The sequence below is a fragment of the Colias croceus genome, chromosome 22 (assembly GCF_905220415.1).
Source record: "Colias croceus chromosome 22, ilColCroc2.1".
Taxonomy (NCBI): domain Eukaryota; kingdom Metazoa; phylum Arthropoda; class Insecta; order Lepidoptera; family Pieridae; genus Colias; species Colias croceus.
The window spans coordinates 2,772,290-3,349,005 of record NC_059558.1 but is presented as its reverse complement, the minus strand read 5'-3'; the positions used below and the strand labels follow the sequence as shown (position 1 = coordinate 3,349,005).

At 32.8% G+C, this 576,716-nt stretch overlaps 14 protein-coding genes and 3 long non-coding RNA genes across 36 annotated transcripts; 8 read left to right on the top strand and 9 right to left on the bottom strand.

Moving 5' to 3' along the window:
- Window positions 1-10,437: 10,437 nt before the first annotated feature.
- On the bottom strand, window positions 10,438-120,240 carry LOC123701829 (transcription factor Sox-17-alpha-A). Its single transcript, XM_045649408.1, has 4 exons — window positions 119,931-120,240; window positions 112,907-113,093; window positions 95,453-95,838; window positions 10,438-12,715 (listed from the first exon to the last, which is right to left on the bottom strand). Exons 2-4 carry the CDS (start codon window positions 112,981-112,983, stop codon window positions 11,484-11,486), a joined length of 1,695 nt encoding a protein of 564 aa, XP_045505364.1. The 5' UTR covers window positions 112,984-113,093; window positions 119,931-120,240; the 3' UTR covers window positions 10,438-11,483.
- An 8,533-nt stretch (window positions 120,241-128,773) lies between these two features.
- LOC123701838 (glutamate--cysteine ligase regulatory subunit) lies at window positions 128,774-137,272 on the bottom strand. Its single transcript, XM_045649420.1, has 6 exons — window positions 137,082-137,272; window positions 133,724-133,994; window positions 132,161-132,304; window positions 131,033-131,149; window positions 130,180-130,365; window positions 128,774-129,558 (listed from the first exon to the last, which is right to left on the bottom strand). Exons 1-6 carry the CDS (start codon window positions 137,175-137,177, stop codon window positions 129,401-129,403), a joined length of 972 nt encoding a protein of 323 aa, XP_045505376.1. The 5' UTR covers window positions 137,178-137,272; the 3' UTR covers window positions 128,774-129,400.
- Window positions 137,273-145,962: 8,690 nt separating this feature from the next.
- On the top strand, window positions 145,963-148,530 carry LOC123701848 (transmembrane protein 14C). Its single transcript, XM_045649432.1, has 4 exons — window positions 145,963-146,107; window positions 146,448-146,495; window positions 146,857-146,947; window positions 147,922-148,530. The coding sequence occupies exons 1-4, from the start codon at window positions 146,032-146,034 to the stop codon at window positions 148,040-148,042; spliced, it is 336 nt and encodes a 111-aa protein (XP_045505388.1). The 5' UTR covers window positions 145,963-146,031; the 3' UTR covers window positions 148,043-148,530.
- On the bottom strand, window positions 148,521-275,516 carry LOC123701825 (A disintegrin and metalloproteinase with thrombospondin motifs 16). 5 transcript variants are annotated; one of them, XM_045649399.1, is made up of 17 exons: window positions 275,324-275,516; window positions 216,165-216,261; window positions 184,072-184,587; window positions 175,105-175,200; window positions 173,146-173,281; window positions 170,540-170,647; window positions 163,712-163,847; window positions 162,465-162,594; window positions 159,407-159,549; window positions 158,617-158,669; window positions 156,583-156,709; window positions 156,125-156,289; window positions 155,423-155,539; window positions 154,350-154,464; window positions 151,526-151,641; window positions 150,540-151,115; window positions 148,521-149,627 (listed from the first exon to the last, which is right to left on the bottom strand). In XM_045649399.1, exons 2-16 carry the CDS (start codon window positions 216,252-216,254, stop codon window positions 150,560-150,562), a joined length of 2,604 nt encoding a protein of 867 aa, XP_045505355.1. In that variant the 5' UTR covers window positions 216,255-216,261; window positions 275,324-275,516; the 3' UTR covers window positions 148,521-149,627; window positions 150,540-150,559. The 5 variants fall into 5 exon arrangements, with proteins under 5 accessions (XP_045505355.1, XP_045505353.1, XP_045505354.1 ...); XM_045649397.1 differs by lacking the exon at window positions 158,617-158,669 and adding an exon at window positions 158,186-158,241; XM_045649398.1 differs by lacking the exon at window positions 158,617-158,669 and adding an exon at window positions 158,186-158,241 and having other exon boundaries at window positions 148,521-149,624.
- A 13,521-nt stretch (window positions 275,517-289,037) lies between these two features.
- Window positions 289,038-289,868, top strand: LOC123701850. The gene is made up of 2 exons (XR_006752788.1): window positions 289,038-289,096; window positions 289,624-289,868. It is a non-coding gene; the product is annotated as an uncharacterized LOC123701850 (long non-coding RNA).
- Window positions 289,869-296,889: 7,021 nt separating this feature from the next.
- Window positions 296,890-297,697, bottom strand: LOC123701846. Its single transcript, XM_045649429.1, has 2 exons — window positions 297,470-297,697; window positions 296,890-297,126 (listed from the first exon to the last, which is right to left on the bottom strand). Exons 1-2 carry the CDS (start codon window positions 297,686-297,688, stop codon window positions 296,947-296,949), a joined length of 399 nt encoding a protein of 132 aa, XP_045505385.1. The 5' UTR covers window positions 297,689-297,697; the 3' UTR covers window positions 296,890-296,946.
- Window positions 297,698-298,025: 328 nt separating this feature from the next.
- On the top strand, window positions 298,026-320,636 carry LOC123701824 (ubiquitin carboxyl-terminal hydrolase 20). Its single transcript, XM_045649396.1, has 21 exons — window positions 298,026-298,342; window positions 302,043-302,162; window positions 306,904-307,008; window positions 307,762-307,891; window positions 308,336-308,486; window positions 308,645-308,732; window positions 308,940-309,032; window positions 309,629-309,731; window positions 310,661-310,742; window positions 311,495-311,598; window positions 312,565-312,694; window positions 313,173-313,305; window positions 313,651-313,773; window positions 314,222-314,337; window positions 314,700-314,878; window positions 315,478-315,694; window positions 316,474-316,587; window positions 317,244-317,387; window positions 317,883-318,009; window positions 318,158-318,286; window positions 318,936-320,636. The coding sequence occupies exons 1-21, from the start codon at window positions 298,265-298,267 to the stop codon at window positions 319,473-319,475; spliced, it is 3,006 nt and encodes a 1,001-aa protein (XP_045505352.1). The 5' UTR covers window positions 298,026-298,264; the 3' UTR covers window positions 319,476-320,636.
- Window positions 320,637-324,844: 4,208 nt separating this feature from the next.
- LOC123701831 (zinc finger protein PLAGL1-like) lies at window positions 324,845-329,944 on the bottom strand. The gene has a single exon (XM_045649410.1). It carries the CDS (start codon window positions 329,589-329,591, stop codon window positions 328,071-328,073), a length of 1,521 nt encoding a protein of 506 aa, XP_045505366.1. The 5' UTR covers window positions 329,592-329,944; the 3' UTR covers window positions 324,845-328,070.
- Window positions 329,945-331,876: 1,932 nt separating this feature from the next.
- On the top strand, window positions 331,877-335,532 carry LOC123701843 (elongin-C). 2 transcript variants are annotated; one of them, XM_045649424.1, is made up of 4 exons: window positions 331,877-332,025; window positions 332,201-332,303; window positions 333,903-334,095; window positions 334,927-335,532. In XM_045649424.1, the coding sequence occupies exons 2-4, from the start codon at window positions 332,204-332,206 to the stop codon at window positions 335,066-335,068; spliced, it is 435 nt and encodes a 144-aa protein (XP_045505380.1). In that variant the 5' UTR covers window positions 331,877-332,025; window positions 332,201-332,203; the 3' UTR covers window positions 335,069-335,532. The 2 variants fall into 2 exon arrangements, with proteins under 2 accessions (XP_045505380.1, XP_045505381.1); XM_045649425.1 differs by having other exon boundaries at window positions 331,877-332,118.
- Window positions 335,533-339,079: 3,547 nt separating this feature from the next.
- LOC123701823 (focal adhesion kinase 1) lies at window positions 339,080-495,229 on the bottom strand. 6 transcript variants are annotated; one of them, XM_045649393.1, is made up of 27 exons: window positions 495,144-495,204; window positions 489,122-489,155; window positions 435,541-435,612; window positions 378,662-378,759; window positions 370,842-371,026; window positions 370,175-370,330; window positions 369,685-369,764; window positions 369,070-369,226; window positions 368,739-368,886; window positions 367,384-367,505; window positions 362,821-362,907; window positions 362,186-362,267; window positions 354,863-354,985; window positions 354,297-354,377; window positions 353,782-353,949; window positions 353,195-353,327; window positions 352,526-352,658; window positions 351,897-352,038; window positions 351,139-351,343; window positions 349,447-349,574; window positions 348,581-348,711; window positions 345,462-345,578; window positions 344,698-344,806; window positions 342,852-342,922; window positions 342,082-342,347; window positions 341,172-341,282; window positions 339,080-340,745 (listed from the first exon to the last, which is right to left on the bottom strand). In XM_045649393.1, exons 3-27 carry the CDS (start codon window positions 435,579-435,581, stop codon window positions 340,211-340,213), a joined length of 3,609 nt encoding a protein of 1,202 aa, XP_045505349.1. In that variant the 5' UTR covers window positions 435,582-435,612; window positions 489,122-489,155; window positions 495,144-495,204; the 3' UTR covers window positions 339,080-340,210. The 6 variants fall into 6 exon arrangements, with proteins under 6 accessions (XP_045505349.1, XP_045505350.1, XP_045505348.1 ...); XM_045649394.1 differs by lacking the exon at window positions 435,541-435,612 and having other exon boundaries at window positions 495,144-495,229; XM_045649392.1 differs by lacking the exons at window positions 435,541-435,612; window positions 489,122-489,155; window positions 495,144-495,204 and adding exons at window positions 460,306-460,812; window positions 482,319-482,461.
- LOC123701851 lies at window positions 355,748-357,228 on the top strand. The gene is made up of 2 exons (XR_006752789.1): window positions 355,748-355,919; window positions 356,018-357,228. It is a non-coding gene; the product is annotated as an uncharacterized LOC123701851 (long non-coding RNA).
- Window positions 417,095-422,428, top strand: LOC123701849. 4 transcript variants are annotated; one of them, XR_006752785.1, is made up of 2 exons: window positions 417,095-417,576; window positions 422,071-422,428. It is a non-coding gene; the product is annotated as an uncharacterized LOC123701849 (long non-coding RNA). The 4 variants fall into 4 exon arrangements; XR_006752784.1 differs by having other exon boundaries at window positions 422,068-422,428; XR_006752787.1 differs by lacking the exon at window positions 417,095-417,576 and adding an exon at window positions 421,058-421,461.
- Window positions 495,230-500,738: 5,509 nt separating the features above from the next.
- LOC123701783 (peroxisomal membrane protein PEX13) lies at window positions 500,739-510,191 on the top strand. Its single transcript, XM_045649339.1, has 5 exons — window positions 500,739-501,307; window positions 502,744-502,880; window positions 507,340-507,476; window positions 508,999-509,164; window positions 509,575-510,191. Exons 1-5 carry the CDS (start codon window positions 500,937-500,939, stop codon window positions 509,904-509,906), a joined length of 1,143 nt encoding a protein of 380 aa, XP_045505295.1. The 5' UTR covers window positions 500,739-500,936; the 3' UTR covers window positions 509,907-510,191.
- Window positions 510,192-516,675: 6,484 nt separating this feature from the next.
- Window positions 516,676-519,865, bottom strand: LOC123701934 (40S ribosomal protein S7). 2 transcript variants are annotated; one of them, XM_045649566.1, is made up of 5 exons: window positions 519,809-519,865; window positions 519,281-519,442; window positions 518,412-518,596; window positions 517,341-517,488; window positions 516,676-516,775 (listed from the first exon to the last, which is right to left on the bottom strand). In XM_045649566.1, exons 2-5 carry the CDS (start codon window positions 519,440-519,442, stop codon window positions 516,698-516,700), a joined length of 573 nt encoding a protein of 190 aa, XP_045505522.1. In that variant the 5' UTR covers window positions 519,809-519,865; the 3' UTR covers window positions 516,676-516,697. The 2 variants fall into 2 exon arrangements, with proteins under 2 accessions (XP_045505522.1, XP_045505523.1); XM_045649567.1 differs by lacking the exon at window positions 519,809-519,865 and adding an exon at window positions 519,685-519,709.
- A 1,092-nt stretch (window positions 519,866-520,957) lies between these two features.
- Window positions 520,958-535,422, top strand: LOC123701928 (UDP-glucose 4-epimerase). 5 transcript variants are annotated; one of them, XM_045649553.1, is made up of 8 exons: window positions 520,958-521,214; window positions 531,177-531,305; window positions 531,747-531,867; window positions 532,839-532,952; window positions 533,343-533,522; window positions 534,076-534,189; window positions 534,450-534,621; window positions 535,143-535,422. In XM_045649553.1, the coding sequence occupies exons 2-8, from the start codon at window positions 531,181-531,183 to the stop codon at window positions 535,373-535,375; spliced, it is 1,059 nt and encodes a 352-aa protein (XP_045505509.1). In that variant the 5' UTR covers window positions 520,958-521,214; window positions 531,177-531,180; the 3' UTR covers window positions 535,376-535,422. The 5 variants fall into 5 exon arrangements, with proteins under 5 accessions (XP_045505509.1, XP_045505512.1, XP_045505508.1 ...); XM_045649556.1 differs by lacking the exon at window positions 520,958-521,214 and adding an exon at window positions 523,041-523,080; XM_045649552.1 differs by lacking the exon at window positions 520,958-521,214 and adding an exon at window positions 523,197-523,219.
- Window positions 535,423-542,029: 6,607 nt separating this feature from the next.
- On the bottom strand, window positions 542,030-545,204 carry LOC123701935 (longitudinals lacking protein-like). The gene is made up of 5 exons (XM_045649568.1): window positions 545,041-545,204; window positions 544,686-544,808; window positions 544,224-544,310; window positions 542,717-542,863; window positions 542,030-542,250 (listed from the first exon to the last, which is right to left on the bottom strand). The coding sequence occupies exons 2-5, from the start codon at window positions 544,779-544,781 to the stop codon at window positions 542,194-542,196; spliced, it is 387 nt and encodes a 128-aa protein (XP_045505524.1). The 5' UTR covers window positions 544,782-544,808; window positions 545,041-545,204; the 3' UTR covers window positions 542,030-542,193.
- A 1,024-nt stretch (window positions 545,205-546,228) lies between these two features.
- LOC123701917 (ras-responsive element-binding protein 1-like) lies at window positions 546,229-576,199 on the bottom strand. 2 transcript variants are annotated; one of them, XM_045649535.1, is made up of 6 exons: window positions 575,989-576,199; window positions 566,903-566,979; window positions 550,069-552,766; window positions 549,326-549,950; window positions 548,789-548,997; window positions 546,229-548,377 (listed from the first exon to the last, which is right to left on the bottom strand). In XM_045649535.1, exons 2-6 carry the CDS (start codon window positions 566,958-566,960, stop codon window positions 548,119-548,121), a joined length of 3,849 nt encoding a protein of 1,282 aa, XP_045505491.1. In that variant the 5' UTR covers window positions 566,961-566,979; window positions 575,989-576,199; the 3' UTR covers window positions 546,229-548,118. The 2 variants fall into 2 exon arrangements, with proteins under 2 accessions (XP_045505491.1, XP_045505492.1); XM_045649536.1 differs by lacking the exon at window positions 566,903-566,979.
- Between the last annotated feature and the right edge of the window lie 517 nt (window positions 576,200-576,716).

Sequence of the window (576,716 nt, the reverse complement as noted above, 5' to 3'; positions counted from 1 at the left end):
AACAAAACAGTCTGAAGCAGATTGTTTATTTGTTCATTAAACATATGGAGAAAAATTTGTAACAGTCCCGTATTATTCAAATAATGGTATTTTCTTAGCTAATCAAAAGATGCTTCAGAAAATGTAATATTTGAAGATAACGCATAATATGCTTAAATTCTTGTTTACTCTCACAAAATGAAATAAGTAGTAGAACGTATCTATTGACCATTCTGTCCTGCCTTTTAACTAATATAATACCAATATAATTGAAGAGTCTAGATTTTTAAAGATATTTAATTCTGTAAACTAGCCTCCTGTAGCAACTTTCCAATTCTCTTTTATCCAAACAATTGTCACCCTACTCCGGAATAGTCGAAGCCGGGATAGTAGCAATTAGCGTATTGATAGCCGACCAACATTAATTGGCAAGAGATATTTAGAGAATCCCACTTTAATACCAGCTGCAGCGGCGTGAAGCGAGGCTGGAGATACGATTTACTTTTCACTTAGGGATGTATGAACTATGATGTAATTGCTTCACATTTACAAAAAATATTATACAGTATTGAAATTTTCTGCGCCTTAATAGGGAAAGTACTTCTTAAAATATTGGAGATATCAAATTTTGCAGAAATGAAATATTCCTTTTTTTTAGGAAATGGAACTGTAAAAAGATCTTTTAATCATACATCAAAAGAGAGAAGCAAATTTTTCTGTCTTTCACACTATTTAATTGAAGTAAATAAAATCTCTGGTATGTATATCCGTTTTAACAACCAAATCTATAGGTATCTACTACTTTATTAGTGCAAATAATTTAATCTAACGTTCAATTTGATAGTTAACAATTTTATAATAACCCTTCTGTTAAATATATAACTACAAAGGCGTAAATTTTTAAATCATCAAAGAGGTGTAAATTTTTATATTATAGTGAAAAAAGTAACTTCCGAAAAATATCTAGATGCAAATCAAGTGATAATGCATGAAACGTGCTTCGCTACAAGTTCGCTACTGATGATTTTACGACTGTATAAGGCTTTATTCAGATTATTAAAAAAAATTATTATAAGCCTGTAAAGGTAATTTGATGTAATGATAAATAAATAAATAAATTATAAAAAGAGCGTGTGTGCTGAGCACACGTGTCAGAAGTGAAACTTCTTTGGCAAGATTCAAAGATACCAAAATCGTCACCTTACTCCATGACATGATGACATGACCTTGGAATTTTACTCTCAATGCGCCTAAAGTTTCACTTCACCACTAATAAAATGAATCGAACTATGTAGTAATGAAGTAGGGATGGCATGGATATGGCTTGTATATTTAATATAATGAACAAGAATATATCAAAACAATATACCTAGTTAGCGGTTTAAGCGGTTTAATAAAATATATGAAATCATTATGTATGCATTAAATATTTATTAATATTATATTTACTCAAAATAAACTAGAGCCAAAGAAATATACTTTGTGATAATAATTTTTAATACATTTTTTTACACAAAGTGTTGCCAGTTGCGAGGAAAGAATGACACTATATTCTCGTGATGAGTTTAAAGTAAAAGGCCAGGTGTGGTCTGAGTTTTTTAAACAGAATTTATAATTTATTTATGACTGCAGTTGGTGTCGATTATGAATATTTATAATGACGGACGGACGTCGCTTTTGAGTTATCTATGTTTTTTTACATAGGTATAACAACTGTTTAAGTTTATGTTTGAATATTTAGCATAATTCCTTTGAGATTTATAGCAGAATCTAAAAAATGTTTATCATTCAACCTGCTTGAAGTGTCTTTTGGTTTGTAAAATTACTCTCACGTTCGTACGTGTACGTAAGTGAAAGGTATGATGATAAATTGTATCACCATTTATAGTTATTGGCTAATGGCTATATTTTCAGGACATTTTTTACATTTCATGTGTATTATACGTATCCATTATTTTTCTATTTATTATTAAAACTATTAATTTAAGTAACTACTTATATAAGTTCCAGAACTTTTATTTTGACAAACAATTGTGGCCCGAAATTAATTTAACTTCTTTATAATTTAGATGTTGAAATTTTGATGAAATTTTAAAAAAGATCATTGATACAACAATCCTCACAACCATAGTTAGTGTTACCATATAATAAAAACTTCACCCCGCCGTAAAATAAATAGATAACCATTTATCAACTAACAAGTAACATATTCAAGTATTATATTATGTTAATGTGTTATGAATGTTGTGACAGACATACAGACAGGATGTCGTAGTGACGAAGCCGTTTTATACTTTTTCTTGGGCGCGCTTAACGCCTGTCAATCGTGTTTTGACTCGATTTAAATTAAAAATGTTTTTTTTTAAACGATAGTTTAAAGAGAGAAGCTGTATAACTAATAGTGAGCGAGGAGTTTGTATTAGACTGTAGATATTGATTTGTATTCATTCATAAAACTTGATTTTATTGCCTTTCATAAGGTAGTTTTGACACATTTAGATAATAGCACAGACTAATAATAATATACTACGTATACAAATAATAGTTACTACGTAAGTTTTGATTACTTTTCAAACACACTTAACTGACTCTGACCCCATGCATAAATTTAAATTTATGAAAAACTAGCGGTCCGCCCCGGCTTCGCCCGTGGTCCATTTTTACGTTTTCTCTCCATAAGAACCATCCTCGTACTTCAATAGAATTAACGAAATCGGTTCAGTTGTTCTCGAGTTATGCGCTTACCAACACATTTTGCGATTCATTTTTATATGAAATAATGTGAATTAAGATATAGATTGAATGAAGATTACAGCTTATCACATTATCTCTCACGAATGACATCATTTTTTAGATGAATCTCAATGTTGTCTAGGAAGGCTTTTACATAACGGGAGGGAAGAGCAGGCAAACCACCTTTCCTGTTCTTGGCTTGCGCCTGCCGCCGACAGGGTCGCGGAAGAATTCTAACAAATACCCGCGGCCCCCTCATTAAAGCGGCTCGACGGAACACAGTGGGGTTTTAGTCGGTAAGAATCCGACATAACCCACGGCTCCTTCCCCGGGGGCCGTGGGTATCTTTGGAAGATTTCCCCACTATAAAAAAAAAGGAAGGCTTTTACATATTTTATCCCAATGCGTGGGTTAACTGAAGGTATTCAACTACATGCCAAAGGTCATCCTTCCAAGAGATATCAATTAAAAATAATCGATGTTTATGTTATTATACTGTTGTTGAATATCAATAAAAAAAAAAGAAAAACCATCTTCAAGAATTGCACTGGCCGCGTTGAGGATATATTATGACGTATAGTCGAAACTTTACCTACCTTTTTCATTAAGCAAATAATATTTTGAACATGTATTTCTATTTGTTATTATATTATATTGTTACATTTCAAGCTGTTTGCCAACAAATTGAAAATTTATGAACTCAATGCTTCTTGTTGACTGTTGTATATGCTCGGTGTCTTTATGTTTCGTTGTACTTTTCTATTCATCTTCTTTTTTGTATAAATATAGTTAATTTCATCACTACATAGTATAAAACAAAGTCGCTTTCTCTGTCCCTATGTGCCTTTGTATGCTTAAATCTTTAAAACTACGCAACGCGGTTTTTTTAATAGATAGAGTGATTGAAGAGGAAGGTTTTAGAATATAATTTATTAAGTTTTAGACAAAGCGGGCGAAGCCGCGGGCGGTAAGCTAGTTGGACAATAAAGGTTTGTATACAGTATGTTTCATCTCATATCTACAGTGAACCGCAGGTGAGTTCTTAGAGTGTGAAGATTTGCCTCTCAATCTAAAAGAGTAAGGTGATATTAATAAATAGGTACGCGTTACCGCATCTTTTATTCAATGCCATAAATACCACTAATAACAGGCAACAGAAAAAATAAACACTTGTAACAAAGTTGCTTCGTAAACAAGGTAATTTAATGTAATGACAGTAAACAGAATTATAACTTTGGCAGTAAATAATTACTGGTCTCTTCTAAGATTACAGTCGATACTGATAAATGCAATATCACTTCGCCATCTTGAATGCAAAAGTGCATGTATAATTTATTCACATTTATAGCGATATTTACTCTACAGCGAGATAAAAAATGCACGCTAAATATATAATTTTATGTAAAGAAATAAAATAAATTCATCAGGATTGTTGGAATCCTATGAAATGGGTCAAGCAGTAAGCTATTGTAGGTATAATCGAGTAGGTAAAGTTACGTCCAATATTTTCTTACTTTCAAGTTTCAACTATTCGTGCTTTTTATTCCAAAAAAGGCTCACTTGACGCAAATCTACACATTTTTTTTAGATATTGTATCCATTGCTGAAAACGTGTGCTAAAAATTTACGTAAATAATAAATATTAAAGAATTTCATTCACAGTTCACAACAAAACGTAAAAAATGTATTGAGAAAAGGCTAAAGTGAGAAATGGTTTTGTATAAACGGGTTCAGTGTTTGACATTCCGTCTAGATTCTAGGTATATGCTTTACTTGCTGGCCCGACAAACGTTGCTCTGCCTTATTCTTATTATTTAGGGGTATGAAAAATAAGTAGATGTTGGCCGATTCTCAGACCTACCGAATAGGCACATAAAATTTCATAAAAATCGGTAGAGTTTGGTAAAAAACGAAGATATAGATATTTGATATGCACTGGTATATTCGACATTTCTTTACACGTAAACTAGTACACCATAGTCTATAATACCTACATTTTCTGCGCAGTTGGTTCTCCATGAATGGCAGCCGTCGAAATAAAGTTGAGTGCCCTTGATATCTTTGCTAACAACACATAATGATAGAGCAAGCAGCCAAGGAGGTAAAAAACTATTGGTAAGTGAACATCACCGCCCATTGAACATTGCAGAGCGTCACTGCATATGTTTTACTCGCTTACACTTTACAGGGTTACGGATATGGATAATTTGAGGTAGGTACAGGTATCAGGCGTTTAAGGTAGTTGATAAGAGAACCCCAAAAACCTTTCGCACCTCGCCGGCGGCCACGTGCGTTATCAAAACGGCAAGTAACAACCAAAACAAGTTTAATTAGCCATTGTTCCCACGTAATACGATGCATTTCTAAACACGTGTTAGAAAATAAATCAATCGATATCGATAGATGTCTTTGCCGGTAATCGTTTTATAAATAACGTTTGTTTATAGAAATTATTGGGTTTTGATAATTTACTTAACTTCGTTCCGGCTAGGATTGGGATGAGAGGAGTAAGTAACCTTTGAGGTTTCAATACATATATGAAGTACTAGCTTTCCGCCCGCGTCTTCGCCAGCTTTGTCTAAAACCTAATAAACTGTATACTTACTAAAACCTTCCGCTCTATCTATTAAAAAACGCATCAAAATCCGTTGCGTAGTTTTAAAGATATAGAAATAGGGACAGAGAAAACGACTTTGTTTAATACTATGTAGTAATATTAAGTCAAAAAAAATTAATTGCTAGAATTAAATCAATAATTAAACAAGAAGTTTTCTTATTTATTATTTCATAATAATACATAACATGCACCATACAAAAAGGCATCAACTGATTAATGAAGGTACCTACTGTTATTTTTTTTTTAAAGTAAAAAAAAAACTCTTTCGTTTACCCTTTGCCAATGCTAATTAAAATGCTGCACAGGAGGATCCTTATTGCTACTGAATTGCAAATCTTACGCATTCTATGTATGGAAAAAACAGCAAAGTGAAGGTACTTTTAAATCTCCACATAGTTACATCATAAACCTAGACTCTAACATTGTGTATTCACATAAAACTACACTCAAATATATCATACAATTACGAACAAATTAAAGGTACAAGGAAAGCTACGGTTATAATATTGCGGAGGCAGGACTATGCAAAGTATCCTAATAAATGTATCGGCGCGATCTTCAAAGACCCATCTTGTCTTTGGTCGCCGCCGCGCGCATGCAGAAACCCAGTGTAGTAGTAAAAGATATGATATTTATTGGAAAACCATAAATGCTTTAATATTATTGGAAGATATCTTGATATATTGTAATGTACTGCTTCGGATTGGAGAAACGAGAAGGTTTCGATCCTTCCCGTTTTTTTTCAATTAGGCAACATTTTTATTTATTACCGATCACCTATTGATAATTTATTATTACTAAAAGGTTAGACTTAGCTTACAATTACTTAATAGGATGGTGAATGTGACTCAAATAGATGGTACCTACAGCTACAAATTCTTTCATGAACATTGTAGGTTTACAACTAAAGACAAAAATCTATTGGAAAACCTTTCACGTTACTATTTTATAACACGAAATTAACAAAAACATCTGGAAAGAAATTGTATTCTTTTAAATGAACAAAATTACATTGTTACGTTGATGGTGTTGCTAATATATTAAAGGCAGGCGTATATGTTTTTCCTTTAGAAAAATCTAAGAATTATGCTGATTATCTGATTGATTAACTATTAATTATATAATTGATAATGTATAAAATATATATTTAAACGACAATATTGACTAGTATTAACTTAAATAATTAGCGTAGCATGAATACGGCGCACCACCTTACCACCGGTCAGTAGTATATTTATCGATGCAAGAAGCCATTACGGCTGGCCTGACGCCATTTTTCCCTTACCATTTCTTTACAGCACTGTCAGGTGGCATGTGCCAGTACAGTCGATTGAGATGAAGTTTTATGGATGTATGGCCGTGACTGAGTGGTTCCAATGAAGTTATTTTATACGCAATTTTTCTGAGAAATCAGTTTTGTAATTTTGCGTAGTGGGGTTTATGTAATCTCAGTTATCCTTCTAGACTTAATAATAAGTAATAGCACAGGTAATTGTGTATGTAGGTTTGTAAGAATGCATGTTTATAACTCTTTCACGCGGAAAATATGGAGCGGATTTGATGATACTTGCCAATATAATACATACTCTGCTAAGCAAGTAATGAATTTCAGACGAACTAATTAGCGTAGATTTTGAAAGGTTCTTGATTCGCGAACCTTTTGGATGCAAATAAAGTCGAATCTTACACGTCAAAAAGTTAAATATCTCATTGCCTAACATGAAAAGCGAACAGTAAAACAGATAATGAAATTAAAAGAATTATTATAGCTGCAGGAAACTTTATCATTTTACAATGTAATTTTTGTCAAAACATCTCCTATATTAGCGCGTTCAAACAAACTCTTCAGCTTTATAATATTACTCGCTGCTCCGCGGTTTCACCCCCGTGGCTCCACTCCTGTTGGTTGTAGCGGGATGATATATAGCCTAGCCTTAATCGATATAAAATGGGCTATCTAACACCGAAAGAATTTTTCAAATCGGACCTGTAGATCCCGAGATTATCCCGTTCAAACAAATAAACTCTTCAGCTTTATAATAATATTAGTTATTATATATTATGTAGTATAGTATAGATAATCAATTCTGTGAATTCAATTGAAGAGTTATAACAACGTGAAAGTCTTATACAGGCTAACAAATTTGCTTCACATTTTTACAGATGCAGTTGAAGATCCACTATCTTAGTACATCCAGTAGCAAGTAGTAATCTTTTGTATCATCGTCTAAAAGAAAACATCGAAATATCGGCATACTAGAAAAAGAAAGAATGACGAGTGGCAACTGCTCTACATTTTATGTATATTTACATTTTTAAATTATATTAATAAATAAGCGTAATGTATAACGTTTTATTATTTCCATAATATGTAGTTATATCATCTGATTTACATCACTGAATATTATAAATAAAAATCCTGTACCGTGTCGGTCTGTCTGATCCCGATAAACTCAAAAACTACAGCAGATTTTCATTATGTTTTGACCAATGAAATGTGATTCTGCAGCAAGGTTTCAAGCAATACACAGACCATAATAAACAGACTATAATTGGTTAAGTTTTACGTTACAAGGAAAGCTAGCAGTAGATATTTAAAGTAATTTTACTCTACAATACCTGACATCTATATTCAAACTAAATTCTACAAATTCTACATACATTCAGTGACTTGGTGAGCAAGTGCCTATATAACAAAAAAAGAAACAAATCATAAGGCCTCACTTCCACGGGTTACCATAAAGTGCTATGGATTTCATGATTTATGAGGTCACTACCCTGCCTGCTTATTGCTTCGGAATTCGTACGTGGTCCGTACGTATGGTTTTTGCAATGAATTATTTAGTACTGGGAATATGTTTTTATATAATATATTAATGAGCGTTAATTTGAAACTTGAGGTGCAATTACTAAAATGAAAATTTATTGGTGGTTGTTTCAATTTACATTTCTACCATTAAACCTATAGTTCAGGATACATCGCCCATTTTTACAAGTGACTACTATCAAGCTGATTTTCCGTTTGTAGCTTTATTTTGATGAGACACCGAATAATTTCGTGTACGAAACTCTCGATTGTGGTAGCTAACAGAGATAACAAGGATAAAATTTTTTGATTTGATGGTTCTCAAATATTTCTTACGCAATTTGTAGGACAATATGTCTGTTGAATTATATAAACATTAACTAAGTGAAAACAAAAAAATCAGCTTGTTAGTAATCATTTATGATGACCTCGTTATCGATACACTTTGGAAAGGGGGACTCTTTGAACAAACCATAGATTTTGTAGGACAAATATTTTTTCGAATAATTTAGGTAATTATCTTGAGATTGAACAAAAAAAATTCATTCAGTTAGTAATAAATATTTGAGAACCATCAAATCAAAATTTTTTATCCTTGTTATCTCTGTTAGCTACCACAATCGAGACTTTCGTACACGAAATTATTGGGCGTCTCATCAAAATAAAGCTACAAACGGAAAATTAGCTTGATAGTAGTCACTTGCAAAAATGGGCGATGTATCCTGAACTACTATTTCCTCTGTATATAAAAATTTACAAAAAGGTTCGCCCTTCTTTTTAATGAATGTTTTATAATCTCTATTTTAAATTGATTTAATAAATAAAACCTGAAAAGCCTGTATATAAAGAAATATCTTCCTAGTTCCTAGTAACTACCTATAGTTTCTATTCTATCCCTACCTACCTTTAAACAATAATACCTTTATAATCGCTCTATGAAATCAATATTATAAAATAAAATGTCGCATTAAATAAAATTCGAATAAAGTTATAACAGTAAATCTCCTCGTATATAGGTATCTCTGGCACATCGATGCATCAATAGTAGGGAGGCGGGAAAGCGGCGAGGTAATTACAGGCCCTTGCTCGGGCGAAAATTATTTACTGATTTTAATTTTATTGGTCGTGAACCTTTTTGTTTAGTATTTGGCCAAGTGTGAGGTATTTGATTTGGTTATTCAAGTGCAAATGTGAATTATGATAATTCTTAGTGTGTAATATAGTGGTAATATACTAATATTGTAAGTTTTTATTGAAAATGTGTGTAGGTACTTACAGCTAAATAAAGTTATTGGAAGTGTAAATAAGTTTTGTTATCTTTGCTCAAGCTTTTATAATACTGTAATGATACGATCCTGACTAATATAGTTTAAATTGAACTATACATAAATAATCATGATCGGTACTACCAAGCAACTAAACTAAGATTGCCCTGCGTTTATGAGTTCTATGTAAATCAAATGCTAATGTAAATCAAAATAATTGTATCTTATTTAATACCTACTTATCGAGTTTCTTTTCCAATTTTTCATATACATATTTTTTTTTACGTAGTTATGGTATAAATATATGCAATTATTTATTATACTCATGGATGTAAAGAGCTTATATGTATATGATATACCTAGCCCATTTCTAGATAATTTTAATTGCGTTTTACTTTAGCAGATCTAACCTTGTTTTTGTTAGTATTTTTTTCTATTTCCAACTATTACGTGGACTGCGATATCTCCTTTGTAAGTGGTTATAATTGGTTCGATTACTGATGGAATCTAATAAAAGAGGCTCCGCATGGCAAAGTATTGAGTGCTTGCCCACAAGGAAAATCAGTTGTAAGACTTCACCTGTACTTCAAATATACCTGTAGCTTTTTATTTACATTTTTGCGATAGCGGCATATATTTTCATCTATGTGAGATTGTCTATGTATTCTAAAAGATAGTGTCTGACTGAAACACTCATGAGAGACATTCAAATAAAGTATTGTGAAGTTTTTGTGTACATTGAAAAATCTAAAGATGGTTTTTCTACATTTTGTTGGAAAGTCCTACAAGTGACTTTATTAGACTTCATGTTCAGTTTCGATTTTGCTTTATATATAATAAATAAAGAATAAATAATTGCGATTAATCGATTAAGCAGCTCTTGGCTAAAATTGTTTTGTAAGAAACTTTCAGAGTTCTCAGTTTCAGTTTTGGCAGATTTATACCACTTTAAATTATTTGTCAGCTGTAGTGTGAGCTATATGTTCTTATTGATTACTTGTAATAATAAATTAGGGTAAAGTAAAACAAACACAATATATCGAATATAATTTTTATTGTTTTATAAATTTTCTTACAATCAGGAAGAACGATTCGCAGTGCGTGTGTATTTCACTAAAACTATGGAATTGCAATATATCTAATACATTTTAACTAATATTAATACAAATACTAATCTATGAGATATTTAACCATCGTATATTTTATACAGATAACTTATTATAACATTAATGATTAATATAAACTTACGCTATATCTACAGACTTATGGAAGATCAATTAATTAGACGATTTATCTAAATATAATATACAAAATAGATACAAATAAATAATCTTTAACATAGGAAACATCGTTCGTTACCTCTTGGTATAATAGTTATAATAAATCCTACTCATTATTGTGGACCCTTTATATAGCACCAAAAATATAGATATAAAAAGTTGTACCAAAATGTAGTTTGTTTAGAATTTCTGTAAGTCAATTAGTTCAATTTTAGCCTTTGGCTACATTTCTTATTTCTTTTACTTTCTAAACAAACCATTTTAAGGTACGCACTATATAAAACTTAAGATGAAAATGAAGTATTTATAAAGGGTTTATGGTATAAAGCAATCGATTTCCAGTGTTAAATTTAATTAAAACGAATGATTTCTGTTTATTTGTAAATACTAAATATACATATAAGTCAAAAGACTTTTTCCAAATAACATATAAAAATAGCAACATTGTTATGTTTGAATTATTTATACATCAAAATACATGGTGTTGTATATGTTTTTAGGAACATTCAATTTAAACGTATACATTTTCTTTATTTCAATATTAACAATCAGTAATATTCGATAACAAGTATAGGGTACCTACTTATTTTAAGTATATTGTCATTACTTTTACATCAAAAATAGGCTTTTAATCAGATTATTATACCCTGGCATACGATATTTTACATTTAAATTCAATATAGACAATTAGATTCATATCATTCAATCCAATAATTGGCAATCACATTAAAGGGAAAGATATGCAAATTCTATTCATAAGAGCTATAACAAGAGTCCGTTTAATCTACACGTTTAAACTCTAGTCAATTGCTGTAACAAGTCTGTCTAACACCAGCGAGAATGACGCTGAATTCATCGTCAGGCCTTACATCTGATACCGGCTGAGTTGGCGGGTACGGGGCGGAAGGAGGAGTTCCTGCAATCACAGAGGCGTATGGAGATGGATACATTCTCTCCGCACAATACTCCTGACCAGGGTTTTGTTCACCGCAGTACGGAGGCCGGTATTGTTGTTGTTGATCGTATCGGTACTGCTGATGCTGTTCCATAGTCCCCTCAGCACCGTAGTCTAAGTATTTATCGAATTCCCGCGCGTCCACGTCCGATTCTGGTGACCCTGTACGCATTTCGGAACGCGGCATGAAACCCTGCTCATTCTCCTGGGATTGATTCGGCGGTTCTTCTGCAAAGTACGTACCGCTGTTGTCGTATTCAGTTTTTGGTTGCTCAGAATAGTGGGACACGTACGAATCCTCGGTTTTATACATTTGCTCATATTGTTCGTAAGGGTGGTATTGAATGCTGTATTCAGTGGTCATCGGCCCACTTGGTGCCGATGAAACTCGTGGGGCGGTAGCGCCTAGAGCTTGCTGATCTTGCGAGGTTGCTACTGGTGGAAAGAACGTTCCCGTCACAAGTGGTGGCTGTTCTGCTAGAGATCTTTGCGCACACATAACATACATGCCGTTGGCCATTCCCATAGCGGCGACTGGGGCTGGCGAAAAGGAACCGGGCGTTCTGTATGATTTGTAAGAATAGGACTCGGATAGTGAAGAGGCATTGATCGCCCGCCTTCTTTCCTCGTACTGGAAGTTCTCTTTTTCGTTTTCTACGGGAGACGCATCGGGAGTGGGGAGCGGGGCTTCAGCTGGCGCACTTCTTCTACCCTGCGGTTCAGGCGACCTAGCGGGCGAAGATTCCGGAGTTTGGACGTGTCCATTGAATTGGCTTGTTTGGTATGAGTCTGAGGCGAGGGGAGAAGTTCTATACGGAGAGAAACCAGCTCCTGGGTTATGAGAAAAGCGAGTATCTGGGGAGTCTGTGGCAGTAGCGTAGGGGGAGCCTAACGCGGCAGACGCTGACGGTGGCGCGCTAGCGGGCGCTGAAGGTTGATTTGGTCTGGTTTTGTTCTGCTTCCGCCGTCTGGGTCTGTATTTGTAATTAGGATGCTCCGTCATATGTATGACGCGCAGACGTTCCGCTTCCTCCACGAACGGCCGCCGGTCTTGCGGGGTTAACGAACGCCATTTTTTACCTGAAACACAAGAGAACACGTATGAGACGATACACAATCTAATAGGCTTGCAATTTATTATGATAATCTCAATAAGCAGGTGCTTTATCAAGGTATAGAATGATACGGGCGTCGTGATCATTACTAATATTGCTTGACAATATTCTGATAAAATTCCTGAGCGTAACATTAGAGGTGTTTCATACAAAACAAAATAGACACGGCTGTCACAAAGTCTGGCTAAATAATCACGATAGAGCTTTATCAAATAACTATAAAGCACCTTCAGTGAGCGACTCATAAATAACGAAATGTCCAGGTCGGTGGCGCGTTCATCTTTAAATTTAGACTTTATTTTTTGCTCGTCAAAGTTGCTTTTTGTGTAAAGTAAAGAGTGTCAGGTTGTAAGAGAAATTATCGGTAGGGAGAACAATCTTTGAGGATATTTATCAATGCGACGTTAGTGGCTACTGGCAATACAACTTCACTTAACTATTATAGAGATCCTTTTTCATGTTTGGAAGCCTAATTTGTTTGCTTCCTTATAATTGGCTGTTATCTTCAGTCATAATCATTCTTTGAACGTATAATATAATTAGATTAATAAAAAGATCATGACTTATTAAAGAGAAATAACTACATAATGTATTATGTATTTTTAAATTAAAATACATAATTATTTTATTTGCGATTTCCCTTTTAGTAATAAATGGAAATCAGATGCTTTTTAAGTTTTAATTCATCATGGTTCTTACATGATGTATGATTAATAGAATCATCTATTTACAAAAATTAAGTTTAAATTTTAAAGTAATACTACGAAGCAGGTCACAAAATCCCACTAAAAATCCAAAATTTATTGTTTAAAAAAACACGCATCGCCCAACTAACCTGTTTGACTGATGTCAAATGTCAAATTGACAAATGACAGGGAAGAGCTTCCTGTAGTGTTGTACCGATACGATAGGAGGCAGATATATCGATGTTATTTATTTGTTAAAATATCAACGGTGGAGGTAAATTCATCATTAATTATGATTAAATGTGGCAAGATACGATATTATGTTACAAGTTGGATTCCGCAATGTGTTAATATTGAGTGCTACAATATATTATGGAGATAATTCAAGATATTTTATGTTGGTGATTGATATGCTTTCGAATATCTTCTCCTTGGACATTATGACAGATTTTATTAAAAACGATTCGAGTCTTGGTATTGATTTCAAAGATTTTTTTTGAACTTGACGCGTCATTACACTCAAGTGTTTACTAAAAAGAGTATAATTGGAAAATTTTCACATCGTTTTTGGATTTCACAAATATGATACCTACCACATGTTCTAACATTTCATTTACTTTCATTTAGAATACTAACTCGACCCTGCGGATTTATTTGCGTTTCTCTATTCTAATTCTGTCAAATTTGTTTCAGATCTGATCAGCTATTTCTATTTTCTACATGAAGGAGTAACAAACATAACAAACACAACTCTCTTCGATAATATATCCTACTAGCGGTCCGCCCCGGCTTCGCCCGTGGTACATATTTACTTTTTCTCTACATAAGAACCATTCTCGTACTTGGAATATAATAAAAAAAGAATTATCGAAATCGGTTCAGCCGTTCACACGTGATGCCGTGACAACGCGAAACGGGTTTCATTTTTATATATTATATAGACTACAACTTTATGTATGCCACTTTTTTGTCTATATTATAAATCAAAAATGTTAACAGTTTGTCAATGTTTGGTATTATTTTTAAAGTGACAAATTTCGCTCTATTATTATGAGCATCAATTTTATTTGTAGATAAACGGCATTTAATTAATCACCTACTGATTTTCATTAGACAAATAAGGCAAATAGCCACCTAATCCGAGCTGTCTGGTCAATGAACTTATTTCTTGATGTTAACAATAATACGTTGATGTTATTAATCTTTTCTGGTTATATTTTTTGATATAATTATTTATTTCGTATAATTTAAGTATTTTGTAAAGTATGGAGAATAAATGGGATAAGAAATACAACTTGTTTTATTTGATTCTATTATTCATTAAAAAATATTGAATATAAATTATTTTTTCATATTAACTAGAACTAAAAATAGAAAATGCCCGACGTGGCATTTTCTATTTTTTGTTGTATATTCGTATTTTATTCGTATATTCGTATCTGCGTATGTGTTCCTGTTTATTTCTATGATTATGTATTCGTTTTTCCAAACCAACGAAACAGCTGTACCGATTTTAACGCGACTCTCTAACATACAGTAGGTACATCTTATAAATAATTTAGACTATAACTATTTTATGTTTGACCGTAATATCGTTCCTCTTCTATAATGACTAGCTGCGCTCCGGTTTCAGCCGCATTGCTCCGCTCCGGATGGTCTTAGCGTGATGATATTATATAGCCTATAGCCTTCCTCGATAAATATGGGCTATCTAACACCGAAATAATTTTTTAAATCGAAACAAACAAACTCTTCAGCTTTATAATATTAGAATACATTTAATATTATGTGTAGGAAGTTTAACTTCTGACAGATCACATATTAACAAATGTTATTGAAACCATACACCGACTTTACAAACCATAATAGGTGTACATTTATCTATCATCTTGTTACTCAGCTTCTGATACAGTTATTTGACATTCTACTGTATTGTGTTGACCTCTTAGAAATATAGGCTCGTTCGGCTTAAAATAATGGTAAGACTTTTGACTTATTAGTTTATGGAGCTTTCTTTTATTTTAGTGTCATTTACTGACGTAAAAGTAGGTGTTAATTTTGTGTTAATTTGTTTTTGATTTTGTACAAATGAGAGAGCAGTTTTGGTGTGTTTGGTAACAATAAATACAAAGTAGAAAGTATTCGTTTATAAACTTTATGGGAAACCTTCTATCTTTTTTCCCGCGTTATCCTTTAGATATTCGATAAACCATTTTGTTTTATTTATACAAAAATATATCAATAGAAACATGAAATATATCGTCGTTATATCCAGTAAAGTGACTATTCAAATTATGATCTAAGCCTAGATACAATAATTACAAAATTCTGTTAACAATAAAATTATTGCCATTCGAAAAAAACACATACGTCAAACGTCACCACAAATGACATTAGCCATAGACACGAGTAACTTTTTAAATTGCGAACGTAATGGCCGATCGTAATCTCAAAACGCACCTGTTGATAAAAACTTTTCTTTCCAAGGTAACCACCCGAAAGCTATTTAATGTGTTTATGATATCGTTAATAAATGACAGGTCATTAAGAGGGTTGGCTTTTGGACTTATTTTCGAAAGCTTAGATGACAGAAATCAATCACTCTCAATTTCGGGGTACTGCCGTCAAATAAATTATAAAAAAAAAGTTTTTGGGTTTCAAACAACTTTATTTTAAAATTATGAGGTACGATAAGGTATTTAAATTACGAAAGTTTTGATTTGCATTTATACAAGTTGCTATCATAATTTATGATAATATGCATATTTAGACGATTATGAAATGTTTTAAAGATGTATTTTTTTAATATGATGTACCAATGATTGTGGGTGTGACAGTGATTCTTTAAAAAAATTAAATCCTAAATATCTCTATATCCAAGAACATTCTTCTTAAATATAAAAATAATGGTTCGACTTTGTTGTCAACCGTATTTATAATTCGTCGAGAACAGAAGCCCAAAGATAAATATACAAAGTATTGATAAGCAACTAATAATTTCCATCCATCAAATGTGTTATGACACGCGGTGGTCTAACCTCTATCAATTAAATCTTAATGAGCTTAATGTTGCGTGGCCGAGACGGATTTATTTTTTATCTGTGCTTAATAATGTTGATCCGTCAAAAATATAAAAAGTTTACATCATTAAAAAAGAACAGTAGTTGATGGGGGGATTTTTTATCTGTATCACTGGCTTTAAAGATGGCATAAATTCCTTGTTGTCTATTCTTAAAAAAAATGTTTAAAAATCGAACGCGCATAGTGTTACAAAGCGCCGGTAGATGGCAGCGCGATTTTTTACCGCGACGGATGTCCACGAGCACGCGTTGCATTCTAAATTTTCGCCATTCCCCTCTATCAGCGACGAAATGTATAAGCCCCTCTCTTTCTAGCAAAATATTTTTTTTTGCATTTCGATTACGAATGCGTGGCCATTTTTGTCGTTTTTTACGCTGGTACGCCTGCTTTTCTTACCGGTGACCGGTGGCAGGCGGCGTTGTTTTATTTTTGTTTAAATTTCGTAGTTATAAACTATCCCGGCTAAGGTTATTAATCGATAGACTTGATATATAACTCAGAAATATTTTAGTGAATAAAACTATGGAATAAACAAGATGTTTTCAATTCTTATTGGAACCATCGACAGACCCAATAATATATAGACTTAAATACACAACAATAAAGTAATTTATTCATTTTTAGTCCACGTTAATCGTGCATCTATTAAAGGACACTGCATTCATATAAAATTGAAAATGAAGCAGTTTAGAAAGTGACTGGCGTAACATCATAAGAAAATTGTTACCCAAATCCTTAAATTGAATACCAATAAAACAATATTCTAGTCTAGTAGTAATAGTTCTATTAGTTGTCTTAGACAAGGAATAATTTCAGTTACTATACACTTAAAACCGAACAATTCCATGAAAACTACCGAACTTATGAAGATTGAAGAATTCATTCATAAAAAAGTGCCTAAGAAAAATGTCAAATGCCCAAGAACCATAGGACATGCCATAAAAACAATACAGCAAATTTAAAAAGGACAAAGTTATAGTTACTCAAGTTTACCTTCAAAACATTTAGAATAACGAACAGTAGTAGATGTAAGGTTATAACTCAGTCATGCGATTTCTGAGAACGGGTCCCCGTATAAGCAAAGCTGCCGAAATCCATAAAGTTGGCTTTATTCGGCTCTCGAGCTTTATATCGGCGGAAACGAAAATATTATACGCGTTTTAAATGTGGTGCAAGTTAGAGAAGATAGCGATGTAGTTCACGGATAGATGATAACCATAATCAACTTCACGTTGGATATATGTATTAAAATCTGTTTAAATGTGCAACAGACTATTTTTAGTATTGGTTCTATATTAATATTTGACTATTTGTATACAATTTCATATGTACATGCCTTTTCTTTTTTATGATTTCGATACCATTACCAATCTTAGTTTCCAACAATGGATGATATTTTTCTAAGTTCTAGTATAGTATTATTTTGTCTGTGGTTCTAGCAAATTGTCGCTCCCGCTACCTCCCATCCCTTAAAGCCTATATCTCCAACGAAGTAATAAACTGCGACTAAGCCTGCAGGAACATTGTGCTAGCATAACCCAGCCTCCAGCATTGCTAGCGCGTAATCTATTTTATGTAGCGATGCAAAAAGTACGCACTTACGTACGAAGTATGTATTGTACGTTTAACGTTTTAAGAACTGAAAATTTGTTATTTTCATGTTACTTTTACGGCTCTGAGATCGTGTGGCAGTTTGGATTTGTTGTGTTAAAAAGCTTTGAAGTGTTGGTCGACTCTTTCGTTTATTTATGAGTTTTTTTATATTTAGGAAAATGATTTTGTATATTAAAATAAGACATGTATGCATGTTTGTAGCAGAACAGAGTAAAGTAACTAAAAGTAACTTTCAGAACAGAGTAAAGTAACTAAAAGTAACTTTAAATCAAAATAATTCCTATTGTTTAATAAAGAAATATGTATTGTAATAAGTAGATATGGTCGGGTAAAAAATAAACAACTGTACTGAAATCCAGTTTCAATTTTAGTTCTAATATTACTCACTGAAACAAAAAATGCAAGCTCAACCACATTTACTTAACATTTTGAACATATTCGAGTCAATCGAAATCACCTTAACATTAAGGTCAGTAAGGATTACACAAAAAGTGAAATGTTACAGAAAATAACGTTAAATAAGGCAACATATTTGTACTTGCAACACCAGGAATCCAACTAACATTCCCTTCCATGTACAGCCTTGTATTTATTTAAAAACCCACTAGAATTACGCGCCAATGCATTCAACTGGTATCAAAAATACCGTTCTATATCAGCAATATTTATTTCTCCTAATTTGACTACATTCTCGATTATGCGACGTGTCCATTAATCATACGGTTATCTCGTTCTTTCCAATACTCTTTTCGTATACTCGTCTCGCTCTGTTGCGTTGTGATGCTTCGCGCGTACGCCTGGGCCGCGCGTGCCGGCACCGACTACGATGACGTTTTTTTATTTAACAAGAAAAACCATAAAATGAAATGATTGTTAAAAGGCAGCCGTTTAAGGATTAGTTTCCGTTTATAAAGGTATCATTCGCGCGATTGACTGTGTTGCAAATTGATAAATTATGCTGAAACTGTGATAGGTTTTTTTGCGCGTATCTTTAGGCCTATAGAGAAGACTGGCAGGTAACAGCTTAGCAGATAAATAGACATAATATGTACATACATTTTGTGTTACTATGGAAGATTTAAATGAAGAAAATATAGCTGGTTTAAGTAGGGAGTTGGACTAGACATCCTTATGTACGGAAAAACCTTTTTTTTTTCTAGAAAAGGGGTAAGATTAACTATCAAAGTTACCTATTAGGGAGAAAGAATACGTAAAGGGGCATTTGTACTTTAATTTGCAATCTGCCATAAAATCGATATACATTATGCTTGCAGCGGGAATTAATATTTATAATTATTTTAAATGTAATTATTACGGTCAAAGGTTGGTTCATACATCGAGGATCACGAATATTTAAATGAAACAATGCGCTTTACAGAATGCGACTCCAATGTTCAATGATATTGCTTTATGAAATTTTCAAGGAAAAAATTGACAGAACCATAACTTATCGAATGGATTTTAAATTTTAAATTTTTATACATAGTTGTACATAGTTGTGTATAAAAAATTTTAAATTTTTATACACATAATTGTGTAAATTATAATATCAAGGTGACTTCATAATGACCAATTAAAGTACACTTTATATTTATAATAACTAACGTAACGGGTTACGGGTCATCTAAATTGAATTATCAATATAAACCACCCTTTCTTGGTCTAGCGTAATATTTTTCTATTTATAACTATACAAAAACTTTTCGATCCAATTCGTGATTTTGAGAGTTACATAACTATTTGTCCATTGGCGCTGAGCAACTTAAATATTTCTGTAACCCTTACTTATCACTCATTGTGTCACTCAGCCTTGCCACAAATAATTTCGTATTTAATTCTTGAATTATTATTAGTTTAAGGTTATAAAGCGCGGTCCACACGTGCTTCTTAACTGCGAGGTATTATTTTGTGCAATATGTACTTCAAGTCTAATGTGGCAATAAATATTTTATCTTTCTTTCTTATTGTTTCATAGCCTAGCCAAAGTATAGCCACGTATACTTTAGTTCTTTTTTTTCAGAATGTTAATTTTTAAAGGTAGGTTGTCTATACGTGTTCATCAAGTGGACAAAATATGACGGTAGGTATACTGACTGTTTAAAACTCCTGTGCTCTTGTCCCACAGCCGAGCTTCATATACGATTTTGTTTCTAAATCTAATTCCATAGACTAACATTATACGATGAAAACCTTTAAAACTCTAGAATGTTAACTTTTTAATTGTGATTTTGAAGGTTATAAAGCGTGTGGGTACACGTGGTCATAATGTAAGTATTCTGTTATCTATGCAGCACTTCAAGGTTCAACGCAACGTAACAAATAGTCATATTATCTTCTTCTTGCCATAAAAAAGGACAAAAATACCTAGCCGCATATAATTTTGATTTTAATTCTAGAACTTTAACTTTTTAATCGTGATTTTGAAGGTTATAAAGCGTCGTCCACACGCGCTCATTAAGTGGGCGGCTATTCGCGCCGCGTGAGGCGAGCGGTCACGTCGCGAGCACGCGCCGATACGCGTCTTCACTGTCGCACGACACGATATGACCTATTTAGTGGTAGATTTATTGGTTTATAGAATATATTGTTGAGCGTCCGGTTGGTTGGTATTCTGTGACTAAACTCTTGTAACTTGTAATGTCCTTTTTTGAATGAACATGTGTTGTCCATTTGTGAAATTCTTTATTCTATTGTAATTTGTAACACAAAATAAGTATTAATCCAATACTTATTACGTAGGAAGAATTGTTGTAAATCTGAACAATAATGCAGATATTTTTGTATATTTATAAATACTAAAAGACAGATGTCTATTTACTCTTACGTTCCCTACATTTTGTTACAGAATAAATAAACCTATACCCACCTAACCTATCCCCCTAATGAACATTCATTGATGAAAAATACTTGTACAACACGTTTTAAAGTTAACCTACAACGTCTATAGTCTATACGTTTAAAATTCTATTCTCCAGTCAATACAATATGCTTATTATTCGCAAGGTGTTTTCGTCACCATTCGTCGATGATGTATTGAGTTGCAAACACGCGCGCATGTCGACAGTTATTTGCAAAACGTTAAACTTCAGTTTGATAATTTTGTTGCTACGTTTATGGAATTAATTTTAAATGGCTATGTTAACATAGTGTTGCTTGGCAATAAATCGAGCTTGGAGTGGCATATTACAGTTTTCTGTTAGGTTATAAAGAGGCAATGGTAAATTTAGTATTTAAAGGAATTTAATTGAATTATTAACATTTGTGATTTGTATATGTGCCGGCAGAAGTGAAAACTTGATTATTAAAAAAAAAAAAACCTCCGTCTTACGCTTTTTCGATCAGGCCACGTGTCCTGACGCGAGTTTAAGATTTTATACCCAACGCCGCTAAAGAAGTTTTCACTTCAAAAACTTTCACTAATTTGACTTAGTTGAAACATAAATAAATTCTATTCCACGTTAGGAAGAGAAAAAAAAATACATAAGAATGTTACGATACCGATATATTCTGCAGTCTGCTATTTCAGAATTACTCTTAGTTTTCCACTTTCTATTCATCTCAAATTCATCAAAATCTACATTAGATGTAAGTATTATTTGTGTCGATACTTTACTAAATGCATTATAATAATAAATATGTTCCAAAATAAATAATATTCACACAGTTGCAATGGAAACACACGATATTGCGGCACAAACATTAGCAGGCCGTTGAGCGTCATTATAATATTAATTATTATTATTACTTACACGTCCTTGATATATTATGGCTCTATTACGTATTATATAGCATGTGTATATTCGGATTTAGGTATTTACTTTTGGATTTATGGACGATTTTATAAATGTAGAGATAGTGTGGCAACGTAGTAAGAAGAAAAAAAGAAAACGTAAAAGAAACGTTAATACCTCATTTGTAGTTAATAAAATGTAGTTGTGAATTAATATTATGTTATGTACATGAAATTGAATCTAAATTGTAAATACGAATGTGACTAAAACATAGAGTCATCGTACAAATGTCAAATAACTACCCAAAAATAGCATATTACAACCTAATTTAAATTAGCACCCAATATTTCATGAAAGCATATTATAAATTCGTTGAAAAATACTTATTCGATTCCAGAGTTATAGACGAAACTTCCTCTTCAAAAACCCTATAGACGTTTATAGCTCAAACATAAAAAAAAACCTTATTATTCTCTTGACACATCTATTAATTTGCACCGTGTAGCAACACCACAACCTTGAAACCGCCAAAATATGCACTGCTATACGTTATCTGTGGATCTATGGTTCGATCCAAGAAGCTTATATCTAATACACTGGAGATTGCACTATGACCATTGACTTGTCACAAGAAAATATAACCTTGAATGACGTCAGTGTTGTTTTTTGTCTCTTTCTGTGGGTGACCACACTGGTTTGTATATTCAGGATTTTTCGAAATAGAAAAAACTAAAAATCATGGTCTATAAATAATAACGACATATATTTTTAACAGTATTAATTATATTATAATATTACTGGCCATACTTTATAGGTAAATACAATTTTAATTGGTATAGAATGATAATTTTAAATAACTCTTGGCTACAAAGCCATTGTAAGCTACTCAGATCTTCTTTTTAAACGCGTTGCTTCGACGGGTCAATTTCAAGCCAGAATCATCAAAGAAAAACTGTTTATAGCAGCCTTGCACAAATTTTCTTTACAAAGTTTATTTTTCAAAAGGTATTTTTTTCTGGGTCGTAATCCTCAGTAATTTTACCCTTGATGGGCACATATATTTCTTTTTATTTTACTTTTTGGAAAGCTGAAATACCTAAAACAAAAAATATGAGGTAAGTTAAAAAAGTATAAATTTCAATGTAAAAACGAACAATCTTATAACTACATGTGAGTGCAATACCGATGTCGAGTGTTGTTTTATTACTAGTAAAAATCTTGAAAATGGTGTTCTAAATTTCATCATAATATTGTTATTACAATATATTCTCTTCACTATCCATAAAAACTCGTCATCATGGTTACCTTACTTGTTAATTTTGTTTATTGAAAACTTGTTGAAAAATGATAAAGTATTAGGAAAATAACAAATTTAACATGAATGCTTTCTAAAATGATGCAAAATTTTACAATTTTTGCCATTGAAATGATTCTAAACAGGTAAATGCAGGAGTATTGAGGAATATTGTAAATAACGTAAATATACACATGCCTGTGAAATTCTATGCCAGAATTTGGTGTCCAAACACTTCTGCAATTTTGCACAATACAATGCATTCTTTATATTCGGAAAATATTCATTAAATAAGCAACAATATTAACTTAAATATTCGAAGCGACGCAATTTTTTTGACACACATGCCATATTGACAAAGTGAGAGTTGCTACAATTTTATTATGGTGACTACCCATAATCAGGGAGTATCGCTTTTTAATAATTGGTTCAGATACTTAGTTTATTTAGCATAAATAATAAATGTCTCATCCAACAATGCTTCTGAATGACGTTGTTGGCAATTTATCAACAAACTCATGTACAAAAACTAACCTTTTGCACAGAATATTACAGCATACATAGTAGCCTTGGGAAAACTTCGTATTAACAGTGGCAATACCAAGTTAGGTGTGAAAGTGATAAAACACAACAATTTTCTTGTTACACGTCAAATGTTCATACCGAAATCTCCAGTGTATAAGATATAAGCTTCTTGGTTCGATCGTTCGCCGCTTGTTCGCCGCGCTTCCACGAAGCGGCATAGACAAAGGGACACATTGTCATGCAGGACGCCTGCAGTCTATGCTACTGGAGTTTATTCTGTTCATTTGAGTAATACCTTTTTTCGTGTTAAACTCTTTATCTTGATAAAAAAAGAAAAATTAAGAACACAATTATGTGCTTTTTCAAAATTAATTTGAGGTGTGAACTTTAAATTCATTAGTAGAGCTTCAAATTTTATAGAAAGCCAGCTGTTTTATTATTGCATTGGCAAAATGAAATATAATAACAAGTATAAGAAAGATTAACCTCTTACTATCGAAAAGAACCATTTACTTAAATATCTTATCCTACCACATATTGAAAGTTAAATTCCTAAGAGCTAGCGCGCACGAGCAACTTTGTCTCCGCAACTATTTTGCCTCTCCCATACCCATGCCATGGGCTGTATGAAAGTGCGCGCACGTAGCGACGCAACTCCCCATACAATTGATGGGAAAGACAAAATAGTTGCGGAGACAAAGTTGCTCTTGTGCGCTAGCTCTAAGTCGATAAACCAAGGAATATGAAAGCAATACTATATCGCGACTCATATTTAATTCAAAAGCATTTTACATCTCAATCGTTACTGTTGAATCGTTAAATTGTTGTCACGAACTTACATACGAAATTGCATCTTTACATGGCTGTATGATAACATCCTTTGTTTAGATAATATACTAACTCTAGCTAGTGGATTCGTCTGAAATATGAAGATAGAAGTAATTTGAGATCAGGAAAAGTCTATCTGAAAGTTTAAGGGTAGGTAAGGTATCCACGAATATTGAGGGATATGATTGGTTATTTTCAAACACATTCCTCGCTGCACATCCTTGTACATTATTGGTGAAAAAGCACCCTAATGGCATTACGTTGCTTTATATTAAGAAATAGAAACCATATTGACGTATTATTGCTTGAATAAAATCCTATATATCCTATGTTATACCTATGTGTCGACAAAAGTTAATTTTACAATTTTCATTAAACTTTTTTTTCAAACTCACGCATTACTCTACATTTTAATTAGAATATTATGTTAATGAATATTATGTTTTGAATCACAAAATTATAAAATAAGTACTTACGTGTTTTAAAATAATTTACCTACGCGCAGAAACACACGAATGCTTATAATTTTTATAATAAGATGTGTATTATTATAGTACTAATATGGTATAGTATTCAATTACCTACATTTCTTCTATCATTTTTATAGATTCACAATTTAATATACACATTATAAGAATTAAGATGTGTTTACATAAGTTTCCTTAGAGCTGATCTCTATTACAGTTATTTCGGCGAGATTCTCTGATAAAAACTATGAATAGATACAACAATGCAATCGCTGTAGTTAGGTCAACGCCGAATTAGTTGTATTATTTGCATCAGCTTATTTATACAAATGACGTAGGTTTCTCACAACAGATGTTCCCATACCTTGAAATAAAAGTCAACGAACCCAAAGTTCTACAATTCCAACCAAAATTATAGGGCAATCGTTCGTCGCCCAAATGACAGCCCGTGACAAGCAAATGACATAATTGTCAAAATAGTCACTACGCTGACACTCGCACGTGACATCGCGATACGAAAGAGACCCCTATATTGAATATAGCAAGAGGAAGCGAGACACAATATCCGTGTCGGTGTCAATTATAGGCGGGAAAATGGAATTAGAGACCACGAGCGCGCCGGTGTCAAATTTGGAATAGTTTCTTTTTAAAATCGATAAATCGATCAATTTCAGCCGTCAAAATTGATTGCGTGTGGTCGATTTTCTAAGAATAATTGAATATCAATAAGTTACGATTGTATGTTATTAAAATGATTGGCTGTGAACTTATGAATGAAAGGCGAGTCATTCATAACACAGCTGCGAAAACGTCTCGGATACGCTTCGGTTATAATTATTAAATCATCCTATTAAGGGATATTATGCGGCGCACAATTTTATGAGCACACTTTGCGAGCGCTATAATAAAAATCCGCAATATATTTGCCGTCTCAGGCCGGCCCTTTCGACGCCTGTCGTGCATAAAATCCGTGATCATTTCTCCTAATTATACGTGTGGACTCAAAGTCTGAGTTTTGACGCGATGTGGGTGTTCGAAGTATAAAATTATGATTTGGCGCGAATGCGTGACAATTTTTTTTAAATTGTTTTGACCAAGATTACGTGTGTTGAACTTTGCACAGAGTATTAATTTTTTTACGAAACTAAATTTTCTCGATAACTGGATAATATTTATGGCAGGTAAAAGAAGCGTTAAACAGATGTCACATTTAATGTAGCATCGTGAAAGAGCCGTAATTTTATTTATCGCTTTTTAATGAGCTGCCTTATGCGTGCAAAAATATTGTTGATTTATATAGCACGTTAAATATTTCGATTAAGCCCCCATTTATTTGCTACAAAAGTGCGTTTATTAACATTTATTTATGAAATAGCTGCAGGAGCACTTTTCGCATTAATTGACATAATCACATTGACCTGACTTTAATTACTTCTAGTAACTGTAATTACTATCGATTATTTCACAAAAAGAAGAAAAACTCATCACGGAAGTCTATGCACTGGTAATTATGTAAAAAATGTTTATGTTATGACAGATCGTAATAAGTAAATGCTTTCGTCATAAATATGGAGAAGTATGGGAAACGGCGGGTCAACTTTCTTTCTATATTCATAGCGTGATACCAAGCAGTTTGCAATAAAAGTGCTGTTTTTATAAGTTATCTGTGGGAGCGTAAGTGCTTGTTATTGATCTTGAATCAGGGGCAATATGAAATAACGCATTAGCTGAACATTGATTGATTTTGCGAAGCATGTCGGTTTCTATTTACAAAAAGAAACGTTATGCATATTTTTCGTTAATCATGCCATAAACATTGATTTAGTTAAAAAATAAACCAGAAAAGTAAAAATATACCTATTTGACATTTTAACGGAAGCGACCTATTACGATTTACGAATCGAAAACGACGACAGTCGACACAATTTATAGAAATGTAATAGACATTTTCGCATACCATATCACGCACACGTACAACCGATAAAACATTCAAAGCATAAAAACTCCTTGAACTGTTCTGTTATACCTAGAAAAGTATTATTTTTCGACCGCCGTGCGACGCGACGACCCGTGACGTCACTTCCTCTTGGGTGCTATGACCCCAAGAAGTGTACGGACCATAGAGTATACAAACTTTTTATAAATTAATGGACACAGGAAATTAGTTTGGAATTTTCGGTTAGTGATTGCGATCCATTTTACGGTCTACTAGTTGAGCTTACATGGACATTTTCCTGACTTGATTGACTATTTTTGGATGGGGCGGCATCGACTTGATTCAAATTATGTCATTAATATTTGATGTAGTTTTATTTTTATAATGTGATACAGTTATAAAGAATTCGTAGTCTCTATGGTTTAATTAACAAATGATAATATGTAATTCAAGATAGGCCGTAAAATATATAAATATATATATCACTATTGTCATAAAGAGTATTGTAATCATAAAGAGATTGAGACGATTATTCTTCGATACATTCATATCTATCATTAAGAAATATGATATTATGCTTCTTAAAAACAAATCTTCGTACTCTACTAGTTGAGCTTACATGGACATTTTCCTGACTTGATTGACTATTTTTGGATGAGGCATCGACTTGATTCAAATTATGTCATTAATATTTGATGTAGTTTTATATTTTTAATCTGATACAGTTATAAAGAATTCGTAGTCTCTATGGTTTAATTAACAAATGATAATATGTATAGTAGGTACCTATGTATAAGTTTCCAATATTTTTCAATTCGAAAGCTTGTAACACACGCGTGCTACACAAATGAATTTCCGGAACTATGTTTTCAAGTTACATTAATAAAATAGAAAAAAAGGTTTTCTGATACATTTTTTGGAGTGATTTGAAATACTGCACCGAATAAGATATATAGGTATCTCATCAATAATTTTCAGAAAAGTAATTTTGTTATTAAATTCCTATTAATCCCGCATAACTTTTCCAATATTTCCTTCTCATGCCTCATCTTTTCTTACCGTTCCAATTAGAATATCATTTACCGCTTTCCTAGCGCCCTTTTTGCAGAATACATTAAGGCCACTTCACACAATGATATTATATATAGAAACAAGAGGTAGATACGTTACCAACGCACCAAAACGTAAACCGTGAATTGGTCCTAATTGGGACCAGTGGAATCAGTCAGATTGTGACTTGTGACAGCGAACGTACATGCTGATATAAACGTTAAAATTATCAATAATGCCTTCTTGTGTGTTCAGAAAGTGCACAAATTACGATAGTAAAATAAAGAAAGATAGAGGAATATCATATCACAGGTAAATGTATTAAAATATTATAATTTTAGAGCAAAAATAATAATTTGCAATTATTAATGGATGACACTTGCTTGACACTTGTATTGAAATAATGAAAGGGATAAAACATTGCTTCAATCACTAGTGTGACAAAGCTAGCGCACACTGTGTTCAAAGATTATCATGTAGATACGATTATTGAAAATAGAACGGCTATTTTATTAATTTCGATTTGGATAAATACTTGATTATTTTTATATTTAAATCCACACAGTGCATGTAATTAACAAATATATCTATTTATTATATACAATGAAATCGTGATGGCAAAAATGTTTGTTTGCAAAAATGATGTTGAATATACGTATACATTAAAGAAAAGATTATCGCTACTGACGAAAAATGCTATTTGATTTTCTGTAAATAGCTATTGAACATACATTTTATTTGTGTTTTAGATAAAAAAGGCTTATACTTCATTCTTTCTTTTATTTCATACTTTTTTTCATCTAGGCACCACTATTATTATATCCTACAAGTTGGAGTGATGACCTTGTACGGGTTCCGGGAACTGCCTTGAAACGAATAGCGTAAGATCGGTCCGTATGGAGTTCATATTAAGCAGGACTATGCTCAGCAGTGGGTGTTTATCGGGTGAAATGATGATGACCGAAAACGAACACCACAGCTAGTAATAAATGCTTAATACAGTTATATCTCCAAAAAAGTTTTTTTTCATTTTAATATAACTTCATAATAATAATTAAATAGTAAATGAAATTGTCACATTTGTTTACGTGTGCAGGAAACGTAACATCTATAACATTGAACCTTCTGTGTCGTTAGTCTATGCCAATTGCCATGGCAACTATTTGTTTATTTATATTTAACTAGCGGTCCGCCCCGGCTTCGCCCGTGGTACATATTAACGTTTTCTCTACATAAGAACCATCCTCGTACTTCAAGGAATATAATAAAAAAAGAATTATCGAAATCGGTTCAGCCGTTCTCGAGTTATGGAATTACAACGAAAAGTGGCATTGATTTTTATATATTAGACTAGCTGTTGCCCGCGACTTCGTCCGCGATTAGGTCGTTTTTCGTCATTCGTCGTTTAAAAAAAATACGTGACACTTTATTTTAAAATTTTCTTAATTATTGTCTTTTATAAAATTTAACTACATTAAAATTGAACACTCTGATAAGAAAATCTTAAAATCTGAAGAAAACATGAATGTGGTTTAAATTCTACATTACTTAGTATCAAATAATAATCTAAATTAAATGTAGATTAACAGTTTGAGCACACCATTATAGAATATGTACCTAAGTATTAAATTACGTTAGTTTACATAGTAACTTTACTAAAAACACGATGACTATCTTTCGCGCTCGATACCACAAACTAAGCATGTTTGTGGTACGTGGCCCGCGTCACTTGACCCCCCGCGAGTTCCCCTCCGTTGCTATGCGAAAATACATTCGTCGCCCTACTGTAGGAAAAATTGTAATACTGTGGCCTGGGCGTTATAACACGTCCAGGGAGTTCCTGAGTGCCGATATCACCATCTTGAGGAAAAGCTTCTAATGTCGATTTAAAACTGCATACATACGAATTAACCTGTTCTAAAATTGTGAAATGAGTTCAGTTTTAAATTTGAGAAATATTGATTTCTTGTATTCCACGATTCGTTGTAGTCGAATACAAAATATATTTAAACAAACTTAGCTTGGCCTTCAGGCAAAAGGGATCCTATCAAATGGTAAACTTGACCTTGTATCTTAAAAGTAAGCATGAACGGATCTTCTGATAATTATTGAGCACCAAAGGATCATTTGAAACGCACTACTATAAGAGCGAATATTGTCTAATAACAGTTTACATTGCACCACAGAATACATAATAGTAGCTAAACGCTAATTGCACAGTATGTTCCTCTAAAAGTAGTGATTTTGTGAAAGGTTCCGGTGTATCTTCAAACGAAAGCCGACTCGCCTTACTACACTATAAAGCATTACAAAAAGAACATACTACGTTAATATCGCCTATACAAAAAATGATGAATGAATGTTACAATATTATACTTTGACTACTTTGACTGTTAGTTAAAGTTTATTTTTACTAACAACATGTAAATGAAGAAGAAATAATAATTACCAACGAACTAACCTTTTCTATAATACTTAACACGGCACATTTTTCAAATTATCTTGCTCAACTCTACTAAAAAATTTGAGGGTTTTGTTGGAACTTTAATATGTAAAAACTATGATATATCTAAACTACGATACAACTTGCATGCGGAAATGCTCATTACAATTGTGAATCTAAAGAATAACTAACATACTGTTCAATTTTATTGAGCTGATGAATATCTTTTGCCTGGAAGAAATCACCGTCGCCTAACTATAATGTGTTTTCTTATAAAACCGTTACATAATTTATTTTATCTACTTAAATAATGAAAATGATATATTTATAAAATATAAAACATATTATGTAAAATGATTAAAAATAAATAAATGAAGCAACTACGATTCAAAGAAAACATCTTTTTCAGTGTGAAAATGCTCTAAGCAATCCTGGATGATGAACTGTATATCATGTACCTACTCTGATCCCAGTACGGTCGGTACGTCGATAGCCATAACGATAAATATTATAATCAGATAACCGCAAAGTCAAAATAAAAACATTACTTGTAAAGTTGTGAGTGCAAAATTTACGTTTCATTTGGCAATAAAAATTTTTTCGGTACTAAAACGTAGTAGTTTGATATGTGGTTGGCTACCCCTCCTCTCCTTCCTGAAAAATATCCTCCAAAATTTCCCGAGATACTTCCAATGATTGAACCATTGGACGTTGGACATTAACTTCAGTCAAAAATTGACGAAGCGGATGATTACTAATTTCCACTTAATCCTCGCTGCTACTGTCTTTATCATCAAATCATCAATTTTCAAGTGGTGTAGTAAAAATATCAGCAGAAATCGTCTTCCAAAGGCGATATAATTTTATTAGCATTGAATCTGTAAATAAAAAAATCAAAAGTTAACTGTAAATCTATAAAAAAAACTACTTACAAATAAAATTTTATCAAAAACTTCTGTTCCCAATGCACCTCAAAATAATAAAAGAATCATTCATTTCATTTCATTTCATTTCAATAAATACCTGTAAGTAACAACTTACCTTTTGTGGGAACGCATGATGGTGAAAATTCACAAAACACGAAGATTGCATTTGATATTTTTTGTTTTATGGCATTCAATTGCTTTATAAATATCACTACATAGTATGAAAAAAGTCGCTTTCTGTGTCCCTGTGTCCCTATGTCCCTTTGTATGCTTAAATCTTTAAAACTTCGCAACAGATTTTGATGCGGTTTTTTTAATAGATAGACTGATTCAAGAGGAAGGTTTTAGTACATAATTTATTAGGTTTTAGACAAAGCGGACGAAGCCGCGGGCGGTAAGCTAGTAAATTTATAAAACACGAAGATTTTTAAAATTGTAACTAATGAACACAACAATATATTATTATACTCTTTGGAACACAATCATTAGATTAACTGTAGATAATGGTGTCTATTTTTACTTAAAATAAAAACATCTACCCTCACTTTAAAAAAATGTAGTTTATTATTTACACGAAATATATCTTATAGGGAACGGAAGATATGGGTTAAAGAGTTAAATAAATAAATAACATAATTATATTTAAATTATTAATTTTTAACATTGTGTTCAGTAGTGTTAACATGTAAATTGATTTGATTTTTACGAAATCTCATAGATGGCGCTGTTACAAAATTAACATTATACAACTTACATTCTTTAAGCTATGTTTCTCTTCCCAAGTTACTTAAATGGCATAATTTTTATAGTGTCAATATAGATATTGTCAAACAACATTTATATATGCGTCATTTGATTATTAATTTCCAATAGTTAACGTGTAAATTGAATTGATTTTTATAACATTTAATAGATGGCGCTGTTTCTAATTTGTCTTTATACTACTAAATTCATTAAACTGTTTCTCTGCCCAAATTACGTAAATGACATAGTTTTTATTTTGTAAAGCTAGATAATAGCATGGCTTACTCGAAACCAACATTTAAACATGAGTCTTTAGATTGTACGCTGTCGTAATACACGGAATACGTAAGAAAAATAAAGGTTCACAGCTCCTCCCCCGTAGGTGATAGCTTGATAATATGTAGCCTATAGCCTCACCCGACCTGTTAGTAATATTCATGCAAAATTTGAAGTCAATCTATGCAGTACTTTTCGAGATTAGCTCGGACAAACATACAGACAAACAGACAAACAGACAAACAGACAAAAATTCTAAAAACTATGTTTTTGGCTTCTATATCGATTATAGATCACGGCCCAGGTATTCTTTTAAAAAAATATTCAATGTACAGTTTTGACTTTCCTACGATTTTATTATATGTATAGATTGGTGAATTCTTGTGACTTTTGCTTACACCTGCGCGGAAGTGACAAACTATCTTTGTCTTTTTTGTTTATATCATTTTATTAGAGCCATCTCTCTTATACAGTCTGTCAATGTAATAAATTAAGTAAAATGAAACTTGTATTTGTGTGTGCCTGACACTGCATAGGAAGCATTTTTTTTGGATATCTTGTGAGTATATAACGTATCTATACATAAAATATCATTGACTTCACACATCTCAGTCAATTCTCAATCTGTCACGCATTATTGCCTTTTCGGTATGAACTATAAAGCTAGTGCAATATGCATGAGGTTTGATTCCCATGACGGTATTTAACTGTACCGTGATTGAGTTTTCTGCTTTTTTGCGCTTTAATTACAAAGGTTGATGATCTTTGACCGGAGTCACCTTTCTCCTTGCTTTTGAGATTTTTTTAAGTTTGAACGGAAATTTTTAATGGCTTAATGTTACAATGTTTACATTTTACACCTAGAAAAAAACTTACGTCTTTTGTTATAATTCTTTTTTTTTCGTTCTAGGTAGGTACTTCAATGTTAATTAAACAACATAATATATAGATCTATTATGTTTGCTACAAAACAATAATATGTTTGTTTTTAATATTTTAATCTCTACTCTACTAAATTTTTTTGGTACTGTTTTCTTGTCTATAAAACAATTCGAATACAATCATATTTCTCTGTCCTTTTCCCCACTACCAACTAGGCTACTACATACTACCTGAAGCTTTCAAGTTTCATAATATTATGTATTACCTTCATATTATTGTAACCGAAATTAGAATAGGCTACTGCCGAACCACAACCTGCGTACAATGCGCAATGATGTCACATTAAAAGCTCATTTTACTATAGCCAAAATTATAATACCCTGCCGAATGCGCACTAAAATGACGTCACAATCCTTACCAAGGTTATACTTACATAAAAACATACAAGCTTACGGTACACAAAGGTCCCCGGTTCAAGCCCTGGGCAGCCAGCCGTCGCTTCCGTGTTATGTTCACACGGTAAGCGCCAATTAGCTTAATAGTAACATTGAGGTATTGGAAATTTTAAGAATGTTTCACTTCTATCTATACTAATAAAGGTGAAGAGTTTATTTGCAAATTGCGCAAATGTAGGAACTTTTGAACCGATTTTATGAATTATATCCCTGTTGGATATGTATGTGATCACTAGGTTATAATATGTAACACGAGCGAAGCCGAGAAGGACCGCTAGTCTTTAATAGGAAGTCGCGTTACTTACGCCAATGTTATGCTTGTAATTCAAGATAGTCTGTAAAATATATAAATACTAGTGGTCCGCCCCGGCTTCGCCCGTGGTACCTACATGTTTAAACTATCCTATCTCTCAAGTTGGATCGAAAAGCACATGGTGTGCGAATTTTATTATAATCGGTTAAGTGGTTTAGGAGTCCATTGAGGACAAACATTGTGACACGAGATTTATATATATTAAGATATATATCACTATTGTCGTAAAGAGTATTGTAATCATAAAGAGATTGAGACGATTATTCTTCGATACATTCATATCATTAAGAAATATGATATTATGCTTCTTAAAAACAGATCTTTGTATATCTGTCGTGGTCATATCGTAGATTTGATCATTTCATGATATGAGTGGCCATTTCACGAAATGGTCGCATATCGTGAAATGGCCAACATAGTTTGATCAGATCGTTAAATCGTCAACGTTTCACGATTTGGTCATCCACATTTGGCCAGATCGTATAAAATATAAAGAGTCCATAAAATATTAAAAAATTTCAGAATAACTATATTCTAAAAACTTGTTTAATGTCATGTAAGTTGGTGCCGCGGCAGCGGCCGGCGAGTGCCAGAAGCGGATCGCTTTTTAAAAAACAAACAATTATAATAATATAGTAGTAGTTTCTTAAATTATTTTATTTAAGTCGCATTTTTTCTTAAATACATATAAGATATCCACATTTTCCATAGGTAGTACTCGTACCTCTTCGTCGTAAATTATTTGCTATGACTTTCTTCATAATATTGTTATTAAACGAATTATGAAGTTTTTAACTGCGAATAATTTAATTTTCGCCAGCGCCCGCCATCTTATCACATAAACACAGAGCTTGCAGCGCCTCTACCAACGATTAATGTAACTATTTTACGATATGATCAAATAATTTTGATCATTTCAAGAAAAAACCGTGCGTTAATTGGCCATATTGTGAAACGATTTCTTATCATTGATCTGCCCAAACCACATCATGATGTGGCCAAACTAAATTGGCCATTTCACGATATGCGACCATTTCGTGATATGGCCACTCATATCATGAAATGATCAAATCTACGATATGACCACGACATATCTATGACTGTGGTTTATAATCACGCCCATATTGACCGTTCCAAATGTGTCCACTTTGTATATTTCTGCATCGTGTATAGCAAGCTTAAAATAAATCTGAACAACACATATAAAAAGCGTGCGTTATACTAATTTACTAGAAATTAACAATTCTTACAACAAATTAATTTTATTTATATTTTATACCTTTAATAGAAGTTATATTTAATTAACTTGTAATATAACAGCCAATCAAAATACCTTAATTCATAATTAAAACATGTTGAACAAATATTACAATATTGTTCATTACATGTTGTGCGATACCATCGTATTTCTTTCATTCGAATCTAATAAAATTAACTAACCGTAACCGCCCATTGGTTTTTATAATTACTAACACAACTATGTAATGGAAAAACCAACTCTAATACCAAGTAATAGATTCCAATTTTCTTCGCTTGAAGGAGATGACGGAATTCATTAAACGAGAACCATAAACCACCAGATAGAGATATAGAAATGAACTCTATTAGTTAAAGGATAAGGTTTAAATTCAATTGTATGTTTTTACAGTAAATTACTGAAGTGGCTAATAGTTAGACAGCTCATTTTGTAACTAAGGGTTTAACGTTTTTGTGATAGCGTGAAATTTATTCCATATTATGTAGATTCTATTAATGTTTATAGAGCAATTAGGTATGTTAAGTGATATATGGTATTGTAAATATGTTAGTTCTTATGAGGCCTTTTTGCTACGTTATTTGAAGTATGTGGTACATTGTTTTCTTGAAAGTTGATGTCATTTTTTTTTCAGTAATTATCGGTGGAGTATGACAAGAGTTTTGTTAGTATTTTTTAATTTGTTATATAGTTGGTACATTTATTTTGTAATCCCTCTTGCTTGCAAGTTGCAGGTGAAGCTTTGTAGGAGCGTCGCACATTTTTGCCATATTTTAATAAATATCCTTTAATCAAACTTTGTTATATATTACATAGATTTCGCTGCACTATTTTAAATTGGTCACATAAAATTATTGTAAACGAATTTTACTTGGGCTTTCATTTATACCCTTTAAAAAGAGTTCAACGCGTTTAACGCCGTTTGGAAAATATACAATTTTTTTTTATTAAGTTCACAATATCATTATTAACTGTAAACCGAGTTTCAAAATTATTTATTAATTCAAAGGACTACGAGTCTATTTCATTACACCGACTTTGGCTCCACTTTTTTACTTTTTCGTACACATAAAATTTAACATTATAGACACCTGCTTCCTGGAGGTCGATGCACTTGATAAATTAATATAAATTAACTAAATAAATTAATAAATTATTTAGGTCAATAATGAACAGTTACGGTTGGTCTCTCACCCTTTAAGGGTCGTAGCGAATACCTACTACATGGGAAATTCTCAATGAATTTGATAAGGTACAAATAATCTATACATATAATAAAATCGTAGGAAAGTCAAAACTGTACATTGAATATTTTTTTAAAAGAATACCTGGGCCGTGATCTATAATCGATATAGAAGCCAAAAACATAGTTTTTAGAATTTTTGTCTGTTTGTCTGTTTGTCTGTTTGTCTGTATGTTTGTCCGAGCTAATCTCGAAAAGTACTGCATAGATTGACTTCAAATTTTGCATGAATATTACTAACAGGTCGGGTGAGGCTATAGGCTACATATTATCAAGCTATCATCTACGGGGGAGGAGCTGTGAACCTTTATTTTTCTTACGTATTCCGTGTATTACGACAGCGTACAATCTAAAGACTCATGTTTAAATGTTGGTTTCGAGTAAGCCATGCTATTATCTAGCTTTACAAAATAAAAACTATGTCATTTACGTAATTTGGGCAGAGAAACAGTTTAATGAATTTAGTAGTATAAAGACAAATTAGAAACAGCGCCATCTATTAAATGTTATAAAAATCAAATCAATTTACACGTTAACTATTGGAAATTAATAATCAAATGACGCATATATAAATGTTGTTTGACAATATCTAGATTGACACTATAAAAATTATGCCATTTAAGTAACTTGGGAAGAGAAACATAGCTTAAAGAATGTAAGTTGTATAATGTTAATTTTGTAACAGCGCCATCTATGAGATTTCGTAAAAATCAAATCAATTTACATGTTAACACTACTGAACACAATGTTAAAAATTAATAATTTAAATTGTAAGACCAATCTTGACAAAATATACACACTCCAATTAAGACTACTAAAAACGATCGTTCCATATAACATTAAGGCTAAATATAAAAATGACTATCGTAAATTATTTGAACTGTGTAAAATCATACCGATACATGAAAAAATTAATCTAACACTTTTAAAAGAGGAATTCTTTAATATTGACATAAATAAAATTAAAAAAACGCCTCATAATAATATAATAACTCGTAGCGTCACAAACGCTACGCTAAAACTTCCATCTTTTAGAAACCTTCACGGGAAGAGAACGTTAAATTATATGGTACCCTGTCTCATCAACAAACTACCTATATCTTTAAGAGATTCAATAACTCACAAAAATCTAAAATTCAAACTAAAGCAATACTTTTTAGTAAATATAAATAAACTATTATAAAAAAAAACCTTCTAATAACTCTAAAATATTAAGAACTTATAACTAATTTTATCTAAATATAAATACAAATAATACAAAATTATAGATTCACGAAAGGAGCATACTGTATGTTTACACGGCCAGCAAGATTACCGATGTCGCTCGTCACTAAAAAATTTCTAAGTACCCTCATTAGGATTAAGAACTAATAATAAGTATTAAAACATTTATGTAGCGGTTTGTGGGCTTATGGTGCACAGAAAAACTCGAATGAGTTTATGATTGCATCAATGTAAATTAAAAAAAAAATAAATAAAAAAAAAAAAAAAAAAAAAAAAAAAAAAAAAAAAAAAAAAAAAAAATATAATTATGTTATTTATTTATTTAACTCTTTAACCCATATCTTCCGTTCCCTATAAGATATATTTCGTGTAAATAATAAACTACATTTTTTTTAAAGTGAGGGTACCTACTTAGATGTTTATTATTTTAAGTAAAAATAGACACCATTATCTACAGTTAATCTAATGATTGTGTTCCAAAGAGTATAATAATATATTGTTGTGTTCATTAGTTACAATTTTAAAAATCTTCGTGTTTTATAAATTTACTAGCTTACCGCCCGCGGCTTCGTCCGCTTTGTCTAAAACCTAATAAATTATGTACTAAAACCTTCCTCTTGAATCAGTCTATCTATTAAAAAAACCGCATCAAAATCTGTTGCGAAGTTTTAAAGATTTAAGCATACAAAGGGACATAGGGACACAGGGACACAGAAAGCGACTTTTTTCATACTATGTAGTGATATTTATAAAGCAATTGAATGCCATAAAACAAAAAATATCAAATGCAATCTTCGTGTTTTGTGAATTTTCACCATCATGCGTTCCCACAAAAGGTAAGTTGTTACTTACAGGTATTTATTGAAATGAAATGAAATGAATGATTCTTTTATTATTTTGAGGTGCATTGGGAACAGAAGTTTTTGATAAAATTTTATTTGTAAGTAGCTTTTTTTATAGATTTACAGTTAACTTTTGATTTTTTATTCAATGCTAATAAAATTATATCGCCTTTGGAAGACGATTTCTGCTGATATTTTTACTACACCACTTGAAAATTGATGATTTGATGATAAAGACAGTAGCAGCGAGGATTAAGTGGAAATTAGTAATCATCCGCTTCGTCAATTTTTGACTGAAGTTAATGTCCAACGTCCAATGGTTCAATCATTGGAAGTATCTCGGGAAATTTTGGAGGATATTTTTCAGGAAGGAGAGGAGGGGCAGCCAACCACATATCAAACTACTACGTTTTAGTACCGAAAAAAATGTTATTGCCAAATGAAACGTAAATTTTGCACTCACAACTTTACAAGTAATGTTTTTATTTTGACTTTGCGGTTATCTGATTATAATATTTATCGTTATGGCTATCGACGTACCGACCGTACTGGGATCAGAGTAGGTACATGATATACAGTTCATCATCCAGGATTGCTTAGAGCATTTTCACACTGAAAAAGATGTTTTCTTTGAATCGTAGTTGCTTCATTTATTTATTTTTAATCATTTTAAATAATATGTTTTATATTTTATAAATATATCATTTTCATTATTTAAGTAGATAAAATAAATTATGTAACGGTTTTATAAGAAAACACATTATATTTGTTAGGCGACGGTGATTTCTTCCAGGCAAAAGAAATCATCTTCAGGATGGAATCATCCTGGATCATCTTCAGAATCATCTTCTGAATCATCTTCTGAATCATCTTCAGAATCATCTTCAGAATCATCTTCAGGATGGAATCATCATCATGGATCCAGATGGGGGTCAAGTGACGCGGGCCACGTACCACAAACATGCTTAGTTTGTGGTATCGAGCGCGAAAGATAGTCATCGTGTTTTTAGTAAAGTTACTAGGTATGTAAACTAACGTAATTTAATACTTAGGTACATATTCTATAATGGTGTGCTCAAACTGTTAATCTACATTTAATTTAGATTATTATTTGATACTAAGTAATGTAGAATTTAAACCACATTCATGTTTTCTTCAGATTTTAAGATTTTCTTATCAGAGTGTTCAATTTTAATGTAGTTAAATTTTATAAGAGACAATAATTAAGAAAATTTTAAAATAAAGTGTCACGTATTTTTTTTAAACAACGAATGACGAAAAACGACCTAATCGCGGACGAAGTCGCGGGCAACAGCTAGTTTATAATAAACAGTTTTCTTTGATTTGTAATATTGACGGTAATAATCATTATCTTTTTGTATGTGATGTAGATTATGCGTTGCACTGACTTTCAGTAGCCCTTCCACAAAAAATAACTAGGTATAATTTAATACATTCTAAGAAAAGAAAAGGCAAATCTATACTAATATTATTTCATTGCTAAAGTAGGTGATTGTTTGTGATGTTTTTTTTTATCATAAAATAAACAGATTTTATAGGGTAAAATAAATTTTGTATAAATTTTTTAATGCTTGCGTGGGGAATGATTAGCGTTTGATACCTACTTGAAATGTGTATCTACAGGGGAAAAGTGTATTAGACCAGTTTAATTTCTAAATAAATAGTTCTGAATGTAAAAAATCTGACTCAAAATACATTTTTTTGAACGCTAATTAAATAATATTTCATGAAGATAAAATAGCAGGAGAGGTGTTAAATTAAATACTGAAAAAGATATTTTACTGCAATCTTGAAACCCCAATTCCAAAATGAAGATCTTATCTAATACATTCTAGCTCATTATCCAGCGAGATGTTAATCTAATTAATAAACATTAAGTAAATTTAAATTAGCGACAGAAATTAAAATATTTGTGAAAGTCTGTGAACAATGATGAGAGCTTCGCACGCTGAAGATCATACTGTGTCACCTACATTATATGAATCCAGATCACGGTCTTATATGGACGTAAAAGTTTGTGAAACGGTAGTGCGTAATAACTGTTATTATAAGTGATGAACACCCTTGCAGTACATATACACATATACAACCAAAAGAGAAGAAATTCTATAAAAATTCTATTGCTGAGGAATCCTCAAATCCTCAGTGAGGATCATCGAATAGTCTAGAAAACGTACGTCGAGCTGACGTACTTATAACTTAGAAGTCATTGACAAGAAATATTATTAAAGCCTAGCTAGTTTTTTATTGGAACATACTTCTACGTTCGTCCCATCGTTCTAAAGCTATCTATACTAATATTATAAAGCTGAAGAGTTTGTTTGTTTGTTTGTTTGAACGCACTAATCTCGGGAACTACTGGTCCGATTTGAAAAATTCTTTCGGTGTTAGATAGCCCAATTATTGAGGAAGGTTATAGGCTATATTTCATCACGCTACGGGCAACAGGAGTGGAGCCACGGGGGTGAAACCGCGCGGAGCAGCTAGTTAACAATAAAGCGACAGTACTTAGCAATTTGAGATCTTCCCAGCTGTCATTTTCTGTTTGTCATCTAAAATCAAGCATGAACCTTATTGGTACTAAACGTACTTCTAAGTTCAACCATCGTTCTTAAGTACTTAAAATTATTGATTAAGACTGAACCTTGTTCTAACAACATAATTATACGTTCTATATGATAATTTTAAAATACATAATATTTTTACTTAGTATTATAAAGTTGAAGAGTTTGTTTGTTTGAACGCGCTAATCTCAGAAACTACTGGTCCGATTTGAAAATTTCTTTCGGTGTTAGATAGCCCTATAGAAGGCTATAGGCTGTATATCATCACGCTAAGACCAACAGGAGCGGAGGAATGAGGGAAAAACCGCACAGCTAGTCTAAAATAACTGTTATTTGACTTCAATTTTTGATTAAGACTGAACCTTCTAACAACATACTTCTACGTTCAACCATCTTAAGAACAATAAAGCAAGAGTACTTAGCAATTTGAGATCAATCCAGTTGTGATTTTCTATCTATTAAGACTGCATCTTGTAAACACACTGCTCCATAATAAAATTCTAAAGTACTTCACATTTTCTAAGTAAAATCATTGTTATAACTTTAATTTTCGATTAAGACCTTATACTAAACATACTTCTACGTTCGTCTTAAACTACTGCTCTATTCTAAAGTACTTAACAATAAAGCAACACTACGTAGCAATTTGACTTCACCCCAGCTGTCACGGGCCGGCGCGCGCGCAACTGGAGCAAAGGTGAAAGAACATCGTTGAGGAGTGAAACTTTGTTGAGGTCGCGTATCGTATTTTCAATATAGGTGTTTTTTTACTGTTATAGAGACTTTATTAGACAGTAAGTAGGCTTTTAAAGAATGAAAATTGTCTTTCAATTTTTTTATTTAAAGTTGTTTGAATAGAATTGCAAAGCAGCATACATAGCAAAAGAGGTAAAGTTTTGCTATTATAAAACTTTCACAAATTGTCTAGATATACGTAGAAGTTTTTTTACGATAAGAGAGTAAGATGAAGAAACTAAAATGAATCTTTCAAGAGTATCTGATTCTAATCTAATTTTAGTATATCTATATATATTCTTTATTTTTTTTATTTTTTTTTTATATTTATAGTGTACTCAAAATTCACCATTATAAACTCGATTCTTTATACTATAAGCCAAGGTTTAAAAAAATAAGTTGGTAGTCAGTCCCTTAAACCTGCGCAGTTTCACATCTAGGTGGGGCCACAAGAAAAATAGCTCAATTATTACGGTACCGCTTTCTTTACTTTTCCAACAATTTTATTTTATTTCTTTTTTATATTTATAGTGTACTCTTTATAAATAATCAATTTTATTGTAAAGGATGAGATTATGAGGCGTGCACTTTTGGATTTTCCAAACTATTTTCATTTTTCCTGTTGGTAATTGTAGGACACACATATGCAATTCGCTGATCAAAGCTTTTTGTATATGTGTGTGTACACATTGTTTCCCCGACGCTTTTTACTTTTATAAAATTGTATTAGAGTCAGTAGTGCTTAACGTTAGCCTAAGTAACACATATTGTGAAAAGCATTAAAAGTTGAAGAAAACGGCTTTTATTATTTGGAGACCTTGGGGCAGGAGCACTACTCTACAGTAATTAATCCACAAACATCAGAACAATAGTTATAGAACATGAAAATTAAGACAATACCTGAGGTGGTCCGTGGTTACGAACTACTCGTATGCTGTAATTAAGCTACGTCATCACTATGAAGGCATATTTCGAATGAAATAAAATATTATCTATATTCTTAGGTTCGTTTCTCATCATTTTATTGAACACGCTACAAAAATTATTTCCGACTTTTTCTCTGTAAAAAATGTCTCAATTTACTCCAATTTTATATCAAGCGAGTGACCACTTCGGGTCACTTTAATGAATCGATCCATAATTATCCAGGTTAATACTTGTATTGGGCAACACATTAACATAGGTGACGACCCGGCTTCGTAACCCAAATAGTTGTAATCTTGGTTGGAATATAGGCGCCATTTCAACGAAGAGGATATGACGTAGGTACTAGCAAATTTGAATTACGTTGTATTTTTGGTCTGTCGTGTTTATGGGTCATGGTTTTGGAAATAAGGTTCGGTAATCAATAAATTGCGGAAAGGTTTTGCTAAGTGTAACAAATACTTATTTTTCTATATTTCCTGGTAAATCACGGGTTTTAATCAGCTACGAAGTTAAAATTGGTAAGTTTATTTCGAAGTGATAAATTTAGTAAGTTATTTAATTATTTAAATTTCCAGTACTTTACTCAAATACTTTATAGATTTTACGCTGCTGTAGTTATCGAAAGAAACCTTACAACGGTTTATTAAAAAATTTCATCACTAAAATAGTCAAATCTTTGAACATCTGATACATCATTTAATTCTATAGGCACAGATAATTATATATACTAAAAGAACCTTAACATGTCAATATTTCTATTAAATGATACATATCTACTCTCTTTCAGTAGATCGCGAATGTATACAACATACAAAAACAAATATATAACCAAGACATTTACTAAACGCGTTCCAGTACAAACAATTATCTCATTGTATCCACAGTTTCGTAAACGTATCGATAATTCGCATTTCCTGTGAGGAAAAACGGAAAAACATGACAATTATAGCGAGATTGTGGTCGGACAAAAGGCTTCACAAAACATACAAGAATTTGTTCTAACAATAGCTTAGGTTTAAGGTGGATTTCACACAGAGTTAGACTACTGACTAGCTGATATATATCACGAATGAATGAAAATAATGTATAACTAGATCTGTAAAAATAATGTATACCTAGATTTATAATATAGAAGTCTTAAAAAAAATTCATAATAATTTTCGAGTGATAAACCCGAGGAATTTCAATCCTCTAAAATTTTAACCAAGTTTTCGTTTTAGAATTTCTGAAAAAGCGACAACTGAACTATAGAAGAAAAAAATTATTTACCTTAAACTAGGATAGTATCTTTAGTATTGATCGGGAAACGAAAATGAAAAATGTATATAATATAAAGGGATATCGGAGCATAGGTAAAGAATGTAGTCTTAAATATAGAGCCATCAAAAGACTATATGCATATAGCGTGACATCCTAACCGGCCGGATTAGTAGCTCGTCTAATCTCAGAACAAACCTTACAGATAAAATCTAGATTGTGAAACTATTAAAAAATGATCAAAAACATCATTAAAATACCTCAAACATATCATACAGAAACACCCTTACCATGGCGCAATATGCATTTTTGCGCAAGCCAAATGCAAAGTGCAGGCAACGAGCGTGCGAAAATTTTTCTTATTACGAATGTTCATTGTCAGGTTGAGGCGATTTGTTCAGATCGACCCGAGATTATTGTTTCGAAATATCTAATTAATGCTTTTCGTACTTTGATGCTTGCGTTTTAATTTAATTTGAGATGCGCTTGTGCAATTTTGAGTTACTACATGCAGTTTATTTGAATCTGACAAGTGTGATAATAAATTTGAAGACAGGACTGTTTTTGTGAGACGTTTTTATTTTTTAATGAAAAAAATATAAATGATTAATTTTTTAATTATTAAAATTAATATGGTTCGAGATGATTCAAGATTCAAGATTCGAGACGTTTCAGAGATGATTCAAAAGCGATTCAAGTTCGTTTTTCCATTCGATTTTCAAGGCATTTGATTTTGAGCTTTCGGGGCGTAGCGAAAAAATCTTCATGTTTAATTATATTTCTTTAGCAATATTAAACTAAAATAACTCTTGGAGTACTTAATTTACTTTAATTTAAATTGATGTTACAAAAAACTCTTCAAATTAAGCTGAAATTAAATGAAGATTAGTTTTAATTTTTACAGAATTTGCTGGACATAAAGGCCATTAAACTCATATTTTATATTCTTTATTATTAAATAATGCATATAAGTTATTATTGTACCTATTACATATTAAAATAGTTATCCATTAGGTTCTTCATCTTCATGAAATACTTCATGAAAGAGCAACTACGAAGTTTCTTGCTTGTTCTTCTCTGTTTTCCAAATCGGTGGTAAATGGCAAAACTATATTATGAGAATTCAAAAGAGCATCTAGACATCTAATTGAATAAATACAAGTTTGAGTTTGAATCCAAATATTTATGAGCTTTTTTTTGTATTTATTATCAGAAACAATAAGGTTTACAAACATGAGTGTACAGTTGTGACTTAAAAAACCACTGAGGTTTATAGTGATGTTCGTATTTACATAATGACAATTTCGGTTTAACTGTTTAACAATTTTTATAAGTGAAGACTAAATAATGATTACATAATATGAAGGCAATTTTTATAACTTTACTATAATACATAACAAATAGGGTTCAGTCTTTGATTTTAGATTGAACATTACGGATAGGATTTCGATACTCCTATAAGTGAATGTTCAGTCTGAATTACATCGTATACACAGCCTGAAAATCGAAACTTTTTTTTAAATAATAACACTAGCAATAGGGCAGGCGACTCACTTGGTGGTAGGTGATAGACGCCGCCCATGACGATCACAGTGTTGGGAACACTGCGATCGTATTGCCGGCTTTAAACTTAATTTAAAGCCGGCAAAAATAACATTAATTTTAATTTTAACTGAAAAATGATCCAAAAATCGTACCATACAACTACATATCCTAACTCGAAATCGTTTTCAGTCTGAACATTCAAGTCCCTAGGTCACATTACCCAATTCTCCCATCAGCTTAATTAACAATCCCGCGTTACAACATCGACCTTAAGATTTAGAAAGGCACAATAAAAACCATATGGGACTAGTGGCCATTGTTCAGGAAATATTTTATACAGTACAAGTATATCTGATTTCGCACGGTTACCAACACATGAATGGCGTTTCGGCTTACTGTACAGTTAGAGTTAACGTATGAATAATTTTTATGGGCGAGGTTTCTATTTTGTTAAATAAGACATTAGATTTATGTGGTAATGCTGGTTTTTTCGTGTTCCTAGTGTATAATTTATAAAATCGATTCCTTTCGTCGTGCGCTTTTATTATAAATAAAAATTACGCAAATTTAATAACGACTAGCAAACCCGACGAACTCCGCTTCGCCACCAGAGACACCTTTTCTTTGCTATAAACCTCACGGAGCCCGAGACCTTTCCAAGAAATGCAAAACCGTGGAAATCGGTTTGTGCATTCTGGAGTTATAGCGTCAGGAAGGAAAACCCGACTTATTTTTATATAGTAGACAACTTTAAAGGTTTAAAAGTAAATGTATAAAAACTGTACCGACAGAATTTTTTCGAATAAATTTATCGTCAATTCTGAATTCCCTTCTACATTTAGACATCGAAACCAACTGAAAAACCTGTACGAATCCAAAAATTTAACAAAAATAAATGATATAACATATTTTCGAATAAAATATGTAAAGTATATAATAACAGTAAGTTATTTATGGAATACGCAATGTCAGCAAGCCCCACGCAGCGCCGCTCCGCTCGAATACTAACTACGCACCTGACGCTTCCGCTACGAGATGCGAGCGGAATTATGTGTGTTTGTCGCATTTTTTTGTAGTATTATTATATTTAATACTAGCTGCGCTCCTCGGTTTCACCCTCGTGGCTCCGTGTTGATATATAGCCTTCCTCGATAAATGGGCTATCGATCACCGTCATAATTTTTCAAATCGGATCAGTAGTTCCCAAGATTAGCGCGTGTAACTAACGAGGGATAGATTAAACTAGAACTTTTTTTCAGCTATACTATACTCTTATCACGGATCGGTGACAATATCTACATTCATAAGAGTTTATCTTATTAGTGTATTTTTTATTTACTTTTGAAGAAACACAGGGTAGTGAGACTTAATTTAAAAATTTAATAACTATGAATTTATACAGTTATTTAGTTATTATAATGGACAGTTATGTAGGTACATAGGTAGTTGGTTGAAATTAGCACATTATGAATTTAAATTTCGAATAATAACATTTTATAGTTGTCTTATTTAGAATTAAAAAGTATGTTTTCTCATTATTTTTAGTGCAACTATCTATTACAAAAACTTGCTTGGCTTTAGCCAGTAAATTATTATACCTAATAATGTATGATGAATCTCTTTTTAGACTTTATTTAATACATATTGAAACATTCTAAATTCTATAAAATGTATCGAACTATTCCATAATCAACGTTGATTTCTTGTAATAGAAATAATGTATGATGAATCTCTTTTTAGACTTTATTCTAAATAATAAATCATTCTATATGCTATGAACTATTCCATAGTTCTTCATTCATCGTTTCTTTTCAAAGAGATCAATTTAAAATATTCCAACTGTATGTTTTACCTTCGTAATTAGCGGCATAAAATCTCAAATACGCACCTTCTTTACGTGATTACTTTAAACACCGTTAATATCATATCATCTACTGTTATGTTTTAATTTAAATCTTAATGACACTAGAATAAGGGCTAATATCTAATAGGCAGGTTTCTATGGAAGCCTCATTGTGTCGGTGAAAACATTTCCCACGAAAAAGGAAAACTTACGGTATATGTTGAAACGTGTTGCGAAATATTGCATGGACTTGGTTTAAAGGTCATATATGTATTAATTTTAAAAGCTACGGGCTATTAAACACGGCTAAGTACGGAGTTTAAATTAATTATCTTTGTAGACGGGTACTGGGTAGCTCACAGTTGATGCTTATATCTTTAGTTGTATGATCTCATGTTGTTTGAAATAAAATTATTTTGTTAAAACGTCATTTTACTAGCATATTCAGTCTCTTTTATGGTGTATAATTATGTCGCAGGCAAATTGTATAATCTCGCTGTTTACAAATGCTCGGCATTTTGTAAAATGCTGAGGATTTACTTTTTCCAAAATTCAAAAAAAAGACGGTCGCGGGCCGACGGAGCCCCACTTCGTGTAGTTCTAAAAACACGAACGAACACTCCTATTTCTGTGTAGTTTTAAAAACACGAACCTAACCTAACCCACCCCCTTATACAAACCAAAAATTTCTGATTTCAAATTCTCGACATATTACAAAATGCCGAGCTTTTGTAAACGGCGAAATAATATCTACAATTTGCCTGCGACATATATAAAAGAGACTTAAAGATACGTAATTTTTGTGAGTGAGTAGGTTGTAGCCATTTTTAAGCTGCATTATACCTACTTTATTCATTTAGTTGGTAACTTTAATTAAAGATAATATTTTATGTACCAATATGTCTACCCTGTTACCTGTAATTAAAACAGTATGTTTTATTAAATATCTACAAACATATTGAACAGAATTTTTCATATTTGTTATGGGTAGGTACTTAGGATAAAATACAAAGTATCTCCTGGCACAAATTATATAAAAAAATACACTATAATCTCAGTACTTAGATTACGCAAGTGTAGCAATAAACAGCAACATTAAACCATTGGCAATTAAATAAAAAAAAACACGTCATTTTTCCCGCCATAATCGCCACAGATTATACTTGCCTATTTATCATGTTGCTAAATTCTGCCTCGTGGGCGTCACTTGTAATATAAAATGTTGAACTTATTGGCAATTAATCATGATCATTAAATTTAATAGAATAATTCATTAATTTTGTAAAATATATTCATTCTGATGGCTCGTTTACGCGATAGAAGTATTTGCGTGGTAAATGATAATTAACAAATATTAGGTATCTTGAGTTTACTAATAGATAATCAAATCTAGGTATACTAATATTATAAAGCTGAAGAGTTTGTTTGTTTGAAAGCGCTTATCTCGGAAACTACTGATCCGATTTGAAAAATTCTTTCGGTGTTAGATAACCTATTTATCGAGGAAGGTTTATAGGCAAGTATCATCACGCTAAGACCAACAGGAGCGGAGCAATGCGGGTGAAACCGCGGGGAACAGCTAGTTTGTTAATAAATGTGTGTTGCTCTTTAGTGTGAGCAAAAGTTAGAAAGATGTATTAATAAAACGATGGATAAAATCCTATCCTACTATTTTAATATTATAAACTAGCTAACCGCCCGCGGCTTCGCCCGCTTTGTCTAAAACCTAATAAATTATATACTAAAACCTTCCTCTTGAATCACTCTATCTATTAAAAAAATCGCATCAAAATCCGTTCCGTAGTTTTAAAGATTCAAGCATACAAAGGGACATAGGGACAGAGAAAGCGACTTTGAAATAGAAATATAGAAATAGAATATAGGTATGTATGTATGTATGTTTGTTAATCTTTCACGCAAATACCTACTTATGAACCGGTTACAATGAAATTTACCACACATATAGAGGATCACTTGGATTACTATATAGGATAGGTTTTATCCCGGAAATCACAAGGAAACCGGAACTATGCAGGTTTCTTTGAAATCGCGGGCGAAGCCACGGGCGATAGCTAGTTTGTTAATAAATGTGGGTTGCTCTTTAGTATGAACAAAGAAAGACTGGATTTCTTGTATTTATAAAATGATGGATAAAATATAATCAATAATCCCTAACTTTTTGATATCTCACGTACAATCTAAAAGTTAATAATTTTTAATCACGTTATGAAAGAAGGTTTTTCAGTATCCCGAGTATTTCTTCAAGAGAAATGCCTTGTTCCTGCAAATAACTTGAGCTGACGAAAAATAAACGATTAATTTCAGTCATAAATATTAATCGAATCTGCGAAGTGAAAAGCCAAAAATGCAATTAAATTTCCAATTAATTTACACGATCGAGTGAAATATATAAAATGACAATTGTTTTTGGCGTCACATCCCGCTGGCTTCACTTGACTTTTCAATAAACACATTTAAAATTTCAAATTTTATTAACCGAGTAAAAACATTGAGATAAAGATGTCAAAAAGCAATCGACACGTGGACGGAATAATAAGTGTTGGTTCAGGTTTTGAGAATTAATCCAGATTCAAGAAGCAATGTGAAAAGATCGTAAAAAGCGGACGGGGAATATTCTGGGTTTTAATTGTTGCTTTTATTTACGTACTAGCGGTCCGCCCCGGCTTCGCCCGTGGTACTTACATATTTACGTTTTTTTTTTCATATATTAGAACCATCCTCGAACTTCAAGGAATAGATTCCGCAGCGCGCGCGATGACAGAATTTTTATTAAGAAATTTTTTAAACCTTGGGTTACATTATTGAATTTTTGGTAAGGATCTCTAGTTTTTTTTGAAAATGCAATATAGCCTATGTTGCTTAGTGAAGATGCAGCTTTCTAATGGTGAAAGAATATTTGAAATCGGTCCAGTAGTTTATGCGTGAAAACCATACATACACAATTACAAACCTTTCCTCTTAAATAATTGAGGAGATAAAATATACTTATGCGCATAAGCGTTAAGGAAAAATAAACAGAAGACAATTATATACTAGAAGTAGTTGTAGTAACTCGATAGATGTTAAATTTTGTATAATATGGGAGTTATGTAGCTTATTTTTTTACTTTACCTACACAAAAAACTAATGAATAATTATTAATTATTCACAAAAACACTTCATTCATTGCTGTGATACGTCAATTAGAGTTTTTTTATACTCTTAAGCGTTGTAAGAATAACTAAAATTGCCACCTCAGCCACAAAAATTTACAAAACGGCGTTTTTAAAACTGGCTGTGCGGTTTTATCCGCAGTTCTCCACTCCTGTTGGTCTTAACTTGATGATATAATATAGCCTAGCCTTCCTCGATAAATGAGTTATCTAACACCGAAAGAATTTTTCAAATCGGACCAGTAGTTCCCGAGATTAGCGCGTTCAAACAAACAAACAAACTCTTCAGCTTTGTAAAACAGCGCGTATAGTTATAATTTTAATCTATCTTGTTAGTTTGAAATAAACAATAGCGTGTAGGTAATATTAAACGCGTAAACCATCGACGCCATGTCACTTGCGTAGAACACGGAAAAACTAATCGTATAATTGGTTTTTTATAATTTCAGGGCTGACTTAATCACCGTAATAAAAACTATCGCAAGATAATTCACTTAGATTTATTGCGAAATAACTTTGAATCTTATGTGTAAAGACGATTATATAAGTGGTTTTTGTGCGCGAGTTAACACTAATCGATTGTTTTCTATTCTAGTTCTAGACTTATGAAGTTATTTTATTAATATCTTTCAATTGTTATAATTATGTTTTCACGATGGAAGTTTTATAGAAGATCTTATTATTTTTATGCTAGAAATATCTAGAGATTTCGAAAAAAATCAATGCAATCATAATGTATTACTTAGCACTTTATAAGCATACATGATTATTGATTAGCAATGAAAATAAGATGAAACTAGATGCCTAAAAAGTAAGTTTTTTATTTAAGTAAACTATAATAATAATATTTATAGTTCGTTTCAACGTAAGACATTTATTAAGTCTTTACCAAATACTATATTAATGTAAACATTATATTAATTACTAGCTGCTCCCCGCGGTTTCACCCCCGTGGCTCTTCTCCTGTTGGTCGTAGCGTGGTGATATATTATAGCCTAAACCTTCCTCGATAAATGAGCTTTCTAACACCGAAATATTTTTTTAAATCGGACCAGTAGTTTCCGAGATTAGCGCGTTCAAACAAACAAACAAACTCTTCAGCTTTATAATAAGTAGGTATAGATTTAATTAACCAAAACATTAATCGGTTAATTTACCCAATACCCTATAATGCGGCTAATTGAAAAATTAAAAGAATGAAACCATTTCCCAGTAATGTCTTCCTTACGCACACTTTTTGTGACCTCTCCGATTTGGTCATGTTATGTACTGTTAAAGGTAAGGCTCGGATCTTGAATGTGAATATATTTTTTTGCCGCTAATTTCTTTGTTTACAAGAGCAATATGTACTTTGAAATAATTTATAACATTGTACGTTTAAATGAAATTGTTTGAGAATATTTGTGGTAGATGCGATTTTGTACCTAATGGTAGATGCGATTAATTTATTAAATATTTTTATTAATAATTAAGATATTAAATATTTTTATTTTAAAGCATGGTGTTGAAGCTTAATTCATCAAAATAAAACCGAATGTATTTTAATATAACATACATACAAAATCAAAACGAAATCGCAATGATCAAAGATTTATCCGAAGTAGGCTTATTTTTAAGAATAAGCGCTGATTATTCAATCCTTGGTTAATCCGTCCAATAATATATTTATTATTACACGAACATTTTAAAATGTCACTTGTAAACTGTCAAATACGGACAATTAGAATACATTTGAAATGGTAGTTTAATACGTTATTCGAAGAATAAGTTTTAACCAACGATTGAAAAATCAGCCCTAACGTAAGTAATGTAAAAAATTGAAGGCTTTATTATCTACGTAGAGTATTTACCCTTAGTGTATCTACAAACTGCATCGAATGCATAACAATCGTTAAATAATAATTTAGTTCAAATTACAAGGGATGGTTATCTTCACAAAAAGTTGTTGCTGAAAATAAAGCTCCCTACTCCCTTGTTAAGAGACAGAGTCAGCATAAAATGTGTGCGTGTACACACGTAAGAAGTGAAACTTCTTTATTACCTTATTTTTCAAAAAATAATTTACTACATGCAACTTTACAGAAATACGTCGAATCACGCGTGGTAGGGATAAGAAAAAGATGGCGCGTAACGGAAAAATGTCACGCGTAACGAAAAAATGTTACACAAAATTTTTTTCCAACCCCGATAAAGAAGTTTCACTTCAATAATTAAGTATAGTTACATATTAACAAAATAGTTATTCAAGAATCAATCCGGGATCGGAAAATTTGTTGATATTATTTATATCATAAACTTATTTGCTTTTTTATGAAATATAACTTTTTTAAGTAATCACACGCAAATTCAAAGCTTGTAAATCAGAAGTCACAATAAAGTGACGTAGCCTTTTATTAAATTTCTAGTGTTAAATACATATCTGTATTTCCTTCTCACTTTTTATACACGGGTAAAAAAACACTCCAAGTATCCTATGGTAAACACAGGTAAAGAAAACACCCCTAGGTACTATAGAGTAAATATAAAAAATACCGACCCTAGTGTACAAGCACCTCTTACCGGATCTTGCCACAGCCTCATTAAAGATTCTAGGTCGTTCTGCAATCGTTAATTAGCGAGATAAGTGTTGTATTAATTGTGTACCAATGGCCGCTATCGAAGGATCTCGAATTTCGGTTACATCTAATTGGCGGTTTATTTTACTACTGGTTTGTTTTTTTTTTCTTTTTTACGGATGAGGCTGAGGTTTTATGTTGTGAAAACATTGTCAATATAGGTTTTTTAAATAAGAAATTGTCAAGCAAATATTATATAGAGGTATTATATCGTGAATTTACTCACTACTGTTCTTGTTGTAGTTGTCGTCGTGTCTTACCTGAAATAAAAAATAAATTGTTAATTTTAAACATCAAAATAACTACTTATCATAAATTTCCGAAAGAAGCTTTGAACCTGGCAATATGCCTGTGTGACGTATTTCTTTTTTAATTATGACGTTACTTTGACATATTAGTTTTTTTTAATCATAGCACGCCTGTGTCGTGTTTTTTTTAATTATAAAGCAGGCCATAGCCTAATCCGTAATTCCCGGCGAATTTGAAATCCGAAACGCACCAACGCGCTCGGATGTTGCGAAAACGGAACGGATATAGCGATCCCTCTCACCCATTGGTTCGAAATTTGAATTTTGCCGGTTAACTGGCCGCTTCCGGCGCTTTGTTTTAGTTGGGCAACCGTCTCAGTTCAGGTGTTAATGTTCTTTGAATAAATTACATCGATATATCTTGTTGATGTTTCATTGTCGATGTATTTAATTGTTTCTGTTATTTCTTAGCTATTACGTCTTATGGTTAAGCTGTCCTAATGAATTATAGTATAGCATTAATTTTACTGTAAATAAGAATATCAAGAACATTATCCTGATAATGTTGTAATGAAATTAAATAGACAGTAGGATTTGTAAACTTTAAATATTCATATTGGTATGATATGTAAATAATTTCCAATCTAAGAAGTGTACCTAATGATTTATATAGATTTAAATTTCGAAACAAGAGCAAACTTAAATACCATGTCAACAATAAACATATTCTAATCATAGATTGAAAACTTCAATCCAAATAATTTTTTTTGGACACAATTCCAAATTCAAACGCCGCCTTTTCGTGAACGCACCCAAGTAACTGTCGGCTACGGGTCACAGAACACAACCTATTTATAACAAACACCTATTTCAAATCATAAATTGAACCCAAATCAAATTTCGAACACTAGCTTCTACATTCCAAATACCATCACCATTTGCGCCAAATTTCGAGAACAATTAATTCCAAATTCAAAACTATATTCGAAATTCAAACGCCGCCGCCATTTCGTGGACGCTCCCAACTCCCAAGTAACTGTCGGCCGCGGGTCACAGCACACAATTATGCGACGCAACCACCCGTGGCCGACGTCTCTGATCAGCGATTTTACGCTTAAGAATATATTCTCGTTTCTGTGTAGAACTTGTAGGTGAATATGAGAAGAAAAGTTAGATATTTGACCAGAATATGAGAAGAAAAACTACGTACCTAATATTTACACATATAAATAAAAATTTAAAAAGCTGAAAACACGCTATAAGTTAAACTTACTAAATTATTGTATAGTCCGATCCTTTTTTAGTACATTTGTATATAGGGTTTGAATCTGCTCGTTTAAAGTTTAAAATTGAGTCTAGTTAATCAGTTACTAGTAGTCTAGTAGTTTACGTATAAACTTACATACACGCTAAGGCGTGTTCAAAAGTATTTTCTCGAAACTTAAATTTACCTCTAAGCAATGAATACATTTAATTTCAGTATAATAAATTACCTAAGAGCTAGCGCACAAGAGCAACTTTTGTCTCCGCAACTATTTTGTCTCTCCCATTGGGGAGTTGCGTCACTAGCCCATAGAGTTGATGGGAGAGATAAAATAGTTGCGGAGACAAAAGTTGCTCTTGCGGGCTAGCTCTAAGTGTTCTGGAGCCTAAAGTGTTGATAAATAGGAAAATTTACTGAATGTCAATTGTATGAAAGTTCGTAAGTTTTAAGCTCAACGAAACTTCGAAGGTAGCGTTATATGCACAGTTAAGTTATATGGCTAACGTATTTGCGATTTTTATTGCAAAATGTAAGTGCATGGGATAAATTTAAACATGAGGACTAAACAAAAACTATATTTTGCTTTTCCTTCATTATAAAATACCTACATATTTACTTATTACATGAGCGCAAAAACCTTACATTTATTATGTGTTTTAAACACGTATATTTAAGGTTATAAAACACTTCGTTTTTGCTCATAATTCAATATAATATAATGAATGTTATACATTTTTTTTTCTGAAACTTGTTTATTTGATGAAAAATACCTACCTAAAGCCTTATTACATAGTAGTAGGTAGGTATCCCTACTACCATCTAAGAAATTTAAAATGTTAATGATATTTTTTTTCATTACCTACGCAACAATTGTGACCAAAAAAAACAACATTAAGTACCTACCTATAAATTATAATAATTATGATGAGGTACATATAAAAATGCTAAGGTATAAATTTTAGTAACAACTACGACTTAGACATTTTTTTAACAAATTATCTTTACTTATACCATTTATATTTCAAGCCGAATAAATATTTTTCAAGTATCTGATAATTTAATAAATATCTTTATTAAAGGTATAACAACAAAGAAATATGTATAAAATCAAAGTTAGGAATTATAATAAAGGGCGCTACCAAGCGGAACACAAAACGCAGTGACATCGTTTGACCTCTAGAGTTGACTTGCGTTAAATGTTGTTTTTTACTTTTTTTTTGTGAAAATACATGTAATTTAACACCAATGATGTATGTAATCAGGAAAACTACAGTGGTGGTACGGAATAAACGAATAACGTTAATATGTAACATCAAACAGTTCGACTGATACCACTCACATTATATTTTATATGCCAGTGTGTTTCTTGCACATTAACTGAAAAAACTTCTGACCTGCTTGATCTAAATATAGTTAGTTTATAAATAACAATTTTTGAAGAACTGTCAAGACGTAGGTATAACATCTTAATTTCCCCGTGACCACGATCGCTGCAAAGTGCGCGAAACGTCGGGATAATAATAAAATGGATAAATCGCGTTTAAAATTCGTTAAAAATCTTTAATTTCTAGTAACATATTATAATCCAGTATAAAGCTGCTGGTTAAAACTAGCGAATAATTAAAATCTAGGCGCAATTTAAGCCATGATGTCATCACATATAAACAGGGCGGGGGTCCGGTGGTGCGTGTCGACCTTGTACACTGCCCGATGGATGCACCTAGTTTAGTTTGTCACTAATATATAATTTAGGTACTTATTAAATCATCATTTTTGTTATCTGTATTGTATAAAGGACTTTTATGAGGGTGTAGATGATCTGTCACTACGGACTTTGGAGGTATCGTTGGACTGTTTTTTTAATTCTGAAGTAAGGTTTGGTTGGTTGCTTTAATGTGAAGCTAAATTTTTATCTATGTGTACGTGTATGAACACCATTGCGGCGTTATAAAAATAATTGAACCTTTTTAGGGTTCCGTAGTCCGACAAGGAACCCTTATTAAGGGGTAAATCAGATAGCTTTGCTTATTTTAGAAATACATATTATGTAGCAGGTATACAGAAAAATAACAGGCTTTTTTATGTAACGGGTTTTGAGTGATAATATTAAAGATAGCTCATAAAAAATAAAACTATACCTATTTGATATAAAAGCTCTTATTTTTTGCGTTCACAATCGATTTATTTAAAGTTTAAACGAATTGTGGGCGTCAGTCGCTACTTAACTATAAATCTTTGTTCTGTCAAACTAACATAATTTAGATATGTTATCTGCGGCGAATATAAAAATAATACATTTGGCGCCATAAATGTTATGATCTAATAAAATTAGCGAAATACAACTGACTTAATGAGAATTAATAATAATTTATTAACCCGAATTTGAAACACGAACTTATTTCAAAAGTAGAGAATTCTGACAAAATAGTGATTTCTAAACTTTTAAGGTTCCGAACCTCAAGAGAAAAAAACAGAACCCTTATAGGTTTATATTAGGATGATTTTTTGTCCGTCTGTCTTCGTGATAAGAAAACAACTTGTAATAAGAAACATTTCATCCATTATATTGTGTAATGTGTTAAATATGGTGTGTCGTATTAAAAAAATAGAAACTTAATTGACAGTACAGTCAAATTTGCAATCTCCACTCCTTTACTCGCAAAAATTAGCAGATCCACAAAACGTATACTTAAAATATTAGCCTGCACATTTAAACCGACATTAACTGTAATCTCAATCACTGTGCTATTCTTTAATCATAATTATAATATGTTTACACAATAACACCTACACGTCTGATGGGTAAACGACCTATGGTTTTTTCGATTCATTTGACATGTATTCATTTATCATTCTGTACTTGAGCTAGGGTTGGCAATGAAATAGAGAAGAACAAGTATTTAGATCAAGAAGTATTGGTTTGAATAAATATGACATGGCTGTTATAATTCCTTATGTATAAATAACTAGGTTTCCGCCCGCGGCTTCGCCCGCGCAGTCAAAGAAAAACCCGCATAGTTCCCGTTCCCGTGGGATTTCCGGGATTGCGTCATTTTCCCGGGATAAAAAGTAGCCTATGTCCTTTCTCGGGTATCAAAACATCTCCATACCAAATTTATGAAAATTGGTTCAGTAGTTTAGGCGTGATTGAGTAACAGACAGACAGAGTTACATTCGCAATTATAATATTAGTATATATAATATATACTTCCGTATGGATTAATAGTAACTGTGAAGAAAATAAGAAACATAATATACAAAAGAAAATTTATTGTTCTCAAATGTAATCGATTTACTTATTTCAGTCAAGATCAAAATAATGACCCATAAAATAAATTATTACTTTGCACATGGTTTATACCAATTTCAATTTCTTTGGAGTTGTTCAAATGTTCAAACTAATTCTGGAAGTAGAAATGTATTCATCTAAAGATAAGAGTCTCAAAAATAAAATCCTCATAAAAAAACACACTACTTATTTTAATTTTCAATTTATATTCAATACGACAACCCTAGACGAAATCCGTAACGCACAATCATTTCACAAATGACCCCTATTTCAATGCAATAAAGACCAAATTCAAATCCAAATTATACGCTACAATACCATTGATACTAGTTTCATTCATTGGTTCGAACGCGATTTTGATACGGAATTATCAATCTTAATCCATTGTAATACGGTTTAATATCAATATGGCTGAGATAAAATCAATTCGTGGAAGTTAAAAGTACGAAATTCTTGTTATGTAATAAAGAATGAATCAAAATATATCGAACGTTTATTTCAATTCAATTGTGGCTTATTGATACAACATTATATTGGTATGAAAACCTTTATAATAGCAAATACCCTAACTATAAAAAAACTGAAATAAGTAAGTACATTTAAAACTTATCGATTAATTAAAATCTATGATCAATTTTTATAGGATTGTCACCATCATAATTCATAAGTAAAACATTTATGACTTATCAATTACTAGCTGTGCCCCCCGGTTCTACCCGCATTGCTCTGCTCTTGTTGGTCTTAACCTGATGATATATAGTCATAGCCTTCCTCGATAAATGGGCTATCTAACACCTAAAGAATTTTTCAATTCGGACCAGTAGTTCCTGAGATTAGCGCGTTCAAACAAATAAACAAACTATTCTATCAATATTATAGTATAGAAAAGCGGTAACAAATCGAATAAAACCTGCTTTAAATCGTAATTGCAAGTTATTATAGCAAAAGTAAATAGCCATAGAAGTAAACATGAAGATAATCATAAAACCGCATTACGCAAGCATCGACAAATAAATTTAGCATTTAGTTGGTATTTTTTATGTTGTACCATAAAATTTATTGCTTATTATAAATAATGAGAAGGTTATTAGTTTATTACATATTACTGCAAAAGGATATTGGTTGTAGTACTTGTGAATCTATTAGAATACTTTACGTATGAGATTATGTAATTTTGTTTGCTAGGTTGGTTGGCTTTCATACCCCCTTATACCCGCTTAAGTTCATACTAGGTAATCTCTACAGAATTTGATCAGAGAAAAGCCTTTTTATAGGTGATCTTGCATAAATTCAATAGATTTAACTTTATTTACGTTAACCATTTGGTTATTACGTATTACCTTTTTAATTTTTATCATAATTACTTCTCATTTCATGATTAAACTTTGTAAATTATGGTGTTTTACTCATTTCATTCATAAGCATTCAGTTTATATTTTAACTGTTATAAATTTACCATGAACCACAACCCACGTATATAAAACTAGAAAGAGCAAGGGCGTGTTTTCTATAAACTTAGCGTGTCATCTGTCTATATGAAAGTAAGTATTTAGCAATGATGTGGGTAGGTCTACGTAATACGTATAGTTGAAGATATACAATAAATACGATATTAAAACTAGCATTTGTGATTATCATGATATATATTTGGTAATTTCAGATTAGCACTCAGAGAAATATACTTGAAATTCTAGATAATCTAGAAAATAACCCTCTTTCTGTCGCAGTTGGATAACTATTATTATTTGGGGTTTAATAATTTAAAGACTGTCATGATATAATAAAATCAGTATTTTCAAAGGGTAATTCTGAATTTTGAAGAAACTTTATCCGGTCTTTATAAGACCTAACAGCGGTTCTGTTGAAAATTTAATAAAGTGTACAGTATTTTGCAAATTTTTGAGTCCTTAACGCTTACTATGTGACACGCTACATTTGCGATATCTAGTTTGATCTATGATCTGCGTTTTCGTAAGCATGACTCTTATATTTAACATCTTTTGTTGCGATGACTGATCGATACTATGAATTAACTTTTTATTGAAGTTTAAAATTAGTTAATGTTAATATGTATGGTTCCCTTTTGTTGTTTGACGTGTTTGACAGCGATTTTATATGGGCCTACGCAGAATGATGATAATCGCGGGTTTTGATAGGCGAAAGAGGTTGCGTTTTATTTTTATATCTATGTAGCTATCTAATAGATATCTAATATATATTATAAAGGCGAAAGATGGTATGGATGTATGGATGTTTGTTACTCTTTCACGTAAAAACTACTGAACCGATTACAATGAAATTTAGCACACATATAGAGGGTAACTTGGATTAACACATAGGATAGTTTTTATCCCGGAAATCCCACGGGAACGGGAACTATGCGGGTTTTCCTTTGAAAACAGGGGCGAAGCCGCGGGCGGAAATCTACTAATAAATGTTTGTCTAGAAGTGGCATTTAGCTGAGTAATTACTTAGTTAAAACAGATAAATTATTTGATATTTGGTAACTTTATTGTAAAAACAGAAATATGTATTAAATATAATTTTTGTAATAATACTAGGAGAGAAAATGGATAATTGGCGTGTTTAGACATTGCATAGAATTAACCATTCGGAAACCTAGAATAATTATAAATATAAAACATTATTAAACGGTTGAAATACTACTAAGTTACTTCATACAATTTTAACCGGATAAATCTTTTATTTACGTTTGACCCTTCGTAACATATGACCTTGCAGTTAAAATGGTCCTGGCCAATTGACTGTGACCAAGCTGGCTTTAAAATTTAAATATTCGTTCAATTTAGTAACCGAATGCTTTTTTATATGGAGAACAGTCAAAATAACCAAAAGGACACTTAAAAAGAAGATAACTGTTAAATTCAGACATTTGACACTGGCAAGAAAGAAAGCTGATTGCCATTAGAAGAAAAAAAAAACAAATTAAAAAATATACTTCTTGGTGTTCTTTTTTCAAAGTCATCTGTATTCTGTTTATAGATATTACAGTAATCTATAAATTTACATACAACATTAATGTTTACTCTGAGTAGCTGCAGTGTGGCATTTATACAAATGATCGAAACAGTTGTTTAATAAGAAGCGTGGTTATCGCCTAGTGATGGATGCACGGCTGCTTGATACCGTCGACAAATAATAGGCTAGTGATGTACGCGAGTTATCGATAGAAATAGCATTACAGAGCGAGTTATCGATAGAAAATGGCATTATAGAGCTCAGTGCATTTAGTGCTTGGTTAAAATGTGATTTGAAATAACAACAAAATACACACAATCAAACAGAATATTTAATTATTATCTGTAGTTGATTCATCGCTTTTTATCTAAGAAAAAAAATACTAGTAGAAAAATGCAACTAATATGGAAAAATACATAGCATAGCATAACATTTTTTAACATAACAATCTAGTAAAAATCGGTTTTTAAGTATCTAATACATAAAATTTAAAGATAAAATTAATCGATATCAAACATCACAACAAACTATTGCAACGTCCACTAACATTTGTCACGGCTCAAAAGCGCAGGAATTAAAGTGACACTTGTTTTTTTTTAACAATACCAAAGCCCTGCTTTACGAAATTTGACAGATATACTATACTAAAATTGGATTTTATAGAAAAATACAAGTGCATATTTATTGAAACTGTCATAAATTCAAAGTCAATCAGAATAACAATGAATCGTGTCAAATCGTAAGCAGTCCCTAGAAAGCCTATTACTTGGAAGTGTTATCTGTACGGGGTCCCATCTTTCATATTTGGACCGCACGGGAGGCCGAGGCGATAAGCGAGGATTAACTCGAACTATTTATCATTTACTTCGCCTTTTTTCACTACCGTTTTAATATCCAACCTCTTTGCGTTAATAGAAATATACTGGTTTTGTGTTTCAATATTGGAATAGGCTTACAATAAAATATGGACACGTCAAATCAAAATTACGTGTACAATTATTACGCCGAGCACACGTATCAAAAGTGAAACCTCTTCAAGATTCAAAGATACCAAAATCGTCGCCTTACTTCATGACGCAACGGAATTGCTATAACGCGACCTTGAAATTCTCTCAACACGCCTAAATAAGTCTCCATAACTGATAATTGTGTCGCGGTAATCATATCGTTTCTGAAATTATGGAGTAAAACAATAAAGCACACAATAAGCATGAAAACTGAATACAAAACCGACATCTCTATTAATCTATTTACATAAACAATACTTTGACTCGTGACTACTTAAAGCGAAGACAATACCTTTACAATTACACTATCAGAAGCGGATAGTGATCAAAACAAAACTAAAAGATTGCCGCGTGCTGTCAATTTACCGACTGTGACAAAAGGGGTAATGGTTTCGTACATTCCGCAGATCACTATCATGAGATAGTGATGTTGCACTTAGAATAGAATACACAAGGCATCAATAACAAATGCACATGATATTAGAATTTCAAACATCGCTTAATAAAAAATATAGTCCTAGAAATAAAAATGTCTCTGCTACTTAACACTTATAAAAATTATAAAATTAGGGTTACTATTCCACAGAGGCTAACCTTAAAACTATGAACGAAAATTTATAATATTCTGACTAAAGTTACAGCTAGGCTATCATAGAATTACAGGCCTACACAATCCAAACTATTCCTATAACAATTGACAAACAAATGACGTCACAATTACACAACCAAACGAAAGTAAACAGCTGATCCGAACAATGAAAAACGAAGTATTAAGCTAGATGTGAACGAACGGCACCTTGAGGACTCCTGATGTGCGCAAATGAAGAACAATACCCTATTGTGTTGGAGCTACGTCACGGATATAGGTCAGGAGCCTAAATATCAGCTGACTGCGAATTCACCGGTTCGTGTGAACGTCTTAATATTGTTTGATGATTGTTCCGAAGCTTATTAGGGGCTTATTTTAACGGTAGAGATGTAGCTGCGTCGCCTTAATTTCGGCAAACGGAATACACGTATATTATAAATGTTAGAAATTAGAATAAGGTTATTAGGTATAGCGCTTTTCGGAACATGAATACATGTAAACTGCAAAATACAGTATCTATGTAGGTTTTCTAGTAATCTAGTTCATAGCATGTTGGATCTGCAGTTGAATCTTTAAAACTATCACATGTCATGTAGTTATTATGCATTTGTCTTATGATCGCATTTCTATAATATCTTATTGGCACAATTAGTGGTACTTATCTAGTGAGTAGTGAGTACACTAAAGATTATTATTGTCCTATGCCTATCGCATCGATTATCAAAGTCAAAGCATCAAAACGCGTATGACAAGAGAAACATTATACGATAAGGGGTCCAAATTGGTTCGGTATTTATCTCTCCAGGTGGGCTGAATATCGCCAGGTCATTCTATGTCGTTAACAAATTAAATTCTATATTAGGCACCTTTCGATTCGAGCTATTCGACAAATCAAAATTCATTTCTTGCATATAAGATGTGTTTTTTGTTTGCGCGTGTTTTACATCTGAATTAATAACAAAACCTAGATTTTTTTGCATCTGTTTATTTGTAACGGTATATCACGAAAACTTTTCCATTGAAATTGAATTATTTTACCTTAGAACGTCAAGTCTTTACCGATTAAGATAGGCTATATTTTTATCCATAATCAACCAGAACATATGACTTAGGGCCGATTTTTCAATCCTTGGTTAAAATTTATCCGTCCAATAAATATTACACGAACATTTTAAAATGTCACCTGTAAACTGTCAAATACGGACAATTATGATACATTATTGAAATGGTAGTTTAATACGTTATTCGATGAATAAGTTTTAACCAAGGTTTGAAAAATGAGCCCTTAATAGAAAATAATACCAATAAATGATTCTATTGTATAGTTACATCAGTTTCAACTACATACGATTTTCGCAAAGAAACCTTTTAGTCGAAATGTGAATGGCCGGCCGGAATCCGAGCGATCTGAGACAATGTGCTATTGTTTGTTTAGCAATTATCTCGGCCACGTGCACAGCTTTGTTTACAAGTGTTATCTCCTGCGTCCTTGCGGTTTGGATTGACATCTTTAGCGTTTTTGGTAATGTTTATGATCATTGATATGATAAAACTAATGATTGAATGTGAAGAAATTATACTTGGAAGTGGACGTTTTGGCTGTAGAAATTAAGGACATTGTTGGATGACTTAAGAGAAGCTTTACTGTTCTATAAGTGACTAGTGACATCAAAGGTGTTGTATTAGTATGAGGAAAGGTTTTGTTATAGAATTGGAAACTTATTTGCCATATGCTTATTTATAATGCGTGGTTGATTTGAAATGATGTTCAAAGATATTATTATGAAACCTCGATTTGTACGGTACATTTCTATGTCACTACACCCCGCAATAATTTCAAAGTTCATAACGGATCGTGGTTGCGAATGCCTCATGTTTTCACTATTTTATCTTCGCTTTTGACAGTTTTACTTCTTGCCTGAAAACCGTTAGCGCGTTATGGGAAAGTTACGATTCGAAGTGTGTTTCTATTAAATTGTTTCGTTTGAGCTTTATTTTTAACTAGAGGTCCGACAAGGCTTCGCTCGTGGTACATATTAAGCTACAGGGATCACGTACTTATAACCAACGGTGAAGAATTTTTGAAAACGGACCAAAATTACGGTTTTAGAGCAGTTCTTCAATCAAACAAACTCTTCAGCTTTTAATTAATTATTATAAGTGCAGATCCAGATACATTTCGACGCTTTGACGTGAGTTTTTGCTGTTTTGTTTAGTGATTCATTCAATTTAGAATGATAAGAAGGCTTAATTGAGTTTGCAAAATACTATTATTCCATCTCTTGAATAACGTTTTTATCTAAGGTAGAGCTACGTCATAGTTGATAATAAAAATGTACAAAAACTTTGCCTTCGAATTAAAGTGATTTATTTATTAAATCGTTAATAATGTTTTAAAATTGTGCATGTAGGTACATACACTACATTTTACTCAAAGCAGTCATTTTTATCGGCTTTTTACGATTTACCTGCTACGAAGCTTGTGAAAATATTTTAAATAAAAACACAAGTGTTATCCGTCTTAGTATAACCTGACCAATTTCAAAATCACATCACCCCTTTGACTTAATAACAAATGACTTCACAATTTTGCGTATTAATATTATAATCCGACCAATTTGAAATGCAATAAATCTAAAACAAATTACGTAGCAAATGACTTAATATATTAGCGTACCGTTCATGATCTGGAAGATTGAGGGCCTGTCGCCTCTGAGGGATTTACTGACACTTTAGTAAATCCGGATTTTACGAGAGGGCGTGGTCGATTTACATTTTATATGTAACTCGGCTGTGATTTTTACGCAAGTAAATTTCCGATTTTATTACCTTTTTTGAGGGTTTTTCAAGAAGAGTATTTGATGTTCTTAAAGGGAATTGCCTAATTGTTGTATGTGATTCAACAGAGCCTTTTATAAATGTGTGGTGGAATTAAAATGTAGGTACTTGAGTTTAGGAGATAGAGCATTAATTCACATTTAGGATCAATATTCAACTACAATTTATTAAGGTAAATTATATTTGCCTTGGTATTTATCATTTATAATATACTTGGTAGATAATAACTTATAGCGGGAAGATGCATCATATGAAATTCAGGATCATATGAAATTTGGATTATCGAACAAACTCTTATTTATTTATTTATGCTTTATTGTACATACATACAAACGTAGACTATAATTTTATACAATAGTAACCCAGGCACTTATGCAAGAAAAGGCGTCCTTATTGCTCAAAAGCAATCTCTTCCAGGCAATGTGTAAGGAATGTTGAACGAGTACGCGAAACGCAAATTCAATGAATAAGTAAATGTTCGCATTGCAATTTGATTTATTTAGTACCTTCAGAACAAAATTCTCACATTTCATACTCATGAACTTAGCTTATTTAGACTTAAAAACGCCAAATTCGTTCTGAGAAGCGATCGAATTATCTCCCAAATGGTTTTATGTACGCACGCCTGGTTTTACGAGGGCAACACTGTTGCTATTGACAGCGAACATGATTTATTGCCAGCTTCATGCAACTTTGCGATTTTGAAATGGCAACGATTCTGACGGTTTTAAGAGTGTATTGCTAGTTTATGGCGGATTCGAGGGTGTGGGGAAATTACGTTTTGTACGATTTTAATGCTTTTCGGTTTCTCTTTCGAGTTTTTCCTGATAGTGTTATGGCTGAATAAGTATTCTATGCGTGGTAAAGTGATTGGTGGAAATCGTATATCTATGGACAACAATGTATACAAAGTAGTATCTAGTATTATCTAGTTCATCCCGTGTTTATCTACACTAATATTATAAAGAGGTAAACTTTGTTTGTTTGATTGTAATGAATAGGCTTATAAACTACTGGACCGATTTTGATGAAATTTGGCACAGACAATCTTTAGGCCCTGAGAAAGAACATAGGCTTTTTATTGCGAAATATGTACCACGGGCGAAGCCGGGGCGGTCCGCTAGTAAGTTTTAATATGGATACTAAGCAATATACTTGTGAAACGCATAAAAAGCTCTATATTTACTAATCATCTTGTTGTGTGTTGTCTATACCCGGCGCGGCGTAAGATGATCCCTATGACACTGACATTTATTCTCAAGAGACAAACTTGTAATGGCGTCACCATTAAATTAGAAACGTATTGGAGGCGTCTAAAAATGGCATTTATTAATTTTTACGTAGCTTTATGCCATTACAATGATATTCCGTTGGAATTATAACAATTCTTAACATTTACGAGAAATTATATCAATCTGACTTTACGTCTACGTTCTTCAAAACTTACATCGTTGGCATTTATCGACTAGTGCGGAAAGTATCGATAAACAAATTTCGATAATGGAAACGAGTTCACATTTTTTCCATGCTTTAAGCTATAGTTCTTCACTATTGAATGGAACAGAAGATCGCAGCATAATTAATTAATAATGACCGTTCGCGTTAATTTACTTACCTATGATAATATAAGTTTTTTAGAAAAATTAAATGGGGGATTCCATTTTCATGATAAAATAATATACACTGTGTTAAACGGGTTAAAAATTACGAGAAAATGATAAGGTGCATTTTTATGTTTTGGAAAACTTTCGTTTTACTTACCGTTTCGTTTACATAATAGACGTTAAAAATTCATTTTATAATATTTGTAAAAACATTTTTACTGACGTGGCTGAATGCAAACCATGCCTTTGCAAAATAGTAAAGTATCGACACGATCCATCATACGAGCAATCACTAAGACGAACTGTCATAGGGATCATCTTAGGCCGCGCCGGGTATAAATTATTTTATTGACAGTGTATGACACTACATCGGAAATTGAGGCAGAAACTTACCTTGGAATATAATAATTAAAATCTAATACGACTTCTTTATAATAAACTAGCTTTCCGCCTGCGGCTTCTCCCGCGTTTTCAAAGAAAAACCCGTATAGTTACCGTCCCCGTGGGAATTCCGGGATAAAACCTAGCCTATGTTACTCGTGGATAATGTACCTAGCTTCCGAATGGTGAAAGAATTTTTAAAATCGGTCCAGTAGTTTATGAGCCTATTCATTACAATCATACAAACAAACAAACAAAGTTTTCCTCTTTATAATATTAGTGTAGATATAGGTATTTTAAGCATCAATCAAATAATAAATAACTGCACCAAAATAAAATAAATTCATCCACCATTTCAGACGCAATAAAACACCTTACAAGCACCAATTTAATACTCTCTCTTCTTTCACTCTTTCTTCTTTCAGGAAAAAGCTCAAGTGGCTCCCTATCCGACTTCGCCGGGATCTACACTATTTGCAACTACTGTTCCGCATCCTTTTTAATCCCTCCGCTCCCTCCTACCTCAAGTCCAATTTTTCCTTCTTGCACAATGAAAGCTATTCACTTCGCTCTGAGGACAGACTTATCTTGCGTGTTCCATGCCGACGCACAAATTTCTATGGCAAGTCATTCGCAGCAATTTCCGTGAATTTATGGAATTCTCTGCCATTAAAGATTCGACAAGCCCAGACCGCTTCGGGGTTTATAAAAATCTTGTGAGACAACACTTTCTCTCCGCTGTTGATCCGGATCAGTAACATTCTTTATTATTTTACATGTATGTAGTAGTATATGTGATATTTATGTATAGATATGCATGGCATCAATATATATTTATTTCATTTAATATCGGTGTGTTTCCTTCAGAATATAATATATTATATTTATGTATATATATAATTGGTACATATATATACCTATTTATTTTATTTATGTATGTCTATGTAGATTTATATTTATTATCTTTATATATATATGTATGTAAGTATATGATATTATATATATTTAGATATGTATGAGTTTATGTAGATACATGTTTGTATGATAAAACCTCTTCTTTTTCTTGATTTTTCTTGCAATTATTATTCTTTTTTTCTGTTCTCGTCCCGCCAATATGTGACCGTAGAGATCACTACTTAGTGATAAGGCCGCCAAGTTAGTTGTACTCTGTTTTTAGCTGTAAGTAATTCTAAGGTTTCTGTTTGTATAACTAATAAAGCGTTAAATAAATAAATAAATAAATACTCAATTCATTCGAAATAGCTTATCAAAACACGAGGTACGCACGGCCAGACAGACACGATTCACACCATGAAGGTGTTGATTACAAAACGTGTTAGAGCGTGGTAATTGGAGGGTGTAGCCGTCTCGGTAAAACGATCCTAGTGCTTATGTTAAACCTATATATACCTAGGTATAAAAACTAGGAGGTAAATAGCAGCTGTTGAGGAAAGTTTCAAATTTTGTTTAGAAAATTAAGACTGATTAATTTTTCGATAGGTTGTATAAATGTTGCGTTTACGTTCAGGTAATTTTGGTATGCTAACAAAAAAAAAATTACCAATTATATATCGAAGCTTTTATAAACTATATGTGAATATTTACCAATTCCATACTATCGACTAACGTAGGTAGGTGTCACTTAGTACACAGATAATTAATAAATCATAATGAGCAACGAACGCAAAACAATCGAAACGATCTCCATAGCTATGAAACAACATCACTACACATTACAAAACAAATCCGAGTCTGTCTGTCTGTCTACTTGTGATACACTCAGAAACTTCCACCGATTTTCTGTTTTCACTAATAATGCGGTTTTCTCTAGAAAGGGTAGGTAGGTATATAATTTGTTTAGTTTTAGACAACGCGAGCGAAACCGCGGCAAGAAAGCTAGTATAGGTTATAGGTAAACAAAATCTACATTACGGCGCCGATTTTCAGTCTATATTATCACCAATGCGTGGTCCTTTGGAAAGGTTTTAGTATATAATTTATTACGCAATGCAAGCGACGCCGGGCGGATAGCTAGTAAAAACAAAAATCTACATTTCATCTCAAGTTTGCGTGTGCTAAATCCACCGTAACAAATTTTCAAGCCATATATCTCGGCTATAAAACGCGAAACCCGACGCCTGCCGCTGTTTTTGAGCAAAATACTGCACGTTAATTTAACATTTCTGCTCGTTTGTGGCGGCTCTATATAACTTTTATATGTAGAGATATGTTATAACTTGTAATAACAAACGCCAAGCCGTTTTATATTTTGCTGCTGTGTAAAAAACGGTTTCGATATTGATGTTAGAATTTTGAATTAACTAAAAGGCAATATCAAGTTATTCTTGCCTTCAATCTATCAAAATATACAAACGATTGTTTAAATAATGTAATGTTTAAGCTTCAAATAATGTAGAGTTTGCTACTTTATTAAGTCGACTTCGTTTGAAGAAATAGCCATAGTTATTTTAATTTTATATAGCCTAGAGACACAGTGGACACAATGACATAAGTGTAGAAACGTTGTTTAGTTCAAAATAAGGAGAAGATAGTAATCTTCCTCCTTGTCTCTGTCTCCTTCTGCTACCACCATCACAGTTAACTGTAAGTAAGCGATTTCAGACAAATAGAACTGAAATTTTCCTTAAAAAAATATACTACCTATATCTATGCTTGCAAAAGCAAATGCAGTAGTAACTCAGGCCCCGGAACCACAGACAAAATAGAAAATCTATTGTGTCTGGGACCGATCGGGCCGCTTGGGGCTCAATGGGTTAAAAAAACAGCTTCTAAAAGATAGCTCTAATCACACCTTTGTCCTTTACCATAGCGTAATACCTACTATAAAAGACAATACAAATTATAAGCAGCTCAACTCATTCACAAATCATTCACTTCATTTCGTTCATTCAACCGAGATCAGTCTAAACACGAGTCGTGTTACCGTACTGTTTAAATTCCCAACTATAAACATTGAACGTCCATATTTAAATAACGCTGTGAGCTGTGACCTTCCGTGTGGAATATGAGTAATAATAATATTTTTGAGGATGTTTGTTCGTTATAGTTGTAAATGGTGGTACTGAATGAACTGTTTTTGAAAATCATGAAGCATTTTGTTAATTACAGCTGTATCGAGCAATGAGTGTATGAAAACAAAAAATCTCTATAGAATTATATTTAGATTGTTATGTAGATAATATATAGATACAATCACTTATTTTTATCAATGAATTCTTATCTATATCTAAAATGTGTATATTTATTTAAAAAAGAGCGTATGTGCCGAGCACACATGTCAGAAGAGAAACTTCTTTGGCTGGTTTCACTTCAACAACAGCAGAAAACTGGAAAATGAAATCCGTTTTCCTTGGTCACGGCATCACGCGTGAACGGGTGGACCGATTTCGATAATTCTTTTTTTATTATGTTCCTTGAAGTACGAGGATGGTTCTTATGTAGAGAAAACGTAAATATGTACCACGAGCGAAGCCGGGGCGGACCGCTAATTGAATATGAAATGATTTTATAATGTTATCCCGGTTTATGAACCCAAGTAAGCTTATACGACTCGTAGGAAATAATTATTCCCAGACATTCCTCACTATCTAGACTGAAACTAAGTAGCAAAGCTTGTACTATGGAAACTAGACGACTGATAAACATACACATTTTTATGTATCATACTGCATACACATGCCATTCAAAGTATTGTGTTGTGAATATGTTTTTTTATCTAGATGTAAGGCTTATAGATAAAAAGCAAAATTATTTAATTAAATGAATAAAAAGAAAACTTTCTAAGTGCCCTTACGCACTATAGCGGTTAACCGCGGGGGCGGCTAACCGCGCGGTTAGCCGCTTTCCCATTTTAATATGCAACCGCTTATGATTGTACGCACTAATCATAAAAGCGGTTGCATATAATAGGAAAGCGGCTAACCGCGCAGTTAGCCGCCCCCGCGGTTAACCGCTAGTGCGTAAGGGCTCTAACACTGGGTCAATCACGGGTCAATACATAATATATCGATTTTTGCAATTAGTTTTTATTCGTTAAAAAAATCGATCATTTGATCAACCTTCTTTGCGTTGCTACAAGGCTATTCCTCTTTCTTCTTTGGAAATTCATCATCATCATCAGCCCACATATCCCACTGCTGGGACACGAGACTCTGTGAGGGTGCAGAATATAATCCACCACGCTGGCAAAATGGCGGATGTCACAATATGTCGTCGAATTTTTATTGAAAAAGAAAAAAAGCTGTTATGTTATCAAAGTCTATATTATATCACATTGAGATAATAGTACTACGTATGGAGGAGACACCACGAACAAAATGTGTGCGCCATTTTTTTGCTCTAAGTTTTAAAAATTATTATCTAGTTAGGTAGGTACCTACTTACCGATGAAAGTCATTCCTTTGCACTTTTCCGTATTATTTGTGCAATATCGTAACACACACGAAGGCATTTAAAACAAATAAAAAATGAGCGTGCAGTTACGCCATATCACCATATGGCGTATGTTGAGCGGAACATAAGTGATGTAGGCGGTGTCGTCTCCATATGTATATCTCAATGATCTGTCAATATTATTTTGTTGGTAGTTTAGAAGCTATATTCGATTGTATTAATTCCCTAGTGACACAAATCATAGACACATAATTCCTAACTACACCATGTAATAAATTTAACCAACCGTTGGCGTAAAATCACTCGTTAAACGGCATTGTAATTGCACTAAATTATACACCGAATCAAGATAAAACTATATCAATCAATTTTGTACACTGATAACTTCCGTTGACTGCTGTTTCATATTTGAACAGATGTAATTTGCGTTTTAGTGGATCATAAATGCAAAGGAAAGGGGTTTTAATACCCTTTTTGTTTTTTTTTATGCCAGTAATAAGCAAAGAAAGCGGCATGGACCCTCGAATAAGTATATTACATCTTGCTGATGCTATATACGATACCAATAATGGGATAGGTAAGTAATAATAATATTATTTACTTATCCCAAAGAACAATTGTGTGATAAATAGATGTAAATAGGTTGTGTTGTGACGTCTCCTCCGTAATTTTGTGAATTAATTTTGAACGAATGAAGTGCTTTCTTATTTCAATGACTGAAAAAAATATAAGATTTAATTCAGAATACTAGTAACTACTCTAATATTCTATAGGTACCAACGTAATAGGTAGGTATATACGTTATATTTTTGTAATAGAGACACCAAAGACAGATCCGATTATTATAAAATTATTCATAGGATAATCGCATCACATCGCAAAGCCGATGTCGTTGTTATCTAAAACAATAATTCGATTTTAAAACATTATTCATTGAACGAAACTTCGTGATGAATCAGACGATAGAAGCACGATTTGATATTTTTATGGTATTGAAATTAATATTTTCAACTATAAATAAATTCTTTGCATGTGAATAAATCCAAAATTACCTAATATTTAACAATTCAGTTTTACACCATCATTCTATAGAATATTATAGGTAAAAGAGCTTGCAGTCTACCTTTATTTAAATTCACATAAAACCCACGACACACGTGTATCTAAAATCAGTTAATGAATGACGGGCTTTATTCATCATTTATGACGTAAAATTGGCACGCACTAATCACGAAATGATTAAGCGTTTAATCGAATATAAATAATGCGTGATTATGTCCCACGTCGGATGTCGTGACGGCGGCTTTTGTGTCGCATGTAGGGCGACAGGAACCACTGTCAGACAATGTTAGATTGAATGAACGTGAATGCTATTCTTTATTGTTGACGTAGGTTCAACTTGGTTTCGTATGACGCTCGAAGCGCTTGACATGGCTATTCGCGGAACGACTTTTTTGATTTATTCATATATTAATTATTTACATTACTTACCATGAATCTGTTTTTGGTATTAATATATTGTCTTACCTGAAAGGAGAGAAAAGGTTTTTACTATAAATGATTTTATGTTCACAGAGCATGTTGAATTTTGATTATCAAGCTAAAATGGTTTGTTGGTTAGTATGGTATGGCACCAAAGAATTAACATAACATTGAGCTAGCAGTTGGCTGCTAAGATAGACACATTCGTAGTTCTCAATAATAATTGGTTATTTTTGAGAACTACGAATGTGTCTATCTTAATTTTATTAGAATAAAATTGATCAAACTATCCTTATATTAGATAGTTATTTGTACAGAGTATTTTATCTTCTAGCTAAATGTAAATGTATACGTAATGTATTTCGAATTAATAATAGAAAATTATTATAGGTATAATTGCTAGTTACATTATTATAATTAACATCGTACATAAATTACACAATTTATTTACCTATGTTACACGAAATTTAAATGTCATCCACCGTGTAGCCCCGCCATTATAAAAAAAACTGACATCTGACAGATTGACAACTGTCAACCGTTTTGCAATGAAAAGCGCCGTTCTGACGTTCACACATTGAAATACTAATTATGTTAAATTAAAACTTATGCCACGGAAATAAAGTACATTTTAATATGGCGAATAAACGGGTTCTACGAACTTGGAAATAATTTTTATCAATGCTCGATACGCCCTCCCACTCGCGAAACGGTTAACGGTTTATTTTGAGAACCGTGTTAAAGTTTTATCTTGGTTCTTGAGTTATCGTTTATGAAAAACTTATGATTTAAATAATCTGTCACTGTTGAAAGATAAATATTAATTTATCAAGTTCGGAATAGAATATTATTTTAACCCGTGACGCGTCCTATGCGCAGATGTTATGCGTCCCAAGTATGTCGAGGTAGTTTACGAAATCTAGCTTTTTTATGACTACCGAGTTTGAAAATTTTATTTACCCTATTGTTCTATAATTATATGCCATGTATGATATATTTTTGGAAAGAGGAAGAAACTAGTTATAGCATAAAAATGTAATCATGACGATATATTTTTTCTATAAAATTATAAAAAATTGATTTTCTTTTGTTTTAATTTTAATTGCTTACATACTAACACTTACATGATAATGGTGAGTCATCAAATGATCATATTCACGTTTTCATATCACTACACGATTGCCAAATACATTCACTTATATTTTCACACATTTAACACAACGTATTTCACTATGAATAATAACAAATATCCATTATTCACAAACAAGAAAAAAAGCGCCATTTTGCGTCTTCCGCACTGAAAAGTTGAGACACTTTTTCACTGAGTATTCTTCAAATATCCCTAAAACCAATATCATAAACGTATTCTACGTAAAATTTCCAGTAATATACGTCTCAATTATCACTCATCTAATTATTCCTCTCGGCATAATTCACAATCCAAATATTCGTTGAACAAGAGAAATGTCACAAACTATGGCCGATGACGCAACTCAATCAATGATTCACTTTTTTTTTTTATTTTGTGGTTTTGGTCTCTATTGCCTGTCTCGGAGTCGTGTCGATTCGAATTATAAATGTTTAAGGCATAGAGAAATATTTTTTATACTGGAAACATTCACTTGTAAGAACTACAGGTGACCTTCAAAGTCATTGGCCGCGTTATGAACAGCCGTTGTACGCAGGACGCTACAGTACCATTTTGAGTTATGAGTACCCGTCTGTACATAGGACGCGTCATGATGCGAAGGTAAATCTAATGGTGATGTAGGGATGTTCACAAATTAATTAACACGTTCGCGGACAGTAACGAACACAGGCGTCTATACAGCTAAAAGTGTTACGACAGTACGTCTGTCGACGTATCAGTTTTTACTTGCATAAAATCAGTACGCCACACGCCGTGCGATTTTTCATACTATCATAAAGAACGGCATGTTGTACTGTCTTGACAGGTATAATTACGACTTTTGTACTGTCACTGTATTATTTACAAAAATTCGTCAAAGGAAGGTACTTCCACGCACACATTCATATTTTTATACCCCTCTCTCGCGAACACTACGCCCGTGGGCGCCATGTTTGCATACGGTTAGTCGAGTACTGCGCCGCTGCGGTGATCCTGCGTGTCGCTGCATGTTTTCGCGCGCAATTGTTATTTAGAAAGTGAGTATTTTGTTTCCAACGTAATTTAATTGTTTTACTCATACTGGATATACTAATTCAAGTCTAGTTGCTTTTCTAAACAACATATTTATGTTGTGAACACGATTTTGTTTAACTAAATTTGTAACGAATATTTTTGCAGATGGCGTCTCGAGACTTGTTCGAAAAAGAACAAAAACGTCTTCAAGACCTGTTTGATGCAGCGTCTACCCCTGAATCGAGTCAAGACCCATTTGGGTGACTATGAATCTGATGCTGAGTGCTTACGACGTTTACGCCTATATCCGTTCTGTCATATCATATTATGGTTTTTTAACCATGTGTTGTTACACTACGCCCCTGGGCAATGTATGAAAAAAAGTAGTGTCTCATTAGCTTCAACCTGTAAGATTGCACTGTCCGCGAACGTGTTAAGAACCAAATGTTCGAAATTATTAAATAAAAGTTTATTATTCACTCTGTTCTGTAGGAATTTCCAAAAGTCTATCGTGAATTGTCCCTATTATATTATCATACTTCAAATATTTTTCAATATCGTTAAGAGAAATTATTTTACAAAACACAACAAACGAATTTTACTTCTCAGAAAAAAGAAACGTAACACTTAACTGGCAACATAAAAAGTAAATTTCAATGTCTCAAATCGTCTGTCAATAAAAAATCAAGCCTTCGCCTACACAAGAGGCGTTCGAAATTCAAAATCTTAACGCATTTGCAATTCAAAATGGACGACCAGGTGACGTAGCAGGAAATCGAGTTTATTTCTATGCTAATATTACGGAGCATGCGTGTTGGAAGTAATTATTTTTTATTTAAATACCTGAATCGAGAGTAAACGTGTTTTATGTACTCTGTAATTGAGATTGGTTTACCTATAGATGGGTTGAGAAATTCTCGAATGTTCGATAACCTACGTTTTTAAAACATGTACGATAATTAATGTTACAAGAATAGTTAATTTGCTTTTCATACTTGGATAAAATGACACACATCAAAATATACACATCTTCTTGTTCTAAAATATCATCTAGCGGATCTTACAAATGTCTCTGAAAAACTTATACCAAAACTTCTGACATGGCATTTTTTCCTTATTCTTCTTCAGGTATTGAATAAACATTAAGTCCAAATATTTAACACTAGCACTATAGGTATATTCTGGCACACGTGATCCACCATTTGCATTTCGTATTTCTTTTTAACCGATATCGATACAATTAGTGTCGGGACAGTCAAAGTTAATTCGATAAACCGTCAGATTGTATCACCGGTCCTGCTTTATGTTTTAAAATTCAATTCTATCTTTCGTCGCATCGATTTTTAAACGTGTTTTTGTTAATCGAATAATTTGAATCGATATTCGAATGTGGAACGATAAGTTCGGAATTCGATTTTAAATAATTCTATTATTTTATTGCTTCTATGCGATAATATTATTTTAGCATGTGTTGATTTATTAATTTAAAATACCTAATGCTTTTTTTCTTTAATGCTAAGTTTACAAATTGTATTTTTAAAAAGTTGTTTCTACGTTAAACAATCTTTTTTGGTATCTGTCATGTCTGTTAGTTAAGGGCCCTTAGTAGGTGAACACGGCAAAATGGACTGTTTTCTATGAGCTATAATTGAAAATATTGAAGTTTTTTCGCACTGGAATTTCTAATATGTATTACAGAACGTATGTGTGATGGGATGACTGTTTCCAAAACACGATTGGAAAAATTTTGCTCGATAAAAAAAAATCCTGAAGTTACTTCTAAAATATCATATAAATGCTCATTACAACCGTATTTTACGATAATAATTCGTATAAAATCACAAATACATAGGTATTTACCTTGTCGATTTCGTGACTGTTTTAGATTTTGAAAATACTAAATATTTTCATTCGTGATTTGATAAAAATGTGAATGGCGCTTACGATTTTTAGTTTCGAGCACGTTGATTCCATACTAAACGCGGACCCCCTCACCGCTTACCTCAGGCCCGAATAGCTGAATTTTCGCTGACCGCCTAACCCCCCTTAATCAATCTATGTTTGCTTTAATAAAACATATTCTTTGACGAAATTGTGGTTACTTATTGAATTTCTACATTGCAAACGAAAGTATATAACGTTTATAAACATAGATGTACCTACCTACTATTATGAATGTCATACTTCCAAGTATGTCTATTGAATTAATCATATAAAAACAATGATTTCTACATAACGCGGCGTGTAAAATTACTTTAGTCTGTATTTCCGGGAAACGGTTATGCAAGTGTGACGTTTGCGAATAGTTTTGGTTTGTGTTTTAGGTTATTTATTGAATAGTTATACCTATTGGAAATTGAGTAGGTATAAAAATTAAAGGTTTAGGATAACATTTCTAGTTAGATATCTTATACCTATAATTTTAGAAATAATTAGGTAGAGATAACGTAAGTATAGGATTAAAATATTACAGGAAGAGCAAAAAATATAGGTTGGTATTATACTTACGCAGGTTCATTCAGGAAATTGACCCAACGTTTTATGATAAGGACAAACATTGTATTCTATTTAAATGAAATGTGTGTGTAAAATATTATTTTGAAGATTTCCATCCCGTGTTAAGTAAAGTTAAGTCTACAAACAGAAATTTTAAAGTGAACATCTTCAGAGCGTTCTGCGTACCTACACAGTAGAATCGAAACTGCAGCCAACAACTGGCAATCCAAAAATTAAAAACAGCAATCTGTCACACAATTCCAAATTTCACAATTTGCGCGCGCATCGATACAGATAAACGCAATCGATTCTCGCCGGCCATTGGTCGGTGCGAGCGGCCGCCATTGGTCCCGCGCGGCATCACAAAGCAAGAGGCGGCGTCCACTGCAATTGTCAGTTCACCTGTCCGCTCTTAGATAAGGACTTAATATTCCAGATTAAGAATGGACAGAGCACAAGATAAAGCGCACAAGACTAAGTAATTATATGGGGCTTGGAAATTGTGGGCTGTTTATTATATGCGCGGTTAACGGCTCGATTGAACGTAATTTCAAAACATCTGTCATTTACGCTAGATATTATAGTATAGTTATGTCTGTACGTCGATATCTAGTGAAGATGAATTGAAGTAAGTATTTGGATGATTCTATACAGAAAGCTATGTTCTAAGCTGAGTTTTCTTTACTCATTTATTCAATTTTAACGTAATATTTTTGTAAGAGACTTGTAGAGTTCAGCTCTATATCATACCTACCGTAAAACTTGAATATTTATTGCTATAGGAATAATCTTTATCTAGTAGCTAAGTTTAGATTTATAAATTATTAGGCAATTAGGCATATACCTAATCTAAGTAAAAATAAGGAATTCTGACATAGGTTTCTATGCTCTATAATTTCTAAGCTCACAGAAACATCAATTTTATATCATCCCTGCTTTGTTAACGTCTTTAGTTTTTCTTTATTTTTAGCTTTCACTCCTTCCTCGATGTTCACGTTATATTTCCTGTAAAGACTTTAAGGGTCCCTCTTCACAATGATCAGCATTGGGCGAGTAGAGGGAATCACCATAGTGTATAGGGCCTCAATTTTCACAATATTCATACCTAATCGCCCTAATGGCGGCAAATATCAACGATCATTTGTTGAGCCAACACTGCAAATTGTAAAGAGGGCCAATAAGAAATTAATTTTTAATCATTCCTACTTTGTTAACGTCTCTCTTTTTAGTTTCAATTCCTTCCTCTGTGTTCACGTGTGTCTTTCCTGTAATCCTGTAGGTATAGACTTTAAGGGGTCCTCTTCACAATGCTCAGCGTTGGGCAAGTACGCTATCACGATAATGTAGAAGGCCTAAATGTCTATGATCGTCCGTCATTATGGATGTTTATTCATAATCGCCCTAAAGGCGGCAAATATTGACAATCATTATTATTGAGCCAACGCTGCCTATCTATCGTGATTGTTTGTTTGTTTGAACGCGCTAATCTCAGGAACTACTGGTCCGATTTGAAAAATTCTTTCAGTGTTAGATAGCCCATTCATCGAGGAAGGCTTATAGGCTATATCATCACGCTAAGACCAACAGGAACGAAGCCACGCGGCTGAAACCGCGGAGGGCAGCTTGTAATGTATAAGTAGATGGAAAAAATATCGATTCCTTCACATTGTTTGTCATATTAATGACGTCACACCTTTCCATAATCCATAAGCAAATGAGTCACAATGAGTAATATGAAATACGTCAAAGTTTGTTTGAATAATGTAAAGTAGGTATATTTATTTAATTATAAGCACCGTGCAGTCTGCAGTCTGATCGGAATTTAGATTAGGACTTGAGGAAAATGGTCTAGATTAAGTAGCTTAATGTATATTTCTTTGAAACTCTCGATTGGCTTGGCTTTGTATCATTACTTATTTTCGTTTTGTCAAAAACAAAAATATTCTTCGAGTGCCACTCTGTCTACTGAAAAAATATCATAAAAATCTGTTACGTATTTTTAAAGATACATGAATGACAGAAAAGAAACATTGTTTCACAGATGTTCTGTTGCAATCATTGCAAATATCAAAAAAAGTTAAGCAATATTTGGCACGATAATGAATTGGATGGGTGAACAATTTTTTCTGAAATTGCTCTACTTGTAGCTTTTTGTTCGGAACTTTTATTTTCTTAACACTATAATCTGTGACTATAATCTATATTTATAATACTAAATATTAAAAGTTAATTATCCTAATACATTTTAGGTAAGCTAAGATCAAAGGTACATTACCAGTTTCCAACAAGTCAAAATAAATTAATATTCAAGTGAGGTTTTATGTATTTTAATCATTTTCTTAATTCGGGTATCGCGTATACATATGTATAGGATATGATTAATACATTAATTTAAATGTATAATGTATGCTTAGAATATATAATTAGTCCGAAATATTTGAACAACCGTATTCGAGTTGGAAGTTTTAAATAAAATCGTTTTAATTTTAGAAACAATGTTTTTAGGATTTGAAATTGTTTTGGAGTTTTATAAAATACTACAGAACAGATTAGGTTGAAACTTTGTGAACAGATACACTGCCTTATGACCTAACATACCTAAAAATAATTTTATAAGCAGTTTTTAGAGAGGCAAGAAACTCTATAGTTGCTCTTACTTGGATTTTACGCGACAAAAATTAATTATAATGCTTGAACCAATATACTGCAAGTTATTAACAACAGCATTTTGCTTTCTCAGGTCATTTTCTAATCAAGATTTATTTTTCTAAAAAATAATTATCTATAGAACTATCATAAATTCTGCGTTATAAACGCTTCATTTGATTTAAAAGTTTGGTTACAGACCTTTTATGTCCAAAATAAAACTCAACAAGACCTGGGGCCTTATGACCTCTTATTTCCAGACAGATTACGCCGTGAATTGAACTGACTGGCAAATTCATATTATTATGGCAATAACCAGCTATGGTTAAATATGGTATACTATTAATTTGCCAGTCAGTTCAATTCACGGCGTAAACTGTCTGGAAATAAGAGGTCGTAATACGGCCCCTGAATTGTAGAAGGAAATTATCATGCTACATGTTTATATGAAAATGAACGGAAGCTATAACCATATACCTATGTAAAAAAATAATAATTTACAATCGCATTATTGTTTGTTGGTCCATCGTTTACACCTACATTCTTGTACACCGCGTTCTGACTACAAAATGATATAGTTTGTTTACAATGAAAAACTGCAAATTTAATGCACTTTGATTGTGTGGACCGAGCTTTATGTCTATGGTTCCGTGTGGTTTTTCTTTATGCTGTTTTGTATAGAACTCGCTGGGGTTGTAATATCGTGATAGGTAGGTATTTATCTTTGATCGAATTATTTCGATGTCTTAGTTTTTGCAAAATGGGCTAGGTTGAAAGTTGATTATATTTGTGTTGTTAATAATTATAAAGAATTAATTAATACTGAAAATGAGAAAAAATGTCTGTCATTTTTACTTTCACGATCAAACAGGACACTTTTTTCAAAGGTTTTACTTTACACGTATTTATAATCAGTAACATGTCACCTTTATACACCGATACATATTTACTTTACTTTAACTACAATTAAAGTAGGTATACTTCATAGGGAACTCTAATTTAATCAACAATCTACAATATTATCGATTCATCAGCCGTTGTCCACGCGTGCCAAACTGATGCTATTCGCGATCGCATACGATTAATTTATTTATTTAAATCAATACTAATATCTTTGAAACAATGGTTCCAAATGAAAATGCGTACGCTGTTATGGCATGTCGGAATGTTAAATGAATCGGCGTCATTACAATTCGCCATTTTGCATTCGATTTTGAGGTTATTAGATGCAATTGGAATGCGGTGCCATGTTTGTTGTATGTTTTAAGTTCGTTTTTTTTTATAGATGACGCTATATTTTCTGATTTTTTAATTTGTTGTTGTAACATCACGTATGCACAATAATTAGTGTTTCTACTGAAATGTTCTATATACACAATGCATTAAAATAGAACTTGATTAAAAACATTCATATAATTTCTTTATTTTTTGCTTTAAAGAATGAAATTAATTTTTTAAATGGTTAAATTTCTTAAACTTAGATCAGAAGGCACCTAAGCTCTTGGCAATTCAAAATATACATTTCAATCGTGAGGAAGAAATAACAGCATTATGATATAAAACTACCTTAAAATTTAGTGCGACAAGAAAATCTGTTTCAAAAAATATCAATCGAAAAGAATTCTCTAAGTATAAAAATAATCTGATCACGTCATAGAAGTGACAGCAGATCCTTCTTCCTTAGAAATCTTATCCTCAAAGTAAGTTAAAGAAGCCTATAGGTACTTAAAAAAAAAACAAATACAATCAACTCGGAACAAAAGTATCTCGATTTCAGAAATCGATTCCCTAATCGATATATAGATCGCATCGATTAACTCGCAATAACAATTTGTCGTCGGCATCATATCTATTGAGAATTCGCCTACTTCAATATAATGTATTCGTGCCTTACCTCCGTAGCGATGTAGGCGCTTGTAGCGGAAATGACACGTTTTGATACTATTTTCTTATTCCTTAACATATTTTTCCTGTATTTTGTCAACTAAAATATCGAATGTTTTAACATAGGGTAATTGAAGACTAAACTATTGAATGTATGAAAGCATATAAGCATGTATATGTATAAGAATGCATATCTTCAAATACTTTTCGAGCTAAATTGAGTGGATCAAATAGCCGAAAATATTGACTAAAAAGTTGATTTGATATTTATAAAGTACGCATGTTTCAAAATAAGCAGTTATTTAATTAGAAACGTTTTAAAGTTCGTTTGTTGGCTTATCTATGTTAAAATTATAAACAGACGAAACATGACAGAGACTACCACCTAGGTAGTCATATAAAGCAGACATAAATGTACACACATATAATAATTCCAGCAAATGAGTTCATTAAACCAAGCATAACATCTTTATTGGAGTTGAGGGCTTTAACGGGCGAACAATGTCACACATTAATATTATAATTAAATCATTACATTAATTTACTTACAGACAGAACATAAAACATTCCACAACATTAGCGGCATACGAAATAAAAACGTCTGTGTGTGTCAATTTTGTGTATTTCATTCACACATATGTAAAAAATACCTACATGGGAACTGAAAGGAAATGTATTTTTTATTTAAATATATTGCATTTGAGTAACTTATACATAATGTATGTTGGTACAGTTAATGTTGCAGTTTTGAAGCAACGGTGCCTCTCTACATTCATGCTTTATTTCTTTAGCGGTACGATTGTTTATTGATAAGAAACTAATCTATATATCTGTGGCATCTGGGAGAAACCTGTTAACTCCATTTTTGGCAAAATTTTGTTAGATACATGTTTGATAAGTACAGAAAGCGCAGATTTTTTTGATCCAGACGTGATATCTCTACGTCCACGGGAAGCAGATGAAAAAAATGGTACACTCCTGTTAAATCCAAAATTTTTTGCTACAATCAAGATATATTATAATTATCATTAATATATCATAGTAACTTTTGATGCCAAACCTGATAACTAATAAAACAAGTACATAAATGTTAATTCCAAGCTTTATGCCTATGGACTAAAACTTGTTAAGTCCCAGTTACCGCGTATGAACCAAAAACATGAGATACCTACATGTTAATTATTGAAACGTATCAGATTTGGATTTATATTTCCAATTTGATAAATATAACGGTGACTACTAAATAACAAAAATACAGTGTTATCTCTTAATATATATAAATCTCGTGTCACAATGTTTGTCCTCAATGGACTCCTAAACCACTTAACCGATTATAATAAAATTCGCACACCATGTGCAGTTCAATCCAACTTGAGAGATAGGATAGGTTTTATCCCGAAAATCCCACGGGAAAGGGAACTATGCGGGGTTTTCTCTGAAAACGCGGGCGAAGCCGCGGGCGGAAAGCTAGTTTTAATGTAAATATCTATTTATTTTCATTAATTATATTTTCAAAATAACCACCTTTAGCTTTAATACAAAGGCTAACGTTTCCTGAAGTTTTCGACGATTATCCGTAGCTCCTCTTCAGATATTTTGTTCCACTCACGAGTAAGTGTTGCCTTCAGCGCGTCTACACTTCTGTGTGAAGTTGCACAGGCCCTCGCCTCTAGAATTTACCATACGCTATAATCCATTTCATTAAGGTCTAGTGAATATAGAGGCCATTCCTTGGAACTTATGAACTCTGGGAAATGGTCCATACACCACTGCTGCACATTTGAGGCCATGTGAGATGGAGCAGAGTACTGTTGAAAAGTCCACTGTTGGTCGCCGAAGTGCTGCTGGCTCCAAAGAAGAACTACACTCTCCAAAATATCGCGTCGGTATTTTTCTTGATTCATTTTCACACCTTTTTTACGAAAACGAGAGGAGGTTTTACTGTTGAGCAAATGCCATGCCAAACCATGACTGAATCAGGTTATTGCCGATGGGGGATAATTGATGTGGCTCCAGGGCGACTAAAAGAGTAAACTCTATCGTTTTGGATGTTATGAGACTGTTCAATCGGAAAAATTTCTTCATCTGTGAAAAAAATATTTTTCCACGCTTCACCAGCGGAGCGGGCTTTCAGTAAGCGACATCTTTCAAGGCGTATTTTTTTATCTTTATCATCCAAATTGCTGCGCTTTTCGCAGCTTGTATGCTGTTAACTTGAGCTCATTTTTAACAACTCGTTGCAACGTTGAATGACTTACACCTAAATCTCGAGCCATTTTTATTACCTTGGCTTGTGGATTGCGGGTCAATCTTTATTTGACGATATTATGTCGACAGTCGAAGCCGAGGCGTCCTCGCAGTTCATTTTCTGCTCATCGTAGCGTTTAATAGCAGCAGAAACTAACTGCCGACTGATACCGAGAAGTCGCAGTATCTCGCACTGCCGCTTACCAGCCTCATATAAGGATATTATTGCAAACAATTACTATTTTTTAATTTATTCTCTTCAAAAATAACTTTAAGTTGGCGCCAAATCACGTGAAAATAATATTTAAAAAACAAAAGCAACGCAGCAAGTCCCATTTTTTAAATTTATTATTTTCAAATTTGTCAACGTAATTAAGAACCACCCTTTATATTACCTGTTATCTTGTGTATTGCATTGGCTCAAAAATCTACCCTTAAAGAAATCCACCACAAGTTTTTCGTGCCAGGTCACACTCATTTATTTTCACTTCATTGACGGTGATCATGCGTTGATAGAAAGATTTGTTAAAGAGTACAACCCGAATATTGCAGTTCCTCAGGATTGGGTGAATGTTATAAAAATAACAAGCAAAAATTTCTCGGTGAAACTTATGACACAAACCGAATTTTACGGTTTTTCGAAACTACTGAGTAAGAATTTTGTTAAAAAAAATATTGACACTTCAAAACAATCTCTTGCTTGGAAAAACATTACGCCCTGAACAGGCGGAGGATTGGCGATTGATCCATTAAATCTTAAACCAAAAAGTTTAAAGATTTAATGGATCTTATGCAATTCATTGATCCAGTATATCGCGATTTCTATTCTAATTTGAACCAATCAGCTTCTGTTTTGTAAAACTACTCAGATAGCGAAGAAGATTATGATTAGTATCCAAATGAGTGATTCTTTTGTTTTGGTATTTATTTGATATGTGCCTTTATTTAAATTTTTATTTGCATGTACACTCCTGTTAAGTCCATACTTTTATTAAAATTAGCCATAACAGTGATTCCATTGTGAAATTAACTTAGAAATAAAGAAATATAACAAAAATAACGTTAAATTGTTTTAATTAAATGAATAACAATTAAATAATTATTATTTTTATTTTGCTCATTTTGAGATAAGTCCATTCCACTGCAATATTTTTTTTTTGGTTTAAATCTGATAAAATCTGATAAGTCACATTATTCGCTAAACTACTGCGTCAATTTTGTTAACTGTACAAGCGAAAATATGATTAATATATGATATTTCATGAAAGTATGACATAATTCATTTATATCTTATATCTAATTTTTAGCAGCCAATAATGTGTTAAATTGCTTCTCCTGAAAATTTTACTTTTTAGAGTTAACAGGTGTCTCCCAGATACCACAGATATTCATAGAATAAATAGACCTGTGACCTGATTATAAAAATAATAGGTATATTTGTGTACATTTAAGTTAGAAAATAAAAAAAAAACAATGTCAAGTATCAAAACGATTACCTCCACTCATAAAGTACCAATCAAAACTTGGTAAGTGAACTATGGTTATATCGTATAGCGCAACGGAGCGACGTTGACCCTATTGCGTTTGTGAGTCATGTTCGAGGCGCGTGCGCAGTTCAAATTTCGAACGAGCTTTTAAAACTTATTCCGAGTTTGAATTTCTAGCTGGCAAATAAGATTAATGAAGGTTTTAAAAAAGAATTTGTCACTTGTATGTTGCCAGTGTTAAACTCTGTAGAAAAAAAATAAATGTGTAGATATAAAAAATGAGACTCACGACTAAGGGTTCCGTACACATAAGCTAAAGAGTGTTCTGCAAAAAAAATTCACCCATCCAATAATTTATGATTGCGAAACCTCATTTTTTATTACATGTTGTTATGTCGCTATCAGAAATACATCATCTCTGTAAATTTCAACTATCTAACTATGTATAACGATTTCTTAGATACAGCTTGGTGACAGACGGACAGACAACGAAATATGGTAACACGTACCGTTTTATTTGGGAACGGAACTCTAAAAGTTTTCCCTCTGCATACGGACCTCTAAAAACGGTTTTCTAGTCTGTGGTTTATAAAATCATCATTTATGCGACAGGGCCATATTGACCCTATTGTGTGTGCATGTGTGAGTCATGGCGGCGCGTGCGCAACTTGCGGTTTTAAATTTCGTATGACATTTGATGTCCGAATAGATCGCTAATTTGTACGTACACAGGTAGGTATCATTGTTTGTTTGTTTGCATATCAAAAACTAATATCGTCATTATGATGGATGGATAACTATGGATTTTCTTGCCGGTTCTTCTCCATAGATACTGCTTTCTAAATCGGTGGTAAATGTTAAAATATCTAATGACGATTCGAAAGTGCTTCTAAAAGAAGTCAAATTGAATAAATAAATGTTTGAGTTTGAGTTCGAGTTCGAGTTTGATAATGTTTTGATTATATGACGAAAACAAACAAAAAGTATTAATTCTATCACAAATTCGAACACATTGGTTTATAATATAAATATAAACTTATTATAAACTTTATACTTATTATTGTTCAAATTTTTTGAAGCAATTTACTTTACGAGACGTTTTATTCTTCTGGCATCTGGGTTTAATTTTAACGTTTGTAAGAAACTATTTAACTATAACAACACATTCGTTGCTATAAAAAATAAACATACAATCTAACTACCCGAACTACCCACATATTTTTAAAGAATTCCATCTTATCGAATTTTCAATTGGCTAGTCTCCATGACGAATGGTTGCTATGGAAACTCAATACCCTTTTATTACAGAGATACGCTAAATACCAACTTATTTGAAGATAAATCAAATTTTCCTAAATGCCAGCTTTGAATTTAACAAGTCAATTACGTTCGTGGGTTTGATTTGTAATTATTTGTGTATAATTAATGGTAATAAGTTTCTTGTTAGATGATTTGGTGAAATATTTATTTATTTCATGGAGAGGATTTTATTTGTGTGTTTGTATGTCTGTAACTATTGAGTCGATTTGAGAAATACTTTTTCGAGAATATTTTCGTAAATAATGTTGTTTGGGAGCTTTATATGAAATGAGGTTATTTTTATTCGAGTATCAAAACAAAATAGATGACTGAAGTAAAATAAAGTATGTAATAATGTTTGGTTGTTTGTTACTTTTTATATCCTAAACCAATATTTTTGGAAAGTAGAAAACAGTAACAGATAAATTGGAAAGGTCTTTTTCTTTAATAAAAAAATAATGAGAGATTTATAGAAAATGAACTATAAATATTTATTCATTGATGTCAATGCACTTGCTTCTAAACTATGTCATTTATCTTAGAGAATTTAAATAATTCAAATTTAATGTTTTTTACGAATTGCACATACATTAAAATAACATAACAATAAATCCAGCCAGCACATTGAAGACTAATGCTTATGCGTATCTACGATTACGTTAAGGAAAGACAATTTTCCTCAGGGATTACCTCCCAAGTGGAAGTGCCCCCTCCACTCACTTTCATATATGGACACACAAATTTATACATTCTTTGGATATGCGAAAATGAGCTCTATTCCTTGGATATAAAGGTGTCGATCGCCGCACACAAACCATGGAGTACGTTTATCAGATGTGACATACGGAATTAATTGTATTATTATTGTCTACGTGATGTGACTGTGCGATATGTGCCGGTGGCTTTTTGTTATATTTCTTAGAACAACGTTTATACGGATTTCGGCGTTCGGGGAAGCTTACCTGCCTAGGTTTCAAAGATAGGTTTAGATTTCGGAGCACGTGGTTTCCAGGTTTCCTAAATTCGCTTGAATGTAACGTGGGAATGCATTTTGTAAGTATGGTATAACTGCGCATGTTACAGGATTTTATAAGTGTGTAAAACTATTATTTTATGTGTAGTTTAACTGGACTATAGACAGAAATTATGCATATGATTCAGTATTCTTTTTATAGTAAAATTAAAAGCTGAGAAGTCTGTCGCCGAATTATAACTAATTTTGAAACGCTCTTTCCTGATTTAGCATATTAAAAATCTTATCCTAGCGCGATCAAAGACACAAACATTTAACAGATACTTCCTCTCTAGTATCTCTAAACTTTTTAAATATGAAACCATAGATACCAAAGCCCCATAAAAGTACATTTTTCTATCAGATAAACGCTGGCAATACCAAATATAGCTGTCATTTGTGAATGAAGTTATACAGATAAGCGTATGCGTGTTTTTAATTACTCCTACAAACTTGTTATGAATTATCATTGGTGAAAGGGACGTTGATGTTTATAGAGATATGTTATTCATCCTGGCTTTGTCTGTATATTATAATAACTAGACAACATTAGAAATCATTTGATTGCAGTTCTCAAAGATTAGAGAATTAATTTATTTGGTACATAGTTTAATTAAAATTATTTAAACCGATTTCTCTTTATGTAATATTTCAATTTTATCGTTATTGTTTATGCAAGGGCTGACACCAAATATAACTACTTATAAAAAATCACTCGATAGATACTATTTTCCAATCACATAAGTTAATTAACGTTTAAAGAACTGTCATGTTCTTCAGAACTGCATTCCGTTCACAAATAACTCCGGATTAATAACTTCATTTCATTTTTAAATTATTATTTAATACGAATGTTATAAACTTAATTACCCACAAGTGTCCAGGCTCGCACGACAAATATGTATTTATATAATTACATATCGGAATCTAAAACATTCCAATACCGCAATACGAGAATATGTGCAAGTTTTTTAAGCTGGCAACATTTTAAAAATGGAAATGATACCATTAATAACTTAATGAGGTAGATATTTAATGATACTATTAAGTTTATCTATTAATTAATGATCCATAGTCCATACATACTAACGTCAGCTATGAAAATAAATTTTGTACTAAAAAATTTTAACGTTATATTCTGCACTAGTCTTTATTTATTACTTAAACCGTATTTTACTGTATACCTAATATTATCATAAGAAAGAAATAGATTCTAAATACATTTTCAGTAGATACAAATATTCTGGCTTTAATTCAAATCAGCACCCTGTATTCAGAAATAAGGCAGATTTAGTTAAAAGATGCGCATGCCCTGCTAGTGCTACAAGGTGGAGTGACGACATCCGCAGGGTTGCTGGTCAAAACTGGCGACAACGAACGAACGACCGGGCTCAGTGGCGTGCCATGGCTGAGGCCTATGTCCAACTCCAGCAGTGGACAAATGTAGGCTGATAATGACGATGATGCGCAACTTTACACTGACATAATATCTTCTCAAAACCCCATCAAACATGATTCGCTTCCGTTTTATCTAATAGCATTTAACACCAATATAAATCTACTCATAATTGAGGCCGTACGTCTGTTACGATATTACAGGCTATATAGGGTGTGCAATTTAGCCAATTAACGCAAGGATAGAGCCAAGGTCATATAATGACACTCTTGAATAATAATGCGTTTGATTGACGCTTCCTTAATGTTATTATGTGCGACTTTTACGTTGTGTGTTGTTAATAAGTTAATATCTATATATAAATCAACTACATATTTAATTATTAAATGAAAAAACATGTACAAACGCTTTCGGCCAATACATTTTCATTTTTCTACAGTAGGTAGCCTTATTACATTAGCAATTTTTATTTTTTACGTTTTTTCATTCAAAATAAAATATGCCACCAAATTGAAAACTTTTGTAAAAGGAGATACCTAACATTCGTTTTTCATTTTGATCATATTATAATTTATAACGAACCAAATATGTACCTTAATATGAAAAATAGTTAAAATGTAAAAGTGGGTGTGATAGAATGATTAGTATGAAGAAAACAACTCAAGAGAATATTTTCTTGTTGACAAGTTTATAAATAATAAAATAATATTAAAGAAAAGAGAGAATATTTTCTTGTTTACAAGTTTATGAATAATAAAATAATATTTCTATATTACATAATTTGATATTTAAAATTAATAATAGTGTATGAATCATAGTATTATATAAGCTGAGGTTAATATGAATTTGTAAACAAATGGGGGTTTTACCCGCTATCATGTATTTGTTATTATTTCATTAATAACTGTTCTGTGGTTTTATATCCGAAACCGCTTATACCTACAAATTATTACTAGGATATTCCTTTCGTAGTTTAGAGGTTAGAAATAAAAGTAACAACAAGTTGTTCCAGGTAATCGTGCGGCATATTAGCCAAATCGGTCTATTCGTTTTTAGGCGATAGAGCAACTAGCATAAAAAATATAAACCAGTCTTAAAAATTAGTATTAGATTAAAGTAGCTATAATGAGCCAATAAGATGTGTTAAATTTAGATTGTTAACATTAAAATTGCATTATAAATGTTGCCTACTGTACATATTTAGTTGTGCATTTATTTAATTGTATCAATATCATGCAATCAAAGAATTTATGTTCATAGTTGAAACTAATAACTCAGACCAAATAATCTATACAAATATTATAAAACTGAAGAGTTTGTTTGTTTGAACGCGCTAATCTCAGGAACGATTTGAAAAATTATTTCGGTGTTAGATACTTAGATAGCCCATTCATCGAGGAAGGTTATATATTATCACGCTAAGACCAACAGGATTGGAGCCACGCAGGTGACACCGGGGAGCACAGCTAGTCACTCATAAAACAAAAGCGAAGCGAAAACGTCATAGCATTAATCACTAAAGACACAAAATTACCACCAGGAAAACATGACTTCTGTGAAATGGTTACGAATATGAAAAGAAATGCTCCTTATGGTGTACGCCTTGTAAGGTGTCGCCTCATAAGGAACATTTCATATGTTTGTTTGTCACCGTGTATTACAATCTAAATTTATAAAAAGGTAAACTGACTGACAACACATATTGAGGACTGAGGTATAGCGTAATACAGTATTCTTGTATGTTTAACTCTCTTCAAGAAGAAACATTTTAACTAATTCGACGAAAAAACAATCCTGAAAATTAGGCTTCACTATAACCATAGTATAAAGACTAAAGAGAACTTGGAAGTGATTTCACATATCATATTTTGAATTTTTATGCGGTCTACCGCATAAAAATTATCAGGTATAAATCTTATCTAATGGAAATTAGTGTAGTTACGTAACAGTTTTCAAAATTGTTATAAATTAATAGGGTTAGAAAGTAGAAATTTTGCTCTTAACATAAAATATGTGAACAAACAACACATTAAAAAGATCACAATTTTAATGAAATGCTTGAACACTGTAACAGTTTGTACCGAGTAATTTATCCTATATGAATATTTACTATAATTCCTTTACTAAAACATACGAATCCCATATTGCCTCTACAATATAACAAACAGATCTTTCTAGAAGCCCAATTACAATTCTTAGCTAAATAAGCCGGCACACGCTTGGCCGGTTAATATTTTTTATTCGGGTTTTATTTCATTAACCGCGATAGCATCTAGCCACCCACGCGGGATCATAATGACTTGCCATATCAAACTGTACAGTCGGGTGCAGATGTTTTAGTACCGTTAGAGATAAACTAAAAAAAAATCATGAAGCAATGGTTTTGGATCTGCTCTATTTTGGTATATTATAATAAGTAATTCGAGGATAAAATCGAAAAAAGTAGCGTTATAATAAACCAGGTTCAAATTTAAAATAATGTCTTTTTTGATAATTCAATAACTGCAGTGGAGGAGTGCGCAAATAGTGTGCCGAAGTTGTTTTCTTTTTAATAATCTCTTGTTCAAATTAGGCTCTTTATATTTACTGTCTATTAATTAATGGAGTTTCATCTTAAAGATAATGTCTTTAATTGTAAATAATTACCATACAAATCCATACTAATACTAGCGGTCCGCCCCGGCTTCGCCCGTGGTACATATTAACGTTTTCTCTACATAAGAACCATCCTCGTACTTCAAGGAATATAATAAAAAAAGAATTATCGAAATCGGTTCAGCCGTTCTCGAGTTATGGAATTACAACGAAAAGTGGCATTGATTTTTATATATTAGATTTCAAAGCTGTAAAGTTAGTTTGTTTGTTTGAACGCGCTCATCTCAGAAACTACTGGTCCGATTTGAAAAATTCTTTCGGTGTTTGATAGCCCATTTATCGAGGAAGGTTATAGGCAATGCGGGTGAAACCGAGGAGCGCAGCTAGTAAAATATAAATCATAAAAAACTTTTTCACATGACTGTACGATTGTCGAGTTCGTGTCCCCTACACTTCGGGTGAAAGTTTTAAAGGTCGGCTTCAAATTATAACTATACTTTTATTTGGCTACTAACCCGAAAATTGGACCAAACTTGGCTTAGCCATTTTTGAGCTTGTCTTATTTTAGTTGCGGATAAAATTAAAAATAAGGTAAATGTATAATAATCTTTTCATATCTCTACACAAGCAGGCAAATTCAATTTTTCCTTTTATTGTTTAAATTAAAAAGAAGTATAGATTATGAAATTTAACGAACTATGGTAGGTACTAGGTAACTATGCTTATTTTAAGGTATCTTTTCTATACATATTATTATTGAGCACTTCGCTCAATAATGTAGTTTAAAATAAAAACATTTTAGCTAGTTTTTCTGTTACGAATAAGTAAAAAGATCAACTGTATTGTTTTTAATATTTTAATACGTTAAAGGTTTAATTTAATATATAAAATATCATTATAAACATTAACATGATTACATGTTTGATAAAAATGAATGCATTGCACTGATGCATTTTTACACCATTGCTGAACCGATTTCGATGAAACTTTGTAGCAATACCAAAGCGATCATACAAAAAATAATTAAAATATATACTTAACTTCAATAATCAGGCACTAATTAAGTTGTCACTACCCTTTTACGATTAAAGAATGTATAATTGTGTTATTGTGAATGTTTTTGCATATTTTTTTGTTTTATACTGTAGTCCTGTTATGGCTGAACTCACCTAATTAATTATAACTTTTCACTCTTTAATATAATGCATATTAATTTTTAACAGGTTCAGTTTTTTTTTATGACGATGTTCAGTTTAAACGAAATTGTATTCTGTATTGATATGGTTAAGGATTGATTTTAATCGTCAGTTATTTGGATATATTACCTTTGTATTATAAATAGCATGAAGTGATATTCCATGAACAATTTTCACTTGTGCATTGGAAAAACTCAATAAATTACGTAACGGAAATCGTATCTCCGATTCATTGAGATATACTTATGGAGACGACACCGCCTACGTCACTAATGTTCCGCTCAACATACGCCATATGGCGTAACTGCACGCTCATTTTTTATTTGTTTTAAAGTGAAACGCATCAAATATGCCTTCGTGTGTTACGATATTGCACAAATAATACAAATAATACGGAAAAGTGCAAAGGAATAACTTTCATCGGTAAGTGGTAACTAGATAATAATTTTTAAAACTTCGTTAAATAAAAAAAAATGGCGCACAGATTTTGTTCGTGGTGTCTTCTCCATACGTAGTAATATTATCTCAATGCTCCGATTTGATATTTTTAACAGTATTTAAAAAGTTTTACATATAATTATGTCATCTGCGTAATAGACATATTATTTAAAAATCTCGTGTCACAATGTTTCACCAAATTCATTCTAAACAATTTTTATGACTTTTGTTTATATTTGCTAGGTATGCTAAAAATAATGGTTTTAACTATTTAACCCCAAAGTAGGTATGTCCTGTCAGATAAACATTTGCCGGGTATATATAAATCTAGTCTTATTTTTTTTTATAATAACGGAGTTAATAATAATGATATAGTTATAAATTCTTTTATTTTCTTGTTCAATCACAAACAGACAATTCCATTTATGTATAAAATGTTAAGATTAATAACCAAATTGTAAATGAAGTAACAAGGCGTTTGTTACATTTGAAATTCAAATAAGATTGCCTTTTTATGCTTACTCATGTAGCTTGGGCGGTTATGAACGAAATATTTAGTATAACCATAGTATGTATGGCTTTTAATATTATTTGGTGTGTTCATTTTTATAAAAAGGCTAGTCTATATATAATTAATCTTATAAAACTCAAAGGTGACTGATATAGTGATCTATCAACGCACAGCCCAAACCACTGGACGTATCGGGCTGAAATTTGGCATGCAGGTAGATGTTAGGACGTAGGCATCCGCTAAGAAAGGATTTCCCGAAATTCTTGCGGGAACGGGCAAAAACGGGGATGCACGTACAAAGTCGTGGGCGGAAGCTAGTTGTATAATAAGTGTATAAGTAGCTTTGTGTATCTTATGGTTTACAGCTAATTGTTTCGTCGTGTTCGTTGAATCATCTTAATTTCTGATAAGTGATAATGGTAATGTAAAAGATAAAACTTTAAACCTTCGCACGTCCTACGCACGTTATTTGCGCGTAACTAAATCTGTATTTTATAGTAGGACGCGTGAGAGAAAGTAAAGCATATCTAAAAACTAATAATCTTACCGTATTGAATAATATTTTAATATGGTAATTCTCAGTTATATCAAACTATTACTGAAAATAATTTTAAACGTCATACAAAATACATTTTCATCGAACTATATTTTACATATACGAATTAAGTGCATAATCAATTCATTTTATAACTTCATATTGTTATGATAGATATTTATACCTATATAGTATATATGTACCTAGATAAAATAGAAAATCACTCACCTAGCATTTTGCTCAAATCAGCATTGTGCAGATCAGGGTTCTCATCAGCCAGCTTCTTTCTTTCCACCTTCGCCCATACCATGAAGGCATTCATGGGTCTACGTATCCTCGCCTCTTTGAGCGCTTTGGCCTGTCCCATTTTAGTTGTAAACGGCGCTCTAGCATACTGCTGCGTCGAGAAATCTCTAGATTCGTACGGATTCCTGTAGTCGTATTGCGTCCTGTAGTCGAGACCATAAGGCAGCGTTGACCAGACGACCAGTTCTGGACTGGTCTGGTCCTGCGCGGAGTCTGTGCTGTTTTCAACAGCCCCTTGGACGTATTGCTCGTAGCTTCTGTGGTAAGTGGGGGGAGAGCCGATGCCGGGGCCTCCGGAGTCCATCATACTGTGGAAGAGTTTGATCATTAGAAAGTTTAAGTTGCAAAACTAAAATGTTCAAAAAAAGGGAAGTCTGATAGCAAGGGGATAAATAAATGTGTCATAGGTATGTAAAAAAACCTCAATATGCATACATATATAAAAGAAGGTGGGTATACATTCCGTGTCAATTTATTTATAATATGACACTTTACACTGTGTTCAATCCTACTAGACCAGAATATACGCGAAATACTCAGGTATATAATATGCATGTAATGTTATACGATAGAACTATGTTTACAATGTACTATGCTCATATTAGGTATAATGCAGAACTAGTGCATCCGAGCTTTGCGTATCGGTGGAATTCAGAACGTAATCGGTGTCATTTCGCCGGTATACCGGTATCAGCAACGATATGAGGAAACGGCGGTAACTCGAGACGTTTTATCTTTACAGCTAATCGATTGACGACGGAATAGGAGCTCGACTTAGGTGGTTTCTAAGAGACGCGTCGTTGAATTGCACTTTTGCGGAATTCTCCGTGGAAAGTTTTGCTGCGTAATTTGTTGTTTCTTTTTGCACAGACGAAGTTGTAATGAGGATAAAGAAGTATTGCATTTGAAGAAATATGAAGATTGAAGATTCTCTGACATGATGTATAGTATAAAGTATTGTTCTACGGAGGGGCGTATAAATAATTTTGTGTTAATTTAGTAAGTGTTATGCAAATTGCCTAGAGAATGTGTTCTTGCGTCAGGTACCTAGCATTCGAATCCTTCAGGGAAGTATTCAAAATGTTGCTTTGAAGAAAACTTAACTTCCACAAGACTTCCACTATCATTCTACCAATCAACAAACCTATATTTATTATTATATATTTATTAGGCAAGTAAAACTCGATACAACCTACCACATAGGCAGGTACCAGGTAAACAAAACCTCACAAGAAGCAATTTAGAATTTATATGAAATTTACAACAATATCATCTATTATTTACTCCAACGTAAGTAAAACCCGATACAACCTACCACATAGACAAGTACCAGGTAATCATAACCTCACAAGAAGCGATTCCGAATTTATATGAAAGTTAGCGCCTCACTCGACACCGCTCGTTCTGAGAACGCAAGCGCCGCTGTGGGAATCACTTTATTATTGCCATTATGTGTTCTCTTTTTAACCGACTGCGAAAAAGGGGATTTATAATCGATGTTATTGAAAAATAAATAGTTTGAAAAAGAGGCGGTTTTATAAAGAATAGATAAATATGAAGCATTTGCATGGAAGAATAGGTTTAATAAAATTATTGATCAAAAAGTATTTCTGAATTTTTATAGAGGAAATCTTGGAAAAGGCTTACGGGTAAACAATAATCAAAGGGGATTATAGAGTAAAATAAATTATAGTAAAATTTTCAGTGTCAAGTAAAAAATAATTTATGATTCAATTCGTGAAACTATTTTTTGTAAGGCAATGAATTATTATAATAAATATTATTAATAGTCGGATGACATGCAACCTCTAAAGCTATATTATATAAAAATTAAATAATAATAATGTCTTAAGAGATTTGTAGCTTCTGTAGTAGATGAATTAGTAGGTAGGTAGATATCTATTCCAAAATATGCTCAGACTTTAATTTCTCTCTGTATGAAATTTCAGACGCAATATGACGTTTCTGTGTGAAATAATAACTACCATACAATATAAACATGTACCTTTACGTCCAAATATCCATCCATTAATTAAAAACCTTAGCATTGAATTGGGATGAAATTTATAATGATTTTCAACATAGCTACTTTTTATATAGGGTTGTATTAATGTTTATGGTGTATTTATTTTTTATCCCGCATCAACTTAAAACAGCGTGTAATGAGGCCTCTTCTGAAGGTTCAGGCTGGCCAAGTGATGTTCCAAGTAGGCAGATTAAAACAGGCAAAACATACTACATCACTACATAGTATAAAACATAGCCTCTTTCTCTGTCCGTATATCCCTATGCATGCTTAAATCTTTAATCTAAATAGAAAGAGTGATTCAAGAGGAAGGTTGCAGTATAGAATTTATTAGGTTTTAAACAAAGCGAAGTCGCAGGCGGAAAGCTAGTTACAAATAGTACTAATTTTATGTTTTACGTAAACCGATAAAGCTCCTTACATCACCAATAATTACGTAAACGTCACCACCTTTTAGTGACGTCACAATGCAGTGCACATGCGTTATCGATAGCAACTGGGAATTTAATGGCCGTAATTATGATTATGCTAATAAATATGTGATTAGTGTGAAGGACTTGCAATTTTTACTTTGATTGTGTTATAAATCACGTTTATTATATAGTAAGTGCGTATTCGTAATGATTAATAGAACAAAAACAAATAACAATTTGGTTAGTTAACAGTTAGGGTTTTGAAATTTTCCTAATGTACGAATTATCTTATCTCTACATTCTTAAAGGATCCTACTAAATTGTAACGTTATTAACGCAAAATTTGTTAAAATGGTGTATGCCTGTATGGATGTTTGTTATACTACTATATACGGATTTTATGATACTTTACAGTTAGTAGTGAAGTATCTTATACATGAAAATAATATAAAAACGATAGAAATGTTAGCTTTTTCCTACGAGAAATAACCGCGCGGCACGGCAAGTTTTCTGCTAAGCATAAGAAAGCTCAAAAGTCTATTTAGTCGTTCTAGACTTGATTGGCGCAGAAAAGACTGTTAAAGTTACACAATCGTCACCAAGTAGGTAGGTAAGTGTTATATAGAACATCCTTGTGAAGTATGTAGTTACTACCTAATTATAATTGCCATCAATTCTACTATTAAAAAATAAAATGATTTAAAGCATGGTACACAACACTTATCTGCTTCAAACCATCTGATACAGATGTGTAATACATCTGCCCCATGCTTTATATTATGTATCTATATGAAAAATAACAAACAACGTTTTAAATTTTTAAAAAGTTCAGCTTGTTACAAGTGTCAAATAATATTGTCAATTTATTTGACATGACCCACGACGATTTATGTTCACTTATTATGTGTAATTTACGAGTTAGTACAACCAATTAGTTTTTAAGTATATTGTAAATTATTTGTTTTATGCATTGAGGTATTATTACTAGATACGTATAGGAACTCAATGGTTTTATGCGGCGCATTTTTAACTACGTCATAATAAATGATGGTTTAGTGGTTAGCGTCGAAGGGTGTGGATTCGATTCTGGTGTAAATATTATGGAGAAGAATAAATAGGTATTTATTTCATTGTCTCAAATATAATGAGTGAAGATTTGATAGTGTGTTTGTTTAAAATTAATAGGCTCTGAAGGTACAGGACTAATACATATTTATTTTACCAGTGAAATGCTGCATTATTATTTAGATAGTGTTATACAAACAAGAAGATTTTTTTATTAAGGTGAAATGAGACCCAAAGCAGACGTTTCGAGCGCACGGAGGATTAATTTTTTCTTCAAAAGCGACCAATTTGATTTTTTTTTATTTATCGATTTTTTTAATTATTATGAGTTTGTTAAGTGACGTTAGGGAACCGAAACACGATTGACAAAATTTGCCTCGATAGAAAAACGTTGTGAAGTTGCCTAAAAATTAAACGGAGAATCAATTTCATTTGGACTATAGTACTAGTTTCATTTGAAAAATACGCGTTTAACCAATCTCATAAATTTATTCTATAAAACTTATCTAGTCTCTACACTTACAGTTTTTGTCTTTCACCTCACAGGTATAGTCTAATTTCCATTCCTTCTACAAAACGCAATCTAACTTTTCATGCATTTATTCTATAAATTAAAACTTTTATTAACTCACAAGTATACGTTTATAAACTGTATAATGCAGTGATCTATAAAATATATCAGTTATTCTTATATCATTATTATTACATGAGAAAGTAAACATGGCCGCCTAGCTATTGTTTTTTTCATATTTATGTAAACAATACACATGCCATTAGAAAACTCGCATTCCGTTATATCTAAACAATTTTATACAAATAATAATATTTTGATATTCTTTTATAAATAGAAAACAACTATTTTTACAGTTTTCTGTTTTCTTAATTGCTTCGAAATCTTTCTTTGCATTTTTGTAAGAGGAAGATTATCGAACTACACAGAATGTATACTTAAATAAATTTGATAGATAAAATTTCCACTAGAAAGACGAAGACGTATATTTTAGGGTCTTTTCTCTAGGTTCTTAAAATCAATTTCAAGCAAGCGATCTATTAATATTTCTTATATTTAACCAACTCAGTTATCTCCTCTTAAACTTCTCATATTTCGTTTATTTATATTTCAAGTAAAACAATTTTTATCTATACTAATATTATGAAGAGGAAAGGTTTGTAATTATGTATGTATGGTTTTCATGCATAAACTACTGGACCGATTTCAAAAATTCTTTCACCATTAGAAAGATGCATCTTCATTGAGCAACATAGGCTAGGTTTTATACCGGAAATCCCACGGGAACGGGAACTATGCGGGTTTTTTTTTTGATAACGCGGGCGAAGCCGCGGGCGGAAAGCTAGTTCTTATTGTAAAGTTGCTGCAGTGTATATTTATTTAATTATATTTTCGTTTTATCTTACTTAAAACATTTAAGAGTAATCACCACGTTAAACTCAACAAAATTTTCTCCACGCTCGCTGTTTTCAAATAATCACAGGGTGATGTGAATATTATCAAACAACTGAACACAATAACCATTGTTGACAAACGCGTATCAGCGTTCCGACAACGATCTCGAATGCAACTCGATCAGCAGTCGATTCTTCTCTCACAATCGATTTACTTCCTAATTCCGAAATTGATGCATCACTGATGATTCACTTCTGTCGGTAAGGTCAATGGTACTGTTTTCCTCGAGTTTCAATAGTTGTAGGTACTGTCCTAGTGATGTTTTCTTTATTCGTTAAAGGAGAATGGCGAAACTGGGCCTAACTGTTACAGAAATCTTAATATATTTAAAATTCATTATGTTATTTTTAGTAATTCTTGATAAAATATTTACTTCTGATTCTATGGGAAAACAAATCTTTGAAAAAAAAGATAATGTGTTCACTACCGGCATTGTTATTTAGATTTCTATGACTACCGGTCTTATCAAGCAGAGATTGTCAGTGTTGTCAGGAGTAAAAAAGTCGAATATATCGATTAATACGAATGAATGTCTATATTTTATTTTTAATTTTATTGAATTCAAATGCTTTATAATTCAGAAGCAAAACTTAACTTATTTTTAACACATATCTTAATTTATTTAGATCATTCTATAAAATAAAAACATGTTTTACTTAATCAATAATAATTATAACATTTTTATTTAGGAAGCTGGCCATTAATAAAATGTCAAATTATTATTAATCATAATTGAGTCAGTGATGAGTGATTTGTTTATGTTTGTTGTTTGACATTTGAGTGAAGTTTTAGGCCCTTCTCCCATTACGATACGCATAGGCGATTCAAGTATCCTGCAAGTCTCGGAGACTAGTCGCCGCGGAGTATCTCACATACATTTTTATGTAGGCTCGCACACTACGCTACTGGTATCCTACACGTCTGCGACTAGTATAGCACTACTCACCGTGTCGGTCGCTTTTGCATCGCGTCTCGACTCTCGCGCGTATCTCTTCGTTAGAAAGATAAAAATATCTAATCATCATGTTGTAGTTCTCGTTCGGCTACAAAAACTCTACAATTTATGTTTCTTTCAATATATGGATGAATCCAGTACTTCTTACTCTTACGTTGGCGTCTTCTATTTCTATAAAAAAGAAAAACTGCAAGAGCTTCTTCGTCACTGGAATTGCTGATTGCTCGACATAACGACGTAACTGTTGTTGCAATAAATAAATGAATTATTATTATTATAACGTCGGTCCACAAAAACGAGGCACAATAATGATGAATTTAGTCATTTTTCAGTCGCATAATATGCGAGCATAGGGTAGCCAGCAAATATCTAAGTAGTATTCTACGCAAGTATCGTATTCTAGAAGTATCGTACCTAATGGCAGAAGGGCCTTAGTAACGTTATATTCAAAATTGATCTTAATCAATATCCCAATATCTCTGCTATCCCATAGAAAAGATCTATAATTATTATATTCATAGAGTCTGTATATTTTTATCTATTTAATCACCCATAAATCATCAGTGTAACGATCAGGCCCAGAGTCCTATGGGAGTTTGCCATTCTCCTTTTAATTCAAATTCTTTATTCGATAAAAAAAGTGTTCGTACTCAACAGAATATTGACATGCGTGTATGAAAAGTACCTATAGCATTGTTTCGTAAAATATCATGGCTTTCTACTTTTATTAAAATTATGTGAAATGTAAACAAGGAAAACTACATGGGAATAAAATGCTATTACTTACTTTGTATATTGTGCAAAGAATTCATATTACTTTGTACCTGAATATTACTTTGAATTTGTAAGAGATGAAATAGGCAATGAAATTATTCGTATTTTAAGCTTTCTCTTATAGATATCTTTTCATTCGTAGCTGCGTAGGAAGAAATCGTAGTAGCAAAAGAACTACTAAGGTGTTTCAAGTTCTCTTTCTTTCAAGTTTCTTGATATGGGAAGAAAGAAATAAATTAGTCATTAGTTGATGCAAAAAAATAAATAGATTATACCTTAACGCTTCCGCAAATTACAAACACTGAGGTAATATAACTATTATTAAGAAAAATACGTCTGTCTGTTTATAGTGCTGGCAAACATTGCATTGTCTCCGATCAACAACATACCAGGAGCTCATAAGTTTACAGGGAGTTGTTACAAACATACGTTTCGAGGAACAACGCTAGTACGAAATAGCGATGTTAGTTAAATAGGCTGAATTTATGTAGTCCTAGTTTAATGTTTTTTTTTTTTAATAATTTTGTTAGCAGGAATCCCCCTCCCCCTCCATATTTAAAGTGTGAATGAATAATATTCATTTATTCTTTATTAGGCAACTAGAGTAATTGATTTTTATCGTTAGTTACCATTTACTTGCATATGCATGCGCTTGCATTTCATCATTAACTATTTGAACTTACTTTTGTCCTATATTTATTTTTTTATTTCATTATAATTATTATTGTTAAATTTAGCAAGAGGTACTTATTTAATGTGAAACTTTCGTCAAACTGCCCATAAATGTTAATCTTATCAAATCGAATCGGTATTCGACATTTTATCAAAACCGTTTTTGCTTTATAGACTTTAAATTGTGTAATTTTACTAAACGATTGTAGGCGAACCCACGTATAAACTATACATACTTTCAACATACAAATTGCTACACACACTTCAAGACACGTTTAACAAAATTGCCGCCAATAATCAAAAATCCACATTCGCACGTTGCCGTTTAGAAATTGCGTGACCATATCGGCAAGATCGATAAAAAACTATTAGAAAACCGATAAAAAGATAAAAAAACGGCCACAGACGTTCAGATTCTGCGAACATAGATAAAGGTGCACACAAACATTGCCGTGTGCATGACTGATAAGCATCTTGATAAGGGCTTATCATGTGCAATGGAGCATATCAAATACTAGCTAGCTACTATTGCATCTTGTTTATTTTTCGGTTCTGATTTAAGGTCGTTTAGGAATCTTGTAAAACGATGATTTATTTGACAGGAAAATGATCATCAACCTTCATTTTATAATTGTTATTTTTTTCAAAGTTTGTATGTCAAAATCTTCTTAATTATGAGAAGGAGACACAAGGTGTATCAAAATTTTGCAAAAAATTAATTTGGCGCAATTTTAAAGAAATTTTCAAATCGGACCAGTAGTTCCCAAGATTAGCGCGTTCAAACAAACAAACTCTTCAGCTTTATAATATTAGTATAGATTACCACCAAAATTCATTCGATTTGTAAAAAATGTATTTGTATGTACACACTTCACATGTTTTCTTTGATAAAACATTACTTAGTAGATTTTGATAACCTTTTAAAATAGCTATAAATATAATATCAAAACTGCATGCACGTGATATTGCAAATCTGCGACAGAAGGACGTCGTTGCCCTGATATATGATAAGAAATGCATCTGATAACAGCTAACCTATTTTAATAACTACTATGCATTTTTCGTACTTATATGTACATTATTATAACAAATGACTTTCCGTGAAATTAAAATAACGAAATAAGATTTTTATCCTGTTGAAAAAAATATATTTATCTATTACCTGTCCCGGCAAACGATGTTCTGCCTTACTCTTATCACTTAGGCCTTAGGGGTATGAAAAATGGATGTTGGTCGATTATCAGATCTACAAAAGTTTCTTGAAAATCGGTGCAGCCATTTCATAGGTGTATAGTAACTTGCATTGTGGCACGTGAATTTCATGTTTGGCGTGGCTCATTATGTATTGAAAAATTTACGATAAAATCTCATTGTTATAACAAGTTTTGTAAAACTATTTTTTTATTGTCTAAAATTCGTTTATTTACTTGATGGTGATTAAAGATACTTCTGCCATAACATTAATTTAATTACCCTTGCTCTCTCCCTACACTAATTGTATATAATTATAATATTAGTATATACAAAAATAATTTCATTTCCGATTTCCTCTAACTACGATCGATTCGAGTAATAAATTAAAGATAATCTAAGATCAGTGATCAATTCCAACTGAAACGTAGCGGGTTTGACGATTTTGACTAATCATTATTGATAGTTGTGATCAAGAAGCTTATATCTAATACACTGGAGATTTCGGTATGAACATTGACGTGTAACAAGAAAATATTGCCCAGTTCATGTTTTTTATCACTTTCACACCTAACTTGGTATTGCCACTGTTAATACGAAGTTTTCCCAAGGCTACTATGTATGCTGTAATATTCTGTGCAAAAGGTTAGTTTTTGTACATGAGTTTGTTGATAAATTGCCAACAACGTCATTCAGAAGCATTGTTGGATGAGACAATTATTATTTATGCTAAATAAACTAAGTATCTGAACCAATTATTAAAAAGTGATACTCCCTGATTATGGGTAGTCACCATAATAAAATTGTAGCAACTCTCACTTTGTCAATATGGCATGTGTGTCAAAAAAATTGCGTCGCTTCGAATATTTAAGTTAATATTGTTGCTTATTTAATGAATATTTTCCGAATATAAAGAATGCATTGTATTGTGCAAAATTGCAGAAGTGTTTGGACACCAAATTCTGGCATAGAATTTCACAGGCAAGTGTATATTTACGTTATTTACAATATTCCTCAATACTCCTGCATTTACCTGTTTAGAATCATTTCAATGGCAAAAATTGTCTAATTTAGCATCATTTTAGTAAGCAGTCATGTTAAATTTGTTATTTCCCTAATACTTTATCATTTTTCAACAAGTTTTCAATAAACAGATTTAACAAGTAAGGTAACCATGATGACGAGTTTTTATGGATAGCGAAGAGAATATATTGTAATAACAATATTATGATGAAAATTTAGAACACCATTTTAAAGATTGTTACTAGTAATGAAACAACACATGACATCGGTATTGCACTCACATGTAGTTATAAGATTGTTCGTTTTTACATTGAAATTTATACTTTTTTAACTTACCTCATATTTTTTTGTTTTACGTATTTCAGCTTTCCAAAAAGTAAAATAAAAAGAAATATATGTGCCCATCAAGGTTACTGAGGATTACGACCCAGAAAAAAATACCTTTTTAAAAATAAACTTTGTAAAGTTAGCTGAAATTTGTGCAAGGCTGCTATAAACAGTTTTTCTTTGATGATTCTGGCTTGAAATTGACCCGTCGAAGCAACGCGTTTAAAAAGAAGATCTGAGTAGCTAACAATTTGGTAAATAGCATCTGATGCAAAACACAACTTTCCTCTATTTACAAAGGATGTTAATGCTATATATCGGTTCATATCCAAGCTTTGTAGCCAAAAATTATTTATAACTATCATTCTATACCAATTAAAATTGTATGTACCTACCTATAAAGTATGACCATAATATTATAATATAAATACTGTTAAAAATATATGTCGTTATTATTTATAGACCATGATTTTTAGTTTTTTCTATTTTGAAAAATCCTGAATTTACAAACCAGCGTGGTCACTCGACAGAAAGAGACAAAAAACATGACTGACGTCATTGAATGTCATAGTTTCTTGTTTCAAGTTAATGGTCATAGTGCAATCTCCAGTGTATTAGAGGATATAAGCTTCTTGGTTGTGATATATTGGCATTTGTGTTACGTGGACAACTGGTTTGGTTAAGGCGTTTCAGACGTGCTGCATTTTGTACTCATATACAATTAAAGTTAAAAAAATAATTATAACGCGTAAAGAAATGACAAATTAAATAAATAAACTGGGAAATCAGTGTAGTAGTTCATCAGTAAATAGTTGAATACGTATCATATAATTAAGACCATTTCGTTTAGTGCAGATAATATTAAATCTCAAATATCAATACGTCGAAAACTAAAAAACTCAGAAACATAAACGAGACCTGTAAACGTAATGTAAATAAAATATATTATTATTTATTATGTATATCTTATCCTAACCCAGCTCCTACAAATGCAACATCTATAAAATGTTGCTAAAACGTAAAAGCACTAATCGCTTCCCGTATGAAGCCTCTTTTAAATACGTCACAATAAGCCGACAAGTTCACAAGAATTTGAAACCTAATTTGATGACCCGTCGAACTAATTTCCTTTATCGCAAAAAAACCTCGAACAAAACTATGGATACGCAAAAAATGTATTAATTATTTATTTATATTTTAATGATATTAATCCATCTGCCTTTTAAGAATTTCTATGAGTGCCACATTGCATGTGAGGTATAAAAAGCGCAGTATTTTTAAATCTAAATGTTAAATTTAGGATTAATGAGCCATCTGTCAGCTGTCAAATTTGTGAGAATGTCGTTAATTAATTCTCGAATTAGTTGAACTGGGAAATATATTTTTCTTTATGGACCCTATGCTAAATCATTATATAGAAATTTCTCTTTCTGGCAATATTATTTTATAGCCCTTTACCAAATTAAAATAGTCTAGGTATGTATATCAAAATTAGAAATTATTTTTTAGCACCAACATCGTCTCCACAGCTTTCTATTTCAATGATTACGTTCAACTCGTATTAAGATCAGCTGATAATTCGCGTCGATATTTCATTGAGGCTTTTCTTTTTTAATCTGTGGCCTCGTAACATTAAAGGGATAAAGGTTATGTTATACTTTACATGATAATTTGTCTATGAAAGTAACAACATTTTAAAAAGTTCACTATATTGCAGATAGTAAATCTTAAATATAATATTAAAGTAGATACTGTAAACTTCTATACTTATAATTATAAAGCTGAAGAGTTTGTTTGTTTGAACGCACTAATCTCAGGAACTACTGGTCACTACACACAACTATTTATCATCACGCTAAGACGAAGGAGCAGAGCAAATTGAGCAATGCGGGTAAAACCGCGCAACTAGTATAACGAAATATGTACATAAATAGTATTCTCACATTTATCTTTCGTTATTAATTACTATAATATCTACTAAATATTGGTGTAAAACTACATAAAATATATGAAACAAGTGTAAATATCTATAAATAATAATTGGTACGGAAAATTGGCAGGGATTCAGAACACAAGTCTTTTATCGTTGGAGTCACAAATACTTAATAATATCTTTAAATTTTTACAGTATGTTTCTGGTTGTATGAATCAATTCCTCGTTAGATTGGAATGGATTTACGTTTCTAAAAATCATTTAAAAATCCAGCGAGGTAAATCAAACTATACCTACTTATGTATGTACATTAAATTACTTACGATAGTGTTCAATTTAATAACTCCATCTTTTAAAGAATGTCGTTAAAAACACCGTCAACGGTACACAACTTTTTAATAACGACATCTAATCCTGCGAGTCTTCCAGACTAGAGAAACTACTCAAATTTTCCATTCTTTATTTCTCATATCTCTTTAAAGCCGAATTCCTCAAAATAGTAGCAAACATTAACGCAATACCAGGTAACAGCCGCGTACAGAATATTTCAAAGACAGGTCGGCTGACCACTAAGTAAGACAGGAACATAAATTCTTCAGCGGGCTTAACAAAAATAACAAAATCCAAACCTCTTTAAGAGAGCTACCGAACTATAATTTATGGGAGTGAGTCCGACGGCCAAGGAGGGATAAAATAAACAAAAAAAAAATGTCGGAACGGAGACGCAAAACGGCGAAATTGGAAATAATTTTGCGATAGCATCGTTCGACTGTAACTTTCGATTTTATGCGTATGTGACTTCTTTTTGGTGGCCGACGAGTTATGGGAGGGTTCGGCATGTCTGAAAATCTAATAGATATAACTATCATTTCGATATGTGCCAGTATTCAACATTTTGCAAACAATAACAGCAGTGACTGAACTGGTAAATATAGGCAGTTTTCATGACGTGAGTATTACAAACTTGTTAAAAGAGTTATTCTTAAAAAAATAAAGGAGTACATATTATAAAGAATAGTTCAATTTAATTTGTTCACTGTTACCTACATTGTTATAAAAAGTCATTGAGCTTTAAAGTGTTATTTAAAAAGTTGATAAGATGTTAATCTTTTTATCTACTGTATAGGGATAATGGTTTTAATAATCTAGTTCTGCGTTTATTTAATTTCATATTGTGACATATATATATTTATACCTATAAGGAGATTGCCAAAAAGTCCCTTTATCAGGTATTTTACCAAGATTATCCTCTAGTAGTCTAGTTTTATGATTCATGTAAACAGATTCTCCAGAGAAAATCTCTACAGTCAACATAGTACCTATCCTAAATTAAACACAACGAATCTACCTTTACATTTCTTCCTTGCAATCTTTATCATTGCATCATTTTGAATGTGACTAGCTGGAGATTGCTTCGACAACTATTATTCTTACGTATCATTTTACGTTTATGTTGATGATTTTTTTTAGTTTTTAATATTTATCGTAGGTGAGTGTCGTATCGTATCGTGTAGTATCGTAGTGACTACTTATGAGAGACGTTTTTTGTATTTTTTGACTGACTGGCCGTAACTATAACTATCTATAAGCAATTTCAAGGTTATCTCTTAATTATTGGACAACCTGTACACACAAATTCTGTCACACATTACGTGTAATAAGTATGGGTAATTAATATAGTTTAAAAAAAGCTCTAAAACACGCTAAAACTGTATTAATTATTAACTATATTATTGTATTGTCACCGACCCTTGATAACTGTACAAATTAATTAAATCTGTCCGTTTAAAGTGGTTTTAATTTAATTTAAAATCGCGTCTAAGAGATCCATTACATACAAACATACAGATGAAGCGAATAAACGCGTGTCATTAAAAACAAACAAACATACACGACAGACAAAACGGATTCCCGTGGCTGGCAATTGGAATAGTTTTCAGGTTTTTTAGTTCGTCTTAAGACACAAAGGTATTCTAACGGTACACAGGCATAGCTCGGGACCGGATTGTTTCTTTTTGATGACCTCGAACATTTTGGGGTTTTACTTTGACACTAGTTTGGTTCTGGTTGTGTGGTTTTTGCGTAGGTACTGTAATTATGGTAGTATGTTGTTATTTTGATCTGCAAGTTGTGTTTGCAGAGGTATCTTTCTGTCCATACTCCAGCTATTTTATTAATCAAAATACTTTTTTTTAGTTATAAGTTAAGTTCATAATAATTTCCAAACTATTTATTATCCTACACCGCTATGGAGTAGAATAATATTAGCTTGTAGTACCTAGATTTACTTTTCAGAGATTCATATTTGGTTTCAAACAGGTGATCTATATTTATTCATCTCCAGTTTAATCTTTATTTAATTCTTTCTTAATAAATTGCTTTGAACTTAAACGTATTAGCAGCTAATGAAAGTGAAATCTAGTTAATGATAAGTTGATAAAACTCACTTACATTTGAGACACGAATGATAAATTACACTAATGTGATCGTGACGAGTAATTCTAGTGTCATTAATGAGCAATCAATCGTTCTTGGTGTATTGGCGGACAGACTTAAAAACTGGATAGAGAAATTAAATACTGCATGTTTATTTAATACAAAAAGGTATGCGTTTTAATATGTTATTACTTATTAAGAAGTACATTTATATTATTAAATGCTAATTGGTTCGTCTAAAACATTGTTGTTAGACCATTCTTATTTTTTTATCATTGAATTTTTTTGGGTATAAAATAGCTCAAGCGAATTCCACACAATCTTTATCTTCAAAATACATCACGACATGGATTGAATGTTTTAAAATTAAATGTATAAACTGAAGTTAAAACTATATTTGAACAAAATGGGCGTGGAAGCAATGCCCGTCCGAATTAAGGAATTCTTGAAATAACACTACTAATTAAATATGTTAAACAGAATTTTAAGTAACTTTTATCGCAACAGGGAATTATGACAAAAAGCTTACTGGCAACTCTAATTGCGTTCAGCGCCGACCAAAATTAAAAAGAAAAGTCGCACAGCAAGAATCCCGCCTATTTTTAAAAATGGAACCCGATGATGATTCGCCTAATTAATAAACCAATCACGTACAGTCGAGACGCGGCGACGAGGCGCGGCGGACGTGCGGGCGCGGGGGATGAGCGCTCGGAAATTCGAATACTATATTTTTTCTGCAAGCGAGCATCATAATGTTACTTGTAATTGGCTTGACGGTAAGTAACAATGAATTTCAGATAAATTTAATTGCGACTTAGATCTTAGCTTATTAATTTAAACAGTGCAAAAAGCTCAATCATTAAAACGTACCAAGTATGTGCACGATCGAGTTCTTTTTAGAAATCATAGCATAATAAGCTTTAATTAGAATCGTTCTATTGCACTTAATAGGTCGTATAATGTAATAACCATCATAGCGGACAAAAATTAGAATAGCGCTCAAAATGAAGCGACGCAACTTTTTACACAACCACGCTGTGAATGTAACTCACACGTTGCTAACAAAAGGCTTTTAATACTGACACCGAAAAATTACGTGAAAAAATCACGTGATTGGCGTTTGCTAAAAAACATCATTTATCAAATAAATGCATTCTCGGTTATGTCCTTGCACAGCGTGACAGCAAAAACTATAGGAATATTAAGTGTTTCGGCAGCGGGTCGAAGACGCGAGAGTCGAAGATTAGCGGCCGCGCGCTTTTTGCTTGCATCAATCGATGCGCTCGCGCATTCGCACAATGAATAATTCAAAAATTGACATGAAATGGCGTATGGTTCTTTTTTTTAAATGAAAGGTGCCCGATTGAGGACTGTAACCGCCTGACGAATTCATTGGTCGACGGCTTTTTGCGTTCAGTAATTGCTGCGTATTCGTTTCAGTTTAGAACTATACTTAATTGTGGGGTTTTACTATCGATTCTTGAAATATTGGAATATATAATAAAAGCCACAAAATGTAGTTATGATAAAGTTTACTGTCAAACCGCAAATAAAATAGCGCCTTGAACGTTTTGAATCTAATAAAGGGTTAATACTTTATGTTGTTTATAATCAAATGTTTTATGGGGTACACTTAGGAACGTGCTTTTCTATAAACTTGTTTAAATTATTTTTATAAAATATAAGTACGTCTTTTTTGTAGCTTTATCAATTTACAAACGTAATTACTAATTACACAAATAATTTTAAACGTTCAAGTTCGTTAACTTCACTGTGACGTCAACTGAGGAAATGGACTCTTAAATATGTAAGGAATTAAAATCTTGTAAAATATCTATTTTTAAACAGTACTGACACGTAAGTTTTATAGGATTCCAGCTAAATGTGATTTAGGTATCTGTAGATTTTGCTAAATATCTGATCATGTTTCTCTCCTAAAATGTAAGCTTCGAATACATACCTAGTTTATGACAACGAAATTCGTTTTAACGATACAGATATACCTATCAACTATACAGATACAGTTAATCATTATCCAAGTAATACAAAAAAATAATTCCCAACTTTAACTAAACTAATCTTGAAAACTCGCCTATGACAGAGAATTGTGAAATTGACGTAAATTTTCTGGATAACTTTAGTATCTACCTAGCTATAGATATAAAATTAACTTTATTTAACTCAAAATTACTTGCAAGATTTTAATAACCTACATTTAAACCCTTAATAGTACCTTTACGTAGCTCCATCATGCAATAGTTAGTGTAGCAGTGAATAGGTACTGTATATAATCCTACACTATAATAATACCTAGTACCTATAGTTTGAGGGCCGATTTTTCAATGCTTGGATAAAACTTATCCGTCCAATAAAGTATTACACTATAATATTAAAATGTCACGTAAACTGTCAAATACGGTCAATTAGAATTACGTTTTTAAAATGGTAGTTTTATACATTATTCGACGAATAAGTTTTAACCAAGGATTGAAAAATCAGCCCTTAGTTGAATTAATAAGTGAAGATCTTGTCTAACCAGCATTCAATAGTGACATTGGAATAGTAGATAAATAGTTAATAAATGCAATATAATAAAAAGTTCATAATTAAAACGGTAATGCTGTCGATGAGGGAACGAAAGCATGATTTCCAAGTATATGTTCATCTGAATTCTGGTTTCGATTGACCGAATGTTTTTACCTCGTGTTTTTGATTAAATGGCTTCATCCTGTACTGTATTGTCAACTGGTTTCGCTTCTAGAGATTTTAATTAAAATTCAAGGTAATTATATAATTATAAGACAATGAGCATGCGTTCGTGTCTATGGTTTTGGTGTGTAGAATCATATTAATATAACTGAGTTTGACATCTTATTCCAAAGCTTGTTTGACGATTAAAATTTTTGTAATGTTTGTAAAAAAATATTATTAATAGTTTATCGAATAGCTACATATAGCTTAGTATCTATGAGAATAAAATAAATTTAATTTAATCAACTTATATATATATCTAGTTGTGTTCTGTGAAAGGGTTTCCCAATGGACTAAAAATGTTCCTCGCGGAAAATTGTAACTATTATAGTGTTTTATACTTACTTGTAAGACGAAAAAGACATGTTCCCGTCCATGGGCTGATCATCAATTGAGCCAGTCGTCAGCATTAGTGTGTTCATTCGGTAACGAACTATCGATATCGATGTATCACACCACTAGTTCACACTGCGTCTACTGGACGCTATCGCACTATGGTGTCACATCACTAGCGAACGTCCTTGTGGCATATCTGGAAATAAATTGACTTTATTAAATATTAAAAATAGAACTACTTATTATAAGACAAGTCAGCTGCCTCTTTTGTCTGTCTGTCTGTTCGCGATAAATTCAAAACCAAAAACACCGGTTTTCATTCTGTTTTCAAAAATAGATAGCGTGGTGCTTAAGGTTTAAGTAGTACATTATTCCTTAAATTTTATATAGCGTGGGCAAAGAAGCTGGCGGAAAGCTAGTGGAAAAAAATCACAGATTTAATGATGCTGACGCAATTAAAAGATACCTACTCAAGAAGTTTAATAGGATTATTAGCATTTAGCTTCCGTTAATAAATGAGTATGATCACAAATTAATCATAAACTTTATAGGATCTTGGCGTGATAAGACGAATTAAGGAAAAAGAGAAAAATATTTCGTAGCCACTTTAAATGAACGCTAAGAAGCATTATGTTGACCACAATATAAGATTTTGGGATCAGACAGTCAAGAAATGTGCATCATAAAAAATAATTTCCTTATGAATACATTAAAATCATTCGTAATCTGTGGACATATCCATAGAGTACTTAAAAATTTTGATTGATCGCCAAATTGATTGATTTCGTAAACGTCAATAAAACCTGAGGTAGTCAAATCGAAACGTTATTCGCCATTGACATTTAGGTTAATCTTTAAATCGAGTAACAAAATACAGCCTCTTTGCAACAATCTAACACATCTGGTATTGGACTGGCATCAGATTTGAAAGATAGCCTGCTTCGGCGGGAACCGGCTCAGCGGCCATATTGAATCTGATTGACAGCTGTCAATGTTGGCGGCACTGCGACGCGTCGCCGCGCCTGCACATTAAGTAACAAGCAACTAATTCGTTCGAAAAAAATCACGTCCAAAAATGACGCTCATTATAAATACAAACTTCCGAACATTTGAATATCTAACTAATGGTTTAAATTTATTCAATTTTAAACGTCTGTTAATAAACTGTAAATTTCAAATAGAACGCTAATAAACATGAATAAATGTAGTGACAAGCAGAAGTTTCCATTGCACGTTAAATTACAAGGAAAATTGGTCAATAATTTATCTTTTATACGTAATAATTACAAGTTAGTGTGACGTCACTAATAGTTGGGTCCGGTTAGGTAAATACCTAATCTTATTGTACCTATATGCATAATCAGCTGCACTATTTACGCTTACAACAGCTATTTCCAAATATGTAGATTACGTTTATTTCAGCCATTATATTTCTTAGAATAACAACACTAGGTTTTAGTTTGACACGCCCTATATTAAATGCAATAACATATTTTTTGTACACTAATAATTGTAGGTAGGTATAGGTAATTGTAATTTTAAACGGAAACTTATGCAATTTGTTCCAAATTGAGATGATTTTTATAAGGATTAAATAGAATATGTGTTATTAATAATTTTCCTATATCTGAAACACAACAAAAGGTACCTAATTATAACATAATATGAAACCCATAATATGATACACTAACTTCAGCATCTACTAAAGAAAAGGTTCTTGCAAAGTACCTTTATGTCAACACATTCCTAGTGCGTGCTTAAATTTTCAAAATTAGGAGCAAAATTAAATACTAGTATTTATTATTTACTTCCAGCCATGACTATAATTATTGTTTTTGAGAAAAATTTGAATTTGAAATTCGAATGTTTATTTTTTTAACTTCAATCCGCGACTGTCATATATATTTCATTTGTTCTTTTTATAACATTTTTGCAATTCTCTTTCGTCTGTGTCTTTCGTGAGTCGTTGACTCGTTGAGTTCAAATAAATATTATATTCTACCACAGAACATATAAAAGAGGTATAAAAGACCTCTTTTATATGTTCTGTGTATTCTACTATGTTCCAAGCATGTTTTCTTTATTCTCAATCCATAAATATTATAAGCCTATATAAAATCGATATAAACGCATTTATCTATCGACCTCCAATCTACTGTGACTATAATATATTATATCGCCAATTAGCCGCTTCGCCACGCCTCTACATTTGAAATTATGTAATTTTTCATACGTTTAAATATAGCAAATAAATGCTTTATCGAAATATTGTATCTAAAACATTTTTTATGTAGCGTACATAGTTAACAAAAAAAATATTAATTTGTAATGAAATGTGCAGGCGGTCTTAACGCTTTAAGCTTTTACATACGCTACTAGACTACCGATAGGATAGATAACTAAAAGCTTTGGTTCAAATCATCAATACATACCTAACGTACCTAATTATTTAAATATTTTAAATAATAAAAAGCAAGCATCGTATCAATATAAATTAATAAGGTAACACTACATGCAGATTAAAATATAAGATAGCCGAAACCATAAAAGGTTAACCTTTTGTTTTTATCTGTATAAAATATCACAATATTTTGTTATCTGTATAAACATTTTGGGTTAATCGACCTCTCACTATTATCGATATTATCTATCGAGTAAGACCTATCGACAATGTGTCACAGCACTAGACAGTTTATAGATAAAAATCTGGAGTAGAAACTATCGCTACTGAATTTCAATTAGCCTATACCTACCTACATTTCTTGTGTAGTAAATGTTTTATTTTTAATACTTGTAATATTTTCTTTTTTTTTATTGTTTGTGTGTTTTTCCAGAAAATTATTTCCAAAACGTAAGTACTAAGTAGTTATATCTTAAATTCAATTTGATATAAACTACATTCAAATTCTTATTGGCGGCAAAATCACAAACATTATTGACTAACTAATGTCGATTTGTTTTCGGCCAGCATTAATAATTTTCAATTGACGAATTTGAATTTGGAATTCGAATTTCCATTTTTAAACATCAACAATTCGACTTAGTCACAACGACCTGACTCTATGACATTGTATTCCATATTTGAACGTTTAAAAACCAATAACGATAGAATATCATACGAATAAGTATGTGTAATGAATAGATTAAAATTCTATTTGCATTCGATGACTAGATAATGTTAAATACATGCATATTTGTATTGGACCTTTAATAAACGTAAAATTTTGCCTATCACTATCACTAATTGAATTCAAAACTAAAGGAAGGGCTTTGTACCTATGTCATTCCTTTATTAGAAATATAACTACTTAGTATACCTATAATTTAAATGTATGTACAAAATAGTGTAGAAATATGATGGAAGTAAAGAATTAGCCTGAATGCAAATATTCGATCCTACTTCTAGAATATTAGGCAAGCTATTGCTATAATATAAACTTTTTTAATTTTTTTATGAGTGCTTTTCTAATATAATGCGGTCATTAATCGCCACAGAGCAGCGTACTTGCAGAATCTGCGCATAGGTATATAATATAGCAGGCAAATCCAGAGGCTTCACTTACACACTATAATAACATAGGTATTATGTAGGTTTATAAGAATGTTGGCGGAACAAAGCAGCCATATTTAAAAATAAGTCCCGCACCTTTAGAAAAACATTTCATGTTTTGGTAATTCAAAAACGTAATAAAAACATCATCCGCATGAGATATATTATTATGGTTTATAATTAATATTTACATTATTTTAAATAAACTTCCATGGATGAGTTAAAACATTATCATTTAAAAAAAGGATATTTTAAAATTATTTTGCGTCAATGCATTTAATCAGAAACCTTTTGTCATTTAAAGAAGGAAGTTTTTATTTTTATTTGATTCGTCTGATAAAACACAACAACAAAACCACGCATAATATACATTTTAATAAAACTATTTTTTTCTTACCATACAACAATTTAAACAAAGTCTATAACTTTAAATCAGGGATCTGTCACATTAAAATACTTTAAATGATCAAAACGTAATCAAAACTTCAATCTACCGGGGCGAGAAACATGCATGCATACATTTTTTTAAACCCGGGTAAACCCTGGCAAAGGCGGTATAACAATAATTAAGTTTGCCGTTTTCATTCATTTACAATACTTACAAATAATTTCATACTGTTATGTAGGTAGTTCTATTTCCCTTTATCATTGTTTTAACATGATAAGTTGGTCTTTATATAATTATATCGTAAAATTGCATTGATTATCTATCTATAGTTATTTCTACTAAACTGTTCCGAAAAGCGGAGTTTTTGTAAGTAGTATAAATTTATTATTATGAAGCAATCGCCTATCTGCGTGAACTGTTGTATTTGAAGACTTCATCAAAATAAAATCAAATCGCCTGTAGAAGTGACTTAGAAAGGTACCTACCTAGTTGAAATAATTAGTTTTCTTCTAAAACGTTGTCTCGCATTGCCGAAATGAAAAGCTTACCTATTCAGGTTATCCAACTTATCACTGAAGATTAAGACAGGACGACGTAAGTTTCTCTTCAAAACCTTCTTTTAGAAGATTTTGAAGCATAGTCTATTTATTCTGAGATATATATCTAGTCAAGTACTACTTGAAGTAGTCAGATACCATTGGAAAGCAGTTTATATACGGAGAAAAGTCGGCGAAAAAACTCTTTCGCTGCTCTTTTCCGTAGTTGATATTTTCAATTTTGTATTATCCTTTCCTTACTCTGTTGTGAACAATACCAGTTGTGGGGTTTTATGACCGAATCACTTTACTAAACATAATTTTATAGACTTATAGTGTGCTGTGCGCCTTCGTTTTGTAACTACCCTACTGGGTGCATTAAACTGATACCTTACCGCATTTTGTTCGTAATTTCTTAATATATGCAAAAGTTAATGACGTCCGCGTCGTTATTTACTTCATTCGAAAAAAGGGTTTGGATATCAATGTAAGTTAGTTGTAAATTTTGTACCTATTAGGTATATATGTTAATGTTAACATAATAATAGAAAACCCTTTAATTACTATAAATATATTATATATAGGTATTGTAGACAAAAATATGGCAAAAAATTATTGTAATTTTCAAACGAATAAAAGACAGTGGAAAACACGGACTTCGTAATAATTTACTTATTACTATATTTTTTATAATTTTTTTTTTTTTTTTATGGTAGAAGAAGGCAAACGAGCCGATGCCTTGCCTGATGGTAAGCTAAGCGCGCCGCCCATAGACTACCGTAACTGGGTTACGGGTGTTGCCTACTGGTAAGGGATTTGGAAGGAATTAGGTAGAAGGGGCGAGGATGGGAGGGAATGAGGATAGGGAAGGAGAGGATGGGTAGGGGATGGGAAGGGATGTGGGCCTCCGGACCCCTCACTCACCGTACGGAACGCGACAGTAAACTGTCACTATGGCGCCGATATTCTGTGAGGGTGTGGTACCTTCCCCGGTGCGAGCGTGGCCCAATTCGTGCCGAAGCATGCTCGACTCCCACTAACTAAATACATGGAATTACTTCGAAAATAAATGGAATTCAATATTCTAGAGCTAAAAATTTCCCCTACGAAACTAAAATTATATATAAATTTCAAGCTCATTACAAAGTTTATTCAACCGTTTAGGTATGTTTTCCAATACGTATGCAAATACGGGTGAAGAGGTCGAGTGGTTCCCCGCTTCTTTGCAGTGGATAACTTATATTAAATAAAATACTTAATCGATAATTCCTATTGATTTTGAATGATAATTAATTTATCATTACATTATAAATTCGTTTAAAAATCTAAAACCATTATGTCAAATGACAGATCTGTATTTTACAAGTAACTATTCTCTAATCTGTGATTTTACTCTCTGTTACGTCTGGTTTAGGTTTCTAACTACCTATCTAGTCTTTATACCTACGGTACTCTACTTATTAATTAATAAATAAACCTACATGTTTTTTTATCAGTTAGGTAGGTAGTTACTTGTGAAAATGTATGACGTATTTTCATTGATTACCTATAACTAGGTACCTATATATTTTCTCAGAGAAACATTAAAATCTGGTATTTTCGAAGATAAGAAGAGGTCCAGAATTGATTTTTTTTTATTCTAAGGAAATCCATAGGTAGGTACAAAATACTGAAGGAAATAAGTAAGTACAAAATACTGAAGGAAATAAGTAGGTACAAAATACTGAAGGAAATAAGTAGGTATCTATTGCATGCAATTTAATTTTTTTTGCGCTTAGCAATGGATGCAGGTACCTGGGTATTTAAGTAAATTTAAAACAGAGACAACTTTATTACAAGTGTAAAAACATTCAATTTCCTTCATTATTTCCTCAATTCGTAGGTATTTAAAGATGACATTTGTTAATTTTCATGAATGTCATATTGTGTCACTCCCCTGAGTACCTATATAATAATATGTTCTATGGTCACCTAGCAGAAGACATGATTGTACCTACCTATAATGTATTAAAAATGTCTCCGACGGTATTTTAGGTATTTTAGTATTTTCTCTGTAGGTAGGTACATCATGTTCTACGTACTTTTAGTAGTAGAGACAGAAGTAGTAGCTACGTCCATCATTACAAAATCATAGCAGTCTAAGTAGGTACGCAGTACGTTTGAGATTTATAATAACGAAACTTCGCCGAATAAAATTAGCGCGCATTATTATAATTCTGATAGCTAGATATTATTTTAATAAAAGTTCGTAACAAGGAAAATAAATACCTAACTATTTTTATGTAGGTGACTAAGTTTTACTTCAAAAGTTATGAGGACTTTATTTAATTATATTTCAGGTTTTTATTTTTTGTCGTTGAAATGTGATTGAATGTAGGTATTATTTTAATTTAATGATACAGGAACAGTTAATTCAGTTTGATTACAATAACAAATATGAAAATATAATATGAGTAGGAAAAGTGCGATTATAATAAATATCATAAGTGATTTATTTACATTTCACTATCTAGTATCTTAATCTAGGACTTAGGAGTAAAGGATATCAATTATACGTACCAATTTGATCGAAAAACAGTAAAATTAATTTATTGTTCAGCAAAGCACATAATTTGAGCACGTTCAAGCAATCAAGTACATCCACTGAACGTAGTGAACTTTAACCGCAACTTGTCACATAAACTTTAATAACACATTTTCATAAATAATTCACGAATATAAAACATCCCACTGGCAACACTTGGCTGTATGTATCAGTTCCAACGTCCGAATTAGAAAAAAAATAAACTGTCCCGGCGTAGATTTTTACATGGAGTTCGAAATTTGAATGTTTAAAATTGGAACGTTACACATAAGCTCGCGCCGGCGATGAACACGATCGACTGGAGACGCACGCGCACCTCAGCTTGAGCGAACGCTTGATTCAGGTATAAATAACCTTTTCTTATTGTGTGCGTTTTAAAATAAGCGACTTCGATTAAAAATAATTAGTAATAGAGCTATATGAAGTTTTTAGAGTAATTTAATTTTAGTATTTGTTTTATTGAAGATTGTGATGCAAAATAATAAAGTTGATATATATAATTTACCCCAGTTTCTTAAAGCTTGAATAAAAACTAAAATTTAAAATAAATAGGTTCACATTAAATATGTATCACGTTTAATTTTATTCTCTTTTAATTTTTAACTATAACGACGGACGAATATTACTTTACTCATATATAAAGCTCGACGAATTTATTACGTAAACTTTTTGCTCTACAAAAAAATATATATTAAGGGAAATAAATTTTCTATTGCTACTATTATATATTACTCGATAATTATTGTCGATATATTTTATCAAGTAAACTGCAATAAGATTATCATAAACATATCATTATTGACATTAGTTTATTAAAATAAATATTATTTATGTAGTTAATATTCACAATAAACTGTTTGCAGCACCTGATAAAACCTGTTGAGTCAACAACAAACGTATGCGCAAAGCGTCGTAAGCTCGCAATGAAAACTATATCTCACTCGCTTACACAAGAGACAAGTTGAATTAAACTGAAAAGAGACAGCACTATTTTACAGGTGATTTAACACAAATCTTGTCTTTCCTACTTTTAAGAGATCTTATGTCAATTAAATTAAAATCAAAGGAATTTTCACCTTATTTTGAGTTACATAAAATGTATTTTCTATAAAAGTTATCTCTCAATTTATATCATTGAGTGTTAGAAGATTACTTCAAATGTATGTAAATTTAATTATCAGTGCTTATTGTCACGCATTTTCGGTTAGCACAGATAATAATAAATCAAATGAAAAATCGTATTATTTATTTTTATAATCGTAAACCGGACATTGGATACGTATGATTAGCTGTGAGACTGCATCTTTTTGTCTGTCCCTCTCTTATATTGGGATATTGTTTGTGTTAGAGAGAGACAACGCGATGTTTACTGAATGGACCAGAATGGATGTGGCTTTTATGGGATCTTCCCAAAGTGCGTTAATTTTAGGTAGGAGTAAATTGTCTGTTATGTAGCAGATGTTTTTTGTATTATTTATCGTGAATAGTCGAGTTTTTCATCGCTTTAGGTAATATAACGATGTTTACGCTATAAAAATGCTAGAGTATTATATACCTATGCGTACACGAAATATAAATTCTATAAAAAGTTTACTTAAAATTGTGAATTACCTAAGTAGGTATTTATTTCAAATTTTTTGTAATTTACACGTGTGTAACTATGTTTTACCAAATTATGATTTATTTTATAGCTAAGTAGGTAGGTACTATTTCATTTTACCTAATTATCTCAATTCTCAAGATTGTACGTACCTAATACCGACTTACAACTTATTTACTTGCGCTGACTCCTAAATACTTAAACTTTTCCTGATGTGGGTACACTATAAAAAAAACGAAGTGACTATTTGTACGGGTACTGTACGAATAAATATAATTTATTCGTACAGTACCCTTTAAATTATGAATGAACTTGTCATTGTCATTCTGGATGATTAGCCTGTCTTTTAAAAAAGTTAGGTATTTAATTCGAAGATGTGAAATCACTATTAAGATTCAATTTCTAGGAATTGAATAAATAATTACCTACTCTTAACATATAAATCGAAATATACTGAAAAAATCAATAAAAGTAAACATAGGTATTAGGTACAATTAATTATCTCTTAAATTCTTTAAATCAATAAAATGTTCACAATTTTTTTTATTATAATTCAGTTAGGTCAGTGAGTACCTACTTTGTAAATTGTACCTACCTAATATCTTATAATATATCGTTCACATCGAAAAGCTTCCTTATGAACTTCGCTCTCCTAGACTCCTACACGGAACTCGTTAATAGCCGAATGAATGAGCAGATATTAATAATAATAATCTAGAATGGATAAGGATTTACTCAATGATTTATGTATAGGTAGATAACCTATACGGACATGGTAGGCTGTCTGCCGGGTGGTGCAACGGGGAATGTGCATCGTCCGGTGTGGTGAGGCGGCTTGAGACGTTTTCCGCTCACGCCGCCAACGGGAGGGAAGATCAGGCAAACCAGGCAAACCATGATATTATTTGGCTCAACCAAACGATTTACGATATTATGATAAGTAATTAGAAGACGGAATACCTAGAAGCAATCAGAGAGAGATTGATTTATTGTATGTCTATGCAGTTCTTGGAGAGAGAACTCAGATTTGTCCATTCCAATTTCACAATAGGTACGAGCACCTACACAGGAGTCTTTCCAAAAATGCCACCATTCCAGTCGGTACTTATACACAAATATTTACAACATAAAACTATATTCATACGATTCTCTGTCAAGGCTTGACTGTCAAGACTGAAACTAAACAATCAAGCCAGTATTTGGTGCGTGGTGCGTTTCGCTCATCTCCGTTCGTTTGGCTGCGGATGAAAGTAAGAAGCGAGAATAATCGGTTATCTAGTTGGCAATCATGTAAACAAATAAATAATTTGTGTCTGGATGTTGAAAGAGATTTTTGTATCATAAAAATGTGAAAAATTGGTACGTACGTAAGGAGTACCTAACTACCTAAAGACCACAATAAATTTGTTTGTAATAAATAAATTTGTTTGTTTGCTCTTCATATTATGGATTTTCTGGACCTACTATATTGAAAATGAATTTTAACGAGTCCATAAGGCAGAACATAATCTCTATAAATTATAATCTAACTTATTACCTACTTACACGTCTAAAAATCTTAGGTAAGTAGGTATATATACCTACCTACAGCTACCTAAGGAAAACTTAGGATTGCTTATTTAGGTATATAATAGGTAATTCAATCTATAATACATATGTTATTCTTATAATAATTAAGATAAACTTAAAACTGCGGAGCACAGCGGTTTGCTCCGCTCCTGTTGGCCTTAGCGTGATGATATATTATTATACATAGGTAGCCTATATCTTGATAAATCTAACACCGAAATAATTTTTCAAATCGGACCAGTAGTTCCTGAGATTAGCGCGTTCAAACAAATAAACAAATTCTTCACCTTTATAATAATAGTACCTATAGATTTTTCCCGATTTTTGTAATAAGTATTTTTCCTTGATACCCTGCTCATAATGATCGCAGCTCATAGCGTGGAACCTAGCGGTAGAGGCTAGCTGTCTAAATATAGGATGATGATGATGATAGGTTTTCCTTTTAAATTAGTAGATATAAAAAATATTCCTAAAATTTTATCAGAAAAGTCATTCATGATCTTATTATTACCGTACATACTATTGTTGAACTTTTTTTAAAGACTAGACAGTAGACAACGTGTACGCATAGGTATCCAGAGATCCTAGGAATAGACCCTAACCCTATCCTACTAATATTATAAATGCGAAAGTTTGTGAGGAGGGATACGTGTGTGTGTATGTTTGTTACTCTTTCACGCAAATACTACTGAACCGATTACAATGAACACACATATACTTAGAATTTAGATGGTAAATACGGATTTCTCTTTGAAAACGCGGGCGAAGCCGCGGGCGTAAAGCTAGTAATAATATAATACCAATGGTATCCCAGGGACGAGAATCCTGGGTTTTATCAGACGGAAAGCAGTGGACCATTGTAAAGCCGCTTTCAGTAGCAGAGTCTCAGGTATTGTTAGAATTCACCCATACGATTTAGAGAATGTACAAAAATCGCAAATAGGTTTTGTAATAAAGTTACCGTCTTACACAACGTAACGTATGGAAAGCGGCAAATTGTGTGTGGACAATTTTGGCGAGATCCATGCATGCATCGGCTGACTGTGGACGGTTAGCAAAAAAGTGTTGTTAGAAATAATTGGTCTATGAAATTTTAGAATTGCTGATTAGATATTATTCATAGTATGTAGAAGGTAAAGATGCTAATAATAATTACCTAAATAATGAATACGTAACCAAAAAGTAAGCATTATGTCATTGATTAAATAAACTCAAATATACATTACTTAACATGGGATACCTATAGGTTTCGTAGCACATTAGTATACCTACTAAAACGAAAACGTGATAAGGATAATTTAAAGTGTTTAGATATTTAAATTATCTTGTTGTTATACAGTTTAATACTTACTAAGTACTACAAAATATATTAATTCCCTTCGTGTACCTACCTATTTAACTTTTTGAACTGAAAAGTCAATATATTATGATTAGGTAGGTAGGTAGCTAACCTTCTTTGTGCTACAGAAAAAATACAACGTTACAAAAGTTTCTCATTTTTCGACTGTTCTGCCGACCCTACCCCATTAAGCTTAAGTTCAGCGCGTGCGCACAGCGAGCGTGAAATTGTCGCACTCTTGCTTTCTCGATGTAACGATACACGTGACGTTGTCCTTGCCTTTCGCTTTAATTGTCATTACCATTACCATGAGGTGTATGCACTTGATTCCGTATTAATTATGAGCTTTGATTACGAGTTTTCTAATCTAAATTCTTATCTTTGAAACCGTCTTCATATTATGTAGTTCTAAAAACACACATAGACTCATGAATTATTGTATTGTTATTTGTTATTTGTAACTGATGCTTGATAAGTGTACAAAGTTTGAATTGAATCTATCCGTTTAGTGGGTCAAAATCGAGTCTAGGAGTCGGTCACATACAAGCTAGCGAAGCTAGCAAACGCGTGATAAAAAGGAGGAGGTTCTCAAATTGCTATACCCTCACAATAATGACCACATTACATATTATGATATATTTTCTCTACATTTTCTAGCAAACTAGTAGAGTTCATAATAAAATACAAAAGTGTAATTCCATGTTCTAATCCCTAAACTCAGCATAACATAAACGACCACCAATATCATCTTATAAATAAATATAGGTACATATTAGGTACGGAGTCTATAGTAAATTATGATTTTTTGGTATTGAAACCATCTGAAACTTACTAAATTTTAGGGTCGGTCATTCAATACTGCCACAAGACAATACATACATAATAAAGCTACACACATTATTATGTACCTATGTAGCAGTAATCTATACATATAATAAATCTGTAGAAGGCCCGGGTCAATTCTGTACATTGAAAATATTGAAAAAATAAATAGCAGGGGGTGTTACTGGATCGATACCAAACCCAAATATGTGATTAAATAAATTTTTGTCTGTCTGTCTTTCTGTCTGTCTGTCTGTATGTGAAGGCATCACGTAAAAACTAACGGTTCGATTTCGATGAAACTTGGTATAATTATACCTTATTATCCTGGGCATAAAATAGGATACTTTTTATCCCGGAAAAATACGTAGAAAAAAAATAAATCTTAATTTTTCTTAATTTTTCCGCGCGGACGGAGTCGCGGGCGGAAGCTAGTTATTTAATAATTATCTGTGGTGGTAGGTACTTAGTAGTAATTAATATTTAAAGAAATGTTATCGAATGGCGGGGTTCGAACCTAAATTCCAATCAAACAAAAAGTAACCTCACCACCTAGCTCCCAGCTTACTAACAAACAATTTTACGATTATATCATCAACAATTACATGCGATAATGCGACGATAAAATTAAAGTATGCACATAAACAGTCGAGGGTCGCCGCGGAAGGCAATATCCTGTTTCCTTTTACCCCTTTTTTAACACACGATTATAGATTTTCGCTCCGTTCCAAGCTCTGATCGGAATATTAATAAATAGCGGAAAGATGGGGTGGTCTTGACTTAAATACAAGATCCTTGAAAGTGAAATGAAACATCGTAACGTTCCGTATTTTGTATTGTAAGTTTGAAAGTAAAAGACGTACACTATCTTTTACACGGTAGTTGTTTATATCTATTAATGATATAAAATATGGCTGGCTATTTAGTACTAACTCACTATGGCTAAGTATAGAACTATCGAAAGATGCAAGCAATATCTCAACATACAAAAATCTTCTGTAGGACTTGTGTTTGTTGCCTAACATGCAATAAACGCCTGTACCGATTTTGCTGAAGTTTATATAGGTTCATGCTTTTAAGCACAATTGGACCCGGTAGGTGGCTCTGCTATTGATTAATGTGGTGTTGATAATTGATATTCAGGACTACGTATGAACAGCAAACTCAAACTCTATTATAGTCATAGACTTACGTATAAGCATTTATGAAACGTCATCTAGGTACTGGGTTATTGCTGGTTATATATTTGTTATTTGTATGATAGCAAGCATTATTATCAGCATCAGTGATCAGGGTATTTTACCTCTAGTTCAAGCAGATCACAGATCTCTGGTGTCGTAGAACATTTGGTTCTTGTAGATGACAGTTTCCTCACGATATTTCCTTATAATATACCTAATACGGCTACAAAATTTGTGATCTAATCCTACAGTTATTACGTAAATACTTATAGAACCATGTCCAGAGTATTTAGTAGGTACGTATTATACTACGATTAAGAAAAAGTATTTGCATATTATTTTTTGCCAGGCGCTAAAAGTTTGTGCTGTGAGATATACTTAGGTAAGCTTTTTTCATCTGAAATTATAGCGTTGCTAATTTTATACAATAAATGACTAAATACCATATTATTGGTACTCTTGTGAGATGGGCATAATTCTGCTTTTATTGGTCGATTTACTTAACGCCAAAATGGTATTTGTAGCAAGAAATTTGTATAATTTCGTCGTTTACAAACGACGTCGTCACTTCACTAACGCACGGCTTTTTATATGTATTATGACGAGAATTCGGAATCGGAGTTTTTATTTGACTCGAGGGTGCTTAACGTTATGTAAGTATGTATCATATTTTCTGTAAAGCTTTAAAATATAATATATTTACTCGCCTATAGGAGTTAAAAAAAAATTAAGTACTACCTATGTAGTATGTATTTTTTCGTGTTATAAATAAATTATTTTTATACTTAGGCAGCCCTATTTGTTACTAAACGTTTTCTACCAGAAAAGTGACTAGTAAAAGAAAACTAAATAAACTTTTGAAGTATCTATAAAATGTTATCGCATGCAATGGGATTATTTAAATAAAACGCATTTTATTGTATGTAGCAAATTTATTCTTAAATAAACTTTTGATAACAATCAACATTTAGTGAACAAACAATTTTTCGCATAAATCTAATATATGTATAAGCATTTATCATTGTAATATGAGATTTTATATTCCCAGCATAATAATTATAACTAATAATAACTTAACAAATAATTTAAGTATATCTATAGAAATGCTAAGTAATTAAGTAACTCGTGTAATTAATTTTTTTAAGTCTACAAAAATTAGTGGAAAATGTATTTCATGCCAATAAAACAAAAATAATCATCTGCCATCTCACTCTCACCTTTTAAAAAAAAATTCATTATTTAGATCTTTTCTTTTTTTATACTTGCAGGCGTTATTAATAGAAACGAAAATAATTATATTTTTATTATTGGCACGTTACAAAAGTATTATAAAGACGAATTACGAACGAAAGTATTTTAAAATCTTACGGTCTTCAAAATTCAAAAACGTAAATCCGCCAATAGCTATCGAATGTTCCGTCCTTATCATACAAATCTCACTGAGGTTGCATGAGCGAGACAAAACAATACATTTATTTACGCATCTTATAGTATGAAATGAGCGAGACAAAACAATATGTATACGCATCTTATAGTATGAATTATGATCTTGATACTTTAATGTTATTTATATTTATTCAAATAAAGAATGATTTAAGTATTGTTCTATTTTAAAGTTGTATTCGTAAAAACTACACATAATATGAAGGAATGATTATGATTCTGCTATTTCATACCATTATGTTTTTTTATGGACAAGCACCAATTTTTAAGTTAAATATATTAACACAAAAGCTCATTAATATGAAGGATTAAATAATATTTTTTAATTTATAATAAACTCACTAGTATAAACATAATAGTACTAATCAATAAGTATTCATTTAAATTTGTTTTAAAACACATAATATGCAAGCATCTTCCATGTTTTTAACCGACTTTAAAAAAAGAGTCATTTTCAATGAAGGAATCTATATTTATTTTAGATATTAAATAGTTTTTTATTTATTAAATTAAATTACAAAACGTAACATTTGCTTAATTTGCATTTTTTTCGTTTTATTTTTTTTAAGTCTGGACAATGTTATACTTGCACAGGTTTTTTTGGAACATTTTATATTGTTCTGGAATATTTCCTTGTATATCTGGAATATTTCTGCCTTTAACTAGCATACAACACAGTTATATCTCTTAAACTAATCTCACTCCTTAGTCAAATCTTCTTAAATATACAGGGTGTCCCACTGTTGGTATACTAAGCTCAAAGGAGGTTATAGTTTTGCATACGCTGAGTACGTAAAAAATACTTATAAAATTCCAGACGCAGTTTTGTATAAAAGTATTTTTTACGTGATCAGTGTATGCAAAACTACAAGTCCCTTCGCGCTGAGTATACCAATAGTGGGACACCCTGTATTACCTTCTCAGTTACAATTTCAGTCACAATAGAATATTCCAGAATACATATTACAATTGCTATAGAATGTTCAAGGACCATACTGCATTTGCTCGCCTATAATATATTAAGTGTGTCAGGATTCACTTCACTTGGTTTGTAAACACATAATTCTTTTGTGATGGTTTTACACACAGCCAATACGCGAACATTCTAAAATCTTCCCGAAAATTCTAGAACATATAACCATTACCTCGTTTCAGAACATTCTAAAACATGTAAGGTATTTTAAAATTTTACGCAATATTCCAGATCGTTCGATAACATTGTAAAACATTCCGTAACGTTCGAGAACATTCGAGAACATATTACAACATTCAAGAATGTTCGAGAACATTGTACCACATTCCATAACATTCTAAAACATTTGAAAACATTGTACAACGTTCTATTACATTCTAGAACGTTCTTGAACATTATTTAATGTTCCATTACATTCTACAACATTATAGAACATTCCATAACATTCTAGAACATTCGAGAACATTTTACAACGTTTCCATATTGTTCTAGAACGTTCGAGAGCCTTCTAGAATGTTCTATTTCTGTTCTCCCACGGTGGCCTTACACACATAGCCCTTGAGCGCTAGAACACCGCGACACTTGATGTGCACTTGGTATCGAGCGCACCAGTCCAAGTTGTTGCAACCGATTCCTGCGTCTGTTAGCGTTTTCACAGCCGCTACTGATAGTAGATCTGTAATTGATAAAAACGTGATAGAAAGATATTTTTATTTCAATTTTTAGTGTTCGGATAAACCGTATATGTAGTACTAGATTTCCGCCCGCGGCTTCGCCCGCGTTTGCAAAGGAAAACCCGCATAGTTCCCGTTCCCGTGGGATTTCCGGGATAAAAAACTATCCATTTTAATCCAAAGTTAAGTTAATCCAAGTTACCCTCTATATGTGTGCTAAATTGCATTGTAATCGGTTCAGTAGTTTTTACGTGAAAGAGTAACAAACATCCATACATCCATACATCCATACAAACTTTCGCATTTATAATATTAGTAGGATACAGTATGAATGTAACGTATGTGCTATTATTTCCAGAAAAAAAATGGTTAATTTGCTACAAAAATATAGATAGTCTATGCCTCTATGCTGGCAATAATAACTTATAAAAAGAGAGCGCTAGCGATCGTGGCCCGCTGTCGCTAAAGTCTATATTTTATAATGACGTAGTTACATAACATTAAAATTAAAAATGCGAAAGAAAGGAATTAAAAAAAACGCATAAGAAAGTTAATTTATCTGTATTCAAATTATACCTTTAAAATTTATTTACAAAAAAAAAAAATACAAAAAAAAATCTCACCTGGCGGATCAGCATGCGTCAGCAATTGAACATCATTCGCCTTGCAGAAAGCATGTAAAGATGGCGGGACTACACAGCACGAGGCCAAGTTGATCTGCGCTATGGAAGGCTTCACAGTGGCCCACGCGTGCAGCTTGTACAGGCAGCCCCCGCCCACGTCAGCCACACCCAGTTGCTGGACACGCCCTTGTGGTCCAAGAAAATTAGTATCAAGCTGATCAGTGGCTTCCTGACATCGTCAAAATCATCCACACAAGGAAGGAAAACGAATTTGACCCACCCCCTCCATCCCCCGTGTAGTTCCTAAAGTATATCCTAAAGGATATGATCATTTAGACATATCGAAAAATAACTGTAGCGATTTTCAAATCTACACGAATTATTTCCGCTAATAGTCCATTTCGGCTTAATACTTAATAATAAGGCATTTGTAACGAGCTAAGTGACGACACGAGGCTGATTTGAACAGAACTGAACAGTGTATAGATATCTGGTAAGGTCAAGCTGATCAGTGGCTTCGCGATACATTGTCAAAATCATCCACACAAGGAAGGAAGGAAAATGAATTTGACGTCCTCACCCCCCACCCCCGTGTCGATCTTTAAGTTTATGCTAACGGATATGATCTTTTAGACATATCAAGGAATAACTGTAGCGATTTTCAAAACTACACGAATTATTTCCATGCACATGTAAATGCACCATAACATTCATTAATAATAATTGCAAATATCAATTTTAAAGCAAAATATTTCAATACTTAATAGGAAAGCTTTCGATTTGAAGTTTAGATTTGAACTCTATTCTACTATAATTAAGTCTTTATTCTCAAAAATATCTATTAAATGATTACCATCTTTCACATAGTCTTCCAGAACAGCCCACAATACTTTGATACCGGGCAGAATAGCTTCACATTTCTTGGCATCTGACTCACTGTCCGCCTCCATTTCTGTACTCGGAATGCGTCCTGTAACATCAAGAAAAAGACATTAAACTCTATATAAATAACAATAAAAAAGATTTTTTTACGTAAATAGAATTGATATGGCTACTTTCCGTAAAAATTGGTAAAATGAGTAGGCGTAAGGTAAGAAAAAGAAAAATAATTTGTGACAAAATAAATGTTATTATTATTAATCAACAGATAGTAAGCAAAATATTGGAAAATCTATATGGAATCTATAAATATGACATGTGTTTTTGTACATGAAGTGATATAAATATCCCAAGATTTAACTATCATCAAGAATCAAGACCTCCTGGCGGGATCACGGGTTGTCGAGTTGGTCAGGCGTCGCCTCGGAATGGCGGAAAGACGCGGGTTCGAATCCCGCCTCGTCATTGAACTTTTTCTATTATTTTAAAAATAATATTTCCTCCTCCTTCTATATTTTCCCGATACATTTTTAGCAGTATTATTATGGAATATAACAGAACAGAATAGCATACACTGTAAATATAGGTACAGAGGATAAGAAAAATAATTCTCTTACCTCTGAAGTATCGTATCAAATAATGCAAGATCTGTATTGGACATCGCGTCACGAAATGCCAAATTTTGGACAGTATTCGTTCACCTCGACCATGAGCAATGGGCACTAGGGATAAAACGAAAAACCTTCCAATCTCTTTTTAATAGGCTTCTATTAATAGTATAACAGGCATTTATTTAATCGCTACATATTAAAGAAACGTTCATTGCCGATTCGTGGACTCAAAATTTTTTTGAAGCAGATATTTATGAGGTTATTTTATGATAGACAGAACTTTGTAGAAATAAAGTTAGGTAAGGTTTAGATGCTATCGGTTTCTTTTTTCGGTAAAATTGCTGAAATAACTTTTGTATGAAAAATAATTGCTGGGTAGAGTTTTGGAGGCCTTGATTCTGTAGCTAACAAAACCTTCTAAATCTTAATACAATACCACCGGCAAAACATTGTTTCAATATTTTTTCAAATTATAATTTTAATTTACTCACCAACATTACTGCCCAGAGAAATCGGAGATGCTTTAGTGAACGCATTCTTCACGGTATCATCACGCGTGTCTTCCTTATGCGTAATGTCAGGATTATAAGACAGTATCACGTTTTCAATAAACTCCGTTCGAAGTGCCGTGAATACTGAAATTAAAAGAAAGTATATATTAATAAAATGTTATATAAAAATATATAAGAAATTTGGATGGTGGTAATTTTAGGGATGAATTGCCCATAGTTATTCAATTTGGGTTTTAAATAATTGAAGTAAAAATATTCTCTTATAAAAAGGCTATAAAACCAAATCAGATCATCTTAAGTACTGCAGATTGAGAGATTAATTTATCAGCATCTAAAATGAAATGCGCCAAAAGATGCAATATAAAATATACAAAGTACAAACAAGTCTTTGTTCTGACGTATTTTATCATGGTTTTTGTATAACCTAACCTATTTTTTGCGTCATTAAGCAACTGGAATCTTCGAAGTATGAATGATAATTGTTCAACTAAAATCGTCAAGTACAAATTATATACTTGAGCAATATTTCAAATGCGACTGTTCAAAGCACTTTAAACCATTCGATAAAATTAAATCTTTAAATTTCTTTAAATAGAATGAATGCAAAATTGATCACATTTTCATAAAAAAAAAAATGTATTTTAAAAAATTACTTATCCCATTGAGCAAGATCGGAGGACCACGACACAATAGATTTTCTATTGTGTCTGTGATTCTGGGGGCTGAGTTATTAAAGACTTAAATTAATAAACAACAATAAATTATTTCATTTATTAACAAACTAACCAAATATCAATAAATCAAATTATAAATACTTTATGAATTTTAATTGAACATTTTTATGAACAAAGAACATATAGTTAATTCAACATAATGACTTATTCAAGGTACAATATGTACACTGTATGTCTTATTATGCAAGATGAATTGCTTGCTTCATTCATAACAATTAATTACTGTAATCTAGATTCTAGAACAATCTGCTGCATTGATAATATGGTTCCTTCGTCTAGACTCTATTGCTTAGAATCAACTTTGGATAGATAGGTCGCAGGTTTGGATCTAGGCAAAAAAAAAATATTTGTTTTTTTTTTACGATTAAACTTTTGACAGATAACACCCAGGTTGAATAATATTTTTTTAACGATTCCATGAAGGATTTCACTCAAAAACTAACGATTTAAAAAGAGATGAAGTACCTAGTATATCAAATTAATATTTTTAATGCAGAGTAACCCGGGCCCGTTTAAGGAGGTAGTTTATATATTAAACACTAGAATTAATTGCTTTAATAATCATTACGTAAACAAAACGGAAGACATTTATAGAAAACTAGCTTACCGCCCGCGGCTTCGCCCGCTTTGTCTAAAACCAAATAAATTATATACTAAAACCTTCCTCTTGAAACACTCTATCTATTAAAAAAAACCGCATCAAAATCCGTTGCGTAGTTTTAAAGATTTAAGCATACAAAGGGACATAGGGACAGAGAAAGCGACTTTGTTTTATAGGGTACTATGTAGTGACAACCAAGTCACTCACCATTCTCCAAGCACTCGATCAACGCAGCCGTACTATCCTCATTGATGAATATCTTCACACCAATCTTCAGATTCTTGCGTTCCTCCTCTGCCATTTTGTTTTGTACGTCGTCATGCTGTCGGGTAATGTTCACTACGGCTTCTGACGCTTTTGAAGTCGATAAAACCATATAGTTTTCCGATGGCGCCTTCGACTCTGTTGTACCGTTTTGCATTGGCTGGCCGTTCTGTGTCCCCCATTCTGATAGTGTTAGCTTGATGCTTTCTGTAAGCTGGAATGCGAAAATCGTAATTACAATTTAAAAAGAGTGTTTGCTGAGCACAATTGTCAGAAGGACTTCTTTGGCAAGATTCATATATATACTAAAATCGTCGCCTTTCGTTACGTGACGTTATTGCCATGATGCGACCTTGAAATTTTATTCTCAACGTGCTTATTGAAGTTTCACTTCAAAAACTCGAAAACATCTCAATACAACGCAACATTATTCTTTCAATTTCAATTCACTAACAAGCAAATCCGGCTCGAAGGACCAATATGTAGGAGTTGTTATGATATGAAATATTTGTTTAATCTATAATTTTTAATCACGCACTAATTAATGATAGATTATTTAATGATAGCAATGATTGATATGATATGGCCGATCTATTTTGGAAGGACATTTTTTGCTTGACTTATCAAAGAGGTGTATTTTCCTTTTCAGAAAGTCAGATAAGAGGATAGAGGTATGTCTATATTTTACAAAAGCCAGAGGTATATAATTCACTATTTTTTATTGGCTGTTATATTAATTTTGAGATATGGTTATTAATTTGTTAATTCAATAAATATGTTGATTATGTTCCTGTTATGACTTAAACTTCACTGAAATAATATTTCAAATTGGACCACTAGTTCCCGAGATGAATATTTTCTATTAAACATAACAACTTGACATAGAACTTCTTTAAACATATAAATTATTTACTTTTTAAATGTAAGTTAGTAATTTTACTAATAAGATTAGTTAAGTAAATAAATCTCTAATCATATGCACCTCCCATGTAAGTGATTATGTATACACTATAAATAACTTATCTTTACTTTTCATAATACGTATCAGTACTTGTCAATAGATTACACAGAAGTATTTTACGTTACAACTTCCTTGTTATGATAATATGATACCTCAAATTGTGTAACATGTTTAAAAATCAACAACGAGGCCAAGGTATGAATTCATAGGTTTTATTAGATACTAGCTTCCCACCCGCAGCTTCGCCCGCGCCCGCGCAGTGCCCAAAAATCCCACAGGAACGGGAACTCCCGTTCTTGTGGGATAAAACCTATCCTGGGGTAAAAAGTAGCCATGTCCTTTCTCGGGTATCAAAATATCTCTGTTCCAAATTTCATGCAAATTGGTTCTGTAGTTAAAGCGTGATTGAGTAACAGACAGACAGACGGAGTTACTTTCGCATTTATAATATTAGTATGGATTCCTTAGTTTCTTGTACCACATAGGGCATTTACTTAATTATTATGTTGCCATTTCAAACACAATTATTGTTTATTTGATTAATGATAATAAAAATTAATTGACCATTTATATGTGACTCAGCTTAAAACTCGAGAATGGCTTGACCAATTCAACTATATTTTTTATGTTTTTGTTAAGGCACACGGAAGGTTCTTATGGAGAGAAAACACGAAAAAGGTATAAGTAAGCCATAGGGCAGAACAATATTTTCTGGGACAGCTAGTTAATAATAAAATTGACACTTTAGTTTTCTACTGATATAAATTAATAAAATTATTTGCTGATAAATCATTTCCTGTAGTTTAGTTATATGTATATGGAGATACTAAACTCAATCCTTTGTACACATAGATAATCCATTCGTTCAAATTCATGCAAGTCATTGTGATATACTGAATACATACATAATAATATATTGCACAATAGATACATGAGCGCACTTTGTAAATATGTGTCATTATTATTATTAGTTCTTGATATGTGGATTAACTATGAAAAGAGGTGTTAATAAGATTGAAACCATTTTTTTTAAATCTCAAGTTATTAGTGTAAGCATGACATTTTAAAGCATGATTCACGCTACACCGTGCTAGGGACGGGGCATACCGGAGCAGGGAAACAAATGAAACAATATCTATAAACATTTTAACGCATGAATGACTTTATACAAATACTATACAATTATAGGGAAATAGCTTACCGCCTGCGGCTTCGCCCGCTTTGTCTAAACCTAATAAATTATATACTAAAACCTTCGATTAAACGAAGTGATTACAGGGACACGACTCTTCACAACACAACACGGCCATTTAACATTATGCAATTTTCTATCCCGTTCATTTTTTATAATAACTAATACAGTCCCCGCATAGATTCTTCTGCATTACTTTATCATTTAGGTGTATGAAAAATACATTTCTGATTCTATATGTAGATTGATTGTAGAGTCAAATAGAAAATTCAGTTTTAATATTCATTTAATTAAACACATTTCACATTAAAATCAGTGGTGGCTCAGTGGTGAGACCTCGGACTTTGAATCGATAAGTCTGGGGTTTGAGACCAGAGGAGCACGTAGGAAATAAATTAATTTATCAATTTATCTACGCATGTTGTAACATCACCACTGCTCAAACGGTAAAGGAAAACATCGTGAGGAATCCGACATGTGTCCGCCAACCCGCACTTGGCCAGTCTGGTGGAGCCTGTACCCTCATAGGAGGCCCGTGTCCCAGCAGCGAAATGTATGTGAGCTGATGATGATGATGAGTTCACATTGTATTGTCCTTTGAAAATCATTTCTTACATTTATAAAAAAGTTTCAGAATTTGACAGTTTACTACTTTTACTTGTAAATTTTTATTTATCTTTATGTAAATAAGCTAATGAAATGCTGAAATTAATTAATAATTAACTTTCTATTTGTTGATAGATAAAGTTTGACTATAAACCGCAAAGCAGTTTGAAAAAAAAAACAATATATTTTTTATAGATAACATTTAAAGGCCTTTTTAAGTTCTGAATAAATATCAGTAGTTCACTGCCTCCATTTAGATTATAAATATATAAAAATATTTGCTTTGTTTGTTGATAACGTCATCTAACTAGGACTGAAACTAGGTTAAAAAAAATTAAACCATGAACTTTTTTTAACTGTCATATGCCAATTATCATTGTGTTTATGTCATAGATTACTAATTAATTAAAATAATCTTTATCAAACAATATTTTTTGTCTTCACACAGATTGTGAATATTAAACTAGGTTTTTAGTGTTAAAAATTGTTTAAGGTTTCTTTAAAACACGATTTAGTTGATTGAAATTAATCAGTTAGCTCACCTCTTCAGTTACATTTTGCCCAGCCTTTTTCTTAATATCAATGAGGTTTAACACATTACCAGTGTTTATTGTCACTTTTGAAGCACTTTTTAACATTTTTATCAAATAAACTTAATACGTTTTAACTCAATACTTGAATTCCTATACAACCGTTTCAAACAGAATACACTGAAATACTAATAGCTCACTATCACATAGGTAAATCATAACTGCTTGTAGATGTAGTAACAATTTATCAACTGTTTATGTTAAACATAATTCATTATAACGCAGTGTGACGAAATAGATAGTGCCTTTGGCCTTGACTACTCTACATTATAATTTACACAAAGTTGTAATCGGACATAAACATGACTTTTAAATTTTAAAATGTTTGAAAAATTCAAGGAAATTAGATAGGTACCTACTGTCAATTAAGTATTGACAGCGTAAAGTGGAAGAAGAAAACAGATATTAGTTACTACTCAGGTCTACAGATTAAATAAATTTCTTATTTATTTTTTCGTAGAAGCATGGAGCCAATAATGGTAGAAGGCAAAAGTTACACGTAAGTTAGGTATACATTAAACTAGCCTCACGATTGCCTCACGATAGCCTCACTTTGTTTATTATTTCATTCTTCTTTTAGTTTCATGAAAGTCCGATAACTAGGAACTAAGCTTTTTGATGATTTTTTGTTTTGAAAGCTGATTAGTGGTCCCACTGCACATTGTCGTACACAAGGTCGTACATAAGATTTTAACAATAGAAAATATTCTCTAATAATAAAAAAATAAACCAAGACCAACACAAATTTCATAAAAAATTTTGACTTGATTTTATCTTTTGCTTTTTATGGAGATTTTCTTTTTATGGGAAATAGAAGTTTTACCTAAATATGGTTAAGTTCTATCTTTTAGGTAGTGTACAGCCAGTCCAGCTTTTTTAACAAACAAATATCTACCAAATCTAGGTGTTCGTGTTTTTACAACTTTCGGCTTTTTAGCAACACACACAGATTTATAATTTCAATAACAGACTATACCTAATTATTTAATGACATAGCTCCTGAGCATAGCTCATAGTTATTTGTCAAATACAAGAAGCATAAATCCTCTAATACACTGGAGATTGCACTATGACCATTAACTTGAAACAAGAAACTATGACATTCAATGACGTCAGTCATGTTATTTGTCTCTTTCTGTCGAGTGACCACGCTGGTTTGTAAATTCAGGATTTTTCAAAATAGAAAAAACTAAAAATCATGGTCTATAAATAATAACGACATATATTTTTAACAGTATTTATATTATAATATTATGGTCATACTTTATAGGTAGGTACATACAATTTTAATTGGTATAGAATGATAGTTATAAATAACTTTTGGCTACAAAGCTTGGATATGAACCGATATAATTATAGCATTAACATCCTTTGTAAATAGAGGAAAGTTGTGTTTTGCATCAGATGCTGTTTACCAAATTGTTAGCTACTCAGATCTTCTTTTTAAACGCGTTGCTTCGACGGGTCAATTTCAAGCCAGAATCATCAAAGAAAAACTGTTTATAGCAGCCTTGCACAAATTTCAGCTAACTTTACAAAGTTTATTTTTCAAAAGGTATTTTTTTCTGGGTCGTAATCCTCAGTAACCTTGATGGGCACATATATTTCTTTTTATTTTACTTTTTGGAAAGCTGAAATACGTAAAACAAAAAAATATGAGGTAAGTTAAAAAAGTATAAATTTCAATGTAAAAACGAACAATCTTATAACTACATGTGAGTGCAATATTGATGTCATGTGTTGTTTCATTACTAGTAACAATCTCTAAAATGGTGTTCTAAATTTTCATCATAATATTGTTATTACAATATATTCTCTTCGCTATCCATAAAAACTCGTCATCATGGTTACCTTACTTGTTAAATCTGTTTATTGAAAACTTGTTGAAAAATGATAAATTATTAGGGAAATAACAAATTTAACATGACTGCTTACTAAAATGATGCTAAATTAGACAATTTTTGCCATTGAAATGATTCTAAACAGGTAAATGCAGGAGTATATACACTTGCCTGTGAAATTCTATGCCAGAATTTGGTGTCCAAACACTTCTGCAATTTTGCACAATACAATGCATTCTTTATATTCGGAAAATATTCATTAAATAAGCAACAATATTAACTTAAATATTCGAAGCGACGCAATTTTTTTGACACACATGCCATATTGACAAAGTGAGAGTTGCTACAATTTTATTATGGTGACTACCCATAATCAGGGAGTATCGCTTTTTAATAATTGGTTCAGATACTTAGTTTATTTAGCATAAATAATAATTGTCTCATCCAACAATGCTTCTGAATGACGTTGTTGGCAATTTATCAACAAACTCATGTACAAAAACTAAAGCGTCTTATTCACGGTCCATCTTGACGTACGTCCCGCTAAGGTCATACACGATGCACGACGCATATTCACGGTCCATCCCCGCTGTACGTCAGCTCAAGGCTGCCAGTGTTGCCACCGAAGTATCAAGCTACCCACCAGAAGAGACCTCTGAAACCACCAGAAATCCACTGTGCTGGATGTATAAAGAGTAAATAAATATTTTTTAAAATGTGTTTTTTTGTACTTTTTGCAGTACCTAAGAATTTTTCATTATTTTTAAATGAATTATATGAATCCAAACATTCCAAATCTAAATTTATTTCAAGAGCTCATTTTTAATTAATTTTTAATGAAGCTCGGTTTCTCTCTTCCCGCCACTTCACATTCATGACCGAAAAGACTCTTTCAGTAAATGCTGAAGTGGCGGGAACAGAGAGTATAATATAGCTAATCATTTTTTTTAAACAAACAAATTCGTTAGGACATTTTTTTAAAATAAATTGCCATTTTTCTGCAGTGGACTTTTGCATAAAATCTTTGTTATTCAACAATTCGCCTTGGAGTTCTTTTAAAATAATAACTTCTGAATATAAACTGTCCATGTGTACTAGGTTGATCCAAAAGTAATGATAATTGGGTATTTCCTGTGTACATAAAAATATAAAATAACTGTTTCTTGCTTGCTCATGTACTCACTACGTTATCACAAAACTAAACTAACTACTAAGTTATCACAAAAAAATCATATCAATAGGCCACGTTTCCAAGTATTTACATTAATTTCTGTTGGCAACACTGATCTGCTGTACAGCAAGCCTATTCACTGTCCATCTGCACGACGTTCGCGGTGGTGGGGGTGCTCGCTGGACGAAAAATTGGTCGTGCACATCCAGCAACGTAACAATAATAATTATTGACGTACGTCAACACTATTCACGGTCGTTTTGCGTCGTGCATCGTGTATGACCTTGGCGGGACGTACGTCCAAACGGACCGTGAATAAGACGTTTAAGGAATCCTGTGATTCCATATGTCATTGTTCCATATTCATTGTATTTGACCAAGAAGCATATATCTAATACACTGGAGATTTCGGTATGAACATTGACGTGTAACAAGAAAATATTGCCCAGTTCATGTTTTTTATCACTTTCACACCTAACTTGGTATTGCCACTGTTAATACGAAGTTTTCCCAAGGCTACTATGTATGCTGTAATATTCTGTGCAAAAGGAACGTCTTATTCACGGTCCATCTTGACGTACGTCCCGCCAAGGTCATACACGATGCACGACGCAAAACGACCGTGAATAGTATTGACGTACGTCAATAATTATTATTATTACGTTGCTGGATGTGCACGACCAATTTTTCATCCAGCGAGCACCCCCACCACCGCGAACGTCGTGCAGATGGACAGTGAATAGGCTTGCTGTACAGCAGATCAGTGTTGCCAACAGAAATTAATGTAAATACTTGGAAACGTGGCCTATTGATATGATTTTTTTGTGATAACTTAGTAGTTAGTTTAGTTTTGTGATAACGTAGTGAGTAGAGTAAGTGCGCCAATTATGGACTGGTTCCGTAATATGGACTACCTACATTTCTCGAAAACTATCAGTCGTAGGTAGGTATCGGTCTCCGAAAACTGAATACCACCCCACCAGAGCCTCGCTAGTCGTTTGCCGTTGGGCAGAGAGCGCGTACGCATTAACGGCAGCCATTTTTCGTTTTTGTCATCGCGCGATGTAATTTTTTACCTAACTTCGTAAGCTCATAACTCCATAAAATATTACTGTATGGAAAAGTGAATTATACCAGGGGAAAGGTGAGTTGCTTTACAATCGTTCATAATAAGTTGATATATCTAATAGTTTAAAATATTTTTCTTAGCAACAATATTACCCTAAAAATGTATGTGTATTATAATATGGACCACCGGCATGTTTTGAATATGGACTAGTGGTCCATATTACAAACAGTTTTATTTTAATTTATTTTAATTTGATTGTTTAAGGATAACATCTACAAATACAGACAAACATGGGATAAGGAGGCAATGGCTAATGCAATTAAATTCAAATTCAAATTCAAATTCAAATTATTTATTTGTCAGAATTGTGGTGATACAAGGTCACATGATTTAATTAATAAGATAGTCCACACAATTCGCCAATAATTGGCATACAAATTTTTCAAGAATACATCACAGATTATATAAATATACATAGGTACATTAAAATATAACATTAAAATTAACTATTTAAAAAATTCATTTAAAGAATAAAAACATTTTTCCGCTAACCATATTTTCAATTTTCTATGCATTACATTTTTTGGCATTTCACGCAGTTCTTTAGGAATGTGATTAAATACCTTTATGCACATCACACTAGCATAACATAAAGCAGTAGAGGGGCCTTCTAATGACCCAGCGCGCGATATAACGACACCGGTTGATATAATTCCTGATAACCTGATACCTCAGCAAAGGGCGGTTGTACCTGAACCCGATAACTGCTTACCTGAGACAAAGGCTGTTGCATCTCCCACACCTTAATCTGTAATTGAACCATCACCCCAGACTCGTTGATGGACATCATGAAGCAAATGCACAACCAGGAGTGTTAACACTGACCATGAATGATTCAATAGTTAGTTCTACATCATCTAAATCATATTTTTCGTCAAAAGTGTTTCAGCCTATACCGCATTTAAAGAAAACTGTCAGCAACCGAGGAAGAAAAACTACCAAGCCTACAATCTTGACATCTTTTTTTCAATAATTTTGTACCAAATTCAGTATGGTCCATATTTAAAACCATGTGGTCCATATTTTGTACACTTTTTTCTAATGTACAATAATGACATATTTTATAAAATGTTGATTATTTCTAAGATGTTAATGTTCCTTGAGAATTCTAATATTTGATTTTGTTCCTAAATAACTACCGAACCTTTTAAAATATATAAGGCTGATTAATCTTTATAATTCTGAGTTTTATTACAAAAAAACCTTATGGTGGTCCATAATTGGCGCACTTACTCTACATGAGCAAGCAAGAAACAGTTATTTTATATTTTTATGTACACAGGAAATACCCAATTATCATTACTTTTGGATCAACCTAGTACACATGGACAGTTTATATTCAGAAGTTATTATTTTAAAAGAACTCCAAGGCGAATTGTTGAATAACAAAGATTTTATGCAAAAGTCCACTGCAGAAAAATGGCAATTTATTTTAAAAAAATGTCCTAACGAATTTGTTTGTTTAAAAAAAATGATTAGCTATATTATACTCTCTGTTCCCGCCACTTCAGCATTTACTGAAAGAGTCTTTTCGGTCATGAATGTGAAGTGGCGGGAAGAGAGAAACCGAGCTTCATTAAAAATTAATTAAAAATGAGCTCTTGAAATAAATTTAGATTTGGAATGTTTGGATTCATATAATTCATTTAAAAATAATGAAAAATTCTTAGGTACTGCAAAAAGTACAAAAAAACACATTTTAAAAAATATTTATTTACTCTTTATACATCCAGCACAGTGGATTTCTGGTGGTTTCAGAGGTCTCTTCTGGTGGGTAGCTTGATACTTCGGTGGCAACACTGGCAGCCTTGAGCTGACGTACAGCGGGGATGGACCGTGAATATGCGTCGTGCATCGTGTATGACCTTGGCGGGACGTACGTCAAGATGGACCGTTAAAGTAGTAGTGAATAGTATAGTTGAGGGCACGTTGGGGGCGTAACCCAACATGTTGTGTATTGGATCGGCGCGGAAGCAACCCGACAAATTGTCTCAGCAGATTGTGTGCGTGTTGGAACGTGAGTATTGTGATTGCTCCAATCTCGCAGTGTTACCAACTCTCAAAAATATTTATCCCTAAAGTTTGTGTCAAAAACTCCTAAAAACGCCCAAATTATTCAGTTGTCCCCCTAAAAAAACATACAAATATAAATGCATGATGATTTAGAAATAATATGCTGTAATATGTTTCAAAAGTCTTTTTATTACAAGTTATTTAATACATAAAATATTTCGTCTTCATCTGAAGATTCAGCGTTTTTGAAATCATACATGTTGAATAAATTTAACATTTTATTGGATGGATTAAAATACGTTGTACAAGATCCACCATTTCGATTTAATGTAAATCGGACCATCATGATGCTTTGCAAAATTTTATTTAATTACGTACTGGATGTCGCTATGAGTCGCTAGGTCAAGAAATAAATATTAAAACTAGTTATGTAATTATCAATTTAAAAATATTAAACAGTCAAAAAAAAATCCCTAAAAATACCCCTAAAAATTTCAGACCCCTAAAAAACTCCTATCTCACTTATTTACCCCCTAAATCTGGGGGGAAAACCCCTAAGTTGGGAACCGTGCAATCTCGGCTCAATCGCGCAGCCGCGTTGCGGCTGGGAGTCACTTATGAAAAAGTGTAACGCTCGGTAACGTTACGATGAGTCACCGAAAGAGGCACGCGGGCATGGTTAGCCCGCCTAAGAGCGAGAGAGACAGACATAAAAAGTCGTTGTCACATAAAACTTTCGCCCGTATACCGACTTTACAGGCAACCAATTATTTTTATTTTTGTTACATTTAAAGATCATCTAGAAAAATCTGCTTCTTCTAGAGTTTCAGTACCTATGTGAAGAATAAATTTCTGTGATAGAAATTTTGGTGTGTATTGTGGTTTGGGCATATTTAATGTAAAACCATATTACTTCACAAAATTAATTAAAATACGTCAAGCTAGAAGCTACCCGCCGCGGCCGCAGCGTAAAGCGTTGCCAATACGTAGGTACTGACAATTATTGTTTTTGTACACAAATACAGAATAAACATATAACCTTTTGAATCATCAAATCATACTTTATATCAATAGTAATAAAGTTTATAATCAAAAATATTCAAGAAATAGACAAACAACGGAGAATTCCCGAATGTTCGTTGAAACAACATGACACAAAATAAATCTTCCTAGTGGTTGAATGTCGTACCTTACCACTAATTGAACTCATCTAAACCACTAGGAAAATCCACCAGCCACTAAAACCAATATTTGTCCGCTAAATGGGGGAGCTAAACCACCCAGATCTAGTGGAAATTCCACTGAGTTGGCAACACTGGTCATCAGATTGAGGGTTGGATGAATCGTGAGTAGAGAACGCTCAATCGCGACTGCAACAAATTGTTTCAGCAGATTGTTGGTTGTGTTGAACCGTGAGTAGGGCCTTAAGACGTTTTAGACGCTTAGTCATTGGTCAAATATTTTTATTTTTTGACAGTTGACTTTCACTTTTGTGTCAAATGTCAATTTGTCGCAGATAGTCGTAGACAGAGAACTTAGGAGAAACTAATAGACAAAGGTACTCTGTAACCGCGACTGAGACAAAGATAGTTTGTCAATGTATAAGTTGAATGTTGCCATGAGTATCCGAGCTCCCGGATGTTTTGGAAAGGGTAAATATTTTTAGGAGCAATTAAATAAAACCAGTTACGAGATTTTTCTTTTGTCTTTATAATCAATTTAGTAGATACAAAAAAATATAAGCAGATTGATTATTGATGACGAAACAATGTTAATTTCGTGTACACATTTCTTACTTTTTCATTGGCTTGTTCATATTTTACAATATTTTGTGAGAACCCAATCTTTTCTCCCACTTCGATCCATTAATTACGTAGGTCTGGATCATCTGGAAACAAATCGATAAACATAGGTTAATAATAATTAATGCTCGCAGGTAGTTCAGGTTCTCTAAAATTATAAGTGTAATTTTATGTCAATCACAATTATTACTATGAGAAATAATAAATTAAAATATGTTTTCGATGCTGGGTTATTATGGGTTATTACTGGGTTATTATGGGATTTCATATTCATTTACTTTCGAGTTTCGCCATATTGTCAAATCAATATTTTTTTATTGATGATCGGGGTATTATTTTTCCCGACACTGGCAACACTTACTTGTTGATGTTTATAGGTTATTGAATGTAAAAATCGATATTACGCTAATAGTTTCCTTGTTTTAACGCGACTTGTTGTTACTTTAGGCTAAAGTATAAATAATCATCACTGAGAAACTATAAATAAGGACAATAAAGTCGTACTTACGCGTGAAAAGACACACCCGCAATTTTCTTCTCACTATCGCTTATACATGCAATAACACGACAACGCACCATTCTATTTACTTCGATGTCTATATTAAGATAATTTCACCGTCTTTTCAATGTACTCGTATCGATTTTTTACTAAATAATATCCAAAATTCGAACACCAAGCACGATGAAGGCACGAACTGTCAAAGTTTGTTTCGCAACTCAAGTTGCGGATCTTGAAAAATAGGTTACACACTAAGGGACAAAAAATTGGGTATTTGTGTCTTTGTCTTATGCATTTGTTATGGTATTTTCGCTCTCTTTCTTGTGTAAGTGAGAAAGGTATCGTCATTGGGTCTATTAGTTACTCTGTCTACGCAGATAGTACATTGTGAAAGACGTGTCGTAACTACAATAATAATTTTGTAAAGTAATTTTTAAGGAATCAACAATGGGAGTCGATATTTTGGGCTTCGCATATGCTGCGACTGTTGCTGCTGGCGGTATTATGGGATATGCCAAAGCTGGTTTGTGATTTTATGAATGCTAATTAGAAAACAGGTCTATCAGACCACTTTTTATCACATTATTTTTATATAAAATTCTAGTGTATACCGATATTCTAAAGTATAAGATAAGATAGAAGAAAAAAAATTGCACAATCATTGATTAATATCTATACTTACTATGTGACCATTTAGCGAGTTACTATTTATTTTGTGACTTGTTTTGTTTACTTATATGGTTCGCCGGTTCATATTAAAAATACTATAACCTCTTAAAAGAACATTCCAGAAAAGATAAGATAAGTACTCGAAATGTAGACGAAAATTATTATAATCTTGTTTTTTAATTCATAAATTTCAGGTTCTATACCATCACTAGGTGCTGGAATTATTTTCGGATCAATCTTGGGTAAGAAATTTATAAATAAATGATATATGTACATATTTTAAATTTAAACTGTTGTCCATTTATAATCAAATAATTAAATAATTACTATTAGAATGAACATTGGTCCACTCCTACTCTTAATTCATAAAATGTGTTACGAAAATTATTAATTTTTATAAATATATGTATATAATAGAGATCAAAATTTGGAGAATTATAAAGGAATACTTGTACAATAGCTAGCTGCTCGTCCAGTAATTTTTTAGTTATTTTACTTATTAAAGTTTGCCAATTCAACAAACAAAAAACTAAATATCCATTCATATTTAATGACTTATGTTGATATAGATTAAGATGTAAGAATTACATAATAACATTCCAGGTGTCGGAGCCTACCAGTTAAGTCAAGATTCGTCTAACTACACACTGATGCTGGGCACAACAACTGCGTTAGGTGGATTAATGGGATACAGGTCTGTTTTATTACTTGCCCTTTTAATATCACTACATAGTATAAAGCAAAGTCGCTTTCTCTGTCCCTATGACCCTTTGCATGCTTAAATCTTTAAAACTAGGTATGCAACGGATTTTGATGCGGTTTTTTTTAATAGATAAAGTGATTCAAGAGGAAGGTTTTAGTACATATATAATTTATTCGGTTTTAGACAAAGCGGGCGAAGCCGCGGGCGGTAAGCTAGTGTAACATATAAATATGTACCTAAATGCAACAGCCGGAGCAGTGAATTCATGTGTTTTTTTGTAATTTTTTAGCCAACGCCAACAAGACAGTAAACTAATATGAATTCATAGCAATTTTTTTATATCAACAACAAAGTTGGACATAATTCATTTAAGGATGTTTTGATTCTGTATTCTAATGTATAATAATTAAATATTTACTAGATAATATATTCCCTTTTATTTGTTTCATATTCAATAAAAGTATTTGCATTCTCATAACATTCTTTAGGGTGGTCAACTTTATAATGCAAAATAACTAATCTTTAATATAAAAATGATTCCCAAAATGTGTTGGTAAGCGCATAACTTTAGAACGGCTGAACCGATTTCGTTAATTCTTTTTTTATTATATTCCTTGAAGTACGAGGATGGTTCTTATGGAGAGAAAACGTGAATATGTACCACGGGCGAAGCCGGGGCGGACCGCTAGTACAAAATAAAATTTAGAATGTAGTTTTGCCGATTTATAAATGCGAAAGTGTCTAATTTATTTGTTTGTTTGTCTTTCTTTCATGTCTTTTGTGTCATAAATCTGGCTGGAGAGTGATGTAATCTACTTTTTTATGTGGTGAAAAGATATATTATATGATTAGACTTTTTTTTTTTGGACTGGGCGAAGATATTCAAAGTATAATATTATGTATATTGTGGTATGAATATTATTATTTAATAAACACTTTAATACAATAGTATTTTGTCTCCGCAGATACTACAATGGCAGAAAGTTCATGCCGGCGGGTCTAATGTTTGTCCTTTCTGTGGGCATGTTAACAAAACTGCTTGTCAAGAACGTCGGCTCCAGCAAAATGCCTGTGAAGGCTGGTTAAAATAAGTTATTGTGAATTGTAAGCACCTTGTTTATAAATAAAAACGTTTTTTTTTTTGTTGAGTAACATCTGGATTTTTTGAAGTTTCATTTAATAATTAGGTCTTTGGCTCCTGCCAAAGTCCTAAATCAAAATATAATGCTCACAAAGTTTGCATTTTACAGCCATGACTGATCAAATTCTGTTTCTACTATTTTATAAAACAAGTTGCTTGCATCATTAATTTATAATAAATTTGCATAATTATTGTGATTTGATAAAACATTTCTAACAAATAAGTTATCACATTTGACCTTGACTTTTGTTAATTTTGCACTGGAGAACAAAAAAATAAAAATATGTATATTTTGATTATTGGTTGATTTTGCTTGTGTTCACATTCTATATGTAATTCTACACAATTTTATGAATGTAAGTTTACAAATGTTGTTTTACAGTTAGGTGATGGGTGTGAAAGTAGATGAAATAAAAGATGTTATAGAAATTAATTTTGTATTTTTTCTTAGAACATACTTAATGACAAAGGCATCATACATAAATAGAATAAATAGTCGGCAAGTAATACATTACTGAGTTGTTCGTGAAAAAAAATTGCCAAACTAATCTATGGTAACTTTATTTGTCTATGTCACATAAATAACAAGAAAATATTATACAAGCTATCGATTTTACACTGGCAAGTAGAACTTAGTGCCATAGAGGAAATAGGTAAAAAATATCTATAAAAGGCGATCCAGTCGCCAAGTCAGTTAAAATTATAATTATTATAAATAGTGGATACGAGTCCGGCCTTAGTTAATTTTAAAAAGAATTGTAACCGCACATAGATAAAATAACTTTTCGATAACATCAAATATACAAATTCGTAGGCCTTAATAGAATAAGAAGCGCTATCGACTTAATTATCTTATTTATTATTCATAAAAGGCACTTCTTGGCAGTTTCTTTTATTTTATTCTTAGAAAAATACTATTTTACAACCGTTTTTAAACGAAATACCATAGACTAAAAATATATTCAACCTATGTTAAGGAATTCTTGTTTCGTCTTGTTCATCGTATTTATACACAATCGTTACAAGCTAATGTACTTAAAGTCCATTAAAAACACAATCACATTGTAATATCACTCACAGAACAATGCCTGACACTAATTGTCTTCAGACACGTTTTTTCAAACAAACTAGTATTGCGCACATTTTACCCGCTGTATTTTGAATATTACCCACATGAGTCTGATTTAGGAACAATTTTTTTTAATGATATTACTTCGTTATAAGAAAAGCTGCATTGTACAACTACCTACAATTTTATGGCAATTTTGTTTTGACAAGCGTTATGATTTGTGACATAACGTTTGCCGCGCATTTATATGTCAAAAATAAAAAAGTAACATTTTTATGATAAAACAAATTACAAATTCAAAGGGTAATATTCAAGTTTAATATGCGAACACTTCACAATCTGCAAAATAAGGACTGGATTTGACGGTTCAGGACCAGGCGATTTGGCGCCATTGCTTCGTTTGTCATATCCAGCTAGCAGTCTTCTGTTTTGTTTTCCGCTCGATTCGCTAGTGGCGGCTACTGCAACATAAAGTGTAAGTTAAACAAATAAATACAATTGTAAATAAATATCTAAAGGTTTTATTATTCCATTATTAAGAATGAAAGATAATTTATTAATTTAATTATTAGTAAGATATCTTTGTTCTTAGTTTTAAAATTACTTTTCCAAAATGTTTAAATTAGAGGTAGGTAGGTATTGAAAAACGATCTTAGATATTTTTTGTGGCTGGAAAATTGTTTGATTTTTATTTCTGTGTATCATTAACTTTTGAAAAGGGTAAGTAATTAATGTTGGTAGGTATATTATATGTATTAGAATACAATATAATTTTTATTGACAAGCAAAAAGTTGTAAGTGATTAGGTAGGTATATCGTACAAAAATGGTCATCATAGTAACTATAGCTGTTGTTTCAACATTTTAATACAAACCTAACACATTTGGAGGGCATTTTAAACATTTTTTTTTATTGAAAAGTTTGACGATTATTGTACGATATATTTCATGCATACAAGAGTAGGCATAAAGTAAAGTAGAGTAGAGTAAATGTATAGAAAGACACACACATGTACAATATGTAAAGTTCAATGACTGAAGTGTAGAGGAATGGGTAGTTTCATGATGGTTCTTGAGTTATGTACATTAGGAAATTGTTTTTAAATACATATTGCTGAAAGAATACAAGGACATTCCATAGTTGAACGTAGCACACATGTGAGTGATTGAGTTTGAAGCGCACACATCTCGCTCTTATTAATTTACATCTTATGTTACAAGAGTGAGATGGCATGATTGTCACAGGTTCGACTCGTGAAGGAAAAAGGGGCGAAGTAACGATGTATGAAAACGATTGTGGTGTCCAATGCAGAAGTATGATCATCCATGAGAGCGAAGTATGAATTTTGATCCAAATTCGTTCTGTATCCTTACCAATAAGTATTTTGGCACATTTATGTTCGAATAAGCTCTCCAGACGTGAGATTCCTCTGATACGAGTAAACCAATCTCGCTGGTTCAATTTGTACTTGTTGCGAATTTGCGTCTGGTCTTATTGAGTTATCGGAGGACTTCCCTTGAGAGTAGTAGGTGCCGAATTTGAATATTGACTTGGTGCCCTTGTCTGGGGACGGATTCTTTGTGGTACCTCTCGAAAAGTAACTCTCTAGGTCTTCCTTGTTGAAGAAACCTTTCTTCGTTTCAGGCGCTTTCGTTGTTTTCGCGAAAAATTCATTGAAATCATACGGGCTTCTCGTGGTGGACACAGAAAATTGATTTAAAGATGGCGGATAGGAGACGCTCGGTTTTGTCAATTCCGTTACTTTTTCCGTGTATTCTTTTGGTCCTTGTGTACTATAGTAGTAATAATTGTATGGGTTCTCTGTTGTCGTCGTTGTTGTTACTGTGACTTCCGAGTTTGTATTTCTTTGGTAATTTGTATAATAGTTCTGTTGGTAGATAGGTGACGCTGGTGTGCTAGCTACATATGGCTGTGTTGTGTCTTCGATACTGTATATGTGTTTGCAAAAAACATTATTAGTATTTTATCGTAGTAATGCAATAACGACACATTCAATTTGAAAATAATGTAAATATGTAGTAACTAACTTAGATTACTTAGTTGTTGAAATAATTAAGTACAATTATTCGGTTAATTACTTTCTAAATCAATTCAGTAAACTCTCTGCTACTGACTACTGTAGTATAAAACATAAGTTTAAAAAAGCCAGTTTGCTCGTCATGTGCATGATAATAATGACTTTGTGATTTCATAAGTAGTTAATATTATAAAAAATACTTTTTTTTCTAAGGCTACCAATTGGCACATAAAACGCCTGCAAACATTTGTAGCTAGAGACATTATTATCATCCACAATAGACTATGAACTCTATGCCCTAGTAAATAAAATACACATTACCTCGTTATATTCCCATAGAACGGACTCGTCTCCGGCCGCACGTAGCTCGGCGTGTGCTGCGAGTAGTCCGGTATTATGTTCTCGTGTTCGGTGATGCACCGACCGTTTATGCAATACTGGGAATGGTTGGAATTAATAATAAATTAATCCAATTTACATATACAAATAGCTGTGCTCCGCGGTTTTACCCGCAGTGCTCCGCTCCTCTTAGTTTTAGCGAGATGATATAAAGCCTATAGCCTTCCTCGATAAATGGGCTATCTAAAACTGAAAGAATTTTTCAAATCGGACCAGTAGTTCCCGAGATTAGCGCGTTCAAACAAATAAACTCATCAGCTTTATAATATTAGTATAGATTTAAAATCCTAGGTAAAAATTAAATCAATTGGAATACTTTATAAAGTAACAGGTATTTCGAGACTTATAGAACGGAAAAGTTGTTAGTGAAAGGAAGGATATTAAATAAGCGGAGATAATTTTATGGGGTATACTTAGATTATACTGTCTTGACTCTTGTACTCTTTATGTAATGCATATTAGTGTAAAATATTGAAAATTTGCAGTATCAAGAAAAAAAAAAATTAGTCTACCAATTTTGCATATATACTAACAAATTATACCTATGCAAGAACTCAAACTCAAACATTTATTTATTCAATGAGACTTCTTCTAGAAGCACTTTTGAAACGTCATTACATATTTTTAACATTTACCACCGATTTGGAAAGCAGTATCTACGGAGAAGAACCGGCAAGAAACTCCATAGTTGCTCTTTTTAATCGTGTCAGTTTTACAATTTAATTTTACAATTATTAGTACACGAGGTTCATTGTCCAACCTAGACCGCATCGCTATTCCCATTACGGAAACGGTATTTGACATTGAAATAATTGTTACACATAACATCACGCTTTCTACCATAAAACGTGATAACTGTAACACGAGTATCAGTGAATGTAACCATTACATCATTGCATCGTAACATCTATCGAGTTACGAATACATAATCTACAGGAATTGCCTCTTATTATTACTTAATAGCTGTGCCCCGCGGTTTTACCCGCGTTGCTCCGCTCCTGTTGGTCTTACCGTGATGATATATAGCATATAGCCTTCCTCGATAAATTGGCTATCTAACACCGAAGTAATTTTTCAAATAGGACTGGTAGTCCCTGAGATTAGCGCGACCAAACAAACAAACAAGCTTTATAATATTAGTATAGATTACCATATTATTATAATGTGGTATGTGTAACTTTAAATAATTTACAAATGGAATGACAGTAATTTCACGCCTATATTTATACCTATGCAAGAACTCAAACTCAAACTCAAACATTTATTTATTCAATGAGACTTCTTCTAGAAGCACTTTTGAAACGTCATTACATATTTTTAACATTTACCACCGATTCGGATAGCAGTATCTACGGAGAAGAACCGGCAAGAAACTCCATAGTTGCTCTTTTTAATCGTGTCAGTTTTACAATTTAATTTTACAATAATTATTAGTACACGAGGTTCATTGTCCAACCTAGACCGCATCGCTATTCCCATTACGGAAACGGTATTTGACATTGAAATAATTGTTACACATAACATCACGCTTTCTACCATAAAACGTGATAACTGTAACACGAGTATCAGTGAATGTAACCATTACATCATTGCATCGTAACATCTATCGAGTTACGAATACATAATCTACAGGAATTGCCTCTTATTATTACTTAATAGCTGTGCCCCGCGGTTTTACCCGCGTTGCTCCGCTCCTGTTGGTCTTACCGTGATGATATATAGCATATAGCCTTCCTCGATAAATTGGCTATCTAACACCGAAGTAATTTTTCAAATAGGACTGGTAGTCCCTGAGATTAGCGCGACCAAACAAACAAACAAGCTTTATAATATTAGTATAGATTACCATATTATTATAATGTGGTATGTGTAACTTTAAATAATTTACAAATGGAATGACAGTAATTTCACGCCTATATTTATTGATTTGCACAGAATGATACGCTTAACATACTATTATGGATAATGGACCACCTATGAAGCGATATTTACATAAATAACCAATGTTGTGTGTAATAATTTATAATTCGTACAACAATCGATAAGCAATGTTAATGTGAGGTTGGTTGTACTCAACATGTTATAAAAGATTTCGCATTTAAATATATGTTTGAAACGTTAGTGTGGAAATAACTATTTTTAAGTCTAATTAGTAACTAAGTAAGTATTTAGTTTTGTGTTATATTTTTTTAGACAGACAGAAATGCGTAACATATTATGATACGATAATTCAATAATTTAAACTGAACTCCATAAAATTTGAATTGCATTCTATATTCTCTAATTTTAAGTCAAATTAGTAAGTAGGTATTTAGTTTTGTGTTATTTTTTTTTAGACAGACATAAATGCGTAACATATTATGATACGATAATTCAATAATTTAAACAACTCGGAACTCCATAAAATTTGAATTGCATTCTATATTCTACCTTCTACTACTACAAACAGTTTAAACTTTTGATATGTGTGAAAAAAGAAATTCAAAAAGAGTATTTTTTTATATCAAAAAAATGTGTGCGTGTACCAGTGTGCACACGTAAGAAGTGAAACTTCTTTATGACCTTATTTTTCAAAAAATAATTTACTGTATGCAACTTTACAGAAATACGTCGAATCACGCGTGGTAGGGATAAGAAAAAGATGGCGCGTAACGGAAAAATATCACGCGTAACGAAAAAATGTTACGCTAAATTTTTTTACAACCCCGATAAAGAAGTGTCACTTCAAAAACACAAAAAATCTCACCTGTCCGTCCCCACAAGGCGAGCCCTCAGCGGCGGGTCTGTACGCAACGCAGTAGCCGCTTGCTGCGTCGAAGCAGAACAGTTGGGCACATACCCGCTCGTCTTTGAAACATGCGCTGGAAGAATTTTAATGAAATGATGATTTTTATTTACGGAGCAGCTAGTGCTCCGCGCGGTTTCACCCCCGTGGCTCCACCCCTGTTGGTCGTAGCGTGATGATATATAGCCTATAACCTTCCTCGATAAATGGGCTATCTAACACCGAAAGAATTTTTCAAATCGGACCAGTAGTTCCCGAGATTAGCGCGTTCAAGCAAACAAACAAACTCTTCAGCTTTATAATATTAGTATAGATAATAAGTAAAATAAATCCGTGCAATAAATAAATTCGGCAACACCTGCTTATAGCGAAAACCGAAGCAGATAAAATGAAGAAAACAAAGATCCGTGTAAAATATAGTGGTAAAAAAACTGATAGATTTTTATCTATGGATTTATCTAATAACAACTTTCTGTGTCGGTAGTTGGTAAATTCGATCCTGTACTGCATACACTCTTTTTGTTTTTGTTTTTAAGGAAACTAAAGCCACCTATGTAAAATCCATAGACAAAACATACTTAAGGAGTCTTAATTTGAATTTGAAATCAAAGTTATTGTCTATACCAAATAACTCCATTATACTACCCTACAGAATATTCCCACTTTCTATATGATTAATGAGTATACATTTCCAACTTTCCACAAACATCGTAAAACATTCAGAAAATACAGTAAAATCTCATATAAATGCATTGAGATAACCGCTCAACATACGCCATATGGCGTAACTGCACGCTCATTTTTTATTTGTTTTAAAGTGAAACGCATCAAATATGCCTTCGTGTGTGTTACGATATTGCACAAATAATACAAATAATACGGAAAAGTGCAAAGGAATAACTTTCATCGGTAAGTACCTAACTAGATAATAATTTTTAAAACTTAGTTAGAGCAAAAAAATGGCGCACAGATTTTGTTCGTGGTGTCTCCTCCATACGTAGTACTATTATCTCAATGTATAAATGTCCCCATACCTCGTGCCTCTATCCTTCCGGCACTGCGCGTCCAGTGTTAGCAAGCGGCCCGGCAACACGCGCGGCAGCGAGTCGTCCTCGTGCGGCGAATTGTATAGACATGTTGCTGTGTCCCCACTGAAATTTGGAAATAACTAATAAATAACATAATATAAATACAAGAAATACAATAATATAGCCTCATAAGATTTTTGGATAGTTGATGTATTTTGAAGTATTGGAAAATGTTTCGTTTAAGGTAAAAAGGGTGTGTGTATAAGTACACGCGTTAGAAGTTATACTTCTTTGGCGTATGGAAAAAATACTAGAATAATATACAACTTGAACATAGTTATCAATTTTCATACCACCTAGAACTAACTTCATGCTGTTAAATTTAGGTGTCGGTGTGCGCGCGCATTGTAAAAATTCACTCTCATCATTTTTCTCTATCGCGCCAAAAGAAGTATAACTTCAAATATAGCTTCTAAGAACTAGAATGTCTCTTGGCGTTAAGGGAGCTCAATCATCTGCATGCACACAGTCGCAGTGATTAAAGTAAAATATGTTCCAAAAGGATACCAATAAAATTAAAGGTTATCTTCTAACGTTATCTTGCGATATTTTAGTTTAAAGTTTAGATGTTGAAAAGTTAATTTTCTCTATTTCTTTTAACTCATAGTATTCATCATACTGAAATATTTTTTTAGATTGCTATCTTACTTCAAAAAGTGATGGAAACTCTGCACACTGCAAGGTGACCATCTGAAGCCCTTCTCCGTGTGCCTCAAGTCCGACATGATGAAGCCGTCTTCCCATCTACATTTCTCAGCGCCAGGACCACCGAGGTAGGATGGTGGTGGACTTCCATCGTGAACTGCTCCAAGTCTGGGACCAAATGTAGAAATTAAGTGCTTATATTAACAAAACATCCATTCTTGCTTGCTTTCATTGCTTCTAAAAACACATAATTATTGCCTTGCTTGCTTCTAATGACAGCTTTATATTAATTATATTGCTAGTAATCATGTCAATTAATATTACGCTTTTCCGTAAATGTGATCCTACTTCAGAAATTGCTTTTAATCGAACACATAATACATATGCACTCGTAGGTATAGAAATCTCGCTCTAAATATTTAAATTTCACAGTTTGAATGTAAAGGTAGTAACAGACTTACAAATGTCCAACTTCATGAGCAGCAACGATGATACCAGAGAATCCGCCAGTATCCTCAATGATGGCAACAGAATTCACCTTTTCCAATCTCTTGTTTACTACGCATGCGCCGCCAACGTATGCGAAACCTAGACAGAAAAATATTAAAACTCTTTGCTAACATTTCGTACGCAAAAAAAAAAAAAATCAAAAAATTCAAAAAAGGAAAGGTTTGTAGGTTTGAGGTTGTCTATGATATTTGGTAGGTACGATGTGAGGATAACATATAGTAAAATGAATTGAACAGAAATATGATAATGTACTTGTACTTACGGAAAGTCGATGATCGATAGATAATCTAGTGCTATAAGGCGTAAATCATGCAAGCAATGTGTAGAAAATATTATTTATTAGTACTGTCACCGAAGTTTAGAGTTAGGAAATTAGAACCCGATTGCAATAAATACTATATAATATAAACAAAGTATTTACAAATAACGAGTAATATTTAAATATTCCTTATTGAGAGCTTTCAAGATTTTAAAGACTATAAATTTAAAGTTTGTTTGCATAGAAAATTAGAAGATAAATAAGAGTATCCATAGATATTAATAAAAAAGATCTCGTAGCGTCGCAAAAGGTTAGTTAATTTTTTTGCAAAAGGACCAAATATCTTGATACACATAATTACATTGTTGAATACATGCTTGGCTATGTCCTCGCGCAAGTAAGGTAGGGCCAACTGGTCCCTCAATGACCTTACGCAACTTTCATGTTTATGAGAAGATGGACCGGTGCTCTTTTGAAAGGTAAAGCAAGAAGCCAATCATTATGTTGAAATTTTATGGCCGATCTTTACCATGTCAACATGCAAATACGAGTCTTTATAGTCTATGACGAAACTCTACAGTTTTTGTCTATTCTTTAATGGCTAATTACTGTCATGTAGTTTTTGCTGGCACGTATTTCCTCATAACGAGACGCGACTTAAAGATGTTAACAGTAATTTTATTTTAATGATAGGTAGTAATTTCGTGTACTAATACACAAACTACACTTCTGAAACAGTAACGAAGGTATTATGTAAGTGAAGATAGAAATTGGATACCAATAGAATTAGGAAATATAATATGTATTTAGTTGAATGACGTCGTAGATAGTAAAGTCAAGTTGAACGCATGTCTATTTTTCATTAAATGAGTAATGGTCATGTACAAATGGTATTAATGTCTAAACTACAAGGTCGATAAGTTTTATATACATGAATATTGAATATCTATATGATCTAGAAGAGAATACAACAGAGAGACAATGCTTTACTATAAACTTAGAACTTCAAACGATTAGAATTTGTATCAATTTTTATCTTCATATTTCAACTCATCTGCATATGCTATGTAGATGCGTTAAAACACGAAGTCATAAAAATCGTATCAATGACGTTTAAAGTTGTAAATTGTACATGAAATTGCTAATTAAGTAGATTATTCACAAGGTGCGAATGATCACGGAATCGGATACAAGGTTTGGGACCCAATGTGAATTAACGTGATCGAAAGGTAAGGGACATTGGTGATTTACAGGCGTGCTTGGGATATTTATATTAAATCTTCGCACACGCCTACCTGCTGTCCCTCTATTGCAAGCATCGTTCGCGTATTGTCTCCTGCACATGTCTAGTCTGAAATCCACGCAAATATACAACTCAATAAATTGGCAACACATGTATATGGATAGTCTCCAAAGTTCGGTTCTTTAAAGTCGAGCTCATTTCGTATTGGATGTACCTAATCAAAAAATTATGTAAGCATAATAATCGTGTATTGTTATGCAAATATTAGCCAACATTCTATTCGCGTTCATCTATAAAATGTAAATTTGAAAAAACGAATAGAATATTGTCTATGGTTGCAAATTTAGCGCCATTACCAAATCCTTAACCTCGAACATTAAAAAAAATTATCAAGCCGAATTATGTCACTCTTAAGCTGCTGTTAATGCTGAATATGTCAACACCACGCGCCATTTTAAACGTTTCGGTATAAAATTAAATTACCAGCGGTGCCTTTTGTACAGCGACCACCCTTGCGTCGTCGGCACATGTCATACCTGTTGGTAAAATCAGTTTTTGTGTCTTCATTCAACGTTGACGTGTCGTTGCGACCTCCACCGCACATAATTTACAGTCGACGATATTGAATTACATTGATTATAGTGACAGTTGACGAGAGACTTTTGAAACTTCTTTTTTAATAATGGCGCCAAGTAAATTGTGCTATACTTACCGCATTACCTGTTACATCCACACGCAATCCGGTATGATAAAAAATAAGGAAATTATATATTTAGTTCGGGTACATTATGCTTAGTTAAGGTTACAATATTTATCACAAGGTTCATTTGTAATAAAAAAAAAAAGGAACAGCTGATGAAAAGTGTGGCTACATAGAAGACTGTAGTAGGATATTATTCATAAAAAGACACTTAAATGCCACGGTTTATTACCAGCAATCTATTATTCGTGTGTTATTAAAGCTTTTATTGAACGCTCAATTAAATTTAATGTGCAATATGAACTGTCCATTGTAATAATTTCCCAATATCTTTATTCTTTACCTTAGAGACTTGCGTAAGTATCGTGCACGCACATATCTACTCATGTAACAAAATAATCTAGTAAAAACATACGAAAACTTAACAATTCTCATCATTACACACTACTAGTATTTATTCATGACGATATCCCTACACAATTTAAAAGTTATTGGCTCTAATAATATTTTAAATCCACAGACAAAACCGGCATAGACAATCTTTATTTTTTAGCGGATAGCAATGGAACTTACTTCGTGATGGCAACAGCAATGTCGTACACCGGCAGCCGTCTTTCCCTGAACAGATACTTGCCCATGTCTGTTAACGCAGCGGCCGAGTCAATAGCGTCACGGCCAACTCGATTTCTTTCTAGATACGGTGTTGCATCTCGACCCTGAGAAAATCAGAATAATTAATTTAAAAAAGGAAAAAAAAAAACGAAACTTTGTGTTTATACACTCATAAAATAATAAACTGTGGTGAACACAAAAAATGATGAACTGTACCGCCGGCCGTACGAAAGCATAGATAATGAATAATAATATTATATCAAAAAACTTTGATTAACTGACAGGTTGTTTCATTTCATAGCTGATATAGTTTATATTTTTTATTAAATGATATAATACCGCAAAAGCTGACATGATGTCATCATCTCATATATTTTACGACTGTCCGTTAGATTGTTGTATGGGAATAACATAATATTAAAATATATATAAAATTATAAGAAAAAACGGACATAATAAGTTACCTAGTTAATTTAATAACCGTAGGGTTAATTTGATGTGACATTGCTTGACTGGCTGTATATAAAATTTTGCGTGCTGCGTGAATTAAAAAAAAAAAAATTACGCGCCTTTTCGCTTGTCATATTTTCGCACTGCAATTTGAATATTGAATTGGTAATTTTTATTTATAGATTCGTGTGTACTATTTATTGTTTAAAAATATGGCGAATGAAGCTGTATTAAAGTATTTGGAAGATACAAACAGGCCATATTCGTGTGCTGATGTGACAGTTAATTTGAGGGGCGCGTTTACGAAAGGTGTAGTTCAGAAAACGCTCGATGCACTTTCCGAGGCGGGAAAAATAAAATGCAAACTTTATGGAAAGCAAAAAGTTTATGCTGCTATTCAACCCGATAATGTAGATGGATCTTGTGATATTGAAGGTATAGTGTACTATATTAATTTATTAGTAGTTATGTTTCGGTCATGGAACAAATTAGGTAAATAATATAAGTCTTATAAAACATATATATATAAACGGACTGTATTCTAATATTGGGTATGTAAATGTAATGGAATAATGATTTTGATATTCATTTAATGGATATGGTACATCGAATAGGTAATATCTGTTGTGAATATTAACTAGTTGTATAAATTAACTTATAATGTACAATTTGTATACGATATTGAATGAAATAAGCGATTTAGGTAAGACATAATATTAGACATATGCCTTTACTTTTATAGATTGTACAAACTACAGTTTATACTACTATAATATTTAATAGGTATATAATATAAAGATATTTTATTTTTTTCACAATAATAGTCGAACATTACTTCTTATCACAATAATTTAAAACACAAATGAATCTAACTTTATCATAAAAATATATAGAAAATATTTCAAATTAGATTAAATATGTCTGTTTCAGACTACGACGCACAATTTAAGTCCCTCTCTTACGAGTTAGAAGAAAAGAGAAATAATTTAAAAACAGTGGAGAATCGCCTCAAAAACTTATTAACGACGCCCACATCAGACGCAGCTAAAAAACAAATTGAAGAAATAAACGCAAATATATCGAAAATTGAGAGTAAATTAACAACGTTACGAAATTCTGTGGCTGTCGTTAGTGCGCAAGAAAAAAAGATTATTTTAGATCAACATGAGAAATATTTACGGGAATACAGGTACATCTTTCATCATAATCTTATATGGGCTCTCTTCACAATGGGCAGTGTTGGGCGAGTAGAGGCAATCACGATAGTGTAATTGCCCTAATTGGTATGTTCGGTCGTCATTGTAGATGTTTATTCGTAATCACCGTAATGGCGGCAAACATCAACGATCATTTGTTGGGCCAACGCTGGCCATTATGAAGACGGCCCATTAGTTGATTAAAGAATAGATAGTAATTATACTTGCTACATATAAGTAACTACTTAAATAAACACAAAAATCTTTTTTAAAGGAGAATGTACTAATAATATCTTTTATCGTCAAGTATATTGTAACTCGACTAATATAATGTTACCGTAAAAAAAATATTCAAACATTTTCCTTACCTATGGCTTTAAGCTGATTATTTATGCTTATTTAAATGCCGTAAACTTTTAAATCGTAGATTAAAACAAAACTTAAATCGTAATTTATTACAAGTTAAAGTTGACCATAAAATTGTAGATATTCATTGAATTAATAAATAGTTATTAAATATTATAAATCCTCATATTAGTTCACAAATAGGTAGTGATTTTGTTACGGTTATAAATGTGTAATTTATTTAAATTTATTTCTTTTTTAGGAAGCGTAAGAGAATATGTTCCGACATGATAGAGACAGTATTAGATGGATATCCGAAATCGAAAAAGAATTTTCTGGAAGAGCTCTGCGTAGAAACTGATGAAATGGTTAATTTTAAATTGGCGACTTGATAAAAAAATAATAAATTTATTTATTTGTGTATTGTGTTTGTTTTATTTCATATATATTTTCTCAAAAACTTGAAGTACTTAGTGAATAAACTGTAGGTATCGCTATATTAAAATAAATAACTTTTAGTTATATCTATTCTTCTAATATTTGACTGTCCATAATGGTACCTACTTATGTTAAGAAGTACTTGCAAGTTAGATCAGTAGAAAACTGAAAAAGCCCCCTATTGATTATTAATAATACGAAATATATCCGTATCGATTTAATTGTTAATCAGGTTTTAAATCCCAAAACTTTACCTACCTGTTTTGTATTTTTTTTTTGTTTAAATGTTATCTTACGTTTGCAAATTTAGACGGTGCTAAATAAACATAATTCTTCATCAAGTTTCTATACTAATAAAGTACATAATGTCTATGGATAATTTTTACGTCACTACCTACATAGTATAAAAAAAGCCGCTTTTTCTGTCCCTGTGTTCCTATGTATGCTTAAATCTTCAAAACTACGCAACGGATTTTGAAACGGTTTTTTAATACTTAGAGTGATTCAAGAAGAAGGTTTCAGTTTATAATTTATTTGGTTTTAGACAAAGCGGCCGAAGCTGCGGGCGGAATGCTACTGATAATACTTACCCGAGAGATAATAATGCCGGCAATAGATATCCTTATTCTTGGTCCTTTCAACAGCTTATATCTGAGATCTACTCCGTTCCAGAACGAGACGAAATATCGTTTTATCTGCAAGTTGTCACCTCCGTGTAACCTGAGAATGACATAAGATGTTTCTAAGAGATGTTTAAACTTAGATTATTAATAATTCAATGCGAATGATTATAATAATAAATGGTATGAAATATCAAATTTTATAACTTATTAATTTTAATATAGTGTCATGAAATATTTAAAATCATGACTTAATAATATTAAGCCTAATTTGTTAATTTCTTAGCTCTACGTGGTAGTCTCTACTATAGTGAGGACTACGACGATTGTTTCTTAATTTTGATTATTTCATAAAAGTTTCGATAACTAATTTTGACCATATCTTGTAAGAGAATTTAACTAGATGTTTATAAGTAGGTTTAAGTTTACAAATGAGTCCGTACTCCGTAGGTACTATAGCTTATATAGAAATATTTTTTTTTTCAGAAAAAAATGCAGTCATAAGTGTACTTTTCTCAAAGACTTATGAAGGATTATAATTTACCTATTAGAATATATCTAAAGTAAACACGTGTGGACCTCACAGCTAAGAAAATAATAGTTTCAAATCTATTAGGTATTTATTAATTTATTCATATGAGGACCAACACTTCTAGATATAAAGATAAATATTAATAGGTAAGTTTTCAAAACGACTATTAGTCATTCAACATGCTCATTAATTGTTTTGTGAAATTTGATATAAAATACCTTTTTTATATTATCGCTTTAAATTTGCGAATGTTTTGATTATATAAGAACAAATAAACTACGAATAGAGCGATTAGGTTTCCCCCTAATTAAAAAGTATTTTTATAAATGTCAGCGGTTTTGGTAAAACGAGGATCAAAATGGATAGGTCGTTTTATTATAATTATATGCGAGAGACGATCTAAACTAATAAAGACTCATGTTTGCACGTGTCTTCACTGGACAAAAAATTTAAAGCTAGTTATGTAGATACTTAATAAATTCCATACAAAATTCTAATACAACACAGCAATGAAATATCAAAAACACACCATGACCTATGTACCTAAATTTTTTTACTACAATTACCTATTACTAAGACGTCATGGTAACCCTCCTATCCTATACAATTTCTTTAAATTGTCCTTTTTGGTAGAAGTAATTTTAGAGGAAAAAAATGAATACTTTATTACCATAAAGCTCCTTACCTGTATCCATCATAATCAACAATGACAAGTATTTCCGGGTATATAACATATGGGGCCTCCCGTTTCTGCCGACTGTGGCCCTCCGCGGACCGCCTGCGACGGTACCGCTTGCTGATGTGGTCTGGCTCCATGAACGCTGTAAATGTACTGGGATTAATACTTTGAATGAACGAAAAAGTCGTGTGGCACTCGGGGACTGCCGCGGTAAAGCTATTGCATAGCATGCCTTCAAGCCACACCTCCGAGCCCGTCGGAGTGGGGAGCGTGAGGTTTTTTCGTTACGGAATTTCAATTCGGTCCCCGCGCTCAAGGCCCGCGATAGAAGCTATGCAATAGCTTAAAAATAAAGAGAAAGATAACTTTTATTTCTATACGTTCAGACCCAGATCAGTTATAGGAACACAGCAAAAAAAGAATAAATGCTATGTTGTTGTTATGTGTATTGTGTAGTATGATTTCTTAGATGGAAATTAATATTTTTTTAACAAATTATTAAATTTTTGTTGGAAAAATTATATAAGTAACTCATTTTAAGTAGGAACTATAGCGCTACGGTGTAGCGATGGATTTTTTGCTCTATCTGGACTTAGCAGTGGAAAATGTAATTAATCAGATATCTAAGGTCTTTAAAATAGTAAAATTACTATTAATAGACGATATCTACTATATAAAAATAAGTCTGGTTTTCCTTCCTGACGCTATAACTCCAGAAAGCACCAAACGATTTCCACGGTTTTGCATTCGTTGGAAAGGTCTTGGGCTCCGTGAGGTTTATAGCAAAGAAAAGGTGTCTCTGGTCGCGAAACGGAGTTCGCCCGGTTTGCTATTATGGTATAGTATTCATGAAATAACTATAAATAGAGCATTGATGCCTGATGGAGAGATTAAGTACAGTGACTCGGATAAAAAAGTTTTCATTTATTCATATTACATCAAACAACGGTTGAATATGCTATTTTATCAGCGACCCATAGTTTGGAAAAAGCTTAAAGTGGGAATAATAAATTTTATGGTCCAAGCTGAAGTATTTTTAACCTGATGTAACAATAATGATTTATCACTTATTGTCCTGTTCAACTTTGAAATTATTAACTTTTTTAAATTAAATACCACCAAAATAAACGAATCATTCCAATAAGCTTGAACACGTGTGCAAAAAAGCGCGAAAAGAATTTATTTCGCCAGCGATCTGTCACATTAACGTTTGACATTTGCCACCAAAGAGGTTATGACTTATCGACCCAACCTATCATATAATAAAACAGTCAATGGACATAAAGGTTTAGAAATATATTTAAAGCAATAAAACGCGACAAAATACAATTTGAACAGGTTATCTTGAATCGCGATACGCAGTCATAAATAATACTTTACCTACTGGCGCCGTTTCGTAAATGCCACTGAAGATTTGCGTCAAAACAAAAATAGGTGTAATTTATTTGAATTTCGTGATATAATACCGCCCATAAACTTGAGTTATACACGATTTTGGGGTAGCCTTTTGAATTGTTATCTTATAATCAAATTATTAACTGCAAAGGGCTTACAGCTGTTTCGTACTCAATTGTAGGTTATGGGCTTCTAATGTATACGTTGCAATGAAATCAAGGGTCGTTTATGATTAAAAACAGAAAATAATACCCGCTACTGCAATGCGTTTATATTCTATGACACTATAGTAGTATGACTCTATAGTAGAGATGCCAAGAATTTGCATACAATATGCAAAGTGAATTTATTTACCTATTGTAGCTACACTTAAGTATTCTGTGATTAAAGTAGGTAAAAAGCCACAGCCTTAATAAATTGTAAAAAATACCGTTTCATGCCTTTTCATTTTATAAGTTGAAACGAAGCCTTTGACAACAACATACCTTCTTGTACTGTTTAGTTTACAATTAAATATGATATAATACGTGTTGTATTTATAAGTAAATGCATTTAATGTGACAATTTCTTTACACAATGATGAAGAGAAAATTTTCTATACTGCTGTAAATTTAAAATCGAATGATTGTGCAATTTGCACTACATTAGAAGGCGATTAGTTGATATAATTTTTTTTCTATGCAAAATTTTTTATCTTATTTTGATTAAGGTTTCCAGCGTGTAGCTTCGTAGCCTTAGTAGCCAAATAAAAGGAAAATTCAATTGATAAGAGTTTTTACATAAAACAGCGCAATAAAACGCAGAGTCGAAGTATAAATGAATTAGGATTAAACAATCATTTATTCTCATTTAAAGACTACATGAGAAAATAGAATAACAAAACAAAGTAAATAAATAATGAAGCAGTCGTCCGAATTAATATTGTTATTTATATTACGTACTACGTAGCTGTAAGAACAGTCTTCAGTGTTTTACCTTAAAAAAAATATAATCGATAACTAAGGTTTTAACCTGCGCCAGTCTATAATTATTAGGTACTATACCTATAAGATGGAATTGATAAATTAGAATTTAATAAAATATATTTTTAATTTAATATTATTAAAATTTATATTAATAAAATTATCATCAATGGTCGATCGAAATAAATATCTATACGTTTTATTCAAACACTAATGAATATTTGAATAATAATTATTTGGAAAGCCAGTCACGTGGTTACGGCACGTGATTTTTTTATATGAAGGTTCATTATTATGATTTATCAACCCTTTTTATATACTAAGAACTTACCTACTTTTTTATAGTACCATGAAATGGCGATGATGAAGCTACAATAAAATGTCTTAAAAATAACATTTTTAACACCTGTGTTAGAGTACCTACTGCTAAAACTTTACTTATAAATTATTTTGCAATATAGCAACTCTTCATAATATCTATAGTATTATATTATCTGTGCCAATATTATCTATGGTCCTATCATGTCATCTATTAAAAAAAAACAGCTTAAAATGTTAATGAAAATGGACGATACGAGCTAGCTAACAATGCGCGGATTTTTTCATTTAAAATTCTGAATTAATTAAGTCGGTTTTCCCCGGTTCGTTCTATAATTATGGATTATTGAGTTAATATTTTGATCACGTCCAGTGAATGTATAATGAAGGTGACGTAATATAGCGGTGACCTTATGACCTCTCCGTAACCGGTCACTACTCACTGTGAGATAGATTTTGTTCGAATTTCACTGTTTTGTCGAAACAGTTGTAGTATTAACTAAATATTTGTTAATACTCCAACTAATCTATATAGATTTTTCCGATTTAATATATACCTACCTATTATGTCCATTTTTTTGCAAACATTATTATGTCTGCATAAAAACGTAGGAAACAAAGTCACTTTGTTTAATAAGCTTTAAATATCATTTTCTGATATAAAGTTTTCTATAGAGAGCTGTACTATTAGTAATTAATAGTAATTACATAATATGAAATATTATTTTTTGTGTGATACAAATACTTGGATTATTATCAAAGCTTCCAGTGTTTTTTCTTCTGTTTACTTTCATTATTATTAAAGAGTGTCTCATAGTCTATCGAGACAAGACCTAGCGTAACAATCAAAACACTATTTTTTCAATATTTTTTGTCAATCTTTGTAATAGACTCGCAGGCGTCTTATCTCATATTTAGCAGCAATTAAAAACGGCAGTATCATTATCATAGCAGCTTAATAACCAGTCCCGCCAAGACGACATTAAAAAACATGTTTTGCCGCCATCTTGTCTTGCTAATCTATACTTTATTATGCTTTTCCCGCGACAGCTATGATCACGATTTAGTAACTAATTAATATTTTTCCCTAACAATAATAAGGTGACAACACCAAAAGTCTGAAATTTAAATACGTTTTTGAAGTGAAACTTCTTTAGGCGCGTTGAGAGTAAAATTTCAAGGTCGCGTCATGGTCCCGTCACGCCATGAAGTAAGACGACGATTTTGGCATCTCTGAATCTTTCCAAATAAGTTTCACTTCTGACACGTGTGTCGGCACACTCGCTGATTTTTGAGAGGCAATTATTTTGATTATAGTTGATAACAATGTATGAATCGTCAATGAAACCAAATTAAAAATATCGCACTTTTAAATAATTTCGCACTTCTCATCAAGTTAATTCCATTATATATTTTAATCCTTTCTGACAATATTATGCCATTATGTTGCTTTTCGGATATTTTGTTTGATTTTAAATAACTGAAAGTGCTTTTTCATTAGATCCTTACAGTGCATTTACATCAAACGAGCGAATGCTCATTCTAACCCCACTAGGTATGTCAAATTATTTTAGTGTAAGCAGGCGTAGAGCATTCTTTAGTTGTTCTTAGTGCGTTCGAAAAGATTCTATGCAATGTTTTAATACTGAACAGCACTGAATTTCCGTTTACACTAAAAGATCACGAAAGAATGCTCTTGCTCTATCTCCAGCCTTATGTTCGTTTGATGTAATTGCACCGTTATTTGGACACTCACATATTATTATTATGTATCAGATGAATTCATTTTCGCTTTAAACAAAAATTTGTTACACAAAATATAATAACAAAAATGCATATCTGATATTTTATGTAACACAGGTCACATACCTTGCACGTATAAACTACATCTGATCCAGATCAAACTTATATGGCAATATCATACAATCACGTAGGTACTTAAATGTTATTTAGGCAACAGATTGCATAACGATATGGTTTTCCTGTTTTGGCTAATCCATTGTTACATACTTACTAGCGAACCCGGCGAACTCCGTTTCACCACCTTGTGTTTAAATACCAAACGAAATGATACATATGGCGCTGTATGTGAAAAATGATTTTCCCGGTTTTCCCGCATTTCTGTTGAAATGTATCCTGAATTTTCTTTGCTACAAATCTCACGGAGCCAGAGACCTTTCCAACGAATGCAAATCCGTGGATATCGGTTCGTGCGTTCTGGAGTTACAGCGCCAGGAAGGAAAACCCGACTTATTTTTATATAGTAGATTTTTTGATGCTTGAACTGCTGGATGCAATTTGATGGATTTTGTTTTATTGATAGATCGATCATGAAAAAAAAAATCACCATTTTAGGTGCCTTTTTATTTGAGAGAGTTATGAAAGAAGGAGAGAAAAATCCGTATTCTTATTATTGTAAGCTTCTAATGTATAAAAGTCAACTGAATAGATTACTAAGAAGATTCAACACTGAAAATATCTCATAAATAATAATATGAATTAGAATACAAAAGATTCGTTATCGCGTAGTCTCTACCATTCTCTACTATTTTAATTGACCAGAAACTTCTAATGGAAAAAGGTTTAGAAAAATAAAAGATTTCTTTAAAAAAGACAAAAAATAATTAATGAATTTGACATTGATGACACATTGGGTCACACAACTTTCTTTTTTTATTTGGTTATGTAAAAAACTAATAAGCAACGAAAAGTTCGAGTTAAAAATAAAAGACATAAAATGATATGCTTAATAGGGATTGATTTTGTTATTCCTAAATATATATATCTTTAACAGATTAAATAACAATACCTACGTTTAAATAGAGATTTTAGAAGCTGTAGATATGTTTCATTTGTTTTACCTTATAATTTGAATTTTAAGATACATATTTCTACGAATATTTTACACGTTTAAAATTATGTTACGCTTTTGGGTGCATACTCTTACACTCTACCTAGAGGTTATTTTAAAGTGAATCTTTCAGTGTTCATAATATAATTGAAACTCCTTATTCTTGCACAATAACAAAGGGTAACTTGGATTAACACATAGGATAGGTTGTGTCCCAAAAAATTCCACGGGAACAGGAACTATGCGGGCTTTTCTTTGAAAACGCGGTCAAAGCGGCGGTGGAAAGCTAGTAGGTATCTAAAACAGTCATATGAACACGTGATGAAAAATGGCGGTTACCAAAACACGTGTGTCATTAATTTTTATTATCTGCCGTCAATGTAATTAGGATAAAATCAATTTATAACTCCATTAATTAACAGGTTTGTGATACCATCTGCGAAATTCAAAGGATCTCGTCTATTTAATTTCTCCATTTATTTCATTAAGCAGGTGTTTTAAAGTTAGACGAATAATCCATACTTAATATTACAAATGCGAAAGTAACTGTGTCTGTCTGTCTGTTACTCAATCACGCCTTAACTACTGAACCAATTTGCATGAAATTTGGTATAGAAATATTTTGATACCCGAGAAAGGACATAGGCTACTTTTTACCCCGGGAAATAAGATAAGTTTTATCCCGGAAATCTCACGGGAACGGGAACTATGCGGGTTTTTCTTTGAATGCGCGGGCGAAACTGTGGATGGAAAGCTAGTATAATATAAATGCATATTTAAATATCTTGTTTCTACTTTCTTATGCAATACTTTTGCTTGTGTAGTTATTTTATCTGCCCTTTGTTAATACAAAGTTAATCAATACAAATCAATACAAATATATCAATCAATACAAAGTTAATCCAATATTAATATATTGGTATAATATTATGAGGTCTAGGTGGTATTAACTAATCGTGTTATTTATGCAATTTTGTTGTTGGAGTAAAGTTATTTTATATTCTTTTCTTATATTAATATTGGTATATATTTTAGGCATTATGATGTATAGGTGGTATTAACTAATCAAAATGTTTACAAAGAACTTAAATAATTAAAAAATTGTATTGATGTAACTGTATAATATGATGTTTTCTAAGCTATTGCAAAAATGATCAAAAGTTTCAATAATGTAGAGCTTTTAACAAGTTTATTTAAAACTGTCTCGTGTAACATCAATATCTCCATTCCATATAATTAAACAGTACATAGATAATATTATCTTCAGTTCTGTTTGTTTATTTACTACAAAAATTAGACAAATCTTACCGTAATCACTCATATGGTCATGAGACGATGGACCTCTCTTGATAATGACATGTTGGGCGCCTTGCAACTTATTCTTTAGTTCTTCTTGGGCGTTTTTGTTTCTTTTCACTGTAACAAATTGATTTATATAATATGACGTGTTATAATATTATAAAAAATAAGCGTTTGATTTCGTGGTATGGTAGTAATGTAAATATAATTGGAATTTGGTTTAACTCAGTGAAAGCTCTGTCACAAAATAAGTTCTATTTTGCGAAAGATTTTGTTTTACTGACTTAAATCACGTCAATTAAGATCTAATATTACAAAAAATACATTTTTTCAGCGTCAAAAAGCGTAACTACTGTTATGTAGCGATTCATATCAAGCATCGTTAGTTATATAATTTCATCCAAGAGCTTTTTACACATTTAATCATAAAAAATCTGTTTAGAGGTTTTGCAATGCACACATTTATATATACAAACACGTAAAAAGCATTTAGAGGCGTAATACCGCAATTTAAAATCAGACACGGCTTCTGTAGTTTCTGTAGTTTTCAAAGTAACTGTCTTGAAATTTCGCGGTAAGTAATTTAATTTTTATAACCTCAAATTTTGCTGCCAAATATTTTTTGGACTTCTATTGTTAAGTTTAAATGTTTTGGGTATAACATTTGACGGTGTATGGATACAATACTTGTAATATGGGAGACTTATAAAATTATATGATTATACGTATACTATAAAATAAATAATAAATATTTTAGGACAATTTTCACACACGGCACGATCTGATCCCATACTAAGCTGTTCGCTTGTGTAACAGAAACCAGATGGCTGGTAATCATACATATATAATTTTAAATAAATACTTATATAGATAACTAACACCCAGTCACAGAGCAAACACCTATGTTCATCACACAAATATTTGCCCCGGGTGGGAATCGAACCCACGACCTCTGACTTGGAAGACAGGGCCACTCCCAACCAAGCCAGCCGGTCAGGGCTTTTTTTTATATTTTGACTCGAAGAAAGAATTATTGTCGGAAATAACCGTATTGCCGTTATATTAAGCTATTGTGTAAGTCATTGGTATTCTTCCTAACTACAATAATAATATAATAAATCTCTTTTCGTGTTGACACAATGTGAAATTCAACAAAAAAGGTCTTTGACCTTACACTAAAAAGTCATAAAAAGTAACTTTAAAGGAGAACCTGTTCAAAATTGTCTCCTCTAAATTCATGTTTTATACTTTATGATATTTATGTAAATTTTTTAATTATTGTCTTTCTGTCTCTATAAATATGGTATTAAAAATGCAAATTCATTGTTTCTAGATGGCTAACATAGAAACAAAAAACAAAACTGAACATTAGCAAAAGCATCGAAATTAATAAAAAGGTTCAATAAGATTATATTGTATTTTATAACTTTGGTTTCAATACCCATACAATCGAATCATTATTAATAGGCAGGATTACCTTTGACCACTATCGTGAAAAAAAACCGAATAATAAAAACCAACTGCGAAGTTACCAGTATAATAAAATACATCAATCATCCACCTGACATATTACAAATAAACACAGAAATATTAAAATATGGAAAATAGATGGAAACACGTTTATTTGATTGCACTTGTAATAAAAACAATTTATGAATGAATTCGTCATCGCCATCTTGTTAATTAATGTCTCGAACATTCGACAGTGGATGGGGAATATATTATTTTAAAGATATTTTAGCAACTATTGTGAATTTTCACTAAACCTACTAAATTAATTAAACACACTTAGTTAAATTGGATTCTGGAACATAAGTCATAACATAATGAGGAATATACGCTAAAATTTCTCAATTAAAATGAGGAAAACAGTATTTCATAACTTTTGCGCTTTTTGTGCTTTTTTATTTGTACTTAACATTTATTCATACCTAGTTATCATCTACATTGAGGTAAGGAACGTACTATCATCGTTATTTCTAACATTTTCAATTTTCATATGTGTGTAGAATTTAGAAATAGAAAGTGTTTTATTTGCCACCAATTACAAAAATATAAATCTTAATAACAGAGACTCAGAACAGGAAAAAAAAATATACATAAAATATAGCAATGGTGGCAAAAAGGACTCCCCGTCAGCAAAGCAGCAACCATTAATTAAAATGTATTGCGGCACTGATTTTCAGAGGAAACCACGTGACTGTACAGATGCAACTGCAACAATTTGCAATTTGCAACAATTTAGCAACTTAACCTTAATCTCTTATTCTTCCTACCCTCTGATCTACAGAATACAATTAACATAATTGTCTCTAACACACTACTTACAAAATCCAGTTATTATTTATTAGCTTCCGCCCACGACTTTGTACGTGCATCCCCGTTTTCCCCCGTTCCCGCAAGAATTTCGGGAAATCCTTTCTTAGCTGATGCCTACGTACTAACATCTACCTGCATGCCAAATTTCAGCCCGATAGGTCCAGTGGTTTGGGCTGTGCGTTGATAGATCACTATATCAGTCACCTTTGAGTTTTATATATAAAGAAGATTGTATTTATTATATTTGCTTCATTATACATCTATATTATGTATTAGTACAAACTAAGCTAACTCACCAAGTGGTAGGCCAGTATCAATAGACACCATATCCGCCATACTGCTAGGATCCAGGAACATTTCGTCGTCCGGAGCCACGCCCGTCATGGAGTCGGGGATCGGCCTGATGATGAGATCGTGACCTATTGAGCCTTCCTGTAAATATATGTTGGTGTTATTTTTGGAAGGTAAAGTGTAAAAATGATTCTACATCACAACTTGATAGTTAATAATATCAGATACTAGCTGTGCTCCGCGGTTTTACCCGCAGTGCTCCGCTCCTGTTGGTCTTAGCGAGATGATCTATAGCCTATAGCCTTCCTCGATGATTGGGCTATATTAATACCCAAAGAATTTTTCAACTCGGACCAGTAGTAACTGAGATTAGCGCGTTCAAACAAACAAACAAAATCTTCAGCTTTAGAATATTAGTATAGATTTAGCGCGCCATTCCGTTTTCGTGGTCATACACTCACAATGGACGACTAATATTTTCCCGGCATTGTGCTATGTTTCGCAACTGTCCTTAATCCACTTGCAGGCCCATTGTTTCATATAATTGTGGTTATATGGATAATATATGATGCAGTTCGCGAACGTGACTCCAATTTTTAGAATCTTTAAGATGTTATTGTATGTGTGATTTGTTTATATTATAGATATTTGCATGTGATCCAATTTGTTGTAGGTTGTTTAATATGTTATGTGTTATATTAATTAAATAAATTTCATTAATATCAATTAAAGGCGCTAAAGTTTGATTATGAATGGATATCTCCTTTATCCTTATATCTATTCCCTTCCTTCCTTACCTTTATCATGCTAAAAACATCAGTGTACGAGGAGGGAATTTGACACATATACAGTTTTAGTCAATATTTATTGTTCCTTGTTAAAAGCAATGAAAGAAAACATAAATCCAATTGTACTCTAAAAATAACTCTACAACGCTCGTTAAATTTAAGTACAAAAAAAGCTTATTTTCTCTCTCATCATTCAGGTACACGTAACATGTATTACAACTAACTGGTAAAGATGAAAAATTCAGTAGATTTATTTTAATAAACAGCCAAAACAACACACCAAGCATTAAAATCTCTACATAAATCGATTCACTAAACTGAAAAGCGGACCCATCGTCAGAATGTCACACACGCTTCAATGTCATCACATTATGTTTGTCTACGTGACTTCTGCACGGGATAACCTGTGTGTGATCAACATTCTAAACACTGTTTAATGTAAAGCTATGGGTATTTGCATAATTTTAGTCTTGAAAGGCATGTACCCATGTCACAGTCCAGCCCAGTCACAGATATGAATGGTTAAGTTGATAAAGTAGATATGCGTGTTAAAATGTGTCGGTGTTTACCAGAGATTGGTAGTTTTATCTTCATTCCTAGAGTTTTTAATAGAAGTCAAATTTTTACTCCTGTATATATAGGTTTAAGACGCTGATTTAAAAGTTTGTATGATAAAATATTTCAAATAAAACAGCCAAAGACAAGAATGATATTAAACACTACACTCATAAATACTCAGGAATCGATTTACTAAACTGAACAAACGTATGCACCCATAAAACAATATCTGAGATTTATGTTGCTCTATATAATTATTTTTTCTAATTAATAGTTGCTATTTTCAATTAGTACTCCACATAACACAAACACAAAACTCTTAACATTATACATACAATACAATATATTATAAAGGCGAAAGTTTGTAAGTATGGATGTATGGATGTTCGTTACTCTTTCACGTAAAAACTACTGAACCGATTACAATGAAATTTAGCACACATATAGAGGGTAACTTGGATTAATACATAGGATAGTTTTTATCCCGGAAATCCCACGGGAACGGGAACTATGCGGGTTTTCCTTTGCAAACGCGGGCGAAGCCGCGGGCGGAAATCTATTTATACATACATACAGAAATTCAACCTGTATTCCTTAGTAAGATAAAAATAAACTCACCACGACAAGTTTTCCGTGTTTAGGGTGTCTCCTGATAAGCAGAGCGGCTCCGTTCTCATCATCATGGTACAGGTCTCCCAGATCCTCCTCGCCTTCCTAGAAATAACGAAAATATATTAATCTATACAAACATTGTAAAGCTGAAAATAGTGCTTGGCATTTTAGGCAAAAATTGCCACGGGGGCTGAGACAAATGGCAGAATAATAGAATAACGCTTAGAAATATAACGTTTAAAGAGCCAGTACGTTTTTAACGAATAGCTTTCCTGATAAATAGTCAATGTGTATTTATAGTAGTGTAGTCCATAGTGGAAATTATATTAGATTACTCTAAGACCACTAAGACCAATCAGATCAATGAATCAGAGCAGATCTATCAGATTTTAGCAGATGAAATTGCGTGAGTCGATGCTTGTAGTATACTTACATATTATTTTTGTATTTGTATGCTTTATCAACTTGAATGTTTTCATCCGACTTGAATATACAGTCTATAAGTTGCTGTTTCTTTTAAGTTTTCTCGATTCTTATCTAATTCGACCTCCTCACGTAATTCGGAAGTAAATTTTATCACCATTATAATATAATACGCTTACATTTACGCATTTTAACATTCAAAGTTGCCAATTAAAAAACGACACGCAAAGAATTTTAATTGAAAGGTTATCAATGCTGTGACGTGATTTGAACAATCGTCGGAAGTGACCGTAAGTAAGGTTGTACAAATTTAAAGGGAATCGCAAAGACTATAAAATAAGTTTTTTAAACAATTAACATTAAGAACAAACCATAATACTATCAGCAGTTAGAGTATTAGTCCATTGAATGAGTCCCTCCAAGGGGGGTCTAGAGTGCGTGAGTTAGTAACGTAAGATGTTTCTTCGGAAACATGTCAAGAGTTCCTAGGTAATAAACATACTAAAACCCCGGGACACTAGGAGGAGCTCCTGAGTGGGGGGAGGGGGGAAAAGGTCCATTTTTTTCATTTTTCGCTTAAATCTCAAAAACGGTACATGTTAGAGAAAAACTTTCTACGAAAAGTTGAAAGGCCATAAAATTATCTACAAGTTGTACCAAACCATTTTTTTCTATTCGCAGCTGTTTTCGAGCTACATCCCATGAAATGTGAAAAATTCGAAAGCTTTTTATTTTACCTAACTACTCTAATAAATTCAATACCTCCTAAACGCCTCCATGGTGGAATCTGTTTTTTTTATCAATGATAGACCTAATTATGAGCAATCTATCTGTACCGGTCACAAGTTGCACTTTTGAGTTTTTTGGAAGAAAAAAAAAGGTCAAGTTCAGTAACTCAAACTACCCTAATATAATATTTTGACAATCGATTCCTCCTAAAGACTTCCATGGAGGAATGTGTTTATTTTACCAATCATAGACCTAATTAAGAGCAATCTATCAGTACCGGTCACAAGTTGCACATTTGAGTTTTTTGGAAGAAAAAAAATAAAAAGTTCAAGTATCGTAACTACCCTAATAAAATTCAATTCCCCGTAAAGGCCTCCGTGGTGGAATCTGGTATTTTTATCAATGATAGACCTAATTATGAGCAACTCATCTGTACCGGTCACAAGTTGCACTTTTGAGTTTTTTGGAAGAAAAAAATAAAAAGATCAAGCTCAGTAACTCAAACTACCCTAATATAATATTTTGACAATCGATTCCTCCTAAAGGCTTCCATGGAGGAATGTGTTTATTTTACCAATTATAGACCTAATTAAGAGCAATCTATCAGTACCGGTCACAAGTTGCACATTTCAGTTTTTTTGGAAGAAAGAAATATTTTTTGATCGTATGGGGAAATTGTTTGAGCCAAAATCAGTTTTTACTGCGTGTAACTCAGAAACTATAGGATATAGGAAAAAATAGTTTAGGTACAACTTGTAGATAATTTTTTGGCCTTTCAACTTTTCCTTGAAAGTTTTTCTCTAACATGTACCATTTTTGAGATTTAAGCGAAAAATGAAAAAAATGGACCTTTTCCCCCCTCCCCCCACTCCGGGGCTCCTCCTAGTGTCCCGGGGTTTTAGTATGTTTATTACCTAGGGACTCTTGACATGTTTCTGAAGAAACATCTTACGTTACTAACTCACGCACTCTAGAACTTTTTATTCAATGGACTATATACTGATAATAATCAGTACAGATAAACGTAAGTTTACAAAAGAAACATGCATTCAGAATATAATATATTAATTCTCTTTATAATTTGTTATTCCAATAAAAAGTAACCTATGACCTTTTCCATCAATAAACAATACCTATACTAAAACAAAACTACTAAAAATAGAGATTTTTAATGAATTTATATAGAGTCACCTTTATTTTATGTCAAAGCGCACAATTTCTAAATTTAATAAAATATGAACTACTTGGTAGAAATTCCAGTTTTATTATAATACTTTCAAGAGACAAAGCCGTCATAATGAACTCTATAATAAATTCATTACTCCATATACTCTAAATAATCCATGATTCCCACATGAACGTACCTTTGAATTTGACCTCGTTAATATTATATTTTTGTATGCACTTTACGATGCATTCATCGAAGCCATGGTGCATTGACTGAATGCACATGAACAATACAATGCGGTTGAATTCCATATTGAAATATAGGTCACATTTTTGGCGGCAATATCATAAATGTATTTGAAACCCTTAAAAATATAACTGTTGCCTGTTTGGCCACCTATTCACTTATTATTTCGACTATATATGAAATAGTTGTCAATGTTCTATCCTTCTTAACACTATGTACATACATAAACATTTACTTTTTACATTATCTAGCAAACTATTCAGTTTTTGAAATCACTTCGTAAATCTATATCAACTAGGCTCGCTGGCTATAAATTTTATTTCCAGTTCCTTTTTCATACACATTCATTACTTTAAAAGAATCTCTCTTCGCTACCTACTACGGTAATATACCATCTTACGGTGCATTTACATAAAACGAGCGAATGCTCATTCTCACCCCACTATATCAATTATCAAATTATTTTAGCGTAAAAAAGCGTAGAGCATTGTTTCATGCGTTCGAAAATACACTATGCAATGTTCATAAACTGAACAACACTGAATACGAGATTTCATTTAATTTAAAAGATCACGAAAGAATACTCTTGCTCTAGCTCTATATTCGTTTGATGTAAATGCACCGTTACGGTTACAATGTCTCATATTATATTATCGTCCTTGATGCTTACAAAACCTACATTAATTCCCAGGTCTGATACTAAAATGAACAATTTGGGCTGTTGGGCGTAAACAGACCTTTCTTATTCATACCGTGGGAATGACAAGATCGTGAGCCAAATGCACCCATTATCGTGATTAAAACCATGTACTCGAGTTTCTGTTATATTTGTAGACAAGTACTACCGTTTAGGGTAGTATAATTTCATTTTTTTAAGTCAGATAAGTAGCTATTTTTATCAAGAAAAATATATTTCCGTATAGTAAAAGTACTTACTACATATTGATATGATTAAATAGAAAAAAAAAATGTATTTCTAAAAACATGACCTTACGAAGTTGAACGGCTTTTAAAGTATCCAAATGAGGCTTTACATAAATTGTTTAGTTAGTCTTTTTTGAGGAAACCTTAAACACAATATAAAAACGACAATCTTCTTTTGCTATTTCGTCAATTTAATTATATTTCTGAGATGTTTATACTATATAACTACGGCACGAGTTAATGTAACTAACAAGAAATCTATAAAATATTTAGGAACAGACAATACAATATTAGGTAGGTATACATTTAGGCAAGAACCCAGTATATCTAGTGACAAGATCCGTAATTGTCACTGCATTCCAACCTCCGAACATTGCCACCAATTGCTATTTTGGGTGACTGTAGAGTGTATAGGTACAATTTACAATTTACCACAAACAGAAATACCACCCTCATCACCTTGCCTGCTGGCGGTCGACAACTGTGCGCTTTAAACGGAGCTTCTTTCCGCGCACAACAGTCATATGGAACCAGCTTCCTAGTACGGTATTCCCAAATGTTTATAATCTTGGGACCTTTAAGAAGAGAGCGTATTCTTTCTTAAAAGGCCGGCAACACACTCCAAATGTCCCTGGCGTTGTGGGTGTTTATGGGCGACGCTGAACGCTTACCATCAGGCGTCGCGTCTGCTCTGTTGCCTCCTCTCTCATAAAAAAAACCTCCTAAGCTTATCCCTTAAATACAAAAAAACCTTCCGAATCTATAAGCTTGAATTTAAATCATCCGTAAGCAATTTTTTGCGATAAATACAGTAAATATAATCTTCTCAACATGCAAATAAATTTAAACCCTCAACATTGTCATCTAGAGATGATCGTTCGTCACGATTTCCACTTTTTATGATAATTACTACGTACTTAACCCTTTTTCTCTTATTTGTGACACAAAGAACAACATTTATATCGTGAATTGCAATTTGAGGCTTATTATTCACATATTTAGTGTCATAATACATTGAACTTAGTTTAAAGATACTCATGTGTGTAAGTAAATTCATTCTTTAGGAAAAATAATTGACAAGTTAAAATAAGAGCAATTATTAAATTTGTTTAATAATTGTTTTAGTTAAATTTTTTATGCTACTGAGAGACAATATTTTTTATCCCTCCATACTAATTCTATCAATAATGTATTCCTATGTATCAGTTTAATCTATTTAAGCAGTACTCAATCTTCTTAAATTATAATCCTATATGATGAATAACAACAATGTAGGTACTATAAGTAATCTTATAAAAAATTGTATTCTGTTTGTTTACTAAGATACAGTTGAGAAAAAATATATAATATTCTTACTCTGTATAAGTAAATAGACCTAAAACATATATACGAAGTACGTCTCTACCACAGATTATTTATTCTGTGAATATTTGAAAAAAGATTGTACATGAAAACATTTTTTAGCCTTTGATTAATCGTTATCGTTTTTGTTTATTTATTATAGATAATAATTATCATGCAATATCGTAACTCCAATTATTATCATGAAAACTATGAACCTTTTCAGAATAGGTTAGTTACAGATCAATTTCATTAATTGATTCCTGTTATGTAATAAAAAATTACTCTTGACACTACTAAATGTGTCTCAGAGAATCGCCTCTACCGGGGAACAAATTCAAGAAATATAATACAACAGAGGGCTATCGAGCACTAGCGATTTAATTTGGCCGATAGTTTGAGCGAATAGGGATCGGGCTGTCGGATTCGATAGTTCAGATGTTCAACTTTTAATCAGCAAATGCGCACATTGTCTACTCTATACTAATCCTCTGACCGATCAAACAATCGGGCAACTTAAAATCGTTAGTGTGCGTGTGCTCTTAGTGTAACTGATCCATGCAGTTATATGGTAATATTATTTAATAAATACATATTCACATTATGATGTCATTCATTCACATGTCAACGTGTAGGAAAATTGTTTTGCTTATAATAACGTTGTGTTTACTTCATCGTTAGTAATTAACATTGATTATGGTGATCCTTCGCTTCCTGACTATAAAATTATTTTGCAAATCATTAGTCACATGCGTGTTGTGCATATATTAATAATTAAAGACTTCGTTAGAATGGGACAGAACGTACTATTTGATTTAAAAAAGGACTTGAAATGAGGTGAAACACCTTTATTGCATTACAAATTAAAACTTAATATATTAGCAAACAATACATTTTAAATAAGCAAAGGGCAGCCTTATCACTAGGTAGCGATCTCTACATGAGCGCATACATAGGTATTCAAATAGGTTTTCATAATAATAATGTAGGTATTAATAACGCGTAATCTTGCATCTGTAAAATGAAGAATGTGATTGACAGATGTCACAGATTATATTGGACACAATAGTGTTGCCATCAACACGTTCTATCAATACTGATAAGCATCTTCCAATCGTCAATTTTGACCACAGATTTTGACCTATTCATTTTAATTCCACCTGTGTTCTATGTACGCCTTCAAGTATTGAGATGAAACATATATTATAAAAATTTTCATAATGATGCGAAAACATCGTTATATACGATACTAGCTTTCCGCTCTGTTTAAAATTTACAAATTACATATTAACACCTTCCTCGAGAACTAATCTACATATAATAAAAACAGCATCAAAATACGTAGTTTTAACGATCTAAGCTGTCTACATAGACAAACAACGGGAAGCGACTGTGTTTCAACCTACTTCAAAAAATCGAGGAGGCTCTAAATTCGGTCGGTATATTTTTTATGTGTGTACACCGATTTCGCCGAGGTTTCTGAACCGATTTTATACTATCTAGTGATGTGGACACTCTACAATACCTTAGTCACGTCTAACTGCAGATACTAAAATAAGTAAAGTTCATCAATATAACTCAATCGATTCAAGGAACACATTATAAATTACAATTGCGTAACACATTATAAATTACAAATAGTTTCCTATTTGAAACAATAGATTCATTTCTTTACATTTGCATACAGGGAAATTGATATTGATGCACGATCGATATGCCAGTTTGAACACGATTGCTCTATATAACGATAAGTACATGTATTGCTACATTTATTGACCTAATTAATGACCTTATTGTGTACATAAATCAAATTAATATTCTTGGATATTTCATGTAACACTGTTTAAACGTTAAATAAGCAAATCTTGTACTTTGAAACTTATTAGTATTAAGCTCGTTCTAGACAAGTTACTAGTCTTTCTTACTAGAAAAACTGATTAAATTTGATAAACAAATAGATGTGATGCTGCAAGATCATAATTTCGTAGACTTCGCCTTAAGAACAGAACCGTATCTATCTACGTATTGCTCGAAGTACTATACTAAAGAGAAGAATGGACTGTAATATGAGAAATTATCGTCTTTCGCGAATTAAGAAGCAGCCAATTAATATAATAACATACATTATCAAAATCTACATTTAACATTAGACCAATAATAGGTCAAGAAGCCGGTAAGCTATTTGATACCCAATTAATATTGTACAAGCCCAGTAAAATGAATCATTGCTCACAAATATTTCAAATGCCTCCGACCAGGGCGTGTTTGATGTCTTTACAAGGACGAAAGGTTTGTTTCATGTCAACTGTCCGTGTGATACAGACGGCATAAATTATACAGTAATTAGCATTGAAATTTATTACTAACGGAACCTAGTCTGTATTGGGAATTTAGTTTGATTTTATGGTAAGTGTCAGGCGTATTTCATAAACGTTGCTGTGGTGGTAGCCCTAGTAGCGTTGTTGTTGACTTGTGTACGGGGATAAATATAGGATCTCAGGATCTGTGGATAGGATGGAAGAAGAGTATAGAATACTTTTTAACGTAGGGACATCTTAATCCCATGTGAATTTCTTTGAATACGCGGACAAAATCGTGTGCAGAAAGCTAGTAGTCAATAAACGAGGTATATTACAGATAGCATAGCATATTATGATTATCAAAAAATTTAAGAGATTATTAAAAATCTCAGTATATACTTACGTTCTAAAAAAGTTAATAACACAGCGACACATGTATTTTAAAATATATTTATTATTACTACACTTTCACAATACTTTGGATACAATACAATTAATGACGCCGGTTCAATATGCGTGAAATGTCATAGTGACAGGCCAGTGCATAATACTGATATGATATAAATATTGCAAATGAACAATTTATTGCGTGAAGAAATAAATGTTATTGTAGCTGCCAATGCACCATAATATATCGCGTGAACAAATATATTTTACCGATAAACTTACACAGTGTATTTTTGTAATAAAAAGAAGGACTAAATCATTACAATATCCCATACATTTTTGTTTTTCAATATAGTAAGCATGTTACAATTACGCATATGATTTAAAGTCTTCATTTTTTGCTTACAAAAAAATAGTTTAACCTGGTTGAAGATTTATTGAGTCCTTATCTTCGAGAATATATAACACAATTTAATACATACTTAGTTCAGAAAATGAGCTCCTTTTTGCTGACCGATCGATTCGATGCAATATCAGTTGCCTTGCGAAAGCTTGAAACACTTCGAATTGATGTCATACTACTACTTATTCTAACCTTTCGCCCACTTAATTAAATGTTGCAACAATATAACTACTAATTATACACATTTATATGTGTATGTAGGTAAGTATTATAAAAATTACACAATATTAGTTTCACAGAATATCACTTAAGTTAGATAAGTCGTCGTGGGAATACGCTTTCACCTAACAGAGACGAGTACATTTTTTACATTCCTTCTAGAACAATTACTTACAATGCACCACGTAATAACATAATATTAATGCAAGCAACCAACGCACTAACACCTTTGACTTATGCATCATTATCGTGTCATGATAAATCGAATGTTTTCCATTCTGTACGTATGCCTCCCGATTGTATAACGTCTCAATACTTTTTGTTATGTTTTGCATCTTTTGTATTTTCTAAGTTTCGCTTTTCTCCGTGTAATATATGGCTAAGCTTATAAGGAAAGTTATTCCATAGTAATTATTGTCTCATTAGCGTCTTCTCATTTGTGAAATTGGTAATTAACAGTGTCGCAAGCTCTTTATGTTTACGCCAGAGTTTATTAATGAGTTGTCGCAAATGGCCTGTTTTTTTACATTTCTTAACTGTTACACTTAATTCTAATATTTCAAATTATAAATTAACTTTTTCGCAATTATTATTGCTGTGTCTAATCATTGTTTTTAACAGATAAGATTTCAAAGCACAGTTTCGTTATCTACATTGCGCTGCCACTAACCGTTTCTGCTCAGTCTTTGTAACATTCCTGTAATTTATCTATTTATTTGTATCTTACATTTACCTAATTTCGTGTGATAATGTCCATTCTTTCATTTTATAGCACCAACCTTTATATTCAAAGCTTCTATGATTAAGATATCAACAGTTGTTTCAAAGCTTACCGTAATCATCTCTTCGTAGTCAACGCCGTGCGGTTGCGACTCGTTCGTCAGCGCCTTCCACATCCTGAGTCCGTCCTTCTTAACCAACCCCTCTTGTTTCTTCAACACCAACTTCAACTGTTTCCCGAACGCCTCTAATTCAATTCTATGTACATCACCACTGGTCTCACTATCACTATCACTAATTTCACTAGAATTCGTTACTCCGAACTGCACGCTCACTGTATTATTTAAATCACCTATTATATCGACGTCTTGTATTAACTCTTTAGCTTTGACGAACATTTCGTCGTTGAGAAGGGATGGAAGGTTCGTTTCCGTTTTCCACGGTTTGGAAGATTTCTCGTGTGGAACTTTTCCGGAGTTTTGTGTGTGTGAATTGGAACGGTGTGTTGCTGGAATGTTCCGGCGTGCCATGTGGTGGGTGAGCTGAACTAGGTGGTATTCTGGTACGAGGCTGTGGTGGTCGACGTGGAAGACATTCCGAAGCTCATCGGGGGTCATGTGCTCGTGAATCTGCAACAATAGAGATAGAAATGTTAGTTATGTTATACAGAATTTTTTTTTGTTGGATGCAATTTTACATTCACAAATAAATGTGATTTAGTTTAGGTTGTTATTTAGTTTTGTTGTATTTTTTGTTAGTTGCTATTTACTGCTCAAGAGATTTTCAATGGTTAAAATTTTCTATAAAATCTTTATAAAAACGTCAAACGTTACATGATGAAATCAACATTATTTTATAGTCCACATGCTTTAAAAAAAATATTTGAACTCAAAATTAGTGCAATCCAAACATCTGAGTCACTTGCTCTACATCAAAACCGGAATATAATTAAAATGATTAATAAATAAATTATAAATATCTAGATAAATAACACGACGAATTTTATCTAGCAGAAGCCAAACTAGTGGCCTTATACACGGCATATAACGGCGGAAGGTCGACATTCTCAAAACTGCAATAATTCTACTAATTAAACATCAATTTCATAGATTTTAAGATCATATTTATGCATATCCTTAATACATTTCCTTTATGCATTTTATTGGTAGACAATTACAAAGATATATAGAAAATGTAAACAACATGACGCTTCATAATTTAATTAAGTAATGTAACATTGCTGTTTTTTTCTTTTTTTTTTGTAATAAATATTTTATAAGGTATCTAGAACATAGTAGAGTATAGAAAAGCTTTGTTTTCAAAATTTATTCTAATTTTTTTTTAATTTTTGAAACTTTTGTATACTTAATAAAATGCTAAATTAAATGAAATGAGTTTTTATTTAGTAAGTATGTATTTAAAGTCTGACTGAAAACTGACTCTATAATATGACATGCATATTTTTTTTCTAATGTAATTGCATGACTACCTATTTACAAGATGTGTTTGTATAGTGATCTAGTTTCTATAAAATTAAACGTAATTGGTGATAAACGATTTTCAATGTCTGATATTACTAATAATACAAACTCTGAATCATCCATTGACTTAACGACCTATACCAATTATCAATATGTGATTAAAATATAATATTATATTTATGGTCTGTAGACACATATATATACTAACCTAAAAATACAAACCTTGGTCCACTGTAATCTAGACGTGCCCTATCTAGTAATCTATATCTACGTACAGTCGTATATAAAAACTAGTTGTACCATTTTAACCTAGATACATCCGTATTGATAATTTTATTGAATGTCACTGAATCAAGTGAGCCTTGAAATCGGTCAAACGTTACAGCTTTTAATATGAATTTTTATAAAGGTAAATGTTTTTTTGGCTGTCATAGTACTTAGGAATTGTAGAGGTTTTAATGGTTTCCGTTATATGTGTTATTTTTTATTTAATTGAATAACTGCAGATTTGAATAGTTAATGATTTAAAAGCTTATCAACCTATTATTTTGTTTAGTTTTGTAGTTTAGTCGTATACCTACTGCTAAAAGTAATGAGCTTAAAAACCTTAAGTTTTATTGTAACCTCTGAAACAGTTAAAGGAATTTAATAGTGTGTAAAGAGGAAAGTCTGACGAAAGATTTTATGTACGGTTCCACTATGTACTTTGAACTATTTAATACTAAGAAGAAATTGTTACTAAAAAAATATTCTGTATGTGGAGTTCAAATTCAAATTCAAATTTCATTTATTTACAAGAATGTAGTTACAAAAAAGGTGTTGTTACAATATTAAGGCGCTAATACATTCTACCCACTATTTGGGTGTGCAAATATTTAAATGGAAATAAGTTAATTAAATTACACTACACCAACACTACACAAATTCTTCGCGTCACTATAATTGTTAAACGTCACTAATTCCTTCACAGATTCCGCAATGTAATAAGTTTTGTAAGATGCAATGTAAGAGTTTGCATCCAAAATTAGGGAAATTTTCGAAATAATGAAACAGACAAACATCACTACATAAGATATAAAAAAAGATGTAAAGAAACAGAGAAAAAATAACGTAAAGCGACTTTCATTGCTGTCGGTACCATGGCCACCGGTCACTCCTACTTGAACATGATAATGGTAAGTACAATAAGTGGTCAGCCTTTGAAATTCCATACTAATCGGAAGTACCTACATGCAAGATGAAATATTTCTAACATTAAAACTGCGCATGCGATTATAGCAATTAACATATTGAAATAAGGGTTCTAATTGCTTGCTGTAATATCAGTAACGTTGCTATGTTAATGTTCACCTCGAGTTGCATAATTTTTATCACTGCTCTCGTATTGCGAAGTTTGAATTATTTGAATAGTTGTCCATTGGTTGTAAAAAATATTTTTATGTAGGTACTTTTTGTCTGGTTTGTATTTTCATTTTAAAATAAAATATTATGTGTTACTATTATCTTAAAACAGAAGTTACAATGTAAGTAATCTTAGATTTCAGTTACTAGATCTAAGATAGTATTTTCTCCGTTAAATTTTTATTAAATGAATTTTATGCATTTTTCTTATTTGTGTCTTTAGTTAGCTTCTACCCTTGAAAAGTATTATGCTGTATTATGATGATGCTCATAACAGATAATTATCGCAGTCTTTACTGCCCGTCCGACTAGGGCCCTTCCGGCCTCCTCCACTCAAGCGACAGCCCAAGCCGAGGTTCGAGATCCCCGTCAAGGGAGGACGCCTTTGCGCATGTCGCTACCAGGGTGAACCTTCAGTTCACCCACGCATCCGCGTTAAAATGTATTTACTGCGAACTTACAGTTTTACAGTTTCACAAATATAATAATCAATAAGCGAAATCGTAATTTATTGAATAACTGCATTTTGTTACGTTTTTTGTAACTAGTTCATATAAACCGACAAACATAAAAAGCCGCTTATGCAATGTTAAAAAGCAACTATTGTAGTGCCTTATGAATAATTCAAATCTTTTATCCAACGCCTGTTTTCTATTAATAGATGCAACATTAAAACTTAATGTAACCTTATAAAATAACAACAAAATTATTTAATATTGATCCTTGATCATTAGACGGCATTCCAACAATAATTATTACCAAATATGGCAAGCACCCAGAGGCTATTCTTTTAACATTTCATAATATGGGAAGATCACCTTGGTAATTAATAGTTTAAAGTTTAAACAATAATAATTATTTATTAAATAGTCTATGCTGCTCTACTATTGGACAAAGGCCTACAAAAATGTGGAATTTACATTTTTTTAACGCGATCAATCATTTGGCTTATGAACTCATTTTTAAAGGTTAAATATGTATCGTGTTTTTATTAATTTTAACAATTTTGACCGCGAAAATAAGAAAAATTCTTACAATAATTTTATCCTTACTAACTAATATAATAAATACGTATGCAACTCTAATTGACTGTCTGTCTCTTCTTTACACCTTAAACACTGAACAGCAACAATAACTACTACTGAATGTAACAATAATTTAATTTAAATCGAATAAAATTATTAACATAGGTACCAGACTACAATACACTACTGAATACCATTTTGGTCTGAAAGTATTTTATTTTTAATTCTGAATGCTTTTAATTTGAATGCGTTTCTTAGTATATGAAACAAATAATCAAAACTCAAAAGAGAGAGATAGAGGTGGATATACGTACCCGAAGAAAATAGATCAGCGAAACAGATACATACCTATTACATAATGCAAGTGTAATGTAATTTAGATACGTAAGTCCTAATGTTTGTTTAAAATCAATTTGAATTGTTCTAACAAAAATTATGTACCTATCTAGTTGGTAAGACTTTTTTTAATAAATAAATAAATGCATCAACCCCTTATCCCACTAGGAGATACGGGACACACATATAGATTAGTCTATATTAAATTGATGCCTTACATTACCCTCCTAGATCTATGGTATACAAATATAACAAGTTAACTGCCTTACATTGAACTCCCAACAGGAAGAAACACTACATCTTACAAGAACTAAAGGAAGTGGCGAGGAATTTGTTAATCTCCTCACGGAATCTTCCTCAGGGCATTTCGAAGTACACTAGAACTATAGCAGACTTTACGTAACTGTACTTTCCCACAATACGCCGAGAATCTAAATCATATCAACCGTAATTCTAGTTCGAATAGGAAATGTTAGGTAACCATCTAGGTAACCTATACGCACAGGCAACTGTACTTTATTTATTGGTGATAAGGTTTATTATCGTTTGGGTTGAGTGATCTTGAGGCTTGGCACAATTGTGAACCGAAATTGTTTGTAAACATTATATAACACCAATATCATTACAATTTTGTCTATAACCGCTTCCTTTGTCTTGTGTTCGGGGAATTGATAATTGTGTCGATATTATATAACTAGTATAAGTCTACGGCATTACACGTCATAAATTTGTAGGTTTTAATCCCTATTGAATTTCCAAAATACTTATTTAAAAGTATGGTTTGAAAAATCCATACTTATATTATAAATGCGAAAGTAACTCTGTCTGTCTGTCTGTTACTCAATCACGCCTAAACTACTGAACCAATTTTCATGAAATTTGGTATTGAGATATTTTGATACCCGAGAACATAGGCTACTTTTTATCCCGGGAAAATGACGCAATTCTTTGACTGCGCGGGCGAAGCCGCGGGCGGAAACCTAGTGAAAAATAAAATTTCTAAAAATGAACTGACAATGATGACTTGTTAAACCCAGATACACCATTGTCTGTACAAGCCTTATAGACTATAGTACAAGCACATAAATTTTATTACAAACTACAATGATATTTTTGTATGGATTTTATACACGTTTTCAATATTCCGAATTTGTATGTACGGAATTCCCTTTAAACAGATAATAATCAATATATTGCTCAAAGCACAAAAATAATGGAGTTATTTGTAGTGACCTTTTAATGAATAATCGAAGGCTTTAAACTTGAAGCTACAAAATAAATCTATGATCATTATCTCTATTTATTTCATCTAAAACAAATGGTTACCAGTTTTTTGCTTAATTAGAAAGGTGAGGATAATATGTGATTTAATTTGTTACAGGGCAAATTAAAATTAACATTATTAGTGTGTTTTTTTTCTGTGACACCGCAACTTCATTAATCCATACTAATATTATAAATGCGAAAGTAACTCTGTCTGTCTGTCTGTTACTCATTCACGCCTTAACTGAACCAATTTGCATGAAATTTGGTTTATAGATATTTTGATACCCGAGAAAGGACATAGGATAGGTTTTATCCCGGAAATCCCACGGGAACGGAAACTATGCGGGTTTTTCTTTCTTCTGCGCGGGCGATGCCGCGGGTGGAAAGCTAGTTTTCTATATAAGTAGGATCGAATCTACGACCTCATATTTATTATTAAAATATTATAACACTCGCCAATTTTTCCACCAAAGTTGTAAAATACAGGAAATATGAATGACGCAATTTACAACTATAAAATTACAACTAAAATATTATGGTTGTGATAATTCTAAAGAAATGTGACTAATAAGCAGAGACAGTCATAGTTGAGAAGAAGGCTAGTGTCGTGACGACATAATATACCTACGGAAGTTAAAAAAAACCCTCAAAAGCATATAAGATATACAGGAGTACGAAGGTACTTAGAAAAATATAATTAGCACAAATAACAAGCACAGAATGTCTATTCTTAAAAAAATATCCAAAAGCAGTTTTTTTATAGACCATGTCATTTAAGTGCATTACAACTGATTTTTTATTTATTTAACACTGTATTGTGGTGCTTAAATATTATGTAATAAATAAATACATTGAAAGTAAAATAATAACAATATCTATAGAGACGTCCTCGCGTTTAACTCTTTTGCTCTCTACATCAATTGCCATAATATCTCCTTAAAAATATATTTTATAGAGTCCATTTAACGACAAGTCCCACTGATATTTTTTAAGATAATTTTAACTCTATATATCTGCGCTATTGTATAGTAGTCTGGTGGACATTCTTTACACGTGTACTCCAAGATAAATGTTGCCACAATGAAAAACAATCAGTAATTGTTACAGATAATTTCAATACCGACCTTGGAGTGCCGATTATCCGAGTCGAGGCGAAAGTAGCGAATTAATCATGATTTCGGGCTCGAATAAATGTAACAGGTCACGGGTTGCAGTTCTTGCACTTTACCAATATCGAGTATTTACTGATTTCCAATGTTGTGATTTATTTTGAATCTACATTTTGTCAATTATAGAGCGAAGCTTAAATGTGGTTGAATTTTTTGAGATATGGTAAGTTGTATAGGATATTCTGAGATTTTTTTTTAATTAGATGGTTGTGCTAGTAGCAGTTTGTGAATTAAAAAAATGTCATCTATACTAATTAATACTTTGACTGAATCAATACGTTTGTTTGAACGCGCTAATCTCAGGAACTACTGGTCCGATTTGAAAAATTATTTCAGTGTTAGATAGCCCATTTATCGAGAAAGGCTAGAGTATAACCAAGATACAGGCAACAGCCTAGGATCTCCTGTAATGATGTAATGTTTAAAAATTTTGGTAAATAAAGATTTTATTATTATTATTTATTATATACTATATATCATCACGCTAAGACCAACAGGAACAAAGCCACTTGGGTGGAACCGCGGGGCGCAGGTTTGTTTGCGTAGTTGCACCGTTATTTCAATTACGTTGAAAGTGTATCTAAAATAAATTTAGGTGAATGTTTGATATAGTTGTTAATGATGAAATTATTATTGCATTGACAAAATATAAATTGATTTAAGAGAAATAAATGAAATAAGTTCTTTGTAGGTTCGATTTAACGCTCGATTGATTATCTTTAATCATTTCTATTGAATTTCACCTAATTCCCATTCTTTCGATGTCAATGATAAATAAGTTCACCTTTACCTTTAAAACAATCACGATTGATTCAGATAAACGACACTTAAAAAAGGCACTTTAGATAAAAATCAATAAAATCGATTACGAAAGCGTTATTTTAATAAATCACTACTTATTGAACTTATATTTCTTGTTTTAAATTGAATGTAATAAGTATAAAATACTTATGTCTCGTTTTCCTGTCAATTTGGTTGCCTAGCAGAGATCGCTGGCGGCGATAAGGCCCTAATTTACATAATTAGCGTGCGATATTTTCAAAAACATTTATATTATGATAAGTTCTACGCAACATTTTCAAAATTTAACAAAGTGACATTGGTTTTGTTTTCTTCAATAACTATAACGTAATTTTCACCTATTTTAAATATAAACTAGCTTTGCCCCGCGATTTAACCCGCATTGTTCCGCTTCTGTTCGTCTTAGCGTGATATATAACTTATAGCCTTCCTCGATAAATGGACTATCTAACACCGAAATAATTTTTCAATCGGACCATTCGTTCCTGAGATTAGCGCGTTCAAACAAACAGACTCTTCAGCTTTAAAATATTAAGTAAAGATAACAATAATATACTCTACATCCATAATTTGCACTTAAAAAACACAATCATAAAAAAACCGTAAGCTAATTGGCGCGAAAGCATCTGACAATACCACCATCTTGCTTTAGCGGCCATCTTGGCGACCTTGCTCCAGAAAGCCGGCGGGCCGTTTCGCAACGTGCTTGTGGGAAATTCATCTATAGATTATTACGATATCATTATGAGATTCGGTGTAATTATCCAACGACAATGATTTATTATACGATATTCATCCTTATTATTGTTTAATCTCATTGCCTAGCCGTATACGTTATAGGGCATGGTGTTCGCACATGAATAATTACACTTTAATGTCTGTAGCATAATCTGTAACGAAAATAATGATAATGAGCTAAAAGTAATCGTGAAGAGTTGTTGAAACGAGGGATTTATGCTCAAGCGTATATTGCTATTTATAATAGTATAAATGATAATTTCGTTGTATAGCTTTGAAATGTATATTATATTTCGTTGTATAGCTATGTAGTTAGATATAAGTTTCATATATTGTAATATTGACATGATGTTAAAAGAGCAACTATGGAGTTTCTTGCCGATTCTTCTCCATAGATACTGCTTTCCGAATCGGTGGTAAATGTTAAAAATACTTATCTATGTAATGACGATTCGAAAGTGCTACTAAATAGTAGTCTAATTGAATAAATGAATGTTTGAGTTTGAGTTTTGAGTTTGAGTTTGAGTTTGAAACGAGATTGATGTTCATCAGCTCTATAGGTATTAACTTTTGAGTTTTATTTGTCTAATACTTAAGTTTATAAACTTTAAATCAAACTTAAATTTACTCAGCAAGCTCTATGCCTAATTCAGAAAACAACATTATATAAAGATAAGATTCTGTAAAATTATTTTTACAGTAATCAATTCATTATTTATTTTATTAGTCAATTGTGTCTGTGTGCGTTTTTTATTTTATGTATGTGTATTTATATATATGTATTTGTTTATTTTCATATTGTAATATATATGTTTGCATCTATTTATATAGTGATTATATTATGTATGTACATTATGTATACTATATGTGTATGTTTATGTATATTTGTATGCTTTATATTAATATCTATTTATATATATAGATTTTTATTTATTTTTTTTCTGTTTTTAGTGCACTTTGCCCTGTTTTTTTATTACTTTTGCACTGCGTCTCCTTGTCCACCAGGTTGTCTGGAAGAGATCGCTGTCTGAGCGATAAGACCGCCTGTTGTGCTCTTTTATTAACAATGTATTGTGTCCTTACTTGTACTTTTCTCTGTGGTGCACAATAAAGTATTTTTGTTTGTTTGTTTGTTTGTTTGTTTATACAGATTGCCTCAGTAAATTACCCAGATGCTTCTCATAAGTTTTTAGGTCTCATGTTTCACCTTCTAATAAAGAAAAATTTATAGCTATTATCCACATATAATTGAATAATAGAAGGATAACCCATAATCAGATCACAATACAATAGTATTGGAGGAGATTTCGGTCATTGTTGACGAAAACATTCACAGTTCGTACAATTAGTCAATCTTTCGTACAGTCTATAATGTTTTAAATGTTTGATACAATGAACCGTTAGAACAATAGCGTGTACACAATGAAGGGAACTGTGAACTATACAATCGAAATAAGATCCTTGTACGGTAGTGTTGCCACTTGCCAGTTATGGCCAGCTTTATAAGGTTATCATAATTGTTGCTAGTAACAAAAACTTATCTGTTTAATCTAACGAATGTGCAAGTGACATTTTAATGTATGTTATTATTTTTGAAGTTAGAATATATTGTGGACTCATTAATTGAGTTACTTTTTATTTCAATAACTGAAAAGAACGTCCTCTATTAAATATAGTGGTACGGGAGCTAGCAACGTTTAAAAAAAAGTCATTTTAGTATAGTTGGGTTTTTGATATACTGTTTCTCTTGCTATTTCGGTTAGAGTCCGGGTTGTCTGGCTGGCCGCAGTGGTTGCGTTTATTAGTGCGCATCTTATCTGCACAGGAAAATATCCCTAATTTAAAGTCATTTTTTAACGCGTAATTTTTAATCTTTTGCCTTTAGATAGATCCATCAGACATAATTTTTTTATTGCAAGACGTTTTTTTCGTTGTAAAATAGGTGCCATACGCAATTTTTATTTCAAAATAACTAAAATGTCATCGAAATAAGTGAAATTACATCAACATGAGTCCGCTTAAAAGGTAAGTAATAACTTTATTATTTATATTATATTATCCTTTTTTAATACTTATATTGAATAATTAGTAAACTAATATTTTTAATAGATGGTTTCATATTTATTACACTTTTGGGTATAAATATGAATTTGATGATATTTGTATTTTCTAGTGTTTGATTTTACGCGAGTATTATACATTTTGAAATTAAAGACTTGGGAAAATAATACAATGAATAAATCGCGTTTAAAATCCGTTAAAAAGTCTTAAATATCTTGATGATATTTGGTTTAATCAAGTTTACATTAACGTCCTATTTGAGGTTCGTTGAGAAAAAGGAGGCGATACGGTAGATTGTTGCAAAAAAACTGTAAATAGTGAAATGAATATTATATATAGTATAAGTAACACAGTGATTACTTATCCTTCACTGGGACTCATGTTGATGGAATTTCACTTATTTCGATGATATTTTAATTATTTTGAAATAAAAATTGCGTCTGGCACCTATTTAACAACGAAAAACACGTCTTGCAATAAAAAATGTATGTCTAATGGATCTATCTAAAGGCAAACGATTAAAAATTACGCGTTAAAAAATGACTTTAAATTAAGGATATTTTCCTGTGCAGATAAGATGCGCACTAATAAACGCAACCACTGCGGCCAGCCAGACAGCCCGGACTGTAACCGAAATAGCAAGAGGAACAGCATATCAAAGAACCAACTATACTAAAATGCTCACTTGTCAACGTTGCTACCTCCTAGAATATAGTGTTTTATTAAGATCCCTTCCCGGTTTTTGACATTTTATTTAATTCATTTATTTTTTTATAATAATAACATTGTACTCTGCCATAGTGACACGATATTTCCATTTCGAATAACATTGAAATCTTAATATTTCGCAAACCCCAAGCAAATTTACACATAAAATGTCAACGAACATAAAATCCCTTCCTGGGTCGCATATCGTCTCATATCATATGTAAAGAGTTTAATTTATTTGGAAAATGTAGGTTTTTGACCTCGTACATTGACTTCTCAAATTAATATTTGAATTTATTTGCACGGTACCGTTGTTAGTTAGCAAGTTTTAATTTGGGAGTACCTTTCAGGAATTGCTCAAAGGTACGAGTATTTTCCAAAGTGATAATGGAAGTAAATAAGGTAAAAAGGTCAATAAACTTTCAGGATTCTGTTTTGTATTCAGGTCACTCAAAAGAGTTGGTTTTAGTCGTTCATGCAACGGTGCATTTAGATCAAGCGAACATAGAGCTAGAGCAAGAGCATTCTTCGTGATCTTTTAGTGTGAACGAAAACTCGTATTCATTGTTGTTCAATATTAAAACATTGCATAGAATCTTTTCGAACGCACTAAAAATAACGAGAGAATACTCTACGCCTGTTTACACTTAAATAATTTGACATAGTGGGCTTAAAATGAGCATTCACTCGTTTGATGTAAATGCACCGTAATACAAAATATATATTTTGTAAAAACCTTCGTAAAATAAGACGTAAATACAAGGTTCATTGTACAATATTTATACAATATAGAAACTGAATCGTGTATGGATGACAGAAAAGAGCTGCCAATTGCTGAGAAACCTTTTCAAATATCTTCTTTATAAGTATGGAAGTGTTACAAAACAGATAATAATACACTCCCCAATATAACGAGACATCGAAACATTATATCATTATAATAATAGATAATAATGTTAAAATTTCTCTCACACAAACAAATTATTTCGTTATCTGTCCCACAATGACTGACATCTTGACAGAATACGAGATGCGTTGAAAGTTCGCATTGTAAAGATGTGTTCACACTATTTTTTAATTTAATTTAATAAAAAAATGTGTTTATAATACATGGGTTCATAATGTTTTGTACTTTTGAGAATCAAGTTTTTATTCACAAAAAACAATGATTCAAACTGGTAAAATTAATGAAGCTTTTAACTGCATTTTTTGGAATAAACGAATATTAAGATAATAATATTTAATACCATTGGTATATCCTATATATCATTACAGATAATATAATACTATACTGTCATGTTTAATGTATAATATTAATTATTTAATTGCATGTTTTAAAATCGTCCCCAACTGTATACAAAATTGGACTCCTTTTAATAGTAGTACTAGATTCATACCTTTAATTACATAATAGAAAATGTGTAGTAAATAGGCCCGTATACATTACAATTACCTAAAACAAATCGATACCAATTTCAAAGTAACTAACCCACATAAGATTTAAAAGTAAAAGTTCGACATTCATATTTTATTGTTATTAGTGTTTTATGTCTGAGGGTCATACAGTGGTTGATAATTTAAGTAATTTCTGTTGTATTACGAGACTTTAAATTTGACATTGTATTAACCTTGCACGATATTTTAAATAGTTATTAACATTCTTCAAATAGCCGGACATTGGTTCAGTGGTTGACGCGTGAGCGTAGAACCGAGGGGTCCTGGGTTCGATACCCGGTGGAGACGAAGAAAAAAAATGTCTTCCTCTGGCAGGAAACAGAAGGCTGATACCTACTTGTCCCTAAAGAAAATCGATCTGTGATGCATAATGCATCTGCCCCTTACCCCACTAGGGGACACGGGACTTCACTTTTTTGAATAGCCGAGTTTTAATCGTAATGTAGCATGTTTTTACTGTCATTTATTTATATTTTTATGAGCTGACATAGCAAATAATAGTCTGCAAGGGCACTCTTATCATATAGGGCTTAAAATATTATTTTAGTACAGATAATTTGCGACCTGGACCTCGCAAAATAATAAATTATGCGTCGATTTTATAAAAAATAATTAAAACAAATAATTCATTGTAATATACTGACTTTAGAGTAATGTACGTTAGATAATTACTTACATATTAACCTAGTTATCTAGATTACATTTTCGCTCTATTAATATAATAATGTTAAAATATTTACACTAAACAATAATAACACAAAACCATCCATTAATTAAATAATAAATTACTTCAATTATAATTCTTGTAAATATTCAACCTAAATACAATATTAATAATAATTCCAATGCCATTATGAACAAAGCTTTATGATCATTGTATTGATTCTATTATTTATTAACAATAACCATAGAAAGCGGTTACATAAGGCAATATTTATATCATCATTGTTCTTTATATCCGCTGTTCAATTATGGGTGTTATAGAAAATTTTCTATAACATATTCTTATGCAGTTATGTTCAACCTAAGTGTTCAACAAATACGTGGTCCCCTCTGAAAATCATTGTAGTAGTACATTTTAAGTTGTTGCTGCTTTGCTGACGGGGAGTACATTTTGCCACCATTGCTATTTTGTTTCTGTTCTGTGTGTTAGATTATTAAGATTTATATTTGTGAACATGGTGGCAAATAAAACGTTTTCTAGTTTTATTTCTAATTAAAAAAAAACTTAACTGTAATATTCTTGTTTGAATGTAGAGACTTTAATGATGTATTTATTCCTTACCTCTGTATTTATTAACTTTTATTTAAATAATTTTGAAAAAGAAATCTACGCGAATCGTTTTTAGCAATATGTTACTGTTATTGTGCTGTTATTTCATATTGTATGTAGTAGATCACTATCGATATTTTTGCGTGAAAATAGTAAACAAGTTTCATGCAAATCGATCCATAAACGTAGAATATATTGTGCTGTGACAGACTAGGATTGACGGACTGAACGATCTTATAAGGGTTCCTTGTCGGACTACGGAACTCTAAAAAGCAACCGCATGTACAATATTTAAAAAGTTAATGTTTATGTATTAAAAATTTACAGAATTATATAAGTTAAATACATTATCTCACTTACGAAGCGGTAAATGAGGTTAAATAATGTGTTATAATAATTCTGTGCCTCCAGTGAATAAGGGAGTAAGACGAGTTATTCCCTTTGGTTTTTATTGCACCATTGGATTCAGCTCGTCAAAATACACAACATATCAAAAGGTCATATCTCTAGCTGCATCCTAACCCAGTTTTTCGAATGACCCAAACGGTATAAGTAGGGTGTGATAAACGGTATAAGTTACCTTATCCATCATTTTAGGCAATCGCAAAGGAACTATTCGTCTCGAGTCAAAATAACCCACGAACACAAAGACATATGTGTAGTTATACTTTTTGAATAAAGACTTAATTCATTTTGTTCCATCCGTGCTAACACTATTTTAGTATAAACGCAGTTGTGTCATTTTTCTAACATGAGCATAAAGGAACAACTCTTAGTGGCATTGGTTCAAGTGACGACATGAGACAGTTTTGCATTAATGCCGTGTTACTATTGGTCTATTTGAATACTGCACGGAAACAACTGACACTATTCCTTTTTGCTTAATAATATTTTTCAATCTTTTTTTATTTATCAGTTAACTTGGGATACTAATAATATTTCTATGGAAATTAACTATTTTTTGCAATAGTATCTATTAAAAATATAGTTTTAATTAACACATTAAGTGCTAATATTATACTCCTTGTTTATATAAATACAGAACGATAATTGAATCATCTAAAAAAAGCCAACAAAAATGTTAAACTTATAATATTTTCTTCTTATATTTGGGTAAGTTTTATAAAAAATAACTAGTTTTTAATCTTTTTTTTTATTTAATCTAACTACAATAATACTATAATTATAGACGCATAGAAAAAAAAATTTATAACCAGTCTTGACAAATTATGAATATTGTGTTCTCTCTCATATAGCGTTTTAGCCACTGTAATTTGCCTTTTTATAGGAAAAAAATCCGCAATATCGAAACTATTTTGGTCCTGCATTATCGTAAACATATTATGGATACTCTGGTACCATATATTTTGAAAAAATTTGGATATTGTCACGTAGAGTCTCTTCAAGTCGTATTTGCATCCAAGGCACCTTCAAATCTGTGCTTAATTTTTTCATAAAATCTTTGCAGCTCATTGTTTTTTCTTTATTTATCTATATTATTTTGATATTATAAGATATAGAAATTGTTAAAATTCCATATCATGCCGTAAAATATTGCCACTGACCACCTATAACTTTCCCTGTAAGGTAACTGAACATACTTACAGGAATATGGTTTTCGAGCTTCTCTTATCTCTTAATAGTGCTTGTTTCCTCAATGTATAACCACCATGATATATTCGGTTTTTCTCCGGACAACATCTTCAGCTACCCAATCCTCTTGCTTGGAGTCCAAATCCAGCGGAGGACAATAATCGTCATTTACTAAAATTGAAGGTTTTTCGTCCTAGTGTTAAAGTTTTCTGGATCCTATTTTATACTCAATATATAGTATATAATACTATATTATGTAAAACGTGACTTTGAATAAAAATATTCAAATAAATCAACACAAAATATTTTTTTAAACAATCGTAAAAGTTACGAAAAGCCCAATTATACGTCAAAATGACGTACAACATCCTCTTTACTACAAAATAGCGGAATTTACCGGGAAGAGCCAACTATGTACTGCTAGGTCTCGACGGCTAATGAGTTGTTTCTGGATTTCGAAGCGATTCGATGGTAAATATAGAAAAGACAAAGTTATTTCGCCGCGGTGTACATTAAATTTACGTAGATTGGACTTCTAGGGTTAAATGCATAAACACCTACATGTTGTTTTGTTTTTATTATATCTAATAACGATAAAAAATCCGTTGATTTTTTCGTTTTTCAAACTACATGCATGGTTGTTCTACTAAAAGGCCTCAATTGAGTCATAAAGTACACAAATTTCAAGCATAATAAGTCGCATCATTTCTATAAAACCAAAACTGGCAATAATTTAAGTCGTGTTATGCGACTATGAACATGGTGCATTAGGGCATAAGTTGTTATATTGCAAAGAGCAAAAAAAACCTTATGTGAATACATTGAGTTATTCCATGAAGTACTCGTTCATAAGGGCACAACTACAAAAAAACACGAAAAAAGTATATTTATGGGGTTGTTACAATATCTGTTCATATGTAAAACTAAAGTCTAACATCATATCTTACCCATACAAGCTTAAAAATTTGAAGCTATAAAGATTTAGTGTTGATATATAGTTTTTTGTCTCTCCTGAAAAGTGCTGTTTTTGAGTTATTCCCTTATTCACTGGAGGCACAGAATTATACAATTCTATTAAATAAGCTGTATAATTAGTACAAATTATTTTCAACTATCTTGTATTTATAATTGCATCAAATATGTATTAATGATTAATCTGTATACGATTTAGGTTTATAAATCTTTGTGCATTATTTTTTATGTAGAAGAATACATAAAAATTGTTCTAATTATTTTAAAATTATATAAATCTAGAATTATTTCAAATGGAAAGGTTAATTCTTGTTCGTTTATTACGACTTACGGTTTACTTTGAAAAAGCTACTTGACCTAAGTATTTAAAAAATTCTACAACCTTAGAAAGCTATCTTTTCGACCGGGTATATTATTAATTTTTATAGCCGATTCATCTAATGTAGTAGCTTTATTACTGTAAAATTACATACAAATCTGTTCAGTAGTTATGGCGTGAAAGAGTAACAAACATAAACTTTTTTTTCATTAGGTATTTCACAAACTTTTGCATATAAAATATGTATTTGCAAGTTTCTATATAAAGAAGGGTAGTCAACTAAAATATCGTAATGACTAATGATACTATGCACCTAGGAATATGCAAACATATTTTCAGTTATTAACGCCAAATATTTAAACGTACTATGATATTTCTTCCAACTTCTAAGCTATATACCATCTAGTCCTCATATAGAACCTAGGCTACCAATCTAGTGCATTCCGCGTGCACACAAACGTCAAACCCGTTTGAACTTCACTTCCTACGTTGACAGATTACTTTCGTTTTCACAAGTCGTGACGTCATATTCCGCCATAATTCGTTGTATAATATAATTACACGTGAACTGGTTTAACGCGAGCATTGTTTGTGTGTTTTGAGGTTATAATATTATGTAAATCATCGGACATTGGTGAATGGTGTTTTCTTATTACTTGCGATTAATTTATATTAATTAATCTGTGTATATGAGTATAATTTTTTGTTCGTATTGTTGATTGCTAAGCGTTGATTGTACAGTGGAGAAGGAATAAGTAACTTTAACAATCATTCGCCCCGGAATGGCGCGAAAGGATGCGGGTTCGAGTCCCGCCTCGTGATCGAATTTTTTCTATCTGGGGGCACGGTAGTGCCCCCGCCAAGACGAGCCAAGCGAACAAGCACGGGCACTACCTACCTTTTCTCGAAGCGCTTCGACGTTTTTTTGAACCCTCATAACTTGGGTTTGGATTATGCTAGATCAACAAAATTTTCGGGATATATTGTCAATAGCGGACTTATTGAACATATTAAGTTTTAATTACATTAGCTTTTATACTTCAGATTTTATTTATATCTAAAAAACGCTAATTTCGTCACTGACTTGATGATCATCAAAATTCTTAAGGTATTTCCTAATGTCCTAGAAAGCTGAAACTTTGTACGTAAGCTAGTATAAGCACACAAACAACAAAAAAATTATAAAACTTGTAACTTTCACCCCCCAACCCCTTAAACTAGGGGATGGGAGTTTGTATGAGACCTGTAATTTTAAATTAAATTTTGATGACGCTAGAGGTCTAATCTAATAATCTAAAACTTGGTTCCCCTAGATATTCTTAATATATATAAATCTCGTGTCACAATGTTTGTCCTCAATGGACTCCTAAACCACTTAACCGATTATAATAAAATTCGCACACGATGTGCAGTTCGATCCAACTTGAGAGATAGGATAGTTTATGCATGTAGGTACCACGGGCGAAGCCGGGGCGAACCACTAGTATACGTAACTCCTTGTTAAAAAAAAAATTTAAACTTTAATCGACATAACTACTAATAAAATTTTGTTACAAACAACTTACAAAAAGAAATGAAATCCCACCAAAAACATTTTCATGTAAAATGTTGCCTAGACGAGCCCATATGACTCGCACTGTCAAAAAGTTATCAGATCTCATGTAGAGCGAAGCTTCTAACACTACACGCCCTAACTCTACAAGGCCTAACTTCACAAACTCTACGCCTTAGTCAAAATATGTGGCTTGGCCGTTCGTTACTACAAGAACTATTGTATAACACAAAAGTAATGCACAGTGAATTAATTTTTCACCTTACGCCGATGTGAATGTAGCGAAATGGCCAAGCCACATATTTTGACTAAGGTGTAGAGTTTGTGAAGTTAGGCCTTGTAGAGTTAGGGCGTGTAGTGTTAGAAGCTTCGCTCTACATGAGATATAACTTTTTGACAGTGCGAGTCATATGGGCTCGTCTTGGCAACATTTTACATGAAAATGTTTTTGGTGGGATTCTTTATACAGGGTTATTTGTAAAACACCCGCAACCTCGCAGGACAAGATAGCTAACATCATAAGTAACAACATTTGTTCTACGACTATTGACAATAAATTATTTTTAAATGATTTTTTAAGCTTTTATTGTACTCTCTTAACATTTGTAAGTCTATGTTCTATTCATTATCGAAAGGACGACGCGACGCCCCCTTCCCCCTCTCGTTTGCTGGGATGCGCGTAGAGTTTATAATATTCAAACGGAAAATTAAATGAATATTTATTTTAGTATGAAAATAAAATCTAACAAAAGTCGTAGAACAAATGTTGTTACTTATGATGTTAGCTATCTTGTCCTGCGAGGTTGCTGGTGTTTTACAAGTAACCCTGTATATTAATTATAACTTTAACAAGTTGATACGAGATTTTAAATAATAATTTGTAATAAAAAGCTCTATAAGGTATGAATCAGTAAGAATGGAGCTTGAGAAAGATGTAGCGGCTATTTGACCTTTATTTTGTTAACCTTATCCAAGTCAAATTTCATCATTATCGGTTCAGCGGTTGAGACGTGAAAGCGTAACAGACAAACCGATAAACTTTATTTTGGAAGAATTGCAGCATTCAAACTTGTGCCAATTTCTTGTACGTATTAAATCTCTATTATTAAACTGCTAATCTATTTCCTCCTAAATTCATAAGACGGTCAAGTCAAGAAAAAGGCATAGCCTAGTTTTCACGAGAAATAGTATGGGAAGGCCTAAATGGAAACAAGGACGCATGTAACAGTTAGTCAATAGATACATTTATACAAATACTAATTTTACGGCAAAATTATAGGAAGGCAAATGGGCGGGAAATTCGTTTCCTTCGGAGGAAACATATCGCGTAATGTTGCTCATTGGACACACAGTGCATCATTAAATAATTATATTATTATTTATGGCCGCCATTTTGTAATGAGTCCGTATTATGTAAGGTTGGTATGCAGAAAAAAAATCGCTGAAAATAATCCTACTAATATTATAAATGCGTAAGTTTGTGAGGATGGATTGTTAAACACTTTCACGCAAATACTACTGTACCGATCACAGTGAAATTTGGTGTATATGTAGCTGAAGACCCAGAATAAAACATAAGCTTTCTATCCCGGAAATCACAAAGGAACGGGAACTATGCGAGTTTTTCTTTGAAAACGCGGGCGAAGCCGTTTGCGGAAATCTAGAAGAAAAATTTATATTGTTTATAAGAAGGGAATATTTTTTAACATAATACTTCGGGTTCGAATTTTATTGACATTCTTTCACATTTGCACTGTTGCCAGGGGTGATTTTAATTGATGCATTTACAATATACGTAAGCATTTGGAAAATTACTAATTCTAGATTCTAGGTACCTACTTATATTATTATATGTAATTAAAAACATTAATTGATATCAATTACGACCGGTTTCAATACTTTAATCTCTCTAATAATGTTTAAAAATGCACTTACATGAAAAGTAACAATACAAATAATTGTTAACAATTATATTTGTTAGGTGATAATAATTAGATATAAATAAAATCGAGTAATTTCGCCACGTGTAAGAAGGCGGAACTTTAAAACTTTCCTTTACAATATAACTCATGTAGGATAGAAAATAATTAATTATTGCTGTTTTGTTTACTTTGTTAATAAATGAATGCATATGTTTGGATTATATTATTATCTTAAATGTATACTCCTGTAATAAAAATCATAAAAGTAGGAATGAACAAAAAACTTATTTCGTCTTGAAAAGTATTTTTAACTAGGCAGGCTAAGAGCTAGCGCGCAAGAGCAACTTTTGTTTTCGCAACTATATAGTCTCTTCCATCAACTCTACAGGAAGTTGCGTCGCTACGTGCGCGCACTTTCTTACTAGCCCATACTAGCCCAGTTGATGGGAGAGATAAAATAGTTGCGGAGACAAAAGTTGCTCTTGCGCGCTAGCTCATGGCTCTAGGCCCAAAACGACAGCGAATCAAATAAAAAGTTGATGATAAATTAAGTTGCAAATTAGTCTCAATTCAGTGTAAAATGTACCTATAAATTGTTATATGATTATCTTAAAAATTATCTCAAGACTACAGCCTTTATTTACGTGCATCGAAAACACATATGTACATTACAATTAACAATATTTATATTTATGTGCAAGTATATGCATCTTTCAATAAACATAATAATTTATTGTGCCATTATCTTCTCATCAACAGGAAGAATTGTAGGAAAATAAGTAATCACGTCATACATGATATAACAATAAACAAGCATATGTTTTGACAAAACATAATAACAAAATATTGTATTTGATTATATAGGAAACGCATATGTATAAATATATTACAAAATTTTAACACTCTAATAAAATTGTAATAGACTTTTTGTTATTTTTATTGACGATCAAATTAGAGGGTAGATATTAAATGTCACATTTAATTAATAATGCAATAGTTATAATAATATATTGGTTCGTTTTGTTCACGTGTTTGAGAACTAGTGAGTCAGTAAAGGAAAATTTTCATAAGAATATATTTTTATATAGGTAATAACTAATATGCTATTAGGTATATTATTAATATTATGTATTATTAGATACTAGTAATATTATACTTTATTGCTGTTAAAATCGATAAGGTCCACATAACATAATTGTCTGTCAAATTACTATCAAATTGATACAAATCAATTGTTCAACACCTCCCGCAAAATTTTGCTTCGGTGCCCAAGCGTCACTCACTCGTCGTAGACAAACTCTTCAATTAAATAAATCGATAAATAAAAAAAATCAATTTGGTAGTTTTTGAACAAAAAAATTAATTTTCCGTGAGCTCGAAACGTCTGTTTTGGGTCTCATTTCACCTTAAACGTGATTTTCTTGTAGGTATCTTTTTCACGATTATTCCGTAACTTATAGTCTATTATCATAAACTTAGACCGTCTATTATGCATTTATAAATATTAAAAACAAATAACATAAACATTTTGGTATACGACTAGGTAATATTGGGCGTGGGGTCGGAAGAAGACGCGTCGTCACCAACATTGCATGACGGTACGCACCATTAGCTTACTGAGACAACGGCCTATTATACGTGTGATATGACGAATATAAATAAATAAATAAAAAAGTTCATTTATTGCCTTCACAACAGCTTAAAAACTATTACAAACTAACTGTATTTAAATGTAGCATGTTCGTTGTGAAGGACTAGTGTCTGAAATAGGTCTGTGAAAGACCAGTTTCCTTTTTATTATTATAATTACCTGTACTTACCTGTACTGATATTCATCTATTCATCTCACGCACTTAATTGTTCAAGTGCATCCCCCCTCTGAGGGGTTAGACAAGTGGCATTCGTTTAGCGTAACGTTTGATAGAATAGATTATGAATGTATGAGATTGACGTAAGCTGTCGATACATTTATCTACAGCTTATGTCAATCTCATACATTAAAAGTATGAAAGTACAGTAGAAGTACTAATAGAAAGCCACTTGTCTAGGGGGGCTGTAGTACAGATTACTAGCCCCCCTCGCGGATAACACTACTGATAACTAACGAATATACATTGGTAATTTAAATTTTGTAGTAATAAAAAGGAAACGTTAAAATCTTGTGAATTAGATTTTAACCGTACCTAAATTATTAATTTACATGATATTGGTACAAGCAATAAAAATCGAGTTTAAATACGTTTAGAATTTATTTTACACTTATTCAAATTTGAATTACTTTAACAATTAAATTATTAATTTAAATTATTTCGCATTACATAACCTGCAGTAACATGATCTTTTTATAAAACCACATTTGGTAATCGTCGTCGTTTACACAATTTTAAAATCAGATAAAGGTGTTATTTTCAAGCAAAAATTTAAAATTCCCAAATGAAAACCATTCATAACGGTTGTGGTAACATAATACGACAAAAAGGTGTATTTTTTCGTATATTCATATATTATTCTACAAGAAAAACAAGTTTTAACATGGTTTTAACAACTTCATAAATACGTCACAAAAACAACGTTCAAATTACATTTAATCTAAAATTACAATAAATTAAAATATATTTTCGTGTCTTCATTTATTAAAAAATCAATAATTTGTCACCGTGACGAGAAACAATTAATTTGTCTATGGTCGGCAGCCATGACACAATAGTATCGTAAAGCGCAGCAAAAAATGGCGCGCTTTCTTGTGAATACCGAAAGGTAACATTTGCCCTTTACCCACTAACACACATAGAGCATGTGCAAAAACAACGCTCAGACGTAAATAAACGTAGATAGAATAGTAACTATTAGTTACGGTTAGAAAACACAAACGTTTACGATCTGCATTAGCGTATATACAACTTTTATGACATTGAGCGCGAAGGCATACGTGAAAGAAATCACATTGAAGCGTGTGATAACATTTGATGAAAATTGAATCGGAATAACGAACCATTGTCTTGCAAGGTTATAAACTGTATCGACATTTAAGGTCGCGCCGAAATTTGAATGTATAGACTACAGACCATGGACCAATGAAGAAGAAAGTAATCGACAATTTGACAGGTGTCAAGACGCGGAAGCAGGAAGCTCTATTGTTTGTTTAGCGACTTCCGTTGTTGATGTTATTTGATAGTGTCAAGGTTAAATATTATTTACTGCCGTTTAATTTGCAGCCAGTAAATCAGTCTTATCGCACATTTAGTTCTCTTGAATGCTTTAATTAGTAATTCTAATACGTTTTAGATTTATATCTCAGTACGGTTATAAATAGCAGTTGAATTTTTGCAAAAAGCTACATGATTTGTCAGGAAATAATCTTGCTCTATATCTGCTAGTTCTTGCACTATTTATCTATTATAGTTAGTTTTTGTCTAGAGACTAGACTATTACAACAGAACAATTAGAACCTATAGATTTAGTTTGATATAATACAGAGATATTATAAATTGTTTATAGATAGTAAGCATTATTTTAGCACTGTAATCACTGTATGTAATCATTCAATTAATTAAGAGCTCAAATAGATAAGGATTTCGAAGACATTATGTAAATTTTTATCGAGAAGATTACAGTTCGTATCACATAATAAGTATTTGTATTTAGCCGTAATGTTAGAATTTTTAACAAACAACCCACATTAAAATCAGATACATAGTCAATATCCAAATCTCCAACTCGTTCACGATTATTACCCCACAAATACTCCAACATCCAACCATAGTAATGTACAATAAAATGCCTGAACACCAGACATACGGCCTTGCAGCCTCGATTTTAGCCATTACCTTTGCGATTTTGCAAGAACATTGCAATAATAATTCATACTTTCGGTCACGGATAGAGATATAAATAGAAACTTGTCGCATTTATTAAGCTGTTATCAATAATCAGTATTGATTACTTGTAACAATGAAATCCTGTTCCGGGACCCAATCCGCGTGTTTGAGCTAATTCTAGTTTATTATTGGGTCATTATTCTTCAAGGACTTATGAGTTTATGAATAGTTACTAATAAGAATACGTGTAATGTTTTCCGTGTTCACCCCTTTCGCTTTTACAATGATATAGGTATATTTTATATCGTTGTTTATATTGTTTTTATTCTTATTTCTGGAAAGATTAGATAACCCAACTATAGGTAGCCAAGTTGATTTGAATTCTCTATATTATATTTAGCTCTTGTTAATGTAGTTAGATTACGACCAATTGAAATTATATTGACTCATATCCAATTATACCAATAACCCATAACCATACCAATAAAATGCATTTTAATAAAGCGAAATTCTATTAACAAGTTTTCTTAGGGACACAATCTTGTTTCATTCAAGCATAAAAAACAACACACAACAAAAGGACATACCCATATTACACGAGATCTTAATCCGCAAAAAAGTTAGGCCAATCATAATTTAAATTCTGCTCACCCCGCCTCGAACCCTCGACCTTCGGTTGCATTCAGGGTTTAAGCCATTGACTCACTATGTACTTTTTCTTTGAACCTAATACTGCCTTTGTTACGAGGTTGGTAAACTTTACATTCCTCGATTGCACTTAAATATCTCGTCACGAATTTGCACCTTGGTAATACAGAACTAAAAAAAGGTCTTTTGCCTTTACGTTCATTTGTTATTAGTAATTCCTTTGTTTCCTGAAAATTGGGCAACTTTTGACGGGTTAATAAATCGGCTGTAAAATGTAAATAAGAGAGAGGAAGTCTTTTATTCATATGATAATCATTACAATTAAAATATAATATAGCTATAACCACACATAATTAAAAATTAAGTCATTTGTTTGTATCACTATTTAATATTTATATTTATTTATTTATTTATTAAAAAGGTTCATCACCAGTTGTTACATATGTATCATTCTCGTAAAACAGTAACAATAGGATTTACACATTATTATGCACAACTATTATAGATGAACACTACATTCACAGAAATTAATAATAAATTAGGCGATATCTATACAATTAAACAAAAAAGAAATGTGTGTGCCCAACAGGCAATATTAGAAAAGTTATTACATAAAAATATATTTCATCTATATATTAAGGACATAAAGACAATTATATGTGAATTTGAACAAGACAATATTATTACATATTTCTTTGTATCAACTATCAGTGCACATAGGTTCCCATCTCCTAACAATTATTTGCAATATGCCTTTATGCCCGGAAATGTGCCTTTTATTAACTGATTATCTGTCAATACTACAAAGTCTTCTAATTAACGTCGTGTAGATTCATTAATACCCATATCCTGTGGAGGTCTAATGAAAATCTAACGTTATCATATAATTGCATATTTTCACCGTGAAACGTAAGGACGTCCGTTACGACTGCACTAACAGCTTTCCTTGTTCGTGCTTTGGTACAAGTTTGATTATTATTCAAGCAAATTCTCCATTAAACTTGATTTTTTGATAGATGCTTTCCTCTGCCTTCAATACCTACTAATATTATAAAGCTGAAGAGTTTGTTGGGTTAAACACGCGAATCACAGGAACCACGGCTCCGATTAGAAAAATTATTTCACCGTGGGATTATCCATTTATCGAGGAAGGAAACTGTAAAACTGAGCAATGCGAGTAAAAAAACAGGGCACAGCTATCCTACTAACAAGCTGAAGAGTTTGTTTTGTTTAAACGCACGAAATTCAGGAACTAAAGAACCGATTTATAAAATCATTTCAGTGTTAGATAGCCCAATTATTGAAGCAGGCTATATGCTCTATATCATCACGCTTATACAAATAGTAGCGGAGCAATGCGGATTAAAACGTTGGCATAGCTAGTATAATATATTCGCATTATGAAGAAATAAGTAGGTTTTGTCTGAAACAGGAAAATGTATCAAGTGATCAATCTATATTTATTCTTGGAAACATAAATGATATTTAACTAAAATCTAGTTCACCTATATAGAGCTTCTAGTTTTAATTTGGATTTTACGCGGATATGAATCCTAACGTATTGTAATATCGTGATATGCATATTGTATTCATATTATATTGATTATCATTCTATAATTTTGTATTAATAGTAATACTATGAGCTTTATATATTTTCAATACAGTTTGGACGATCACTTCACTTGCAACGAATTTAAAACCACAAATAGCACTTCATTTTACCTTCTCTCACTTTCAATTTCCTTTGCATTTCTGGTTCTTCAATTACATCGTGAGACTGTTCTAAATGGTGTATTTTCATTTTCACCACATGATTATGGCATCCACGCAATGACCATGCATGACCACGGCGACACCGATACAGAATAAGAACAAAATTCTCACGCAAACCACGAATTGCCAATTAAAATCGACAAATTGCTACACGATTCACGCCTTTAAACCCACTAGCACAGGGAAGTAAATACATCATGCCGGGATATCGTGTAGAATGACAACGTGTCTAATTCAGTCCAAGATCAGAACTGAAGGTTTTGCGGTCGAAAATTTGCGTAATGCGGTAACTATAGACTCGGTTTATGGTTAATTTAATTATTGAGAAAAAGTAAAGACTGAAGCGGAAAGGCGATAAAATTGGTTAGGTAACGAATACTCGTTTTTAATAATTGATCGATGGATGCTTCATTTAAATTTGAGCAACGCCAATTGCATCTAATCGGGTTTTCGAGCGTGTTAATCACCTTATGTAATAATCTAGTCTTCTGTATATTATATTGTGCTAACATTTATATATAGGTTTATTAATACAAAAACTGGAATATATTACGTATGAAGAGCATTTTCAAGAGATGTAACATTTGGAACTTATCGATCTCTGGATAAATTCACAGTTATTCTTCTTTCATAACTCAAAAAGAGTTATTTCTTGCTAGATATTATAAGATTTTTATCATAAATAATGCATTTTTCTATGAAGTTGGATAGCTCTATATAATTTTCAGGAAAATGATTCAAACGTTTACAAATCTTTACAATATGGGGATTACTCTAGGCGCTATGGCCAACTACCGATACATGGACATGTATTGAATGTACCATGTAGAGATCAGCTAGCTTAGCCTTCAGATATTGTATTTTTTATTAATCAAAATATCTTTAATTTCAAACGCCAAGAATGTACTACAAAGCTTATAACCCTTTCTCGACGCCAAGGTCTTGGAGCGCGACGAGGAAGCCAACAGGGTCAGGGTTGTGGAACTAGTCTCTGTTTGTTTAATATATTGGTCTTTAGTTTAGAATAAGACTTGTGAGTATATCTAGATATAGTATAGAATTTAGTTATATGCTACATCTATACCTACTAATATTACAAAGCTGAAGAGTTTGTTTGTTTGAACGTGTTAATCTCAGGAACTATTGGTCCAGTTTGAAAAATTATTTCGGTGTTAAATAGCCCACTCATCGAGGAAGGCTATAGGCATATCATCACGCTAAGACCAACAGGAGTGGAGCCACGAGGGTGAAACCGCGGAGCGCAGCTAGTATGTATCAAATAAAAAGAGAGCTAATTTTCCCTTTTCACCACATATAAATACCTTACTAATTCTTCATCTTACGTGGAAACACTCAAAATATTCATATACAAAACACAACTTATAAAAGCTATATGATGCATTTTTCCATGTTCCACTACACACTGCATTATAAATACGTGTCCAAACTGATTGATGAGTACTAAATATTAACGGTCTAGGCGTAAGGTCAATACTCCCAAATGGAGTAGTTGCTATGACGTTTTGCGTCATTATGATAGAGATGTAATATATCAGTGAACAAACTAATGTGTTTTATAATTATTTACGTATGCAAATGTATATTTATTTGAGTGTTGTTTGATAAACAACGATAGCCTGTTTGTATATAGGTTTTTATGTGAAGATTCATAAACTGACCGCTCATTTTTTTAACTAAAGTTTTTTCTTCCTGAAATAATTGCTTGCAACAGAAATATATATGTAGTTTAAAAGCGTCAAGTTATAATATCATATGGGTAGAAATCCCTTGTTTTAGTGGAACAATCATAAAAATAGTAAGTTCCTTGTGAAGTAACCATACTTCATTAAATAAGATATGCATTTGCACCAGCAAATGCAGACGATAAATTTTATTAAGAGGTAAGTCTTTTCATTCAAATACATACACATACCTACTATAGGTGTTTTCCAACTAAACTTTATAAAGCTCACGATCCCAAAACATGACAATAAATATAAAACATAACAAAAAACACATACACATATAAATAAATCGTACATTAGGGGTCATTAACATGTTTATTAATAAAACTAAAAAGCGACAAACACTATTAGGATAATAAATTTCTTTGACATGTTAGACGCGTAATTTCACAAATGGCAGACGATTTATTACACCTATTTGCATACGAACTGGCAACACCTGTGTTCCTTTAAGGACAAGATAATATTTTATTAGCACACCGGATTTTAATAAACTATAAGAACCTACAGAAACTATTCAAGAATAGATATCATCAATATAGGTAAATGAAGTACCTACCTACTTTATCTTTGACCACATAAGTTTGTCAAAATAACATAAAAGCAACAAATAATATGGCAAATTTTCGTCTTTAATGAAATAAGATATGTATTCATATTTTTTCTGTGAATAAGATTATTAAGTAGTAGTAATTATACTGTATATACCAAGTGCACAATTACTCGACCGATTTTAAATTACCGAGTAATACAGACAATTGTTTATGAACGAAATATACCTACATAATATTTAACTATTTATTTATGTTTGTTGGCAGATGTCTACCACAGTCTACTTTCTTATGAATTATGAAACTATTTATTAATATATTTTCTCGTCACTCAGACGACGTCAGAATTACCATCTACCAAGCTAAATAAAGATACATTATTAATTATCCACAAAAATATTCGTACAACTGAGGACAGATTCAGAATACAAATGACACACCAAACATGAATATTTAAAAACAATCAATCCGTTTGTTTGAGGAACTAATAAAGATGTGTGTCGTTTTGGCATAATTATTAATTACAAATTATTTGTACGCGTGTTGAATTTTAGTTGAAACTACTGTTTTTGTATCATTCTCAACTAGAAGCACCTAGAAGGTAAACGGGCGAATACGTCATCTAGTGACATATGATCTGACAAAATTTCCACTTTATCATTAGGTACAATAATTATTATTAGTTAGTATCGTCGCCTTACTCCATGACGTGACGGTATGGACGCGACCTTGATATTTTACTCTCAACGCGCTTAAAAAATTTCACTTCAAAACGAGCGTGTCAGAATTGAAACTTCTTTAGCAAGAATCAAAGATAACAAAATCGTCGCTTTACTCCATGACGTGACGGTATTACCATGACGCGACCTTGAATTTTTACTCAATGCGCCTAAAGAAGTTTCACTTCAAAAATGCAATTCAAAATTCTATATAGTTATGTCATATTACTTTCCGTCCTCTGTTTCTCTATCTTCAAGATTTAATTTTACGATAAAAATTTTATGAATTTACCATAACAAGTTTCAAATTCGGTCATCGCAAAAAATAATGACAGACAGATAGATAAATTAATTAATTTCAAGGATTCTCCATGAATATCTATATGTTGTTTCCCTCATTAATTTTCAGTACCTATTACGTTTATACATATGTACTGGGATCAACGTCATCCAATGTAAAAAGGATTAAAAAGGATCGATTGTTCATACAAAAAACTAATTTAAAAAAATGTTATAATGTAAACAAAAATCCATTTAGTACACAGATAGAAATAGTCACGATAGCATATCAAGGCTCAATAATAACAAGCTATGTGTAGGTATATATCTTAGATGATATTATTTAACTTTGTACTACGAACAACACTACATAAATCAAAAGAAACAGTTAGCAACACTTTTGAATAAAAATATATAACACTCTGATATAATAATATGCAAATGAGCTTTCATAGGCCGTTCAGGCCAGTATTAAGTAATCCTTCGATTTAAATAAAGATTATAATTATTCAGACCCATTAATTATGCGTAAAAGCGAAATGAATTAACACGATCTCGTTATATTAATTATGTAAATATATTATCTCATTTTTTTTTGCTAATTTTATGTGTTATATTTCTTGATGTGGTCTTCGAAGTGGACTGTATAAAATACTTTTGAAGTTGACTGCTAAATTGACAAAAAAGTATATATTAAGTAACTAGCGGTCCGCCCCGGCTTCGCCCGTGGTACGTGTTTACGTTTTCTCTACATAAGATCCATCCTCGTACTTCAAGAAATATAATAAAAAAAGAATTATCAAAATCGGTTCAGTCGTTTTCGAGTTATGCGCTTACCAACACATTTTGCGATTCATTTTTATATATAAATAAGTCGGTATCTAATATAATATAAACAAAATCATAATATTATTTGCTATTACTTGCATATTTTTACGTTATTCTCGTTTAGATATCACACTATGTATTTGCAAGCAATGTATCTATTTACCTAATGTTGTGATGAGACAAATAACGTAATACTTTATTTTTTATTTTAGATAACTAATGGCTGCTGTACACGAATAGAGTTAACGGAAGAATGAACTATAGCATACTCTCTACCAGTTCTCAGTACTCTACCAGTTTTATTAGAGTAACTGTCAAACTGTCTCGGTCACAGGTCTCGGTGTTAGCCATTCTACTCTACCAAATTTTTGTACTCTGCTCTACCAATGGTGTATAATTAGTATAGTAAGTAGTATAGTTAGTACTCTACCACTCTACTCTACCGTTTACTCTACTCGTGTACAGCAGCATTAATTAAATGTTATACATAATTATATGTTATAATGTTCTAGAAAGATAGTATATTGTGATTTATTTATGATCGTAAATTTAAAGATACTTACTAAGAAAATAGTAAAAATAGATAAATTAAGCCAGACAGATCAAAAACACTAATAACATTTACCACGAAATTTGAGTGAACTGTTTATATTTTTTAGCACTTAAGTCTTTAATAGGGTATAATTAATTTTATGTTTCTTTTAATTTATTCAATATTCTATCTCTTTCACATTCGAATTGAGTGAAAGAGAAACAAACACATTAAAACATACATCATTAAAATACTATAACGTGGTGAGATGTTATATTTAAATTTAGTTATATTATGTAATGTTATGGCCTATGATTATAGAGATTTTTAATATTTTTTTATTACGGTTTTAGCTATTAAAAAACCGTCCAATTAGATTCTTTCTCTACTTATAGTTCAGGATACATCGCCCATTTTTGCAAGTGACTACTATCAAGCTAATTTTCCGTTTGTAGCTTTATTTTGATGAGACGCCCAATAATTTCGTGTACGAAAGTCTCGATTGTGGTAGCTAACAGAGATAACAAGGATAAAAAAATTTGATTTGATGGTTCTCAAATATTTATTACTAACTGAATGTTCTTTTTTTGTTCAATCTCAAGATAATTACCTAAATTATTCGAAAAAATATTTGTCCTACAAAATCTATGGTTGGTTCAAAGAGTCCCCCTTTCCAAAGTGTATCGATAACGAGGTCATCATAAATGATTACTAACAAGCTGATTTTTTTGTTTTCACTTAGTTAATGTTTATATAATCCAACAGACATATTGTCCTACAAATTGCGTAATAAATATTTGAGAACCATCAAATCAAAAAATTTTATCCTTGTTATCTCTGTTAGCTACCACAATCGAGAGTTTCGTACACGAAATTATTCGGTGTCTCATCAAAATAAAGCTACAAACGGAAATTCAGCTTGATAGTAGTCACTTGCAAAAATGGGCGATGTATCCTGTACTATTATTTGATCTATTAAAAAAAATATTTTGTCACTTAAACGTCACATATTATATGCCTTATAACTTGCCTATAACATAATAATATTATGCTGCTGCTGTATTTTATTTATTTTTTGTTCCGAGTCTACCCCGATCGAAGCCGGTACAAGCCACTAGTCATATTATTACCTCATATTATAAACTTCGATCGGTAATAACAACTTTATTGATCGAAAATTGCAAATTACAACCACGAACCGAACACCGTAAAAAACTGGTTTAAAATCCGTTAAAACTTACCTTAGTATTAAGGGAATGTGCTGTGAAGAAGGAACATAAGAGGACTACGGTGGACAGCCACGGGACCGACACGCTGGGCGTCGCTTCCATTGTGGAGCTGGAAAAGAAACATTTTATTAGATAAAATATTTCAATACGAAATAAAATTTGGTATAAAGTAATATACGAGTATTAAGCTATTGCATAGCTTCTATCGCGGGCCTTGAGCGCGGGGACCGAATCGAGAAATTCCGTAACGAAAACAACCTCACGCTCCCCACTCCGACGGGCGGAGGTGTGGCTTGAAGGCATAGCATGCAATAGCTTTACCGTGGCGGTCCCCGAGTGCCACACGTCTTTTTATAGTATCTGTGGTAATAAATTGCTATGCGTTCATACTCTGAATCTTGTAGTTATCTATGTGTAAAAAAGAACGTGTATGCCGAGCACACGTGTCAGAAGTGAAACTTTAGTAAGATTTATAAGATTCCAAAATTTTCGCCTTACTCCATGACGTGACGGTATTGCTATGACACGACCTTGAAATTTTACTCTTAACGCGCCTAAAGAAGTTTCACTTCAATAAAATTATTTAGAACCCTTTAATGGTTCTTTGATGCAATAAAAGATGTTTTGCGTGGAAATAATTTAAAGCTGAATGGAATCTGATTATAATAAACAGAAGAATATATAATCTAAAAATAGTAATATTATTATACAGTAGATTATAATATAATCGATATTAAAAATAATAATATCTCGGTATAATTTTAGACGGCATTGCATTCATAAACATAAATCCCAACACAACCAAATGACACTTAGCGCACTTAGTGCAAACACAAGTTAAAATTATTACTTTAATTAAACGCGTACATAAAATAAATTGTCTACAGCCTATCGCATTTATCTGCCCATAAACTGTCAAAACAGCATCATCTTGACCTCTCTGATATTCCGGATCTCTAGCATCCTATTCGTGACGAAGATGCAGTAACATTTAAATAAATGACCTGATTTTAATGCATCTTCCTGCATTTGTGATATTTGATTCGCGTATTTACCTAGTATTTAAACGGTATGATTAACCTTGATTGGATGGATAAGTCCGATTCTTTTTTTTGTCTGTACCACATATAATAAAAGACTATTCATTGAATATTACGGTGGTCGTTGATAAGATCGATCTGTAGCTTGATCTGTAGAGATTCAATTGTAATTCAGGCAACTGTCAAAACAAGCACAGATAACAAAAAAAACTAACAACAAATATCAAGGCGAGATGAAGAAGGAAGAACGAACGCTCGACATTAAAGAACTATCTTTATTAAATACTAGCTGCTCCGCGCGGTTTCACCTCCGTGGCTCCACCCCTGTTGGTCGTAGCGTGATGATATATAGCCTATAACCTTCCTCGATAAATGGGCTATCTAACACCGAAATAATTTTTCAAATCGGACCAGTAGTTCCCGAGATTAACGCGTTCAAACAAACAAACAAACAAACTTTATAATATAAGTATAGATTTATTATCTTCATCTTCATCTACTATTATAAGTAAAGAATCTAGAGCATTGGAGATTAAATTATTAATTAGTATACATCAAAAACAATATTTAGGTTATTAATCAGATGCAAACTGAGTTTAATTCACTGACAGATAATCTGATCATTATTGAATTTTAAAATAATTATGATAAACTAGCTTTCCGCCCGCGGCTTCGCCCGCGTTTTCAGAGAAAACCCCGCATAGTTCCCTTTCCTGTGGGATTTCCGGGATAAAACCTATCCTATCTCTCAAGTTGGATCGAACTGCACATGGTGTGCGAATTTTATTATAATCGTTTAAGTGGTTTAGGAGTCCATTGAGGACAAACATTGTGACACGAGATTTATATATATTAAGATATCGACCCCACTTTTAATTATTACTTTTATCGTTCCACAGTTACTTATATATTATTTGATTGATATTATTAACAAGAACAGAAACTAAATCTGATTTTTTTTAATGTTTCATTCTGTTATTAAAATGGCGTATAAAATTTATTTCATAATTATTTATCTAATAAAATATTGATACAAAGTTAGTACATAATTATAATTATGTTTATTACTTCGAGTATTATGATTGAAATACTCGAACGACTAAATGTGAGTCATTTAGTCATTCGAGTTTTGTAAATAATAATGTCATGACTTAAACGATTTCATTAATCTAAGTATACATATAATAAATCTGTAGAAGGGTCAATTCTGTACATTGAAAATATTGAAAAAATAAATAGCAGGGGGTGTTACTGGATCGATATCAAGCCCAAATATGTGATTAAATTTTTTTTTTCTGTCTGTCTGTCTGTCTGTATGTTCAGGCATCACGTGAAAACTAACGGTTCGATTTCGATGAAACTTGGTATAATTATACCTTATTATCCTGGGCATAAAATAGGATACTTTTTATCCCGGAAAAATACGTAGAAAAAAATAAATCTTAATTTTTCCGCGCGGACGGAGTCGCGGGCGGAAGCTAGTTATAATTATGTTTATTACTTCGAGCATTTATGATTGAAACACTCGAACGACTAAATGCTACCATTTAGTCATTCGAGTTTTTAAATTATATTAATGACATGACTTAAACGATTTCGTTAATTTAAAATATCTAGTACTAGGTTTCCGCCCGTGGCTTCGCCCGCGCAGTCAAAGAAAAACCAAAATAGTTCCCGTTCTCGTGGGATTTCCGGGATTGCGTCATTTTCCCGGGATAAAAAGTAGCCTATGTCCTTTCTCGGGTATCAAAATATCTCCATACCAAATTTCATGAAAATTGGTTCAGTAGTTTAGGCGTGATTAAGTATCAGACAGACAGACAGAGTTACTTTCGCATATTTATAATAATATTAATAAATTAATATAATAATTAATAATAATATATAGTATGGATTATTTATTTAATTTACATACCTATTTAAATGAAAATAGAGTCAATTACGCCGCTTATGTGTCTTTCTGAATAAGGATAGCTGATGAGAATTTTAAAGACTCATTCTAGAGACTTAGACTATTTAAATAAAAATCTTAATCTTATAGGCGAAGCCAGGTGATCCGCTAAATAATAATAAAAAAAATATTTCCTAACATCTCATAAAATTACTTCGAACAAAATTAATAAATAAAGTACAAAGCGCCCTGTTAAGTCCAAAACCAATATATCAATTAAGACAATTAGCCTCCAGCAGTTAAATTTATTCCTACCGCCTACCGGGAATCGAACCCGCGAACCCGTTGTGAATGGGTGGTCGATATTTATTTAATTATCGTTCAAAAATTTATTAATGAACTCATATGTAATTAGAGCTGAACAGCTTAATTATTATGTTCGTTGATTTTATATGATAATTAGAAAATGTCGTATATATTTGAGTAATGATTGAAACTTTTTTTTGAAACATAGTAACTTCTAAAACCTCATTATATTAAACAAAAATTCAATGATAAATTAATTTTGTAAAATCATCGTATGAAATAATGTCAACAACAGTATATTTCGTCATCTAAGTTCCAATAAATAAATGTAAATTCAACTTGTACATTATTTTATAATTACAACGCAATATTCATTTTATTCAGTAAATAAATCTTAATTAAAAATCTCATTTCATTAGCCCATTTCAGGTCACCGTATAACATCCTATACTGCTATCTATAAACTACAGAGTTTATAAATAAAGTACAGACTTTTTACGAAATGAAAAAAGCACCATAGACTAATCATAAGCTACACTTAACAACAGGTCATTGCACTTAATACAAAACAACAAGAATAATTCGCAGAAACTTGCATTATGCGCATAAGGTATTTGCCCACCTCAAAAACGGGAAGAAAAAATCGCAAAAAATTTAGTCCGTTCTCTACCGACAACGTTAAAAATCATCATAAGATTTGTCCACTGCTAATATAATTTTGTTTGCAGTAGTTATTTATAAAAAAAATTCAATTCAAAATATGTACTTGTATAAGAGTTATTAAATCAACATTAAATAAGAACTATACAATTTGTTGAGTTGAAATATTATTATAATTTTATGAGGGCAAGTCCATCCAAAATCATGGTTAACATAAAGGTTGTAGTTGGCTTGACAGAAACTGCATTTTTCACCTTTTTGCACTTAAATCAATATCGTCGTCCGTATGAGTTCATTGTGTACACTACAAGTATAGGTGTGTGAAGTCCCATGTCCCCTAGTGGGGTAAAGGGCAGATGCATTATACATCTGTTTCACTGATCGATTTTTTTAGGGACAAGTAGGTGATCAGCCTTCTGTGTCCTACCAGACCGAGACATTTTTTTTTCGTCTCCACCGGGAATCGAACCCAGGACGCCTCGGTGCTACGCTCACGCGTCAGCCACTGTACCAAGGAGGCGGTCAATAGTATAGGTAGTATTATATTATTATCTGTGGTGTACACAATAATGCCAATGTAGTCATATTTTTTATGGATTGCAAACTCTTCGCAATGGACAAGCGACTTTACCTTTACCGGTTTATGTTATTGTAGGGGTCACTTTAAATGACTATTTTTCCCTATACAAAACGTGAAAATAAATAAGTAACAGGTGTGACTTGATGAAAAGATAAAAACGCTATAAAATTACAGCAAACGATGACGCACAGTTTATCTTCACACGTATTTTCATTTTATTTTACGTCACATAAAAAAGCGAGTTAGGTGAGATTTTTAAAAACGTCATCTATACATATAATAAAATCGTAGGAAAGTCAAAACTGTACATTGAATATTTTTTTAAAAGAATACCTGGGCCGTGATCTATAATCGATATTGAAGCCAAAAACATAGTTTTTAGAATTTTTGTCTGTTTGTCTGTTTGTCTGTTTGTCTGTTTGTCTGTATGTTTGTCCGAGCTAATCTCGAAAAGTACTGCATAGATTTACTTCAAATTTTGCATGAATATTACTAACAGGTCGGGTGAGGCTATAGGCTACATATTATCAAGCTATCACCTACGGGGGAGGAGCTGTGAACCTTTATTTTTCTTACGTATTCCGTGTATTACGACAGCGTACAATCTAAAGACTCATGTTTAAATGTTGGTTTCGAGTAAGCCATGCTATTATCTAGCTTTACAAAATAAAAACTATGTCATTTACGTAATTTGGGCAGAGAAACAGTTTAATGAATTTAGTAGTATAAAGACAAATTAGAAACAGCGCCATCTATTAAATGTTATAAAAATCAAATCAATTTACACGTTAACTATTGGAAATTAATAATCAAATGACGCATATATAAATGTTGTTTGACAATATCTATATTGACACTATAAAAATTATGCCATAAGTAACTTGGGAAGAGAAACATAGCTTAAAGAATGTAAGTTGTATAATGTTAATTTTGTAACAGCGCCATCTATGAGATTTCGTAAAAATCAAATCAATTTACATGTTAACACTACTGAACACAATGTTAGAAATTAATAATTTAAATATTATAATTATGTTATTTATTTATTTAACTCTTTAACCCATATCTTCCGTTCCCTATAAGATATATTTCGTGTAAATAATAAACTACATTTTTTTAAAGTGAGGATAGATGTTTATTATTTAAGTAAAAATAGACACCATTATCTACAGTTAATCTAATGATTGTGTTCCAAAGAGTATAATAATATATTGTTGTGTTCATTAGTTACAATTTTAAAAATCTTCGTGTTTTATAAATTTACTAGCTTACCGCCCGCGGCTTCGTCCGCTTTGTCTAAAACCTAATAAATTATGTACTAAAACCTTCCTCTTGAATTAGTCTATCTATTAAAAAAACCGCATCAAAATCTGTTGCGAAGTTTTCAAGATTTAAGCATACAAAGGGACATAGGGACACAGAAAGCGACTTTTTTATACTATGTAGTGATATTTATAAAGCAATTGAATGCCATAAAACCAAAAATATCAAGTGCAATCTTCGTGTTTTGTGAATTTTCACCATCATGCGTTCCCACAAAAGGTAAGTTGTTGTTGTTTGTTGGTAAGTTGTTAAATGAAATGAAATGAATGATTCTTTTATTATTTTGAGGTGCATTGGGAACAGAAGTTTTTGATAAAATTTTATTTGTAAGTAGCTTTTTTTATAGATTTACAGTTAACTTTGATTTTTTTATTTACAGATTCAATGCTAATAAAATTATATCGCCTTTGGAAGACGATTTCTGCTGATATTTTTACTACACCACATGAAAATTGATGATTTGATAATAAAGACAGTAGCAGCGAGGATTAAGTGGAAATTAGTAATCATCCGCTTCGTCAATTTTTGACTGAAGTTAATGTCCAACGTCCAATGGTTCAATCATTGGAAGTATCTCGGGAAATTTTGGAGGATATTTTTCAGGAAGGAGAGGAGGGGCAGCCAACCACATATCAAACTACTACGTTTTAGTACCGAAAAAAATGTTATTGCCAAATGAAACGTAAATTTTGCACTCACAACTTTACAAGCAATGTTTTAAGTTATCAGATAACCGCAAAGTCAAAATTTTATTTTTATTTTGACTTTGCGGTTCAGATAACCGATTATAATATTTATCGTTATGGCTATCGACGTACCGACCGTACTGGGATCAGAGTAGGTACATGATATACAGTTCATCATCCAGGATTGCTTAGAGCATTTTCACACTGAAAAAGATGTTTTCTTTGAATCGTAGTTGCTTCATTTATTTATTTTTAATCATTTTACATAATATGTTTTATATTTTATAAATATATCATTTTCATTATTTAAGTAGATAAAATAATTAATTATGTAACGGTTTTATAAGAAAACACATTATATTTGTTAGGCGACGGTGATTTCTTCCAGGCAAAAGATATTCATCAGCTCAATAAAATTGAACAGTATGTTGTTAGTTATTCTTTAGATTCACAATTGTAATGAGCATTTCCGCATGCAAGTTGTATCGTAGTTTAGATATATCATAGTTTTTACATATTAAAGTTCCAACAAAACCCTCAAATTTTTTAGTAGAGTTGAGCAAGATAATTTGAAAAATGTGCCGTGTTAAGTATTATAGAAAAGGTTAGTACGTTGGTAATTATTATTTCTTCTTCATTTACATGTTGTTAGTAAAAATAAACTTTAACTTACAGTCAAAGTAGTCAAAGTATATTTTAACTAATACTACTTAATATCTATTATACTTATGTTCAGTATTTATCTGTATTATTATTGCTTGACAATTAATACATTTTCATGTCGTATACCAAATTATAAACATAAGTTTAATGTGTAATTAGCTGGATTTATTTTTACACACTCACAGACTTATATTTTATGTTAAATGTTAAAAGAGTGTTAATATGTAGTGTAAATCATAATACATTTTTTCACAATTAAAAACTTTACTTACTCAATATGAAGACCGTTTGACAAATGATAGGGTGCATCATAATAAGATGAACATGAGCATAAGCAATGACTAGAGTAGGGACGCGAATATTACAATTATATGAGACAAGAACGATTAATAAGTTTGTTTAATGAAAGATTAAGAATTGAAACTATTCGGTCTCTGGAAACGTACGAATAGCGAGAGGCCCGTCTTACTGCAGACAGATTTCGTCATAGTCTTAATGTCTTGAGGTAAACAATCTACGAATTCGGTGGTGTGGTCTGACAAATATAAAAGTGGGTTTGCTTATAACCTCACAATTGATTACAGATCATCTTCTGTATAGGCGATATTAACGTAGTATGTTCTTTTTGTAATGCCTTAAAGTGTAGTAAGGCGAGTCGGCTTTCGTTTGAAGATACACCGGAACCTTTGAAATCACTACTTTTAGAGGAACATACTGTGCAATTAGCGTTTAGCTACTATTATGTATTCTGTGGTGCAATGTAAACTGTTATTAGACAATATTCGCTCTTATAGTAAGTAGTGCGTTTCAAATGATCCTTTGGTGCTCAATAATTATCAGAAGATCCGTTCATGCTTACTTTTAAGATACAAGGTCAAGTTTACCATTTGATAGGATCCCTTTTGCCTGAAGGCCAACCTAAGTTTGTTTAAATATATTTTGTATTCGACTACAACGAATAGTGGAATACAAGAAATCAATATTTCTCAAATTTAAAACTGAACTCATTTCACAATTTTAGAACAGGTAAATTCGTATGTATGCAGTTTTAAATCGACATTAGAAGCTTTTCCTCAAGATGGTGATATCGGCACTCAGGAACTCCCTGGACGTGTTATAACGCCCAGGCCACAGTATTACAATTTTTCCTACAGTAGGGCGACGAATGTATTTTCGCATAGCAACGGAGGGGAACTCGCGGGGGGTCAAGTGACGCGGGCCACGTACCACAAACATGCTTAGTTTGTGGTATCGAGCGCGAAAGATAGTCATCGTGTTTTTAGTTAAGTTACTATGTAAACTAACGTAATTTAATACTTAGGTACATATTCTATAATGGTGTGCTCAAACTGTTAATCTACATTTAATTTAGATTATTATTTGATACTAAGTAATGTAGAATTTAAACCACATTCATGTTTTCTTCAGATTTTAAGATTTTCTTATCAGAGTGTTCAATTTTAATGTAGTTAAATTTTATAAGAGACAATACCTAATTAAGAAAATTTTAAAATAAAGTGTCACGTATTTTTTTTAAACGACGAATGACGAAAAACGACCTAATCGCGGACGAAGTCGCGGGCAACAGCTAGTATTAAATGAAGACTTTAAAATCGACATAAGTAATTAAGAACGTGTTCGTGTTTTGAAACGTCTTTTAAAACTGATGTTAACAGTGGAAGCTTTATCGGAAAAAGACATGATACCTATATGATACACATACATAACTAAGGACCCGGATAAAAAGTCTATGTGCTTATCCACACTATAATCTGTCTCTCTACCAAATTATATACAAATCCGATCCACTGTTTTTGTGTAAAAGAGTAACAAACATACATTCATCCTCCACTTTTTAGAATTTGCAATATTAGTAGAATTATTACGATTATTTTCCTTGCATTTTATTAAAATAAAAAAATATCAATTTCAGCTAACAACCATAAATAACAATAACACATACACATGAAAAATTACACGACGTGTCAAAATCAGTCGTAATTCGACACCAATTTATTACAGAGATGCATTTTTAAGAATTTCATGTATTTCCGTACTCGGTATGCCTTAAATTTTACATAGGGTAAACCCGATACATGCTGAGAACGTTCTTACGAATGTTTCTCAGTAAATATACATGTAATAAACAGTATCGTATATTCTCGTTTATTGTTTAAAGAGTCATCTTAGCTGGTTTAAAGGAAAAATTTACAATGACATTAAAAACTACAAATATTTAACTTTTTTATGTTTTCCCTTTGGTTTTTATTTGCGGCGGCTTTACGTACATTAAGAGGTATAAGAAGATATTATTTTACAATACTAGTATACTACGAACAGTTTTTCTCTTCTTTATTACATAATTTATACTTTAAAATGCCGTAAGAAACAAACAGCGACTAGTTTCTTAATACATTATCAGAATGTTCTATAAAATCCATCAGATTTAAAATTTATAGATAATAAAATAAATAAGAAACTCACGACTTACGAATAAACATACAATCCAATTTTTTCGATCGCTCGTTAAAAATCGATATATTATAACACATTATTAATGAAACAAGTTACTTCAATAAAGATGTTAACTGTACATAAGGACATTCACACAACTAAAAACAGTTTTTCTTCATGCATAATAAGTGATCGTAAACGTATTTTATTTATATTTAACATATTAGAACGAAATCAATCATACAATATTCACAGTCAATAATTTACGCAGGGAATTGGATAAATAAACCAACATTACTCGTATAACTCATGTAGAAATGCATTTTATAAATAAATCTAGGTTGGATAATGAATTGGATAGCTAAGACCAATGCCGCCCCATTTTACATTTTACACTAGCTGCCCCGCGCAGTTTCACCCCTGTGGCTCCACTCCTGTTGGTCGTAACGTGATGATAAGCCTTACTCGATAAATGAGCTATCTAACACCAAAAGAATTTTTCGAATCGGACCAGTAGTTCCCGAGATTAGCGCGTTCAAACAAACAAACAAACTCTTCAGCTTTATAATATTAGTAAAGATTTTATATTTTACATTTTATATTATTACTACGTTAACATTTTTTTATTATAAATCATTCATAAAGCAAACTAACCGTGCTATTATTCAGGTTAATTCATTTATAATTAGCGACAACAATCAACATTTAATTATGAAAGTTTTAACCAAACTGTTTCAGTGATTGCAGAGTTGAAATGGAGTTCAAATACGCATCCATACAGATAATATAACCCGTGTAAATGTAATACATTAATCGTTTAATTATCCTTAATAAACAATAATACAATTATATTTCACAGTAGCATTTGATAAACAGCATCGGAAAGCTTGAGCCAAGGCGAGTTGGCTCATTTATGTTATTCCTCTTTGCATCTTCCTGATTAAATTAATTTATAGATAGATTTAAATACATTATTTCCGTGAAAATGAAACATGAAACAATTAGCGAAACTGATGCTTATTGTGTGATAGTTTACTACACTTAGGTTAAGCTTTATACTTCGTGTTTTACTTTTAAGTTCCACTTTTCAATGCGAATAAATATGAATGAACAAATAATTAATTAAACAATTTCAATACTTAATGTTATAGACCTTCTCGTAGCAATTAGCTATCGAATACGTTCTTCTATACCTGGCTTAAATATTCAGGCATCAGATATTAGATGGCAAATACACCAGAAAGAATCACAGAAGATATTGTTGACATAATAATATAAGAAAGAACATTCTAGAACCAGAAGACTATTAAAGTACATTTTTAACACGTACTCCCAACTAACTCAGGGCATAAGTAGTTTTAAAACTTCTAAACGCTGTACAAAAGTTTATTTACCCATATTTACGTTGAGCCATGCAGCAATGCATGGGTATAATTATTTATTTAAAATACCGTGGGGTCAAAACATTTCGCAAATCGGATATACTGACGCAACACAACGTTCGCACGGTGCGGTTGCAATATGAATTTTTGTAACGTTTTATTTGTGTGTGATGCAACGAGCCATCCACTGTGAAACCAATCGTTTCTTCATTTCGAAAAACAATAATATAGGATTTGTTTTGGGATGAAATTGATTGTGTGATTTGTTTGTTGTTAGCAACTCGATTGACTATTTACTCAGAAGTCAGAACAGTCAATCGTGTAGTTTTTTAATTATTTATTGGATGATGGATGAATATAATTCGATTTACATTCGTTCAGTGATGAGGTAAGACGTGATTTTATACTTTGTCAGGGAAAGTTATATGACACGTGATATATTTATACGGTGAAATATAGAGACCAAAATATGAAGACGATAATAATAATTATATCGTTTTATTTAGCTTGAAGTTTGAAGCGATACTTTTATATTATTCCTCTTTGCATCTTCCTGATTAAATTAATTTATAGATACATTTAAATACATTATTTCCGTGAAAATAGAACATGGAACAATTAACAAAACTGATGCTTATTGTGTGATAGTTTACAACACTTAGGTTAAGCTTTACTTCGTGTTTTAAGCTTTTAATATATGGGTTATTTACAAACACATTCCTCGCTACACATCCTCGGACATCCTCGGTGGAAAAGCAAACGATATGCTCAATGAATAACGATTAAACTACCGAAGTCCGAAAACAAATTGATGGCAATATTAAAACGTCACCGAGAAATATAAGCGCGTTAATTTTAACCGTAATGCAGGTGATAATTATGAAGATACCAACAAAGTTATAGCGCTCTTCAATTAGCATGAAATTCGGGTTTTATCACTACAATAACAATCTTGTAAAGAAAATTACACCTTACAATAAGAAAGTTAAGGTTCAAATTATGTTTTTGAGTTTTGAAACTCTACCGTATAAGATTTAACAAATAAAATACACCAGTGATGTGAATTTTTACATTACCATAATCGAATTACTCTCCACAATTTAATAAGCAGTGGTTAAGTTGAAATTTGATACGAGAGTAAATTCTTGGAATCGGTACGCATAAATATTATGCTCAATGAAGAATAATGTCAAAGAAATGGTAATGAGCAGACGCGTCATGCGAAGTAAATCAAAATCGGAATGTAACTTTTGGAACAACTGTATATTATGATTAAAATATTAAGTATATTCTTACAAAGAAGATGTTATTTACCTTATGATACCAAACATAAAGCCTTTGCAAGATCATGTCTATGTATATTGTTTATGTTCCCTAGATATTTAGAACTAGTTTTGCCCCGCGGTTTTACCCGCATTGCTCCGCTCCTGTTGGTCGTAGCGTGATGATATATAGCCTATAGCCTTCCTCGATAAATAGGCTATCTAATACTGAAATAATTTTTCAAATTGGACCAGTAGTTCCTGAGATAAGCGCGTTCAAACAAACACTTCAGCTTTATAATATAAGTATAGATTAGATCCATTTTTCAAATTTATTGCAAGTTACACTAATGATACGCAACTAACTAGAAAATTCTTTGACGACCGCTTTCAGACAGATAAATAGAAAGAAACAAAACAAGTCACAAATGATTAAAAATCTTCACATGATACAGCGGTTTATTCAAACATTTCGTAGATATACATATAAATAACAAAGACCTTGAGCAGTGATTGTCTATGGTGAAAAATTTGACGTTGTTTATTACATAATACGTGCGAAGTTTTACCAATTGGAGACCCCCTACTGTTAGCATTAAACGAATGTTGACCTGTTGATAAAATTCCTGACTTTCCCGTTATGTGGTAGAGACAATTTATATTCCTGAATTCGCGGGAATAAGTTTAGAGCATGGAATAAATGTTCATTGAGAAATTTCGGTTATTTGAACTTATGTAGCAAGTTTTTGTTGAGGAAACTAGTTTTAAAGATTAGTAAGAAGAATTCTAATTAGAACGGAATCTAAAATAACAATTTTCATGAAACTACACGTTAGACTTTACGTCAATAATATCAAGTTTATGAAATATTGCAATTGAATTGCAGCATAGATAATGCTGAGTTGGCTTCCCTTTTTCAAGGACACTGTTTTACAATTGATTTTCTTTATTTTTATTTTTTTCTCATGTTCTTTTTTACTTTTTTTCTTGTGTGTACATTTTATGTAATTTTCATTTTTAGTTTAGTTTTGTTTATTTATTTTTTGTATTGATGTTCTTTATTGATGTCCTTGAAATAAATGTTTTTTCTTTCTTTCTTCTTTCAAATAACATCAAGGGTCAGAAAAGGGGAAATAATAGCTTACCAAAATTGGTTGAAATCGATTATCCTTAACGTACAAAAACATACAAAATTAACATGAGTGTTGACTTTAGAACCTCCTTATTTAAAGTCGGTTAAAAACAAAAGCATCACGTTTAATACTTTCTTACAAAGAAAGCTATTATTTGAGATTCCATACACAAATGTTACGAAGCTGAATATATTATATCGGTCACTTTACACCGTTTGAATCCTAATTGTTATATTTGGTTGTAAAAAACTTTCTTCGAGTGGACATCAGGTGGAAAATGAAAGTGGTTGCGAAATATTACCTAAAATGGTTTTGTTTTCCTTGTTTTGGTTTTCAAATATTATTTACATCTAGATAGATAAAGTATATATAGTATATTTTACGAATTAAAAAGGGATAGTTGACATTTTTCGTGAAAATTTCCTGTTTTTATTAATCTCAGAAGCAACATTTGATGTGTCGTTCACAAAAGGTAGATATATCATGAAGGGTTTGTATCTCAGTTCTCAGATCACATGAAATTATAAAACTAAAGACTTAAACTTTAGGAGCACACTAAACTTGTAGATAACCAGTTAAATCATAACTTATATTCAACTAGAATCTCAGACCAGTTAACATTCATCATCCTAATGCATTTTTTATACAAACTAATAAACAGCAAAGAGAAATTACAAATTACGTTTTGACATTTAAATTGCGCGCCAAAATGTCACCACAGATTGACTAGATTCGCGCGTATAAATTAAGTTGACCTTGACTTTTTTATTCATTTGCTCACACTGGCCGTTCACTATTTTGACCAATAAATACAGATTATGCCCAAATATTCTAAAGATATATATTTAAATTGAATTGCGCCTAATTTAAGAAGGCTCATTTTGAAGTAGATAGAAAAAGAAGTGGCACAGATAATGAAATTCTGAAATCAAAATATTATACCTAGTGCACACTAAAAGTTTTGCGTTTCTGGCCATCCATAAATGTTTGAATTTCGAATGTTATATTTTTTTAACACATGAAGTCTCATTAGTTGAGGAAAAAAAAATTTGGCGGGTAGCGCTTATCAATTTTTTTTTATCTCAAGTTAAAGTTGGTTGTCCGTAGCAAAAACGGAACTAACACGAAACAATTTTAGGGCGATGATTTTTGATGATTTTAAAAGTTCGCTTTCTCCGAAAGCTTGCACTGCTGGCCTTCAAAATACTTTTGGGAGGGAAGCACCTCATTTGAGCACTGTAAGGCATTGATATGCTGAATTTCATCGCGATCGTGTTTCTCTCTATGATGACATTCGTGAAGGTCGACCCTCAACTGCGATCACGGAGGAAAATATGGCTACCGTCAGATAACTAATTTAAGAAAATTGCCATATCACTTATTAGGAGATTCGAGGACATTTGGGGATTAGTATGAGCCAAATTCAGAAAATTTTACATGAACATTTCAAAATTAGGAAGCTTGGTTGCCGTTGGATTGCTCCCAAACTCACTCCATTACAAAAACGACATCGAGTAGATTGGTGTTAAGAAATGCTATTAAAGTACAATTACGGACATTTTAATGCCGTGTATAATATCATGACAGGATATGAAATATGAATATTTGGTTATATTTCAGAAATAAAACACCAATATTCTTTGTGGGTGTTTGAAAGTGACAGCAAACCAACCAAATTGAGGCAGGCGAGAAGGGTCGGAAAACAAATGATTGCATTATTTTTCTCTAAGACGAATCCTGTCTGCACTATCCCACTTGAGTAACAAAAGACTGTTAATGCCGAGTGGTAAATCACTATTTATTTGCCCAATGTCTTAGAAAAAATAAGAGAAGCGACCTAGAAGTTGCATCTTGTTGCACCATGACAGTGCTTCGGCGCACACCGCGAACAAAACAAAGTCATTTTTGGCTTCTGAAAACTTAGAGCACGTGACTCATGCCGCACGCAGTCCTAACCTAGCACCTTGCGATTTCTTCCTTTTCCCAAAAATCTATGATTCAATGAGTGGTTCGACATTTACGTGGCCAGAAGAGGCCGTGGTTGCCAATGGTTCTCATGTTTCCAGAAATGGTTTGAACGGATGAAAAAGTGTTTTAAATGTAACGGAGAATACTTAAAAAAATAGTAAATATAATATTAGACAAATAAATTGTTTTATTTATTAGTTACGCAAAACTTTCAGTGTGGCCCACGTATAATGGCCTTTTACAAAGTACATATATAAGTATAGCTTTTGAAAAATATAAAAACTTTACAAAAAATATTAACCAGATAATATTTATCCAGTTTATTAATTTTCTAGTTCGTTGTATACATAATCTACTTTTAGTTTTTACTAACACTAATCTAAAGTAGGTTTTAGGACCTAACCTAACCTAAAAATTTATAATCCGCAGACTTTACAAAAAGTAACATTATTTATCGACACCCATAACGTAACAGCAGTAACATTACGTCAATCTATTTCCTATTACTTAATTATCTTCAAACACGCTTTACTGACTCCTACAATTTTGTGGAAAAGACATTTAGTCGTACTAAATGTTTATTAAAGAGTGACAAAACGTTTACACACTGCGCGGCGTGATAATTTGGATGATATCTACATATTTAGAACAAAACAAGAACATTTTTATATACAATAAAAGTTTTTATTTTCTGAATTTTAAGAATTTCTAGCTATCTAGCTTTTTGTCGATTATTTTATTTAGATTTTTCGATGCACCGATTTAATTTCGATACGTCCAATTCGATATATTTATCAAGACTTATATCATTTAAAAGCTTACCCTACTTATTCTACATTGCATACCACATACTTCCCGTTTGTTCCATATCTTCATATCTACAACTACATACATCTCTCAAACGTTCCTCGAATACCAATCACTATAATATCCATTGAATCAATACCCAATAGACTTGGATATCGCACCACAGTGGGTAAACTTGACGCAACACCCACGTGGTATTGGAAACGTGCTATTAATTTTTCTGTAACACCTCTATACATTTAACAAGACAATGATAATGACGGGCGTGTATGTAAACATCTACATATATCTATATTTATACGTATACTATCGGTCCGCCCCGGCTTCGCCAGTGGTACATATTTACGTTTTCTCTACATAAGAACCATCCTCGTACTTAGAGGAATATAATAAAAAAAGAATTATCGAAATCGGTCCACCCGTTCACGCGTGATGCCGTGACCAAGGAAACTTAGTTTTGGGTACTAAAATTAGTGTAGTTTCCACTCTAGTCAAGCAATTGCATGAAAAAATAACAAATCAAAATATAACTACAATAATATTGACAATATAACTAAGCCTACATGTTCCTACAGAGATTTTACAAACTCTATTTGAAATGTAAACATTGCTTTGGCATTATTTGTAAAGAACATACGGTAAGGTCACATTACTTTTTAACCGACTTCAAAAAAAAGGAGGAGGTTATCAATTCGGCCGGTATATTTTTTTTTTTTTTTTTTTTTTTATGTATGTACACCGATTACTCCGAGGTTTCTGAACCGATTTACGTGATTCTTTTTTTGTTCGATGCGGGATGGTGTCGAATTGGTCCCATAAAAATTTTATTCGGCTAGGCCTAGTAGTTTTTATTTTATGAGCATTTTTGTCTGTACTCGATGACTTAATTTCAATGTAGCAAGTAACTTTGATTCACTTCCCGGTAACCGATTGAGCTGAAATTTTGTATACGAATGTAAATTGGATAGCGATGAAACATTATCATGACATGGAGCTGATCTGATGATGGAATCGGAAGGTGGCCATAGGAACTCAGTAATATATTGACTCAACTTTATCGAGTTTGGGCTCGTTTGATTCGTGTTGAAAAATACACTAAAAAGTATTAAATAAAAATAACTGCGTTAAAAACAACCGACTTCAAAAACGGAAAAGTAAGAAATAAAAAAGATTTGATATTATTAATTACTACATATTATTTTTATGTGCTATTCATTAAATAGGTTTGAAGTCGGTGCCAAACACTAAGCACTTAGTATTAAGCCCGTGCACCGACATCAAACCTATTTAATGAATAGCACATAAAAATAATATGTAGTAATTAATAATATCAAATCTTTTTTATTTCTTACTTTTCCGTTTTTGAAGTCGGTTGTTTTTAACGCAGTTATTTTTATTTGTATGTTTGCATTATCTAATACTACGTACCTCATACCTGTTTGATTTAGACAGAAAATTATATGTAGGTAAATAGTTCATACCTACCATCTAGTTATACCTCTATAATATAGTACCTTTACTATAAAGTTATAAAAAAATTCTACACAACACTACAAAATATGTACACTTGCAAAAATTTCCATGAATAAAATGTGTAAGTTAATATTAATATTTTTCGAGGTTGAGATACGTTTCCCACTATTATATCGGTATCATATTTTATTAGCGGTCCTTCAAAACGGCTTCACCGATTTTATTAAATTTTGTGTGCGTATCTAAGTCTGAGAACCTAACAACATCAATTTTTCATACCCCTGAGTGATAAGAGTAAGGCAGAACAACGTTTGCCGAGACAGCTCGCATTATTTCAAATGTATAAAATATAGAGAAAGCCTCTACATAAAACATTTATTGTTATTATTACATAAATTCTTATAACAACAAAAAAATGGGCGTCACAAATATCTCTAGATGCAACCGCATTCTTAGAAATATTACTTCCAAACAATTATCTAGTAAACTTAAAGTAAGTAATACAGTTTAGAAAGCGCAAATAAAGTAATTATAATGTAATTTAGACCGCAAAGTAGACCTTAAAACCTCAATTTTGAACACCATTCTTCAATTACGCTATTTAATATAGAGTTATGATTATTATTATTCTATACTAACGACGCATCCTGGCTTCGCTTGTTAAAAGTAACTCTTTAAATACTACTTTTCAATGCAATTTCATGGAATGTAACAAATATCTTATTTTCAAACAAGATTAAATTGTTAACAAAATAATTTACCGCGTGCTTTCGTTCATCGATTAGTACTTAACTACATATTTGTTTAAGCTATGTACTGAATTTATTATTTTTGAAACAAAACATGCATTTATAACGTTGCCGTAGGTATTTATCCATATTGATTATAATAATTGTATTATTTATTTATTTATTTATTTATTTATGCTTTATTGCTCAAGATAAATTACAAAATGAGACTTAGCCTAGGATACATTACAACAAACGGCGGTCTTATCGCTAAATAGCGATTTCTTCCAGACAACCGGTTGTACAGAGAGAAATTAAGTAAAGGATAGGAATAGGGCAGAGCACAAATAAATATATACATACAAAAATAAAATAAATAGGAAATAAAAATATTTATATATTATTTTATATATATTTTATATATTATTAATTGTTTGAATATTTTTTCCATAACGAGGGTTCAAATCAAGTCGAACCGACCGCGACGTATCCTTCGATCAAAATCTCATCAAGAAACTGTATCTTTTCATAAATTTGAAAAATATGCTTCAAAGTAAAAATATCTCCTAGGAAGATGTACCTGTTTATGTGTGCATGTTAAATCACAGCGCATATATTAACAGTGTATGCCTTCAACACTATATTGCCCAACAATGGCTTTTGTAAGCGAACTTGACTTGACGCTAATGTATGCATTTCTTAATATAACATTGTTTTAGAACGCACACATGCACACAGCGCACATACAAACCACGCGCACATGCACACTACACACACTGTACGTGAATCGTGTAATTAGTTGCGTAGACGCAGATGAGAATGATTAACTTGTGCTCATTTTAAGTACTAATTTAAAAAAAATACAAATGTTTTAAAGAAGAAAGAGTTTAAATATAGATGATAGAGATCTTTAAAGTTTAAACTAATTACCTATATAAATATAGAGTAAGTATTTAGTAATTTTAGGAATATCGGTGAAACAATATGTTCCTACCATACTTCCATAGTTCATAAAAAAATAAAAACAATATACACACTGCATAAGTTCCTAAAAAAATAGAATAACCTTGATTAAGGCAAAATTCGACGAAGTAGGTACTTATTGAAATACGTGATCTTAATTTTGAAAAGAGTTAAAAATCATCGAGGCTATATATTCACCTTTGTTTATCTTTTGATAAAACTCCAAAATGCATTATTTCCTGCTTTTTTCCTGCAGTAGGATGGGCCCGCTGCTTTGCCTGTTGAACTTATAAAACTATTAATTGTAATAACTATTGAAGAAAGTAATCTATACTTATATTATAAAGCTGAAGAGTTTGGTTGTTTTTTTGAACGCGTATTCCGATTTGAAAAGTTCTTTCTGTGATAGTTATCCAATTTATCGAGGAAGGCTATAGGCTATATATCATCACGCTTAGACCAACAGGAGCGGAGCACTGCAAGTAAAACCGCGGGCACAGCTATAGTATGATATAAAATGAGGAATACGTACACATATTCTGGACCGAATGCAACTGTCTCTAGAATTGTACTATTCTAGCAAATTTTATATATTATTGTATTAACTCAATGATGATAAAAATATAAGTACTATATTTACATATTATATTTTACACTTGAATACAAATTCACCTCTAAATATTTATTTGTACAATAATGTCACTTCTGTCCATCTTGCTGTCCATAATAAAAACAGATAATAAATACTAAGGTATTTAAAGAATTCAATCGATCCATTTAGGTTTTATTCACGTTTTATTCGCTAATCGATTACCATGTATTTATAATGGTTTCATTTATAATTTTAAATTTAATATAAATATTCTGATTCGCGATTTCTGTTACGTAAAATACTAATTTAAAAATACAAACGCGACACTTATATAGAAATAATATTTAATAAATTAATGCGTTTAAGATAAGATCAAGACTAATTTAACATTTAAATAGTACAGTGGCTTAATGTAGTCGTATTAAGAACGCGACTAAAGTCAAATCACCAATCAACATTTAGTTGATACGTGTAATATTCAAGACCAAATATAAAAAAATAAAATATATGTAAAACTTGATGATATTTTCGATTATCCTGTTTGATCAAAAACATAAAATATTGAAATTGACTCGATAGAAATAATTCACGAAGTTACCTCTAAATTTCACACTTTGACGTTTTTTACTTGACATGGTTATGCCTATTATGTTATTTTTTTCATAAACAATTATATTGAAACATTTGTGAGAACTTTGTTATACCACTTTTGTCTAATTACTTTTTGTTATGATTTAATCACGATAAAACACTTTTGGCGCTTACTATATTTTTAATTACGCAAGAAATCATCTTGCATCGCACGTTCTAGGAGCTTCAAACATAATTCTATTTCATACATCAGACGCTATCGCTCCGTTGAGACGAGTAGACCATGCTTAAATTGCTGTGCCGCGTGCCGATTTTTTAATAATATTGTTTCAATATTGTTTTTTTGAAAATGGTAAACAACAAAAGAACATTGAAACTTCAGAAACGAGAACTAAAAGAGATTCATATTTAAATGATATCTAACTAATTTTCGAAGATAAGTATAGTATTGTAATCATATTAATAAATACCTAATTATTATTTATAATAAATAATAATAATTATTATTTATTAATATGTATTAATAAAAAATACGACTTTCGATTCATTTCAGAAACTTTATGCAGGTGAGTTTAGATATTACATAAATATGTAATATCTAATCACACTCACACGAATTTATGCAAATGCATAAATTCGTTTCCGTGGGCTGAGTATTGACGCGACGATCTTAGGTATACAAACATATATATAGGTATATATTATATGGATACAAATATTTCATTCATAGTGTTACATCAATAAAATCAAGAAAGATTTATATGTACCTAGTATATTTTTTTATTGATTACTTATTACCATTACTACTATGATTACCTACTACATATTTGTAGATTCCTATGGTTGTTCCAGTAAATAACGTAAATATGTTGTGAATAGTAGATATATATAATATAATATATTCACAATCTGTATTATAATAATCACTGGTGCAGTGAACTCCCATAAATAATTATAATCCATACTATAATATTATAAATGCGAAAGTAACTCTGTCTGTCTGTCTGTTACTCAATCACGCCTAAACTACTGAACCAATTTGCATGAAATTTGGTATGGAGATATTTTGATACCCGAGAAAGGACATAGGCTACTTTTTATTGCGAAATACATATGTACCACGGGCGAAGCCGGGGCGGACCTCTAGTAAATTATAAAGTTATACCTGCTCATTATTTGAAATCTATCGTAAAATGAAATAAAATAAGTAACTTTACTCGTCTAAATATTTGTATATATAAAAATGAAACCCGTTTCGCGTTGTCACGGTATCACGTGTGATCGGCTGAACCGATTTCGATAATTCTTTTTTTATTGTATCCCTTGAAGGATGAAGGATGGTTCTCATGTAGAGAAAACGTAAATATGTACGTTTTCTCTACATGAGACTACGTTACAAATAAAATACATATATCATTCATAAGTAACACGCGAAACGGAGCGCTCTCGATTGCGCTCATATGAAACAACATTCAGTACAATGCCTACATACGAAATCCAACAAGAGAAATTTCGCGACAGTCCTGCGCGTGAATCAAAAGATGGAATATTCATTTTTGGAGCGCCGGTTTCAAGCGACGGTGATAGCAGCAATTGCGCGCGACGCGACGGCGACCTTGCCACTCCTATATTATAAACAAACACTATGAATAGGGTTGCCAACTTTTTTTACAAGAAATAAAGTACGTATATTCATTATTCAGGTCTCTCTCTCTCTCTTGTCGGTCCCTCATGTCTGAGGATCGTGGTCAGCATCAGGGTTGCATCTGGAGCGGATGATTTGCCTCCACCGGTCTCTGTCCATGGCGTCTCTTACGACCGTGTAAAAAAAAATATTAAACAGTATTTTAGCAAAACAAACAGTATTTATTGTAGTGTGTGCCCTCTGACTAAATAAAAAAAAATTGTGAGCGTCTAAATGTAACACATTATACTGTCTATATTATGTGTTTGCACTTTTATGCTGAAAACAGTCTTTTGTATAAATACTTTTTATTTGTTAAACAGTAAAAAGTATAATTTAGTGAAAAACAGTAGAATACTGTTTGGCAACCCTAAGTATGAATACACTCGCGAATGCAAATTCGGGGATTTTCTAATTTTGCTAAATTTTTGCGTTTGTAGTAGTGTATGGTCAGCAAATAAAAAAAACAACATTTTATTTTTAGTTTTTATTATATATACAGGGTTACTTGTAAAACACCAGCAACCTCGCAGGACAAGATACCTTACATCATAAGTAACAACATTAATAATTGTTCTACGACTTTTGATATTTTGTTAGATTTTATTTTCTTAAAAAAATAAATGTTCATTTCATTTTCCGTTTGAATATTATAAACTCTACGCGTATCACAAAAATTACGTAAACAAGAAGCGAACGGGAGGGGAAAGGGGGCGTCGCGTCGCGGTTGTCCTTTCGATGATGAGTAGAACATAGACTTACAAACGTTAGGAGAGTACAATAAAAGCTTAAAAAATCATTTAACCCCTTATTGCATGAATTATGAAGGAGATGAAATAAAAAATATTTTTTTGCAAAAAAGTGTTTATTAGACCTTACATTATGAGATCAAATTGAGAAAAAAAATTATTTACTTATATTATAGAAAATTTGAAACGGCGCCATATATGGACTCGTATGCAGTGTTTGTTGTATTTTTTCTGTCATATATGGCTTCGTATGCAATTAGAAAAAAGTAACTAATTAATAAAATAAAAACATATTCCGGTTTAATTTCACACACACGGTTGCTAAGCCCCAAAAATAACTTAGGCTTGTATCCTGAATGCTAAGTCAACTGATATACTACATATACTTTACATAAATCCTATCCTACTAATATTATAAATGCGAAAGTTTGTGAGGGTGGATGTATGTGTATGTGTTTGATTGTTATTTTATGTTTTATGTTTGAAATTTAGCAGACATAATATAGAGGGTAACTTGGACTAACACATAGGATAGGTTTTATCCCGGAAATCCCACGGGAACCGGAACTATGCGGGGTTTTCTTTCGAAACGCGGGCGAGGCCGCGGGCGAAATGTTAGTACTTTATGTGGATACCTAAATAACACTCAGAATCACAGCCAACTAATACTTCGTGAAATTGCTAAAAACAATTATGTACGTTTGTCATTATAACATAAAAACACGTTATATTTTTGACATAACGTGAAGGAACGAAATTGGAGCAATATAGGCATAGCTGACGGGCGTTCTTCTTCCAAATTTGGTAATGACTAATCCCATCAGATCGTACAGAATCAAAATGAAAATCTAGATGTCTTGCAGGAGTTTTTCGTAGCTTTTTTGCGGCAATTGGCGAGTCAGGAATACGGAGGAGACTTCAGAGATGCCGATGTTTCTAAGTATTTTAGAGACGACCACGTCTTTTGGTAATAAGAGCTTTCCCTGACTTTCGCATATGCTCTGAAATGGCTAATCAAAAATCATACAGGGGCATATAGCATGAGTCTGTATTTATTGATGATGATATGATATTTACATGCTTAGCAGTGAGATAAAAGTGTGCAGGATCGATACTGGAACAATCAGTGAAATTATCCTTCAATGCATACCAAGCCACATATGACATAATATATTTTGGACAGAATGCATACGAAGCCAAATATGACAGATTTGGAAAAGTACAAAAAACTATATTAAAACAAAAAAAAAACAACCTAACCAAATGTTTTACCTTATTTTAGAAAGACTAATGAATGAAGTAATATTTTTTTTCATGGCTTTACTCACCTTTTTGATATTGAAATCTTAATTTGAAAATCACGGTTTTTTCCGCGCACCCAAACCGTCGCACGCGCTAGACTAAATCTATAATATACCTGATGGATAATATTTACACTGTATAAATTAATTACATTCCAATTCTCGATGAAATGCTGTTTAAGATGTAAGGTAGTTTTTTTAGATATTGTTTATAGTAAGCCTATAAAAAATTAATAAACTTCGTCGTCCATATATGGCATTGTATGCGGTAAGGGGTTAAAAATAATTTATTTCGTTATGCCAACAGCCAAAAGTCGTAGAACAAATGTTACTTATGATGTTAGCTATCTTGTCCTGCGAGGTTGCCGGTGTTTTACAAATAACCCTGTATATGGGATTTTAAATTAAACTATATGTGTTTCTCCTCTGAAAAAGATGAAACTTTATTTTAATATTTGCACATTTAACATACGTATAACTTTTACATTAACAATTAACAATATAAAGTTACAACACTTACACACAAATTAAACACTTCAACAAATATTATAACAATAATAACAAATAATAACAACAATCAACAAATACAAAATTTAACAATTACGTAATAATTATAACTTTTGAATGAAATGTGTGCTTTATGTTCTAACGGTACCAAGCGACTCACGGACTGCACGTGGTACCTGCGGACAGCGTAAACTGGTTTATTCTGGTTTTGTGCGTGTTTCCACTTTCAACTATCAAGTGACGATTTATTTATTTGTTTTGTTTCGTAATTATTACGGTCAAATATTAATAACGAAACAAATTATTATGGACACGATATTTTATTGTTTCACGGTAGTCGTTTTGTCGTTTGCTCAAGAACGTGAAATTGAATGATAATTTTTTTTTTTTTATAAAGTCAAAACCATTTTCTTTCAAATAAAAACTTGTTTTTATTGAAAACAAAAATCAGAGTGTTGCTAGGAATAAGTATAAAATTAAATAGTAATGTAAGGATATCGAAACATTTTTGTATAGGCCTGAACGTTATAGTGGAAACGCGCTCTAAGATCTGAGTAATATACACACCACTAGATATGCAAATATTTCTCCAAGCTAATTTACCTTGTACTAATATTATACTAATATTGTACTAATATTGTAAATGTGAAAGTAACTCTCAATCACGCCTACTGAACCAATTTGCATAAAATTTGGTATAGAGATATTTTGATACCCAAGAAAGGACATAGGATAGGTTTTATCCCGGAAATCCCACGGGAACGGGAATTATGCGGGTTTTTCTTTGACTGCGCGGGCGATGCCGCGGGCGGAAAGCTAGTATATAATAAATATAATATAAAGTATTATAAAGTATAAACACAACAATTTAACATTCATTCAAATCATACAAACAAACAGACATAAACAAACAGACATAATTTTTTACGGATTCGTGCTCTATACTGTTTCCCTAATATCGTTTTTTTGAATATATTACATACGTATACACTTTTTTTACTTTTTTATTATATACGTATAGATTATCATCAATAGTTATAAATAAAAATTAAAAAATAATAATAAATTATCATATTACATAATTTGCCATGATTTCAACTTCACTGTATACTAACTACCGAAAATACGCGTTGAACGCGCGAAGAATATTGTTTTTAATTTAGCGTCCGATGAACTTTACGTAAGTACGGTGAGCCGTGTATGATGGAAGAATGATTGCGCGCGGCATGGCGCGCTAGGGCGGGGCCCATAACTTTAGAAATTCTCTGACTTTATGCCCACTCTTAAATGTAAAGTTTAAACTTTAACAGCCGTGACGAACAACCTAGTTATGGAAAACATAATCTATACATATAATAAATCTGTAGAAGGGTCAATTCTGTACATTGAAAATATTGAAAAAATAAATAGCAGGGGGTGTTACTGGATCGATACCAAACCCAAATATGTGATTAAAAAATTTTTTGTCTGTCTGTCTGTCTGTCTGTCTGTCTGTCTGTCTGTATGTGAAGGCATCACGTGAAAACTAGCGGTTCGATTTCGATGAAACTTGGTATAATTATACCTTATTATCCTGGGCGTAAAATAGGATACTTTTTATCCTGGAAAAATACGTAGAAAAAAATTAATCTTAATTTTTAAGTTTTATCCATAGACGTTGTTCCGTAGAACCGCGAACACACGTTGCGTATTATTATAGGCCCAGCCGTATTTGGGAATTGGGTCCAATAGATATTTATAAGATGTTATTGACAGAGGTACTCAAAATGGAGAAATAACCATCCACGCGAAGACCGACATCCGCGCGGACGGAGTCGCGGGCGGAAGCTAGTACCAGAATATATCCGTAACAAATACTACCTACTTATAATTATTGTATGGACATATTTCGTTCAGTTTTTGTAACAAGAAAAGTATAGAAAAGCTCATTACTGAACGACTTACATAACATTATAATTTGTAGCTTATTTGTTAAAAGTTCTAAGCAATTTTAAAAGAAGTATTTTAGTTCGATTTTCTAACAAGCTAATATGTAATACTAAGTTTATAGAAGGTTTATAGTACTTTAGATTAAGAGGCCTACACCACCGAAACTAGCGCCACCGAACATTTTATTTTTTTACTCCTTAACCAGATCAAATTTAAAAAATCTAGCTCGGTACTTTGCTAGTATATTACTTGTAGTATTTTTGGTATTACTTTTCACTGTTCTAACTGTTCATTGTTCTAGAGAACTTTTGATTACCGCCAAAAGTGGCCACTTTTGGCGGTAATCAAAAGTTCTCCTAATTTACCGAATGCAAAATAATGAAAAGTAATACCAAAAATACTACAAGTAATATACTAGCAAAGTACCGAGCTAGATTTTTTAAATTTGATCTGGTTTAGGAGTAAAAAAATAAAATGTTGGGGGGGCGCTAGTTTCGGTGGTGTAGTCGCCTTAAGAGTATATATGGTAGCCACTAAGGGTAGCCGATACTCTATCTATATTATTTTTATTTATTATATGACTATCTATATAAGTGAACTCTGTTTAAAACTTATCTTAGAATCTGAGTCACAAATCAAACAACGAGAAATGATTATAAAAAAAAACCTTAAACATTCTAAGTGCTAAATGCATTAATTCACTGACTAGTTTTATACAATGCCATGGCAGCAAGCATCCAAATAGTGATTATATGAGATTGTTAGTCACTCATGCGCATAGATTCATCGATCCTCCCATATAATTGAAGTGAAACTTCTTCAGGCGCGCTGAGAGTAAAATTTCAAGGTCTCGTCATGGAAGAAGGTGACGATTTTGGTACTTGAATCTTACCAAAGAAGTTTCACTTCTGACACGTGTGCTCGGCACACATGCTCTTTTTTTCGAAAAAGAAGTCTCAATGCTTTGCGTTTATTAAATGACTCTATCGTTACTAAATACAAAGAATTCTCACCAATCATCAGGTATGTATAATTGCTATTCTCTCCAATAAATAAATCATGATTTTAAATGCATTCAAAAGGCATATGAATAAGTTTTCTTCGCTCTATTGTGTGGTAGAAAGCATTGTCGTCATGATGCCTTGAACTATACCGCTTTGGCCTTGTTAATGCGCCCTACTTTAATTAGAAATATACAATAGTAATGGTCATGGTTAGAACTAAATTAAATTGAACGAAATTTACTTAAAAATGATCTTTTTTTTTATTAACCTTTTTTATTTATTCATTTTTAAACTCCTCTATATAAATATACATAAAGGGGATTTTGTTACAATTTAACACTAAAAAACAGAATAGTTAACTGCGGCCTTATCACTTAGCAGTAATCTCTATCAGGCAAATAATTTTTTCTTTCAAATTGACTGACCGTTGTGAACTTTTAATTAACAACTTTTAACAAACAATAAATATTCTCATAAAATCAAATAAGCCACTCGATTTATATCATTCGGGGGAAACATATAAAGAAAATAAATAAACCTCTTTATTGTCCAGGTTGTTATTAACATTGATGAAATGAGAAATCCAAGGGTCTTTGACTTGGCTAATGAATATTTAGGTATACTGTCGGTATTCTCAAAGAAAGCTCTGTAAGTTATGACGTCATAGCTATACGTCTATAGAGAACGAACATCATAACATGTTTTTTTTTCTTATTTACGCTTTAATACTATTATACTATGTTTATTTTATTGTACTCTACTATTTTGAAGCTCTCAGCATATATTTCCTTAAATCTGTTAGTTTATAATAAAAATATAGATATATCATACTAGCTGTGCCGCGTGGTTTTACCCGCATTCCTCAGCTCCTATTGATCTTAGCGTGATGATATATAACCTACAGCCTTCCTCAATAAATGGGCTATCTAACACTGAAAGAATTTGACAAATCGGACCTTAAGTTCGTGAGATTTAGCGCGTTTTACAAACAGACATTTCAGCTTTATAATATTAGTATAGTATAGTATAGATTACCTGGTTAATCAGGGCCCAATGGGAGCATATCTTTGCAACGCCTATTAAAAACGCGTGGGCAACATTCTGTCGACATGGTGTGGTAATACAAGATTGTCCTTTCATTACTGTGTTATATTGAGAAGTAAACTCTATTTTAAATAAGCTTTATAATAGCGGTATAGATATGGGATTTTACTAAGATATTTTCAATATGTTATTTAGTAAATTAGTACGCATTTTGGTGTAAGTAGGTGAGGTGAAAAACGACTACAGAAGGCGTACATATAAGTTAATAGATAAACCAAAATGCAAACAACAATAAATATGTTTTTGGTTATTATATTTTATAAAATGTTCGTTACAAATCGTAAAAATATTTGTATTTAACATTGAAAAGTGGAGCAAGGTCGTGAATACCAAATTTATGAATATAAATTAAGAAAACCAATAAATTATTTAAAAACTGTTCCCTCACGATTTTCAATTAAACTCCGAAATATCAAAGAAGTTTAATAATTATTATTCTAACTAGCTTTCCACCCGCGGCATCGGCCACGCAGTCAAAGAAAAACCCGCATAGTGCCCGTTCCCGTGGGATTTCCGATTAAAACCTATCCTACGTCCTGTCTTGAGTATCAAAATATCTCTATACCAAATTTCATGCAAATTGGTTCAGTAGTTAAGGCGTGATTGAGTAACAGACAGGCAGAGTTACTTTCGCATTTATAATATTAGTATGGATATTGGATAAGGTAATAAGGATGAATTGAAGTACGCTAACGTTCTTATTATTACCTTAAGGACCGTTAAAAGCAAAGATTATTAAATAAACAACCAACGATTAAATTAATTCCATTTATAAAACTGTAATCTTATATAATTTACTATATCCCGTATCTATAGGCCGTAGTTCCGTTCAGATTAAGGCGTTTCACAACGACAATTCGTAACCAATAATTATTTAATTTTATACACTTTATAATTTAATACATTTCAAAAAGTACTGATTTATGTCGAAATTAAAAACTGGAAGTGCATTTAAAATAAACACAAGAAAAGTTCAGTTACAATCAAATAAAAAAGTAATTAAATATTCAAAATTTATATACTCTTATATATAAGTAAACTTTTTATTGTTTGACAATATAAAATATTAACCTAGACTTGTTTTTGTTGATTAAATAATATTATGTAAAGTTCAAACGGTTAATCAATATTCCAAAACTGGATTTTGATTGCATTTAACTTTATGTGAAAGGAAAACGCCGAATTTAGCATAAAATGCATAAATTTAGTTGTGTCATGTTATTTTGTTTAGTAAAACTAATATAGCTATACATTATCTTTAATATAATAGGTAATAAATTAAGTCCATATAAGAATGAGAAATTTAATAGTAGATAACGTATTATTACTTGATATTTTTTATTAAGCTACTTATTAGTTGGACCCTACCATCCGTGTTTACCTATTATAGATTTAACCGAGAAACTTATATTTTAAAACAATGTTTAAAACCATTACAAAAGCCTTTAAAACATCCTATAGGTACCTACACATATTATTATAGTGTATTAAAAAGCCTTCAAACAAACAAACGTCATATTACAGTGTATAGACTCCATGGCGATTATAACAACATAATTGTACGAACGTCTCGTATGAAAAGCCATTATCATTACATCTGTCCCTAACCCACATGTGCACGTTGCGACAATAGGAAGTGTGTAATGCCTTAAGGAAATCGCGCAACCTTACGCAAATCTATTATTATGATCGGTTTGTGACAATCTAATGTATTTTGTGTATTACGCACACTATGAAGTACGGTATGAGTTTTTGTTAAGTATTGTTTGAAATGTTCATGATTATAAATTGGTATATATTTTGATATAGCTAAATAAACAATGGGGCTACATTCTTTTTTCAGGAATAATTTGTATGGAATCATACTCTATTTGAGTTATAGAGGTAGGTAAATGGTACAGCATGGTTCATTATTACAAGCTGTTGTATTATTTGATACTTCCTAATATGCAAAAGTAGAGCAACTATATAAAGCCTCTATATGCGTGAAATGTCAAAATGACAGGCCGAAGACAAACTTTTATGATATATTATTCAAAAAGGGCAATAAGTTAGATAAATAGATTGCTATAACTTCGAGGTCTATAACGGAAAGCTGAAATAAATATATTTTATCTGTAACTAGCTTTCCGCCTGCGGCTTCGCCCGCGTTTTCAAAGAAAAACCCGCATAGTTCCCGTTCCCGTGGGATTTCCGGGATAAAACCTAGCCTATGTTACTCGTGGATAATGTAGCTTTCGAATGGTGAAATAATTTTTAAAATCGGTCCAGTAGTTTATGAGCCTTTTCGTTACAAACAAACAAACAAACAAAGTTTTCCTCTTTATAATATTAGTGTAGATGAAGGTGGGTGGTGCATTTGTAAAGAAATAATGATATTGGAGGCTATTCTCTTATTTTTTGTCATTCAAAGTGAAGGTCAGGTCATTAATTGTTCGCTGGCTACTCCTTAACTCACACAAAAACCTAAAAGTAATTATAGGTAAACAGAAATTGACATTGACATACAATCACAGATTAAATATTGTCACAGATTCAACAACTTTACAGATAACAAATAAAATCTTACTCCTAGAGTTATTAATTATCTCTGATTATTTTATGAACACTGCGACATCGAAATACCCGCAGCGTACAGCTAAAAAAACTACAATCGACACTCACACATATACTAGGCTTGAAATAAGCAAATTATATGTTTTTTAAGTAAACCTGCGCAACATAAAATCTTTTAGATTATTATAATCTTCTTTTAAAATATAAAAATGAATCCCAAAATGTGTTGGTAAGCGCATAACTTGAGAACGGCTTAACCGATTTCGTTAATTCTTTTTTTATAATATTCCTTGAATTTCGAGGATGATTCTTATGTAGAGAAAACGTGAATATGTACCACGGGCGAAGCCAGGGCGGACCGCTAGTAATACTATATAATCACATGACAACCTCGTTCCCACGGCACCTACCACGAAAACTTAAGCATATCTATGTATGGATAGAAATAATTTTCCATTAAAACAATGACAATTAGTAATTCCGTGTTGGAAGTATTCCCATTGTGATTGAAACGGATATCTTTTTGCGGTACGTCCGGACGTCCGGAACAAGCCGATTCATGGGTTCCAATATTTCTTACGCTTTATACAGAAAAAGAAAATTATATGTGTATTAAAGACCTCAGTTAAAGACATTTCATAAAAAATATGTATTAATCTCAAAGATGTATTATCATCTGCATAGATTTTCGTTGCTTGTTTCATCGAATTAAACACTTTTCATACCTACAACCGACAGATAAGCTAAACAGAATATATCAAGAACTTGTGCCGTATACTAATCCTTTTCATTTTACGATTTTATAAGAGCTCAATGTACCCTGTTCATACCACATAACATCAGGTAATCAGTAATGTGCGTTCTCATTTGATTTCCTATGACAAAAAGTTCAAAGCAAAGGGGCATTGACCAAGTACGAATCAAACTTTGAATATTAAACTTGATTTTACTTGTCTTACCATACTATTTAGTATTGTTCACTTTATAATATTGTTAAAGTCGTTCTTTTACACAACTGATATTTCTATAAAAGTTAGATTACACATTTGCAAATATTTATTTTGGATTAAATTACATTTAGGTAGGAAAAAATAACATATTATTTACAAACATAACTTTAATTGGAATCTATTTTGATGTTCTTATGTCATGTGTTTTATGGTTACATAAAAAGCTTTAGGTATCAAACTATAAATTATACGAAATAATATTATTCACAATACATTGTAGGTACATTATACATACATAGTGCAACAACAAAACCGAGAATTGTTTAAACTTAGCCAGTCAACAGTTAGAGTAAAATTCAATGTAACTAGACAATGCCTGTTTGAAAATTTGCGGCCATGCGGTTCGAATACATATGAATAACAACTGTTTATAACCGGGCATAGGAATGTACGGGAAGGTAATGACCTAAGGCTTTTGCTTAGACTTGAGTATATGATTGAGTATAAGCACGAAAGGTAGAAGGAAGGCTTTGGATAGAATCGAGTATATGAATGAGAAACTCAATATATTATGCGTCATGATTATAGGTATACTAGCTTACAGTCCGCGGCTTCGCCCGCTTTGTCTAAAACCCAATAAATTATATACTAAAACCTTCCTCTTGACTCACTCTATCTAAAAAAAAACCGCATCAAAATCCGTTGCGTAGTTTTAAAGATTTAAGCATACAAAGGGACATAGGGACAGAAAAAGCAACTTTGTTATAAACTATGTAGTGATGTGAAGTTGATCATAGTGTTATGATAAGTTGGAGGAAATATATTATTATTATGTATTATGATTAAATAGTATTGTGAAGTCGATTATAAGTGCCTTGTTGCAGACAATAATTTAATTATATTCAGGGAAGAAGAAAAGGAGTGCAGTAGAGAAAATTACTAAAGAAAGTTGGAAAATTATTAAGCACATCACACAACTTCGATCTTGACGACATTGAAAGAGATAACCTATAACTAATAGAGCCACTCTAAATAACATCTCTAAAAATAGGATATGAGCCAAGGTCATTTAAAAACGCTAAAATTAAAAAGATTTGAAGGAATAGTTCGAGGAAGAAAATCCTTTGCTTGCTTCAGCAAGAAAAATACAATTTAAAGTTATTAACAATACTACACGGTTACACCAGATAATTAAGTACTAATTTTAGAATTGCCAGCGTCAAATAAGTAACAAAATCTCCTTTATTTATGTAAAAATATTTAGCCTTTCGAATGTTAAATTAAAACTTAAACAGGTTTAAAACGAGAAAAATAAGCAATAAATAAGTAAGAGTCAATACTCTCACAAGGACGATGGGGCGTCGACTGACTTCCGTGATTTTGCAAACGGGTATATTGTTTAAAATTTAAATTTAATTTATATAATTAATTGTCAGAATTCATTGTAGATTGTCTAGTAAAATATCAGATGTATTCATGAGAATGTTTAGCATATTTAAACGGCTAGAACTTTTAAGCATTTGGCGTCTAACAGCTAACTTGAATCAATGTTATAATTTTCTTGTGTTTACGCGAGTATTATGCATTTAGAAATTAAAGATTTTTACGAATTTTAACATCTTAGTCTCCCCGTGACCACGCTCGCTCTAAAGTGTTCCAATCGGAATAATAACATAATGAATAAATCGCGTTAAAAATCGCTTAAAATCTTTCATTTCTTTATGAATCAGCGATGTTGTTGGCATTAAAATAACCAATACAATACTCAAGACGCCATACCACAGATATCTGTTTCTATTAGCGTTCGCTAAGAGTTGTTAGAATATCATTGGACAGTGAGATAATTTTATTCAATGCATTTAATGCATCGATATAATACTCGAAGTGCAGCCTTTAACTATCTAGGTATTAAGTTAGAGTTGAAATCCCGTAAAGCTCTTTTACCTACAAGCCTACCTCTCAATGTATTTTTCTTCATTTATAATATTTACTTTTGAAGTATTAAATAATTTGATTTTAAATTTCAGTACTTTACAAAAACTACTGAACTGAATCGGTAAAAATTTGTTCCCCAGATAGATTATTTTCGAATTGGCTAAAAATTTCATCAATACGTATGGCTACATGCAATCAAAGCTGTTAATGAAAAATTTTTTAAACAAACTGTATCCCATATTTTTAGTGACAAACATGTAAAAACAAAGAATTCCGTACCAAAGATATTTCGTAAAGTGCCGCTACTTTCTAGCCGTGTGCAGAATTTTTATATCCACAAATTTCTGACTCAGTTTAAAACTCATAGACGAAAATAGGATATAACTACATATCTCTTTAACTTACCTTGACAATAATAAATAGCGTGTGCGTATTTTATAAGTATTTAATAAAACATTTTAAGTACGCCGCTGGCTTAGTTAAAAATGCTATTAATAATAAGATAATATAAATATCATTATGAAAGATTCCAGCTAAAGCTATAATAAATATAAAAACAAACACATGTAAATATTGGTATTTGATAGAGCCATGATCATTTTATTTTATTATTTTGTTGCAGTTACAACGTATTCAGCTAAGAAATCCTATCCTACTACCTAATATTATAAATGTTATGTAAGTATTATAACGAAAGTTTGTGAGGATGGATGTGTATGTGTATGTCTGTATGTTTGTTACTAGTTCACGCAAATACTACTAAGTCGATTACAATGAAAAGCACACATTTAGAGGGTAACTTGGATTAACACATAGGAAAGGTTTATCCCGGAAATCCCACGGGAACGGGAACTATGCGGGTTTTACTTTGAAAACGTGGGTGAAGCCGCGGGCGGAAAGCTAGTATTCCTATATTTTGCAAAATAAAAATCCTGAGGAAACCGATTTGTCGAAGAATAAAAAATTCGACGGGTTGGCAGATCACATGCCTGGCTATGTAGCCAGCGTGGTGGATTATGGCCTGAACCCTCATAGAAGGCCCGTGTCCCAGCAGTGGAAACATATATGGGCTGATGATGATGATGATGATGTTGATTATTATACTTCTTTATTTATTTTGCTTTTTTTTTGCCGACTCCACATTAATTAAATCATACATAGGTATAATATTCAAACACATATTGCGCCCATTCTTAAAGCATAAAAAGGTGAAAAATGTATTAACCTTTAACCTATTATGACAAGGAAGGTACTGCCAACATTATTCATATAATTATAAGCATTAATTATTATTTTTATATGTTCTTGCCCCTTACCCCAGTAGGGGCCATGGTCACTTTACTCTTACGACAAAAACCTTGTATTATAGTATAAAACAAAGCGAAATTATCAGTTTTTTTTTCTAATTATTACAAAGCTGCAAATATTGTTAAGAATATTAATCAAACTGTAATTAATATTAAATGTTACCTTATCAAAATTATATACGGAAATACGGTATAGTTGATTCTGAAATATTACGTCAATACAATCAATTCCCGGAAGAAGCAATACTTACACAAAATTTTCTAAACATACGTATGTCAAGAACCTTAACCTCTTTTTACACTAACCTATATAATATAAAAGATAAAAAACAATGCCATAACACCCACATAATGTTTCGTTAAATTGTACTCTCAATAAAATAGAAACAACATGGAAAGTGAACGTGCACACACACATAAACAGATCACGCACACATACACAGCTGTGTTGTAATACAGCACGTGCTATGCGCCTACGCAGAGATAGGAAGTGATTTCGCTGTTGATATCGAAAGTGTATTTGTATCTGAACTATTTAATTTTATTGATATTGTTGTAAAATATTTTTAAAGTAGAGAGTGAAATATTGTAAGAGTCGATGCAGCTCTATTTTTATTGCTTACTAGCTTTCCGCCCGCGGCTTCGCCCGCGCAGTCAAAGAAAAACCCGCATAGTTCCCGTTCCCGTGGGATTTCCGGGATTGCGTCATTTTCCCGGGATAAAAAGTAGCCTATGTCCTTTCTCGGATATCAAAATATCTCCATATCAAATTTCATGAAAATTGGTTCAGTAGTTTAGGCGTGATTGAGTAACAGACAGACAGACAGACAGAGTTACTTTCGCATTTATAATATTAGTATGGATTTTGCTCTATTCTCTCTGTATATTCAAAACCAAACATTTATTTATTCACTTTTGAATCATCATAACATATTTTTAACATTTACCACCAATTCGGAAAGCATTATCTATGGAGAAGAACCGGCAAGAACTAGTTGCTCTTTTAAAATCATGTCAATATTGCAATATTAATATATTTCTAATATATAAAAATCAATGCCACTTTTCGTTGTAATTCCATAACTCGAGAACGGCTGAACCGATTTCGATAATTCTTTTTTTATTATATTCCTTGAAGTACGAGGATGGTTCTTATGTAGAGAAAACGTTAATATGTACCACGGGCGAAGCCGGGGCGGACCGCTAGTAATATATAAAGACGTATACAATTTATATAAACAATGATATATAGAGTACCTCTACCATACAAAAAAATGTGTTTACATTACTAATTTAATTAATTTTTAGACCATAAATAATCACGTTATTTTTATGTCATCGAAAACATAATCTCTCATAATAAAGTCTACAAAAATACATAACAACAATAATAAGCATTGATTTACAAACCAAATGTGCACACGTTTTTACATTTTCGACGTAACGAAGGCTGCAGCCAATATCCTTTATCCGAGGTTCTATCACTTACCTGTAACAAGAAATGATCATATTAAGTTATATACAACTAGTGGTCCGCCCCGGCTTCGCCCGTGGTACCTACATGTTTAATTATATACAACTAGCTTACCGCCCGCGGCTTCGCCTGCTTTTTCTAAAACGTTTTGAGATTTAAACTATCCTATCTCTCAAGTTGGATCAAACTGCACATGGTGTGCGAATTTTATTATAATCGGTTGAGTGGTTTAGGAGTCCATTGAGGACAAACATTGTGACACGAGATTTATATATATTAAAGAAGATATACATTATATATTATCTATAATATTGACTAGTTTACAATTAATTCCTAAAAAAAGTAGTCTTTCATTTCTATGTTTTATGAATTACTAGCTTTCCGCCCGCGGCTTCGCCCGCGTTTTCAAAGTAAAACCCGTTCCCGTAGGATTTCCGGGATAAAACCTATCCTATGTCCTTTCTCGAGTATCAAAATATCTCCATACCAAATTTCATGAAAATTGGTTCAGTAGTTTAGGCGTGATTGAGTAACAGACAGACAGGCAGAGGTACTTTCGCATTTATAATAATACTAGCGGTCCGCCCCGGCTTCGCCCGTGGTACATATTAACGTTTTCTCTACATAAGAACCATCCTCGTACTTCAAGGAATATAATAAAAAAAGAATTATCGAAATCGGTTCAGCCGTTCTCGAGTTATGGAATTACAACGAAAAGTGGCATTGATTTTTTATAAATTAAGTATGGATATGGATATACATTACATGTCTATAAGATTGGCCTGTTTGTAAGAGTTAATTCCTACAAAAAGTAGTCTTTCATTTCTATGTTTTATGAATTATTATTGACGTATTAGGTAAAATTAAAAGGTTATTTATATTCTACTTCCTACCAATCTCATCATATCCTATACTAGGTAATAATATCTATACTAATATTATAAAGCTGAAGAGTTTGTTTGTTTGTTTGAACGCACTAATCTCGGGAACTACTGGTCCGATTTGAAAAATTCTTTCGGTATTAGATAGCCCATTTATCGAGGAAGGTTATAGGCTATATATCATCACGCTACGACCAACAGGAATTGGGCCACGGGGGTGAAACCGTGCGGAGCAGCTAGTCATAGATAAAGCTAATATCACAGACTAATAATAATATACTACGTATACAACTAATATTATAAACGTGAACGTTTATGAAAACGGGTCGATATTTGTTTCTCTTTCACTTAAAACAGCTGAACAGATCTGTATGAAATTTGATACAGAGATAGATTTTAGTCTAGATGTATGATATACATAAAAAACAAGGTTCTTCATATAAGCAATATGAAACCATAGGAAATAGACATACATTGATTTCCATTCGACTATAGGTAAAAACAACCATACCTATATTTATAAGTTTAGCGTTCGTTAACACTAGTATAGTATAAATATATCCGTCTTTTCTCTTTTATAATTATGAATAACTACAGAATAAATGGTAATTTTCTATATACTAGTTAAAACGGTATAACTGTAATGGCTGTTTTCACAATTTCTGGATGTGTTCTGTTAAACTCAAACGTCGTTAAATTACGAGTAAAGTATGAATATGATAAAAAATAAAAATCATTGAAATCCTTAAAAACGTTTTCATATTAAATATACGGCTTGCTCTATAAAAGTTATCAGATCTGATGTAGAGCCAAGCATCTAACTCTACACTCTACAAGCTCTAACTTAAACTCTACTATATATAAAGTGGCTCTAACACACAGGATTTCGATCGCTGACTCTACAATCATGCAATACTCGGAATTGCTCTACCACGACCTCGTAGAGATGATCATATAGGCACAGATAATATAATACTCTACAAGATGAGTAAGGAAAATGAGTACGATCTCACTGTAACCGCAAGTTACGCTCGATTTGTTACGAAACCTCAAGACAGAAGTCATGTGTCATCATTTTTAGTCATTTATGATGATAAAAGATAATTTTATAAGATACAAAATTTTAGGGATAGTTCTAAAATATATCGAAGATTCTAATGGCAAGATATTTTGTTACTTTTCAGTAACACACTTCTTCACACTTCATCATTTAGTTTATAGTAGTTATTTCTGGATTTTTCCCGTGGTTGCAATCGATGTTTGTCAATCGACCATTTGAGAAATTACATATAACACTACGCTGTAACGTGTGGGTTACAGCATAGTGTTATTATGATCTTGATTTATTATTTTTTTGGCATCATTATTGTAAAGATAATAGATATACAACAAATGCATTATAAAAACAACTAAGTATTAATATTTTTGAGTTATAGCCAAAGCAATTGCCTATAGAAATAAAATAAAAAAAACACTTCATTGCGAATGAGCCCTGAACAATAACTATAAGGATAATGACACACAAACGTGCATACATCGAGATTCAATAATGTTTGCATGCACCGTCGTGCGTGCGACAGTGGACACACTTCCTTTTGTCTGTGTATCGATAATTTAATTTATATGTAGAAAGGTTTAATTCAAAACATGTTTTTTATTAAAAAATAACAGGATTAAGTGATGTAGTACTTCGGAAGTAATTAAATCGGTGGTATGGTAAATAATTCTTTCGGTTGTATGGATAAACACTTACCTACATACATCTGTCTGCTACCTATTTATAAATGCATTAACTTCAATGTTAATTGCTCTATATCTTAAATTTAATAGAAAGAAAACATTATTAATTCAAATTCTAACTTGATAGAGCTAAATCAATATTAAATTATACATACTTATAGTTGAAAAAAAAAAAATTATGAAATTATTAGCTTTCCGCCCGCGTTTTCTAAGAAAAACCCGCATAGTTCCCGTTCCCGTAAGATTACCGGGATAAAACCTATCTTATGTGTTAATCCAAGTTACCCTCTGTATGTGTGCTAAATTTCATTGTAATCGGTTCAGTAGTATTTGCATATTTTCGTGAAAGAGTAACAAACACATACACATCTTTCACATTTTAAATAATATTAGTAGGAAGGATCATATTGTTACCGACCCTTGATAAATGTACAAAGTATTAAATATATCCGTTTAATGTAGTTCAAAATCTAGTCTTAGTGCGTAACAATTTACACATGTGATGTTAAAAAAGCGTGTTAAAAATGAATTTAATGCTATGTAAAATAATCCGTATCTTAACAGAAACTTAAAAAATTATTAACAAACACTTATGATCTAACTTGATAGAGCTTTTATTAAAAAACACAAACAAAGCTCAAAGATAGCAAAAGTAAAAAGTACCTATTGTTATTAATTTAACCGTTCGTATTATTTCTCTCTCTCTCCAATAATAGATAATCGACTCACAATAAAAAGTGAGCTCTGATTTTATTGGTTCGTGATAAAGTGAATGTTTTACATAATACTTTTCGGTTTCGAAAGGTTCATCTGAAAGGCTTATATCATCATTTTGACTCAGAACCAAATGTTATTAACCTCTATTAATATGGTAAAAAGCATAAAAACAATCAGATTATAGAATTAAAAAAAGAGCGCGTGTACTGAGCACACGTGTCAGAAGTGAAACTTCTTTGGCATGATTCAAAGACACCGAAATCGTCGCCTTACTCGATCATATTGCCATGACACGGCCTTGAAATTTTACTCTCAACGCGCCTAAAAACAATCCCAGCTTATATTTGTACTAATCTGATTTACATGAAAGACGAGTATTAAAAATGCGAAAGTATGGATGCACTCCAAAACTGCTGAAACTGCTGAACAGATTCGTATGAACTTTGCGATAAGCAACGTTTTGCTCGGATTCAACGTGAGTGCCGTACATAACAACAAAGAGGAAAATTTTAAATGGCAAAGAAAATTTGAAATTGGGCCCGTAGAGTTTATTTGTTACATACAAAAGTGCAAACCATTTTCCTTTATATATGTATTAGTGTAGATAACCTTACTTCTCATAATTAACATCAATGAAAACGATAAAACAAACATCTTAACTACTAATAGGAATCAATAAACGTTTTCCTTATTATTTGCTTATTAATTTGCGTAACAATGATTATTTTTAATCAATTACCTTATCTAGTAGAGTAATTATTGAATAAATATATTTTTTAGTAAGTAATAATAAAATTTAATATGCGATATAAAATAAGTCGTAGTTTAAATTTTCTCAAGTAATAATAAATGTTCATATTAATTTATTTATTTACTCCTGGGTCTACGCAAAAAATATTGATATTTTTCCAATTTTACACGAGGTATAAATTCATTGAACATCACATGAAAATAAACTAAAACGTTTAGATTTCCTAGACTAGGTTTAAACATGGCTTAAACATTTTCTAATAAAATTTCCTTCTTACTAAATTATATTTTCGGTATTATATTTTCTGATGGCCCAACCAATTTTCTCTTTAAAATGTGGCAACTGTTTGTGAACTTTAGATGTTGCACCGCTTGCCTATTTAATAGTCACTAATGATTTAGTAAAACTCGCATGTCCTCATTTTGATGTTAACGTGATGTGTACATGGTAAGTACATGGACTCAAGGCATTTTAATGTAAACACCTTCGTAGGTTTACGTCAATATTTAATAATATAAATAGAAAAAAGATAATAGGTATCTCGATAAACGACCTCCTTGGTACAGTGGTTGACTCGTGAACGTAGAACCGAGGGTTCGATTCCCGGTGGAGACGAAGAAAAAAATGTCTCGGTCTGGCAGGACAGAAGGCTGATCACCTACTTGTTCCTAAAGGAAATCGATCAGTGAAACAGATGTATGCATAAGGTGCTGGGTTCGATTCCCGGTTTAGACGAAGAAAAAATATCTCGTTCTGGCAGGACAGATCACAGAAGGCTGATCAGTGATCACCTACTTGTTCCTAAAGAAAATAGATCGCGTGAAACAGATGTATGCATAATGCATCTTGCCCCTTACCCCACTAGGACATGGGACTTCACTATCTCCATAAAAGTTTTAAAATTCAAGCAAAAAGGAAATAATCGAGCTATTTTGCATTGAATTGAGCTCAAAGCTCAAGCTCTTTAATTTAAATTGAGACAGTATTTGCATGCTTTAGACTAAGCAAAACATGATGAACAATCGAAATATTTTGACATCTCTCTGTACCATGTTTTAAGCAAATAAATATTATTTTATTTATTTATTTTTTTTATCAATGATCTAGGAAACTGTACCAAAAATTGTGCAACGATTTTGGAAAGATCGAAATTTTATAGAATACAAAATCAATCTCAACATTGAATAGATATCTAATCTAAGCCCTTTAGCCCGTTAAAATTCTTAGCAAAGGAAATAGCTATAACCTAAAGAAAAATGCACAAGTTTTTGCCGTTTTTCCTGATATGAGCTGGTATAACAAAGTTGGTAACCAAGTAGGTACGTAACCGCCAGCGCAACGTGTCTTACTTAACCGAGGCATGATCTAACATCAGTCAAGCATGGCTTGTAAAGGGAGGGCGTATATATGTTTTAAAGTTTGTTACTAAAATTGTTGTGCTATACTTAGTTGTGTTTTGGGATCTGGAGTCGAATAAGCGCCAAGCGTTGGCTGATAAAATGTCCCTGTCGAATGATATACAGGGCTACTTGTAAAACACCAGCAACCTCGCAGGACAAGATAGCTATCATCATAAGTAACAACATTTGGTCTACGACTTTAGTATGGGATCAGATCGTGCCGTGTTTGTTTTGTGTTTTTTTTATCTGTGAATAAAAAATTATAGATATATATTTAATCTTTCAATCTTGTCTCAGACCCGACTTACAAAAAGCTGATCATTTTAACTTTGCGATAAAAACCATGTCAAGACCAAGTTGCTATTTATTTTTATAATTTTTATATGACGCCATAATCTTTCAATTTCTGTATCGTATATAACAGGGATTAAATATTGATTTCTTATAAATAGAACGACAGTCGAACATTTTTTTACATACATGTTTTTCTAACAAAGTTTTTTAGTTATTTTGATACTTAGAATATAAAAATAGCATTCTCAAAAATGAGGAAGTTGTAAATTCGACACGCTTCTACATACGCTTTGTTTTGGCTCAATATTTTAACACAAATTATTAGAATAACGTTATATATTTAAGCATAGATTAGGAATTAGTAACTAGCAGTTTACCCCGGCTTCGCCTGTACACTGTCAAAGTCATGTCAAAGTCGAAGATAATCAACTCAGATACCTTCGTTGGCTCATGCACAATAGTGTTGAAAATCATCCCATGATCAAAATCAAAGTTTACGATTCTATAAATGACATACACAACATCTTAGCACAACATTTATTTTTATCTATACTAATATTATAAAGCTGAAGAGTTTGTTAGTTTGAACGCGCTAATCTCAGGAACTACAGGTCCGATTTGAAAAATTCTTTCGATGTTAGATAGCCCATTTATCGAGGAAGACTATAGGCTATATATCATCACGCTGAGACTTACAGGATCGGAGCAATGCGGGAGAAACCGCACGGCACTGCTAGTTCATAGATAAATAGACAAAGAACTAAGCACAAAACGTGATGAAATTTTATTTCAAAATTTTACTAAAGCACTAATCGTCTTGTCTGTGGACTGTATTGCGTCATCCGATTTGATGAGCTCCAAGCGCTAATCTATCGTTAAAATTTAACTGATAATCAATTATAAACGATTCCGCAACTGCTTAGGTACGGATTGGGAAATTGTGTAGTGCAGACGTGATCTTTGTAGTCAATATAGTGATTGTATTGATAATTATTAATTACATTAATTGAATAATGATGAATAAATTTTATGTGTTTTATATGTTATATTCATTAAATGCTAAAAGTACGTTAGTTAAACGGAGCCTTTAATTAAGAGGCTAGGCTATTAACTGAACGTCTTACGAAATGATAATAATATAAATAAGTAATAATGGCAATGTAACTTTATAAAGCAGTTTTCGGAAAAAAAACCCGCATAGTTCCCGTTCCCGTGAGATTTCCGGGATAAAACTTGTCCTATGTGTTAATCCAAGTTACCCTCTATATGTGTGCTAAATTTCATTCTAATCGGTTCAGTAGGATTTTCGTGAAAGAGTAACAAATATACATACAAACACATACATCCATCCTCACAAACTTTCGCATTTATAACATTAGTAGGATAGGATAGAAAGGATAAGGATAGGATAAACACTTTATTTATGTTTCTTAAAATAATGTTCACTGTTTATCAAAGCTTAAATAAACCAAATTGTAATTTATAACAACATTTACAAAAATTGTAGCGATAAATTCCACTTATCTTCTTAATATATATAAATCTCGTGTCACAATGTTTGTCCTCAATGGACTCCTAAACCACTTAACCGATTGTAATAAAATTCGCACACCATGTGCAGTTCGATCCAACTTGAGAGATAGGATAGTTTACATCTCAAATCGTTTTAGAGAAAGCGGGCGAAGCCGCGGGCGATAAGCTAGTTTATTTATATTTTCAACCTGTTGCATTAGACCATAGAATAATAATTAAAGAGGGTCAGTGGACAAACTGAATAATTTAACAGAGAATAGGTATTTTGTTTTGTAAGAAAATAAATTTATGCTTATCTTCGTCAATTTAATAGTTTTATTTGTGTTTTGAAATATGAGATACAAATTTATAAAGAATAGAAAAAAATCGATCACGAGGCGGGATTCGAAACCGATTTTTTCTATTACATATTTTTTTTATAAAGCATTCGAATGCCATAAATCCAAAAATAACAATTCATATTAGATAGTTTAAAATTAAATTAATTAGTAAGCTTTATAATAATTCCTTAAAAAACCATATTATTATGTATTTTACTTGTATTGTTACAATTATTACCCCCGGCGTCGCTTGCCTGAACATCGCGTGATCATTATAATTATCTACTTATTTCCATCCTCTATTTCACGCACATCTAGTTTTATTGTAATTTCAAAAGCTGACATTTTCCTGTGTCTATCTCCATTCTTAATTTTACCAAAATTGGTTCAGTGGCTTAGGCGTTAATGTGCAACAGATAGACAAATTAATAAAAAATAATATTGATGGTCAGTATTGATAGTCGAGGATCATTTTGGCAAAATTGATGATTTTGCCAAAATGATCCTCATTTATCATCTGTGGTATTATTATTCCCGCCGAAATTACTTCTATTTTAAGTAATTATTTAAAATGCTGAAAAACGTCACATCTCAAACCACAAAAGATTAAAATTATTATATCACTAAAGACAATAATTATCCACTTCATAAGAGAAATCACAAGTTTATAAATTAAAATAAAACACGTTAATTAAAGGTCAGAACTCAAAACACATTGAGGATATTTAAAATCAATGCTATTAAAAATAGAAAAGTTATCTTTTTATCGGCCTTCATTAAAATATTGTTTTCTTCGAAGTTATATTGGTACCTACGAATGGTCTTCTAAAGCGCGTCACACACGGTGAAGATACCTACTATAATATTTTATGTTAAGATTCTCTAATATAAAACGTTATAGTATCTTAAGGTATCCGGTATCAGCGTTCTGACCATCATTTTTCTTTTTGTCATTGCGTACTAAGACCCCTGTAGAACCGCCAGGCTTCTACATATCCGGATACCGGATACCTTAAGATACTATAACGTTTTATATTAGAGAATCTTAACATAAAATATTATATGTAGTATCTTCACCGTGTGTGACGCGCTTAAATCTTCCATTAAATATAATAGGCGGCACGTAAATGTAGGAAAGAAAGAGTTTACCCTTATAGGAGGCCTATGTCCTAGCCCAGCAGTGGGAACATATTATATGGGCTGATGATGATGATGATGATGAAATGTAGTGCTGAATGAAATATGGAGGGGATTACTGCGCATGGGCAGAGTCAAGTTCGTCATAAAATTATTTCTGCTTGTTTTATACGTTCGGGCAAATTTCTTTATCGGTTCGGATAAATAAATTCCTGCTTTCTATTTTGCCTATAGAATAATGTTGCTAGAAGGAAATGGCTGCTTGTATCCTTTAATTTCACATAATCTGCTTTGGTGTATAGTACATAACATCCCAATCAATTGAAGAATCCAATTTACATGAAAAATGAACTAAGCATATTCAACCATAATACCCAAAGGTTCCTTAATAAAACTAAGATTAAAAGTACAGATATCGATCGCATTGCAAAGTGAACGAAAGTGTTATGACGTAATACTTCCGACACGATTCCGAACTAAGTTGCGTGTCGCAAGCACTCGAGATAAAATAATAAATCTATTGGGTAATTGCTCCAAGGTTATGTGTAATGTTACTGGATCAAAACTGTATACCAAGGCACAGATACTAGACCAAGGTGTATAATTTTTATGTATTGATACTAACAGCGAATTACGTTTAAAGTGGTAGAAACTTCATAATATGAATATGTATAAGTCTTCGTACTGAAGTTATAATTCGTAAAGTTGTCATTTTCAGTTCGGTTAATAGATATAAAGCATGGTCAATGTTTAGTCTGTGTATAATATATCAGTGTAACTATAAATAAAATATTACAATGAACACAATTTTAGATCAGTTTTAAACCGAGATTGAATTTATAAGTATTCGCATAAGGTTAAATGCACAATGTAGCTTTACATGTCGCGAATTACACTTCAAATATTTTCTTAAGTGCCAGAGATCTATACATATAATAAATCTGTAGAAGGGTCAATTCTGTACATTGAAAATATTGAAAAAATAAATAGCAGGGGGTGTTACTGGATCGAAACCAAACCCAAATATGTGATTAAAAAAATTTTTGTCTGTCTGTCTGTCTGTCTGTCTGTCTGTCTGTCTGTCTGTCTGTCTGTATGTGAAGGCATCACGTGAAAACTAGCGGTTCGATTTCGATGAAACTTGGTATAATTATACCTTATTATCCTGGGCGTAAAATAGGATACTTTTATCCTGGAAAAATACGTAGAAAAAAATTAATCTTAATTTTTCAGTATTATCCATAGACGTTGTTCCGTAGAACCGCGAACACACTTTGCGTATTATTATAGGCCTAGCCGTATTTGGGAATTGGGTCCAATAGATATTTATAAGATGTTAGTGACAGAGGTACTCAAAATGGAGAAATAACCATCCACGCGAAGACCGACATCCGCGCGGACGGAGTCGCGGGCGGAAGCTAGTTACAAATAAATTCTCAAACACACTGCATTTACACTACTTTACAATAAGTAATAGATAATATTTTTCGATTTTTATTCTCAAAATTGAATTAGTACACTACGTATGTATCATACTATCTTGCAGATAAAATTTGACAGATTTAATCTCAGCAAGCCCATTTCAATTATGATGACTATGACGCAGAAAAGAACTTAAAGGTGAACTCCAATGATTTAAACAGGAAAATCATGTAAATAACCGGTCATAGTATGTATATTGATGACCGTTCATTAGTATTAGAATATCATATTTTACTGGGGTCATAAAGAGAGTTGTGTAGAGTTAGACGTTGTTGCTTGGTTAGTTTTTCTTATTTTCTTAGCTTGTTCCTTTGCGTAATAATTATTATACTTAAGATGTATTCATGTATAGAATGTGTTTTAGAATGTAATAATACATTTTGGGAAATCGTATTAAAAGTAACTTTTGTCTAATTGTACTGTATAATAGAGTTATATATTGATAGTTGAAACTTACAAATTAATATAATTATCATGAAAGTGTCAAAAACGCTATAGAATATAATAATAAACATATTTTCAATTCAATACAAATGTGTATGCAATAAACTTAAATAATTAACAATTATCGAATAAATCGTATAACCGCGTTACTTAACAAACAGGGTTGCCAGAAATTAATTATATTAGATAAATATTTTAAAATTCCAACACAAAATTAAAATACATAACCGCCATTAATTTTGGAAGGTAGATGAGACGGAAGTGTGACAGGATATGACACAGACTATAAATAAATATGACATTACCTTAAAAAATATTTATTAGGAATTTACATAATTTACGTGTTTGTTTTAATATAAGAGGTAATTATGGAGTTGTTAATTATTTTCAAGCTTATTGTGAAAAGATAATATATGTATATAAAAAACTCAAAGGTGACTGATATAGTGATCTATCAACGCACAGCCCAAACCACTGGACGTATCGGGCTGTTTGGCATGCAGGTAGATGTCATGACGTAGGCGTCCCCTAAGAAAGGATTTCCCGAAATTCTTGCGGGAACGGGGAAAAACGGGGATGCACGTACAAAGTCGTGGGCGGAAGCTAGTATTATATAAGACTGCTTAAGAAGTCTTCTTTATGTTATAGTTTTGAAATTAATTAAAAATTTTATTAGTTCATACTAATATTGATATATCGACTGTATTAGTTAATACATCCATACTAATATTATAAATGCGAAAGTAACTCTGTCTGTCTGTCTGTTACTCAATCACGCCTTAACTACTGAACCAATTTGCATGAAATTTGGTATAGAGATATTTTGATACTCGAGAAAGGACATAGGATAGGTTTTATCCCGGAAATCCGACGGGAACGGGTTTTTCTTTGAAAACGCGGGCGATGCCGCGGGCGGTAAGCTAGTTAATTATATATTTAAATCCTGAATTTGCTTGATAAATGATTTGTCTCTTTCTCTCTTAAATAAGTTTCCATAAATTAGAATGTGACAAAACGTTGATAGTGAAATATTGATGATAATACTATCTTTGAATATCGATTATTGCTTGATATTTGAATAATGAAATTTAAACCCAATTAATTGTATTCATAATAAATGTTGGCAACACTAGTTTATTATCTGTTTCAGCTGTCATTATTAATGTGCCTTAAAATTGGTGAATTATTTATACATGTAGCACAATATCTATTAGGTATGCTTATGATACATAAAACTGTTTTATGTACTTTGCCTGTTTGGTTCCAAAAGTGCCAAAACTTAAAAGAAGAGGAAAATGTGTGTTTATGAAAAATGAAGAACAATATTTTATTCCAATTTTTTCACATCTCTACATAATATACCTACCTAAGTAGTTATGTCTATGATTACGCAATTTAAGCAATAATTAAAGTTAGTATTAATCTATACTAATATTTATAATAGCTGAAGAATTTGTTTGTTTGAACGTGTTAATCTCAGGATGAAATCATCATCATCAGGATGATGATCTCTCCGATTTGAAAAATTCTTTCAGTGTTAGATTGCATTTATCGAGGGAGGCTATAGGCTATATATCATCACGCTAAGACCAACAGGAGCCGAGCAATGCGGGTGAAACCGCGGAGCACAGCTAGTACTATATAAACACTAATATCTGATATAGCCTAATGTATATGTTGATAGGCATTGGACAACTACACCGGATCCATAGACTCAAGAAGGCAGGAGCGAAAGTAAACGACATACAGCAGTAGAAATTATCCGCCCATGCTATCCTTCCTCTGGTTAATGCTTTAAAAAAACTGACACTTAGATTTTTTTAACGAATTTGATTGACTTGGTAAGCTAACTTTACGAACTAATGTCAAAAAAAAATTGGAGAAAATGAAGACGACAGTTTTTAAATTTGTAAAATTTTTTAATCTTTGTTAACGAATCCATACTAATATTATAAATGCGAAAGTAACTCTGTCTGTCTGTCTGTCTGTTACTCAATCACGCCCAAACTACTGAACCAATTTTCATGAAATTTGGTATAGAGATATTTTTATACCCGACAAAGGACATAGGCTACTTTTTATACCGGGAAAATTACGCAATCCCGGAAATCCCACGGGAACGGGAACTATGCGGGGTTTTCTTTGACTGCGCGGGCGAAGCCGCGGGCGGAAACCTAGTATTTTATAATTAATCGTAGTTAGTAGAGGAAAAAAAATTAACATCTACTCTATAAGTATATACCCGCAATCTTCTATACTTAATATAAAAATGAATCACAAAATGTGTAAGCGCATTACTCGAGAACGGCTGAACCGATTTCGTTATTTTTTTTTATAATATTCCTTGTAGTACGAGGATGGTTCATAAGGAGAGAAAACGTCAACATGTACGCGCGAGGCTGGGGTGGACAGCGTTAGATATAGATATAAAAATTCTAAAAAATCGATTGACAAAGTAAAGTTTGTTTCTCAAAAGCGATATGACTTAAGTTAAGTAAGTAATGTTAAAAGCATTTGCTGATCAAAATTCAATACTTGACCCACATATAACTGTTGTCTAGCTAATGTATTCATTCTCATAGTGTTATTCAACCCTCACTCAAAGAGTCAAGTCTTATTTGTTGATAAATAATTGACCTAGTAACACTATGGTGCATTATCCAGCTCTAACGGGATGAAGTGATAAGTATTTGCTTTGATTTTCACACTCATTTGTTTATGTTAAGGCTTTTATCTGTAAATACGTTTGTTTGTGGTTTATATTATTAACTATTTGTTTGATATTTCTTTGTTGGTTTTGTTACAGTTTTGAGTGTGGTTAATAACGTTTAGATTAACCACGAGAGGGCAAAAGTCTTCCTCTTCCTCTTGAAATTCATTTCTGTTGCGAAACATGTTACCTAGAATTACTGCCTTAAGTAGTTTAAATTCGCTATTTTTTTTTAATTTCTAATTAGTTTTCGCATATATTGTATGCTTGCTTATAAACTATACCATTTGACGTTGACAGCGAAAAGAGCGGGAGTGTGAGGATATTTTTTTTATTCAAAGTCATGCCACAGATAAATAAGATTGCAACTTATATATTAATAGATACGTATATAACTATATAATACATCTGCTCTCAGTTGAGTTATGGTAACATAAAATTGAATTAAAACTGAATAATTCATTACAGATTTCGAAGATAAAAAAAATGATGAATAGTACATTCTCGAATCATTTACTGAGTCATCACTAAAAATTATCCAATATGTATCTTCACGTGACCTCGGTCATTGATCTGATATCCCGCAGCTATGTTTAACTTATATATTGACAAAAATCATAACGGTAATAACATTATACAGTACTCAAAACTCAATCGAATTATCTATGGTTATTCTTCATAAAACAATTGACGTCACATTTTATTAACAGCATTTGACAGGTTCTGGAACATTCTACACGTTTCTAAAGGGCAATGCTGTTAAAGTTAATACATAGTTGTAAAAGTAGCATATAAATATAAAATAATTTTATGGGTTAGTTCAGTATAAATTTATGGGTTAGCTTAAATATTACAATTTAACTACACTGTAGTACGGCTTTACCTGTGTGTGCATAGATGCCTTATTTATTGAGAAGTTTTGGTTTCCATTGACCTATTCCCTTTTTATTTTCTAGGCATAAAATTAATTAAAAAAAAACGAACATACATACATAGAAACAATAAAAATATCTCTATCTTATATATTGATTTGACAAAAACATCTAACCGCTAACGTATTACATTAATAGCATTGGATTTTTCGCTTCAGAACAATGTAGCCATTCGCAACATACAGTTTGCACTTTAACGTAAAACAAATGTTAAAACATATTGACAAATGAAGAGAAAGGCAACCTTATTAAAACACAAACACTAAGCCTAAATGCATGCTGTTGCAATGACTAGTAGATGCATTTAATAACACCCTAACATTATAGGAAAGGTCATACGGCGAAAGCAAGAAGCTACCTCTTGCTAAATCTAAAGGTTATATTATGTAATCTGTGGTCAAATTTATGTAACTTATATTTGTACATCGAGTGGCATATTGGTAAATGCGAATCGTCTTTGATTGTCTACAATTTATGGTCTGTTTAGAGATTACTCTATGTTCGGTTGCTATGTGGGGAAAGGTAGCGTTCAGTTTGATGACATTAATCACTATATTTTGTTGGAAAAGCATATTATTATCATAACATATTTTAGAGTCCATACCACGGCACTCATTGTAATTACATTAAAAAAAATCGCCCTAACTTATTTTTAGAAGAGTCATTGCTTACGAGAAAGGTCATGAATTTTGTTGGATTAAATAGTACACCGTTTGCATTGATAACATATCTCAAAAAACAATTTTCACTATGATTATGTAAGTATCCAATAATCAAGATTATAATAATGCTTACTCAACCAAATCATCAAATACAGGCCATAACATTTCATTCGAACATTCCACGTCCATCCAATTGACCATAGACTAAACCATAGATACTATAAACTAAACTACGAAATGCATTATAATCTAACTAATATATATTATCTGTGATTCTAACATAATATTCTCAGGCTAATTAACTAAATGCGACCAAATGACCGGACCTTCACCTCACAAATGCATTCTAATGCACTGCCGTCATTTCATAATCTCTTGCCTAACTCTGCGGTGACAGACAACGCTGCTATTTTGTTTTTGAAAGTATGTATAACAAATAGTGGTCAAAATTAACCATAAACAAAAGAATATGGATAAGTATGGTGTGTGTTTTTATTTCGTTCGTGTAATTTTAGTAAAAAGTGGTACTAAGTTTTTGCTCTACATAAAGATTTACATAATAACTTGAGAGATCGGATGGAGGTAATTTTTTGGGATATTTTAACCATTATACGTCATTAGGGTACATACACACATACCTTATTTCTTTAAACAATTTTAGGTTATCACAAAATAACAAAAAAAAACTTTTAAACATGCTGTTTCAACTTTTCGTATAAAATGCACGTTTAACACAGTTCAAATAAAAACGTTAACACTCATAAAATGAAAATAAAATCACATATATATATTATTTTGACGCAAAAAAGGTCATATCACACATCAACTCGGTCCAAACATGCTACATATATTAACATAAAAATTGAACCTCAATCACTCAAATACCAAGCAAATTAACCCAAAGTATATAAAAATATTAAAATTCATTGTAAATGTAATAATATCCTTCATTTTCACCGTCTATTTCCCAAGCAGTTGGTCAACGGTTGCGATAGTAAACGGTCCGCTGCACTAACCTACATTTTTAACCAACTTACCAAACGTAAATTTGAGCAAATCCGTGCGTAAATGTAATATTTTGGCGCTAAATCTATCGTTACATAATGTTCGTGTAATAGTGTGTAATAGCACGCACACATGTGCAAGTAGAGATACGTATTGATATACGAGAGTATACGTATGTACGTATGAAGTATATGTGTGTATATAGTACAGATGAAATTATTCAGGGAAAACTTAATAATTACCCTACTTTAATTATTGTTAGCAAGAGGCAACAAAAAACAATGAATATACTTTATATACTCTATATTCATTGTATAAATTGAAATGATGTATTTGTTATGATGAGATTTATTTTAAAAAATAACATACATATAGAAACTCAATTTTTGTAAGTTCAAACAAAGATATAGTTACATTCGTGGTATTAACAAAAATGAACTAGATAAAAATAGGAGCTGAGCAATGCGGGCGAAACCGCGGGGCACAGCTAGTTTGTTATATAGCCTTTTACCTTCCTCTATAAATGGACTATCTAGTATATATATAGTAATTTCTGAGATTAGCTTGTTCAAACAAACCTCTTCAGCTTTGTAATGTTAGCATACATTATTTATTTAACAAAACACTTCTATGTGAAGTTATAACTGTACTTAAGTCAACGACAGTAAAATGTTTTAGCAATAAGCCTTACACAATTTGCAAACTCAATTTATCCCTAACTTAAACTCATCTATTGGAATGACCTTTTCACTGTAACTGTAGTTGAGACTAGTATTTTATTATCTGTATTTGCGATTTCATTTATTTTTAATCTTTATTTTTAACCAGAGTTTGATGAGACATGTTCAAACATCACTGACATTACAAAAAAAGCGTGTGTGCCGAGCACACGTGTCGGAATTGAAACTTTTGTGGCAAGATTCATCGATACTAAAATCGTCGCCTTACTTCATGACGAAGGCTTTGCCATGAAATTTAACTCTCAACGCGCCTAGAAATTTCACTTTCAAAAATATCAATAAATTTAATTAACTTTTTAATCAGCTTTTCTATGTGATTGTACGTCAAACACATAACATACATAAGTTAAATGGAACCTGTCCGTAGACAAATATTAGAATCGAATTATCATCTTCGTGGTGTACCCATAGTGACAATGATATTCGTAGTCGTTTTTTAATAATCTTGTTCACATTATTTGAAACTTGTTGGAGTCCGTATATGTCTATATAGTAGAGATGTATAGTTTAAAGTGATTTGGAATATAATCTATCTCTATTCGGAATTTCAGAAAGATCCTGTATGAGCGAGAGAGTAACAAACATACGACCCAAAAAAAAAATATTTTTTAATTCATGAGAATTGTTAATTACTATATTATTTCTTTTAATTTTAAACTATCTTATAACTATAAATTCCTTTGCATTAATCATAATAACTTAATGTAGAGTAACGATTTTCTTTGCTTCAATACATCGACTACTACCTATACTCCTACCTACTACCTACTACCTTTTTTTTTTTTTTTTTTTTTTTATAGTGGGGAAATCTTCCAAAGATACCCACGGCCCCCGGGGAAGGAGCCGTGGGTTATGTCGGATTTTTACCGACTAAAACCCCACTGTGTTCCGTCGAGCCGCTTTAATGAGGGGGCCGCGGGTATTTGTTAGAATTCTTCCGCAACTACTACCTACTACCTACTACCTATAATCGAATGATTTATAAAACTTGAAAAGTGTAGATATACAATGATTCATATTTACATGTTAAAAACCTCATCATTATATTTTAATTCAAAACATTATCTCATTTCAACTACGTGACGTTTAACTGCATTGATAACAAGCGATAGATAAACCAAGTAATGTTGATAAGGGAAATAAAATCTCATCTGAGATATCAACCTGATTAATTATTATATCACTGATCTATTTTTATTTCAATTATTAAATTAATTTTATTTTACGTTATAAGAAAGGAGAAGAAAGAAAATTATATTAAATATTCAATACAAATTACAAAAACAATATTAAAAATCATGATGTATAAATCCTACTAATCCTACTTATATTATAAATGCGAAAGTTTGTGAGGATGTGTGTGTTTGTTACTCTTCCACGCAAATACTGCTGAACCGATTACAATGAAATTTAGCACACATATAGAGGATAACTTGGATTAACACATAGGATAGGATTTTATCTCGGAAATCCCACGGTAACGGGAACTATACCGGTTTTCCTTTGAAAACGCGAGCGAAGCCGCGGGCGGAAAGTAGGGTATATAAATAAGTTAAGCCTTTTGTCCACTTTATATAAATGATGAAAATTACCTACTCTGTACCTATGTCGAGATAAGAAAGTTAGCAAAATAATTATTAAAAATTTTAAATTATATAACTCAAAAGACGAGTGACAAACTTTATCAAAATATATTTTCATAAAGTGAAATTTACTGATTAAAATTTATGTCTAAAATATTAAAGAATTGCACGGAAAGCATTATTTTTAGTATAACGTGTTTATGTGGACATTTTTTTAATGACTTATCCAAAGATTACATACATATTACGTAAGAAGTCATAAAATACTTTTTATTTTTAATAAGTTACACCAAAACAACTGTTAAACAATTTAAATTTATGTAAGTAGGCAGGTAGGTAAGAACGAGTTTATTAAACGAGATATAATATTAAAAACTTTTAATATTAAATCTAAACTAATATTATAAAACTGAAGAGTTTGTTTGTTTGTTTGTTTGTTTGAACGCGCTAATCTCGGGAACTACTGGTCCGATTTGAAAAATTCTTTCAGTGTTAGATAGCTCATTTATCGAGGAAGGCTATAAGCTATACGACCAACGGGACGGGAGCCACGGGGGTGAAACCGCGTGGAGCAGCTAGTTTTCTCATAAAATTCGTGTAATCAAATAAAAACTGTAAAAAGTAGATTAATTTTTTTCATAATTATTATAGGTAAACCAATAATAAAATGTCAATCACTTAAGGTATGTAGAGTCGGCGAAATAATTTTATAAGCGTTTCAATTTAAAGTTTATTGAAAAATATAAAACCATTGTTTTATTTACAATCGAATTAAACAACTCTAAAACTATTCGTACAAAAATTACTCGTCATAATTTCAAATATTTTAACTCCAATAAACCACATATTTCAGTCTAAATGAGATCGGATAAATAAAGCCCATTAACCTATTTTAAGTTAAAGTCATAAACAACATAATTATCATAAATATTTTTTTTTATTGATATCTGAATGCATTGCCTTAAAGTACGTTGCGAATTGACGTTTCCTAGTTTTATAAAGTTCATGGTAAATAAATATATCTTGTTTTGTTTCTTGATTTACATGCATAGATATGATACACGAAAGTTATTTATTATGTCTGTCATATTATTTTTTTATTAACCTTCATTAGTACTATAGTATAATTTGAATAATAAGATGACATCGATTTTGGAGTTTTGACAGCCCTAGAACTATAATTGAATTGTTTCAATTTATCACTTCTCTTGCTTATAAGATAAGTTTTATTTCCTTACTGCTTCAAGTTGATGCATTGCATTCATCAAACGAATTCTTATATGAATATCGAAACTTTGTCTGTCCTTATGTCAAATTCCATCGAGTTTTGTGAGTCGTTTTTGCGTGACAGAGTAAAACAAACAAACATTAATCTACGCCACCTTTCGCGTTTAGTTTTTAATTTAATTTATTTATTTAATTAATTTAATTTTAATCAAGGTTTTAGAGGTTCGATGTAGTATTTAATATATTGACTGTGTCATCCGGTAACTCTACAATCAGGTTTTTAAATTGTTTAAAATTGAGATTACTTGGACTTATAAGTACATATTAATATTGGTTTACCTTTTGGAAGAATAGATATTTGATATATAGTATTTATAGGTTTATAGGCTATAAAACTCTTAAATAATAAAATAAATCACTAATAAAACTATCATAACAGCGCTTGCCGTAAAGATAAAACCTGCATATTCATAAACAGACATAAATCGAAAATTCACAAAAAATGGTTTTCTTAACCTCAATAAAAACCTTTCCAATATCAAAATTAGAATAATTTCATACCGACAATCGGATACTCGAATATCCTTCTCATTAATTCATTTCCCTGAGATTGCTTCACATAATTTAACTACCGACTTAATCGTTTACTGTTAATGTGAAGCTTAAATTTATTTACGCAACGTATTTAATGAAATTCGTAAAAAAATACCTGTGGTTTTACGATTTTTATATAATTATTTTAACTTCATTGTTTTAAAATGTAAATTTACTTACATTATTCTATTATACTTTACCACCCGCGTATACGCACGTGATCACCTGACTTCTATTTCCTACTAGCTTTACGCCCGCGGCTTCGCCCGCGTTTTCAAAGAAAAACCCGCGTAGTTCCCGTTTCCGTGGGATTTCCTGGATAAAATCTATCTTATGTGTTAATCCAAGTTACCATAAAAAAAAATAAAAAAAATAAAAAAAAAAATAATAATCTATGCGTAAAAATTTCCTTCGCTTCATCCCTTTAAAGTTAAATTTTCAATGTAAAAACTAATCTAATAAGACATCCTTGAACTATCACACCAAGAATAACGTCAATCGATCCATTCGTTTGTTACAAACGAAATACACATTTATCACCTCTAGAAATAATAATGTCTCGTCTAGCAGAGACTTTATAGTTCAAAGGTTCCAACCGATGTTTGTCGATAAATGTATAAACGACAAGTTTTTGCTCTTCGCAAATAAGTCAGCTCTCTTTGAATATTCATTTCGTCTGTAAAAAAGGTTATAAATGATCGTATATATCAAGTTTAGATATTGATATATAGCTTTTATATTCAAAGTTTTGATCGTCGCTTTGGGAATGGCTTTTGTGATTTTTTCATCGTATTGTTATAATTTTTTCTTTCATACTCATTTACGTTTCTTGATAATTTATGGAAAATTTCGTTGAATGTATGTATGTACATTTTTTGTGTGTTATTCAAGATATGAATATTACCTTTATTATCATACTAGATTTCCGCCCGCGGCTTCGCCCGCGTTTGCAAAGGAAAACCCGCATAGTTCCCGTTCCCGTGGGATTTACGGGACAAAAACTATCCTATGTGTTAATCCAAGTTACCTTCTATATGTGTACTAAATTTCATTGTAATCGGTTCAGTAGTTTTTACGTGAAAGAGTAACAAACATCCATACATCCATACAAACTTTCGCATTTATAATATTAGTAGGATTCACATTTAAAATATTAGTAGGATTAAAATAAACAGTTTAAGTATGTCAGGGATTGCGTTTTAGATATAATTAGACGATTATTACAATTCTCACACGGTTATCTTAAATAATATAGAGCGTAGGTATATTGCGTAAATTTTCCATGAAAATTGTATGTTATCTTATGAACATAAGTACAATAAGTCGCATAAGTATAATTATTTTTAACTTATTATTTTCAATATTTACTGAATAGTTTAATACTGTACATGTTTTATCAGAAATTCTTACATTTTTAACATTTATAAGATAAATTAGGTATATACGAGTTTCGACATGTCCAATAAAAATATTACTCATAAATTCGTTAAACTACGTCATAATCAATTCCATTCGATTAAATCGTATCTATTATCCTTAATTTATTACTAACACATGATATTTAGAGAGTCAAGGTATCAAAATGGTCTAATAAAACAGGTCATTAGCATCTCAGTTGGTACACGGATACGTATTTCGTAAGACCACTTTCAGTTTCAAATTCTCATAATACTTGCTCAACGCTTACATAACAATTAGTGTCAAAGTGTTTTAAATAAATTCACTTTACTTAAAAGCTATAAAAAATAATAATAATCCACATATTTTAATCGACTCTACAAAATTTACAATCGACTCTACTTTTGGTCGCATTTGGTCTAACAGCTTTATTTGTAGTAAAATTATTAAGTAACGTAAAACTTAATTGTTTGCGCTTGCAAATCCTAAATTACTCTAGCTTATTAACAAAATAAATCAATCACTCCTTATCCTTACGCACAAAAAAATTTACATTTAAACATTAATCGCGAATCGACAGCCCTACACAAAAACAAACGAAACTGAAACTTTTACTCACGTTATAGGAAGTAGCAGCTGAGAGGGGGTCCGGGAGCGTTGTACAACACACAGTATTCACTAACATACATGCACATAATCCATTTCGATGGTCGAATATACCACAGGCCAGTGAAGGGTTAGGGCTACGCGCGACACAATTTTCCCGCGAGAAACTATTGCCGCGCGACGCGTGCGACGGCGGTCTGGCGACTGGCGGCCGCGGTCGGAGCGGACAAATAAAACCTCCGTGCAAGAGTGGGGCTGGGAAAACGTTTTCCTGCGGTTGACAGGAAAAGCGCTCCCGGAATGAGGTATTGTTTAGGGTTGACAGAAATTATGCGTGGTTGGCTTTTTTTTGGAGGACATTGGTTTAATTGTCAAGGATATATTTAGAACAGTTAAAAATTGTGTTCTTATGTTAACTATGTATATTTTTTATCTGTACAATATTTATATAAACTACTCCTCATGTGTGATAAAACTGTACTATTCGAAATTCTCAGTAGACTTTATAGTTTTTAAGAGACTTAATCAATTGATGACAAACGTTCATAATATTAATAATTATATTATATTATTAAAATAAACAAAACTTTAATCATACAGTCTGGATATTTATGTGTAATTATACCATCAGAATAACGTAAAAGTTATGCTGTATTCGTAATATCATGAGAAAAAAACATGTCACACAAAAGACATCAACGGGATCCTTTCTCAGTATGTAGAGCATTTTATTTTGTATAATTATTTATCTGAATAATAAGTATTATATGTTGTGTACTATAAGTAACTGGGTATTTTATTTGTCTTTATGAAATATTTTAACGGAAAAGGTTTGTTTAATATTATTTTATCCTATTAAACGTCCCGGCTGCTCTAACTAAACTAGAGCACTGTATAAGTTGATTAATGCAATAGGTCTGCAAATATGTGCATGGGTTTAATATTGAGTAGTAAAAAGAAAGAAGAAGATGCCTATAATATTTAACTTTATGTAGAAATCAGTTTCGCATAAGAACTTGACATTTTTCGAAAACAACAGAAATATACTGGTTTAATTCTATGTTATACGTATATTACGTTATTTTCTTATTTTATAAATGCATGAACTCTCATACAAGAACACATAATTCATATTTTAAATGCATAACTCGACTTAGATTTAAATAACTTAATAACTTAAACATCTCACTTATCAAATAAATACGTTACATGTTAAGTAAACACTTGCTGACACTGTCAAATGACGCGATTAAGAGCCTCTATGAAATGGTAGAGCCGTTTCTGAGAATTACTAATAATATATGTGTGAATGAGAAACCGCAGAAATCCGTCTTTAAATTGAACACTATTAGTATACCTGGGTTTTACAGGGCCGGCTTTGATACATAAAAGCCCTTAATCGAATATAGGGCCCCAATAGACATATTAAAAAAGAGCATGATTGCCGAGCACACGTGTGATAAGTGAAACCTCTTTGACATTGTGCCTAGCACACGTGTTAGAAGTGAGACTTCTCGGACAAGGTTCAAAGATACCAACATCGTCGCCTCTCTCTATGACGTGACAGTATTGCCATGACGCGACCTTGAAATTTTACTCTCAACACGCCAAAAGAAGTGTCACTTCCAAAGTAATTAATATTTTTGTTTAATATAAAACATAATTGAATGCAAAAATGATATACAAATAATAGTAATTATTAACATGATGCAACTAATCATGTTATTAAATATAATTAAAACCTGTTCTATTAAAAAAAAACCAACGAAAATATTATAATTCAAGTCCCGTGATAATCGACAAATATGATGCAATCAAGTTAGTAAACAAACCTACTCTGTTATTATTAACTAATTAACTACATACTACTTTAAATAATTATCTCTTGATCTTCAATATACCTACGAAGTTTTCGTTACGTTCTTTCTAACGAGTAATGATTTAAGAGTGAAAGGAATAACACTAAAATTAACAAATAAAATAATCTATCTTTACTCCATTTTATAAGAGAACATAAAATTAATCCGTATTATTCGGGGCCCCAAACCAAAGGTATTAATTTATCATTTAAATTAAACTAGTCAACTGGTTTATCATTCAACATTAATAAGAAAAACGAGATTCTAATGTCACACAAAATATAATAAACCTTTTTGCATAAATAAGCTATAAATAATACAAAAAACTATAAATTATATGAGTTCATCAGTTTTAACATTGTTTGACAAATACTTTGTGCTTTGATCAAACGCATTATATCACTTTTATAGTACACTAGATGTGCCCCGCGGTATCACCCGCGTCGCTCCGCTTCTGTTGGTCTTAGCGTCATGATTTATGGCCTATGGCCTTTCTCTATAAATGGGCTATCTAAAACCGAAAGAATTTTACAAATCGGATCAGCAGTTTCTGAGATTAGCACGTTCAAACAAACAAACAAACTCTTCAGCTTTATAATATTAATAGTATAGATAAGTAGTTAGTTTTTAACCGACTTCAAAATTACGAGGAGGTTTTCAATTCGGCCGGTATTTTTATTTATCGCATTAAAATGCTTTTTAAATAAGAAATGTTTAAAGAATAAAAAAAATCTCTACTTAAAAAAAATAATAGTTCTTTGTTTATCTATACTTGGTACATACATTTTTATCCATGATGCATACAGGTATAAACATAATATAAGAATCATTCTTTAGTTAGTCGTAGAGTCGTTGATCTAAACATCAAATCTAATTATTACTCCAAAGATTGAATCATATAGGAAAATGGTATACAGATGACATTCACTTAAAATTGGTATTAAAAGGAAGTAGGTATATATTTTTTTCTGTATAACCTTAATTCCAATAATAGTGATGTCATGTGAATTCACATTTACGCAGTCAATTAATTTTTATTAGGTGCAATTTCAGTGTTCAAAACCGCTACTTTTATAATATGTTTAGTCTGTGGTTTCGCTTGCCTTCAAACACTTTTTTATCTTAAAAATATTTTATTTAACACTTTTATTACATACTTCCATTAAAAAGTAAATAATAATACTCTACTATCTATGTGAATTTAGATTTCACATAGCTAGTAATTGGGGAAAATGCGTGATACTAAAAATATTTGATACTCTATCAATCAAAAATGAGTCTTTATTTATTTATAGATATGCTATTTCATATTTAAATGGTTTATTCAACATACGGAATCTACTAAACGGAATATGAAGTTTGTGTTTAAATACTTAATTACATTTTTATTGGATACTAGCTGTGCCCCGTGGTTTTACCCGCATTGCTCCGCTCCTGTTGGTCCTAGCGTGATGATAGCCTATAACCTTCCTCGATAAATGGGCTATCTTACACTGAAAGAATCTTTCAAATCGGACCAGTAGTACCTAAGATTAATATTAGTATGTATTTTAATTATTAGGTATATATATATATATATATATATATATATATGTATTACTAGCTTACCGCCCGCGGCTTCGCCCGCTTTCTCTAAAACGATTTGAGATTAAAACTATCCTATCTCTCAAGTTGGATCGAACTGCACATGGTGTGCGAATTTTATTATAATCGGTTAAGTAGTTTAGGAGTCCATTGAGGACAAACATTGTGACACGAGATTTATATATATTAAAAAGATAATTATTAGGTATGTATTGGATAAGTTAGGCATAGGTAACGGGAAAGATTTCATGGACACCAGCTAGCAAATAAAACACATTCATCTAATTTTCATCTCAATCGGATAGGTATTTTATAGAACAAAAGAACATAATATAAAACAAACACATAATATGTGATCGTTTATTCTTATTTATTTGATTTATTATATAATGAATTTACATTAAATTATTATCAAGATGCTATATTACCGCTTTATTATAATTTCAATCAACTACCATTTAAATTATTAATGCACATATTGCTAAGCACTGCCTTGCCAACATACAATTATTATAATTTAAATTTAATATCGCAAATCATCTTAAAATTGTTCATGAGCATCCAACATTTTTCATCATTTTATTAAGTTTTATAAAGCGTATAGAGCTACTAGTTCAGGATACATCGCCTATTTTTGCAAGTATCCTTGTTATCTCTGTTAGCTACCACAATCGAGACTTTCGTACACGAAATTATTGGGCGTCTCATCAAAATAAAGCTACAAACGGAAAATTAGCTTGATAGTAGTCACTTGCAAAAATGCATCCTGATCACATCCAAAATTGTATCCTGAACTATACACTAATAACAGCTTAGTTGTTTGGTTGACTGTTCTAAGATCAAATTCAAAATCACTACATAGAATAAAACAAAGTCGCTTTCTCTGTCCCTATGTCCCTTTGTATGCTTAAATCTTGGCGACCACGTACAGGACGTCGAAGTGTGGGACGGCCTTCAACGAGGTGGACAGACGACCTGATCAAAGTGGCGGGGAGCCGCTGGAGTCAGGCCGCTGGTGATCGGTCGTTTTGGAAATCTTTGGGGGAGGCCTATGTCCTGCAGTGGACGTCTTGAAAGGCTGGAATGGATGCTTAAATCTTTAAAACTACACAACGGAAATCCGAATGAAAAAATTCAAAATTGATGCGGTTTTTTTTAATAGATGATTCAAGAGGAAGGTTTTAGTATATAATTTATTAAGTTTTAGACAAAGCGGGCGAAGCCGCCGGCGGTAAGCTAGTAGTATATAATTAGTAGAGTTCGGATTGAAAAATACGTATGTATTGGAGTCTCTAGAACTCTACAAATGGAACGGATCAATGAAAAATGTTGTAAAAATAGGATTATTTTTATTTTGTTTTTAAGTCAAGGGTCTATTACATAAAATTCATCTATACTAATATTATAAAGCTGAAGAGTGTTTGTGTTTGTTTGTTTAAACGCACTAATCTCAGGAACTACTGGTCCGATTAGAAAAATTATTTCGGTGTTAGATAGCCCATTTTTCGAGGGAGGCTATAGGTTATCATTACGCTAAGCCTAAAACGAGCGGAGCCATGCAGGTGAAACCGCGGGCAGCAGCTAGTCTTTTTACAAGTACGTTACGTTATCTTTACAGAAAATTATAATCAATATACTACATTACCGCTATTATAAAAGTTACAGACCGACTGCAATTCGCTACGAATTCAATTACCAGACATGACATTGTTATGCAATTTGAACCACTAATATTTAAAAGATAAGTTATCTAAACGCAACAAAACACAATTTAGAAATGTTACATTTCGCATGATGCCATCACAAAGTGGGTCGGGTCGAGTGCATGTATTGTTGTTTGCGTTTTATTTATTAAAATGTCTGTCTGTTATTACAAGGAACCTCGGAATATATTGCATAATATCTATTTCTCTTCCTAAATTAAAGTTCACAGTAAATTACGGTTCATAACCTGGAGGTCAAAACTGATACCCTAAGAACGGTTCATAGTTTACCAAAATAACATATTGTTATAATTATTATAATTATGGAATAGCATCGCTCCAACTGGTCTTGCTACTTCTTCTGCTTCTTCCACAGATTACCTGTGGTCCTGCTTCTGCTATTGATACCGACAATTCTACTGCTAATGCTATGAAATACTCTGCCACAGCTAATCTAATCTTTAATATATATATATAAATTTCGTGTCACAATGTTTGTCCTCAATGGACGCCTAAACCACTTAACCGATTATAATAAAATTCGCACACCATGTGCAGTTCGATCAAACTTGAGAGATAGGATAGTTTAAATCTCAAATCGTTTTAGAGAAAGCGGGCGAAGCCGCGGGCGGTAAGCTAGTATCTAATATATATTATAAAGGCGAAAGTTTGTAAGGATGTATGGATGTATGGATGTATGGATGTATGGATGTTTGTTACTCTTTCACGTAAAAACTACTAAACCGATTACAATGAAATTTAGCACACATATAGAGGGTAACTTGGATTATCACATAGGATAGTTTTTATCCCGGAAATCCCACGGGAACGGGAACTATGCGGGTTTTCCTTTGCAAACGCGGGCAAAGCCGCGGGCGGAAATCTAGTTACTAATATAACCTACTGAAGTACTGAGAATCTTTTAAATTCCATAATAAAGAAAACTTTCTTACAGAATATGTTACTAATTTATGTACTTAAGTAAATAAATATTCAACTGTTTTATAACGTCCTAGTGGTCCGCCCGTGGTACATATTTCGCGATAAAATGTAGCCTATGTCCTTTCTCGGGTATCAAAATATCTCCATACCAAATTTCATGAAAATTGGTTCAGTAGTTTAGGCGTGATTGAGTAACAGACAGACAGACAGACAGAGTTACTTTCGCATTTATAATATTAGTATGGATTATAGACCTCAGTTTAAATGCACTCGAAACTCTATGTATTATTACTTTAATCTCCAATCTTCAAATCATTCAACTATTAATAATTAAAAAAATTACCCTGCTAAATAGAACTTAACAACTTTTCTCAATGTTCACTCTAAAGCTACATTACGTTAGACTTTAGAGGAATCACAAACCGCGATCTACACGTAACAATTATCGTAATATAAATATCTCAAACAAAATGTCTACACAATTTCGTATGTGTACTGACATACATGATCACTGATGCATTACATTATAAGGTAAGGTCGCACGTGATATTAGATTTCACTAATAAATCGATTCGATTATATTTATTTATTACTAATGTATATTTGTTGGAATTCGACTTTCCTGTAGGCGCTTGAATTTAAAATAATGCTTGTGAAACATACTATGTAGAGATTTTGTGAAAACGAAAACGGTCCACTGCAAAATGAATTGTTATTTTATTCTAAAAAAATAATTCGTCTTTATTTAATTTCTTCACTCACAAGTAGTACCTGTTTAAAAAATAAATAAATATGGAATTACAGAGCTTACTTTTAAAATCATACCATCCATGTAAATGTAAGCTCATCATGACATTAACTATGCTTTTCCGGGAACTAGGAAAGAACAAAGAAGATGTTCTTCATAAATAATAAAATGTGTAAAATAAAATGTATTATATCTACTAATTCACATAGTATAAAACAAAGTCGCTTTCTCTGTCCCTATGTCCCTATGTATGCTTAAATCTTTAAAACTACGGAACGGATATTGATGCGGTTTTTTTAATAGATAGAGTGATTCAAGAGGAAGGTTTTAGTATATAATTTATTAGGTTTTAAACAAACGCGGGCGAAGCCGCGGGCGGTAAGCTAGTTCTGTACAAATGAATGAATTCGAATTAGAGACCTACGTCCAGCAGTGGACTGGAATAGGCTGATGTTATGTGATGAGTGAATTCGGGAGTAAAACTTGAATTATATAACAACATCATTAATCGATTTAACTCCTCATTAGGTAAATTTCAAGCCTCTTCATTAAATGAATATTTATATGCAAGTAAACAATATGCATTTCTTGTTTATCAATTGTATAAGTTCACTTCCCGATGTGCTATGGACTTCCGTGAGTGAGATCACGACTGTCACAGCCTAATTGTGGTTTACTGCCAATTTCATACTTCCTAAAGATGTTATCAAGGAAGATTCATTTTAATGTATGGCGATTTTTAAGAATAAGTATGTTCTGTTATCTATCTATATATATATATATAACTCAAAGCTGACTGATATACTGATCTATCAACGCACAGCCCAAACCACTGGACGGATCGGGCTGAAATTTGGCATGCAGGTAGATGTCATAACGTAGGCTTCCCCTAAGAAAGGATTTCCCGAAATTCTTGCGGGAATGGAGAAAAACCGGGATGCACGTACAAAGTCGTGGGCGGAAGCTAGTGTTTTATAAGATAATAGTGCGTCTGCTAAGTTATAGAAAAATTAATAACTTTGAGGCGGTCATATTACCTATTCGTCTATGATTTGTAAGTATTAACTACCGATTTTTAAGATGGATACTTGACTTTTAAGAATCTATAAAATGAACTTATTAACTTAGCATTAGGATATGAACAAAATGGTTTGAGCTATTGTTAATTATATCCGATCCGGTCCGAGTGTCTTTCAGATAAGGCTCGCGGGTCGCGGTCGGCATAACTTATAAATGACAGTCGACTCATAATTTCAGAGGCACGACGCAATTCAGAATATTACGATAATGAATTGTAATTTTGTACGCTACTTTTATTATTCGAACTACTCTTTATCACAAAAAAATGTTATACACCAGAACTGATGACAAATATTTTTTTTTATTATTATTTATTGAATAAAATTTTTATTCTGCGTTTACTGATTACAAACATATTTCTTGAATCAGGAAGGGAAGAAATATTTATCGCATAGTATTATAATCTTTGCATCAATATTTTCAACATATTATTAGTTTAAAGAAAAGTATAATTCCTGTCGCCGAGAAAATAAGAATAAGTATTTAAATTTTAATATAAATACGGTATTAACCTCGAAGCTTCTTACGATTTATGTTTTGTTTCTATATAATAATTAATATTGTTTATTTAAATAATTAATAAAAAAGAGAAATTAATCAAGCATGTTTCTTTATTTTAAAGGGAAACAGGATGGTCATCTATATTAATATAAAGCTGAAAAGTTTCTTTGTCTGTTTGCTTAAACGTAGGTACGTATCGCAGGAACCACAGGTCCGATCTGAAAAATCAATTCAATTTAACGAGGAAGGCTATTTATCATCACGCTAAGACAAGATAAGTATAAAATATAGAGTGAAACCGCGGGACACAGCTAGTAGCGAAATATAATAAAATAATTTATTTGAAATTTGACTTTTTAATATTGATTACATATAATATAATCTTAGAGAGTATGAAAAAAACATAGAAGGACTACTACTACAAAAATTAACTAAAGGTTTTTTTCAGGAAGTGCGCTGCAACGACTTATTTGACTTTAAACAAAAACGCGAAACCATTTGTCAAGTTCCATGACTCTCAATTAGTATTCGCATAAAATGCATGACGAACAAGCCGACCAAGTATTTCTGAAATCAATCACACGTATCGATAAATTAAAATTATTCACAGGAAATCAATTTAAAAAAATACTCCATACAGAGACCGTAATGTGCGGTTGTTATGAAGAATTTAGCGTTGTTTATATTTTATACATTACACTTGCGTTGTGATTAATGACAAAAACTTACCTTCCTCATTATGAGGTGTGGAATTTTAAACGCAGTTTGTCTTAACGACTTTTTACGCTATTCGTGGAACACATCTTTATTCCTTTGGGTTGTCGCAAAATGGTAAAAATTGCCATTGTTTAATTGGCCCAGAATTTATTATTAAAACAATTGCTTTGCTAGCGGACCAAATCTATGGATATGCCTCCAACCTGACTGTCATCATATCGGCTGCTCTGAAGTTAACAATGACCACAGCACAAAGCACCAAAAGGTCAGTAATAGAAAGATAAAGTTTATGCAGCGTTATAAGTAGGTAGGAATTGTTTAAGAGCTAGCGTGCAAGAGCAACTTTTGTCTCCGCAACTATTTTGTCTCCCCCATCAACTTTATGGGGAGTTGCGCACGTAGCGACGTGCGCGCACTTTCTTACTAGCCCATAGAGTTGATGGGAGAGACAAAATAGTTGCGGAGACAAAAGTTGCTCTTGCACGCTAGCTCTTACACCTAATCAATGCTAGGGTTGTACGTATGCAATAGTTCTTTTTCATCGTAAAATTTAACGAATAAGTAGATATCTATTATTTTTAAATTGGTGACCAATTTAAATAGGTTGCCTCAAAATACTTTTCGAATGCATATCAAACTTTATTATTAAATGTAGAGTCCTTTTTTTGTTTGTAATAACAATACAATGGGATCAGATCGTGCCGTGTGTGGAAATTGTCCTGAAATATTTATTATTATTATTTTATTATTATAATAAATATTTTTCGCAACCCTAACCGCATTCTGTTATAACTTGTAGCTTCATTGACGCGGAAAAAATAAACATATGTAATAAGGTACTCTTGACGTTGGAACAGTTTTTTTTCTTATTGTACTTTTCTTGTTTAATAAATAATATGTAATAATATAATATAACTCTTTTTTTTCTTGTATCACAGTTTCAATGCCCTGACATATTATGTATCTCTATTATATTTAAATGAATCGCAAAATATGTTGGTAAGCTAAGCATAATTCGAGAATGGCTAAACCGATTTCGTCAATTCTTTTTTTATAACATTCCTTGAAGTAAGAGAATGGTTCTTATGGAGAGAAATCGTAAACAAACACCACGGGCAAAGCCGGGGCGGACCGCTAGTAAAAAAATTACGTGTGGCACTCGGGGACTGCCGCGGTAAAGCTATTGCATGCGATGCCTTCAAGCCACACCTCCGTGCCTGTCGGAGTGGGGAGCGTGAGGTTTTTCGTTACGCAATTTCTGGATTCGGTCCCCGCGCTCAAGGCACGCGATAGAAGCTATGCAATAGCTTAATATAAAATCGTCAAGATTTTTAAGAAAACACACGAGAAGACTCTTCTTTATGTTATAAAGTTCATGTAAATATATATTTTGTACTCTTAAAAGTCACATCTAGTAATGTTTTACGTGTTTAACTTAACAAAAAATGAGAACTAGAAAATTATTATACTATGAGTACTGTCCTTACATAGTTAAATTTAACAGCCCATTGTCTGCCGTCCTTAACCTAACTTTTAGTACATTGTTGAATTGCGTGTTATATTTACTAAATATGCACCAAATGATCTACAATAACCTTATACGTTTGCTAATATATCATTCATAATTTGAAACAAGGCATTGGATCTACAAATTAACGAACACACGCTAAATATTGTTTATAGCACACACTTAATTAACTTTAAGAATGTCAGAGAAGACCTTTGCTAATTAATACAATATTTTTAGATTACTAGCTTTCCGCCCGCGGGTTCGCCCTTCTTATGTACTCAAACCTTCCTCTTGAATCACTCTATCTATTAAAAAAAACCGGCCAAGTGCGAGTCGGACTCGCGCACCGAGGGTTCCGTACAAACCTGCAAGGTTTACAATTAAAAAAAATATATTATGTGATGTAACTAAAAATTTATGGTTTTCGTAATTTTTCCTTTATCTTTGCTATAAGACGTTGCTTCGTACCAAATTTCAAGATTCTGAGTTCACGGGAAGCATCCTGTAGGTTTTGATTCCCTTGCAAGTGTCGAAAATTTTCATTTTCATTTGCGGCATAAACGGCTGTATCTTTTGATTGCGTTGGCTTAGAAGTTTGATTTTTTCACAGCTTCAAGGGACAGTAGACCTGAGTAATTGATATAAATTTCATACCTCCACGCATTCCTGAGAAAAAGGGTCTTGACAGACGGACGGACGGACGGACGGACGGACGGACAGACGGACAACAAAGTGATCCTATAAGGGTTCCGTTTTTTCCTTTTGAGGTACGGAACCCTAAAAACCGTATTAAAATCCGTTGCCTAGTTTTGAAGATGCATACATAGGGACACAGGGCCATCTACGCCTTATCTACACAAATTTATAAAGTGAATTATTTTTATTAAGGCGACCAATTAAAAGAAAAAAGTTTTTCGTTTTAAGTGCTATTCTGGAGATAATAAAATAGAAACCTTTTTGGCAGTTTATTAACGTGTATTGCATAGATATTTGTTTTATTACTAGGTACTTATTTCCTTTATTCAAGTTTTATAACATCATAATTACTATTTAATATAAAATGTATTATATTTGCCGTGTCAACATCCATAAGATTGTTTCAAAAACCATTTAACCACAGAACATCTCCTACTAGAAGTCTCTCTCATTTATCATTTAATTTAAACACCACCTATCCAATTCTTTTTCACAAAACATATTCTATCCAAAGGTTTTCTTGCAGATATTGCTTGATAGCGATAAGGCCGCCTATTTAACATGTATCTTATATGTATCTCTAGTTTCTTTTTGTTTTCTTCAGAATGTGTGTGTTAATTAAACAATTTTGTATTGTATTCGCATCAAGTATGTATTCAATAACAAACATAATTAGTAGGAACATCATAACGAATGTTTTGTTTGCATCACATAATAAATTACGCAAGAACGAACTGGACAGCGATCAACATACCACGTTACCACCACGCTCCACTTGCGTTTAGTATGTAACGAATTATTCGAATACATTTACACAAATAAATGCTTAAACCCGAATCCTTTAACGCTCTATTAACTATGCCCGTTCTGTGTGAAATAATCGACCAGAATTTTATAATTGATCTTCTGGAAATATTTGTTTTGAGGAATCTTGAAGGCACGCTACGCCTGTAAAGACTGAACTGCATTTTGAAGCAAGAATTTTGAATATAAAATGCTAAATTCAACGTGAATGGGATTTCACTTTTTCAGATTATGACCTATGGTGTTCGTAACTGGCTAGTTAGATTCATGAGCTTTTTCAAAACAGACGAAATGTACTTAAGCACTATAGATAATTAAACTGTTGTTATAATCTATGCTGATAGGCATGAAAACTTCTTGTATGAATTGGCGCCAAAATCATTACCTTTTTTTATTCTCAGTTTGAAAATAGAACTTGAGCAAATAATACCAATGAGGCGTCATCGTCGGACACGTAGCTGTCTCACTAAATAAGCATTTTTAAGCACTATAGATAATTAAACTGTTGTTATAATCTATGCTGATAGGCATGAAAACTTCTTGTATGAATTGGCGCCAAAATCATTAACTTTTTTATTCTCAGTTTGAAAATAGAACTTGAGCAAATAATACCAATGAGGCGTCATCGTCGGACACGTAGCTGTCTCACTATACCCGGCGCGGCCTAAGATGATCCCTATGACAGTTTGTCTTAGTGATTGCTCGTATGATGGATCGTGTCGATACTTTACTATTTTATAGGCAAAGGCGTGGTTTGCATTCAGCCACGTCGGTAAACATGTTTTTACAAATATTATAAAATGAATTTTTAACGTCTATTATGTAAACGAAACGGTAAGTAAAACGAAAGTTTTCCAAAACATAAAAATGCACCTTATCATTTTCTCATAATTTTTAACATGTTTAACACAGTGTATATTATTTTATCATGAAAATGGAATCCCCCATTTAATTTTTCTAAAAAACTTATATTATCATAGGTAAGTAAATTAACGCGAACGGTTATTAATTAATTAATTATGCTGCGATCTTCTGTTCCATTCAATAGTGAATGAACTATAGCTTAAGCATGGAAAAAATGTGAACTCGTTTCCATTATCGAAATTTGTTTATCGATACTTTCCGCACTAGTCGATAAATGCCAACGATGTAAGTTTTGAAGGACGTAAACGTAAAGTCAGATTGATATAATTTCTCGTAAATGTTAAGAATTGTTATAATTCCAACGGAATATCATTGTAATGGCATAAAGCTACGTAAAAATTAATAAATGCCATTTTTAGACGCCTCCAATACGTTTCTAATTGAATGGTGACGCCATTACAAGTTTGTCTCTTGAGAATAACTGTCAGTGTCATAGGGATCATCTTAGGCCGCGCCGGGTATAAATAAGCATTTATATGGAACCATTGAGATAATATGAATATGGAGACGATACCGCCTACATCACATATGTTCCGCTCAACATACGTCATCTGGCGTAACTGCACTCAGTCGCTTGCTCCGCTCATTGGCGCGAACGTCACGCTCATTTTTTATTTGTTTTAAAGTAAAACGCATCAAATATGCCTACGTGTGTGTTACGATATTGCACAAATAATACAAATAATACGGAAAAGTGCAAAGGAATAACTTTTCATCAGTAAGTAACTAGATAATAATTTTTAAAACTTAGTTAGAGCAAAATTTTTGGCGGGCGACATTTTGTCATAGATTAAAAATTTAAGATATGACATTGGGCATGAAATAAGTGTTGTTAGTAATATTTGCTGGCGTATATTTTTATAGTATAAAATAATAATTTTACATATTTAGAAAAGCATAAAATCATGATATATGAAAATCAATTACTTAATCACCAATTTTTTTTTGTTAATTGATTTTAATCAAGTTTTAAATTGATATTGTATAAGCTACTGACTGGAGCGTAGGTATAATTGAATTATTATTTATTTATCTGCACTAATATTTTAAAGAGGAAAACTTTGTTTGTTTGATTGTAATGAATAGGCTCATAAACTACTGGACCGATTTTGATGAAATTTGGCACAGACAATCTTTAGACCCTGAGAAAGAACATAGGCTACTTTTTATTGCGAAATATGGGGCGAAGCCGGGGCCGACCTCTAGTTCAGAAATAAGTAAAATTTAATATTTTTTCTATTCAAGGTTTCCATGTCTGGGCCGTGAAGAAAGGGAAAAATGGGTAAAATTTGTCCAAAACAACCGCAGTGAAGAAACCTGGTTACCATCCGATAGAACTTGCGTCTGTTCATTGCATTTTCGCGATGAGGATAAATATACCACAAAAGCGGGAAGGCGTTTTCTAAAGAAGTCTGCTGTTCCTTGTATTGATGTTAGTAATAATAATAAAATTTTACGGATTTGTATAACAAATAAAATATTATTTTAGCCATCACTAACATTATTATTATTTTATTTATTTTAGCCGAAGGTGTGCTACAATAGTATTGGCAATACAAGCAATTTCTGAGCCGGGAACATGTTCTGAGGAAAAAAAAATAAACGGCTTTTATTTTATTTTTTTCTAAAAAAGGCTCACTTTGTAAGGAATGAAACTTCCCATAGCCCTGACTGAACCTAAAACGCGAAAAAAATTAAATTATACCATATGACGTCACTATTTACATCATCCTATATTATATGCCAGATATTGTTAGCCCCGCGTAGTAAATAATAATAATATAATAAATTCTTTATTTAAGAGTAACAAAGACCCACAAAAATCACTAATACACATAATATGAAATATAAATCACAATCATAAAATATAAAATTGACATATCACAAATAATAATAATCAAAGAAACATACATAAAATCACAGAAAAATTAAATATAAAAAATAACAATTAAAATTAAGTAAAGTCAGTTTATACCTAAAATAAATATTAAGTAAGTACAAAGAAAATTTCAAGTCAACATGCATGTAATGAGTGGCACCCAATAAAATAGACAGAATGAAACCAAGTGTCGCCTCTATAGCGGTGAGTCAGTGACATCGCATAATCTATGACTGTCTAGCCGCCATTCGCGCGCCCCGCGCCGCCGCGCTTGGCGCACAGATTTTGTTCGTGGTGTCTGCTCCATATTCATATTATCTCAATGTATGGAACGTGAAGTTTATGCTTTATTTAAACAATATATTTCGAAGTAAGTTCTTAGTTTCTGACCTCACTTGGGCATGGGAAAATAAACAAATAATTACAAAGATTAACTTGTGCAGATACGCCAAGACTTCATAAATAATTAAAAGACCGCATCTTAAGCCATAAAACTAATCAAGGTTTCAATACTTAATTTATTTACTAAAAGAAAAGTCAATAATTTAACACCTCATTTAACACGTATTAAACCAAAATTAAATGTTCGTCGAAGATATTGTGAGGCCGCTTGTATTATTTTGATATAATCACAAAATCACGCAGTTAAAACTGCGGTGATTTGTATTTATAATGATGCCTAGGGTTAAAATGAGCATAGTAGGTACCTACATAATATTATAATGATATGAGCATATTTCTGTTAATTATAAATTAAGAAGTTCAAAAGTTGAAACGGCATTACATCAGGATTTGACCCGTGACTGTCGTGATTGTAATATTCCTCACAGTAATTGAAAGGTGCTCTTAGAATCTGACTAAGATTAGCAATGACTGAAGAAATGCCAAATCCTATGACTTTATTATTGCTTCTTATTGTACGAAATATTGTATTTAATGTAGTTTTATACAACTTTTATTAAGTGGGAGTAAGAACAACCATCTCTGCGTGGAAAATTAAAGATTCAACTAATCTAGCGCTACCATGAAGAGAGGAGTCAAGTTATTTAAAGAATTCCGACACTAGCGCCATTCTGGAGTGTTATTAACTATTATGTATTAATAAATGCTATAAGTTTTATTGTCCTTTTTTTTCATTCCATTTTCAAAAGATTCTGTCATTACAGACCACAGAGTAAAAAATAACAAATTCAATTGCTCTAGTGACGTAACGAATTCTGCATATTCCGTTCGTCGCATCTGCATTCCTTCAGAGATTTAATCTATCTCAACAATGAATAATTATATAACATCAACCGGTACTAGTGATGCAATAGATCAAGAGTAGGATGCGCATACGCGACAGGAATGAATGGTGATAATTTATTAATAATCCTGCTCAATCACTTCCTGCTTTTGATTTGTTTATTTTACTGACCACACGGTCATTAGATGGTAATTATTTTACAATATATTCATTGGTTTATGGTTGTAGGTCATGGGAATTGTTATGCATAACCTACCTAAACTAATCCATACTAATATTATAAATGCGAACAGCGAAAGTAACTCTGTCTGTCTGTCTGTTACTCAATCACGCCTAAACTACTGAACCAATTTTCATGAATTTTGGTATGGAGATATTTTGATACCCGAGAAAGGACATAGGCTACTTTTTATCCCGGGAAAATGACGCAATCCCGGAAATCCCACGGGAACGGGAACTAAGCGGGTTTTTCTTTGACTGCGCGAGCGAAGTCGCGGACGGAAACGTAGCGTCTAATTATTTACCTATAATGTATCTCTATGTCTGTCTGGAATATAAGCCCACGTTTTCTTCCATGTTTTACCTAATAATTGTCACCTAAAGTGCCTCCGTATAGTGCGCTATCTAACTCATGTGCATGTATAGTGTGTATCATAAAATTGATGATTTTGTACAAAGAATATATTGAACATATTCTATTAAACATGTAAAAAGACAATCAGACGTATAGAATAAAAAGAATAAAATTATTAAAATATTGTTTGTACCTAAAATAAACACTTGAGAAAATATATTGAAATCAGATAGAGAGATGATTAAAACTGAATGGGAATTTATATTTGGATAGTCATCTTATAAGAAAGTTAGCATAAAATTAAATACCTACATGCTTCAAAAGTTTACTGATTCTAAGCTAGCTAGCTCAGTATGCATTCATTGAGCTTTTATATAATTTAATTGCTTTATTCGATTTACTCAATTACTATCTCGATAAAGTTGAAGTGGACATTGAAAAAATACATAATCATGTACCTAATATACGTTGTAATATCGCAATACATAGATACAACAAATAAAATAGCAAGTAAAGTGCATTTGAACTCTGGTACAGCAAGATGACCTAAGACCTGCATTAAAAAAATCAAGTCGTGAGAAGAGCCCAGTATCCCATTTGTTCACTAAGCGAACTCGCAAATTTTGCGCTTTCAACGTAGATAATTATAAGTTTGACTTGCGTAACAAGAGAACAGGCGCTTCTGTAGTCACGATCACATCCAACAACAAACCTCTTTTACCGTTCACTTTATACTCTATGCGCGATTATAGCTCTTCTCCACAGATACATAAGAATGACGGCTGTCAAAATTGGCGGCAAATTATTTTGGCGCGAGACACAAAGCAGCGAAAATTATATCAAAACTCCAAAGGTAGCCGTTGCATAACCTCGTGCCCAATACAATAATAATGGATGTCGCGAAAAAAAAATGAAAGTGTAATAAGTAGAGCGGGCAATTGATACAATGGCACGGTAGACACGAATTAAAAAGTATAGACGAGCAAATGCATGGCGGAAATTGAACTAATAAAACAAAGGTCCAAAAAGAAAGACAATTTAAATAATAAGATTTTAAGTAAATGGCGCTCAAAGAGAATTTAAATAAACGGTCTGGATATTGTTCTCGATAAAATTGTGACCCACATATTATAATAGAAGCAAATTGAACATGTCTGGTCTGTCTTTTGTGCCAGGCGCGAAATTTTACATATTATGGTGGTATTTAATTTTTATTACTTCTGAAATATCTTTTATTTTCCTGCTACTCCTATATTTAAAGAAAAAAAGCGAATGTACAAATGTATTAATCACATAAACATTGGGTTAAGGACGCAAAGAAATCAAAACATTCCCGTTTGAAGAAATTAAAGACTATTAAAATCATCTTTTTGTAACGATGTTTTATTAATAAAAATGAATCGCCAAGAGTCGAGAACGGCTTACGCATTTCGGCAAATTCTTAACGTAATTGTTAAGACACGAAGAATTGAGATAAAACACGAAAATAGAGCAATCAAAACAACTTTTGCTGGGGCAGTTAGCTATAATAAAATTCTAAAAATAAATAAAATTCTAATAATAAATAATAATTCTAAAAGGTCCTAGACCATTTCTCTCCTTGGCTTTACCTAATCCATATCCTAGTTAGATAGTCTTGCCTTTCTTTTACACATAGTTCAAGAAAAAAAAACATTTTTGTAGTAGAAATTATGCGAAAGATACCATCGAAAAAGCGTTGCGTAAAGACTAAAGAGCATAGAGAAACTTTGTTTAATTGAAAGGTCATGAAACGCATTGCTCTTAACCTTTACGCATTTAAATAATGTTCAAAAATAATATAATGAATAATATAATGATAATATTTTCCATTCTTAACCAAATTTCACGAAATATGAAGGTTCAAAAAATACATATACCTACTTAGTTAGGTATTTTTTTTTCAACAATTTATATCTGATTTGTCAGCCCTAGGTATTAATTTTTATAGATCAATAGTTAAGTACTTATGCAGTAGGTGGTAGTCTTTTTATTTTATTTTTCGGTTCTGTGCAGGTTACCCTTGCAATATGGATTTATCTGATAGTAATTACATTACCTCTTTCACTTTCCCTGTAGTTAAGTTATCGGTTATTAATATTTGTTACATCTTTTTTACAAGATTGAAGTTGGAGTCACGAGTTCACGACTCTGTTTTTGGATTGCCAAATCAAATTCATTTGGTAGTTAGGTATATAGGGGAAATTATAACATTTACGGGTTACTTAATAAATATTTTATAGTATATGATAAGCCAAAATTAAGCGCATATTTGGTAACTGCAATTAAAAAGTATCTGGTCTAAACTAGGTATTTCGATGGCCAAAATATCTTTGACATGGTCATAATAAATTCCTGGTTCAACAGTTCAGTCATCCGTGTTACCAAATATAATAACTGCCTTGAACCCACAATCTTTCATGAAACCGTAAACTGCAACACTGAAATAGTTCCAAATTAAAACAAATTAGTTTTTGCGCGGAGTAAACACGGAGTGAGGCGAATTCCGTGAAATCGAACCTTGGTCTACTTCGTAACTAAAGGATTGTAAAATATAGAACCATTCTTGGAAAATCTGATCAGGTATATATTTATCAGATGAAATGTCAGGTTATGTCCGGATCGTTAATGTACATAATAAGTACAACGTGTCTTCAACTACATATTTATTATGTTATAAAATTGTCTGTCCATTAAGTATTTTAAAAGATAATATTTAAATCTATACAGATGCTTCCAATAATTGCTTCAATGAAATAGTTTAATATAGAATATTGTGATTATAATATAATGAGTATATCGCGTTGTAAAACCGTTGGTCTTTAATTTCTAAATATTGTATAATTAATTTCAAAATGTATAAATACTCGCGTAACATCAAACACAATTTTCTTTGTTTGCAAATAGTACTTACGTGCATGTTTCCTTTATAAATTATTTAAATTATAACATGTAATTTATAGAGAAGCATATTATACATATTTTTTTTAATTCATAATGTAAGAAAAAATCCCTAATTTTTCACTAATGGTTTGACCTAACTTTAGTACATACAATTTTAGAATTCACACCTACCCGCCTATTTTGTTAAAGATTTTCAGCATGATAAGTGTTCTGAAAAACTTTGAGACACTTTAAATTTTCAATATGATCCCTTGATCGATATACAATTTGTATGCCCACTAAAATTTGTAGAGCAGTTTATTAGAAAAAACAATTGTAGAAAAAAATAATATGGTAATAAATACTAATTAAAATGTTTGTAACATATTTTATTTCTATTTGTAATATACCCAAAATTATGCAGAGCAAGCATAAATGATCCACCTATGCCTAAAAATGAGATTTTTCTTACCAAAGAAAACAACTTAGATCCATTAAAAACTGACACAAACAGAATTAAGCAGTCAAAGTTGTTTTTCATAATTTATAATAATAAGCAAATAATTAATTTTTTTTTTTTTTTTAGTGAGAGGCCAGCCCACAGAGTACCGCAGATTTGATTGAGTATGGCTGTTTACTGGCTGCTCGTAAAACTTTAGATACATATTTATCCATCTAGGTATGCGAGAATAATAAAGTTTTTGAATATAAATCTCCTTAGACAATTTTTAAATAAATGGTTTGAAAACGATCATACGGAAATACCTACATAAATATTTAAAGAACATTTTAAACCATCAAAATATTGTTACTGTAAAATTAATTACTGTAGTAGGTACGTATACTCAATACTGTATCATATTATGTGGTATATTATATTCATAAAATAATTCTGGAATCTCTTCTTCAATCACTCAAAGGGAACCGACTCTACTATCTTTTACCTTATTTACAGAGTCTATCAATGTTACCTAAATAAATAAATAAAAATCATTTATTTGGAAACAATACATAAATACAAAACAAATTAGACACAACGATCGCCTCAACTAGGAACATTCCTGTGCTAGAGACGATCGACGCCTTCCTCTCCAGCCTCCACTTAGCCAGTATTGTTTAGTTAACTTACATACTAGTAGACTTTACATATTTTCTAAAGTACAGAATAATAAGTAACAAATTGATTATTTTTATATAAGGTTAAAATTTTAATTATTTGTTCTTAGCCATTATCAGTTATATCTTTTTCTTTTAAAAATCCTTATCATATTGAGACTTATCATTAAAGGAATGTTAACCAATAATATTGTTTTAAAACAATAAAAATAAATAAAAATTCTTTATTGACAAAAGATTTTACATGTTGAAATATTGAAGTCTCTGACTCCCAAACTAGGTAAAAACCAGTATGTCAGGAGTCAGACACAACAATGTTTAGGACTTATACAATACTCAAACGCAACAATGAGATTTGATTTTTGATTTTGATTTTGATTGAGAATATAATTCAATTCTACATCTTATATTGATTCAAATCAATATTTGTTTAATCAGAATCTTTATGGATTTTCATGTGTACGACATTGATTCATGTCTGCATTTTAACATAACTATTACAATATTTATTCCTTCTTATATGTTTCTCAAATTATATTCAACTAGGCTTCCGCCCGCGGCTTCGCCCGCGCAGTCAAAGAAAAACTCGCATGTTCCCGTTCCTGAGGGATTTCCGGGATATTGCCCATGTCCTTTCTCGGGTATCAAAATATCTCCATACCAAATTTCATGAAAATTGGTTCAGCAGTTTAGGCGTGATTGAGTAACAGACAGACAGGCAGAGTTACTTTCGCATTTATAATATTAGTATGGATTTTTAACAATTGTCAACCTTTAACTGTAATAGACAAGGTGTTCAGTACAAAAATTATAAGCCTTTATTTCATAATAATCATACTTATTATCACAAATTCATCTATGCAAATTAGCAGCTTGTTCGCCTGCTTCTGACAGTATTTGAGCCGATTTCAATATACTTTCATACTGGTATCCCATGTGCACCGAAATTAGTTGCATTTTCTTTAAGTTTGCCTCTGTACTCTCCATTAACGGCTCTGTCGATGCTGTGTCTCTTGCTGCTTTCATCAAATGCTGTAATAGAGGAAAAAAAATACAATTATATATAAATTTATATTTATAAAGCATTTGAATGCCATAAAACCAAAAATATCAAATTAAATACAATAATGTTATAAAAATCATTTTTTTTAGATATTAATTAGTTGTACAATGACCATATAAGTAATATGATATGGATATTATCTATACTAATATTATTAAGCTGAAAAGTTTGTTTGTTTGTTTGAACATGCTAATCTCGGGAACTACTGGTCAGATTTGAAAAATGACACTTAACATCAGGTGGCCCACCTGCTCCTTTGCTTGCTCTGACATAAAAAAAAAAAATTAGGTATTAGATTACACAAATATTTACTTCGTTTGATTTCGATCCTCGTTGAATCTGTCGTGCAAGTGATGTTATGTTGTTCATATTAACTTGTACTCTCTCAGCAAGACGCTGTTTAGATTCTGCAAATAGAGATCGAGCACTGCTAGACGATGCTGAAGTCATTATTAGCAGAAGCGGGTACTCTTTATTTTTATTTTGCAATTTTGTGCAATTTTGTGCTTCAATCTCATGAACATTGAACATGCGTCAACTGTCAACTGTGTGTCAACTGTCAACTATTTCTTTATTTTTTTAAATAGGTACCACATCATACATAATACATCGCTGGATACAAGGATTTGGCTAATGCGTGACATCTTCCTATTATAAATTATTGTTTATCACAATTCCAAAATTATAAAGTAATTAAATTTATTATATGCAGCTAATCTTTTGAATTAGTATGTACGATTTCTGTGAAGATTTTGAATAGTATTATGGTGTGATGGCTAAGTGTGATGGAATCTTGATGGAATCCACAGATAGAATCACAGGATGGAAATGATGGAATTATTCTAGATTGTCTATGTTGTTGCCTGACTTTTCGCTCGTCACTGGACGTTTTTGTGTTGAAGAAAAATTTCTGATTATTAATTTAATTAACAGTGTTTTTCGAAATGTGTGTTATAAATTTTCTCGTTTTACCCCTGTGTACACTCAACAACACAATTTTGGCACCGTACATGATATAGGTCATGTTTATTTACGTGACTGTTGTGATTCATTAGATTTGAGTTGAAATTTATGTTTTATCGGATGCCCAGTTGATTTATCGAGAAAATGGATAAAGGCGTGACGTGTGAACATCTCAATACACTTGTTAACGTGCTGGAACAGGAATTATGGCAGTCAAAAGAGGTAATAATAAATAAATTTAGATGATACCTAACCTCGAAATGTCAATGAAGTACCTACCTATTTAATTAGCATTCCTTATTTGTCTTATGCAATGATAATGTTACAAGTAATATTATCTACATCTATCTATACATTACATTGTTGTATATTTACTCAAGTCATTGTTTACAAACTAATCATATAAGAAAAAAATGATTCATAGGCCTTCCGAGTGTCATTATTGTAAAAATTACATCAGTTTATTGAGGGAAATAGTTTTTATTATAACTTAAATAATAAATTAAATACATTCATACCACCTATGCTTATAATTATGAAAAAGATAAAGATAAAATGATAGAATGCTGATTGCTTCAATAATTCATGTATTCTTCAGTCTTCTTGCTATATTAATGCATAAGTATATAGTAATGTAATGATATTTAGTTCCTAATAGGATTTTTAACTATAATCATATGAAATACCTATTCTCAATGAAATACATGCTTAAAAATTATAAAAAAGAATAAGTATGTTGAATTTTTTAATTTAACTCTTAATTTCATAGTATAACTAGCGGCCCGCCCCGGCTTCGCCCGTGGTACATATTAACGTTTTCTCTATATAAGAACCATCCTCGTACTTCAAGGAATATAATAAAAAAAGAATTATCAAAATCGGTTCAGCCGTTCTCGAGTTATGCGCTTACCAACACATTTTGCGATTCATTTTTATATTATAGAATAGACATTGTAATAGTTGAATAAGTTGAAGTATGGCTTCTGTATAGTAATATCAAGTAGTATCTTATAGGATTAATCCAATAAGTTTACAGAAGTACTGAACACCATGACAACATTCAAAAGCATTGCCAGTATCTTTTCAATGATAAAATAATATGTACATTGAAAAATTTTATTTTATTTTATTTATTTATTTATTTATCTTTGGGAAACAAACAATACAATATATCTTATAAATAAGAGATAACAAACTATACACATATCAGCAAAGTTTCCACTAAAAATTTAAGTTCTTTAAAAAAAATACACATTCAGTCGCATACAGTCTACTTGATTATACAAATAAATATAGAAATAACAAGCATGAATACAATTTAAATATCATAGTTACTATTGCATTTATTTCGAACTTTGGTTTTGTACGATTTGAATTTAAATTTTAAAATATCTTCATGTATTCTCTATTTAATAATCAAATCACTACTTTGTTTTGTTGAGCTAATATTACTGCAGCTGCATCACAACATTTTTTTATTTTAATAATTTGCTTGAATAAAATTAATAAATGACTAGCTGTGCCCCACTCCAGTTGGTCTCAGCGTGATGATATCTTATAGCCTTCCTCGATAAATGGGGTATCTAACACCAAAAGAATTTTTCAATTCGGACCAGTAGTTCTTGAAATTAGCGCATTCAAACAAACAAACTTTTTAGCTTTATAATAATATTATAGGTTACTGAGTAACATTAAATTCATAAATGATAAATAATTTGGTATGTTATAATTACTATACACAGTTTAGATACTTACATAGTATACTTCTGGTAAGAAAAATTATATGAAGCAAAATTTTAAGGCCATACACATTTGAATATAATAAAAATCTTTAGTTTAATATGAAATACAATAACATACCGAATTGATAACCTCCTTTTTTTTTGAAGTTAACCGACTTCAAAAAAAAGGAGGTTAAAAAAATATCAAGGTAAAGGTAATATTAATGAGAATAAATAGCCATTCCATGTATGGAGTTTTTGTAAAAGTTGTAATTTACTGTTATTTGGTGTTTTATTTTCTTCTTGTGTAATTTTCATCCTATTTCTATATTTTTTCATGGGCAATATTATTGACATAATTTTTTTATTCACCAAGAAGTATTGCTTAATTTTTTAATCCCAAATATTGTTGTGATAGATTTTGGTGGAGTCTAACTTCAATCATGACAATTTTTTTAAGATGATATAAGATGATTATAGTACGGGAGCTAGCAACGTTTGAAAAAAAGGAATTTTAGTATAGTTGGTTTTTTGATATACTGTTCCTATTGCTATTTTGGTATGAGTCCGGGCTGTCTGGCTGGCTGCAGTGGTTGCATTTATTAATAATAATAATAAAGCCTTTATTTCCGAAAAAAGTTGACATATATAAACATAAAATTACTTAAAACTAAAAACGAAATTTCACTATAAAATATCTCTAATTTCGGTATGCCTTACGGCAAAGGCCTCCTCCAACTCTTTCCATTGTGCTCTGTCTGCTGCCACTCTTGTCCAAAAGGGCCCTGCGGTCATTTTTAATTCGTCCTCCCATCTCCTAGCTTTGCGGCCCCGGCTCCTTACTCCATCCCTAGGGTACCAGACAGTGACCTGTTTGCTCCATTTTTCTTTTTTGCAGCGGAGCATATGTCCAGTCCATCTCCATTTTAATTGGTCTATGCTTTTAAGGATGTCTGTTAATTTTGTTTTACGTCTAATGTCTGTACTCTTAACTTTGTCTTTTAGTTTCAGACCCAGCATGCTCCTTTCCATACCTCTTTGACAACTTGCTAGTTTATCCCTATGGCGTTTAGTTAGAGCCCAGGTTTCGCAGCCGTATGTTATACAGGGTAGGATGCAGGTATCAAATGTTTTCTTCTTGATCTTAATTCCCAGAGACTTGCTTTTCATGATTTCTTTCATGGCCCAGTATTTCTTCCATCCTGTTGCAATTCTTTTGTCTATTTCTTTGGACATTTGATCATAAGGTGATATAATCTGGCCGAGATACACATATTCCTCTACGTATTCAAGTTTTTGTCCATTGATGGTTATGTCTATGGGTGTTGAATTCGTCATTACTTTAGTTTTACTAGAGTTCATTTCTAGACCCACTTCCCTGCCTCTATCTGCTAAAGTTTGTATCATAGATTCCAGTAGTAGCGGGTCTTCTTCTAATAACACCAAGTCATCAGCAAATCTGAGATTATTCAGTCTTGATCCATTTATGTTAAGTCCCACATGCTCCCATTCTAGTTTCCTGAACATTTGTTCTAGCACTGCTGTAAACAGCTTTGGTGAGAGTGGATCACCCTGTCTGACACCCCTTTCAATTGGAAAAACATCTCCCATTGATTCCAGTCGGACACTAGCTTTACTTTCCTTGTATATGTTTTTGATGATGTCTATGTATAAATTTTGAATTCCCTGCTCTTTTAAGCTTTGCCATACGGATTCGTGTTTGAGACTATCGAAAGCTTTAGAGTAATCTATGAATGCCAGATAAATAGTTTTATTGTATTCATTGTATTTTTGGATAAGCTGTTTAATTGTATGTATTTGATCAATTGTACTGAATCCTTTTCTGAAACCAGCCTGTTCTATCGGTTTGTTTTCGTCTAGTTGGTTTGACACTCTGTCCAGGATAACTTTTGCGAAAACTTTATATACATTCGAAATTAGAGATATTGGCCTGTAATTCCCAATATCGTCCTTTGCACCTTTCTTGTACAAATTTAGGTTGCATTTATTAGTGCGCATCTTATCTGCACAGGAAAATATCCTGGCTAATTAATTTTAGATTATATTATGTTTGAAGAACATCATTATGAAAATTACAAACATTCTAAAATGATTTCAATTTTTTATAAAAACTAAATAAAAAATTGCGTATGGTTTATACATATAATATAAAGTTTTTAATTATCCCGTTTAATTTTCAGAACCTAGCGTGTTTCGATTGTGGATGCCCGGGACCAAATCTATGGATATGCCTCCAACCTGACTGTCATCATATCGGCTGCTCTGAAGTTAACAATGACCACAGCACAAAGCACCAAAAGGTCAGTCATAGAAAGATAAAAATTATGCAGCATTATAAGTAGGTAGGAATTGTTTGAAACATTTTTGAAGTGAAACTTTTTTATTGGGGTTGGAAAAAAATTTAGTGTTACATTTTTTCGCTACGCATGACATTTTACCGTTATGCGCCATCTTTTTCTTATCCCTACCACGTGTGATTCGACGTATGTCTATAAAGTTGCATATAGTGAATTATTGTTTGAAAAATAAGGTCATAAAGACGTTTCACTTCTTACGTGTGTATACTAGTACACGCACACATTTTTTTAAATACATAAGTAGTTTGATTCGGTACATGTATTGATGATTAATATGTTAATCTTATTCAATAATCTACATTTTTTATTAGTCATCTAAATTATAATCTATCTCTATGCCTTTAATCTTGTTATGATATATTATTTCGTTTTCGTGTAAAAGCTTTAAGGGCAAGTATATTCGATAGGTTCCTACATATTGTCTAAAATCGATAACGATCAGAGAAACAGCTATGAAGCGCCATATAAAATCAGTGAATAAAAAAAAATAGCCACATAAATATTTAATTTGAAAAAATCACAATAAACAACAATTATTATCATAATTAGATTTTCGCACAATCTTATCTTTTGCCACTCGAAAGTCGAAACAGCGATCATTACAATAACGATAATATTTTAGGTATTTTAATATTTGTAAGTAGCGAATTTACCCCATTTTATAAAAAGTATCTGATCAATTTTTATGATGATGAATCTTCATTAAGAAAATACTAGAGTATGAATGAATGAATGAAAATCCTTAATTGCTATAGAAATAAAAAATATATAAAATACAATTAAAATAAGCAATACAATAAAATAAGCAAAGGGCGGCCTTATCGTTCGGTAGCGATCTCTATCAGGCAACCTTGAGCATATCTTGAATATGTATTCAAATCTCATTACAAAAATAGAAACGGCTCAGCTAAAAAACATTTAGTAAAATCTATTCGAACATTGTTTAATTGTTGTATAATACACGTTTACTTGCATACAAGTTTAGTAAAATATTGCCAATTTGCATTTTGCACCATTCATATGCCCTTTGCCTCGTGATTCATCTTAATTTTCTCATTTGTTTTGATAATAAAATGTTCGATGCATTGTCGTAAAATATAATTGAAAACAATACATTATAATTCATAATATAATAAAACTAGCGACCCCGAACGGATTCGCACGGGTGCAATTAATATTGTAAACTTTAAACTAACAAATTTTGGCTACTTGCGTCAGTAATGTTTATTATTTACATAAAAACTTACTGGACTTTACACATAGTGTGTGACGATTGTTATGTCTAGTACCAGTGGTATTTTACATACAAAACTAGTTTATTATATCATTGGCAAGGCGTACACGGTACAAACTATCCCAATCCATACTATCCATATTAATATTATAAATGCGAAAGTAACTCTGTCTGTCTGTTACTCAATCACGCCTACACTACCTACTGAACCAATTTGCATGAAATTTGGTATAGAGATATTTTGATACCCGAGAAAGGACATAGGCTACTTTTTACCCCGGGACATAGGATAGGTTTTATTCCTATCCTATGTCCCGGGTATAATAAAATAAAACCTTTGTTTGGGGCATTCCTCAAACAAAGAAGTAAGTCATAATATGTGAGTTGTAATTTTATTAATTCGGCTCCAAGCCAAATAAAACCCTCATGTTCCTTGTTCCAAATATATGAAAATAAAAAAAAATCGTATTCAGATCTCATCTCGAATACGTAAAACGACGTTTTCAAGTACTTTCTTTGTCTTGTTCCAAATACATTTACTACATTTAGAACATAAGAAAAATAAAAAAAAAACGACGTGTGTCACTCGGGGACTGCCGCGGTAAAGCTATTGCATGCTATGCCTTCAAGCCACACCTCCGCCGTCGGAGTGGGGAGCGTGAGGTTTTTTCGTTACGGAATTTCTCGATTCGGTCCCCGCACTCAAGGCCCGCGATAGAAGCTATGCAATAGCTTAAAGTCTATCTACCCTGCAAATAAAATCTAAACATGATTGAAATATAGTAAAATTAACGCTGGAAACATAAATTATAAAAGAGTGAAACTTGATCCTAAGTAAGTAGATAAAAAAATAACACTTTTGTCGTAATGTTTATTTTTTTATTATGTTATTTATAGTAGATAATATGTAATGAACACCTTCCTGTATTGCCAACTTAAAATAAGTGATATTAAATATTTATAAATGAATATCGGCCTATTAACGCACTGAATAAATTTATTTGGTTGTTGTTTTAGAAATGGTTCCAATATAAAACAATTGACCATGTTACCTATATTTGCCTTTCTGGGTTACACAGTCCATTAGTAACGAGATAGTTATTAAGCCTAACTATATTATGCCTATTACAAGAGATAGGAAAAAAGGGATATGTGTATCGTAGTTATTAATATTGATAAGTGATATCTAAACTTAATATTTATAAAGCTGAAGAGATTGTTTGAACACGCTAATCTCAGGAACTACTGGGCCGATTTGCAAAAATTCTTTCGGTGTTAGATAGCCCATTTATCGAGGAAGGCTTATATCATCACGCTCAGACCAACAGTAGTCGAGCACTGCGGGTAAAACCGCGGGGCACAGCTAGTTACTCATATGGAACCTTGGAAAAGTTTATAGGCTATATTTGAAGGGTGCAAATTGGGGACCGGTAATCTTTATGGAAAAACCGTCGCGTGTTAAGTTATTTTTATGTCGAATGAACTTTTCGGCTCAGCAATAATAACAATAAAGACATTGAACACGATTTTGCGCCATTTTTTATTTTTCACAGAGTTATTATTTTACAAATGTCAGTCTTTTATTACGTCAAAGCAAAAAAAAAACTAGACGCGTCGTTTTATCGCATAATATGATAAACGTATACAAACCTTGACGACGAGTGCGAATCGTAATTCGACACATTTTTTTTGGATAGTGATCCTAGACGATTTATTGGTGAAAAATAGATTAACGCTGATCATAACAGCTATGCAAGGATATATTATTTATAATATACAGGGTGTCCCTCTATTGGTTTACTAAGCGCGAAGGGACTTGTAGTTTTGCATACACTGATCACGTAAAAATACTTAAACAACAAAATTACATCAAAAAATTTTTGCTAAATTTTTCCTGAAAATCCATGTTTTCTCCTCTAGCTTCGTGCAGCCGGCAAATACCGCTTCGCTAATGTGAGCATTTTATCTATGAAAACGTAATCTTAAACGATAGGTCACGTGCTGGTAGCAAAGCTGGGCGGGTTGCTTGTTATGGGTGTACACATAGTTTTAAGAATTCATCTATTTGAAAAAAATCTGCGTCTGGAATTTTATAAGTATTTTTTACGTACTCAGCGTACCTATGCAAAACTATAAGCTCTTTTGAGCTTAGTATACCAACAGTGGGACACCCTGTATATTGAAATTATAATATGATACAATCTGTTGACACTATCTGAGTTGAAAGTGATTCTACAAGTTGTAAAATTTATAAGAAACTTCTAATTTTCTGCGTAATTTAGCTACATTTACAAACCATTAGAAAACTTACGTTGTTGAATGAATTCTATAATATCATGGACAACGGAAAATAGGGATTCATTTTGATATTATACTTCCAAATATGAATATTTGAAGCTTATTGAATTCAAGGCAATATCAAGATATTAGTTCCATCTGAATAGATCCGAAAGTCTGTATGAATTGAATATGTTTGTTGCTCTCTCACGCAAATTCATCGGAAAATTCTAACTAAAACTTGGCAGACACAAAATTTAAAAAAATAGGATACTCAGTAATGCATTTTATTTTACTCCTTTACATTTAGATAGCAAAACTCAACAAGTAAAAATTATTATTAAAAAAACAAAATACCCGACTGCACACTAAAAAAAGAGTGATTGAAATGAATCTAATGATACCGCATACATATTTTTTTAAAGGGAAATTTAGAAAAAATATTATTATGTCTTTATCCCGTGGGACTTTTAGGATAAAATGTATCCTATGACACTCCCGTAATCAAGACAAATCTAACGATACCTCATACATCAAAATCCATCAAGCCGTTTAGGCTACAGGTTGTCACAAAGGAAAAGACATACATACATACTTACATACACTCGAAAAACATTACCCTCCTTCTTTGGCAGTCGGGTAAAAACTTACATAACTTACATAACCTAACAGTATGCCTGCCTGCCTCAACCAAAATTGAAAATGTTCATTTAATCTATTCATGAATTTTTTTATTTTTATTTATGATGCAATGATTGTTGGTCTTATTTGAAAGAATTACGCAAATTCAAATAACATGATGCACTGACGTTGTGACAATATTTACTTGGCTATAAGTATATACGTTGGTTGACTTCGTGTTTATAGATAAGAAGGACCCTCTCTCGTATCGAAGGTCATAAAATGTATAAATGAATAATGCACAATTATTGTGTATCCATAGGTTTTCGTATGATTAGACTCTTCTTTTATAACTACCCTACTCGGAAATTGAACAGACTAGTTCCTTGTCATGTTTGCCAGGATAAACTAAAAAATATTTTCGCGTCGTCAAAAGCCTTCGCTTTTCGTTTCGCCTTCACGTCTGTATACGAGTCGGACAATTGCCTGACTTTCATATGTACATGTACTTTAAAAGAATCTTAGATTGAATATGAATATTGTATTTTTCAGAATTTACCACTGCATTGTGTTCATATGAACGTATCCACGGAACGAATATGGTGTTACTTGTGCGAGAAAGAGGTCCACATCAGAGCTGCCTTGACACAGGCCAGGGTGAGTTAAATTTTAAATTCAAATCATCTATTTGCAGATGTAAAAACATATAATGGGCCCTTTTCACAATGAGCAGCGTTGGCCCAACAAATGATCGTCTTTGATTGTGGCCATTACGGCGATTATGAATAAACAACTACAACGACGGCCGATCATAGACATTTAGGCCCGCTACACTATCGATACTCGCCCAATACACATTAAACGACAAATCAGTTTGATCTCATTACATTAATTTATTAAATGTCTATACTCTATAATAATCTTATAATATAAAAATGAATCGCAAAATGTGTTGGTAAGCGCATAACTCGAGAACAACTGAACCGATTTCGTTAATTCTTTTTTTATTACATTTCTTGAAGTACGAGGATGGATCTTATGGAGAGAAAACGTAAAAAAGTACCACGGGCGAAGCCGGGGCGGACCGCTAGTATTAAATATTAATGCTGTTGTATTTAAATGCCTTATTTGACCCCCGTTTTATTACAAACTGTCAAATGTATGTAGAATAGAAATATTAGAGCAATAATAAAAAACTCAATAATTGTATAAAATAAATAATAAAACCTAACACTGGCATATTAGAATGACGTGTAAATTAAAAATCAACATCATGTTATAGTTTTTAAAATTGTTCCTGTACATTCTCCAAATAAATAAAACCAAGGAAGAAGCATAGTATATTAAAAAGTACTTTAAACTAAACTGTTTATTATCCACTAATATTAAATTTATTAATAATTTCTCCAGATGAGCGCAGATTCAACAACAATAGAAGATATGGCGGTTAGTACAAGGCTAGGGTCGGTTGGTATCAGTGTGAACGATGATGACCTGGAGGTGGAGGACACAGAGTATGATGATGAGCAGCGGCCTAGAGGTGTGTACAAGAACACGTTATTAAATACTATAGACAATATTATAATTAATGTAGTTAAAAAAATATAAACTTAAACTCTTGAAATTACTGAAACATACAGGTGAAGCTATTAAAAGTGTGTTAAAAAGCTTGGCTCTTCTTTGTAGAAACTGCTTTCTGAACCGGGTATTCCGAACCGAAATACTTTTTTTTTTTTTTTATAATTATGAATTTTTATTAAATTTAAAGAGCCTATTGACCCATAAGTTACGTTATTTTGATAAAAGTGTCTAATTTTTTCAATAACTCGCTAATCTGCCCCATTTGTTTAACTTTAGCAATGGTCCTTCGAGTCGGATCCATACTTACGACCTCACTATTTTATTAAATTTTTCATTTCCCATATTAATATTATATTCCAGACTATTATATAATAATTTACTACAATTATACACCCCATTCCAGGTCTAGTAGGGCTCCAGAACATGGGCAACACGTGTTACATGAACGCTGCGTTACAAGCCCTCAGTAATACGCAGCCTCTGACGTCATACTTTATGGAATGTGCCGCGGCGGTATCAGTGCTGGCCGCTGACAAGAAGCCGGGGTTGAGTCGGTGAGTGGTTTAGAAAGAGATTTTATAGAAAGTTATATGTAATTTTGTGAAAATTTTATTTTTTTGTATCTACCGTCATAATAACATCGCATAAAAAATCTAAGTATCTGCACTTACACTAAAAAAGAGTTAAACGTAAAATATTTTATTTGTCACAGTGCATACCAAAAATTAATAAAAGAGATGTGGAGCAGGAAGACAAGAGGCTATGTTGTACCTAATGGTATTCTCTACGGGATACGACATGTAAGTATACAGAGTTTATATTTTTTTTTTTGTAATATAATAACTCTTTTATACATTTTAAAACATAAAACAGAGTATACATATAATTGTTTAGAATTTGGATAATTATAACATCATTTATCCATTTTTAAGACATTAATAGTAATAAGTAATAAGATTTATTGTGTTATAATATTAAAATGTAATAAAACGATATTTTTACAATAGGTACACCCGATGTTCCGTGGTTATCAACAGCATGACACGCAAGAGTTCTTGCGGTGTTTCATGGACCAGTTGCACGAAGAATTGAAAGAGCCGGTAAATGTTAATTTTATTTTTTAATTTTGTAACAAAAATGTTACATTATAATATGAAAGTTACATAAATACAGAATTTTTGGGTTTAAATTTGTATACAACTTCACAAATTTCACGCAGTTGTGTTCTTTCCATCAGTAATTATTTATTTCTAATCAAGCGTTTACGAACATTCTTATACTATAAGAAATCAACATCAATCTTCCGAGTGATATAGGCTAATTTTTCTATTCCGGATCAGTAGTTGGGTCAAGCTGTTAATAAATTTGTATATTTATATGTGTTTTTATCAAAAAGTAGCTAAAAAATTTGTAAATTTTCATTAATTTTGATAATCTAATATCTAATATTATATTATAAATATATTATAAAGGCGAAAGTTTGTAAGTATGGATGTATGGATGTTTGTTACTCTTTCACGTAAAAACTACTGAACCGATTACAATGAAATTTAGCACACATATAGAGGGTAACTTGGATTAACACATAGGATAGTTTTTATCCCGGAAATCCCACGGGAACGGGAACTATGCGGGTTTTCCTTTGCAAACGCGGGCGAAGCCGCGGGCGGAAATCTAGTAAAACATATATTTTCAGGTATGGGACAACACGCCGGAAGATAAGCTAGTGACAGAATCGGAAGGTGAACCGCAAGAAAATAGGACGTTGCATATACGGCGGAGAGCTGTATCTTCCGGAGGTAATATTATAGTGATAAATATTTGTATACTTTTAATGGATATAAAACAGTAAAAATGTATTGCACTAGCTGCGCTCCGCGGCTCCACCCGCGTGGCTCCGCTCCTGTTGGTCTTCGCGTGATGACTGATGATATATAGCATATAGTCTTCCTCGATGAATGGGCGGACCAGTAGTTGCCGAAATTAGCGCGTTCAAACAAACAAACTTTTCAGCTTTATAATATTAGTATAGATTTTAATTTAGAGGATTTAAAACGAAAAAATTTTAACCAACAATTTTTTATTTCATTTATATGTATGCTTGATGTTACTAAACCACTCCTTCCAGTATCAATTATTTATAAGCAAACAAAAATAGAACAGAAATGTATTTGCAAATGTACCATAAAATAAAATGCGTACACACGTGCGTATGTGTGCGTGCACGTGCGTACTTTATGTCAAGTATGTATGTGATTGTGTGTGTATATATTGAAGTGAAACTTTGGCGCGTTGAGAGTAAAATTTCAAGGTCGCATCATGGGAATGCCGTCACGTTATCGAGTAATGCGACGATTTTGGTTTCATTGAATCTTGACATAGAAATTTCATTTCTGACACGTGTGCTCGGCACACACTCTCTTTTTTATATCACTACATAGTATAAAACATCGCTCGCTTTCTCTGTCCCTATGTCCCTTTGTACGCTTAAATCTTTAAAACTACGCAACGAATTTTGATGCGGTTTTTTTTTTAATAGATAGAGTGATTCAAGAGGAAGGTTTTAGTCTATAATTTATTAGGTTTTAGACAAAGCGGGCGAAGCCGCGGGTGGTAAATTAGTATAGTATAATATGTAGATGCGCGTATGTATGCGTGTTTTTATCTATATGCGTATGTGTGTGTCTATTTGTGTAATAAAAGTATTAAATAATGTGTGTGTCGACAGCCAGTGACGCGCCATACTTCGCGCGCATGAGACGGAAATCACCCGCGTCCTACAATGAGCCCAGACATGATGGATATTTGAGGTGAGTTCTAAATAATAATAAGGACTTTTAGACAAATTTTTACGTTTTACATACATAAATAATGTAAATAATAGCTGCTTCGGTTTGGTTGAACCAGATTAAAACCCCGTTTATTCAAATTCAGGAAGACATTTAGATATCGATAAAACAAATTTTAAATTTCATAAGATGAATCTAGCTCTCCCAATACAATAGAATAATAATAGTTTAAAAAAACTAAAAAACACGCTTTTTATAGAAAACCGAACTAAAAAATAGAAAATTTTATCAAATTAGTGTATTGTCATCGGTCCTCAATAAATCTACAAAGTTTGAACGAAATCTGGTCGTTTAAAGTGGGTCAAAATCGCGCCCAAAGAAGTCGGTTACAAACATACAAACATACAGGTGAAGCTAATATAAAGCGTGTAAAAAATTATAAAATCTAAACTAGTGCTATATTATAACTGGCCTTTAAAGTGTTTTTTTTTTTTTGTCCTATTTCGTAAATAAATTTCAATTAGAGCTTGCGCGCAAGAGCAACTTTTGTCTCCGCAACTATTTTGTCTCTCCCATCAACTCTATGGGGAGTTGCGTCGCTACGTGCGCGCACTTTCATACTAGCCCATAGAGTTGATGGGAGAGACAAAATAGTTGCGGAGACAAAAGTTGCTCTTGCGCGCAAGCTCTTAAAACTTAAATGACATTCTGGAACATTAAAAATGATAGATATTCGCTTAAAAATGTTCATTATATAGTTTTATTTTTCTTAGAATACGCCAGCAGTCAGAGAGTATGGGATCGCGGCACCGACGCTCGGCCAGTTTTGCTGGCACGCACCATTTCACGTACAACGTGCTCACACAGCAAGTTAATGGTAATATTTTTTATAATATTATATAATGTACTTACCATTTTCTGTAGGACTTGCTTTCATGTTACTTTGTTAAGAAAACAAACCACTCAGTTATAAAATTAGAATACATACTTTCTGTACGCACGTATTTGTTTCCACTGCAGGAAGATAGGCTATAGGCATATGTGTAGGCTATAATTCACTTTGGTTCACACACACTTTTTGGTTGAAATTTTAGGTTATTTTTTATTTAATTTTTGCACACACACATCTATTAATTACCCAATAACAGAGATGGAGGGAAATAAAAGGTTTAGGGGAGGAAACTACTGTTCAAAATCTGCTTAAAATCTTATAGTTCAGGATACATCGCCCATTTTTGCAAGTGACTACTATCAAGCTGATTTTCCGTGAGTAGCTTTATTTTGATGAGACACCGAATAATTTCGTGTACGAAACTCTCGATTGTGGTAGCTAACAGAGATAACAAGGATAAAATTTTTTGATTTGATGGTTCTCAAATATTTATTACGCAATATGTCTGTTGAATTATATAAAGATTAACTAAGTGAAAACAAAAAAATCTGCTTGTTAGTAATCATTTATGATGACCTCGTTATCGATACACTTTGGAAAGGGGGACTCTTTGAACAAACCATAGATTTTGTAGGACAAATATTTTTTCGAATAATTTAGGTTATTATCTTGAGATTGAACAAAAAAAAATTCATTCAGTTAGTAATAAATATTTGATAACCATCAAATCAAAATTTTTTATTCTTGTTATCTCTGTTAGCTACCACAATCGAGACTTTCGTACACGAAATTATTGGGCGTCTCATCAAAATGAAGCTACAAACGGAAAATTAGCTTGATAGAAGTCACTTGCAAAAATGGGCGATGTATCCTGAACTATTAAATTAATGTGTCAAAAATTATCTGTATTCCCCCATCTTGTATTAATTTATGTTCCACAAAAAATCACAGGTCCAACAAAAGACTGGAACCAGAGGGAGGCGGGTTCCGAATCGGAATTATCCGGTTCGAGCGAAACCGAAGAACGCTACGAGACGTGTTCTAGCGGGCACAGTGATGCGCCGGAGTCGTTGCAACATACGTAAGTTTTGTTTAAATAAATAAATAAATTCTTTGTTTTGCGAAAAACACAATAGCTTACATAATTATGAACACTGTACCTTAAACTAGAGCTTATCTGTATCTTAGGAGCCATATTTTATAATGTGTGTTTCTAGTTTCTACATATAAGGATTTTTTTTTTTTTTATTAAAATTGTTTGTTATATGTATAAAAACCTTCAAATTTGAACTGATTTGAAAATTATTTCAACATTATTTCAACTTTGCCTGAGTGACAAATATGTAAAAATATTACTTATGTTCGTATGATTGCCTGAGTGACGTATGTTTTTTTTTACATACACGTTCGTATCATTGAGTTTCAAAAACTTTAATTCTACAAAATACAATGTAACATATTAATAGCGAATTGCATAAAACACATACAATATTTTTCTAAACGTTAACTCGTGCTTTTTTAATTTTAATTAATATTTTTGGATTTTCCCCACTTTACAGCAAATCAAGTTCAGGAAGCGTGTGCGGTGGTGGTGGGGATGGGACCAACCGTGGTGTGAGATACCGTAGTATCGTGTCCGACGTGTTTGATGGCAAGCTGCTGTCGTCTGTGCAGTGTCTTATATGTAATAGGGTATGTTTTTGGTATAATATAGTGTGAATTTTTATTTTGTGTCATTAAAATTCTTATAAATATTTTAAAATTTTAAATCAATACAAAAATAGGTCATACGTACGCCATGGTGCGGCGAAACACGCACGTTCGTATCCTGCGTCGTGATAGTCTAATGTAATCGTATTTTCTAATTATTTATTTATTTTTAAACAAAAGTTTACATTACATATTTATATTTTATACAAAAAGGTTGTTTTAAAAATGTATTAAATTAGCACTTTTTTAACAATTTATACCTCTTTTGTAAATCTGTATGTATACCAATGTCAATTATATTAATTTCTGAATAATTTATATCTCTAGGTATCAACGCGTGTAGAAACCTTCCAGGACCTATCCCTACCGATACCTTCAAGGGAACACTTAGCTGTGCTTAGATGTCAGCAGCCGATACTTAACCATCCGCATGTGTCTCAAGAGAGTTGGGTAAGTCATAAGTTAGACAATTTTAAATAATAGAAAAAATTCGCTCGAGACAGGATTCGAATCCGCGTTTTTTTGCCAAACCGGAGCAACGTCTAGCCTCTCGGTTTCAAAAATTCTTGCCAAACCGGAGCAACGCCTAGCCTTGGCCACACGTTACTTTAAAACTTTCTGCTAAAGCATTTGAATGCCACAAAACTAAATATAAGTTAATAAGTTATTAGTAAGTTATCAATAAGTTATTATATTTATATTAGCTTTCCGGTCGCGGTTTTCTTGAATCACTATGTATTAAAAAAATCATCAAAATCTGTTGCGTAATTTTAAAGTTTTAAGCCTACAGACACAAACGACGGAAAGCCAATTTATATTATAAGATGCAGTGATTATTCATCAAATATTTTTGAATAAAGATAGTTATTTTTTTATATATTTTTACCTATTTTTCTAGCTATGGTGGCTAGTAAGCTGGCTAAGATCGTGGTTCTACGGCCCCGTCGTGTCGCTACAAGATTGTCTCGCGGCTTTCTTCAGTGCGGACGAACTTAAGGGCGATAATATGTATAGGTACGTGTTTGTTGTTGGAAATTGTGTTTTATAGTAATGGCAATAAGGGTCTTTTATGGGATGATTTTTAGGACTTTTAAATGTTATATATTAAATTGTATCTGCTTTAGATGGAGGCTTTAGGCAATAAAGACATTATATATTTTTTTTATTTGATTTTTCTATTCGGTTCAACAAATGACTACAATATAATATGATAAAATAAAAATTTAAATTTTCGACGACAATTCATTACACAACGAATTACTTTAGAAGTCATTTAACACCAAAATAACAATAACTATAACTATATTAATCCAGCGCTATTTTTTTTTACAAAGACGAACATTTTTTTACCGATACCGATACCCATACCGTTACAGCTGTTCCCGTTGCAACAAACTCCGCAACGGTATCAAGATGTCCGGCGTGATCAAGTTACCGGAAGTGCTGTGTGTGCACCTCAAGCGCTTCCGGCACGAGCTGATGTTCAGCGCTAAGGTCGCTGCGAGGGTCTCGTTTCCGATCAACGATTTGAATATGGCGCCGTATACGCATAAAGGTTAGTGATGTGGTGAAATAATTGGAAACTTTTTGGTGTAAAATAATTATAGAGAAATATGAAAAAGAAGAGGTTTAATCTTTTTGTGTTTATACATGTAACTTCTAAAATAGAGTGTTACTTAGATGTCTATAAATTATGCAAGGGTCTTATTTTATTACTAGCTTCTCCGCGCGGTTTCACCCCCGTGGCTCCACTCCCGTAGGTCGTAGCGTGATGATATATAGCCTGTAGCCTTCCTCGATAAATGAGCTATCTAACACCAAAATAATTTTTCAAATCGGACCAGTAGTTCCCGAGATTAGCGCGTTCAAACAAACAAACTCTTCAGCTTTATAATATTAGTATAGATTTTACAGCGAACATAAGTAAAACATTCTTCACTATTTATTTAAAGCGTGAAAGTTTATTTTTTAATATTTGAATAATAAATAAATTGAGTGAGTGACCTAAGGCGTTATTTATATCCGATATTTTTCACGTTTATTACGTTGTTACACGTGTTAGTACATTGAAAACTTACTTTAAAAAAATTAGATTCAGTTCATTATGCTTTCCTTTCTTCTGTAATACCATAGATTTATTATTTTCCCTTTCAGAATGCACATCGAAAATAAGTCGCTACTCCCTCTGCGCGGTTATATGCCACGCGGGCACGGCTGGCGGCGGCCATTACACTTGCATAGCTCGTGCCAACAACAACAACAACAGCAACAACAACAGCGACGACAACTGGTACACGTTCGACGACGCGGCGATATCGCCGGTGCCGGTGCAGCACCTGGCCACGTGCGAGGCGTACGTGCTGTTCTATAGGTGCGTATCAGTTTGATATCGGTATCGATTTCGGTGTGTACCGGTATCGGTTTGTGTACCACATGTTGTTTGCTCGAGTAAACTACTACAGCAACGATAACTGATAATTGCGCGAGGCGTATATACTGTACTATATAGATGCGTATCGGTATCGATTTCGGTATGTACCGGTATCGGTAACGGTGTGCGTATCGGTATGCGTCGGTATCGATATCGTAGTGTTGTTCGTATTGATAGCGGTCTATGTCTATGCTTTTCCAAAGTGACAGGTCTATGCATACGGCGCTCCATGAATGTGTGATATTGACGTAGACATTTTATATTGATTGCTATCGATAAAAAAAACATGTCATTTAATTTAAATAAAAAAAATGATCAAACCGTTATGGACCTTATAACGGTACCGTGTAACGTTATAACGACATCTTTTCTTCCATCGATCGTCGAGGCGCACAGATTCTAGGCATCGCCACATGGTGGACGTTCCATGTACCCGGACTAAGCGGTTCGATTCTACATTCTTCATTCGAACCGCAAGGGACTGGAACGCGCTTCCTGAATCTGTGTTCCCCGACGAGTACAATATGGGGGTCTTCAAGCGAAGAGTGAACCGGTACCTACTAGGGAAGCGCGTACCATCTTAGACCGCATCTCAGCTTTCCATCAGGCGAGATTGTGGTCAAGCGCTTCCCTATCCTAAGTAAAAAAAAAAAAAAAAAAAAGACAACATATAACGTTGTTGATACCATGTTGGTAACTATTTAATTATTTATTTACAGGAAAGTAAATCCGCAAATGGCGATACTGCGACAGAAGGCGGCGGAAATATTGGAGTCGTCGCGGAATGAGCCCAACGATATTAAGTTTTATATATCCAGACAGTGGATTAATAAGTTAGTAGATAATTTTTTTATGTACTTAACCAGCTGACCCGCCCAATGTCGAGCCTTGTTACAAACTTTTAAAATCTTTCTGTCCAGGATTTTCCCAGGAAACCTATTTTTAATAGATTTTTAATACACTAAATTTATTATAAAATTGGTCTCATTCTATTATCACGCCGGTGAAGGTCGACCTATATTTGGATCTTAGACCATTATTAATGATACTGATTACTGATGTATTATTGTTATTACTGATACTGATTGCTGATGTATTGTTGTTATTACTGATACTGATTACTGATGTATTGTTATTATTACTGATACTAATTACTGATGTATTGTTGTTATTACTGATACTGATTACTGATGTATTGTTATTATTACTGATACTAATTACTGATGTATTGTTGTTATTACTGATACCGATTACTGATGTATTGTTGTTATTACTGATACTGATTACTGATGTATTTTATTTCTGATTACTGATATATTGTTATTATTACTGATACTGATTCCTGATGTATTGTTATTATTACTGATACTGATTACTAATGTATTGTTGTTATTACTGATACTGATTACTGATGTATTGTTGTTATTACTGATACTGATTGCTGATAAATTGTTATTATTACTCATTACTGATATATAATTATGTCCAGGTTCAACACGTGGGCGGAGCCGGGGCCGATAGACAACAGCGACTTCGTGTGCTCGCACGGCGGCGTGCGGGCGGAGCGCGCGGCGCACCTGCACGCGCTCGCCGCGCGCCTGCCGCAGCCGCTGTGGGAGTTCCTGCACCGCCAGTGAGCTTTTATAGCTTTCGTTTTTTTTTTTCAGTTTGTGACAGTGGCGCTGTCCGTGAGATATTTTTTTTTATAATTTATGGCTTGATGATGAGTTATGGCAACGTCGCAGCCGCTCTGTGAGTTTCTGCACGAGCAGTGAGCGCTAGAGTTTTTTTTGCAGCTAGTGTCAGTGGCGCTGGCCGCTCGCAAAGTCGCATTCGCTCTGGAAGTTTTTTATGTGGTGACAGTGATACCACTGGCACCACATAAAAAACAACTTATGTTGAGAGTGTATACTTTTCTTCGGTGTTTTTATTGTAAACGTGTGCTTTCGTGGTTTGAGGCATGTTTGTGTTTAAAAAAACACAAAGATCGTGAAAATTAATTTATTTTCTATTAAAAAAACCCCATCAAAATCCGTTGCGTAGTTTGAAAGATTTAAGCATACAAATGGACATAGGGACAGAGAGAGTGACTTTGTTTTATACTATGTAGTGATTGTTTGTTCCACAGTTTCGGCGGTGGGCCGGCGGTGTCCCACGCCCACGAGTGCGGCACGTGCGTGCGCGCACAGCACAAGCTGCGTGCTAGAAGAGAGACGGAGTTAGCCGCGTTCGCCGAATTGCACGCTAGCTTCCAGGTAATGTGCAATAATTAACATTTATTAATGCGTCTGCGTCTCTGATTAAACAAAGATTAGTTCAGAGCTTTTTTTTATAGAGCAAAAAAATGAATAGAATCTCATATTTTTTTGCGTATTTACTAAAGTTCATGTTTTTTGTGTTTAGGAACAGGATCATCCGCAGTCGATATACGCGATCAGCATGGCGTGGTTCCGTCAGTGGCAGGCGTTCGTGCGAAACAAGGCGCGCCGCCCACCGCCCCCCGTTGACAACGCGCCCATACTGCACCAGCAGGTACACACACACACATGTCTAACATGTTACACGTCATACACCTCACATGTTACACGTCACACACGTCTAACACGTTACACGTCTAACGTGTTACACGTCACGTACGTCTAACACGTTACACGTCACACCCTGTTACACGTCACACATCTTCCATTTTACACGTCACACACGTCTAACATGTTACACGTCTCATGTTTCACGTCTAACGTGTCATATGTCACACGAAACACACCATATGTTACACGTCACACACATCACATGTTACACGTCACACGTCTACCATGTTACATGTCACACACGTCTAACATGTTACACATCATGCCATGTTACACGTCATACACGTCTACCATGTTACACGTCTCGCGACTACCATGTTACACGTCACACACGTAATTCACTACACGCCTTGCATTCGTTCGTGCGCAACAACGAATGCCGCCGCCCGTCGACAATGCGCTCGTACTGCAATAGCGCACACTAGTGTAGTCTACACACGAGTCATTTATGACATGACAAACGTTACGTCACATGTCAGAAATCACGAAAAACACACCGTTCAACACGTCATACGTCGCAAACAATCTTAAACGCAAAATATATTCGTGTATCAATTAAACCGTATGAAACTTACACGTACCATCTCTTACAGGAGATCGACGGCACGATAAAGTGCACGCTGAAACCGGGCTCCGACCACGCGCAACTCAGCGAGGAACTGTGGCGGTTCTTCATTGACATATACGGCGGCGGGCCAGAAGTGCGGCTTAAATCACCGCTCGAGTCTCTGCCAGACAACGAGCGGACGAGGAAACTGTCCAGGAAGTACTCGGAATCCGACAGAGAGGAGTACTGCACGAAATCCAACTCGGAAATGAACATACGTGACTCCGTACACAGTGAATTGCAAAAGAACCAATCGTTGCAAAATATCAGCAGGCGGTACAGAGTACGCACGGACTCGGACGACGAAGTCAACTACCGACACTCGTTCCTATATAAGAAACATGAACCAAACGGCAACTATGACTCGGATGAAGACATGGCCCTTAACACGATACGACTGGAAAACGGTATAGACAGTTCCGATCACGACGCGCACGATATCGTGTGTAAAACGGACTCGGAGCTACCGGCCAACAAGAAGAGACCGGGCAAAGTGAGGAAAAACAAACGGCGGACGGTTAAATGATTCCTTCTCGCGTTACAGTTCGTGCATAGACTGAGGAAGAGCGGACATTCCTAGTGGTTAATGGTGCATTTATAGTGTTCTGTGCGACTGGTGGTTCTAGTGTAATGGGCTATCTTAACATTGGGCAGCGTTGGCCCAACAAATGATTGATGATTGCCATTAAGGCAATAAGGATGACCAATCATAGACACTTACGCTCTACACTGTCGTGATTGCCTCAACTCGCCCAACGCTGCCCATTGTGAAGAGGGCCCATAATGTGTGTATAAGGTGGTGAGAGACTAAAGTGAAAATCTAATATAATGTAGGTAGGTAGGGTTATTCTGTTTTGGTGTATTCGCAAAATATTTTGGGCTTGAATATATGAGAGTAAGACTTTTAAAAATGTTTGTTGTGAAAGTAGATAGCGATCTGTGGCCAGAATAAATTGTAAGCCTGTGTAAGTGGGATAAGACATTTTTATGGTTTCATTTTATTTTTTACAGAAAAGCATGAAAAACGTTACGATTTGAAAAGATTAAGTTGATTTTTTTTCATTGCAACTGCGAAACCTAGATTAGGATAGAAGTTATGTATTCTATTCCTAAAATTCTTTAAATTTCTGGCATTATCTGCTATTTATTTCATTTACTATATAAAAGTATGATTTTCTTTAATTCTAGAGTTCTGAGATACTGCATTTGTTTTTTTATAGTCTTATTGACCTTTGACCCTACTAGGAAATAGTTCAATTATTTTATTTCTATTTACAATAGTATTTTATACTCTGTACTCTCAACAATTTTTAAAAATATATGTCTGTTTTAGAGACGTCTACATTTTTATCATAAACAATTATTTTTGTTTCATTTCAATGCAAGTAAAACTTATTGGGTTTTCATATGTAAAATAAAATTATACAAACGGTAAATAATTAGAGCGGTCGTACACAGGCGGTTCGAGCAGTTAACGGCTGAGCGACGTACACGGACTGCTCGAGCGGTCGGTTGTTGACTGCTCGAGCTGTCGCCTGTCGCTACAAACCGCGCAGTTGACGGCTTGAAGCAGTCGCGACGGCTCGAGCAGTCCGTGTACGGCAGAATGAATGTCCATAGTTAACCGCGCGGTCGCGGCTTCAAGCCGTCGGTCTCAACTGCTTGAAGTGGTCCGTGTACGGCCGCCCTTACTAGACAGTAAGGGCGGCCGCACACGGACCGCTCGAGCAGTTAACGGCTGAGCGACATACACGGACGGCTCGAGCGGTCAGCTTCAACTGCTCGAGCCGTCGGTTGTTGACCGCTCGAGCCGTCGCTACCAACCGCTCGAGCGGTTGATTTTTTTGACTAGTCAAGTCATTGATTTTCAGGGGGGAAGGGAGCCGTCGACGGCTCTAGCGCAGTCAACGGCTCGAGCAGTCAGTGTATGCCTCACGACCGCTCGCGAGCCGTCAACGGCACAGTGGAATTTCGTCATGCAGTTGACGGCTTGAAGCGGTCGCGACGGCTCGAGCCGTCACGTGTACGGCGGTGCATGAATGCCTATAGTTCACCGCGCGGTCGCGGCTTCAAGCGGTCGGTCTCAACTGCTTGAAGCGGTCCGTGTACGGCCGCCCTAAGGGCGGCCGTTTTTGAATGTATTGTAATAAAAATATATTTTCCAAGGAGCAACCACCAGTCGCGCTCCAAAATCACTGAGCCTTCTACAGTAAGGTTTCTAGTATTTTAGTACAATTTTAGTTCAAATTGATATAGAAATGGAATTAGATACCTAAAAAATGTTCATATAATCGAACCTGTATATTTTACGGATAATGTGTAAATGTATAAAAGTTTATAATTATATATGTACGCGTAAATGTAAATTTTGTGTTTATATAAACTCCTTGCATTTCTTTATCACCAATGTACCGTGGGTTAGGTATTTATTTTGTTATACCTGGTTTTAATTCTATGTGTTATTTGTTAATGGATTGATCAGCAATAAAATATATTTCAACTACTTATGCTATTTTTTATTTAGTAGCTCGTAAGATTTAATGTCAACAGTAATCATTATGTTGCCTACAAACTACTGAGGCCGTATTATGAACTCTTTATTTTCAGACAGTTTACACCGTGAATTGAACTGACTGGCAAATTCATACTATGCAGTATGCAGCCATATAATATGCGATCATAATTTGAAATTAAAAATATTACGTATGTTCCAAATCGTTACAGTGACCTGATTTTAAATCCAGTATCTTATCTAAATTTTCTCTATTTCGTTGTTTGAACAGTTGAAAAGAAAAAAACAATAGAATTCCACATACTAAAACCGGCAGTTCTTCCTGATTCCTGGTTAAAGAATTAAAAAAATGGCTAAGTTGTACCTACCCCAACTAAAAAACTAATTAAGACAAAATTAAATTGAATAAATATTAGGCACATCGTTTTTCCTTTTATGACTTATCGATTAGGAAACATTCAAAGGCATAATTATGTTATTTACAGTAAAACCAACATGAATGAAATGAAAACACTTTATTGAATATTTTAAGAGACAGAAGAGAAAAGAAATAAAAAATCGATTTTAAGATGCACTGTCGGCGTTATGGATCGGCATGTCTTCCAGGTTTAGAAAAAAAAACAATAAACAGAAACAGGAACAAGGGTATAGTTACATAATGTGTTTGGTGAATAAAATTATACTTTTTATTTTGTGCCGTAGCATATTCCATAGTGCGACTGTTGCCCTGGTGGGCAGTGCTGCGGATCAGAACTAGCCATCGAAAACTCAATGGCTAGTACGATGAGAACAAAAGCTGACAATATCCACTTCATTGTGACTTTCTTGAATTAACTTGATACTGGACAACCTTAACCAGCTATTTATACAATTCACAACGATACAGTTATTTGCAAAATTAGAGTTTACAAGTTTCAATTTGTTATTCTATTAAATTAGTATTAAATTGAACAATAAAATGCAATAGGTCTAATGTTTATTATAATGTAAAAATGTCACGATTTTGAACGGTTTCTAAGTGTTACATTTTATTGATTGTTGCATTTTTAAATACATAATATAAATAGCGATTTCATGCATTCCATTTCCATGCTAGTTTATACCTATCTACCTATAAAACATCAGAGCCTTATTTTTTAAGTTTTACCCTTAGAGACTAATCATAATATACTAGTTACGTTTCACTAACTCACTCGACAAAATATCTTTTGTTTATAAATTATTGCCTATTATTAAAAAAAATATATATGAGTAGGTATACTGGAGGTATACCATTAACCAACCTGAAAACTTTTTAAAGATGTACCTGGATGTACCTGAGGCCCAGCCCTTTCTATTTAAAGAATTATCGCTAAAGTGAATTAAAAATGGTTATTCTTAATGTATAATGCGAAAAATTGTCCCGTAGTGGGGTATAGGCACGGTATAGGGCAGATGCATTATAATTTATATATACATCTGTTTCACTGATCGATTTTGTGTGAAACCGTGACATTTTTACACAATAATAATTAATAATCTTAGAGCATATACCTAACCAAATAATAACCATTAAAAATCTATCGCATTTTCTTGTTCAATTTAATACATTAGTATTAATATCTTTACATATATAATAGGTAGGTAAAATAAAATTGTAGGAAAGTCAAAACTTGTACATTGAATATTTTTTTTAAGAATAGGTACTTAAAGCGTGATCTACAATCAATATCGAAATTCGAAGCCAAAGATACGGTTTTTAGAATGTTTGTCTGTATGTATATTATCTCGGCTAAACTTAAAGAGTACTGCATGGAATTACTTTAAATTGGGTACAGAGATTGCTTGAGACCTTAGGAAGGACATATTATTTATTAGGAGAGGTTTTATCCCAGAAATCTTAGGGGAACGGGAACTCTACGGGTTTTTATTTGATTACGCGGGCGAAACCGCTGGTGGAAAGCTACCTAGTAGGTAATAGAATAACAAATTGAAACTTGTTTTCGATTCACAACGCTACAGTTATTTGAAAAATTAGAGAATTTTTCAAATAACTGTGTCGCTGTGAATCGTATAAATAGCTGGTTAAGGTTAGTATCAATTTAATTCAAGAAACCCAGTCACAATGCAGTGGATTATGTCAGTTTTTGTTATTATCGTACTAGCAATTGAGTTTACGAAGGCTAGTTTTGACCCGCAGTATTGCCCCTCAGGGCCAGATGAGCCCTATGGAGTATGCTAAGAGACAAACTATGTAACGTATACTTCACAAAATAAATTATGTTAACGTGGTTCCTGTTTATATATATTGTTTTTCCTTAACCCATTGAAGACATGCTGCTGTCACCTGTGCGTCTTAAATGTAATTTTTTATTTATTTTCTCTTCTGTCTCTTAAAATATACTACAATAAATTGTTTTCAGTTCATTTTATATTGGTTTATATTTCATTATAATATTGGTTTAACTGTATTTTAACCGCATATCCGCAAAGCCCCGCAAAGGTATTTTCATCAATAAGTCTTTTGGGTTAAATGCTTTTTTCAACAACAAAAGTAAAACAATGGTAAAAACTAAAATTAGAGCCAGGTGTTTCATATACCCAGGATATCCAGATATTACAACGAGTATCTAGACCTAATTATTTATATTGAGTTTCGTACTGATTCTAGCCAACAGGTGGCAGTTAAATAAAAAAATCGGTTCCGAAGACGTAAACGATAATAGTTACAAATAGTTTTGAATTTCATTCAGACATAAGTATATCTCTAATCTCTCCAATATTTTTAGTGGATTTTCTCTTTTAAAAGCTTATTATCCACATTTGTCAGATATCTGGTACTGATATCTGGCCTGTACAATATGCTAGGACTTAGGAGCACCTGATAATATTACCATAAAAAAAGTCATGAGTAAAATTATACGTAGGTAGGTACCTACATAGGTACATAGATTACTCTGGATTAACATATTACGAAGACAAAGTACCTATAGGATAATTTATATTTCTAGCTGTGCCGCGCGGTTTCGCGAGCAAAAGCATGATTTTCTACAGCATATGTTATTTTGGTACATGAGCTTCATCCCAGCTGAGTATCATTAAAATTCGTTCAGTAGTTTTTGCACGAAAGACCAGCAAACATACATCCATATTGCAGTCTTAAAAATTTCACGTTTATTATATAAATTGGAAAGTGAAATTGGTAATTTAGGTCCAATTCAATATTAAAATTTAAAAATATCATTTTGGGATTTCAGTATGTATATATTCAGGATTCAGATTTCAGTATATAGGTAAGATAAGAGGATACTACAGTATCCATTTGCTTGCATTTTACAATTACCTAGTATAAGTAGGTGCTTAGATTTGCTAAGTGGTACGAGGAAAATCAAAACAATAAATAAATGATGTCCAAAATATTTATTACAATGAAAACATTACAGTATTTTTATTATAAACCAGGTACAATATTTATTCATTGATCAGCTATTTTATCGTGTAAATAGAATATTTAAAAATAAATTTTGCGTGTCCACAAGAAGTGATTTGGCAGTGTTAAAAAATACAACAATAAGTATTGTAAAAAAAAAAAACACAGAAAAAAGTCATTCATCTTTGGCCCTTCATAGAATTCATAGATAATTAAAATTTATAAAATAACGGCATCCAAAAATTTTCCCGGTTCTCAAATAAAAGAAAAAAACTTGAATAAACTTCAAGTTATCAATGAGTACATTCTTGTGGACAGGCATTCAGTATTATCAAGTTACAAACTGTTTTACATGAATTAAACAAAAAACAGGTTTCACAATATTCAAATTGAAATAATGATAATAATCCATCGTTTTATTTCATTCTATAAAAGGATCGTTAAAAATATTTAGAATTACATAAAATTCTAACATCCAATATAAAATGCCTCACTTCTATAAAAAAAAGCGTAACAAAAATAGATCACTTCTATTATAATATTGTAGAATTTTCCTTCTATTATAATATTGTAGAATTTTCAAAAATATATTTTTTTTGTTTTAATTTCAACAATTTATTTATTATTTAAACATTTTAAGGCCCCTATTTTATGTACCATTTTACGTATATACCTACGGATCAATGTCCTTGAACTACGAGTAAAAAATTTCAAATTAATTAAATCAACATTATAAGCGAATATTTATCAATTCGAACACATATCAAATATGTATAAAACATAATAAAAATAAACATTAACGCTTTCGCCCTCATGATTTCGGATTTTTTATTTATTTATATTTTAATCATTACTCGTAGTATATAATATTCGTTGATGTTAACCAAAACTTACGTATTTAAAGTTACATATAAATAAAAAAAATATTCGAACTCTTAGTTGTAAACACGAATAAAATTATGTAATTATTTGGCTTTACACATAATGTTCACAATTATAAAAAAATATAAATACGAGTCACACTCATTAGATGTTATATTATATAAAAAAAATAAAAATAAAAACTGGGTAATAAAAATTTAACAATTACAATAATTATGCATAAAAACTCCAATAATAAGGGAATATTGAACACTTTCAGTGCTACAAAACAAAATAGTGGATACTTAGTACATTCGTTTTAAAAATTCAGCTCTTTAAATAAATAATAACAGAAACTTTCTACCTAACCATTTGAAACAGGAAAGCGAATGAATATAACTGATATGTATTAGTACATAACATTTTTTAATCTATTTATAAGGTTCATAAATCATATACCAATTTTTCATAGTATGTTTAGAAACCCAGAAATACTTACCAACACGTTGGTTACTCCTCTGCTGTTTCTAAATAAATATATTTAAAAATTTACATGAAAAATACCTGCTTTAAACTATTATAGAATGTAGTATTTGTATGTATGACTAGCTGAAAGGCTTAAGACTGGTGTTAGTGTTAAAGATCGATATTAAAATAGCTATATCAAATATATGTAGGCTTAGAACCGATATGTAACAATAAGATATTTTTTTCTAACATTTTTATCCATATTTCTATCTACAAATAATAATATTCTACACAATGCGATGAATATTTAAATGTAATGAGAATGCCATATTTTCTTATTTTTTTTTTAATTTCGAATTTGTTAATGATTTTTTTTTTATCCCTCATTTCTCCTGAATGAGATTTGGTATTGTACTTTTTATCAAATATAAAACAACAGCTATTCTTATTTAATATAAACAAAGCGAAATGATATCAATATATACTTATTGTATTACAATTTTGAATCAGCACACACTAAATTTAAACATAAACACAAAAATATGTTGAATGCTAACCAGCCCTATATTGCGTGTATTTCTCATAAAGAAAAAAGAAACGTCTTCCTCACTAACCTAACAATTAAATTTCTAAACGTAAGAATAAGTTGCAATTGAGGTAGATTTAATTTTTTACAGTCCTATTAACCTAAAAGATTAGAATTATTTACATATTCAATAATAATAAGTGTGTACAACATTGGATCTCTCATACAATTGTTTATATTAGACGTCACACATTAAAATACACAAAACATGTACATAAATACATATTGTATGTTTTGCAACAAATTAATCAGAACTACAACAATTATAGTTATTATACAACACATAGCTAACTTCTTAGCTAATACAATTTCCAAAAATATGTATCTACATTTAAAATTAATATGTATATAAAAATTAGGATTTATTGAGGTAAAGTGTTCGTTTTGTATTACAACTCTTTTGTAATAAATGCAGGGCACCTAATAACACAAATATGTAACAAAGATAATAAAATTTAATAGAAATGTATAATTTGGGATTGTCGTTTAGATGAACACTTAAAAAGAATCAATAAGACATATAGAGCCATAATATTGCGTATGGATCGCAATGTCAATAATAATAGCAAATATGAATTTTGGCACATTCAATTTTTACATATTGTATTTTCGAAGACCCAAAAATCTGTCTTAAAAACTAAGGAAGCCAACGCTTCTGAGGTAAGAATATAGTTTCAATCTGATTGATGATTTCAAAACATTCCAAATAACAGAACATAAGTGAAACCATTGTAACTAATGAAGTAAATGTTTACAAGTGATTACTCTGGACACAACACGGTAGGTCGTAATGCATTCTATGAACAGATCTGATGTTGTCACCCAACTATTACTCTCCTATAAGACACACACTCTCTGTTGTATTATCGCGCAGAAAACAGTGAACCTCTCTAAAACATATTATACAATTCACTGCCTTCGAGAGTCATATGCCTTCATACAAATCCTCCTCTCTTTACTTAAATTATATCCTTAAAGTAGTTAGCACTTCATGAACTATCCTACTCTCCCGAGTTCACAGAGTTGGTCCCATTTATACTCCATAAACGTCATACATGTACCTTATAAATAACAATTTACAATTCCGAAAGTACATACACGACTAGATAATATATTCATGTAGAATTCGGAAACGGTATACCTGAGATGGGGCAACATGTGCCATTAGATAACAGTGGTTTAAAAACGAATCGTAAACACGATTCCTTGGACTATTACTTAGACCAACGTTACCTATGAGGTAGTTTGGTTTATAAATGCAGGAGATGCGCCGGTGACGGCGACGCTAGTGAGGCGGGGGCGGAGGCGGAGGCTTGGGGCTTTGCGCTGTTTGAAATGCTTGCGTGAAAGCGGGCAACCGTTGCTGACTGCGACTGGTGCCTTCTTCACTCGAGTAGGTCGCTTCGTTCTCCTCTAACAGATCTAACATCTCCCTCGTCAGGCCGGATGGTCCTTCCCCTGGGTCCAGTAGCAACGACCCAACGTTTTCTGAACCGAGCAAATGCACATCCATTGTATCACTTAATTGCTGTGTTATAAACGGCAAGTCAGATGGCGTTGGAGGGTACGAAGGTGGCACCACATATACCACGGGGTACTCTAGCATTTCACCTGGCGATGGTGGCTCTTCTATTTTAATATCTAACTGTGGTTCCACTTTTATATCTAATTCAGGCATTTCTACAATTATGTCACAGGCAGGCACACTAGTTCTACCGTCTGGAACCTCCTGTTTTGGCGATGGTGGTTTCCAGATTCCAAATTCAGGTGTGGCAATGGGAAAATCTGTGAAGCTTTCCTCAAAGGTAACTTCAGGAGGTGGATCTCTTGAAGTCCCCACTGCTGCAGATTTCCATGACTCTTCTGGATGAGCGTTCTTAACATGCCTAACCAGATGATCCTTCCGCCCAAATTTTTGAGGACAGTAGGGACACAGGAAATCCCGTCTGCCTGTATGTACTACATTGTGCCGGCGTACATCTTTTGCGGTGAAAAATCTTCTATCACAATGATCACATGTATACTTTTTATCTGTCTCACTTTTAACAGTTCGACTCCCGGTATGAACTTTGAGATGATAAATAATATCTTGTTTTGTACTGAACACTTCATCACAGATCTTACATTGTAAATTACCCTCTTCGGCAGAATGAAGAGCAGCATGCTTGCGGTAGCTTAGCAAAGATGTATATGATTTTCTACAATCGGGCCTTTCACAAGTATACAAATTTTTGACAGGGTTGTGCACCCTTACATGATTCGTAAGATGGTCTTTACGATTGAAAGTTTTGCCACAGACCGTGCACGCGAAGGCTCTAGCCTCGCTGTGAATGAGACCGTGGCGTACGAGTTTGAATTTAGAATTGAATCGCTTGTCACAAAATTCACAAGAGAAGGGGAGCTCACCGGTGTGGGACAGGATGTGCTGGCTGAGCTTGCCGGGGCTGGAGAAGCGCTTGTCGCAGGTGCCGCAGACGTGGCGCTTGCCGCGGTCGCGGCGGCGGCGCTCCGGCGCGGGCTGGCCGGCGCCCTCCCCCGAGCCCGAGCCGCTGGCGCCCGACGCGCCCTCGCTCCTCTTGGGCGGCAGCGTGGGCACTCTCCGCGCGACCTTCACGGTGCGGAACGTGTGCTTCACGCTGCGGCCGGTGCCCCCGCGCGCGACGAACTCCAGCTTCGTGGGCAGCTGGGAGGCAGGCGGCGCTATGAACGTCTTCTGCGGGGCGGTCGCACGTTGGCTTCCCGTCTCCTCCGCGAATTCGGAGCCGCCCCCCTTGCCTTCCCTTGGGTTCGGTGGTGGACTGGCCATCTCGCGCACATTTTTGACGCTCTTGACTATATCGCCGTTCGTTTATCTCGCGTCGAGGTCGTATCGGCTCCGCAGTAGCGCTGGCTCGTCGAGATGGCAGAAAACATTTCTGTCACATTGACGGTCTGGAAGCCCTTTTTCGTATTCGTGTCACATGGTTCTCGTGGAATTCCTGGGGTACATCCTCATATTTTTGCGCAAACTGTCTTCCACTCGACTCTGTGCTTTAATAATCGAGTGGAAAAAGCAGAGACGTTATGAAAAATTGAGAGAAGTCGACTTTTATCAAAGAAATACGTAGCGGTTGACATCGAAATGTCAAAATAATAGAATGAAGCCAAAAATCTTAGGCCATGTCAAAAAAAATCCGCCGAATCCTCGTCGACGGGCTGATTCATTGTTGCCATATAACACTACCATATTTAAAAGGTGTCTACACCAGTCTACACCGCTCTAATCCTAATCCTAGAGTCTTAGATTACAAAATAAAAGACAGATGGAGCGTTGCCGAACTAAACCGAATAATTTATCGTCATTTTCAATAAAGCTATGTGTGCTGTCATTTCGCCGCTGCACTGTACGTACACGGTGCTTCTGTGTGCGTGTAATGTTGCCAGATATTGAAAATTTCCCAAATTTTTCCCCGACTACGGAAAAAAGAGGGTTATGTTTTTCGAGTTCATGGATGTATAATATTTCTTTGACACGCCCTGCAGTATAAACCGTTGAACCGATTTTGAGTTGTGAGGTTTCATTGCAATGATCTGAATTATTATGTTAGTGGCGGTAGTGACGTAGGCTATATACATAAATGAGAAGTCAAGTTTTAATTTTTATTTAAATTCTTTTATTACATAAAGTACCTGCCTACTAAAGTTATATATGGACAAAATAATTGTATTCAATTTTTTATTAAATAAATTACATAAAAAAGTTTCAATATTAACTATAATAATTATATTATTTTTTATTTTTCATAATATATGAATACGAATAGCGGTAGTTTTTAGTCGAGAATACGGGACATTTTATTTTCATCATATCCATCATGGAGTTCACATAAATTAAATCGCTAGCGAAAACGACTATGACGTTTTTAAGCTTTATAAAAGTAACAAAATAATATATTATGCTTATTAAAATAATCTAAAAATTATCATGAACCTTTAGTGCACTGTACAAATAATCACATTCACGATCGAAAAATCCAACAGCATTACCCTGAAGATCTTTTAACCATTTTACCGTTTTACCAATAAAAATGGCAAATTCATTTTCAAAATACTGGCAACATACGTTGAAGTTTTGTATTCCTTCATATCTGTAAAATTATTATTCGTATTAAAGAAATAAATCAGCCAAATAATCTACAGAAAACCTGTGAAACGATGTTTTATCTTTTTTTTTGTTTTCGGGAACAAATTTTACAGCGTTTTATTATCACAAGACGGCATTTTTTTACTAAAATTGCAAACCCTTTTTGACGTATTGCATGACACTTTATGCGCTATAGCACTGGTGCAGCGACGTATTTGTTTTTGATTTCGTATTTTCTTTGACAAGGGCGACGGGCGGTTGTCATGCTCCATCTGTACTTTATTTTGTAATCTAAGCCTAGAGAGTCCATTCTAGTTTCAGAATCTAAGTTCGCATGTTTTTCTAGCATACAATATATATCACATACAGTATTGAAAAATTAAAATAGCCTGTATAGTCTATTTTTTCTCGTGACCTATGAGTCAAAATTATTTTAATGTTTGGACTGATGAATGGACATTGTATACAAACGATACAAACCAATAATATAATAAAATTTTAGCCCAAGATTAAACCAACTAGAGTCTAGAGCCTAGACAGCTGTTCACAATATTATTTTAATTTTGACAGCAGTTCTACAAAATTTCATGCTATCTTTTCTATATGTTTAAAGGTATTTAAAATTCATCTTGGTGAAGAATGGTAAATCTATGGAAGACGAAAAATAAATTTTATAGTTAAATAAAGTTTAATAAAGTTCTTCTTGTCCTAGAAGTGAAAAAATAAACGTTAGAGTTTATGTATGCAGTACACATGAGTGAAATATTTTATTTATTATATATTCATGAATGTTTTCAGTACCTATTCAAATAAATATTTTAATTAAATCTTATTGAATATGACTGAATAAAGAATAAAATTATTAAAGCATTAAATACTTTCCTATTGTCCTTTGCCTACGCCAAAAAAAAAAGTTTGTTCTGTCATAGTGACGATGTCATTGTCATGTTAATTTGTCATCTGTCGTGTGTCAACAAATTTCAGATTTCAGAAAATCACTAATTTTAACCTTTAAATTTAGTCCTTAAATATTTTATATCAATCTTTAATCTGGATAATAATAATAGCCACTGCCGGCTAACGACTGATTATTGTTATATCAAGAAATTCATATAAAGTAAGTACAAATTTCTGGACTAAAAATAGAGACGCGATTCGAATACCTTACGATAAAAACAAGTTTTCTTTGTGAACTTTTCACTATACATAGGTATTTTGTGTTTTTCTACAATTATACATTTCTTTATAATATCGTTTTTTGGTTCACCTTTTTGAAAATAATTTATAATCAGGTTATGTCGGAAGCAAATGTTGGATCAGCCCCTGCGTCTGCCGTGCCCTCGGCCACCAGCGTTGCCGAGGAACAACGATCAGGCACCACTACCGGAGGGTCAGGTAATACATAACATAATTAATAACATATAAAAGTATAAAATTGCCTCACCACAGGTGTTGTTTATTATCCAATTATTATTTCTGAAACTCTATTCTAACAGTATTTAATAATTGTCCTTATTACTCAAACTTTTATAAATTTTTTATTTGGCAATGTACTTATAGAATTTAGATTGTTTTTTTTAATGTATTTTTTGTAGCAAGCTGTAGTGGAGTTGGTTTATACATGGTAGTGTTGGTGTATAATATATAAATGTAACATAAAATTAATTATTTATTTTAAGCTATTGCATAGCTTCTATCGCGGTCCTTGAGCGCGGGGACCGAATCGAGAAATTTCATAATGAAAAACCTCACGCTACCCATTCCAACGGGCGGAGGTGTGGCTTGAAGGCATAGCATGCAATAGCTTTACCACGGCAGTCCCGGAGTGCCACACATCTTTTTTGTTTTATTATTATGCATTTTGATATGAAAATGGGAGGTAGAAAACTATTAATATTAGTAGTGAATAGTATAAAATGTGTTATTATTTCTCACTTGGCCTTTGCCCAGATTAAACTTAGATAAAAAAGTGCATCTAGATAACTTTTTTAAAAAACTTTCAGTGCAACAATAACCTTTTTGAACATTTTTACTATGTATGCTTTGTCTAGCCTATAAAAATATCAAACTGAAGTCCACTTCTTTTCACTTGTAAAAAGCAATTGTAAAACGAAATTTCTTACTATTTTTAAATGTTGGAAAAACAAGTAACTTGCAGAACCGATTAAAATGAAATTTAGCACACTTATAGAGGGTAACTTGGATTAACACATAGGATAGGTTATATCCCGGAAATCCCACGGGAACGGGAACTATAATAAATAAGGGAAATCTAGATATAAATATACATAAAATTTTGGTTATAGCAAAAAAATTATGAAACACTAATCCAACAGTGGGATCTCGTACTAAATGAGGATGCCACAGTAAGGCAAAGGTTGCAAGTGATCGATTTTTTCTACTCTAAAAATTTACACATAATGCTCTTTTCACAATGGACAGCGTAAACTCGACAAGGGATAGTCAATGTTTGACCGCGTTACGGCAATTATTATGAACTAGTGGTTCGCCCCGGCTTCGCTCGTGGTACATATTTTGCAATAAAAGGTAGCCTATGTTCTTTCTCAGGGTCTAAAGATTGTCTGTGCCAAATTTCATCAAAATCGGTTGAGAGGTTTATGCGTGAAATCCATACATACATACATAATTACAAACTTTCCTCTTCATAATATTAGTATATATTAGTATAGATCAACATCTACAATGACGGCCGATTATAGACATAAAGGCCCTATACACTATCGTGATTGCTTCTACTATTACTTCTACAATCGAGCCCATAAAAAGTTCAATTTACCACCATTCTTTTTGAATTGAAACTTCTTTTGGCGCGTTGAAAGTCTCAAGTTGAAAGTTTCAAGGTCGCGTCATGACAATACCGTCACCATTTTGGTATCTTAAACAAATTTTGCCAAAAGAAGTTTCACTTCGGCCACGTGTACTAGGCACCCACACTTTTTTTTAATCCTCTCATTGCTTATTATCTACCAATAGGAACTGAAGAAAAGGTGTACGGTGGATGCGAAGGCCCAGACGCTATGTACGTGAAGCTGGTCTCCTCGGACGGCCACGAGTTCATAGTGAAGCGGGAACATGCGCTCACGTCGGGCACTATCAAGGCGATGCTCAGCGGGCCCGGGCAGTTTGCTGAGAATGAAGCGAACGAAGTCAACTTTAGGGAGATACCGTGAGTTTTTTTTAAAGTGTAACTTCTTTAACGGGGGTTGGAAAAAAATTTAGTGTAACATTTTTTCGTTACGCGTGACATTTTTCCGTTACGAGCCATCTTTTTCGTATCCCTACCACGCGTGATTAGACGTCGTATTTCTGTAATGTTGCTCATAGTTAATTATTTTTTTTAAAATAAGGTTATAAAGTTGCACTTCTTACGTGTGTACATTAGTACACGCACACATTTTTATTATATTATTATAATGTATGTATGTAGGAATTAGGATGTGTATACCATCTTCTGTACATGCTATGTATAGAAGATGGTATATAAAAATTTACTACAGTTTTTTTCATTTCTATGTATTAAAAAGTCATAGAAAAGAGATATTTAGTAAAAAGCACAGTAATATATTTTGATATTAAATCACTACATAAAACAAAGACGCTTTTCGCCATCTGTGCGTATGTATACTGTATGTACTATGTATGTATCAGATGCAGATGTATTATATCGATTTTGATGGGATATTTTTTTATTAGATAGAGTATTTCAAGATGAGAGTTTTAATATATAATATGTAATTTTTAGGTTTTAGGCAAATCATGTTTATTTTTTGCTGCAAAAAAGCAATTATGTGTGCATCAAAATTCAAAATCTGTTATGTCCTTGAAATATCTAAGGATTTATCTATAAATTTTTAACTCGTAATATGAATAAGTTCAATAATCTGATGTCAAAGCGCTAAAAAGTACAGATAGCATTGATTTCTAATATTATAGGTACATATAAAAAAATCTAATAAAACAATGAAATTAAAAAAAAAACATTTTTTTTTATTTTCAGTTCGCACGTGCTACAAAAAGTGTGCATGTACTTCACATACAAGGTGCGCTACACAAACTCGTCGACGGAAATTCCGGAATTTCCGATTGCTCCGGAAATCGCCCTGGAACTCTTGATGGCCGCTAACTTTTTGGACTGTTAATAAAGGAATATTTCGGAAAATGTGTTCTTTATAATGCAATATGGTTTATCGGAATTTTAATGTCGTTACGGTCTATTTTTGAATGATCAAGCAAGCTTTTCATATAGGTATTTTAAAGTAATGCTATTTCATGTTTAATAAAGTGAAAGAAAGAGACAGATGTAGTTTAGTTTGCTTGATGATTGATCATTAGACTGCAAGTACTGGAAATAACTTTACATGTACGGGCAAATCGTTTTTTAAATATCTTCATAATAGAAGATATTGAATTAGTAAATGTTCAGGCAACAGTATTTTTAGGTGCAATGGTCGTTCGTTTTTCACATTTTGAAAGGAGTATAAAATTTGTAATTTGATAGCAACAAACTCTAAACATTTATTCAATTAGACTTCTTTTAGAAGCACTTTTGAAACGTCATTACATATTTTTAACATTTACCACCGATTTGGAAAGCAGTATCTATGGAGAAGAACCGGTAAGAAACTCCATAGTTGCTCTTTAAATTAAATAAATATCAAAAGATAAGTAAAATTTTGAACGAAGCTAGTTTAAAAAATCAAGGACCGCTCACTAATGTTAATACATATTTTACTTAATAACATGTCATTTAGTATGAAGTATAAAGGTTCTAATTAAAAGTATGTACATAGTGGACGAAAAATACATTTCTTTATAGAAGACAATATTCACTATTTTCATTAGGTGTTAATTCTTAAAATTTGAATGCATTCAAGTTTGCATTTCTGTATGTGCTTATGGTCTAGTAATTCTAATAAAAATTGTACCATTTTTGCTCCCAAAATTGTTATTTTTTTATAGCTTTTTAGTTTTCTATTGCAAATTAATTTATTTTTTGTGATATTTTTCCTTGGTAACATGTTCATTATTTAATTTGCCGGGTTTGCTTGATAAAGTTAAATACAAATTGGTATTGATCGTAAACAATTAAAAACAAGTCTTGAATTTAACTGATATCGTAGTTTCTACTAATTATAGACACTAATTCTAGCTTTAAATATAATATTCATATATTAGACGAACAGCACTAAAAATGAACTTTTAATATCCTTAAAATGCGCGCGCGCAAGGAATGATAGTCACTTTTTATTATATAGATGAATAAATAATGGCACTTTTGGCAATAAAAGTGAGTTTTCTAAAGCACTCGGTATGAGGGTACCAAAACTAATTCACATTTTTTTTCAAAGTTTTGTTCTTTACTGTTATTTTTTTATTATCTCGCTCATTTTTATAAAAGAATGTCTGTGTATAAACTTAATACATCAAGCGGTGGAGTTAATATGAAGGGGCTTAACCTACTGTACAAAAGCAGTGTACGAACATAATTTATTAAGTATTTTGTGAAGCTGGATACTTGTTCTGTAATGTTTTGTGTTTTGCTAATAAATTTCTTATAAAAATATATTGTGTTTGTTTATTTATAAACCTACCCCGTAAATGCAATTAAAAGAACACGTATTACACTATTTAAATGCTTTATTAATAACTAGCTTCCGCCCGCGACTCCGTCCGCGCGGATGTCGGTCTTCGCGTGGATGGTTTATTTCTCCATTTTGAGACCTCTGACAATAACATCTTATAAATATCTATTGGACCCAATTCCCAAATACGGTTAGGCCTATAATAATACGCAACGTGTGTTCGCGGTTCTACGGAACAACGTCTATGGATAAAACTGAAAAATTAAGATTAATTTTTTTCTACGTATTTTTCCAGGATAAAAAGTATCCTATTTTACGCCCAGGATAATAAGGTATAATTATACCAAGTTTCATCGAAATCGAACCGCTAGTTTTCACGTGATGCCTTCACATACAGACAGACAGACAGACAAAAATTTTTTTAATCACATATTTGGGTTTGGTGTCGATCCAGTAACACCCCCTGGTATTTATTTTTTCAATATTTTCAATGTACAGAATTGACCCTTCTACAGATTTATTATATGTATATGTCGTGGTCATATCGTAGATTTGATCATTTCATGATATGAGTGGCCATTTCACGAAATGGTCGCATATCGTGAAATGGCCAACATAGTTTGATCAGATCGTTAAATCGTCAACGTTTCACGATTTGGTCATCCACATTTGGCCAGATCGTATAAAATATAAAGAGTCCATAAAATATTAAAAAATTTCAGAATAACTATATTCTAAAAACTTGTTTAATGTCATTTAAGTTAGTGCCGCGGCAGCGGCCGGCGAATGCCAGAAGCGAATCGTTTTTGCAATAGAAAACAATTAGGTTAGGTTAGGTTACACTTTGATAAACAACGCACGAGCCGAGCAAGCAAAGCGAGCGTGCCGCGGCAGCGGCCGGCGAGTGCCAGAAGCGGATCGCTTTTTAAAAAACAAACAATTATAATAATATAGTAGTAGTTTCTTAAATTATTTTATTTAAGTCGCATTTTTTCTTAAATACATATAAGATATCCACATTTACCATAGTACTCGTACCTCTCCGTCGTAAATTCTTTGCTATGACTTTCTTCATAATATTGTTATTAAACGAATTATGAGGTTTTTAACTGCGAATAATTTAATTTTCGCCAGCGGCCGCCATCTTATCACATAAACACAGAGCTTGCAGCGCCTCTACCAACGATTAATGTAACTATTTTACGATATGATCAAATAATTTTGGTCATTTCATGAAAAAACCGTGCGTTAATTGGCCATATCGTGAAACGATTTCTTATCATTGATCTGCCCAAGCCACATCATGATGTGGCCAAACTAAATTGGCCATTTCACGATATGCGACCATTTCGTGAAATGGCCACTCATATCATGAAATGATCAAATCTACGATATGACCACGACATATAGATAAGAAAAGCAAATAAATCGATTACGAGGCAGGATTCGAACCCACGTGTTTTTGCAATACCATGGCAACGACTAACCTCGGCTACCCGTGAATTCGCCTATGTCTATCTAGACAATATACTCAAAGCTATACTTATCATGAAAATATAAAAGGCTCGTTTAAACAGTTCCCTTGAAGTTCTCAATTTATTAATTATAGTAAAATTCAAACTATGATACATTTAAACAATAAGCCTTAACCTTTTGGTAATGTGCCATATAGTTCGGGATACATCGCCCATTTTTGCAAGTGACTACTATCAAGCTGATTTTCCGTTTGTAGCTTTATTTTGATGAGACACCGAATAATTTCGTGTACGAAACTCTCGATTGTGGTAGCTAACAGAGATAACAAGGATAAAATTTTTTGATTTGATGGTTCTCAAATATTTGTAGGACAATATGTCTGTTGAATTATATAAACATTAACTAAGTGAAAAAAAAATCAGCTTGTTAGTAATCATTTATGATGACCTCGTTATCGATACACTTTGGAAAGGGGGACTCTTTGAACCAACCATAGATTTTGTAGGACAAATATTTTTTCGAATAATTTAGGTAATTATCTTGAGATTGAACAAAAAAAAAATTCAGTTAGTTATAAATATTTGAGAACCATCAAATCAAAAATTTTTATCCTTGTTATCTCTGTTAGCTTAATCGAGAGTTTCGTACACGAAATTATTCGGTGTCTCATCAAAATAAAGCTACAAACGGAAAATCAGCTTGATAGTAGTCACTTGCAAAAATGGGCGATGTATCCTGAACTAATATCCGTTTGATAGTATGGATGAATATCGTTCAGGTCACTTGTGCTACTAATTGAACGACTAAATGAGCCATCTTACTTTTTATTGACTACTAGCGGTCCGCCCCGGCTTCGCCCGTGGTACATGTTTACGTTTTCTCTACATAAGATCCATCCTCGAACTTCAAGAAATATAATAAAAAAAGAATTATCGAAATCGGTTCAGCCGTTCTCAAGTTATGCGCTTACCAACACATTTTGCGATTCATTTTTTTTTATATATAATAAGATTATGCGTAGATTCATAGAATCTACCGAATCTAATAGGTGCAGATTTCTATCAACAAGGTGTAATAAATAAAACACAGAAATATACGGTTTGTCCTTTATTCAGTTAATGCATAAACAAAACCCAGTCAAGGAATATATTCGTGAAGTAATCTCGGGCAGCCTCTCTACCGCCTATTGCATTTCACTATCTTACTGCCTATAGTATCGTACTTTGGAATGACATCCTGTTAAGAACTAAACGCGTTAAAAAAACAACTTTACATAAAAATCGAAAGATTTATCAATAAATAAAAAATCTGCACTAATTACACAACTTAAACGCTCTATATCGCTACAAATTCCGCATGAGATCTTAGCTTATAATAAAACTTTGGATAAGAATTAAAATAATTATGGACAATTGTTATGATTTGTACATTTTTACAAAGAAATTATTGTTAGCTCGAGTCGAATACTGAGTTACAGATGTAAATGCGACATTGTGACACTGTATAGACCTTAATAATAATAATAAAATATACACATTCACTAGCGTTAATACATTCACGACTACAAATAATACTTTACGATAAACGTTAAACAATTTATATAAAATTATTGTTTGCCACGGAAGATTTAGTTGTATACACTGTTCGGTTGACAATAAACGAATACAAATATGCAAAAATATATCAATTTATAATTATATAAATCAAGGTGCGTAAGGAATGTGTTTAGGTGTAATTTCCATCAACAAAGCGAAGATTTTTCCAAGTGTAGATTGAAAACATATACAATAATGTGTGAATAAATAGATATATGTTATAATTTTTACGACAAGCAACACGATGATAGAATTTTAAGCGCAACAATGCCGATGATATGTAAACGTTACATGTATCTAGAAATTACAAATCGCGTATACCCGTGAAATGGCGGGAAAATGGAACGTGAGTTAAAAAAAATTACACAGACTACAAATGCAAAAGAGGTTAGGTTTACGCGATGTGGTTATGTATAATATAATCTATGATAAATAGACACAGATATTAAAAAAAAAACGACATAACGGGGGTGAATTCTAGACCTTTCTAATCTACAAACAATATTGAGCTTTTTATGTCTTTTAAGCTTTCTACTAAGCGGCATTGCGTACGTCAAAAAGGAAAATTAAATGCATCCATTTTTGGAACTATCATAGCCCGGCTGAAACTACACTACAAGCGAACGCATCAACCTTGATCGCTGTGGCTCATAGATTGATCTATGGAATTCTTTTTGCTGATCGAATATATGGGGGGCGGATCGATCTTTCCAGAAATCGCTTGAACACGACTCTTCACTGACTCTATGGGGGCTGTATCGATCTTCGAGTCATCTACTGACTGAGAATGTTGGAAGGCGCCTTCGTTCCCATATATGTGCGGTTCTCGAACATTTCCGTACAAATTATAATTATGTATGAGGGTAGAAACGCGGTTGGACGTGATTGGAAGGCTGTTGTGTTCTTTTGGATGGTCTAGCACCGTTGCGCTTGTAGTTACTGGTTGGTTGATCTTGAAGTCCGGTTTGGGGGGTTCCTCTTGGGGGGTAGGGGGTTGTGGGGGGTCGTGGGTGTGCGGGGGGTCGTGTGGGATGGGGGAGGGAGGGGGGGATAGTAGGGCGGATCTCCAATCAATGTGTGGATGTCGTTCGCGGATGCAGTCCACGACGTCGAGAAGGTTTTTCGCGTCCATTGCGAGCACGTGCGCGGCTGCTAGCATGCTTCTGTGGATAGAGGGAAATAATATTGTTTTAAAGTATTGATTTATAAGTTAAAGTGGGATTTAATTTATATTATTTTCTAAATATAAAATGCTATAAGTACCAGTTATCAATATTACAAAGTTAAAGAACAAAATACCAAAATAATTTTACAGAAAAAAATTGTTCAATAATAACCACAAAATTGGTTGTTGGATCAAAGTTGTGTTTTCAGAAGTATTCCGAATAAGATATTTTTACAAAATTGTGAAGAGTGTCCCTTTAAACACTAAAAATAGCAAGTCACCAAAATAAGAAGTGTGTCTCGGGACGCTGATGCTGTAACGCATCACGCAACAACTCGGAAGTTGTTACTTAATTTGAATATGATTTTGAACAAAAACGCAGTTAATAAGTTAACAAGTTGACATATAACAGAAGTGCACGAACTTGGTGTACTCGTGGTGCAGCGTGGTGGTGTGGTAGTGTATGGCGAGCCGCATGGCCTCCACCAGCGACGACATGTCCTTGCTCAGCACCTGGTGGGCCATCTCCACCTCCCTAAGTAACATTATATTATACAAATAATAAATGATGCTAGAAGTAATCTATACTAATACTAGCTTTCCGCCCGCGGCTTCGCCCGCGTTTTCAGAGAAAACCCCGCATAGTTCCCTTTCCTGTGGGATTTCCGGGATAAAACCTATCCTATCTCTCAAGTTGGATCAAACTGCACATGGTGTGCGAATTTTATTATAATCGGTTAAGTGGTTTAGGAGTCCATTAAGGACAAACATTGTGACATGAGATTTATATATATTAAAAGATAATTAATGATGCTAGAAATAATATTACATATAGACATAGACGAAGTATAGATGTGGTGCATACAACGTATCCCAAAATACAAAGATAAACCTAAATTAAATAAGTCTAATGATTCTAAAAAATAAATCCTCCTCCGTCCTAAATTGAATCAAAATAAAAACTTTTCTAAAGTAGAAGAAGTTTTCGTGGAGTTTCAATTTTCCCTAAAATATTGAATTCTTTTTAAGCTATTACATAGCTTCTATCGCGGGCCTTGAGCGCGGGGACCGAATCAAGAAATTCCGTAACGAAAAAACCTCACGCTCCCCACTCCGACGGGCGGAGGTGTAGCTTGAAGGCATAGCATGCAATAGCTTTACCGCGGCAGTCCCCGAGTGCCACACGTCTTTTTTTTACTTCCATTCGATTTTGACTCATTGTTTAAAAAAAAAACTTTAAGCAACATTGGGCATCTAGCTTAGATATAAAATAGTAAAATATTCTAGTACAACTCGCCACAAATCTAACCAACATTAGTGCATACAAGACTAACCTCTGCGCAGACGGCGGGTAAGCTGGCACCAGTCTATCCACAGTCGCACATAAATGCCTCAAGGCCGCACCAACTGCTCTCACGGCACGCAATATCCCATCCGGGCCTGCCCCACCTGCCCCATTCGCCCCATTTGCCCCGGAGTTTGCCCCATTTGCCCCAGAGGCAGCGTGTGCCCCACCAGCGAGACGCATAACACAGCGCACCACTTCGGTAGTGGCTACGTATACTGGCTCTTTGTTCGTGGTTGATGAACTTGGAGTGCTCTAAAGTTAAAGATAATAAAAACAACTGTTACTAAATAATAAAATAAATAAAGACAGTTAAAATTTAATTAATAAATATAAGCTAATTAAAAACAGTAATTCAATATTAAACAACTCAACAAAAACAACAACAATTTGTGACTATTAAAACAATTAGTTCCTTGTGCTTTGGCAAACGCGGACAAAAAAGTAATAGGTACGTAAGAAATAACGCACAAATTCAATATTATGATTTTTATAAAGCTTTTGACAACGTATTACTTCACCAATAGAAATACACATAAAATTTATAATATGCATTTGGAAAAAAAAGATGCAATTTTGTCAAGTAACTACTTAATTCTATGTACAGTGCAGAATAAATACCATAATAATCAAAATACTTGTATAGAATTATAAAAGGTGTTCCCCAAGGACTAGTTCTTGGTCCCATAGATTTTTATATAAATATTATTTTTATAGGATTTCACGCACATTTCCGAATATACAAACTACATCACTTACTTTCTCTTCACTGGGCGGTTTTTCTTTGGGTTTCACTGTATTCGCTGGACTGGTTTCTGTTGAATTTGTCACTGTGAAAGAAGAGCAATATTATAATCATTCAATTATTAACTTCATACAAACTAAACTATTCAAAGAGTTGTTAAAAAATAATTCTTTTATATGGTTGATATCAAAACTTCATTTGAATATAATTTAATATTATTTATTTTATGAACACTAAACTATTCCAACACAAAATAAGTACTTTGGCATTAATACATAGTTTGTTGTTCAAACTGTGCCATGAATACTATACAGGGTGGAAGGTTAAGATGGGGCATGAAGGGCAGGTACCTTAACCGTTGTAGCTACATGAAAACGTTCTTAGGAGACTATCCTTAAATTCTTGAGAAATTTTAATCTGCATTCACAGATTTTTGAAAAAATGTACGGTCAGCAAGGAAATCGGCAGTTTTCAAAAAAAAATTTTTTGATGCCAATCGATCCAGTTTCTCATGGGGATCAAAACACTCTAAAAGACCAACTGAGGTATGAGTACTAGAAAAGTCAGAAATCGCGAAAAACTATTTCCACACATTCACTAAGAAAAAAAGTGATTCAACAAAAGATTCGCTAATAGAAAACTCCAAAGAGATTTTCAGGCTTCAATATTTTTTGTTTCTGATTATTAAAACACATACTGATAATAAGAAGAAACATTAATTTAATTAAACGGTTGTCAAAGAAAATAAAAAATAACAAAAAACAACATTTAAAGTGGTGATAATTCCAGAATTTCTGAAATAATTTACATAAAACTTATGATATGAGATGCTCAAAGTGGTCACCGTTTTGACGTAAACATAGGTTTGTTCGTTTTACTACTGAGCGCGTAGCAGCCGACAACTTATTTGGGTGAATTCCGAAAACTATTGCAGAAAGTGAATCTTTTAGTTCTTGAGCATTGATATCATTTTCTGCTAGATTTTTTACAAGATTCGCAATTACCTTTCGCGTCGGTACATGTCGCATTGGGTATTCATTCCTGTACCATTCCAATACAACTGTTTGGTTTTTATTATTTAAAAAGTAAGCCTCTAACAGATCTAAACGTTCCAAATTATTTAAGGACATTTTTAGTGAAGACAGAGTAACTTTTGGTAACTTTTGTTTTCTATGTGTTATTGTTTTCATAAGCCATAAAAATGTGACGTGTTCGTTCGATATTCAAATTTAAATAATTTTTCATCTCGTGCACGAGCTGCCAGCCACCGCCCGCTCACGCCCCGCGTCGCTGGCATGTTATGCTGCTGTGCCTTTGTCTTTTTACTTGTACATGAATGAAAACAGTTTTTCGCGATTTCTGACTTTTCTAGTACTCATACCTCAGTTGGTCTTTTAGAGTGTTTTGATCCCCATGAGAAACTGGATCGATTGGCATCAAAAAAATTTTTTTTGAAAACTGCCGATTTACTTGCTGACCGTACATTTTTTCAAAAATCTGTGAATGCAGATTAAAATTTCTCAAGAATTTAAGGATAGTCTCCTAAGAACGTTTTCATGTAGCTACAACGGTTAAGGTACCTGCCCTTCATGCCCCATCTTAACCTTCCACCCTGTATACCTAGCCGATTACATATCAAGCAACTTATGATTATTGCAAAATAAATTATACATACAATTTTTTTATTTTTTTAGCTATTAATATTTTTTTTATTTCTGTATTTTCTATAGTCTTTAAGAGTGCTTTTGTTATTTTTTTTATGTGGTGGTGCAACTTTGGTGATTCTAATAAATGTATTTTATTGTTATTCTAAAATGATCGTCTGATTTTTTACATAATTATCTGGAATACAATAATTACCTGAATGTGTTTGACTAGAAGGTTTATCATGTGTAGCGGGCGCTTCGCCCTTGTTCTCGCCCGACTCCTCCGTGCTCGACGTTGTTAGCTGCACGTTTGAGAGCCGCTTCTGTTAAATAAATAATATTATTTTCAAGGTATTGTTTTTTCCTTGAAATTTCTTTATTAATTTCATTATAGATGTAACTCGAATATCATTTTAATGTCGATTTTCTATGATAACTTTTTAAATGAATTCAATTAAAATGATATCTGATGTGCTCACAAAATTCTTTGGTTAATCATTGATTTTTAAATTTGTGTATTATAGGTACTGACTACATCGCTTTGTCTTTAAAATGTCACAGGGTCCTTTATTTCAATATTATTCGAAAAATGATTCTTATATTAAAATTAAGGTAATTTTTTGACACGTATCCATACTAATATTATAAATGCGAAAGGAACTCTGTCTGTCTGTCTGTCTGTTACTCAATCACGCCTAAACTACTGAACCAATTTGCATGAAATTTGGTATGGAGATATTTTGATACCCGAGAAAGGACATAGGCTACTTTTTATCCCGGGAAAATGACGCAATCCCGGAAATCCCACGGGAACGGGAACTATGCGGGTTTTTCTTTGACTGCGCGGGCGAAGCCGCGGGCGGAAACCTAGTTGCCTATAAAAATATTTTCTGTAACTTTTTCATTCTAATAGTATATCTATACTTCAAGGGTCATAATTTAGACATAGATAAATAAAGTAACACAAAATACACAAACCAAATTATCCTCTTGCATTTGCAACCATCGTCTATCCTCTTCGCTCTGATGTTGCTGTCTCGCTAGTTCAGCCAGAAGCCGCCTTTCAACCGCTTGCTCCGTATCGAATTCTGGACTCTATACATATAGAAATAAGGGTTATTTTCCAATCAAACGCTTTCGATAGAACTAACAATGTTAGGCATTCTTTACAACCAATTAGTACCAATTATATCTATTCACAGATTGAATTAATTCAGGTAAATAGCCCATTTATTTTTAACCCATATTATAGAAAAATATACAATATATTTTGGTGTTAACACAAGGTTTTCATAGCTTATAGACGTTTATGCTCCCATAGAGAAAATAAGTTATTAATTGACTATATACAGTAAATGAAATACATATATAGAAAAAAAATCTGTTGAATAGTTTTTGAGTTAAAATGTAAAACAAAAATTTTCTTCATAATATTCGATCAGTCTGTCTCTTTCAAACGCTAAATGTTAGACAGAGAGGGCTGTGTTATATCTTTGTTCATATTCACAATAGTTATTTCCACTACCAAATACAATTTAGACTTTACCATTAACATTGTTAGTTCCATTCTTGAATGAAAGTTAAAATTATTTGGAAATCACATGTGCTCGCAAATTTATCAAAATTCTAAGGCTTTAGCGCACTAATTTATCAAATCACTCAAAATCAAAGCTTGTATTTAACTACATAGCTGAACATAACAAAATAAACTTGCAAACAAAAAATAAATTAACATTTATCAATTACACGCAAAATAAAAACACACATGTGACCTCAATCAAGTTAAAAAAAATAAAAATAAAAACCAAATTCTACCGGAGAACCCAACGGACACACAAAACTCTGTAAAAAAAAAAGGAAAAAATACTTTAAAATCCAACCGGAGTAGGCCATCCATATCCGAATGAAAAAACCAGTTTATTTACAAAACGAACACGACTGTACAAATTAGTACACATTTCCTCTATATTACAAACAGAAAAGAAAAAAAGATCCAAAATCATTCAAAACATGCGAAAAAGAACCTTCGAACTACGTCGCAAACAAAAACAGAGCGTGTGTGCTGAGCACACGTGTCAGAAGTGAAACTTCTTTGGCTAGATTCAAAGTTAGTGACGATTAAAAATTAGTGTAAATTAATTTATTTCCATTTAAATATTTGCACACCCAGATAATGATAGATAAATACGTATATTTGTAACTACATTCTTGCAAAATGTAATTTGAATGTGATACTAATTTCCTCACTTTTTAACCGACTTCAAAAAAAAGGAGGAGGTTATCAATTCGGCCGGTATATTTTTTTTTTTTTTTTTTTTTTTTTTATGTATGTACACCGATTACTCCGAGGTTTCTGAACCGATTTACGTGATTCTTTTTTTGTTCGATGCGGGATGGTGTCGAATTGGTCCCATAAAAATTTTATTCGGCTAGGCCTAGTAGTTTTTATTTTATGAGCATTTTTGTCTGTACTCGATGACTTAATTTCAATGTAGCAAGTAACTTTGATTCACTTCCCGGTAACCGATTGAGCTGAAATTTTGTATACGAATGTAAATTGGATAGCGATGAAACATTATCATGACATGGAGCTGATCTGATGATGGAATCGGAAGGTGGCCATAGGAACTCAGTAATATATTGACTCAACTTTATCGAGTTTGGGCTCGTTTGATTCGTGTTGAAAAATACACTAAAAAGTATTAAATAAAAATAACTGCGTTAAAAACAACCGACTTCAAAAACGGAAAAGTAAGAAATAAAAAAGATTTGATATTATTAATTACTACATATTATTTTTATGTGCTATTTATTAAATAGGTTTGAAGTCGGTGCCAAACACTAAGCACTTAGTATTAAGCCCATGCACCGACATCAAACCTTTTTAGTAAATAGCACATAAAAATAATATGTAGTAATTAATAATATCAAATCTTTTTTATTTCTTACTTTTCCGTTTTTGAAGTCGGTTGTTTTTAACGCAGTTATTTTTATTTTATTTAATAATAATTATGAATATGAATTTTCCTTTCAACGCGCCCAAAGAAGTTTCACTTGAAAAACAAAGCATGCTACAGTGCACCGTACTGCCGTACATTCACGAGCGCAATCACCTGCGCCATGTCGCAGTCCATTGCGCCGTGTGTAGGGGGCTGGGGTCTTGTAGGGCCCGCGCTGTGTGTAGCAAGCTGGGGCCTTGCAGGGCCCGCCGAGCCCGCAGTGCAGGCCGCCTGCGAGCTGCCCACCTGCGGCCGGTACAGCACCGGCTGCGCGGACCCGTGCAGCTGCGACCCGCCGGAGGCCTGCTGGGGGCCCGCCAACACCTGCTGGGGGCCTGCCGACGCCTGCTGGGGACCTGCCACTCGAATTGGACTGGATTTCGCCTGCCCTGGCTTTGGACTTTGATACGGCACACCCTGCACTACACCAACTGGAACGCCGTAAGAAGACGGGTGGGAAGCGACCATGTTAGAAATGGCACGATACTGCGGTTTCAAACCGGCTTTGTGAGCTGCGATCGCCGCGCAACTCTTAACGTTATCTCCACCGAAGTCATATATTTCCTCTACAAGAGGTGGATCGGGTTGTTGGCGCATTTTATTAACTACACTCGCTGCAAGTTGTGCGTTTAAAGCGCCTTGAACTGCGAACTGGCCTATATCTTGTTCGCGGCGGTTACGGGGTGGGGAGGCGGGGACTGAGTGTTGTCGAGTGAAGGGCGCGATAGGGACAGGGGAGGGGGCGGGGCGGAGGGCGCGTTCCAACGAACCCATACGGGCTGGGGCACGTTCAGGGCGCGGGGCACGTTCTAGCGAGCGCACACGGCTGGGGTACTCAGGGGCCCCGCATAGATTATCACAACTTTGGGGCTGTTCCACGCGCCCCGCTAGAGTACCCCCGGGGGGCGACCCTGGGGGTCCTACAGGGTGTGCGGGGGCCTCGGGGGCCACCGGGTCGAGCCGGTGCAGGGTCCCCGCGGGGATGGGTGCCGTGTGCAGCGGTATATCGATGACCTCGTCCGGCTTCGGGTTCGCGATCTTTTCGAGTTCGTTCTCCGGTAGAGTTTGCGCGAAGTCCACGGCGACCGTGTTGAATACCGATGCGGGTGTGTTGTAGGCCTGCGGGTGTAGCGGTCGGGCTTGGTTCTCACGCAGCAGGTGGGCGAGTACGAGCGGGTTCTGCGCCACTATGTAAGTCTGCGGTCCGCCCGGGGTCGATGATTCCGCCGCTGTAATTAAAAGCAATGTTAAGTAATAAAAACAATGCACATACGATATATTTTATGCTATTAACTTGTTTAAAAAATCGAGCAATAAAAAATAAAAGTAATAAAAATATTACAATATGATGATTATACATATATAGTTTAGTTGAAATGCAATACTTGAAAAAACTGTACTACTACTTCAAAACTGTAAGTGAAAAATTTCATAAAATAAAGACTAAAGTTTGCATAAATTTATATAATTATAAACCAACTTGATAAAAGATATCAATGTGCGGGGTTGTAGGGCCCATACAGAGTAAATACAATAAAGCTTTTATTGTCTTAATTCTATATGGTTAATGGTGATGGTCACGAGTACGCGCGATTGCTGTGGTAATCGAACGCGAACTAATGAAATATGTACTAGAACGTCGCGTGTCTGCGTAAAATGCTGACAGCGCGCAACGTGATGTACGAAGACCGTACAATCAAGTTATATTGTAATACAAACATATTACATTACAATCCGGCTCGAAGGACCAATCAATCTTCCCCGTTCTCCCACCTAATGTCTCCCATGAAGCCAAATTCAAACTCAAACTCAAACATTGATTTATTCAATTAGACTTCTTCGAGAAGCACTTTTGAAACGTCAATACGTGTTTTAACATTTACCACCGATTCGGAAAGCAGTATCTATGGAGAAAAATCGGCAGGAAACTCCATAGTTGCTCTTTTAAATCAAACAATACTCACGTGTGAGGTTGTTAGCGGGTCGCGTGGGTTTGGGCGGCGGCTGGTCGCCCCAGGAGGCGGCGGCCACGCGCCGGTTCTCGCGCCGCATCGTGTCCCACGCCGTGCTGCGCTCCTCTTGCAGGATCTCGCTGTGTATTGTAGTAATTATTATTATTGGTGAAAGCGAAATTGTATTTTTTGTCTTATTTAGTAGGATTACGAATACGAAATTATTACTATATACAAACTTTTCGTATTTATAATCTTAGTATTATATGTACTAATATATTATAAATACGGAAGTTATATTTGTTGTTATATTCACGCAAAAACAGCTGAACCGATTTTCATGAAATTTGGCACGTATATTAAAGACTTTATTTTTTTTTTTTATTTTTTTTTTATTTATTTATTTCTTTATTTCAGGCAACAAATGTAGTTACAGTTAAAGGTCTTAATATAACTTAAAAACTACGGCCCATATGAACTTAAAACTACTTAAATACTAAATTAATACACGCTATGCCTTCGGCGTGTGACGCGATTCCGGGGGGCCGGGTATCCGTCCGCGGAAGTGGCGAAACACAACTCCCTGCGGCCAAAACCCTTCGTCCATGTAGACGCTCAGCTTGGCGGTCGGTACTCTCACCACGAAGGAGTTGAAGCTCACTTTATGGCGAGACTCCAGACGTTCCACTCGCAGACTCAAACCTGTCTTCGCATGCAAGTACTCGACAACATCTTCAGTCTTGGTACAGTAGTGCACACGAGACACATAGAGCGGCGTCGTCGGCACCTCTGCGCGCATCCGCAAGTTTGGATCTTTCGTTGCGGTGCCGCACTTGTTCTGACGATTCAACTTCTTCTTCTTCTGGACTTTTGTGAAGCCATCCTTGTCAACGTCCTTCGTTTTTGAAGGTAAACTTTTCCGCACGGGTGCGTTTACTCCTTTTGATGATTTTGGGGTCGCAGTCATTTTTGAGGCTGCGGCGGCGTAGTCACATTGAGGAGCAGCTGGCAACGTGACATGCGATGTCTTCTCCGGGGGAGAGGTAACGGGAGCGGGGCGCGGGGCATCACTCGGGTCATCGGCGGTCGGCGACACATCAACATCAGCAGTTAAAATGCCGACGCATGCATTTTGAGCTCCGCGACGTGCATTCACATATGACGGCACGGGTGACCTACATATTGCATGCGCATCGCGATATGACGCTAACTCGACTCGTAAATCGGAGATGGTCTTCTCTGAAGCCTCCAACTTGGTGTGTACCTCGGCCAGACTCGCCTTAAGGCGAGTTTTTATCATAGGATTGGGAAAAATGCGGGCTTTTCTTGGAAAACGTGGGTGAAGCCCTGGTGGAAAACTAATTAAAGATATTTGGCTACATCATATCACGGCCAAATATCATTGTGTACCGTGGCTTGGCGTTGCATGGTCCGTGCCCGGCCGGGACACGGTATAATATTATTGTATACTTTTCGAAGTGATTCACGCCCGACTGGACCCCAACCATTTATTTCAATTGTATTGTCTAATTCTAATTGTATTATGTGTTTATTGTGTTTATTGCAAATTTGTTGAACCAAATAAATGATCTTTCTTTCTTTATTTCAACCGTGCACGGCTAGGTCACGGCCATGGCCCGGACAGGGCACGGCCATAGTCCGGACAGGGCACGGTCAGGTCCCGGACAGGGCACATATACTCACAAGAGCGTCTCCTTTAGATGCGAAGCGGTGGGCCGGTGCGAGGGCTCGTACGCCCAACACCGGGACATCAACGAGTACAGGCGCGGCGGACAACGGGGCGGTAACGCTAACCGTTCCCCGTTCTCGAGCTTGCCTATAACGTCGTTGTTTTTAACGCCGCTGAACGGTTTGACGCCCAGCATGAGGATTTCCCACATGCACACGCCTGGAAGGCAAAATACGACCTTTTAGTCACTACATAGTATAAAGTCGCTTTCTCTGTCCCTATGTCCCTTTGTATGCTTAAATCTTTAAAACTACGCAACGGATTTTAATACAGTTTTTTTTTAATAGATAGAGTGATTCAAGAGGAAGGTTTTAGTATATAATTTATTAGGTTTTAGACAAAGCGGGCGAAGCCGCGGGCGGTAAGCTAGTTAGATTTAACTCAAATACCATGCGTATGGTGGAAATTGTTCTCATACGACCAGTAATTGTGATACCGAAATTACAAGTAATAGTGATAAGAAATTCTGTAATAGTGAAATAAGAATGATAAGAGCAACTATCATAGAATTTTGATATGTAATTCTGTTTAAAATTTATGCAAATAACTATAAACTATCAAAACAACAATTTGATCCTTCGAGACAATCTTCGACCTTGGTCACAGAAATTCTCAAAAACATTTAATTTTCCAATCTTGATTTTTATATTATTACGAAAAAAGATAGAGCTTCTAATAAAAATGGCATAAATAGAAAACAAGAAGAACTTACCAAACATCCAAACATCCGAAGCGGATGTAAATCGTCTAAAATTAATAGACTCTGGTGCCATCCACTTTATGGGCAGTTTCCCGCGCGACGCTTTATAGTATGATTTATCTTCTACCATCTTTGATAGGCCGAAATCCGCTAACTGTAAATATTTTAATGTAATTTAAATATTGATTATAGTTTAAAGAATTGTCTATTTAAATGATTATTTTACTACTGTGTCGCACGCATTTACCCGTCGACGAACCCGCGGGAAAAAATAGATATTTGTATAGTTCATGTGTTATTCTGACGTATAACTATCATTACTGTAAAGTTTTATCTAAATCAGTATAGTAGTCTTTCCGTGAAAGAGTAACATACTTTCGCATTTATATTATTAGTAGTATACTTTTTTAAAGATTGTGTTCTTATACTTTCACATTTTAAATGACATGATGAATTTTTGTTATTAATACAAGACAGATTTTACCGAGTTATTTTGAAACAATATTAGAATGTATTTATTAATATGTAGTTATCTGCTTCAGTACCAATATAAACTGCAACTTTATACTTACCCAATTTAATTTTTTCATAAATATCTCATTTCTTTGCACAATAACAGAATCAAAATTACTAATTATTACCTTAACACAAGTAGGAGTGGAGACTAGTACGTTTCTCGCGGCGATGTCTCTGTGCACGAACTTCTTGCTCTCCAAATAGCTGAGCGCGGTCGATAACTGGTAGATGTATAACACTAGCGTGCATGTTTCTAATCTGTAATTTAATATAATATATTTTTTAGTGTTTCTTAGAATACAAATTATCTAGAATTCAACACGATTCTAAACTCCAAACAATTCATGAATTTCTGAAGTATGAATAAATTATTGAATGAATTTATTTTATGAATTATTTCTTTTATGTTAAGCCAGCAATACTTTTAACTTATATACAAGGTATATAAGGTACGAGACTGGTTAATGTAAGATCCTCTGGGTGAAAATTGTAAATTATTCACGGATTCGCTAGCTTGAAGCAAAACTTATATTTTTTTGATCCAATGATACAGTTTTTTCTAGCATGAGGATAGCTTGTTTTTTATTAATTCAGAACTGCTCTTTACTTTTAACATAGATATATTTTTTCCAGTTTAAAGAGTAAGTATATTAAAGATATACTCATTGATGGTTGAATTGTCACAATTTTTCCACAGTAAAATACAAAACACTGTCCAAATGATCTATTAACCTTCATTTTTGACTAAAACCACCTTTCAAAAACCCCCTAAAATATGTTTTTCCCTCACATACCTATGAGAATTCTGCTGTAAATACGCCCTCATTTCTCCCAAAGTGGCCAGTTCCATCACAATCCATATCGGCGGCGCGCTACACACTCCCACTAGACCGATTATATGCGGGTGTGAGAACTGCTGCATTATATCTGGAATATATTTAATTATAAAATAATATACTGATTCTTCTTGTTAAAAGAATTCTACGGGAATAAGATATTTCATTGCGGTAAGAAATATGTTATTCTCAAAATATATCTATAATATCGCTACGTTGCGACGTGAGGGGAGGACAAACAGACACATTTTCACATTTATTATATTAAAATAAGGAAACGTTGATCCTATTTTTTACGTTTGTTATTTAGTTTTCGGTTGTCTCGCGTCTCAAGTATTGAATTTAAAACGCTCCTTTCAGAAATTTTATAATACGTCTTAAATATGCATCTGTATCCACATTGTAAAATTTTGAGGAACTAAACTTTTCCGGATAAACGATGTTTTGCCTATAGCCGGAGTAAAAAGACATCCTCAGTGGTATTCTACTTTTAATTATTTTTTACAAAAATTTATAAAATTTACCTAAAAACTAGCTATACTCACAAGCCTCTTCCAGAAATTTCTCAGCGGTGTCCAAATCGGCGTCCATCTTGCAAGTTTTCACCGCTACGGGCAATACATATTCCCCCGCGGGAGTTTTCCCTTGTTGCTTTTGTATCGCGAGTTGACGGCGCAGGGACGGGTGGTTGGCTGATGTCACTTTGCATGTACCTTTATATTGAAAATTAATAAGTGTCAGGAAAAAAAGAGTAGGTAAACTACTAATTATTGAGTATTAAACATATTTGGACACAAACAAAATGATAGGACTAGTTATTTAAACAAAATTTGTACTTTTAAGTATTTCAATACATAACTATCCTAACAAAAAATTAACAGATATTGGACAAGACGTAAAAAAAAGTTAATGAGGGTACAATTCTATTTAATTCTACCCACATTAATATTGGATATGATATTATAGTACGATTGTTACTGAGGTTATTAGGAGATTAATGGACAAAAAATAAATACTGCAATTTACAATAGTTTTTAACCAATCAAGTAAAATAGCTTACCTTTATGAACGTCACCAAATTGCCCCTCGCCAATTATTCCGGTTAATTCAATCTGATTACGAACCAACTCGTAGTCACGAACTGTGAAAAAATACATTTTCGTGAATAGATTACAAGTTATCTAGTAGCTTGTGCCATAAATGAAAATGATACTAGTCTTCTACCTGCGGGTTTGCTCGCGCGAACTTCATGAATTGCGTAACTAATATAATTATTGTTTTGTTCAGTCTATGTGTGTCACATTTAAATCGGATCAGTGGTTTAAAGAGTAACAGACACATAAACAAATCATTACACAACAGATTATGGCTGAGTTGCACCATGTTACTTTAGAAATAACAAACATGTTAAAGTAACGGTTAGGGAAAATATGAGTTGCAGCATTTGACAACGTAACGTTATTGTTACCTGTTATTGTTAGACATTAATTTTAATTCTTAACTATAACAAAAATATGGTGTAACCAAGCCTTATTTCTAATTAGTCAAATCAAACAATAGCAAGTCAAATAAATATTATTCAAATCTTTATTTTCGTTTATATAAATTTATCCAAAATAAACTGACCAGCCGGAGTTGAATAGTCAGCGTCATCGTCAACGATCTCAGCGTAATCCTCAGACAGTATAGTGGCTGTATTTCCTTCCCAAGAGCTCGTCTTCCCTTCCGAGGAACTGCTGCTCATTTCAGCTGAAAATTTAGAACATAATTATAAATAAAATTTTATATTAAAAATCGTATAATAGTGTAGGAACTTTGAAATAATAATAAATGCTGAGTTAATAAAAAATACTGACAAAACTACTGCACATAGAAATGTTAATGTTAGCGGATGGTTTTACCTTAGAACAATATAATCTTAATATATAAAAATCTCGTGTCACAATGTTTGTCTTCAATGGACTCCTTAACCACTTAACCGATTATAATAAAATTCGCACACCATGTGCAGAATGATCCAACTTGAGAGATAGGATAGTTTAAATCTCAAATCGTTTTAGAGAAAGCGGGCGAAGCCGCGGGCGGTAAGCTAGTAAGTAATAAAAAAGGATTTCCTAATGAAACTATCTACTGTAAAACCACAGACTAATAATAATATACTACGTATACAACAGACGGTTCACTCCATACAAAAAAAGTTGCACTATGAATTTGCGCAATTAAAGCGCCAGTGGGGAAAAAACGTACTACATGTTCGATTATATCTCTTGGTCTTTTGCTTTTAACACACTAGATGGCACGTTAAATACAGACTTGAAGTTCTTTTCCTTCCAGAGCCACTAGATGGCACTAATGTAAATATATGTACACGTACCTTTTATTTTCAAGTCTGTGGCGTCAAGTGTCAATCAACATAATAATAAAAATAAATACCTACCTACCTAGTACCTACTCGGATTTTTAAATAAACAAAGTAAACTGACTTATTTAGTCACAGAGTACAATAATATGACTGGTATTTAGTTCAGTTTATTTACGAGATTCTGTCAAAACCAAAACGAGAAGCTTTGTTTGTTTTCGTTTTTAATTGTTGACTAATATTTTAAAAATAAGTGCTAAATATGGTTTATGGATGGACTGTGAGGTTATGTAGAATCTACAGGCAGAAAATAAGCTTTATATGGTAAACTGATATTTTCTCAGAACATAAATTTTTACAAACATGATTTTTAATGATTGGTTTATGGATTTGTAACCCAATATAAGATTGTTTTATTACAGACTTATTGCTTACGTTCGCAATAACAAATTTGTTCAAGAGAGGAGAAGAATTAATCCATCCCAAATGTAAATAATAATACGATTCTCCACAAAAACATTGTAGACACAAGAAAGGGATTTCTACATTTGCTACTAAGAAGGATATGGGATCATGAAGGATTTCATCTGTTTTAATACCAGTAAAATGGAATGAGCGCCGTGGCCGTGACTGTGTTTGGTACATAAAGAATGACAAACATTCAACTTGAAATTATGAGTGCATTACGGGCAAGGGCACAATAAGTTGCCCTTTGACTAAGATGTTCTTAATTTTAAGGAACACGAAAATGGATGGCTAGAATAGGTATAATCGCATACATAGTATTTATTTCTAGTCTGTTGTATAAATAATCAAAGACTACAAAAATATAATGAACTATGTCTTTAATATTAATTCTACAGTTTACAGTGTACTGTGTAGTGTGTAATCTATTGTATGTGTGCGTCTAGAATATATAGTCCTGTTGTTCTACAGTTTAAGCAGTTCAATACAAGCTTACAGTCGAGTCAAGTGTTTCACTAACCACCAACCATTGCATGGCAACCCTGCCAGTTTTGTAAATTGTAGTCTACCTAACCTGACTGTTGGTTTTGATTTGTATCACACAAAAAATACTATACCAAATTTCAAGAAATAAGAATTAAATATTTGATTAAATTTTACTACTATACAGGAGCTTATACATGAAACATGACCAAAGCAGGGCTTTGGAGAAAGTGTGTATGGACAAAGACCACAATACATATGGTGTGGACAACTGCATGAAAAGCATGCAGTAAGAGACATTAAATAAATAAATAAATAAAACACATTTATTGTCAAGATCACAACACGAGATACATTTATAAACAAAAAGAAATAAAAAGAAAAATAATTAAATAAAAATAATCTTATTCCTAAGAACTGTAATGTGGCAGTGAGTGACCTGATAAATGGAGCCAACTCAGTATATGATGGCAATGTGATTAATACCTTACCACCACTGATTTTCAGTGACCCCAAGTGACTATTGGAGTTTCAGTCTAGAATTGTATATAATGATAATTTAACATGAGTATATTATGTGAAAGATATATTTCTATTAATATGATAGATACTAATAAATAAATACATCAGTTAAAACATGTAATATAGGTAGCTGGTAGATATAATATCAGTATGTAATTATGTATATACTTAATGTAAATAAATAAAATGAAATTATGTATATGTTACCGGAAATGTATGAAATCAAGGAATTGTATACAAATCCTAGTGGTTTAAGGACGCTGTCACAAATCTGCGTTACTCAAATTTAGGTATCTAACGTCGCCACGTGGTTCGCGGGAACATCACGCTCACGTAAACATAGCGCATTCCATTTTATAGACCATCTTCATACTTGATATTATTTTTAATTTATTACGAATTTTAAAAATTCATTTTTATACTTTTATTAGTAACTAGGTAGGTACAATTATTGTGATAAGTATGTTAGTAACTAACTTTAAAAAAGTGTGTGTTTTACAAAACCTCTAGGAATTGTATGCAATATCTAGAAGCTTTTTATAGTACGGGAGCTAGCAACGTTTAAAAAAAAGTCATTTTAGTATAGTTGGGTTTTTGATATACTGTTTCTCTTGCTATTTCGGTTAGAGTCCGGGCTGTCTGGCTGGCCGCAGTGGTTGCGTTTATTAGTGCGCATCTTATCTGCACAGGAAAATATCCTTAATTTAAAGTCATTTTTTAACGCGTAATTTTTAATCTTTTGCCTTTAGATAGATCCATCAGACATAATTTTTTTATTGCAAGACGTTTTTTTCGTTGTAAAATAGGTGCCATACGCAATTTTTATTTCAAAATAACTAAAATGTCATCGAAATAAGTGAAATTACATCAACATGAGTCCGCTTAAAAGGTAAGTAATAACTTTATTATTTATATTATATTATCCTTTTTTAATACTTATATTGAATAATTAGTAAACTAATATTTTTTATAGATGGTTTCATATTTATTACACTTTTGGGTATAAATATGAATTTGATGATATTTGTATTTTCTAGTGTTTGATTTTACGCGAGTATTATACATTTTGAAATTAAAGACTTGGGAAAATAATACTAATGAATAAATCGCGTTTAAAATCCGTTAAAAAGTCTTTAATTTCTTGATGATATTTGGTTTTTATCAAGTTTACATTAACGTCCTATTTGAGGTTCGTTGGGAAAAAGGAGGCGATATGGTAGATTGTTGCAAAAAAAACTGTAAATAGTAAAAGGAATATTATATATAGTATAAGTAACACAGTGATTACTTATTCTTCACTGGGACTCATGTTGATGGAATTTCACTTATTTCGATGATATTTTAATTATTTTGAAATAAAAATTGCGTCTGGCACCTATTTAACAACGAAAAAAACGTCTTGCAATAAAAAATGTATGTCTAATGGATCTATCTAAAGGCAAACGATTAAAAATTACGCGTTAAAAAATGACTTTAAATTAAGGATATTTTCCTGTGCAGATAAGATGCGCACTAATAAACGCAACCACTGCGGCCAGCCAGACAGCCCGGACTGTAACCGAAATAGCAAGAGGAACAGCATATCAAAGAACCAACTATACTAAAATGCTCACTTGTCAACGTTGCTACCTCCTAGAATATTAAGAAATGTTTAAAATATGTACTTTTTTAAGAATTATCATACATATTATTATGTTACCGGCAATGTATTAAATCCGGCATTGTATACAATTCTTAGAAAATATGTATGTATGTTATATGTATGTTATTCCGAGTTACGGTCCGAATTAAATAAATTAGATTCGTCACATTACCTAGGAAATCTGAACTTTTCCTAAGGAGCAAACACATATTTTGCAAATGTGGATGGTTTTTGGGGAAGCTATTACCCGAGGTCAAAACTAAAATCCAAGATGGCGCCGACGAAAATTTTACATCTTTTCGTCATGGGTGTCATTTTCATGGTTTTTGGGGTAGCTATTAATCAATATAAGGTCAAAACTAAAATCCAAGATGGCTCCGACGAAAAATTTGACATTTTTTCGTCATGGGTGTCATTTTCATGGTTTTTGAGGTAGCTATTAACGAATATGAGGTCAAAACTATAATCCAAGATGGCGTTGATGAAAATTTGACTTTTTTTCGTGATGGGTGTCATTTTCATGGTTTTTGGGGTAGCTATTAACGAATATGAGGTCAAAACTAAAATCCAAGTTGGCGCCGACAAAAAATTTACATCTTTTCGTCATGGGTGTCATTTTGAATGAATGAATGAATGAATGAAAAATACTTTATTGTACACCTTATAGAATACATTTTATAAACATAAAAATATAATATAACAATGTACAGTAGGCGGCCTTATCGCTGGCAGCGATCTCTACCAGGCAACCCAGAAAAGACGAGGAAAATAAATGAGTCAATAACATGGTGGTGCAAAATAAATAAAAGTGCCAGAATAATAAGTTTATTGTATATATACTATACCTACATATATGCAGCTTACATTATAATATACATACACAAATAATAAAAAAGAAAAACATATTACTATATACACATATAAGATAATATATAAGAATACATACTTAAATATATACATACATACATACACATATATATTACATACATACATATTTTATAAGCATATATTATAAATAAATCGACAGAGTTAACACCTAGCCTGTGACAGAGATAAATAATAGTTTCTAACTTTTTCATGGTTTTTGGGGTAGCTATTAAACAATATGAGGTCAAAATTAAAATCCAAGATGGCGCCGACGAAAATTTTACATGTTTTCGTCATGGGTGTCTTTTTCAAGGTTTTTGGGGTAGCTATTAACCAATATGAGGTCAGAACTAAAATCCAAGATGGCGCCAACGACGATTCCTAAACATTTATTTCAATGCTCTTTAAGATTATTTCTCTCTCTCTCTCTCTCTCGTAGTATTTAAGAATTCGACTATACAGGGTGCCCCACTATCGGTATACTAAGTGCTAAGGGACTTGTAGTTTTGCAAACCCTAATCACGTAAAAATACTTAAACAACAAAATTACATCAAAAAAATTTTGCTAAATTTTTCCTGAAAATCCATGTTTTCTTCTCTAACTTCGTGCAGCCGGCATATACCGTTTCGCTAATGTGATTATTTTGTCTACGAAAACATAATTAAACGATAGCTCACGTGCGGGTGACAAAGTTGGGCGGGTTGCATTTACGGGGTGTACACAAAGAGTTTTATGAATTAATCTAATTGAAAAAAAAGATACACCTGGCATTTTATAAGTATTTTTTACGTACTTAGCGTATGCAAAGCTATAACCTATACAGAGTGTGAGTGGGACAGTCTTAAAAATAATTTTAAAGAGATACATCATTTAAAGAGACACACCTAAAACCACAAAAATGACACCCATGACGAAAATATGTCAAATTTTTCGTCGGCGCCATCTTGGATTTTAGTTTTGACCTCATATTGGTTAATAGCTACCCCAAAAACCATGAAAATGACACCCATGACGAAAAGATGTAAAATTTTCGTCAGCGCCATTTTGGATTTCAGTTTTGACCTCATATTCGTTAATAGCTACCCCAAAAACCATGAAAATGACACCCATGACGAAAAGATGTAAAAGTTTCGTCGGCGCCATCTTGGATTATAATGTTGACCTCATATTCGTTAATAGATACCCCAATAACCATGAAAATGACACCCATGACGAAAATATGTAAAATTTTCGTCGGCGCCATCTTGGATTTTAATTTTGACCTCATATTGTTTAATAGCTACCCCAAAAACCATGAAAATGACACCCATGACGAAAAGATGTAAATTTTTTGTCGGCGCCATTTTGGATTTAAGTTTTGTCAAATTGCTTTACCCCACCAATCCGTTCAACAACCCATAAAAAAGGGGATCTCAGTCAACGTAATTTTTAAAACATAATTTTAAATTACAAATAATTTGAATATGAAACTTATACAGTTTACTCTTACTTATAAAGTATCAAATATTTCAAATCACAAAAACGACAGTGCACGCACAATAATCTTTTTCTTATTAGATGAGATTACTGTGGGACTAGGTCGATTTGTGTAATATTGTCCTTTAATATTTATTTATAATTTATATATAATTAAATGTGACTAGAAATAATATACTTACTACGGTTTAAGCGTTTAAGTATAGGTTGTATCGTAGTATATTATTATTAGTCTGTGGTTGTATATTATTTTGTAATGAGATCTTGCAATCAAATATTCACACAATCTCGCAAGTTTTCCGACAATTCATTTTTCGTATGAAAATTATCAATACACTAGGTACCTACCTAATATAGGCCGCTACAGGAACGCAGTTTGTAATAATTAATAACGGCTTTAGCCCATTTACAATATTTTTATAGGTGGCAAAGGCAATGAGACTATGTATTAAAAACGTAGTATATTATTATTAGTCTGTGGTCTGTGATAACATTATTATTAGTCTGTGTTAAAAACGTGAAAAGTAACGTAAAAAGTCTGTAGTGCCATCTATTATTCGTTTAGCATCGCCAAATCGGAGGAGAATAACTTGTTTATAGTAGTTTCATGAGATGGCGTTGTTTTGAATATAAACTTTTCTGTAAAATTAGTTAAAATCGAGCGAAAATGAAATTAAATAGGTAGGTTCCATTTACAAAAGTATGTAAAAAATTATAAAAAGCAATGAAATTGCAATTAAATCTAATTTTATTTTTTGCTGGTTAAAATGATACACTTAGCGGCATCTATTGGTAGTCGGATGGCATTAATCCTGTTTTGTATGTAATGAACCAGACATGGTAAAACTTACTTTTACATTGACAGTTGAGTTGTTTCCAAACGGTAGCTTGAAAAATAATATATCATTCAGTATACCAGAGAAGTAATCTATACTTAACATTATAAAGCTGAAGGTTTGTTTGTTTGAACGCGCTAACCTCAGAAACTACTGGTCCGATTTGAAAAATTCTTTCAGTGTTAGATAGCCCATTTATCGAGGAAGGCTATAGGCTATATCATCTCGCTAAGACGAACAGGAGCGGAGCAATGCGGGTGAAACCGCGGGACACAGCTAGTAAAAAATATATACATACTGGTTCTGTTCCACAGTGATGTCTGCGAGTCAGTGACGAGTCGGCAATAACCATCGACTAGATCCGCTAAGCTTTCTGCAGCCTGCAATATACATAAAGTTGTCTCTTTATATATTTGTTACAATTTATGGGGCCGATTTTTCTATCCTTGGTTAAAATGTTTCCGTCTTATAATATTAAAATGTCACCTGTAAACTGTCAAATACGGACAATTAGAATACATTTTTGAAATGGTAGTTTAATTTTTACGTTATTCGACGAATAAGTTTTAACCAAGGATTGAAAAATCAGCCCTTAAATTTCATAAAACTGTTTAAAGATCACAGACAGATATAATTTACATCTTATAATTTTTGGATTATATATAAACTGCTACATTTTTCCTACAATAACCCAGACAACCTACAATAACTACAGTGTACAGGTATAATCAAATTCTAAAGATTTTTACTACGTATTCTATAATCTTGTAAAATTAAAACGTTGGTAATAAATTTATAATTAAAAACTTACTACTAAATAAATAACATTATTCCAGTACGAAATTCGATATTTATCTCATTCGAGCCAGGCGAATCCGCGGCTACATACTAGTATAATATCTTAAATTAAAAAATAATATAATATAGACTCACATCAACACTACTGCACGTGATAGTTAGCGTTTCACTTGCACCTTTAACTCGTAACTGTAACGCAGCTTTACCGCATGATGATCCACTCTGAAAATATAGATTTTTAAGCTATTGCATAGCTTCTATCGCGGGCCTTGAGCGCGGGGACCGAATCGAGAAATTCCGTAACGAAAAAACCTCACGCTCCCCACTCCGACGGGCGGAGGTGTGGCTTGAAGGCATAGCATGCAATAGCGCAACCGCCCCAGTGCCCGAGTGGCACACGTCTTTTTGTTTGAATAAGATTTATTTGCCTTTTACAGAAATATGTTAAATATAATATGTTATATAATATATAATATGTTAATGTCAAATGCAAAAAGTATTGTAATATACATTGGTCAAATGTCTTTCTTCTTATCACTAGTTATAATGTTAATTATGTATTACAGGTGCTTTAAAACTTTTCTTCTACCTTTAGCTAAATTAAATACTTTGTTTACTTGTTACCCACTTCTAGCTTTGTTAACGTCACCATGACATGATTGACATTTGACAAATGACAATCTCAATTAATGCGGCGTAGAAATTTATTACCAACTAAATACGAGTCTTTTTGACTTTTGACATTTGTATGCTTTATTTTGAAAGTCTGCTATTATTAAGTTCATTATTACGACTGGTTTAATTTATAATTGTTTTTATTATTTTATATGTCATTGTTATACGCTGGTTGGTGCAACTTTTGGAAAATTTTGTTGTATCTCAAAGGTAATTTTTTTTGTATGCCTATTTATTTATTTATTTTTTTTATTTTTTATTATACATATATCTAGTATCAAAACCATTGTTTAGTATATAATATATTTCATTTTAATAACACTTATTTATTTTCGTTCTATTTATTTATTGTATTTTAATTAAGTATATTTATAATATTATATTAATACATACTCATAAACATATTAAAATGTCTGCAAACAACAGTTTGAGTAGTCTTGCCACTTTTGATTCTATCAGCTCTTCTGAGTCCAGCACTGATTGCAGTTACCACAGTACTTCTCCCTTTTCTCTTAATACAGCACTATCCTCTACCTTCTCTAATTCCAAAAAACTTTTTAACGTTGTACACATAAATGCTCAGAGCATCCCGGCACATTATCCAGATCTCCTTGCATCCTTTGATTGTCCCGAGCTCCATGCTATTCTCATATCCGAATCCTGGTTGAAACCTTGCCTACCCTCAATCTCCTACTCCCTTCCCGGATACCAACTCATTAGAAATGATCGCCTTGGTAGGGGTGGTGGTGGGGTTGCTATTTACCTGCGTTCGCACCTTCCTTTCACTTTAATAAGCGCCTCTTCCCAACCCCCGCCACATGATGAGGCTGAGCATCTTCTTCTCGAGATCTCCCTTTCCCATTCCAAAATCCTGCTCGGTGTTTTTTATAGCCATGACCTTACTGTTAACTTCTTCCCTTCCTTCGACCTTCTCATTGAAAAATTTGCTCCCTCTTATGACCACGTCATATTTATGGGCGATTTTAACACGTGTCTTTTAAAAAATGATCATCGTTCTAAAAAACTACTCTCCATTATAAACTCTTATAATTTCCACCTTCTGCCATTAAATCCAACTCACCACCCTCCTAACTCACTTCCTTCCCTTCTTGACCTCATCATAGTTTCCTCTCCTAACCACGTTCTGAAGTCTGGGCAATTTCCTGCGGACGGATTCTCTTGCCACGACTTATTATTCCTTTCCTATAACATCCGCCCTCCTAAGCCCAAACGTAAAGTCATTATGCAGCGTAACTTTGGGGGTTTGAACAGAGAATTGCTTTATAACGACGCGGAACAAACAGATTGGTCATCCGTAGTTAACGCATCGTCGGTAGATGAAAAAGTTGATCTGTTCAACTCGCTAATTGTTCAACTTTATGATAAGCATGCACCGCTACGTCCAGTAAAACTGAAGCACCTTCCCGCACCTTGGTTAACTAACGATATAAAATCTGCATTAAATAAGAAAAATCGTGCTAAGGCAAAACTTAAGACCGACAACTCCGATATTAATAGAGAACGGTTCAAGGTGATTCGCAATCGCTGTAATACTATGTGTAGGGATGCACAACAGCGCTACATCCACAAAACGATTGAAAACGGTGAGCCCGCTAAGGTTTGGAAATTTTTGAAATCATTAGGGATTGGCAAATCGTCTCAATCTAGTAGCATTAATACAAATATTGATTTATTAAATAACTTTTTCTCCAATGCTGCAGTTAGTATGGATGCAAATACCAAATCTCACACACTACGCCTCCTTTCATCAAAATCGGCCCCGAACCTGCCACCGTTTAATTTTAGTCAATTCACCGTTGATAATGTTAAGAGGAGCATTATGTCCATTTCTTCGAAAGCCGTTGGTAGTGACAGTATTGGTCGTGATATGATCCTCCCTATCCTTGAAGTCGTAGCTCCTATCTTAACTCACATCCTTAACGAATCCATATCCTCTTGCACATTTCCCAAAGCTTGGAAAGAAGCTTTCATTATTCCTCTTCCAAAAAAAGTTAATCCTTCATCCTTCCATGAGTACCGTCCTATATCAATACTGCCTTTCCTCTCTAAAATCCTGGAACGACTTGTTCAACAACAGTTGTGTTCATTTTTAAACAAACAGAACTTATTCAATCCCTTCCAATCCGGATTCCGCCCAGGCCATAGCACGACCACTGCACTCGTTAAAGTCACCGACGATATTCGCCAAGCAATGGACAACAAGCAGCTCACAATTCTCACGTTATTAGATTTTAGTAACGCATTTAACTCGGTCGATCATGATATTATGCTGGGTCTGCTTGCTTCTCTTAATATTTCATCGGCAGCTATTGAATGGTTCCGTAGCTTTTTTCAGGGGCGCCGGCAACGTATTAAAGTTGATGACGTTCTGTCGTCGTGGTGTGACTTAAGTGTCGGTGTCCCTCAAGGTAGCGTGTTGTCACCAATCCTTTTCTCTATATTTATTGACTCAATTTCCTCTAATTTAACCTCTCCCTACCATATGTATGCAGATGATTTGCAAATTTACTCGCATACAGCCATTTCCGAAATTTCAGAAGCCATACAACGTACAAATGCTGATTTAGATACTATAGCTACCTGGTCACACAATTACGGTCTGACTGTTAACCCGGCTAAGACTCAAGCCATCATAATTGGTAGCCGCAAAATGACAGCCAAACTAGATTGGAACAGCTTACCGAAGCTAATTCTTGGTGGATCACACATTCCATTTAGTGAGTCTGTCAAAAACCTTGGGCTCCATCTTGATATGAACTTGTCTTGGAATGTGCAAATAGAGACGTTACGGAAAAAAATGTATGGCGCTGTAGGTTCCATTCGTCGATTGCGCAATTTTCTGCCCATTCCTACTAGAGTATCGCTTGCAGAGACTTTACTCCTTCCTATCCTAGATTATGCTGACATTTCCTATCCTGACCTTTCCGTACAGCAACTTGACTCCCTTGAGCGACTCCAAAACGTATGCATACGTTACATATTTGGACTACGCAAATATGATCATGTGTCCGAATTCCGAGCCAAGCTCAAGTGGCCTCCCATCCGCGTCCGCCGGAATGCTCATATTCTGCATTTGTTGTACAAAGTTTTATTTGATCCTAAAACCCCATGTTACCTTAAAGAAAATTTTAAATTCCTCGGTGAAAATTGCCTTACCCTACGTTCCTCTAATCTACTTACCTTAAGCATTCCTGCCCACAAATCCAATTTCTTCCATTCTTCCTTCACTGTGTCTGCGATCAACCTTTGGAACTCTATTCCAGAATCGATAAGACGTGCTCAGTCAATAACTGTTTTCAAAAATGCATTAAAGCAGTATTTCTCTCAATTGGAATCTTAATATGTATATTAAAATATAACTATCTATTTTATTTAATTCAATTTATTCCTTGCCCATAATTAATATAGTTTCACATGTATGTATGTATTTATGTATATATTTATATATAATATATAATTAGGTATATATTATAATGTATTTATATATTTATTATTTATGTATATTTATTATAATTAGGTCATAATTATATTTTATATTTATTTATTTTAGTTAAAATCTGAATTTTAAGTTTGTAATGCACCACCACCTTAAATGTAATCCTTCTAAATTTTCGGGTTGTCTGGCAGAAATCGCTTACAGCGATAAGACCGCCCTCTGTACATGTTATTACTTGTATGGCTCTTAGTTTATAATCCTGTATTAATTGTGCAATAAAGTATTTTTCATTTCATTTCATTTCATAATATTTTCATCGAATGAATGAATAGCAGCTTTGGCGAATTTTATCTATAATGCAAAATCATAAGACAAACTATTAGAATTTTTTTTAGAATGTAGCAAAAATTTAATTTCATCATTTTATTTAACGAATTTACTATCAAGTTGATATTAAACAAATGTAAAAACACATTTTGTTTCTATTTATATTCATCTTTGTAAACTGGATTCAAAATAATATGAGGGTAGTTCTGAAAATATCGTAAATTATAGCGTATAAATACCTGCGTCTGAGACTGTTGTGTGCAGTTGGACTTGAGCGTTTGCACGGCGATGATGTCGCTGAACGACGCTATTTTGGTGTACGTCGGCGGCTCGCCCGCTTTGTGCGATACGTATGATATATCTGTGGAGAGGAAATATTTTTACTACAAAATCTAAAATGTACACACGTAAACGCACAAAAAGTATTCAAAAAATTCCTAGTCCATTGACTATTTGGTCGTTTGTATAAGAACGACCACGGCGACCATTTTAAAGGACTAATAAGTAAATAGAACTCTTAAATAGTCACATTAAATACATGGAAAAAATTAACAAACAAACAAAAGGTACGCTATTCTCTTAATTAATATTACAAAATAAGTCCTTTAAAGTTCAAGCTGTGATTGAACACTACAATATTTTATTAGCCCACAATTGACAACATTTCATTTTTTATAAGGCCATGAAAGAAAAAAACCGTTTCTTTATTTTGCTCTTGCGATTTCAGAAAACAATTTATTAAATTTTTTCATCGCATATTTTAAGATAAATTAAATAAAAACGAAAAATGTGATCATGACGTCATACATACGGAGGAATAAAAATGCGCCTTAGCCTAATTTAAAAAAAGTTAAAAAAAAACTATCACTGACATTAACAGGGTATGGCATGTGTCAAATTTCATATTAAAGTCATTTTTGTGAATTATTCATGTCAACAAACTTTTAAATCGTGTTATTGTGTTTTGGTTTTCTAATTTAATCTCATTAGCGTGATGTTTGTTTGATTGGAGTTAGATCAATTTATTTATATTATTCAAATAGTGCCTATAGTGTTCATAATTTTCTTGAAATAAAAGATTTTGTTTACTTACTAAAAGTTGTATTCATTTAACACTTTCCAACGTTTTTTGGGATAGTATATTTGTTTCCCAGAAATTTTCAGCACCCCTTAACAAATCCTGCATAAAGTCATCATCATCAGTACTTGCGAATAAGTTTCTTTTGTTCAAAATTTGGATCAGCAAATAACAAATAACAATATTTACAAAGCTTGACGAATCAAAGTGACAAATGTGCCAAAATGTCAACTGTCAAGATTTTTTTTTAAATTTAAACTAGTGTGGCAAAGGAAAAATTGTATTCCTCCGTATGTATGACGTCATTTGGCGCTTACGACATTTTAGAATGAGATGATTTTAAAACTCAAAAAGATGAATGAAAACTTTAATATTTAGAAAAAGCAAAAAATACATGTATCATAATTTTTGATCTAGTTTTCATTAAAATAAAAAAATAAGTAGCTTAAAATTTTGAAATGTTGTCAATTGAATATGCATCAAACAACTAAACGCGCAAAAAACACCCATCCTCACCGATATCGGGCCCGATAGCAAGCTCGACGGGTATCGCCCACCCGGAGCCGAGCGCCGCCGTAAAAGTCTCTCTATCGTACCCGTAGTGCGTGTGCATCGTCTCCACGTACTTCAGCATGCAGTCCGCGTCGCTCAGGTGGCCGACCACCTGCGGGCAACAAGATGAACAGAGTGAACAAGACGAACAGAGTGAACAAGGTGAACAGAGTGAACAAGGTGAACAGAATGAACAAGGTGAACAGAGTGAACAAGATGAACAAGGTGAACAGAGTGAACATGGTGAACATAATGAACAAGATGAATAGAATACCATTTACACTTAATCACATACCTTTTTAAACTGCTGTTGTATGGACTTCTTAAGCACCTTCGGTTTGATAGCGTCCAGCACGGATTTAGGCACAAACTTGTGCAGTCCAAACTCTTTCTCTAAATATTCGATATTCGACTTCTTGTCCATGGATATTTGCATGTCCTTGCAGAAGTATCTGGAACATGAAGAAACAGTTAATAATAAAGGTTTTGCATATGGTCAGGACAATATTCCTAGAAGTATCTGGAAGATAATTAATAATAAATAACTTCATTTATTTCGAGATATTTCATACATATTTCCATATTATAAAGAAGCAATTTATTAGTAGAAATGACTAGAAAATTGTCCCTAATTGATTAACAGTACAGTTTGTTGTAAAATACTGTTAAAGAGCATTTGTGTCGATTGATTTGCCTTTGTTGGTTCCAGAAAAAATATGGTAACTAGCTAATTACGCTAAAATACTTAAAACAGCTATTAGAAGCATCTACATATTTCTTTCAACAAACGTACCTAAAGACAGCTTTAAAACCTAGAGTTTGACAATAATATTAGAAAGCGCAAAGAAACAGTTTAATACAAAAACAATGTGATCTCACATCTGATTTTATTTATTATTATTGTACTCACTTGATTTCCAAGCAACATATCTGTATAGCCAAGTCGTGGTCGACCATCGGATGATTGGCGTTGAGGTAGTCATGTCGCACCTGGAACGTACCAATATACAAATTAAAATCTTAATACATAAAGGAATGGCTTACATATCAACGCCAGAACCTAACTTCCAAGTTTAAGCCCAAACTACTATGTTGGCACTTTAAATTTTCAACAATTCTATTTTTACAGCTAACGAACAATCATTTCTGTAAATTCGCTTTCTAGAAGGTAAATTAGTATTACGATATTTGGAAAAGAATTAATGATTTTGAATTCGAACTTTGCACAGATGCAACGGGCTCAGGGGTACCAACCTTTGTTCCCTACTTGTATTTCTTACTTATACCAAAATAATCCACCTGGTCGTAGTAATAGTAGGTGACGCGGTCCTAGTACCTACCATAAATGCCAAGACTAACCTTTCTTCCATGCTCTGAACTTTCTTATCACAATAACCCACCTGGTCATAGTAATAATGAAAGGTGACACGATCCGAGTCGCACAGGTCGCGCAGGTTGGCGGGCAGGTAGCGCACGCGCAGCTCCAGCCGCCACTCGCTGGCTGGCCACGCGGCGAGCAGCTCGGAGACCGGCGTGTCTTGGTGGATCCATCGGATCTGGGTAAGGGGAAAATTAAATTAATTTAATGGAATTTACGACTCGTTTGGAGTACATTAATATAAACACCTTTGCATAAAGGTAGATGGGACTTCAGAATCGCTTAAAAACATTTGAAAGGTGTAATAAAGTTCAATTTTTGACTGTAGTTGATTACGTGAAGTTCACGTGCATTTGCAAAGTTCATTAAAACTTGAATACGAGAATTTGAACTTATACGAACAAGTAATGATCATTATTCATTAGAAAATATTAGAATCACAACTAACATTGTTTATTAATTTAGATTATAGAAATTAAAGACATTAATTATTTGTCCAACGCGCGATTTATTTATATCATATAATATGATCATATAAAAAAACTGTATATCTACGGACGTAGATACTACTTTTCATTCCAAGCAAATCGCGTTTACAACCCGCTATCATATTAGAATATTTCTTTAACATAAACAATATTTTCATATACTTCTTTAGAGTTTAGACCACAGTTCAAACTTCAACTCACCTTCCCGGTAGTCAACCGCCTCGCCCGTAATGCAAAGCAGCTCGCGTAAACACGCTCGCCGGCCGCAAGCCTCGCCGCGAGGCATCTGATCACTGAACGCACGTCCTCGTCTGCTGAGGCGCGGACCACGTTGAAGCCGCCGTTGGGCAGGTGGACCTTCAGCGTGGACGGGTCTTGGGATGTGCCTGAAATTATGTATGAAAGCTTTTATAATTTATAAAATAAAAATGAATCGCCAAATGTGTTGCTAAGCGTAAAGCTCGAGAACGACTCGACCAATTCAGATATTTTTCTATTATTATAGTGAGTTCCAACCAAAAAATTATTAAAATCAGCTATTTCTTAGAGAGTGGCGGCTTGACTAACACGGCCTTTTTATAAAATATAGCAGAAAACAGCAATTACGTAAAACAAAATAAAATATCGCAATATTTAACCTTCAGATAGGTACCTCATAATCTTAATGAAGATTTTTTCAAGACAATAAGGAAAATTGATAGAGCAATTACTGCTCCTTATTTTCGAAGCCAGTATCCGGAACAATTATTGATAAAAAATAAACACTCATTTTATCTCAAAATTACCGAGAATTAGTAACTTCAATTAATTTTATATGAAACAGAATGCACCCAGTACACAATCATAATTCATAAACAACCTACAAAGAAACCGTTTCCATTAAACTATGACTAAACACATGAAATGCAAAACGACATATCACCATTTCCATAATTCATTCACATCTTCATAAGTTCATTGTTCAATAAACCGCATGATATATCACGGGAGACACTAAAATAGTTCTCGCCAAACGCCAGCCGCTTTGACGGACGACATAAAAATTTATAATTTAGGGCCCAATAAAATATTTTCAAGAAGCACCATTGTCATCCGTGGGTACAGCTTGACGAATATAAATGATTTTATTATATAAAATTTGCATGTCGCACATACAGAATGCTAAACCGACGTCCGGCGTCTCCCAGAAGCGACTAGAAAACGCGATTATAGGGGAATAATATGTTAATACGTTCTGTGGAACTGTGAGGCCGTATATGGCCGTATACTCGTATACTAATTAGTAAGGAAAACAGATTAATATGTATTAAACTGGCAGAAACAGGTGTCCTGGTGTATGCAAATTAATTGTAATCGATCCGTAATTTCCCGCTATTTTTACTGTGTATCGTTGGGAGGCGAGTCCTGACGCGGAAGCCTGTTTCTGTTTCTCAAACTCAAACTCAAACATTTATTTATTCAATTAGACTACTATTTAGTAGCACTTTCGAATCGTCATTACATAAGTATTTTTAACATTTACCACCGATTCGGAAAGCAGTATCTATGGAGAAGAATCGGCAAGAAACTCCATAGTTGCTCTTTTAAAATCATGTCAATATTACATAATATGTAACTTATATCTAACTTATACATAATATATCATAATATGCCCAAGAACTGTCCTGTGGTTTTTACGCGACAACCCTCCATGGGTCTTTATCGTCCATATATTCCTGAATACTGTAGTACGCTCTCTGAACTAGTACATTTTTTATATAAGTTTTAAATTTAGAACTACTAAACTCTTTAATATTGAGAGGAATTCTATTGTATAAGCGTATACCTTGACCCATAAATGAATTTTTAACTTTAGCTAATCGGAAAAATGGCATTTCAATTCTATTCCTGTTCCTTGTGCCATAATCGTGTCTATCTCCTACTCTTGTGTGTAAGTCGGCGTTTTTGTGAACATGCAAAATATTATTAAATATATACTGTGATGGTACAGTAAGGATACCAGTATTCTTAAAATGATCTCTTAGTGAGTCCCGAGCACGTAAATTATATATGGAGCGAATGGCTCTTTTCTGTAAGATAAATATAGTTTCTATATCTGCAGCCTTGCCCCACAGTAGAATTCCATAGGACATAATGCTATGAAAGTAGCTGAAATAAACCAATCTAGCCGTATCTTCATCGGTGAGATGCCTTATTTTTCGGACTGCATATGCAGCTGAACTGAGCTTACCTGCAGCGGTGTTGACATGGGCTCCCCACTGTAGTTTCTCATCCAATGTTAACCCTAGAAATACAGTAGACTCAGTAGGATGCAATACCTCCCCGTTCAAGGTAATATCTCTGTTCAACTTTTTTACATTAGGAAGTAAAAATTCAACACAAGTGGTTTTTTTGGCATTTAATAATAAATTATTGGCAGTAAACCATTCAGATATGTGTAAAAGAGCACTGTTCACTTCGTCAACATTTGGGTCATGCCTATCCACATTAAAAATTAATGAGGTATCATCTGCAAACAGAACTATTTCACACCTATCCTGCAAATAATAGGGAAGATCATTGATATATACCAAGAACAAGAAGGGACCTAAAATGGACCCCTGTGGAACACCAATGTTAATTGACGCACCGCTAGAACGTTCTCCATTAACAACTACAGTCTGTATCCTATCATGCAGGTATGACGCTATGAGGTTCTGGGCTTTTCCTGTAATTCCATAGTGATTAAGTTTACGTAACAAAGTACAATGTTCAACGCAGTCAAATGCCTTGGAGAGGTCACAAAATATCCCCAGAGCATTTTTTGAGTTTTCCCATGCTTTATAAATATGTGTTAGAAGTGCAACTCCAGCATCTGTGGTTGAGCGCCCCTTTGTGAAACCAAACTGTTTGGTGTGCAGTAAATTATTAGATGCAAAATGACTACTCAATTGGTTTAATATCAACCTCTCGAATACCTTACTTAATGTTGGTAAAATAGAGATAGGTCTATAATTGTTACAGTCTTCTTGATCGCCCTTCTTAAATAGAGGTATAACTTTACTAAGCTTTAGTAAATTAGGAAATGTACCATAGTCACAACACTTATTAAATATGAAAGCTAAATTTTTCGCAATATTTTCTATTATATTATTAACTAAATTTACGGACATTCCCCAAAGATCACAAGTATTTTTTAGATTAAGCGTCTTAAAGGCAGTAACAATATCACTAGCAGTTACGTGTCGTAATTCAAATAATGTACTGCACCCCGCAACATGGTCCCTCAAAAAGGTTTCTGAAAGTGCTGAAGACGAATTTAAACTATTAGTAATAGTAGCAGGGACACTACTGAAGAATTCTTCAAAAGCAAGCGCAACATCAGCACTTTTGTCAATAACCCTGTCATTATATACAAGTTTTATGGTATTACTTGATTTGCTTTTACCCATTTCACCATTAATAATAGACCAGACTGTTTTAACTTTATTATCAGAGTCGCGTATTTTTTCTTTGATATACAAACGCTTTGCAGTAAAACAAACTTTTTTAAAAATTTTTGAGTAATTTCTAACATAACTAAGAAAAGATGGGTCTTTATTATATTGCTTCATACCATATAACTCATAAAGAACGATCCTACACCTATGTATGCTAGGTGTCGCCCATTTACTAAATGGTAAATCCTTGGTAATATTTAAAGATTTAACTTTAAATATTTTTTCAAATTCATTATGAACTAAATTGAAAAGATTTTTAAACATTTCACAAGGATTATTATTACAGGATTGATCATTCAGTACGGGCAGGTTTTTATTAATATTATCTCTAAATTTATTAATGCCTTTTTTACTTATAGGCCTAACATTAATCCTTTTAAATGTAGGTATGCAATCCCATTCAAAAACTACTTTCTGGCCACAGTGATCCGAAGTCAATGTATTGAGAATATTTTTCTCTAAACAGATGCAGTCACAGTATATATTATCAATACAGGTTGCAGAAGTAGGTGTAATTCGTGTGGGTTCGTTAAAAAGTTTATATAGATTAAATGACTGAAATAAATTAACAATTCGTGTAGCCGTTTGTGTTTGTAAAAGTAAATCAATATTAAAATCACCACATACTATAACTTTTTTTTTACTCCTGCTTAGACGCTTTAATATTTCTTCCATGACTTTCTCAAACATATTATAGTCACTGGAAGGGGGTCTATAAACGCAAACAATAATATATCGCTCCAGCTCCACACAGGACAGTTCAATGGTCCGTTCTACAGAAAGACCAACAATGTCAGTTCGTTCTTTACATTTTACACTATCATGTACAAAAATAACAGAACCTCCGTGAATAGCCTGCGTCCTAAAGTATATACTTTTTAATTTGTAATTTTCAATATTTACTAACGACTGACATTGTTTAAGCCAATGTTCTGTTACACAAAATATTTTAATATTGTTATCATTCAGAAACAATTCTATTTCTAACAATTTGCTAGCCAAGCCTTGAATATTTTGATGCACAATGGAAAAAGACTGCTTAGCTGTTGTCTTATATACTAGTTTAAATCTAGCTTAGGGCTAGATTGTCTGTCAACACTTAACCTAGGTTGATGTATAATATAATTACTACTACATAAAATTATAGTAGATTGATGGTCTGATACCGAACATGTACCAGACTGGTTAATATTATATGCTATTAACATAGCAAGTTCACGCTTATATCTAGATGGCAGATACATGACTGTATTCCTTGTCAGAGTAAAAGATTTAATACATAAGTTAATGTCAAAGTAAATAAATGCATCACAATGATGATTTGTTAGGTTATACAATTTTAAATTCATATTATGAATTAATCTATTTTGTTCCTGTGTTAAACCAGGTAGGTATGGCAATGTACACAACATAAATTTACATTTAGTCTTACTACTAATATCTAACATTTTTTTAAATCCTACATCAATATCCTTATTATTTATATTTAAACTGTCCCCATATAATATAATTACAATATTATTCTTATTAAAGCTGAAATGATCCAGTGATTTGATTATATATTTAAATGAACTGTTAGGCGTACAAACATTAGTAACTTTAAGCCCTAAATTGTTAAGCATAGCGCCAAATCCCTGACCAATATTATCCGACAACACAATAATTTCCTGCTTTGAAAGGTATTTAGTATTACTGGTTTGAATTGTGGTAGTGGGTTTAACACTATGTATGTCTGTGTAGTCAGACTTATGGGGCGACGGTTGCTCATTGTTACTGTTTGAACACTGACATACATATTTATTGGTCAGCGACTCAAAACGATCCATATTGTCATTGCTCAACTTAATAAGATAATCTGCCTCTTGTATATGCTCGTTAATTTGCATTTGGGCAGAAGAGTATTTCTGGTTCACATCATTTAACATTTGACTTAAGGAGTCTATCTTCTCCTTAAGTTCAGTTGTTTCTACATCATACAAGATTTTATAATATTCTAGATCCCTATGATATTTATCTAACTCCTGAACAAGGTTTTTGTTGTCTTTCTCTAGTTGAACTATATTTTTTAAAGAACTCTTTCTAACAATAGATTGCGTGCGCTTGATGAACTTACTTAATCTAAGATATTTTTTTAACTTCTTATGCGAAGAGAAATTGATTTTTTTAAAGTTTATAGAGCCACTTAACTGTCCACATTCAATTAATTCATCATGAAGACTACTTGGTGTGTTGCATTGCCGCTTGGGATTGACCTCTTGCACTTCCATTAAGCTACATTCCAACTCAGCGATACGGCTAAGAGCTTTCTCATGGTCACTAGAGCACTGCTGGAAGCTGTCCACAACGTCTTGTAGGGTTTTGCACTTGTCTTCACTATGAATGTATTTCATGTGTAGTTCAGCCAGCTCGGCCTTTAGAAGAGAGTTCCTTTTTATAATTTCTTGAATCTCTAATTCACTTTCATCCCGCTCTTGTATGAGTTTTTCACATAAAGATTGTGAAGCTTTTAAATCATGGAGTGTAGCTTTTAATTTATTCTCCATGTCTTTAGCTACTGCCTTGCGGGTCAGCATGTTGTACTTTTAAGTTGCTGAAACAGATGAAAAGAAATGTATGAGATAATTATTCCTGAATACTATTATGATAGAACTCAATGTTGATATGAAGTGATTAACGGTATGATGTAGTAAAGAGTAAAGAATAATATTGTCTGGGGCGATAAGTTTTTGTCTTCTAAATTGCTTCCAACTTGTCAAGCAAAGTGAGACGGTAACTTTTATGCCAATGTATTTATTGTGACGTAGCTCATTAAATATGAGCGGTGTTAGTATTACAAATGAATGTAGGTGTCGTTTATAATTATTAACAATGAAATTATAAAACTAGTACTCCCCTGGTTTATTTGAGAAGATGTTTGAATTCGGTTAACCGTTGACACGTTGACCTCCGCGTTATACAAAACGTTGCGTAGATCACATAAAAGGTGTGTTTCACAATTATTTTCACTTTTTAATCAATAAAATAGTTAATAAATACTAATATTTACTATTTTAGCAATAAAAAAAACTTTCGACTGTGTTTTCCTGTCATTGTTTTTTTGCACCATTATATGTGTAATTACTGTGATGACGGGTGAGTCTGTTCATTTGTGCTTGTAAAAAATATTTAATTGAAGATGTTTTGTCTTCAAATTCTTGTTACTTGAAATATTTCTACGAATAAGTTATTTCATTTTATTTAACAATAATTATTTTAAAACCTTATTATTATAGAAATAGATATTCTATATAGTCTGTAGCATTACAGCGAATCTATTTTTTTACTATAAAATAATATCTATTGTTTTCATTCTGATAATAATAATTTGTCATGACTCAAAGAGTGCATTGTGCACGGCTGCAGAATGTTTTAACAAGTCTTCTAAATAATATTTGTTGAATAGTGATATGCTTGTACCGATGTCCCTTTGCCTCTCTCCCTAAGATACCAAAAACGTACAACTAACTACCCTACACAATACCCAAGTCGGAAAACTACAAACATCTCAAGCCACACTTCAACTAATTAACATATCATTTTATACCATCCAATATCCATACTTATCAAGGCGTTCGTTCAATCAAAATGACATTCACGGAACGCACGAATCACCGCGGGTTGCCGCGTCTTGCTCGTTAACCCCACCGGCTCGTTATCACCTATTAATCGAGCGAAGGAAGCGACAAACGACCTTTGACGGCCGAGTATCGCAATTATTCCTAATTGTTATTATAGTAATTACGGTATGAACTTTCTTGATGAATCATTTTGGAACTGACTTTGAACTTTAGTTGAAATCCATACTAATAAGTAATAAGCAAGCATAATAATAAGGCAATTCTGACAATCTGTGTTCGGAAGTAATTGCTGAACCGATCGGAATTAATAATGGTCAGTAAGTCATAAAAAAGGTGATATAGAGGATAGAATTCAATATGGTGAACGATTGTCATTTGAAAAAGGTAACTTTGTTAAAGAAAAGTCGTAACATTTTTACAAGTATAAAGAAAAGAAAATATTTCCAATGTAAAGAATTTCCTTCTAATGTTTCCTTCCCCTTAACGACAGATGCCTAAATGATATCAAACGACCGTCTGTTGACGAGAGGGTAAATAAATACTACACAGAAGTCACATTAACAGACGTGACTGACCACATATTATGTTTCTAATTGTTTCTTATAAACGTTTTTTCGTATGGCCACATATTTTGTTAAACGTGGCGTTTTAGATAAAAATAATTATTTATCAATATGAAGTTTTACGAATTCATTTTTCTACTGCTGGTTTTTGGTCATTAGGTTATTTTGTTGGCATATTTATTTCATTTTTCCCTCATAACACCGTAAGTCCCATCCCTCCATTCACATCCAATGAATTTTTCTTCTTGAATCCTTTAAATTTGCATTTCCCAAACCAGCGCGTGAATAGCAGCCCTTGAACAACAATAAAGCCGGCCACCATCGACCACACAACCATTGTGTGGTCGATGCCGGTCACTCACCGTGCGTCTGCGTCGGCGCGTGCCGCTTCGGCGACGCGGGCTGCATGGCGCGCGCTAGCGGCCCCTCGCCGCACCGCCCACCGCCTTCCGGCTCATGACTGGAACAATTAATTGTAAATTAAATAACATCATCAAGATATTTGAATTCTATTATGTACCTATAAGTTCAAAAAATGGGGGGAAAACAGGAAAGATACTTTAGAGACATATGTATTTTAAGGTTATATGATTTTTTATTAATTGTTTGATATTCTTACAATTTTCTAGCTACAATGAGAGGAAGAACGATATAATATAAAAATTGTGAGTAGGCATAAATAAACATGCAATTAAAACACCATCAAACAAGTCTAACCTATCCAACAAATCTCTCCCCACGTAATGAATTTACGTGTATTCCAATGACGTCACATTAGCTCCGACTGACATTGTAATATAGTGCGGGTAGACGGATATATCATCGTTAGATGGAGGTATATTGGGACAGGGCTAATTTGTCAATGCGATTGGGCGTCTCGCTCGTTTGTGGGTCTTTAGAGAGAGATACTGTATAGTAGTTTTATTTATGTATTTTTAGAGAACAGTGTAAAAATAGAATTCTATACAAGTAAAAGAAATACGTGTCCATAAGAGTATAAAATATACCTCAAATTATTCCCATATACTATCTTACAGCAAGCTTATGCCTACCTACGTCATAACATATTGGTATACATATAAATATATACTCCTTTTATACGAAACCAAACAAGGAAAATCATAAAAAATAACAACACCCCACGCTTATAGATAGGGAGGCGAGGTAGCTAAATGACGTAATTGAACGGCGTCGTCGAGACTTATCAAAATCGAAAGAGAAAATAATTTCGAAAAGAAAAGCTTCTATGGTAAAAACCATTTTAGCGGTGGGTTTGGCGTGTACGGATTTTCAAAAATGTAAAAAAAAAACAGTTACTAGGGCATTCTCGAGCGCGTCAGATATTCATACTACGTATGCCCCAAGTCCCTCTGATAACAACGGTATACTAATCTGCCGGTTTGCGTGGTGGGGCTAGGCATATAAATTCGTCAAAAATGCACAAAAAAAAAAAATTTACTCGAGCGCGTCAGATTTTCGGAAGGGGTGTTAAGTAGGCCCCAAGGAAGCTCCCCTTAAAAAAACTGACGATTACGACATGACGATAAGTTATGATGAATTTTTGAAAATGCAGAAAAAAAGAGTCCTTTTGAAATACTCGAGCGCGTCAGATTTTCATAGGGGAGGTTTATCTCGGTATCCTGAAAGCATATTTTCTTAATCTGACAAAAATGTTGGTGGGTTCTCTTAATCTGACCGAAAAAGGTTTGTGGGTTTCTTTTTTTTAATCATCGTTATTTCATATCAATTTTTCTTAACTCCCTCAGTTTTAGAGATATACACAAAAAACCGGGAGTTTGACTTTTTACGATGCTTCAAGTAAAAAAAGTTTTAACTTTGGACAAAAATGAAAAGAGACCTTTTTTTGTAAAATAAAATTACCTTTTTTGTTTATTTAAACTTTCTTTTGGAAAAAGTAAAGTTCGCGACTTATATGCTGCAACGCGTTCTTCGGAAGATGAAATGGCTCCTCCAGACTTCCGGTCATGCGGAAACCGGCAGATTTTGTATTTTTAGTAAGTTTTAGATTATATTCTTCAAAATAAAAATAAAAACAATCGCGCTCGAGAATACCGGATTAACGTTTTTTTTTTTTACAAGTTCGCGACCCTATAACTCGGCGGCGTCAAGGACTTATGGTTAGATTAGTTAAATTTAGTCTTAAAACACTAAAATCAACCCCCAATATCTTAATCTGACGCGTTCGAGTATTTCAGACTATCGATTTTTTTTTACTAATCTGATCTTCTATCCTAGGCGCGCGTCACTACATATAGAGCTAAATAGTTAACAAGGTTGTTCTATTAGGTCTAAGGTATCTCTCATATCTTAAACTGCCACGCTCGAGTATTACAGAAAATTCCCCTCTTCGCCTCCCTATCTATTAAGGGTGAAGGCTTTTACAAAATGCCCGATAACAATACAATTACTTGTAACTGTACCTAAGTAACAAGCTACTGAAAATTGTAATAATGCGGTTCCTAATTGGCGATTTGAATTTTCCATACAAAAGGATTAATCATTATTGAACAGTAATAAAATGAGGAAAGTTCTAAACTTGACTGTTCTTTGTTCCGTGCTATTTATGTGATATTATAATTGAAACATTGAAATGCTAAATGATTATTGGTTATTTAACAATAACTTTATTAACTATAAACAGTAAATTTTAACCTCGGTTTTATCCATATTCTACTAGAATTATAATTTTTAGAATCTAGGCGGAATTTCGTAGTTTTTTTTGCGAAAGAGCAACAAACATATTATTCAAAGCTATATCTATACAACTTTCATCTACTTAATACGAATTAAGACCAATTATTATATTTCATCACATCAAATACCTACTACTATTTCTAGACATGCCTCGAACATTGAATGTTAGGTCATAGTGCACATGAATCCAGTGCATTATTACAACCTCAGCACTGACCATAGACAAGGCTATAATTACCATGCAGTGCAGGGGTCAGAAGGGTGTCTAACCCCCTCCACCCCCATACATCGATTGGCAGCATGCTGGCCAACATTACGAAATTATAAACACGGGAATAATTTGATAATACCTATTTGCTTGTTATCTGCTTTATGTGATAAATTTTGTATCGAGTTTGTTCTCGGAAAGCTTTTGAGTTGAATTTAACTTGCGAATTCCTACATGAATACAGCTTTAGTTATTCTTAATAACAAGCTTATGCTTCCTGTCGGTGAAATATGAGTCGTTGTTTAAAATTTTGTAAGTTTTTATCTAGTAAGACTAAAATACAACTAGAAAACTACAAGGAAACTAGGTAACTAAGTAAGGAGAACCATTATTATAAAACACAGAAAACTACAAGTAGTAAAATGTACCATACTATAATTTTCCCATTTTCGTTTATATAACCAGCTATCCTATAGCCTGGCTTACTTATGTGCTAAAACCTAGACTATAATTTAAAATAAATATTAGGAACTAAACTAACTAGTAAAATAGCTGTATAGAATTAAGATGACTAGAGGTTCCATACAACATCCATCCTTCTAAACCTCTTTATCGAAATTGTAATTTTGATACAAAAATTTTCAAAATGCCATCAAGTTGGCACCCCTGCAGGCCGCCATTTCGCGCATCTGTGTGCAACAGCGCATTGTGCATTCGCCATCGCCGGCCAGCCGTGCGTGTTATGCAAATGACAAAAAATCAATGTTTCGTGTATCATATAAGTACATGTATATCTTATTTAGCGTTGTGTACTGACTGTAGGACATAAAGAGTCCTGTGTACTGTAATGAAATAGTAGCAATGCACTATGTTAAAAGGAGGAAAACCATAGCAAAAGCTGCTTTGTTTATAAACCAGGGTGATATTGAAAAAGCTTTCTGTTTATGAAATTATATACATTCCTCAAAAACCGCGCCATCCGACGGTGAAAACAGAATGAAAAGCGTTGCAGTTTTTTTGAGTTTATATGGAGCAGACAGACAGACAGACGCGGCGGAAGATTTTGTTTTATTATATACTTATAGTGATTTAATCATGACTTTATAAAGCACTAGAAAACAAAAAACGTGAACAAAATACAGCTCAAATGAGCTTCAATAATATAATCTCCGACCAAAGCTTTTGTAACGAAAAATAACTATCAACATGTAGGCGTAAACGCGTCATGGACACATCATATAGTCTAGACATGTCATAACAAGAATAAGAAAAATATATCGCAATGATTCAGCAAATATACAGTGAAAGTTTTTAAAGAGTACTACTAAAGGATCCGTATACATGTCCTAGAAAACTTTATTGTAATTGAAGAATGGAAAGGTCGAGAAATACATAGTCAATACATATCCATTACAAATTTAGTACCACCCTCTTTTCCTGGAAGTCAGGTTTAAAACTGACAGTCACATACTCTCATAAAACACAAACACGGAAACAGCTGATCGAATCTGCATGAAATCTATTTCTGTGACCATTATCTATTTCTGTGTAACGGTATAAACTTATGTACTAAGTTTAGTACATAAGCTTTCCATATCCATAACTATAGTACACACAGTATCGTTTGAAGCAAGTTCTTCTTACGCCAAGCCAATCGATCGAATCATCCTACATTCTCACTCTCATTTATACAATTAACTGTTAATTATACACACTTAACCGACTACTATAATAAAAAGCACAATTACTATGAATAACAAACGTACACTTATAGAATCGAGGCCGTAAATTATCACTTTACCGACTTCAACAAAGGATGATACGCCTTAGATGGGGAACGTCATATTTAATAAGCGACTGCTCGGAATGCCTAACCACCAGTGATTCATTATGCATAAATAATAACGGAATGAACAGACAGACGACGAATTTATGAATATTATTAGCGAAATAATAAATTAGGTCTTGATTTGATGACTAGGTTATTATTTTCTTTATTCATGTTCATACCATGAACTTGGTAGTTGATCGACGATAGGTACTTATAGAATTATGGTACAGAACACATAATATAAAGGCTCGCCTACAGCATTTATTTATTCCGCAAGAAACATCCACAATGCTTCTTTTAGAAGCCATTTTGAATCGTCCAATTACAAGGCAATTACAACGACAAAGTATCACCGGTTCGGAAAGCAATTTCTACGTAAGTACTTATACAATACCCGCTTGAAGCTGCTGTTTATGAATAATGTAAAGTTTATATAATATACCTAAAATGTTCATACTTAGATAAATATAATAACACTACAATTTTTATACGTAAGTGCAAAGTCAGGAATAAAATAAGAGATGCGGTAACAACTCACACACACTCAACAGTCTATTAAAAATAAATAAAATTTAAGCACCTGTTCGTTATTATTTGTGCTATTTTGTTTTTGTTTGTGTTTCTATCTGTTCTAATTAATGTTCAAATTGGCTTGGCCTAATTGACGGTACTTTCACTGGCACTAGGTTAATGATAGTGGCTAGTTTTAAAGGAAATAACAAAACGTTTAATTCGTATGATTCACAGCTAATCAATCAGCTGTGCTGTTCTTTACATAAATAACATCGTAAACGAACCGTTCGCGTTACTAACATCCAGACCCTATCTCTAATATACCTTACATCGAAGTCTATTTACTAATCCTAATCATCAATTTTTTCACTTATACATTCCAAGCTACCCACCATATGTTTTGATACGTCGCTATTCCGTTAACAGATACAGATTAACAGCTAATAAGCAGTTTTGACAGTCGACATTCTTCAATCAAGGCTTCGCCCACGCCACGCCCACTCGAGTAGCGTGGGGAAAGCTGGAGACATGTGTTACAGTGAACTTGCGATTCTATGGAGATATGAAAGCTATGAAAGTGCTTCTTAGTAGCAATGCAAACTCAAACTCAATACTTTTTATTTATGTAAACTTTTACTAGGTAGTATTTATTAATAGTATTGTTTCAACCTTACATAATATATTTTACACATATTTGTTAAATATGTTGCAATGTAGATTATTTATACGGAAATATCCCGATAAAGGTACAACCACGTACAACTATAAAATGATTGAATATATAGTTTGAAAAAAATAAAATGCTCTGGAATTTTTCAAACTGGAAACATAAAACTTTTTCAAAATATTCGACCTAAAACTTTTTATTCATATTTTCATGAATTATTTCTATAGTATTGGTATCAGTGTGAAACAAGCTTTACGCGTAAACACATTGATTGCGATATAAGAGCCTTAAGGTTAAGTGTCGTGTCGAGATAATTTCGGAATTCGTTAATTAATTACGCGTTAATTTTTTATACTTTTATATCCGTATATGGGCGAAATAATAACCATACGTGTAAACAAAAGTTTCATAATTGCCTCCAAGTATTTTGAGGTAAATAGACATTAAAAACAAAACATTATCATCATTTATTGAATATTATTAAGACGTCATTGGGAACTGATTATAATTGTAAACATAAAAATTAAAAATGTAAATGAATTAATCGAAGAATATATAAATACAAATGGATTAATTAATAATTGAATTGTTTCTGATCGCGGTAAAAAAAAAACTGTATACACTGTTGTGCAACTTATTTCATTTAATTGGTAAGTGTCGTTCAATTGAATTTAAATAAGTTACTTTTTGCGGTTCTTTACTGGATTGTAATAAAGTATCATAAATCAGAGCCTGATCATATAAAAAAAATAAAAACAAATGTAATGTGTCAAATTAACAAGCATTAAGCCTATTGTGCCTTCACTATCATCTGTACCTGTAACGAAAACATAATATAGGCATATGCTAATAATAACAAAGCATATCCCGTAACCACCACTGAGCCACCGTTGAGCAGTGGTGGCTCAGTGGTGAGACCTCGGACTTCGAATCGATAAGTCCGGGGTTCGAGACCAAGGCAAGCGCGCAGGAATTAAATTGATTTTTCAATTTATCTGCGCATGTTGTAACATCACCACTGCTCGAACGGTGAAGGAAAACATCGTGAGGAAACCGACATGTCTAAGAATTAAAAAGTTCGACGACATGACGTGTCATCCGCCAACACGCACTTGGCCAGCGCGGTGGATTATGGCCTGTACCCTCATAGGAGGCCCGTGTCCCAGCAGTGGGAACGTTTATGGGCTGATGATGATGATGATGATGATGATGATCCCGTAACAACCAAGTGCTTAATAAACCAAAACCTACCTCTTTGACCGCACCCTGGTATACCGCCACGTATTGCTGCTATAATGCCCTGAACTGGACGGACACAACAACAACTGTAGACTGTTAGGCCTTGGCTCCCTCCGCTTCTTACACCTGAGCTTAACTTCATCTGCTTTTTCTTCCTTGACTACTTCTCTCTTCTCTTCTTTTAAATCTACGTCCAAATTTAAATGCTCCAAGCGGTTTATAAAATGCCTTGTTCGCAACAAATCTGGGGTTTCGTCAATTCGATGCTTTCGTATTTCGATAGGCGAAAGAGGAGGTTTTCTCGGCTCGAACACCACTTTCGAATATTCGCTGCTGCGTCTCCAGAGCCGCGGTGACAGTGGCCAGAACCGCCCCGTGGGTTGCGCCGATTCCATCACCATTTCGACACCTCACTTTAACGCACTATTATTGATCGACTTTACCGATGCTCACTAGAAAATTAATTGAGAATTGCCAGTATTCCAACGGTTTCATTTCACTATTAAATATTTACAAACGACTTGTCTTTTGAAACGTAATGTTAACGTTATGGTAACGCATTCATTAATAAACCACTGACGTAACGATTGTCAAAAAAGCTCCAACAACACGTCCGTATCATTAGAAGCGCAAACTATCAATACCACGCCACAATACAAACTAAACAAACGTCTCACATACAATGATACACCCACGTGTTATCCAGTATCTAGACGAATCACTGTCAATGCATCACATGCAACTGATAAGAGTCCCACCGGCAGCGTGCTTTATCAACCAAGCTTCGTAAGAATTCACGTGACGCAAGGAATGTCATACAATTTTCCGCCGAAAGCGATTACAAATTCCTACGTAGATACGTATTTTTTCCCTTAACGGCGAGAATTTTCTTGTTTTCCAGCAATCGATTGTGGAATGATTACGTTACGATACATGAATGGAATAAGATATGAGTGCCTACGTCACGATTGCGATGCGACCTATATACTCGTATGTATGCCGGTTATTATCCTACGATTGCTCACTTATTGCGATGCTCTAGAGATTTATGAAATATGTATTACCTAGATTGATACAATCAAGATTATCGCCCGATCGATCATATTGCTAAATATTTAGTCATAAGTTTTCTTTGGTCCGACTGTAACTAGTAGTAGATTAACGTATGTATTAACATACTTTAAGATGTTAATATCCACCAAAAAGTTAATCAAACTGAGTCCTACTCAAATCCGTCCTACCAAATAACTAAAATTATGCATTATATCACGTCCTACGAATGTCAAAAGTGGAGTCATCTCATGAATAAAGTAGATTAGAAATATAGACCATTACGTAGGCCTAGTGTCAGTAGTCTGCGTAGGATATGATGCATTTGTTATAACTCTATATTTAACCGACTTTACAATATCAAGGACATTTATTATTTACTACTAGTTCTTTTACACGTATCAGTAGCATAGTTGTTTAGTTTGCATAGGTATGTAAATTTATGTTTTAAAAGGTACATAAAGATTCGTAAATCACAAACTTTTATTGGAGTTAACAATAATGCATTTTCTTTTACAATATTTAATAACAGATTTTATACGTCATCAAACGCCCCAACCTTCCAAAATTATCTCATATAAAAAATGTCTAATAAATTATACTGGTCACTTAAATGTACACAATAAAATGCTCACGTTAGATTGTAATAGCTTCAAATCGTTCTGTGTTGAATGTTAAGCGATTCGCTAGGAAGTTGGACAGGATGTAATTTATTTGAGCACGTTATGGTAATACTTTAAATTTGGCTTATACGTTGGTGATATAAATGTATTAATTCTTAAATAATATCAAATTCACACGACTATTTAAATTAGAAAATTGTCATTAATGAGGCGTAAAAATGGCAATTATGTAGTACCTATGTACTATGTACCAAATTAATACACTCCTTCAATCTATACGTGTCTATACTTATATTATAAAGCTGCAGAGTTTGTTTGTTTGTTTGTTTGAACGCGCTATTCTCGGGAACTACTGATCCGATTTGAAAAATTATTTCGGTGTTAAGATAGCTCATTTATCGAGAAAGGCTATAGACTATATTATATCATCACGCTAAGACCAACAGGAGCGGAAACTAGATAATTAGATCTCGTTATGAATAGTCCACATAAATATAAATTGGTCGAATACTTTTGCTTTACTTCGTAACAAACAAATTTTCCTTCCTATTCAGTTATTCACCCTTTTGTTTGTCTGAACGCGCTAATCTCAGTAACTACGGATCCGATGTGAAAAATTCTTTCAATGTTAGATAGCCCATACCACTTAGCATTGAGAAGGCTATAGGTTATATTATATCATCACGTTAAAACCAATAGGAGCGGAGGAATGCGGGTAAATACGCGGGACACAGCTAGTTATGAATAATATGATAGATTACCCAACTTAACATTTAAACCTACATATATCCCATAACTATATCCCCTTATCCATAACGGGTTACATACGAACATCGGAAGGCACTCAACGGAAGCTACTCAATGGCAGGAAGCGAAGGACATTACAATTCGATACGATGACTCAGTGGTTCTTGATATTGAGCCGTATAGACTGACTGATTTGCATGCGTTGGCAATATATTTGTGCAGTAGTTTTGGTCTGTGAGAAAAAAAATATTTGGTCAACTTACTAAATAATGTAGGAGATTAGATTTATTTGATCAATCGAGACTACGAGGCCGAGGAAACGTAACAGCTGAAATTTTTAATATTGTAATAACCCTTTTTTTCCATTATTTTTCTAAATGCATAAGGATGTATAGTGTATACTGTATAGTGTACATAATATACCAAAATAGTATTTTTTTAATTATTGTCTGTCTGTTTGTTCCGGCTAGTCTCACAAATCCGCGAGGCGCAGCTAGTAGAAAATAAAATCAGTAGGTAGTAAAAACAAGTTCTATTGTTTCATTCATTTCGATAACACATGATTAATAATTGTATCATTCATGCAACTTGATCTCTTCAAAACTGACACGCAAAGAAAACCATAAAAGACAATAATAATTGTTAAACGAAACCTTATTCCCAAGAATTCATCAATGGATGGACTTTTCGTCACCATATCCGATACAATAGCCGGAAATCGGTATGCAGCAAAGTAAATACTGTTACTCCATTTTCACTCTTATAATGAGTTTATAAGACCTATATTGGTGTGATGGTATTTAATTGATGTATGTATCAATTGGGGATACGTTGAATTTCTGGAAACACGTGTTCGTGTGCGTTTTGTCACACGTAGTTTTAGTCACAAATAATAATAAAAAATCGATTAGATTTTGATACAAAATAAATCGTGGTACGCATGAGAATTTAATCTAATTAAAAACAACATTTATCTTCACTATTCTATAGGTACCTGTTCAAATTAGTAAAAGTTAGTTACGTACTTGTTTATAAATGAAAGAACTGATTAATTAATTTGAAATAATTCTCAGTACTTAATATATTTTATAAAAGATGCAGTCTTTAGCCTCCATTTACACAAAGTATTTACTATATTTCACTGCACAAAGACAAAGCAAGTCTCTACAGAAGTATCAACATTCAACACTATCAACTACCTACCAATCAAATAGTTCCAATTTATATACACCAAATTCTCCTGCACTACAAATTCGATTCAACAACCTCATTTCATTGGGAATCACGAATATAACTCTCCAGACCAAACAAACAATGTTATTGCCCGCTGAAATCACCGAATGTATCCAATTTATGCGCCAAAACTATCGGGATTCGGGAATCGTTGATAAACTCGTTAACGGAACAGATAACTATAGTTGAATAGTTACAACATTGAACATGGGATTTTAAACATTATAGATTTATCTCACCATAGTTAGTATCTATTTAAAAACATTAATTAATAAAAAGTAAAAAAAAACCCACGCATGAAATTATTGTATTGACAGCGATCATTGAAACACAAAGTTTGAATTAAATCTGTCCGTTTAAAGTGTCGTTCGTGTGCGTGTTAAAAAAATATCGAAAATAAAAGAATCAGTTAAATACAAACATACAGGTGAAGCTAATTAAAGCCTGCTAAAAATATGACATATGCTATACCATTTTTTTTTTTTTTTTTTATAGTGGAGAATGCATTTAGGCATACCCAGAGCGCTCAGGGAAAGGGCCCTGGGTTATGTCGGACTCACCCTGCAGAGTGCAGGGACCTACCGACTAAACTCCACTGTGTTCCGCCGTGCCGCTGTATTGACGGAGCCGCGGGTATTCGTTGGAACGCATCCGTAGACCCGTCAGCGGCAACCTATCTCTAGGCCCAACACGACTTAAAGCTGTGGCGGGGGGCCGCCAGCTCTACCTTCCTGGGGGGTGGCGTGAACGGAACACTTCTCACGCCGCCTCTCCGCACCGGATGATGGATTATGTCCCCGTTCCATCATCCGGCGCCCATCATCAAGGAGGCAAGTTGCGGCCGTGTAAAGCGGCCGCGACACGGCGACGACGCCCAATAGGACGGTGACGCCGAATTGGGTCCGCGGCAGGGTTTCTCTCGCGGACCCGCTCTGCCTCCTCCTTCTGCGACATCACATCCTCGCAGAATGTGACAGCCGCGCTCCACGATCTGTCGCTGCCAACCATCTCACGAACTATGGAAGGCAGGGAGAGATCAGGGCCGACGACTGCGACCAGGCGAGCACGGGGCTCGGACCATGCGGGGCACACGGCGAGAGTGTGGTCTGCCGTGTCCTCAGGACAGTCGCACCAATGACAAGCCATTTGCGGCTCCCGTCTGGGACATATGCTATACCATATGCTAAAGGTAGGACATATGACATTATAATCATTAACTAATATAATCCAGAAATTCACATTTTGTTAAATCGACACAATAAACACAAACTTATTACAATAGACGCGTAGACATATTCTAAAGTATTGGATACTACAAGTACAGATTATAAAATCTTATCATATAAAAAGCGCACAACAAAATGTGGGTGGTCTATTCGACTGCTATAAAACAAACACTATTAAAATGTTTACAACTGTCATAAATATAATTGTGAACCAAACTACACGTTCACATTAATCAAGTGAATTTACGAACATTGTTAGTTTGGTCGTGTTTATAGGTATTATGGAACGGGTCCAAACGGGTGAGAAAATTACGAGCTAATACTAGATAACAAAACATTTTTATTAAATAATATGTATTTTATACGCCAATCACGTAGATATTCTAACTGGGTATTTTTAATAAACGCAACGTTAACAAGAACAACGGAATATGTAGCACTAACGTACCTATATTTATTTAAATGTATTGTTCTTGATATGTTAGATACCCAATGTACTATTATAAAACATACAACCTTTATAATAAATGCTAAAAGCTTCATGAAATTGAAAATGCCGCAAGACTCGCAAGAGCGAGTCCTAGATTTGAAACTTCTGACATCCACCATAATTCCTAGCGACGACCATCCATCCAGGTCTATCCGTGCAATTATAATTCAAATAGCTAATTTCCATACAATCACGCGTGACGTCATCATTACGTCACATGCCAGTACATCGACCCCGTCGGATGTGTGTCAGGAAAGTGTACCGAGCTTAATTCGCGAAAGTTTCTTAATGTCACTTTCATTAGTGCGCTGTTTAAAGTGTACGCATTTACGCAGTTTTTGAGTTATGTGGAGTATGGGATTGATTTCGCAGTATGTTTTGCGAATATACTACCTACTGCTTATAGGTTTACTATGACTTACTTTATGCTGTTTTTAGCTCGTAGGAGGAGGACCTATATCCGTAACGAATTTGGTCCTAATGTTTCAGTACTATTGTGTGAAAAGCAACATCTACAAATCGACATTGATTTTGACAGCGTTAAAAACTGTATTACGCAATTGAACATCAAAACAAAAATTAACATAATTAGAGGAATCAGGAAACTATTATAATAGATACTTATATTTAATAGTTAAATCTGCTATTTCCTTAATAATCGAAAACACATAAACTTATATAAAGTCCTGCCAAACAAGCATACAATGCACTTTAAACTGATATAGCGAAAGTCGGAGCCAAGAGATTCTCACCACTGCAATTCGCGAAGCTCGTCAGTCATAACAAGGTGTGATCGGATCGAATAAAGCTAGGGCTGTCAAATTGTTACTAAAATATATAGTGTATTCTTAAAATTGAAAAGAAATTTATCAAACTATATATATTTCAAATGAATAAAAGCAGAAAAAGTTTTAATGCTTTAAAAGTTTAAAGTTTAATCTGTAAATTAAATCAAGTTATTTTTCATCTGGTCTTAACTAAAGCTATCCTTCAAGATTTCAATGAACACTTCTAAGAAATATTTAATCACCAACCATAAGAAAATTTTGGCGTACTTTCAACTTTTTCAAAAGCATTCGCTCAACTGTTTGTAGTACAATACCATCTTAATATATTATATTCTATGTGACAGCCCTATCCACAGCAGTCCCCGGTTATTGGAGTAACCGCAAAATTGGCAACCAGCCAGCTCCTATTGATACCGAATGCTATAACGAATTATTATTTTAATCTATTTCATGTAACACCACAATATCTCTCTTGTCTTGTATAAATTGTACAATTAATAAAGTTTGATTGCAGTGGCAACGTTTTATTAAATACTACGGAACTGCTTCAAAGACACAAAGATAATGTGATTGTTTTTTTCAGAAATAAAAAAATTTGATAACAAGCATATTGATTGCTTTATACGCATTTTCTTTGTCCTTGGTGTTATATGTGCATATGGGCGACGCTGTTCACTTTCCATCAGGTGACGCGTCTGCTCAGTTGCCTTCTATACAATGAAAAAATGTAAATCAGGAGGATATATTATTTTTATTATCAAAAAAAATAAACAAATGCTATTTTTATTATTTATCCATTACAAATCTTTTAATTTTACCCCATATTTATATCTCAACAGCGTTAACAAACTCGCCAAAAACTGCACACAACATACCAACAAAATCTTACTCTCTTGGGAAAAGCGACAACAGAGGCTAAGTGAATAAGGGGCCGCGACCGAAAACCGAGTTAGCACAATTTGGCTAATGGACATTGTCCCGCCCAGAAATTGGAGTAAGACGGAATGCCACGCGACTGGTTAAGGGCACTTCACACGAACAATCGCGACATACAATCATATTAAAGATAGGTAATTAAATATTTGGATATGTACGTAATTGCCACGTGTGGTGAAGCCTTTATGTCACTAGGGATTGACTAGTTGTTGAAATTTGAACGTAACCACTAACAAGAGACAAGAAGTAGCGCCATGTGATGGATAAAGACGGATCGCGCGAATATGCGGCAACAAACAAATATACGATGTCGACTAATTACACATTTAATAGATGTGAAAGTAATTGGCACGTGTGGTGACGCCTTTATACATATATCATAATGGTTTATTAAATTGAACAATATGAAAACACCTTATAATTTCGGTTGACTCATACTCTAATGCTCTTTTAATTCAACTATAAGTCCCACTAAACGTCCCATATCACGCGAACCTCGTTTCCTGCTATTGTTGACATCATTGTCGTCTCTGAGTTCATTATTTTCGCCACTAATAAAAGTCCATATTACACTAAATTAACAATCATTGATAGAATTGTACGAGGAATGTTCAATGTGGGATTTCCCATTTCGAAATGGAATTTCGTCTGAATAACAGTAACTAGTTATTAAATAAAATAAGTATACCTACCTACTTGTTTCGCTTAATTTTCCTAAGTAATTCATAGAAGTCTCATGTGATTTTCTGGAATGTTAGAGCAACAGGACCGTCTTTCCAGAACCGTACAAAAGATGTTCTTGTTCTGTTCCTTTTCTTGTGTTTATTCATTGATGTTTTCGACAGTGGTGAAACAATTTTTATAATATTTTCTTTTATCTAATAATTAATTGAACAATTTAAATTTAAGTTTATTATAATATTTTACTTTATATTATTTCAAGTTACACAAAGTAATGGTTAAGTATTAAGCGCATCGCCTTTAACGTGCGAATAAGTTTTCGTAAATTGTTGAATCGTTGCCAAAATCACGATTAAACAAAAAACAATACAATAAGAGTTAATGCACTTTAAAACATACGTTAGAAGACCTTGCGTTAAGGACATTACGAATTAACATTTTTGGCTTGAACACATACGGGAAGTAATGTTTGCGGTTTGTAAATATCCTAAACGTATACATATTTAAATATATTAATGTTGATACATATATTATTGACAAGTTCATACCATATCTAGTGGAAACTAAAGATTCCTTCGCAATCACTAAAAATTATGAAGTGATCATAACTTTTTTCCAAAAAAAGATTCATCAAAAAATTATTTTAACTTCTAAATAATGATAACGGACAAATTTTTTACAAATCATAATAAACTTGTGTATAATCCCGATAGTCAAATAATTTGCGAGTTTTTTTTTTACCTATGATACTGTAGATATTGCACGCCTCATAAGGGGCCATCCATAAAGTACGTCACACGTAAAGAGGGGGGGAGGGGGTCGACAAAGTGTGACATGGTGTGACAAGGGGTGGGAGGGGTCCTAAGTTTCGTGACATCACATTTCAAAATCTACAGGTACTAATCGCGTAATTTGAAATATAAATTAATCTTAAAAATATGTCCAACTCTATCTTTAGGGCAATACGATTTCAATTGTTTTGCTGATAATTTATATTTATTCATTAGTTTATTTTTTTGTAATTGTTTCAAAAGTCCATTGAAATGTTACATTTTTTAGGCCAAATCTTAAGTTTTTTAGAGGACGCAATTTTATTTTTTGGATGTGTAAAACCCTAGCTACTGACGTAATTAAAAAATGTTGTAAATAAAAACTGTTCCTCGAAAAACAATCTACAAAAATTGTCTGATATAATTTCTTCCTAAAATAGTAAAAAAAAAAATTATCTAAAAATATAAATAGTTTGGAAAATCCAAAAGTGCACGCCTCATAATCTCATAATAAAATTAATTATTTATAAAGAGTACACTATAAATATAAAAAAGAAATAAAATAAAACAGTTGGAAAAGTAAAGAAAGCGGTACCGTAATAATTGAGCTATTTTTCTTGTGGCCCCACCTAGATGTGAAACTGCGCAGGTTTAAGGGACTGACTACCAACTTATTTTTTTAAACCTTGGCTTATAGTAAAGAATCGAGTTTATAATGGTGAATTTTGAGTACACTATTATAAATATAAAAAAATAAAGAATATATACCTATATAGATATACTGGAGAACAGTCGATATTTTTTTTTTTGTTTATTTAATAACAATTAAACCACATCGAATCAGACCCTGAAAAATGAAAGGGTTCTATTCCTGAGCATACTCAAGCGTAAGAGAAAAAAAAGACTCGATTAGTAAAGTATTTCGGTCGCTATCGTGTTAACAAGAAAATCCTCCGCACATACAGACACACGGACGTCCAAGACAGAACTTTTTTAAACTGTTTTTTAACTAGTTTAAATAACAAAAATGACATCAAAAATATCATGAATGTTAAAAATAGTGTTTTTTCTTAATATGTGTGTGTATGTATTATCTTACAAGTGCAATGTATGATACATAAAGACATTTTAAGTTTGAAAAATCAGATGTTTTGCGCGAAGTGACAGTAGTAGGTACCCACCTCAACGCTTCGCTTATGAGGCGTGCAATACTTATATTTTTTTATTTATAGTTCTACGATAAAAAATTACTGGACTAAAGTTGTAGAGAATTTAATTTGCAACAAATAATGCTTACAATGTTTTTTTGATCAGATAAATAGTTTAAGAGATACATCGTAAAAACCATATCAACCGCTATTTTCAAGATGGCGGCCGCGGAACAAGGGTGGCGACCCCACAAACTTAGCGATAGCTTCACACTGACCCCTCCTACACATCAAAAAAATAAAATTGCGTCCTCTAAAAAATGCGAACCCAAACGTAACTTTTCAATGGACTAATTATGTTGATTTCATAAAAAAGTACCTACTTAATTTAAATGGAAATCAAACTATTTTGAAACTGCTGTTTTAATTTAATAATTTTTCGATGTTAAATTGCGAAACATGTGACGTCACACTAGGGAGGGGGGGGTCTTAGAAATGTGACCACCTGTGACAAGGACGGGGGGGGTGCTCAAAAACTCATGAAATTAGTGTGACGTACTTTATGGATGGCCCCTAAGCGAAGCGTTGAGGTGGGTACTACTGTCACTTCGCGCAAAACATCAGATTTTTCAAACTTAAAATGTCTTTACGTATCATACATTGCACTTGTAAGATAATACATACACGCACATATTAAGAAAAAACACTGTTTTTAACATTCATGATATTTTTGATGTCATTTTTGTTATTTAAACTAGTTAAAAAACAGTTTAAAAAAGTTCTGTCTTGGACGTCCGTGTGTCTGTATGTGCGGAGGGTTTTCTTGTTAACACGATAGCGACCGAAATACTTTACTAATCGAGTCTTTTTTTTTCTTTTACGCTTGAGTATGCTCAGGAATAGAACCCTTTCATTTTTCAGGGTCTGATTCGATGTGGTTTAATTGTTATTAAATAAACAAAAATAATAATTAATAAATAATTATTAAAAAAAATTATTTTATAAAATTGAACATGTAGAAAATAAAAAAAATTTCATGTGCAATTTTGAAAAAAAAAATTTTTTTAGTGATTTTTTGTTTAAAAAAAAATTTCAACAATTATTAGATGTTGGCTAACTTTAGAATCATATAATTAGGATATATTTATTAATCCTTCATGTTTGTTTACATATGTCTTGCAGTATTCACGGGTATATTCATTTCACCTCAACCGTATATTCAAACCCCTCCCTATTTCCAGTTCTGCCAACAGATATATTTACCCTTAACTATGACAATACCGAGAACATACATACCGACACAGATCTATGAAAAAGGACACTGGGGGCGCTGGCATGCAAAGGGATATATTTACTATTCGGATCCTATAGTTTATGTAAATGAAAGACATCGCACTCTCGTGTGTAAAAGCGGAAGCCGCGTCGTAAATTTTTTTAAACTGTAGTATCCTATCTACTTCTGAGATAACTATATGTGATCATATTTTTTTTTATAGTCTGTGCCCGTCCGCTTTTTACATGAAAAAAAGTCAAGATATAAAAATCGGGGGTACTATTAATAGTTTGAGCTAATTAATAGTTTGAGCTAATAAATAGTATTAATTAAAAATAGAGTTTATTATAAAAATATTATAAAAATTGGTCAGTAACGATGGATATACTTTATTTAAGTTTATATTTTGACATAAATTGATATTTGAGTGAAAAAAAATTTTTGGGGAAAAAATAAATTTTACAACCTCAAAATACCGTTCTGATTACGGTATAGAGACTCGAAGAGCTGGCGCACGCGTGCTACGCACATGTGTTGAACGGTACTTGGCGCCAGGCTCTATCGAGCCTGTTAATTTTCAATTTAAATTACCATCTAATTTAACATTAGTGACACCTTGTAATAACTTGAGACAGTACAAGAGCATTGGCACATGAGAACAAGTGTATCTACATACTTATATTATATACACCTTTATAAATAATCAATTTTATTGTAAAGGATTAGATTATGAGGCGTGCACTTTTGGATTTTCCAAACTATTTAAACTTTACAAAGCCAAAAACAATTCAAAGTACACACATTTACAGCTGGTCATAAAGAAAAAAAAACTGGCCACACAAATTAAAAGTAATTAAAAAAAAAGTATCCACCTCAAGCTGCAACAATGCATTTATAACCATTACACGGCCTGTGCGGTCGACGCGGAAATAATTTCTTAATAACAACCATCGTAAAGCCCTCACACTCATTAACCAGCCGTTCGTCAATCTTGACGTTAATGTTTAGCTTTATTTGTTGATATAATTAATAATGGGCGGACCTCTTGTCTATACGCGCCGAAAATAATGAGATTTTGATCGTCATCCCAGTTGAAACTGAGCATCCGCATTGCCCGGCAAGGCTCTTCGAATAATTGCAGATAATTATAATTAGTGTGTAAAATTGTTGTAATAAAATAAAGATAATACCGTAAACACAATGTCGCTTAAGGTTTTTTATCGAAATTAAGAATCGTTCAGGAATAATTGGAATTGTTTCGCGGGAATGTGGCGGTGCCTTGATCTTTTGAGCAAAAATTACCTTTTTTATAAAGGGTTGTGTAAATTTATTTTTTGTTTTTGGCAGCAGCTCTGCCTGCTTGTTAAAGAGAAAAATTAGATGTTATTTTTATGTCATACGCATTTTTGTTATCTTTTCAAATTTTAATTAAAGTTTTCATCACAAAAAATCTATCCGTGGTTTTTTGGGGAAAATAATTATACAATAAACTTACTTGTTTTGATTTTTGAGGCATAATTTAAATTTTCTGAGAAAAAATATTTTTTTTTTGTTTACTTATGTAGGTTATTTTTTACTGTATGATAGGTTAGTTTTTTCCACCACAAAATATCTCGGTGTTTAAAGTTTAAACTCCTCCGAAACGGCTTGACCGATTCTCATGAAATTTTGTGTGCATATCGGAAGGTTTGAAAATTACGAACAAAAATTACGGAAAACGGACGTCTATTTTTCATCCCCTAATTGATAAGAGTAAGGCAGAACGTTTGCCGGGATATCTAGTGGGATATATTTACGTTAAAAAATCATCAAGTAATATGATATTTAGTTTAGCAAGTGACAGTTAAAATAACGTCTGACTCAGATGGGTCCACGACGTTCGTGCGTATTCGCATACATACACACGTATTATAAATATCAAGAAGCTTATATCCTCTAATACACTGGAGATTGCACTATGACCATTAACTTGAAACAAGAAACTATGACATTCAATGACGTCAGTCATGTTATTTGTCTCTTTCTGTCGAGTGGCCACGCTGGTTTGTAAATTCAGGATTTTTCAAAATAGAAAAAACTAAAAATCATGGTCTATAAATAATAACGACATATATTTTTAACAGTATTTATATTATAATATTATGGTCATACTTTATAGGTAGGTACATACAATTTTAATTGGTATAGAATGATAGTTATAAATAACTTTTGGCTACAAAGCTTGGATATGAACCGATATATAGCATTAACATCCTTTGTAAATAGAGGATCACAGTTGTGTTTTGCATCAGATGCTGTTTACCAAATTGTTAGCTACTCAGATCTTCTTTTTAAACGCGTTGCTTCGACGGGTCAATTTCAAGCCAGAATCATCAAAGAAAAACTGTTTATAGCAGCCTTGCACAAATTTCAGCTAACTTTACAAAGTTTATTTTTCAAAAGGTATTTTTTTCTGGGTCGTAATCCTCAGTAACCTTGATGGGCACATATATTTCTTTTTATTTTACTTTTTGGAAAGCTGAAATACGTAAAACAAAAAAATATGAGGTAAGTTAAAAAAGTATAAATTTCAATGTAAAAACGAACAATCTTATAACTACATGTGAGTGCAATACCGATGTCATGTGTTGTTTCATTACTAGTAACAATCTTTAAAATGGTGTTCTAAATTTTCATCATAATATTGTTATTACAATATATTCTCTTCGCTATCCATAAAAACTCGTCATCATGGTTACCTTACTTGTTAAATCTGTTTATTGAAAACTTGTTGAAAAATGATAAAGTATTAGGGAAATAACAAATTTAACATGACTGCTTACTAAAATGATGCTAAATTAGACAATTTTTGCCATTGAAATGATTCTAAACAGGTAAATGCAGGAGTATTGAGGAATATTGTAAATAACGTAAATATACACTTGCCTGTGAAATTCTATGCCAGAATTTGGTGTCCAAACACTTCTGCAATTTTGCACAATACAATGCATTCTTTATATTCGGAAAATATTCATTAAATAAGCAACAATATTAACTTAAATATTCGAAGCGACGCAATTTTTTTGACACACATGCCATATTGACAAAGTGAGAGTTGCTACAATTTTATTATGGTGACTACCCATAATCAGGGAGTATCGCTTTTTAATAATTGGTTCAGATACTTAGTTTATTTAGCATAAATAATAATTGTCTCATCCAACAATGCTTCTGAATAACGTTGTTGGCAATTTATCAACAAACTCATGTACAAAAACTAACCTTTTGCACAGAATATTACAGCATACATAGTAGCCTTGGGAAAACTTCGTATTAACAGTGGCAATACCAAGTTAGGTGTGAAAGTGATAAAAAACATGAACTGGGCAATATTTTCTTGTTACACGTCAATGTTCATACCGAAATCTCCAGTGTATTAGATATAAGCTTCTTGATAAATATCAACATGATACATTTATAAGGAATAGTCGTGTACGGTGTCACGTTTGAACTGAATTATTACTGTTTCAATATTGAGATAAATGGATTAAAATGTTAAAACTGATTCCGCGTGCAGTAGCCCTTTTTAACTTTTCCGGGATCAAAGAAAATGTTTTTATCAAAGGAATTGTGATAAGTACAATATTATTTAATTGAGTGTTGTTTTTACATTATTTTTAATTTTAGCACATTTTCGAGCTTTTTAGTTTCCAATATGAATTTCATAACAATTTGAATTCAATAATTCTGGAAATTTTGTGACATATGTATTTAAATATTTGAGTTTGAGTACCACACCATTTCACCCATATTTTATTTAGGTACCATATAAACATAAATTAATAAACATATCACACAACATCACACTATAGAAAGAAAGAAAGAAAAAACATTTATTCCTAGAAAAAGGTACACACACAAGAAGAAAACACAAAATAGAACAAGAAAGAAAGTACGATACATAAAATTAGACATAAAATTAGACATCATGTTCGCTGATAATTTCGTACTGTGTGTGCACTGCATTTCCAGAAAAGGGTCTTGACTCAGCTTTCTGCCATAGTCGCAGCAAGCTGCGACTACAGCGCTGGTATTCTGTCAAGACCGATTGGAGGGTGTGCTTTCGACTTTCCACTACTAAATAATAATCATAATATAGATAGTAAACAGAATAATAATAATATTATAATAACATAATAATATAGATAATAAACAGATAAATAATACAAAATAATAGATAATAAATAAATAAATAAATAAAAATGAATTTAAATAATAAGTTGATCAGTTTATTAGTTTATTGGTGCTTTAAATACTATGCTGTTACTCTACTGTTCTGCCAAAAGTAGACGTTTTAACTGTTGTTTAAAAGTAATTTTGGAACTAACTTGACGCAGAGGCGGCGGTATATTATTCCAACATTTTGTGGCACAGTATTTAAAGCAACCACGAAAAGCCATGCTACGATGCTTCGGCACTGAGAGCAGATCAACATTGGGTCTTATAGGATTCCGGCTTGTGTCCTTACGCCAGACTAGCTTCTCAAACAGATACAATGGGCGTTTAGTTTTGAGAAGATCAAACAAGAAGCATGCTATGAAGAACTTGTGCCTATTCCTCATGTTGAGCATCTTTGAAGAGTTCAGAAAAGGTGTTATGTGGGACCTGGCAGGAATGTTAAAGCAGAATCTGGCACAGGCGTTCTGAACTCTTTGCAAAAGCCTCCGTGACCGTTCCAGTAGACAAGACCCGAATACGTTAATGCAGTAATTGAGTCTAGAGAGGACAAGGGACTCGCACAACATAAGTCGGAGATCCGTATTAATAAAGGGACGCAACTTATACATTACTTTTAGACGATAGAAGCAACCTTTAACAATTTCAAGAATATGGCTTTCGAATTTGAGATTACTGTCAAAGATCACTCCCAAATTACGAGCCTCTTCCACTTCTTGAATCGGGAACCCATCAATGGATATTGACAAATTCAGATTTTTTGCTTTATGAACCTGCCCCTTTGTCCCGATAAACATATACTTGGACTTGACGGGGTTTAATAGCAGAGAGTTGTTAGATGCCCAGGTTGCAATACGACTCAAATCCGCTGATAAACCAGACATAGTCGCTGCGACGTTATCGTATTTTATTCGAGAGTATATTTGCAGGTCGTACGCATAGATGGTAGTTGGAGTTGATAAGGCACCGCGTAATGTCTGCCGAGTAAATAATGAACAAAAGGGGGCCCAATATCGAGCCCTGAGGAACACCACGTGTCAACAGGAGCTCTGAAGAGACGCTAGAAGAGCCATCATTGTTGTTCAGAATTACCCTCTGTACACGGTCTCGCAAGTAACTATCAAACCATTTGCAAGCGCCGTCATCAAATCCATAAAAGCGAAGCTTACTGATCATGAGTTCAAGATTGATCGAGTCAAAAGCTCTCGAAAAGTCCAACAGTGCGAGCAAAGACGCGCTGCCCATATCTTCATTAGATAAGAGATCGTCTACAACATTCAGCAAGGCCGAGCAGGTGCTATGGCTCTTCCGGAAACCTGATTGGTAGGTACTTCGGTAAGATATTATTCTCTTCACAATAAACAACTATTTGATTGTACACGATTCTTTCCAGTAATTTTGAAAAATATGGAAGCAAACTAATTGGCCTTAGGTCTTTAAAATTCTAGATTAATATAAGATAGATTCCCGATCTTTCGTTTCTAGTCCCTATAACACAATCTTCTTCAGAACTACAAGATTCACATAACCAACTTCAAAGAACAGACAAGATTACGTAGCGGCAGAACTAATAATGCACTAGGTATGGGCACAGATAATATAATACATACTATAGTTGTGTAGTATAAGTATAATTTAGGTGCCCTAGACATCTTGGTAGTTTGAAAGTTATCGCCTGTAATGTAGGGGCTTATGATATCGAGTTCATGTTAGTAATAATACGCTTGCTTTGAGAGATTAAAGACTTGATTGTGTTTGGTTTTACGCATGTTTTTAAATTAAACTTTTGTATATAAGATTTAAATTATTCTTCTTTCACTATTTTGCACGAATAATACAATAGTAACAAAGAGTAGGTATAAACTATAAATTACGTTAATGAAATGTTTTAAGAGGTCTAACTTATTTTATCAGGAGACAGAAAATAGAACGGAATTCCAATCTTTTGTATAGCTCGAATTAAATCAGAAATGTTTGTTTTTAGGATTATTTTCTTTATACCTATCCTCTTTGCTTAACCGTAAGACTTTTTCATCTATAATATAAAAGCAAGGGTAGATCCACGATTTAGAACTAGTGAAATACCACGCCCATCTATTTCCAACCACATGGAGACAACGTTGACATTCAAACACCCATAAATCCATTCCAAAAACAAACAACCGACAGACAGACGCACTTACGAACAGTCGCTTTGTGAATGCCGTAGAGAAAGTGGGGAATTCGTTTTATTATTAGTTACTAGCTTCCGCCCGCGACTCCGTCCGCGCGGATGTCGGTCTTCGCGTGGATGGTTATTTCTCCATTTTGAGTACCTCTGTCAATAACATCTTATAAATATCTATTGGACCCAATTCCCAAATACGGCTAGGCCTATAATAATACGCAACGTGTGTTCGCGGTTCTACGGAACAACGTCTATGGATAAAACTGAAAAATTAAAATTAATTTTTTTCTACGTATTTTTCCAGGATAAAAAGTATCCTATTTTACGCCCAGAATAATAAGGTATAATTATACCAAGTTTCATCGAAATCGAACCGCTAGTTTTCACGTGATGCCTTCACATACAGACAGACAGACAGACAGACAGACAGACAGACAGACAAAAATTTTTTTAATCACTTATTTGGGTTTGGTATCGATCCAGTAACACCCCCTGCTATTTATTTTTTCAATATTTTCAATGTACAGAATTGACCCTTCTACAGATTTATTATATGTATAGATATAGACTAGTTTGCTGAATTAGTATACTGTTGTACATATATCTATAGTAGTTATATACAAATTATAGACTTGATAATTTGTGATATAATAATTTTTCGTAGGTTCTATATATTTTATGATCTGAATGTTCTTAAAATAGTTTAATACTATAAACTTGTTTTCATTTAATAAATATCTAAAAAGCTATGTCCAATTTTGTCTTACAACATTATAAAAGTTTTACGCTAAATAATTACTCATCTTCCTTTCTTTTTCTTATTATACATCGATACATTGTAAATTAAAGCCAGGGTAATCATAAAGAAAATTTCATGGTCACAGTAAAATTTATACGTAAGATAAGTGTAATGGCATATTGACTTAAGTTGTCGATAAATCCAAGTGAACTTCACTGATTACATTGACAGTCAATTCGCTAAGATTGAATATCAGACCTTTTATTTTTCTACAATTATAAAAAAAGTGACAATCTCTTTAGCATGAAGATAATTGAGCAATTTTTAAGAAGCTAATTCGTTAAGCAGGTCTAATTAATTGTCTATTGGCGGTGTCTGAATTGAGTAGGTATTTAACGTTAAGAACGCCTCAAACCATACCTAAATGTTGCTTTAGCATTTTTTTGTATGTGACATAAGCTTTCTCAAAGCTTAATGAAATCAAATTGAAAACGTGACGAACATCTCAACACATATAATATATTATAGTAGAGCCATTTTAATAGGCAACATTTGACAGTTCAACAAAATTCAACAACGTAACCTAGTAACGACGACATAGAATAACATGATATTTCGTTTTGTTAGAACTGCACATTTGCTTAACTTTTTTCAATAACGATTACATATTTTTAATAATAATGACCGATACAAGTAATTTTAAGATTTCATTTTACTGATAAACCATCCTAAACATAATAAACAATTTCTGAATTGAAGAACTGACGTCGCTACAATTTTGTGTCAATAAACCTTTTTTCTTTTTAAATACTAGAGACGTTACTCTAAAAATCGAAATCTGACATCTAGAATCGAATGCATTGATTACTTGTGAATAAAAATCATCATAAATTAATAAATTCGATTGACAAATGTTTCAAATCCGTATCGATTAATACACTTTAATCGATGTTTTTAAGCAGCTCTTCGAAGATAAAATTGATAGACGTCAAATGTTGCCTATTAAATTGGCTCGACTATAGTTACCATATTCCTCCGTAAAGGCCTTACTGATTCTCATGAAATTTTATGAGCCTATTGGGTAGATCTGAAAATAAATAAATAAATAAATATTTCGGGACAATTTTCACACACGGCACGATCTGATCCCATACTAAGCTTTTCGCTTGTGTTATGGAAACCAGAAATAGGCTGACATATGTATTTCATACCCCTAAGTGAGAAGAGTAAGGCAAAACAACGTTAGCTGGGACAGCTAGTATACATAATATATAAATGAAGAGTTTTATTAAGTACAACTAGTGATTATTTAAAAAGTCTGTATCCCCACACACCCGCGACACACACAAATGGGCTATTGTGTGTCTATGGGACGATATTGTATCACCAATTCGGAATGTTTTGGACATGAGCCAAATCGGACTCATAACCCACAATATATTCACGAAGTGTGTTTTGTTATAGAAAATGGACGTTAACTTAACAAGTGTTATTGTAAACATGACGTTTAACGGACGTTTACGTTGTTATGGAGATAATATTTGTCCGTATGTTTACAGTTATCTGTGGAAATGCTACGCTTATGAATTTGGGGTAATAGTAACATGGATTTACATTGGTTTGTTTTGCTTGAGCTTTAGGTAGATGTGAAATATTTAAAGCTCTCTACAAGACAGTGATTTTATAAACAAAATATAATATCATCATCATCATCATCATCAGCCCATATACGTTCCCTCTGCTTGGACACGGGCCTCCTATGAGGGTAATAAAAAATATAATATGTACCTAAATAATTAGAAGGAACATTTTGTAAAATACATAATAATGTGATGAAGTAATTACAATTACCTACTCAAAATCAACCTAATCAAATTTCGAAAACTGATAAAATATTTAAAAAATTAATAAAAAGCATTTATATTGCCTTACTTAAAACAAAAGTTAATGAGCTGCATTCATGCATAAACAGAAAATAACAAATTGCGTAAATAAATAACGTCATGTCAAACATGATACAGATAAATAATTTATAATAATTAATTATACACGTCCTTGTTTTCACACTTACCATGTAGGAAGTGAAAAAAATGATACATAATGCAACAAGGCAACACTGGCCGGGTAAAAAGCGAGGTTTTTTTTTATAATTAATGTTCTAAATATAGAGCTTTTTATGCTCTATATACATAATTGTTATTGACTAGTTTGCTTTATTAAGCAGCTCCGTTAATTATTTATATGCAGAAAAAAATATCGACAAACGTGTTGTAAACTTTGTATTAAAAAAAAATATTTTAAATGTAACGATTGCATTAATAAGGCAAAAATAAATAATAAGGCAAAAGTATTATGAAGGCTGAAGAAGGTACTAACTAGACAAAAAATTGGAAAAACGACCAGGAAAAACCCAACCTTTTTTTGCTCAAAACGATGTTTGACGTGTCAGCAAGTAATTAAAAAAAATACATTAACCAGTAAATATTTCATATGATCACATATAAAATATGAATAAATATAACATATTTTATAAAGTTCTGCGTCTTTCGTCGAAAAATGTTATTTATAAAAATACCGCTTAAAATATTTCATATAATTAATGACAATTAAAATAGGTTAATAGTTTGCGTGATAAATTAACAAAAGCTAGCGCCGTACGCGTATGCCATTTAAATTCCGCAAAATTGTTTATTTATATGTTTTGACGTCATCAACCTAGTTTCCATTCAATTAATCCAACTAAAAGGATATTCCGTTAAAACTTGAAACAAACCGTTAAATACTGGCAACTCAATAAAGAACACACACTGAGTTTACACAGATAAAAAAAACATCGACAAACTTCGATTCAAACTTCGGATTTCGAACACTAAAACATCGATTCAGAAAAGCGCGCGAATCGCGCCGCGTGCGCGTCGAGACTGGCTGGAGACAGGAGCCACTACAACACACTTTACTGCCATTCTATTCGCGTAAAAGGCATTTCCTATTCGCTAGAGAGGGACGTAAAACATCGATAATTGATCATCTTCAGGTGTCACAGAGGTGTTTGTTTCGTAAAGCTTTGTTTGAGTCAAGGACGATTTACAAAATCGTTCGGATACAGATAAAACGTCTATTTATGAACATGTCAGTTTGCCTACGCTATATTAACGGCAGTTTAAACAGCTGGAGGCGATCTTATGTTTTATTTTGAGCTTGTAATATTACCACATGTAGGGCTAGATTGTAAGTGGTCGTTCGGAGCAAGAAGCTCGATAAAAGTTATTTATAAACATAAGTATTTCAATTAATGAAAAAAAATACGGTCATAATCGTAAAAAGTTGTTATAGAACCTGTTTAGTGTTCAATTAATGCTTATATTCTATTAACTACTAGTTTTAGAAACACATTTAATTAAAAATATGAATATCTTAACATATATATAGAGCTTTGAATATCTCAACATTTAAAATACCGCGTGAAACTCGAACTGAGAAAGTATGTTTTTAAATTTTACCGCCAAAGAAATTTACCAATACCAATACACTGTAAATTAACTAATTAACTTAATTAAAAGATTAACTAATACCTTTGAATAGTTGAATAATACCTTATACATAAAAAACATAGCGCATATAAAATATTTCTTGCACCTACAGCTACGACACAAATTCTCTAAACACGAAATTCTCGTTCACAAAAATCTACATAACCTCAATTCAAAATCATGTTCCATGTGTTAGCATTCGAACCTTGAAAACCATAACTTATTCTATTACATATTGTGAAACAAAATTCTTCACCGCGTCTGTCCCTGTTCGCGAAAAACTCAAAAACTGTTGCACCGATTTTCATACTGTTTTCACCAACAGGAGCGTAGTTCTCGAGGAAGGTTTTAGTACATAATTTGTTAATGCAATGATTATCATACTGTTTTTACTTATGGATAGAATGGTTATCTAGAAAAGTCTTACTAGTTTAAGTACATTTTAAATTTTCAGTTTGAAGGCACTACGGGCGAAACCGCGACGGAAAGCTCACAATAAAGCACATGTACGGAAAATACAAAGAGCTTTATGTATAGTTTTTCGTAATATTTCTAAGTAATAATAAAAGTATGAGATTAAATATAACTAGTATATCTTGTATCTTAATTTATCATTAATTACTCATTATATATCTATATATACATATATAAAAATTAAACCCGTTTCGCGTTGTCACGGCATCACGTGTGAACGGCTGAACCGATTTCGATAATTATTTTTTTTATTATATTCCTTGATGTATGAGCATGGTTATTATGTAGAGAAAACGTAAATATATACCACGAGCGGACCGCTAGTTATTAAAAAAAAATATTTTTAAATTTAGCACATGACTTGCATTCACAAGCAGGAAACATCATGGAAAAAGCAATTCACGAGAAACCACATCACAAAACCACAGCCGTATTGCAATTATCAATTAATTAATATGTGTCATATAACGGATTTATCAAGTGTTTTCATAAAATGCGGAAGATGCACAGTCGTATGATCGATTCGGGAATATCAATTCGATATATTAACAATTATTGACTTGAAATAAATAATTAATTACTCAGTATTGACTTGAAATAACTCTCGATTTCTTGTTTATACACACATTACTTTCTCGCAATAAAGAATACTGGTTATTTGATCGCTGTTAATGTTTTCAGTATTATAATGCTCCAAATGAATAATTATTTGAGATTCTAAACAGTGAATATGACCACGGTATAGGTAAAATAGATCAAAATCAAAGAAAGATAATACATAAGATGAAGTCATAGACGAACAGTTGAATTATTTCATAAAAACCCCCATTGCTGGGAACACTAATAAACTCTACATCCAGCAATTATACAAAAAAAAAAGAATTGCGTGACATCTATTTTTATATTGTCTCCTATTCTTCACATACGAAATATGCTAAACAGCGGTTTTCACAGAAATATCTACACATAAACAATGAACGCCCTCCATCCTATACACTTCATTTAAAATTTGAAGCCCTTGAGAATAATGGCTGAAAATACTTATTAGAATATGTATAGCATTTCGAATTTCAATACTCAATGGTATTATAATTTTCAATTAAGCCCCAGTATTGATCACATTTTGTAATTATGTACTGTAATTTAATAAATTCAATTCACACATACAATTCAATTCATACAATGTAATTAGCTAAAAGTTGTTCGATCGAAAATACGATTTAAAAGATTATTAACACAGTAATAGACTTCAACAAGGAATAAATACATTTAGAACACTAAACCGATTATACACACAAATAAACACGAACTTATAACCTCAAAAACCAAACCATTACCAATTATATTCTCAATAGGTAATACACTCAAAGCAAAAAGCATCCAACCTACAAAAGCATTAAACCGTAAAAGAGCAGAAATTAATTGCACTGGAGCTGTCGATAATTAAAAAGCCGTAGATGCCTTTGCAGTTTGCACCTGTGCGCTTAATTACCATGTTTGAGTTGAGGCCAACGAACAGGCATTCAGCGTAATTTTATTTATGTATCTACTTGTAACTTGTAACATTACTACGGCTCGCTATTGACGACCTTTTTTCTGCACCATGTCTTAAAGTGGTATTATTGCCAGTGTGGAAAGGTGACAGCGATATATAGGTCGTCTAGCGCCATCTCTATCCCACACTGGTAATAAAACTGCTATAAGACATCTTAGTAGCCTCCAGAACAAAAAGTTGTTATCTCATGATGGTAAGCGATGCATAGTACGAAATCCGGCTGCAGGATTAGTGCGTTCATCGGTTTTTTGCTGAAAACCGAATTTTTATGTATATTTATAATTAGGAGAATATATATCGACTAGGTTGCCAGTCAAAATTTGGCCGCAAGCATGTTTAATTAAAATTTTTCTAATCGATTTTTGGGAAAAAAATTCGTTCACTTGTTTTTTGAATAAAATGTAGTCTACATCACGGCAAATGATATAAAGATTCAAAAAAATCACGGTTGCCGCTTTTCACCTGGCCGCAACATCTTGGCAGCCTGGTGCAAACAGGTATGATTTCGATTCATTTTTACGTTCATAACGTACATTTATGAATCATATATCAAATTAAAGCTAATTTTTTTCTATTTATTATCATATATGGTTGCCTAATTAAATCCGGCCGCAAATAAGGGTTGCCGGCTGTTAAAAATTATAAATATTTACGCCTATTAGTACACCGACGCATTCGCGTGTGGCAGCGAAACAACGAGAAAAAGAGAGGATCGGCTGTTAATTATATTAAATCAATATTACTTTTTAAATTTGTCATTTTGAAAAGGACGACATATTTTCTTTCACTCAACCTTAAATATTCAACATCTTTAACAGCCGGCAACCCTTATTTGCGGCCGGATTTAATTAGGCAACCATATATGATAATAAATAGAAAAAAATTAGCTTTAATTTGATATATGATTCATAAATGTACGTTATGAACGTAAAAATGAATCGAAATCATACCTGTTTGCACCAGGCTGCCAAGATGTTGCGGCCAGGTGAAAAGCGGAAACCGTGATTTTTTAGAATCTTTATATCATTTGCCGTTATGTAGACTACATTTTATTCAAAAAACAAGTGAACGAATTTTTTTCCCAATAATCGATTAGAAAAATTTTAATTAAACATGCTTGCGGCCAAATTTTGACTGGCAACCTAGTCGATATATATTCTCCTAATTATAAATATACATAAAAAGAATGCGTCGGTGTACTACTAGGCGTAAATATTTATAATTTTTAACAGCCGGCAACCCTTATTTGCGGCCGGATTTAATTAGGCAACCATATATGATAATAAATAGAAAAAAATTAGCTTTAATTTGATATATGATTCATAAATGTACGTTATGAACGTAAAAATGAATCGAAATCATACCTGTTTGCACCAGGCTGCCAAGATGTTGCGGCCAGGTGAAAAGCGGCAACCGTGATTTTTTTGAATCTTTATATCATTTGCCGTGATGTAGACTACATTTTATTCAAAAAACAAGTGAACGAATTTTTTTCCCAAAAATCGATTAGAAAAATTTTAATTAAACATGCTTGCGGCCAAATTTTGACTGGCAACCTAGTCGATATATATTCTCCTAATTATAAATATACATAAAAATTCGGTTTTCAGCAAAAAACCGATGAACGCACTAATCCTGCAGCCGGATCTTAGACTATCTAGCTTGATACTGATCGGACATATGCGTAATTGTATGAGACGTTAATGTGTGAGAAATGAAGTACCGTTTGTATCTATTTATATAAAAAAATAAAAACAAGCTCTCTCGATCACATACCTATTAAGCATAACGTATGGATGTCATTCATTCATCTTTTTAATGCATGATATTGGAATATTTGCGAAACTTAACAACTATTAAAATTTCGCATGATGAAGACAGGACAACGGTTATCAAGCTAGCTACTCTACTCAATGAATTGAGCATTAGATTTTCTTACTATCTCTACTCATGTCTACTATTTCTACTAATTATCTTAGCCCAAAGAATACCTATGATCTAGTTTGTCTCTACAGTCTTATATCATTGACAAAACTGGCCTTCTCTTTACGTTCTACTAGTAACTATATAATAATCGTTGGTTCAACCATAATATTATTTACCACACTAACTTTGCCGCGCAGCTTCACCCGAGTAGTCAAAAGAAAAACCCGTCATATCCTATGTGTTAATCCAAGTTGAACTCTGTGCGCGTGCCAATTTTCACGAATCCGTTCAGCAGTTTTTGCGTGACAAACAAACATTCAAACTTTCGCATGTATAATATCAGTAGGATAAAAGGCAGTAGCATCGGACAATCAACGCTTGCACACAAACTAAAGAATCCCATACACTATACAGAACTAGTACACTATGTTTACATGACTCACGCCTATTTGTGTGCCCCTTAACACTGTACATCGACCCCACTGCGCTACACATTTTTAATGTTACACTTTGACATAGTTTTGTACGCGATGTACACGCAATAATACATGTATATTAGGTACTCTAAATCTGCAGCCAATGTCATTGGTAATGCAGTTATACCTGTATCTAGGTTATGTTCGTGTTCGTACATCTTACTGTAAATTCTTATATGTTATTATCCAACATAGAGACAAATAAAACTAATTCACAGCTGTGGAGGTTATCAATTTGTTATTTATAATCTGTGAGTTATTGTATTTATTATGTTAGTCTAAAACAAACATTCTAATTTTCATTATCAATCCATGTTTTTATAGAAAGTCAACAAAACAATTCTCTCAATACTGGATAAAGATATTGATAATTTTATATCACCATTTCTTTTATACAGGAAAACGTTATCTTTTTACGTTATAACATAAAACTCAAGGCTCCCGTGATGCTACTGCTTTTATGAGCATCGTGGTTTGCGGTTGTCAGTTGGGCAAGTAACAGGTGACCCGCATACGTTTTGAAGTGCCGATAAAATTTAAGAACATACACATAACAATAATAAATAATTTAAGTGCTGATTTTGAAAGTTATTCAATTTAAAAAATCTGCAAGGAAGACTGAGTATATAATATAGCAGCAGAAATATTATTTAACCAAAAATAATGAATAAATTCTATCGACCTCAAAAAGCTAGCGCGCAAGAGCAACTTTTGTCTCCGCAACTATTTTGTCTCTCCCATCAACTCTACGGGCTAGTAAGAAAGTGCGCGCACGTAGCGACGCAACTCCCCATAGAGTTGATGGGAGAGACAAAATAGTTGCGGAGACAAAAGTTGCTCTTGCGCGCTAGCTCTTACATCTGACGTGCAACGCATTCGGCTACAGTTTCTACTACGGTCTACGAGTATCTTCAATATTCTTTAACAACGTGTTAACAAATAAATAAACAAAGCGATAGATTAAACACCAGTTATGTGACAACCCTACGCTATATGTAATGTGAAGCGCTGACGGTGTGCTTTCGTTCGTGAGAACGTTTTATTCCTTTAAATTATAATATTAGAATAAAAACATATTGTGAAGCATCGTGCTCATAATAACACGTATAATGTAATTTTACTTTTTAATTAAAATCATTTAAGAAATATGATTTTTTTTATTAATTCACTGGAAAGTGAATTTAACTGGCGCAGTCGGTAGGATACTCGGGTCGCCCGCGGGAAGATATCCGAAATGAATATCGGTTCCGAGGCCCCGCGCGGCCGACCGGTTTTTTTAAAAACCCAAGCGAGTATCCAGAACATCAGCAGTATCCAGCCATCGATACAGAAACCATGTCAATGTGAGTTGCACAGGATTATTTTATTGTGTTGCTTTCCTATATTATATTCCTATATTAATTTTAGAATAAACCTTCACGATTTTCCATCCTAGGAAATCCCGGGGTACCGAGGCTGTTAATACCCAACAGTCCTCGAGAAATAGTTTAGTTGATAGTATTAGAAGTATTGATAGTTTTAATATGTCGTTTGACACGGAAGAAATTTTTAAATGCTTAAGGGTGGTCCCAGATTTTGATGGTAACCCCCATGTATTAACAAAATTCATTAAAATATGCGACCAATTAGTTATTATAACCGTACATTATTACTATATAAAATTAGGGTTCAACATTTAAACGAAAAATTGGATAAGGCATCGTCCTTGTTAGAAGCTTTAAAACCAGTGTAAAACGTAGATTGATAAATGGTTTAGGTTCTATACAGAATTAGCGCAATTCCTAGACTCCTTAGACGATAATATTAATGATTTACTTTTAGTAATAAGAAATATAGAGGATAGTTTAGCTTTTATGCGTACATCGCGAGCGCACCATGTTATGTTAGGGATAGATATATTAAGTATTATATTAGTTACTTTACGTTCCTTTTACGATTCAGAACAAATTATTAATGTAGATCTCCGCGAATAATTCGCACTGGATCATACTTTAATAAAAATAGGATAGTAATTATATTAAGATTCCCCATTATAACTCCTCACACTTTAATCGTACAAATCATATCATCATACCTCCCTATCCCTATATAGCAACCAATAAAGATATTTATGTGCACATAGAGGCTGAATGCCCGAAGTTCAATCGAAGAGCAATCGGTTTCTATGTGAAGTCGACCCTAAATCATCATACAAGAAGTTCACCCGACTGTATTGCAAAACTCATCACCACGCAAGAGATATCCAGCGACTGTGAATCCACCTGCCTAACATTAACTAAGCCAGCAATGGAGAAATTGGACGACAGTCACTACATCATTATTTTTCCTCATCTCACAAAGGTTAAATTATCCTGCAAGCGTAAGGAATAGCTTCATCTCCAAGGCAGTTTCATAGCAACGTTACCTACAAACTGCTCTCTACGTACTGACGACCTCACTATTACAAATATTAATAATGAAATTAAAGATACACCTACAAAAATTTTAATTGCACCAATCAGTAATATTCCGACGAGAACGCTAAAAAACCTTGGGACTGCACTCCATCTACCATACGACAATACCACTTTACATCTTTAGCTACTGAGCGCAGCGGCCACTTCAATGTTCCTGTGCTATCGTCGCTACAAATCAAAGAAAATGAATATTCAGAAAACACAGAAAACATCAGCCCCAGAAGTTGATCCTGCCGCAACATTGTCACTCAATGTCCTAAAATAGTTGCGGATCTGCGGGGGGAGGAGTTATGTGACAACCCTACGCTATATGTAATGTGAAGCGCTGACGGTGTGCTTTCGTTCGTGAGAACGTTTTATTCCTTTAAATTATAATATTAGAATAAAAACATATTGTGAAGCATCGTGCTCATAATAACACGTATAATGTAATTTTACTTTTTAATTAAAATCATTTAAGAAATATGATTTTTTTTATTAATTCACTGGAAAGTGAATTTAACTCACCACATAATATAAACGATTATAAACACCAACAAACATACCATCTTACGACACAAAAATTCTATTTCTAGATAAATTTTCCCATTCACACAGCTAAATTCGTGACATGGACATGATTCTTTCATATTAGCGACGACAAACGTCAGATGTTGATTGAAATAAATGACAGCAAATTGAGCGTCATATTTTTTATCTATGATGACTGTTGACGAAAATAATTTGAATCGTTTATTTGTTTAACTGTCCGCCGCTTTGTATTTGAGTTTTCAATTAGAGAAACTAACGAGTGTCGATTTTTGGGACAATTTTTCGAGCATGGATAGATTCGATTCAACTCAGCACCGTACGCTCGTTCATTTTGTATTTTATGCAATTGGTTATTCGTTTAATGTCCATGTTTGCAAAAATATAAAAGAATATTCTTTCTGTTGCCTAATGAGACTAAGTATACTATAGTGATGACTTTGATTATATTATGAGCTTGAGAAGTTCTGCATTTTTCCCTATAGTCAATATTGGAAGAAGAAAATCACGTGAGAAAGAACGGTACTTTAAGATTAAAAGATTATTATTCTTACTTATAATGGACATAAACTCCTATCCGCTATTACTAATACTGATGATGATGATGACGCCTACTTCTTGATAACGCCAAGATTATCTAACATCATATACTAATCTCTGAATCAGTAACATGGGAAAAAATACGTAACTGTACACTTCTATAATATGTGAAGGTCACATTACCTTAATCGAACCAACCTCGATTCGATCAAATCGACATTATTGCATAGTTAAGAAAAACTTAAGGCATTATTGGAGCATTTGATAATGATCTATCATATAATCGGTTCATAATAATGTATTTATGGCAGTTCAGTCTTATCTAGACAGTTTAGAGAACTGTGTAATGTGTATATATTACCTCAAACAAAAGTCTAATGTAAGAACGATCCTCTTGCAAGAAGAAGGCTGAAATTTGAGGATGAAAGTCACGAAGCCACAGTTTTGGAGAAAATATCATCTGCAAAACTTCCTAATTTAAGAAAAAAAGCAAGAAGTTAAAGTTAAAGTCTTGCTTTGGTTTCTCTTGTTCCTATCCGTAGGTGCGATAGTATCATTTATAACTCCACAATCTCCTAGCATCAGACTCCGGAAAACATTCTCCAATGGAAAATAGCCATAAACATTCCAAACTTGTACACGATGATTAAAAAGCGAATACATTAACCACTAGACCGGCGAGCATTTGCATCGCAAAGGAACACTTGATTGGCTTATAAATAAACCATCGCATCGGACATCGATGTATCGAATTATCGATTATCACTCGATGCGTAAACAAGAATCGAATAATTTGTTTGTGACTCACGCTTCGCAAGTCGCTTATTCGCTTATTATATTTTTATGGAACAATCATAATAAATATGTGATAAAATATTGATTTTTACGCTTACGAAGTGCACTTGATCGTTCCAATCTCATATAGTACGTAATAATGGGTTTAAAAGGCGTTTTGTTCATTATTTAAACGCGATATTTTGGTAATTACAATTTACAATCAATGCCATCACAAGTCATTGTAATGAGATGATTTTTTTATGTAATTTTACGCATCGCAGAGTATTGAAATATGTACCTATAATAAATATATTTAGCAACTCATGAAGCAGAAATTCCGTTATATTATTAAGCTTATATTATTGCATAGCATCTATCGCGGGCCTGAGCGCGGGGACCGAATCCAGAAATTCCGTAACGAAAAAAACCTCACGCTCTCCACTCCGACGGGCACGGAGGTGTGGCTTGAAGGCACAGCATGCGTCTTTTTTATTCTTTATTTCAATATTTCTAAACACATTACTGAAAAAAAACTTTACATTAATTATTCAATAACTTTAACCTTTTTATTAATAAATCTTCGTTAAATTAAAGCACACCTATCGAAAATTAACTATACGTAGATTATGTTAAAAGCAATAAAATCGGGCTATATAAAATTTATAACCACCTTGTAAATGTCACGGTCCGACAGAAGTCTGATAACGAAAGTAGTTAACATTAACATAGAGAGGTTCGAGCAAACCACGGGAAAATACCAGGCGAGTCATGATACGGAAGACACTAGCTTTATCATGCGACTTTGTTCGCAAATATAATCTTATAAATGCTCCCGTAGCAAGTAATATGTCCTATCTAATCTTTTAAGTTTTTTCGATAATTCGATTATACAATTTAAAAAGTCTGCTCTACATAAGTTTAAAAAACCAATTTTCTGCTCTGCCTACTAGATATTTTATTGGAACAGAAGAATACAGTTTGGTTTAATGCCTATAAAAAGAAATTGATTATATTTGTATAAAACAAAACAAATTGAATAAAATGCATCATAAACTCATATCTAAAGTCTCAACGTATTCACAAGACCCTAGACAACATCTAGTTCAATCTAACAAACACATAAACAACTATAAACATATAATATAAACAACTAGCCGTGTTTCAATAACAATTACTTATTCTTCGTTTGAGGAAGAGTTCGCATACCACTCACCATATATGACTCTTATAGATGTTAAATAATTAATTAAAAATAACAATAAGCAGCTATTATGTGTCTTTCTAAAACACACAGCGTTGGATGAAGAAAGCAGTCTATGAATCCTATATATCTCTATGCAAATTGGGTCACCTTACCAAATATCGATGGATCTTTCACCTCACTAGCAAGAGCGCGTCCCTAGTATGGCATCTGTCATCATCGCCTTTGACGCGCTGTCATCTTCCAAGCTCCATAGCGTTTATGAATTCGTGCGCAATAACATCGCGCAGAATATAATTCTCGAATTCGAATATATATAATTATAATTCTCGAATATTAAGTGTGATAAAACACACACGCGTTAAATTTTAGTGTTTTTCTAGTGAAAAACGGAATTAGTTCCAATACGAAACACAAAAGACCACGTTGTCGGAAGGAAATTCGAAAACCGGTGCTTTGGTATGTATAATAGTGGCGGGAACTCTTTTTCGTCCTCGGAGGACGAGAGAAGTAATGGTTCGTCACTGCCCAAGAGACCGGGAGACGAGAAATTCCGTAAGTACAATCAAACTTGTCAGAACATGTCCGGACTCGTGCATAGTTTTTCATCCAGCACGTGGCATACATTTCACAGTATTTGACACAAATACATCAATATTTAGATGTAGGTAATTAATAAAACACAATGCATGCCTATAATGAGATCACTACATTATCATCGGGTTTCTTTATCATACACAGGCACATTGGTTACTGTGTCAAGTATTGCTTTTAACCAGACTTGTGAAATAGCGTTAGGCTACCTAGGTAGAAGGTACTTAGGTATAAGGAATCCACCGTGATCCCCTCTGGCTAACGAGCCCCAGCACTCAGCAGGTAGTGAGGCATCTCAATCACTTAGACCATTCAATTGTAACTACCTCAACAAAAGTGAGTACCTACTACTTAGTGCCCACTGACTACATAAATAATTCAAGACAATTAAGATGTACTTAGATTTTAGATAGTTAGTTATAAAACCTGTCTATCACAATATTCTAAAGAGAAGAAATTGTTAATTAACTATTTTAATATTATTTCAATATTGATACATGTCACATATAGATTTTACATTACTTATTATAGGATATGATATAGAGTGTATAATATGAGCAACAGTCTCACACAATATTCAGTAAGAGCTACTTATTACTGCAAGTTGAGATTACCTAATTTATCTTATGGTAAATAATTCTTAACATAAGGAGCTTATTTTCATAGCCAATTGATACCAGAATAAGCTTTGATTCTATGGGTACTTATTTGAATAGTAGTGAAAAATCATAAGAAATAGACATTGCAGATTATAAGAGGTAGATATGTTTATATACATTATCATCATCAAGGACCCATATTTACTGTATCCCCGAACAGTTGAATGAGATCATTCTTGGTTATAATGTTACTGATGATAATGTTGTTTATCTAGTTCCTTTCTTACTTAAGTGAAAGAGCTTGCCTTAAAATTAACACTCAGGTGTGATAACAATTCTATAATATCAACAGTAAAGTAACCAAAATCTTTGTATTTTTTATTTGTATCTTCTACAAAAATATGTACTGAAAATATGTACAAGGCGTCCTTAGCCATGATTAGCTTAGTATGGTTATGCTGAAAGAACTGTGTCCAGAAAGACCCAGAAAAATATATGCCATACTTACATTCAGATATGCTTCTGGCAATAAGAGCTGATGGCTCCGCCAGGTTGATATTCAACCTGAGACACCTAAACACCTAGGTATTAACCAGGTAATTTTGATACAGATCACAGATTATAACGGTAATTAAACATTTTATCATTTTACAAAGCCAGGATTGTCTTGTAAAATTAGACATCATTGGTAACAGTAATGAGATTCTCACAAGGTCAGGATTGGCTTGTACAATCAGGCATCATTGGCCTATTTTCTGCCTGCATATGGCAGCCATTTCAAATGGTCGCGGAGACCCTACAGGCTGGAGGTGCCCTCCTTCTGTTTTATTTAAGCTATTAAGTTTTGGTCTATTGAGACCGTTGCAAAATTAACTTCACAGGTCTTGTAGACTGTGAGGATTTTGGAAAAGCTTAATTGGCACTACAGCCACATAAAGTGCCTTCTGATTTAGTTGGACAATTATCTTTTGGGTCTACCATGACTAATCCAATTTAACTTCACAGGTCGCGGAGACCATGGAGGTTTTGGTAAAGCCTGATTGGCAGGACTATTCCAATTTAACTTCACAGGTCGCGGAGACCATGGGGGTTTTGGTAAAGCCTGACTGACAAGACTATTCCAATTCAACTTCACAGGTCGCGGAGACCATGGAGATATTGGTAGAGCTTGATTGGCACTCCAATCACAAAAAGGGCCACAGCCCTCTGATTTAGTTAAACTATCAGGATTATTCTAATAATTTAACTTCACAGGTCTCGGAGACCATGGAGATTTTAGTAAAGCCACAGAATGAGCTACAGCCTTCTTGTTAGACAATTATCTTTTCGTCTACAAGGATTGTTCCAATTAACTCTACAGGTCCCGGAGACCATAGAGATTTTGGGAAGGCAGGTTTGGCACATCAATTACAAAGTGTACATTGTAAGCCTGGATACTTGTGCCTCATGTGTAATACTATAGAAATGTCTGTGTTATTGCCAGTCCCAAAAGCCTCAAAGATAGAGCATACTGTGGTAGTCATTAAAAGGACCATGTCTTGCACTAAATAAGAGTTGCAGACAGTTCTAGACATCTAACACTGAGAGGACTGTACAGTTGTCGCCTCCAGGTATTTCTCTAGAGTTTCGCGCACAGCAGACCAAGAGAGAAAGGCTTTCCCTCTACATGCTATACAAGACTTAAGAGTTGTGGAAAAGAAACATAGACAGAAATGTAATAGTCTTTGTAAAAGAACAAGTTTCTCACTTCCTAACTACAGATACCGCGGATGCGGGCTGAGTAGGACATCTGAACAGTACTTACCTGTCAGAGAAATGAAGAGGGAAGCAGGGGACTTGGCATTAGAACTTCTGACTTAGATGTCGTGTACCAGATATGCAATAAAAGTGCTTCTGAGTAAATTGCAAGGGGTGCACATCCTGTAGCCCAAGCTATCAATCAGACTTTGGTCGCCCACATACAAAGGTTGCTGTCTCTCTTAGCTCTTACAACTGAGTAACTGTACCTAGCTGAAAAGTTGAGAATAACTCTTGGCACGCTTCCAGGACGCCTAAGTGGCCTTTGATTTAGATTGCCTCTCAAGAAATCAACCTGTACCGGAGTGGCTTCTCCTACCTTGTACAACAGGAAATATAATATTTCGGAAGCTCCTGATATGGACCATTTCGCTACCCAAAGGAATGCTTTAGTGCCAAGGCATATTTGCCAAAGCCTGCTCCGAATTTTGCGACATCTGCAGTCGTTGATGGAGCTGACGCCTAGACTGAATATTCCCTTTCAAGGGTAATCCTCCAAGTGCACTAGCGCATCTCGCACCCCGGGACCGGGGCAGATACATAGCACCCAAGGGTGGCTTATGGTTGATATAATAAATAATAATAATATACGGGCATTTCTCCGCAACTCAATGTCAAGCGCCTAAAGATGGCTTATGGTTATTGACTATTATGGTTATATATGGTTATTGACCCGGAAGTCATGAGCACTCAGACCATTGGTGAATGGCCTTACGGCCTTATGGCCCCCCAACTGCTCAGTCAGAAAAAGGGGGGGGGGAGGGGAGAAAACAGCCCATTGTAAAGCAAAGGAGAAAGAGCAGTTAAGTAGTGGTGCCCCTCCACAGTGCCAACATATGACCCTCCAAGCAGGAGGTGACTTTCATAATGCAATGCTAAAAAAAAAAAAAAAAAAAAAGAATGCATGTAATCTAGTACACAGGGATTCTATTTAATTGGCTTAAGTCTATCATAAGCAAGCTCAACCTGTTCATGACATGAACATGACTTCTGAAAACCTCAAAATACAGTTTTTTTATCACAGCAAGATAAGATTGACTAACCTGACCAGAATTTGGATACTAAATGGATACAACAACACATTATCCATCAGGTGGTCGGTTGTGAGGAAACTCAGACACATAGATATGCCCAGTGACCCATGTGGAAAGGTTGGTTCAAGTAACAAAGGACTGATTTTCAATCTTAAAAGTAGATAATTGATTCTTATCTAAATTATATAAAGGGGCGGACCCTTTAACCTTGCAACACAAACCTTTATCTCTGGCTAGTTAAGGTCCCTCCAGATCTTAAAGACAGTAAACATAGCAGCCCTGTCCAGCAGTGGCTTCAAGAATGTGGTAAGGGCACCAACCCGTGGAGGCAGTGGAAGGACCATACAGTCAATTATAAAAGTTTTACTGTCAATCAGTCAATTTAGCCAGTGCCAGTGAGTCTGGTTTACTTTAAGGTAACCTGAAACTGTTTAATTTATTATTTAATTCAGTGTAATTAATTTAAGATCATAGTAATGATCAATGTGTAACAAACATGCTTAATGCTTAAGGTACAGTTGTGTTAACATTGCTTATTATAGTTATTTTATATACAGATGTTATTTACTGTAGTATTTAGCCTTAGAGGCTCCATTGTTTATCCTTGGTGACATTGATCTTCCTTTGAGTTATAATTTTTAAAATTTTATTTTTATGTTATTATTTGAACTTTGATTTGTATCAAAGATATAGAGAAATAATTAAGCAGTTCTTAGGTTCTAAGACTTAGTTCATTAGTATTGGCTTATTGAGAAGATTATCTGAGGAGAATAATTTAAAATTTAGAGGATACCTATATGGTTAGTTCTTACAATATGAAAGAAAAACAATTTTTGTTGTTATTACATAACCCCCTTGTATTGTTTTTAGAATTTAAAATATAACTTTATTTTACAATACAACAGGTTCATTTAACATTCTGTAAGGAATGAAATTTAAGTTGTTAATACAGCACTTAGGTATTACAATATTAACAAGATAATTTATTTTCAACATAGCGTTTGTATGTCTTTCTTCACCAGCAGATATCAAACACATCTTCATCCAACGCTGTGTGTTTTAGAAAGACACATAATATTGATGTTTTGCATTAAAACAAAACATGTATTATGTGTCGAATAAAACACACAGCGTTGCAGTTTACTGCTTGCTGATGAAGATGCTATGGAGCTTGGAAGATGACAGCGCGTCAAAGGCGATGATGACAGATGCCATACTAGGGACGCGCTCTTGCTAGTGAGGTGAAAGATCCATCGATATTTGGTAAGGTGACCCAATTTGCATAGAGATATATAGGATTCATAGACTGCTTTCTTCATCCAACGCTGTGTGTTTTATTCGACACATAATACATGTTTTGTTTTAATGCAAAACATCAATATTGTGTGAACATCCATACTAATATTATAAATGCGAAAGTAACTCTGTCTGTCTGTCTGTTACTCAATCACGCCTTAACTACTGAACTAATTTGCATGAAATTTGGTATAGAGATATTTTGATACCCGAGAAAGTACATAGGATAGGTTTTATCCCGGAAATCCCACAGGAACGGGAACTATGCGGGTTTTTCTTTGACTGCGCGGGCGATGCCGCGGGTGGAAAGCTAGTTATCTATACGCATAAAAATTCTTATGTCTCAGTGTTTGTTATCAAACTCCGTCGAAACGGCTTGGCCATGTTTAGTTATTTTTTCATCTATGTCTGAGAAAATTTCGTTAACAATTTTTTTTAATAAGTAGGTAACTGATTTTTTCCTGGTAAAGAACAGCGGTAGCCTACTCTGCTTGTAATTATATAAATAGTGCATTACGTCACTTAGTAATGACGCTGTCAATTTAAGATTCCCATAAGAGCTTGGAATTCGACCCCCGCGATGATGTTGATTCTCTGTTTTTGCTGCTAAAATTGATATTTCGATAGGATGTGTATTGAAAGGTTCTGTAGTACTTGATATTAAGTGTTGGGGAAACCAAATTAATTCGTGTCAGAAAGTGCGTTTTCATTGGTGGTAATCTATCACTAATAAAAAGTCACAGGATTGACATAGTCTATCAAAAAAGCTAAATTTCACGATTATCAGACCATCCATCAGTTCTCACAAACATAGCATTGACAACAGCATACAGTAGTACAAATCACTTGATTATCACACTACTGAACATGCTATTGGTCATACAGTTTATGAACCTCATAAAATTTTATACAGTCTTACAGGTAGCTCATAAATGTGCCGTTAATATTTTCATATTAAAAACGTTACGTGTCCTTAAGCAATACGAAAGCAAATAGTGTGATATTTAATTAGTTTTTTGACCTTTCAATGCTGACTAATCACGATACTAATACGTGAGTATATTTTATAGTAATCCAACTGTACTATAAAATAGGTTTTGTGTGATTATTGATTTACTTAGTAACACGTTCAAAAAGGTACAATTTGATATATTTTCAGAATCAATCAGGAATTCACACATTTTCCATCCCTAACTTATAATGCCTGTCTTTAAGTACAGCTAAAGATCATATTTTTTTTTTCTATGAAAAATATTTTTACTAGTTTTTTTTTGTGGATTTTGCCTTTGTTAAGTTCATAAGTTCTCAATGTCATAAGGCAACTTAATTCAATCAATAGGTTCAATCCACCCGCTTGCGACTTTTTCCGCATTTACACGAAACACTCCAAATTGTTCATTGTTCCGTTGACCCGACACGGGCTACGGCAAGACGCTTTGATCGAACCAATTATTCTCAGCACTGTATAGTGCGAGAGCTAATGACATTTTTGTGTGACACGTTCATGTGATAGAAATTAAAGTCCATGCTGTGCTAATGCTAATGAATTTTTAATTATGTATACACGACAGCAATATAAGCAATTGTTATAATAGGTAACTACTATTGAAACATAACCTAATCATAGTTCATCATATTACTTGCCCTGGTTGGTAACACGGTAGCCGTAGACTTTGCTTAACAAGTTTCACAAATGCTTATTTGTTATATTTATTACGTTTAATTAGAGAATATTAAGTTCATTTTTATTTTATTAAATCCGTTCATACTATCTAATAATATATCACTTATTTGACTAACGAGTATATGACTGCAATATTAACAAAGCAGGCTCTTACACTACAATAAGTACATCGATAGGGTTGGCGCGGCGCCAGGAGGCGATTTTATTAAAAAACTAACAGTATTGTTAACATCTGTTGTAGTCTGCATTTACGTTGCTTTATTAAGCTGCCGGTCGATGACCCCGACCAGTCATTTTGATAAGTATTTTGGAATTATTTTTACGTATTTTTTGATACTTATTATTTAATCTAACAACCAATTAAACAACAAAGGAGTACATTTTAAACAGGGACAAAGGACAGGGACAAAGCTAATAGCTATTTACAAAGGAGTAAATAGCTATTAAACTAAATTTATATTATATTTTGTCATCCGAAAGTCGCAAAAAGGTGTGAAAGGAATTTTGTAAAAAGTATTTTAAGGATACACAATACACATACTACTGCTACAATTAAATTATTTTCGTTAATAAAATGTCAATTTGGCCATATTTTCGTTGGCGTAAACCCTTACAGCAATTATTTTAACGATATCATTGTTTCTTATTACCGTCGATTGATAAAATCGCGCGCATTCTCCGAAATCGGGTAATAAATAATAAAGAGCACTTTAAAGAATCAGTTCAAGAAAGTCAAAAACCACATTCATAATCGGTATCCAAGATCAACATTTAACTAATCAACATTTTTTTTTTTTAATTTACTTGCCGCCACCTGTTAACCGTTCTATGCTGGACGGGTTTCTAGACAAATGCAGCGGCATATTAGAATGTAATCAAACTTGTGAATATTGTATACTTGGAGATTTTAATATGAGTAGTATTAATTGGGTTTTACTGAATAATGCTACCAGTGAATATGTTGTTCCTGAATTAGGTCGCTCCTTAACTGACTTTATGCATACAAATAATTTAACACAACATAATTGTATTTTAAACCCCTCTGGTAAAATTCTTGACTTAGTCTTAACTAATTTGCCATCATGCACAATCAGGCAATCACACGATGCCTTAAGCGTTATTGACGTCTTGCATCCTCCGTTAGAAATTGATATATTATTTAGGCGTGAAAATAAATTACATTTTAATAATGAGAATCAACAACTCAATTTTCGACGGGCAGACTATGATGAGATACGTTCAAAATTAGCACTGATTGATTGGGAAAATGTTATGGGTAAAGTTGATGACGTTAATGATATGATTAATTTATTTTACGCAAACATTCAAAAAATAATACGCGAAACAGTGCCCTTAAAAAATAAGCCTAGTTCTAAATATCCTCCGTGGTACGACCGTTCCTTGATAAATTGTTTAAAAGAGAAAACTAAATTAAGACGGCGTGTCAAATATTACAAAAACCCCCGAGATCTGATTGAACTAAAGTTGATAAGCTCACGTTGCACGCGTCTGGCATCTGTTTGCTATAGTCGATATTTGATAAACCTTCAAAATGAATTTAAACGTAACCCTAAATTTTTTTGGAGTTATATTAAATCGAAACGTGGCGGTACTGGTGCTTATCCGGCTCTTATGACTGACGGTGAGGTGACAGCTTCAGACGGTTCCCAAATTTGTGAGCTTTTCTCTTCATATTTCGGGTCTATATATACAAGTGATAGAGAAGACTCTTACAATAAGTGCATAAATTCTGAATATTTTTTTAATGTTAAGAATAATAGTCCGCTATTAGTACCACCACATATTGATGATGCTATGATTTTGAAAAAACTGAAATCTCTCGATAATAATAAAGGAGCAGGGCCCGATGGAATTCCCTCAATTTTTGTTGTTGAATATGCTAAACAGTTGGCCGTACCTCTCTCACTTATTTATAACAGATCTCTAAAAACTGGATGCTTTCCATCATATTGGAAAACAGCCAAAGTGATCCCAATACACAAGGCAGGCCCTCAGGATTCAATTCAAAACTATATACCAATTTCTATTTTGTCCACATTTGCTAAAGTTTTGGAAGCTTTAATTTGTCCCTCCCTTCAAAACCATTTCAAATTGTTCTTACATGAAGCTCAACATGGATTTGTACCTTCAAGATCAACAACAACCAATCTTGTAGATTTTTGTGAAAGTTTAACTGAATCACTAGATTCACAGAAACAGGTTGACGTTGTATATACTGACTTCAGTAAGGCTTTTGATCGGGTCAGTCATAGTGTCTTGATTGCCAAACTATCAGCTTATGGTATATCCAACATATTTTTGAAATGGTTAGAATCATATTTATCTAGTCGCTATTTCTTTGTGGTGGTCAATGGTTTCAATTCTTCTTCTCAAAATATTACTTCTGGTGTACCACAGGGATCCCATTTAGGCCCTCTCCTTTTCAACTTTTTTATTAACGATATCGTCACGTCCATAAAATTATCAAAATCATATCTATATGCCGATGACCTGAAAATATCTAAAGAAATTAATTCAATACAAGACTGTATCGGACTTCAGTCAGATCTCGAGAGCATTGTTTCATGGTGCGAAAATAATGGCATGGAACTAAATTCAGATAAGTGCCATTTTATTACTTTTTCACGTAAAAGTACTAACGTTAAGTACACATATAGCATCAATGGCACTTCCATTAAAAGGTTAAACCAAGTTAAAGATCTGGGAATCGTTTTTGATGCTAAGTTAACTTTCGTGCCTCATATAGAGTACGTTACCTCCCGGGCATCTAAAATGCTAGGATTTTTAATTAGAAATATAAAAGTATTTCGGAATAATAAACTTAAAATCTCACTATACAACTCACTAGTACGAAGCATTTTGGAATACGGAACGGTGGTCTGGAGACCTCACTATGCGACACACATGTTAAGAATAGAGCGAATACAAAAAAGATTTATTTGGCACTTAATTTATTCAAACGGATTATCAAGAAATAAATTGTCATCCTATACTAAGAGACTTGCATTTTTTAAAATGACCTCTTTGGAAGAACGGCAAATTATAATCGATCTCATTTTTAGTTTGAAAGTTTTGACTTATAAAATCGACTGCCCTCAACTTTTGAAAAAATTTAACTTTCGTGTCCCTAGTAGGTATCCCCGAAAGCAAATTGCTCCTCTTGTTCCACCAGTCCGTAGATGTAAGTTCGGAGCCAACTCTCCTATTCCAAGACTGTGCAATATTGTCAATAAATATAGTGATATTATTGATATTAATAATGCATCGCTTCAGTCTGTTCGTGAATTGTTTCTATGTAAGTTAAAAGAATAATCATGTATTTCTAATTATTGAAATTATACAATTATATAATCTTAGCTTTTTTATGTTAAATTTAAAAGTAGCGAGACATTGTTTTATTGTTTAATGTTAGCAGTAAGATTTTACTGATTGTTACTAGTATACATATATAAGTTAACCCTTTGTTTCACATTATAATTTTTTTTTGTTATTTGTAATAAGTATATAAAATTAACGGTTGGTTTGTGAAACTTATATTTTGCATGTTGTAAATACCTGTAATTGTTTGTTACATTTACTAAAACATTTAAGTCTAAGTTAATAGTTAATGCTTCAATGTAATTAAACGTTGGTATTTCTTAAATAAAATAAATAAATAAAAATAAATAAATAAATAAACATTTTCCAATGTAACGTGGTTTTAAAATAAACTCAAAATACGTTTCACAAAATGAATTCTTATTGAATTATGTTTAAATTGAATTCTTTACGACATATTCGAAATTAAAAATCAATCGTAGTGCATTCAGAGGAGCGAATCTGCGTGCAAATACTGGTACAAAAATTCGCAACTATCATTACATTGATATAAGGTAAAACACTGCCATGATAGCTTCAGTCCATTTTCATAAAGGCGCTCGTTAAATTCCGCTCAAAGCGATGTCGCCTGTTACAGAGTAAGAGTCACAGTATATTATTATGTCGGTCCTGTAAACATAGCTGTTATAATGAAGAAGAGTATTGTATCGTTGGGTTTCGTTTTGTGAATGGAGATCTGTGGAATTATCAAGTCTTGTTAGTAGAATTTAACTCGATTTGGATAAGAGTCAGTATCACCATTTGCTGATAAAGCTGCTGTTTGTCTAATTACCACTGTTTTACTTATAATTTCTTACATTATTTGTTCTTTTTTCTGGCAGACAATAGAAAGAAATCATGAACCGACTAATTCTGTGAACCGGGCTGCTACTACTACTAACGTAGGTAGACTTTTCTATTGCCAGGAAATGAACATAGAGTGAAATTTCACTTCAAGGAAATTGTGCTTTTTTCTCCTTTTCAGCATATAAGTGCTATTTGTCCAAAAGATTTTCTGAAGAGACAATCCTCTTCAAATATTGAAGGTCACGTCAAAGTACATCGACACTTAATATTACCGCTGTGTCAACTTCAAACGTTATAAAAAATTACAGTCCTTTTCTGAATGTTTTTTGTTTAATATTTCCCATGTTTTAATACCATATTTTCTACCAAAAAGTACTAAAAAACATCTATCATAATATTGGCAGTATCACACTCGCACTCCCGCCAAAACTATGTGATTAGTGTCGTCCATTACGATAGAGGGCTCGTTAAATGTCGCTTATGGCAACATAGAGCGATAGTGCGCAAATATTGTTGGACGAAGTTGGGCAATTAGTTGGCAGTTATGAGCTTATGGTGCTCTTCTTTGCTTATAGTTGAGAGCTAAGACTTTCGTCCTTTTAAGTAGGAAAATAATCTTGCTATTAACGAAGTATATATGTATCATACGTTTTTCTGGTTTTCAAAGGAGTGTGAATGATTTTTAATTATATTTAGCATATTGAAAGATTCTAGTTGGAATTCAAACATTGGATACTATCTACCTATTACCTACCTACCACCCACATGGCAGATAACTTTAAGTATCTACCCACCTTAGGGCATGTAAATAGGTTCGATCGGAAGGTTACAACATTTTAAAATTCCTGTAGGAGTATATCGAATAAAAATGGACTGAATAGTTCAGGATACATCGCCCATTTTTGCAAGTGACTACTATCAAGCTGATTTCCCGTTTGTAGCTTTATTTTGATGAGACACCGAATAATTTCGTGTACGAAACTCTCGATTGTGGTAGCTAACAGAGATAACAAGGATAAAATTTTTTGATTTGATGGTTCTCAAATATTTATTACGCAATTTGTAGGACAATATGTCTGTTGAATTATATAAACATTAACTAAGTGAAAACAAAAAAATCAGCTTGTTAGTAATCATTTATGATGACCTCGTTATCGATACACTTTGGAAAGGGGGACTCTTTGAACCAACCATAGATATTGTAGGACAAATATTTTTTCGAATAATTTAGGTAATTATCTTGAGATTGAACAAAAAAAAAATTCAGTTAGTAATAAATATTTGAGAACCATCAAATCAAATTTTTTTTATCCTTGTTATCTCTGTTAGCTACCACAATCGAGACTTTCGTACACGAAATTATTCGGTGTCTCATCAAAATAAAGCTACAAACGGAAAATTAGCTTGATAGTAGTCACTTGCAAAAATGAGCGATGTATCCTGAACTAGAATTTGCTTAAAAAATTCAATTGAAATATGTGTATATAACTTTATGAAGGCAGAAAATACTAAGGGAGATAATAGAGCAGAATTACTCTCCTAAACAATTGCAGATAAGGGATAAGGATTCCCACAAAAATTATATGTACTTAAAAAGCTTTGAAAACAAACACCATAATATTATGTCCCAACTACGTTATAATTTAAGGCCTTTTAAACTCCCAAATCCCAACATCATTAAACCAATCGATAAGCCCATTCTTCCAAAGTGTCAAAACATCGATACGAGCTTTATCGAAAAGGCAAATAAAATAAGCGAAGACAATACTTAAAATAAAAAATAAACCAAAGGGCTTGGCAGGCATTTATATTTTGTGGCGATGTGTGGGCGAATGGATGCTGTGCGGATAAGATATGCCGACATTACGCAACACTAGTGATGCGATTAGGTTATCGATGAATTATAAATCGATCGCATAATTTATCGATAAGCTAATCGGTTGGGTTTGTGCAAACGTTTATTAAGTTAACGCGTAGGCTGTAGGATCAGTGGAGGCCCACTAGAGCAATAGTAGTAGCTTAGCGATTAAGATCACACACTTAGACCAAAAATTCAGAGATAGAAGACTTAATAAAATTAAAATTTTCCCAGTAAGTAATATAAGCTGTGACTTATTAAGAATTTTGTCACATTCACAATACCATGATTAAACACATTTAGTTACACCGAATATTTACGTAAACCGTAATTATGAATAAATTAAACGTCATATAAGCTCATGATAAAAATAATTATGCCTATAAATGATTTCTTGATTACTTCAAACTAAAACTCAAAAATTTATTTATTCAAGTAGTCTTCTTCTAGATTCTAGAAGCACTGTTAAATCGTCATTATATAAGTTTAACATTTATCACCGATTCGGAAAGCACTTGACATATACCTAAAGCGATTGCAACACAACAAATTAAATATTCAAATCTATCGATAATCATTCCCGACATCACTATAGCAACGTATGATAATAATTGACAGGCTTTGTTTACGACGGTTTAAAACACAACATTATTATGAAATAAAAACGATATTTACGATTTGGATAACACGCATTAAATGTTTCGCGTTTTGTAACTCTGAATAGACTCTATTTTGCAATTTGATAGATTATAATATTATGTAGTAACTAGAAGTTTGCAGCGGATTAACTTGTTCATATTTATTGACTATCTGCCAATGAAATTTCATTTAAATTTAAATACACACAAATTAATTAAACTATAACTGATTAAATTCTTACAATTTGTTTTATTTGAATTACCTATAGATAGATATATTTACGTAAAGATAAATAGATTCATTGTAATGTAATGAAATGTGCTGCATTCCTTTCATTTTTTGCAATATATTTATATAGCCCCTGTAAGTATCTTAACGGTAAAAAAATATGTACAAACATCCCTCTTAATTATCACCCTGGATACACATTAAAAACAGACCAAACTGTAATCTATCCCGTTAGCAAATTCCCGCGCCAAAACGTCCGCCATCTTGTATCTGCATTTCCAATTCAATTTCACCGCACTCTAATCGAGAGTAATTGAGTGATATTAACTAGTTAGGCTAAGTTTCCATCAGAGACGTTTGAGGATGCGTAACGTCTTTTTAAAGAACCAATAGTATCGCTTCATTTACCTCGTCTCGGGCAGCAAACAAAACATTCGAGAGATGTGTGCGAGGTATGTTTATTAGATCTATAATTTTGAGCAATAGAAGACATTTCCCTCGCACATCTCTGATGGAAACGCACCCTTATTCACTGATTCAGATGGGCATTATACCGAATGCCATTGTCCCATTTTGTGAGACAATGAAGCCATTCTAACGCAGATTACCGAGATACTCCACAGATTATATATTAATTAGGGACGTTTGACGTTTATAATTAGATTATGTGTTGCATTATCTGTGCTAACACTTCCAGAGAATATTATTATCAAAGTAAGTATCCATTAATCCAATCGAAGTGATAGTAACATAAATATTTTTTATTTAAAACAAGGACATTTTCATAATTAATAACGATTAACGCGCAACGCAACATTCAGTTACACATTTATAAATTTTATAAATACATTCATCCTATATTGTTAAAGTCACCCCTCACCCCACAAAAGTGCATAGACCTCAATTCTACTAGGTAAGTAAATATTAAAATCGGGCTAGTGCGAACCCGCGACACAAGATAGGGTTCCGTTTTACTCTACGGAACCTAACATTAAATCTGCGGTCGATGTGTGTCTATGGCAATGCAATATCCGCGAACGTATCTGTGCCAGGGTAACGTAGTGATAGTGCGTTCAATCTATTAACTATTTGCTTTAAATAATTATAAACTATGTTAACTAGTCAAACGAGATTCGTGGAAACTGTTTGTTTATATAATTTTAGAGGCATTTAAATAACATGTGTTTTGTTTAGTTTTAAATGTTAAAACAACCAAACGATTGCCTTATTATACAAGTATAATAATTGTTCTGTTGTTCTTAAATATGAATATATATTTTGTTTTGTTTGTTATGCTTGTGTATCATTAAGAAGCAATTTTATTTGTTAGATACAAACTAGAAAGAGGATAATTAATTAGGATAGTTTATTTGTAACGAAATAACTCGGCCGATTTAAAAATTATTCTTCCACTTAAGAAAGCTACGCAAGATAATTACAACAATATTTTTTATGGCCCTCTGATATAACAATTTTACTACACACTCTCGTTCATGATTTACGACCTTTCAAACGGAAATAACCACAAAGATCCGGAAATGATCATTAAAATGCATTATAATTTATTTAAACTACGTGTTAATAACCTAATCATAATCTATACCAATAATTAAATTGGAGTGTCTATTTGTAATATTGAAATAACAGCTTTTTACTAAACGCATATGGATGTATACAATTTTTTTCTGTGTGTCTGTTTGTTAGTTCCAGTTAATATCTAGATCGATTGGACTAATTTTGAAGGGATTTTCACTGACAAATAGCTGATGTTATAGGGAGTAACTTAGGTCATTTTTATACTGATAATCCCACAGAAACATTAGGATTAAAAGGAAAAACTTATTTACGAGGGTGAAACCGCGGGACGCAGCTAGTTTGATATAAAATTCACTTCCTACAAATAACAGAATCATGTCATGAAAACCGCACCTTGCAGTATATAATTGAATTACTGGCAATATATGTATAACTGGGTGGTATAATTTCTACATTTTCTAGTTTATCAGGAAATATAACGTCCTTTTAGTAATTCACACGTATGAGAACAACCTTTATAATAACACTCATATCGATATTGATTTGTTGATAAATTTTAATTCATTACGCGCGTCAAGTTGTTGTCAACCTTTTTTCGAAAATTATGTTTCAAATTAACTATTTTAATAATAGCGTGTCCTATTTGTTAAAACATGTGACAACAAAGAACCGTCATACACTATTGTTGTTTTTAGGGATTAGCCAGTCAGATACGGTATGAAAACAATAACTAAAACAATGGTTATCAAAAAGCTGCTAATTCTCTTTGTCTAAAATCTAAATAAATACAATAAAAAAGCCTATTCAACATTAACTTGTAACACTTTCAGTACTGTTTCTTTATGAATTAATTTCTGAAAAGATAAATCGATATTAAAACAAATCTTCAACTCAATATTTATTTCATACTTCCTTCTTAAGAACTGTTACAAAATACATCTTTACAATCAATAAATAACCGCTAATGCATTGAACTAAAGTCACAGATTGTATAGTAAATATTAGTTTCAATGTGAGTGAGATGTGGCTGTGCGCACGCGCATACGTAATCCGTGACAGCTGATTGATATATCTTAAAAACAATTAGAAGTAAATTATTTATAATTCTATATATTACAATCTAATGGTTATATTTAAGTTGTCAATACATGTTATAAAACAAAGTCATCCGTTGCGTTGTCTGTTCGCGAAAAGGTCAAAAACTACAGCATCGATTTTCATTCTGCTTTCAATAAAGCGTGGAGGAAGGTTTTAGTATATACTTTGTTAAATTTTAGAGCACGCGGGCGTAGAAAGCTATTTGTTAAATATACTAGTATTCTGATTACATTTAGATATTTTTTAAATTGAATATATTTCTGCCTGAAAACGACCAAGCAATTTTGCAAAATTTTTGTATTAAGATAAATTAGAAAGACTTATAAATATTAAAAAGTCCAATCACAATTTCTGACATTCGTATTCCCAACAAACAAAAATATGCCCTTCATTCGAAACACATATTCAAACAGCCATTTGTATTAAAATCAATACTTGGCGATGGAATACTAATAATAATTGGCTACAACTTACACCTTCAAAGGTGTTATTGTCTTATTAGTTCAATGAGTTGGAAGCCTGCCAGTGTTCACTGCGCTCGGGGCTTGTGTGAAGACGTATACAAATACTACATACGTCAATATGACTATGTTATACTGGACTTTCGCACGTGGCTTCGCCCGCTTTGTCTGTAAGCTAATAAATTATATACTTAAACCTTCCTCTTTAATAACTATCTGTTAAAAAAAACTCATCAAAAGCTGTTGCGTAATTTTTAAGACATAAGCATACAGACTCAAAGATAGCGGCTTTGTTTTATACTATGTAAGTATGTAGTGATATAGATTTTGGTCGTGGCTTTGTCCGTATGGTCAAAGGAAATTCCCACGGGAACGATATGTTTCAAGGCGGTAAAAACCCTAAGTCTTTAGCCTGCTAACTATCTCTAAATATAAAAATCTTATCATAGAAGATCGTAAATAATCTAATTAAACTTGATTATTATTCGCGCTGAAATTACGAGCGATGTAAGAAGGACTATTATTTTTCTCCTTGTTTATGGTACACGAATATAATTACTAGATTATTATTATTCGTGATGTCAAACGTAAGAATTTTCGTATTGATATTTAGCATTACATATAATTTGTCGTGAATACCAAACATATAACCAAATAACAAGTAAAGAATTTCTCATCACTAAGCTTGACTGCATTCCCTTCGTCAGAACAATACACAATTATTTCTACCGCAATTCAAATAGATATTTACAAATGACAAATGTTGCTTGTAAGCTTGCGCGTGCGCGTGTGTGCGTTAACATGTACAGGTGCAAATGAGCGGTGCGTGTGCGTCGACCTTAATTATGCACTTTGCATGGTGTTGTCAACCTTTCCATAATATTTTTCTTAATAATTATTCATATAAATGACTATTTAAATTGTAATAGTAGCAAAACTATTAGACAGCATTGTTAGTATTCAAGCGTAAAGTGAACGTACCTACTAGGGAAGAGAATACCATCTTATACCACATCTTAGTTTTACATCAGGCAAGATTGTGGTCAAGCGCTTCCCTATCTACAGTAAAAAATAAATAAATAATTACTTCATTTTATTAACTATTTATTATAATGTTAAATTATGTGTATAAATTAAGCCTTAAGCTAAAGTTATTTTGCGTCATGATAAATGCGCATTTTATCACGCATTTGAAAAGTTAATTAATGAAATAAGTTCGTTATTATTAGCAATGAAGAACTTAAATAAATGAGGGCAGGTAACCTTTGTAATACAATTTAAGTAATAAGGAACTACTGTGTAAGCGAACCGAATTAATGAAACAGAGGCACGCTTGCTTCAATTATACTAATTACTTTAACCTTTTATATTCTCACTTAATTTCAGTTCGCTTAACAATACCATGAAAAGCTTAATCAAAACAACAATATAAACATTAAATAAATTTAAAAAAAATATCAAAAGGTTGCCGACCGCTGCACCCGCCACCACCAACAAATGTTTGTCTTACCGACGGAAAGGCAGCGAGAATGTCACACGTCTACTTAGCATGCCATGCAGTTAACAACACCGACTGCCTTACCTGCAAACAAAAATACATCTTAATTACATACGAGTGTTATGTAAATAGGGGCGAGATTCGCTTGCATTGATTAACTTTGGGCTGAACAGATTTGATAGTAGGTGTAATTAACGGTTTTGAAATAGATCGATATTGGGATTGATTAAGATAGATGCAAGTCACGAATTACTTTCACCGCTAGTTATTATATTTATATTTATGTACATTCAAAGCTTATAAAGTCGATACGGAAAATATCAGTAGTGAACATATTTTGTAATTGTAAATATGTGAATTTCCATTATTTGAACATTGAATAGTCAAATCTTTTACTCAATAAGTATGTTTTATTAAAAGTGAATATTGGCTAAACCTTATTAATAACTACGAAGTTTCTCTATGTTGGTAATAATTTATTACATTCTTTATTATTAACACTATGACACTAGATCATAAAACATACATAAACTGCACCTTATACCTATCAAGCTCTACAAACAATTTCATCATAATCGTTCCACCAATTTTCACCCAATCTATGAATAACCACAAACCGAACGGTGCTACGAGCTACGCCGCACGTAGCACCTACATACCGGGTGTAACGAATTATTGAATTTTAGAATAAAAATCTCCAAGAATACAATCAGGAAGATTGTACAGGATGCATTGCCAAGTGGTTGCCGTGTGAAGGCTTGCCAAGTTGGCTGCACGTGATAACTCGACTAAGGCACCCTGTATGATAAGTACTAAACCTGAAAGTTGGCCACGATGTGTTGTAAGTTTTGAAGGGGTCATTGACCGTAATAGCTCTTATCGAAGCGATGGTATTAATAATTGTTTATTTTAACAGTGTTTTTAAACAATGTTTAAAATTAAAATATCTATATATTTTTTATAATAGATATCAATCAATTAATTCATTTGTATGTCAAGTAAATGTTAATAATTTACCAATGAATTAGAATTTTGTTTAAAAGAACCGAAGAAATTTAAATGTGGGGTGATATTTTCAGTTTGTTCATCGTGTAAATTTAAATGTAATACCAACCGATTATACAAATTCGTTTAACCGTAAGTATGTAAACGTCGAGGTACTTTACATAAAATTCGAGATAGAGGGTCGTTTGGGCTGAAGTCCTTCATTACAACCCTAAATTTGAGTAAGCGTCTACTTGACGAAAATAAAGGGGGAAACCTCTTTAGAAAACGGATGCGCCAGGGCTGCCACGTGTATATTCTACGAGTATTTCTTTCAAAAGTTACAACAAATAGGTGCTAGTTTAATCATATTAAGAACGAACACTTCAAGGCGAGCGTTATATCCATAATACTATGATACTAAACACAGGTACACTATATTCCTTATCCAAACACAAAATCTATCTCTAACAGCTATTAAATCCATACAGTATAAAAAAATCATAACACGGGTGAAACACAAAAAAAAAAAACGTTTACTTCAATAAATTGCAATTGATATTATCAAAGATTGCAATTGCAACTGCAGTCTGATTACATGAATATTTTATACAACGAATTTCACAAACCATCCAAACAGACCACGACACACGTCCTAAACTTTCCCGTTATCTCTCGTAATTTTACACATAAAAGAGTTCAACAAAAGCGTGTGCCAGCCCTTATCTGCATTCCCTTGAACGGCATAATGGTAAACAAACATTGGAGGCTGCGTCAAAGGTGAGCGCTAAGTGACGGCTGCTGCTTCAACTTGACGAGCTTTTTTATTATATGCGAATATCAACCTTATACTTAATACGAATAAATACTAATTTACTTTTTAATGTTTATGTATAGATCTTGGTTGGTGTTATATGCTTTTATCGACCTTATACTGAATACAAATATAAACATTAATTTTCTTAATAATCTATCCGCCATCGTATCATTCTCTTATATTATATTTGGTGAGGTTCTCTATGGTCGTTTGGCTCCTGGCTGGTCTAAATAGTTGAACAGGTATGGGAAAAACTTTGCAAGAAAACCATGATTTTAATGTATTCTAAAGTTATGGACAATATCGTCGTATAAGATATGTAAGTATCATTAAAACTTTACATCGGATAGAGTTTTTGGGATGAGGACCATAAACATTAAACAATAACATAAATCAATTCCAACCAGATGTGAAATGACTGTGATCTTCACGCATACGTTTATAAGCAACTAGCGGTCCGGCCCGGTTTCGCCCGTGGTACATGTTTACGGTTTCTCTACATAAGAACCATCCTCGTATTTGAAGGAATATTATAAAAAAAGAATTATCGAAATCGGTTCAGTCGTTCTCGAGTTATGCGCTTACCAACACATTTTGCGATTCATTTTTATATATATACTAGCGGTCCGCCCCGGCTTCGCCCGTGGTACATATTAACGTTTTCTCTACATAAGAACCATCCTCGTACTTCAAGGAATATAATAAAAAAAGAATTATCGAAATCGGTTCAGCCGTTCTCGAGTTATGGAATTACAACGAAAAGTGGCATTGATTTTTATATATTAGAATAAGAAGATTTTAAAAACGTCGATAATCAAATTTAGTTTTTTAATTCAATTTAGTTATGTTTAACATAAAACAATAATTTAACTTTTGACTAGTTACAAAAAACAAAAACTAATCGCAATTTACTGAAAACTTAAAACACACATTACATGAAAACGAAAAGCAAACCTACAACACAATCCCATTAACATAACAGAAGCATGTAGGTGATAAAAGCATCACACGCTAGACAAAAGGCTCCAGATGAGCAATATATAAAGAAAATAACAGCACATACAGAAGTATGAACATTGAACAATGTTACACTAGAGTGTAGAGCCGAGGCTCACGGCTATTTATTTTACATTTCCTACGTCGCATAGAACACATTTACAGTTACGTAGCAACAAAAACTCTGCGTTATCTCCTGTACGGTTTTACGCGAGAAAATGTTTTGGAATTTAACTTTTATTTTTCATACAAGAACATAAACCACATTTATGCCCTATATTTGTATTTACGATAAAGTAAATGGTGCAGAAAAAGATGTATCTGTGTGAATGTATATTTGATGTGACAAATTTTATTAGATTCATCTGCATGATTGAATAACGAATATCCATCCTTACAAGCAAAAGTTTCAGAAATAATTCTGCCTCCTATCAAATAAGTAGGAAGAAGATGAAATATTGGAGATAGTTTATAGGTTTTGATTGAACTGTAAAATAAAAAATAAAAAAAAAAAAAACATATTAGGTATTATTTATTATCCGAAATCCGAAACAATACTATTTAAATTAAACTATTGATTTTATTAAACTCAATAAAAATTATTTCACATACAAATAAAATCCACTGCCATAAGCCGTGAGGAGCGCGAAACTGGAATACTGTATCACGAGAGCAACGCTAGTGGCAAATTGCCCTCTCGAGGGTTCTAGAACCTTCCAGCGGCGCCTATGGATGACCCTGCAGTACTTTTTTATTAACATTTAAACATTTTCAACTGTTGCGTCATTTTAATTAACTTTATCGTTATTACTTGGAAAAACGATATCAGAAATGATTTTCCCATGAAATGGGCTTTTCGTAATGTTGAAATGATCTTTCTGATTAACTTCATTGTTGATCAATTTTAACATAAATATAATATTTGAAATACGTAATAAAAACATTTTTCCTATCAAATTAACATTTCACAACAAAATTAGTATATCACAGGACATAAAATAATCCTTAAAAATGTACTAGGATAGTAGCAAAAAACGAGTTCAACCTGCGCCACTCTGACACTCAAAGGGGAATTAGCCCCTCAAGCGCTGTAGCGCTTCCCAGCCTCCGTAATGACACGCTAAGGTATTCTGAAGCTGCCTCTTCATGTTGAACTAATTACACTTTATACTATAGTATCTGCGATATTAAATTCCGCGTCTGTTCTTTTAATATCGAATCGCAATCGGTTTTATTTTGTTGACAACGTTTTAATGAACATTCAATTGTAGATTTTTATCTTTATAAGCGAACTATGTATTCACAATAGAATATTTTGTAGTTCCAATAACAATTTATGAAAAGAAGTATATTTTCTCTATAAATCTCATAAAAATGAAGAAATATAGGATTATCCTCAAATTGTATCTTTATTCCAATGCCTTAAAGGCAATAATACTTTAATAAAGTAAACACGTCATTATTCATAGATATCCATACCTATACGAATTAACACCCTAAGCTCTATTGAATTGAAACCTAACACCCCAGATTGCTGAAATCCCAGTCCCTTCATGCTGCACTAATTAGTCTGAACTTATCTCTGATTAAATTTTCTCTATTCATACCAGCAATATACATTACGTAGTTAATCAGGTACCTATTCAGTGAGTGGACTAATATAATTAAAAATCCACACAAAGAAAGACATGGCTACCCTTATTTAGTAAACAAACCTTATTTTTACGAATATAATTGATGGAGAAGTAGATAGATACGTCTAAACTAACGATGTCTAAAACCTATTCACATTTTTTCACAAATTATGTAGAAACAAGCGGGTGCATATAATCAATCTAAGATGTGTGTTATATTTATACATACCAAACAATGAAACACTTTCTATATTTTTATTTTTAATCACTACCCTACTCATAACTTGTACCATAACCTACATAAATATGAAAGCGACAATTACTACAACGAATCAAAGCCACCCCATACAGCGCTGCATCGCTGCCAATGCATTTCTCGTGTCGCTGCAAAGAACTCATTTCTATACAGAGATAACGTTGGTTGGAATGGCTCTTTGTAATAACAACTGGTAGTCAATGCGACGTTGTACTGCTAAAGGTGCTAAATAGCTATCGGGTTTATTTGTGAAAAGTGAGCAAAACAATTCTTGAATGAACTATACCCACGGTTTGTTTGTTACTAGCTGTTCGCCCTGGCGCCACACGTGTAATTTAGGTTTCTTCGTATGAGTAAAAATTTAAATCATTGGAGTGCTACTTAAACATAGAAAAAATCCTCTTTTTAATATAAGTATCACCCGGTGATTGTAATTCAATCTTCTTCTTTGCGCACACCCAAAATTAAAGCTAAAAATTCAATCTTTACCGAAAGTGAAAATCATGGGTCAATAAAAAATGCCCAGTTGCACTAAATTCTCTACATTTTATATCAATCGAACAAATAGGTTAAGTTGACTGTAATTCCAATGTAAACAAAATCCGATTAACGCCAATGAGGACGAGGATTACTCTGTTTTACTTTATCGAAGTTTTAGTTGAAGCATCCAGTTAGAAAATATTACAAAACTAAGTACATACCTATATTAAAACTGAAAAAGAATAGCGTTTAAGAAAATAATTTCAAAATGTTCACAGTAATACATTTTTACAAAACCACGCCTTTTGTGTAAAATCGATATCAATTTTTAATGTGTACAGTGTGGTATAGTGTATTTATAATGATTTCTATTTAGTTTTTCATACATCGAAAAAAACATGAAGAAATTTTATAAAATAGCATACGCATTAAAGAAAGCTAACAAAATTAACCCAAAACAAAAAACTATTAGATCAATTAAAATTCCAAAAACGCAAGCTCCTCTACGGCGCGGCGCCGCAATCAAAGCTTTACCTTTCTATGTATGAGGTGTTTACTCCGCGCGCGCCAACGAATATAGATAACTAATTATTGTTATTCGTTCATTGAGCACAGATTATATAGATGCATTTCTTTTTAGCTTTCTGTTATTGCACAGATAAAATAAAGGAGTATGTAGCACTACGCTTATCTTGGTAAATGCATTTGTTTATTTGCTACATCGAAATTCAAATGATATCATAATTTTTATATTTTAAGAGCCAGCGCGCACGAGCATCTTTGTCTCCGCAACCATTTTGTCTCCGCAACTATTTTGTCTCTCCCACCTATGGGCTAGTATGAAAGTGCGCGCACGTAGCGACGCAACTCCCCATACAATTGATGGGAGAGACAAAATAGTTGCGGAGACAAAGTTGCTCGTGCGCGCTGGCTCTAATTGAAATATTATATTTTCACCGTGTTTATTAAGTTTAACAGTAAGCTATTGGAATCATCCAGACTTCTAGAACTTTAAATATAACTATTTTATCACCACACTACAAATATTTTTCCAGGCTTCCATCTAATAAAGCTTTGTCTACATTGTAACACGTACTTTATTTACAGAATAAATTCCTCCACGGAATGCAATCCAAATTCCAGCCGTGTCACAGGGATTTTTGATTTTCTTTTGTAGTAGATAAATAATAGATAAGAAATTATAAAAATTATAGTGACCAGTTTCGCATACAAAAATCCGCGATGCAAATAATGAAAAAGAACCTTGAAAAAAAATGAAGTAATAAATTATTAAAAATGTTGTAAGTACCAAAAAAATTAATAGTGTTCATCTTTTTGAAAATTATTTACTTTTTGTACCGTCTACCTAATAAAAATTCATGTTGTGAGTTCCTCAAGTTTGAAAATATAATAAAGATCATAAATTTAATTTGATCCCATTATACGTGAAGATAATTTAAGTACCAGGGCGCGAGGAGTCTGCAAGAGCGGTACTAAAAGATACGAACATTATAACACGGAACGTACCGTATTTGCATAGAAAATATCCTCTAGCCTAGACTCCAGGGGTTTCTCAATTTCCCATTTCACTGCTAATGGCTAGCTTGCTACAGACACTTGAGACTGCCGCAATTCACTATAGGTACAATATCCTCCTATTTTGACTGTCTGTCTATAACAAGACAATATATTTAAAATGACAATGGTGTTGTTGAAAATAATGGATCCTCCTATTTAACGATACGTATCGTTACAAAATTATATTAATTAATTTTATTTTTATTTTATTTAATAAAAAAAATGAAAACCGGCATTAAATATTAGACATAGAAAATGCTACCAAAACAAACTACTACAACTAGACCATTGCACGAGCTGATTATCGTCTGGGCTCTAGACGACTGCTTCTAAATGTAATATGTTCCATCCCAACTTAATAAGAACATCACTAAGAACTAATTCCACGAACAAGACTTCCAATTAAAATATCACGATTACAAATAACAAATTGTACTTGAAAGTAGTCGTCATCGACTAGATCTCTATGAGCTACCTATGAGCCATAGATCAATTACTCAGTGTTAAGTTGTTATTTTTAATAATTAGTAAAAGATTCTCAAAGCGAATAATGGCTCTTATGAAAACGCTCACGACCGCGAATCATTTGGACAATCGCATAAAGTCTGCACAGCGAAATTCAAGAGGTGAGGGTATTTTTTCTTTTATTCACACAATGAACAGTATTCATTCAATACCTCAACACTTAAGCTCACAACACAGAATCCTATTAACTCCATTAAATGGAACATCGATTTTGCACCATATTTCCCTCGGGCTTCACAAATAACAATATCGCACGCTGTGTTATTTCATAAAACGTCGCTGGGTTTATTGCCTCCTTCATTTTCTCTTTTAAAAGGTTTTGAAATTTTTATCATTTACTATAAAGATTCAGACAAAAAGTGGGCAAAGAATTCAGGACTTATTAATAGATATATATTATATTATGCATGATAAATTTCATCCAAATTCATCAAAGAAGGAGAAGAAAGAAAAAAAAATAACAAAAACAAATATCATCAAAATCTAACTGCTACTAGGATCGAAGAATTGAATAGAATATTATTCAGAGCAATTTTCACGTAAATATCAGAATGGTTTAATAAATAAACTGCGCATGCTTATGCAATTATAACTACCAAGTTTTTAAACTAATAACAAAGATGTTTCAAATCCTTAACGTCATCTCGCATACGACATAACATCCTAACAATGCCTTATTAAAATCCCGAGCCAACCCCGCGACGTACAGTGAAATATTTGAACAGATTTAATAAAGAAAACGCCAGTTTAATAAAACTCGTTTATTTCTAACAAGGATTAGTGTAAGTCGCTGATCAACAAAGAATTACGTGGAATGTTCCACGTAATCTGGAATTAATATGATTTTTTTTTAATTTGAAGCAAATCCTGTGATACATTTAGTTTACAGACATGAAGGAAGGAACCTATCCATAAAAACACATGATTTAACTAGTGAACAATATCAATATAAATTACACGTTTTTGAATAATACAAGCTTTTTTAATTTACTACATCTCTAGTCGCACATTTTAGTCCCTGCCCCCCTAGACAAGTGGCTTTCTATTAGCGTAACGTTTGATAGAATAGATTATGAATGTATGAGATTGACGTAAGCTGTCGATACATTTATCTACAGCTTATGTCAATCTCATACATTCATAATGTAGAAATCAAACGTTACGCTAAACGAAAGCCACTTGTCTAACCCCTCTGCACTTCTCGTATGTAATGCAACATTCTATAATTTCATTTTTATTCCTTTGAGTTTGAAGTATGAGTTTCTTATAAGATATAAGATGGAAACTCTTGGCCAGAAGGCGACTATTACTTTAGAGTTTGGACCATTGGTTTCATATTTGAGACTTGAAAAAGTACAATATTACGTCGCTCTTACACAAACCGTTCGACGAACTATCGCGAAGTTCGACTATGTTCGACTACGTTATTCAAACGGAAAATTAAAATTGACTATTTTTTCCCTTTTACTAGAGAGCTTCGTACTTTTGAAACTTTTGAACTTTTTTTTTTTCAGTTTTCTGTCCAATTTGAAGACAACTTTTTTAAGTGCTAAAACTAATTTTGAATGTATTTTTTCTAATTCCTGATAAATGGAAAGAAAACAAATTACGTAGTAACTATATAATTTCGAAAATTATTATGATATAAAAAATACATGTCTTAAAAAACTCATTTGTTTTACGTGACCACCGTAAAAATGTATGCATAGTTAGTAGAAAATAAATTAAGTAGTTTTGACGTAACTAGATAATATGGTTATTGAATCTTGGCATTCCACTTGTATTTTTTCAAGATACACCCCGCAATTAGATATAACCTTAAAATCTTTAGAACCGTGCTACCAATTGAACGTCGCTAATTTGTACATTTCCCTACATACATATCGCGGCTTATCAGACCGTTATCTCATTTAAATTCAAGCACTCGCCATATTTTATAGATACGTATTGATCTACGGTTCGGCGCTGCATTCCTCCTATTTGCGACTGCAGAGCGTGAGAACGAGTCACCTTATGAATCGCTTAGTGTTTCATGTTCGCCTGGTACTTTGAATAGAACAATTTGCAAATACGCCTTATATTATTTTACTACGTGTGCTCGGCACACGTGCTCTTTTTTCAATCCATCTTTTATATTACCTATATACAGAATTGATTAAACTACAGAAAAATCTAATAAACATTAGTTAGGTAAGTATTAAAAATAAATGCTCTTTAATAAAAACTTAACGAGCAGCCAGCAATTGCTGACAAAATAATTTTTCATAAAATTTCACGAGGTTAAACTTACAACCTTTAATTTATTTTACACAACAATTTGTTTAAACATATTTACTTCCCTGCTTATAAATTTGGGACAATGACCAGAGGAAATATACCTAACAAAATATACGCAAATGGTAACATACCGTTAAAATATATTCTGGTTTTCCTTAATATACACTATAGGTTAAGCACAGGTAAATATACCTACCGTGTTCACTGGCCAGTCTAACTTTGCTAAATAATTTCCGCTACGATGAACAACGTCGACGCGTGAACGTGGAAGTTTTAAACCCAAAATCCACTGTTAACGTTTATTATCCTGACCTTAGAACAATTTAAGGTTGTTTAAATATGGCCTTTGTTTCTAATTTCGCACTGATTTCTGTTTTAACGTAGAATGAAAGCACACTTTATCATGTCACAACATTTTAGTGTTTATTCAATAAGATGTAAAAACATAACTGTCCTTCTGATGCACTCGGTTAAATGGATGCTTGTTTTTGCGAATTACCAATATAATTATTGTAAAACTACCAATTAATATTATAAATGTGAAAGAGTAAAACAAGGATCTGTTTGAAACCAGAAATTTAATTATGAAATTCATTCATCTAAAAATATTACTTTAAATCTATTTTTGTCGTCTAATGCAATTTTCAACAAAGAGCGCTAAGAACTTAAACACAGGGTCCAGAACACCGAGGATTATTATTGTAGTTCATTCTAAAGGACCCTCAGAGCTGCGGCGGATGATACTTCAGTCTAAGGTTTCTCCGGAAAACCAGTGAAGAGCGCACCTTTTTAATGCTTGATAGTATAAAAGAAAATAATTGAATTTCACAACAAGTTCACTTAGAGTTAGTTTAAAACGGTTTGTTCGATTGAAGGTAGTCTTAAATTACTTTGGGCACGATTTTTATGTTTGCCATATATGGAATTTCACAAACATACACGCACACTGTGTCTTAAGATTATAAATGTATAACTATAAAATAATATTACGAGAATCCCTTTTATTACGCGAAAGTTGTTTCGCCTAGTTTAACATAAGTCTTTTACGCAAGGGTCTTAGTAAAAGTTCGTTCGAAAGAAATGAACCCTTAAACAAGGCACGGCGAATCAAGGATCATAAAACAAAAAGTCCGTTCCAAACTCACTATTTTCCAATATAAAAGTTTACCAACGGCTTCAAGTTTGTCTTCGGTCATCCGAGTTTGCTAAGAAGTAGCTTATAAACAATATTGTGGTTATTTTTCAATTTATATACTGTGCTTTGCTGTTTTAATCATCCTGCAAATAAAGAGGAATTGTTTAATTCTCTAGGCTTAAAAGTTCGAATTTTATTACTTTAAGTAGGTATTGAAATCGCTTAAATCAATTCTAAATCTTATTTATATCTAGATTTTATGGTTAAAAAACCTCTGCAAATCTTTATTGAAATGATTCCAACATTTCTCGATAGTTATTCGCTAAAATAAAAAATAAAATAGCTAAGACTAGATGGTGGCATAGCTCAATCGGTGTTCGCTGGCTCGCAACAAAAGAATAAGAAAAATATGAAAATGTAGTCGCTATAGCGATCATTTAACAGTGATTTAAAATATGAAAAGACGGTTAAACTGAGAATTTATAATTATTTTTTTTATAGATAAAATTATTAAAAAAAAACATTTTATATTTAGTTTTATTGAAACATCGCAGAAAACATGTATCAAAATCATTTCTGGGAGTACGATACATAGATGGGTTATGGATATACGTATCACGTCTATGTATCTACTTAATTATGCACTAACTATCTTCATTAAAAAATACTATGTGTATCCGTACACATACCTGACAATAATTTTTTAAAGTACATATACATAACTATAATAGTTTCTAAACTGTAGTCCTATCTCGCAACCTATTCTTTTCAACAGCACCTTCCCATACTCACCACAAATTACCAAACACCTATAACGTTCTACAACCATAACATTCCTCCATCCTACCCATTCCACGACCTAATATAACCTTTATAGCCAACGTCGCAAGCACAATTCCGCTCTAAGCTAACCTAGCGGCAAAACCATTTCTCATTAATACGGATGCAAAAGGGAAAAAAACTGCGAACCTGTTGGGGACACCACCCCTATCGATTGCCCGGCGGGGGACGGTCTGGACTTTGAAATATTTAAACAGCGGCGACGGATTGTGTGCGAGAGAATCTAAGCAAGACGCGTATTGGATTGCACGTAAACGCTCTTGTGAAAAATGTGTAAAGAAAAATATGAGCAACCAGTTCAGTGTAAAATTGTCTGGACAAAATAACACAGAAATGAGAAAGATATACGAATATAGAAGTACATAAACGCCTAATGAATTTGTGAAAACAAAATATATTGCATTAGCAATGAACCTCAGTTGTATTTGTGCTAACAAGGTACACCTAGTCACGATTAGAACATGATTAACAAATCAATGTCTTAATATAAGCGGGATCACATATTATAAGGCTGGTGTTAAACAACATAGTTTTAAACTACAAATATGTAGAAATAATTAAGAATATAATTTTATTTAAAATTCATATCTTATCTAGTTTCCCTTATTTAAACTTTACATACAAAAACAAAAAAGACAACAGTTGAAAAAACACCATCCAATTCCGTTGAACTGTAGCCAAACTTTTAATACAGTGACACGTCCAACTCGCGCGAATGTTGCGAATAAAATGCAGTCTAAATTTATTTACACATGCGGGTACGTCCACAAAGTGATTGCCACGCGCTGAGTTTTCATATAAAACGAACGTTTTGAATAACTTTTTATTTGCAAAGTCACCAACCAACGTTTTCTATATTTTCCGCTTAGCTTTAAACCTTATCTACGGAATGTGCTACATGATATAAAGATGCAAAAACCTAGAAAACAGATGAAAATGTTGTAAGTAGAAATAATCTAATAAATTAAATCAGAAATTAAACTTTAACCCTCGTCTGTAAAACTTTACACATAACGAGTAAGAAAAGCCACAATTTTCGCCGTTTCCTTGATAATAATTAATGAAATTAATAATCCAATTTTAAACTCCGACAAGAAACCCTACTACGGAACCGTAAGACGCTGCTCGCTCGCAACGCAATTAAAAATATTGTTTTCGAGTTTCATATTTCAATTATAAAAGTGGGTTACACGAATCAATATAAAATCGTAATTAAACTTGACAGACACGTGTTGAGTTGCGTAACGTCGGCTACGGTTACCGCGTAATTGACGTAATGTGTAATTTGACGGGGCATGTCATTGAATCGATCGAAAATTTGTCATTGGAGAAAAAACGAGGTGCGTTCGAGAATGATCGATGTTTATTTGTCAACACCAAGTTTTGTTATCAACTAGTTTGATCGCAGATCCAACCACATTCTTTATTGCTGCACCAATAGTGTTGGTCTTACCATGATGATATATCGCCTATAGCCTTATTAATGCTCTACCATATTATTTTTCAAAACGGACCAGTAGTTGGTGTGATTACCGGATTCAATCAAACAAACAAACTGGTCAGTTTTATATGTACATATCAGAATACAGTACAGATCAACTACTCTTATAAATAATACCTTGAAAGATTAAATAATTATTTCAGTTATATTCAAATTAAAATCCTATAAACTTAAACGTGAAAAAAGAATCAAATTTCAAGTTATTTCCCAAACCCCTAAAAGTGCTCTATAGCGTCCTTCGGGACAGCTGTTAGCTTTTGTATCGATACATATTTAATTTCAAAGACGGTTAGCCTTTAAAATACTTTCAACAATTTCTTTACGTTCCTTTTAAAAGCGCTTTTCTTCTCTTTCAAAAACTACACTGTTAAAACAGTTGTTGTTTTTCGTCAGTCTATCATAATACGTTCGCAAGTGGCTATAAAATATTCCTAACTTTTAGTTAATAGGGCAACATTGCCTCAAGCGCTAAAATCACAAAAGTGCCCCAAAACACAAAAGAACAACCTAGTTAGTGTCGCGATAACTTAAACTCTACGGGGCCTTAGGAAAAGCTGGGCCTTAACCTGCCAACTTAATTCCATATAACCATATTCATTCACCATAAATCTCATAATACTATAACATTTTCATAAAAATGGTACAGGACACTAATTTTACACACAATAAGTAATGTATCTTTAGTTCAAAGAGGAGTGATTAATTTGCTGGTAAAAGGCACGATTCCATTACAAGAGAACTGCTTAGAAGATAAAAAGAATACTGTTTCATCCGCCGTTAAACATAAAAGACGAATAAACTTTCCCATAAAAGAGATCGTCAACTAAGCATTTCTGTATGACCATATAATAATTTTTGTATATGTAGTGTTAGAAACAAACCCCCAACTGGCAACCCAAACCGAGGGGGTGGTTTTAAAAATGAGTTGAACAGCGGATTTGACACTTTGCATTTGGCTCTCGGACGTAACGGTCGTTTTAGTTGTGTTTAGTCGTGTTAATTGTTACTTTTAGTCGATTATTATTTTATTGTTGAAGGTAGACATATAAAATCATTTTGTAAGGAATAAAACCTTTCTAGGTTGAATTTAAAATCCATAAGAGTAGAATAATTGTATGATTTGCGAAGGGCCTCAAAGACCACAGACTACGTCACTGTCCAGGCCCCGGGCATATTCACAAAGTAAACATAATTCGGCGTTCTCCATGCACCTCGTTAAGTATGCAACGTCTGAGCGAAATATTATTTCAGAATTATACTGAAAACTTTAATTTGTTATGTGAAAATCATTTATACGGCAAAAAAACTTTTTGAGCTGAAGTGGCGCGTAAGATTTGACTATTCCTTTTAGCGTATTTACTAATGAAACGAACATGCTTTTAGCAAAATACTTATATGAATAATATATTTTTACTTTATGGATTACTAGCTTCCGTCCGCGCGGAAAAATTAAGAAAAATTAAGATTTATTTTTTTTCTACGTATTTTTCCGGGATAAAAAGTATCCTATTTTATACCCAGGATAATAAGGCATAATTATACCAAGTTTCATCGAAATCGAAACGTTAGTTTTCACGTGATGCCTGAACATACAGACAGACAGACAGACAGACAAAAAATTTTTTAATCACATATTTGGGCTTGGTATCGATCCAGTAACACCCCCTGCTATTTATTTTTTCAATATTTTCAATGTACAGAATTGACCCTTCTACAGATTTATTATATTATGTATAGATAATATATATCCAAGTGTTAAAATATTGCTGTGAAATTAAGTACGGTCTCGGGTGATAAATTAAAGTATGTATTTCTTTATGTTATAAGATGCAATCGCATACTTTACTACATTTACTGTTATTAATCATAATCAGTCGTTATTTGTATTTATTTATTTTAGCTTCAGAAATAAAAAATAAAAAAATAAAAAGCCCCGTAGACAGTTTCAATTCCACTCGACATTAATTTATTCAATTAGAACTCCAGAACTCCTCTAGCGCGTTTCTATTTTTTTGTTATTATTACTAGTCTTACACCTTCCGTTGCCTACCAACTAAAAACACTCTTGTAACAGGTGTCGTCTGTCGGATTGCGAACAACTCACGGATTGTGCACTCGACCGTTTCTGATTAATCACTTGAACTCAATCAGACAGAAATTGCGGCGATTCTTTATTAAATAATGTGTATCGATATGGAAAGTCAAATAAATAAAGTGTTGATGTGGCTGATTGAATACGAATGATTTATTGATATATCTTCTAGTTACATGTAAAATAGTGAGCTACAGCGTTGATTAACTACATAAATATACAAGCAAAGTTAAATTTAATTATATTATCGCACGCAATTACGCGTTAATATTTAGAAAAGGAAGACCGAATTTAAATCTCTGTATTGCTTTTAATTGATCAGACATTTAACAAGGAGATAGGTGTTTATAAATTGATCAGTTTATTAATTTAATAATAATTATTAAAAAAAAATTATATGACGATGAAGTAATAAAATCACACGTCAAATGCAAAGATTTTCAAAATAATATTTCACCATCGACACGCCACTTCAAATCTTCCCTGCAAACTTATTGAAAAACTTTAATGAGCTCGTCAAGAACAGCATTCGAGCAGCGTTTCCTGAACAAAGACCAAACTTCGTAGCATAATGACGTTTAATGTTCAATACGCGGGTCCACACAGAGCGAGCAGCCTCGCGAATCATTTTCCACGCGAAAGTGTGGACTTGGCTCGACTAGATGATTGACAAACTGTAGCGCAACACGCAGCATAGCGCGTTGCATGTGTATTCTTACTTTTCTTGTATCTCCGATGGTATAAATAAGTGCTGATTTACACAGGGTCGCCGCGACTGATTTTAACTGTTTACTTAGACTTCAAGCCTCTGTACTGACTTCAAATCTGTTTACACAGGGTTTTTTTTCGGGTCAGCACTGATTTGCCTGGAATTTGTAGTCAGTTACTACTGACCCTGTGTAAATCAGCACTAAATGATATATTTAAAAACATGTTAAACTCATGAAATTATTGTATTGTCACCGACCCTTGATAAGTGTACAAAGTTTGAATTAAATCTTTACGTTGAAAGCGGGTCAAAAGAGAGTCTAAGAGTCGTTTATATACAAACATGTCTGTTACATACAAATATACAGGTGAAGGTTACAAAAGCGTGTTAAAACATTCACAGTCCAACGCACTGAAAGCACATTAACGCGCCTCAGCAGATGATAATTGTATACATTCTCGCGCTACGCTGCGTTGCAGTATGACACTCGCTTTAGAAACGCCTGAAATTGCTTCGCGAGCTGTGTTCACGAGGTTGCTCGCTCTGTGTAAACCCGCCTTAAGACATTTAATGTATAATACGTAACAAGTTGAGTACCTACGTGCACTTATGTGAAACACAATTTGTGCGAAATGCTAAAGTTACATCGCGGGAGTGAATGTTCATTCCAACGATATTACCTTTGAGATTGACTTTTTAAACTTTAATAAGAAGCGAACGATACGACGCCATTATAATTTATATTTTATAGTAGAAGAAAACATCACCAGCAGCTTTTAAAAGTTTTCGTTATTTCTTGTTTGAATGCTATGATTTCGATTAAATTGTATAACTACTTTCACTATAATTATAAATGAAAATATAATTAAAAAACGCCATTTACGCCAGTCAAATCAAAATAAATAAAAAAATCGACTGCATCACATACTTGTGTGCTTTATCTTACTGTTGATAAACAAAACTGTATTTTATTATACCTACTCATTGGTTTTCAATTCGCCTTACTCAAACTATCACTTTTCACAACAACTCACATAATAAAGTAAATAGCATACATCAAGTGCCCCCATATTTGCCTCCAGCCCTACTCACGGCACATCGCGTGATGGCTGAGCACTGTCAATCAGTCTTGAAAGCTTGCACTACTATTACCTTGACTCCTCAATCTTTACTAATATTATAAAGCTGAACAGTATGTTTGGTTGGTTGAACGCACTAATCTCAGGAACTGCGTGTCCGATTTGTAAAATTCTTTCAGTGTTTCATACCCATTTATCGAAGAAGGCTATAAAATATTTATATTCATGCTAAGAAAAATAGGATCGAAGCAATACGGGTAAAACCGAGCACTTTTAATCTTATGTATAATTATTACAATTTTGCGTAAAGTAATTTCTTCATGATATTATTATGGATATATGTATAGTAACCTGTAGCGACACCTCGCTCTGAATCGCGCAAGCGAAATGTTTTCGCTACATTCATCGGGGCCTTAACGGCCGGCCAGTCGAGTAGACTGGTCGAGGATCCTCCCTTTTTCGATGGAGGAATTCCACCTTCCTTCCTCCACAAACCTACAGGATTTAGCTTTTATACCAAACATTTTAAGACAGTTTTATAGCGAAAACGTCGTTCATATTACTCGTAAATACATTGTTTATTTTTATCCATCCATCATTAACATTTTTAATAATTTGTTTTATCTGTTAATTATAGTTAAACATATTTAAACCTGATAAGCATAGCTTCATAACAATTCAAATATAATCTAATATTTCAATTGTTATACACACAGAAAACTCGACAAGCGTCGTGGTTACCATAGAACACGAACCATTGCGTGCTAACAAACAGTCACAAGCTCTTTTATATACATTATTTGTCCCTGACATGCCCTTGTGAGCTTGGAACATAAATATAGGCTTATTAGTATATGGACAGTGATTTATATTTTCCATTAATTTAAACGTTTTTCATGAAATTTTTTCAATTAAACTTAGTTATGTATAATAATCGCTGGCTATATAATAATCAATAGATAAGATGAAGCAAATGTAATATCGATATAGTTTAAAATTACAGAAATATAAAAATAGAATACGTAAAAGATGCAGTAGCAAATCTCTCTCTCAAGTGTCCATTTATTCCTTGAAACACGATATATTTTTATAGAAGGTTGTCTGAAAATAAGCACTACTTCCGTGAAACTTTTGTATGTTATTACTACGAGATATATTTCAGAATAGATTTATTTTGTGCCGTTTAATATCATATACATACAGCGTCGATGTTTACACGAATAAGATAAACCAAATAGGTCATAACAATACGCTAAAGTATAACAAATAAGGAAACTTTCATTATCCATTTTAGTCATTTAAAGCCAACAGCTTAACAGACAATTTCGCATACATTTGCAAGTTTCCCAACTCCCATCACTGCAGTTGCTTAACTGTCATAACTGCATCGTTTTATACTCTAAATTACAGTTATAAACTATAATAGTTTCATTATATTTTACTATATTTCCGCACGTGGCTTCGCTCGCTTTAAAACAAGACTCACTACCAGTACGTATATATAGTATTATGTTTTCTGTGCTTTTACTATATTATATCTACAAAAATTGGATACGACGCGAAAGAAGAGCTTGCAAGACAAAGTCTACGTGTTTATTGTTTACGTTTGGACTTTAGGATAAATCCTATACGATACAATAAGACGTAGGTAATTTCATTTTATTCAGTTTTAGACATCGTTCACGCTACATCAAAAAAGGCTACCTAAAAGCAATAATATATGCATAAAAAAGAAAATTTTATTTTACGTGAAATAAAGTTTTTATGGTATATCATTTTATACTATTTTCAGGTGTATTGAGAAGTTACACTCATAAAATTTTTACGTATTCAAAATTCATTCATACAAATTTCATTCATTGACTGTACAAAATTAACATGCAATTAATTGAACAGAGCAGAACTAACAAGTTGTTAAACTAAACAGTTCGACAAGCTTACAGCTAGTGTAATCGGTCAGACGGTCGTTCTTCATTCTTAATCCATAGAGATTAATCCAGAATATATGTTACACATGTTCAACAAATAAATAAAATACAAGGGAAAAAGTTTTACTGTCTATATCAATTCTATAATCACATTACCTTTATAAAGTACAAAATTTAACGCGATCCATAACTTCAATATTATTGAAATAAATCCATACTAATATTATAAATGCGAAAGTAACTCTGTCTGTCTGTCTGTCTGTTACTCAATCACGCCTAAACTACTGAACCAATTTGCATGAAATTTGGTATGGAGATATTTTGATACCCGGGAAAGGACAAAGGCTACCTTTTATTGCGAAATATGTACCACGGACGAAGCCGGGGCGGACCACTAGTATTCTATAAATTGAAAGATGTTAAACTTCACGAAAACTGTTCAGAATGTCTCACAAACTCGAGTTTCCTTTAACGCCTTTAATATTCAACTTCAAAGAAAAATTCCATATGCTCAGTCACTCAAAAAGTATCGCGTATGAAATACAATAAGCAGTGATGTGCGAACTGTTGTCGATATTTTATTTGTATTCACTTCACGTGTTTGAGCTATGAGAGCTTTATAAATTCAGCCATATAGCGTGTATATATTGTGAGATAATATATCGATTTTCTGGCGTAAGTTCGCTGTTGAATTCGTTTTAGTGAAGTTCAAATAGTTAATAGAGATATGCAATCTATCTAATCTAAGAAAGTTTATTAAACGTATTGGATGAGTTAAGTGTATAATTTAGATGTGAGTTTAGTGGAACGTGATTTATGGTCAGTCTGTCATAAATTTCTGATTGTCTTCGATTTATTAAAATTATTAAAACTATTCTATGGTTAGTATAAAATTTTCTATTTTTTTATATATTTAAATTTCATTCGTCGTACGATAAAAATATCTCTAACTACAGCTTATTTAAAATGCTCTATCGATAACATTACACATCACGAAATCCATATAAATGTGTAGATTAAAGACCACCCGCTTCAACTTGTCATCTGCGTCCCGAAACTTTCAAAATGTATTGAAATTGAAAAGTTTCACTGAAAATTCTATCGAATGTGAAAATTATTGCCGGCTATTCAACCCACATTGGAAAGGAAATTGACGACGTGCTTTAAAATCGATCAAATATATCATGTTGTATGGTATAATTAAATGAACGAATTAAGTTATTTTTGTTTTTATTGAAAGGAAACTATTAAAATATAAATCTGAATCTAAAATATTTTATGTCTTTCAATGAAAACTTTCAAAATTGATTATGAAGCAATTTGATATACCCATTGATTATTCCAGAAAAATAAATGCATAACTTTAATCCTACCATATGCAAATTGCAAAGTCATGAACCAACACTAGATTTAAATATAAATGAAGGATGATTATATAAACACAAACGAGCCAAGGGGTAATAACTAGCTCAAAGCTTTAGAACTTGAATCTCTCTTCTATCTACACAGACGCATTTATGTAATTGGTGCTGGAGCGACTGAGTTTAATGTCTTCCATTAGATTATTGGACTAATAACTAGACCGAAACTTTGGCTAATTTATAGGTTTAGGCTTTAGCTTGTTACTTATGCTCATTCACGCGGCTGTACTTGCGCTATAAATTTAAAGTCATTTCACTTGAAATTATTGAAATAAATCCTGAGTGTGTTTGAATTTAACGAACATTTTTCATGAACGTTTTTAACGGTTTTAAACGCGATTTATTATCATTTAAACCAAAGTTTCGAACATTTTTCATGAACGTGGGCACAGGGAGAATAAAATATCTGTGTAAATCTATCTACATTTCGTCTTATATAAAAACAAGTTCACCCGACAAACATGAACACCTAGACATAATTATTGAAATAATAGACACAACCTTTTATAACATACTGTTTTAACATATTGTTAAATTGTCCATAAATCACGTGAACATTAGCAAAAGAGGTCCACTACAGCAATTAGCGTAATGGACAAAGCTCCAGTGCCTAATTAGCCCCTATACATGTATGTGTTTATTTTTTTGGCGTATTCCCAAGAGCTGCAATCGGTTACGTAAACCTCCCTGACCTCCTGTTCGGTTATGCTATCCTGGTACTTGCTTGCTTCGAATAATTGAATAAAACCTTTATGTTAACAGAAAACTTTTTAATGTTGTTTGTTATTGGTAGTTGTTTGTGTACCTATTGAAAAATACGGTTTTATAATGCAATATAATCAGCTGAATAGTTTTTACTTTTTAAGTACGCTATTATTAGCTTAAACTGCATGTTTGTATGTAACTCACTCTTTAAGACTCGATTTTGACCCAATTTAAACGGACAGATGTACTTAAACTTTGAACACTTATCAAGTATCGATGACAATACAATAATTTCATAAGTTTATCTCTGAAACGTTTATTTAGCTTTATTAAACACTAGCGGTCCGCCCCGGCTTCGCCCGTGGTAATATTTCGCAATAAAAGGTAGCCTATGTCCTTTCTCGGGTATCAAAATATCTCCATACCAAATTTCATGCAAATTGGTTCAGTAGTTTAGGCGTTATTGAGTAACAGAGAGACAGACAGAGTTACTTTCGCATTTATGATATTAGTAGGGATGTATATTATATTACATAACATAACAACAAACATTACTAAAATCTATTACTTTTACCATATCAATAGCATGGGCATACTTTGGCACCATTTCGTTCACTTAGTAATTCAATATAGTAAACTTTAATCAATTACGTCATCAATTTACTAATAATAATAAAACACCCTCACACAGGTTTTCGATAGAGTATCATATCGCAAACGACGGGGTGCTTTTTGGGGTAAATTATTTAGGGTTGGGCAGACCAACCCTACCGTGACGTTAAATAATAATAGGTCTTGATATTTTTAGAGCCTATATTTTCGTGTGCTAATAAAAACAGCTAGAATTTATTACGAGCCCCCAGAGTTTTTGCATATTATATAAGAGAAGTTTATTACTATTAACTAATCTAATATTTTGGTTGTTTATAAAAATAAAAATTTTTGTAGAAATCAAGAAATTTTTAAACATAACCTAACTACCAAAATTTTATATTATTTATAACCGCGAACTAGCTCCAATTCCCGGATTTCTTGGTAGGTACCGTAGTAATTTATTTTACGAATCCACTTATATTTTATCTATTTTACCAAAAAGTTTCATGTAGATACAAAGTATGTGCACCTAAATAACATATGTACATCTATACTTAATTATATACTCATGAAATAATTACATATACAATTGTCACCCAACCCTTGAAAAGTGTACAAAGTTCGAATAATTAATCTATGCGTTTAAAGTAGATCTAACTCGACTCTATAGGAGTCGGTTACATACAAAGATACAGGTGAAGTTATCTATACATATAATAAATCTGTAGAAGGGTCAATTCTGTACATTGAAAATATTGAAAAAATAAATAGCAGGGGGTGTTACTGGATCGATACCAAACCCAAATATGTGATTAAAAAAATTGTTGTCTGTCTGTCTGTCTGTCTGTATGTGAAGGCATCACGTGAAAACTAGCGGTTCGATTTCGATGAAACTTGGTATAATTATACCTTACTATCCTGGGCGTAAAATAGGATACTTTTTATCCTGGAAAAATACGTAGAAAAAAATTAATCTTAATTTTTCAGTTTTATCCATAGACGTTGTTCCGTAGAACCGCGAACACACGTTGCGTATTATTATAGGCCTAACCGTATTTGGGAATTGGGTCCAATAGATATTTATAAGATGTTATTGTCAGAGGTCTCAAAATGGAGAAATAAACCATCCACGCGAAGACCGACATCCGCGCGGACGGAGTCGCGGGCGGAAGCTAGTTAAATATATAAGCGTGTCAAAAATATTAAAGTAGGTCACTATCATACAAAGGACCTAATCAATTTATTCTTCTTAAACACGTGGACATAACCAATCAATATAAACTATATAATAACACATCTGTCGCCAATAAAAATTAATTATCCTTGCGCTATGGCCTATGACCATAATCGTGGGCGAAAATAATACATTGTTATGAACTTATGAGGCACGAGATGAACATTAAGTAGGGTGACTATGCTAACAAAATAAAGAGGAATATATTATATTAGTATTTATTTTGTTGAGAAGTAAAGTTTTATCCGCATCGGATAATAAGATAAGAGTTTATATATTTTTTTAAACTCTTATCTTCTCATCGATTTAATTTTAAATATATCTAATATATATAAATCTCGTGTCACAATGTTTGTCCTCAATGGACTCCTAAACCACTTAACCGATTATAATAAAATTCGCACACCATGTGCAGTTCGATCCAACTTGAGAGATAGGATAGTTTAAACATGTAAGTACCACGGGCGAAGCCGGGGCGGACCGCTAGTATTTTTTTATATACGAACATGAAGATCACCTAATATTAATTATTATTAACGTAGTACAATTTTATATCACTGCTTTAAACCATCATAAATACACTTTACTTTAAGCTTTCTCATTACCATTCTATTACCTTGGATATTTTCTTTTCACTACGCGTTTTCTTTCACAAAAGCTTCAATAGCATCTGAAGTAAACACACACATCAAACATTTCCCCTGAAAGAAACCATTTAACGGGCAATTATAAAACTTCCCATACTTTCACACCTCCGTACAAGCGCTATTGTTACCCCAAAATCAATAACTACCCTCCTCAGAGGGTGCATTGCGCCTGTTGGGCTTAATCGTGATTTATGGAATCATATTACATGCATTGTGAATGTAATGCACTATGCAATTGTTTATCGCGAGAATAAAAATGATGTAGTAGTATAACCCTATCCTTTGTTGCTGTTATAATTCTTTTATTTATCATTCATTTTAAGGTGCATTAATATATTGCAGATATATATGTATCTATCTATGTTAACTATCATAGAGATTAAGAAATTAAAGACTTTTTAACGGATTTTAAACGCGATTTATTCATTATATTATTTTCCCGACGTTTCGAACACTATCATAGAGATGTGAAGATTTTATTTTTCCATAGAAAAATAGAAGATTCTCGATAAATCGAACTGCCTCGCTTGTTTTGCTTGTCCAGCTAAATGGCGTCGATAACTTGTTGACATAATTTTAATCTAGCCCAACTTTACGACCAATACATACATGTTGCTACAGTATTATAAGTAGACCACTTGAAAGTACATGTAAAAAAAAAGCAAAACCAGATGAAATTACACATACCTATACATTTTACCTTAGAAAGTGACATTATTAAATCCTAACTAAACTACGCGCCTGGTAACCCAATATCCCACTTCGCGATCAACTTTTTCTATTCTTTAAAAATGTCTTACGTATAAAGCATTTGTATGCTATAAAACTAAATATCACAGGCTACAATAAAGTATTCCACATGCAGTAAACTCTAAAGTAATGCGACATCGCGCTACCACATTAGAGAGAGGTAAATATTAACGCCTGCACCATCTCGACGGCTATTCATAAAAATTGCAAGCGGATTGCACAAACTTGGATATCTGGGAATTTTGAGATTTTTCTATATCGCACTGAAGACGGAAATGCTTTCTTGAAAGATTTATGAGATATTTAATGTAAGTATAGAGACATAATAAATGTAACGACATGAGTTCAATAATGAACCATAAAATAATATCGTCAGGAAAAAGTCTAATATTCGGTAACTTAATATATTATTGTAATCGGCAAAAGATTTTTTTGTGTAAGTTTTTTTCATAGCAATATACTGTACCTGTATATACTGTACCTTTAAATAATCAAGATATCCCATTTTACCTTCGCAAATCGTAAGAAAGCTCGTAATATCAACATAATATTTATTCTACCTGACAATCTACTCAAACTAATACAATATACTCACGTTTCCAAATACTGGAACACCCTGTACACCGGCTTTCTGTACACGAGGAATCCATCGCAGCGTTCCATCTTGCAACACTTTCACTTATAAAAATTCTTTATAAAACTGGTAACACACGATCGATTACATCACACTCTGTCCTTTGCCCGTTATACAAAAATTTAAAAAAAGAATACCCGTTTCACTTCACTAGCCGCCAACTACGTTTGACGTTTTTCTTCTATCTTGTTTTTTTTTTATACAAAGATTATGCAAAAGCTACTTACAGTACTAGGTAAAAAAATTAAGGCGCGTGTACACGGTTTAAAAACGATTACAAAATTTCGACTAATTTGGTCCTTCTAGGTATTTTTCGTTTAGATTTAAGGCTCTCGATTATTGGGCTACGTTTACATGATATAAGCACTTATCCTATGTTATGTTTTAACGCCAGTCGGCCATCACAGTGTATTTTTGATCGATATACTCGACTTCATTTGGCAGTTTTCACTAATTGTTACACTTTTTCTGAAAGAGAAAATTCAAATTAAATTGACTGTATGAAAGTATTTAAATAATTACTTATTTTGGCTTATATTTCCACCGGTATTTTATCAATAGGTATGTTTCATGAAAATTATATTAAATTTTACACACAAGTGTTTTATTGTAATTGGCGTTATGACGTTGAATGTGTCGACCGCAAAGTACCTACTTGAAAATTAACACCGTGTTAAAATAACATTATTGCCGATTTCATCGTAATTACAGATGCATATTAGGCAAATTAGTTTTGATCTAAACAGACAGACCGATTATTAATACACGTTTTATAAGTAATACCTTCTAAGTAGGTCCTAGAATCTAGGATATTTGAAATGTGCTAATAAATAATTTAAGAAACTTTTCACGTGCAAAAAAAAACACCAAAATACAACACCATCACAACCACGATAAATCGTATTGTAGAACAAACAATACAGAAACTAACTTAGGACGAATTAAAAAAAATGTTTTCATAAAATTCCAGAAAGAAAACCCATCGTGTAAATTACACAACTATGAGCTCTATTTAAAAATATTGAATTCAGAAATAGGAAAGTATTAAACGAATTGTAATTTAATATGCCCGCTAAATAATTCCATACACGAACCGTTCCGCGATAATATCAGTAACATAAACAAAATACATTATAAAAAAACCTGCGTCCGGCCGATGGACGCACTTCCGGTTGTGATAAATACAAGTGCAATTACACTAGTGACAATCAATTCAAGGATTTGTCGGCTTTTATATTAACTGGAGCGCCATATATTATATGTGATATGATACGAAAGATATTTAACTATAAAAATTTATTTGAGAATACGCACCATCATGGTCTAATTCCTTATTTTTCTTAACATTAACAGCAGGCTACGATCACCAATTATGTAAATTTTACAATCGGTTGATTATTATAACTATTATTCGATATCAGTCAATATGAGCTTGTGTCAGCGATGTCTCCTGGACTATAGACCAGCAAAAAAAGTATTAATATAATGCCAGTCACTCACTTTCACACAAATACGCCACCCAAAAGTGTAGAACTGCATTTGCTAATATTTTTGCTCTACATCAGGTCTAACTTTTGAACGTATGTTTGCACGCAGAGTTACCTAGGTAGCACAATTTGGTTTGTAAGAAGGATTAAATAGAGAGTGTACTATAATAATAATGCTAAGGCTATAATAGATCTACATCTAGCTAGCAGTATATTAGAGTATCAGTATACAATAACAGTGCACGCGTGCGCACCGTAGCCCATATACCAACGGAAGCAGTGACCACGCGCCCAGCGTGCCAAGTGTGGCCAAGTGCTATGACCGTAGTGCACAGTTACACACGCTTATGGCTTAATTAATCATTTTGTTGTTAGGTGGTTCGGCCGTGTTGATATTTCGACAGAAGATGGTTTGTTTCGGTAGCATGGAATAAAAGTAATAAAGAGCTTTGAAATTTACAATTACGTACAGTTTTTTTGTTTCTAAAGGAGTAAATCCGAATCAAAATAACGAATTATCGTCATAGGTTTATTTACACACAAATAATGTTTATCTTTAACAATTCTATAAAAAATAGACAGTATTTTTATTTTATTGATGAATTTCAAACACCCTTTATAGAGGAACATAAAGCAGTTAAAAACTACATCAACTACGTATATATGCAATACAACTAATCCATTTTTATGCCTATGATAAGGCGCTATTACAGGAAGGTCCACCAGGCAGCACGTAACAGTCTGCGGTATATTCAGTCCATGACGTAAACTAAACCACCACGATATAATATAATATGACATAATACGTTTCATACGAGCCATTACTCTTTCATGACCGTCACCGCAATCCGCTATATACAGGATGTTTCTAATTTGTAATATATAATTTTAAGCTATTGCATAGCTTCTATCGCGGGCCTTGAGCGCGAGGACCGAATCGAGAAATTCCGTAACGAAAAAACCTCACGCTCCCCACTCCGACGGGCTCGGAGATGTGGCTTGAAGGCATGCTATGCAATAGCTTTACCGCGGCAGTCCCCGAGTGCCACACGTCTTTTTTTTCTCTACTTCTTGTTTATTATCGTCAGTAAATAAACATTCTTAAATAATAGAAAATTTTTGACTAATTCAATTTATAATCAGATACCAGGGTGTTTGTGCAAGAATAATTTTTTTTTTCGTTAACACAAATAGCACAGCTAACATATTAAAATACTTAGTAGTCCAACTCTAATACATTCTTCGAGAAAGTCAATCATGAATAGAAAATGCATATTTCGACGACGCGGTTGGCGCAGTGACGACGCGGTTGGCGCAGTGGTAAAGTAACTGCCTACTGAGCCGACGGTCCCGGGTTCGATCCCCGGTCAGGGCAAATATTTGTGTGATGAACTCAATTATTTGTTCTTGGGTCTGGGTGTTATTATCTATATATATGTATTTATTAAATATTATATTTATCGTCGCCTAGTACCCACAACACAAGCCTTAATTGAGCTTACTGTGGGACTAGGTCGATTTGTGTAATAATGTGCTATAATATTTATTTATTTATTTATTATTTATTATTTATTTCAACTTTTGTAACTGGATGAAATACATCATACAAACAAAAATCAAACTACATTTTCCACATTAAACATCAACTTTTATCCGCTATATGTACGACCATTTTAAAATAATTTCCATTCACGTATACACTCTATTAGCCGCTTTGCATTCCATTAATCGTTCGATCATTAGGCGTGCAGTAATTGAGTTACCAATACGTACCCATACGTACGTGAGTACGTACGTTCGTTTGATTCGCGCTTTGTTAAATCAAATGTACGCTAATACTCGCTTGTAGTTGTTCATTGAACAATTTGAATCATAAGCTTTAGTGTTCACTGTTCACAATAGTTACTTGGAAATTTTAAAAAGCGATTACTTTTATAATACTTTATAAGCTGTAGCTTATAGATTTTCTTGCATAAAAAGTACCTAACGGTACTAAGGTGAAAATGAACTTCGATACCGTATCAAATTTCATACAAATCCAATCAGCTGATCGGAATACAGCTGTGTTTGCGTTATAGCAAAAAACAATCATCCATCCATCACACTTACAAACGTTTACATTTATATAAGCAGGACTATAAAACACGATCACATAATAAACAATAAATCAAACATCACCCCGTTTGCAAGCACCCTACATATCAAATAGTTCTATGCACTGCAACGCTAGCAAAGTTTTTGACATAAATTCAGACAGAGATATGACTTGGCGAATCTCAAATATGTTTTCGCTCCGCTTAGTTTTATCTTTGTGTTCGTCGCATTTTCTAGATTGCACTTTAATAGAATATTGCGTTTTGTTTACACAATGCGGGACTAATGTTATTCAAAGAATTTCGTCATGTTCGTACGGCGCGGTTTATGATGCCAATTTTACTTTAAATCTTCTATTTGTTTTATCTCTAGTGCGCTTCGAAATTGAGTTAGACTGTTGACTTATGACAAATATAGCGATATCAAATATCGTCTGAAGGTGCAATTTGTTATATGAATTGATTCATTCATCTTATAGAACTCCCTACCTAAAAGGTAAAACGAGATCCTATTAAAATATAAAACCATCTATCTGTACGTCTGTCTGTCCTGCGGCCGTTGGTCTCGGGATTTATTAATCATCTCAGAAATCTTTCATCAAAAACCTTATTAGGTTTTAGACAAAGCGGGAGAAGTCGCGGGCGAAGAGCTAGTACAGAATATAGTTAAAATATCCATTAAAAAGTCTCCAATTTCCCGCTGCAAAATTTTACAGGTCACCTTTTTCCCGCCTAACGCAGAGCAGGTGGACGTACCTTTAAAATGGCGTCGAACAAACGCATATAATCGGATTACTTCTCGTACAAAGCTTTTCGCTTGTGGACGTCACTGTTTGAATGTAAATACCGTTTAGCTGAAGCACCTATGGCGTAAAGTAAAAACGTTAAATGGACTGTGTGTTTGTACTGCACTTTTAAATACTAATGGAATAGCTGTAGCTTTAGCTATGGCAACGGAATCGATATGAAATTTATCTTTGATTTAGTAAATTGCTAAATCCTGCTGTTGCTTATAGAGGTATTTTATAAAAAAAAAATCGATGTACGTTCACATAAAAATATTGTGTGTGTGTTTGTCACTGAACTCCTCCTCGCTCGCCGATTTTACTCAAACTAGATTTTTGTGTGTCTTCAGGATGATCCAAGAATGGTTCAGATACACAATTCGGCTAACAGAGCCGCGAGTATCAGCTAGATGTAAACTTTAATTGTAGTAAATACCCATGTTGGTATTATCTCCATATAAATGAACTAACATACACACCAATTCTATCTATCATGCAACGAATACGCGATGCACGATCACGTTGTAATTAACCAACTTTGCGAAACATTTGTTAATTGGGAAACTAGCGCTTTCGGGTCAATTTACGGAATCATCAATGGAGCGAATTAATTTAAAACTAAAAGTTGAAATCGAGCTGCTAACTCACACAGTTCCAGTACACACTTCATTAGACAAATCGTAGCAAAATATTTGGCTACGATTTGTCTAATGAAGTGCATGTACTGGAATCTATAATGATGAAGAGGTTTTTGGCAGATGAGGAGTTATTTAAAAGTAAATATAGAATTAAAGTTTCATGAGCATTTTTAATCACATTTTGCACTGAAAAATGTTAAAACGAATATCGCATGATATCAAATATTATGAACAGTAATTTTCCACCATGCTTCTAAAATTGTTTGCTAGAGATCAATTTCACTTTCCAATTACTTCCAGTTTATTCGAAGAATGCAAAATAATAATTGAAAGTTATTATAACATTTCTTAAAATAAGCAAGGATCTCTAACAATACCTATCACAACAATATAACAGAGAGCTTTTCATCTTAAACATCCATTAACCGCTACCAATTAGAATTCATAAACGAACAAGAACCGAATACGCAATGTATACCTTCCTATTATTATCTTCAATAGTATAATAATAATATAATTGTGGGTATAATGCTCTTGAAAGGGCCTTAATACCTCGATTTTACGCTCAATTACTCGTTAATTGATTGTTTAATATGCCAGAGCTCTTGGATATTTTAAGAGCTGCCAATGTTTGTTTTGAAATGTATATCGCCATTTTGCGTTTGTTATTTTAATTCGTAGCGTTTATATTGAACTTGACAAATGAAGAATTCGTACTTGTTACGTCATATTGAGTTTTGAGTTGCTTTTATGATAAGACTAGCTGCTCCGCGCAGTTTCACCCCCATGGCTCCGCTCCTGTTGGTCGTAGCGTGATGATATAAAGCCTATAGCTATCCTCGATAAATGAGCTATCTAACACCGAAAGAATTTTTCAAATCGGACCAGTAGTTCCCGAGATTAGCGCGTTCAAACAAACAAACAAACTCTTCAGCTTTATAATATTAGTAATAACTATAGATTTAGAAGAAGTATTTCAAAGTTGAATAATTCGGCACTTCGTCATATACGATCATGGGTACCCCATGAACAAGGTGTGTGCGAAACATCCCGTTTAATATTCCAAAACAGCATTTTAAATAAAACAACTCAATTTCCAATAAGTACATCCTCACATAAAACCGACCTCTTATGTCGCACATAAAAATATAAGTAAACGGTAGGCCATCAAAAGTCACTCATAAATACATTAAAAACTGGAATTATTTTATTTACATTTGCACACCGAGCTATCTACATACAAGCCCCGCTGTCTAGTAATCAGCGGGGGTCAATGAACCTTTGGCTAATGACTCTATAAAATTGCCACTTGTTTAGGCTCTTTACTGACTTAGCGTTTCTTGTGCGTTTCGATTATTATATATTGTGAAACGAACTGCATTCTATTGTGTTATACATCGTATAAATAATCTTTAAAAGAGGCACGAATAGACGAGGCTTTCAAGATTTACACAGTGCGTCATCGATGTTTTAAGAAAATCAAACATTTACTTACTAATTAGGAGCTAAGTAATAATTAGCTCCTCATCTGAATTTGTGTTCCTATTTCATAAAGCGGTACACAATATACATCTATGTATGAATTACAATCAATTACACTGTTTAAATGTTCTTAAACAATGTTGTGCATTGATATCTTATCAACACATTCATCGGTTTGGGAAACACTTTTCAACATTTCTTGTATCGACTATCGATTGATAGTTTTGTCATCATTAGAGATAATTAAATTGCTACTTCAAGAGCAAGAGCATTCAATATAGTGTTTAACCTTCTTAAAAGAGATCACCCCTAATAATTTCCACCTAAAAATTAAGTGTTCTAATTGTCTCTTCTAATAATAATATAGAAGAAGCGATTAAGTCGCCCAGTATGTCTCATTCTTACTACAGCAGCTTCAAGCTTTAAATGGTTATATTTAATTTAATGACATCTCGATTACACATTAACATATGAGGGAATCCAGATATCATCATCTCAATACTGCGTTACTTACGTCGAATTATGAATAAACAATGATAAGAATTTAATAATAAGGAAAATATGTGTCCAAACAAAGACTTGTTGCTAGTCATGTTTTAGAGAAGAAGAAGGAGTAGAACTGATATATCGCATAACAATGCAATCTTAATCAGAAGAAAATTATTTTCACCGTGATTCCGCCATAGCCATAAATAAATAAAACTAATTTTATCAACTAACATTCATTTCAATTTTCGTTCATTCCCACGCGGCTTTGTCTGCAAAGGACAGGAACGAGATGGTTCACCAATTTTGAAAGAAGCAACGTTCAATGTCACGTCTAGCCTCCTATCTCCAGATACAATAATCATATCTACCATAAAATCACTCTGTTAATACCACATTAAAGACCAACAAACAACAAACTTTCACATTTATCATCTTAGTAATTTAGTAGTGACTTCCATTCCTTATAATATCATTTAAGCCGTCTAACATGAATCAGCCTAATCCAGAATTAGACATGCCATTGTCTATGCTGCAACCGCCGACACGTGTGTTTACAAAATGCTAACTATTAAAGCGTTTAATTATTATTATTACACTTGCTTACCCATTAAAACATTTGTTTAAGGGCCGATTTTTCAATGCTTGGATAAAACTTATCCGTCCAATAAAGTATTACACGATAATATTAATTGTCACGTAAACTGTCAAATACGGGCAATTAGAATACCTACGTTTTTAAAATGGTAGTTTTATACATTATTCGACGAAAGAGTTTTATCCAAGCATTGAAAAATCGGCCCTAAAATGTGCAGTTATGTTACGTACCTATTTAAAATTGAAAACATCATGAAAAACAAATAAGTTTAAAATGTTAATTATCATCCTCTAGAAATGAAATTGATTGACATAAATTTAAGATTTATGTTCATCAGTTTAATTGATTTAAGATTCAATGTTGAATGTTTTTATTACTCTTTATAGCAACAACTAGCATCAAGCAGCTACTAGCAAAAATCTAACCAATTAAAGTCAAAAGATAACGACACGACACTAAAAATAGTATTTTCTAAAATCAAATTCCATTTTATACAAAGCTAATATTCTGCAATATAATTCACTTCTTGCAGCATTATTACAAACGCACACACACATAGCTGACTCACACGCACACTTACAAACAGCCTTACACCAACACGATACCAGTCTGTAATCTGTATCGCGCTTATACCTACATGGAAGAAACTTTGCTCTGCTTATTTTCATTTAATTTCCACTCCTTCGACTCGAATGTACTTCAAATTGTACAAACCCTTGTGTCTTTAACGAGTATGCAATTTGCTATTCTTATTACCAACTCTCTATAGCTATATTTTACGATTCAATTTTTCTATTTAGGCATTGTTATCGTCTCATTCAAATAGGCACTTTAATAAGGTAAACTTTATTGTAAACAATATAACAAAAACCTAGATACGTTTATTTTTAGTTTCCTTCGTTATGAAAATAATAAGGAAAAGCGACAATAATATGATATAAGCAATCTCTAGTCATGAAAATATTCAGGTATACTTACAGTAAAATTAATTTGAATAGTCATTAGCTTATACATGCTGAAACTACGTAAAGAGTAGTTTCTGCGGCAATCCAGACTATAATATTTATAGCTGTAACTCATTTTATAGAGATTTGATCAACTGTTCAAATCCATCTAACCATTCACTAACTTGCAATATAAGTAGGAAGTTGAATGATATTATAATATCCAATCCACTCCAAAGTCTGATTGACTATCGTCTCAACTTTGATCACGCCGACTCATTCACCGCAAGAAATTCTGTCACAAGATCATTTATTATTATTAACAATATACATATACGTATAATTAATACATAAAAGCGCAAACATATTAAATCATACATTAATACCGAAAGCCGAAAGCAGTGCTTCTTAAACTTGAAACTTTGCGTGAAACTTACTTCTGTGATGTGAGTAAGAAATTAAAGAGATTCTTTGATATTCACCACCTCATAAATATGTTATGCGCGAAAAGTCGCAAGCAAAACTTAGTTATTATACTTAGTCTTTTTTGTTTACTTTCCACCTAAAACTCCCTCTACGCACGTATTAAGAAGTATTTCTTAATAATATTTGAAAGGCTGCTGCTATTTACTAATCTGTCGTTTAAGCATAATACATATCATCTGATCCCTGAGTCTGTTCTTATCAAAAACTTCTATCTATAAGTAATAACTAAGAACCCTTTGAATACCTCTCAGTCTTCACCTTCTAAAGCCATGTTACCTTTAAGATCAAAGACATATAGAACAATACACCCATAAACTGAACTATAAATTAGTAACCAAAGAACCCAGACGTCTGCACAATCCCGGAATGAAACCTCGTCTCGAGAGAATTCAATTCAATGCTTAATTATTTATGGCGGCATTATGAAAATGTCGAGCGCCATATTCGACAGTGTAGCTGTTCGCGTAGGTACCTGTAAAATGTAATTATACTACACATAAAACTATCATAAAACGCGAAGAAGAATTGATTTATGCAAGGAAACAATTTTATTCATCAACAGAGACAAGGTTTCTGGTAGTGAAATACATGACAGAATATTAAAATTTTATGAAAAATAAAATAAAATTCATTGCCTGTTTAACTGCAGATTTGGATTAAGTTTTTTTGTGTAAAAATTAAATATTATAGGATATAAGTATATTTTGAGGCAACAGTAAGTTTTTCGATTACTTTGTTAAACCTTACTGACGTGATATTAAAGATCCTCTTCAATATCTCTTCTATTGCAATAACTTTTTCTTACTTTGTAAATACACACTATCCATATCAACACTACATAAACTTATTATTACGTATTAAATGTAGTGTACCCACTCATCCGAAAACCGTTAACCGTCTATTTACATATAGCTCCATCATGTTTGTAGACCATCAGACCAAAACTAATATTGATGAACGCAAGAGTAATCCGTCTAGAAGCAAACACGCTGCAGATATCCTCGTGAAAAGATTCGGGAATATATCTTGTTATGTAAATGACAAAGCCATTTATATTTGGTAAAAGCCAACGTATGAAGTAATAGTAGTAATCTATACAATCTATACTTAATATTATAAAGCTGATGAGTTTGTTTGTTTCTTTGTTTGTTTGAACGCGCTAATCTCAGAAACTACTGGTCCGATTTGAAAAATTCTTTCGGTGTTAGATAGCCCATTTATCACGCTAAGAGCTGGAGCTAGGCACTGCGGATAAAACCGCGGGGCACAGCTAGATATCCTATGTGCTAAAAGCCAACATATGAAGTAAAATAGTGAATATATTGTTAAATGGGAAACCTGCAAAAGCAAGATTCTTTATATCTGCTCTTATAGAGAATCCTTATTGGTTTGAAGTAAAGGAAATTGTCTTCCGGCTATTCTATTTATAGTCTATCAATTTCCTTTAGGAAACTTCTTTAATTTCCTTCATCAAGAATCGATAAAAGATAAACACTCAAGTAAATAATAAAGTAAAGTTTTAAACACCGATGATCAATTTGCCTCCAAAATATCTGTAACTAATTCGAGAAATGTTGAATAAAATTCAATCATCATCAGAACAGACATTTCTGAGAAAAAGTTACGTTCTTTGACAAGTCCTAATCTATTTCAGTAGTTTCCTTGTATGTTTTCATGAAAATCTCATCGATTTTGAAATGATATAAAAGACAATTCATTAATTAGTTTCGTTTCGAACCTCGAGCCTCGAACCTCGGCCAACCATCGAGCGTATAAACAAGAAGCTACCACTACATCAACCAAGCTATAATCTTGCAGAGCTATAATGTTTTCACTCTTAAAGAAGCTATAATCTTCTACAGAGCACATTTCAAGCTAAAAGGCCCCATAAACACAATACAGCAACGTCGGTTAGAGCATACAGTACACCACATATAAAATTCAATCAGCGTAACAATGCTTGCCCGTTGTACCGTGAATTAACTGCATCTGTTTGTTTTGTTCACTTCAGCTTAAATTTAGTTCTACCGTTTGCGTTTTCAGTCAATTTTACAGCGCCCACATTAAAAAGTAGGTACGCTATGAATTGAGAAATTTTCGTTTTTGCGAGCGTCGGTTGTAAATGGATACCGTTGTTTTTGTAATTGCTTATCCTAGATTAGAAGTTTAGTTGCAGTTTACTAGTTTATATTTTAGAAATTACTAGAGACGTAGATGTTACTACTTACTACATGATAAGTTGGTAGAAGCACACGTGTAGGTACTTATTTAAAGTAATAGGGAAGTCATTTGTAAATTACTAACTCAATAATTAATTACTAACTGACCTTACTCATCAGATACACGATGTCTTATAATTATAGATAAAATTATTATGAAACACCCGCATGTTACGGGTGCACATTACATATGCATACGTCGCGTCGTTACTAAATTTCAATTTAAAAGAGATCAAAATTACTGACCATTATAAAACCTAGCGATTATTATAATTTTATCCAATCTTCTAGAATCTTCTAAAGAGTTATTACATTGCGATGCAATTCATACAATAGTTAATTTTAATCTAATTAAATATTTCCCTCAACGCAAAGATTTTAATATTATTAAAAATTCTCACTGCAAATTGAAATCGAAATACAAAGGAAACTGTTGAGATAGTTCAAAGAACATTCTAGATTAATAATCGAGTACTGTCGAGTAAGATTAAGTTTTCTTAACAACTTTGAAACTAAATTCAAATTGTACAATTGATCTGAAATTGGCTTCTAGAATAACATTGCATTTTAAGATGTTTCTTTAGAGACATAATATTTAAATGTCTACATAACTAGTATGTAATCATAGTGCTTGATAAACAGTCTCCTCTTATCCAATTTAATCATAAACACACACGACATAAACCTAAAATATGCACGTCCGAAGCCGTTAAAACCAAACATGCAGTCGCTTAAAACGGTGGCGTTTCGAAAACACTGGCATTACATAATTTTCCCTTGCCCCGGGCGAAATCTCTGGCTTTCCAACTTACGAGACTGCCAAGTTTCGTGAAACGGCCCGGTCAGGAACATTAGACGGGCATAAACCGGTTGATACCGGTTCAAACTGGCTCAAATCGGTACGTCGACGACGCGCAGTCTGCGGTTAAGGCTTTAACATCTTATGTGGAGATGATAGAAGGATAACTATGTCTAGACCTTCACCGTATAAAGGAATAACGCTTTAAACCACATTCGTTATAATTAATTTAATTAAAACTGGATCATTGAAATTGCTAGAGAATTAATTAAAGGCAACATATGTTGCAGTTTTAATAACTGCATAATTTTTAAATGCAATTTATATTTTTGATAGAGAAAATGTGAACCTCCCTTTCGATATAATAGTTTATACAAACGTACACATAACATGTATAGATGTATCAGATCTATTATTATTTACTTCAATAGCCTTCTTCCTTTTGAACCTTCAAAGCACTCAAAGTAACTATCTCCCGAAACGAATGAAAAGATAACAATTTTCTATTGTACCTAAATGGTTTGACGGCTTGTCCCTTGCTAGTCCACCATAATAAACTGAGAAATAATATACGATACGAACTATATTATTTGCTTCAATTGTACAGAAAGCGCAAAGGTCTTGTAAATATACCTTTATTGTACAAAAAATGTCGATGTTTTATAAACAACTTCTGTATTCTGGAGTCTGTACAATGTTTACTTTAGAGATTCAGGCGTGCAAAAATAACAAACAAACAGTACAATCATTTATTTGTATGGTATTAATAAACTATAAATTTAAATTGCATTTATTTGCAAGAATGTAGTAGACTTGAAACAGCGCTTATTTATTTGATAATAAGAAACGAACATTGTAAATACAGTAGTCTATCAAATACAGATACAATATCTCTCTGACTTACAAGGCACCAGCCCATTTACGCGAGCGCATGATTCAACAACCATAAATATGAATCTCGCTTCACAAATTACATTACTTCCGAACAAAGATACGCTTTAAAACGGGAAACAAAACCGATAGAATTAATGTAATCCAATCGTGAAACGCTATACCCTAAAATTCGTGGAAATCCGAGCGTTTGTAATGAACGACTCGAGAGTCGAGATCGAACACGATTATTTCGCGTCGATACGGATCCTTAATAAAGTTCGGAACACGGGGATCTTGGACAATTGGCCGGAGATGTTATCGAGTGATCCGATCCTGAGGCAAACCGTTCAAGTTCATATAATATCTGCGAATAGCTGTGGAATTGCCGCGTCGTCATGCGGGCGAAGTTTCGCTGAGAGCTTATCGACGTAGATGGAACTTTGGATGTTAGAATGTTTGTATACTGTGGCTAAACCGCGATAAAGGGATTAAATTAGCTGACTGTATCAACACTATTAACATCTGAGATAAATATAACATTGAAAGAAGTCCCAATTAAATGAACACTTAACACATATCTAGAATCTAAGCAGCGTTCCATATAATAAAGTCATATTACAGATTCTGTGAGAGGTGTGTTCGACGAATGGATTGTCTATTAAGAAGGTTCTTTTTTATCCATGACAAACAAATATAAATCAAATCTTTAATCTAAAAAATCTTTAATCTGAATATATTCCATACCATTCATAAATCAACAATGTAAAGGATATTTGTAACGAAATTACAATTCAGACAACAAAAGATAAGGGCAAAACTGATTGAAATCATAACATAGATAGGACATGGTGGCTGCACGTACTTTCAAAGCAATACATATTATTACAGTAATAAAATATAAAAGCTAAAAAAGAAAATGTATATAAAGAGAAAGTCTGCATATGGGAAAACATCTTTAACACCATTAACGAGACAAAATTTCTCACAAAACATTACAACCTCAATAAACTATAGTAAGCGGTAATGCCTTACAGGTGTAAATTGCTCAACCTAATTCCCTTTGTGCCTTTTATTTATCACGACTACGTTCTTAATGAGCGAGTCTGTCCTTTGGGATTCCTTAATTATTCCCTTAGGAAATTCAATTCGGTACAGACAATTTCTCTTTGGGATTCTCAGCGCTTTCTAACATTAGTCATAATTGCTGGTAAGCCTCGGCTATTTTCTTTCCTCGAATTAATTTTCATAAAGTAAAGGATAGCGAACAGTCAACAAGAAAAGAAAATTGAGTAATTAAAAATAACAAAAATATGCAAACCGTATTTTGCTTAGTCACCTTCGTTAAAAATTCACGTTTTCGTTCAGTGATTTTAAAGGGATCGATTCAACTTGAATTCGTAGAAATAATGATAGTACTTCAGCATAGCATTATTAGAGTGCGAGATCAAATATACATGATATCGACTAGCTAAAAAGAAAACCATAAATGATATAGTAATTCTCGATGAATTGCAAGCAAGATAAATTACGAAGTTAGTGCATATCTTTTTCGGAAGATCTAAATATGATCCGGCATATAAATCAACTGAGAAAACGACAATCAGAATGACTTATTAACGTTGCAAATTACGAGATTCAACGGTCCCAAAAGTTGGATCAAATTTTTGTGAAACTTCGCTGTCGGCCGCATCTGCTCTCTAATTAAACGGATGCGTAATACTTTGGGACCATTAAAATAATTTGCCTCTTTCATAATCAAAGGACAACATTCCAGCGGACTGCTTACGTTTTTGTGTTCGCCTGTTTTGTGCTTTTATCATGTGAGGAGAGATAACAAGCTCCTCTTTTGCTTTGACTTACTACAGAAGCGTTTTACCTACTTTGATCGTCCATTGTTTAATTTTCAAAACCTTAAGGGTCAATTTAAATTCACCTCGTTACAGCCCTACACCTGAATCTCTTGCAATCGTAACGACATGAATAGCAATGAAGCAAATGTTCAAACAACCGATTCCTATAAGGACATTAATTGGGACAAATTTAATATCATGTTTTGTCAACAGGATCGACAAACGATTGATGGGTTTGAATACAATTTAGGAATCAAGTGACCTTCACACAGGTTAAAATACATGTCCTAATATTGCTTCATCAGAAATGTAAACGCTACCACCCAATAATTTACAGGTCAGACATAGTGTGGAAAAAATGGCAAATTATACCCTAACCAAAAATTATGGTACCCAATACGTTTATAATACGAAAATCGTTATATTATAGCATACAGACGGAGTCGATTATAATGTTAACCGTATTCAAAATACGACTGCCAGGTAGGTGTGTTTCTTTGTAAAGGTTTTGCATCACAGAGGCCCGGTATGCTCCGTTGAATACGGCCATTGAAATTTGGGACGTTACTAATTTTTGGAAGGTCGCAAGAGGAAACTTTTCATTAAGGATTTCTTGACTCGAAATTATTTTAAATATATAAGAATTATATAATGTGGAAGAATAAGACATTAAATAATATATTTCAGAAGGTATTTCAAGTACCTACTTCGAGCCAACCACGTTTGTGAAAATGACTTGTTTCATGATATCCACATGACTAACAAAAAATATTTTTACCGTACATAGGTACCATATCTAGTGTTTATAAGCATTTTTAGCTAGAATACGCTTCTTATTTCATATTCCTGCATCATAGAGCTCTATAATTTAATTAATATTTACGCCACATGGATACAATTAAATGCATTCTTTGACAAAATATAAGCAGGTTTCTGTCAATCCAACTGTTTTTATTTCACATTTATCATGATGATTTATCGTTTTTATTTAACATGATCATCATTTTAATACTTTTCTTATTAGATATGACTTTCCTATTGCCTTATTTTGGTATCTTACTTATAATTCCTTCATTCAATTTAATCAAGAGTCACGATTCCTCAAAATCTATACCGCGTCCTTAACATCTGCAGAGAGGACGACCAATTTGAAGCATGACGTCATTGCGTTTGGTGCCCGATAGATTTTTTGGTTTATTTTATTAAAAATATTTTTGCATCGAGTTCGATTTTAGCAATGAACATATTGCCTTGACTTTAAAGCGAATTTTTTTATAGTTCCTGGAAATAAAATTGGAATATAGTTCCTGGAATTGAATGGGTAAAAATGTAGGTAGGTATTAGGTAAAGGAGATTATTTAGATTTTTGTAATATCGTCTCGTAAAAGGTCAAATTCGATCGAAACGTCAAACGAAAAAAATGAAATATGAACGTTTGTTTCATTTAATTAATTAACAGCTTAAGGGTATCATAAAAAATTGATAAACATGCAGAAAACCTCTAATAACAAGGTTTAGTTATGATTAATTAATAAAATTCTTTGATCCTAATCCCACGCTATAATTAAAAACATTTTACAGGTTATTTTTACATATAGAAATATAATTAATATACATACGCAAAACCTCATTATTTCATTATGCACGATAAATGATAATCTCTCATTACGGACTGATTAATTATTGAAACTGCACTTTATGTAATATTATTTATTTCATAATACATTTTAAACGACCCTCGGAGATGTAAAGAGATATTTTAAAATTATTTTCAAAGTTTTGTGGACGAACAACCGAATAATATAATTTTCTTTAAACGCACCCTAAACCAGGGCCAAGCAAGGCCAAGGTCAAGACTATTGAACACAAGCACGACATCTCTAATAAAAATCTACAAAAACCAGTTGCGAATGTGTTACCAAAGGAAACAAGATCGGAAATCTGAATAAGGAAGACGAATCGATGCAGACGTCTCTTCTTATATCAGTCCTCATCTATCCTGTAATACATCATAAAATACAACTCCACGTATCCGATTATAGAAACAGGTCAAAACAATAACTTTTTGCGGGCTCAATAGGCAACGAATAATTCTAATGCCTAGTAAGGATACCTAATACTTACATGGTAACTATTTAGTAAACTGTGCTACTTAAAGCATTGATAAAATGTCCTGTATAGAAATCGCACAAAATCATGTTAAAGATATTGGCTTCATACGCGAAATATTACAACCAGCCGGCCAAAAGAGAAATAATTAATGGTTAATGAAATTTCAGCCTTTTGAGCTGGGATTGAATTTAATTGAGCCGGAATTTTATTTTAGGAAAAGGTGTGAGGCACAAAATACCGTCGACTTACATACTTAATCACGTTTATTTTTACCTCCAATCCTCTATTATTATAATTGCATTGTATATTGGTAATTGTGCTAAATTCACCTAAACAACATAATACATACGAGACTAAATGCCATCGACAAAAAAGATCATTCTAGAACGTTCTACGATTCTCACGAACAAGCAAAAACAAAAGACGCAAGCCGTGAAACAAACTAAACGGACGAAATTAAAAACATAGTCATAATTCATAGCGTCAAGTTGAACGTTATTTTAAGTCTGACTGCACAGAAATTGCATTTGCATAACCGTCTGATGAATGATTCATTCGAACAATCGTTCATAATATTCATTGTGCTGCGCTACGACACAAAACTGGAGGGCATTAAATCTAAATATCAATACGATGTCGTTAAAAGTTAAATAAGTTTCATCATATAACATCCCATATCGTGAAAGCAATTTATAGACTAAGATGACAATTCAAATTTTCGATCGCAATTATCGTTATAACCATTTGCACTTTGCCAAAACATTAGGAGCTCGTAAATCTTCAGTAGCTTTTAGTTTAAAACAACAAATGTTCGTGAGGTACAAGGTTTTATTATAGGTATTTCTCAGAATATAACCGCAACCAAAAAACGACAACCCCGATCTAAGGTATCTAACTCAAATATAATTATTTTGTTTTTATCGAATAACAAGCTGTTGCCCGCAGCTTCGCTTGCGTGGAAATGATAAATTTTCATCCCCTATTTTACCCCTCCAGGGGATGAATATTCTAAAATCCTTTCTTAGGGGACACCTACGTTATGACATCTACCTGCATGCCAAATTTCAGCCCGATACGTCCAGTGGTTTGGGCTGTGCGTTGATAGATCACTATATCAGTCACCTTTGAGTTTTATATATATAGATGAATAACCTAAAACGATACCACAATCTTCTCTTGTACCTAAAAACTATTTAGACACACAATCAATACTAAATCAAGCATTCGCAAACAGTTTAAAGTCAACTAAAGTTTTGAGTTAAACAGAGAGCGATTGATTCACGAATACGTTTCGCAAATCATTATTTACATTTTATAATTAACTCGGCTAGTTCATCTTGCTCGACTGTTATTGTAACAACTAAAGATGAGAATCTATCATATGCCGATTAATTTAGTTTGTAATCCTGTCTGTGAAAACATATTTCTTTGGATGGTAGGTAGTAAGGTAGCTATGAATCTTGACGTCATCAAATTTACTTGAAGTGTTCTATCGTATTAGTATTCTACACTTCATAGACCGCTCGAAACGTATCTTCACAATTAGATAATAACTATCAGTGCCTTAAACTTAAAAATTCATAATACATATTTTAACTACCCGTAACATAATATTCGCTTCTTATTCTTGTAATTAGTAGGATCCTTAATAAAATCCACTTCTTATTCCTCTAATTAGTAGACTACATTATTTCCCGCCATTTCAGCGTTTCCCGCGAAGAAAATAATAAACAAAAGACAAAAGTCACCTAATGACAAGTAATAAACGTCAGCTACCTGTACAATTAGCGTCGTGAATTAGCGTCGAGACGAGATTACGGGGGATTTAAAAATATACGGTATTTTAGCAGATACCTAGCCGACTCTGATAAACATCGCTAGTTTAAACGTGGTATTGTTTAAAAAGAATAATTTTGTGGAAAGCTACATATGGCAACCCTATGCATAAAACAAACAGTTACTAAAAATAATGCCGTATTTCAGATATTTGGACTAATACAACGCTACTTTTACGAAGAAACATCTTTCGATGCAAAGCTAAACCACCCATGAGCATATTATAAGCAGATACCTATGTTGGCATCGAGATGGTTTTAAAAATAAGTAATCAAATTAAAATGTTGATAAATAATTACATAAGATGAAATATAAACTGGGATCTTTTCATTATCAATCTAAAGGATAAAATGACTATTTATATTGCTACTTTTCCAAAGTTTGATAAGTAGATCGACTTTGGGTTGAAATATCAAATGTCTATAATCGTATTACGATGCAAACGAAGCCATGGGCTAAGGTTGTATTGGAATAAAATAGGAATAGTCCTTTAATATCTAGAATTGCATTCCTAGCATGAGTAACAAGTATTCAAATGATCAGAATAATTTGTTGGCTAAAATACACAGCCTGTATTAAAATAGGCATTCACGTTTCGAATCTATTACATTTAGAGCGTTAACTTTAGTTCTTGGAATGGTAAAATATATACACCTCACTAATATCCGAATATAATATGATTAAATGAAGTGTTCATCATGGATAAACACTAAGCAAACGTCGAAAAAAAATTATAATGGCCGATTTCACTGGATAATGGATATATTATGTATTTCGTTTAGATTGTGTGTGAGTTAAAAAAGCAAACAAATATAAAAAATATACGTCTAAAAATGACAAACATATGACATGACCATCAACAATATTTATTTTGAGCAAGTCCTATACATCCCAAAGACTTTGAACGGAACGATTAGTACATCTAAAACTTCTATACCTATAGGAAACCTCACAATAATTCAAAATTACCTCAATTGGCCTACACATACCCAAAAAAGTTGAACTCAACAGTCGACACCTCAAACAAAAACATGCACTAAATAATTGCTCCACATTCGATCGAAGCATTGTAATGACCTGGTTATTACATCGCAATCTCGTATTGTCTATATTTAGCGGAGCGAGTTCATATAACGCAAAATGTACCTACAAATTGTACTAACGCGCGAAATTATTTCAATGAGCCGAAAAAAAAGCTTATAAAAAGAAAAAAAATAATGCCACTAGCCAGGAACAATTCGAAACAAAAATTAAAAAAATAAAGAATATTGGCCAGAGACTAGCTAGAGACATCATTCTTCAAATATTTGATTTAAGAATGGCAAAGGACTTCGTTCATACAACCTAAAATAAGAGAGGTGACGTGAACCTCTCAAGTCTCATATTTTCTGTGTAATATTTTTATTTCAACATCGGAATTTTATAATGTTGGAGATATAAAAGGGCCACTCTAAAAACAATATTTTTTATTTACATTACATTTCACAAATAAAATTGACAGCATTCACAAATGGCATTAATTTCGGAAACTTTTTTTTACTTAGGTATATTCAACTACTATAATATTGTACAACATATTAAACTTTAGAACTAGAATGCCTTAACGAAGCGGCGATAAAACGACATACGTTCACCCAAAAAGGGTCGATGTCCCTATTTAGTATTATGGATTACGATTAGTATTGACCCTTTACTTAGAGGCTCTTTAGTGGCTGACCTTCGGTATTTGTTTAGGAAAACACTGTAAAATACACACCAGTAACAATAGCACTTTATTAAGTCACTGGCCAGTAAGTCTATACCATAAACATAAATAAAGAAAAAAATCGAAAATCGAATACGCATTCTGCCACCTGATTCGAAATTCAAACTACAAAATACAAATCCAGAACATGTAGACAAAAAATAGCCTACTTTAACACAAGAGCGTAACAGACAATTAAGCCGTTAATGTTCTTCAGATATAATTATCGAAATACAATTATTGTATAGTTAATCAAGTAATCATCCGATGAGATTGGTTTCTTCGAACTGTCATAAACCGGCCATCCTTCGTCAAGTAAGCAATTAATTAGAATAGATCTGTTTGGGTTTCGAGCCGTATGAATAATCAAATGGAGAGGCTGTACTTAGCCCACAGATAGATGTACAAACCATCTTTTGTTATTGTGGAGTCATATGTTTTTCGTATGTAACTAACATTAGCATGGAGTTTTCCTTCTACTAAATAGATGTGTTATCCATTATCCTACTAATATTATAAAATATGCGAAAGCTAATGAGGATGGATGTGTCTCTCTTTCACGAAAAAACTACTGGTCGGATTTGGGTGAAACTTTACAGTTATATTGTTAATACAAAGCAAATGAGCTATAGAAATACTTGATTTTGCCCGCGGGTTCGTCCGCAGGTAAAACCGCCACGCAGCTAGAGATAAAATATTATTATTTTCGAAATATTTATTTCACTATGAGCTTCATGTGAATCATCGTTCTAGTGGTCTATAAAAGGATTTTCGTTGAAAGTAAATTAGGAGAAATGTTCTCTGGAATAAATGAGATTGTTCACAACATTTGGTTTTATGGTGGATCGTTTGAATAGAAGGGCAAAGCGAAATAAAAAGGGTCCGTTTAATTTTTATTTACTTTCGCTTAGTACGGCGGATCTTTGTGGATGTTTTCATGAATTTCGAGGGGGTAATTAAATATTGTTTCGTGTCAATAAGGAAGTAATAAGGACGCTTCCTATAGCGAAATAATCGTTTGTTTTCAACGCCTCCCTTTTATATTTTTGTAATTATTAATTAGAAAATAAGTTGATTAAGATAAAGATACAGTTCGATGCATCAGGCAAATCCTAACTGGTGTTCACTTCCATTTTCAGATATAGGTTTTATATAATATTACGTACCTAGTATGCTTAGGTATTAAGTGTATGTCTGTTTAGAACAATTTAATTATGATTAATATTGTTTATCAATTATATTTTTAAACAACGCAGCCGCGGCTTAAAAAGGTTTTGATTTACTTTTTTCAAATAAATGGAACTTACGAGGAATAAAATAGTTCTATTTTAATATAATGTACTCTGAGTTCCAAGTAGTTACTGTAAAATATATTTCCTTAACTGAATCCGAAACATTTAACACTAAAATCCTCCATGAAGCGACGGCAGTATCTGCCCATTGTTTTCCTTATTATTAAACAAACAATTTACCTCACGGGAAGACACATTCAACACTCAAAACAAGTGGAAATATAAGCCACAAACACAAAACATTCAATACCTACATAAACACTCCTCACATTATCACATCACATACAAAACAACACCACAACTCCTTTTATAAAACACGTCAACGAAAGCTACCGCTACGGTCGCATGTTTTTAAATAAATTAATGACATCGACACGTGCGTCGTAGCCGGCGTCCGGCGCGGCACTGCGGCTTCCAGGCTGCCGCGTGGAACCCAACCCCCACCAAAACCCTTACGACCTAACTCCCTTTGGCACTAAATAAATTTGAACCCTGGGGTAGAGGCATAAGGTCCGTAATTGAATAGTGTGGAGATGCTACGCCAATCGATGCTCCTGGTCAGATCTATCCGCCTCCGCTTCTGTCCTCACAACCATGTTAAATTCGCAAATTCCACCCACCAACGCGCACATTGTACAACATAAATATTTTATCGTGTCCATTATAACGTAATTATCTTTCTTCCGACGTTAGTGTAAAGCGAGACAATTATCAATGAGCTGGCTATCTAAAAATAATAACATAAGAGTTTATCGTCCAATTGCCCTGATATTTCATAATGTGGTATTAAACATCTAAGTAGGTATAGTATGAGTAGACATAATTCTATCTGCGATACAAATCTACATTCATGTCTTGATCAAAAGCTGTTTCTTCTAAACCAAAACATCCAACAGATGTTAGATGTAAGATTATTTTCCAAACATAACCGTGCTTTATTTACTTCAGAATATTATAAATTAATTTACTGGGATTGTTTTTACACGTTAATATGAAAGTTGCTATTTTCCAGTATGATTTCTTGAATCAGATTATAACATCAAAGAGACATTCAAAATTAGGATATTTTGGGCTGGATGGTCATGATATCTTCTTTTCTTCATACTTGATTGAAAAATCTTGATTCTCTTGTCTGTATTATGTTTTATTTAAGAGTTTGTATTTCTTCCACATCATTTCGTCAAATGTGCATAATATAAATGCTGTTACATAGACACAAACGTTCACTGAATGATTTTATATCGATCGGCCACAAAGCACTCGCTTCCAATTTTGTACACTTGCAATTGTCACCCGACAACTGTACCGTACTATAATTACGTATGCGATTCATAAACGATTCCGAGAACAATATTCTATATGCAATTTTGATGGAAAAAACGCGCCAAAATTGCCAAATTAATTGCAATGCGATCTTAAACAGCAATTCGTATGCCGAATCGAATTGGCCGTTGATAAAAAATCACCCGTCTATATTTCCAAATAATTCGATAATGTTTTTATGTAACGTATATGCTTAACGGGAGCTATACAATATACATATTTAACTTCGTTCACGTTTTTTGCCCATTCAATAACATGTTTTAAAGAACAGCGACAGCTTCGTACCTACTTCGAAACTTGCAGAAATTGAACCAAAAAGAAGTGAAGTACACTTGATTCTTTATAAATATGTTAATATTATGTTTTTAGTACAAGAAGATGTGAAGTATAATTTCTTGACCAAATATATTTTCAGGTTTAAGTAAAACAGTGTCATACACGACATAGTAAGGCCTGGAGTACCTTTTTTTGAAGATTTATCTTTGGAAGGACATTGCGTATCCGCTCTCTAAAGGAATAACCAAATATCAGGATAAATGGCACTCTGGACTCAGCAAACACAAATAAAAGGCTCCCAATTGCAACAACAGTCAAAGACTTTGTTTCCAAAGCATTCCAGTCCAATTTGTCTATGGCTGAAAGCATTGAATTACCTCAGTAAAAGCCGAACGTAATTGTATTAAAAGCGTTAATTTTTAAAACGTGTACTCGTACAATGACATTCGTAGTGTGAATATATTGGCAGTATTTCACCGGTACAAGTGCATATGCCCCAGAAAGCTATAGCAATAAGATTAAACATAAACATGGTTCCTATCCATATAGGGTCTGGAGCTAATTTCACGTCTGTTTCACTGATCGATTTTACTCTACGTGCAAGGTTGTTTTTTGTCTTGAATACAGGACTGTAAGCGCACTAGACATATAAAGGTATCCACTTTATTGTTAGTGATATAAATATATCATCATTCACTTTGCTCCTATTCTGACTACAAAATGATTATTGCTCAAATAATTTAATGAGGATTTCAATAATTTGAAATAACGTGACTGAAACGCATTTTAAAACAATTATTATACTATCCCTTTTTGTGATAACTTCCTCAATTTAAAACTCATAATTTCGTATTAATTATATCAATTATGAATACATATCTTTACGATTTGGCACGCCACGAATTCGGTAACTATCCCAAGGCAGGCCACTTGCGTCTTTTTACCTATAATAAATAACTCTCCAACATGACATAAACAGTAATTAAAGCATTGCGTACAAATTTATAACCATTATTAAAGTACCTCCTACTTACATTATGTCGAGATAATCGCGTGCTACGCTGCGAGGCATAATTATCTAACGTCCGTTCACCTCAACCACCAGTGGGCTAATGAATGTCATATCTTAAATCTGGAATTACTTTAAATTGAATCGACGCAGTTGAGGGTAATTTGGGATTCCGTGAAAATTAAAATTAACTGTTCTTTATAAATTTCATTTAGTTTTTGAAATAAATTATATCAAACATAATTACGTATTGTATGCGCATATAAATCGTTGCTATTTCATCGTGTACAATATTTAACAATAACCTAATGCTAAGGTTAAAATTATTTACTTTTCCCGTACAAAAGAAATCGTTTTTATGTGAAAGTTCAGATTTTGCATTGAATGTGGTTTTGTCAATCCCTTTTCCACCGGACAAAGACATGTGTCACAGACAATTTAGTTTAGGTTGAAATATATCACCCTCAAATAACTAAAATGTGTACCTTCCATATAACCTTCACATACCTTGCTTTAAAAATTAAGTAAAAATAAAAAAGTAATATAATTCACGGAATTATATTTGCATACATGTACATATAGTATAATGCAGTAAAACGTACGTATACATGTAGTATAATGCATTAACACGTACGTATACATGAAGTATAATACAGTGATTTAATTTCACGTACCTACTTTATTATTATTTTAACAGTACCTATCTAATTATCAAAGAAACAATGAGAGTAGGTATATCAACACTACAAAGTGCTGCTGCTGCTAGAAAATTGTAAACTAAAACTAATTAATGTCTCCTGATTGTCAACAAATCAGTCTATACAGGAGTACAAATGAAATAATAATTAAAGATACCAGCACTAATTACAAAGTATACCTATGCAAAACTAACAGCAAATCGAGATGAGTCGAAACTCAATGCGGTTCGGATTACACTCCAAGTTCCGAAGATATCTCAGAAGATATCGATACCTGTTTAATTATGTATGTATAGATTAATATTTGAACTCGATTGGCATTATTTATTTTCTACGATTACATTTTCGTAGTTTTAACAGTTTACAGTTAACACTATTTTTAAGTCAATACCATTTTAGACGCGATTTAATATTCGTCGTATTATACGTTTTTATGTACACGGAATACGCAATAATTTCTTCTCTATAGGAACTTAGATGTTTGTTCCCTAAATAAAAGGGAGATAATACAATGTATCATTATTCCAAATTAGTCTCCCAATATCGAGAACTTCCTCATAACCCAAACAAAAGGTGTCAACAATAAAATCTTCAAACGATTAACTGAAAATATTAATAGACCGTAAACGTTAAGTGGGCGGCATCTTCACACGTCATCTCCAATTTCGTGAACAAAAATTAAATTCATCCTCATTAAGGACACTTCCTTTGAGAGACATTTATTTCGAGTCGACAACAATGCAGTGACGAAATATATTTCGTTTCCCGCCATAATTCAATTTAGGGAACGCATTAACCGCAATCGTATTTTAATTCTGTTTGGATTGGAATGATGTTCATCGCGATTCGCACAAAGCGAAGTTGTTTGCGATGCCTGTACATTCGTTCTGCACTGATTGACTGGCCTTTTCTGAGGATAACAGCGAAATGTTTATTTGTTTGGTCTAGGATTGAGATTTTACGTTTTGTTCAACAGCCTTAGATTTCATGAGGTTTGCAGATTTATTATTTATGCAGTGTTGTCTATTGCATTCAATGTCTACATAATTTGTTTTTCATTTGATTTTATTATAATCCAACTAATAAATTCCAGTCTAGTATTCTCATAATTATTAAATCGCTACTTAAACGTACACTTCTGATAGCGAAACATTACAATTTATAGAAACACTTGAAACTGCGATGGTCAATCCATTGTTACCAGAATTTACCCAATAGTCCTCTTTCCCATCATTGCCATCATAATATTCCTTTCATCCAAACTAGTTCTAATCCCATAATCCAGTGTAAACAAATCTTTAATCCTCACTAAAAGAGCGTTACGCCCAATGCACCGCCGCGCCGTGGCGTGGCGTGGGAACCGAGCGAACCGCACAAAGGCTTTACGGCTCCAATCCGTTTGTAATGCTGTTTGCTTGTTACCAAAGCTACAATATAATGATAAAACATAAAGTTAAGTAAAGGCTTCACCTGCCACTAAACACTCGACAAATCTATCAGTACAATATTATCATGAATTGGAAGCTGTTGTTTTGTGATAGAAGAAAAAGCGAGGTCACATGCTTTATGGTTCCAATCCGTTTGTAATGCTGCCAGTTACCAGTTACCTACAATAGAATGATAAAAACATAAAAACTGAAGTAGCTGTACCTGCCACTAAACACTCGACAAATCTATCAGTATACAAAAAGATCGTGATGGCAGGATAAAAATACATTCGCTCTTCGTCTTCTTCGTCTCCAGATTACTTAAACTAGATATTTCTCAGAAGACATTGCTTAAAAAGATTGCCTTCTGAAACCCCTTTTATTTTTACGAGTCCTCTATAGTCTATGGAAGTGGTATTTCTGTAAAAAAAAAAACTGCTGTGTTCGCAAACAGCTTACCATTTGCTACTTCAACAATTCGACGATTAAGATAACAGGTTATTGTCGTTGTGATAACAATCGGCGTTTTTGCAAGATACTGAGATACTGATTAGATAATAGGGGAATTAATGCGATACTCATAGATGTCCTAATAACAATTTTTGTGCAAAATTAAGTTTAGAAAACTGAACACATGATTTACTGATTGTTTTGGAATATAAAATCAAGAATGTAACCTACAGTTAAAACACACGTGTCAGAAGTAAAACTTCTTTGGCAAGATCTTTGAAGATACCTTAATCGTCGCCTTACTACATGACGTGACGGTATTGCCTTGAAATTTTACGCGCCTAAAGAATTTTTAACTTCAACAACTTTGCCATCTATGCAAATGTACACCTACATTACGTACAGAATAGCCATAATAAAATATAGCATCTACGAGTCCTCCTTCATCACTACAAATATCAGTTTAATTAGCATCAGTTACAGACTAAACGATGTTGCTATCAGATTATACATTATTAACAATACCGCCGAGATTCAAAGCCAACCGTTAATTCCCACGACACGTTAACACTGTTAATATCAATAATTACAGTTTCAAATCTAATTATTGATCGTGAGAATTGTTACCAACTGTTACTCCGGTAAACGCACAGTATTTAATTAAAATAACAGTTAAACAAGAGATCCGATTAGAATTAAAAACAATGGTACCATAAAGTTGGGTACGTGAGTCAGTTGTCTGGAGACCACGGTACCGCAGAACAAAAACTTTCTATGTGTGTTGTTCCCAGTTCGTGTTGGACCAATTGAAGCCAAAACTATAGAAGTTACGTAAACTCTTACGACTGGGGAGAGATAAATACTGGTTCATTATGTTCAGTAGAACAGATTCGTTTTTCAGCATTTGAAATAACATGTACCTACCATTTATGTAATTTTTTTCCTCAACTGTGAACATTGTCTTATTTTAAGTGTAATGTGCAAAATTACAATTGAGAGATATAGATAGATATATTACGTATATTACATGGAACAAGACCGTCTTAATTTGGAATATTATAGTTTTAAGCACATATACGAGTACTTTAATAAACAACACTCCGAACATAATGGAAGCCACATCAAAGCACTATTTATAACAATTTCAATTTCAAAAGGTATCGGAGGTGTAAACTTGACTAAGTGTTCCACTTCGATCGGCCTAGAAATTACAAGTGATTAGAAATCTTACTTCGTTAACCAGTTACAGTAAGACGGTTAAGGTACGAATGGACAATTCCTATGGAGAATAAATGAGCTTGATAGACTTTTGTTTTGTGAAATCAATACAATGTTTTATTCTAGCTTAATTATTCATTGAGTTACTTATGATAATTATTAACTAAGCTATGATAGTCTTAAGATCGGTTACAGAATTTCTGGACATATCCTATTTAGCTTAAATGTGTTAGTTACAATACGTAAAAAAACGTGTTACTACCGCATTAGTGACTTTTATCAGAAAGTAGTGATAAAATCGCGGCTGAGATAGTATACCTTCATAAACCAAATAGAACATAATATAGAGTTAAGAAAAATAAAGTTTGACAATTCACTTGCATGACGGAAAGTTATTTGCTCTATATAAAATTTGTATCTTTTCAAATATCACCAACGAGTCACGTGAATCCTGATTGAAAACGAATTTCCGAATACCGTGACATTGCTCTTTGTATACCCCAGTTACCGGATAGCAGAAAAACATCCAATAAAAGGTGCAAATGGATTTTAAAAAAATACTACTCCCTTTGTAAGCTGATACATAAAATTTGGAGTAAAATTCCACACTGAATTCAGAAATAAATATCGTACAGAAAATAAAATTACTCACCAATCGGTGCGTCACGGGAAAGAAGTGAAGACACCTGGAAAAAGAAAATTCACTTATAAACTTTTACTAGGATAACAGGAATAGCATATACCTACGTCCAACATTACATATTTTTTAAAATAGTTTTTGACTTTTTTTTAATAGTTTTTTTTAATCAAATAATAGATTGTTAATCCAGCCAAATTGTAACAATAGTCTCGTAAAACTACAAGTACTTCAACTGCTTAATATCAGTCTTTCATACCTAGTTCTTAGTCCCTATTACATTTACCCTATTTAATATCTAGGCAATGCACGAACAAACACGATAAAACACCCGGCTAGCCTATTTTCCCATTAAAGCGTGTCCCATTTCACTGTGACGTCACCGGAAATAAATGGACCCGTATCAGGCTGTTGCCGCCATAAAGCAGACGCCATTTTGACTGCAACTCTGTAAGAATTAAGAGTTTTAATGTACTCGAATCCCGTTACTTTTCATGATCTACAAGAAAAAAAAACATCACTATTTCGACCTGTATGTATTATATTCAATACAATCTGAGCTTTGTTAACCAGTTTTCAATTTTTTTTATTACATACCTGACAAATTCTATCTACCCACATTTGGTATCCTTAAAAGTGAAAATTGAATGAAAATTTAAGTAGCCTCCAATAAACCTTATTGATTTCTTGTAAAAACCGTTCGTAATACGATACCAGTATAAATTACACTCAACAAATATCACAACTTCATCCTGTCTATGTCAATATTGAATCTACCCTCTCTTTTATTCCCAAGATCTCTATATTTTATCGCTACGTAGTTAAGCAAACTCGACGTCCGTCTGTGTATTCAGTTAATACTACTGAAGTACGCTTCTAGAAGGGTTAGTTACGAACTTAAGTAAAAAGTTGTTTGATTATCTTTAAAAAAGTACCGAAAACTAATTGAATTTTAATTTTTAGCAGTCTAGGTTTTAATATAAGTGGTACATTTATATTTTAGTACCAAATTCATGTAACGATTTATCACATAATCTTTAAATGTTTCACTTTCTTAATTTAAGCAATTTTAATAAACCCACAATGGGAGAAAACACCTAAATCATAAATATTATTCACATGTTAAAATAAATCAATAATATTATAAGAATATTGGATTAAAACAAGTATTTCATAGCTTTCATTTGTACCATTTATATTTCATCAGCATCTTTCCTCTCTGAAACTGTAACCAAACACTTTAACCGACTTTAATTAAAGCGTTTCGAAATACAAATCGAATAGGCTATAGAAACCGATCGAATCAATCAGATACCGTCGCTTCCGCGAACGCGTGGGAAATGGGCCAATGGGATAACGAGATTTAAATACAGCCTGTCTATTGGTTGTTTATCTGTTTACGTTCTAAGGGAATCTGTATGAGTTGATTAAAGTAGGACGTGGTTTGTTTTTCAGTGATATTTTAAGCAATAAAGGAAATGGTAAATCTACACTGAAAGATGAATAAGTAATAAATAATAATAGATAAAGAATTGTTTAAAAAAGCCAATAAAAAGTGTATTTTTTACTACATTTACATATTAACTTTCCTTAATAGTACTTACTTATAGTATGAATATGAGGGACATTTTCATCCAATACATACATTATCATTTTCATTTAAATATAAAGTATTTCCATACTGTACATTTATTTTAATGAATGAACCAATGTTTCTCATTTTTAGCTAACATATACGTATATAAAGGGACTTCACCAAAACATATCTATACTTATCTGGGTTCAGTATGAACTCATTTTCTTTCTATATCATTTTATCTAACTGGTGACACATTTAGAAAAATCGATGTGAATCAGCTTACAATAATCCAAACATTTGTACTTGAAATAAAATCACACCCTGGACACTCCATGCAAAATTATCGTTTTGACAGTCACACTGTAGAGACTGCAAATGTGTGTGTTAACGCTTTATGGTTGGCACATTTTTGACTAGCGTAAAAAAAAAATTCGCGTTTTTCTGATGAAATACATCCGTAAACAGCACAATATCTAACCATTTTCTACGATAAATGATAATCACAAATCCAAAATAATAAAATTACTTTAAGTCAATTTGATTAATGTTGTCAATCTTCGTTGCGTATCGTCCCTGTAGAAAAATATGGACCATTTTATGTCTGATCGTGCGGGGTGAGGTAAGTGTTTAATTTTGGCGGGAGGCGGAGAGTGTCCGTTCTGTAGCGTTTAGCTACAATTATGTATTCTGTGATAAAATTCAGTTAATCAAACATAATAACTAAGAACATAGTGATAAGTTTAGAATTAAGTTTAATATATGTATGGTTTGGCGTATGCCGTAAATAAATAAATAAATAATATGTGTATTGTATCAATCATTATATCATCATAATTATTAAACCATAAGTACAATTTAGATTATATTTTTAAATCACAATTACTATACTTAACAACTATACTTGTTACTGTTAAGTTTAGTGAAATAATAATAACTTTACAAGATACAATCATTTCAATATTTGAGTTAATTTTAGATTTAAAATCTTTTCCAATTAAAATTGTTTCATTAATTTGCCACAGTGTCCCAAATTTCATATTATTTTCCTAACATCTAATAATCACAAATTATGAAAATTAAACATTGTAAAAGATGAAAAAAATGTTTCGCTTTGTCTTATTAATAAGACAAACATCAAACAAAATTTAGTTTTAAAATTATTGACTACTAACTTTCCACCCGCGGCATTGCCCGCGCAGTTAACCTTTTGAACGCCAATGACATCTATAGATGTCATGCGCAATCGTGCCCTGTGCGCCAACGACACCTATACATGCCAAGAAACAGATCATAGATAAATACAAAATAAACATATTAAACCTATACTTTTACGTGTTTTATTTATACAGTTTATGAACTGAATCCCCAGTTATTACATAATTGTACACAGTAAACAAAATTGCCAAGTAGTTATTCAAATATTTGATGACAAAAAATAACTTCATTAATGGCTAAAAAAGCATGTTCTCTCGCGCCAATGACATGTATACGTGCCTACTAGTGATGTAGTGTAATATTCAAGTAACTTCATTAAAATTTCAGCGAAATTACTCTAATTCGCTTAATTTTTGTAATAACTACAAAAAAATATATATAAGCTTAGTCACTGAGAAAAAAGGTAAATACTACATTCTTTGGTATAATACCATATTGTCTATATTGTGGATATTGTTGATTTGAATATTTTCCTTTTCGCCAATCATGCGCATCCCTAGCACAGTATCGATATGCAATCCCTTCTGCGCCATTGACATGAATAGATGTCGGACTGGTGACGTCGTAAGCGCGTGCCGTGTTGTTAAGTGCGGAAAGTTGTAAAAATATTTTATCGAGTAGGTATCTACCAATATTATAATCAAATAAGTACAAGGCTATTAATGAGCATAATAATTATATAGATAGGTAGGTAATACAAGGCTGTTAATGAACATAATGATTATATACAATTGTTGATTTTTTATTATTTTTTATTTTATCGTCACAAACACAATGTATGCGTTCTAGCATAATATTTATTGTCCATGTAATGATAAAAATTCGCTTAGGTCCAAAATGTATAAATATCTCTAAAAATCTGTAGGTACTTAACCTTACCTATTTAGCAGTTTTCAAAATTTATTACCTAATAAGTCTAATCAGTGCCTTTATTAGAATATTCTTATGATACAAATTGTCGCTATGTCATATCAAAATATGGTAATTGACCTAAATAGGTACCTACATATAATTAGTATTTGTAATAACTCAAGTATTAAACTAAATGATTGGAAAATAAATATGTAGTTTTAATGCAATTCCCTTTATTTAAAGGTAATAGTTGTTTTGATATTTACAAATAAACACTCCACAATAATACCTATAGTTCATATAAACTTAATAAATAAACTCGATAAGTTATAACTTATAATAATATACAGCTACACATCCCTAATCAGAAGCGAGAGATTATAAAAAAAAGGATGGTTGCCCGCGCCATTGGCATGTATACATGCCAATGGGGCGTAACTGATAGAGAATAGTGCTGTAACTTGCTGCAATTTTATATGTATTTTTGTATCTCAAAAGGTTGATTTTTTTTGTTGATAGTTGCTATAAATGTGGTCTTAAGTTTTTACAGTAGGAGATGAGGTTAAATAAATATTATTTTTGTGTTATAAGCTGTTTATTCAAATATTCAGACGTGAATTATTATGTTTATCGATAACATTTTGGACTCCCTACTATTTTCAAGGTTATCTCATTGAATTTGTGGCTTGGCGTGGAGGGCACGGCGATGCGTTTTTGCTCTGGCGGTCAAAAGGTTAAAGACAAACCCGCATAGTTCCCGTTCTCGTGGGATTTCCGGGATAAAACCTATCCTATGTCCTTTCTCGGGTATCAAAGTATCTCTATACCAAATTTCATGCAAATTGGTTCAGTAGTTAAGGCGTGATTGAGTAACAGACAGACAGACAGAGTTACTTTTGCATTCATAATATTAGTATGGATAAAGGCTATTAATAACATGTACCTATAAATTATACCCCCTTTATATACCTGATTGCTATGTAGCCATATTCTTTAATATCACATTGGCATATCTTTTAAGAAAAGATGTTGGCAGATTCACAGATTTACCCAACAGGCACAGAAAATTTCATAAGAATCGGTGCAGCCGTTTTGCAAGAGTATGGTAACTAACATTGCAACACAAGAATTTTATAAATATAAAGAAAAAAGACTAAATATCCAATAATGATTTAAACTTCATATAAAAAACATCATTGGCATTGCCTTGTTTGGTCTCAAGTACGATTAATTATACTCATTCTATTTGAGACTCAGTCATTGCTGATAATGAAACACAATGTAGCAGAACGGTCTACATAATTTAATACTATATGAATTATTTTAAAATATCTTTGATTGTATTCATTAAATTAAAAATAAATAAATATTTCAGGACAATTTTCACACAGCACAATCTGATACCACACTAAGCTTTTGCTTGTGTTATGGAAACCAGAGGGCTAATAAATATACATATATAATTTTAAATAACTAACTAATATAGATAATTAACACCCAGACACAGAGCAAACATCTATTCTGTTCATCACACAAATATTTGCCCCGGGTGGGAATCAAACACACGACCTCAGGCTTCGAAGGCAGGGCCACTACCAAACAGGCCAACCGGTTAGTCAAATAAACCAAAGAGTTAAATAAACTTAACATTTTAAATGAATTTAAAAATTTGCTCTAGTCTGCCCATAAAACATGGTCTAAATAAATGATTCTTATAAATTTATATAAATTTAGTGATGTGTGATATATGATAAAAAAACACACCTAAAAATTTAAATAAACATAAGAATCAGATTCAGTTACTATAACAAAGAGTAAACATTTAGTTTTAAAGTGTAATTGCCTACTTAGTGAAATTTATAAAATCATGTTACATAAGCACCCATTTTATATTCAGCATTTATTTAAGTTATTCTTTCTACTAGAAATTTCTTCATACAAACACATATCTTCCTATTTGTATGTCTTAGTACCTATTGAATCCATATAAAATGTAATAAATGCAAGTAAGTAATAAAAAAATCAGAAAACCTAAATACCTTAGCTATCAATTAAAATAAATTATGCGAAATTAACAATTTAGTATAATTCGCAACGCACAACGACACCATAGATTGATTAGAAAATTGCAAATACTATGGTTCAACATTAGACGTCTCGAGGGCCGATAAGAAACCGAGTTAAATACTGAATGATTCGACCTAATAAGTAAAAATTGTGCCATATATAACTATTACATTATGTGCTACGATAACGCTATTCATTTATAAGCATATTTCAAGCCAAAAACATTAAATAATGGCTCAAAATGTATGTTATGTGCAAAATGTTTCTGTTTACAAACTGTCTTTAATTGGAGGATTTAACAATTTAAAAATATAATTTACGTACCTTTAAAGTTTCCCTACAAAGTTTTACACACAAAACAATAAAATAATAGAAACAAACAGGATTAATTAAACGATAAATAAACAACAAACATTAAAATCAGAGTTATTGACACGATTGACACCCGTTTATGCATAGACAAAAAATCTAAACATGTAGGTCAGAACCAGTGTCAAAATTATTAAGAGTAAGTTACAGAGTAAAAACAAGACTCACTCAAGACTCTATTTTTATCAAATTTCGACTTAGAATTTCGATGATAAGGTAATTATATTTATAATAGTCAATTAAGCATTGTATAATAATTAATATGTCAGTACTGCGCATTCTAAACTCTTACACCTTATAAATAATCGAAATTATTTATCTCATCATTAAAGTTTAATGTATTTTATTTGGTTTTAACAACAATACAGTATTTCTTATGTAGAAATCACAGAACACTAAAAACAAATTGTGGTTGAAATATTTATTAATAATGCAAACTGCAAATTAGTCTTGTAGACGTACACATCTTTTGGTACATCCAAGGTACATCCACTACTGTTCTGTGGGTACATCCCACAGGTACATCCTCTTCAATATAATGTAAGCAAGAGGTAAAGTTTAAGAAATTGATGCGTACATTAACTTAGGTTGCAGCATATTTGTTACAAGAAATCTATAAATAAAAAAGTCCGATTCCTTTAACCACAGAACAGTAAGAACATAATAGAAGTGCGATGTGGGCGTGGCCCACGTGTCACTCATTGAGATAATATTAATATGGAGCAGACACCACGAACAAAATCTGTGCGCCAAGCGCGGCGGCGCGGGGCGCGCGAATGACGGCTAGACAGTCATAGATTATGCGATGTCACTGACTCACCGCTATAGAGGCGACACTTTGTTTTATTCTGTCTATTTTATTGGGTGCCACTCCTTACATGCACGTTGACTTGAAATTTTCTTTGTACTTACTTAATATTTATTTTAGGTATAAACTGACTTTACTACGCGGGGCTAACAATATCTGGCATATAATATAGGATGATGTAAATAGTGACGTTTTAGGTTCAGTCAGGGCTATGGGAAGTTTTATTCCTTACAAATTGAGCCTTTTTTAGAAAAAAAATAATTTTTCCCTTTCTTCACGGCCCAGACATGGAAACCTTGAATAGAAAAAATATTAATTACTTATCTCTGAACTAGCGGTCCGCCCCGGCTTCGCCCGTGGCACATATTTCGCAATAAAAAGTAGCCTATGTTCTTTCTCAGGGTCTTAAGATTGTCTGTGCCAAAGAAGAATGCCCATGAAAGTATGGACCACAGTACAGTGTTGCGTCAATGCCAGAGTGGTCTTGGAGGGTTCTTCGATATTCAAAAGATTTTTACCAATTGATTTTTTTGTGATAAAAACAGGGGTTTTCAAGATATTGAGAAAAATGTGAAATAACCTCAAAACTTAAATAACCCCGATTTAGTTAGGTTTATGTGTGATTTAGGTAACATTTTATCGTCCAAAGGTTATTTTTCGATTAACATATATTTTAATCTATGCGTAGAGCTTATGCTTTCAGACAAAGTCTATCTGTTCATCGGCTAGTGTAGGTAGGCACCAGAAATCTTCCGGGACGGATTTCAAGAAAACCTAAATATATACTTAAAAAATGCCAATTGAGTTTTTATTCGGTTTACATGTTGTTGTTGTTGTTTGAATCATTTTTTCACTACATATTCGAAGAAAGAAACAAATAAGAAATAACTGGTTACCTACCAAGCTATGTCATAATAATATTTTTTTTTTATATATATACATATTTATATTATTTTACTTCACTATCTTTGTTAAAACAACCTACAGTGTATAAACAATACCATAAATAGTGATTTTATGTTAATTGATTTTTTTTGTAATTCAATGAAAACAATAATCGATATTAATACATTTAGCTATTTACCATAGTAAATGTAATAAGTTACCGCTTGGTTACCGTGGTAACCAGTAATGGACACTAAATCTATAATAACGGATCTAAACAATTACATGTCTTATTAGATTTTACAAAACATTCCCTGTTCAAAATATATTTTCCGGTGGTAAGAAGGCCTCTAAATTGCCGAGATTTTTTTTAATAGTATTGTTGTCTTGATGCATGAGAAAAACCAGTACCAAAAATGGGCATTCTCCTTTCATCAAAATCGGTCCAGTAGTTTATGAGCCTATTAATTACAATCAAACAAACAAACAAAGTTTTCCTCTTTATAATATTAGTGCAGATAAATAAATAATAATTCAATTATACGTTCAAGTCAGTAGCTTATACAATATCAATTAAAAACTTGATTAAAATCAATTAACAAAAAAAATTGGTGATTGAGTAATTGATTTTCATATTTCATGATTTCACCTTTTTTCAATTAACAACCAGTCTGCTTTTCTAAATATGTAAAATTATTATTTTATACTATAAAAATATACGCCAGCAATTATTACTAACAACACTTATTTCATGCCCAATGTCATATCTTAAATTTTTAATCTATGACAAAATGTCGCCCGCCAAAAATTTTGCTCTAACTAAGTTTTAAAAATTATTATCTAGTTACTAAAATGATGAAAAGTTATTCCTTTGCACTTTTCCGTATTCTTTGTATCATTTGTGCAATATCGTAACACACACGTAGGCATATTTGATGCGTTTCACTTTAAAACAAATAAAAAATGAGCGTGACGTTCGCGCCAATGAGCGAGCAAGCGACTGAGTGCAGTTACGCCACATGACGTATGTTGAGTGGAACATAAGTGATGTAGGCGGTATCGTCTCCATATTAATATTATCTCAATGGTGTCACTAGTAAGGTAAGGTGGGTAAGATCACCTAACTCGCTCTCAGTTGTGCGCAGAAAAATATTCGAGTCGGTTGTCAACTGTCAAACCTTATTTCCATATTTATTCATTATTTAGAGCGTGTTGTTCGGTATTAGAGTGGAAAAATGATAGCAGACGAAATAATATCAGCAATCGAGGCATTTCATACCATCGGTAAGTCTTATTTTAATTTATTTTAAATATATTTTATGTTACAACTTCGCTTGTCGTAATTTGTCAAAAATTTATAAAAACATTAAGTCAAAATGAACCTTAATCCATAAGAAATAAGTACTAATATAGATTGAACAGCAAACAAGACTTTCTGGAATATTAGGTATTGCAATAAACAAACGAATGTCGGATTAGTGATGCATGTGGCGCATATCGACAGTATCGATACTTTCGAAAAGACAAACATTATAAATATTAAATTTTATTCTATTTTTCCTTAGCTTTCATTTGTCCTATTTATTTATAGATTTTCGAAAGAGCCCAATTTAAAATAGAAATGGATAATAAATGCAACGTGACGAGTTAACTGGATGCCGAACAGCAATAAGCAGTCTAGCAAAGGCCACCGATACATCAAACCTACGGCAGTTCCAAGATTTAAAATAATGCATATTTTCTGTTTGTTTTGTAAATATAGATTTATACTATTCTATTCCGTTTTTTATTTAAATATAATAATATGAAAAGACGTACTTAGTAGTAATAAACATACTCCAAAATGTGACACATTATCCTATACTCATATAATAGAAAGAAAAAAAAAATGCACAAAAATAAATTTATTTGTGAATTATCGATAACAAGGCTGACATCCCTTAGAGCATAGCATCAGGTTAATGTCAAGTTAATGTCATTAATTTAGAGTGACACAAATTTCAACCTTATCTTTATGTGTTGTGGTTCAAAGTTATATGTATTGAAAACCAACGCCCTCTGTTGTCGAATAGCTGAATGTTTTCGAATTTGGAATTTCTGAGCAAAGAGAAACAGAACAGCTAATATACCTAGGGATGTTATACTAAAATAAACCGTAACCTGGTGCGTGAGGGTACATATTGAAATGCTGAATTTATAACCTAAGTCAGTTTTTACTCAAATTAAGCTGTCCAATCAAAGGCATAGTTTACTTGTAGTGTACTGTATAACCACAGAACAGTAAGAACATAATAGAAGTGCGATGTGGGCGTGGCCCACGTGTCACTAGTAAGGTAAGATCACCTAACTCGCTCTCAGTTGTGCGCAGAAAAATATTCGAGTCGGTTGTCAGCTGTCAAACCTTATTTCCATATTTATTCATTATTTAGAGCGTGTTGTTCGGTATTAGAGTGGAAAAATGATAGCAGACGAAATAATATCAGCAATCGAGGCATTTCATACCATCGGTAAGTCTTATTTTAATTTATTTTAAATATATTTTATGTTACAACTTCGCTTGTCGTAATTTGTCAAAAATTTATAAAAATATTAAATCAAAATGAACCTTAAGCCATAAGAAATAAGTACTAATATAGATTGAACAGCAAACAAGACTTTCTGGAATATTATTGCAATAAACAAACGAATGTCGGATTAGTGATGCATGTGGCGCATATCGACAGTATCGATACTTTAGAAAAGACAAACATTATAAATATTAAATTTTATTCTATTTTTCCTTAGCTTTCATTTGTCCTATTTATTTATAGATTTTCGAAAGAGCCTAATTTAAAAGAGAAATGGATAATAAATGCAACGTGACGAGTTAACTGGATGCCGAACAGCAATAAGCAGTCTAACAAAGGCCACCGATACATCAAACCTACGGCAGTTCCAAGATTTAAAATAATGCATATTTTCTGTTTCTTTTGTAAATATAGATTTATACTATTCTATTCCGTTTTTTATTTAAATATAATAATATGAAAAGACGTACTTAGTAGTAATAAACATACTCCAAAATGTGACACATTATCCTATACTCATATAATAGAAAGAAAAAAAAATGCACAAAAATATATTTATTTGTGAATTATCGATAACAAGGCTGACATCCCTTAGAGCATAGCATCAGGTTAATGTCAAGTTAATGTCATTAATTTAGAGTGACACAAATTTCAACCTTATCTTTATGTGTTGAGGTTCAAAGTTATATGTATTGAAAACCAACGCCCTCTGTTGTGGAATAGCTGAATGTTTTCGAATTTGGAATTTCTGAGCAAAGAGAAACAAAACAGCTAATATACCTAGGGATGTTATACTAAAATAAACCGTAACTTGGTTCGTTAGGGTACATATTGAAATGCTGAATTTATAACCTAAGTCAGTTTTTACTCAAATTAAGCTGTCCAATCAAAGGCATAGTTTACTTGTAGTGTACTGTATAACTATCGGTTTAAATATGTGGGTTTGGCGACACTGGTTTTCATACTAATTATGACATTATAGCACTTCTATTATGTTCTTACTGTTCTGTGCCTTTAACATTAGAATTAATTTCTAGTGATTTCTAATAATTAATTTAGGTATGTATATATGTGATAGGGTCTGTGATAAAATCAATACCACAGATCAATACTGATTCTTAATTTAATCTGCCTAATTCCTATTTATCGACTGTCACTGTCAAACGTCAAGTTGTACATCAATTTTCAATTGTCAAGTGTCAACATTCTACAATCAGTACAATCTACATCCATACTAATACCTAATCTGTGTCTACATCACAGAGTACTTTTATATATATAGGATCTACATTCTGTGTCTACATTCCAATTCCATTTTGTGAGCGTTTTTGCGTTTTACAGCGTTTTGTGTGTGTTGCTGTGAAGTGTTGTGTGGATTATTTCCTCTTTCATATCGATTTGCAAGCGGAAAGTAATTCAGTAGAATCGTAATTTAAATCAAGAAAAATTAAACGAAGAAGGGTGCAGTGTCCTAGGCAGTTTATCATAATGAGTGAACCAATGAAACATTTCGAAGTACACTCTGACCCGACCTTATCAAACGTTGGCGTAGCACGGGTTGTTGATGTGCAAGCTCCGATGTTTAGAAACGCCGTGCCGTCTCAATCAACAGCTGTGCTTGTAGGGCCGCCTGTGCTACCGCCAAGACCTGATATAGGTGTTCAACCTAGTTATTCTATGAATAGCTATGGGGGCCTTGGTGGGGCCTACGGAATGGGTGGTTCTTACGGGATGGGGGGGTATAGCAATTACGGATATGGTGGGATGGGGGGATACGGAATGAATTCTTACGGCATGGGGGGAATGGGACCTTACGCCAGTTATAACAGGTTCCCTCCGTATGGAGACATTGAAAATAGGTGAGATATGTGCTTTTGCGAGTGTAAAATTGTGTACATGAGGAAAAAAATCAGTTTAATATAGAATCCCACAAATAATAAGCTCAATGCAAATGGCGTCGCGTCAATTCGATCGAATATTGAACTATATATACAGTATATTTGTCAGTGTACATTGATTTTAAATAATCATAAAACTAGCTGTTAATGTATGCTTTTTGCAAAACTTGATAGTATATTGAATACTTTTCCCCATCAATGATATAACTTCTAATCTTATCATTAATCTATTGTGTGTTTTAATGATTGACTTTATCTTAGTGAGACAGTAATAAACAATGATGTACATATTGATATTGTTTATGCCATTGAACTGAGACATTAGAAATATGTATGTATTAGCTGTACAAAAATTATCATGTTGCACATGAAAACTGAATAAGAATGTAAACAATCCCTGTTATTTCCCATTTATGACTTGATTAATTTATTTGCGATAGAGCCTTGAAAATAACTAAAACATAAATGCTTAATAATAAAACTACATCAATAATTACTTCTCTTACTCTTGATATTTAAGATCTGGTAGTAGTAGTTAGATAAAGTAAATCGAAGGGATATAAATCATTCCACTTAGGAACTCAGAAAAATGTTAAAGTAGATGTGATTAAGTTTATCAGTTATAAATCTGGTATTTATCCTTTTTTTGATCAATAGATATATTTCAATTGATGTCTATTTCCTTTTCAAGATTTCTAAACAGATTACATATATAAGAATAATCTGAGTCCTGACTTTTGTATATTTTTAAATGGTTTTTAATTGTTATTTGTTAAATAGTCTGCATGATTGAAAGGTAAGAAATATTGACATACAAGTTGTATTTCCCCACAATTCAGCATTTGTTATTTAATAGAATTTTATAACTACTTATCTCTAATATAACTTGAATGCTTAGCAAAGATAGTTTTATTATATTGAACTATCTAGTGCATTTACATCAAACTCATATTCAGTGTTTTTCAGTATAAGAACATTGAGTATCTTTTCGAATGCACTAAGGACAACGAAAGAATTCTTTTCGCCTGTTTACACTAAAATAATTTGACATAGTGGAGTTAGAATTAGCATTCGCTCATTTGATGTAAAAGTACTGTTAGAACATTTCATAGAATCTTTTCAAACACACTAAGAACAACGGAAGAATGCTCTATGCCTGTTTACATTAAAAGATTGATGCTCTTAAAAGGACATTTTTTAAATTAAACATTATCTTATTTGTTGCTAATTTCAATGAATAAAAAAAATCTTCTTTTGTTTGATGAAACTTGTATGCTTTTTAACAAGTTTTTACAATTTTATAAGTTTTTGTTAAAAAAATTGTATGCTCAATTTCAATGTTATACTAGTATACAACAATAAATATGTATAACAGTGTTTTGTTCATTATAAACCAGGTTCATACAACTGGCCGAGGAGCGATCACGTCCAGCGTTCGACTCCATACAGAGTGTGGTGAACGCAGTGGGCAGTGTCGCCATGATGCTGGAGAACACCTTCTTTGCGCTGACCAGCTCGTTCAGAGCTATTTTGGGTATGTAACTACATATATAACACTAGCTTTCCGCCCGCGGCTTCGCCTGCATTTTCAAAGAAAACCCGTTCTCGTAGGATTTCCGGGATAAAACCTATGTCCTTTTTTCGGGGATCAAAATATCTCTATACCAAATTTCATGCAAATTGGTTCAGTAGTTTAGGCGTGATTGAGTAACAGACAGACAGACAGAGTTACTTTCGCATTTATAATATTAGTATGGATTATAGCTGACCTGCGAATGTGATAAATCAATTCTGGGGAAAAGGAACCATCTACTCTAATATTATAAAGAGTAAACATTTGATTACTTTACATACACACATTTATGGTATCCTGGGCGGCTAGTATGATATATTTATTATTTATGATATTCAAAATTATTATATTCAAATCTTATTGTACACACTATAATTTCACTATCGCACTTCCCGCCTGAAAAATAAGTTCCATCCTCACCATCTCGACTGCTGGCGGAGTTCCACAGTGCGATTTACGCGAAACTTTCTGCCACGAACTGTAAAGCTTTGGAACGACCTTCCACCAGCGGTATTCCCGAACTCTTATAACATGGAATCCTTTAAAAAGTGTACCTTTAAGTATTTGAAAAACCGGCAGCAAGCCAAGGCTAATTAATTCCTACGATATCCCTCTCTTTCCTTTTTATGGACAGCAACGCATCCATTTCCCAGTGGAGTGGATGTTTATGGGCGGCGTGTATCGCTTAACACCAGGCGACACGCCTGCTTGTTTGCTATCTGACAACATAAAAAAAAAAAAAAAACACTGTGTGTATGTTATTCTGTAGCTTATAGTTTTGCCAAAACTGCCAAGTATCATCGAAATTCGTTCAGTAGTTTATGCGAGAAACAGTCACAAACATATCTTCAAAAACTGTCATGTTTATTATATTCTTCTTCTCTTTTTTCCAATAGTAAGATCTTCATTTGGATGCAGTTAGCATTCTATTATTCTACCATGTTTCAGCAAATTAATTACTGTAGTTTTTACTTAAATGTGTGACAAATACATATAAATACAGTCCAAAATGCAACATTAACAAAGTTTTTGCTTCGTCGCTAATATGAGGAAAATGGATATTAATTTCATGACGTATATAATATATGATGACGTCCAAAAGTCGCTTCAGATATATTTACCATCATCTATAAGCCTTATTATAGAATGAATTATGTTCCTCTATAATTGAATCAAAGGCTAGTTCAATTTAATAAAGTTTGAAAGGGTTCACGATTTGTGTTCATGTAAACAGAATTACATAAAAAATACGTGTGGCACTCGGGGACTGCCGCGGTAAAGCTATTGCATAGCATGCCTTCAAGCCACACCTCCGTGCCTGTCGGAGTGGGGAGCGTGAGGTTTTTCGTTACGCAATTTCTGGATTCGGTCCCCGCGCTCAAGGCTCGCGATAGAAGCTATGCAATAGCTTAAAATAAAATTACCTTAGGAAAACTATAAATAAGTACTTTGGTATACTATATACGCTGCATTGTATGTGAGATTTTGAGTGTTTACAGCAGATTTCCTTGCTTTATCTGGAATGAGTAATAAATAAATGCTACATTTTCCTCAAAGGATAATCTTTGTATGAATTGTGTTGTTTGTAATTCGTATCCTTAAATTACAAGAAAATTTAGCAATGAAATTAATTTTCACACTAATTTTCTTTATATTACGTATAATAAAACTTAAGATGGTACGCAAATCGTTACGTGATAGGAGCTATCTATTTGTATAAATCAATCTTTTTATTGCTAGAGTTAAATGTACAAGGTTATCCAATTTGAAAGAATAATTGGGTATTTAACTTCCCAATCGTGTAAAGGATATTTTATATACTTTTCGAAGTAGATGACGTAATATAACATGAGTATTTAATTATTCATGTGCGGTAATATTGTTAAAATTTTGTTCTCTTCCCCTCCTTGCCTTCAATACAAATAGCTCTCTACCCGCTTTCGTCCAAATCAGTTCTGTTGTTTTTGCGTTACATTTTCATTTTTATACAAATAAACATGTTTTATCCATTTTGAAGATTTATATGAACACAGATACGAATTATATACATTTGTAAAAATGATATAACGATAAACCCTCTCTTTTTCTTTGATGAAATACATTAATATCATAATATAACTTGGTTACTTATTTTGTAAACAGAACTCTTGAAGTAAATTATTCTAAAGTTAGATTTCAAAATTTTCTTGTAAGCGTTACGATATTAGCATTTATTTGAATTTCATTTAGGCCTGACCTGTACTTAAATTCTATGCACCTGCATACTAACGATTTTAGGTACTTACATTTATTGTATAAATATTACTTATTTATCTATACTAATATTATAAAGCTGAAGAGTTTGTTTGTTTGATTGATTGAACGCGCTAATCTCAGGAACTACTGGTCCGATTTTAAAAATTATTTCGGTGTTAGATAGCCCATTTATCGAGGAAGGCTATAGGGTATATATCTTCACGCTAAGACCAACAGTAGCGGAGCACTGCGGTTAAAATATATGCTGGTTGGTGTATTTATAGTTTGAACTTTATTTATGGGCTATCCACAGGGGATGGAATTTTGTGTGAGGAATAATAATTATCGTGTTAAAAAGTGAATGAAATAAATGCGATGGAAGCAAAATGTAAAATGCTAATAAGTAGGTTACTTGTTTTTCTCTTATGGATTCTCTACATTTAAATTTCCTGAGTAGGTACACAATTTTATAATTTGCTTGGATTATTAATATCTTAATATCAACAAGTGAATTAAGTAGGAATGTAAAAAGTTAATCAAGTAGCTGATTTGCTGTTTTTATTAATTTCGTTAAATAGAAAAAAAAAATATACGCTGCTTACAAGGCCAAACATTTATTTATTCTTAAAGCCTACTTTTCAATTAACCTTTTTTACCGTCCGCGTCGTAGCCGCTTCTCGTTTGAGTGTAATACAGGGTGGTTCTAAATTACGTTGACAAATTTCAAAATAATAAATTTCAAAAATGGGACATGCTGCGTTGCTTTTGTTTTTTAATTATTATTTTCACATGTTTTGGCGCCAACTTAAAGTTATTTGTGAAGAGAATAAATTAAAAATTAGTCATTTTTTACTATGTCTGCTCAACGAGGTGCAATAATATCCTTAAATGAGGCTGGTAAGCGGCAGTGTGCGATAGTGTGACTTCTCAGTATCAGTCGGCAGTTAGTTTCTTCTGCTATTAAACGCTACGATGAGCTTGGCCATCTTGGTAACTGTCTGGGAAGAGGCAGAAAAAGAACTGTAAAGACGCCTAGGCTTCGACATATCGTCAAACAAAGATAGACCCGCAATTCACAAGCCAAGGTAAGAAAAATGGCTCGAGATTTAGGTGTAAGTTATTCGCAGTCGTTACAACGAGTTGTTAAAAATGAGCTCAAGTTAACAGCATACAAGCTTCGAAAAGCGCAGCGGTTGGATGATAAAGATAAAAAAATACGCCTTGAAAGATTTCGCTTACTGAAAGCGCGCTCCGCTGGTGAAGCGTGGAAAAATATTTTTTTCACCGATGATAAAATTTTTCAGATTGAACAGTCTCATAACCGCCAAAACGATAAAGTTTACTCTTCTAGTCGCCCTGGAGCCACAGCAATTATCCCCCATCGGCAAAGACCGGATTCAGTCATGGTTTGGCGTGGCATTTGCTCAACAGGCAAAACTCCTCTCGTTTTCGTAAAAAAAGGTGAGAAAATGAATCAAGAAATAAACCGACGCGATATTTTAGAGAGTGTAGTTCTTCCTTGGAGCCAGTAGCACTTCGGTGACCAACCGTGGACTTTTCAACATGACTCTGCTGCATCTCACAGCGTATGGTCAATTCTAGAGGCGAAGGCCTGTGCAACATCACACAGAAGTGTAGACGCGCTGAAGGCAACACTTACTCGTGAGTGGGACAAAATATTTGAAGAGGAGGTACGGAAAATCGTCGAAAACTTCAGAAAACGTTTAAGCCTTTGTATTAAAGCTAAAGGTGGTTATTTTGAAAATAAATAGATATTTACATTAAAATAATACTGTATTTTTATTATAAAGTAGTCACAGATATACTGTATAAAAGAAAAATAAAATAAATCGTAAAATAAGTTGTCAACGTATTTCAGAGCCACCCTGTAATGAGGTTTTAAATACTTCGTTTAAATTAGTTTTTATTGAACACATTTTAAATTGTTTTTTTTTCAATATACATACCTACTATAAAGTTTAAATAATCTGTGTGATAGGCAAGAAGCTTACATCTAATACACTGGTTCGTCTCTCGACTCGTCCCGCCAATAGTGATAGTGGTTGCCTGGAAGAGATCATTGTTACCAAAATAGTTGTACTCTGTTTTATCTGTAAGTAGTTCTAAGGTATCCTATTTTTTACAACTATAAAAGAGTTAAATAAGTAAAATTTTCAATTTCCAGGTGTAGCCGAGAACTTTGGCCGTTTGCGCACACTGTTCGCGCAGTTCTGGTCGACGTTCGCCGCGGTGCGAACCCTCAACTGGTTGGTGAGGAAGCTGATGGTTCTGCTCGGTATTCGGACTGAGTGCGAGTTTAAGGTGAGACGGTATTGGTCTTAGAGTATTTATTTATACTGTAATATATATACTATAAGGTATTGGTACATAGACGTAGAGGGCCTGGTTTTCCTTTTTCTCGTAAAAAAGGCACCTGATGTCGTGGAAATATCCCCGTTTTATTGTTATTGGGTGTTGGTAAGTTGGTATAAAAATTCAATGATTGTCTACTCTACCCGGTAAGCTTCTTCAAATTGTTTTATACAGAATGCCAGGAAACGGAACATATTATGTTTTATGTAAGACCATATTATTATCTTTTGAAAATCACGCAGTTTATGCATCATGGGTATTGGGTGTGCAATAATGTGCATACAGACAATTGTAAGAATTGCTGTGTAGGCATTTGAATGTGAATAGTGTTTGTTCTATATCTTTAATGAAAGTATTCATCTACAGCAAGCTTAATTACATTTTTATTGTTGACTAGTGTCCGTGGTACATATTTCGCAATAAAAGGTAGCCTATGTCCTTTCTCGGGTATCAAAATATCTCCATACCAAATTTCATGAAAATTGGTTCAGTAGTTTAGCCGTGATTGAGTAACAGACAGACAGACAGAGTTACTTTCGCATTTATAATATTAGTATGGATAGCAAAATATTATCTTGTACTCATATTGCTGAATACGTAGATATCACAATCACACCGCTGACTAAGAATGGAAATTCTTATCTGTCTTTGTCACTGTGATTGTTTGCCTTACCTAGATAATAATAATAAAGCAATTTATTTGATCTCACATAAATATGTTTTGAAATAAGTTTAAAAATAGTAAATAACACGGTTTATTAAAATAAATTTATGAAATTATTGTATTGTCACCGATCCTTGATAATTGTACTAATGTTGGCCAATTGTACTAAGTTTGAATTAAATCTGTCTGTTTGAAGTGGGTCAAAATCGAGTCTAGGAGTCGGTTACATACAAACATACAGATGAAGCGTGTTAAAAGTTTTCTGAATGGCAATAAATGAATCATATTATGAAAAGGTTCTTTTTTTCATATAATTTAATGGCATTTTAATCACTCTATAAACTAAACCAGTGCTTGGTATGGTTTATATATCAAGTATTTAGGTGAATTGAAGGCGTTTAAATGGTCATATGAGAATATGTATTAATAAACTTAATTTTCTAAGTCGAAATATGAGCAAAAAATTAAATTACATGGCGGGTTTCGATTCCGCTTAGGCGAAAGACGCGAAATCGAATCCCGCGTCGTGATCGATTTTTAAGCTATTGCATAGCTTCTATTGCGGGCCTTGAGCGCGGGGACCGTATCGTGAAATTCCGTAACGAAAAAACCTCACGCTCCCCACTCCGACGTGCGGAGGTGTGGCTTGAAGGCATAGCATGCAATAGCTTTACCGCGGCAGTCCCCGAGTGCCACACGTCGTTTTTTTTCTATTCTTTAAAAAAATCTGCAAAAAGCATTCGAATGCTTTAAAGCTAAATATCAAATTTTTTTTTGCGTTATTGTATAATAATTTTATCCCCACAGGCATGGGCAGAAGCAGTAGCCGCCACACAGACCGGTACGGCTACGCCAGAACAAAAGGCGAAGGGCTCCAGTTGGCCGATACTGCTGTTCTTTGGCGTGATAGCCGCAGCACCGTATATTGTGCTGAAGATGCTGAACGGCCTGTCTAACAGTATCCATGAGAGATGTGAGTATAATAGAATACCTAGTTGATTTATTTAGGTTTTAAAGGGAGGAATATTATGTGGTTGTGGCGATTTTGTATTATTTTAAAGTAGTTTCAGACAATTTTTTGCATGTTTGTATTGTTTATAACTTAAGCAGTTTTAATTTTAATTATTTTCGAGTTCTAGGCTGGTATTTAAAAATAATGAAATTAACAAGGGGTACATTTAATTGGGTCCATACCATTATATAATAGTGCCTATCTATAATAAAATAATAATTAAAGTTTAGCGTCCTTATTTTATTTTATCTTTTATTTTATCACACTTTATTGTAATACAACCATTATATAACAAAAAACAATAAAAAGCTTATTTATACAATACTTAGTTTATTTATACGTATATAACATGTACTTTTTCACATTCACAGTGCAAGACCCGAACTCATGGCAGAATCCGCTCCGTGCGGTCGCCCAACACGACTTCCAAGCGTCCTCTCCTCAAGAGTTAAGCTTCCGTCGCAACCAAGTGCTAACACTAGCACCACAACACTTGCAAGGGCATCTCTGGAATTCAGGCTGGCTGATGGCGACTATAGATCGACAATTCGCCGGCCTCATCCCAGTCTCGTACATAAAAGTCATCAAACCGGCGGAAAATAATGAAAAACCAGTGGAAACGCAGAAAATGGAAGCGCCGAAACCGGAAAATCAAAAGGTGGAAAGCGAAAATGTTGAGAAACAAGTCCCGCAACAGGTGTAAATTGACAGCTGTCAGCGTGGTTGATGTTGTGTTTTTTTTTCGTTCGATCGTTGTCTGTGGTTTTGACGTTGTGTCTACTGGTAAATGTCAATGTGACATGGCGCGTATTTATCGATCAATGTTCGTTTCAAATGTTCTGTCATATTCAAATAGGTTAAGGCTCTATGATAATCATTAATCACAGTATAATTAATCAATAATCAGTGGTAATTGGTGTATACAACGGTTAATAAGATTTTTAACTCATTTAAAAAATGATGATAAAAAATAAATAAGTAAGTACTTGAAAAAAAAAATGATTTTGTCAAATGGTACATCAAAAAACGGTCACAATACAATCGTTATAGTCGTAATATTTGATGTTGTAATTCAGTTCATATCATTATAAAAAAACTGAAAGAAAATAAAAAGCGGGCCAAAGAGTACAGAAACGCGTGTGTAATGATTAAATAATTGATAAAAAAATTTCCGTGTCAATTTCTTTCTTTTTTGAATAAGGAAAGATTTGTGTCAATTTAAATCGAATCCTTGTGATGTGAGAGATATAAGACAAAACAGTCTTTGTATTGCAGTCAGAGATTTGTATAGGTATTTAAAAAATTTTAAACTCTTCACCCATACCATAATATGAGACATAGTTTTCAATCTACCTTAAAAAAACTGTCGAAATTATTTGTTATATTGAAGGCTGAGGAATAAAAACAAATACTAACCGGTTTTGTAACAAATGGGGAGCGTATAGATAAGTGACTTAGATAGGTCGGAATCATTGAGATAATAGTTACGTATGGAGGAGACACCACGAACAAAATCTGTGCGCCATTTTTTTGCGCTAACTAAGTTTTAAAAATTATTATCTAGTTAGGTACTTACCGATGAATGTTATTCCTTTGCACTTTTCCGTATTATTTGTGCAATATCGAAACACACATGAAGGCATATTTGATGCGTTTCACTTGAAAACAAATTAAAAATGAACGTGCAGTTACGCCATATGGCGTATGTTGAGCGGAACATAAGTGATGTAGGCGGTGTCGTCTCCATATTATGTATATCTCAATGGTCGGAATTCTTAATAATTATGGAATGTTTTATCTTTTCTATTATTTTGAATGTTTTCTTGATTTGTACAAATGATTGTTTGAATGTAAATAATGTGAATTTTGTTAATATTGAATGTTATGTTTATTATTTAGTTATAATTATTTGTATATTATGAGTTAGGATGCTACGGGATAAAGGGTTGTGCATTGATTTAGAAAAATGCGTTTTAAGATATTTTTTATTACATAGTTTTTACTTTATTAAATTAAAAAATGATGGGTGATTTTGGAAGTGGTCTTTAATGTTATATGATAACCAAAAATGTATGTATCTTTTAACATTCATATAAACATGATATTATGAACATTCATATGTATATGAATAAAATAAGCAAAACTCGGGAATGGCTGTACCAATTCGGGTGATATCTTTAGATGGTTTTGGATGAATAAACCTTAAAAATGCATAATATTTTCTGACACAACGACGTCTATGTCGTATACTGACTGAATCATATTTTAAAATCTTATCAATAAATGGCTTAAATAATATTATATTAATGTACCTTTGAGATTTGTACTAAAAAAAAAATCTGCATTTACTTAATATTACTTTTCAATTTGCTGCGGTGTGGTTTACCACACTAATACCACACAAATTTTAATTTGAAATTTAAACATTAAGTAAGGTATACCTTATTTATTATTTGTATAAGAATAGCCAAAAATATTCGTATTACATAATTCGATTTGCATGTTTACTTCATTTATATGAAATAATGTCAATCAATTGCTTGCATTTATTTATGAAGTATAATTTGTCTCATCGTACTTAGCCGTTTTCATAAGCTCTCTGTGTACTACATTTGTAGAAACGTATAAATGGACTGAAATATACCAATTAAATGTGTATTGGAGTTTTATTTACACTTTCCTTAGAATATAATTACCTACCTAAAATTATAGGTACACATATCCATCAATGCAGCCATAAAATTATAATTTATAAGTACATATAATAGGTAACAACTTTGGGCTATAATCTTAATGCGGCTGTAAATACAATTTTAGTACTGTTCATTGTTGATATTTTTGAACTAGGTACCGAATAAACAGCAGCAGTAGTTTTAAAATCAGTCTCGGGAAAAAGCCCGTCAGTGCGGTTTCCATAAATATCTTTTTACTCGCAAGATTGTGCGGTTAAAATCCGTGGCGGTGTTTAGCCTCATTTCCTTATTTTTAGTAATGAGACAAATACACTCCTAAAGTCAGTTTATATATCTCTATTCGATTATTAAGTGGCATCTAAAAACAATTTATTCAATCAGATAATATTACTTAGCGATAAATCATAGTACTTTTGGCGTAGGTATATCAAGAAGGCAAGCACAGAAGGCAAGAAACGAGGGATAGTAATATATCAATATATGAACATAATAATTGAACTCTCATCAGATAGATGATGATGGTAGGTGTTATTTAAACTATATGCAAATTTTCTGTGAAGTTTTTTAAAAGCCTATCTACTCACACACACTCACAAGTCACAACTGAGAAATTAGCCCAGTGTGCGTCAATGATTCGATTCATACGTCCATGGACAATTGGACAAATCGTAGTCTGTAGTTTTTAAAGGTAGCCATGTCTTGAAGGTAGTTTACCATCTCATACAAACATTAAAGGTACAAGTCCGAGACGGGCCGCAGACAGTGCCGTCTTTACCATAGGGGCACAGAGGGCCAGTGCCCAGGGCCCCCCATCGTCAGGGGGCCCCCCTGGAGGAGATGTAGGACTGACAATTTTTCTCACATAAATCTCAAAATATTTTATTAAAAAGCAATACAGCTTTTTAATGCCAGAACGTCAGATCATTTTCAGATTTATTCGAATCAAAACATCTATGTTATTACAAGGTTATTACATGGAATAATTCGAGTGATTCGAACACCATTATAATTAACTTATCAGACATTTACTCGAATTATTTATTTACTTATTAACGTAATATAATATATTTTTACTTGAATCATTTTGAGATTTATGAAAATTACTAACAAGTCTAAGTTTACAGAATAGCATACAAGGGCGTTGTGACAAAACTTTAATCTCTGGGCCTCTAGACAAGTGGCAGAAACGCTAGAGAATAGAATCCACTATTGATACTAATTGATATAAGCTTATGACGTTTTGCTAATGTTTCGGTCACACTAGTCACTACCAAGGACGACGACGACCACGACCAAAATTCCCATCCAGCCGAAATTTGGTGAAATTATTAAAAACACAATCTATACTTAATATAATAAAGCTGAAGAGTTTGTTTATTTGTTTGAACGCGCTAATCTCGGGAACTACTGGTCCGATTTGAAAAATTATTTCGGTGCTGAATAGCCCACTTCTTTGGCAAGATTATAAGATACCAAAATCGTTGAATTACTCCATGACGTTACGGTATTGTTATGATGCAACCTTGAAATTTTACTCTCAACGCGCCTAAAGAAGTTTCACTTCAAAAATATATTAAAATTTCCCGACCTTCTGTTACTACGAAAAAATTTTTTCCTAAAAGTCAACAGATATATAGGTTTTTCGTGATTTTTACCGAAACGGTAAGTTTTATCATATAACCACTTTTACCCAAATTGTAGATCATAAAATTATCTACTTATACAAAAGAATCAATACATTATTTTCCTAAGATGTAGCTTCCTACCATTTTCTAAGATATAACGATTTATAAACTCATTCCATCCTTATAATATGCACACGTTTCTTAAATCACTTCACACCTAAATGATTTTATGATAAAACTTATCGTTTCAGTATAAATCGCGAAATCACCTATTTTTTTATTTATTTATAACCTGGAGAGAACAATGTTTATTCCAAAATATAACTTTTTTAATTTGAATAACATAATTATTTTCACAAAGCAAACAACTAATGACCTATTGAACCCCATAATTTGATGAGGCTAGTTTTTAGAACCTCACAAAATATAAACAGTATGTAAAACTAGCCTCATCAAATTATGGGGTTCAATAGGTCATTAGTTGTTTGCTTTGTGAAAATAATTATATTATTCAAATTAAAAAAGTTATATTTTGGAATAAACATTGTTCTCTAAGGGAAAATAAAACAATTGAGTTTTCAGTCAACCAGAACTTAATACATCTTTGTAAATAAATTTCTGGACTGTCTGCAGAACTTGGCACACATTAATTAGATCTCATTTCTTTTTTAGCAAATTAAGTCAACGATTGAACTCGGCTCCAATTTTTACATTTATGTTTTTGGTGGCATATCATTACTTTTTGTACAGAAAATTACTCTGCAAATTTGATTTACTTTATGAATATAATACTTTTTATACACGATTTTTTTTTATATATTTTTTCTTGCGGTTTCTTTGTATTATTTTCTATATTTTCTTGTATGTTATGAATGTCAGCGCACATTGCCCCGTCATTATCTGCAATTTTTTAAACTCGTTTTCTGTTTAAAAGATTACATGATTTTCTAAACATCCAGCGTGAATTTGTAGTACACACTATTACAAAGATGCAAAGATCGTTGTAGAAGAATCGTCGCCTTACTCCATGACGTTACGGTATTGCCATGACGCGATTTTGAAATTTTACTCTAAACGCGCCTAAAGATGTTTCCCTTATATTAATATTACGCAAATAAAATCATTCCGACCTTCGACGAAGCCTTCTTCCATTACACTGAAATTAAAACTAAACTAAACACTCATAAATAAATAATAAATAAATGTGAATATGTAAAATTATATATTATTGTTACCTGTATGAGCAATATTTTTATTACAATTTTCTTTTATTTTACGTTTATTAACAGTTTTGAATAAAGAAATCATGCAATCGAAGTAATCCGCCCCAGCGATACTAGCGCGAGTGAGTGTGATGTCAGAGGCGCATCGAATCTACAGATGTTTCGTGCTAAATATGTAAACTTCAATTATCTATATCTCAGTCATTTATTGATGGATTTCAAAATTTTTTTCGGCCACTGACTAGTTTTGATCTATTTTTTAAGACTAGTAAGGTGAATATAATATTTTCTATTTTTATAAACTTTTCCATTTTTCCATACAAACAAAATTAATGTCATTGAAAAAAAAATTAAATACAGATAAATTCAGTATTTTCTGATTTTTTCCTTTGTATACTCAGTATTACCTAGTTGATTACAAAATTTGAACTTTCTAGGTCATCTGGAAGTGGGTTAGGTTTTGTATATGTCTATAAGTCAGTCAGTCTTAAAAATTGCGATTTTTGGATATTAATATCTACGCAACTGTTTAATCTGTATTTATGAAATTTAAGGTGCTTGTTTATCTTGAGGTCCTCTTGATATGTACCAAATTTGGTTTATTTAAATTAAATAGTTTTCGAGTTATAAGGGGGTGAAAAGTGGCTCGAAATGGTTCGTGTAAATATACACACGGCTGCTGCTCGCCAGTTCTCTTCGCTTGAACTCGGCTTGACACGCTGCCGCGTGTCTAGATATTGTAACGATGGAACACGACCTTTTTTGTTGAATTTATATTTTATTTATAAAGCATTTGAGTGCCATAAAACCTAAAATATAAATTCAAAGAGAAAGGTCATTTGAAAAAGTAATTCTTAAAATATTTCTTAATTAAATTTAATTAAAGTCAACTTTGGAGCGCCATTACAGCAGCAGCGTTTCAAATGAATTATATATAAAAAAAAAATAAGGAAAAAAGTTTCCTCAAAAGACCATATTATAATACAACATTGGTCAGAAGTAACTTTTTTGTAAAATGTATAAAAAAATGGAGCAAAAATTTTACATAGAAATTTTCTTTAAGTTTTCTTATTACTTCATTAAGTTTCAATTCAGGGCAAAAACATATATAATTGTGGGAAAAAATTTGCGTACCTAGTTTGATTTCTTTATATTTCAAAGGGCCCCCAATTCTTGTGTGCCCAAGGGCCCCGGCATAGTCTAAGACGGCCCTGGCCGCAGACCGCAAACTGCAAGCGACAGCACTTGTTTCTATGAACATCTATGAAATTGATTCCAAGCGCGGCGACACTGCTGCCTGCAGACGCAACGCGCAGCGATTCATAGATGTTCATAGAAACAAGTGGTGTCGCTTGCAGTTTGCGGTCTGCGGCCCGTCTCGGACTTGTACCTTAACGGTCTTACTAATAAAATGTTACCCATTCACTATGCAATGGATTAATTATTGCAATAACCTGTCTTGTTTTTATGATTGACGTTTCATGTGAGCAAGAGCAGGACACTGCTATGGTAGAAAATAGTTGAAATTTATCCATTGTTTAAATTTTTATTAGTACCTATTTATTAAACTGACCTCTTACTCTTCATAGAAGCACTAGATTTTCGCCCGCGTTTGCAAAGGAAAACCCGCATAGTTCCCGTTCCCGTGGGATTTCCGGGATAAAAACTATCCTATGTGTTAATCCAAGTTACCCTCTATGTGTGTGCTAAATTTCATTGTAATCGGTTCAGTAGTTTTTACATGAAAGAGTAACAAACATCCATACATCCATACAAACTTTCGCATTTATAATATTAGTAGGATATATTAAGATGTGTGCATACTTTTAGCCTTATTATTATCGATACACATTATTAATACAACACTGTTTTTATAGCAAATAAGGTACCTCTTGTCAAAAGCGTTTTGTAAAGAAAAGACAGTGAATAGCTTTTAAAATTTATTGTAAAAGATTACAAGTAGGGTTCGGGGAATTCAAATGTGACTTCGCGTCCCGTTAGCTTCTTGTATACTGACTGGAAAGTGTCCACCTGTTGACAAACACAACATATTAGTATCTAGGAATGAAAACATGCTTTCTCATATTTATTTAGATTATAAATACGAAATTTTAAGATTACGCAAAATCGGCAGATGTGATAGGGCACAGTCAGATTTCAAGTAGATAATTTTTTTTCATTTTTATACATTTTTAAGAAAGTAAGCGTCTCTCTAGTGATGATTCAGTCCAGTTTTTTATCATAAATAATTAGAGCTCTCATTTTTCATTGATTAACATGTATAAGTCAGTTGCTAGTATAAACTATAAGTTTATAGTTCACTAATTTGCCTCAATTCCATGACAGTTTACCCAATATAAACACAGAAATCATCTAGCATTCAACTGGTGAAATCATTTTCAAAATCCATTCTACATCTTTTTTCATATCACCACAAAATCATTGTATGGTATAATATGTGTCTGGCGACTCGAGGCTAGAGTGATAACCTTTCACTTCAGAAGACATGGAATTCCCATGAACTTGAGTAGTACTTTTTCAACCACACTGGCGAAAATTCTCTTAATATTATTAGTAGTTAAGATAATATACATACTTTGTGTTCAATAGTGGTCTGCTGGTTCTTGTCCAAGTGCACTTTGATGAGCTGAGAGCCGTCCAACTTGATCCTGATGCGCTTGCCCACAATCTCCGCGGGGAACACCAGGTCTTCGAGGATAGCATCGTACACTGATGTTAGCGTTCTGCAATGAGATTATATAGCATTAGAATCCACATGAAATATACAAAAATAAACAAATAAATATCAATCTTTTAACTATTCTTAATTTTGTGACAATGAATTTGTAGTCAGTTTTTTTAATCCTACTAATATTATAAATGCGAAAGTTTGTATGGGTGTATGGATGTTTGTTACTCTTTCACGTAAAAACTACTGAACCGATTACAATGAAATTTAGCACACATATAGAGGGTAACTTGGTTTAACACATAGGATAGTTTTTATCCCGGAAATCCCACGGGAACGGGAACTATGCGGGTTTTCCTTTGCAAACGCGGGCGAAGCCGCGGGCGGATATCTAGTTTGTTATATGAACCAATTGGGAATATCCCCACATGAATAATGTATCCCAATTTCTGGTCAAGCATCAGACAAAGCAAAGCACCTGTAACACTTCTAGTGTTACAAGTGTTTATGTGCGGTGGTGACCACTTAACATCAGGTGGCCCACCTGCTTCTTTGCTTGCTCTGACATAAAAAAAAGACATGAACCTTCACACTTAAGGTAAGGCCATTGAAACTGTCTACCTGATAAAATGACAATGTTGGGTCAGCTAATCTTTATTTTAAATATTTCTTTAACTAAATATAATTAATAAGTGTCATGGATCAACTAGACTTCTACTAATATATCAATCACTTTTTACTAATCTAAAATATTAAGACATGCATCAGGTATAAATTGCTTTTTCACACAAATCCTAAATTTGAGATATTCAAATAGATTCCTAGGTAAATTACAATCCAATTTTACTTTCCACCCACACCCACTGCCCAATTAGGAAAATTCTATACACCAAGCTATCACTACATATTATAATCTTTTGAATCCAGGCCACACACAAAAAGCCAAACCAAACCAATTCAACAATAATCCGTGCTCACCTAGATCTCGGCCTCTTTTGTTTGTTAGCTACACGCGTCTTGTGGCTGGGCTTGGGCAGGATCTTCCTGTCACCGATGAAGACGACATGCTTGCCGCTAAACTTCTTCTCGAGTTCACGCACCAAACGAATCTGGATCTTTTGGAACTGCTTCAGCTTTGGCATCGGCACGTAGATGATGATTGACTGGAATTTTTTATAGTTTTGTTAGTACAGTTTGAGGAAATATAAGTGAGTTTGTATCACTTCTTCATATTCAGAAAGAGATACAGTTATAGCATGTTTGCTTATGTCTAGCAATGACATTAAATTTGTTATGTTTTGTATTTATTAAAACCTAAAAAACACTTGGAAATATGTACATAGAAATGAATAAGGTGAGTCTTGGTATCATAGAATTTTGTGAAAACTTCTCTCGTTGAAACATATTATGTTTGAACTCTGAAGTTATAAATATGGGAAATTTCAATAGGTAACTAATTGTATGCAGATTCCAAATTTTATCATTTTTTTCAGTGATGAATCCAATAATAAATTAATGTTCAATAGTAAATTAATGTTTACAGCAACATGTGTTTACAAACTTCTTAACCTTTGTTTAAACTTATAGACCATTGTTTGGAGGAACATAATTTTAAAACAAATATTTAGGATATGTCCCCACAACTTGTATGATTTGTATTGTATGGTTTCTGATAAAAGAAATGTGTATAGTGGGTGTATTATAACAATTTAACAGACGAGTAAAATTAAATTACCTTCTGATGTTTTTTTTTTTTTAATTACTCACATTGAAAAAGTTTGTTCCTATTGGTCTCAACATCTGAATTACTTGAGTTTAATGACATAGAGCACTAATTGGTTACTTACTTTCTTATTGTGTAGTTCAATTTCTTTAGCCTTAGTAATGTATAACTCCCTCAGTTGAGCTTTCAAGTCGGAGTTGGTCTCCAATTCGACCAACGCCTGTGAGATCGATGTCTCAAAGTTATCGGCCTCAACGCCGCCCGGCTTGATTATTTTCGTACTCATCTGAAAAACCAAGCACTGATGAATAACCACAAACTTAGGTTATAATTTTGTTCACTTATAAATTCGAACTATTTCACTTTTATTGAATAAACTCTGGTCACTGAGTATTATCGTTGATACTAATAGTTTATTTCGGATATATTCAAGATATTTCCGCACATTATTTCAATTTCTGTAACCAAAACAACGTTGGACACGAATAACTAGCACATAGCATCGAAAATTATCGGACTAATCTTTACCCTAAATATAAAAATTTAGTACTTCAAAGATTCCTCGTTAAATCAATGAAATAATTAATCTAGTATTTATGGAGAAAACATATAAAATTTTAATTTTATCAGAGAAATTGGCAAAAATATCCACCTTGAAGACTGAGCGGGAGTAAAAGAGACGGAAAAGAAATTGACACTTGACATTAAAAAATTGACAGATTTAGTGTGACCAGTTTATAAAACCTTACACTTAAAAAATAAAAATAAAACTCTACCACTTATTAGGTACCTATTGATATTATCACAGGATATTATAATTAAAATAATATTACAAAGCAAATAAAATAAACTTCATACTTTTCGGCGTTCCCCACTTATTCATTAGAGTTCACCACCTTATTAGAATTCAAATCTATACTTCTATATTATAATAATATAATAATAATATATATATAAAGAGGAAAGGTTTGTAATTATGTATGTATGTATGGTTTTCACGCATAAACTACTGGACCGATTTCAAAATTACCTAATTATTTCACTATTAGAAAGCTGCATCTTCACTGAGCAACATAGGCTATATTGCATTTTCAAAAAAATTAAAGATAAAGATTAAAAATGCAATAATGTAACCCAAGGTGTAAAAAATACCTTAATAAAAATTATTCTGTCATCGCGTGCGCTTTGGAATCACAGAACAGTAAGAACATTGGAATCTATTCCTTGAAGTAAGAGGATGATTCTTATGAAAAAAAACGTAAACATGTAGGTACCACGGGTGAAGCCGGGGCGGACCGCTAGTATTAACTAAAAAAATTAAAAAAACCTATATTGTAACATGTGGTGTAACAAAGGTGTACCATAAAGATAAGCATAAAGAATTCCGTAGCTGCAGCTTTGCTTTCTAGTCTTGCGGCTTCGATGTCGTACATATCACTTCAAGTATTCAATCTATTCAAATCATTGATATTTCTTTGATACGAAACTAAAAGTGAATCCCCTACCAAAATAACTGATCATAATTTAAAAAATAAAAAAAATAAAAATCCCTTTTTTTTATTCAATCGTAGTAGAACTTAAGTTTCATAAATCTTGTGTAAAAAAGTGTATAGGGTGGGATGATCAATAACGCAAAAATATCAGCAAAAAAAGGAACTTTTATTTCTGTGTTTTATATAGCCAACATGCACCAATATTCCTAGCGTCCCGCAAGTGGCCAATCGAAAAAAAAAGTCCAATGTCAGTGTCATAATTATTTACACCCTATTGTCAAATTTCAAATTCAAACAAATTAAAATGTAAATATAGGTAATAAATTTTATTTAATCTCGCGATACATATATTTTTATTTTATCACAATATACGATGACGTTCAAAATATTGTATTTTCATTGTGAATATGCATAATATCGTATAAATAGAAACACAGAACATGTAGTTATTTCGATTTATAATGTTAGTGTTGAAGGAAGTTTCCGGGAAATTAATCTCATCTATATAAATAAAGTGTTTCATTGGAATCATTGGTGTATAAGCTGAGTGAATCTCAATTATAGAGTAAGTATATGTTTGATAAAAATAGGTTTTATGGTTTTCAGATACTAGGTATCATTTGTATGAAATAATTTACTTGGATCTAGACTATACATTATACTCTTTGATCTAGACTACCTTTCGTATATACGTGCTTCGAGATAGATATTTCAATATTTGTTTTTTTTTACCCTACTCTGACTGAAATTTTGACAAAAAACTTGAAAACATAATAGTATTCATCTATCAGTTTATGAATATACTAGCTTTCCGCCCGCGGCTTCGCCCGCATTGTCTAAAACATAATAAATTATATACTAAAACCTTCCTCTTGAATCACTCTATCTAGAGATGGCTACTAAAGCCATAAGGCCGCCATTTGTGCATGTCTCTCTTCTGTATATGTATGTCTTTTCCTGTTTGTAATGGTGTACAATAAAGCGTTTTCATTCATTCATTCATTCATTCATTATCTATTAAAAAAAACCGCATCAAAATCTGTTGCGTAGTTTTAAAGATTTAAGCATACATTGGGACATTGGGACAGGGAAAGCGACTTTGTTTTATACTATGTAGTGATCTTGAAGGTTCGCTGTATGATAATATTAGTATAACAATCCGTTTCTTTCTGACTTCTAACATTTCTGTACTAATTGATATATCGAAAGTGTGCTGTTGTGTTATTTACCTCTTGGCCTGGCCCATGACCAAAACATGTAGAAACATTCATTAGGTACATCGTACATATTATTCAACTAGCGGTCCGCCCGGCTTCGCCCGTGGTACATATTTCACAATAAAAAGTAGCCTATGTCCTTTCTCGGGTATCAAAATATCTCCATACCAAATTTCATGCAAATTGGTTTCTGTAGTTTAGGCGTGATTGAGTAACAGACAGACAGACAGAGTTACTTTTGCATTTATAATATTAGTATGGATGTTAAATATTCATTTTTTACCATCATCTAGAAAATAAGTATGTGTAAAGAATGAAAAGTAAGACAAAGTTCTGTATTAAAAAAACATTAAAAAGTATTTGGCTCTATGGAGCTATTTAAAAAGTGAAATACATATGTACATAGTTTAGTATTCATTTATGATATTATATCCTGCTTCATATAATATCATCAACATCATTATTACTATCATGATTATACATTCAACATTGTATATAACAAAGTTGCTTTCCGTGGTGTCCCTATGTACCTTTTAAACTATGCTTCAAATTTAGTTGCAGTTCGAGAATATCAAGGCGAAAATTAATACTTTTATATTAGGGGGCTTAAAACTAAAAAAAAACTCAAAAAAGAGCTTTTGAGAGTATTTCAAAATTTACAAACTACTTGCACATAGGTCATACAGAAATAGCGAGAGTAGGTTATACAATAGAGCAGGCTCAGAAAAAAAAGAACATATTTATTCACAAACACAATTTATTAAACTTAAATGAACGAAACACTGCTGATTTTTAATTCAGACCGGTCGCGGTGATTGTGAAAATACCTAGAATGCAATGCTCATGCACTACTACCACATGGTAGTGGTAGAAACTGCTGCTAATATATTTTTAAATATTGTCGTAGAGTCAATGAAGGATACTTTATTAACACTTTAAAAAATCCAATTTAATTTAAATTTTTACAACTTAAAATATTACATTTTCAAAATGTAATATTTTAAGTTGTAAAAATTTAAACTAAAAATATCAATCATTAATTACCATAATATATCATCTCGTATCGTTAGTTAAAAAGCGATATAATAGCGCTCAACAACTTTGATACACCGCACGATAAAACTAATCTACAAAAATAATAGGAGGATCCGGCGACAAAACAGTAACCTGGCAATCGCCGAACTTATCGCCCGTTCCCGCCAAAACGTGAAAAAGTTCGTATTTTTTTTATTTAATTTTATTTTACATTGTGCACGCGTGTATTGTCAGCCAGCATTGATGTAATGTAGTTTTTTTTTTTATTAATTCAATCAACGATAACACTTAAAAAAATATTTAATTTGACATGATTACGTACGTACCTATTAAATCGTTTAATTAAAATAATGTTTGGTTAAGTGTTAAGATAAAATGTGATGTTTTCGTATAAAGTTTGTTTCGTATACACATTTTAATGGAACTCTTACATAATCCAGTATTTATTACTTTCTTGGAAATACGTATAACATTGTTATCGACCTCGGGGATTATTTTTATTGCATATTCTAAATCATCTGTAAAATATCAGTTACTGTTGGAACAACGTAGCGTGTTCATATGAAAATATAAAGATTTACGTCATTTACAATTATTTACAGTACAATTATTAGTCATGCCTTCTTATTATATTATATTTCAAATAAAAGACACACCTGAGTAAATTCAACATTTTCAATCCGTATCTTATTTGCCATATACACAGATATTTTGCTAGTTTAAACAAAAAAATATTACCGCGATATCTGAAAGATCACGAAACCTAACCGTGATTGAGTTATGATTGTATTTTTAGCACATTATAATAATCGTAAACATACACTTTTTTTATTTTAATAAAAAAACCATATCCATTTTACATTTTAAGGGCGCTTGTGCACTACAAGGAATTTTACCGTCCGGCATTCCGATTTTTTACGGTCCGGTGTGGCATGAAAAAACCGATGAATTGCTTGTGCACCTGATGTCCGTGAACTTAGCAGAGCATTTTTAGCAGATCAAAAAAATAATGTGAGTTCTTATCGCGTGCAGTTGAGTTCTATAGTTCCTGATACTTTTTAGAAATAGTTCTGGCGTTTTTACCTGAAAAAACGACATTTGAAAAAATGATCTGCCAACTTCCCGTAGCAGAGCATTTTTAGCAGATCAAAAAAATAATGTGAGTTCTTATCGCGTGCAGTTGAGTTCTAGAGTTCCTGATACTTTTTAGAAATAGTTCTGGCGTTTTTACCTGAAAAAACGACATTTGAAAAAATATCTTAGCAGAGCATTTTTAGCAGATCAAAAAAATAATGTGAGTTCTTATCACGTGCAGTTGAGTTCTATAGTTCCTGATACTTTTTAGAAATAGTTCTGGCGTTTTTACCTGAAAAAACGACATTTGAAAAAATGATCTGCCAACTTCCCGTAGCAGAGCATTTTTAGCAGATCAAAAAAATAATGTGAGTTCTTATCGCGTGCAGTTGAGTTCTAGAGTTCCTGATACTTTTTAGAAATAGTTCTGGCGTTTTTACCTGAAAAAACGACATTTGAAAAAATAACTTAGCAGAGCATTTTTAGCGGATCAAAAAAATAATGTGAGTTCTTATCGCGTGCAGTTGAGTTCTAGAGTTCCTGATACTTTTTAGAAATAGTTCTGGCGTTTTTACCTGAAAAAACGACATTTGAAAAAATTATCTGCCAACTTTCCGTACTAGATAATTTTTAGCGGATCAAAAAAAATGTGAGTTCTTATCGCGTGCAGTTGAGTTCTAGAGTTCCTGATACTTTTTAGAAATAGTTCTGGCATTTTTACCTGAAAAAACGACATTTGAAAAAATGATCTGCCAACTTCCCGTACTAGATAATTTTTAGCGGATCAAAAAAATAATGTGAGTTCTTATCGTGTGCAGTTGAGTTCTAGAGTTCCTGATACTTTTTTGAAATAGTTCTGGTGTTTTTACCTGAAAAAACGACATTTGAAAAAATAACTTAGCAGAGCATTTTTAGCGGATCAAAAAAATAATGTGAGTTCTTATCGCGTGCAGTTGAGTTCTAGAGTTCCTGATACATTTTAGAAATAGTTCTGGCGTTTTTACCTGAAAAAACGACATTTGAAAAAATGATCTGCCAACTTCCTGTACTAGATAATTTTTAGCGGATCAAAAGAATAATGTGAGTTCTTATCGCGTGCAGTTGAGTTCTAGAGTTCCTGATACTTTTTAGAAATAGTTCTGGCGTTTTTACCTGAAAAAACGACATTTGAAAAAATAACTTAGCAGAGCATTTTTAGCGGATCAAAAAAATAATGTGAGTTCTTATCGCGTGCAGTTGAGTTCTAGAGTTCCTGATACATTTTAGAAATAGTTCTGGCGTTTTTACCTGAAAAAACGACATTTGAAAAAATGATCTGCCAACTTCCTGTACTAGATAATTTTTAGCGGATCAAAAGAATAATGTGAGTTCTTATCGCGTGCAGTTGAGTTCTAGAGTTCCTGATACTTTTTAGAAATAGTTCTGGCGTTTTTACCTGAAAAAACGACATTTGAAAAAATGATCTGCCAACTTCCCGTACTAGATAATTTTTGGCGGATCAAAAAAATAATGTGAGTTCTTATCGCGTGCAGTTGAGTTCTAGAGTTCCTGATACTTTTTTGAAATAGTTCTGGTGTTTTTACCTGAAAAAACGACATTTGAAAAAATGATCTGCCAACTTCCCGTAGCAGATCATTTTTAGCAGATCAAAAAAATAATGTGAGTACTTATATGTCCGTGAACTTAGCAGAGCATTTTTAGCAGATCAAAAAAATAATGTGAGTTCTTATCGCGTGCAGTTGAGTTCTAGAGTTCCTGATACTTTTTAGAAATAGTTCTGGCGTTTTTACCTGAAAAAACGACATTTGAAAAAATGATCTGCCAACTTCCCGTAGCAGAGCATTTTTAGCAGATCAAAAAAAATAATGTGAGTTCTTATCGCGTGCAGTTGAGTTCTAGAGTTCCTGATACTTTTTAGAAATAGTTCTGGCGTTTTTACCTGAAAAAACGACATTTGAAAAAATGATCTGCCAACTTCCCGTACTAGATAATTTTTAGCGGATCAAAAAAATAATGTGAGTTCTTATCGCGTGCAGTTGAGTTCTAGAGTTCCTGATACTTTTTAGAAATAGTTCTGGCGTTTTTACCTGAAAAAACGACATTTGAAAAAATAACTTCGCAGAGCATTTTTAGCGGATAAAAAAAATAATGTGAGTTCTTATCGCGTGCAGTTGAGTTCTAGAGTTCCTGATACTTTTTAGAAATAGTTCTGGCGTTTTTACCTGAAAAAACGTCATTTGAAAAAATAACTTAAAAGAACATTTTTAGCGGATCAAAAAAATAATGTGAGTTCTTATCGCGTGCAGTTGAGTTCTAGAGTTCCTGATACTTTTTAGAAATAGTTCTGGCGTTTTTACCTGAAAAAACGACATTTGAAAAAATAACTTAGCAGAGCATTTTTAGCGGATCAAAAAAATAATGTGAGTTCTTATCGCGTGCAGTTGAGTTCTAGAGTTCCTGATACTTTTTTGAAATAGTTCTGGTGTTTTTACCTGAAAAAACGACATTTGAAAAAATGATCTGCCAACTTCCCGTAGCAGATCATTTTTAGCAGATCAAAAAAATAATGTGAGTACTTATCGCGTGCAGTTGAGTTCTTTACCCGATTGTCTCAATAAGTGCTATAATAAAAAAAAATAACAACGTGTTTTATTACAGAAATCATTTACTTTTTACATTTCCTAATACGATATTGGAATTATATACAATTCCGAGGAAGACTATACATTTCCTAGGATATCTATGCATTAAATAGTTAATTAAACAACATTTTATACATTTCCTAAATGGTATCAGAATTGTACACATTTCCTAGGATTTGTATACAATTCCTTGATTTCATACATTTGCGATAACATAGTATATATGTTAACGGAAATTTATGTAATCCGTCATTCTATAAAATTCCTAGGAAATGAATGTAATTTCTAAAATCGCACGGAAATGTGTGAAAATCATTTTTTCAAATGTCGTTTTTTAAGGTAAAAACGCCAGAACTATTTCTAAAAAGTATCAGGAACTATAGAACTCAACTGCACGCGATAAGTACTCACATTATTTTTTTGATCTGCTAAAAATGATCTGCTACGGGAAGTTGGCAGATCATTTTTTCAAATGTCGTTTTTTCAGGTAAAAACACCAGAACTATTTCTAAAAAGTATCAGGAACTCTAGAACTCAACTGCACGCGATAAGAACTCACATTATTTTTTTGATCCGCTAAAAATTATCTAGTACGGGAAGTTGGCAGATCATTTTTTCAAATGTCGTTTTTTCAGGTAAAAATGCCAGAACTATTTCTAAAAAGTATCAGGAACTCTAGAACTCAACTGCAAGCGATAAGAACTCACATTATTTTTTTGATCCGCTAAAAATTATCTAGTACGGGAAGTTGGCAGATAATTTTTTCAAATGTCGTTTTTTCAGGTAAAAACGCCAGAACTATTTCTAAAAAGTATCAGGAACTCTAGAACTCAACTGCACGCGATAAGAACTTACATTATTTTTTTGATCCGCTAAAAATTATCTATTACGGGAAGTTGGCAGATAATTTTTTCAAATGTCGTTTTTTCAGGTAAAAACGCCAGAACTATTTCTAAAAAGTATCAGGAACTCTAGAACTCAACTGCACGCGATAAGAACTCACATTATTTTTTTGATCCGCTAAAAATTATCTAGTACGGGAAGTTGGCAGATCATTTTTTTAAATGTCGTTTTTTCAGGTAAAAACGCCAGAACTATTTCTAAAAAGTATCAGGAACTCTAGAACTCAACTGCACGCGATAAGAACTCACATTATTTTTTTGATCTGCTAAAAATGCTCTGCTAAGATATTTTTTCAAATGTCGTTTTTTCAGGTAAAAACGCCAGAACTATTTCTAAAAAGTATCAGAAACTCTAGAACTCAACTGCACGCGATAAGAACTCACATTATTTTTTTGATCCGCTAAAAATTATCTAGTACGGGAAGTTGGCAGATAATTTTTTTAAATGTCGTTTTTTCAGGTAAAAACGCCAGAACTATTTCTAAAAAGTATCAGGAACTCTAGAACTCAACTGCACGCGATAAGAACTCACATTATTTTTTTGATCCGCTAAAAATTATCTAGTACGGGAAGTTGGCAGATAATTTTTTCAAATGTCGTTTTTTCAGGTAAAAACGCCAGAACTATTTCTAAAAAGTATCAGGAACTCTAGAACTCAACTGCACGCGATAAGAACTTACATTATTTTTTTGATCCGCTAAAAATTATCTATTACGGGAAGTTGGCAGATAATTTTTTCAAATGTCGTTTTTTCAGGTAAAAACGCCAGAACTATTTCTAAAAAGTATCAGGAACTCTAGAACTCAACTGCACGCGATAAGAACTCACATTATTTTTTTGATCCGCTAAAAATGCTCTGCTACGTTATTTTTTCAAATGTCGTTTTTTCAGGTAAAAACGCCAGAACTATTTCTAAAAAGTATCAGGAACTCTAGAACTCAACTGCACGCGATAAGAACTCACATTATTTTTTTGATCTGCTAAAAATGCTCTGCTAAGATATTTTTTCAAATGTCGTTTTTTCAGGTAAAAACGCCAGAACTATTTCTAAAAAGTATCAGGAACTCTAGAACTCAACTGCACGCGATAAGAACTCACATTATTTTTTTGATCTGCTAAAAATGCTCTGCTACGGGAAGTTGGCAGATCATTTTTTCAAATGTCGTTTTTTCAGGTAAAAACGCCAGAACTATTTCTAAAAAGTATCAGGAACTCTAGAACTCAACTGCACGCGATAAGAACTCACATTATTTTTTTGATCTGCTAAAAATGCTCTGCTACGGGAAGTTGGCAGATCATTTTTTCAAATGTCGTTTTTTCAGGTAAAAACGCCAGAACTATTTCTAAAAAGTATCAGGAACTCTAGAACTCAACTGCACGCGATAAGAACTCACATTATTTTTTTGATCTGCTAAAAATGCTCTGCTAAGTTCACGGACATGTGCACCTGTCCGTCTTTACTCGGATCAGTGCGGTACAGTTCAAGGAAGTTTGGCGGTATAATGTATAATAAATGGTTGTTTTTGCATTTTACAAGAAACAAGTAAAGAATAAGTATATAGAAGGTGAAATATTATATTACTTCGTTATAATAAAAAGTAAAGTTCCGTAAGAGATTTAAAATGCGTGTTTCACTAATTTATTTTAATCGGTGACGAGGAGCTAAAGCTATTCCCACTGGAACTTTAACTTACCAACACTTACTTAGATAATAATTATTATAGGTCAATGTATATAAAATAACAATACCGACTTCTCAAATCTCATTGCCAACTAAAAGAAAGTAAAACAAGAGCTTGCTTTCAATTGGCATATGCAGTAAAAAGAGTAAAATCCAAGCAAGTGGGCATTCGAAAACAATTACACCTACAGCGACTCGTAGACACAAAAAACCATCCGGAATAGGGAAAAGTAAAATGTCGGACAGTAATATTACGTATAGTGCACAAGCTAGTATTTACATTAATGGCGTGCCATGCCGGACCGTAAAAAATCGGAATGCCGGACCGTAAAATTCCTTGTAGTGGACAAACGCCCTTATTAGTGTATTTTACTAGCCGTCCGCCCGAATTGTCGAGGGGAAATTGCCATGGGAATGAGATCTTTCACCGCTGTGAAAAAAGTAGCCTAGCCTCCTAGACACAGAAATAAATAATAATACAATAATTCATTGAGACGTGCAACAAACACTTTCAGTTATATTTTACTTGCATTTTTACAATATAGTTACCTAAATAAGATAGAATTTTCAGTAAAAGTATGAATAGATTACTTAATAATTTGTTTTCGTCTATGAAACTAGCTGTGAAATAATTGTAACTTTTACGCTCCAAATCAGTATGTTTATGTCTATCTTGGACGTGGCAATGCAACTATGAAGCTCATATTCAAATTTGTAACTAGGTAAGTATATGAATATTAAGAGTTTCAAAAAAAAATCCCTCTATCATAAAGACATCACACGGACTCAAATTACATTCTAATTCGAATATTACTCAAATATCTTTATCAAAACACCTAGTTACTTAAAAAAAATGATACAAAACTAATGGTTGTAAAACATAGATATTAAGTACAACATTCTTCCGGTTAGATAAACGATTTTTTGGAAATTGGAAACTATTTGACGCTGAGTAATCAATACATAAAAAGTTAGTTAGTCCCTTCTGCCTTAGTCATCTTTTATTTTGTTAACAAAGAGCTATTGAGTGCTAAAAATCGTAAGTTTTACAAACGATAAAACTTCTATCAAAGAGAAATGCGCTAGTTTGAGGCTGATTGGTGTTTTATAATTTAACGCTAAAAAAAACCTTATAAGTTTTATGGGTAGACTAGACACGAAAAATAAACTTTTTACTGATACAAATTGTTTATGTTAATTTATAATCTACATTTTTATCAGAAATATTCTAAATAGAACATGGTAATCAAACCACTCAATTCATAAACGATTTCAAGTATTTGTCTGCAAATATGCTTGAAAATACGATCTACATTGTTGATACATATTCTCAAGTATATTGTTGACGTAGTTACAATACAGACTCATAACATATAGGTCACATTACATGTTTTATGTTCTATTCAATTGGTATGTATGTGCGCTACAGATTATCAAATACTTTGTCCATAGCTCGGTTTTGGACTGCGCGTTTAAAAAAAAATGTGTTCCATTTTTGAAGTTGAAAAAATTAATCGGATTCATTCTTTTTTTGATATAATATCAGTGTGTCGTGATTTGTGGTGTATATTTTGTGATACTTAAAAGTTGTATGTACCGATATTGTCAAGTACTTATTTTAAAATAGAGTTAACAACTAACATTTTGTTTTAGCTAATATGCTGAATGCTAATTGAGTATATCTACGTCACCCTGATTATTATTATTATTCTTTTCTTCTACAATGTAATTTAACTAATATTATTTTTATTTTCCGAATTTTTATAAGATATTTTTGCTGATTTCGACCAATAATTGCAGACATAATATTAACTTCAAAACGTTATAATTTCAAATACCACTTATTTTTAGACCTGTCTCTCTCAGACCTGTCTCTGTCTCTCTCAAATATATAAATTTCCAAATTCCTTACTAGATCTATCACTACCAGGTATTCAGGACTAACCAAATACTAATTTGCCATACGTTTGTTCCAGTAAAATGCCAGCAATATTGGTGACAGGCGGTGCTGGCTACGTCGGCTCGCACACCGTCATGGCGATGCTCGAAAAATCAGATTTTGAGTACGAAATCGTCGTGGTTGACAACCTGTCTAATGCTTATAGGTGATAAGTGATTATATTAGTTAACAACCCAAAAAAAGAGCGTGTGTGCCGAGCACAAGTGTCAGAAGTGAAACTTCTTTGGCAAGATTCAAAGATACCAAAATCGTCGCCTTACTCTATTGTGTGACGGTATTGCCATGACGCGACCTTGAAATTTTACTCTCAACGCACTCAAAGAAATTTCACTTCAAAAACTAAATGCCTTCAAACGGTCAGAACTGGATACAATTTAAATGGGCCTAACCGGAAGGCACTTTCAAATAAAAAAAGAATCATCAAAATCGGTCCACACAGTCGAAAGTTTTGAGTTGACAAACGAAAAAAAAAGCAGTCATATTGTGAACCTCATCTTTTTGAAATCGGTTGAAAAGATTGGCGTCAAAATGTATGGTAAGGATGTGCTTTAAAAGGTTGGATTAATATTTTGTGGTCCGATTTCAGAGCCAAAGGAGAAAAGAAACCGGTAGCATTATTAAGGATAGAAGAAATGACAGGCAAGACGATACAGTTCTATGAAGTGGATATTCGTGACAAGCAAGGCTTGAGCAATGTTTTTGGAAAGGTAGGTATTTGTATTATAAGCGTTCTTCAAATTCGTAATAAACAAAATAATATATTTATTTTTTATATTATACTAGCCGCGCCCCGCGGTTTCACCCGCGTGGCTCAGTTCCTGTTGGTGTTAGCGTGATTATAGTTGCCTTAGCCTTCCTCGGTAAATGAGCTATCTAAGACCGAAAGAATTTTTCAAATCGGACCAGTAGTTCCTGAAATTAGCGCGTTCAAACAAACAAACAAACTCTTCAGCTTTATAATATTAGTATAGATTAGTACAGATTCAAAGACGAACAAATTCGACTCAAAATACGATTAAAAATTCGAAGCAAAACTCTTGGCCAAGTTTTCTAATGGGTGAGACTTTGAACATTACTGCCACGGAATAAGGTGCTAATTTCGATAATTGTTCTATTTTGACGACCATTTTATATACGATTATGAGTCTATAGTTGTAGCAGAAGTAGTCAAAATTCCCATGGAATGTTTAATCTCAGTAAAAAGCCACTCTCTAGCCTTCATACTATCACAGATACTATCATTAAACAAAAACAATATCATAGCATAACGTCGCTCCTTTGTATGCCACAAACCGATCCTTGGTATCGATTTGTGAGGCAAACAAACGAACACACTTTCGCATATATCCAATATTAAGTATAGACTAGCTTCCACCCGCGACTCCGTCCGCGCGGAAAAATTAAGATTAATTTTTTCTACGTATTTTTCAGGGATAAAAAGTATCCTATTTTATGCCCAGGATAATAAGGTTATACCAAGTTTCATCGAAATCGGACCGTTAGTTTTCACGTGATGCCTGAACATACAGACAGACAGACAGACAAAAAATTTTTTAATCACATATTTGGGTTTGGTATCGATCCAGTAACACCCCCTGCTATTTATTTTTTCAATATTTTCAATGTACAGAATTGACCCTTCTACAGATTTATTATATGTATAGATATTATTTTTCAGCATGATGTGCAATGCGTGATTCACTTTGCTGCCCTAAAAGCCGTCGGCGAGTCCGTGGAAAAGCCTCTGGAGTACTGCCAGGCGAACATTACCGGAACATGCACGTTATTCGAGGTATGTACCTACTAATGTGATATGTAGTTTTAAATGCTTTTCGTCTTATCATTCCTAAAATTTACCTTTCCTAGTATAATTCCAAATAGTTCAGGCATGGGAACGACAAAAAGTTTTCATACTTTATCTGTTGACCAATTAAATATGTAATCTCTTTTGTCCTAACTGTGAAGCATGATTTTTCAAAATGTACGCAACGCCCGACTTGATTTATTTTTCAGACGGGAGGCAGGCACCTTTTACTTTATTTGCCTTTTATTTGTTATCTTGAACAAGAACATTCTCAAAAAAATTGAACAATTTCCCAAATTCGAATATGACGTATCTTGATCAAAATTTCCAGTAACAAACTTCTTTTTTGCAATTTTTTGTTTTTTCTTCCAAATCTAGGTGATGCGTGACCACAGCGTATACAACCTTATATACAGTTCCTCATGTACTGTGTACGGCGAACCAGAGAAATTACCATTGGACGAAAACCACCCAACAGGTCGTGGGATCAGTAGCCCTTATGGCAGGACCAAGTACTTCTGCGAGGAGATCATGAAGGACCTGTGTGCTAGCGACCCGGTGAGTTAATTGATAGCCTAGCCAAATGACTAAATGGTCAAAAACAAAAGGTAAGTATTGAGGATCACCCGACAGGTCGTGGGTTCGGTTGGTCGGACCAAGTACTTCTGTGAAGAGATCTTGAAGGACCTGTGTGCTAGCGATCCGGTGAGTTAAATGATAGCCTAGCCAAATGGCTAAAAGTTTTATTATTAAAAGCTACAGCTGCTCTTGTGAGGAAATCGTAAAGGTGCTGTATGCAGGCATCTTAACCTAAGAACTATAGGATTTGCAAGAGGTATGGAGAACATTTTAGTAGCAGAAAATTGAAACAAAAGCAGAATCAATGCAACTGCAAGACAACTAAATATCTCTGATATAAATGAAAGTATTTTTGTGAAATTTGGTGATAATTTGGGCATTGAAATTAAAGTGCTATGTGATATATAGGACCCAAGTGAGTGTAACGAATTTAACTGTTGATGTGTAGAAAATTTTTCTGTACCGTACGGTGAACTAAATAAATATTTTTATTATTTTCCTCATTTTAACTTTATATTTTCTAATATTTCAGAAATGGAAAATAATATCTCTGCGCTATTTCAACCCTGTAGGAGCTCACCCCAGCGGTCGGATCGGGGAAGACCCTAACGGCATACCTAACAACTTGATGCCTTTTATTGCACAGGTAATTAATATATTTGACACTAGCTGCTCCGCGCGCTTTCACCCCCGTGGCTCCACTCCTGTTGCCCGTAGCGTGATGAAAAGCCTATAACCTTCCTCGATAAATGAGCTATCTAACACCGAAAGAATTTTTCAAATCGGACCAGTCGTTCCCGAGATTAGCGCGTTCAAACAAACAAACAAACAAACTCTTCAGCTTTATAATATTAGTATATTAGTATAGATAGATAAAAAATAGGTTATAGGTATATTAATTTGCAGGTGGCAGTAGGTCGTCTACCAGAACTGAAAGTGTTCGGTACAGACTATCCAACAATAGATGGCACCGGTGTGCGAGATTATATACACGTGGTGGATCTGGCCGATGGGCACGTGAAGGCGCTGCAGTTGTTCCATCGGAATGGGTTCAGCGGTTTCTGCCCTATTAACTTGGGTGAGTTTATGATAAGCTAGAGAATGCTGAAAGTTCGAGAAGTTAATAATTGATGTGTCTTTGGCATTCTACATAACTTTTTGCTATATTAATGACGTATTATAATGGAACACATAATATGTTAAGTGTGAACTATAATAGTGTATGTTTATAAAGTGACCATCACGAAAAATTTCAAATTTTATTATTGAAGCGATAAGCGATTTTTATTGAAGTGAAACTTCTTTAGGCGCGTTGAGAGTAAAATTTCGAGGTCGCGTCATGGACTAAGGTGACGATTTTGGTATCGTTGAATCTTGCCAAAGAATTTTCTCTTTTGACACACGCTCTTTTTTTATATGTATGTGTGTACTGATGATTTGTTGTCCAAACCAATAATTCGTACTTCCATAACAATTCAAAGCTAACAATCGTTAAATTTTGTTCTGGTCAAAGTTTCTAAAATCTATTTTAATTCCCATTTTAATCATCAATAAACCATTATTATATTTTAATTTATTATTTTACTTCTAATCTTACAGGCACAGGCACAGGCTACTCAGTATACCAAGTGATATCCGCGTTCGAGAAGGCCAGTAACCGCCCCATACCCTTTGTCCCTTCCCCCCGTAGAGCGGGAGACCTGGCCGCCAACTGGGCCGAGCCAGCCGCAGCGAGCCAGCTACTGGCCTGGAACGCGACTCGCTCACTGGCGCAGATGTGTGGGGATGTGTGGAGGTGGCAGAGTGGCAACCCTAATGGGTATAGGGAGTAAAAAGGGGGGAGGCTAGAAGTGTAGTTGGAGGAGTAGGGGGAAAGAGGGGAGGCTAAAAGTGTGGGGAAAGAGGGGAGGCTAAAAGTGTAGTTGGAGGAGTAGGGGGAAAGAGGGGAGGCTAAAAGTGTGGGGAAAGAGGGGAGGCTAAAAGTGTAGTTGGAGGAGTAGGGGGAAAGAGGGGAGGCTAAAAGTGTGGGGAAAGAGGGGAGGCTAAAAGTGTAGTTGGAGGAGTAGGGGGAAAGGAGAGAGGCTAAAATTGTAGTTGGAGGAGTAGGGGGTAAGGAGAGAGGCTAAAATTGTAGTTGGAGGAGTAGGGGGGAGGAAATTATAAAGGGGGGTTTGCTGTGTTTTGCGAAAAAGTGGGGATGTTTAAATGGGGAGGAGGGACTAATAAAAACATGGGGGTTTTAGACATGGTACGACCAAAAAACAATTTAAACACAGTCTAACTTTTAATCAGGGATCTGTCACTTTAATAGTTGTCTATGTGAAAAACGATAAAACCAGATTAAAGAAAACCCGCGCTAAGTTAAACCCTACCCAAAGTTTTTTGTTGTAAGACAGAAAGAGGGGCGTATTACTAGCTGTACCTTTATCGCGTAGAGACAATTTTCTTGAAAGCATACAACTTAAATAAATACCATATCATGATTTTTAGTGTTACTTGTGTTCAGGATTAAGGCGACTACACCACCGAAACTAGCGCCCCCCCAACATTTTATTTTTTTACTCCTAAACCAGATCAAATTTAAAAAATCTAGCTCGGTACTTTGCTAGTATATTACTTGTAGTATTTTTGGTATTACTTTTCATTATTTTGCATTCGGTAAATTAGGAGAACTTTTGATTACCGCCAAAAGTGGCCACTTTTGGTGGTAATTAAAAGTTCTCTAGAATAATGAACAGTTAGAATAGTGAAAAGTAATACCAAAAATACTACAAGTAATATACTAGCAAAGTACCGAGCTAGATTTTTTAAATTTGATCTGGTTAAGGAGTAAAAAAATAAAATGTTCGGTGGCGCTAGTTTCGGTGGTGTAGGCCTCTTAAGTGAAAATATGGGCATTTTTCGAAAGAACTGCCCATAGGGCACTGCTATGTACGAAGCTTAACCAATTTTACCCTGCAAATTATTTATATCATGCGCGGGCATTATGAAAATGCATATAATATTTATTACTAAATCTTTTGAATATTTTGTTAAAGTAAAAGAATATTATTTAAATTCAATGATGGTAATCTATTAATTAAAATTTGAAGTTACGAAAAAAATACTTTTATAAAAGTTGTATTTTGAAAGCCGCATAGGTGGTTAAAGTATGGTAAACGCCAGTGGAAACATTTATTAATTATGTATTTTTATTATTAACACTAAAAGTTGTTATAATCTTATTCTATACTTATATTATCTATAACGAAAACGAAGTGTGCATTTTAGTACAAGAGTACCAAATATTATTATTTTTTTTTATTTATGTAAAAGATCGTTCCCATATGATGCCATATTTTATTTTAGACTTAGTTTATATTTTAGTATGTATGATTTCAATCATGTTTATTATTTTTGTGTATGAATTGTTACCAAAGTTATGCCAAAGCAATAATTATTATATTTATATCATTATTTTTAAATGAAGCTTGACATTTCAAAATGTTGCCATATTTATATATTTTAATTTTGGCGGGAGATTGAGGTCTCAACAGTAGGGGATAAGAAACTCATATTATGTTCGGAATATATTAAATTATCTGTATTACAATATGTATGTTATTTTATTCTAATAAAAATCTAGGAGTGATGTAATAGATGTTTTATATAATTAAATTATTAAAAAATCTATTTAATATGTAGGAACTAGAATTATATTTCCAAAACTATTGTTATTTGCATTTAAATCTATCATTCCTTGTTTTTCCATTTTAAATTATCTTATTTTTTATCGAATATATTTTATGGTGCTTTTGCTTTATTTTATCAATGTAATCAATAAAAATTTATGTTAAAAATGTATGTTTTATTTAACCCCCCCTTTTATCTTATATTAGTTAGAAATTAAGTTACCATGATATGAAAAGTGAAATTTACAGAAAAGCTAGATGAACATCTTAAATCTAGTTTTAGAAATATTTTTTAACTTGCCTTTTCCTTTTTAAAAATATATTAGGTGTACAAATAAGTTCCCGCTGTTTTGGACTTAGAATTGGCATTACATAAATTTTCCGGAATTACTAAGCAGATTATCTGCTTAAAAATTGAAGAACAACATAATATCTCTATTATATAATTAACTTCATGACAGCATTACTTAATATATTTTTTTTTCCATCCATGATCCAAAGATGTCTAAATTTCAGCCAAATATCGTCCTTTGCGGGCACGTTAAATGGTACTTCTCTAATTAAAAAAAATATGCTCTTGCGTCGCATCGATTGCTTCATATTATGAGCTTGTCTTGAGTAAAAGTTTTTACGTACAAGATAAGGGTCGTAGTGGAAGGCGTGAGATCTTAACGCCCATTATGCATGAGTAATAATCACAGTAATAATACTTACTGCTAACTAGTCACAAAAAGGTTTTTCCATCGAATGGTTATTGTTGGTGTAAAGTTGATCATGATGATAATCTAAAAAGAAAAAATCATGGGGGGCCATATTCTCAAAAAAGCTCATGCTGCGTATTTGGTGTGCGTAAAACGCGCGGCCGCATGAAGCGGTTGCAGGAGAAAACTTTTTAAATTTTAATGTTTGGGAACCTGTTAACCCCACCTGGTTGTATTCACTAGACATTGCAGAATCTATCATGTGGGTTCACAACATATGAAAATATAAAAATTCGTTAATAGCCTCAAAAGATTAGAAGTTCTTCAAACATCGAATCCAGAATACCTACCTACTTCTCGTGAGATGGGCAAAAGTAGATACCACAGAGCAAGTAAGTACCTACCTAGATACTTGCTAGCTGTGGAAAATACTTTTATTGAAGTAAAAACTACCGTGCTTTCGCAAAAAAAATCACTATATAGGTAATTTAATTTCACCCTAGGTGCATTCTTAAGAATTTTTTTTATTTTTACAACGTTCAAAACGTTCATGTTTCCTCTAACGATTTTCTTTGTCTACAATTATGTATTTTGAGGTATACTCATATTATGTTTACTTTTCTTCAAAGATATTTTTTGTACAGTACAACTTTTGGATGCTTAAATGTAAACCTGGGAGAGTTGCTTCCTAAAGTTACACTCACATAACACAAATTATTAACGACACTTATTTTAATTCGTCATTATTATCTAGGTAGGTACTTTTCTGAAGATGTTTTTTTAACTATTCTGAAGAGCCACATTTCTTTTACATACATGTGTGTCTCAAGATATTACCACGATCTGTTCCATTGATATTTTTTTCTTTGCGGACGAATACCTAGTTGATCTGGGACCGGGATTCGAACCCAGTTTTTTATTTAGGTACTTATTATGATGTCAGATAACGTTCTTTATGTTCATCTGACGCGTTTGAAACAATCCCAAAATTTCACCTTATAGGGTTAGGTTTGAGATAGATTTAAAATAAATAAAACCAAGTTTTGTTAATTTCCTTTTATTTGTATAATCTAAAATTACAAATCTTTCATAATTTCGTTACAAACTAGTCACGTGTTCACTATGTAGCACAAGTCATTACTCTGTCTAAAAATAACAGATTTACATTTTTACAACAACTATTATTAATTTCTTCAACGAAAAAGGCAAGGGAATGAAAAATAAGCATACAAAATGATTAAAAACTAACGAACGTGTCGGGAAAATATGAAAATATACAAAATGAGATACAATAATAATTATCGATTGCACCTAAACTAAGGAAGATAAGAACATTTCAATGGACATGATTTGTACTGAGTTAAATCATAGCTCAAATGAATATAATCGAAAACATACGAACGATAAAATGCTTAAAATTAATATCGTGGGCGCAGTACTAAATTTAAAATGAATGAATAAACTCAGCCCGATAAAAAGTGCAAAAATGAATAATTATATAAAATAAAATTGCAATTCGCAAGTATTATGCAACTAAGTATACATTACTAAGTGTACAAAGCAATGTATCCACAACACTTACACTCTAAAACGAAGCAGAATTAAGGCTTTCCAGTGCAAAATTAATTTCATTCTTTAAAGTACATATTTTGAATTATTTAAGTTTTTCTTGGTGTTCTTTATTTTACGAATGTAACTTATTTTAATACACAAATATAGTGTACGGTATCGCAATAGTAATGTCGTAATTTTTTATTACCTTTACGATTTTCAAGTAAACCAATATACAATAGTAATTCTAATTATCAATAATTTTTGTTGAATGGCAGTTTTTATTATTATAATTATAGCACAATTCAGCGAATATCACATTACGAAGAGAAAAAAAAATTATACATACTAAAAAACCTTTAAAAAATGAAACAATTTTGCACTGGCGACAAAATAAGGCAACCATCGGTGGTCAGTAACATACAGTTAGCCGTCACGCCCTAGTATGCATCTCTTCATACTCTATACTTTGGTTGCAGGTAACTCAAGGACTAAGGCAGACTAACTTTTGGAATCAAGCAAAGTCATATTTTCGGATATATTTTATCTTATATTTCCCATTAACGTGCAATAAAAAACTAGACTCATAATCACACAAAGTGTCCGGAACAAAACTATGCCTACGCGTGTATTGGGCAGAGTTTGATTAGAGATACAATAGAGTTTGAACATTATTACCACGAGATAAGGTGTAAATTTCAATGAATGTTTTATATTACACGAGCTTACCGCCCGTGGCTTCGCCCGCTTTGCCTAAAACCTAATAAATAATATACTGAACGTTCCTCTTGAATCACTCTATCTATTAAAACCGCATCAAAATCCGTTGCGTAGTTTTAAAGATTTAAGCATACAAAGGGACATAGGGACAGAGAAAGCGACTTTGTTTTATACTATGTAGTGATTTTGAACCTTTTCTAGGTGATTATCAGTCTAGTTGTAATAGTTCTTCAATGTTTTCCCTATTTTTTATTTACTTGCATATGCCGTATAATATTGTAAGGCGTTGAGACATATAGTTTCAAATAAGTTCTAAAAATAAATGTATTACTAATATTCTCTAGGTTACTCCACTTTTGACTGGATCTTAATAGAACTTAGGTTTTAGCCTATTGTCTATTTGCATATAATTGCACTTATAAAAATAATATTACGCGCACTAGTGATGTATGAGTGGTGTTAACATTTTATCGATAAACGGACTTTGGACTTTTGACTTTGGAATGTTAGTTAATTTGACTGTATATTTTAATGCGATATGAAAAAAAATAATAAACAAAATTTTCAAAATGAGTTTTTAATCGACATTTTTTTATTACTGTTTTTAATTTTAAAATTGCATTGTCCATTTATCGTTGTTAATTTACAAACAAAGCAAGAAAACATATTTATTCTTGTTAAAAATATTTTCAGAGATTCCCTACCAAGGAAAATATTATATTGTTTAGCTCAGTGTATTCAACAGGTAGGTGTGAAAAATGCACACGACGAATACTTAAAAACTATGCGCAAAAAACATAATTACACGCTATATAATATTATGTTTATTTATATGAATTGAAAAAATATATAATTATATGTATATTTCCACAATTAAGGCAAATTACAATTTCTTCTTTGTTAATAGTTATAAATCCTGTTTTATTATGATTAAAAAGAAACTACAAATTGTAATTTGTGTACAATTTTAAATAAAGAAATAGAGACAATTATATTTAGAGTTGCCTTCGCTAAGCTTTGACATATTTCTCTTTCCAAAAAAACAAAAAAAAAATCTTAAAAATTGTAACGGACTTTCTATTAACGTTTATATGGAAAATCTATCATTTCCTGTCTAGCCGTTGCGCACAGCTCCACTTATACATACATATAAATTTCCACAGTTAGCGCCTGTGCAAAAATATATTTCTCTATATGTTAAAACTTTGTCACAGCATTATTGCTAAATTACGGAATATCATCTAAAATACATATTTATATTGTATTTATTACTGGTTGTAATGGATACGCTTGCAACAGTATGTTAAATAAAAAAATTAGATTTAAAAGATTTTTTTTAGAAAGCAATTATATTATTTTTTTCTACATTTTATATTTCAAGTAACGGTTTTTATGTGATAATAAATTATAACAAACATACAGAAAAACACTGTGATTTTATATGTATATTTCTGAATATATGAACAAAAAATTAAAATTGAAAGTACATCCATTGCAAGCGTAAGCGCATCACGGAAATAAAAAATAATGAAGAAAAAAACTGTGTAAAATACATGATACAGTCCATGTCAAATAACTTAGACGCTAATTTACACTATGTTAAAAGCTGGCTGACAAAAAAAAAAGTATTTTTATGTGAATATTAATAAATGCTTAAATTTATAAATAAAGGCACATACTATTTCTTAAAAAAAATCAAATGCATTAATTTTCTTTTAAATATTATTTAAAAGTTGGTAGTTAAAAAAAATATGTAAATTGTTTAAGCATCACACTGTAACATAAAAAAACCACCTTATTAGTAAATAAAAAAAAAAAAAAACAACTACATTATTTAATGAAAAAGTTTAACCAGGCCATTAAATATTATTAAAAAAAAAATGAAGAAGTTACCAAAAAATCAGCTTTTTATACACACATGATATAACCAGCTTTTCAACAACTTAGCAGCGTATAGTTATTTGATATGCACTATACAGGTCACTAAGTGCTAGGTACGAGCGTGGGCTAGCCCTCCCGTTTGATACTGGGCATCTGCGGTGGGGGCTCGGCTAGGCCTTTCACCTGAAAATTATATGATAATAATTATTATTACTTATTATATTGTAGAAACGCATACACAGACAATGTTGTAACTCAAAATCAATCATTTATTTGTTCAATGAGACTTAAGCAATTTTGAATCGTCACAACATATTTTAAAAATTTACCACTGACTCAGAAAGCAGCATGTATGGAGAAGAAACGACAAGAAACTCCAAACAAAAGGAGAATTATTATTGCAAATTAATTTTAAGGAAAATGGATTATCGAATTATTTGAAATTAAATAAAATGTAACTATATATTTAAAAAATTTCCTCCACTTAACTGATAATCTAACGGATTGTACACTATTGTATGACAAGTATGTTAACACAATATAATAATTATTTAATTAATAAGATTTCTCTTATGAACAGAAAAATATATTCATAAAAATAAAACACATCTACTCTAGTAATGTAACTATGTAAAATAAGTTTAAATACCTTAAGGCGTGCGGCAGTCTTGAGAAACGCAGGCAATTGTTCCTGCGACACGTTAACTTCACCGGCGTACATGAATTCAAGTATTGCTTGCAAATGCAGGTACGATACATCCTTTAGTATTATTATTGGATGCTTTGATGGGTTCTCCTGAAAATATGTGTTGTTATTAGAGTTAAATGAATATTTTGTGGAAATCTAATAGCTATATATCCATACTAGCTTACCGCACGCGGCTTCGCCCGCTTTGTCTAAAACCTAATAAATTATATACTAAAACCTTCCTCTTGAATCACTCTATCTATTAAAAAAAAACCGCATCAAAATCCGTTGCGTGGTTTTAAAGATTTAAGCATACAAAGGGACAGAGAAAGCGACTTTGTTTTATATTATGTAGTGACTAGCTGTCCCAGCAAACATTGTTCTATTTAACTTCTATGACTTATGGTCAATTCTCAAATCTTCCCAATAGGGACAAAAATTTCATGAAAATTGGTCCAGATCTATCGCAGGAGTATGGTAACAAATATTATAACACAATAATTCTTATACATATATAAGAGAAGAAATGATGTCTTGGCGGAAATTAAATTCAATAGTTAAAATCTACACATTTCTCTATAGAGATTAAACGTAAAATATGATGCAGGTTTATTTTCCATTACTTGCAATCAACTATTAAATAATTTATTAGTTACACTTTTCTCAAAAAAGCGGCCATATTTTACATAATCTTTCTTTGTATATTGATATAAGAAGAAAATTCAAGACACATTACATAAATTTAAAATAATATAATTCGCTTATCATAATTGTAATTAACACAGGTTAAAAAATGTAAACCAAATGTCGTAATATTGTTTACAATTTCATATCCCTGCTTAAAATCACAAATACTAATGTTTACATTTAATTTGTAAACAGTTAAATGGATTGAATAATTTATTTCACAATGGGTAAAAATGGTAAATTACAAAGCATTTTGGCCCAAAATGAAAACATTAAATATCCTATCCTACTAATCTATACTAATATTATAAAGCTGAAGAGTTTGTTTGTTTGAACGCGCTAATCTCGGGAACAACTGGTCCGATTTGAAAAATTCTTTCAGTGTTAGATAGCCCATTTATAGAGGAAGGTTATATAAGGCTATATATCATCACGCTACGGCCAACAGGAGTGGAGCTACGGGGGTGAAACCGCGCGGAGCAGCTAGTATTATTATAAATGTGAATGGTTGTTACTCCTTCACACAAAATCTGCTAAACCAATTTTCATGAAATTTGGCATATATAGAGGGTAACCTGGATTACCTAACACATAGGATAATTTTTAACATGAATCAAGTAGGTAATTTAATAAAATTAGAATGTTATAAATTTAATGTTCATTTGTCTTGAAAGTGTAGTCATTAATATTTATAATATAGTAACAAGAATGAAGTGAATAGTAGTATAATAAAATAGATAATAAGTTATTACTTATATTTTATACAAGTACTTTAACTCACCTCTAATAAACTTTTGAAATATGGACTACACGCAGATAAAACCATTTTATGAGCTTTACAAGTCTGGCCTTCACATGCTAATGTTACCTAAAACATAAGTTATTTATGATTAGCATGATTTTATATCAATAATTTCAAACTGAAAACATCAACAACAATATTACTGTACTAAATTATTTTTTTTTGGCAATGTTTTTATGGTGTAGTAGTAACTACTATTTTTTAGATAACTTCCATCCTCACACTTGGAAAAATATTGCAATTTAAAAAGAAACTAGGTATTAGAAAATCAGTCCCTTTGACAGAATTCAAAAGAATTTATTTTGATTTGTTCAAGTCAGAATTAATTCCTTTTGACTTTTGAGTGATACTCAAAACTTTGTAATAGAAACCCTTATCTCAAGGGGAAAAATTAATCAATTTATTAGAAATTTACCATCAAATTCGTCTTAAAAAACTTACGTCCGTAAAGCTTTTTTCGTCTCGCAAATGCCTAAACGATGTCACCATATTCGTTTGGAAATCGTTCCATTTTAGAAAGAACTGTTGGTCCCCCATGTTGAATTTGAATTTTTTATTAAATATCTGAAAGTTTAAAATAAAATTGATACACGTAAACAACACATATTTTTCACTATTGTGTCCTATAGAAGAACTCAATAAGTTAGTATTAGCACTAAATCGAATGTATATTTAACAACAACAAATTGTAATAGATCAAACTAAACAGTGCATTACAGTTTTCTACGTCACTATTAGAAATGCATTTCATAGAAAACAAGCATAACTTAACAGAATACAAATAAATGTTGCTTACATTGTTTCCTTACTGTAATTAGCTTGGATATAAATCCAAGGGCAACACGTAACCTTTCACAATTACCACTCAAAACTTAAACGATTGCATCTGAAAATAAAGACGCCGTCTGGCATAAATTAGTGACTTCTTTCTATTTCTTCAAATTCCTTCAATCTTCATTTACCTATTCAGTGTTGCCAATAACTATTAATATCAACACAGAATATCAATCATATCCTTGATTTTGCCTTGATTGCATTTATAATAATAACAAATTTTCAGAAAATTTGTTATGACGTTAACTACCTACGATAATAAACTTGAATATAATGCTTTCAAATTTGATATTAAAATTGTATGGGTACTAAAACTAATTATAATAATAATATTTTTTTAACATTACATCTACTTTAGCAAGTTTATTACAATGGTATCCCCGACAAAAAAAAAACATAAAAAATTATTATTAGTTTATCTCTTTCTTTATTATATCTTTCTTTATTTAGCAAATATTTAATTTTATAAATTTCAAAATGCAATTCAACTATTAACATTGATTTTTTTTATAAATTCTGAATTTAACTGCCATCTAGTTTCAATAAATTAACATCACTATTATAATAAAGCGCCATCTCGTATCGAGTAGAAATATTAATACAGTGATTGTCACATTCAAATAGTTCTAAATTCGAACACAGCAAACACGAGTGCGCTGTACGGTATGGAATGGAAGTAATAATTGTATGTATTATAAAATTATGTCTGTACGATTAAAAATTTAAGTTCAGGAAAATAAACATTAATGCTTAAGTAAGAGATTCATATTATTATTTTTTTAAGGATTTTCTGTTTACGAATATGATGCATATTTTTTTAGAATTTAATGTTTCATCATAACGTTTAAAAATGTTTCAGTAAGTACATACTTAAAAATCAAATAAATCATTATTATTTTTTATCTCAATAAAATAAGGATTGAACGAATTGTTCGTCTTCTATTTTTGTTCGCGTTAAAGTATGTTATACTTTGTCACAATAATTGTTTCATTATTGATTGATTTTCTTTTTTATTGGCGTATTATTTTGTAACAGAATGATTATTATATTGTTTAAAATAGCTGTAAGGAGTCTATGTATGTAAAAAATATAAATAAAGAATTCTAGTAATAGAAAAAGGGAGATGATAACTGGAAGTCAAACAAGTTGTAAAAGCATTACATCTTTATTATTATATCATAATGTATTTCACAAAACGTTTTAAAAACGACACTCATATTGCAATAAAGAAAGAGAGGCAAAGGTGAATAGTAAATACGCTTACTACATATTTATATAATTGAATACAATCAAGTCATGCAATGTAAAACTTGAACTATATAATTAGACATTATATTAAATAATTTTATATAATAATTAATAAACACACGACTACTATCGAAAGGCCAAGCGGTGTTGCCATATTTTCTTATAATTACCTTATTCTAATAAGTACGAGATTATTCTATATCTAATAATCTAAATACATAATAAATCAGATTTCTAGCCAAACACCAATTAAGGTTTATGTAACGAAAATTATTATTTCACTAAATAAATTACAATACAGAATTCCATTTAACTATTAATTGACATAAAGCAGGATTTTGTCATAAATCATTACATTAATCGTACAACGACACGTTATTATAATTAATACATAATAAAATTACTTTATTATCATCTATAACTAATTAATAATTAATTCACAAATAATTGAAACTTACTAATTTATTGCTTGATAATTCTTTGAAGCGAAACACTCATATACATATTAGTATAATTCTTACACGCTACGCTCATAGCTAAATAATCTGTTTAATAAATTTGGTATAATATAATATGTATGCGATATTATTTTACAAAGCATATTCGGGACTTAGGTATATTCTAGCGTATGATTCGTCGATCCAAATTGGAGACTGAACGTTACTAAAACTAAATTATAATTTACGAGCCTATCGAGTTTTAAACTCACCTAATAATAATTACTTATTAAATCAAAAATATTGCTGCACCAAAATTCTTAACTACAATAGTTACAAAAAATTAAAAAATTAAAATCTTTCAATAATAAAATAACGAAACGTGTTTAAAAAATTGTCAAAAACATCGGCCGGTAAAAGTCAACCGTCCAACCTTTGGTCGTACACATAATTATTATAATAATAAAAAAAACGAGATCCTAACACATCTTAGAAGCAATATTTTTAGTCTTTGTTTAAAAGAAATGCCATAAATTTGAGCAAAATAAAGTTTTCTTACGTTACTTAAAATACTCACTTATATATAATTATATATACCTTTGAGGAATCGAATAGAAAGTTTTGACAAAACAAGTTGACAAGAGATAGAAAATGCGTGATAGTTGTTACTTAAATCTATTCATTGGTAGGATGGTTTAAGAGCTATGCTTATTTCAAACTACGGATTTGGTTTAGCGCGATATAAAAGTAATGAAATTGACTAGACAATTTTGGGCTTGCTGAATATTTGGCTGTATCCATGAAATGAAAATGAAATGAAGTGAACTACGACTAGATGAAAATGCAAATAGTAATAGATAGTTTCGATAAACTTCTAGTAAACCTATTAGAATAAAAATAACTACAATACAATAAAATACATCAAACATTATTTAGTTTATAAGCGTACTAGAAGTCCAACGACGTAATTAAAACTACGTTTATTTTACAATACAGAATCCCTAGATTCGAATGTACTTTAAAACTGGCACTAAACATACTTCGATGGTCATCCACAAGGCATAAAAGGACGGTATAAGCTAAAATGGACCACAGATTAAACCAAATTTATAACCTGTGACAATAATAATTACGGGATAAAAAAAATACAACTGTCAAAATTTGACAGATAACTTTTTTTTTACAAAAGTGCCCCAGGCCCAGTTTATCTGTGGTCCGTACAAGGCATTTAGAAGGCACCAAAGCGTTCACACTACTCGCCGACAGATGGCGCTGTTTGATTTTTAGTCTGTACTTTTAGTCCCCGCGGGGCCAGGATGAGTCTGGCCGGAGTCACGAGGACTAAAGCGTACTCTCATTTATTCACTCCCAAGAATTTAGCTGCTTCATCAGCGGAGGAAAGGAGTTTATTTATGATAGTTTTGTCGGGAATGCCGAGTAACTTCCCGATGAGGTCGCTGCCATTTTCCGTGTCGTTCTCTTCGGAGGAATACTTGCGTGACGTCATGTCGAGTTGTAGCTTCTTGTCGTAAGGGACGGAGGGCGGCGAGTTGTTGTTGTTCACGTTGTTGGGGATCTCGGTGCCGGAGCCGTCGTCGTCTTGGTAACGGTAGCTGTAAACAGAAAGTATTTTAGTTTTTTTGTACTTTTATTTGCCCGTCTTGATAAACAAATACAGGGTGTTATAAAATTCTGTCTAACATTTAGAAATTTAGTATTTAGTATCGTAAATAGGTTGGAACTTTTTAACACATTCACGTTTCAGTTTAGAATTTATCTGTTGTAAATCGTAGTTTAGTTAAGTATAAGAAATTTTTTTTATCGTAAATGGTTAATCTTAAGGTTGTAGTTAAAAAATAAAAAAAATGTAAAATAACTAATTTGCGTTAAAAATATTTGGCAAACTGATTTCTGAAAATGAAAGACGCAACTGAAAGTCTCGCATGCTGTGCTTTAATGTGAATCAGCACCGCACAGATCAGACTAACACCAGACAGACAAAGCCGCACACACAGCTAACTCACCCGTTGGTCTCAAGCGGCGTGCTAGGCGGGGTCTCCTCGTCGTCCGTGTCCTCGCGGTGCTTCTTCCTGTGCCGCAGCATGCTGTGCTTCAATGTGAAGCGGCGCCGGCACAGGTCGCAGGCGAACGGCCGCTCGCCGGAGTGCGTGCGCATGTGGCGACGGAGGTCTTCTGCGGACCAGAAGCGTCTGACGCAGAACGCGCAGACCACCTGGGTGGGATACGCATTGTTAGATGACGACTATACTATTAAGACTATTTATTGGACAACGCATATAGTACCTACATTATAAAATATTAATGAATATGCCACAGAATTGAAATAAATGAAATGGCAATTTTAAATCATTAATTATGGTAAATTGCATTAATGTGATGTGAGATAAAATTAACAGCATGCATCTTGCATCAGCCTGTTTTAGTTATTGTAAAGTAAATTTAAAAATAAATTTCTTAGCACTCACTTTTTTGAAGAGGTCAAGTATATTCAAAAATTTGTATAAACATTTAAGAGAAAATTTTTTACCGATGCTACCTACCTTTCTATTAGCATGATCCGGGAATTTTCCTCTTTCGTCATCATCAGCGCTTTCGCTTCTATCACTGGCTGCATCCAGAGCCCCCTTGCTGACTAACTGTTCATATTCAGCAGAATGCGCTGCTGCCAAATGCGCTAAAGCCCCACTACGATCGCCGAACGACTGTTCACATAAGTGGCACTTGAAGACCAGACCATTTTCATTGTCTTCGGTAGTGTCAGACGGGGAAGGAGGTTGAGAATCTCCATGGCGAGAGGACATATGCTTTTTTAATGTGTCCAAAGAAGAGAAGGTACTGGCTGGACATGAGGCACATTTGAAAGGTCGTTCAGGCACTGAACGAGCGTCAACAGCTGGCAGAGCATCTGCGATTGGCTCCGCAAGTATTGCTTTGGCTGATCCGCCGTGCTTCCGTAACAAGTGACGGTCGCAGTTGGATTTAGTGGTGAATAGTAAAGGACAGTGGGGACATTTGAAGGGTTTCTGGCCGGTGTGCGTGAGCACGTGCCGGCGGAGGGAGGAGGACCAGGGGAATTTACGGTGGCAGTAAGGACAGGAGACACGGTTCGGTGCGAGGCTGTATGCGGACTTCTTTTTCGGTGGTTGGTTGGTGTCGGATTCGGATCTGAAAGAAATAATTGTGGTAAATAGATTGCAATAGTTACGTCTTGTGATACTTCAGTTTAAAATGTTTTATAGAAAAGTATTATTTTTTACTTTTTATATGATGTAAATATACTTACTTATTTTCGTCACTTCCGGAGACATTTCCTTCGCTAGTAGAAGCCACAAGGCCCTCCTCGTCTTCCTCTTCATCACTGCGTGTCGGTACCACGGGCACTGCGGCCTCCTGACTCAATGGAATTGGGTCAGTACCCGTTTCTGTTTTCTCGTTATTAATAGGCACTGGCTTGTTTATAAGACTTCCAGCAATTTTAAGATCGAAATCCTTATTCATTTCCTGTTGACGGGTTGCCATTAAGATTTCCGCGGCAGCTCTATGCGCGGCTGTATGTTCGTCAGATTTTTCATCAGGTTCCTCGTCAATTACTAAGGCATCATCTTCATCTTCTTCATTATCGGCGACTTCATCAGAGTCTCGTCTAACGGGAGAACGGTCGAGTTGCGTCGGCCGTTCAAGGTGTCGAGCTAACAAGGCATATTTCACTCGATCTGCTAAATTTTCAGATCCAGGGTACGGTGGGGGCGCTCTTGGCGCCGGTCTCCTCACACTCCAATGTTGAGGATGTTGTTGCTTAACATGCCGTTCCATATTTGAACGCAAAGTGAAGCGAGCTGAGCATTGTGAACATGAAAAAGGGCGCTCAGTACGATATCTTCTTTGTTTTTGTTTTGGCATCAGCACACCATTCTTTATGACCATCTTCACGGAATCGTTCTGTGGTACGATGTTGTTAGTTATCGGATGCGGAGATTCAGAATGTGGCGGAGGTGTCGGTGACGTGGCAACTTGCAAAGGTTTCTGTTCTTCTTCTTCTGGTTCTTGCTTTGGTTGAGTTTCAGGTTCAGTCGTTACTAGTCTTCCGCCAGACATGCTTAAGCCACGGATGATTTCTTTCTGTATACGCTGTTTTATTTCGGCGAGCTCTTGCGAATCAGTTGGATGGGGAAAGAAAGAAGATTGCAGAAAGTAAGGATTTATAGGGAAAGATGGTGGTATAGGTAGACCAGGTAGCCCTGGTACTGCACCAGCATATAATTGAGAAAGTTGGGTGGCATAATATGCAGGGTCTAGTTTAGGAAGTGAAGTTTCAAATAGTCTTTGCTGGGCAAGTAAGAACCTTGTCTTTTCGAATGCTGCAGCGGTAGCAGCTGCTGTAGCTGTAGTATCGAAGGGTGGACGTGTTTGCACTTTTGGCTCATCATCATCCGTATCACGCTTCTTTTTACTTAGGTCAAGAACATCGCAACTATTGTTATCACTCGTACTGAGGTCCACTGGAGCCTCTTCATTGTACGGCTCCGGTTGAATATCGTTTGATTTAAACGTGATATCAGGTGTCCTGAATTCAGGTATTTGTGTCAACTGTCCGATGCCTTTCACTTTAATTCTCGGCATTGTTTGTTCGGATTCTCTCGGAGTCAAAGTGGGCGTTTCTGGTAGAGCTTTGACCAATGCAGTAACTGGATGTCTGTCAGTTATGTATGTAGGAGAATAGTGAGTTAAAGGCGTATCGCGGCCCGAATCATTTCGTCTCTCAAGATCTGGTGTATGGAATGCTAATGATCTCTTAACTTCGTCTCGCGCGAGTTTGGAGTTAACTTCATCGTTATTTGGGTCCTCTGAAGGGTGATATATAATAGATCTTTTAACATCTTCACGCGTCACTTTAGCATGACGATTTCTTAAATGTCGTTCACAATTTGCTTTGGTTGTAAAAGCGTAGTTGCAAACAGCACACTCATAAGGCCTGTCCCCATTATGTGTACGCATGTGACGTACTAAAGCTGCTTTATCAAGAGATGCATGCGGACACATATTACACTGATAGGGGCCGGGGCCTGTTCCACTTAGATGTACTCGATTATGTCCCTTTAAAGCTCGGAGGTTAGGAAATTTAGCTGGACAAAGTCGACATGGGAATTCTCCGCGCAATTTCATACGCCTAAACTCAGCTGCGAAATTATCTTGCGTTTCTTCTTGTTCTCTATCTTTGCCTATGGTATCCGGTGGGGTTAATACGGCACTTTCTAGAGCAACTCTCGTGCCCGTTAATCTTTCTAGAAGACTACCAGCAGAAGTGACGTTTAAGATTGACTGAATATCTGCTAGGTCTCTCGCAGCGTCGATATGTCTTATTCCATTACCTAAATGTGCCTCATCGAACTTGGGAGTGAACCTTTCCATTGGAGGTGTTAAAGTTCCAGGAATTCCAAACGATCTATTTCGCAAATCTAATTTAGCGAAAAAGTCTTCTCTGCGATCGCGTTCTGGACTAGGTACTCTAGTTGAGGCACAAGTTTTTCTATGGATCTCCAACACTTGTAAACAGGGAAAGTCTCTTGTGCAAAATTCACACCTATAGAGCTGATCATTAATAGGCATTTGGTTGCGATCGCCCATGTTTCTGGGGATATCTGCGAATTTTTTATTCGAAAAATCTGAGAATGTGTAGTCTTCATATTTGGATTTTGTTTCATCGCCGTGTGCGGTGAATCGGTGGATGTCAAAAGCGTTGAGGGAGTCAAATCGTTGGAAACATTTTGGACATTCAAACCGCGCGGTTCTCTTGTCCAGGGGGATGGGTGAAGGTGAGGTAGATGCTGCCCGCTTTCTCGCCCGCCGACAATCTTCCTCGTCGCTTCTGTCCGAGCGATTATCGCTGTCTATGCTGGTTGTTCTATTCGCTCGCGTTTCGATCTTCATTTCGTCGTTTTCCGCATCAACCTTCGCCTCACTGATGACTTCTGTTTTGATTTCTGCAACAACAAATGTACGTGTCAATCGATGTCGAATGTTTGAATAACGCGGGTCGCTTTCATTTTCCTATTCCAAGAAAAGTTCACAATAGATGAGTCAGTCAGTTGTACGAATGTAGTTTTATTAGAATAACATAAAGAGATGTCGAGTTTATTGTTGAACGGGAAGTTCCTGTTATCGCTAATAGATTACTGAAGTTAATCGTGATAAAAGCCGCGTTCGTGTATTTGTACAATCTGTTATAAATTCGATATAATATGCTATAAGGTTTAAAATCGCGACACTTTAAGGATACCAGTCACCTTAGCCACAGAAGTCCTGTATATGAATCAGACGTATGCCATTGTTTCAAATACGGTATTCGTAAGGCACTTCTTGAAAACCAAAGAGCGTTAGATAAGGATGTTGAGCCATAAGCGTGCAATTTGATATTTGAGATAATTATTCAATACGTTCCTTTCAACACGGTAAGAAGTATGAATCATTATCTATCTTATTCCTACGATTAAGATCTCTAATGATCTTAAAGTTAAATAATATACGTATATATAAGAATTTAGCACCTAAAAGTCAACTCGTTACGCAAGGTAAACAGCAGATAAATAAACAGTAAGGCGCGGTAGACAGTACACACACAACACATCGCTCGTTGGTTGGTCGGAAGGAAAATCAATACTGACAACGGGCTATACCTACCTACCTAGTGCTATAGCACTCGACACTATGCTTTGTGATGTAAAGATTAGTTCGCGGAATAGACTTCAAAGGTTTCACGATAAATTGAGTAGGTTTTAATGTGGTTTGGTGAGGTTGTATAATGGTCTGACGGTGTTTGTTCTATAGATATTTTCGAAGTTATGGACGATTATTGTTTATCAATTATTGTCCTCTATTGTACATAGACTTTTGTAGGTATTTTAATTCTGAAGGCATTCTGCTGATTGAGCAATTTTCATGGAAAAATGTACAGGTGTTAGGATTGGTTATTGGAATTGAGAATACTTACATAGTATGAGAGATACTATATTATACGATATTAATTGAAGTAAAATGGATATTAAAGTGTTGAAAAAATTGGCGAAACCAAACAAAATACACATTCTGGAATGTTAAATAATAATCTAATCGTGCGATTGACAATTCATTATAATGTTATTGTCCATGAATCATTAGATACCTATTTATAGATTATGTTTCGGAGAAAACCTTAATCTTCAATATAATAAAATGTAATCGCCATTTCGGCCGGCTTGATCGATTCGGCTATTGTTTTAAGTTTTGTTGAGGCACAAGGAAACCTTCCTTCTTTCCTAAGGGAGAGAAAACACGAAATAGGGGCCATACAGCAGATTAACGTCTTCCAATGCAGCTAGCTTGTTATTAATACTTATTGTTTCTCCAATAATGTTTCTTAAACACAATACAAATACTAATTTGGTGAAAATCTTAGAAATTTCATAAATTTGTACTTACAGATAAGATTATAATAATCAGTAATTTATCATGATGACATTATTTACAATACACAGGTTAGTCACATTCGATTTAGTACAATATAATTGTCTATGGAAGGTTTTTTGTTTTATCAAAATGGGTTCAATCGTTCTTGAGATTAGATGGAACAGATATGAAATTAGGATTACTTATATATAATAAATTAATAAAGAGGATTATTATTTTTATTACATGTCTTTATTTAAATGAACATTTTGTTTTCAATATAATGAGTGTAATAAAGAATAAACAATATGTTATTGTTGGTTATAAATAGAAAATTAATAATTAAATTTACCATAAACGTAAAGTACCTTTTCACAATTATATAATTCGGTAAGTGTTGGGTTTCTCGCTATGACTTATGACCTCAAATGTATTCGTAGGTACATTTATGAGTCATAATAATAATATGTACGTCATGACCTATGTGTAAGTCAGGTTTAGGGCTAAGTGAAAATCTATGTTTTATGTATGGCCTCATATTTTTATGACTAACCTATAACCTATCTGGAGATTTCATGGTATTTTTCTTAGAAAGAGAGAAAGTACTTTACAAGTTTAATAAATATAAGAAACTAGCTTTCCACACGCGGCTTCGCCCGCGATTTCAAAGAAAAACCCGCATAGTTCCAATTTTATAGAATGATGGGTGTTGGATGTCGTCAATACTAGGACGTTATCAATTTGTGCTTACTCATTGGTGAGTAATTAGGTATATTGCTTAAACATACATATACGAAAGTCGAAAATAATATATGTACATATATGGATGTTTTATATCTTAAGTTCTTCTCAAATACTCCATTCAGTTTGAATTTTACGCATTTTTTTAATTACGATAATATCTGTCATTATGTCTCAAGTTACATTATCAATCAAGATAAGTTGTTAATAAATTATCTTTAATCTCTATTATAAAATAACTTTATTCTCAAATATATATACAATTTATTTTCATACTTATAAAAAAAGTGAAGTCTCATGTCCCCTAGTGGGGTAAGGGGCAGGTGCATAATACATCTGTTTCACTGATCGATTTTATTTAGGGACAAGTAGGTGATCAGCCTTCTGTGTCCTACCAGACCGAGACATTTTTTTTTCTTCTTTCTTAAACCAGGACCCCTCCCTCGGTGTTACGCTCACGCGTCAACCACTGTACCAAGGAGGCGGCGGATATTTTCATATACGTACATACTTAATATTATAAAATTGTTTGTTCGTTTGAACGCGCTAATCTCAGGAAATACTTGTCCGATTTGAAAAATTATTTCGGTGTTAGATAGCCCATTTATCGAGGAAGGCTATAGCCTATATATCATTACGCTAAGGCCAAAAGGAGCAGAGCAATGCGAGCAAAACCGCGGGGCACAGCTAGTTCAAAATAACATCCAAATCCAATCCAAGAGATCAATTTCTGCCGCGCCGTGACTTCGAACCAGACAGACAGACAAATTATAGCATGGATTAACTTACTATTTCACCTAATATCTATAATACCTATAATGTAACACGACACCACCAACCGGATGTTTTTATCTATATAAAGAGCGGTGTAAATGGATGCCGTTTTTCGAGCTTGCGTTTTCAATTGTGAATGAGATGCCGATTTTATTATTTACTATTTCATTCAATTATCTATAATATTATGAATTTAATAGGTAGGTAGGAAATTTTGATAGGTAATATTTATTGTGTACTAGCTTTCCACCCGCGGCATCGCCCGCGCAGTCAAAGAAAAACCCGCATAGTTCCCGTTCCCGTGGGATTTCCGGAATAAAACCTATCCTATGTCCCGGGGTAAAAAGTAGCCTAGGTATGTCCTTTCTTGGGTATCAAAATATCTCTCCAAATTTCATGGAAATTGGTTCAGTAATTGACAACATTTCATTTTTTATAAGGCCATAAAATAAAAATACCGTTTCTTTATTTTGCTCTTGCGATTACAGAAAAAAAATTATTTCATTTTTTTATCGCATATTTTAAGAGAAATTAAATAAAAACGATAAATGTGATGATGACGTCATACATACGGAGGAATAAAAATGAGCCTTAGCCTAATTTAAAAAAAGTTAAAAAAAAAACTATCACTGACATTTACAGGATATGGCATGTGTCAAATTTCATAATAATGTCATTTTTGTGAATTAATCATGTCAACAAACTTTTAAATCGTGTTATTGTGTTTTGGTTTTTTAATTTAATCTCATTACCGCGATGTTTGTTTGATTGGAGTTGGACAAATTTATTTATATTATACAAATAGTGCCTATAGTGTTCATAATTTTCTTGAAATAAAAGACTTTCTTTACTTACTAAAAGTTGTATTTATTTAACACTTTCCAACGTTTTTGGGATAGTATATTTGCTTCCCAGAAATTTCCAGCACCCCTTAACAAATCCTGCATAAAGTCATCATCATCAGTACTTGTGAATAAGTTTCTTTTGTTTAAAATTTGGATCAGCAAATAACAATTAACAATATTTACAAAACTTGACAAATCAAAGTGACAAATGTGCCAAAATGTCAACTGTCAAGATTTCTTTTTAATTTAAACTGGTTATGTGGCAAAGGAAAAAATGTATTCCTACGTATGTATGACGTCATTTGGCGCTTACGACATTTTAGAATGAGATGATTTTAAAACTCAAAAAGATGAATGAAAACTTCGATATTTAGAAAAAGCAAAAAATACGTGTATCATAATTTTTGATCTAGTTTTCATTAAAATAAAAAAATAAGTAGCTTAAAATTTTGAAATGTTGTCAATTTAGGCGTGATTGAGTAACAGACAGACAGACAGAGTTACTTTCGCATTAATTATAGATAATATTAGTATGGATTGAGTATTTGTGTATTTAAATTATAGCTATTAAAATAGGTCAAGTATGCGTACAGGAAATATATTTTTACGTAATACCTACGATGAATCAATCAAATACAAATGATAGCAACAACTAAGAGTAACATTTTCAAAGAGACATGATTTAAAGAGAGCCACTTCTTGAAACGAATTACCTACCTATTGCGTTGGTAAAAAAAATTAAGATTTTCTCTTGATGAAATCCACCTAAATATATCAAATTCGCTGAAGTAAATAATAAATTATTACAAGAATTGTCGAACAAATGTACCGTATCACATTTTCATTGAAATAATCACTACACACAATCTTATTAAGTAATATGAGCCGAGCGGTGCGGTGGTATGACAAGGCCTCCTGTTACACCGAACTGTAATACGTTAATTATAAAAGTGCCTTACGCAAAATGGTTATTCGATTCTTTCACTAAATGCTGTGTAACATTAGCTAATATTGAGTAAAATGGACGTTTTAAAGTTATTTTTATAGTGATTAGTGAGTACATATACACTTATTCATTCAAGATGACTGGTCTTTATTATATCTACTGTAAATACGTACATAATAAATACTAAATAAATTATATTGTGTCTCTCTATTTAAACATGATAAGCTGAAATTTGTAAAATAAAATTAAGTATTTTTCTGAAAAGCTTAATCAAATACAAAAGCACTATATATGCTAAACATTGACTGTGTAAAACAAGTTTTGTGATAATGCTGAAACCTAAAGTATCTAAAACAGGTTTTCTAAATAAAGAGGGATTATATTAGCATTTAATGTTTGTTTAAAAGTTAAATGTTTCGTGGATTATAAAATTGCAAGATGCTCTCAGATATTGATGAAAGCTAAATTATTGTCATAGTAATATAATATTCAATTCATTATGTTTTATCTAGAGGTACCTATATCACTGTCACAAGGGTACCTATATTTTAATTTTTCGAAATTAGTCCCTTGTCGTAATTATTAATTAACATTATGAAACATCGTGTAATACCTACGGTGTGATAGGCGGACACCTTTACGCAACGTAAGTCCCTACAGAGAAATTGCGCATTTGTCGTAAACATGTTGAAATTCATTCGATTCCAGGAAACTTTATATGCATTTTTGGGAAACATTGACATTAACATCAGCAAGTATGAATTTAGAGGATTATTTCAAGAAACAACAATGTTGTATAGAAATACCAGCAACTAACGACTTTTATAATAAAAAAAGTTTAATTTTTCAAATCGAAAATATGTAATAATTTGTGCTGACTTAACATCAATGAAAAATTTAAAAAGTATAAACTAAGATTTATATCGAATATACATAATATGTATGTATTTTTAAAAACTGACCGCAATTCATATCATTTTATAAAACACCTGAACCTAAAAAAAATTAACAACCTAAAATTAACCTTCGAGAATTATTACAAAATTCAAATCTCGATATCAAAAATCGGGTTCACTCAAGTTCATATAGAGAAAAGGTGTCACATAGATGCGCGCGCTCGTGACTTCCTCGTTCCCGCTTATACGGAATTTAAATCGACCTATCACCATCCCAGTCCTGCGGTATAATGGTGCATTTACACACTCGTGCGAACAGCGAGCCGAATCACGAACGAACAAACGAACGAATGTGTTGTGTGTGTCTTGAGATTCAAGAGAGCAAAGGAGTGTGTAGTCGCGTCAACATTCGTAAACGAATGTTTCGAGGCGAATGTGTAAATGCACCGTAAGCTTCCATACATAACGGTGTCCACAATATTTGATTGATATGGTCGGGACGTCGCCGGACCGTTTGGTTATGCTCCAATGAACGGTACAGAATTATAGACTGTCACCATTTTGCTATTGACAATTATCTTTGCGACAGGGCGGTTTCGGCTGGCTGTGTGCAAATTGCGGGGTTTCGACATGGATTTTGTTTGAATGCTATTTGGTGTTACTTAAGCTGTTTTGGGAAAGTTTTTAATGTATACACGTATCGCTCTTGACCTGAAACAACTTTTATAAAAAGTGATAATTTAAATCTGTAGTTGATACTCAAGATAGTATGTCTATACTCTATATACATAGTAACTTTTCAAGTTACAAAACTTGGATATGATTGTCGTTTATATTATTTGAAGCAAAGCATATTAAATTTATTATATTGGAATACTAAGACAGGAAAATGCGCTAACGTAGGAGTAATATGAATGCAAAATAACTCGTGAAACCTTTACTTGCTTTCAACGCGGTATCAAATTTCATAAGTAAGTACGTGCTATTTCAAAGAAAAATAAAGGTCATTAACCTAATTTCTTATGTATTTAACTATCTATCAAATAGAAAGTTATAATATTCGAGTGAATTTCTGAATCTCTTTCTTAGTGTCCTTATTTCTGATGAACCTAGTCTATATTTATCTACTATTTAGCGATCATCTCCAGAAAAAACCCCAATTAATTTGATCATTGAATAAGTCTCTAAGCTACTAACATATTTTACATAAATATTTTATAAAGTATATGCTTATTAATACATCCATAACTAGAATAGTATTTAACAATCTGTAGGTACTAGAGAAACTCAGACGGTCAAACATCTAGATGGTCATGGCGCAACATCGTTCCATCTTGGTGTTAACGAATGCAAGTCAGGGGCGCTCCTTCCGCGACAATTTAACGGTCATATCGCTGGTTATTATACATTGCTGTGTGTTGTGGGTTATTGGGATAAAAATGCAACTGGTGGGTAATGGAAACTGCAATGTACTTAGAACAAGGTTTGAAAATGGTTTGAGAAGGTAAAGAAGCAAAAATGTCATCCGTTTCTTTTTTTTATGACATCAGGAGGCAAACGAGCAGACGCACTGCCAAGCAAGTTGCGTCGCCCATAGATGCTTATAACCGCGGTTGTGGGTGTTGCCTACCATAAAACTGTTTAGAGGTCGCATATCCTAATAAAAAATATACCTTTACCTAGTTATCCTATAAATTTAAATATACTAAAAAGCAAGAATATCGAAATACGGTTAAAAGCATTGCCCTAAATACTTTTTCAACGCCACAGAAATCAGTATTCGCATTCAGGCACATTGACAATATTTCATCTGTGCTATGAATATAATCTGTGGCCGAATCGAACGGCGCTTTCTCCGAACGGAAAGGCGTACCAATTAGGAGTCGGGAGGGGCGTGAAGATGTGAATAAATTGAATATTTGAATATTAATTCGCGCAGTGCCCGAGAGATGGCGGTAACAGGACTGAGGACGTGACGACGCGCACCGCACATACCAACCGTGCACCTGTCTCTTGTACCTATAACTTTTTTCTTTGTCAGATTGACGTTCCAAATTCAAAAGTAGGCCCGTTCTTCTAACAGATTATAAAGAAGTGCTTCTTTATCGAGTGCATAGATAATAAATGATTCGGATACAAAGGTTTTTGAACGTAAGGTTATAAGTGATAAATAATGTGTTATTTTTTTATCGTAAAGCCTTTTATCTTATAATCAGTCACGACATAAATAACGATATTGTTTTACGTATTCGTTAGTTAAAGAAGAATGGAATTATACTAACATACCTAATAGCTGCTTGAATATTCAATATGTAGGTATCTATTATAAAAGTTCGAAAGAACCAACAAATAGTAAATACATACGTAATTTATCATGACGTCATTTATCATGATTTTATCGAGTCTATTTAAAAGTAATTTGTAATCTACATAGAATTAAGTGCCTCCCTTCCCTGACTTCGCGTCGTAAATTTTAAGCACGTCAATTTTCGATTCGTAGAATTTTCTAGATGTTAATTCCATCCCAATTGGATCGTAAAACAAAATAATCGTATTCCCAGTGTTTATAGAGGTAAACAACCTTTACATTAAGGTACTTGATACATGACTTACGTGACACCTTTCCTAATTATAAGGCTCTGTTTCAAAAGTTCTGGTGCGCTTTCTAATATTTTTAATGTAAATCGATAAAGAATGGAATTTTTCTTACGCTTATAAAAGTAATTACAATCATCTTCAAGTACTAACTACTAAGCTAGTTTTAGTCATAGTAACCTATTATAGAATCTGTAACAGACTTTAATCTTTATCTTTTGAAATAATATAAATAATTTCATGTCATCATTTTACGATTTCCAGAGTTGAACTTTGTATTACAGACACTAATCAGTGATAAAATTTATTACTTTGGAATGCATGATTTCAGTATTGAGTAGGTGTTATAATTATTACTCGTGAACAAGATTTCTTTATTACTGAGTATAGGATATGAGAAAAAAAATTATAGTCACTCTTTGTATACTTAAATCTTTAAAAGTACGCAACGGATTTTGAAGCGGTGATTTTGGTTCAAGATGAAGGTTTTAGTATATAATTTATTTGGTTTTAGACAAAGCTGGCGAAGCTAGTTTAATAATAATCCAAAAACACTTTAATGACATTATTGTATCGCCACCGATCCTTGATATGTGTAAAAAGTTTCAATTAAATCTATCCGTTTAAATTGCCTCAAAATCAACAGCTCTAACCTAAAGGAGTTCGGTAACATACCGACATACCTACATGATACAAGTGACGCTTATAATAGCGTGTTAAAAAGTACCAATGCAGAACCTTCCCTTGTTTTAGAGAACGTCAGTCTGACTAAGTTTGCCTAGTCTAATTCCACTTATCAATACCTGATTCAATAGTATGTTTGTCACTATCTTATCCGCCAGGATGTTGTCTCATCTCGGTATGGTCCAATTGACCAAAGTTGTCCAATACAAACACACATTGAGGTTATCTGAGCGCCTAATCGGTGACGCTAAGACATTTGAAAGGTTTTAAATGTTAGTCATTGTTGGACTGAAGAAATGTTTTCTTTTGTTTTGTGTAATGAACTAATTGACAGTAGGCTATTGCTACTTGTTGTTTGATCGGGTTTATTAGGGATACAATATAGTTTTGTCAATCAGGAATAGGTTAGTTTTTTTTATAGCTATAATCAAATGCTTTTTTTTATTTATATGAATAATGTAGACGTACCTACCTATAGATGAATGAATAATGGAAATAGGTTTAGTACTTTTGAGTTTATAGTATGAGAAAAAAAATTGCGAATAAACGAACAATAACATTTTCCTCTTTGTACTAGTAGATAATATTGGCTTAGAAAAATACGTTAATTTGTAAAGAATAAAGATGGTTTGTTTAGCAACGGCTGAATGGATATAAAATCTAATCACATGTTTTTAATCTACACTTATCTATACTAATATTATAAAGCTGAAGAGTTTGTTTGTTTGTTTGATTGTTTGTTTGTTTGTTTGTTTGTTTGAACGCGCTAATCTCGGGAACTACTGGTCCGATTTGAAAAATTCTTTCGGTGTTAGATAGCTCATTTATCGAGGAAGGCTATAGGCTATATACCATCACGCTACGACCAACAGGAGAGGAGCCACGGGGGTGAAACCGCGCGGAGCGGCTAGAAATATTATAAAGCTGAAGAGTTTGTTTGTTTGTTTGTTTGAACGCGCTAATCTCGGGAACAACTGATTCGATTTGAAAAATTCTTTCGGTGTTAGATAGCCCATTTATCGAGGAAGGTTATAAGCTATATATCATCACGCTACGACCAACAGGAGCGGAGCCACGGGGGTGAAACCGCGCGGAGCAGCTAGTTAATAATATGTATATTTGTGAAGCTGTAATTTAGAAATTTGAATATTATTATTGAAATTTGAAACCGAGAATAGAAATATATAATCAAAATGGACTTTTTTTATCTAGAAATGATCTTGCTACAATCTAATTTCCCCTATAGGTGCTCCTGTGCTCCGCTCTTGTTGGTCTTACCGAGATGATAATATAGCCTTTAGCCTTCCTCGATAAATAGGCTATCTATCTTTTCAAATCGGACCAGTAGTTCCCGAGATTAGCGCGTACAAAAAAAAAACAAACAAACTCTACAGCTTTATCTTCTTAATATATATAAATCTCGTGTCACAATGTTTGTCCTCAATGGAATCCTAAACCACTTAACCGATTATAATAAAATTCGCACACCATGTGCAGTTCAATCCAACTTGAGAGATAGGATAGTTTAAATCTCAAATCGTTTTAGAGAAAGCGGGTGAAGCCGCGGGCGGTAAGCTAGTATTTCTTTAATTTCGTCAAGCAATTAGCTTCTTTGTGGAACCTTCTAGTAATTTCGGTAAGATGTGCGTATACTCGTGTTCCAATAACAAAAGAAAAGAATCTTATAGTTTTATCTCTGGGATGTTGGTACAGGTGGATTATACGTCAATACAGCTAACGAGGTGACGTTTGTTTGGTTGTTGCGTTTGTTCTTAGATAAATAGCAGGTGGAATTGGTTAATGTATCTTGTATTTAGGTGTAGCTAAATAATCCTACTAATATTATAAATGCGAAAGTTTGTATGGATGTATGGATGTTTGTTACTCTTTCACGTAAAAACTACTGAACCGATTACAATGAAATTTAGCACAAATATAGAGGGTAACTTGGATTAACACATAGGATAGTTTTTGTCCCGGAAATCCCACGGGAACGGGAACTATGCGGGTTTTCCTTTGCAAACGCGGGCGAAGCCGCGGGCGGAAATCTAGTACTTATACTATTTATGAATAATAGATTATTAGATTTAATTATGTCGATAGGCAATAATATTGTTTTTGATATATTAACAAGGAATTTTAAGCGCATAGTCTGAGACGATAAGAGTTTCTAAGACGATATGGAGATTCGAATTCGATTCGAGAAAAATTTAAAAATAATTTTCCAATCGGAAATTTGAAGAGTTTTAAAGTGTTGATAGACACATTGTATACATAATAAAAATCCATCTTTAACAAGACTTTTCTATAAAATTCTCATCTATATTACCCATCTAGATTCTAGACGTCTTAAGCTTATTAAAGTAAGAAATAATTAAAACAATTATGAACACTGTTTACAGTGTATACGGCTTCTTACGTTCTTCTAGAATAACAAAAATATATTCCTACACCGTTATTTTGTATCTATAATACACTAGCGGTCCGCCCCGGCTTCGCCCGTGGTACATATTCACGTTTTCTCTACATAAGAACCATCCTCGTACTTCAAGGAATATAATAAAAAAAGAATTAAAGAAATCGGTTCAGCTGTTCTAAAGTTATGCGCTTACCAACACATTTTGGGATTCATTTTTATATTATAGATTGAATATCAAACTAGCTATGCCCCGAGATTTAACCCGTATTGCTCCGCTCCTGTTGGTCTTAGCGTGATAGCCTTAGCCTATAAGCACACCCCGGACACTCCATACAAAATTATAGTTTTGACAGTCACACTGTAGAGACTGCAAATGTGTGTGTAAACTCTTTATGGTTGGCACATTTGTGACTAGCGTAAAAAAAAATTTGCGTTTTTCTGATGAAATACATCCGTAAACAGCACAATATCTAACCATTTTCTACGAAAAACGATAATCACAAATCCAAAATAATAAAATTGCTTTAAGTCAATTTGATTAATGTTGTCAATCTTCGTTGCGTTTCGTCAAGACGTCGTTGGTATCGTCCTTGCGGGGAAATGGGTACCATAACATGTCTGATCGTGCGGGGTGAGGTAAGTGTTTAATTTTGGCGGGAGGCGGAGTGTCCGTTCTGTAGCGTTTAGCTACTATTATGTATTCTGTGCTATAAGCCTTCCTCGATAAAGGGGCTATCTAACACTGAAATAATTTTTCATATCGGACCAGTAGTTCCAGAGATTAGCGCGTTCAACAAACAAACAAATTTTTTAGCTTTATTATATAAGTATAGATTTCATTTGCAAAAACGCTGCGTTAAAAGGCATCTTTACATATAATAAATCTGTAGAAGGGTCAATTCTGTACATTGAAAATATTGAAAAAATAAATACCAGGGGGTGTTACTGGATCGATACCAAACCCAAATATGTGATTAAAAAAATTTTTGTCTGTCTGTCTGTATGTGAAGGCATCACGTGAAAACTAATGGTTCGATTTCGATGAAACTTGGTATAATTATACCTTATTATCCTGGGCGTAAAATAGGATACTTTTTATCCTGGAAAAATACGCAGAAAAAAAATTAAACTTAATTTTTAGTTTTATCCATAGACGTTGTTCTGTAGAACCGCGAACACACGTTGCGTATTATTAAAGGGCTAGCCGTATTTGGGTCCAATAGATATTTATAAGTTGTCATTGTCAGAGTTACCTACTCAAAATGGAGAAATAAACCATCCACGGGAAGACCGAAATCCGCGCGGACGGAGTCGCGGGCGGAAGCTAGTTTATAATAAACTCAGTAATATTTCGAAAGAGATCCATAAAACTGAATGGCCAAGGATTTTCTAGGTGTTCACAAATTCAACGTAGCGAAGAATAATAAAAATAAAATTGTTTACACTTACGTAAATACTTTCGTCAGAATAAAATGTATCTTCGCTTTTTAAACTTAAGATAAATATCAATATGTATTGAGATTATTAATAACTAAATATTAAGATTTAGTTACTAGTGATAAAACTAACTACTTATTCATTTTTAATATTCTTTGTTCAACTAAAATACATCGTATTTATTACATTTAATCTTAAATATTTAAAGTGTTATTGGAAAACGATTTTCCGATTAGAAATCTTAAGAATTATGAAGATTCATCATGACTGTGGAAAATTATGGGTAAGATTACAATTTGTACATATTAGAAAAAGTTTTTATTCCTATCATATGCCTTTACGCTTATTGGAACTTCAATTACCATAATGAAATATAACATTATTATTGTTATTAACATTTTAATCTGGATATCGATAACTTATATAAAAACTGTATCAATATCTCGATTCCTTATTTCCAAGAATGACTGTACATTATACAATATTGAATCACAAATAAATAACATTTTAACAATTATGCATGAATTGCCATTTTATTTTAACCTGGACCGCAGTAGTAATCCTATCAATGGCAGTTTCCCGACGAAGGAAGGAAGGAAGGCTTCTAGGGAAGCGCTCTATCTTAGGCCACATTTCATCGTGACATCGTGGCCAAGAGCTTCCCTATCGCACAATAAAAAAGCACGTGTGAGCCGAGCACACGTGTCAGAAGTGAAACTTCTTTGCGAGATTCAAAGATACCAAAATCGTCGCATTACTTCATGACGTGACGGTACTGCCATGACACGACCTTGAAATTATCTCAACGCGCCTAAAAAGTTTCACTTCAAAAGATAAATGTTTATAAAATACGCGGGTAGTTTGTTGGTGTCGGGTTTGGCGCATGCGCGCAATTAGTCGTCATGTTTCCGCCGCGGAGATCGCACGCGTCGTTGAGATAATCTTAATTGCTGTATCGAGTTCGCATCCTGTTGTTGGAATGTTATTTTGATCTCAGTTGCTGCCACGTATTGTTTAGTAGATGTATAGATAGATGAAGCTTTTGGAAAGAAAAGGTTGCTTATTACTTCATTATAGGCAATTTAATCGGATTTCTTTTTATTAAGCCTTTAAAATAGTTAGGTACGTTTAGAGTCGTACAGTATAAAATAATTTACTGAGTTATTGAAAAGAACCGTATAACATTAAATATTATCATTTCTAGGCTACTTATTAATTATTATTAGACGTTATGAAGATAGGTTGTGTTTGTTTCAGAAAAAAAAGGGACTTAGTTGTGCACATGCACTCTTAATGTAGAGCATCCTTCCATATCTATAAAGTGCAATGACTAAGTTACAAGTTAACTTGAAACTTACGTTGTGACGCCGGAGGCTCCGCCGCGGAAGGCGCAGGCGCGTTAGCCGCACCCTGCATGACCTGGTGGGGACAACGCCTGTTAGATAAAATATCTATATTTTATATTCTATTGTTAAAGATTAAAAAAAATATAAAAAAAATAAAGATTTTCAACTGTAATTAGAGTTCAAAAATTGTTTAGTATAAAGGTGTTGTAGTTTGTAATTGTTAATAATTGTAATCATGTATTGGATCATGGATATTTCTTGAGTCCTACTTTAAAAACTACTTAATTATTGGAAATGTATTAAATAAATATTCAATCAGTGACATGTATAAGATCCATTGGACAGGCTCTTTTTCAAATCAATTAAACAAATGAGATGAATAATCTCTTGAAGCAATTAAAAACTCATAATTGTCCAAGAATCTATATAAAAACCTAAAACTATTGACGCATATATAATATGTTGCTTACTGTACGCCAATAAAGAGAGTATAAATTTGCATAAAAATAAAAATATATCGTTACAATCAAACAGAATATAACATTTATATATACTCGGCCTACTTTGAGAGGGAAGTAAAACACAAACATATACTTAACAGACATTATATAGCACAAAAGAATCGATTAGAACAAAGAAATGAGTCAGAAGCCCTCAGTTATCAGTATTTCCTATACATCGAGAAATGTGTATCTATCGTGACGCCACGATGGAAAATGTATAAGGCCGTTTCGCGCCAATTTTAGATTTTTTTCTCAAACATATTGCTTATTTTTTGTTAAAGGTAAATGCTATTTTCAGAAACTATTAAGATAAAATGGTATAATTAAAATATTTTGAGTAATATATATCATGAATATTAAGTAATCACCTGAGGCACAATTCCGTTATCAATACATGGCAATTAATTACTAGCCTCGTGCCATAATAAACCTAAAAGCTGGTCACAGAAGTAAAAACTATGTGTAATCTATATCGCATTTAAACGAAAACATAATCAGCCAAAACACCAAAAAGTTTTCATTCAAAAAACGAATAAAAAACAATCAGCCTGCACAACAAAATGTTTTCGTTCTAAAAAAAAACCGTCGATGTGTCTATATCTATAATCTATGCCACAGATCTATGCGGTCGATGGATGGTAAACGAATTCTGACGCGTCGCTTTGTCACCTGTGATACAGACTGCACTTCAAGTGACCCATTATGGACAGACAATGCGTGCTAACAACCTGCGATGTACCGTATAAATAGATGAGGTATAGGGATTGTACTGTTTTTAGATTGCTCCTTTCTAAAGGAATGGATTAACCTTAATTTATGATGTTGTTTTGTCTATGGTCGTTACGCACTGCTTATGTATGTACAACAAACATTTATTTGGTTGTAACTTGTAAGTTTATTGTGCTACCTAAATATTGAAAGTAACATATAGATTACAAGATAATATTATTTTTGGTTCTTTACGTTAAGAAAAACAAGCCGTAATTATTTTCTAAAGGATTGTCCAAATAGTCTTATTGGAATCAAGAGTTGTGCCCACGAATATTTCGGAGTTGGTACGAGTTACGACCAATCTTCGACAGTATTTCGGGCGATGCCGGGTGCATATCATGTATGAAATAAACATCAACTTGTTATATTATTCCGCTGTAATTCCACAAAGGCATGAAAATTCTCACAAAGCTTCAGTTTACGCCAACAAAGAAGCGGCCCCTTTGTACGAGACCGTGTAATATTATCTAAGATAAGCCGCCGTGTAATAATATCTCGCTTTTAATTCGATAATTGTTAAATGCTAAATTGATGAGGTGGTTAAATCTTCTAATATATAAAAATCAATGCCACTTTTCGTTGTAATTCCATAACTCGAGAACGGCTGAACCGATTTCGATAATTCTTTTTTTATTATATTCCTTGAAGTACGAGGATGGTTCTTATGTAGAGAAAACGTTAATATGTACCACGGGCGAAGCCGGGGCGGACCGCTAGTAACACAATGAATACTTTCTTTGTTTCCATGAATTCTATTTTATAACTGCGAAAGTTTAGGATGTACGAGGGCGATTCAATAAATACTTAGCCTAGAAAAAGTATACGAAAATTTTGGAAAAGTAGCAATTTATTTTTCAACATAGTCTCCTTTTAGTTCGATATACTTAGTCCAGCGATGCTCAAACTTTTTTAACCCGTCCGAAAAATATGTTTTCTCAAACTCTGTAAAATAGGCCTCCGTGGCAGCTATAACCTCCTCATTTGATCCATATCTATTCCCGGCGAGGGACTTTTTCAGATTAGGAAACAGAAAGAAGTCACCAAGGGCTAAATCTGAATACGGTGGATAAAGCAGCAATTCGTAGCATAATTTGACCAATTTGGCCATGGCAACGGCAGACGTGTAAACCAGTGCGTTGTCGTGGTGTAACAGCACCTTTTTCTTAGCCAGATGGGGTCGTTTTTTCTTTAATTCGGCGTCGAATCGGTCCAATAAATTGGCATAGTAAAGCCCTGTAATTGGTTTACCCTTCTCGAGGTAAACAACTCCTTGTGAATCCCAGAAAATGGTGGCCATAACTTTTGTGGCCGATTTTACAGTTTTCGCCTTCTTTGGAGTACGTTCCCCGGTCTGGATCCATTGTTTTGATTGCTTCTTGGTCTCTGGTGTGTAACAATGAATCCAGGTTTCATCGACTGTCACAAAACGACGCAAAAACTCCCCTGGATTCCGCTTAAACGACGCCAAACACGTCTCCGACGTGGGCTCACTGTTGCGCTTGTTTTCCGGTATGAGTAAATGCGGCACCCATCGCGCCGACAGCTTTCTCATGCCGAGTTCCTCGTGAAGAATATGATTGACTGTTCCTTCTGAAATGCCAACAGTCTCAGCTAGCTCCCGAACCTTCAATCGGCGATTTGTCAATACGAGATCATGGATTTTTTTAAGGTTTTCCTCCGTAGCAGCTGTTTTTAGTGCACCTGGACGTGGTTCATCAAAAACCGACGTACGGCCACGTGCAAACTCGTTGAACCAATTCTTGAGGGTGGCTATCGATGGAGAAGAGTCACCGTACACAGCATCCAAGCGGCCTTTGATTTCGATACGCTCTTTCCCGTCCAAAAATAGGAATCAAATCACCGAACGATATTGCTCTTTTTCCATTTTTGTAAAACCGATCGATACGTTCGCTTCCATAGGTTGTCAAATTAAAACAAATGAAGGGATTGGAATGAAAATTAAAAAAAATACTTAAAAAAGAATGAGCTACATTGTGGTAAACCTATTTTGAAACAATAGCGCCCCCTGGTGATGAGGCTAGGTACTTATTGAATGCACCAGGTATGTTTGTTACTCTTTGACGAAAAAACGAATGGACAGATTTAGATGAAACAGTTTATTCAGTAGAATAACACATGAACTGCAGATGAAATCGCGCGGTACAGCTAGTATGATAATAAATTAAATAATGTTTATTAGCAGCTTATAGCTACCTCGAAACATTGCTCTCTGTGATTGCTCTGTCTTCTAAATGAGGTGCATTTGCGAAGATATTTTTATACACTTTTTAAATTATTTTAATTTCGCATAATATGTGAAGTTTCTTTTAGATTTATGGAGTACAGGAGAAATCTGAATGAGGCGCATTTGCAAAGATGATTTCCTCTGTTGATTTATTTTTTTTAAATTGTTATTTTGGATAAGTGAATCGATTTAGTGTGATCGATTTTCTTTAATAATAATTGATCACCTGCATAAAGATAATTAACGTTAAGTATCATCAAAATAATATTTTTATCTACCAGCTGTGTAAAAAACTAAAAAGTTATACGATAACTTCTTAAAAATAACATCTAATCCGCTAAGCATATTATATGATTGATAAAAATTAAAAACACTTGTTAATGACTAAAATTTTTATCAATTACGGTCAAGCATTCCTTTCCTTCACTAGATATACAAACATGCATTAGATAATAATATAAAATACCGCTTTCATATCTTTGCCAAAAAATTTCCAAATGCCTCATATATCTTATTCATAATCTCTTTCCAATATTAAGAGAAACTACCTATTTACTCGCGGCTCCTCTCGCATTATTTTATTCTTTGCTAACCTCAGAATATGCTCAGAATAAAATAATGTGTGCGTGTACTAGTGTACACACGTAAGAAGTGAAACTTCTTTATGACCTTATTTTTCAAAATATAATTTACTATATGCAACTTTACAGAAATACGTCGAATCAGGCGTGGTACCTAGGGATAAAAAAAAGGTGGCGCGTAACGGAAAAATGTCACGCGTAACGAAAAAATGTTACACTAAATTTTTTTCCAACCCCGATAAAGAAGTTACACTTCAATAACCAAAAAGCTTTACTATTTCTAAGTTATAGGTAAGTACGTATTCTAATTGGACTGGATACTGTTAGAATTATCCAGGAATATTTAATCAAATCAATTTTAATTAGTATACATTGCCCATTGGGTTGTCCTCTTGTACATATTTGAGTGTTCTCACATTGTACGTCTACGATAAATATATCATTGCACATTACAATGCAGTTTTGTCGAATCTCTTTTTCATACATACATATTTCATAACGCCCAGGCAAGGCTAGTTAAAAGATACTTCAACCACAGGAGTCCTGTAAATTGTCAAATGTATTTTTTATAGCGATACGTGCAGTGGAACGCACTTGAGACTTTAAACTTAGTCTTATTTTTATGCTATTATTAAATAATCGTTTATAATGATTCTGTACAGTCACATCTACTAGATAACAGGTGAAATCCTTGTCACTTATCTGATAAGCTTGAGGTAATTGATTTTGCTTGTATCTGTTTTTCGATTTGAGACACTTAGCTTTGTATTTGGATAAGATTTATCTAAGGTAAATCGGTTATTGTAATCTATTAATGTTAGGTTTTTATTTATCTTGATTCTAGAAGGTAACATAAATTACATATTATAAGGATGTTAGACGAGGTTCCTCTATAAAATCTTTTAAAACTCTTTTATATACCTCTCCAATTTAGCATATCTTTCTATTCAATATTATGTATTTTATGTATACTAGGTATCTTCAGTTTTCAAAGCCACCCGCGTAACATTTTCTTTTCTTCTTTGTCTCTTACCTTTAGGGCAGTCTGGAAGAGATCGCTAGTAAGCTATAAGACCGCCTTATGTACCTACCAATCCATTTTGTATGATTGTAAATACTTTAATTGGTGTGGTATATTAAATTGATAAATATATAAATCGGAGCATTAAGTATCTCGCCTGTAGGCTTTGGACTATCTACAATACCATTTTCTGGATGGATGGTTTAATTGCACTAAATATAGGAAGAGTGCTGCTATTAAAATAAGCTTCCTTGAATCAATAAATATATAAATGTGAATTAATATTCTAATAACTTATACTTAAACAAAATCGTTAAAAGTATGGAAATTATTGGAAAACAGTTCTAACAAGAAAAACTATGTTTTATGTACATTTATTCAAATATGTTTATGTAGGTACGTTTAAATTGAATATAATAAATAAGAACATATTTCGAATATGCATTTAAATATGTTGCGAGTTATGCAAATGGCACAGACAAATAATACTTGAACAGATAAAATAAAATATTTTCTTTTATTGCATCGCGTATGAAGACATTAAATGTTAATTACCTTTATCGGTAAATCCGTGACAAAGTCACTAATAACATCTGTATTGTGAGATATTGATGATCATTGCTTTCGCGTGATGTAATAATATTTTTAAATATTACTAGCTTACCGCCCGCGGCTTCGCTCGCTTTCTCTAAAACGATTTGAGATTTAAACTATCCTATCTCTCAAGTTGGATCGAACTGCACATGGTGTGCGAATTTTTATTATAATCGTTTAAGTGGTTTAGGAGTCCATTGAGGACAAACATTGTGACACGAGATTTATATATAAAATATTATATTTATTATCTTGTTTTTTTCTAACCTTTCGATAAATTTTCAATTGTAACAGGTTCAATATTTATAGGTCTAGTACATAATTTATCATTCTAGATATTTGTAATTTGTTTTTATACGAATAAATAATTTGTATAGATGAATATTTTATTAAATGTATTGAACGTAACCGAAACCTTATTTCAGTCGAGTTCTTTCCCAGTTCCCTTTGTACCTCTGCTTAAATCTTTAAAAATAAGCAACGGATTTTGATGCGGATTTTTTTAATAGATAGAGTGATTTAAGAGGAAGGTTTATCAGGTTTTAGACAAAACGGGCGAAGCCGAAGACAGTAAACTAGTTATCTATATAATATTTAGTCCAGAAAAAGCGATCATTTGTCAGGCATAACAGCTTTGTACATGCGTGAAGTGTTTTCGTAACTCTGCCAATAGATGGCGTTACTAGGCCGTGAAGTTTGGATACCAGTTATCGTCTTATTAATGTATTATTAATTCGTATTTTTTTACTGGCAATTAGTGATAAAAATGTCTGTGCTGTATCTTTGTTGAATAACCAGTGCCTGTTTACGAAATGTTTAAATAAGTGGATTTGTAGTTTGTACATAGACAGCGTGAACTCTTTCGTAGGTAGTCAACGAAGGCTGAAAAAAGCCTTTCTTCTAACTGATTATGTCTTCTTAAGAAAAGACATAATCAGTCATTAAAGTATTGAATGCATTGATTTAAAGAAAAAAGATGCTGTGAATAATAGACGATTAAGAAGGAAATAAATGATTCTTCAATGCTTTGTGATGTGTTTGATTCATTTAATACCTACTTAACTAGGCCTACCTAGTTTACTAATAGATACCTATATCTACCTTATCTGCTTTAGTTAAAAATACTAGCTGTGCCCCGCGGTTGTACCCGCATTGCTCCGCTCCACTTGGCACTTGGTCTAAGACCAAGCGGGAGGAAGGAGCCCATTTATAGCCTTCCGCGATAAATGGGCTATCTAACATCGACACAATTTTTCAAATCGGACCAGTAGTTCCTGAGATTAGCGCGTTCAAACAAACTCCTCAGCTTTAACATATTAGTATAGATTTACTAAAGCGAGTAAAGGTATGATAGCTGTTCATTTGAACGTGTAATTTTACGTGAAAACGTACAAAAACATTTATACGTAAGGCACATTTTGTGATCGTACCTACATCCTTCGTGGGTTGAATGATCTAACTAGCGATATAATTACCTGTGTATATTTTAATAGGATAGAAAAAAGGATATAAATTAATTAATAAAATATGATATCATATGAAATACAATGTACCATATCTTTAAAGGTTATAGATAAGTATAATTCATAAGAACAATAATATTCTGAATGCATGAGAGATTTTGATTTGTCAACTTCTTATTTGAATGATGAAGTAACCGTGAAATATAGTTTTTAGTACCTAGGTAGGTATAATACCTATCTCTTTTCTTCTAAATCATATTACCTATTCAATTCTATTTCATAGCCACAGAATACATAATAGTAGCGAATTAAATAGGTACAATACATACCTACCTATTTTCATTTTATATTTGACTTTATTTATAAATGCCATTTTTCTTAATAGGCTCTTTATTCCATTTTTTACATGTCTATTTAAATATAACATTATCAGTTATAAATAAAAAAAAACATAAATCGTAAGATGTAAAGCATCTTATTCAAAAATATCTTCCACAGATTATCTACAATTTAAGTCACAGATAAATAATAATAAAAAAACAGTTCGATTCCTTTGTCACATAATATTAAATACATATTTTACGTCGTAATTGAATAATTTGAAATTGAGAACAAATAAGATTAGATAATACTAGCTTCACCACTCGAGTTTGAGAACGCAATTACTAGATAAAATATGAGTGAACATCTCAATTTAAGATCGGATTTTAAGATTCGAGTTTTTATCTTGACGGTTATTGTATAGGTACTTTGGTAATTTGTTTTATCTTTTCAATTGGTTTCTTTGTGTAAAATGTGTATAGTTTTAGGTATATAATACTGTGCTCGTGTTATGGGTGTTGTTCAATGTTTCAACTAATATAAAAAGCTGTTGTCCGCGTCCTTGTCGCGACTCGCGGTCGTCTCAATTTGGATCTTAGGTATAGTTTATACCTACCTATCTAGGTACCTACTTTAGATATTTTTTAATATAACTAGGCATATAGTATGAAAAATGAATCAAAATAAAATTGTTTTTTAAATCACGTCATATCCACAAAATTTTGGGCACGTTATTTTATTGCAAACAATAAAATAGAACAGAAAGGGTGCAAATTTCTTTATAATATTAGGCATTTACCGTAAATTTTCATGATGAATTACCTACATTGTTAGGTTATCTAACAATGTAGGTAGGTACCTAAAACAGTTTTTTTTCTATATTTTATGGAAAAATATAAATTTAAACATTCATACAATTTTTTAGATACGCTTAATACCTAAACGGTTAATAAAAAGTAAAATCATTTTAGTTAGGTACATAATTTCATCCAATTGGTATCTTATAAGAAAAGGAAATTAGGTATGTATAAATTTAAATGAGAATAATAAGTAAAAATTTAGTATCTCAATTCTACGTAGGAACCTACGTTTTATAATTAAAAATGTAATTCGCAATTAAAACCCTGAGTAAAAAAAAATGTAACGGAAAAAGTCATAAAAGCTCAAATATAAATAAATAAAAATAAGTAGTTTCGTTCACAAAAATAATATTCCGTCGGGTTTTTACTGGTTCCGAATTACAACAAATAAATTTAATTTAGATAGGTATTAGGTACCTACAACATGGATTTTTTTCATTTTATACTCTATTTAAAACTCACAGCACTTCATTAAAAAATAAATCAAACACAATATTTAACAAAACATAGCTTTTTTCGTTTTGTCGAAATATAACGATAAACAATAAAAAAGCACACACCACTTTCGTATTTTTTCCTACACAAGGAGATCGATAAATTACTTTGTTTCATTTTAAATTCATCGAATTCTGCGACACGGCCTACTCGATTTAAATGTCTGAACCTAAAAACATAACAGGGCGACGGTCGCACTAACGATAATTTGCATTGTAATCTAATCGGTTAGACTTACACTTACCCAATCGTGGATAATTTTTGCGCTATCAGCCGGTACTAGAAACTACTAAAGTCCAATTTCCAAGTTTCCAGTCTCTCACTTATCACGGTAACTTTTGAGCACAGATTTACAGTCTTACACTAATAAAAAGTTCTAAGGCACTTTTGGATATATTATCGCGTCGCGTTGCATGTGTGCATCTTCCGCGGGAACGACAACCTCGCGCGGCGAGATGTCGTCTCCTTGTGATGAGAGTACGCACTGTCGCTCTGCTCTCGGGGGAGCAAAAGATGGCCGCCGATTGGTCGAGACCGGCGGCCGGGCGCGCGGGGCGAACGAGAGCGCGCATCTCGAGCAGGACGCGTGCGAGCGAGACAGATAGCGTCGTTCGTTTCGTCGTCCTGCTACAGATTGTCCGGCGGGCGAGCTCAGGTGGATCATTTTTTGAGAGCGCGAAATGATAATGTGGAGATGCCTTTACCGATGTCGTTCCGTTTTTATCGAACGTTATTTAACATTATCTATGAGATAAATATGAAACAATATGGCGACGTGAACTCATTAAAAACAATATAATAATACAATAAATTTATTGTTATCAGATAATGAATAGACAAGATTTTGAGATTAGGTATTTATTACTACAAAGAACTTAATTATCCACGCGAATTGTAGATGACTGGTAAGTGGTAATTAGTAAGATGGTTAGCTTAAACGTTTTAACCGTTCGGATGAATGTTAAAGCATTA

Bases quoted from the DNA above. Each gene is read 5' to 3' on its own strand.
- LOC123701829 (XM_045649408.1), bottom strand. From the start codon at position 112,983: ATGAACACACTAATGCTGACGACTGGCTCAATTGATGATCAGCCCATG. The intron at 95,839-112,906 runs GTAAGTATAAAA...ACTCTTCCACAG, and splicing joins ATGTCTTTTTCGTCTTACAA to TATGATGGACTCCGGAGGCC. The intron at 12,716-95,452 runs GTGAGTGATTTT...CTTGTGTTTCAG, and splicing joins TGATTTGAGCAAAATGCTAG to GTAAAAAATGGCGTTCGTTA.
- LOC123701838 (XM_045649420.1), bottom strand. From the start codon at position 137,177: ATGTTAAAAAGTGCTTCAAAAGTGACAATAAACACTGGTAATGTGTTA. The intron at 130,366-131,032 runs GTAATCATTTAA...TTGGACCACAAG, and splicing joins GGAAGACTATGTGAAAGATG to GGCGTGTCCAGCAACTGGGT. The intron at 129,559-130,179 runs GTGAGATTTTTT...TATCAATTACAG, and splicing joins GACGCATGCTGATCCGCCAG to ATCTACTATCAGTAGCGGCT.
- LOC123701848 (XM_045649432.1), top strand. From the start codon at position 146,032: ATGGGAGTCGATATTTTGGGCTTCGCATATGCTGCGACTGTTGCTGCT. The intron at 146,496-146,856 runs GTAAGAAATTTA...ATAACATTCCAG, and splicing joins TATTTTCGGATCAATCTTGG to GTGTCGGAGCCTACCAGTTA. The intron at 146,948-147,921 runs GTCTGTTTTATT...TTGTCTCCGCAG, and splicing joins GGTGGATTAATGGGATACAG to ATACTACAATGGCAGAAAGT.
- LOC123701825 (XM_045649397.1), bottom strand. From the start codon at position 216,254: ATGGAAGCGACGCCCAGCGTGTCGGTCCCGTGGCTGTCCACCGTAGTC. The intron at 175,201-184,071 runs GTAAGCTTTGAA...CGTTATTTCTAG, and splicing joins ACTACGAAGAGATGATTACG to GAAGGCGAGGAGGATCTGGG. The intron at 163,848-170,539 runs GTAAGATTTGTC...GTACATTTACAG, and splicing joins TGACCATATGAGTGATTACG to CGTTCATGGAGCCAGACCAC.
- LOC123701846 (XM_045649429.1), bottom strand. From the start codon at position 297,688: ATGTTCAATGTTCATGAGATTGAAGCACAAAATTGCACAAAATTGCAA. The intron at 297,127-297,469 runs GTAAATATTTGT...CCTCTATTACAG, and splicing joins GAGGATCGAAATCAAACGAA to CATTTGATGAAAGCAGCAAG.
- LOC123701824 (XM_045649396.1), top strand. From the start codon at position 298,265: ATGGATAAAGGCGTGACGTGTGAACATCTCAATACACTTGTTAACGTG. The intron at 307,892-308,335 runs GTGTGTACAAGA...ACCCCATTCCAG, and splicing joins TGATGAGCAGCGGCCTAGAG to GTCTAGTAGGGCTCCAGAAC. The intron at 314,879-315,477 runs GTTAGTGATGTG...TTTCCCTTTCAG, and splicing joins GGCGCCGTATACGCATAAAG to AATGCACATCGAAAATAAGT.
- LOC123701831 (XM_045649410.1), bottom strand. From the start codon at position 329,591: ATGGCCAGTCCACCACCGAACCCAAGGGAAGGCAAGGGGGGCGGCTCC.
- LOC123701843 (XM_045649424.1), top strand. From the start codon at position 332,204: ATGTCGGAAGCAAATGTTGGATCAGCCCCTGCGTCTGCCGTGCCCTCG. The intron at 332,304-333,902 runs GTAATACATAAC...ATCTACCAATAG, and splicing joins CACCACTACCGGAGGGTCAG to GAACTGAAGAAAAGGTGTAC. The intron at 334,096-334,926 runs GTGAGTTTTTTT...TTTTATTTTCAG, and splicing joins GTCAACTTTAGGGAGATACC to TTCGCACGTGCTACAAAAAG.
- LOC123701823 (XM_045649389.1), bottom strand. From the start codon at position 385,873: ATGGTGATGGAATCGGCGCAACCCACGGGGCGGTTCTGGCCACTGTCA. The intron at 354,986-362,185 runs GTATGTATATAT...CTAAATTTTCAG, and splicing joins ATCACTGTGGAACAGAACCA to CTGAAATGAGCAGCAGTTCC. The intron at 348,712-349,446 runs GTGAGTATTGTT...TTTTAATTACAG, and splicing joins ACCCGCTAACAACCTCACAC to CGGCGGAATCATCGACCCCG.
- LOC123701783 (XM_045649339.1), top strand. From the start codon at position 500,937: ATGAGTGAACCAATGAAACATTTCGAAGTACACTCTGACCCGACCTTA. The intron at 502,881-507,339 runs GTATGTAACTAC...TTCAATTTCCAG, and splicing joins CTCGTTCAGAGCTATTTTGG to GTGTAGCCGAGAACTTTGGC. The intron at 509,165-509,574 runs GTGAGTATAATA...TCACATTCACAG, and splicing joins TAACAGTATCCATGAGAGAT to TGCAAGACCCGAACTCATGG.
- LOC123701934 (XM_045649566.1), bottom strand. From the start codon at position 519,442: ATGAGTACGAAAATAATCAAGCCGGGCGGCGTTGAGGCCGATAACTTT. The intron at 518,597-519,280 runs GTAAGTAACCAA...AAAAAATTCCAG, and splicing joins TTGAACTACACAATAAGAAA to TCAATCATCATCTACGTGCC. The intron at 517,489-518,411 runs GTGAGCACGGAT...ATCTCATTGCAG, and splicing joins CAAAAGAGGCCGAGATCTAG to AACGCTAACATCAGTGTACG.
- LOC123701928 (XM_045649551.1), top strand. From the start codon at position 530,588: ATGTTTTATGTTCTATTCAATTG. The intron at 530,611-531,176 runs GTATGTATGTGC...CGTTTGTTCCAG, and splicing joins TTTTATGTTCTATTCAATTG to TAAAATGCCAGCAATATTGG. The intron at 532,953-533,342 runs GTATGTACCTAC...TTCCAAATCTAG, and splicing joins GAACATGCACGTTATTCGAG to GTGATGCGTGACCACAGCGT.
- LOC123701935 (XM_045649568.1), bottom strand. From the start codon at position 544,781: ATGGGGGACCAACAGTTCTTTCTAAAATGGAACGATTTCCAAACGAAT. The intron at 544,311-544,685 runs GTAAGTTTTTTA...CTTATGTTTTAG, and splicing joins ACGAAAAAAGCTTTACGGAC to GTAACATTAGCATGTGAAGG. The intron at 542,864-544,223 runs GTGAGTTAAAGT...ACATATTTTCAG, and splicing joins ATTTCAAAAGTTTATTAGAG to GAGAACCCATCAAAGCATCC.
- LOC123701917 (XM_045649535.1), bottom strand. From the start codon at position 566,960: ATGCAGGGTGCGGCTAACGCGCCTGCGCCTTCCGCGGCGGAGCCTCCG. The intron at 552,767-566,902 runs GTAAGTTTCAAG...TTGTTGTTGCAG, and splicing joins GGAGCCTCCGGCGTCACAAC to AAATCAAAACAGAAGTCATC. The intron at 548,378-548,788 runs GTGAGTTAGCTG...TTCTGTTTACAG, and splicing joins ACGCCGCTTGAGACCAACGG to CTACCGTTACCAAGACGACG.